This window comes from Pipistrellus hanaki (assembly GCF_964339955.1).
Source record: "Pipistrellus hanaki genome assembly, chromosome: 11".
Lineage (NCBI taxonomy): Eukaryota > Metazoa > Chordata > Mammalia > Chiroptera > Vespertilionidae > Pipistrellus > Pipistrellus hanaki.
In genome coordinates this window covers 26,008,223-26,519,052 of record NC_140513.1, presented here as the reverse complement: position 1 = coordinate 26,519,052, position 510,830 = coordinate 26,008,223, and the positions used below count along the sequence as shown (strand labels likewise).

At 47.6% G+C, this 510,830-nt stretch overlaps 28 protein-coding genes and 1 pseudogene across 65 annotated transcripts; 13 read left to right on the top strand and 16 right to left on the bottom strand.

The window, feature by feature from the left end:
* Positions 1 to 947: 947 nt before the first annotated feature.
* Positions 948 to 9,334, bottom strand: PIGO (phosphatidylinositol glycan anchor biosynthesis class O). Of its 4 annotated transcripts, none has more exons than XM_084898813.1 (11): positions 8,430 to 9,334; positions 7,170 to 7,713; positions 6,434 to 6,577; positions 6,124 to 6,247; positions 5,658 to 5,817; positions 5,286 to 5,465; positions 3,522 to 5,052; positions 2,791 to 2,997; positions 2,355 to 2,572; positions 1,663 to 1,733; positions 948 to 1,508 (listed from the first exon to the last, which is right to left on the bottom strand). In XM_084898813.1, the coding sequence occupies exons 2-11, from the start codon at positions 7,678 to 7,680 to the stop codon at positions 1,379 to 1,381; spliced, it is 3,276 nt and encodes a 1,091-aa protein (XP_084754939.1). In that variant the 5' UTR covers positions 7,681 to 7,713; positions 8,430 to 9,334; the 3' UTR covers positions 948 to 1,378. The 4 variants fall into 4 exon arrangements, with proteins under 4 accessions (XP_084754939.1, XP_084754942.1, XP_084754940.1 ...); XM_084898816.1 differs by having other exon boundaries at positions 6,434 to 6,605; positions 8,430 to 8,452; XM_084898814.1 differs by having other exon boundaries at positions 8,055 to 8,446.
* A 1,882-nt stretch (positions 9,335 to 11,216) lies between these two features.
* On the bottom strand, positions 11,217 to 14,531 carry STOML2 (stomatin like 2). Its single transcript, XM_084898837.1, has 10 exons — positions 14,379 to 14,531; positions 14,026 to 14,163; positions 13,461 to 13,560; positions 13,267 to 13,325; positions 13,074 to 13,175; positions 12,780 to 12,914; positions 12,507 to 12,651; positions 12,296 to 12,375; positions 11,934 to 12,062; positions 11,217 to 11,497 (listed from the first exon to the last, which is right to left on the bottom strand). The coding sequence occupies exons 1-10, from the start codon at positions 14,421 to 14,423 to the stop codon at positions 11,360 to 11,362; spliced, it is 1,071 nt and encodes a 356-aa protein (XP_084754963.1). The 5' UTR covers positions 14,424 to 14,531; the 3' UTR covers positions 11,217 to 11,359.
* A 950-nt stretch (positions 14,532 to 15,481) lies between these two features.
* ATOSB (atos homolog B) lies at positions 15,482 to 27,242 on the bottom strand. Of its 3 annotated transcripts, none has more exons than XM_084898822.1 (9): positions 27,139 to 27,242; positions 19,933 to 20,076; positions 18,715 to 19,675; positions 18,024 to 18,082; positions 17,727 to 17,832; positions 17,440 to 17,598; positions 17,164 to 17,232; positions 16,895 to 17,070; positions 15,482 to 16,757 (listed from the first exon to the last, which is right to left on the bottom strand). In XM_084898822.1, exons 3-9 carry the CDS (start codon positions 19,597 to 19,599, stop codon positions 16,604 to 16,606), a joined length of 1,608 nt encoding a protein of 535 aa, XP_084754948.1. In that variant the 5' UTR covers positions 19,600 to 19,675; positions 19,933 to 20,076; positions 27,139 to 27,242; the 3' UTR covers positions 15,482 to 16,603. The 3 variants fall into 3 exon arrangements, with proteins under 3 accessions (XP_084754948.1, XP_084754947.1, XP_084754949.1); XM_084898821.1 differs by lacking the exon at positions 27,139 to 27,242 and adding an exon at positions 22,604 to 22,911; XM_084898823.1 differs by lacking the exon at positions 27,139 to 27,242 and adding an exon at positions 20,568 to 20,667.
* A 5,972-nt stretch (positions 27,243 to 33,214) lies between these two features.
* On the top strand, positions 33,215 to 158,462 carry UNC13B (unc-13 homolog B). Its single transcript, XM_084899095.1, has 39 exons — positions 33,215 to 33,548; positions 57,551 to 57,580; positions 60,745 to 60,844; positions 62,412 to 62,529; positions 63,706 to 63,829; positions 66,260 to 66,333; positions 67,217 to 67,274; positions 77,053 to 77,293; positions 90,928 to 91,239; positions 94,578 to 94,668; positions 125,800 to 125,846; positions 128,485 to 128,563; positions 131,495 to 131,569; positions 132,077 to 132,296; positions 136,787 to 137,014; positions 137,629 to 137,770; positions 139,545 to 139,714; positions 140,175 to 140,290; positions 140,598 to 140,761; positions 141,061 to 141,211; positions 143,866 to 143,934; positions 145,262 to 145,351; positions 145,679 to 145,807; positions 147,275 to 147,402; positions 147,702 to 147,787; positions 149,254 to 149,380; positions 149,630 to 149,726; positions 149,948 to 150,091; positions 150,395 to 150,472; positions 150,991 to 151,068; positions 151,306 to 151,394; positions 151,635 to 151,783; positions 152,089 to 152,186; positions 152,443 to 152,523; positions 153,412 to 153,559; positions 155,433 to 155,489; positions 156,289 to 156,381; positions 156,562 to 156,721; positions 156,883 to 158,462. The coding sequence occupies exons 1-39, from the start codon at positions 33,527 to 33,529 to the stop codon at positions 157,166 to 157,168; spliced, it is 4,749 nt and encodes a 1,582-aa protein (XP_084755221.1). The 5' UTR covers positions 33,215 to 33,526; the 3' UTR covers positions 157,169 to 158,462.
* LOC311630217 (dolichol-phosphate mannosyltransferase subunit 1-like) lies at positions 45,806 to 46,751 on the top strand (annotated as a pseudogene). Its single transcript, XR_014797080.1, has 3 exons — positions 45,806 to 46,216; positions 46,388 to 46,479; positions 46,547 to 46,751. The product of XR_014797080.1 is annotated as a dolichol-phosphate mannosyltransferase subunit 1-like (transcript).
* On the top strand, positions 81,165 to 89,066 carry LOC311630216 (uncharacterized protein; the record flags this gene model as incomplete). The annotated part of the gene is made up of 1 exon (XM_084899096.1): positions 81,165 to 89,066. One exon carries the CDS (start codon positions 81,165 to 81,167, stop codon positions 89,064 to 89,066), a length of 7,902 nt encoding a protein of 2,633 aa, XP_084755222.1.
* Positions 158,463 to 160,846: 2,384 nt separating the features above from the next.
* On the top strand, positions 160,847 to 224,585 carry LOC311630071 (phospholipid-transporting ATPase FetA-like). The gene is made up of 30 exons (XM_084898811.1): positions 160,847 to 160,945; positions 166,478 to 166,521; positions 166,901 to 166,945; positions 170,862 to 170,942; positions 172,843 to 172,901; positions 176,435 to 176,548; positions 177,623 to 177,721; positions 179,672 to 179,733; positions 182,731 to 182,803; positions 183,324 to 183,394; positions 184,746 to 184,828; positions 185,966 to 186,124; positions 188,144 to 188,232; positions 193,383 to 193,579; positions 196,712 to 196,920; positions 198,732 to 198,775; positions 201,526 to 201,691; positions 204,215 to 204,403; positions 205,015 to 205,130; positions 212,038 to 212,202; positions 213,748 to 213,859; positions 215,110 to 215,215; positions 215,576 to 215,723; positions 216,204 to 216,387; positions 217,731 to 217,954; positions 220,298 to 220,381; positions 221,692 to 221,937; positions 222,113 to 222,254; positions 223,021 to 223,151; positions 223,247 to 224,585. Exons 2-30 carry the CDS (start codon positions 166,494 to 166,496, stop codon positions 223,427 to 223,429), a joined length of 3,609 nt encoding a protein of 1,202 aa, XP_084754937.1. The 5' UTR covers positions 160,847 to 160,945; positions 166,478 to 166,493; the 3' UTR covers positions 223,430 to 224,585.
* Positions 207,958 to 209,280, top strand: LOC311630094 (tubulin-specific chaperone A-like). Its single transcript, XM_084898866.1, has one exon. It carries the CDS (start codon positions 208,775 to 208,777, stop codon positions 209,099 to 209,101), a length of 327 nt encoding a protein of 108 aa, XP_084754992.1. The 5' UTR covers positions 207,958 to 208,774; the 3' UTR covers positions 209,102 to 209,280.
* Positions 224,586 to 228,080: 3,495 nt separating the features above from the next.
* RUSC2 (RUN and SH3 domain containing 2) lies at positions 228,081 to 283,106 on the top strand. 4 transcript variants are annotated; one of them, XM_084898808.1, is made up of 13 exons: positions 249,790 to 249,904; positions 250,624 to 250,703; positions 268,567 to 270,660; positions 275,734 to 276,369; positions 276,823 to 277,008; positions 277,174 to 277,314; positions 278,883 to 278,959; positions 279,150 to 279,324; positions 279,442 to 279,547; positions 280,706 to 280,752; positions 281,289 to 282,120; positions 282,200 to 282,337; positions 282,417 to 283,106. In XM_084898808.1, exons 3-13 carry the CDS (start codon positions 268,635 to 268,637, stop codon positions 282,604 to 282,606), a joined length of 4,554 nt encoding a protein of 1,517 aa, XP_084754934.1. In that variant the 5' UTR covers positions 249,790 to 249,904; positions 250,624 to 250,703; positions 268,567 to 268,634; the 3' UTR covers positions 282,607 to 283,106. The 4 variants fall into 4 exon arrangements, with proteins under 4 accessions (XP_084754933.1, XP_084754934.1, XP_084754935.1 ...); XM_084898807.1 differs by lacking the exons at positions 249,790 to 249,904; positions 250,624 to 250,703 and adding an exon at positions 228,081 to 228,216; XM_084898809.1 differs by lacking the exon at positions 250,624 to 250,703 and having other exon boundaries at positions 249,798 to 249,904.
* Positions 283,065 to 285,117, bottom strand: CIMIP2B (ciliary microtubule inner protein 2B; the record flags this gene model as incomplete). 3 transcript variants are annotated; one of them, XM_084898850.1, is made up of 6 exons in its annotated part: positions 284,991 to 285,117; positions 284,412 to 284,635; positions 284,106 to 284,323; positions 283,851 to 283,902; positions 283,580 to 283,777; positions 283,067 to 283,268 (listed from the first exon to the last, which is right to left on the bottom strand). In XM_084898850.1, exons 1-6 carry the CDS (start codon positions 285,044 to 285,046, stop codon positions 283,180 to 283,182), a joined length of 837 nt encoding a protein of 278 aa, XP_084754976.1. In that variant the 5' UTR covers positions 285,047 to 285,117. The 3 variants fall into 3 exon arrangements, with proteins under 3 accessions (XP_084754975.1, XP_084754976.1, XP_084754977.1); XM_084898849.1 differs by having other exon boundaries at positions 283,065 to 283,268; positions 283,851 to 284,323; XM_084898851.1 differs by having other exon boundaries at positions 283,580 to 284,323.
* A 9,064-nt stretch (positions 285,118 to 294,181) lies between these two features.
* TESK1 (testis associated actin remodelling kinase 1) lies at positions 294,182 to 299,872 on the top strand. The gene is made up of 10 exons (XM_084898820.1): positions 294,182 to 295,433; positions 295,565 to 295,686; positions 295,810 to 295,858; positions 296,369 to 296,515; positions 296,809 to 296,891; positions 297,052 to 297,142; positions 297,399 to 297,482; positions 297,632 to 297,721; positions 297,851 to 297,965; positions 298,737 to 299,872. The coding sequence occupies exons 1-10, from the start codon at positions 295,218 to 295,220 to the stop codon at positions 299,615 to 299,617; spliced, it is 1,878 nt and encodes a 625-aa protein (XP_084754946.1). The 5' UTR covers positions 294,182 to 295,217; the 3' UTR covers positions 299,618 to 299,872.
* On the bottom strand, positions 299,819 to 307,407 carry CD72 (CD72 molecule). 2 transcript variants are annotated; one of them, XM_084898842.1, is made up of 9 exons: positions 306,333 to 307,406; positions 306,121 to 306,228; positions 305,554 to 305,625; positions 305,013 to 305,102; positions 304,319 to 304,699; positions 302,147 to 302,292; positions 301,171 to 301,286; positions 300,373 to 300,510; positions 299,819 to 300,145 (listed from the first exon to the last, which is right to left on the bottom strand). In XM_084898842.1, the coding sequence occupies exons 1-8, from the start codon at positions 306,412 to 306,414 to the stop codon at positions 300,378 to 300,380; spliced, it is 1,128 nt and encodes a 375-aa protein (XP_084754968.1). In that variant the 5' UTR covers positions 306,415 to 307,406; the 3' UTR covers positions 299,819 to 300,145; positions 300,373 to 300,377. The 2 variants fall into 2 exon arrangements, with proteins under 2 accessions (XP_084754968.1, XP_084754969.1); XM_084898843.1 differs by lacking the exon at positions 305,554 to 305,625 and having other exon boundaries at positions 306,333 to 307,407.
* A 9,864-nt stretch (positions 307,408 to 317,271) lies between these two features.
* SIT1 (signaling threshold regulating transmembrane adaptor 1) lies at positions 317,272 to 319,324 on the bottom strand. Its single transcript, XM_084898864.1, has 5 exons — positions 319,017 to 319,324; positions 318,760 to 318,895; positions 318,599 to 318,657; positions 318,424 to 318,485; positions 317,272 to 318,325 (listed from the first exon to the last, which is right to left on the bottom strand). The coding sequence occupies exons 1-5, from the start codon at positions 319,054 to 319,056 to the stop codon at positions 318,092 to 318,094; spliced, it is 531 nt and encodes a 176-aa protein (XP_084754990.1). The 5' UTR covers positions 319,057 to 319,324; the 3' UTR covers positions 317,272 to 318,091.
* A 3,420-nt stretch (positions 319,325 to 322,744) lies between these two features.
* CCDC107 (coiled-coil domain containing 107) lies at positions 322,745 to 325,208 on the top strand (the record flags this gene model as incomplete). Of its 2 annotated transcripts, none has more annotated exons than XM_084898857.1 (6): positions 322,745 to 322,938; positions 323,025 to 323,167; positions 324,444 to 324,507; positions 324,597 to 324,687; positions 324,762 to 324,868; positions 324,958 to 325,208. In XM_084898857.1, the coding sequence occupies exons 1-6, from the start codon at positions 322,833 to 322,835 to the stop codon at positions 325,206 to 325,208; spliced, it is 762 nt and encodes a 253-aa protein (XP_084754983.1). In that variant the 5' UTR covers positions 322,745 to 322,832. The 2 variants fall into 2 exon arrangements, with proteins under 2 accessions (XP_084754983.1, XP_084754984.1); XM_084898858.1 differs by having other exon boundaries at positions 322,751 to 322,938; positions 324,447 to 324,507.
* Positions 325,209 to 325,678: 470 nt separating this feature from the next.
* ARHGEF39 (Rho guanine nucleotide exchange factor 39) lies at positions 325,679 to 329,503 on the bottom strand. 4 transcript variants are annotated; one of them, XM_084898853.1, is made up of 9 exons: positions 329,153 to 329,503; positions 328,838 to 328,932; positions 328,471 to 328,591; positions 328,099 to 328,217; positions 327,333 to 327,403; positions 326,731 to 326,862; positions 326,342 to 326,571; positions 325,997 to 326,085; positions 325,679 to 325,816 (listed from the first exon to the last, which is right to left on the bottom strand). In XM_084898853.1, exons 1-9 carry the CDS (start codon positions 329,309 to 329,311, stop codon positions 325,801 to 325,803), a joined length of 1,032 nt encoding a protein of 343 aa, XP_084754979.1. In that variant the 5' UTR covers positions 329,312 to 329,503; the 3' UTR covers positions 325,679 to 325,800. The 4 variants fall into 4 exon arrangements, with proteins under 4 accessions (XP_084754979.1, XP_084754981.1, XP_084754980.1 ...); XM_084898855.1 differs by having other exon boundaries at positions 326,734 to 326,862; XM_084898854.1 differs by having other exon boundaries at positions 325,698 to 325,813.
* CA9 (carbonic anhydrase 9) lies at positions 329,418 to 344,164 on the top strand. Of its 2 annotated transcripts, XM_084898824.1 has the most exons (12): positions 331,744 to 331,828; positions 336,727 to 337,028; positions 337,789 to 337,818; positions 338,460 to 338,630; positions 339,117 to 339,259; positions 339,378 to 339,470; positions 340,476 to 340,542; positions 341,556 to 341,713; positions 341,902 to 342,079; positions 342,161 to 342,187; positions 342,829 to 342,919; positions 343,055 to 344,164. In XM_084898824.1, exons 1-12 carry the CDS (start codon positions 331,752 to 331,754, stop codon positions 343,119 to 343,121), a joined length of 1,404 nt encoding a protein of 467 aa, XP_084754950.1. In that variant the 5' UTR covers positions 331,744 to 331,751; the 3' UTR covers positions 343,122 to 344,164. The 2 variants fall into 2 exon arrangements, with proteins under 2 accessions (XP_084754951.1, XP_084754950.1); XM_084898825.1 differs by lacking the exon at positions 331,744 to 331,828 and adding an exon at positions 329,418 to 329,524 and having other exon boundaries at positions 341,902 to 342,187.
* Positions 344,165 to 344,266: 102 nt separating this feature from the next.
* On the bottom strand, positions 344,267 to 351,783 carry TPM2 (tropomyosin 2). 4 transcript variants are annotated; one of them, XM_084898862.1, is made up of 9 exons: positions 351,485 to 351,783; positions 350,908 to 351,033; positions 347,883 to 348,016; positions 347,665 to 347,782; positions 347,468 to 347,538; positions 346,934 to 347,009; positions 346,693 to 346,755; positions 346,453 to 346,522; positions 344,267 to 345,464 (listed from the first exon to the last, which is right to left on the bottom strand). In XM_084898862.1, the coding sequence occupies exons 1-9, from the start codon at positions 351,596 to 351,598 to the stop codon at positions 345,382 to 345,384; spliced, it is 855 nt and encodes a 284-aa protein (XP_084754988.1). In that variant the 5' UTR covers positions 351,599 to 351,783; the 3' UTR covers positions 344,267 to 345,381. The 4 variants fall into 4 exon arrangements, with proteins under 4 accessions (XP_084754988.1, XP_084754987.1, XP_084754986.1 ...); XM_084898861.1 differs by having other exon boundaries at positions 344,267 to 344,413; positions 351,485 to 351,758; XM_084898860.1 differs by lacking the exon at positions 346,934 to 347,009 and adding an exon at positions 347,252 to 347,327 and having other exon boundaries at positions 351,485 to 351,756.
* A 5,369-nt stretch (positions 351,784 to 357,152) lies between these two features.
* TLN1 (talin 1) lies at positions 357,153 to 388,125 on the bottom strand. Its single transcript, XM_084898692.1, has 57 exons — positions 387,788 to 388,125; positions 382,028 to 382,190; positions 381,649 to 381,746; positions 381,263 to 381,392; positions 381,034 to 381,186; positions 380,631 to 380,773; positions 380,412 to 380,539; positions 379,627 to 379,687; positions 378,875 to 378,979; positions 378,402 to 378,557; positions 377,541 to 377,642; positions 377,298 to 377,374; positions 376,883 to 377,063; positions 376,593 to 376,706; positions 376,372 to 376,480; positions 375,937 to 376,145; positions 375,679 to 375,777; positions 374,535 to 374,702; positions 374,066 to 374,360; positions 373,388 to 373,554; positions 372,460 to 372,588; positions 372,180 to 372,296; positions 371,964 to 372,077; positions 371,642 to 371,776; positions 371,360 to 371,488; positions 371,090 to 371,192; positions 370,731 to 370,939; positions 370,241 to 370,360; positions 369,878 to 370,075; positions 369,573 to 369,712; positions 369,323 to 369,416; positions 369,147 to 369,236; positions 368,916 to 369,038; positions 367,690 to 367,833; positions 367,072 to 367,233; positions 366,695 to 366,835; positions 366,421 to 366,602; positions 366,096 to 366,228; positions 365,787 to 365,888; positions 365,528 to 365,698; positions 365,289 to 365,438; positions 365,091 to 365,192; positions 364,892 to 365,011; positions 364,018 to 364,164; positions 363,745 to 363,911; positions 363,459 to 363,642; positions 363,245 to 363,370; positions 363,029 to 363,145; positions 359,921 to 360,106; positions 359,693 to 359,800; positions 359,136 to 359,241; positions 358,812 to 358,936; positions 358,579 to 358,704; positions 358,408 to 358,470; positions 358,115 to 358,297; positions 357,855 to 357,983; positions 357,153 to 357,726 (listed from the first exon to the last, which is right to left on the bottom strand). The coding sequence occupies exons 2-57, from the start codon at positions 382,155 to 382,157 to the stop codon at positions 357,601 to 357,603; spliced, it is 7,626 nt and encodes a 2,541-aa protein (XP_084754818.1). The 5' UTR covers positions 382,158 to 382,190; positions 387,788 to 388,125; the 3' UTR covers positions 357,153 to 357,600.
* A 154-nt stretch (positions 388,126 to 388,279) lies between these two features.
* On the top strand, positions 388,280 to 391,962 carry CREB3 (cAMP responsive element binding protein 3). Its single transcript, XM_084898773.1, has 10 exons — positions 388,280 to 388,392; positions 388,480 to 388,617; positions 388,716 to 388,863; positions 388,938 to 389,005; positions 389,116 to 389,205; positions 389,926 to 390,032; positions 390,143 to 390,211; positions 391,103 to 391,178; positions 391,272 to 391,356; positions 391,436 to 391,962. The coding sequence occupies exons 2-10, from the start codon at positions 388,489 to 388,491 to the stop codon at positions 391,738 to 391,740; spliced, it is 1,077 nt and encodes a 358-aa protein (XP_084754899.1). The 5' UTR covers positions 388,280 to 388,392; positions 388,480 to 388,488; the 3' UTR covers positions 391,741 to 391,962.
* On the bottom strand, positions 390,871 to 403,815 carry GBA2 (glucosylceramidase beta 2). 2 transcript variants are annotated; one of them, XM_084898712.1, is made up of 17 exons: positions 403,317 to 403,815; positions 399,985 to 400,076; positions 399,593 to 399,708; positions 396,576 to 396,794; positions 395,788 to 396,027; positions 395,453 to 395,555; positions 395,162 to 395,315; positions 394,946 to 395,071; positions 394,577 to 394,749; positions 394,239 to 394,343; positions 393,931 to 394,038; positions 393,683 to 393,834; positions 393,461 to 393,567; positions 393,170 to 393,312; positions 392,973 to 393,088; positions 392,694 to 392,885; positions 390,871 to 392,402 (listed from the first exon to the last, which is right to left on the bottom strand). In XM_084898712.1, the coding sequence occupies exons 1-17, from the start codon at positions 403,652 to 403,654 to the stop codon at positions 392,127 to 392,129; spliced, it is 2,760 nt and encodes a 919-aa protein (XP_084754838.1). In that variant the 5' UTR covers positions 403,655 to 403,815; the 3' UTR covers positions 390,871 to 392,126. The 2 variants fall into 2 exon arrangements, with proteins under 2 accessions (XP_084754838.1, XP_084754839.1); XM_084898713.1 differs by having other exon boundaries at positions 395,788 to 396,022; positions 403,317 to 403,714.
* Positions 403,816 to 404,189: 374 nt separating this feature from the next.
* Positions 404,190 to 408,968, top strand: RGP1 (RGP1 homolog, RAB6A GEF complex partner 1). The gene is made up of 9 exons (XM_084898760.1): positions 404,190 to 404,323; positions 404,704 to 404,838; positions 405,407 to 405,543; positions 405,830 to 405,913; positions 406,003 to 406,152; positions 406,427 to 406,573; positions 406,783 to 406,910; positions 407,102 to 407,291; positions 408,198 to 408,968. The coding sequence occupies exons 2-9, from the start codon at positions 404,723 to 404,725 to the stop codon at positions 408,419 to 408,421; spliced, it is 1,176 nt and encodes a 391-aa protein (XP_084754886.1). The 5' UTR covers positions 404,190 to 404,323; positions 404,704 to 404,722; the 3' UTR covers positions 408,422 to 408,968.
* MSMP (microseminoprotein, prostate associated) lies at positions 408,647 to 412,310 on the bottom strand (the record flags this gene model as incomplete). Its single annotated transcript, XM_084898804.1, has 3 exons — positions 409,499 to 412,310; positions 409,188 to 409,296; positions 408,647 to 408,827 (listed from the first exon to the last, which is right to left on the bottom strand). Exons 1-3 carry the CDS (start codon positions 409,626 to 409,628, stop codon positions 408,647 to 408,649), a joined length of 420 nt encoding a protein of 139 aa, XP_084754930.1. The 5' UTR covers positions 409,629 to 412,310.
* Positions 412,311 to 436,357: 24,047 nt separating this feature from the next.
* NPR2 (natriuretic peptide receptor 2) lies at positions 436,358 to 454,992 on the top strand. Of its 5 annotated transcripts, none has more exons than XR_014796298.1 (22): positions 436,358 to 437,841; positions 438,679 to 438,866; positions 444,396 to 444,509; positions 444,783 to 444,918; positions 445,622 to 445,716; positions 445,939 to 446,071; positions 446,324 to 446,408; positions 446,867 to 446,987; positions 447,154 to 447,228; positions 447,429 to 447,506; positions 447,725 to 447,829; positions 447,951 to 448,022; positions 449,846 to 450,005; positions 450,175 to 450,330; positions 450,470 to 450,638; positions 450,802 to 451,159; positions 451,409 to 451,532; positions 451,718 to 451,786; positions 453,804 to 453,978; positions 454,049 to 454,147; positions 454,425 to 454,516; positions 454,646 to 454,992. XR_014796298.1 is itself a non-coding variant. In XM_084898703.1 (22 exons), the coding sequence occupies exons 1-22, from the start codon at positions 437,169 to 437,171 to the stop codon at positions 454,709 to 454,711; spliced, it is 3,132 nt and encodes a 1,043-aa protein (XP_084754829.1). In that variant the 5' UTR covers positions 436,358 to 437,168; the 3' UTR covers positions 454,712 to 454,992. The 5 variants fall into 5 exon arrangements, 3 of the variants coding, with proteins under 3 accessions (XP_084754829.1, XP_084754828.1, XP_084754830.1); XR_014796299.1 differs by having other exon boundaries at positions 446,858 to 446,987; XM_084898703.1 differs by having other exon boundaries at positions 450,802 to 450,948.
* Positions 454,993 to 455,117: 125 nt separating this feature from the next.
* Positions 455,118 to 458,086, bottom strand: SPAG8 (sperm associated antigen 8). 5 transcript variants are annotated; one of them, XR_014796300.1, is made up of 7 exons: positions 457,497 to 458,086; positions 456,404 to 457,391; positions 456,122 to 456,296; positions 455,859 to 455,951; positions 455,661 to 455,775; positions 455,475 to 455,537; positions 455,118 to 455,365 (listed from the first exon to the last, which is right to left on the bottom strand). XR_014796300.1 is itself a non-coding variant. In XM_084898738.1 (7 exons), exons 1-7 carry the CDS (start codon positions 457,592 to 457,594, stop codon positions 455,177 to 455,179), a joined length of 1,674 nt encoding a protein of 557 aa, XP_084754864.1. In that variant the 5' UTR covers positions 457,595 to 458,086; the 3' UTR covers positions 455,118 to 455,176. The 5 variants fall into 5 exon arrangements, 3 of the variants coding, with proteins under 3 accessions (XP_084754864.1, XP_084754866.1, XP_084754865.1); XM_084898738.1 differs by having other exon boundaries at positions 455,859 to 455,904; XR_014796301.1 differs by lacking the exon at positions 455,118 to 455,365 and having other exon boundaries at positions 455,505 to 455,537; positions 455,661 to 455,951.
* A 440-nt stretch (positions 458,087 to 458,526) lies between these two features.
* Positions 458,527 to 460,674, bottom strand: HINT2 (histidine triad nucleotide binding protein 2). Of its 2 annotated transcripts, none has more exons than XM_084898800.1 (5): positions 460,528 to 460,674; positions 459,207 to 459,347; positions 459,006 to 459,110; positions 458,828 to 458,900; positions 458,527 to 458,721 (listed from the first exon to the last, which is right to left on the bottom strand). In XM_084898800.1, exons 1-5 carry the CDS (start codon positions 460,609 to 460,611, stop codon positions 458,708 to 458,710), a joined length of 417 nt encoding a protein of 138 aa, XP_084754926.1. In that variant the 5' UTR covers positions 460,612 to 460,674; the 3' UTR covers positions 458,527 to 458,707. The 2 variants fall into 2 exon arrangements, with proteins under 2 accessions (XP_084754926.1, XP_084754925.1); XM_084898799.1 differs by having other exon boundaries at positions 458,527 to 458,710.
* A 3,248-nt stretch (positions 460,675 to 463,922) lies between these two features.
* FAM221B (family with sequence similarity 221 member B) lies at positions 463,923 to 472,382 on the bottom strand. The gene is made up of 6 exons (XM_084898741.1): positions 471,368 to 472,382; positions 471,104 to 471,247; positions 465,501 to 465,611; positions 465,125 to 465,322; positions 464,815 to 464,934; positions 463,923 to 464,664 (listed from the first exon to the last, which is right to left on the bottom strand). The coding sequence occupies exons 1-6, from the start codon at positions 472,131 to 472,133 to the stop codon at positions 464,483 to 464,485; spliced, it is 1,521 nt and encodes a 506-aa protein (XP_084754867.1). The 5' UTR covers positions 472,134 to 472,382; the 3' UTR covers positions 463,923 to 464,482.
* A 2,088-nt stretch (positions 472,383 to 474,470) lies between these two features.
* On the top strand, positions 474,471 to 498,076 carry TMEM8B (transmembrane protein 8B). 8 transcript variants are annotated; one of them, XM_084898170.1, is made up of 13 exons: positions 474,471 to 475,641; positions 479,952 to 480,141; positions 480,521 to 480,728; positions 486,899 to 487,023; positions 487,361 to 487,629; positions 488,224 to 488,549; positions 491,141 to 491,234; positions 491,411 to 491,534; positions 491,681 to 491,823; positions 491,982 to 492,160; positions 496,547 to 496,693; positions 496,826 to 496,942; positions 497,184 to 498,076. In XM_084898170.1, the coding sequence occupies exons 1-13, from the start codon at positions 475,215 to 475,217 to the stop codon at positions 497,817 to 497,819; spliced, it is 2,985 nt and encodes a 994-aa protein (XP_084754296.1). In that variant the 5' UTR covers positions 474,471 to 475,214; the 3' UTR covers positions 497,820 to 498,076. The 8 variants fall into 8 exon arrangements, with proteins under 8 accessions (XP_084754296.1, XP_084754295.1, XP_084754297.1 ...); XM_084898169.1 differs by having other exon boundaries at positions 486,890 to 487,023; XM_084898171.1 differs by having other exon boundaries at positions 486,890 to 487,023; positions 497,180 to 498,076.
* Positions 498,077 to 498,156: 80 nt separating this feature from the next.
* LOC311629780 (olfactory receptor 13C7-like) lies at positions 498,157 to 500,060 on the bottom strand. The gene has a single exon (XM_084898177.1). It carries the CDS (start codon positions 500,005 to 500,007, stop codon positions 499,024 to 499,026), a length of 984 nt encoding a protein of 327 aa, XP_084754303.1. The 5' UTR covers positions 500,008 to 500,060; the 3' UTR covers positions 498,157 to 499,023.
* A 3,808-nt stretch (positions 500,061 to 503,868) lies between these two features.
* OR13J1 (olfactory receptor family 13 subfamily J member 1) lies at positions 503,869 to 510,615 on the bottom strand. The gene is made up of 2 exons (XM_084898178.1): positions 510,269 to 510,615; positions 503,869 to 507,036 (listed from the first exon to the last, which is right to left on the bottom strand). The coding sequence occupies exons 1-2, from the start codon at positions 510,288 to 510,290 to the stop codon at positions 506,096 to 506,098; spliced, it is 963 nt and encodes a 320-aa protein (XP_084754304.1). The 5' UTR covers positions 510,291 to 510,615; the 3' UTR covers positions 503,869 to 506,095.
* Positions 510,616 to 510,830: the final 215 nt, after the last annotated feature.

Genomic DNA, 510,830 nt, shown 5'->3' with positions numbered 1-510,830 from the left:
CTCACTTCTACACATCGCTGAAGCGTTATTGAGCCATACAGGTGTTCCTCACTCTTCTGATGGACATTTCCACAGGGATTTCATGTCAGCACTTCCATACGCTACAGGAGTAGTGAGGTGGATGGAGGACACAGGAGATATGTATGAGGGACATTAGATTCAAACAGTTTTGGCATCAAGTTAGGAATAACCAACGGGACAAAGTAGAATGCTTTCAGCTGGGCAGGTAGGTCTAATAAAAGGCAACACTGGGTGGGAAAGTAGGAGGCATCCCCAGAAGTGAAGGGAGAAGTGTGTTCTGGGATGAAGCACACGGCAGAGGAGAGACAGCACCACTCAGGCTTTGCACAGTGAGGGTCTGTGTGCTCCATCTACAATAGCCAGAATTTGGAAACAGCCTATGTGCCCGTCAGCAGATGATTGGATCCAAAAACTATGGTACATCTACACAATGGAATACTATGCTGCCATAAAAAAGAAGGAATTCTCATCATTTGCAGCAACCTGGATGGAATTGGAGAACATCATGCTGAGTGAAATAAGCCAATCAATGAAAGAGAAACACCACATGACCTCACTCATTTGTGGATGATAAAGAACATTATAAACTAATGAACCAAGAGACAGATATAGAGACAGTAAAGCAACAGGCAGACTGTCAAATTACAGTGGGGAGGGGAGGAAGATCTGGGGGAGATAATAGATCAACCGAAGGACTTGTGTACATGCATATAAGTACAACCAATGGACACAAAACTCTGGGGAGGGAGAGAGGGAGGCAAAAAAAATCAATAAAATATATTTAAAATAATAATAAAACTAAATTAAATTTAAAAATAAAATAAAATAAAAAAATAACATTAAATTCAAAAAAGAAAAAAAAAAGAAAGTCTGTGTGCTCCAAGATGCCCAGGCTTGTCTTTTCAGCCATTTTTTTTTTTTTTCCCCACAGTCAAAGCATGATTTGGGGGAAGTGAATTCATACAACTGCAACTGTTTCCCAAAGGTTCTTAGGTACACAGAACTGCAGAACTGGTCCCGTCTGTGCCAGGTGGGAAGGGTGACTTACACTCCCACTAGCCCATCTAGGACAGTGGGGGCTTCCCTACATCTCAGACACACTCATTCGTATTATTTTATTCCACTTTGGAGACCACCCCCCGTCCCAAAGATGCATTTAAAACAGGAGTTAAAGACCAAGCCCCACTATGCTTTTTAATTATAAAATAATAAAGTCCCATATGCCAGTAGCTCCTGGCTGCATGGTGGTAAGAGGTATGGCTGAGCTTCTCTTGCAGATGATCCAGCACCGTTACAGGCCAGACTAGATTGTTCTCCAGTTCTCCCCATGGCCAAGAGTCAACATCCACAGCCTAAGCTACCTCTGCTGGGCCAGAACTAGCTGTTGGAACCAGGAGCTCACAGCACCATCCACTCGCATCACCAAAGCTAGGCCCAGGAAGAGTCCCACGCTGCTCACAATGAAGCCCAAGGCCTCAAAAATGAACCTGTGAAGAAAGATGGAGAACATCAGGGGACACCGAGAGTAGGTCTAGAGCTTTTTCCCTGCTGAGGCAAAACCTTGTCCACTCTGGATGTTCATTCTTTGTTCCCAGTTTCACCCTCCCCAATACCTCTACTCCCCAAGGAAAATCCACTCACTTGGGGGCGAACACCTTCCAGACCATGAGATGCCTGCGGAGGATGGAGGCTGCCAGAGCACAGGCCAGAATCTGAGGGGAGGAGAGGAGTCAAGTTACTTGGGAAGAGGAGGAGGAAGCAGGTCAAAGAGAGAGTTGCTGTAGGCCCCTGTGAAGAATGAGAGGAACAGGAAAGCAGTGTATGCCGGTGGGGGAAAAACTGGGCTTGGGCAGACACTTAGAAGATCTAGTTCTTTGCCTGGCCCCACCATGACTTGCTGGGTGGTCTCGGGCAGGCACTATCCGTCTGTGCCGCTAACACTCAGGCTCTGCCTCCCAGGGAGGAGGAAGATGTCACAGTCACAGCCCTGCCTCTGAAGGAAAGGAGGACCCATGGCCACAGCTTGGGAAAGAATCCTGGCCATCACTTCGGTCTTTCCAGTCAGAACACCAATGGAGTAACCCCGAAAGCAACAACGGGGCCTCAATCTAGCTTGTAGAGAGGAAACAACCTTAAGCCTAGGAATAAAGACAGACTGGATAGGTTCACATTTTAATACTGCCATCTGAAGTCACTGACCTTGGGCAACCACTTCATTTATCTGTACCTCAGTCGAGGCTCTCCCCCAGGGTTTGGGCAAAGTGTGAAAGGAAGAATGATGTGCACACACTGAGAAAAGGGCATGAATTCCATGATCGCTCCCCGGGACCCACCTGAATACCAAGGACAAAGAGGTACTTGAGGCCCAGCTGCAGCAGTGCTACGTTGAAGTGGTGAGGTGCATCCCGGAGCCGCATCTCCATCAGTGGCTCCGCCTCCTCCTCCTCAGGCCCAGCTCTGGCCTCAGCTTCATTCCCGTGGGGCTGCCGCCTCTTCTGGGACCCTTGGCTCTCACACAGGAAGGGCCAGAGCAGGAGCAATGGGCAACCTACTGTCTCAGAGGAAGGCAGGGCAGAATCAATGGAGGACCCAGGGTCTAGGCAACCTGGCCCTCAATTAGCCTAGTAGTTCACTCAGCCTCCAATTAATATAGGCCAAGGGGTGCCAGAGATCCAACAAAATTACACGTCCCCACTCAAATCCAGGGGGTCCATTTCCTTCTACAAAGCCAGAGTGAACGGTGGAGGCAAAGGAGGAGTGAGGGGGTACCTGCAAAGAGGAGGTGGGAGGCAAAGGTGTTGGCTCCCACCAGCAAAGCAGGCAGCCAGGTCGAGGAGCCATGACCCTCTGGGAATCCCACGAAGGCTGCGTGCCAATGGATGGTTGGAAAGACAGGCTGGTGACCCGTGGAATAGAAGGTCTGCGCGGCCATGAGGGCCCAAGCAGAGACTGCCTGCCATGGCACAATAAAAGGACCTGGGGAAAGAAACACGCGTCTTTGTAGTCACCTCCCATTTCCTAATCCACAGCCTACTGCCCCATGATCATATACTACTACTACTACTTCAATGCTAATTCTCATGCACACGTTTGCCCATCACCCCAACCTCCTATCGTCAATATTCTGTTATTCTAATTACCTCTGAGACACAAAGCCCCATTACTCTAATCTAAACCCCTCTGTGGTCAATTTCTTCTCTCTCATATACACACAGCTCACCATAACATTATATATGGATAATTCACCACTCCCATGAAGGGAAAATCAGAAAATGCACTCATGAGGATGCAGCATTTCATTAAAGAATGAGTCTTTGAGTACTCCTTATCTCCATCCTTCATGAACACTGCTGACCCTCAGAGCCAATCACAGGAATCAATTAGTTTGGCTAGAGCAGATCAGAGAGACCACAAAAACCTGAGGATTTAACACCAGCCTGAAAACAAACTCATATCCCTACTGTGTCCTTGGGTGAATCAGGGCTGAGGTATGTATTTACCAGGGGTAGTGATGGGGATCCCAGCAGCAAGCAGATGCAGGAGAAGGAAGCTCTGCAGAAACAGAAGCAGGAACACGAGGCTAATGCGCTCCGCATGCAAGAGCAGAAGTGGGAAGGCCAAGAGGGTGAGGGCCGTGACCATAGCGGCCGAGTAGACGCTCCCCAGCTGGTAGGCAGCCACAGTCAGGGGGCCCTGAGATTTGGTTCTCTCCAACCGGCCCCGGATCTCCTCCTGCATATGTCGGTAGATCTGAGGAACCACATAATCCAGGTCGGCCTGAGAAGTGGGGGGGCCTGAGAAGGGAGTGAGGACAGTCCTGATCCTTGGAGCACCCGTGGTCGTAGCCTTGGCCAGCACCGTCACAGGCCTCCAGAGCAACAGCAAGAGCCCTGAAGCAGCCAACCCCGCAACAGCCCGAGGCAGCACAGCTGACGCACCGGCCACCAGGGCTCGGAGGCGTGGGGGTGCTTCGTCGGCTCCCGAGGCCAATGCCCAGTAGGCGGCGGTGCCCAGGACCATCAGGGGCAGCCCCCAGCGCACAAAGAGCACCGGAGGCTCAGGGCTCCTGAGGTTGCCGTAGCGGCGAAGCCACAGGCGCACGGCAGCTAACAGGGCCACCAGAGCCCCCACACAAGCTCCGTACCACAAGTTCTTGGCTCGACCACCCACCATGGACGCCAGGGGACTCAGCCAGGGAGAGGAGTGGCAAGCAGGTGTCTCTTCAGGGCAGCGGTGAAAAAGCCCAGCCAGCCTTATACACAAAAGCAGCCCAACCCCGAGCCCCAGGGCATGTGTGCCCCTGTGCCCCGAGGGGCCTGTTGGGGCCGGAAAGCCAATGCGGGGTACTGCGAGGAGCTTAGGTGGCAGCAGCTTGCCCTCCCAGTGAAGCTGGGCAACCAGGAGCAAGATAAGTGAGCCCAAAAGGAAGCGGGTGGCCCTGGCCTCGGCTACCACAAAGCTGTCCGAGAAGAAAGCGGCAAAGCGAATGAGCAGAAGTAACAGAATAGGCCTGGGAACGGGAAGCAGGCCTGCAAGAGGCCTCTTGGACCCCCAGGCAGCCCAGGCTTTCCACAGAATGTGCAGGACTGAACCCATTGCAGCCACAGCCCCTACAACCACGGGATCCAGCTTCAGCTCAGTAGTTGCCAGAAGGCCAGCACACGCTACAACCCCAGCCAGACCCCAGGCCACAGGTATGAGGAGGAGAGGGGGGAGGTGAAAGTCGGGGGAGCTTGCCCACTGGGCTATCAGCAGGCAGAGAAAGCAGGCAGCAGCCAAAAGAGCAGCACCCCCTGCCATGCGGACCAGAGCAAACCGAGCCCAAGACTCAATGCACATGGCCCGAACTCCCCGCAGGAACTCCTGCAGCTCAGTAATCACAGTCTGTGGTGCTGCCTCGGCCCCCTGCGGGCTCTGCAGAAGCCGCAGGTAGTCAGCAGAGGCCTTGGAGAAGAGGTTATTCAGTCGGTGAAACTCCTTAACCTGGAGGTCCTGTGCAGCAGCTGAGTAGGTGTGAAGAAATCGAAATACCTAGCAGAAAAGATCAGAGGCCAAGGGGCACCGATCAGACATTAGGACAGAGGCAAAGACAGGTATTACCAAAGAGGGTACCTAGAAATCAGGGACCCAAACTCTATCCAGGGCATGGGGGAAGGGAAGGATACTGGAAGGAGGACATGTCTACGGAAGGTGAGACTAAGACTAAACAAGGGACAAGAGTGGGTCATCATGCCTGTAACCTGGAAGCCCAACCCGTTACCTACCTGCTGGGCATTGAGATAGAGAGCTGTAGCTTGGGCCAGAGCAGAGGAATGAGGCTGGGAGTCCTCAACCACCGAGAACAGCTCAGGCATCACCTCCCCGATGTTCCCGAACGGGATGGGCAGGCCCAGCAGCAGGGCCAGCGTAGGCACAAGGCTGATTTGAGGAACTACCTCTGGCTCCTAGAGGAGAAAGACGGGGGGATCAACAGGTTCACTGCAGACCTGAAGTCAGCGTTTGGGAAGGCAGACATAGGGTGCAGGTAGGAAATGAGAATGGGGGATGCCAAGAGGTCATCAATTTGAGGCCTGAAACAGGCTGTTATCATGACAAGGGCTGAATACCTGGGAACCAAAGCGCAACTCAGGCCTCACCTGTGGCGGGGGCCGCAGGAAGAGAGCGGTGGGACTGTACAGGAAAAGTGCGGCCGAGATCTCCAGCTCACTGTCCCCGCCATGGTCCCCACTCTTGGTCATCCCATGGTCCCCAATCACCACGAGCAGTGTGTCATTCTCCAGACGTTCGACAATTCCCCTGGGGGCCGGGTATGTGTCAGGGGGTAAGGATGGATAAAGATTTTTCTCAGGGGCCCATCCACCCCCAGCCATAATTTCCTATTAGGGCCTAGAGAGATACCTCTTCAGTAATAACCCTACTGCCCAAGGCCTCACACTGAACTACTCAAGATGGGTGAGACCCCTAGCTTCAGAAAATGGCCTTCAGAGAAGACAGATCCAACTAGGAAAGAGGCTCCAATGTAAGGACTTTTTCTCTTGAGACCATATATTCTGAGATTCTCAGAAACAAACCCAATCTCCCAACCCCAAATCCCACACTCACTGGATCACCTGGTCCATTTGGCTAAGCTTCTTGGCCATTTCAGGGTGGTGAGGTCCATGCTTGTGACCACAGTGATCCACACCCAGGAAGTGAGCAATCAGCACATCCCATTCACCACTGTCCACTGTGAAGGGGAGAAGACTGAGCACAGGGGACTAAGGCCCACTCCCCAAACCCAGCCAGGTCCTGATGCTCCATGTCCAGAAGCATCACACCCAGGCCCCTGCACCCACTGGAGGCTCAGAATTTGAGGACTGAAGCAGCCCTCCCAGCCCCCAAACTCAGGCCTGGCCTCTGGCCCTCTGCTCACTGGTTGGGTAGAGATGTTCCATGATGCCATTGTCCACTGTGTGCAGGTCTCTGACATTGAAGGAGGAGAAGAAGAAAGCTTGGGAGAAAGCTCCAGGAAAAAGATCTTTCCAGGTATCATCTCCCATGAAGACCACACGCCTTCCTGCAGGGGCACGAGAGTGGGTCACAGCCTGAACAGGGCAGGGGAAAAGAGGAGAGGAGGCCCTTTAAAAACCCATTAGAAATCCCAACCACGCACTTTAAGGCAAAGAAACCCCATCCAGCAAGTCTTTATCCTTCAAAGTCTAAAGTTTTCTGCCAGAAAGCTTTTCCTGATAACCATACTCTCCACCCAGACCTCTCACTCCTTGATCCTACAAAAAAGCTCTGCTAGTTCTGTTTTGGGCTATCTCTGCTGCTGTTTTTCCTGGCGTGTCTTGCTTTTTCCAAGTCAATGAATGGACAAGGCCTGCCCCTCTACTCTTTCCTCCACACTTGTACCTTGTCCAGATCCACATCTCCTCTTCGTCTCTCTCCTGCTCCTTTGCGGAGAGTGCCCCAAAAGTAAACCCATACCCCATGCACATTAGAAACTTCAGAAGGGCAAAGCTCCCTGCCTTCAGGAACCTAGTCTTTCTCATCTCCTCGCCTCTTTCTCCCCCCAGCACTGTCAAGCATGCAGCTAGACACCCCAAGTTCTTCTAAAGAAGAAACTTGTCAAAGTACTTCTAGCCTCCAAAGAGGCCTAGACTGACCTGCACTGCTGAGCTGCTTAATGAGATTGTCTTCCACTATGGCGTAGCTGGCAAAGTTGCTGCCAGCATCAATAAAGGTAGGCAGTGAGCCCGTGGTGAGGGCCTTAAGGCGCTGCATGGTGGTGGTGGGAGGATCAGCCTTAGATTGGTAGAGCCTGGCATGGTGAGGTTGACTCTCCAGGATCCTCTGCAAGAAGCCCAACTTTCCCAGGAAGGGCAGGGAGACAGAAGGCTCCCCAGGGACGTGTGAGCGCTGTGGCTGGGCAAAGTCGAATCTCAGAGCATCTATCAGCACCAACACAACCCGGGAGAACCGGGAGGCCATCCAGCAGGCCCCGGGCTCCCCTTGGCTCCTCCATGGCAGAGGCCCAGGGCCTGGGGGCTCTTGACAGCTACTATGGTTGGTGAGCTCCAAACGGGTGAGCAGGAAACCACTGGTGAAGAGGGCGATGCCGGCGTAGAAGAGGAAGCAGACCCAGACCAGGAAGAGCAGCACTGAGATCTTCTGCATCCTAGTGGCGGCGGCCGGGCGGAGAAGGCATCACTGCGGGGCAAAGAACCATTGGGTATTCTGGTGCCTCAACACAAAGCCCAGCTAGAATCACTTCCTGAAGATAAAGCAGTTCCCTAGCCAACCTAATGCACTGTTCCTCTCCACCAGGGATACCAGGGTTTCTGAAGGTGAGATCTACAGACTATGGGCATCCACCTGGATTGGCTACTAAAGAAATGTTTATTTCCTGGCCCCCAACCCAGATCTACTAAATCAGGATCTTTGGGAGTGGGGCATAGGGTTTCGCACACGTACTCCAGGAGATCCTAAGGATAAAAAACAACCCACGAAGGAAAACTTATTCCAAGTGGTAGACTGCTCTCTGACCTCACCTGGCTAACCTCAGCACCCCTGGGGCGGTCAGGGATCGCGGCCTCAGGGGAACCCTGCGGGGCAGGCTGACGGCGCCGCCTGGCGGGACCGAGGGGCGAAGGGGAGTAGTCACACTCCGCTTCCGGAAGCCCAGGGTCGCCAGACCGGGGCGCGACCTCCTCGGTGCAGCCGGCGAGAGCCAGTGGGTCTGCAGCCGGCTGGGCCTCGCTGGGAATCCAGTCGTCCCAACAGCTCTGCCTCCTCCGGTGGTTACTCGGCCTCCGCCTGGGCACCCTAACCCCAGTATTGGGCACCTAGGCTGCGAGCTGGCGGGAAAGTTTCCTTTCTCCGAGGAGGGGGGAGGGGAGGAGGGGGTCTCGGAGACCCTAGCTCACCTTGAACAGCACCCGGAAGTGCATCGGAGGCGCCTGGGTCTCGATACCACAGACGCACGCGCGCCGAACAGAGCGGCCCGCGGGGCCACATCGCCATCTGCCGGCGCCTACGAGCAAGTTCGGCAAGGAGCGCAGGGCTGGCAGGAGGTTGAGTTTAACGTGAGATTATTATATTTAGGAGAATTGGGGACAAGAAACAAAGTTAGGCAAGTTTAGGGAATCATTGTCCATTCTTGGTTAAGACTAAGAGCAAGGTCTCTGAGTCAAACAGCTTTAAACTCTAGATCCTCCACTCCCTGTCATTATTGGGTGTTACCTCATCTGAAAAATAGGGATATAGAATATCTGCGTTCCCCTTAACTGACTCCAACTGATAGATTTTATTATTCTCCCTCTCCAAGTCTCTCACTGAATCTTACAACTTAAAAAAAAAAAAGCAAATAATACCATCTAAAAATGAGCTAAGGGTCTGAATACATATTTCTCCAAAGATATATGACAAATAAACACATGAAAAGCTGTTCAACATTAGCCATCAGAGAAATATTAGAGGTACCCATTTCAAATCCACTAGGATGGTTATAATAAAAAAGACAAATAACAAATATTGGTGTGGATGTGGAGAAATTTGAACCCTCATATACTGCTGTTGGGATGGAAAATAGTCTAGCAATTCTTCAAAAAGTTAAACATAGAGTTGTCTTATGATCCAGCAATTCCACTCCTAGATATACACCGAAGAGAAATGAAAGCATATATCCAAACAAAAACTTGCACATTAATGTTCTCAGTAGCATTATCCGTAATCGTCCAAAGGTGTAATCTAACCATATAGCCTTCACTAATGAATGGACAAACAAAATATGGTATATTTATACAATGTAATATTGTTGAGCCATAAAAAGGAATGCTACTACGTGGATGAACCTTAAAAACATTATGCTGAAAGAAGTCAATCACAAAGCACATATTTCATTATTCCATTTATATGAATATATAAATCTAGATTGAAAGTGACTAGTGGTCGCTTAGGGCTGGGGGAGAGGAGAGTGACTGCTAACGGGCACAGGGTTTTTGTGGCAGGGTGGAGATGAGGGAGCAGTGATGGAAATGTTTTAAAACTGTGGTGTTTGTAAAACTCTGAATATACTACAAATGACTGAATTTACACTTTCAGTGGGTGAATTGTATTGTATGTGAATTACATCGCAGTAAAACTGTTAAAAAGCCAAAAATCTCTGGTTTTTCATACCGGAGTAGAACCCAAGTTCTTATGGTGGTCTTACATGTCTACACACCAGCCTCCCCACGCCCCTGATTCATCTAGGAGCTGCTTCTGTTTCCTTAATTCTGTTCCATCTAGTAGACCTCCTTTGCTCTTCTAGTTATAAGACAGATGCTCCGCCTCAGAGCCTTTGCAATTTTGTCAGCTTTATTAGCAGATGCCCAAATTTACTCCCAGATTCCTTTCATCTCCTTATCTAAATTCAAATATAACATCAGTGAGGCTGCCTGGAACCCTCCACTTAAAATTACAAAACCTCCCACTCCCAAACTCCCCATCTTCCTTCCCTTCCTTAGCACAACTCACCAGCCTCTGAAATACTATACATTCTATTAATGGTTTGATCCTTCCAAACAGAATGTAAGCTCATTGAGACCAGAGAAATTTTTCTTCACTACTATTGTAGATCGTTGGTGTCTGGTATATAGTTGGGGTTCAATAGTTACCAAGTGGATAAATGAATAAATCCTAATTCAGAAATATGTCAAATTATCCCTCCACTTCCATCCTGATGTTCAGGCCTCATCACCCTCTCAGGGATCACTGAAGCAGCCCTCTTAAGTCTTTTCAGCTTCCCATTTCTCCTTCAAATCCCCTGTCCAGATTACAGCAAAACAGCTATTATCTAAAACACTAAGGTAGTTACCTAAATCTCCTTAAAATTCCTCATGGGAAGAAGGAAAAGCCCTTCATGGGCTCTCCCCCCCCCCCCCCCCACCTTAAAGGTAAAGTCCAAACTCTTCAGGACTCTGATTTGGACCTTGCCATATAGTCGCATCCCTCTAACAGCCCATCTTTGAGCCACAGCAAATTACTCTGAATGTTCCCATTTCTCTGGAGCTGTGGGCCTTAGCATATTCCAGCTCCAAACCCTAGCTTGGTGAATGCATTCATCTTCCCAACCTGAACTCAAGGGCAGAGGTGGCAACTGTGCTACCCACGTGCTGACATGCCTTTCTTTCCAGGATCTCTCCGCCAGAAGTTTCCTCCAAGACAGCCTGTATCACTTTGTATCTCTGTCTGCTTTCTCGTCTGTCTCTTCTCTCTGACCTGGTATTGTGAAACCAGGGGCTGCCGAGGCTGTTGTTTTTGTAAACCATGTCTAGCACTGAGCTTGGCCTGTTGTAGATAGCATTAAACGTTTTTGAATACATGAATAAGTGCCACCTCCCTAAAGGCCCTTTAAGCATTCAGCAGTACTACCCTGCCAGAGCAATGCTCTCTGCCATTAAAAATCCCCCCAAACACCTGCTCAAATTCACAGCCTAACTCTTGGCAGGAAGGAACTATACTCCCAGCTGGCAGTTAACATGTGGCTTAATCCTTCCACCCTATCCCTCAGCTCCTGCTGAAAACAGAAGGGTGATTTTCTATTGTATCAGATTCATTCTTGCTCACAGAGGATTGGCTTCCAAGACCTGAAAGGACTAGAGGGTGGGAGTGAACGTCCAAGGAAAACAATCATGACTTTCTCAACTTCATTTCCCAATCAGAGAGGACAGTTTCTGGTGTACCACTGGCCAGTTTATTACATGATTAAAGTTCAAATAAAAAAATAATAACCAAATTCTTAGCAAAGAGGCTACAGTCAGAGCTAGGGAGTGCTGCTTCTCTGGCCAGGCCTCTTTGGCCAAGCCCAGCTCCACTAACTCAGCTTGACTCGATCGAGTTCCTCATCAAGACTTGGATCTGTGTCCTGGACATCTCTGCTGTTACCGCGGGAGCCTGTGGCCTGGGGTCCTGGGACTGGGGCTTTGGTGAGGGCCCCATACACACCCATGGCCTGGGAAGAGGAAGAGAGAGCCATCAGAACATATGGCAGAAGGTGGGGCTGTGGTTAGTTGGTTTGTTTTTCCTTTTTCCCCCCTCTCTCAATAGTCTTATAAGCTCTGGAGTCAAGTTCTAGGAATTTAACAAACTACCAGAGCAGGGCCACCCTCAGAATACTATACAAATATCTGTGGGGGTGTGTGTGTGTAAAAAAAAAAGTCTTAAGAGCTTCCCTATCTCAAGGGATTGGGGGGTGGGGGGGCAGGATCTCATCCTTAGAGATTCATTATCTACAGGAAATGAAGGGAGGCCTCGCAAGCATGTCAAACTCGTAGCCAGCAGGCGGAGGGTTTGACATGCTTGTGTATGGTATATAAATGGTGCTGGCTGTGGTAGGGTCTCAAGCTCCGGCTTTGGTGCTTTGTGCCAGATCCTCAGGGCATGCTAACCTGAGCCACCATGCTGGTGACATCACTGGGGTTGGAGGGCAGCAGGATAGTGTTGGAGTCCTTGGCCAGTTTGGAGAAGGCGCTGACATACTGCTCAGCCACCGTCAGTGAGGCTGCTGCATCTCCATTCTGTGGCCACAGGAGGGATAAAATCAGAGATCACAGACGTAGAGAAGGGAGTAGGGTGGGCGGGGGAGTGGAGAGGAAAAGTCAGGTTCCTGGAAAGAGGATAGGCATATCACAAGAGGTCACGTAATCTGGCTCAATGAAACCCACAAAGGCAGGCACTTCCCCCAAGGGTAGATAAGAGAACCTCTTCCACTGTCAATGTCTGTCTCCCACTCCCACCAGGGGCCTCTCACGTGTTGTGTCAGAGCTGCAGCCAGGATGCGGATAGCTTCCGCTTTAGCTTTGGCCTTGGCCAGCACTGCACTGGCTTCCCCTGGAAGGAAAGAGACAGAACTTAGACCCAGGAGGCCAGGGTGCCCCTCCCCGACCCCCAAGCTCCTGTCCCAGAACCAACCCTCAAAGACCCATGCCCTGCTCCTCCCTCAGGCTCTCCCCTCGGCTGACCTGCTGCCTGATTTATTTGTTCAGCCTTCTCTGCCTCAGAGGCCAGGATCTGTGCCTGCTTCTTTCCTTCCGCCACGTTGATGGCTGACTCTCGGGTCCCCTCAGACTCCAAAACGGTGGCTCGTTTCCGCCGCTCTGCCTCCACCTGGAATCCCCCGGCAGCACCAATCAGAGTGAAACCCTCATACAGGCCTGCAGCTGTACCCCTCACAAGAGGGGAGGGAATCCAGGCTCCCACATAAGCAGAGCATGGGAAGTCCTCCCTGGGCCCACCTGCATCTGCATGGACTCTTTCACCCGGGGCGGCACGTGGATGTCCTTGATCTCGTAACGTAGGCAGCGGATGCCCCAGCAGTCGGCCGCCTGGTTGATGGCGTCCACAATGTTAGCGTTCAGGGACTCCCGCTCCTGGAGGAAGAGAGAGGTGTAAAAAGAGGCCTGAGCCTCAACCCACTCAGCTGGGGTCTAAGCTGAGAAGGATCCAGGATTGATCTTGATCCCCAGAAAGGACTGAAGGGTGCCCAAGCCTATGTCTTCAACCCCTGACTCTGGCTCAGATCCCCTTACCCGGAAGACTTTGTCCAGAGAGAGTTTGCCAAGCTCTGATCTCATGGTTGTCTGAGCGAGCTGGGTGACAGCATATTCAGGATCCTCCACACCGTAGCTTGCCTAAAAGGAACGTGGGTCGTGTAAGAAGCTTGGGTGTAGGGTTTTAGTGAGGAGAGCACATCAGGAGCTGAATAAAGCAGAAGACAGATACCTTGTAAGGGTCCATGATGCGCAGGTAAAGGACTCCATCGATTTGCAGAGTTACATTGTCTGCAATGCAGGCGCAGGAGAGAAAAGGTGGAAGGTCAGATCTAGGTCCCAGTCAGCTCTTTCTCCTAAGCTCTGGGTCTCCAGCAACCACATCCTACCGGCCCCAGAGCACCCAAGTCACCCTGCACCCCTCACCGAGAGTCACAGCCGACTGCTCAGGCACGTTGATGACAATTTCCTTGAGGCTCTGCACGTATCGGATCCGGTCTAACACAGGGATGAGAACGTTCAGGCCCTGGGAAGAAGAGTCATGGGTCTTCAGAAGGATGTAGGGTTGGTATCCAAGCTAGGCCTGGAAATGGGTAGGGAATCAACATATGGACATGCCCAGAAAAGCAGAAGGCTGGGGGTGTCAATGGTAGGGAAGCCCAAGAGAATAGGAATGTGAAGTCTGTCCTCTGAATGGGTGGGAGACTCAAGGGATTGGGAGCCAGCAGTGTATCTTTCTCCTTGCAGACAGGTGGAGCTGAGAGTGGGTAGGAGAGATTCCCCGCGAATGGAGGATGCTAGGGCAACAGGAAGAGGTGGGAACGTGGTTAGGGCGGTCAGCAGCCTGGGCTCTGCCCGGTCTGGCCTAGGGGGTTAGTTGCAAGCCAAAGGTGAGGGCAGGCCCCAAGGAGGTACTCTCCTCACCACCCCCGCCATGACGTGAGGGAATTGGGAACCGGGCTGGCCCAGGATGAGCAGAAGAGGTTCTCACAGGCTCCAAGATGCGGTGAAATCGGCCCATTCGCTCCACCACCCAGGCCTCCTGCTGCGGCACAAAGAGTACCACGGTGTTCCGGGGCAATCCCGAGGAGGCACGGCGCGGAGCGCGGCCAGAAGCCTGCAGGGAACCCTGAAGGGAAGACCAGGAGGGTTAGCGGAGATCCCAGCTCGCTGGGCGCTGCAGGTTCGGGAGGCATCTTCCAGCACCGCCGGAGCAGGGCTCACGTGGGGACTTGTGACCTCTGACCCCAGCCCTCTAACCAAACTTTGGATCCCTCTCCTTCCTGGATAAGGACCCGGGTCAATCTCTAGCCCAACCCTTGGAGGAGGCTGCCTCGTTCCTACCCTCAGCAAAAGGGCCCCAGTGCCCCGCGCCGCGCGCGCCAGCATTTCCCACGGCCGTGGAGTCCTCCGGAACCAACGAGACGCGGAGCAGAGCGGCCGCTCTAGACCAGGAGGCGGGCCTAAGCCTTTTTCCCCTCCGGTAGCTCCACTCCTCCCCCGATGTACTTCCGGTCGTCGCCTCGCTCCCTTCACGCATTTCATACTCAGCCAATCAGCGTTCACTTGGCTGGAGCGTGCTTCCAGGTGTTTCCTGGGAAACGCAGACCTAGCGAGAGGGCCCGAGAGTGGAGCTTGTCCTGGTTCTCGCGGATCCAGCTGAGGATCGCGGACGCGGTGACCAGAATGAAGGCTATTTCCCGTGGGCTGGTGGCCCAGAAACACCTCCCACCGAGTTCTTACACCCGCAAGGGCGAGACAAGTTTACCCTTCTGAGCTTATAACCGCGCCCATCGGTCACCCTAGCGACCAGGGTATTGGAGCTGACTCGTAGCCACGGTTGCCGGTTGCCATAGTGACATTCTCTGGCAGTCCTGCTGTGATATACCCAGCCCTCCCACCAGGGACTGACCCCATTCCTGTTGCCATGGTGACTGGTCCTAACATTGTCCCGCAAAGGGTCTGAAGTTTCCCCCTTCCCTCTTTTTCCAAGACGCCATAGCTTTTTTCTACCCCTTCCCAGTCAGGGTCTATCAAGTCTGATATTCTTTACATAGAGTCCGGCACAGAGCCCCAAAGTTCAGCCTCGTCTGGAACAGGTCACCCTGCACACATCCCTGATGCTCTGGCACATCCTTTAAGAGGATCAATGCATATTGATCCTCATTTTTATATATCAGCGCAATAAAGCTCAGAGAGGCTAAAATCATTAACAGAATTAGTACAAAAATTCATGTACACAGAGAGTTCAACTTTTATGACTAAATCTTCCCCACCTCCTAACCCCACTCACTGAAAAAAGCAAGACCAGCCCCTGAGGCTCTGCAGGGCTTCACCTAACACCTCATAGCCTCGGGCCCCCTTTCTGAAGAAAGGGCAGAATCCCAACTTCAATTTGGCCCTCCGTCCCCATTCCCATGCTCTCAACAGAAAACGTACAACTTAGCTCAAGTTTCCAAACAAGAATTTATTTTCTTTCTGTCTTTTTTTTTTCCTCTAAAAAAAAAAAAAAGTACCAGGTACAATTTTTCCGGTGTTTTGTTTTTCAAGTTTCAACAAATGCTTGTTCCCCTCAGCCCAGCCCCAGGAGTCAGGGCTAAGGCTGTCAGAGTCTGGAGTGGGATGTGGGGTTGTTGGGAACCACATGATTGAGTTTGAAGGGTGCCCTTCACCCCAGCTGAGGTAGGTGGGTCAGAGTCTGGCCAGGTGAGAGGAGGCATCCCGGTCCTTGGCCCTGACTCTGGCCCCTGAACACCTTCCTCAGTCAGGACCCCAAAGCAAGGAGACACAAGCAGGAGAGGGACAACTGGAGTCTGGAGCCCTAGATGAGGGGTAGTTAACCCCAGGTGTGTGCACATGCATGCATGTTCTCTTTCTCACACACATACCATACACACAAGCTTGTGTACACACACACACACACACACACACACACACACGCATACACACATAAGTTGCTTTCAGAGAGGGGTCAGAGGCCAGAGGAAGTGAAAAATATAGGGAAGGACAGGAGAAGTTGAGTGTTTGGCTTCTGACTCAGTCCTTCTGGGATAACCTCTCTGCTCTCAGCTGAGGGAGAGCAGTTCTCCTTCAGCCCCAACAGCAGCCTCTTCAATTCCTGAAATTGGAGCAATATCTGAGTGGGAAAGAAGGTGAAGCAATGCCAAATATCAGGTTTGGGAGGTTACCAAGGCAATCCAATCCGAATAAATTATTAGTTAAAAATAAATAAAATAATAAGTGGCCCCTGCCTAGGGCAGGGAGGCAATGTTGGCATGATTTGCCTGGGAACTTGGGACAACCTCAGGGTACCTCCAGTTCCTCCTCTCACTCCCTAGCTGGTCTGGGAATTCCAAGGGAGGGGGCAGGCACATGGAGAACCCAGAGTAGGGCAGATTGTGGTAAGGATCAGAAGCTTTCAATGCCCAAATGACCAATTTGGGCATAAGCACGGTGAGGGCTTTAATTCAAGCCTGAAGGGTCTCTTGCCACCTCTCCGCATGCTTGCTTTGTCCAAGATGGAGCAGGATGGGCTGGTCCTTGGCCCACGTGGTTCAGGGCACTGGCAATCAGGGCAAAGGTGAATAACGTGGGTTGTGAGGGGCCTCGGTCACAGCCTGCAGCTCATAGGGGAGCCCTGTGTCCAGTTCCAGGCTCCGGCGGGAGAAAAGCAGGCGGATGTCTCCATGCAGGCTTAAGCGGCCCGAGCGGGAGCTCCGAAACCTGGGGGAGGAGAGGGTGATCACAACGAGGACCCAGACAGTTGAGAAGCAAGGAGAGATCCTATTCGGGGAAGGGACCCATGTGTCGCTGAAAGGATGCCTGGGTCTCCCCAGCTGTCCCTGGGCCCCGATCCTCACCTGAGGTGCAGCAAGTAGCAGAGGAGACGGTGGGTGGGGCTCGCATGTCCCTCCTCACCCACAGGCACCAAAAAGAGGCGATGGCGCAAGAAGGTCATGTGGGCAGCAGGCATGTCCGAGAAGTCAAAGGTCACAAGGAACATCTTCACCACAGTCTGGTTGGGGTTAAATAAGGTCTGGGGGCAGGACAAGCATGGTTGGTGGGGCCAATGGGGCTGTTTTCCTCTCCCCACTCCCACACACACACTCCCCCCTCAGGGAAAACTCACCACTTGGATGGTGCCCACTTTGGGCACGCTGTAACCCTTCCTCCCCAGCGGGTTCAGGTCCACGACGCCCTGGGAAGACCACAGAGCCGTCAGCCGAGCTGGGCACCGGGAGAGCCCTGTTCATTCCACAGTCTCGCTCTGGGACCTGGCCCTGTCCCCCCACTGGAGTTGTCCCTCCTGCCCTGACTCTTTTCTGGTGAGGAACACCTAAAGAATACCTCGTGGCCCCAACCCCTCATCCTTAAGAGCCGTTTATGGGTTGAAATCGGGTCCTACCAGGAAGGGGGCCGGGGCATTTTGCTCGGAAACATCGAAGAAGGTGACAGTGACAGGCAGCGTGACATGCTGGGGGCAGTAGGATCCACTGGCTCCGATCTCCGCGGTGAAGCCCTCAATGTGGCCAGATGGTGCAAAGCGTCCTCGAATCAATGATTCCTAGGGCGGGAGAGCACGCGATGAAAGAGACGCCGGCTGTTTTCCTTATCCGTCCAAGACACATTCCACCACCCCACGTCCCCCGAGACCCTCCCCCACCCCCAATCATGGAATCCAGGGGTAACTACCTCAAAGTTGCCCAACAGGGTACGGCTGATTGCGGGGGTAGGAACAGGGGAGGCACTGGGGGGGCTCAGCAGGTCTGGGCCCTTCTGGAGGCTTCGAAGGGAGCTCCTGGTAGGGCAGGGGATACACAGTGGGTTGGCTTGAGGTATTCTGGGATGTCTGCTCATGTTCTTAGGCCCCGCCCTTTACCATTACCCAGGGCTTCTGCCCCGGGGCCCCCTACCCTAGAGTGAGAAGAGGGTTGCAGACTGCTGTCCCCTTTTCCAGGGACAGGACAGAGAGGGGAGCTGGGCACTTACAGCTTCAGGCGACGGGCACCTTTCAGCCTCCGTCCCACAGGACTGCAGTCCGTTGGATCCTGTGGAGGACAAAGATGGGGAAAGACTGGGTGGAGGCCAGAGATGTTGGAGGAGCAGGGGCTCCTCACGCGCTCCCGGAGGAACATGCCCCCAGGCCTCCGCCTTCCTCCAAAGGGGAGGAGGGTAGGGGCTTAGGCAGAAAAGGGGAAGGGGACTTAGAAGTACAAATGTCCAGTTACAAAATAAGTCGCAGGGACATAACGTTCAGCATAGGGAATAGAGTCATAATGTAATAACCATGCACAGTGACAGATTGTTGCTAGACTTATTGTGGTGATCACTCTGTTTTTGTTTAAAATATATTTTATTGATTATATATATATAAAATTGATTTTTTAGAGAGAGGAAGAGAGAGGGACAGAGAGTTAGAAACATCAATGAGAGAGAAACATCAATCATCTGCCTCCTGCACACCCCCTATGGGGATGTGCCCACAACCAAAGTACATGCCCTTGACCGGAATTGAACCTGGGACTCTATCCACTGAGCCACACCGGTTAGGGCAACTTTGTAAGGTATATAAAAGTTGCATCACTATGTTGTATAACTGAAGCTAATATAATACTGTGTCACTTATAATTTAGAATAAATTTTAAAAAATAGTAGACCACCCCCTCCTCTCCTGGCTTACCAGCACAGGCTCCTTGGGCCCAGGCAGCAGGTGGCTCCAGAAGGGTGTGACTTTGGCATCAGAACTGTTGGCAGCAGGAGGGTGACCCAGGGTTCCCCGGCGCTTCTGAGGGGCTGGCCCCTCATCCTCAAAGCTGACATCCAGAGCTTCTCCAGCAGGAAGCAGCCTTCGCTTGGTGGGGCAGGGGCCTGGAGGTCCAGGGCCAGGGGGTGTGTGCTCGGGACTGTGCCCATTGGCAGTGCCAGGGCATTCCCTAGGCCAGGGGCTGCCCCCATTGCCCACCCCAGCCACTGGGCTCTTACACCCTATTTGTGCAAGACTGTGCAAATCAGTGTCAAGTGTGTGCAGCTGGCCTGGAGGGGACGCCCCCAGGGACCCCTGTCCCCCTGGATCTGGGGAAGCCCAGTCTCTGGTGTGCAAAGTATTGCAGGAAGCATTTGATGGGGGCCAGGGGAGACTCTGGGCCCCTGAAGTCCAAGGTGAGGTGGAGCTACTCCCTCCCTGTTCTACAACGCACAGGCCGTGATGGCAGAAATGCTGGCTGGCCACGCCCAGCCCCAGCCCCAGCCCCTCTGGGCCCCACAGCCCCACAGCAGATGGTTCTTCAGGGGGTTGTCCCTCTCTGACCCCCAGCCCAGGGCCTCTCTTCAGCTCCCGGGGACCCTCAGTGAGCGGGGATGACCGTTTCAGGGCCCTGTGAGGCTCAGAGGCGCCAGCTGGAGAGGAAAAGATGGATACCTGGTAGACCCTGGGGGATGTCACCCCTCCTGCTGGGCTGTAGCCCATGAGCAGGCCACCCTGGAGGGCCCCCTGCCTGACTGCAGGCTGCGAAGGGCCAGCCTCTGGCTCTGAGGATGGAGATGGCTCCGCCTGCACGTGGCGCATGGAGTCCCCCCTTGTGTCAGGGGGGCCCCCCCTCACAGCCTTTATGCTGGGCCTGGGCTGGGGGGTCTGGGGACATCTGCACAAAAGAAGAGAGAGAGAGAGAGAGAGAAAAAAAGTGGTCAGAGGAATCCGTGAGTTTTCTCCCTCCCCGCTGAGTTTCAGGTCCTTCCCTGGCCTGAAGAGGTGACCTTGCAGGTCAGCGGGGATGGAGGGGTTCAGATCCCTGGAGGGATTAATGGAACACAGAGGCCGCTCCGGAGCTTCTGGGAGGGTGACATGTTTAGCTCAGGTTTCCTACTGGACCTGCTCCACCTCCCTCTCTCTGGCACTCACCCCGATGAAGAGGCCTTAAGCCTCGCTGAGTGTTCCCTCTTTCCGACGGAGGTCCCGCTCTCCTAGCTTGTAGTCTGGTCCATGCCCGCTGCACTGGCGAGGTGACTGCCACCATTCCGTGCAGCTCCCGGGCTCAGCTGGACCCTGCGGAGAGAAGAACAGAGGTAAACCAGGATCCCTGTAGTCAGTGGGGAGACCCCTCTCCGACGGTGGGCTAAAGGAGTACCCCGCAGGTCATCCTCTGCCCTTACGGGGAGCTCTTCAGAAACAAAGGGGCCATCTTGGACCCAGGCCCCCAAGAGGAGAGCTGGGCTACCTAAGGAGTTACAGAGAGGCAGGTTTTGGCTCAATGAAATGAGCATCTGATAAGTTGAGGCAGGATTACCACTTGTTAGGGCCAACACTCGTGCCCTGAATGGGAAGGGGGATGAGATACCCCAAGATTCAAGAGACCACACCCGAGGAGAGGTGGCCGTACAAGAATTCAGCCCTTCGAGTCCACACCACCAAGTTGCACAACTCCTTCCCACGTCTGTCTCTAAAGAGACAAGTGCTACCCCGGAGCCCTAAGGGCAGAGATCTGGCAGAAACTCACCCCACCCCCGCCCCCATCAGCATTCCTCAGTAGTACAAACCTCAGGTCAGCTAAAAGTGGACTGACTCTTCAGCCTTAAAACTACCAGCTACCCCCAGCACTTTGTCCCTTTAACAGGAGGCAGCAAATCTAACCATAAACAAGTATGTGGGGGGGGGGGGCAGGGGAGGAGGGGGGGCCCTGACAGAAGGCACTCCTCCCCCCCACCCCACCAGGCCCTGCAAACTAGAGATAAGGCAGCTGCAGTCAGACAGCTAGAAGCAACCAGGGGCACCTTTCTGCTCCTCTCCAACACATTTCCAATCCCCAAAACCCAAACCACTGCTTTCTGCCAGAACACAAGATGGTCTTCGGGAACTGGTCCAGCCTCAGGAGCCCATACTCGGGGAGGGGAATGCCAAACTGACGACCATTTCCCTTCATGGAAGGGAATTCTTCTCTTTTGGGCAATAGCCTTTGCTGTCTGACATCCACAATGCCCTTTCCGCTTCAAGAAATGCCTTCTGTTTGTCTACCCCAAGACCTGACCTTTCTCCTTGGCTAGGGCAAATGGCACCCCCTCCAGAGAGCCCGTCGTGGCCACTTCAGACCACAGAAATCATTTTCCTCTGAGACCTCACCGATGGCAGTATCACTGTCTCCTGGGACAGCTCTGTTCACTCTGTGGGTAAGACATCTCCTAGACTGACCATAGGGTTCTTGAGGCCAGGTCTACACACCCCACTACTCTATCCAATTCCAAGCACAGGGGAAGGCACACAGCAGGGCCTCAAAAATGTGGAATGCAAGCCCCGGAGATTCGGGCAGCAGTCCCGACAACGCAGAGGAAAACCTCCGGAATGAGAGAAGCAGAGAGTGTAGGGAGGATGAGCATCAGCAACAGAGGTGGGAGTGGGGGCAGGGTAAAAGGGGAGACTTGCGCCCAGGGACTGAGAAGCTCTCTGACGCTAAATTCTCCTCATTGCATCCCACACTATCCTAGTTCGCCAGGTTCTCATTAGAACTGGGATCTCCTAAGAAAATTCTGGTTTCCTGTGGTGGGTGGGGTGGCGGGAAAGGACAGAATGCCAATGGCAGTGTTGTCAGAGTACAATCTGTACTCTCTCTGCACCCCTCCTTTCCTCTACCCAGGGCATATGGATTCAGGAAGGGCCTTTTCCTTTGTACTTCCACCTCCAAGTCATCCCAATTGGCCTCTTGAGCCCTTGCCCTGGGGAAGCCAGGTGATGACATGATGCCCTACTTGACCCCAGCATGCATGGCACCTGCTCATTATCCCAGAGCCCTCCGTTCCAGTCTTGTCAATGAGAAGCTTTAAGACTCATTTCCCTGCCACCCAGCCAGTCTGGCTCTCGACCATGGCTTCAAGCTGACTCATGGGGCAGGACTTTGGGGGAAGGGCAGGCCAAACCTCCTCTCCGTGCCGGGGGTGGGCAGCAGCTGGCTTCAAACAGCTGTGCCAGGCTTTGGCTGGCCAAGACTACAGCTCCCAACATGCCAAGGGAGCACGGCCAGCAAAAACAACAAGTACCAGAATACCATGGGGTCTGTACCCTCAGACACCTGCTTAGCCTGAGAGGAGGGGTGGTGGGGGTGTTAGTAGGCTAACACTCTCCCCTTCCCTTCAGTATTAAAGATATCCGTTTCTACTCTGATCAAGGAAGGTGGCAGGAAGAGAAATTCCTCTCCATGTGCTTATCGCCCTCATCCTGTTCAGAGAGAACTGCTGCTAGCTGCTTTAAATGTTGCCCCTACACATGTGCAACCTAGGGGGCTTGTTTCCATAGATCACCACGGTGGGTAGGAAGGTCAACCACCGTTCTCTCACCACCCCCTCTTGGTTCCTGGCCTAGAGCCCTCCACCCTCAGTGGAGAGGGAGCCGATCTCAGCACCAACTCCAAACGGAACCTGGCATGCTCACCCGGGGTTCCTGGACTCCTTGTTTGGGACCATCCCCCATCCCCACTCTTGCCTCCCAGGTCCCTTCTCGCCCCTCTCCTCCCCACAGCCTGGGACAGGCCCCATCCCACCCTGAAGCTCCGTAGATGTGCTCTTTCCCCGTAGGACACACTCACCCCGCTCCCAAATTGGCTCCGCCACGGCGGTCGCAGCTCCGGGCCCCTCCGTCCCCGTCCCTCCCTTCGAATCCCCAGTCCTCCCCGACACGGGCCCCCAACCCAAACAAAGGGTGGCTCGGGCTGAGTCCTGCTCTGCTAGGCTCTTCTCTGTTTGGCTTCGGGTGCACCACTAGCGGGCCCTGGCGTCTGCAGCCTCCCAGCCACTGCTGCGCCCCTCCCCGCGACTGTTCCTCCCCGTGGCCGCCCCGGCTCCGCGCAGCCGACTCTGCTGCCCCTCTGACTCACAGGCCATTTCCTACCAGCTGATGGGGCCGCCCGCCCCGCCCCGCGTCCCCACCCCCCCGCCCCCGGGCGGCCGCGGCCGCCACGCCCCCTCAGGCCACGCCCCCAAGGCAGCGACCGTGTTCATTGGCCCACGGGAGGCCAGCCTCCCACGACCTCACGAGTGAGGCACGCCCCCTCCAAGAGGTGCGCACCCATTGGTCCATATGGGGGCAGGCCTAGACAGCGTCGCCCCGCCCACCTCCTTAACTCCTCATCTGCCAAAGTTCAAAGCGTCTCTGGGCCCAGCCACGTAACCCTTTCAAAGGCGAAGGCCTCTTACTTCTCCTATCCCCACCCCTTCCTCTACGGAGGCTGGTAAATGAAGAAGACGTCCTAGAGAGCTTTCATAGACACAGCTGGAGAACCTCCAACATCCACCTGCTCTTCCCACACCAGACCCCACATAACCCCACTCCCCATTCATCGTTCTATGTTTTGCAAACCACAGCTCTAGAGACCAGAGAATTGTGGGAGCCTAGGAAGATTCCTTCATGCCAGAGCAGGTGAAAAAAGTCCTGAAGTGGGATATATCTCTTTCCATTGGAAATGTTATTCTTTTTTTCTTTTTCCATTGGTTTTTAGAGGGAGTGAAAGAGAGAGAGAAAGTCAGAGAAATATAGATGGGAGAGAAACACATCGATTGATTGTCTTCCGCACGCGCCTGGACCAGAGCCGGACTAGGGCCCAGGCCCTGGCTGGTGGAGGAACCTGCAACTAAGCACGTGCCCTTGACCTGAATGGAACCCGGGACCTTTGGTCCACAGGCCGAGGTTCTATCCACTGAGCCAACCCAGCTAGGGCTGAGAAATGGTATTCTTTTTTCTCTTACTCTATATTGATATTCTTTTGCCTTTATTAGAGGGACCCCAAGGGCTCTCGAGATAGGGGTACCTTTTAATCCAGAGACCTGAACATCATTCTTTGTGTCTCTGAATTTTCCCATTCTGAGATTAGTCTGCTTCATCCCTTCTGCCAGCAATTTCTATTCATAGGCCGCGGTTCAAGGAGGCAGAACACTCATGGGAGGTGGGATGGAAGGCTTCTGCCCAGAGTGGGGGAATATGCCCAACTCTTATGATGGAGCTCACCCCTGTGACTCACAGCTCCCTCGAAACTCCCCGCCCTCCCCCTGAGTCACTGGGCCCCAGGCCCAGCGCAGAACCAGCATTCCCAATTCTTGTCTTCCTATCCTTTTACTGACCTGGATGGAAACCTCTGTAAGTTAAAAGAAACTTTTCAGAGGGGCTGCTCTAGGGGAAAGCTAAGAAAATAGATGGCACTGCCTATATTTCTACCTGCACTTGTCAGCAAGTCAAGTAGGAGGCTTTTCTCCTAGTCTTCCACAGAAGCAGGAGGCAAACACCAGAACCAAGAGATGGACGACTCACACTGAGGCCCTGGAGAACTGACAGCAGCCAGGGCAGCTCCCTGGTCGGACCCCCAGAACATGGGGAGGCTGTACTTCTATAGTTCGGAGGCCACAGAAGGCCCAAGGTCCTTGTTTCTATCATACCTATGTTGGGGGCCTCAAGGTCCCTGAGGTTGTCACTGGACAGTAAAAAGAGGTTCCCCTCCCCCTACTTTCTCCTTGTGCCCTAGACTTAGGAAGGGCAAGCCAGTAAGTTAGTTCCTCTACCTTCTCACCTCAGACCAAGGAAAAGCCCTGACAAAGAATCCAGTTGTCCTACACTGACTTCCTTGCTGGTTCCCCAATGGTATGAAACAGGAGTAAAGGAATTTTTGACACCCTGGACTAAACTGCAGGGTGCCAATGTCAGAGTCTACTTGCCTCGGTAAAAGCTTTCTGGCAGACAAAGAACACTGTAGGGAAGGAATAATCCCTTAGTGACAGACTCTACCTTGTTCTCTCTTAGTGCCATGAATATAGGCCCAGGCCTTGGTAACCTGCAAAGGTCAGGATATCAGAGGGAAAGATCAAAGATATTCTAAGCCTCAGTGTGCCCTGGAAAAGCAGCATAGCACAACCAAGAGGCCTTTTACCTTACCTAGCTGCCCTAACTCTTAACCTGCTTTATTTTTTTCATACTCGTTATCAACAGCTGACCCTTTCTCTCTCTCTCTCTCTCTCTCTCTCTCTCTCTCTCTCTCTCTCTCTCTCTCTCTCTCTCTTTCTCTCTCTCTCACACACACACACACACACACACACACACTTCTTTCTCCCCCTATTACAATGGAAGCTCCATGGAAAGCAGCAACTCTGTTTTGTTCATGCAGGTATTCCCAGAATCAGCATCAGTGCCTGGCACACACTAGATGTTCACTAAACATTAGCTGAAAGAGGCCAAACAGCAATCGGGAGATCTGCTAGCTAATTCCTCCTCTTTTACTGTGAAACCTGGAGAAAATCAGTCTCTTTGGTGGTAAGTTTCCAATTCTGTAAAATGAGGGGTGTGCATAAATGATGACCACTAAGGACCTCTAGGACTCTGGCCTTACACCACTATCATTCTAATGGCTATTGTTCACTCATGTCCATTTTCAAAAGATGGGTCCAGGCGTCTGAATGCCCTGCAGCTTGTATGGAAGCAGAAAGGCTACTTAACAACAGCCTCAGCACAGTAAACTAATGCCCTTTCTCTTCGTGACCCACCCACTCACACAAATGCCCCAATCCCGAGGAAGCTGGAGTGAGTCTGCCCTAGGCCCGCCTCTCTGACTGACAGTCAGGGAAGCTGGGTTGCCATAGCAATCAGCTCCTCCTTGAAAGGCATCAGCCTGCCCTCCTTTACCCCACCCTACCCCAAGGCTTTGTCTGGCCTTAGCACCCCCTCCTTCCCCAGCCAGTCTCTCAGCTAGCAGAGGCTGGCTGGGGGCCCCTTTCAGCAACACTGTCACATTCATTCAGCCACTGTGTGCATACAGGCCTTTCCCACCCTCTCCTAGTCAACGCAGTGGCAAAAAGAACTCTGGCACTACATCAAGTCCCCTCAGGGAGCCAGGGGAGCCCCCAAGAGGACTAGGCTCCAGGCTCAGTTCTGACAGTCAGCTTCCAAGCCAGGAGTGTGGGAAGCCAACTGAAGCTCACATCCCTAGTTCAGCCTACAATCGTGGTCCAATTCTCAAAACATGGATCAAATACCTTCAATGCTCCTCACTATGCCCTTCCTCTTGCAGAAGTCCAGAATTTTTGAGGGCCCTAGGGATCCTCACCCAGGAGAATGAAAAAGGTGGGGAAAATCAGTCTGTGGCAAAGTGGTAAAAATATGGCTCCCAGTCACTTGGGGGCTGTTCAGGGAGACCTTCCTAGTTGTGGCGGGTGGAGTCTGGGTCTTGCTGCTGGTTACCAGGGTCTCCGGTTATTGAGTACAAAGTCTGGGGCAGGGCACAGCTCCTCGACGGGCAAGGACCAGGCCAGGCCCCAGGGCGAGGAAGGAAGTGGGAAATGAGCACACCCAGAGCATAAGGGCAGAGCAAAGTGGGGGGAGGGGGAAGATAGGGACCAAAGCAGGCTTCTGGAAGGAACAGGAACTGGAGTGGGGGGGTAACAGGAACCGAATGGGGGAAGGGTCCCCGGGGACACCAGCGAGGGGAAGAAACCCCAGTCTCAGCCAGATAAATTCAAAGCAGACTGAGCAGACAGTTTACACAAGCCCTGTGCTCAGGCCAGAAGGTGGAGTTAGGTGCTGAGGAGCCAGCAGCACTACAGACTAGCCTCTTCACCCCACTAGTCCCATCACCCTCACTCCTAAAACACAGCACACACACATCTCCCGGGAGTCTCTACCGTGCCCCCAGACTATTACTTTCTCAAAACACTAGGGGCTCTGGTCTCATCCATTGGGGCCTATAAAAACCCCTTCCCCTCCTACAGTGCTCACAGCCCCGTGCTTCCTTTCTCCACAGTCCCTCCGTCTCTCCCACACTCTGGACCACCAGCTCTTCGTCACACAGCACCCTGTTCCCCCAAAGCGCTTTCGAACCCCTCTCCCTCCCCCCCAAACCTCCACATCAGACAAGAACCTCACCTCTTCACCTAGCACCTTCCACCCCCACAAAACAGTCCCGCCCTTCCCCCACAAGAGCCCCTGAAGAGTGCACCTGGCCCCCACATTGAGCCCCAACTCCCCCCAAACTCTTGTCCTTCTACCCCCCAACCTACAGATCCCTGACGTGTCCCCCACCGCCTCCTGTCTGCGCAGGCGCACCCCGGTGGCTTCCCCTGCTTCCACCCGCACCCCGCCCCACACCTGCAGTTCCGTGAATTCCGTTGCACCTGGGGAGGCAGTGGACTGACTGGTGCAGTGACCGAGCGGCCCCAGCTGCAGCCTGGGCCTGCAAACCTCGCCCCTTAGGTCGGAGCCCCGCCCCCGCAACGCCCATCCCCACCCTCCCGGGTCCCACCTCCCACCTTCCCCGGGGCTCGTCCCCTTTCCTAGTTTCTTGAATTCCTCGGGGTCCTCCCCCGGTACCCCTAGACCACGCCCCCTCTCGGGCTCCGCCCCTTCTCGTCTATCTGGTTGTCTCCCCAGGATCCTCAGCTTGCCCCTGGCCCCACCCCGGTCCCTGCCCCCTTTGGGTGTCTCCGCCTTTTTTCTAGGACCCGCCCCCTAGAATTCCAGCCTGGCAGAACCAGTGCCAGGCCCCCTTCCAGCGCGAGCCCCCTCCCGGCCCAGAGCCTCCCCTCCCTTTCCCCCCGCCCCCCACCTCCCTTCTCGCGCTCGCCTCACCCGGGCCCTGGAGCTCCAGCCCGGACCCGCCGGTTCTGATTGGCGGCAGCGCCCCCAGCGGATGGCAGGGGAGACAAAGTGGTGGCTGCAGGTCGCCTGAGGTCCCGCCCCGGCCACGTGCGGCTTCTGTGATGACAGGTCTGGAGGGGCGGGGTCTCAGCCCGCAGGCTGTGGGCCTAGGGCGGCCCGGATCCCGGATCGCGGCGGGGGATGGGGCGGGACCCGAAGCCTTGGCTCTCCCCAGGTTTTCGCGTGGGTGTCAGCTGCACGCGGAACTTGAACCTCTTTGGTGGGGAGATGTGGGTTAGCGCCAGCAATTGCCCTAATGGGAGGTCTGTAGTGTTTGCAAGGTAGTGTGCAAGGAGTCTCAGGGGAGGGTGTGTGTGTGTGTGTGTGTGTGTGTGTGTGTGTGTGTGTGTGAAAATGGGGAAATTGGACCATGGGGGGTGTCTTAAGGTTGTGAGGTTAAGGGTTTCTGCAGCCTACCAGGTGCGGGAGAGCCTGAGTTCTGGGAGATGGGCAGTAACAGGTCTGTACCCGTGGAGGTGGCTTAGAGAGGAAGTCTGGATTTTAGAAGCCTAAGATTTAATACGGAGATAGGAGAGCCTGAAATATTTGAAGAAAAGCAGGGCCTTTGCCTTGAACAAGTGTTGAGTGAACTTTGTAACACTTAACATAGATTCTGTAATTTAATTAGCTTTTGAGTCTTCTCTACAACTTCACCTACTCCTCACCAGTTCCCGAAATGCAGCAAGGGAAGTCGATGCTTACCAGCTACGGGTAGATGGCAGCACAGGACTCTTGCTGAACTGAGTGGCCCTCGGTCCAGAGCCTAAGACGTCTCACTGCGGAGCAAGCTGTGCAGTTGACTGTGTGGTAGGTCAGGTCTGATCAAATCTGTTTCTTCACATCTCCATGACTTTTTTGTTTTTAGTAGTTAACTTAAACTGGTTTACTGAACACTAATGGTGTACTAGGGGGAATTTTTTTCTCTGCCTTTAAGGGACTTGTTGTAGATAGTCATACAAATACCTATATAATCCTAAAGAGAATAAAGTTTGAAGGGTATTGTGTAGTGGAAAAAGCACATTGAAATCATTTGGGTAGGTCTTGAACTTTGGGTATTTACTAAATGTATGGATTGTGTAAATGAATTGACTTTTATTTATTTTTAAATATATTTTTATTGATTTCAGCCGGGACCGGTTTGGCTCAGTGGATAGAGCATCGGCCTGCGGACTGAGAGGTCCTGGGTTCGATTCCGGTCAAGGGCATGTGCCTTAGTTGCGGGCACATCTCCAGTAGGGGGTGTGCAAGAGGCAGCTGATCGATGACTCTCTCTCATCGATGTTTCTAACTCTCTATCCCTCTCTCTTCCTCTCTGAAAAATCAATAAAATATATTTAAAAATATATATATATTTTTTATTGATTTCAGAGAGGAAAGGAGAGGGAGAGAGAGAGAGAAACATCAATGATGAGAGAATCATTGATCGGCTGCCTCCTGCATGCCCCACACTGGGCATGGAGCCAGCAACCTGGGCATGTACCCTGCCCAGAAACCAAACCGGGATCTCCTGGTTCATAGGTCAATTCTCAACCAATGAGCTGGGGTCCTTGATTTTTTAAGAAATAAAATTTAAATTTTAGAAAAATTTTATTTTTTATTTTTAAAATATATTTTTGTTGATTTCAGAGGGGAAGGGAGAGGGAGAGAGAGAGAGAAACATCTATGATGAGAGAGAATCATTGATCAGCTGCCTCCTGCACACCCCACACGGGGGACCGAGCCCACAACCTGGGCATGTACCCTTTACTGGAATGGAACTTGGATCCTTCAGTCCTTAGGCTAATGCTCTATCCACTGAACCAAACCAGCTAGGGCAAGAACAATTTTAGATTTATAAAAATATTGTGAAGATAGCACAGTTTCCATATACCTCATGCACAATTTCCTTTTTATTATCATCTTACCTTAGTATGGTTCATTTGTTACAATTTATGAATCAATATTGACTAATTAATTAAAGCCTATACTTCATTCAGATTTCCTTAGTTTTTACCTTATGTTCTTTTTCTGTTCCAGGAGCCCATCTAGGATAGCACATTACATTTAGTTGTCATGTCTCAAGTTCCTCTTGGCTGTGACAGTTAAGACTTTCTAATTTTTAAAATGTTTTCATTAATTTTAGAGAGAGAGGAAGGGTTCACTGGACAACACCCAACCAACTAAGCCACACTGGCCCTGGTCCTTCCTCTGAAATTGTAACTAGGAGCCCTAGCCAGTTTTGCTCAGTGGATAGAGCCTCTACCTCTGGACTGAAGGGTCCTTGGTTCAAGTCCAGTCAAGGGCACATGCCTGGGATGCAGGCTCAATTCCCAGTAGGGAGTGTGCAGGAGGCAGCCACTCAATGGCTCTCCCTCATCATTGATGTTTCTCTCCGTATCCTTCTCTGAAATCAATAAAAATATATTTTAAAAAATTTTAACTGGTAAATTGGGATGCCTCAGAGCCTACACCACAACTTTAGACATTGACTCCTGATCTGCTTAGCCAATCTTCACCTCCCAGCCATAATCCCTTCCCTGTGTCCACAACCTAAGTAATAACAAACATGTATTGGCATTTAGTATACACCAGGTAATTTAAATGCATTTCCTCATTTAAATCTCAAAACCATTCTATTATTATTATTTCCTGGAATATTGCTGAAGGTCACAAATATCAGAGCTAGAACTCAAATTCAGGTGTGATAGGCACATTTCTAAGATGGCCCCCCAAAGATCCTAACTCCTGGTGGTCTTCACATTCTTATGTAATCCCCTTCCCTTGAGTGTGACTTGCTTCTGATAAATAGAATACAGCAAAAATGAGGGGATGTCACTTCTGTGATTAGTGTACAATAGATTAAGACTTCCATCTCACTAGCAGACACTATTGCCTTTTTAGCTTGCATATTTCGATGAAGAAAGCTGCCATTGGAAAGGCCCACATGACAAAGAACTGAGATCAGCCAATAGCCGATAAGAAATTAAAGCTCTCTCAGACCAACAGCCCAGGAGGAATTGAGTCTTTGCCAATAATAACATGAGTGAGCTTGACAGTGGATCCTTTTGTAGTCAGGCTGGTACTTTGATTGCAGTCTGTAGGAAACCTTGAACCAGGGGATCCAGTTAAGCTGTACCCAGATTGCTGACCCACAGAAATTGCGATAATAATAAATGTTGTGCCGAAACCGGTTTGGCTTAGTGGTAGAGCGTCGGTCTGCGGACTGAAGGGTCCCAGGTTCGATTCAGGTCAAGGGCATGTACTGTACCTTGGTTGCGAGCACATCCCCGGTAGGGGGTGTGCAAGAGGCAGCTGGTCGATGTTTCTCTCCCATCAACGTTTCTAGCTCTCTATCTCTCTCCCTTTCTCTCTGTAAAATATCAATAAAATATATTTAAAAAAAATAAATGTTGTTTTAAGCCACTAAATTTTGGGGCAATTTGTTTCATGATAATAGATAATACACCAGGTGAATCTGATTGGTTCCAAAGTTCATGCTCTTTACAATTTTATTAGGCTGTTTCCCACTATTTCACACTGTTTCCAAGTGCAGAGTGACTTTCCATTCTTTGTTGGCTGGCTTGTGCACCCCCTGGGACAGTGGTCGGCAAACTCATTAGTCAACAGAGCGGCAAACCGTGGCTCAAGAGCCCCAGTTTGCCGACCACTGCCCCAAGAGAATTTCTGGTTCCAGAGCCCAGAAGTTTAACACTTTTTTTTTTTTTTTTTTTTTTTTTTTTTTTTTTAGTTTCATGCTCTTGTGGTTTACAAAAGCTGGGCTAAATAGCTAGATATTCCAACCTCCAGCAGCACAGAGAATGCCCATCATTTTAGGGTTAGGTATTTCTGTTGATGAGGCTGCCTGAGTTGCCCTGTTTAAAATGTTTGTGTGTATTGCTCCGAATCTGGATACACAGTGGAAAGATCAAGTCTTCTCCTTTCCTTCTTGAGGCTTCTAGTGTCAGTCTCTCAGAGCACCAATTCCAGTGAGAGGAATCATATGGTAGCTAGGTTTGCTTTTGGGAGGCAAATACCCTGGTACAGTGGTTGGCAAACTCATTAGTCAACCGACCCAAATATCAACAGTACGATTAAAATTTGAGAGCCCAATTTTTTAAACTTAAACTTCTTCTAATGCCACTTCTTCAAAATAGACTTGCCCAGGCCATGGTATTTTGTGGAAGAGCCACACTCAAGGGGCCAAAGAGCCGCAGTTTGCCGACCAGGGCTCTGGTAGATTGACAGACCCTGCCTGGGTCTGGCAGGAGGAATCCTATGGGGCTGAGAGCTTGCAAACACTGAAACCTGAGCTGGGCTAATGAGGCCTTAGAAAGCATCTAGAGTTGGCAGTAAAACCTGGCATCATATTAGAATCATCTGGGGAGCTTTTTGTGTGTGTGACCATGGATAACTTACTATCAAAATTTTGCTTATTTTTATTTTTTTATTGTTGACACTATTACAGATGTCTCCCTTTCCCCCCACTTTTTCCTATCCCTACCCATCTCCCACCACCTCTCCCCTGGCCTTCACCACTCTTGTCTGTGGGCTATGTATATCATCTTTGGAGCTTTTTAAAAAAAAACAGGATGCCACTGTTCTACCCCAAACCAATTAAATCAGAATTTTGGGGTGGCGGGGTGTTGTACACCATACCACGTGTCTTCTGCTTTCTGCTCTGGCCTTTTTCAACTTCCATCGCATATGCATGCATTCATCCATACATCTTCTTGCCAGAAGTCCTCAGCTTAAAAAGCCTATCTTCCCTTCATCCTTCCATCAGTAGGCATTTATGGACTAATTCCTATATACTTGGCACAATGCAGACATTGGAGACAAAAATGGGGAGCGTGAGAAAATATATAGATCACTGAGGGCTCCAGATAGTTTTACTTAGGCTCACTCATGTTCTCCCCTTCCCCGTCAGTGCTTGGCCGCCGTCAGTGCTTGCGTGGTATGATCTCGTCAAATTATTACAGGTAGGTACTTCATCAGCTCATAGACCCTTTAAGGAAGTCCAATGAAAATCTTTTTTTTAAAAATATATTTTATTGATTTTGTACAGAGAGGAAGGGAGAGAGATAGTTAGAAACATTGATGAGAGAGAGTCATCGATCAGCAGCCTCTTGCACACCCCCTACTGGGAATATGCCCGCAACCAAGGTACATGCCCTTGACCGGAAGGTACATGTCTTTGACCGGAATCGAACCCGGGACCCTTCAGTCCCCAAGCCGACGCTCTATCCATTGAGCAAAACCGGTCTCGGTCCAATGAAAATCTTGAATGAAAAGAACCTGTTCTCGGCTGGAAGCCCGCCCGCGAAGGAAGAGCCCAGGGCTTCAATGCCAAGCCTCACAACAGGTGGGAAGCCCGCCCCTCTCCGCTTTAAGCCTCCTTAGTGGCGGCGCCGCCTTCACTCGGGGCAGAGGGAGGTCCGCCCCGAAGGCAGAGGGAGGCCCCGCCCCCTACGTGCTCGTGTGGGGGCGGGGCTGGTGGACTGGGCGCGAGCTGATTGGCTGGGAGGCGGGGCGCCGCGGGTGGTTCTGTCCGGCGCCCGCTCGGATCCCGGTGGGGTGGAGTGGAGGGAGGGAGTCCCGGTCGCTCCTTTCTCCCAGCGATGGCGCCGTGCTGCCGCGCCCAGTACCCCGCCCGCCGGCCGGTACTCACCATTATCGAGAACCCCCTCAGACGGTGAGGACTGGAGCGGGCCCGAGGGAGCGGCGGAGCGCTGCCCGCAGCGGGGACCATGAAGAGCGGCCGGACCCGCGGGGCGGAGTGCGGGAGCGGCCGCGGCACCTGCTGAAAGGAAAGAGGGTGCGGCGGCGGCGCGGCGGCGGCTCGCCCGCCCGCACCTCGGCCATGTCCTTGCTCTGCGTGCGCGGTGAGTGCACGCTCCGAGGGGCTGGGGTTGGGGTCGGGGTTGGGGTGGGGTAGGGCCGGGGAGCTGAGAGGTCCCCACACCCCTCCGGTGGACGTCGGGGTACCCCATCCTTTCCAAACTTCACTTCCCGTCGGTGCCTCGGGGGACGATCGTGTGAACTTATTCACAAGCATTTGGAGAGTTCTTTCCACGCCTGCTTTTCCTCACGCTCCCGTGGAGGGGCTGCTACCTCTCCATGCCAGTGGCCATGTGACAGGCCCAGATCCCATTAGACAAACAGTGACCGGCACGCTCCCCAATGAGCGTGGACCGAGGGAGGAAGGAGACCGGGAATAATAGTTGGTGCCTGTCGATAGTGGGCAGTCTCCCATTCTTCTTTCCTTTCTCCTCCTTGCACTGTTCAAACTGCAGTCGCTTAGGAGCAGATTCTTTTTCTTTTTTTAGAAGAAATCTTTGAATACGTTATGGGACAGCTGTCACATCCCCCCTTCTTCCGTCCTGTTTCTCGGCTTGCACTCCCTCTATTGCTTGTCTTGTCCCCTGCTCCTTCCCTGTAATCGAGGATAAGGCTATGCTCACAGTCGACTTGCAAAGGCGTGTTGGATTCTCCTTCCTGAACAGAGCATAGGAAGTGATTGATGAACTGATTGATTTGTTTTGCTCCTGGCATAGTAAACTATTAAAGATGAAGGGCCTTTATTGCTTTTTAACGGAGGACACTTGCTCCATCTTTAAGAAGGTATTTCAAGGCAAGAGTTTTGGGGTTCATATGAAGCAAAGTGCATGGACTAAGCTCCAGGAAGGTAGAGACTTTTTCTTACAGGTGTTTGTATTTTTCTGTGCTGGACATACAAGGTCTAAGCTGGTTTTGAATGGATGCAAGGACTGTGATTTTTTTAGAGGGGATCTGACCAGAAAAAAGCAGGGTTGGATTACCTGTTGAATTTGATCTTGGGGAATTTAAGTTACAGCCTGTTATAACCTGTGCTGAACAAGATGGGATAAGGTGGCTTGTGAGTGTGAGAGAGAATTTATCCACAAGAGCCTTTTCCCGGGTGAATCTTTTATTGGAGAATTCGAGTTGGAGTTTGGCTCTGTGGAAAAGAAGCATTGTTTGTGATCTCTCTGATAAGTGTTTTCTCTCAGCTGCTGGCAAACGGAACTGCTCCTGTCTTTTCACTTGCGCTGTTTTGTTAAACCTGCATTAACCCAAAATGGATTTGGCTATTTCCGGGGATTATGAGACACACAGAATTTTCTTCTTTCATGGTTGGTTTTTCATTAATGAGAATTTTGCTTTGCTTTTAGTAAGACATTCCTCTCAGCAGCTGGGAATCTATTCTTTTAGATCCCTGCTGTTGAGTAGCAGGATTTGGGAGAGGTAGGGTTTTGCACTGTCTCTTGGACACATCGTATTGCAGAGCTAGTCTTTATGAAAGAGTCTTTAGGCAGGAGCAATAGTAAACCAGAAATTCCTATTTAATTGAATTTAAATCACTTCAGAGATGGAGCAGCTGTTACTTTTATTTGTTGTAATATTGGACAGCGTTCATGCCTAGAAATTCTGCTGTTTAACATCTTCATCTTTTAATGCTCATTAGTCAAATTTCAATTTTTTTTGACCTGGGGGATTGGAGACCAGCAGGTCATTGTCTTTTGAATGGAGATCCTGAAGATTATTAATTACTGAAACAAGCAGCTACTTTGATTAGAAGTATTCATGTTAAATGGCAAATTATTCATTCTGGGGAAATCTACAAAAATGGATGAAAAGAAATCTTTCTAAAAATGACATTTTGGCAGGTAAGAATGTTGTTCATGTTCTGAAAGAAGACTGTGTGATGATATTGTAGAACAACTCAATTTCTGTTCATGTTAGAGTAGAACTGAATTAGAAATTTTTTCATTGGAGTAAAATTTCACACAGTCATTGATTTGATGTAGACATTGGCAAACTGATAGTGATTTTTATCACCCTGACCATCTCAACTAACTGTTCATTTTCTTTTTCTTTTTCTGTTAATCCTCACCTGAGGATATATTTCCATCGATTTTTAGAGATAGTGGAAGAGACAGAGAGAGAGAGAGAGAGAGAGAAAGAGAGAGAGAGAAACATCAATGTGAGAGACAACATTGATTGGTTGCCTCCTGCACGCAGCCCTGGCCTGGGAGGAGCTTGCAGCTAAGGTATGTGCCCTTGACTGGAATTGAACCTGGGGCCCTTTGTCCGCAAGCCAACGCTTTACCTACTGAGCCAAACCAGCTAGGACTCAATTTCTTGATTTAACCCTTTAGTTATGTAGGTTAAGGGCTCACAATACAAGTAGTATGACTCCTGCTCTGCTTTTTGGCTCTATGTTATTGCGTATCCTTATAGAGGTACTTTGCTCTAGTACTAACTTGGTTCATCCCTGTCTCTGCCCTGTTCTGTATTTATTTATAACCTTGAAATTGTTTTCTTTCTGTATTTTCTGTTTATCTTAAATCTATGCTCCCTTTCCCAGCTTATAGTCTACAGTGTCTATTAAAAACTCCCTCAACTCCTCAATCATCTTTAAAAAAAAAAAAAAAAAAAAAAAAAAATATATATATATATATATATATATATATATATATATATATATATATATATATATTATTGATTTTTCACAGAGAGGAAGAGAGAGGGATAGAGAGTTAGAAACATCGATGAGAGAATTATCGATCAGCTGCCTCCTGCACACCCCCCTCCGGGGGGATGTGCCCGCAACCAAGGTACATGCCCTTGACCGGAATCAAATCTGGGAACTGCTAAAGCTGGTTTGGCTCAATGAATAGAGCGTCAGCCTTCGGACTGAAAGGTCCCGGGTTCGATTCCATCAAGGGCATGTACCTTGGTTGCAGGCACATCCCCAGTAGGGGGTGTGCAAGAGGCAGCTGATCGATGATTCTCTCTCATTGATGTTTCTAACTCTATCCCTCTCTCTTCCTCTCTGTTAAAAAAAAAAAAAATCAATAAAATATATTTACTTATTTATTTATTTTTAATTAAAAATATATATATATTTTATTGATTTTTTACAGAGAGGAAGAGAAAGAGATATAGAGAACTAGAAATGTCGAGGAGAGAGAAACATCAAACAGCTGCCTCTTGCACACCCCCTACCAGGGATATGCCCACAACCAATGTGCATGCCCTTGACTGGAATCGAACCTGGGACCTTTCAGTCCGCAGACCGACACTCTACCACTGAGCCAAACCGGCTTCGGCAATAAAATATATTTTAAAAAAAGCAAAACAAACCCGGGACCTTTCAGTCCACAGGCCGATGCTCTATCCACTGAGCCAAACCGGTTTCCGCCTCTTTAAACTCTTAAATCAAATTACTTATGATCTTAACAGTGTCACTAATTTGGCAATGGATTGTAAACAGCCTGGCACATGAGTATTGTTATACTCATGGTGACCCAGACAAAGGGGATAATAGCACTAGTCAGATAAGATCTGGATTTTTAAAAAAATATATATTTTATTGATTTTGTACAGAGGGGAAGGGAGAGAGATAGTTAGAAACATAGATGAGAGAGAGTCATCGATCAGCTGCCTCTTGCACACCCCTACTGGGGATGTGCCCGCAACCAAGTTACATGCCCTTGACCAGAATCGAACCCAGGACCCTTCAGTCCCCAAGTCGACGCTCTATCCATTGAGCCAAACCAGTCTCAGATCTGGAATTTTTGTGTTCAGGGCGGGTATTTGAATTCTAAGAGGCACATTGAAAAGCTAGAATTTCTTCAGAGGAGAATAATTAGAATAATGAAGGGTGTAGAAGCCATTTTTGGAATTGAGAGGTTTAGTTTTGAAAAGATCTAAGAGGGAAAGGTTCATTATAGTAGATGAAAATCATTAAAAAAAAAACCTGTTGTTCCAGAGGACAGAACTGGGACAAGTCAACTAATGATTGAAAATTGTAGGAAATTAGATATTAGTTTAATGTAAGGAAGAACTTTATTTATTTTTTTAAAATATATTTTATTGATTTTTTTTGTCCCCCTCCCTCCCTCCCATACATACCCTCCCTCCCCAGAGTTTTATGTGCATTGGTTGTACTTATATGCATGTATACAAGTCCTGTAAGAAAGAACTTTAACAATTAGGGTTGTTCTTGACAAATGGAATGGACTACTTATAAGACTTTTGACATAGGAAGCTTTAAACAGAAATGGAATGAATGGTAACTGTGTTCTAAAAGGGGTATCTATGTTGAGTGGGAGGCTTCACTTGAAGAATTTTAAGAAACTAACCTTTTATAGAGCTTACTTAATCTTTCTGAAAATATTTAGCACGGTTTTTCTTAGAATACTGATGTCTTTTTGCTTCCATGGGTGCCAGTACAACTTTAGCAACTCCAATAAACTAAATCAAGAATTTTAACTTTCGTTGTCATGGTGTTCATGACTAGTTTCTACAAATTATAAGCATTTTGAGAATTGAGTCTTTCTATTTTTTTTTTTGTAATTGCCACAGGGTTTATAATTGAGCCATGGCTTTCTCTCCTCTAATTTGAATCAGAAGTGATTACACTTGACTTGTTAAAAAAATAAAAAACAAAAAATAGCCTGGCCACTTGGCTCAGTGGTTGAGCATCAACTGTTTGATTTCTGGTCAGGGCACATGCCCGGGATGTGGGCTCAGTCCCCAGTGTGGGTTGTGCAGGAGGCAGCCAATCAACGATTCTCTCTCCCTACCTGAAATCAATAAAAATATTTTTTAAAAAACCAACCACAAAAACTTAATGATATATGTTCCTATAAGCTAATTCTTTTTAGTCCTAGCCAGGTGGCTCAGTTGGTTAGAGCGTTGTCTCATACATCAAAAGGTTTTGGGTTCAGTTCCTGGTCAGGGCACATACCCAGGTTGTGGGTTTGATCACGGGTCAGGGTGCATATGGGATGCAACTGACTGATATTTCTCTCTTACATCAATGTTTCTCTCTCTTCCTCTTTCTCCCCCTCTTTCTTCTCTCTAAAATCAATCAAAACATTTTATTTTCTCTAGCATACATTTAAAAAATATATTTTTATTGATTTCAGAGAGGAAGGGAGAGGGAGAGAGAGATAGAACCACCAATGATGAGAGAGAATCATTGATTAGCTGCCTCCTGGGGACTGAGCCAGCAATTGGTCATGTGCCCAGTCGGAATTAAATCATTACCTCCTGGTTCATAGGTCAACACTCAACCACTGAGCTCTGGCCGGGCTCTCTAGCATACTTTATTGTAAGAATAAAATATGTAATATATATAGCATACAGAATATTTATTAATTGGCTGTTTGTTATTGGTAAGGCTTCCACTCAATGGTAGGCTATTAGTAGTTAAGTTTGGGGGAGTAAAAAGTTAAATGTGGATTTTTACTATGGGATGGGGTCCAGTGTCCCTAATCCCTGAGCGATTTAAGGGCTTACTGTCACTGTGGAAAGTAGGAATAGTAATGATTTTAGAATTTAGAGTCAAGTACTTCTCATTTCCCCCCCAACAGTATTGTCTTCTAGCTCAGGTAACTCCTTGCTGCTGGGTTTACATCCCATTGTAGTCCCTGCCCTTACAAGCTGCGTTGCTGCTGGGTTCCTTTTGCTTAGCTGTGGCATCAGGAAGTTGATTGTGCCTTGTCTGAGCTAGGCAGCAGTGAAGGAGGAAAACACCAATTTCCTTTGTCATAGATAACTGTTGTCATAAATGATTCTCTTCCTTATAAGAAGTCCATTCTGTAATTGCTTAGTTTTGAAAAGGGGAATTTCTGGTAGTTGCACTCTTTAGGCCAGTAGGCTGAGTTTTTCTCCTATTTTTACCTGTTGGTATGTATTTTAGACTGTGCTATGTGAGTTTGTTTAAAGTTTGGGCTGAGTATCATTAGTAAATATTTGTTGAGGCCCTTCTCTGAACCTGTTTATGATACATATCTATATAATAGATAAGAGCACAAGGAATAGAAATATTTTTTAAAAATATGTTTTTATTGATTTTAGAGAGAGAGGAAGGGAGAGGGAGAGAGACAGAGAAACACCGATGAAAGAGAAGCATCAATCTGCTGCCTCCTGCATACCCCCTACTGGGGATCGAGCTTGCAACCTGGGCATGTGCCTAACCATAAATCAAACTGCGGACCTTTTGGCTGCATGGGACAATCCTCACCTAACTGAGCCACACCAGCCAGGGCTAAGTAGGTTTTAAAACATCTCATTTCTTATATAAACCCAGAATCTATTAGGAACATTAGGTCTGATATGGGATAAGCAGAATAAGTTAAGGTTCTGTTGGAGTGGAAAAACACTATTATTTTCTAATTTTTAAAGTACAATTCTTTAAGTTTGAGGAGTGTTTTATACATACTTTCTATTATTATTGGTAAGGCTTCCACTCAATGGTAGGCTTTTATTAAAGGTCAGAGAAGATTTGCTATTTGTATATTAAAGTTTTTGTATTCACTTATTACATACATAAAGAAAAGTACATATATCTTAAGTGTAAGCCTCACCAAGTTATCATAAAGTGAACACATTCATGTGACTATCACCTAGGACAAGAAATGGAACACTACTAACAATCCCAGAAGCCCAGCTTATCCTTCCTCTCAGTCACTACTCCCTCCCACTTTCCCGAAGGTCACATTATCTGACTCCAATACCATAGAATAGTGTTTCTTAAATTAATGAACTTCATTCTTTTTCTATTTTTAAATTTATTCGGGTGACATTAGTTAATAGGGTCATATAGGTTTCAAGTATTCATTACTATGATACATGATCTGTGCATTGCATTGTGCACCCTCAACCCATAGTCAAATCATCTTCCATCATCATAAATTTGATCCCTTTACCCTGCACCCTCCCTTCCTTCTATAACCACCAAACTTATCTGTCTGTGTCCCTGAGTCTCAGTTTTATATAGCACTAAACTGTCCACTGAGCCGAAACCTGTTTGGCTCAGTGGTAGAGCATCGGTCTGTGGACTGAAAGGTCCCAGGTTCGATTCCTGTCAAGGGCATGTACCTTGGTTGCAGCTGGTTGATGCAAGAGGCAGCTGGTCGATGTTTCTCTCTCATCGACGTTTCTAGCTCTCTATCTTTCTCCCTTCCTCTTTGTAAAAAATCAATAAAATATATTAAAAAAAATAAACAAAAAATAAACTGTCCACTGAACTTTCCCCCTATGGCATCAAAGGGAAAAAAAGTCAAGAGGGCTTTGTTGTTGTTTTTTTTTGTTAGTGATAAAATATGTGGTAAAATATAATAGAAGAGAATTTGTGCTAGGGTGTATAGATATACAAGCTATTTTCTTCTAAATAATCATATAAATAGAAAAAAGCAATTTCTTCATCAATAGGAAATGGGCCTCTATTGCTGCTTCTGTTTGTTCTGTTTCTCGGCATTAAGTAAGTACTTATGTAGGACTGTGAGAACAGATAGGCCTATGGATTGTGTTGGACTGGTAATTTCTTTTGCAGCTTTTTGCTTTATTAATTTCAATAATGTTTTACTGTGAGTGATGTTGAGAGGGAAGAGACCAGAGGGCAGCAAGTGAGGAAGATCTGCCTGTCAACTAAGGAGGGACTGGCATCTGGACAGTGGGAAGATAATTGCTTTTATATGAGTCAGAGTGTGATAAAGATGATTCAATCAAAGGGCTAGCTCACCTATATGATTTCTATCTGTTATTTATTAGCCAAATTTGTGGAACTTTCATCTAAGGAAATCTGCTTGCCAAGGAGAAGGGTCTAAATGATCCTATATAATAATAATAATAATAATAATAATAATAATAATAATAGAGGAATATGCAAATTAGCCAGGACACAGTAACATCACAACTGCTCAGGAGGCATGCACAGCAGGAGCAGGTGGGCGGGGACTGCCATCACCAGGCCGGCCTCTGTGCAGCCCGGCCCAGGGTGGCCCCTGGTGGAGGCGTGTGCAGACCCAACTCGCTGCCAGGCCCGGTGGCCACCCGTCCTGGGGGTGCCCCTGGCTCTGCTATCTTGAGTTTGTGATTTCCAAGGAAACAGCTAGAAGGGATGATAAACCCTTGGCACATGGCTCAGCCAGTGCCTATCTAAGCGGAATTAGAGCCTTTCCTGCAGTGAATGACCCCAACCCTCCCTGGGTCAGGCAAGTTCCTGTGGAATGCAATCTCCACACAATACAACGGGGGCCCAGTTTCATCCCTGGTGATCTCATGCGGTCCCTGGCGATCTCATGCGTGTTAGCTCGGGGCTTGGGAAAGGAAGGGAAAAGGCATCACGTGGGGCAGCCCTGGCGAGCTAGCAGAAGGAAACCATGTCTGGCAGACACTCCCCTGCCACCCCCTTCAGCGTGTAAGAAGAATCAAATAAACCAAAACAAACACCCCTTCCCCACCCTGGGAGAGATCTGGGACTTAGGGCGTCCCACCTAGGCATTGGTGCCTGCTTCCCACCCCCTTCATCCAAAGCACAGGTTAGGGGCTTAAGGGGAGGAGGAGGAGCCTCGCAGGAAGGGGATCCCCGGAGCCGCACCACTGCCCTCTCTCCGGACATGACCTCTTGGAGTGCAGGCCTGACCCCACCCCCAGCAGATTTGCATATCCCAGACCTTCTGGTGCTTTCAGGCACTGGGCATTCCTGTGTCTTCCCTGCCTCCCAGCCGATGACCCTCACTGTCTCCTACCCCAAAAGCACTCTGTCCTCCCCAACTTTTGGTCTTTATAGCCTAAATGCATGATGGGCGTAGTTGCTTTTTCACAAATTTTATTTGATAAGAACCCAGCGAAGTTGCTTAGCAACTGAGCTGCTCAGACTTCATCAGGGACAACGAATGACACACCTTACTTGGCTTTGATAGCAAAGCAGTCTTATTTTTTATTTTTTAAAATAGATTTATTGCTGAAACCGGTTTGACTCAGTGGATAGAGTGTCAGCCTGGGGACTGAAAGGTCCTGAGTTCAGTTCTGGTCAAGGGCATGTACCTTGGTTGCAGGCACATCCCCAGTAGGGGGTGTGCAAGAGGCAGCTGATCGATGACTCTCTCTCATCGATGTTTCTAACTCTCTATCCCTCTCTCTTCTTCTCTGTAAAAAATCAATAAAATATATTAAAAAATAGATTTTTATTGATTTCAGAGAGGAAGGGTGAAGGAGAAAGATAGAAACATCAATGATGAGAGATTCATCAGCCTCATTCATCAGCTGCCTCCTGTAAAGCGCTCTACTGGGGATCCAGCCTGCAACTCAGGCATGTGCCCTTGACTAGAATTGAACCTGGGACCCTTCAGTCCTCAGGCTGAAGCTCTAGCCACTAAGCCAAACCAGCTAGGGCAAGCAATCCTATTCTTAAAGACTTGATTTTTGTAATCAACAAGTGGATTTGAATCATATAAAACCAAGTTACATTTTTTAATGAACTGTCTCTTCATTTCACCTAATGCAATTCTATAATATAATACCTTAAGGCTTATGTTGCATGATATACTAATAAAAGGGTAATATGCTATTAGACAGGATATTCTCCCGCACAAAGCCACAGTGGTGGGGGCAACCAGGCTGGCAGGGGAGGGCAGTTAGGGGTGATCAGGCTGGCAGGCAGAGGCAGTTAGGGGTGATCAGGCAGACAGGCAGGTAAGAAGTTAGGAGCCAGTGGTCCTGGATTGCAAGAGGGATGTCCGACTGCCAGTTTAGGGATCAAACATCTCCTGAGGGTCCAGGATTGGAGAGGGTACAGACTGTGCTGAGAGTACACCCCCCTCCCCCCCGTACACAAATTTTATGCATCTGGTCTATCTATGTCTACTTCATGCCAGCCATTCACACCCCTGATCACATCATAGAGCATGCTGCTCCTTGGATTGGTGCTCTGCTTTTGTAATTTTATTTATTTATTTATTTATTTAATATTTTTATTGATTTCAGAGAGAGAGGGAGAGAAAGATAGAAACATCAACGATGAGCTGAAACCAGTTTGGCTCAGTGGATAGAGCGTCGGCCTGCAGACTGAAAGGTTCCAGGTTCGATTCTGGTCAAGGGCATGTACCTTGGTTGAGGGCACATCCCCTTGTGGGGAGTGTGTGTGCAAGAGGCAGCTGATCGATGATTCTCTCTCATTGATGTTTCTAACTCTCTATCCCTCTCTCTTCCTCTCTGTAAAAAAATCAATAAAATATATATTTAAAAAAAAAAAAAAAGAAACATTAACGATTAGAGAGAATTATTGATTGGCTGCCTTCTGCACATCCCTTACCCAGGATTGAGCCCATAACTTGAGCACGTGACCTTGACTGGAATCGAACTTGGGACCTTTCAGTCCACAGACCGAGTGAGCCAAACCAGCCAGGGCTGCTTTTGTAATCTTAAACTTTTCCATCTATCTGATCATATTCTCCAGTGTGTCTTTCTAGCTTTTACTCTCACTATACTAGTACTTTAGTACTGTGATATAGGGTAGATGTTTATGTAAAAAAATCAATAAAATATATTAGAAAAAAAAGGCAGACCTGAGTTGGTAATATATCAGCTCTACTTTTGAGTTACTTACAATAACTTAATTGAATCTTAATTTCTACATCTTTAATATTGATACATCCATTTAAAAGCCTTAGCTGGCTTTTCTCAGTGGTTAGAGAGTCAGCCTGCAGACTGAAGTGTCCCGGGTTTGATTCCAATTAAGAGCACGTACCTTATTTGCAGGCTTGTTCCCCGGCCCTGGTCAGGGTGTGTACGAGAGGCAATTGGTTGATGTGTCTCTTCTCACATCAGTGTTTCTCTCTCTCTCTGTCTCTTTCCCTCCCTTCCATTCTCTCTAAAAAACGTATTGGAAAAAAGTATCCTCGGTGAGGATTAATAAAATAGGAGCTTAATAAATACTTTTTGTTGATGTTAATCTGTAAGATAAATTACATATAAGATATGCTGAGTTAAAAGTATCAATAATCTTGTTGCAGATGACCCTTGAAAATGGTACCTGAAAATGAGTGTCTATAGCTTAGTAGAGAAGTCTGTGTTAGAGATAAATCTTTGGGAGTTGAAGGTGTTCGATAGTAAACACATTAGCTTGGCTAAATTTGCCTACAGAGAACTATAGAGGAAAAATGAATGAATGCTGTAGCTTAAAGTAATGGGCAGAAGAGTTGATAGATTTGGTCAGAACTGCAGGAAAATGGAGAATTCTGTGTCTGTCTGAAGTTTAAATTAGAGGTAGTTTCAGGAAGGAATAATCAGATGATAGAGATTAATGATACTGGTTGAGGATAAAACAGCAGGTTCATTGGATCTGAAAATTAGAGCAGTTTCATTAGAGTAGTGTGAGAGTAGGCAGCATATTGCAATGGTTGAGGAGTATATTTGGGAAGTGAAGACTGCATTAGCAAGTATAGACTGCATTGAGGTTTGCCGTGTAGAGAAGGGTTGAGAGTGGTCTTGTGAGAGAGGAAATCTGAATGTTTGGGGCATGAAGGGAAGGAATCTGTAAGAAGAGGAAGGTCAAGATGAGATGGGGGTAGGAACAGATGATAACTGATTTTCCTGTAAAGCAGAATACAAGATTCATGAGCTGAAAGTAGGTGGAAATGATTTAGTGAGCTTGAGCTTATAAAAGGTTTCATTTATTCATCCTTTCAACAGCTCTTGTGCCAGGTACTTAGAGCAGAAGTATGATTTTAAAAAATCCCTTGAGCCGAAACCAGTTTGGCTCAGTGGTAGAGCGTCGGTCTGCGGACTGAAAGGTCCCAGGTTCGATTCTGGTCAAGGGCATGTACCTGAGTTGCGGGCACATCCCCAGTAGGGGATGTGCAAGAGGCAGCTGGTCGATGTTTCTCATCGACGTTTCTATCTCTCTATATCTCTCCCTTCCTCTCTATGAAAAATCAATAAAAATATATTTAAAAAAATAAGACTTCTTTAAAAAAAAAATCCCTTGACTTCTTGGAAGTTGTATAGATGAGTGAGGGAATAGACATTATTAATCAAAGGAGAATCTTTTTTTTTTTAATATATATTTTATTGATTTTTTACAGAGAAAAAGAGAGAGAGATAGAGAGCTAGAAACGTCAATGAGAGAGAAACATCGACCAGCTGCCTCTTGCACACTCCCTACTGGGGATGTGCCCGCAACCAATGTACATGCCCTTGACCAGAATCGAACCCGGGACCTTTCAGTCGGCAGACCGACGCTCTACCGCTGAGCCAAACCGGTTTTGGCTCAAAGGAGAATCTTACAAGTTGATAAAATGCAGCTGTGAGGCACAGTTCTCCCATGGCCTTCAAGACAGCGAATCACAGCCCTCTGAGATCTCATTGGGAGCCTGAGGAGCGCACCCTGGGACAGGACAAGTATTCAGTGCTGTTGCCACCTACAACGAGCACGAGAACCTGCCCCTCATCATGTGGCTGCTGGTGAAAAGCTTCTCTGAGAGTAGAATCGACTATGAAATTATAATCATAGATGATGGGAGCCCAGATGGAACAAGGGAGGTTGCTGAACAGTTGGAGATCTATGGATCAGAAAAATTATTCCAAGAACATGGGAGAAAAAGTTGAGACTAGGAACTGCATATAAACATGGAATGAAACATTATAATTATAGGAAACTACATAATTATTATGGAGACTGATCTCTCACACCATCCAAAATTTATTCTTGAACTCATTAGGAAGCAAAAGGAAGGTAATTAAAAAAATTTTTTTTATTAAATTATTATCTGTGTACATATTTTAACATTCCCCCCCCCCCATACATACCCTCCCTCCGAGTTTTGTGTCCATTGATTGTACTTATATGCATGTATAGAAGTCCTTCGGTTGATCTCTTATCTCCCCCAGATCTCCCTAAAGAAAGGTAATTTTGACATTGTCTCTGGAACTCTTACAAAGGAAATGGAGGTGGTGATGGCTGAGATTTGAAAAGAAAATCAGCCATGGGCCAATTTTGTAACTCAGATTTTGCTGAGACCAGGAGCATCTGATTTAACAGGAAATTTCAGTTTATATTGAAAAGGAGTTCTACAGAAATTAATAGAAAAATGTGTTTCTAAAGGCTATGTTTTCCAGATGGAAATGATTGTTCGAGCAAGACAGTTGAATTATACTATTGGCGAGGTTCCAATAACATTTGTGGATTGTGTTTATGGTGAATCCAAATTGGAGGAAATGAAATAGTCTCTTTCTTGAAAGGATTATTGACTCTTTTTGCAACTACATAAAATAAAATTATTTATTTATCACGTTCATTTCGATTTAAACACAGAGGAAACCTGGTTGCTGATTTTTATAAAATGTACTCTTAGAGCATGAATCATAGATAAGGTAAATTTCATGCAAATCTTTTTTTCTGAAGAAGTTCCATTTTATATATCAAATTAAATTAGAAAAATGAGCAGTGTTCTCAATTTTCTTTAACATTTTGCTGCATTATGTAAGACCTACAAATAAATGCTTATGGGTTTTTTGCATAAAAAATGCAACTGTGATTTGTTCAGTAAAGGAGAGTATATGTTATGAGAACGTGTGATAGGGGAAGTTACTTACTAGGTCCAAGAAGCCTTACCTAACAAAGTGAAGATTGAACTGAAATTTGAAAGAAGAGGAGTTCTTAAGCAAGTGAAGGAAGGAGAAGAATTTCTAGTCAGAGGAAATAGTATGTGCAAAGGCCTTGTGGTGAGGAGGAGGAGTTGAAAGAAGGCATGCATAGCTGGTGTGCACTGAGCAAGGGAAAACATAGGTCATGACGAGGCTAGGGAGATAGATGGAGCCCAAATATAGGGCCTTGTAGGCCACATTAGGGTGAAAGTTTGTAGGAATGAAACTGCAGGAGGCAGCTGATCGATGTTTCTCTCTCATCGATGTTTCTAGCTCTCTATCTCTCTCTCTTCCTCTCTGAAAAATCAATAAAATATATTTAAAAAGAAAAGAAAAGAAAAAAGAACAGTGCTTCTGGCAGGCTTCCCTCCTGCTGCCACTGTGCGCCCCACCCCGCCCATCTCTGCCTGCCAACCTGATCGTCCCCTAACTGCTCCCCTGCCAGCCTGATTGCCCCTAACTACCCTCCCCTGCTGGCCTGATCACCCCTAACCACTTCTGCCTTGGCCCCTGCTACCAGGAAGGATGTCCAGAAGATGTCTGGTCTAATTAGCATATTGTCCTTTTATTAGTATAGATTCCGGATGACCTTCTGGACGAAGCTGGGGCTGCAAGGGAAGTCTAGGTCCCAGGTGCCTGCCAGTGTCTGGAGAGAAGCCCGGGTCCCAGGTGTTGGAGAGAAGCTGATGCCAGCAACCGGGGGAAAGGAAGGCCTACTCTTGCATGAATTTTGTGCATCGGGCCTCTAGTTATAGCTAAAAGGCTGAGTTGACTCGTGCCTGTGCGTATGCATGATACATATAAAGTTCTTGCTGGCACTAGTTGCATGTGTGCGTTTTGATCTGTCATCATCAACCATGAATTTGGTTGACACTTCTATTATAGAGAAAGGATGATAGTGATATTAAAATAGTTCTTCTAATTAATTTCCTTTCAATGTGCACGAATCTGTGCACCGGACCACTAGCATAAAATAGTAAGAAATGGGCCTTGCCCTCAAGAAACTGAGAGCCAAGATGCAGTTTGGTAATTTCTAAGATAGAGGTACAAAATAAAATGGGATTTAGGAATGGAGTGTTTGATTCCAACTGAGAGACAGGAAAGACCTCAGCTGGGAGAGGAAGAGGAAGGAAGTCAAGATGGAGTCAGGTTTTTCATTATGGTGTCATCAATTGGGATAGAAAATGGAAAAAAAGAATGACAGCTTCTGGGGAGATAATGATTTTGGTTTTGGACATGTTAAATTTGTGGTGCTGGCAGTCTATCCATGTGTTATATAGTTGGAAACATGACTTGGAAGATCAGGGTTAAAGGTGTGGATCTATTGGGTGGAGGAATAGTGGCAGGATAAACATTTACTCAGCATCATAATATGCTGCATTTCATTGACTACAAGATGCCAGAGATTGTAAACCTCATCATTATTTTAGGTACCATTGAGGAAAATTTTTTTTTATTGATTTAGGTATGACACATCATTGTTTTTTAATTTTATTTATTTTTAAATCTCACCTGAGGACATGCTTTTATTGATTTTAGGGGGAATGGGAGCGGGAGTTGTGGGAGAGAGAGAGAGAGAGAGAGAGAGAGAGAGAGAGAGAGAGAGAGGAAGAGAGAGAGAGAGAGAGAGAGAGAAAGAAACATTGGTTGCTTCCCCTTAGTGGAGGATGGGGGGATTGAACCTGTAATCGGGGCATATGCCCTGACTGGGAATCAAACCCTTGACCTTTCTGTGTATGAGATGACACTTCAAACAATTGAATGACATCAGCTAGGTGACAACATCATTGTTTTTAAGACACATTTTGACTCCAGAGTTCTTAAAATATGAGAATATGTCTCACCATCCCAGAATCAGTGAAATAACTGAGGTTAACATTTAGTAAGTCTCCTCTTTGCTATGTTCTCTGCTAATTAGCAAGTAAGGATTAATAATTCTCCAAATAACCTTGTTTAGTATATATTCTCATTTTACATATTAGGTCACGGTCTACAGAAGTTGGTATTGATTATGCATTGTAAAGTTGAATTTAGAATTTTCTGGCTTATTATAAACTATAAACTACAAAATTAATAATATCAGTGTTTTGGAGCATGAAGAAGTCTTATTTTTAAATAGTACTTAGGGGAAGATGACTGCACAATGTTGGTTGTGAATCAGTTTCTGTATAGCTGTGGTTTCTGTTTGCTTAGTATGTATTCAGGGGCAATATTATAGCAGGTGTTTTATAGGCTGGAGAGTTCATTATGGCTCTAGTTTAATAGTGTTTACAACCTAAATTCCTTTTTTTTTTTTTTTTTTTCCTTGAGAGGACATGTGGCATAATGGAAAATCCAGGATTTTGAGTTCAAGAGAACTCTTTTTTGAGTCTCACTAGGTAATGACTAAAATTTTATCTCTAAGGCTCTTAATTTCATTCAGAATCATATTCTGTCAAGTGGGAAATATACTACTGTGCCAGTTTCACTGGATTGAAGTGAGAGGCCAACTGGTAGTGGATATGAACGTACTTTGCAGACAAATGCAGAGAGGTAGGTACAATGTTCTGAAAAGTTTAGAAGCTGGAAACGACTCATAAAGCCTGGCCTAAGGTATAAAACATGCCTGGGAATCAACTGAAATACAGCCATCTTTCTTGTAAATCGAGAAAGGTAATCATTACATTGGGACTTTCAACTCGAGATAAAATTGTAGACTTTTCTACTTGGCTAGGTCTTGCAAGGTGCTGGTCTGCTGGCCTTGGACAAATTATACTTGAAGATCTTAACTTTCAGTCTTGAAACCATCTAGTTAAAAGAACTATAATGTTGGTACATGCATTTAATACATATATTAGTTTTTGGAGTTTATTCAAGAGACAAAGGTCCTGTGCTCTAAGTGAAATTAGCCTAATGTGCCTTACTGTTTTTAGCTGAAGCACAATATAGCCTTCATGAACACTTATTAAGGCTCACAGATGTGGTCCATCCTTCAGCTGGTTTGCACTCTAATAGGGAAGTCAGATATAAGAGGAGGTAATTATGATATAGAACAGAATATGATAAGCATTAGAAGAACAAATAAAATTGATAAGATTTCATCTGGGTGGTAAGGGATAGTTTTTTGGTGACAATTATTCTCATTTATAAGAGGACTATGTTCATACTTTGGACAGTTTGGAAAAATACATCAAGAGAAAAATAAAAATTATAATTACACTGGTCTTTTCTTCTCTATTGTGTGTGTCTGTGTATTAAATTTTTTCTTTTACATAAAATTGCATCATATTTTGTATACAGTTTATCCTGATTTATTTTTCTTAGTAGAATGTTGTAGATTAGAATTTGACAAGGCCTCTCTGGGTTTATATCTTTAGTTTTTGGAAAATGGAAAGGATCTTTTACAAATCTCTAACAAGCTAAACCTAGTAAGCTAAAGGTGCCAATATAATGACTCATTTGGAATTATGGTAGCAATTTATAAACGATTTGAAAAGATATATTAGAAAATCAAACAAAATAGACAAGGAATGGAGTGTGTTAATTACTGCATCAATAATTTTAATCTGGTGCTCATTTTGGAGCATATACACTAAGATTGGAGTGATACACAGAAGATTAGCATGGCCCCTGTGCAAGGATGACACAAATTCATGAAGCATTTCATGTTTTTATTTATTTATTTTAAAAATATATTTTATTGATTTTTTTACAGAGAGGAAGGGATAGGGAGAGAGAGCCAGAAACATTGATGAGAGAGAAACATCAGTCAGCTGCCTTCTGCACACCCCCTACTGGGGATGTACCTGCAACCAAGGTACATGACCTTGACTGGAATCGCTCTATCCACTGAGCCAAACCGGTTAGGGTATCATGTTTTTAATCACATGATTTTATCAATAGATGCAGAAAAAGCATTTGACAAAATCCAACACCCATTTTTTTTTTCTTTTTTAATCCTTATTGTTGAAAGTATTACGAATGTTCTCTTTTCCCCCCATTGACCCTCTCACCCCAGTACCACCCCTCCCCCAATACCCATTTTTGATAAAAACTCTCAGTAAAGTTGGAATAGAGGGTTACACCTCAACATAATAAAGGCCATAGATGACAAACCTACAGCCAACATCATACTCAGTGGACAAAAAACTAAAACTATTTCCCCTAAGAACAGGAACAAGACAATTTTCACCACTTTTATTCAACATAATACTGGAAGTCCTAGCCACAGTGATCAGACAAGAAGAAGAAATAAAAGGCATCTAAATTGGGAAGGAGGATGTAAAATTGTCATTATTTGCAAATGACATGATATTGTACATAGAAAACCCTAAAGACGCCACACAAAAAAACTATTAGATTTAATAAATGAATTTGGCAATGTAGCAGAATACAAAATTAAAATTCAGAAATTGATTCATTTTTATACACCAATATGAACTCTTAAAAAGAGAAACTAAAAAAACAATTCCATTTATCATGGTAACAAAAAAAATTAAGATACTTTGAAATAATCTTAACCACGGAGGTAAAAAAAACCCTATATTCAGACAACTACAGAACATTGAAAAAGATAGAAGGTATAAGCAAGTGGAAAGAATATACCGTGTTCTTGGATTGGGAGAATTAATATTATTAAAATGCCCATACTACCTAAATTAATCTATAGATTCAATGCAATCCCTAGCAAAATACAAATGGCATCTATATTATAAAAAGTCAGTGACTAATGCCATAACAACCAAATGACTGGTCACCAGGAGGTGCATTGATGGGTCTCGCTGTGTGACAGGTCTTGGTCTCGCGGTATCGTGGATCTGGGTCTTGTGCGATTTTGCATGCTGGGCCTCTAGTATTTTACATATCAAGAACAAATACTCCAAAAACTTATATGAAACTAAAAAAAGACCCTGAATAGTTAACAGCAATTTTGAGAAAGAACAACAAAGTTGGAAGGATCACAAAGTCAGATATTACGCTATATTGCAAAGCCACTGTCATCAAAACAGCCTGATACTGGCACAGGAGCATGCATATAGGTCAATGGAACAGAACAGAGAACCCAGAAATTGATCCAGGTTCGATTCTGGTCCAGGGCACATGCCTGGGGTTGCTGGCTCATCCCCAATGGGGGACTTGTAGGAGGCAGCCAATCAATGATTCTCTCATCATTGATGTTTCTATCTCTCACTTTCCCTTCCTCTCTGAAATCAATAAAAATATATTTTAAAGTTAAAACGTTAAGCTAAGTGAATTAAAGAATGTCCTTGTGCTGTCCATGTATAACAAAGCTTGAATGAGCTCCAATAAATAGTAACCATAGAAATCTGATTGTGTATATGAAAATCTATTTCAACTGAGGTTTATTTATTTAGAAAACATTTTAAAAGATATATTTGAGCATTTGCACATGTTTAATTATAACCTGGACTGTGTTTACTCTAGAATTAGTCATTGGTTTTGTTAGTTGAAGTTTGACGTAAGTACTTGTTTGTCTTCTGGTTTGAAAAGGAGCTTATAGGTAGTGAATTTTGTTGATTCTTACAGAAATTAATTTTTTTTACAGGGGCAGGGTAGTATATTTATTTATATTTTTATTAGTATTCTCTTTAAATTATAATAAATTGCTACGAAGTCAGGTAGAAGGTTAGCAGTGATATTTAAGGTTTTCTCTTTTATTTTTGTTCTTATGTTTTTTGATCTAATAGTAGCAGATTTTTGGATTCTCATTTTTAAAATCAATGAATTTTGGTATTACTATATCTTAGTGATAAGAATCTATGTTTTATTGACATAGTAACTTAGATGTGTAACCTTGGAGAAGTTACTTAATCCATGCCTCTATTTTCCCATCTATAAAATGGAGATAATATTAGTACATACCTAATCAGGCTATTGTAGAGAATAAATGACAAAATACATGTGAAGCACTTAAAATAATATCTTGCTAATAGTACAGTCAGTATATTTTTTTTATTAATTATTATTTTTTCCTATAGCAAAGTTTAATTATTTTATATGACAGTTTCTGTTTAAACAAATATATATTTAAATACATAAAAAACATAAGTGGGATATTACATGCTTTTCTTTTTTAAATATATTTTATTGAGTTTTTACAGAGAGGAAGGGAGAGAGACAGAGAGCTAGAAACGTCGATGAGAGAGAAACATTGACCAGCTGCCTCTTGCACACCCCCTACCGGGGATGTGCCCGCAACCGATGTACATGCCCTTGATCGGAATCCAACCTGGGACCTTTCAGTCCGCAGACCAACGCTCTACCACTGAGCCAAACTAGCTTCAGCTTACATGCTTTTCTTTTTTTAAAAATATATTTTTATTGATTTCAGAGAGGGAGAAGCAGAGATAGAAACATCAATGATGATAAGAGAGACTCAGTGATTGGCTGCTTCCTGCATGCACTCTACTTGGGATCGAGCCTGCAACCCAGGCATGTGCCTTCTCTGAAACCAAACTGACCCTTCAGTCCTCAGGCCAACACTCGTATCCATTGAGCCAAAATGGGTAGGGCTATACATGCTTTTCTTTCTTTCTTTTTAAAAAAAAAAAAAATTTTTTTTATTGATTTTTTACAGAGAGGAAGGGAGAAGAATAGTTAGAAACATCGATGAAAGAGAGACATTGGTTAGCTGCCTGCACACTCTCCACTGGGGATGTCCCCGAAACCAAGGTACATGCCCTTGACCCGAATTGAACCTGGGACCCTTTAGTCCGCAGGCCTATGCTCTATCCACTGAGCCAAATGAGTCAGGGCCATGCTTTTCTTGATTTTTCACTTTATATAACTTGGACACCTTTTTATGTCAAAGATAGATCTATATGATTGTTTTAAATGTTTAGATAATATTCCATTATATGTAACATGATTTACTAAAATATTTCTTTATTAATGGATATAATTTAGGATATTTCTAATTTTTGATATTATAAATGTAATTGTGATCAATACCCTTACAGTTAGAATTCCTCCTTTGGTACATTCTCAAAAGTTTTGTTAGTGTAAAGAGCACCACGAGTTCCAGAACTTCCTAGAAAACTCACTTGGGACTGTGCCCCAGGATGAAATACTGTTCTAGCCACAGAAGCCATACATTTATATTGTGTTATGCCTTTGCTTCTGCTCTTTCCTTACTTGTATTTCCTTCTATTCTCGTTTTCCATCTGAAGAATGCCTACTTCTTTGTGGTTCTGTTTTAATTCATTGCCCCTTCCACAACCTAAACCAAACCAAATTAAAAAAAAAATTCACATTTGAAAACCATAATCTTTTATTCTTTAGTTCTCTTACAGTATCTGTTCTTGCTTTCATTTATTATTTACTCAACAGGTATTTGTTAATGCCTTTTATGTTCCAGATACTACAGAGTGCCAGATAAATAGTAGATAAAACATGGTTTCTGCTCTCATGCAAGTCATAGACTAGTGGGAGAAAAGTCAACAAACAGTTGACCAAAATTAAATATGTAAATATAAATTTGTCATAAGTATTATAAAGAAAGAATTTTGTGCATTGGGCCGCTAGTAGATTTATAAAGCCTGGGATAAAACATAAACAAGCTTTAATGCTGCCTCCTAAGAACCAGCTTTCATTTTCCCTCATAAAAATGAAGAGCTAAAACATATGTGTAAAAATAATTTTAAAGCCTAAATGTGTGATATAAGGGAGAATGATTTAATATAACACTTAAAACATGAGATTGTAGGGAACCATTAAAAATGATCTACCTTTTTGCCATTTTGATAACAATATTAATAACCATCATCCTTTATGATTAATTAAAATGATAGTTATAAAGACTGGATAAACATTGGAAAATATTTGCTGTTACTTTGAGAGGAAAAGATTTTTCATGGCCTATTTTCTTCCTAAACTGAGTGTTTAACTTTTATGGTTACTCATAACGGAGGGGGAAGGAATAAGGACATCTTGCTAGTCAGTCAGAACAGTTGAGTCAACTCATGTGATCATTTGGCTAACCGACGTCACAGTTAATGCATCTTTATGTTGAAATATTTGATAAATTAATAATTTAAAAACATATTATGCTAGATTGAAAACAGGGCAGTGAGGTTATATATGATTTTCATCATTTAAAATGTTAAACTTTAAAGAAAAAAGGAAAGGGTGGTTATTATGTGTGAGAGGTGACACACTTTAATTCTAGATTCTGAAGCAGGAGGGTGCAAACAAGGGAACTAGTTCCCCAAGCCTTCAGGAATTGTTTCCTGAGTAGACAGGCTAGAACGAGGCAGTTTATCATTCCCTGTCCCTGGGGAACCAGGTCACTGATGCAGAGCCAGGGTGAATAGGATTATTTTCTGTAATCTCAAGGGTGCCAGTTGTAGATTTGATTCTTCAGCAAGGTCAGAGAAACTCAAGAGCTGAAGTTACACCTTTTTTTTTTTTAGGGTAGGCACAGTGTATCATCTCTTATTTCTGCTTAAAAATATATTGATTTTGGAGAGGAAGAGAGGAAGAGAGAGATAGAAACATCAATGATGCCCTAGCCGGTTTGGCTTAGTGGATAGAGCATTGGCCTGTGGACTGAAGGGTTTCAGGTTTGATTCTGGCCAAGGGCACATGCCTGGGTTGTGGGCTTAATCCCTAGTAAGGGGCATGCAGGGGGAAGCCTATCAATGACTCTCTCTCGACTTTGATGTTTCTATCTCTCTCCCTCTCCCGTCCTCTCTGAAATCAATAAAAAATATCTTAAAAAAAACAAACAAACAAAAAATCAATGATGAGAATTATCAGTTGGCTGTTTTCTGTATGCCCCCTACTGAAGGCGGGATATGCAACTTGGCCATGTGCCCTGATCAGGAATTGAACCTTGATCTTGTTCATGCATGAGTTGATGTTCAACCACTGAGCAACACTTGCCTGGTTTCAATTTCTTTTAATCTATAATAATAAAAGCATAACTATGCTAATTAGACCGGATAGCCAATGACCTTCTGGACGTCATTCCAGACATCGGGCTGAGGCAGAGGTGGTTAGGGGCTATCAGGCAAGCAGGTGAGCATTTAGGGGTGATCAGGTAGGCAGGCGATCAGTTAGGGGCGATCAGGCAGGCAGGCAGAGTGGTTAGGGGTGATCACACAGGCAGGTGAGTGGTTAGGCAATGAGGCAAGTAGGCAGAGGTGGTTAGGGGCCATTAGGCAGGCAGGCAGGCTAGTGGTTGGGGATGATCAGGCAGGCAGGCAGAGTAGTTAGGGGTGATCAGGCAGGCAGGCAGAGAAGTTATGGGGTGATCAGGCAGGCAGGCAGAGGGGTTAGGAGCGATCAGGCAGGCAGGTGAGTGGTTAGGAGCCATCAGGCAGGCAGGCGACTGGTGAAACCAGTTAATACTGATCACTACTGACATCAAATAATCAATTTGAACCACGCTTTAATCATGAAAGGACCAGAATGGGCCAGAAGACACAGCAAAGTAATTTTGCTTCATGATATCACACCATCACACACTTCAAAAACAGTTAAAGACATGTTAAAAGATCTTGCCTGGGAAATATTAACCCACCTGCGGTGTTCACCAGACCTTGCTCCTTCAGATTGTTTCGATCGATGGCACACGTACTTTCTGAGCAGCACTTCAAAACATGAAGAAGTGGAAAATTGGGTCTCTGAATGGTTTGCCTCAAAACAAGAAAAGTTCTATTGGGACAGTATCCACAAATTACCTGAAAGATGGGGAAAATGTGTAGCTAGCAGTGGACATTACTTTGAATAAAGCACTTTTGATGTTTCTCTTGAAATTATCGTGTTTTCTTTGATTACAAAATATACATTATTAACCGGCACATCTGGTATGTGGAATTTAATGAACAAAATAGATCCAGCGACATAGAGGCATAGAGCAGACTGTTGAATTTCAGAGGGAAAGCGGAGGTAGATGGGATGGTGGAAGAGATCAACCAAAGAAATTGTATGCATATATGCATAACCCATGGATTTAAAAAATATATATATATATTTTATTGATTTTTTTACAGAAAGGAAGAGAAGGATAGAGAGTTAGAAACGTTGATGAGAGAGAATCATCAGTCAGCTGCCTCCTGCACACCCCCTACAGGGGATGTGCCCGCAACCAAGGTACATGCCCTTGACCAAAATCGAACCTGGGACCTTTCAGTCCGCAGGCTGATGCTCTATCCACTGAGCCAAACCGGTTTCGGCATAACCCATGGATTTAAACAATAGGGTGGTGGAGGCTTGGGGTGGAGGGCTGAAGGTAGGTAATAAAGGGTCAATGGAAAAATGGGACATATGTAATACTTTCAACAATAAAGATTTTTAAAAATTGACTCTAAAACAAAAATCTAGTCCTAACTCTAACAATGTTTGACCTAATTAGGTGCTCAGGAAATATTGGTTAAATAATTTGTGAAATTTTTCATGGTGCCTTCTTTTTCTTTTGCAGTTAAAAGAGCCAAATTCCAGGGTTCACCAGGTAAGATCAATCTTTACTTACTATGTTTCCTGTGATTTAAAAGCAATATTTAAAAAATTAATTTTATTGAATTCAGTTATTAAATTAATTAAATATACTAAATTCATTAAAACAATTAAAAATCAGTATGGGGAGATGTTGGTCAAGGGGGTCAGAGTTTTATACAGATGAAAAATTTCTGGAGATTTAATGTATAGCAGTGTATATATACAGTTAACTAGTATTGTATAGTACTTGTAATTTTCTTTTAAAAAATGTTTTGATTGATTTTTAGAGAGAGAGAGGAAGGGGCGAGGGATAGAGAGATAGAGAGATAAACATCATCAATTGGCTGCCTCCTGCATGCTCCCTACTGGGATTTAGCCTTCCTGCAATCCGTGCATGTGCCCTGATGGGATCGAACCAGTGATGTATTGGTTCATGGGTCAATGCTCAACCACTGAGCCACACTGGTAGGCTATATTTGTAATTTTCTAAGAAGGAAGATCTTAAGTGTTCTCAACACACATACTCCCTCTCTCATTCAAAGTGGTAACTATAAGAGGTGCTCATGAATATGTTAATTCGCTTGATTGTGGTGATTATTTCACAGTGTATCTTACATCAAATAATCAGATTGTATACCTTAAAATATATAATTTTAAACTGTCAATTATACCTCAGGAAAGCTGGGGGAAAAACAATGCTGTTGAAAAAGTTTAAAGAAATCAAAATCTATGTATCTATCTAGCAAAAAGTTTAAGTCTGCTTACTTCTTGACCAACTCAATTACACTTCCTGAAGTAACTATTTAGAGGTTTTTATATATCGTTCAGACTTTTTTCTGTGTATATGTGTGTATACACTACTGGATTAGCTACACATATCTTTGTGCAACCTTGCTTTTTTCCAACACATCATGAAAGTATTTTCTTGTGTGTGTGTGTGTGTGTGTGTGTGTGTGTGTGTGTGTGTATGTATTTGGTTCTTTTTAAAAAAAACATTTTACAGAATTTTGTTGTAGATTTTGTACCCTAGTACTTGATTGAATATTTATGTTGTTTCTAATTTCTTGCTGTTTTAAGAAGTAAATGTTCTTGTGCATTTTATCATTGCCTGCTTTTACAAATGCAAATGTATGCTAGAGTCCAGAGATATTTGGTAGCTGCTGCTACATTGACTTTCTGAAAGTTTTTGCTAGATTATACTAACATACACAGTGTGTGGGGGTTTATTTTCCCAAATTCTTATCAACATGAAATAATATGAAACTCTTTAATCTTTGTCCATTATACTTCCTGAAGGTAAAAATAGTATCTCCTTGTTTTTATACATATTTCCTTAATTGTGAATGTCAAGTTACTCTGCTTACTGCTGGGGAAAGGAAGAGTTCTGGAAATAGCTAGAAAAAAAAAAAGAAAGAAAAAAAAAAAACATGGTTGGGAGCCCAGGAAAATCTGAAAAACCAAACAAAATCTTGAGTGCAATAGGAACCAAAGCAGGTTCTAAGCTTTCTACTCTCTCCACTGGTTTTGGATTAAGACTTTTTTGTTGTTGTTGTTGTGAGAATCTGTTCCAGCTGGCTTTCTATGCTTGCATACAGTCCATGATGGCTTCTCCAGCGGAGTGTGTATGCTTCTCATTCAAGCTTTATCAATCCGCAGCTACCACTGTTTCTTTGTTTTCCCAACTTACAATATTTTGAGAATGAATCATATTGGTTGCACCTTTTAGCCATCCCATAGACTTAATGCTTTTGAGTGACATTTGCCCCTCATCTAATTAGCTATGGTTGAATATGGGGAGTGAAGTACAAAATCATATGAGATGAAACATAGCTCAGTCTACTGCACTGGACACTGGATATGGATGGGAATTATATATAAACTACATACATTTTAATGATACTTAAGAGAAAGATTTACCTTCTCCTAGAAGTGCATGACAGGGACCATTTTCTCACATCTCTAACATTAGGTAATCATTTTAAGTAGTCTTTGCTAGTTTGATGAGTCTTGCTTTTTCATTTTATAAAACTACTAGATGCTCAGTGCATGAAATTCGTGCACTGAAGAGGGGTGTTCCTCTGCCCAGCCTGCACCCTCTCCAATATTAACTTCTTATATAATAAAAGACTAATATGCAACCAAATAGCAGAACAACTGGTTGCTGGCGCTCAACACAGGAGCTGCTCCCTGGTGGTCAGTGTGCTCCCACAGAGGAAGTGCCAGAAGTTGGGCTCACAGCAGCAGTGGCAGGAGCCTCTCCTGCCTCCACAGCAGCCCTAAGGAGTAGCGAGCAGGTGGGTGGAAAGGAGCAAGGGGTCTCAGACTGCAAGAGGGCGCAGGCCAGACTCAGGGACCTCCCAAGTGTACCGAGCCTACGAATTTCGTGTACCGAGCCTCAGTATTTATATAAAAGAACTCTGAATTCAGTGCCCTTATCATGGCTGATGTGAAGATAGTATGGTGAGAATAGAATGTGCTGTGTTAAGTGTTGGGCAGATCTCTGAGTTTTGAGGTTCAGGCTACCTACCTTTGTTTAGTACTCAACTTTTATTCTCAGAGAATTTCCTTTTCCCAACTCTGTAAAAACATTTCTGATAATTCAATAGATCAAGCTTGAAATTCATTTCCATTATGAGGGTTTGTCCTGAATTTTTATCCCTTTCAACAGCTAGAGTTTACCCTTTCCTCTTCTACAATCTTTTTTTTTTCTCTTTCTCTTAATGGCACTTTTATTTTCTACATTTAAAGTTACATATCTTTCCTATTAGACAAATTATATTAGTTTTTTCAAGCTGCAGGTGTGCTATAAAATCAAATTAGTTGGCTATGTTAACATTTTTATAGATTGAATGAAGTAGAATAGTAAATATCAATGTACCATCTCGTATTTTATGAAGCTTTGTTCTAGTTTATATGTGTTTATGTGTGTCTCCTGGGTCAAATATATTTTTTAAACTTGTAAAACACTTTTAGGTTATGCTTTTAAAAGCAATATGTGTTTTATATATTTTTTGCGACTCTACTGTTTTGAATGATGCTACTTTGTACAATAAATGTTGCCATTTCTTCTATATGTAATGCTTTACTTTGGATATTATTTAATTCCAAAGGCTTTGTGAGATTGGGTAATAGTCTGAGCACTAAGTATTGCATCTTCATTTTGCATTTTTTTCAAAGATAAATTTAACACGTATGTGACCCTGAAAGTGCAGAATGTGAAGAGCACAACCGTAGCCGTTCGTGGTGATCAGCCTTCCTGGGAACAAGATTTTATGTTGTAAGTACTTTGCAGCAGCAGCGTACCTACAATATTTGATTGCCTTTTCAAGGTAATTACATTGGATTAAATAATTACAGGCCCAAGATTTTGTGTGTAATGTTTATAAAATATGTTAAATGTTTAAAACATATTTCAATATATTAGCATATGTTAAATATTCTTTTTGAAAACTACAGAGTTACAGGAACAAGTGAGGTGTGTGGAAGGTGAAATATGTCTGCAGTTTTATTCTCTTATGGATTCGTAATCTATTTTTAGAGATGAATTATGAATGTGAGTCAACTCCCGATAGCTTGGAAGTTTTTAGAGACAGGAACTGGGTCCTGGATTATGTCTTCCCCAAAGAACCAAGTCATGTATGTACTATGTGCTCAGGAAACATTTAAGTACATGAACAAATGAGCTCATTATTACATTCTATATTCTATTGTATTTATGTAAAGGGAAACTTTTTCTTTGCTTCACTTATTTTCAACACACTTGATATGAATTCTATGGTTATAATATCCCATCCCAAAATTTTGAATCTGAGAACATTTATCTTAATAGTACAATAGGGAAACCAAACTTTTCTCTAAAGCAGTGGTTCTCAACCTTTCTAATGCCATGACCCTTTAATACAGTTCCTCATGTTGTGGTGACCCACAACGATAAAATTATTTTCATTGCTACTTTAAAACTGTAATTTTGCTACTGTTATGAATTGTAATGTAAATATCTGTGTTTTCCGATGGTCTAAGGCGACCCTGCTAGCGGTTGACAGGTCGAGACCCACAGGTTGAGAACCGCTGCTTAGGCTATAGTTAAGTTTGAGTTAGCTCTTCCAAGATGATATTCCACCAATACATGGCATTGCTTTTGCTTATTGGTTACCTGGCGCTTTCCAGAATAATTTCTTTAAAATTTTTTCTTAGTTATTATTATAGGAAAATCATTATCATTATCCTGTGATAATCATCTTGTTAATAAGTGACAGTGCCTACTTTAACTGATAATGTCTAATGAGTTAATGTCTAATGAGGGGCTGTGTGGTATGAACTGGCACACTGGTGTCCCTCACCTATCCCTGACCATGTGTTTCCATCAAACTTAGGTGTTCTCAGGGATGTTTTTTCTTCTGCTTAAAACCTATTTAATAAATCTTGTGAAGGAGCCTTGTTTTTTCTAAAAGTTTCCTGTATACAATCCATTGATATAAGTTGTGGGCAGTGTTAGTATTAACAAGAAAACATATAAGACTATTGCCTAAGGGTGGATGAAGAGTGTACGTAGGCAGCCTTTGTAGTAATGCCCATATTACTTCACTTTTTTTTTTTAAAATGGAACTATTAATCTAATCATAATTGTAGCTCCAAAGGAGAGGGGACAGACTAACAAAGGCATTTTTCTATAGATACTTTACATAGGTTTCTAGGAATCTAAACAATGGGTGCAGCATTCTGGGGCATTTTGTATTTCCTTGATGACAAAATCCTGGTAATAAAATATTCAAGGTATACAGAAGATATAGCTGTTTCATTCATATCATCTGGTTTTATTTAAAGGATTTTCTCTTTTTTTTTAGTGAGATTAGTCGCCTGGACCTGGGTCTAAGTGTGGAGGTATGGAACAAAGGACTGATTTGGGACACCATGGTGGGTACCGTGTGGATTGCACTGAAGACTATTCGACAGTCGAATGAGGTCAGTTCTTGCATTGTCCACTTATAGGTATGGTTCTAGCCCTTAGTTCTCCTCAAGCTCCATTCGACTAATTTTCATCTATACATCTCAGATTTTTCTTCCCTCTTGCTAATTAGAGGGCATACAACTAGTTTATTCCTCACCTCACCTAGAGGTTCAGGGGGTTTTATTTCAGTTTGATCTTTCCCCTGCCCTATGACTGAATTTAAATGTGCTAGAACATCTCTTTAAACTTTTGAGGGATGTGTATATGTGTGTGTGTAAGAGAGAGAGAGAGGGAGAAAGAGAGAGAGGAGAGAGAGAGAGAGGAGAGAGATATCAGGAGGTAAAGGAGGGAAGGGAGAGAGTGTATGTGATTGATATACGGTACCTGTGGTTTTTACCTTTCCCACTAAGATACTTTCCTGAGAGGAGTCCATTAAATTTCCTCAGCCATCTGGATGGGTTCTGTTTTCTACCCTGGATCCTATTTTCTGCTTTTTTTCTTTGGGTCAATAATCCCCAGAGAACTGGTTTCAGTCTTCTTTCTACATATAACCCTAACAGAGTTTAAGGAACTACCAGTTTTGGCAATTGGTATTGCCAATTGTCTCTGTACATTATTTCCACTTCCCCAGACTGGAATTCAGCATAATCTCTCCATACACACTCACTTTGAACTTAGACAGAGTCTATAGTATTCCTATTTATCTTTTACATGGACTAGGAGTTTTCTCTGGAAGGGGTGTGTGTGTGTGTGTGTGTGTGTGTGTGTGAAAATGTTACCCTTCTTCCGGAATTTCTTTTAGTTCTGGTTAAATCTGTACTCCCCCAGGCAAGGGGCAGTTCATTTTCATTGTGGCCCAGTTCAAGTCTACTTCACTAGAAATGTTAGTAGCTCTTTACTGGTTAGAAATAGAAACACGTGAAGTGACACAGTCATTAAGAATGACGCAGATTAAATATTAATCCATGGAGAAACTTGGTTTTCCAGTTCGGTACTCCAGAAATTCTTTCCTCGGTGGGCTTGCAGAGAGCAGGAGAGGTAGGTGGTGACAGTGGTGTGTTTGCCTTATCAGGAAGTACGTGGCCCTCAGAAGTTCTCCAACAAGGAAATTCAGAGAAAAACACTTGGCTCTTAAACCAAGAGGGGAGTCATGCAAAAGGAAAGCTTAAATTTATATCTCTGTTTTCTAGGAAGGGCCCGGGGAGTGGTCCACATTGGAGGCAGAGACATTAATGAAAGATGATGAGATCTGTGGAACTAGAAACCCAACTCCTCATAAAATTTTGCTTGATACAAGGTTTGAGTTGCCTTTTGGTGAGTCTGTTTGATTTTAATGTCATTCAATACTTTTACCATATTGTTTGAAATTGTTTGCTATTTATTTTACTCCTGTGTCTTTTGTCTTATTAGCCATCTCTTTTTAGGGCATTCTTGTCTTCTTCCTCTCTATTTCCTATAATGCCTCACCCAGGGATAGTGCAAAGCTGATGCTAGAATGGTGCTAATTATAGAATCTATACTAAGCATTCTTTTTAAGTATTTACTTTTTTATGACTGTTTAGTATGACTTATGAAATACCTACTTGTTAGAAAACATCAATAATTTATTCATGTGATAATATTTTAACATTTATTATCTTGAAGAGAATGTATGTCATATGATCTGTTCATTTTAACAGAGAAGTAGCACTAATAAGTAGAATAGTAATTTAAAAGGAAATTTTAGAAAATTACAAAAAGTACATTTTCTGGCAAAAATTTAAATAGTATGGAAATGTACATGGATAAAAGTTGTTTCTCTTCTCATCTTCTTTGCATTCCATTTGCAGTGGTTAAAGAAATAAACCACTATTAACTTTCATGTGTCTTGGTTTAGAAATAAGAAATTTCTTTTGCAGAAATTTATTTTGATAAAATTTGAATCACATGTATATACTACATATAGTGATTCAGTCATGCGCCGCATAATGACACTTCAGTCAATGACGGGCCACCTATCTGATGGTGGTATACCATAAAGCCTAGTGTATAGTAGGTTATATCATCTAGGTTTGTGTAAGTACACTCTATGATGTTTGCACAATGATGAAATTGCCTACTGATACATTTCTCAGAACATGCCTTGTTATTAAGCCTCACATAGCTGCATAAAGTGTTGTATGAACTACAAAAGCACATCTTGGACATTGTTCTATGTTATACTTAAGGCCTATCTTGCTTGTCTGAACAGATGCCTATATGATAAATTATCTAAGCAACCCTTTATTAATTGACATGTAGGTTTTAAAATATACATATATATATATCAATATCATACTGCTGTAATGAACAGCTTTGTATATCTGTGCCCATTTGTGAGTCTAGGAAAAAGCCCTTAATGTAGAATTTAAATAATGGGTCAAGGGGGTGGGAGGGACCGGGGAGAGGTCAATGGGAGAAAAAGGTGACATATGTAATAATTTAAACAATAAAGAGTTTAAATTAAAAAAATAAAGAATGGGTCAAACAGTATATGCACCATTGCTTTTCATAGTATCGCCAAGTTACTTGTGAGAAAGATTGTACCATTTTATAGTCTTATCAGCTGAATCCGAGATGTCCCTTTCTACACATCTTTGCTAACATTTTGTATTTCACAATCTTTAACCTTTTTCTGTTTAATTGGTTTATATGCTATCTTGTTTTAATTTAGTTTAATTTTAATTTTGACTGTTCACACTGAGTCCAACCAGCTAGGGCCTAGACTTTTAATTTAAACCATAATACATTTAATCACTCTTCTTGTTGGGTATTTTGTTTGTTCAGAGTTTATACTATTATGAATAATACTGCAGTAAACATAATCATAGCTCTATATTTTTCTTAAAACTATTTTAAGGGGTAAGGCAAGAATACATCCACTGTGGTTTAAAAGTTATCCAGTGAAAATTACTGAGCCTCCCTCACAAATAAGTTCTCTTCCTCATAGGCTGTGACGATTAGTGCTTTCTTGTGTTTCTTTGCAGAGCCAGTCGTTGAATCTATAAGCAAATATAGGCTTAATCTCTTTATAAAAAAGCAAATAGTAGTATATTCCAACACATTTGGTGTCCCTGCTGCTCTCCACTTAACAATGTATCTTAGAGAATCATTCTCTATTATTCTACATCAGAACTCATGGATCTGCAGCATAGCAGCTCTTCCTGTCCTCTCACTTCTTTTAAATAATTACAGGGTACATCATTTTATGGATGAGGAAGTGTTAACACAAACTAGATAGTAGCTTATTTGAAGGTTTTATTATAAGACTTTGAATACTGCCACTAATTGCAGAAGAGCAGTTTAAGGTGAAGGAGGTGAAGTTTTAGGCAGGAAGATGTATCTGACCTCCAGCTTTATTCTTACTTTTTAAGATTGTTTTGGCTATTTGGCATCTGTTGAGATTCCATATTAATTTTAGGATGTGGTTTCTATTTCTGTAAAAAACATATTGGGATTATGATAGTGATCACATTGAATCTGTAGATCACTTTGAGTAGTGATATATTAACAATATTGTCTTCTAGTCCAGTGGCAATAATAGAACATTATTTTGTTTGTTTTTTGTAAAGATTCAATACAATGTTCATAGAAAGAATGAAGCTACTAGTAAAATTAATCCATTGCTACCACCCTTTTAAGTTTGATTATCCAATTGAACAAAGCATTATTGACCCATGATTAAATTATTAACCTTGTAATCTGGTTTCTTCTTTTTTATGATAGATATCCCAGAGGAAGAAGCCAGATATTGGACCTACAAATTGGAGCAAATCAATGCCTTGGGTGCTGACAATGAGGTAGGAACAGCCTTATTTGCAATATGGAGAGATAAAGAAAATTGTTTTATAGAACACTTAATAGTTTTTCAACAGAGGGACCTGTGAGTATGTTGAAGAATGAAAGAATTTAAACTGTGTTAAAGAAAAAGGCATCTGGAAGATTGCCTGACATTTCATTAGAAGGATTTTTCTCCGACTTTTCCTTTTCATTTTATTGTTGCCAAGAAGTAGCTGAATTGGCACTAGTCTGGCTCTAGATTGGTGGGGAAGGAACGTATACTAGAAAAACTGTCCTCTAGTTACACAGATGAACAAAGGCATTTCTTCTGCTAGGTCCCAGATTTTTGGATCTATGTATCCTTATTTGTGTGCTCTTTTGAAGGATGGCATTGTCCTGTGCACCAAAAGGTTAGAGGATTGACTCCCAGTCAGGGCACATACTTAGGATGTGGGTTCAATCCCCGGTCGGGGTGTGTATGGGAATCAACTGATCAGTGTTTCTCACATAGATGTTTCTCTGTCTTTCTCTTTTCCTGTTCCTCTCTCTCTAAAAAATCAATAAATATCCTCCAGTAATAATTTTTTTAAAAGTTGAAAAAAAAAAAAAAAAAAAAAAAGGCGAGAGACTAAGCCTTCTACAGCTACTTGGCAAGTGTCCTTGGCCAAAATGGGCTCTGCTTTCCTGATTTAGCCTGTTGCATTGGACCAGTGTCCTGTCTGATATTTTGGCCTTTATATTGGGATCACACAGGGAAATCAGCAGCAGGATCATCTATTTCTTTTCAATAAAAATTTTGACTCTTGTCAAACACTAAACCTTTTTACAGGTATCTGTGATTTCCCCCCTCTTTACTTGGGCCTCTTATTATATGCGTTGTTTTTTTCTTCTTTCTGCTTCTAGTATTCTATTCAAGAAGAAAGCCAGAGGAAGCCATTGCCCAGTGCTGCCGCCCAGTGTTGTAAGTGAGAAACTTATCTCTGAAGCTCTTAATCACAGCTTTCTGTGAGTTCTCCAAATGTGGCTTATTTTGAATTGGGGAGGATGGCATTGCGGTGTGTGTAAACAGAATGTATTCCAGAAACACACCTTTGCAGACCCATGCCTCCAGTGATCTCTGCCCAGTAGCTTTAGGAAGAGATCTTTTGGTTTTGTGTGAGTGTAGGCAGGGCAATGGTGCTCATCTTTTCTGTCCATTTGCCAACTTTTTATCCCAAGAGGAATGATTCTACTTTTTCTGTCCCCATTTACCAGTTATTTTTTTTTTTAAGACTTTGTTTAATGTCATTAACTCTTTCTGCCACTTTTTCCTTCCCGCAAGTCTAGCTAGCTGTCTCTCCTCTATAGTACCCTGTGCATACATTTATTATATAACCTATCATGTATTATAATCTATGTATATTTCTTTGACAGGAGCAAAAAGTTTTTAAAGGCATAAACATTCTTCCTTTTTGAATTCCTAGCATCTGGCTTAATATACCTGATACATAGTATAGTACGCCTCAATAAAGTTTGATAAATGTTTGAGTGAGAGAACATGTCATTTCTCCTGAGATTACTTATCCAAATAACACAGATTTCTTCTTGAAATGAGCCAGGCGTTGTTGCTATATTGCTACCTTCTCCTTAATTTCTCTTAAAACAGCTTGAGGATTCACTAAAGGACTGATTTAGGGTTGCTTCTCTTTCAATTTTTCAATCTGCGGGATGTGTGTGTGTGTGTATTTTGTACTTTTGTTGTTGTTACTATTGTTTTTCTGAACCACATGTCAAACTCATCAATTGCATGTGGAAATTGGTGGTAATAGTAATTGTAGTAATACTGCTAATAATAAGAACCATAGTATCTAACATTTTGAGGTCTTAGAGAATGCTAGATGCTGGTCTAAGAACTAAAAAGAACTAACTTATTTGATCTTCACAACAACCCTAAGACATACATTTTACTTTTGTCTCTCTCCATTTTTCAGATAAGGAAACTGAGGCTATACAGAGATTGAATAATTTGCCACAAATTACATAGGTTGTAAGTGGTATAGTAAATATTCAAACACAGACAACCTGACTTGATAGTCCATGCCTTGAACAGCTTTGTTATATTACTTCTATCATATTGTTTTTGATAATTAAAACCTCTTTTTATGGCTTATAAATCCATTGGTTGCCTTCCATCCTATAGGCTACTTTCCTGATAAAAGTAAGATCAATGGCAGAGGTCAACATTTTTTCTTTATTTAAGAAAACCTATTTTTTCATGATTTATTACTCTTCTCCCTTTTTGGTTATTTAGGACATAGAATTTATCAAACATTTAGGGTTATAGAGACCAGAAGAATCTGAATTGAAGATCAGGTTGTGAATTCAAAGTCTATAGGTCCTTTCCAAAATGATTGTAATGAGCGAATTTTTATTTTTATTTTTCTGTCACTAACTTGATGCAAGTTTCTCTCTGTGTGAGTTTCTTTTTAAAATAAGTTTTTATTGATATCAGAGAGGAAAGTAGAAGGAGAAAGAGATAGAAAAATCAATGATGAGAGAGAATCATTGACCAGCTGCCTCCTGCATGCCCCACCCTGGGGATTAAGGTTGCAACCCGGGCATGTGCCCTGACCGAATATCGAACTGTGACCTCCTGGTTCATAGGTCAGTGCTCAACCACTGAGCCATGCCAGCTGGGCTGATTTTTAGTTGATATTTAAATGAGACTTTTAGACTTGAGTTGATGCTGAAATGAGTTAAGACTTCTGTGGCTGATGTAATGGAATGTATATATTTTGAAGGTGATTAGGATATGAATTTGCGGCTATGGGACAGAGGCAGAATGTTTTTTGGGCTGAATTGTGTCCTCTAAAACTCATGTTGAAGGCCTAACCCCTCAATGTGACTGTATTTAGAGATAGAGTTTGTGAGGAAGTGTTAAAGGTTAAATTATTTCATAGGTTTGGGCTCTAATCTGATAGGGCTGGTGCCTCTTTAAAAAGAGGGAGAGCCCTGCCTAGTGTGGCTAGAGTGTCAGCCTTCTCAGGTTCTCATATCTGGGTTGCAGGTTCGATCCCTGGCGCAGTAGAAGTGCATGGGGGAGGCAACCAATTGATGTATCTTTTGAATGTGTTCTTCTCTCTCCCTCTCTCCTCTTCCTCTTCCCTCCCTCCCTTCAACCCTCCCTCCCTTTTTTTCTCCCTCCCTCCCTTTTTTTCTCCCTCCCTCCTTCCCTTCTTTTCTCCCTCCCTCCTTCCCTCCTTTCCTCCCTCCCTCTCTCTCTAAAAATCAATGGAAAAAATACCTCGGGTGAGAATTAACAAAAAAATAAAAAATAAAAAGTCACCAGAGCTCTCTCTGCCATGTGAGGACACAGCAAGAAGACAGCCATTTGCAAGTGAGGAAGAGGGCTCTCACCAGAAACTGAACCCTGCCAGAACTTTGATCTTTGATTTTTCAGTCTCTAGAAACAGAAAATAAATTTCTGTTTTTTAAGCCACCCAGTCTGTGGCATTTTGTTAAGGCAGCCCGAAACAGACTTATATACTCAGGGAAACAAATCTATATAATTGGAGGGAAAATATCTGAAAAAAGAGGCACCAAAATATTAACCAAGTTTGTCTCTGGTAGTGGGATTATGACATTTAAAAATATATATTTTTATTGATTTCAGAGAGGAAGGGAGAGGGAGAGAGAGATAGAAACATCAATGATGAGAGAGAATCATTGATCGGTTGCTTCCTGCACACCCCCTACTGGGGATTGAGCCCACAACGTGGGCATGTGCCCTTGGCCGGAATTGAACCTGGGACCCTTCAGTCCCCAGGCCAATGTTCTATCCCAATCTGGCTAGGGCTACCACTTATAATTTAAGAGGAAGGACCCTGGCCAGTGTGGCTTAGTTGGTTAAGTGTTGTCCAGCAAACCCTTCCAGTTCTTACATTTTTAAAAAGCTAATTAAGTACTACTTTTACTAGTTAAAAGTTATTAAGAGGAGTAATGGAGTCATTGAGTCCTTGTTCTAGATATATGTTTGCTGTCGTCTCTCTGAGTGTCTTTGGAAATCTTTCAACTTGTCTACTTTAGTTTCTTGACGTATAAAAAAGAATTGGTCTAAATGAGCTCTAATTGTACCTACAGATAGGTATAGAGTTCAGATGAGCAGTTCTCCTGCTTAGATAGACATCTCATCTGTCCGGCTCCCATTTTTTGCCAGCATCCCCAAACTTTACTCATCTTTCCCCGCCCCAGGAGGTAGGGAATGCATGGGCTAACCTCTCTTCACCAATAGTTGCTCTTGCAAAAGGTTAAAGAGTTCCATCCACATTCTATAAGACAACTGGCAAGGATCCAGTTAAATTGTCTTATAAAATTTCCTAAAGTCTGGATTTGTCCTATTGTTTCTTCACAATTAGATTCTGGTTACTACATAGCTGATACTATTTTAAAAAAATTATTTGTGATGTGATGTTAATTATTAGTTCAGATGTTTTCTGGATCTTTCCACTATTAGGGTATTCCACTCCCCCTCCCCCCTTGTAATTAATAAGTAATATGAAGGGTGGGGGCATACTACTTTGAGACTGTGTGTACATATCCTATTTTCTCATAACTTTTTATTCATTAACTAGAGGCCCCGGTGCATGAAATTTGTACACGTATGTGCATGTGTGTGTGTCCCTCAGTCCGGCCTGCACCCTCTCTAATCTGGGAACCCTTGAGGGATGTCTGACTGCTCGTTTAGTCGCACATCCCTCTCACAATTCAGGACTGCTGGCTCCCAACCGCTCACCTACCTGCCTGCCTGCCTGCCTGATCACCCCCCAAATCACTCCCCTGCCAGCCTGATCGATGTCTAACTGCTTCCCTGCCAGCGTGATTGCCCCTAATTAACTTCCCCTGCTGGCCTGGTCACCCCCAGCTGTCCTTCACTGCAGGCCTGGTTCCCCCTTCCCCCCCCCCCAACTGTCCTCCCCTGCAGGCCTGGTTGCCACAACTGCCCTCCCCTGCTGGCCATCTTGCGATGGCCATCTTGTGTCCACATGGGGGCTGCCATCTTGTGTGTTGGAATGATGGTCAATTTGCATATTACCTCTTTATTATATAGGATATTAGAATCTGTTATGATCATAGATCATAGCCACATTGGTGGTTGCAAAGTGATGATTTTCTAATTCTCTCATTACTTTTACAAGTGATGATTTTCTAATTCTCTCATTACTTATACATTGAGTAGCTGTCTTTTCCTCTTCTTCTATCCTACTTTTTTTTATGACTGTCACTATGAACTCATGAATTCTTTGTTTAAAAAGCTTTTTAAATTTATTTTTAGGGAGGGGAAGGAAGAGGGAGAAAGAGAAACAGCCATCTGAGAGTAATACATTGATTAGCTGCCTCCTGCATGCCCCTACCCTGCAGCCTCTTTTTCAAATATGCTAGCATTATTATCAGTTCATTAAATGTGCTTTTGTATGGATAATTTTATTTACCTGAAACATTTTCCCCCTTCCTTTCTTGGTACTTCTCCCTAGTAAAATCTAACTGCCCTCATTAATTGTTAGTGAAATGTTTTAGTGCATTTTGGGGGTGGAGAAGGTAACTGGCTTAATTAACCTGGTGTTATTTCTCTTATAATAATGGTAACAAGCTTAAGTGAGAATAGGGAACTGGTTGTCCAGACAGCATAACTATTGTTATTTTAATGAGTTAGTAATGAACCTCGTAGTGGAATGGGGTCACTTGTTTGGTTTACTCATGCTATAAGCATTTATCGACCACTTACTATGTATAAGAAACTGCTGTGCAGTGCTGTGGAACATTGAGGAATGAGGCGATGTCTTGTAAGGAGAGCCTTCTTTGGTCCCAGAGTTTCACTGAGAAACATTATTATTACTTGCCTGGAGCAATCTCGGTTGCAAGCTAATCTGAAATTCTATGTGATTATTTTTCAGTTTTCTTTTTAAAAGAAACAAGGTAATTACCCCTTAGCAGTTGCTATGACAACTGTGCTATGGCCTGGGAGAATTTTCAGCTGAAGTCCCTCTTTCCCCATGGTTAGAAAGTTTAACAAATTGTTAAAATTTAAAAATGGCACAGTATCCTTTCAAAGAAGAAGACATAGGTGGCAGGAAGGAGTTAAGTACATAGGAAGAAAACTGACACTCAATGTATAGATAAATTAAACCGCCTGTGATTAGTAGTCCCATATCCCCAGGATTGGAAGTTAGCTCAGGTAATGAAGCCAGCCTGTGCTGGCATTATTCAATGCTTCTAGAATTTTGATCCTTTACAGCCAGCTTTCAAGGGAACCGCATCCGCAGAACTCTGAGGGATTTCTAACCCAGACATTGGCAATCTCTCGGCAAACATTAGGGCTGTCAAGTGTGCTGACCCTCCCATTACCTGTTTATCAGGAACCTGTAAGGCAAGCAAAAATCTGACAATATGACAAAACTAATTTTCTCTTGTAATCCTTACAGCTTTTCCAAGATTATATAGCTAGTATGTGGCAGGGCCAGAATAACTTAGCTTTGACTTCAATACCAATATGAAGCCAAATTATTCATTGTTTCTTAGGATAAAGGCCTATTTTTAGTGATTCCTTTGTCACATTTGTTGCCTCAAATTTAGTTTGAGTGTAGAAAAGGCGTTAAATTTAATTAATATTGAATTTTTTATTCTGAAAAATGAGTAGAAAATGTAATTTCTCCTTTCATTCAAAGCTTTTGTGTATTAATAGATTTTATTTAAAATTTATAGGTAATTGAGAAAAAATGTTATCTCTGAGGACCTAACAGGCTACAGTGGTTTATTGCATATCAAAAAATGAGAGAGTGCGATTGTTCTTTGGCCTTTTAACTTTCAATGGAGAGAAGCAAAATTGGACATCACGGCTTCCAGAAAAGGGAATCACTCTCCCGCTGTATCAGGACTGAGCCTCTCATGGGTGTACGGGGGTAGGCTCAGGTTTAATGAACACGGAGACAAAGACAGAGAAAGGTTTTGTAGAGGCAGGTTGAATTGTTCTCATTTGGAGTAAGGAAGAGTGTATCAGCTTCTAAATGATGTGGTAGGCCAGAGGCGGTGTAAAAAGAGTATGTGTTATTCCCCATATAGTGACTAATAGAGAGCAAGAAAACTTTGTATTTATATTTGTCTTATGCAAGGTAGAAGGCAGATGCTCTTTACATGCTATGTAAAATTAATGGAATACAAGTAGCGAAGGCTCAAATAAGGTAAGGTATATAATAATTGGTGGGCTGGGGAAATGATCTTTGAATTCTTCCTAAAATTATCTCTGTCACTCTTCTTCTTGCTACCACTTGCGGTGTTCTTAGGTCACTGGACCTATCTGGGCTGGGGAGAGCAGCAGAGTACGTAAGAATTTGAATTCCTTATAATTTTCTTGATCTTATCCTTTAACATACTCTCTCTGAACTATAAAGCTGGATATTCATGCATATAAGCATATATAACTTCACACCCCTCCTTTCACCTCCCCTACCCTCCTTAAACCTCAGGAGATAGTTATCTTTAGTGAAATGTTATATCCTTTCAGGCTGGTTTCTTAAAGACTGTGTGTGTATGATAAATTTCAAAGTCCCAGTTATAATTCTGACAGGATCTTCTGAGTTTTCTTTGCCAGAGACAAGCAGTACCATCAGCCGCCAGTGTAGGAAGCCCTCTCCTTTGGTTTCTTGCCTGAGGAGTGCAGTGACTAGAAGGAGAAGGTTTATTCTGGGGGAGGTCATTGGTTTGGTGAAGTGAGCAAGAGGCTGATGACATGGTTTGAATTCTTTGCTTGAAGCAGCCCAGGTGGGCTAACTTTGTTCGAGGGCTTGGAGAGTGGGGAGTCAGTCCTTTCCAGCAGGATACACAGGCCTAGGCGAACATTACTGGTTGTTACCCATCTGGCAAGGGGTTTGGCTGAGTTCCAGTGATTAGTGTCCAATAGGTGCTAAGAGGCACTAAATTTTGTCCTGTTAGTGGAATTTCTCATGAAGTATGTATTTTCTGCTATTTGAATCCTGAGTATTTTCACTAGGAAACTGCTCAAAGGCAGCCTAAGAGAGCTCAGATAACTTAAGGTTTTAATTTAAATAGAAAATAAGTAACTAATGAAAAATAAAAAGGTTTGAATTCTTTTTTCTTTCTTCTCTAGCTGGTAAATTTCAGTCTGTACTCTGGATTTAAAGACAGGGACTTAATCCAGGAGCACTCCACACTGGAGAGCCTCACTGTTCAGTATCTCATTCAGTTTTGTTTGGGTGCCTGCTCTGTGCCTGTGGCCCAGATTTGTCCCAGATTAGATTTCTTCTCCAGTTAACTTTTACAGGTTTATTTTCTGTCATTCCCTTCCACATTCTCTTTTTCTGTTTCTCTCTTTTGTCTCATTCCACTTCCCTATATTCCCTTTCTCCCATTCCCTCCTACTTTTCATATTCTCTTTCCTTCTATTCCCAATTTTTCTTTCCAAAGGCATTTTGTTTCTTAATATTTGTATTTTATTTATTTTGTATAGAAATGCTGTCAGCCTTTAGGAAAGTTTTGGAATATTCATCCCCTTAACCTAGCAAAATAAAAAAGCAAAGCATGCCCTAGCCGGTTTGGCTTAGTGGATAGAACATCAGCCTGTGGACTGAAGGGTCGGAGTTCAATTCTGGTCAAGGGCACATGCCGGGGTTATGAGCTCGATCCCCAGTAGGGGGAGTGTAGGAGGCAGCCAATCAATGATTCTCTTTCATCATTGATGTTTCTATCTCTCTCTCCCTCTTCTTTCTTTCTGAAATCAATAAAAAGATATTAAAATAAAAAAAATAATATCACATAGTCAAAACACCCTCCCCCTCCCCCCCATGCAAAACATTATTTAGAAGTAATAGGAGAGATGCAGTGAGAAACTAAGGGTCTCTATACTAAGTTCCTGGCTCTGGATCATGGGCTTCTTACTTCTGGCTGAGCTGCTCTCTCCTGCCCTCACAATCAGTAGGATTGTCTATCAAGGCTTCCTTTTTAGAGACTCAATTTTGGTTTTCTGGATTATGTGCTAATTCTTCTCCTGCCAGAATTTAAGTAGACTTTTTACTCTGTCTTCTTTTTTGTATCTGCCTCCTCTTCCTGTATGCATGAATAATTCAGTACTGACTTTCCCCACACTTATTCCTTCTGTGGGTTCATGGAGAATTAAACCCGAAAGGCATTCTGGTTTTCAATCTTTGATCCTTTCTAGTTTTCAGAACAACAAATACATCAAGGATTAAAACCAGTGCCTCTAAAGTCTTTTTCCTAATATGTGATCAGAATGCTTTGTGTTTTTTGACTGATCTTGTTCCTGCCCATTTGGAAGGTTAGTCTCTTTTTTGTACTGATTTTTCCCTTGGGATTCTAATCACTAACCTCTTTTTTTTCCTTCTTCTTATGTTCACATATCACCTTAAACTCAGATGAGAAAAGCTTGCCCCTGTTTCCTGCTGTATCCACAACTGTTGTCTCGAACCCAGTGTTCAAATTTTCTTCCTTGTGTGTAAAACCTGTGTTTGTGCTGCTCCCTGTCTCTCTTAGTGGAATTACCTACTAGGCTGTATAATGTAGAAGCCCAAGGGTCAGTTTCCTGTTACCTTCCATTTGTCTCCAAGTTTTTATTTTTATTTTGAGAGAGAGTGAGAGAGAGAGAGATTTAAGTGAGAGCGAAACATTGATCAGCTGCCTCCTGCAAGCCCCTTACCTGGCATCTAACTGGGAATTGAATTGGCAACCTTTCAGTGCATGGAGGATGATGCCCAACACTAACCAGGGCTTGTTTCCAAGTTTTATCATTTCTGCCTGAATTCCTCCCACCCTAGTTCATTAACTTTTTAATTTCTGCTGTATGGATGTAGGTCCTTATCTCCTTCATGAGAAAATGTAAAAGCCTAACCTTTGTTCTTCAAGAGGCTTCTGTTTCCCATACTACTACCAAGGTGTTTTTTATTTTTATTTTTTATTACTAATATGAGGAGTCCATCATTAGCTAAAAGTATCTCCTTTTTGGGATGGTGAATATTGGTTTTCCTCATTGCAAACCAAACGGGAACTTGGCAAGAAAGGAAATATGGGAATTTATTAATTAGGTACATGAGGATGATGTCAGAAATGGCTTCCCTGTATAGTAACCTATAAAGCACAGTAAGGTTGAGCTCCCTTTCCAAGCACAGTGCTGCACATTTTTATTTTTGCTTGGGGCAGGATTTGTAGCCGTGTTCATCATTTAGTGCTGGACCTTTAGGGTGACTCTTAAGCCTTGGATTGACCTTCCTGATTTCCTTGGCCAGTTTCTGATGTTGGACCTGTTTGTTTGGTTCAGCCATGTATTTTAAAGTCTGAAAACAAGACAATTTTAAACAAATTCTCTTTATTAAGATAGTGAAAAACAATTTTTTTTCTCCTTTTGATAGTAGTAGAGGACCAGAATCTGTTTATGACATTTAAAAGCAGGTTTTCCTTAGGGTTATGATAGCTAGAGAAGTAGAATCTCAAAGAATTCTGCATTGGAAAAATGCAACTCTTCTTAGAATCAACACTAAAATCAAACCAAGTATTCTCTCTCATTTGATAAGGGGAGAAACTAGTGGGTATTGAGACAGTTCTGCACGGCTTTGAGGTCACTGGACTCGGGTGCAACTCAGCTTGCTCTTGATCTTAGGTAGCTGGTGGCTACCTAAGTTAGAAGCAGAAACAATTCTGAAGAATTAAGTAAAGCTTTGACTGTGCTTGTTCCACAGCTTTTGAAGATCCTGATAGTGCTGTCGATGACCGAGATAGTGACTATCGCAGTGAGACCAGCAACAGCATCCCGCCTCCTTACCATTCGACTTCCCAGCCCAACGCTTCTGTGCACCAGTTCCCTGTGCCTGTGCGATTGCCACAGCAGCTGCTACTTCAGGGCAGTTCCCGGGACTCTTGCAATGATTCTATGCAAAGTTATGATTATGACCTCGATTACCCAGAGCGGCGGGCTCTCAGGTGGGTGTTGGAAACAAAGCACTTTCTTTCCCCAGTTTACAGCTGACATCAAGGATTTGGGCCCTTCAACCTGAGGTGGTAATGGAAGCATAGCAGTAAGATGGGACAAGATACAGTTATTTTGTGTACAGTTATCTTTTTTCTCTTTCACACATTCACATTTATACGTTTCCATCAGTAACATTCCTCTTTATGATTAGCGATTCTCAAATGGTGAGAGAATGCCCACTGAGGGTGGATGTCTGGGAAAAGCCTGCTCACTTTTCTGCCCAGCCCAGAAATTTTGATTTACCCTTTACCAAAATTAAAAAAAGAAAATCACAGATGTTAAATGTTTGGATAACCCTTCCTACCTAAATATTTCCCTGGGAATTTCGGAAGAAAACTACTATGGATCTCTCTAAGGCAGATTCATTGTTTTTGCTAAACCTTTAAATTTTTCATTCTATTAATTTATTAAATATATAAAACATTTGCATGGTTTAAAAAATGTTAAGGTGCCGAAACCGGTTTGGCTCAGTTGATAGAGCGTCGGTTTGCGGACTGAAAGGTCCCAGGTTTGATTCCGGTCAAGGGCATGTACCTTGGTTGCAGGCAATGATCTCATTTTTTGCCCCATCTTACCAAACTGGTGAATATTTATATCCTGAGCCTCAGATGATGGTCCACCTGCTAGACAGCATCCTGTCTCAATTTACTATCATTACTGAGTATACTTTCAATGAAAATATTTTCATCTATCAGCCATCAAATAGAATTCTCACTCTTTATCATATGATTCTAAAAAGGAACATGCCAGGAATCCTACTCTAGTTGGTCCCTACTCCTTGCTGGTTTAGTATTTAAATATTTGTCTGTTTTATTTATTTGATTTTAGTTGTTTAAGAAAAACACACACATAATAGCAAAAACAAAACAAAACACAACAGCCCCCCTCCCACACACACACATTTTTGGCCCTCTTTCCCCTCTGTATTTGCAAACATTAGATGAACAAGCCGGTAGTAATAATGGGACATCAACCTAAATGATGACATATTCTGCTGGACAACTGCAATTGCCTAATAAATACCCTATTATAATTTTATTTACTTCCTGGGCTGCTGCTATAATAACTCTTAGAGGAGCATTAATGATGTACTTTAAGTTGCAAATTTTCCCCCTAAATTTTTTCTTTAATTGATCCCATATAAATTTGGTTTTACTGTAATATATGAAATGAGATTAAAAAGTAAATACTTTATCAGTTCCCGCAGAGGAAAAATTAACATGATTTAAAAAATATATATATATATTATTAATTTCAGAGAGGAAGGGAGAGGGAGGGTGAGAGAGAATCATTGATTGGCTGCCTCCTGCTTGCCCCACACGGGGGATTTGAGCCAGCAACCTGGGTATGTGCCCTGACCGGAAATCAAACCGTGATCTCCTGGTTCATAGGTCGATGCCAGCTGGGCAACATGATTTTTTAAAAAAATCTTTATTGTTGAAAGTATTACATGTGTCCCCCTTTTCCCCCCATCACCTCTGTAAGTAAACTTTTATTATAGACATTTTTAACTTAAATGTTTGAAATGATTTCTCCTTTAAAACTTTTTGAAGAAATTATATCACTAGCATTGATATTTTAAACTTCTCTATTACTATAAATACTAAATTCTTAGAAATAGTCTAAATTCTGAAGTTGTACAGTTTTATAAGAAGAACATTTAAAAACCTTGAGGGAATAAACATGTTTGCAGTATCTTCTAATAAATCAGAAGTATAAAAATAAATAGCTTCATTCACTCTATCCCTATCTATTGATTTTAAGTTGTAACTATAAAGACTTTCCAGAGTGGACTTAGTTTAGTTTGAGTTTTTGAGAACAATGGAGAGTAATGAAACTGCATGTAAAAATAAAAATATGTAAAGTTGATTTCCTCAGTCTCTCAAATGGATTTCCGCCTAATGAGTCCAGAATAATGGGAAATGTATGTAAATTATGTAAAAATACATAATTTGAGGTTTGATTCTAGAATTAGACTTTGTTAGATGTTATATCACCAAAGTATCTCTAGTGTTAAGGGGTTTCAAAAGACTATCAGTTTCTGGCCAGGGGAAAGTCAATGGGAAAAAAGGAGACATATGTACTACTATTTGTAATACTTTAAACAATAAAAAATAAGTAAGTTAATAAAAAATTAAAAAAAATAAAAATAAAAATTTTTTAAAACGACTATCAGTCTTTTTAAGACTAAAAATCTTGAAGATTTTTAGAGACTAAGTTACAACTTTGATCTTTTTTTTCTGTTTCCTAAATAAATGTTATTGGATGTTAGATCTATAAAAGAACACACTGAGCTGACAAGCGCCTAGTCTGCAGGCTCTCTCTGCATCCCTACCTCACTACATGGCAAGTAGGCAGTCTCTAACCTAACTGAAAGGTCAGCTCTCTTCTGAATTCACTGACTTAAGTTGAACATGTGGTTCTGCTGTTGTACTCAGTATAGAGAAAGGTTTTAATTTCACTGTAATCCTCAATGCATATAGTCTTAGATTTCACAAATAACAATGATAATGCTTTAAGTAATTTGTTTTTTTTGGTACTGTAACAAGATTTGACTTCTGATAGTCAAAGACTATTTTTATTATGGGTATATTTTTCTTTCTAAAAGAAATGTGTTTGACCATATTGTTGGCTATACTGCCTCAAATATAACTTTCATCAGGTTAACAGCTTGGCTTCTCTTCAGACCCAAATTTATCAACAAATTTAGGTCTTGAAATCCCCTGATATATTTTTGTGGTATACTTAACAGTTTTAAACTTTGGCATTGTAGATATATTCTATATATCAGCGATTTTCAACTGGTGTGCTACAAGAATTTTGAAAACATGCAATACCTGACTATTTAGTCAGAGGCACTGACCTCTTTTCCCTTAGATTATCAAGTAAAAAATGACAACAGCCGACAACAACAGCCATCTGGTGTGAATGAATCAAAATCATATCTATTTTTTTGGTGTGTTGCAGAATTTTAGTAATTAGTTTATGTGTGCCATGAGATGAAAAAGGTTGAAAATCGCTGCTATACTAGTATATTGCTGAGACATGTTCATTTTGTTAACTTGTTTCTTAGAAAATAAAGGATTTTAAAAAGATTATGATAGCTAGTGAAATATTTAAAAGTTATTATTATAGCTGTTCTTTTTTTTAATGTGGAAAATACTCTTTTACTACATTGCTATAATAGTAATTTAAGATGATGTGGCTTTCCTTATATTGTTCAGTCTGAATGGTTTTTATTAAATTGATAATTTTACTAGTTCTAGTTTTGTTTTTAATTCTAGTTTTCTTATTGGATGTGCACTAAATCTTATTTGTTTCTTTTCCCTGTTTTTCCTTTTTTCTTTGCTTCATATGCCTTCAAACTTATCCCTTTACACTAGACAAAGCTTACAGGCTAAAACTGACAGAATTAGGATTATTTCAGCTTTCTCTGATGTTGACTATAAAGAGCAAGAGGGTATATATGAGCAGATAGAGGGAAAAACATCACAAGAGTTTCTAGAAAACAGTAACATAAACGTAAAAGAAGCACAAGTAAAGGGAATTAGAATTCTTTCAAAAACTGATAAATGTTACAGCCAACAAGTACAACCAAGTTATAAGAATTGGAAAAAGATACCCTCTCAGAGCCAAGAAACAGAATTCTCTGCTGCCTCTGACTTTGATCTTAAGTTTGAAGCATCTGTTTCCTCTAGATATCCTCAGAAATATGATACAATTGATAGAAGAAGGAAAAAGAAACCCTTGTACAGTCATTTGGAAGACAATGAAAGAAGACAATATAATGATAGATTAGGAACTGAGACTAACTTCAAAAGTATGTATCCTAATAGTGAAAATTGTAACTTTTGCGACATTGAAAAGAAGAGAAATAATTACCCAGTTTTGCACCCCTACAAAAATGGATTTGTGGTTAAGTGTGGCATGTGGGCCGCTAAATTGGAAAGTCATGATTATGATCTTCCAGGTTGTTTAAAGAACTGCGAAAAGTCATCTGGCTTAACCCAGCATGTCACTGATTTCATTCCATTAGATATTCTTGAAGATTCTACTAGTAGTACTTCTGATGAACTTCTGGATTCCCCCACTTATTCTGATAAACAGGAAGGTTTATTGTCACCAACATGCCATCCATCCAATGACCATCATATTAGAGGCTTTTCTAAAGAATATTATGTAGCAAATCCAGCAATTCATCCATCACAAAGGATGAATTGCAATGCAAACACACTTGGAGATCTGTCGGGGTGTCCCATGGAAGAGATAACCCTTTCTTCTACTGAACCTAAGGAGAACTATATTGATACAATAGATGAGCTTCAGTGTTTTGTAGAAACAGTCTCAGAATATTTAGCAGAGAAGGAAGAGGAGATTGATAAATATGGTTCCCTTTCAAAAACTAAAAAAGTATATAAAATTAATAATACTGTTGATAATGCAGAACAAAAAAAATCTGGGGATCAAATACCACCTATAAACATTGTCAGGAATGACAAGGACAAGGCCATCTATTTTCCTGAGTTGAATGAAGTGAAATGTGCCGTTGGTTCTTTGTTCAGTTCACTCACAGAAAAGATGGGCTCGGGCACAAAGCATCTAACATTCTCTATGGAAAAGCTGGGTTCTTTAGCTCCAGAGAGAACAGAAACTCTTACTAAAATAGAGACAATTAATTCGGGACCTAGACCCAGAGCCAACTCAGTATCAGAGAAGGATCTTTCCATGCAGTCTCCATTACCTTCTCAAACAATTGATAAGGATTTTGGCAGACATGACAAAAACTCTGGAAATGAGCACATAGGTATTAAAACTGGAAGTTTAAGCTTTCAGGATGCAGCAGAAACCCTTGGAAGGGACTCTGCTCCACAGAGTCAGAGTTCAGTTATCAAGTCTGTTTTCAGCATGCTAACTCCATTAAAGATCTTTTCAGAAAATGATGAAACCAAAAAAGATAAGAACAAGCCAACAAGAAAGGAAAGCTTCGTTGGGTGTGGTTCAGAATCAAGTCGAAAGGAAGATACTCTTGGTAATGACAGTAGCATCATTGCTTTAGATAAGGGTAATGGAGACAGTACAGGCTTGTCCCAAATGACCCTAAATGAGGATTTGTCTTCCCAATCAGCCAATGAATCTTCAAACTTAGCTAGTTCTGCAAGTAAGAAAGATGATATTGAGAATCTATTGGAAAGAAAATCCCACATAGACATCTCTCTGTTATCAGACCAACCAAAAGTACTAGTATGTGCCAAAGATACTCCAGGACATCCTTGTGTAGCTGGCAGTGGAACTGCAAATAAAGAGGCTTCTTCAACAGTATTTGAAAGAGACAGAGTTACTGGTGATGATGATTTCCTTGAGCCACTTAGAAAGTCTTTTAGCCAGTTTTTACTCACTTCCACTGAAAACTGTTCAAAAGAAACTTTGTCAGAATCTAGGGAAGTTCATCAGTTGGAGGAAAATGGATGGGAAAGGATCCCTAAGAAAGATGGACATTCCTTTTCCTTTAGTGGGAAATTTCATATTCCATTTCTCAGTGTTCTTAGTCATTCTGAAAAGCAGCAGGATTTAAGAGAGAAAGGAAGCATTTTTCCTTTGTTTAAATTTCCTTTCACTGACAGCCATATCACTGTCAATGACCAGAGTTTTCATGGCTCAGAATTAGCTATTGATGAAGAGATGCATAGAAACTGCCATGAAAATACCAAACTTAGTTCAATAAAATCTAGTTCAGTTCCAAATATTCATAATAATCTAGGAAAATCTGGAGACACAGAGAAATTGAATAAAAATGACCCAAAAAATTGTCTTGAAGATGGCACACTTAATAAAATAAAGTCTGATTCAGTTCCAAATACTAATAATGATCTTGAGAAATTTGGGGATGTAGAGGTATTAAATTCCAGCGACCACACAGCAGAAGAGAACGGTGAAAGAGATACTTTAGGCATCCTTGCAGTTGTGCCCGAAGAACATATGCTTTCTGACTCAGAAGAAAGAAAAACTCTTACACAAGAGACATTTTTAATAGTATCAGACTCTTCATTAGCATTGACTTCTATTTCACAACCCACCTTGATTAATGAAATTAGTGAAGACAAACTTGTAGATAAAACTTCCAAGAAAAGAACCCAAGGAGGCCTCCTTTCTGGCCTGTTTAACAGATTCTCTTCTCTTGAAAACTTGTCTAGTACACAAGAATTAAATTTGAAAAATGATGATTCTCATCACAGGAATAATACCCCAAGCTTACTCTCAGGAATATTTAACTTGATAACCAGTAACAGTTTGACTGATTGTAATAAACAGGATGAAGCAAAGTCCATGTCTTTAGGCGACATAAAGAATTTGAGTGGAAATAAGCATTTATTCTTGGATGAGACCCCTGTTACTTCATGTGTGACTTCTGAGAACCAGAGGAATCATGATGAAAAACAAACTTCTGGCTTCATAAAAACTTTCTTATCTTCACCTAAAGAAAACATACAGTTAGTTAAAAAGCATTGCCCCTCTTCTGAGAACAGTGTACCAAATGCTCAGGAAGACCTCTTAGAAAAATCTTTGGTTAAGAGGCCAACACCTCACCATATTGTTGAAGCAAACTTATATGAAAATTCAAATAAGTTAAATCCACCTATATTAAATACTAACATTCTTAATAAATCAAACCACTATCAAGCTTTTGAAGAGATGAACAATCACTTTTGTTATGAATGGGACTCTGATATAAAAGATTTATCTAAAGATTCCAGAATACTTCAGCCAGTTTATTGTATGTCAAATCAAAATACATTTCCATCAACTGATGTTTTTGTGTGGCCTGATTCAGAAAACCCAGCAATAAATTTTTGCCAAAAAGATAAAAATGCAAATATCTTGGAGTGGAGAACAAATTCAAACAGTGTCATTTGGTGTGACTTACCATATGAATCATTCGATCAGTTTGCATTTAATGAAGATTACTTAGTAAGAGGTGATATGTGGGCAGCTAACTCATGTAGAAATTCTTGTCATCTTTTAATTAATGAGACTGAGAATTCACTAGAAGAATTGCCCATTGACTTAAGTTCTTCAGGTTATGAGAAGACTTTATACCCCATAGATGATCAAGAATCATTAAGAATGGATGAAAACTTTATTTTTTCAAATGTTGGTTATGAATACCAGGAATGGTTGTCATGTCTTGAAAATGGAGTGTGGTGGCCATCAGAGGATGGAGACTATGGATATTATATGTTTCATGATGGTCAATATATCTATTCTTTTCTCACTGATTCTACTGGGCAGTATGCATATTTATTTATACCTGATTGTCCTTATCAGGAGTATTTAAATTGTGATTTACAGACAAATGATTTATCAGGTATTATATTGGATGACAGCATTATTTCTGCCTGTAGTTTTAGAGAACTAGATAAAGAAGATGAATTATTGTGGTATGTCGAAGAGGAACCAACTGATGACCCTCTTGATTTATCTATAGTTTTGCCAAGAAGTGAGGGACCAATGTATCTAAACTTAGGAACACTTTCACAAGTTCTTGAAGAGTCAGGGTACAGCCAAAGGGATCGACCATTAGATTTTTCAGTCTGTAATTCTCAGAAGTTTGAAGGAGGTTTTGGATTTTTTGAAGAAAGGTTGTGTGTTTCTGAAGACTTTGAATATACATTGGATCTCAGAAATCAGCCCCAAAGTGTTGGTAATCATGTCTTAAATAAAAATCAAATTAAAGATGGAGACAAGAACCAGGCTGTAGTTAAGGATTCATTAGTTTGCCTTCCCAGTTTTCATTGTCTTCAGGCTTCTGAGGAAGGTACTACTTTGGTTCATCTTGAGAATATGACTAACAGCCCACAACAAACAGAAGAGATGTTATTGTTGAACAAAGTGACTTCCTTATTTTCTGCGTCGGGTGCTCCAGTTGGAAGTACTTTGAATTTTGAAAAGAATGAGTACTTAGAGTCTTTGGCCACACATAAGAAGGATCAGCAGTCAGACTTGGCAGAGCTCACAAATGACGAGCTTCAGTCATTAATTTTGAGTAAGCAATCAGAGAGTAAACCCCAAAATGAGGAGGAAAGTCTTCTTAAATATTCAGAGACACAAATAGTATCTGATGTTCGGCAACCAGAATTTACTGAAAATGTGAAGCAAGAATTTCCTTTAAATAAAAGCACTCATGTGAAAAAACAAAGTCTGTTGAAATCTGTTTTCCAGGTAAGCCAAATAACTCCTCAGGCTAAATTAGGCGTAGAAGATGATGAAATCATGACAATCGACTCTGTGTCAGTTCCTCTTGTATCACAGTTTAGTAGGGATGAACACAGAAATAGTGATATTCCTCAAGACCAGTCTTCTAAAGAGTCTGAGAGAACATTATTTAAAAGTGCATTGAAACTCTTTGGTCAGGGAGAAGACTCTTCAGTAAGTGCAACAGCAAATGAAAAACAGGCATCTGGGTTTTTGAACCTCTTTAAAACCCAGATGAATAAAGAAGGATCACCAAATTTGGAAAAGAATGGTGATAAAAATAGAAAAATAACATCTCAGGAAAAGAATGAATCTTCTGGTATCTCAATTTTTTTTGGTACTCTTGGGGATTTCTTTAAAACCGATGTATCTTCTACACAGACAACTAAAAATATGTCTGTTTCTTCAGTGACTGATAAGGATGAGGTCAAATCAAGTCCTAATCCCACAAAGCCAACTATCCAGGACTTTGGGAACTTCCCTGCTGCACCAGTGTCCTCTAAAGGGGAAGTTCGTGTTAGAAGGCTGAATAAGCAGACTACTATTGATGATACTGGGGTAAAAGATAAGGATATCCAGGGCAATAATTTGACTAAAAAAGAGGTACCCTCCAGGGACCACTTAATCCAGCAGTCACCAAATCCATCTTTCACAACAAACTGTTTCAAAGAGTCTTCAAGAGAGTCTTCAATAGAAACCAGTGGTGTGTCTACAGTGATGGAAGCTTCAGGAGATAATAAGATATCTTTTGATATTCTGAGCAGAAAAAATTCAAATGAACAAGATCATTTTTCTGATAAAGACTTAAGTTTTTCAAATGTCACAATATCTCCACCCCAACCGGAGTTGCCAACCAGAAAGAGTATATTTTCTTTCCTGACTGGATCCGGAAAATCTGAGAACAAAGCCTCTGCTACTCTTCCAAGAACCAAATCTCAAGCAGAAGGGCTATTCACACTCCCTTCCTTTTTTCCCACTAATTCAAGCATCAGGAAGGATGCCTCTCATAATAGCTCCTTTAGTTTCTTCAGCTTGCCCTTTTTGGATGAAAAACAGCAGACTCCTGGGAAAAAGCATAGCCTCTCAACTATTGCTCCAGTGACTTCCCAGCCGTGTAAGAAGCCAAGTGTTTTTGTAGACATGTCTGGCACAGTGAATGAAGGTTCCAATGTCAATAGAGGTAGCATAGTCCAGGAGTTAATTCATGAGCAGCAAATGGCTCCTTGTATTTCCATTAACAACACCATTGAGGTTACCTTCCTTGATGATGAGCTCAATGTAGGAGAGAACTATCAGGGAAACTTAGGGTCCAGTGATGGATCATGGATATCTTTAGCAGATTTCCAGTTGAATCAGTTGCAAACAGACAGTGCTCCTCATTCACCAGGATATCAGGCACAGACTGAAACCCTGCTTATTGGTCCAGAGACCTTTGAGGTAGCTTCTCATGAAGAAGATTTCATACAGGAAGCCTTCCTCAGCGGCTCACTGGCCAAGTCTTTTCCACATGATAGTCATTTGGTTGGAAAGCTCAACAATTTAGACACTTGTACTAACCACCGCCAAGATGAAAGATTTTCTGGTGACCCATTGAACTTGCCATTAGAAAAGGCCCCTGTTGAGATCTTAACACAGATCCTGGAGTCAACCTCTTCCTCTGAAGAGTTGGGGTGTGCAGGGCACCTCCAAAGCCGAGACACAGATAAAGAGGAAGACAAATCATTGTTGGGCTCTTCAGTAGAAATGCTTTCAGGGTTTATGAACAAAGTGAAATCTTTCTCTGGGAGCTTAACTGAACCTCCCAAAACTTTCTCTGGATTTTTCTCCTCTTCTAAACCTCCAAAGAAAAACTCGTTTTTCTCTCTTGCTTCCGGTGCATCATCTCCGCCACTCAAAGGTGAGTTGTTTGGAATTTTCAAAAGTCCCAAACCAGACACATGCAAACAAGAATCATCTATCCCAGCTACTGCATGGCTTCAAAATGGTAGTTCCAGAGATGCTGTAGGATCAGTACCTCCAGGAAATTTATGGAGAGAGGCTGCTTCTGCATCATTCAATTCAGAATCTGCTCTTAATGACTATCAAATGACAGTGCTTAGAGCCAAGTCAGACTCAGAGACCTTGACAAATGGTCCTAACCTAACAACCGAAGTGGAAAACAGTAATATTCCTGGCCATACCTTGACAGATGATCTAAAACTAACGACAGAAATGGAAAACAGTATGCCTGACAATAGTCTAGAACCCCAGGGTTCTGAAACAATTGGGGCTACATCTTCTATATCAGGAGATGACACTGGACAAGGAGTATTATCTCTGAGTGATGAAGGAGACATGGGGGTGTTGCAGGGCACAGACACAGAGACATCATTTGAAGCAGAGAATATTTCATTGCCAACACAGTCCCATCCAGATCCTACCTGGATTGCCAAAGAGCTTCCTTCTCCAATTCAGCCACTTCTTCCTCTTGAGCCAAAGCCAGCTATGCAATCTGCCCTCACAAAACAAAACATCTCAGAGCTACAGGCAACCAATTCACTAGAAACCAGTACCACAACACTGTTCAGTGAGGCAAGTTCAGTTGGTCAGAGTGCCACACTGGAAACCCAAGGATCCCTTTCTCACCCTCTGTGGGAGGAACCTGTGTTTTGTGCCAAAGAAAGTTATGGGATTTATGATGCCCAGAAAGATCCACCTGCAGCCCTCCAGGAAACAGAGCAGCCAAGACCACGTTTTGAGATCCCAAACATGACCAATTGGCCAAAGCTCCATTTCCCATCCTCTGCTGCTGACTATGGGAAACCACTGAGCTCTTTCTTTTCCCCACCTTCCTCCTCTGGCGATAGGGGAGCAGAGACTGGTTTAATGTCCGGTTTTAAGAAGTTGTCAACTCTGTTTGAGGGAGGTAATGAGGGAAAAGGCGGTATAGTGGCAAATGATACTAAAGTAAGTTTTGGAAAGAAGCTGGATCTTTTATTCCCTTGGCCAAAAGAGCACAAAGGGGACCCTGAACAAATGCCTACAGAATCCTTCACTCCAGTTTTGATTATCAGCAGTGATCATGACCTTAACTCCAGTGAGGCTGACAAAGCCTTGGAATCTTCTCAAATGTCTGTGGCTAGTGCTCACCCAGCTAAGGTCTCTGCTCAGCTCTCTGTGACCTCTGATCAGCTCGAGGCCAAGCCAAGTATAGGTGCTCATGGGCTTTCAGGGCTTGGAGAAGTGGAAAACCAGCAAGAAACCCCAGCATCTGGAGAAGACTGGAATACCAAAGGCAACCTCTCTGGCCTCACTAGTTCTTCCGGGAGTCATGAGGAAGAGCACTGTGCTGTCTCTGAACTACTTCACCAGCCTGAAACACAAGGAGGGGAGGCGATGCCTGGTAGCTCTGACTCTGTTTTGAATGGACAGCTGCCAGTTACTCAGCATGGCACCAAGGACACAAAGACCAATGAAAGGCCTGTTCTCAACTAAAGCATCATAAATGATTTCAAGGAACTGATCATTTATGATGCAATGACTTAGAGGTAGATTAGATATAGCCTGCTTTTCCTCCTTCCTCTGTCTTTCCTAGCACCTGAATTTCATGTTAGAGGTTAAATAACAAGAAATAATGTATGGGTCTTTTCATCCTCTCCCTTCTCTCTAGTGCCAAATTTAAATTTATTTATTGGAACAAGGAGTTTCCTACTTAAAGGAAAGGGTAGGCCCTGACATTTACTCACTCTGATTTGCTTGCCTTATATAACATGGAATGGAGAAGGGAGGGTAGGAAGAGGCAGCAAGTAGTTGAGTAGTATGTATTAATTACAACCACATGATGGGCTACGATGCTTCCTTGGGCCTTCAGCACTTATATCTGTAATAGCTGGGGAGAGACCTACTTTACTTCCCTTTTCTAAGTCTTCTAAGATACTTTCTTCAGTGGCAATGAGGGTATTAAGTAAAATACAAAGTACAAAGGATGGCTTGGGATAATCTAAATTCTATATCCTATTCCACATGAAATTGCATAACTTCCTCCAGTCTGTGCCTTTTATTATCTATGAGACTTGTGACTGATAAATGCTTTGAATGAAGTCTCACAGGAGCTCAGGGTTATTATTTGCTGTAGTTCTTCAGTCTGGACCATTGTCAGGTCTATCTGCAAAGGACACTATTATTTCTCCTAAGAAGCACCACACAGTGTAGTTTAAGAATGATGCTTTGCTCTCTGGCCAAAAACTATCCAAAGAGGCTGGTCAGGGGCTTTAGAGATTGTGTGTGTGTGTGTGTGTGTGTGTGTGTGTGTGTGCGCGCTTGCATGCACGCGTACGCGCCTGTGCAAATTGGCTGAGACAGGTCTTGTAGATTGTCACTAAGTCCTCTTGAATAGGTCAGAATGTCTTAGATTCTGAAGGGAGTAACTTCTGAGTACTGTTCTTCTTTTTGGCCATGAGTCACTGCTACACTGTGCTACAGCTGCTAACTCTCATAGCAGGGGAACAAATTTCCTTTCTGGGTATGGGAATTTGGGTGTTTGAGAGAGGGTTTGGTTGACCTCTCTTCAGGTACAGAAATTAATTAATATGACCCTGACCTAGATCCTGGAATTGGACTTTATCCACTTTATCCAAAATTAAGCTATGTCCTGAGAGCAACTTAGATACAAATGGTCAAGTTTATCTATAGGACATTCTGTATTCTGTCAGGACTATCCTTGTGACATTCATGAGATGAATGGTCAGTGAAATCCCATGAGGAATTTCTTGATCCTAACCTCCATCTCCCAGTGGCTTCCATTACCTTATTATGCAGATGTCTGAGAGATAGTTGAAGGGACATGTCCACTGTCCTTTGCTCATCCTAAGGCACAGGCATCCACATTAACAATTGCATAGGAAGGAAAGGGGACCTCAATTTAACAAATAATCACAAAAGGGGGTAGAGTTCATCCATTTTATTATGTGAAAATTAGAAAACTTTAATCACAGCCACTGGACAAGTTTCTTTAGAAGTCTGAGTAAAGAATTTTAGACTTTTGAATAATTCTTAATCTATTTATGAATACCACATTAAGACAAGACATTCTTCAAAGTCAGTTTCTGTGTTGAGGCTAAGTGCTGTTTAAGAACCCAGCATGTGTTTTTTTCCCCTGTTGTGACTGCTGAGTAGAGACTAGTTCTTCTATTGTAGATTGCAAAGTTTGGTCCTCCATTCCCAGGAACCTCCTGTTTGTGATTCTTGCCATTATTATTTCCTGAATTAATCATTATTTCCTGAATTAATCTATTACTTTTACTCTGATCCTTAGTTTACACTTACTTACTCATCTGTATTCCTCTCCTTCTCACAGCCCCACCAGCAGTAGTAGGTATGGCTCCTCCTGTAATGTGAGCCAAGGAAGCTCTCAGCTGAGTGAACTAGACCAGTGTCATGAACAAGATGATGACCGTCGGGAGAGGGACTCAATTCATTCCTGCCACAGCTCTGGTAGCTTCTCTAAAGATGTCCAAGTGGGTTTTGGAGAACAAGAGAAAATCTTGGAGGTGACTGGTGAAGAAGAGAAGGGGAGAGAATGTGAACCCAAGGAGATGAAAGATGTCACAACCCATCCTACCCCAGATCTGGTGCTACAAAAAGACCATGTCCAAGGTCCCCAAGAGAGGTAGGTGATGGCTGCTTGAGGAGCTCACAAGCTTTCCTCAGTCCTACCCTGTTATATTGCTGAATATGTGCTTTTCATCTCCTACCCCCCACCCCCACCCCTGGGCGCCTACAGTTGAGTTTGGTGATGATCAGGGTACTGAGGCTTAGCTCTACATTGCTCCCTTTGATTTTTGTTATAAGTCCCAAGATCTCTTCAGAATACTTGGGATCTTTGTAGTTAGCTACAATGTACCAGGCTTTTTTGAATTTGAAGTTCTTGATTTACTAGTTAGCCAAGAACTTATGGTAGTCTCAGAGTGTGGAACTGACCTGAGCCCTACAGATTATTTCATTTAAAGGAGCTGCTTAGACTGAAATAGGCTTCCAAGTATATTAATATTTAAAATTATTTTATGAACATTGCTTTGTGTGTGTGTGTGTGTGTGTGTGTGTGTGTGTGTGTGTATGTTTTTCCCCCTGGCTGAGAAAACCAGGACAGAGTTGAGATAGACTTGATATCAAAGCCAGATCTAATGCATCCCTCAGCCTCTCCAGGGCCTAGCAGTGTATCTGGAAATTGATACCCATAAGAAAAAATTTAAATGTTTCCTTTTAACAGTCGTTTTTTTTTTTGTTTTTTTTTAATCAATCTTTATTGTTCATATTGTTACAAAGGTTCCTCATTTCTTCCCCCCTCCACCAGGTTCCCACCCCACCCTCCGCCCCCTCCCCATCCCCCATTGTCCTCATCCATAGATGCAGTTTATGTTCAGTCTCTTCCTCCCTCCCTTTCCCCGATAGTAAATCCCTTTTCAGTTAGTAAATCAGTTACTTAGCATTTTCTCATATCAATAATACCACCACATGCCCAATGATACATTTCACACAAAAGACATTTCCAAATAGGTCAACCAGCCTCATCCAGGCCCCACCCAAGGCACTCACAGATCAACACCCCAGCCCTATACTAACTCAACACATCCAGATCTAAGCCTTCATCACTTGATTCAGCAGACCTCAAGTTCCCACAAAAGTTTCCAGCCATGTCTGAGAGGCAGCCATGGGCAAGGGGCAGGCGAGGAGCGAGCTGTTCCAGGCCTGGCTGCTCTGGGTCTGGCCTCTGTTGCTCTGGTTCGTTCCACAACCAGCTGCTCTGGGTCTGGTCACCGCCGCTCCCGACCTAGTTGCTCTGGACCTGGCTGCTGCTGCTCCGGGCCTGGCCGCACCCGACCCGGCTGCTCTGGGCCCGGCTGCTCCAGGTCCGGCCGCTCCGGGCCTGGCCGCTCCCTGCCTGGCAGCTGCTGCTCCTGGCCTGGCCGCACCTGACCTTAACAGTCTTATAATGAAACTTAGTACAGAGTTTGAGTGTTATTATTGAGCTAAGTTGATCAGTAATGTTGCTGATAGGTTGGGGCAGAGCAGAATTTCTCAGTCTTGGTATTATTGACATTTTGGGCTAGACACCTCTTTGTTTTGGGGAGCTATTGGGTGCATTGTAGGATTTTTAGTAGTATTCCTGGTCTGTACACTCTAGATGCCAATAGCAACCCTTAGTGTGACAACCAAACATGTTTCCAGATATTGCCAGATTTCCGTAGCCCCTTTTGAAAACCACTTATGGAGAGTGATAAGGGGTAGGTGTGACTTAGATTCTCAAATGTAAATATCTAATAGTAAAGCTTCTCACTAAAAGATCAGAGCAATGAATGCTGATTACGAGGTAAAAGTGAGAGAATGGTTGGTTTGTCAACTCCACCACTGAAAGTATAAACGTATTTTCTCTTCTTCCTTTTTCTTAATCTTTAGTCATCTCTGGTGGCTCATCTAATAGATGAAACATCCAGGAAACTGAGCTCTGGTCCAGTTTTTTTTTTTTACTGGGTTGACAACCCACTGAAAAATGACTCTTTGTAGACCTTATGTAACCGGAACCAAGGTTCCGCTGCCTGCCACCATGAAAGCCAAACTTGTGAGACAGATGCTGGTGAAAAAGGAAAGAGAGTTATCCAAGTGCTGGTAACTGAAAAGATGGGAGACTTATCTCAGGGCCCATCTTAGAAATGATATCAAAGCCAGATCTAACTCACCCCTCTTAGGGGTTTTTATAGGGAGGAAGAGGGAAAGCAGAACCTTGCCGGTCCTGATATGGATTTTTAATGTCAGCATACTGGAGGTCAGTCCTAGCCAAATTCCTGAAGTTGGGTGATCCACATCAACTGAAGTTGTGGTCAAGGCTGTTTCTTGTACAAGCAGGAACTGGAACCACCGATGCCTGCAATATTCTTATAAGGAAACTATCAGTATATGAGTTTCTTTTACCAGTTTGTTAGTACATTTTATTCTAATTCCATTTCATGGTTAGTCAGAGTAGTATTAAGTTTTTATTCCCTGTTAACTTAGACTTGTCAGATACTATTGTCCGTGTAGAGTTGTTGGTAGAGCAGCAGAAGTGACTAGCATGAGCATTTGTCCTTCTCTACTGGCTGTATGTATCCTTTCAGATCCTAGCTGTGCAAGTGAATTCCAGTTCTACCTCGACCAGAAAGGCTTACACATGTTTTAGAACAATTGATCCAGTTAGATGACATTAGAGCCCAGCATATACATTTTTTACATGTCTAGATGGTAGACACTTGTTTGTTGCCTTGGCAGTATACCACAGTGGGAAATAGGAGAAGTATTATCACCAAGAATCAACCACTATTCTACAGTTAAGGACCTGGATGATGACTTGTTCTAACATAGGGTAGTATTTCTGTCTCAAAGCTGCTTTGTTATATTTATTGTTCATTTCACTGAGGATGTTCTCGAGGCAGCTCAAAGAATAATATGGCAGAAAAAACGCTGTGGTTTTTTCTTAGCACTTTTGATGTAGGCTAGGAATTGGTAAGACTACCCAAATACTTAGTAGAGCAGCAGGGGTTTTCAGGAACAAAATTCTGCCCTACGGATACCATGTAGAACCCCTAAAGGAGGCTGTTGGTCTTAAGAGGTGAGGTGAGAGAGTTATTCCAAACCTCTTTGCACAGTTTTAATTCTATATATTAACTCAGACCCTTGCCATTGCTGCTAGTATCCTGATCCCTGACTGTCCTAGTGAACTCTACCTGATTGGATGAGTGAAAAAAAGGGGAAAGGAAGAGAAGGAATAGGCGAAAAGCTCAAAGGAGTTGTCATTTCAGAGAAGATTATTTTTTTCCACATTGGACATCCATGTTGTTTTAGTGGCCTGAATCACTAAACAAGTGTAGGCATGAATATAAATAATTTTACTTTAGATATTTGGCAGTTTTGCCTGTTATTGTGTGGCCTGGAATATTTTTAAGGACTATTCTTCTCCTTTTTTTTTAAATAAAGTTTTCCTGAGGAGACTGCATCTTCGCCATTTACCCAAGCCAGAGCACATTGGATCCGAGCAGTTACCAAGGTTCGGCTCCAGCTGCAGGAGGTAGGAAATCTATTATTCTGGTACTAGTTGGGATAATTTTTCCTTTGAAATTGGGAGACATATGGTGCCAAAGAAGCAATCAGTGATTAGTCATCTTCTTAGTGTGTTTCTGGAAATATACAACAAATGAACCAGAACCTTAAGAGATGATGGGAGGTGGCTATTGGCTTTCATCTATGCTGATTAATGAAAATCAAATAGGCCTAGTGGGTCAAGAGTCTGAAGATAAAGTTATATACTATTTTCAGTACCATAATCAGCCAAATGGTAACTTTCTATTTCTGTTATCCTTTCTACATTCATTAATTGGCATTCTACTATGAGAAAGAAATATCCTTTTTCTCCCATCAATTTATATTGATGTGGACTCATTGATTCCTAATTTATTACCTGAATTCCTTACTATCATTTATTTTAAATTGTCCTTTGTATAAGCACTGTTCATTTGACCCGTTAGCAAGAAGATAATGTTTTAAAAATGATTGAAAAAGTAGCTGCTTTGAAGGAAGCATTTTCAATACACATGTTGAAAATGCTTCCGTGTGTGTGTGTGTGTGTGTGTGTGTGTGTGTGTGTGTGTTCTTTTGTTACTAGAAACAATGAGTGTTATAAAAACTCATAACTGCATATTTTAAAATCTTGGGAAGAGGCTATTAATGTATTAAACGATTGTTTTAATGAGGTTTGAACTTATTTGTTAGAAATATAAAAATATTTCTGACTATTTTGTAAGACATCAGAGGAGATGAAAACAGCCAGATTTCAACAAAATCTTTGGTATGTAGGACATAATTGTACATTTTTCATTTTACAGCTATCAATACTTTATTAGCTGTGACAGCTATGAAAACTAAGTATTGAAGTAATAGATGTGGAATTAGATCTTCAAATCATTCTGTAAACTATGATTTCAAAAATAATGAAATGTCATTTCAAAAATAATAAAGAATCAATGTCATAATATTTATTAATATTTTACTTGTAATTTTTAAGAAATAAGGGGTCTTGTAATTCTTATTATAAAGGAAAGTAAAATAAATAACCTTTACATAAAAGAAGAGTTCTGAATGAGAAAAATAAGAATATATATTGGATCAGAAACAGTTTGTTATGTTCTTTTTAAAAGGCATTTCAGTCTCTCTCAAAAACTATAGCTAAAAACAGTTGCCAAAGCTTGGAATTATTTAGAGAAAGGCATGGTTCACTTATGAGTAATTAAGAACCATTGCCACTTAAATGAATAAGAAAACAATTATAAATATATTCTTAACATAGGTAATGTAACTGGAAGCTGATTGAGTATTGCCAAGAGAAGAAAGATAAGCCAGAGTTCAAAGAAGGATTTGATAATAGGTTAAGATAGAGGCAGAAGTACACCATTTATACTCAAGATGAAATTTGCTGACAGATTGTTTGAGGTTGTGAGACAGTAAGAAATATGACATTAAGAGTTTTCCACCTGAATAGTTGGGAAGTTGCATCTAGTCTCCTCTTAATACTCTATCCCAAGATAATAATTTTTGTTAGTTTCTATTATTCTAGAATTTCTTTATGCAAGTGTAAGCAAATATGAATATACTAGAGGCCCGGTGGACGAAATTCATGCATGGGCGGGGGGGGGGGGGGGGTGTCTCTCAGCCCAGCCTGCACGATTTCCAGCCTGGGATCCCTCTCACAATCCAGGACTGCTGGCTCCCAACTGCTCACCTGCCTGCTTGCCTGATTGCCCCTAAGCGCTTCTGCCTGCCAGCCTGATCAACCCCTAACCACTCCCCTGCCAGCCTGACCAATGCCTAACAGCACCCCTGCCAGCCTGGTCACCCCTAACTGTCCTCCCTTGCCAGCCTGATTGCCCCTAAAACTGCCCTCCCCTGCTGGCCCTATTGCCCCTAACTGCCCTCCCCTGCTGGCCATCTTGTGGCGGCCATCTTGTGTCCACATGGGGGCAGCCATCTTGTGTGTTGGAGTGATGGTCAATTTACATATTACTCTTTTATTAGATAGGATATTCCAATCCCCCTCCAATTTTTTACTTTTACAAATATGGTATATTATACACATTGATAACATTTTGCTTTTTCACTTATAGATTCTTCCATATTAGCTCTAAGATTACTTTTCTTTTATAAACATCTGCATAATATTCCCCTATATGAATATACTACAAGTATTTAACTAGTCTCTATTCATGGTTGTTTGGTTGTTTCTAGTCACTTGTTATAACAGCCATGTTCTAAATGAGTACCTTTTACATGTGTCATTTTGCATGTATGCACATGTATCTAAGTGGATATGCATTTGTAATTTTGATAAATATTGCTAGATTGCCCTCCATTTGTCAGTGGCTTAAAACAGCAAAGGTTTATTTTATTCATGCTACTTGTCATTCTTTATGTTCTTATATTCTGCTTTAAATTGTGTTTTCTCTGCAAACCAGGTTGATGGCATAGCTTGCACCTAGAACATTGCCAGTCTTGGCGGTAGGGGGAAAGAAAAGATAACAAATGAAAGAGAACATAGAAAATTGCATTCTGCCTCTTAAAACTCCTGCCCAGAAGATACAATATGTCACTTTTGCTCATATTTCCCCAGCTGAAGCAAATCATAAAGCCATATATAACTTCAAATTAGTAGTGCTTGTACCCTGAAAGAGATAGGGAAGGATTTGTGAACAGCTTTAATGACTACCCCAAAGGGTATCTGCCTTCAACAGAGATTGGATCGATTTATACTCCTACTAGTAATGTCACGACGGTGCTTTTTGCTGACCAAATCTAATAGAATGGCTTTAGGATTTTTGCTAGTCTGCTAGGCAATGGTGTATCTCAGTAGAGTTTAAATTTACGTATCTTATTATCAGTAAAGTTAAGCATGCTTTCATATAAGTAAAGCCTATTAGTATTTACTTTTCTGTGAACAGTCTGTTCATTTATTTATTTATTTTTTTGCCCATTTTTCCTATTAAGCTTCTTTCTTTCTTTCTTTCTTTCTTTCTTTCTTTCTTTCTTTCTTTCTTTTCTTTTCTTTTCTTTTCTTTCTTTTTCTTCTTTCTTTCCAAACCTTGCCCAATACTGGCAAATACAGTATTGAAGCTGTACTCTCTACTTTATTATTTTTTTATTTTATTTTATTTTATTTTTTAAAATATATTTTATTGATTTTGTACAGAGAGGAAGGGAGAGAGATAGAGAGTTAGAAACATCGATGAGAGAGAGTCATCGATCAGCTGCCTCTTGTACACCCCCTACTGGGGATATGCCCGCAACCAAGGTACATGCCCTTGACCGGAATCGAACCTGGGACCCTTCAGTCCCCAAGCCGACGCTCTATCCATTGAGCCAAACCGGTCCCGCCCTATTAAGCTTTTGAATCCCAGGAGCTTTTAGTTGTTTTAGGGGAATTAACTCTTACCTGAGATATGAGTGTCCAATATTTTTTCTCAGTGTATCATTGTGAGAAAGTTTTTTTTAATCTTAATGAGGTACATTTTCTTAATCCAGAAAATGAAGAGAATAATAGTACCTTTTCTTTTAGGATTATAAATTATGTATTAAAACTATGATTTAAAAAGAGGAAGCCAGAAAAAAATATACTTAAATGATTCCACATTGCTTTCATGATAAAACTTTTGTGATTCAGCTCAGTGTGGCCCATGGACCAGCCCAATTCAGGAAGCTTGTTTCTAATCTTTGTTGAAATAATTACTGAAATTGAAAGTGAACATTTAGAGGCAATTTGGATTACTATGACATCAAGCACATGATCAGTGGTCTCATGTCATTGAATAAGGTATAGATAAAAATTACCAGTCCATGACATATTGGAAGTAAAAAACAGATTCTTCATAAAAAGAATTTGAAAAGCCTGATATAGACGCAATATTTCTTTGCAATCTTACCTCTTTCTGCTGTTCTGGTTCAGCAACACTTCCAACATATAAAATTATTTTTCAGAATCTCAAAGGCTTTATACTTGCTGTTTCCTGTACACGGAATACTCTTTCTCTTTCTCCACCTAGCTCATATATTTTTTTAAATCCTCACCAAAGGATGTATTTTTATTTCTTTCTTTTCTTTTTTTAGAAAAAGGAGAGGAGGGAGAGAAAGAGAAACATTGATTGGTTGCCTTCCATATGTGCCCTGGGAATTGAATCTGCAACATAGGTATGTACCCTGACTGGGAATCGAACCCACAACTTCTTTAAGGTATGGGATGACACTCCAACCAGCTGAGCCACTTGGCTATGGCCACCTAGCTCAGTTTTCATTCACATCTTTTAAAACCCACTCAGGGACATATGTAATGCTTTCAACAATAAAGATTAAAAATAAAACACCCACTCAGGTGTCAAGTTTTTTTTGTGTGTAAAGCTTCCAGGCTCTGTGCATACTTTTTCTAGATTGGCATTTACAATGATGTAATGGAGTTACTTGTTTGCTGTTACATTTCATTTTTCTGCGTATTTGTAAGATCTTTGAATGTGGGGCTATACTTTTTATTGCTGGCATTCTAAAGCCCATCATCATTTCCACAAAAGTTTCCCTGGCTTCTTTATCCTTTCTTAATTATTCCTATATTTATTTTCATAAGGCAAGTACCTAAAGCCAATAACAGCAAAATATTAACTATGTTTTCTTAAAAAAATATATTTTATTGATATTTTACAGAGAGGAGAGGAAGGGAGGGTGATAGAGTGTTAGAAACATCAATGGGAGAGAAACATCGATCAGCTGCCCCCTGCACACACACACACACACACACACACACACACACCCACAACTGGGGATGTGCCCATAACCAAGGTACATGTCCTTGACTGGAATCGAATCTGGGACCCCTCAGTCTACAGGCTGATGCTCTATCCACTGAGCCAAATTAGTTAGGGCTTAACTATGTTTTTTAATATAATCTATAATAATAAAAGCATAATATGCAAATTGACTGAATGGCCAAACAGCAAGAATGACCACCTGAACAGCTATACTATGACACGCACTGGCACTGGGCTAGCCAAGGCGGGTGCAATGTGGTTGATTGGGGGCCCTGCCATTGCCCCACGATCTCCCCCCAGAGGGAGAACCAGGTCACTGGCCAGCAGGGTGACCAAAGGGCAGGGGGGCAGTTTCCATGATTGCCCCAAAGAGGGAGGCCCAGGCCACCCTCTGTGGGGTTTTCAATGGGGTGTGGGGGCCCTCTGTGGAACAGGGAAACTGGGGGTGTGTGGCAGTGGACATGGGCAGTGCCAATCCAAGGTGGGTGCGGGCAGGGCCTGGGGCTGCTAAGCCAGCAACCTGGGGAAGGTAGGCCTACCCTTGCACAAAGTTCATGCTGTGCATCAGGCCTCTAGTTTTTATATACATGAATATAAAGTTACTGAATCTGGACCATATTATGTGTGGATTTCAATTTTTTTTTTCATTTAGATTGTTATTGTGTGCCTTAATCTGGGTTATTAAATATTTTTGAAAACATTTAATGGTGATTGATAGGTTAATAATATTCCATCATGTAGATGTTCCAAACAATTTCTCTTGCTTCTTTACTAAGATAAACAATGCTATTATGAACATCATTAAGTTTGTTTTCATTTATGATTATTTTTTTAACTTAGCTTTCTCAAAGTAAAGTGGAGTCAAATAAATTAGAGTTAGAGTATACAGTATACTTTTTAAAGACTTCTGATAAATTTCTAGATGTGTTTTAAAATTTTTTTTTCCAATTTGTACTTTGAGTATTTGAGTATGCTGCACCAACATTGCCATTTTAGAAAAATTTTGCCAATTTGGCAGAATAATGATATACCATTATTTTTATTTGCATTTCTTTATTTGTGACTTGAATATTCCTGTAAGTTTATAGGACATTTATACTTCTTTAGCTGATACTACATTCAGTAGACTTTGAGAAACTATTTTTATGCTATTCCTATAAGAGTGTTGGCAGCTTCAGGGAAGAGATCATATAGGGCATCTCTGTATCTGGGCTGGCTACATACCTGGCCATATGTACTTATTAATAAGTGTTTGATGACATTGCTAATGCTGATGAGGCAGTAATGTTGGGAGTGTGGGTGGAATGAATATGATTCTTTACCTTATTTGGCTTAGCTGCAGAAAAATCTGGGGGAGGAGGTGAGACTTTTAGCTCTAGAAACAGAGACTGTGGTGGCAGCAGGTGGGTGGGTGTTCCAGGTGGAAGGGACAGTGAAGGAGAAGGCATGGAGGTAGGTCGTGAGAAAGCCTTGCCAGAAGCTCTTAGGTTGTTGCTAAAGAAAGCTGAGGACGGAGAGGCTTAGTAAGCAGAGAGAGAAGTGAGCATATAGATTAGAGAGGCTGTGCTTAAATGGAGCAATCCCAGGAGATCCAAAATTGCAGCTGGTCAGCTTGAGAGACGGATCAGCATTTTCTCAGGGATGATCATTAAGACAGAAAATGAATGTTCTCTCCTGCAAAGTTCCGTTCTTACTTGTAACTCTCCCAAGCAAAAATATGTCTTTCTTGTGCTATAAATAAAACCTTGAAAAAGGGATTCCCTTTGTGGAAAAAAATGATGAAGCCCCGTCTCTTAAGAAGAAGTCAGTGAAGTGCCTTAACTTGAGTCTAGGGGAGGGGGGCCCCAAGGCTGCTGTGGGAATATTTTCCAAGAGCTATTTTTGAATACTTGTCAGGAGAAATGCTTCCTCCCCTTCCTCCAAAATATTCTGGACATATTCATGGCTTGGATCTGTATATTTATCAAGTAGTTGGTTTTTTGTAAACCTTAGATCTCGTTGTAGGCTGTGACTGAACCTGGTGATTTATAAAACATCACAACTGGGACTGGGATTTGGGGCAGCTTGTTTGAAAGGGTGGAATTTGCCTCGTTTTTGAGGAGTTTATAAAAACATCTCTGAGGAATGCCGTGATGTCATTGGCCTGCCTAGAATCAGAGGAAGGTAGCAGGTACTGGCAGCAGACCTTAGTTCCAGCTGGCCGTATTTTCTGGACAAGTATCAGTAAAGGAAGGTACTTAATAAACTCTTATGGAATAAATCTGATTGATTCTTCAGTACAAAATTACTTGTTTCCAAATAATAAGCAAAGCAGCCCTTTTTTCTACTACTTTCTCTAACTCCTACTGTTTGTTTGACCACCCAGTCAACGTGGACGTTTGATTCTAGCTGGGAAGGAACTTTTCATCTATGAGAGAAAATCCTTTTGCCAGAATTATCCAAAAGGAAGCAACTAACATAATTATTCTGTTTTAAGCGAAGCCAACTAATAAGTGGGAACCACTGGTTGCTGTTGGGCTATTTGTAAGACATTTTCTTATTATTTGAGAGGTAATCGGCCACATGGGGGGGGGGATATAAATAGATAACAGTTAAATATTTATATACTCTCACTATCCCCTCAGACACCCTCCTCAGCCTTTATTGTCATTTTTCTCTGTAGCATTTCATAGTGTTTTTTTAAACTCCCTACTTATAACTTCCTCTTTTCTTGGCTTCCATTATTCTATAATAGATTTCTCCCAATTTTCTTCCTTCCTTTCTTCCTTTGCTTATCTCCTTTCCTCCCTGTCTCTGTCTCTTCTTTCTACAGCCTTCTCCTCAGGCATCTCTTTTAATCTCAAATCTGCTTCTCCTCAGCCTTTAATCCAGAATCCTTAATTGAGCAAGCTCTGTAGGGCCAGAACTGTGTGTGATCCTGGCTTGTGGTAGGCAGCCAGTAGACTTCCAATTAGCCTTTCTAAGCAGATGATTCCATATCTATACTTCCAAACCTTCCCTTTCACCTTAGGCTCTATCCTTCATGTCTAGTTATCTACTAGTTATTTTTCACCACAATTTTCCAATGTTTGAAACTTCCCTTCTGGGTCTATTCCTCTTCCTTTGTTCGGTATTTGTATTAAAATTACCATCATTCTGCTAGTCACCCACTCAAAAGCATAGTGTCATTCTTCCTTCTCTCTCGCCTCCCACATTGGATCATTTGCCAGATATTGCTCTTTTTGTCTCTGTGATTTCTTTTATCTGCCTCACCTTCTCTGTTCTCCTCTTTACTGCTTAGATTATAGTATTAGCCTTCCAAGGGTTTCCTTGCTTTTATATTTTTCTTGGAATCCATTGTATATACCACTGCCAGGTTTATCTTCCTGAAACAGAGCACTAGTCATGGCTATCAGTTATGCTCAGAGCTCAACTTAGATGTCACATCCTTTAAAGTCTTTCCCAGAGTCCCCAGGTAGAGTTAGATACTTGTTTTTATATTTTTTTTCTATAGCATTTCATATAGTTAATTTTGATGTTTATCATATTGTCCTAGAATTGGGTGGGCGTGCCCTCAAGATTATGTATTTCTTAAAATTATATATATATGTACATACACACATTGTATGATTCCTTTTATATGAAGTTCAGAAATAGGCAAAAGTAATCTGAGGTATTAGACTCTAGGATAGTGATTACCTTAGGAGGAGGGGGCTGGTAGTGATTATATATGAGCACAAGGGGACTTCTGGAATTCTGATAACATTCTGTTTCTGATATGTATTCTGTTTACACTGGTGTACTTTTGATTCTGTATGTATGTTATAATTCAATACAAATTTTAAATAAATGCTAAATGAAAATAGCATGGAAATACAGAATAGGGACTGTGTCTATTTAACTTTATATCCCAATGCCTGGCACCTAGCAAGCTCACATAACAGATTGTGAGTGAATGAATGGAAGGAAAATTTCTTCTCAAAAAACTTTAATTTTTATTTCCACTGGTAGTTAAGTTATAGTCTCAACATTTTTAGCCTGATATCCATTACCACCCATGACTTGGCCCAACCTACTTCTCTAACCCTGAGGCCATATTGTATGGTTAGAAGTTGGGCCTTGGAATCAGCCAGAGATTGAGTTTGGAATATGGCTCCACCACTTACTAGCTGTGTTATCTTAGACTTAAACAAGTTACCCAGTCTCTTAGAAAATTAGTTTTCTCATCTCTAAATAGGATATCATTTTCTTCCATGACTAGATATAGGTTAAATAAGATAATCTATGTAGAGCAGAGCCTGGTATATTGATAGCATTCAGTAAATGTTAATTTTCTTTTCTTTCCAACACATACCTTTTTCTCTTTTTATATTTTTGCTCATCCTGTATTATCTGCCTTTTCTTCCTCTCAGTTTCCACATATCTAAATATTATTTATCCTCAATATCAAGTTCAGATACCACTTCTTTCACAGACCCTTCCCTGATTCCCTTCCAAACTAGCACCTTGAAAGCTGGAAATATTTTCTTCTCTCAAATTCTTACATCTCATCTGTGTTCTTATAATACATGCATATTAGTCACTCACTCTAACCTTTTGGAGTTGCTGAAGGGCTGCTCTCGTACTCCAGGCTCAAAGAAGAGATAGGCACTCTAATTGGGCTGTAATGCTAGAGGCAGGAGCCCTGTCAGCTGGAATAAACCAGGGCATGAAAAGGCAGGTTGAGAAAACTGTTTTGAGCTTTTGATATTCTTTTTAGTACCTCCTCTTAGGAGAAATTCATATATCCAGTCAAGGATTTGGAACAAGGGGTCAAATTGCAAATTGCTTGACCAGTTTTTTGAATTGGTCTAGCTCTCTCTCCTGGCTCATATAAGTTGAGTGCTTCCCTTTCTCCCCACCATGAGTCCTTGTTACTCTGTCAAAAATCCCCCACTAAGGATGGGTCTCCCTTAGGTCTTTTTCTCCCCCTTTGAACATTAGCTAGCTTCATATAACTCAGTGCCTCAAACCAGATACTCTTGAGTATATGGAGAATACTAAATGTTGGCTAAGGACATATTTTGAAAAGCTTATAGAAACGACCCTACAGCAGGAGAATTGTCTAGATTTGGGTTTACAACTGAAGGAGATATTTGATCAATATTAAGCCAGTTAGAGCATAGTCTCCTTTTAGTACAAAAGGCTCACTTTTCCCATGAAATTCAAAATTTTTGATTCCCATTAGCAAATCCTTAGCATATGAGCCCTTGGCTTCCTCAGGGTATAGAGATTGGGGCAGATGCAGTGCATTTTATGGATTGGACTGGAATATGTATAAGCAGATGTTAGTTCAGGATCAGCCTTAGTCCTAAATCTGGGTACTGTGACTTTTGACCAGCTTTATGTGAGAGGAGAGGTAACTTGTAGACTGCTTTGATTATGAGTTTTTAATCATTTGGTTTTGGGATGGAAATGGGGCCACAGACTTTAGAGGTACCGGCTAGAAACCTAACTCTTTAGCTGGGCAGTCCTGAGGAATTTATCAGCCCTTTATGTTCAATTTTTTGCTAATAGGGATGGTGCTTGACCTGATTGTAGGACTGAAATTTGTCAGCAATTTGTGTCTCCTTAGGCCTGACTTGCAACTTGTCAGGTCTGATTTAGGCAGTGTAGCAGCTATGTCTTAGCACATCAGTAAAGTCAGCCATCTCTGCCAGGCTCATCACTCCCCTAGAGAGGCATGTTGTTCCTGAGGGAGGAAGGAGAATCATCTTCCATTGCCCATCATTCTCTGCTGCATAGAATTTTTGAGTAGTTTATGGAGGGCATAATTTTACAGGGGGGGGGGAGGTTTTTCTCAGCCACCAAAACAAATCATTTTCCTCATGAAACAGGTCCCAGCTGTGTGACCACATGTCCGCCTCTTCATTTTACTTCTGGCTTCACTTAGTGGTAGAGAAGGAACAGAGTCAAAGTTCTCTCCTGCGTAAGTCGACTTGGTTTCCACCTATCATTTCTACCCCGTATGTATCATTGTCAACATTGGGAGATAAAGTAGGCCCCTGCTGGTCCTGACCCAGCCACTCTCTCGCAGTGACACCTGAAAAGGCAGGCCAGGTGTGGAGCAGGCACATTCTTTGCCTCCAGAACAGCAGTATCTGGTCCCAGGGAGACTTTGTACCAGAGGGGGAAATTGTGCTTGGTGAGTCCCTCCTCCAGTATCCTTGTGACACCACTCACATCTTTAGCTGAGGATGAATTCTGTGCGCCAGGTGGTCTTCTGACTTACCCATCCACTCAGTTCCCCTTTAGAGCTCCTGCAGCTCTGAACCTTCCCACAACTCTGCGTGAGTGCCAGTGTCTCATATTGAATTTCCATCTTGACTCATCTGTCTCTAGGCAAATATCTTCGAAAAGATTTAAATTGGGAGCCAGACCTTGAGATGCCTGTTCAGAGCATTTCACAGTTTCTGAATATATGCTTTTTCCTTCTTAACCTAATCTATCTTCCCAGTTCTGCCCAGCTAGTTCTTAAACAGCCCTGCTTTGAGGAATCTTCCCAAGTGAGGTGGGTGCTTGTGCTATTTCTTACCTCTAAACAAGCACCCCCATCCTTTTAGCCTGCCCAGGATTCCCAAGAGCCAGATCCACTGTGACCAGGAGGCTGCATTGTTGCGCACACAGCTCAGGAAACAGAAATTGTGTGTCTATCCCAAAAGGCTAGTTTACTGAGGAGGTCTGATAATCCTATGGTCATAGGATGTCTGCTACTCTGTGGGCCCTGTGAATGGTGGCAGAAGGAGTTGTACTTGTTTACCAGAGCTTACACCGACTGCTATTTCCCACTTATTCTCCTTCTTGGCTTTTGCTGAAACCTGGGGAGGTGGAAATATACAAAGATACTTTCTGGTCAAAGTCATGACATGACTATAACTAGAGAGAAGAGATTTATTAAAGATATCTTCTGCTGTCTGAGCTGTTGTTTGTTTGGAAACCCCAACTGCTTAAGAAGATGTGTGCAGAGGCAGATGTACAAGGCAGGGTCACATTAGCCTCTGGTATTGCATCTAGAGGCCTCAGCCAGGTCCTGGAGCCACTGGTGGTGAGGCAGGAAGAAATAGCTTTCTTCTGGACATTGTCCTAGCTCTGAGGATCTTCCCCAGTCTTAAGGCTTGAACTTCTCAGTTTGGGAAGCCCAGATGCAAATCTAGTAATGACAGCTCTCTATTCTGGGCTCTTTATGAGTGGCTGCAGGATTGAGGAGGGAATTCTGACTTAATCAGTCTTCTCCCATATTTCTTGTTTTAAACCCTTTACCTTTTTCTCCAGGCTGAAGTATGGGAAGCTCCACAATAAATTGGCTGTGACTTCCACAGAAATTTGACAGTTTTAAAGATTTCTTTTTTCCTTTCTGTATTTAGATGTGGCTATAGTTGCACTGCCAACCCTTATCTCTTCTGTCATCCAGCCAGCTCCTGACTGGGTTAGGAGGTATTTGCTCTGCTGTCAGCTTTGGCTGTATAATGAGGTGGATAGTTAAGAAATGGGTTGCTTAGCATGTCTTGGAATCTAACTTTTCTTCCTTGGTTGAGGGGGAAGCAATGTTATTGGAAGAAGGCAGTGGGGAGGCAAATATTGGCTCTGGAATAAACGCTTTCTCCTCAGGATCTTGGCCAAGCCAAGGAAATCGTTCTTAATTTAAAAGCTTGTTTTATCTACTATATAGGGCTGCCTGTTCTGCAGTGACAGATTCCATGGTGGCCCCCATAGACTGACTACCTGATTCCTGTATAATAGGGCTGTGTTCTGTTGTGGATTGTCATGAGGAATGTTGCAGGGCAGCAGAAGTAGCAAAATTGGAAAGCCTAGTTTGGGTGAATCAAACTTGCCCATCTGCAGTTCGCCTCAGAAAGAGTGGATCTCTTCTCATTACGACAGGCTCAGAGGAGGTAGACTAGGAGTGCTTCACTGGTTTGTTATTGGCTGATTGGAACTCTATATTGAGAATTCTTAAGTTCTCTGGGCTCATACTGTGTTTTCTCTTCTGTGGTTGCAGATCAGGAAGGGATGTCATGTATGTCATATATGTGGCTTATGTTTGTGGCTTATGTTCGGCATCATGTTGCAGTGAACAGCTTGAGTGCTCTTTGAAGATAAGAATATTCAATTTTCTGATGAGTACTAACCAGAATTGTTGAATTATTAGGAACTAGGGCTATGTGAGAGCCACCTGACTAGCAAGTCTCTAGGGAGACAAGGATGCTACCGGCAAAGGACTGGGAAGTTTAGGATCATGATACCAGGGCCTTGAACCTTAGACAGCTTTTGGTCAGTGTGATATCACTTTAGGTTACTTGGTTCCTAATTTTGGATTCTAAAACAATTTGTGGTCATGACTCTCGCAGTAGAGGGTCCAGCTCAGCCTACCCAGCAACACCTACTTCTCTCTAATCATTGCCTTGGTCTAGCCTACAGGCATTCTTGTTTTCCAGTTGCTTCTCTTGTTGTGGCTGTTCAGGAAGAACTGGACTAGGTATCTAGTCTGAGAACATGATTCTATTTGATTTCTAGCTGCACTTGGATACTTTACCTATTCAGCAAATGTAGACAGCAGATTGTATTCATATAAGATCCAACAATCTAAACAAAAACCTACCAATCAAACAATGAAACCTAGCGCTTGTCTCAGTAAAAGGGAAAACTCCCTTTATTTTATGCTCTGGCAGTTTCTTGCTATGTTCTGTCTTTCCTCTGAAACTGGGAGCTCCTCAAAGAATAGGCCTCTTCCTGTGTCTTTATATCCTATAGCCCAGACACGAGAGAGGTGAATAGGCAGGGGAGAAGAAAGGAGGGGGGAGAAAAATGAGGGGAAGAAATGGGGGAGGGGAGAGAGTAAGATCTATATTTAGCGAGAGGGAGAGACACTCACCCAGGGTGTGTGAGTGAGCTTGCTGGTGAGGTCTGTGTGTGCGTGAGTGTGCTGGGGAAGGGGGTGTGTGCTCTAGGAATGTGTGAGGAGGGCTGGTGCCCTATGGGAGGTTGCAGGCAGGAAGCAGCTGGAGAGGAGGAGGAGCAGCAGCAGGAGCAGGGGAGCTGCCCTGCTTTCTGTCTCAGTCTCAAAGCCTGGAATCGATTGAGTCAGAATTCCACATCCAGTTGAAGTTTGGCTGCTATTGCTGAAGCAGGCTCGTCGTCGTCAGAATCCCCCTCAGCAGAGAGGTGTGGACCAGATTGGATTCCTAGATTTGTAGTCAGCAAGATTCCTGCCCAGCCTTTCAATGAGAGGATTTCTCTGCTGAGCATTGTTCCTATCGTCAACTTTGCACCGTGGAGCCAGCCAGCTGGGTGCAACTGAGAATAACAGCTCCTTGGCTCTGTTTGTTGGTTGGGCAAACAGCCGTGCTGTGGCATAGAAAGTTCATCCTGTGGCTTCTTTATCACACCACGGAGTGCTTCTGAATGGATTTCCTCTTACAGACAGCACTTGCATTTTAAAACTTAAGTATTTGTGGTTTTAATGTGTTGGTTTTTAAGATTTCCTTAACTCTTCTTTTGGTTGAAGCAACAAGGTAAGTGGTTTCAAGTGTATGACTGACTGAACGATAAGAAGGGACAAAAGCAAAGCATTTGTGGGTGGGATAAGGAACAGCTACATTAATTATATAACTGCTTGAGCCAACTTGCCGGTGGGGGGTCATTATAATGAGTGAAAAATAGCATACTCAGCACTGAGGATAGAATCTTCATGTGCGCATGATTATGTGCTGATAATCTGACCATTCTTCCTTGGTACTCTTCTATATGTATATACTTAACCTATCTACCCCTCTGGATGTATGCATACTTATATACAAATAATCTGTTTTCTCCCTCTCGATATGTTCATATGTTTATAGCTAACATGTTCATTCCTCTCTGTATGTATATACGTATAGACAACTCATTCATTCATCTTATATACACAAGTCATCTCTCCCTCCATGTACATACACATATAGATAGATAGCTGTCTCTTTATCTTATGCATGTTTGCACATACTCAGTAACTTTCCTATTCTTGTGTATATTTCCTGTGCCTGTGTATACTTAAAACCTTTCCATTTTCTGTACACTGTCCTCTTGTCAAATGTATTAATTTTTTCCTCTAATGTGTGCAATGCCATATAAATAGAAAAGTCAATCTTGAGTTTTCTCAGTCTTGAGTGTGTGCACACTTGCATAATAGATAATCTGTCCATTTGTGTCATGAATATGTGAAAAGAGCACTAACTTTATAGCTGAAGACCCCTTTTAAATCCTAGTCAAAGACCTTTTCTCTCCCACCTCATAGGGCTATTGTGATGATAAAATAGGAATCATATAAGTGGTAATACTAAACAAAAATAATTATACTATTGTTATGTGTTCCTCTAGTGTGAATTGTGTAGGATAACATACCTTTGACACAGCTCCATTGAGATTATGCTCTTATCTGTGAGACAAGGGGCAGCTTCTGTTGAAGTAATTAGGTTTATCCTGTGGTTTTGCCCAGAGAATTGGGAAGAAGGAAGCTACAAAGTATTTAGAAAGGATCCGGTTGAGAGAGAGAAAAGGTCTCATCTCTGCAGGTTGGGGGTCTTAATATTTCATTCTTTGTGGCCTTGAAAAAGATTGACTCTATCACAAAATGGAAATAAGCTGCTTCTAGCTGGTATCAAAGTGACCAGGTAAAAGGATGAGTGAAAGAACAGAGTATTCTGCTGCCCCTGTGATGATAGTCTGCTCTTTGCAGGGAGCATCTGCTGTCAGGTTTTTGAAGGCTCTCCAGAGTGTACCCTGCCCCATCCTTCTTGTCTGTGCTGTCCAATATGGTAGCTATTGGCCACATGTGACTGTTGAATACTTGTAGGGTGGCTGATCTAAATTGAGATGGGCTGTGAATGTAAGATACATACCAGACTTCAAGTACTCACTGTGAAAAAAGGAATGCAAATATTAAAATTAAGAAAAATGCTATGATAGCCAAACAAAACTACTACTCCGTAGGCTTTACCAATGTCGTTTCTCTAAAGGACTCTTCTAACATTTTCTAATTTTGTGTTTTGATTCCTTTTACTCAGTGGCAAGATTTTTTTGTTTGTTTGTTTATTTTGAGCACTGTATGTGCCAGGCACTGTTTTAGGTGCTAGGAAAACAGCAACGAATAAAACAGAATGCCTGCTCTCATTCTAGGATAAAGAGGTAGGGGAGAGACCAATAATAAACAAGCAAGCAAATATATGATCAATTAGGTGGTAATGAGGTAATGAGTTCTATGAAGAAACTATTGCAGAGTAAAGCGATAGATATTGTGGGATGTGTTTTTTTTGTTTTTGTTTTGTTTTGTTTTGTTTTGGGCGGGGTGTGTGATTCCTACTCCTGTTGCTTCTTCATTCTGTTCATAAGAGCCATGAGGTAATAAGGAAAAAAGAGAGTGAGATAGTGCTTAAGAAAATATTATCTTGACACATGTTAAAGATAGTAAGGTAGACTTTATTCAGGGGGACTACTACATTAGGGTATTGTAATAGAGCACAGAGAATGAGCCTAACTCTGAATACAAGGGAAAGTGGAAATTTATAGACAGGAGCAGGGCTGAGAGTAAATGGATGAAAATTACTAAGAGGAAATATCAGGAGAATAGAAGAGTCTAGTTAATCTGATTTGACAGGATTTTTGCTGGAGGTTGGCTAGGGTGGGAAATAAGGAATTTGGTCAGATATCAAATCAAAGGAGGGGAGTTTTCACTAAACTGACCTAGGAAGATACTTGCTAAAATTGGACTAAACAGACCCCAAGGTCAGGTGCCTAGTTAGAAAGGGAACTCAGAGCAACCTGTCTCAAGTTTGGTCAAAGGAGAGTCTTTGTCATGAGTATCAGAGTCTGGGTACATGTGTATTTATGGTTTGTTATACTCTTTGGGTATAATAAACCTTGGTGCTGCTGAAAGGGAGGCCTGGACAGGGCACAGACTCCCCAGCTCTCCTGTCACTCAGTCTTCATTCTGAGGTCCTCATATGCCAACTCCCTGAAGGCTGCCTCCTCTCTTGTGCTACTGTACATTACTCAAGGTTCTCTCCTGGATACAATGCTTGAGGTTTTCTTTCCTTTACAATGTCCAGCTTTTGGCCTATAAATGGGGTTCCCCATAAAGCTGGTGAGGAGGGGTGATAAATCCTAAGAGCTACAGTCCTTTGACCTTGCTCTGTATTTTGATCTAGGGCATTCTTTTATTCCATTTGGTTAACCTCATGCTTCTTACCTTGTGACCCTGATCATTTTCTCTGATAAGATTCTCTGTAAGCATTGACTTTTTCTCAAAGGTTAGCATCCATTCCTGTGGGCCCCTACCTGTTGTGGCCCTAGAAATCCATTCCTCCCCTTGGCCCTGGTTAATAGCACATTTAAAAAAAAATATTTTATTGATTTTTTACAGAGAGGAAAGGAGTGAGATAGAGAGCTAGAAACATCGATGAGAGAGAAACATCGACCAGCTGCCTCTTGCACACCCCCTACCGGGGATGTGCCCGCAACTAATGTACATGCCCTTGACCGGAATGGAACACTGAACCCTTCAGTCTGCAGACCGACGCTCTACCGCTGAGCCAAACCGGTTTCGGCAATAGCACATTTTGTTAGAACGTTGTCCTGATAGGCCAACTTTGTGGGTTTGATCCCTAGTTAGGGCACATATAATAGTCAACCAATGAATTCATAAATAAGTGGAACAACAAATCAATGTTCCCCTCTCTAATAAATAAAAATTTAAAAATTAATTTCTTCTACTATATTAGCCATATAACATAATTGGTAAATGGCCCAGGAATATGTGACCCCTGGGGAGTAAGGGTTTCAGAGCTCTTGGCTTTCTGCCTTCAGAGCTTCACATAAAAAGAGAGGCTGCTTGATATGCACAGAGACCTGGCTGTTCCCAGAGGTTCCCCAGTTTTTTTCTCCAAGCCAGGATTTGGATCAGAAGCAATTTTACAAGGAATATTCACATTTTAATCACATTTATTTGATAAATCAGAAAGTAGTAAAAGAATTAGCTCTTTCAGAAAACGAAGGACGTTTGCTCCTTGACTTTGAGTAGGCATTAAGGGGTTTACTCATTCCGTAGTACTTAGCTTTCTATCATTGGGGCTTTACTTCTTTTGATTAATTCATTCCCTCTCTATTCCTTTCTGAAATCAATAAAAAACATATTTTTAAAAATTAAAAAGCCCTACCCAGTTTGGCTCAGTAGATAGAGCATAGGGCCTGTGAACCAAAGGGTCCCAGATTTGGTTCCAGTCAAGGGCACATACCTTGGTTGTAGACTCTTCCTTGGCACAGGCCACAGTTGGGGCTCATGCAGGAGGCAACCGATTGATGTTTCTCTAATTTTGATGTTTCTCTCTGTCTTTCCCTCTTTCTTCTACTCTCCCTAAAAAATCAATGGAAAAATATCCTCAGGTGAGGATTAACCAAAATAAAGAAAAAGAAAAAGAAAGGAAATAATTAGACCTTTCAAATGCCTTACAGAATGGGTAGAATTCTTAGATGGGGAATTCCTGGATGAAGTAGAGTTTTTGGTGAGCTAGAGAGAAGGGAAGAAATGAAATGGGAATTAATCTAGTTTCTGTTTCTTGATTCTTGGCCTAGTTTAAAAAAAAAAAAAAAAAAAAAAAAAGTCAGCTTCATCTTTATCCCAAATCTTGTGACTCATCCTTCTGGTTCTTCCTAGTCTGGGAGGCATAGTGCTTTTAACTTTTAGGCCCATAGACCATAGATGGTAGCCTTTCCTGAAAATGAATTGCAGTGGGAACTGTTTGTTTGTTTTTTTTAATCCCCAAGGATATTTTTTCCACTGGTTTTTCAGAGAGAGTGGAAGGGGTGGAAAGAGAGAGAGAGAGAGAGAGAGAGAGAGAGAGAGAGAGAGAGAGAGAGAGAGAGATATTATTGGTTGCCTGCTCACACTTTGACTTGGGCTGGGATTGAACCTGCAATGAGGTACATGCCCTTGACTGGGAATTGAACCTACAGCCCTTTGTCCGAGGGCCTGCACTCTAAACCCTGAGCAAATCTAACCAGGGCAGTCAGTTTGTTTTTTTCACATGCTGTTTTCTATTTTTAGGGTTAACTTGAGTACTGGAAAAATAATAAGAGGCAAGGGTTTAAAAGATTTAGAAATCTTGATCAAATCTAGAAACTGGGAAAACCATCTCTGGTTTTACCCTTCCCAAGGGAAACCCAGCAGAGCCAGAGTATTGGCAGTTCCATGTCTGCTTAGGCTCTCTGCTTTCCCCTTTGTACTTTCCACTCTGCTCCTTCCCTATATTGTACATTTCCAGTAAATAGAGAATGAATGCCCACCTCATGTAAGGTAATAGTCATCTCAGACTCTGTAGTACAGGTGCCAATAGCTTGGGTTGTAGGGGCAAGACTGGTGGCAGGTCTGTCTTGACCTTTTTGGAGAACAGCAAAGCACTGTGGAGCCCTCTGTGATATAAACAACTCTCCACCTACCCTTCACAGGCCAGTCAGAGGGCTAAAACAACCCCCTTGTGACTCCAAGAAAATCACTTCCCCTGGTGCTCTGAAGAAGGCATTCGACCAGATGCTCTGTGGGCCAGGCAAGCCAAACCTGTGTATTGATTAGGCTGCACCAAACCCTTAGAGACTATAAAATGGAGTTCAGAACTCCAGCTAAGCCTGAGCCTCTTTCATCCCACCTGTAAGCCCATAATATGTGTGCCTTTGGCCATCTGGCCCTCTAATCCAAACATGTAAATGCCTCCTGAGTCTGGGACAGTAAGTATGCCCACTGTGCTATCTTATTCTAGAACTAGGTATAGAAAACATCTTTTTTCCTCCCAAGTTTTAAATACTTACCATGGTCCTTTCTCCAGTTAAGGGATGCCATCACTTTGTGCTGCAAGTTCTTGTGAATATAGAGCATCAGCACAGGTAGGAGTGAACCTGGAGTAGCTGAGCCTTCACCAGAACAACCATCTAGGAAAAAAGAAAACTAACATTCTACATCTTGTCTTTGTCGTTCGTTCACTGTGTATGTGACTTGAGCTTTGGTAGTTAAGCCTCTATTTGTTCATTCCTGAGCCAGACCCTCATGTTGAATTTTATAAAGATTCAGTTACTCATTGATCTCACCCCCACCTACTTCCCAGGAGTTTGTCTCAATCCTTGTGCCTTTGGGTGCTTGCCCAGAACAAAAGGGCTTGATTCAATTTTATATCAATACTCTGATGAAAAGCCAAGGAAAGAGAACTGATTGCCCATAGCCTTTACGGCCAGCATGGGGAGACAACTCAGGGTTGACTTCCACAGTCTTAGAGGGTAACATTCTTATTCCTGCTTGACAGTTTGATTCAGGTTAAAAGTATCCTGCTGCTTTCTGACCTGAGTGCACTATTTTCCTTTTTCACTAGCTGCAGGATAAGAGACAAGCCTGGATCCCAGGGGCATGTGCCAGGTTTGGAGATCACACATGGGACCAATCCAGGCAACACTGTGGGCTAAGCCCAAGGCATCAGCCAGCAATTATTGCTAGAAGTAGCCTGAAAAGAGCAGGATAGGGTATTGCCTTCCAAGACAATCTCTAGTAAGCATCCTAATCAGAAATAAGAGGAAGAAACAGAGAATACCTCAAACCCAGAGGGAGAAAATGAAGCGATTGTTGCAAGAGTCAGAGGAAGAAATCATGGTCACCTTGGGACCCTCCTCCAGGATTTCCCCAGATAAAACTAAGGCAGAGACCATGTGTAACATCAAGAGCAAGTCCTCAGGACCTGCTGAATCCTTACCAGAGGACAGCTCCCTGCCCCCTTGCTGTGGGTCAACAGCCTCAGCCATTGATGGGGATAGAGACGGGGGCCTGGCCCAGTATAGCAGCTTTGAACAGGAGGTCAGCAGCCCGCTTCCTCTGGATGCCACAGCTTGTGCCTCAGGGTCTAGCTCTCAGGACCTCTCATCTGCCAGCATTACCACCAGCCGTCAAGAGCCCTCAGAAGGGAATCAAGCCAAGTTCCTTTTGTCCAGGGGCCAAGGCTGGAGCCTTGGACAGCAAGAACCTTTGGGGGATGTAGTGGACTATATAATCAGAGAGCTGCAAGGCATCAGTCGTCTCCAAACTGAGATTGCTGAGCTGCAGCAGCACTTGAGCCAAGTCCAGGGTTCGGTGGATGAAGTCTCTAGCTGTGTAGACTCAGTCCTGAGTGAAATAGGCTCGCAGGTGGGCAGCAACTCCCTTGCCAAAGTGTGTGCAGGAGGAAAGGCCCAGGAGCCCCAGGTGGGAAGACTTCCTGAGGAAGCCATTCTGTATCTGTATGGACTTCCTGAGCAAGATGGGGAAAATACCTTGGAGCTGGTGCACAGCTTCTTGGCCAAGCATGTCTGTGTTAATGGCATGCAGTGCAATAGATACATCAAAGAAGCTTATAGGGCAGGCAGTGCCCAGGCCCCCAGGCCTACTGTTGTGAAGCTTGCCCATGTAGAGCACAGAGACTTCATCCTGCAGAAATCCATACTCTTGCAAAGTGTAGGGGTCCGGATTGCCACCAAAGAAGAGCCAACCCGGCTACAGTGCTTTGGGGAATACAGTAAGCATTCCCCAAAGGAGTCTCTATCATTTTTGCAACAACAGCCTCAGGATCATAATTCAAGTTACTCAATCCCAGACAAACCAGTTCTTCATGTCGAAAGAGAAAATAGAGGACCCTTGAACGGAGCATATCAAATGAGGGCCCAGAATCAGCACAGCGAACCCTTGATCCTTGAGCAGCAAAGCCTTTGCTCCCCACCCAGGGACAATGTAGCAAAGCCAAGTGATTTGTCTAAGCCAGGGGCTGAAGGAAAAGGAACATCAGAAACATCCCAAGTCATCGGTGGCAGCTGTGGTGAACTGACAGAGAGAGAGGCTTCTCTGTCTGCCCTTCGTCAATTAGAGGAACCTTCCCTAGTGTTAATCTCAAAAGGGGGGGATTCTGGGAAATCCCAGGTTTTCAGACCGTGTAGTCAAGGACTTGAAGCATGTGAAGTAGCAAAAAGAGAAAACAACTACAACGATAAACGTGAGGACAGTAGCTGCCTGTCACTGTCTGGGTTGCTGAAGACAGAGGACAAGCTCCTGGCCTGTGAACCCGGACTTGATATTTTGAGCTCAAAGCAGCTAGAGGACCTTTTGACAGACAAGTCCAGAAGGTTTGCAACTATGAGCTGTGACAGCATGATGGAGCAAATTATCATAGGGCCTGAGACTTTCAGTGGCATGGTTCCTATTGACTTGAATGAAGAGGAGCAATGTGCTGCTCAAGTCCTTAAAGATGTCTTTGAAAAGTCCTCTTGTGGTGTGAGTGGCTCGCAGGAGGATGAAGATGTGGAAATTAAGTTTTATACAAGTAAACTGGGCCGAGCAATTCACCACTTCCGTTCAGCTCTGCAGGGAGTGTTTCAGAAGCTGGAGAACAGTGGGCCAATCAGTCCGGAGGACCTGGAGAGCAATGGGAGTTGTTCCCAGTCAGAGAACAGTGATAGACTTCTTGGGACAACGAGTTCAGGGGGTGCCCGGGATTTCTCTGTGGAGAGCCCTGGCAGTCAGGGGAGTGAGAGCTTGCTCAGTGTGGTCTCTGGCCGAGTGGGCATCTCCACAAAGGGAGACCAAACCTCTCAGGATCCCGACAACTTCTCTCTGGCTTCTCATAACTCACCTCTTGCACATTCATTGCCAGGTTTGACTCTGGCTCCGGGTCAGGAAAGTGAAATGTGTTCCAAGCCTGAATCTCCCAAGCAGGGCAGACTAAGCTTAGAGCAAGTGTGTGCAGAGACCATCTACCTCAACAAGTGCATCAACAATTTTAAAAATGTTCTAAGAGAGAAAAAACTGAGGCAGAAAAAACTTCTGCATGATCTGGTCCAGAAGGCAAACCATCTCTCGGTAGAAGACACGCACCCAGGTATTCCGAGTCTCTATTTAATGGGGCTGCAGCTGGTCATGGGCTTTCTGTGGCCAGCATAAGACCTAGCTTGGTGGTGAGTTTTACAAGATGAAGGGGGAGATTCACAGCTTGAATCAGTCTGAATTACTTGAGTATAAATTTTAAACCAATCCTGTGGGAATTAAGAGTGAAAGAGGGTTCTAAAAGCAACAGGAAAGAAGTTCCTGTCCCTAAGGAACTTCCTATATAGCAATGGTGTATGTGTGTGTGTGTGGCTTTAGAAAGTACCTTTTCAAAAGAGGGAGGAACATTTGGGCAGAAGTAGTTTACAGCCGTAGAACTTTTAGGATAATTGAGAGTAAAGTAGGTGCAGAGTAAGAGGCAGGAATGGGGATGGGGTGTATTGACTCATAGGCACTAGAGGGACTAACACAACGCTGTGTTGCATTTAAAAATTATTCTTATTTCTTGCTGAGATAAGATTGCCATTTCCCCGCAAGCTGATGGGGTTTCTGCACTTCGTAGGCCACTCTGGGAATTTCCATTATCCCCACCTGCCTCCTTCCTAGTTCTGGACTTGACAACATAGAACCTTATTTACAACTTGGAACTGTCCAGAAACTGTCTATAGTGTTGACCCTAAGGGCCGTGTTCCCATTCTTCCATCTCCAGCCTGCCTAAGAACTAGAAAGTGGAATGATTTTGACTACAAGGAATACAAGAACTTTTTTTCTAGGCAGTATGGAGATACGTAGCTTTAAAATTATTTCTCCCAGTCAAATTTAAATTTACTCCAAGAGCATGTACTGCATTCATCCAGTTTTAAATATAAATGGAGTTGTCCTTTTATGCATATAACCTGATTAATCTTTCTAAAACAAAATTAAAATTATGGAACATATTGTGTTGGCAAAGGTGTGAGGGAACAGGTACGCACACATTGCTCGTGGGATGGGAGTGTAAATTGGTATAACCCAAGGAAGGCAGTTGGAAATTTATCAGAATTGTATGTACTCTTTGAGCCCCAATATACCTTCCAGGAATATACCCTGCAAGGTATATTTTCACCTGTGAAAGGGACGTATGTTCTAGGCTGTGTTCGAAGCATTGTTTTTAATAGCAAAGACTGGACACAACCTAACTGTTCATTAAGAAAGATTGGTTAAATAACTTATTGTCATGTCCAAGCAATGGGATACAGTACCATGTACAATAGCTATAAAAAGAATACGGTAGCTTTTTACTGAAATAGAAAGATATCTAAGATAAATCGACATGTGACTAAAACAAGGTACAGAACAGTATGTCTAAGATGTCTAGAGTTGTAAAAACAGGAGTGGGAGAGAATAAACATCCAAACCCATAGTGTCTGTTTGTATATGTATAGAATATTTAACAAAGATACAAAAAAACTGATGCACAATTTTCTGTGGGAAAAGAAATTAGATGAAAAACTAATGGGATGAGAAGATTCTTCATTAATATATTTTAATATTCTTCTAGAGTTTGAGTCCAGTGATTATAATATCAAGTCATAAAGTTAAATTTAAAATAAAAAATTTTAAATCATGTCACTTTTCTTTCAAATATCCCTATGGCTGCTCCTTATAGCTTATCAAAAAGTCTAAATTCCTTCCCTTAAAATTCGAGACCACTACAATTTGCATTCTAGGCTATCTTCCATAGTCCCACTGTACTCCACCCTAAAGGAAACTCTGCTGTTGTTCAAATTCACCTTGTACTTTCTGTTCTTAGTATATTCACTTATATACATGCTTCCTTCTAGGCTAAGGTGCTGTGTTCATTGTAGCCTAGCAAAATGTATACTCAATTTCCTTTCTGAATGGTATTTTATTGTATGTACATATACCACATTTTGTTTATCCATTAATTTATTGATGGGCACTTGGATAACTTCCATCTTTTGGCAATTGTGAATAATGCTATTATGAATATGAGTATGCAAATATTTATTTGAATTCTTGCTTTCATTTATTTGGGTATATACCCAGAAATGAATTGCTAAATCATATAGTAATTGATTTTTTGAGGCATGGCCATTTTGTTTTCCAGTGGCCATACCATCTTACATTCCCACTAGCAGTGTATCCATATCCTTGCCAACATTTGTTACTTCCTGCTGGAGTGTTGAGTTTTTTGTTTGTTTGTTTTTTGTAATAGCCATTATAATGAAGTAGTGTGCAAAAGTTTTAAGTGAAGTTTTGATGAAGTTCAATTTATCTATTTTTTCTTATATTGATTCTGCTTTTGGTTTCATAGATAAGAAACCATTGTCTAATTCAAGGTCATAGAGATTTACTCTTACGTTTTTTTCTAAAGTTTTTATAATGTTAGCTCTTACATTTAAGTGTATGATCCAATTTGAGTTAATTTTTGTAGATTGTGTGAGTAGGGGTACAACTTCATATGTTTGCATGTGGATATCTAGTTATCTCAGCCCGGTTTTCTGGAAAAGACTATTCTTTTCCCCCATTGAATGGTCTTGGTACCCTGGTCAAAAATCAACTGACCATAAATGTAAGAGTTTATTTCTGGATTCCATTTCTATTCCATTGAACTCTTGACTATCCTTATGCCTCAATTCCTTCTTTTGGAAACACTCCCTTCACTTGACTTTCAGAATACTTCTCAGTCTTGGTTCTCCCCCAACATTATTGACCGTTCCTTCTCAATCATCTTTTTTGGTCCTTCCTCATCTTCCCAACCTTGTGGTATTCAGTCCTTACTACTTTTATTTAAAAAATTTATTCTTGTCTCCTAGGTAATCTCTTTCAATCTTATGAGTTTCATAAGCATTTCCAGATTTATATATCTGGCCCAGAATCTTCATGAACACCTGATTCCACATCTACTTAACATCCCATTTGGATGTACACAGGCATTACATGTTTGACATAACCCAAATCAAACTCCTGTTCCTGCTCCTCAAGTCCCTACCAAACCTGCTTTTTTGTACTGGTCCTTAACAATAAATGGCAGCACCATCTTTGCAGCTGCTTGTGCCTAAATCCAGAGTCATTTATGACTTCTTTTCTCTCACAACTGACATCCAATCAATTAATAAATTGTGCCTGCTTTATCTTTATTTTTTTTAAAGTTCCTGAATCTTAGCACATTTCTGTCTTTACCACTGTCATCCTTGTCTAAGCCACCATTTTCTTTCATCTAGAATAGATGATTGCAGTAGTCTAACTGGTCTCCCCACTCTTACCCTTATCCTTCTATAGTCTGTTCTCCCCACAACAGAGTAATGAGTCAGATCATATCACTTCTCTGCCCACAGCCTTCCAGTGATTTTTCTGTCTCACTCAGAATGAAAGACACAGTGTTCATAAGGGCCTAGAGAGCCCTATTTGAACTGGCAGTCTCGCACACTTGCTTCACACCAATTATGCTTGAACCTCAGGCTTTGTATTTATTGCATGTTCTCTGACTGGAATAATTTTCTCCTGGAATTCTGAATAGCTTCTGTATTCATTTCCTTCAGGTCTCTGCTTAGATGTCATTTTATCAATGAGGCCTTTCTATAACCTTTTATGAAGTTTTAATAGCAGCCATAACATGATCACAGGGGACGTTATCTTTGCCTCTAACCTGCAGTTTTTGGCGGAATCACACATGATATGGAACCAGAATGCCTGGTTTGAATTTGGCTTTGCCGCTTGCTGTGACTTTAAGCAAGTTTTTTAACCTCTCAGATCTTCAGTTTAATCAACAAAAATGTTGAGATACCAATAGTATTTAGCCAGGAGAGTTGTTATGAGAAGTAAATGAACTTATTTAAATAAAATGCCAGTTACATAATATGTTCACATAGTGTTAGCTATTATTGTCATCTTCACCACCATTGTTAATTGTCTGCTCCTCCTATTAGAGTAGAACTTCTCAAGATCAGGGAGTTTGTTTCATTCACTGCTGCATCGCGTAGTATGCAGTATGTTCTCAGGAAGTATTTGTTGAAGAAAGGAATCCCTGCAATAACCCAGGAGGTAGCTGTTTCTTATCTACTTTTTACAGATTAGGAAATGCAGGCTTAAATAAATCAGTGCCTCAAGTCTTTTGACTTCCAAGTACAAGGAAGTTAAGATTGTTTTAACTATGAGGAAGTTTGGAGTGGACTGTCTGGAAGAGTGAGACCATTCTTAGGGGACAGGGATTCTCCTACAAAGTAGATGTTCCTTAGATATATATCATTTAAACTAAAAACTAAATATTAGTGGAAAAATCCTAAGGCATTTAAGGAAGTTAGGAAGCACAAAAAGTTTCATTTCTTTTCTTTTCTTTCTTTTTTTTTTTTTTTAAGTTTTAGTTCTTAACAAGAAAAGGGGTTTGTTTATATTTGGATGGGACAAGCTGAAGAGCAGGTAGAATAATTCTTTGGCTTCTAGAAAATGGCACAGACTACTAGCAAAGAAATCTATTTTTTCTCTGAGGATGGATGGCAAGAGAAATTTTCTTAGAAAAGGTGTTGCTTTCTAAGTTCTGAAAGTTTGGGGTTTCTTTAACTATTATACATACAAATGCTAGGATATATTCTAATCCCTCGGGTTACAAAAGTTATATATATATATATATATATATATATATATATATATATATATATATATCTTGCTTTCAAGAAATTAACAGTGTATAAAGGGAGACATTTATACAGACAATTACAATGAAGCAGTACTGGCAACATACATCTATAGAAGTGTGCCTTTAAAAGTGTGGATACCAAGGGCATGTGATAGAAAGGCAGATAAAGAAACGTTTACAGAGGTATTTAACATTTGAGCTAAGTCTTAAGAATTAAGTCTGCGCCTACCCAGTAGATGTGAGAGGGCAGATCAGGGGGGGCCTTGATGGCTTGTCAGCAAACTGGATTTTATTCTTTAGGCATAATGGGAAACTCTGGAAAAAACAGAAGGCCACAAAGTAACTTTGACATGGTAAAATGTATTTAAGATAGTGGAGGAGGACAGAAACCTTTCCAATTTGAGTCACATGGTCAATTAAAGTGTTCCTTGACTAATTGTCTTTTCAAAGGGAACAGAGTGCTAAGAAAAAAATACCACCACACACACAAAAAAAACAAAGAGAGCAGAGTAACAGAGTGCTTTCCTAGAGGTAGGGAATAGATGTAGAGGAGACATGTTCCCCCGCCCCCAGTCCAGGAAGTGTCTTTTCATATCACCCATTCCATTGGACTTTCTGTAGAGAAGAAAGGCTATGTGTGGCCCATCTATGTGTGGCCTAGAAGCCAATGTAGGAAATTACCTCTGAGCTTTATACTTTCTCTATTGTGGCTTACTTTAATCCTCCTGGAAGCATTCATCTCCTTTGAAATATCGTTCTACGTTAGATAAATAATCATACCTGAGATTGAAGTCATGGTTTTATCATCTAGATCATGGTGATTTCTGTTAGGGAAGTGGTCAGTTGATAACCCCAGTTCGTATCCTGGTTCTGGCCTTAACTCCAGGTCTTAACATGGCCCAGCTTACCTTAGATTCTGAGAAAACAGGCTAGGGCTTGCTGGGAAAATACATGGCCAACTCTGCTTTAAAATGGAAAGGGCTCAACCACCAGGCCTTTGGGATTTGAGGACTTACCCAGATCCAGAGGGAGCTCATATACTTTCTGAGGAAGGGACAAGCTCAGTCTGTGCTCAGCCAGCCCAGATGGCCTGATGGAGTGGCCCTTGGTAACAGCTGATCTGGTGGCCCTGCTGGGCCTGATCCTGCATGCAGGCCTCTTTGGAAAGGCCAAAAGGTGACGAATCCCCAGGCAGACCTCGTCCTTTGGTCTAAGTAGCCAAACCTGGCATGTCCCACAGTACAGAAGCAGGGGCCAGCAATAAAGATTGTGGGAGCTGGGCTTTGGGGGCTGCCCAGTTCAGAGCACCTCTCCCTCTCCTCCAGGTCCCTTGAGGTTTGCTGGCATTTTCTTTGGGTTCCCTGCTATAGGACTGAATCTACTAACCTCTCTGCCCTTTTTTTCTGCTCTTTCTCTCCTTGCAGAAGGAAAGCGAGGATCCCTTCAGGTTGTGTGTCTGGCCTTTTGCGGCCTTTTTGTTGTCTATTCTCTACCCCCCTCTCCTGGCACGGGGTGTTTGTGTGTGTGCGCCGAGTGCACATGATCTGTGCCTCTGAGCTTTGGCTGGGCAGATAGTCTGTTTTTCCTAAAAACAGTGTGTGTGCTTTTCCTAAAAGCAGTGTGTGTGCATGCTCCATGCTTGTGTGTGCTCCTGCAGACATCCCTGGAGCCCGGTGTGAGAATCTGTGTGCCAGCATGGTGCACATTCTATGTGGCATGTGTGTGCTTATATATGTACTCGGTTTGATTCCCCCAGGCACTGATTGCCCTCCTCCTCTCCTACTTTGTGTGTCCATTTTCTACTTGTTGCTGTGCCTGGCATATGCTGTGAACCCTCTCTGAGCCCAGCATGCATACACTCTTTGTATTTGAGCACAGGTGTTGCTGCAGGCATTTTGTTCCTCTTGCCTGTGGCCCTAAATGTGAATGTGCTTCTGAACAGACTTCCTGGCCTCTTGTAAGAACAAGCTTCCATAGACCTGTGATGTGGTTCCCTTATGCCATGTGAATGCATACTATACTAATGCTCTGTGCCTGCAAGCACTGGTTCTTGAAGACTGTAAGGGTTTGCTTTGTCTGTGATTTGGGCCCTAGTGAAAACTGAATCCTCCCCAAATGGGTGTGTGCACACGTTCTGTAGCCCTCTACAGAGCAGGATCCATGCTCACCTTGTGTTTCCCTCGGGCACAAGTTATGTCTGTGAATGTACCTCCTGTAGGTACTTTGTCTAGATCTCCTTTCACTCCTCTGGCCCTCCTTCAGTGCCCTGCGTGTGCATGCTGTTTGCTGTGTCTGCAGGCTTCTGTAGACCTGCTGTATCTCTAAGCACAGGAAATGTGTATGATCTGAGCTAGTGAACCCTGGCTCTCAAAGACTTTTTGTGACTGTGTTTCCTTAAGCCCAGTGCTTTCTGGCAAGCATTTGATTCTAGATAGGACATAAAAATCTGCTCAGTACAACAATTGTTCTCAAAGGGAATAGAAGTTCTGGTTGGTAGGACCTGGGGACTTAGGGATGGCCACCATTCACAAAACAACCTTAGGGGACTTGCTTCAGCCACTTCTGGCTGCCTTTTGGGTCTGGCCGGTTCTTTACCAGTATCCTACCCACAGGCCAGGGCAGGAGACAGATAGACTTGATTAGGGCACAGACAACCTGAGAAAGGGTTTTACTGAGAAGAGTCCTAAATCCAAAGTTCATTTGGAGCTGACCTAAGTTAGTTCTTGCCAGCTTTCATCTCATCCATTAACCTGTTATACTTCTCCCTTTTCTACTCAGTCTTACCGCATTCAATCTATAACTTCCTCCATCTTTAGCTCTCCCAAAACTTCACCCCCTGTCCAGAGTAACCTATATTTCCTCCCTTGTACTGGAGCTTATTTGCTCCTGGATAGTTAGTGAGAGCTCAGGTCTCAGATGGCAGGAAGTTGGTGGTGGTGGAGGGGAACAAGGTAGGGCAGGAAGCCCCAGACTTGCTCGCACTGGGTCCCTTGAGCCTGAACAGTATTTGCCATTGGTTCCCAGGAGAGCCCTGGCAGCTTTGCAACTCTGTACACTGCCTGAAGGATTTGCTTTGGGTATTCTGGTTCAGAAACCTTTAAAAATTGTTTTCGACCTGTTTCTTCCTTGAATTATTTGGTGCCTCAATGTTCAACTTCTCATTAGGGAGCTCATAAAATTTACCAGAGTGATCATCCAAGTGTCTAACCTGTCTTGGATTCTCTGGTAATATAGAACTTATCAGATGTTGAGTGAACTCAGTGTCAATGAGTTTGGGCTTCAAGGAAACTAAGCCAAGCCAAATCACAAGATGAGAGGAATTTAGAAAGACCAGGTCTGACTGTGGCAGCCAGAGGAATTTAGGGATATAACTGGAAGAAGACCAGATTCTATATGAAGTTGTCTTTTTGCCTCAGTGAGGCCTGGAAGCCTAGATGGATCCTTTTTCCGGCCTTGGTTACTGTTACATATGCTAATGGTGTGTGTGTGTGTGTGTGTGTGTGTGTGTGTGTGTGTGTGTGTGTGTTGGGGGAGGGGGAAATATAAATTCTGGCAGCTCTCACAGTTCCAGTAGACTTTAGCACAGGGATTTCAGCGAGCTTGGCCTTGTATCCTTCCTGTTAATTTGGGAGAGGGAAGATGAAGTGCTGCTCGTTTCAGCAGCCTGCTTGTTGCCTTTGGCTCGTCAGGGCATTGGCTTAGACATCAGGCTAGCTATGTCACCACATGGTGTATGTGACCTACACTCCTCTGCGCTTCCTCCTTTACTGCTCACTGCCTTACCAGAGAAAGATGGCCGTCTCCCTTCTGTCCGAGCATCTAACTTTTTTCTATCTGTTTCTAAAGATTCCAGATGATGGCGACTCCTCTTTGCCCCAGTGGCTCCCAGAAGGGTAAGTGATTCTTGCAAGTTTTCTGTGGATCTTGTACAGATTCCCATGCTGCTTTTAACTTTTCCCCTGGGAAGAAGGAGAAACAACTTCATACGCTTGATCCTGGGGAAGAAAGGTGTTCCACTGTAGGGACTGATTGGTTCTCTGAGTCAGAGGAGAGAACTCTGCAAACTGATAACTTAGAGGCAGAAGAGAGAGCTTTGCCAAGTGGTTCCCTGGAGCAGGGCTCCCCCGTTCTTACCTGTAGAATTTCTGATCCATTGCATAGGGGTGATTACTCTAGTCTAGGTAGAAGATAACAGTAGCTACTTGTGTGCACACATATGAGCCTAACCAGTGGTCAGGGACAGTAGGGGGGTGGGGGCAGGAGGGGGTGTGGGGGATTGGAATGGAGGGTTGAGGACAAATATGTGATACCTTAATCAATAAAGAAATTAAAAAGAAAAAAAGGTGCATTGAGATGTCAAACCCAGAATTCAGGGGGTGGCTGCTATCTATGAAAGCATAAGTTAATTAAAGAGAATACTGCTTTTCCATGGGGGAAAAAAAAGATAGCAGTAGCTGATTAGATTTCTTCCTGAGCTCTGTCCTGCTTTAGCTGTTGTGAGTCACCTACTTGTTCCATTTCCCTCTAGTCAAGACATAAGTAGCATCCCTTATGAGCTCTGTGTGTTCTGTCTGTGCTTCTTATCTGGGAGTTTCAGACCCATGTGATTGCAGCAGAGAGTCATTTTAAATTGCTCAACTGCTGCTTATTCTTAAGAGAGAAAATAATTGAAGTGCTTCTCTACCTCCACTTCCCCACATGTACTGCCAATTAATTGTCAGGATCTTTCTTCTCTCCCACAAAGACCTTCCGACATTAGAATTCTCAGTGGCTGCCTCCTCTCCCTCAAGACCAGGGGAGAGAAAAGATCAGGTCATAATGTTATCTATTACATTTCTACGTGCTCCTTTTCCTTGTGATTTTTCTTTTAAATAGCAAGTTAATAATGTGAATGAACCACTCTTCTTTTGTCAAAAGCTCATTTATGTTGCAAAAAACTTCATGTCTTAAGTGGTATGTATTATAGTTTTTAGAATTAGCCACAAACTTGTGGCACTAATTGTTTCTTCAACAGCCCTTCTTCAGGGCTTTAGCTTTTCCCCCCTCTAATAATTGTAAAATACATGCATGCCGATAGAACATATCTGAGCTATTTTTAAAGGGAGCCATGCAGTGATTTTCTAAATGCCTCCCTATTGCCGTCTTTCCTCCCTTCAGCTCCTTGGAAGCTGCCACAAGTTTAGGACTTCCCTAGGTCTGGTATTCTCATTGAAAACAAAGTTCACTTCCTGTACTCAGGAAGTGACTTTATTAGAAATCAACATATCACGTTGCCTGTTCCAACTCCTGGCCTTGACCCAAATTGTGGCTCCATTTTAAAATTTTTTATTTTTATTTTTTGGCCTATATTGCCGGCAGTACCTTCTTATTCCTCTGAGATATACTCCTTTTCAGACCAGCTGTGGTGTACAACCCAGCCACCCCACACTTCCCACCTCATTACTCTCATTAGAACCAAGTGCATGAGTTCTTTTCATTGAGACTAAGAATGGCAGCTTCCAAAAGGTCAGTGAAATATTGTAGTTCATCCCCCTCATTTTATAGAAGTGACACCAAGACCCCAAAGAGGAAGGGATTTTGGCAGAGGACATGTAGAGTTAGTAGAAGAGTATGGGATAAAATCTGTGTTGTCACAATGTGAAAATGGTGTTCTTTGGGGGACATTCTCTATGTTTTTATTGGATATTGTTATGGAAGAACAGACAAAGAACAATAAAGTTAATAAACATAGAAAAAGTATAAAAATTTTAGAAATTTTCAATTATAATTTTTTCTTGGTCCCTATTGATGTGTCCATAGGGCTAGACCAGACACTTAGAGTTCTTTTGCTGTTTCCTTCTTTTTTTTAAAAAAAAAAAATATTTTATTAATTTTTTACAGAGAGGAAGGGAGAGAGATAGAGAGCTAGAAATGTCGATGAGAGAGAGACATCGACCAGCTGCCTCTTGAACACCCCCTACCGGGGATGTGCCCACAACCAACGTACATGCCCTTCACCGGAATCGAACCTGGGACCTTTCAGTCCGCAGACCGACGCTCTACCACTGAGCCAAACCGGTTTTGGCTGCTGTTTCCTTCTTAAATGGTTTTTTTAGAAATCTCCACACTCGTTCCCCTTGTACATGTCACTATTTGGCAGTCTTGCTCACCTTGGCAGCAACTCTTCTGTAGAGCTATTTCTATGGGCTCTGTTCTTGCACAGACCAAGAAAGGCTTATCTTTGGGGAACATTGTCTCTGACCCTCTTACCCATCAGTTCCCACCTTGCCGTATGGAGCATAAGGTCTTTCAGGTAAACAGAGTTGCTTGTCACTATGGGATAAAAGAACTCTAGGTCCTTGGCTAAAACCATAGAAGGAGACAGGTAGGGGCACTCTGAGAGCAGATTCCATTGCCCATCATCTCATGGCTTTATTTCCCTCACTTCCTGTCTTCCTTACCTGGCTCGAAAGCACATCTTCCTCCGGGGAAAAGATGAGCAAGGAATATGGACAGGACTAAAGGTTCTGACGTACTTTCTTCCCTCCTCAGGCCAGCAGGCGGGCTCTATGGCATCGACAGCATGCCAGATCTACGCAGAAAAAAGCCACTGCCACTTGTCAGCGATCTGGTGAGTGAAACTCTTGTGCAGGCTTAGGCTGTATCCTTGGGGTATCCCCCATTGGACCTTGGTAATCTATCAAAGCTGGTAGTGGTCCATTTGGTGACAAATATTAGTCTGAAGAACAATCTTTTTTCTTTTTTTTAATTTCAGAGAGAGGGAGAGGGAGAGAGAGAAAGAGAGAGAGAGAGAGAGAGAGAGAGAGAGAGAGGGAGAAATCAATGATAAGAGAGATCCTGCATGCCCCATATTGGGGATTGAGCCCATAACCTGAGCATGTGCCCTGACTAGGAATTGAACCATGATCTTCTGGTTCATGGGTCGGCACATCCACTGAGACATACCAGCCTGGCAGAAGACTAATCATTTAAAGACTTACTGAGACTTAGTGATGGCTTTAGTGAGACTTTATTTTACCTCACTCCCTACAGAACCCGAGGTTCTTCATGAGCTCAAGCTCCCACCTGGAACATTAAAAAAAAAAAAAAAAATATATATATATATATATATATATATATATATATATATATATATATATATATATATTTTTTATTGATTTTTATTTTTTTTTTTTTTTTTTTACGGAGAGGAAAAGAGAGGGATAGAGAGTTGGAAACATTAATGAGAGAGAAACATCGATCAGCTGCCTCCTGCACACCCCGTACTGGAGATGTGCGCGCAACCAAGGTACATGCCCTTGACTGGAATCAAACCTGGGACCTGTCAGTCCACAGGCCAACGCTCTATCCACTGAGTCAAACCGGTTTCAGCCCACCTGGAACATTTAAGGCTTAGGCCCTCAGAGCTGGGCTCTATTGTCATCTTCTAGATATCTAGTTCTTCTGGATATCTCTCCAGCCTTTTTTTTTTTTTTTTTAAATATATTTTATTGGTTTTTTTTTAGAGAGGAAGGGAGAGGGAATAGAGAGCTAGAAACATCAATGAGAGAGAAACATCTACCAGCTGCCTCCTGCACACCCCATACCAGGGATGTGCCCTCAACCAATGTATATGCCCTTGACCGGAATCGAACCTGGGACCTTTCAGTCTGCAGGCCGACGCTCTATCCACTGAGCCAAACCGGTTTTGGCTCTCTCCAGCCTCTTTTGATGACTTAGAATGGAAACTGCCTCTTGCTCCAACCTAGATCGTTGAGCTTAGCATGTAATGAGCATGGCTGGTGTAACTTCTTGGAGGTCAAGTGGTAGTCTCCTCCCAAGACATAAGCTTTCTAGACTATCTCCGTGCACCTTCTACTTAGTGTCTGTCACTGAGAGGTAGTGATAACAATTTGTAGAATTTAATTGAAATGGGCTTAGGAGTTAAAATGACCGCCAAGATGATCAAAAACTCCCATTTTGGGTTGTACATCCTGGAATTTCCCATAACAGAGTGGATAGTGGGAATAGAGTGGAGTGCAGGCTCTCCCAGAGCTCTGTAACTAGACTTTTACCCTTTTTCTTGTTACCACTTCTGCTCCTCTTTTTCTCTCCCTATTCAGTCTGTTTTTCTATGCACCTCTTTTCTCATTTCTCCTCCATTCTCTGCTGTTCTCCCGCCCCCTCTCCCCCAATTTCTTTCTCTTTATTTGGCTGAATGGAACTATCCTCTGCTATTTTTTCTTTTCTCCCCCCCCACCCCCTAATATTGTGTATCTTTTTCTTCTTCTTCTCCCCCCCCCCCCCCTTTCAAATGCACCTCTTCACCCACCAACTCTTCATCAAGCTGGTTGGATGAAGATACATTCTGATGCTATCTCTTCTTTATTACTGTCTTTCATTGTCTTCTGTCTCCCCTTTTTTCTCTTCTTTCTGTTTTCCCTATCTTTTCTCATTCTCTATTCCCACTTGCCCACCACCTCCACTTTGCTTAACTGTTTGGATAGCAGTGTCGCATTCAGTTCTTATTTTCCCTCCTCCATCTTTTAACCTTTCCTATATTTCACTTTCTGGCATAACTCTACTAATAGAAGCTCTAGGCCTTACACCCAGGCTACCGGTCGAATTGAAGGCAATTCCATTGAATAGAGGCAGAGAGTTTTGGAATGTGTTCCCTACAATGGACTAGAGGGAAGAACCTCTCAATTGCCTGTGAAGGTGTTTTTTTGTTTGTTTGTTTGTTTGTTTGTTTTTCTTTAATGACCTTGGGGGAGCTTTAACATCATGTTGTTCCTTTTTCTGCTTTCCTCTGCACAGGCAATGGTGAGTGTCTCCAGAGCCCTTTCTAACCACTATACGAATCCATATCTCAGGCCACCCAGCCCCTCCTAACTGTTCTTCCTGCTTACACTAGTATTTTTATTCTGTCCACCCAGTGTCCACTGCATTAGGGAAACCATGTGCCTCTTCATGGTCTTCCCCTAATGCTTGGGCTTGGCATACACCAGGCCCCTTTATACAAGAGACAGCTAGCTGTGTGCAGCCCTAGATCTCATATTTACTCCCTTGCCCTGCTTGACCTGACTGAGGGTACATTGCCCCTTTTACTTTCGTAGTCCCCTGCTCATTTGAGCTGCTGATATCTAAAGCCACTTGGGACTGTGTGGGCATGATGTGGTACCAGGGGATAGATGATAGCATGGAATCGTTCACAGGGATGGCTCTTGAATGTAACTCTGACAGAGTTGTGTGTTTACTCTATTCTTAATGACCTACTTCCTACTGTAATTCTAAACTTTTCATTTTTCTTTGCCTTTCTGTAAGCAAGGTTAAGATACCTTTGGATGAGAGGTGCCCTGAGAGAGGTGCTATTCTAATATTGTTTGAACAGTCCTCTGAGGGCCTTGGGTTTTGGATCTTAACCTGGGATGCTGTTATCTATTACCCATGTGTAAAAATAGAAGACAGTAAGTTATAGACAGTTTGTTTTGATCACTGAAACTCCCTTCCCAGGACTTTGCCTTGCTGGTAGCCAGGACTGACAGTAGGTCTTCTCTTACAGTCATTGGTCCAGTCCCGGAAGGCAGGGATCACTTCTGCAATGGCTACCCGTACCTCTTTCAAGGATGAAGAACTGGTAAGTGACCCTCACGCTTTCATGAATCCACTGGCCTAAGGATCTAGCCATCTACTGGTGACCATCTCTGTAGTCATACTAATTGGGAACTCACCAGTGTTTGGCATTCATCGTTAATGGAACAGGTAGATAGCACTGGGTCTCAGTCTTCCACATTGGGAAAGGCAAGGGTCCAGACCAGGAGTAAGCCCAAGTCTCATGTGGGAATATGGGCCACTGAACTTGGGTTATTATAATGGGTCTAGAACCCTCTGTTTCCCAAGAAAGCTTGATGCTGGGGAAAGGCTCAGACTCAGTATTCAAGTCAAACCCGTCTTTCATGACCTGGAGCACACGACCTTTAGGGGCTTCTTTCTGCCAGGCTGGACTATGCCCTGGGACATTCTAGAGAATCTTCTCTATTACTAGAGGGGAAACCATGGTCTTGATTGCCCTACAAGGTCTCATTTCTGGTATCTCCCGGCAGAGACCTAACGTCTCTGATGGGTAATGATATGTATCTTTCAGAAATCCCATGTGTATAAGAAAACCCTGCAGGCCTTAATCTACCCCATCTCGTGCACCACACCCCACAACTTTGAGGTCTGGACTGCCACTACCCCGACCTACTGCTATGAGTGTGAAGGCCTGCTCTGGGGCATTGCCCGGCAGGGCATGCGCTGCAGCGAGTGTGGAGTCAAGTGCCACGAGAAGTGCCAGGACCTGCTCAATGCTGACTGCCTACAGCGTGAGTGCTCCTGCGGGATGAGGGGTGGGAGCACGGGCGGCAGGGCCTCTCCAAAGTAATCTGTCAAACAAGAGCTAGGATGGCCGGACGTCATTCCTCCAGCCTACCTCATCCTCTTCAGAGAATGTCGAGTCCTGAGTCAAGGTGCATTGCCTTTCCAAATGACTGTTTAAAAAAAAAAATTATATATATATATATATATATATATATATATATATATATAATTTTTTACAGAGAGGAAGGGAGAGAGATAGAGAGCTAGAAACGTTGATGAGAGAGAAACATCGACCAGCTGCCTCTTGCACACCCCCTACCGGGGATGTGCCAGCAACCAAGGTACATGCCCTTGACCAGAATCGAACCCAGGACCTTTCAGTGCGCAAACCGACGCTATACCACTGAGCCAAACCGGTTTCCGTCAAATGACCTGTTTTTATAGCACTTTCTTAAGCACCTTTAGGAAGAATTCTTTGAGTTCTTCAGGATTCAGATGATCCCAGAGGCTGCACTTGAGTAGTGTACACACCACAGTGGCCACTGTTCCTAAATGACTAGAGCATGTTTAACTGGGGACCAAAACTAATGAGAAAAGAGAATTCTCTGAGAGGAACTCTCAGTGTTAGGCCTCAGAAAGGAACTTCCTGAAGTATAGACCCTAGGATCCAGGGAAGGCAGCATTTATTCCTTGCTTATGGATGCAACTTTTAAACAACAGTGCCAGGGGTAGAAGTTTCAAATGGCAGAGGTCCCAGAGGAGAATGGCAGAGGTCCCAGAGGAGAATGTGCCAGAAACCCAAGGCCCTGACTAAATGTGTTTTTTGCTACCTTCATGGAGTGAGGGGTACAGAGGAGGGGAGGAAGGGAGCAGGAAAAACAAATTTTCTGTCTTATTGCTGTTTTGGAGGTGGTAGCACTCCAAGTTCTTGTCTTTTTGCTCTGCTCCTGCCGGACCCAGGGGTGGGGAGGTGGGAAAGTATTTTCTCACCCCTACATGTCTCCCAGATGTCATTCAGAGCCAGCCCATAGCAACAAAAGCTTTAAGGATTATGGTAGGAGAAAGGAAGGTAACCTTTAGACTCACAAGCTTTTCATTATCACAAGGAAAGATATGTGACATAAAAGGGACCCAGGAAGAGGCAGGCCTCAAGGAATAAAATATCCTTTGAAAACATAAGCAGTAAAATCTCAGACTTGCTCTTAGCAATATTTCTTTCTGATACATCTCCTTGGGCAAGGGAAACAAAAGAAAAATTAACAATTTTTTTGAACTCTATCAAACTAAAAAGTTTTTGCACAGCAAAAAAAAAAACCATCAACAAAATGAAAAGAAAACCTACTGAATAGAAGATCATATTTGCCAATGATATATCTGATAAAGGGTTAATATCCAAAATTAATGAAGAACTTATAAAACTCAAAAACAAACAAACGAACAAACAAAACCTCCACCCAAACAATCCAATTAAAAAATGGGCAGCCCTAGCTGGCTTGGCTCAGTGAATAGAGCATCAGCCTTCGGACTAAGGGTCCCAGGTTTGATTCTGGTCAAGGGCACGTACTGTGGTTGTAGACTCCAGCCCAGGCCCTGGGCACATGCAGGAGGCAACCAATTGATGTGAAACACATCGATATTTCTCTTGTCTTTCCCTCTCTCTCTAAAAATCAATGGAAAAAATATCCTCGGGTAAGGATTAGCAATAACAAATAATAATAATAATAATGATAATAATAATAATGCTTCTACCAAAACAATGTTCATCTATGCAGTATAGCAAATATCATGTCTGAAATAAAGAGGATAAAGAGCAGATTATAAACATTTTTTTTAAATGGGCAAAGGACCTGAATAGACACTTTTCCAAAAAGGACATATAGATAGCCAATAGACATATGTAAAAGTGCTCAATGTCACCAATCAGAGAAATGCAAATTAAAATCACAATGAAGTATTACCTCACTCCTGTCAGAATGGCTATCAGAAATAAATTACCAAAATAAGTGTTGGCAAGGATGTGGAGAAAAGGAGCCCTTGTGCACACTGTTGGTAGAAATGCAGATTGGTACAGCCACTGTGGAAAGCACTATGGCGTTACCTCAAAAAATTAAAATTGGAACTGCCGTTTGAGCCAGCAATTCCACTTCTGGGAATATATACTAAAAATCCCAAAACACCAATCAGAAAGAATATATGCATCCCTTTGTTAATATCAGCATTATTTACAGTAGCTAAGATATGGGAATAGACCAAGTGCCAATCAGTAGATGTGTGGATAAAAAAGCTGTGGTACATTTACACAATGGAATACTACCGTGTTTCCCCGAAAATAAGACATTCTCCGAAAACAAGACCTAGCGCATGAAAAAAATAAGACATCCCCTGAAAATAAGACCTAGCGCATCTTTGGGAGCAAAAATTAATATAAGACACTGTCTTATTTTCGGGAAAACAGGGTACTTGGCAGTCAAAAAGAAAGGAAATCTTACCTTTTTTGATAGCATGAATGGGCCTAAAAAGCATTATACTAAGTGAAATAAACCAACAAGAGGAAGATAGGTACCACATGATTTCACTCATATGTGGAATCTAATGAACAAGCAAAATAGAAACAGACTCAGATAGAGAGCAGGCTGTTAGCTGTTGAGGGAAGTGAGTGAATTGGGAGCCTGGATGGGAGTGGGTGGAGGCGTTGAGCAAAAAAGAAAAAAAGAGAAAAAACTCATGGACAGGACAACGGTGTGGTGATTGCCAGGGATGGGCAGGGGGCGGGGGTGGGGAAGTGGAGGAGAGTATAGGGATGATTAATGGTGACAGAAAGAGACTTGACTTGGGGTGGACACACAGTACAGTGTACAGATAATGTGTTGTGGAATTGTGCACATAAAACCTGTGTAATTTATTGTCACTTCAGTAAGTTCAATACAAAGGAAAAATAAGTAAAATACCCAAAAAGAAAAAAAAAAATTGTCCTCCTTTGAAGAGCCCTAGTTTGGTGCCAGTAACATGACTACAGTAGACATGAAGATACTGATAGAACAAGTAGGCAGAAGAGATGGGGCTCCGAAAAGACTGTCTGAAGATGAATGCTAATGATGACTTTGCCCAAACCCATCGTGAGGGGGTGACAAGCACAGGTGCCAGCAGGTCTTTGCTTTAATTGCCAGCAGCCAAGTGGGCTGCTTGCCAAAAAGCCTGAAACGCTGCTGTGTAGCAAGAGTGTCGATTTTCTTCTCAAGGGCCTTTCAGAAGTTCCAATCCAAGGGTGTAGCATTGCATAGCGTGTGCTAAATGGATACAGCCCAGATCAGTTTTCATTTATCAGCAAATGTATTCTGCCTAAGGTTTCTGTGAAGCACATAGTGTAATGAAATGCCCTTTTATGGCCTCCCTGGACAGAAAACCTGCTCACCATCTTCCTGCGGTTAGGGTGCAGATGTTGTCCTTCCCCGCTCCTCCCCCTAGGTTTTGTAGTAAAGGCCTAAGCCTTTGGAGAATAGAGAGAGGTAAGAATCAGTCTGCACGGCTGATAAAGCTGGAGGATGGTTTCTGAGAAGCCTGGTTGATGAAATATACTGGAGGAGTCTGTGTTCTTTCATAATTCTTAGGGCAGCAGGGAAAGTCTGCTAGTCTTTGAGATGAGTTGGCCTGGGTCACAGCTAGTGATGATGGCCCTTGCCATCCTGCCAAGATAATAATGATGATAGTAATAGTAACAGTAACTATTTATTGTGCACCTGCTAGGTGCAAGGCATTGGTCTCCCATCCAAGTACTAACCAGGCCCGACCCTGCTTAGCTTAGGTGCAAGGCATTGGGCTAGATGCTTTATACATGTTGATGTAATGCTTCATAGCACCATGAGAGAAAAGTGATGTTTTCTTCTCTTAAAAGAAACCAGTTTATCAACTACGAGTAGTGGAATCTGGATTTGAACCTAACTCTGTTACCTACTCTGTCTGGCCATACTTTTCTCACCATACCACACTATTTCCTGATATTAAAGGCACTGGAGCTGGGGGACAGAACTTAACTGTGTGCTATGACCAGTTCAGGGGTCTGTATCCTGGTTTGGAAAAGGGATGATATTGGTGGAGTTGTCATGCCCACCCACCACCCCTCCATGATAACTGAGATATTCATTGGTGACATTTGAGCCTTAGACTTGAAGGGTATCTCTCTCAAACCACCATGTAGGTGGAAGAAAATTAAAGCCAACTGCAGACTGAGCTACACTTTTTTTTTTAAATGAAAAAGTCAATATATAAAAAAACAGAATAATATAATAAACCCCCATAACATTTATCAAGTTTTTGCTACTCTTTGAATTGCATTTTAAACTTCAGCAGGCCTCATGAGTGATGAAGTTTTCCCAGAGATAGCCCAGTCTTTCTAAGCTTCTTCCTCTCCTCAGTGACCTCTCCCAGACTCCATTCCTCGTTAATCTTATAGATGGCCTGCTGGTTATCTTACCTTCTGTCTCTGGCCATCCTTCAGGGGCTGCAGAAAAGAGCTGTAAACATGGAGCTGAGGACCGGACCCAGAACATTATCATGGCCATGAAGGACCGCATGAAGATCCGAGAGCGGAATAAGCCTGAGATCTTCGAAGTTATCCGGGATGTCTTCACTGTGAGCAAAGTTGCCCATGTGCAGCAGATGAAAACAGTGAAGCAGAGTGTACTGGATGGCACCTCCAAATGGTCAGCCAAGATTACTATCACTGGTGAGTAGGCCAAAGTGTAAGGAGACAGGAAGCGCTAGGCTCTGGGGAGGAGCCTAGGGAAGAAGTCAACTGAGTGCCAAGGAGCCAAGGGGCAGGGAAGAAAGAAGACAGAACTGAGGGGAAGAAAGAGGGCCTCTTTATTCATCACTCCTCCTCTCCTAGGAGGCTGGGAGAGGTAAGACTGGCACCCGCAAACAATATGAGTGATAACAGAAGGATTTGGTAACAATCTGATATTATGGACTTTGGTTAAAAATCTGGTAATACAAGAACTGGGGGTGGAGGAGAGGGGACTGGTAAGATATCAGGAAACAGTTAACCAGTGATTTATTATATTAGCTGGGTGGATGTGGCTGAAGGGTGTATCTATCAGAGGCGGTGATGAACAGCTTGGGGGGAAGTGGTCAGTTAGGGTTTTGATGGGGAGCTGAGATTCTTGAATTAAGCTTTGAAGGAAAGGCTGGTGGCTTGGGACTAAGGGTAGATCTGGAGGAGTTCCTGTGCAAGCAGCAGAGAGAGGCTTTTCTCAGATGGAGAATGTATGAGTCATGCTTCGGAGGATTTCTGACTTCTGGAGCATACTTTGAAGTCTCCTCTATGTATTTGGGTTGCAGTGCTGTGTGCTCAGGGCCTGCAAGCCAAGGACAAGACAGGATCCAGTGACCCTTACGTGACTGTGCAAGTGGGTAAAACCAAGAAGCGGACCAAGACCATTTTTGGGAACCTGAATCCAGTTTGGGAGGAGAAGTTCCATTTGTAAGTCACAGAGGTCTTTGTCTTACTGGTACTATGTATATTTGGGGAGCAACCTTAAATCTTGTTTTTCTGGGCTTGGCCCCTAAGAGGGATGGGGCAGAGGCAGCGGAGAAAACCCATTTCTCACATGCTTTAATTGGGCAGCAGCCATTTTTTCCTGATTTTCTTCTCATGGACTGTTGTATCAGGGTTACTTTACCCAAGCCCTGTCTTAATTAGGGTTATTAACGGGTGTCCTGGGCACTTCATACTACTTTTTCTAGCATTAGAAAGATTTTAATAATCTTTCTAATATAATAAACCCCATAACAATTATCAAGTTTTACTAATTTACAATATTACTACTGCTCAGTTAGAGAACCAGGGACTGACCACCCTATTGTGTACTCTCAGCACTGCCATCCTGCCTAGGAAAAGTTAGGCTATTCTGGGAAATGGGAAAGAACTGTCCTTGTCCTACAACTGGGTATGTCTGGCTTGAAGGAAGAAATCTGCATTCTGGAGGAGTTCCCATTTCATCTAAAAGGGCTTTGCTTTTCTTTCTGCCTCAACTTCCCCCATTCCCATCCCCACCATTTTTTTTTTCTATTATCTCACTTTATTTGACTACTTTATTAGATAGTAAGATTGGTTATTGAAAACTCTAGTCTGGGATTTGGACTAATGTCTGGAGAATTGAGATGCTTTGTCACACCCCTAAGGACCAGGACTTGAAGTCTGGATGAGCTAAGCAGGCTGGCCATATAGAGACTTTCTGTTGGCTCCTTGGAGAAATCATGTGAAAAGGGATCAATTGGGACCTAGTAAAATCACTCTCCGATCCAGAGGCAATAGTTTCTGGGCAATCACTTGGTTCTTTGAGAATCTGAATGGTTCTTGCTTGAATCCTTCTTATGATTTATTCTAAATGAATTGACTCTGTTGTCAATTTTCCCATTTTTATCCATTTAGTAAACTATTCATCAAGCCCCTGTTCTGTGCAAGACACTGTACATGATGTTTTGTATCTAAAAATGAACAAGACAGTCTCTGGCTTCAAGAAGCTCATTGTTGGTTTATTATTTTATCAGTACACCTGTAGTTATACTATTATATTTTGATGAACATGCAAAGACATTATGAGAACACAGAGAAAGGAGCAGCAAATTTTATCAAGTGCAACTTTTGGGTGAGGCAACAAGACCCAGAAAGCAACTGTTTGGGGAAAAGGTGGAGGGGGCTGGGACCTGGGCAAATTCCCTTCTCCAAAGCAAGCACCACAGGGAAAATGATCATTCAAGAGGGTATTAAAGAATGATAGACGTTCACCTAGCACATACGTAGATATGTGGAGGAGCTTGATAAAAAGTAAAGCAGATATGACAAGGTGGACATACTATGAATATTAACACCTTTACTAACGCTGGAGAGGGAACCAGAAGTTGCTTCCTAGGGCTCTGTAGCATCTATCCAGCTGTTTTCCTCTTGGTGCTGTTGATATAGCTAGCTGCACAGGAAATCAGAATTATCTCTGATTACTCTTCTTTCCCCTCTTTTTAATTTATCCCAAGGCAACAAGGACTGGATAATGGTATATAGAGCCACCCGGGCTGAGGAATAAAGAGCCATTTGCTGGGATAGCTTGACTCCCTTGGAACTTCAGTACCACTGTTCTCTAACTCCTTCTCTGCCTCTGCAGGGCTTTAACTCTAGTTGATGGAGCTTTGGGAGGGAATTGGAATGGGGGCTGCCGGGTCTGTCTGTCCCTAACAGAGCCTACCTAATTCTGTCACAGTGAGTGCCACAACTCTTCTGACCGTATTAAGGTGCGTGTGTGGGATGAGGATGATGACATCAAGTCGAGAGTAAAGCAGCGGCTAAAGCGAGAGTCTGATGATTTTCTTGGCCAAACCATCATCGAGGTTCGGACACTGAGTGGCGAGATGGATGTCTGGTACAACCTGGGTGAGGAAACAGGACCAGAGAACATTGGTGGGAAGGGAGAGAATGAATGAGGAACTTAGAGGAAATACTATCTACCAAAACTACCACTCAACTGCTAAAGCATACCTGCCTTCCTTGTAGAGAACCGATCATGGGTAGAGTCGGGGACAGAGGAATGGGTGTGGCTTGAACTCCCTCTGACTGGACATTCTCCAGATTTCAAGAAGCCCTTTACTCTTCATACTCATCCCAGTGCCTTTGGCTCCCTATTTTTTTTAATGGTATAGGAGGATTCCAATAGGAGGATTCCTATTAAGAATATTTGGGGTGTTTGTGGACTATATGGTCACTGGAATGAGTTCACCCTGTTAGGTGAACCCTGGGGTTAGTGCCTCCTTTTCATTGGGTTAAGCCAGCGTGGGAACTGTCCACGCTGTCTGTAGTTGCATTGTTGTCAATTTCCATCTCCTTTCCTTCCTAGAGAAGAGGACAGACAAATCAGCCGTCTCCGGGGCTATTCGACTACAAATCAGCGTTGAAATCAAGGGGGAGGAGAAGGTTGCCCCATATCATGTGCAGTACACGTGTCTCCATGAGGTGAGCCAGCCCTTGGTAGATAGGGTGCCAGAAAGCAATTCTGGGAGGGGCCTTTGATGATGAATAGGATTGCTAGATAGTTAAAGATTTGGAGCCTGTTTTTTATGTTATCCTTGGCTTACTATGTTATTACACAGCCCAAGTAACAGTCCCAGCCTCAGCTCTCTTTCACTCACAGCCTACTAGGGCCACAGGAGGAACTGAGCTATGACTTGAAGGACAGAATTTCTGTGAAACCCTGCACTTTTACCACCAGATTTTTTAAAAACTATATATTTAACTCCTTCCTTTGCTCTGTCTCCTGCAGAACCTTTTTCGTTACCTCACAGACATTCAGGGCAACGGAGGAGTCCAGATCCCTGAGGCCCGAGGAGACGATGCCTGGAAGGTGTACTTTGATGAGACTGCCCAAGAAATTGTGGATGAATTTGCTATGCGCTATGGCATCGAATCCATATATCAGGCCATGACGTGAGGCTCTCCTGGGGTTTTGGGATGTGGCTACTATCCCTTGGGGTGGCTAATGAAGGCACACTGATCGGGAAGACGGACCCTTAGGGTAATATGCAGTGATTCATTGCTTCCCTCTCTGAGCTAAGTGAGGTGTATGTATGCACCAAGGCAAAGAGGGTATGTATATAAAGTGTTTACACATGTGTGTTTATCAATGACTCAGGAAGAGCTTTATACACATCAGTGAGATCTTTTAATTAGTTGGCTTCCCCTGAAAGCCATAAAGAGTCTTTGAGGCTGAGGGTGCTGTTTTTCAGGCACTTTGCATGTTTGTCATCCAAGTACATGTGTCCTGGTGTGCCAGCAGTGATGAGCACCTTACTCGCCAACATCAATGCCTACTATGCCCACACGACTGCCTCCACCAATGTCTCTGCATCTGATCGCTTTGCAGCCTCCAACTTTGGGGTGAGTGTGATATAAAACATATCTACCTGTTATCAATTAATAAAGTTTGAGTTTTCATGGTCAATACTGTAGAGTTGGTTGATGAACCTAAAATCCAGATAGATGCCATGTAGATAGGTGAATTTGTTTCCTTATGAGTATGCAGACTATGCTGATAGACTATTCTTATTTCATTATGGATATGTTGACTTATTAATAGACTCTCCTCAGACACAGATAAATGAGAGAAAAATAGTATCACTATGGTTTGGGGGCACACCTGGGCTCAGGTAGAACCTCTCTAGGCCAAGAGCATGTCTGAATCACCATGTTCATTAGTCCTACAGGTCCACAAATGGATCTTTTTTGATATTACTCAGTCTCTCTGACAGATTCATACCTCTTAAATTCATATGAGACTATTGCCTAAGCAAGGATATCAGTGTATACTCAGCCTATCACTTTTCTAGTGTCTGGACTGTTATTTTTCTATTCAGGGTGTGCCCTTTCCTATGTTAGGGTACTTGAGAAGTTGAATCTTTACTCAGAATGTCACCTGACATAACTTCAATATAAACTAGATGAAATATCTTTGATCCATCACAAAAATGACCTCTTTAGGCATAAATTCACTGATATCCACTAGTCTGTTTATGGACCTAACAAATTTTTCTTGTTATTAAAGAGAGTCTTTCTATAGATGAATTAATATCATTGATTAAACATTTGTTTCATTATATTATATCCCATTATATGTTGACTTAATATCTAAAGGTATCTATCTATCTATCTATCTATCTATCTATCTATCTATCTATGGCTAATATGCTAAGTGTCCGTCCGACTGGTTGCTATGATGTGCACTGACCACCAGGGGGCAGACGCTCAACGTAGGAGCTGCTGTGATGCGCACTGGCCATTTATAAGAAATGGCACCATGGACCTGGTGCCGACAAAGCAACACTGGGCTTCCCCCAAGTGGGACACAGGCCCTGCCACCACTCCAGAGCAACAGCCCACAAATCCCAGCCAATGCTGCCAAAACCCCATAGTGCAGAATGCGGCCCATAGCCCAGCCCAGCCCAAAATGGTGGCTGTGGGCACCAGGTAATGACATCACATAGCAATGCCCAGCTTTCTCTCCCTAGCGACTAGCCTCCTTGGCGAACACGTCTTGCTTTATAGCCAAGTGCAAACATTTTACACTTTAACCAAATGTCTGTGAAACGTTTTTTTATGCCTCATCTCATTTGATCCTCAAGTCCTGGAGTAGGTAGATAGGAGACTTGGTAGAATCCTGTTTTCTTTTTGTTAGCCGTAAAACAGATTTAGAAAGTTTAGAAACTTAAATTGATTGAAAAGAAATAAGAAATGGTGGACTTTGAAAGTGACTTCAGGTTTTCTCACTGCACAGAATATAGTCAAACACTGCTGCAGTTAAATGTGTTACTCTTTGTTCTCCCTGTGTGATCTACAATAATAATCTGCTTTGCATTGATATTTACTGCTGTGTTGCAGACAATTATTTGACAGAAAAGTTGAGGTGCTTCAATGGGTTGGGAAAAGTTTAGCTAAATCAGAAAGCAGGTCTAATTAAATAAATTTATCTATAAATATATAAAGCTCTCACTGGTACCAATCCCACATGTGTGGTTTTTGTGTGTTTTTTTTTAATATATTTTATTGATTTTTTACAGAGTGGAAGAGAGAGGAATAGAGAGTTAGAAACATCGATGAGAGAGAATCATCGATCAGCTGCCTCTTGCACAACCCCTGCTGGGGATGTGCCCTCAACCAAGGTACATGCCCTTGACCGGAATCGAACCTGGGACCTTTTGTTCCGCAGACTGATGCTCTACCATTGAGCCAAACCGGTTTCGGCCCACATGTGTGTTTTGATCTGTTATTGTCATTCGTGAATTTGGTTGGCACTTCTATTATGGAGAAAGGGCAAATAGCGATATTAAAATATTTCTTCTAATTAATTTCCTTTCAATGTCCACAAATTCGTGCATTGAGCCTCTAGTATAATATAATCAATCTGTGCATTCTAGGAGTGCTATGCCACACAGATTATAGGCATTTAAGTCCACATTTAATTATACCTTTCCTATGAAAATCAACTATTAAATTAGTATATGTTATATAAACTGAGGGAAATGATGTAGATTTAGTTTAAAGAGAAATCCACTCAAGACTCCCTGATCACCTTCCAAATACATCACTCTTTCTCCCATCGTTACTACTGGGCTGTGACTAATCTGAGCTTCCCCACGATAAGTCAGGAGACCACAGACTAAGGAACAAGTTGGAGAATGTTTGGAGTTTCCCTTTCTTTGACTGAGATGAGGTAGCATTTCAAATGGATGGAGGTGTGCTCTCTGGCCATCTCCTTTTGATGTGTATAGAAAGAGCAGTTTTCCCTCCCAGGGATTCCTTTCCCCTGGCCAGTGTGAAAAGATTGCCCAGTTTGAAACAGAGCTGCTAAGAGATGGAACAGAGACCATCAATTTTATTTCTCTCTTATATGTTGCTGTTCTCTTCATAAGTAGAGATGGGATGGGATGTGTCCCCAACCCAACGTCTCCTCCTCTCCCAGAGGTAGTTCAGTTTCTTTATAGTTTTAGAGGCTCAGAAACAGATTATCTTTTCTTTTTTTTGCTTCCCACTGTTAGAAAGAGAGATTTGTGAAACTACTGGACCAGCTCCACAACTCCCTGAGAATTGACCTCTCTACATACAGGGTGAGTGAAGACATGGCTGTGGGGCTAGGTAAGAGATAATATTAGCTCAGTCTAGAGAGACTGTACGCCAAACTTGGTTGTAAAGATTCCAGGCAAGGAAAATTGGTCTGCGTCATCACATCCATGTGCATGGCCAATGCCACCGACACCTGTGGTTCTGCAAACTCCAAGGACCCTGCAGTGTGTAATAGTATGTGTGGCTGCTTTTTAAAGACAGTTGACTTTCCAGTCCTACTCACTTAACTCTACCAAATTGTCTGATGATATTCTCATTAGGGAGTCTCCTGAGGATAATCTCTTCCGGAAATGCCCCTTTAAAAATTCGGTAATTATGTTTCCTTCTTGCATTATTCCATATTTTCCTCATTTTTCAGGGGAGAATCCAGCTAAGGGAAGAGAGAGAGCAGATTGGCTTGGGCAAGTAATTTGTAGCAGAAGTCATCTCATTCCTAGGATGGAGGGAGGAAATAGATCTAGTAGGAGGGTAGGTACCTGGAACGGGCAGGACAGGGAAAGGGGCAGGTTTTCAATTCTTCCTACATTAAATCTTCTTAGAATGAATTCATTACTTGCTTTAAAGTGCTGTCAATTTCCAGGACAGGCAGTATATCCACAATAAAAAGTAAGTATAAAAATAACTTCAAAGTAAAAAAAAAAAAAAAAAAAAAAGGTTTTAATGATCTGAACTTCTAATCCCCTCCATTTGCACGAATAATGGAGAGTTGACTGTATATCTTAGAGTTGGCATATAAGTAGCTATTTGAAGGTTTAAATAAGTGGTTTTTAATATGGGGAGTGGCTCAACATATCCCTTCAGCTGTCATTGGCAGCTTCTTCCTAAAACTTGTGTCAAAGGGGATGAAGTGAAGCATGGCTGAACATCCTAAGGAACTCACTCCAAAAGCAATTCTGCTCAGAGCTCTGCCATCTGCTGGCTCCAGTACAGGTCTTGGTCTGGAGTGTGGCTACACTTATATTCCAGGATATACAGTTAGATTGTAACTTTTGAAGAACTCACTATTTGGGTATAAGAATCTTCACCCAAGAAAAATGTATATGTGTGTGTGTGTGTTTGTGTCTGTGTTCATTTGTGCAAATGCACACACATTGCATGGCGGGGAGGAAGCATTGCTTTCTGGGCTGAGGATTATTAGCTCTTGCTTTTGGCAAAGGCCTGTCTATCTCAATATTACAGCTTTTTTGTCCATCTCAACTAGGAAAAATTCCAGTGGGTAGCAGTTAGGGAAGTTTTTTATTTCATTACTTCTGGAAGGGGAGGCTTTCATCTTTCTCTGTTCCTTTCTTGCATTTGCTTGATTTACAATAGAATAATTTCCCTGCTGGGAGTCCTGAGCGGCTTCAAGACTTAAAGTCCACAGTGGATTTGCTGACTAGCATCACTTTCTTCAGGATGAAGGTAAGAGATGAATTGGTCTGGGGACTTGGCCACAGGGATATGGAAAATAAGAATCATTTGGCACAGTGTGAGGCTATAAGAATCATCTCCTCTAAGCCTACATTTCCATACATTTGTTCCCTGGATTATTTTGATGAACACAATGGATGAATAAGGAAGGGCTTGGCAGTTCTCCCCATCAGATATCTTGGCATTTTAAATCCAGGGCAAGGTCCAGGAACCCACAGAGGAATGGAGGAATCTGGACTAGTTTAGAGGTAGTTCTAAGAGATGATCCCACCCAGGTGAGCAGAACTCTGGGCCCATATTTCTTGTCTTAATTGGCAGGTGCAAGAACTGCAGAGCCCTCCAAGAGCCAGCCAGGTGGTAAAGGATTGTGTGAAGGCCTGTTTGAACTCCACATATGAGTATATCTTCAACAACTGCCATGACTTATACAGCCGCCAGTATCAGCTGGTAAGAGGTTTAGGATCAGGTGGGACCAGCTGTCAGTGGCTCTTGGAGCCTCAGCTTTCTTTTGCGGTGGTCATGGTAGAAGGGAGCTCAGGACAAAGTCCCAGTGTTCTTGAGGGAGAGTGAGTTTTGTAGGATTTGAACCATCTAGACTAGGGGTGTCGAACTCAATCAGAGAAGGGGCTAAAATCTAAAATCCAGCCTAAATCGCGTGCCGAATGGTTTACTGAACAGTCATAAACTGACAATGTCATAAACTGACAGCGGAGTGCAGTGATGACAGCGCGGTGCGGGCCACATTGCAAGGCCTGGCGGGCTGGATTTGGCCTGCGGGCCTTGTGTTTGACACATGTGATCTAGACCATGTGAGACATTTGTGGATGGACAGGGACCAGGTGTGACATAACCGAGTTGAACAACAGTGGGAACAGAAAGTTTTAGTTTAAGAAAATGAGTAAAATTTGAGCAGTTTCAGAGGGTGAATTTGTAGTCCATCCCAGAGTCTTTTTTTTTCTCCCCCAAGATTAATTTATTCTGACTCATATGGATTCCTCTGTGTTTCAGTCTCCTTCCTTTAAGATCTATAGTTGTCTCTCTGAGCTACTGGCTAATAGAAATTTAAGTTTTTCCTTTGACCACTTCTCTCTGCACTGCATGGTCTTCTACTGGCTAATAGAAATTTAAGTGTTTCCTTTGACCACTTCTATCTGCACTGCATGGCAGCTGAATATCACAGCTGACCATGTCCTTTGAAAGACTGCCCTATTTCGCCTATTTTATGTTGGCATTCTAACTTAGTATCTGGGGACTTTGTGTATTTTTCTTAATCTCTTCAATAGTATTTTGTTTCTAATTTTGAGTTAATTTTTGTGAGTGGTATAAGATAGGGATTCAATTTCATTCTTTTGCATGTGAATATTCAGTTTTCCCAACACCGTTTATTAGGGAGACTATATTTTCCCCATTGGGTATTCTTGGCTTCCCCAAGGCTTTTTCTTACTCAGCTTGTCAAGGAACTTCCTAGATGCAGTTCTTCCAGGGGTTAAGGGAAGTCCTAACCTAGTGACAGGCCAATCTGCATGCTAGGTCTGTTCAGTAGCTCCTGCAAAACTTGAAGTAGCTTCTCAGAGCTGAGATGTCCATGTATGTGGCAGGGATGGGGGCTGGGTTTCAGAGGAGGGCTGCTGGGTTTCTGTCGTGGGTTACATGCAACTAGACCTACTTAGTGAGACTGGAGGGGCTGCTTACTTTGGTCAAGGAGTCACAATACCTATAGCTTCTGAGGATGTGGGGATAGGGATGAACTCTTGGTGTCCAAGGACCTCCCAATATTGGACAGTCCTGTGGAAGACAGACTCTAAGAAGGGCACTTGATTCTAGAGGAAAGAGCTTGTGAAGGGGAAAGAAAGAGGAAAATTAGAGACACTTCACATTCTACTCTGACTCTGAAACTATCTCTTCTGGAACCAGAAGCAGGAACTACCTGCCGAGGAACAAGGACCCAGCATTCGGAACCTGGATTTCTGGCCCAAACTTATCACACTCATTGTGTCAATCATAGAGGAAGACAAGAATTCTTACACCCTTGTTCTGAACCAGTGAGTATTACCCCACTTGGCCCTGTCTGGTTGGTGGTTGGTTTGTCCATCTGTCTAACAGCCTCTTTCTTTCCTATCTCTGTGTGTTTGCAGTGCCACCTCTTCCTCCTGTCCGTCCGTCTGTCCCTCTGTCCCTTGTATCTGTCTGGGTAGCTGTTTCTGGAGACAGGTGTGGAAACCTAATGGGGGGGGGGGCCCTGCCCATATGACCTCTAAGAACTGGGCACATTAGCCTTGCAATTAATCAAATCAAATGGTTCTTGCCTTGTTTTCTGACTGAGGGTTCTTCCATCATCCAGGTTTCCTCAGGAGCTGAATGTGGGAAAAGTCAGCGCAGAAGTGATGTGGCAACTTTTTGCCCAAGACATGAAATATGCACTGGAGGGTAAGGGGGTGCCCAAGGCAGTGGGCTACAGGACTCTTGACCAAGCACCTGGTTTTCTTTCTCTTTCCTCTCCCAGCAACTGCAAGTTCAGGGTGAATGATACAGTGAGAAATAGAGGGATTCCATACATAGTGAGTGATAGGCCTCAGGAGGTCTTGGGTGGACAAAGTTTTAGCCAAACAAATAATGTAAATGGCTATAAGTTTGTTCCTTCAGCTTGAGAACAAGTGCCTGCCTAAGACTTTCCCAGCCCAGGAATCAGCTCCTCCCATCTGGGTGTTCACAAGTGGCCCACTTCCTGGAGAAGAGTCTTATGAAATGTATCTTTTCAATGTTAACAAACCATAGACCCTTAAATACATAAATAGAATTCTTTTCTCACACTGGGAACTGCCTGGCCTGGCTTTCCTTAAAAGCTCTTCTATAAAAGGGATAGATGACGAGAACCTGTGATAACGACCAGTGCTCCAGACTCTGGGCAAACTATGAGTGCTCTTTGTTCTAGATTTTCCAGAAGGCTTTGGAGATTCATCTGGAAATTATGGACCCTTTCAAGTTCATAATGAGCATCCCATTTTCTGTACCATGATGGGCCTCTTCTCTGGCTGTGTATCCATGGTTTCCAAAATAACTATTCTTATTTGCAAACTTCTGTGAGAGTTCATTTTTCAGGGTCTCAGCTTTGCTCTCGGGTCCTTTGTTTTATATCAAGATTCTGTTGCACCATGGCTGCTCAATGCATTTTCTGTCAGCGTGGATCCACTTTGGTTATTCCTGTCTCTGTGTATTGTCATTGACCCATTCATGTCATGTACAACTGCTCATCTCTGTATTTTTTTTTCCCCTCACCCGAGGATGTTTTTCCATTGACTGTTTTAAAAAGGGTGGAAGAGAGAGGGAAAGACAGAAATATCGGTGTGAAAGAAACACATTGATTGGTTGCCTCCTGCACATGCCCTGACCAGGTTCCAGGCTGGGGAGGAGCCTACAATTAAGGTACATGCCCTTGACTGGAATCAAACCCAGAACCCTTCGTTCCACAGGCTAACACTCTATCCAGTGAGCCAACTGGCTAGGGCTCATCTCTACATTTTTTTAAGCCTGCATTTAAGCTTCTAGGATTAGAAAAGCCTTAGAAAACTAACATCCCTCTCCAGTTCTGGGTAGTCTCCCTACCAATCAGCATTAGCTCCCGTATCCCTTTCTCATCTTCTTTACCAGAGGCCAGTACCTCACTTGGCACTTCCAAAAGCCAGAGCAGGAAGACTATAAGCCTTATCTGGGAGTCTGGCTTAGTCTCTTACAAAAGGTTTAGGCCAGCCTCTTAGAGAACAGAGCACTCACTGGTAGGGGTAACATGGCTATGAGGAGGTGGTTGGGAGGAGCTGCCTAACTGGATCAGCTGCTTTGAGAGAACTCAGGGCCTTTACTGCCAGGGCTGACCCAGCTTTCTTCCCTATCACTAGAGCATGAGAAAGACCGGCTGTGTAAGAGTGCTGACTACATGAACCTACACTTCAAGGTGAAGTGGCTCCACAATGAATATGTGCGGGATCTGCCTGCCCTCCAGGGGCAGGTACCTGAGTACCCAGCGTGAGTCACCAAGTGGGCACCATGGAAGGAAGGGAAGAGGGACCCTCTGGCTTAGCGTGGGGGGTGGGGCCAGTGTTCTCAATTTGGTTCAGTAAGCCAGTCTTGAGACCTGTTCTGGGCACTGCTATAGAAAGAGGAAGATGTCAAACATGTCCTACTTTCCAGAAGATCCCAGTCTGGGGGAGCTGTCAGGCATATGGCATATGCCAACAATTAGCTCCAGCTCCCAGTTCTCTTTCCTGGCTGCAGGTGGTTTGAGCAGTTTGTCTTACAATGGCTGGATGAGAATGAGGATGTATCCCTGGAATTCCTACATGGGGCCCTGGAACGAGATAAGAAGGATGGGGTAAGTCAGGGGCTTGGGCTGCACAGGGTGAGGCCAGCAATTGGCTGTCAGCAAATGTTCCTGGGCTTTAGTTAGATGGGCTGTTCCTGCCCTGAGGAGTCCATAAGGAGGGTGGTTGAGGGCCACTAAGCCACCCCTACTGGGAAGAGCCCTTTTGAACCCTGTGAACTTGGAGAAAAATAGTGGCTGAATTTGCTGACCCTGTATGTGGCCTTCCTCAGTTCCAGCAGACATCAGAGCACGCACTCTTTTCCTGCTCTGTGGTGGACGTCTTCACACAGCTCAACCAGAGCTTTGAGATCATCCGAAAGCTGGAATGCCCAGACCCCAACATCCTTGCCCACTACATGAGGAGATTTGCTAAGGTGACCGTGACCCTCCTTTCCCCTTCCCCATACTAACACCACTCACAGCCTAGTCACAGGCCTGAGCTGTGGTGGCCTTGAGGTGAAACCTGGGTTATCCCATTATCCTTTGTTTGTGTCTAGGGTGGACATGTGGATTTGTCTCAGTGCTGTTCTGGGGTTGAGAGGGAGCTTTGTCCTTTTTGTGAGGTTCTACTTTACCTCTATGTTGTTTTGTTCTAGGATGAGAGGTATGACCTCTCAGGAAAGATCCTTGTGGGGAGAGCTAAGGTTTCCTTCTCCTTTCCTTTTTTCTTTTCTCAGACCATCAGGAAGGTGCTGATTCAGTATGCAGACATCTTATCAAAGAACTTCCCAGCTTACTGCACAAAAGAGAAAATGGTGAGGATCTGGCCCTGGGACCATTGAAGAAGGGAATGGAAGCCACTTGAATCCTTCCTTTTGAAGCTGTTCTTAGAGTTGAGGGTGGCGTGATGCTCCTGACTTCTGATTCCCAGCAGGGCTTCGCTTGACATTGTGCCACAGAATAAGAACTTGACTAGGAGTTCATCTGAGCTTCCATTTGATTCTTTAGCCTTTACTAAGCTAGACTTTTGCTTAGTCTCTTTTTTAATAGTAAAAAAAGAAAAGTTTAGATATTCTAAGAGTTTTAAAGGATAACACCATGAACACCTGGGGCCCACCCCTCAGCTTAAAAACAGAAACATTTGCTTCTAGTCTTCATTCATGGAGAATTGTCGGAATTGGTTCCAGATCTCAGTGCTTAGGGAGAGACACATGTAAAATTTGTTGTAATTTCCCTGTGGCTTTTGGAGTGGTGTGAGAAAGGGAGGAACCCGAGGCTGATGGGTTCTGTGCTAAAAGAAGCCAAGACTTAGCAGCTCCATCTGTCCCCAAAGCCCTGCATCCTGATGAACAACATGCAGCAACTGAGGGTCCAGCTGGAGAAAATGTTTGAGGCCATGGGAGGCAAGGAGGTAGGTCTTAGGGTTTGGGGTTGCTGTACTTTCCCTTTGTCCCTTAGCTTTCTGACCACAGAACTCTACCCTTTCTTGCCTGGGTGTGGGCTAGGAGCTCAGCTTGGGGTCTGGGCTGGCTTGGGCTGAGAGATTTGAGTAGGCATTGGAGTAAAGGCCCAAGGAGGGAAGAGTGGGGACACAGGATGGGGGACAAGGGTAATTGAACCAAACCAAGCCCACCTCCTGTGGATACAGTTGGATCCTGAAGCTGCAGACAGCCTGAAGGAGCTGCAGGTGAAACTGAATACAGTTCTGGATGAGCTCAGCATGGTGTTTGGAAACAGGTCAGTGGCCCCAAAACACATAGTCCTCAGAGCCAGATGTGGTTCCTAATGAATCTCAAAGCCCCTGCCCCACACCCGTCCATCCAGCTGCAGGTGTGTGGATCTTCCCTCTCTTCCTATTGGCTCCCCCTATTGGAGCTGTACCATGAGTGTTCTGGAGTAGGATCGAATTGCTGGTGCTACTCCAGGGACGGGAGTGCGTTTGGGAAGGAGAGGGTTGCACTATGGGCACATGTGTAGTTTCCAGGTGCGGATTGATGAGTGCGTTAAACAAATGGCCGACATCCTGGGCCAGGTGCGGGGCACAGGGAATGCATCCCCCAACGCCAGGGCCTCAGTGGCTCAGGATGCAGATAGCGTGCTCCGACCCCTCATGGACTTCCTGGATGGCAAGTGAGTACCGTACTCAAGACTGTCCTCTGGGACAAGCAAGGCAGAGGAGCCTCTTGGGGAGGGGAGTTCTCACTCACCCACCCAGCCTTACCTGTTGCATGGGCCTCTCCGTGAAACTGAAGAAATGGGTCTGTGTATTTAGCTCTAGTCAATGCAATAACTGAGGACTTCACTAGGAAATGTAAATATTTCTCCATCTTCCCGGAGATGGATAGATCCCCCCCACACACACCCCGAGGGATTTTTTTTTCTTAAGTTTAGAATGTGTTTAAATCCCCCTGGCATGTTCTTCCTGATCAAGTTTGGAGTCTTCTGCTTTTGACTGATTCCCTCTCTGTCCAGGGCACTCAGCTCATCTTCACTGCTGCCAAGGAGCTGAGCCATCTTTCCAAACTCAAGGTACTGTAGATCAGCAGTTGCCAACTGGTGGTCCATGAGGTCCGAAGGGTTGGCAACCGTTGCTCTAGATGTGTGGAGTCCTTCTGAGGCTGGTGGGGGTAGGGAGTTGTCTGGAAGGAAGGAAGGGAATTTAAGCTTTGAGAACTGAAGAGGAGGGAAAGGAGAGTGCCAAGTAGCTGTGGGTTGACAGGTAAGGGCAAGATTTTCATGAGAGCCCCAAGCTGACCTGATGCTGTTGCTTTCTCTGTGGTTCCAGGACCACATGGTGCGAGAGGAAACACGGAGTCTCACTCCGAAGCAGTGTGCTGTCCTTGACCTCGCGCTGGACACCATCAAGGTGGAGACCTGCCCTGCCTCCAGACAGTTTTACTACCACACCCTCTTGGCCCTGGCATTTCACTCTGACCCTCAGGCTCCTGTCACCCACATCAAAGAGAGTGGTTTTTATGTCTATTTCTTTCTCTGCTGTGTCTGTATTCCTACTTGGGAGCAACCTCCTGTGTGGTTTAGGGTGACTCACCATGGACCAAGAATACTTACTTATTCCTGGGTTCTGAATTGCACACATTCAATTTACTTAGCTCTTCATTGCCATTCCTGAATATTTTCCACTGGGAATTAATCTTCTAGATCCCAATACCCCAGATCTGGCTGATATTTCCCTCTTTCACTTACATATAAAGTTATTTTGGGTTTTCAAAGGATTTTTTTTTCTACTACCCACTTCTTTATTCAATGAAGCAACATGCACCAGACACTGTACTGTAAATGATACAGAAAGAATCAATGGTTCCTAGCCTCCAGTTGGTTGTAATGGTTATAAGGCAGGTATATGAGAACTATGATTCAGGGCATTTGGGAGAGGTAGGTCATAGGTATAAAGTTCTCTGAGAATTCAGAGGGGATAAAAGAGCACTTCTGTCTACTCTCTGCCTGAAATGCTTCCGTCTCATGTCTTTGCTTGTTCATATAGATCCGTCCTTCAAAACCAAAATCTAGTAACATGGCCATCCCCTCCCCGCCCTACCAGAGACCCAAATAACACTCTTCACCTGAGAGATGTGCTGCCTGATCTTGTTGTTTACTGATTGACTTATTGTTCTCACCATCCTCTTCTGACATCTTCGTTGAACCTCAGATATCATTTCTCTGAGGACAAATGTTGTTGGGGAACTGCCTCTCTATGAGGGCATGAGGCAGTAGCAAGTACTCTTTTGTCTTTCAGCAATACTTTCATGCAGGAGGCAATGGACTGAAGAAAACCTTCCTGGAGAAGAGCCCAGATCTGCAGTCCCTCCGCTATGCCCTATCTCTGTACACACAGACTACAGATACACTCATCAAAACCTTTGTGCGTTCACAGACTGCCCAGGGTAAGACTAAGGGCTTTGGGTCCCTGCTTCCCTTTCCTGATCTATCTCTGCCCCTATGGAGTTAGGGTCCTCTAGCTCTTAGATCTTTCTAAGAGGTACTTCTTCATAGATCCCTTCAAACTCAGACCCCAGGATTTCTTTCTTTTTTTCTTTCTTTTTTTATATTTCTTTATTGACTTTTTACAGAGAGGATGAGAGAGAATCATTGATCAGCTGCCTCTTGCACACCCCCTATGGGGATGTGCCTGCAACCACGGTACATGCCCTTGACCAGAATCGAACCCGGGACCCTTCAGTCCGCAGACTGATGCTCTATCCATTGAGCCAAACCGGTTTCAGCAGACCCCAGGATTTCTTGAAAAACCCTAATACTTACCCCCAACCCATACTCAATACCAGACAGGAGAATCACAGGGACCTGGAAAATGTGCCTGAGATTATTTTCCCCAGATATTGCCTGTTCCAGTGCATGTTTATTGAGCTCAAGTAGTATTACCTTGTTTGGTAGGGAAAAATCTAGCAAATCAGTGATTGAGACATTCATGAGGACTGATGGCTTTGGGAACCTTTGTTGGAAGTTGTCAGCAAAAGACTTTCCAGATTATCCAGCATGGACAAGCAGAAGAGAGGCAAACCGTTGGAGAATTGAAGAAATGGTGCAGATCACATACATAGCTGAGTTCCAGCCTCGTGGGTGATGCTAATGCACCGGGGACCCTGAAGGCTGGTTTTCTCCCAGTGACTTCCAGTCCTCAGAACCCCTCCCTGCCTCCAGTCAGGCCTATCCATAACAAAACACATCTGCATAAACGTGGCTAAATTCTGACCCTGACCTTTGAGAAGGGCCCTCCCAGGAAGGACCTTCAGGTGCATTTATTATTGTTTGTTCCAGGGAAATCTGGGCATGCTTCCTGGGGCATTGAAGCTGGTGGAGGAGGGATTGGGAAGGCTTGGGCCTTACTGAGCTATGGAACTGGAATATAAAGCTGACCTGAAGGGGAAGAGGAATCTAAGCAGTTAGACTAGACTTGATCGAAGGTGAAAAGATATATAAGACCTGCAGTACTACATTTTTCACATCTGTTCTTATTTTAAGTCTAGGGTGGGAAGAAGAGGAAGCAAAAGAAATTTGAGCCTTGCTTAAGGGAACAGAGAAAACCTTTATTTATTTATTTTTTAAAATATATTTTATTGATTTTTTACAGAGAAAAAGGGAGAGATATAGAGAGCTAGAAACACCGATAAGAGAGAAACATCGACCAGCTGCCTCTTGCACACCCCCTACTGGGGATGTGCCCACAACTCAGGTATATGCCCTTGACCGGAATTGAACCTGGGACCTTTCAGTCCGCAGACCGACACTCTACCACTGAGCCAAACCGGTTTCGGCGAGAAAACCTTTATAGAGTTGAGTACATGTAAAGGTCTATAACATTAGGAAAGTTCTAAGTTAATCCAGAAAGACTTTTAAAAGAACACACACCAACAACTCAAGCTGGAATAGACAGATTTGAGGTAAGAATAGGAGTGAGGACTGCAGGGAGGATCCGAGTTTATATGTATATTTTTCCACCCATTGCTTTATTACTTAAGAGCCTAGGAAATTAGAGCCTACAGCCTTTCTTTTTCGTGCCCCACTGGACTTCACTCTCTTATGATTTGATTGATCTTTGACCTATGAAGTCTGATTTGGAGTATTCAGACACTGACCCCAGCTTTGTTACTTCTCTTTCCACCCTGCCCTATCTCTATGCTCCCTTAGAATATGTGTAGAGCTGCTCTGAATGGCTGTTAACTCTTTAGACCACTAACTGATTCTTCTTTCTCTATCCTACTGCTGCTACTACTTCTTGACTTTCCTGTCCTCACTCAGTACATGATGGGAAAGGTATTAGGTTTACTGCTAATGAGGACATTCGGCCGGAAAAGGGTATGTTATAAACCATGCAGATATGACCCTAACATTGCCTAACACTGTGTCACCTGTGAGCTAACATGAGCTGCTTATTTTTGGGGTGGAGGAAGTAGGTGTCAAAGTTCAGAAGCTCTATCCCAACTCTGAGATGGGCATTGTATTCATACAGTCTGAGACAGGATTAGCTATAGTTCTGTCCTCAGAATTATCCTTACCCTCCACCTTAGAACAAAGAAGTTTTATCTGGGTGGAGGGTATTGCTGGTTTTTTGTTTGTTTGTTTGTTTTCAAAATAAAGTGAGGCCTCTGCTAAGGGGAACCTGCTAATTGGCCAGACATTGAGATTGGGAAACTATGGAGAGGTACAAATTGGAATTGGATAACCTCTTCCTGAGCAGAGCAGCCTCCCAAGCAGGGGCCTCCAGGAATCCAGGGACAGGTGGGATTATTGCTTTTGTCCCATTAAGACCATGGGATGGACGTAGTTCCTAAAGACACAGGGTGGCAGCACTCTCCTTCTCCAACATCTGCAACCTAGGAGATAGGAGAGGTTTGAGGAACCTGAGAGATTCCTGGTGCATTTTTAAAAGAAGTTTTGCCTAATATCTTGTCAGGCTAATTTGCATTTTAACACACAGCCTCATTCTTTATCCCCTTTTATTCACTTCTCCCATGCTTACTTCCCCATGGCTATTGTGGGTGACTGCCTCTCACTTTAGGGTTTAGGGTTATGGCCTCCTAACTCCTGTTTTATCTGGAACAATTAGGCCTAAAATCTCCTTCAGTGGAGGATGTTGTGTCCATCTGTCCCTCAGGGTCTGGGGTGGATGATCCTGTTGGAGAAGTCTCTATTCAGGTGGACCTGTTTACACATCCTGGGACTGGAGAGCACAAGGTCACAGTGAAAGGTGAGTGGCATGGACTTACAGGTCTCACACCACTTCTTGCTCAGTGGCCTCATCAGTCAAAAGCAGAGCCTGTTTAACCCAGCCCTCTAGCTTAGCCCTCTTCTACGGGGAGTGCCACCTGGGGCTCGAGAACTGGGAACACTTGGTGTAACCCCTCACAAGTTCCCCTTGTTTGGACAGTGGTGGCTGCTAATGACCTCAGGTGGCAGACAGCGGGGATGTTCCGACCCTTCGTGGAAGTGACCATGGTTGGCCCACATCAAAGCGATAAGAAGAGGAAGTTCACAACCAAGTCAAAAAGCAACAACTGGGCCCCCAAGTACAATGAGACATTTCACTTGTAAGTTGTGGGATGGGGATTTGCAGGACTGCGGGATGGGGGTGAACTGGGAGGTAAGACTTAAGAAGGGAGAGAGGGGGTGGACTGAATGGCAGCTGGGATGAATTCCGTTGAAGATCTCCTCATTTCTGGCCTCCTCCTACCTTACTCTGTGATCACAGCCTCCTGGGAAATGAAGAGGGGCCAGAAGCCTATGAATTGCAAATATGTGTGAAGGATTACTGCTTTGCCCGAGAGGATCGTGTCCTAGGGTTGGCCGTGATGCCTCTGAGAGATGTGGCAGCCAAGGGCAGCTGTGCCTGCTGGTGCCCCTTGGGCCGGAAGATCCACATGGATGAGACAGGCATGACCATCCTCCGGATCCTGTCTCAGAGGAGCAATGACGAAGTGGCTCGAGAGTTTGTGAAGCTCAAATCGGAGTCTCGTTCCACGGAGGAGGGGAGCTGAGCACCTGAGCTCCTGTGCCAACCAGATGGCGCCAGTTCCACAAATCAGGGCCGTGGGCGTTACTATGTAGCCAGCTTTGGTCCTCATAGTGAAAAGGCTGACTTCTTCAGTTAAACAAATTTAAGGAAAATTTGGGGGTGATGGGAGTTTGGCTTTTCACAGAAAGGGTCATGAATCCCTGACCAGTAGGTCTGTGGTGCTAGGGGGTTACTGCATAGGGGTATTTTCCATAAAGAGAGAGGGACAGACATTTCTGAGAGTGTCACTCATTCTTGGTAGACACACCTCCACTCGACACCCCATGTCTACCCCTCTCCATACTGCATCTTATCCAGTTGGACCCCTATGTACCAGTCATAGAAGAACAAGTTTAGAGGGCCAGGAGCTTATGCCTGGCCAGCTAAGTAGTCAGTTGAGCCTATACCTATCACTGAGCCCTGTAGTCTGGTTTGAAGTATAGCCAGGGCTAGAGCACACAGAATAGAATTCACACTGTCCCTTGAGCAGAACCCACTGTTTTTGTGTGCGTCCAGTGAGAAAAAAGGCTTTGAAACTGAACAAGATACCTCGAGAAATGAGCTCTGTTAATCCCTTACCCAGTTTATATCTGTCGTGAGCAGAAGCAGGTTCATATGGTGCTTCAGAGCCTTGAGCAGAATATTCTTTGGAACCCAAGTACCAGAGGCTACTTTCCCAGGAGTCCCTCTACCTCACTCCTGTAGGAAGGGAAGTGATGCTTCAGGACATGAGAGGCTGTTTTTGTGTGTATGCATCTGAGGACTAATTGAAAGATCCAGGAGAGGGGACTATATTTCCTTCTTGGGTAGGTAGGCCCCGAACAAAGCCAAAAATTTTGGAAATTAGTCTAGAAGGAGTTCTCCTCACTTATGGCCACTGCCTTCTGGCTGTCCCCCCTCTTGTAGAAAGAATCTAGCCTTTGACTTCACTCCTTTCATTGGGTCAGCTGTGTCCCCCTTACAGGTGTTCAGCCCTCTGGAAGAAACATGGCCTATGATCCCTCCATGCAGGCTGGGCGGAGGAGGGCCTCAACATTCTTGCAAGGGGTCTTATGGGCTTTGCAGGCCTTGCTCAGAGAAATGACATGGTCCTTCAATATCCTTGGTAGCAGCTTCCTGGACTTCCTTCCTGGACTTTCTGAGGACTCTCCATTGTCCACAGTTGTACTGGTCATTACATTTAACAAGAAACTAAGCATATTTGCTGTTGTTAATTATTGTATGTGCCATTGTTACAGGAGATTATTGGCTAGTCTGTAATAAATTATCTTATAGCAGCCTTTGGGGTCTTGTAATTCTGCTAAAATGTGGAAAGTTGTAGAAATGACTGTCCTATATAATGGCCTATTTTGGACCAGTGGATTTGCTGCTCTTCCCACCCCCTCCCCAAACCTACCTCTCACTCACCCCTGCCCCTGCTAGTGGTGGATAAGCACCAACAGTAAAGCAGCCAGTGTGCCAGCATCTTGGCCTTAACCTGAGACCAAACAGTCCAGTTAACAAAAGCATGAGACCCAGGGCATAAGCTTCCTGCAAAAGGTCCAGAAAATAGGAGATGTCATGTGAAAACTAGTCCATGCTCTGTCTTTCCTGTTCTAGAATCGCAGGGCTTTTCTTCTAGGACAGACACAGCCTGGGCCATAAGAACAAGGAAGGGGGCTCCGGGGGAGAGATGTGTTTCCAGAGGTTGGGGAGGGTTGAGGCTGCCTGTGCAGGACAGGGGTGTAGGCCCAGGTGTGCACAGTGGCCTTTCATGCAGGGAAATTCAAGAATAAAGTCTACTCCCAACAGGGAAGAAACAAGGTAAAAGGGAGGCCTCCTGGTGTGGGAATAAAAAAAAGTGTTCATCTACGCTCAACTTGCCCATCTACTCACCACGTAACAGAGTGGCACCCAGAGGGCACCCATTTATCCTTTTACCTCATAGAGCAGGCCCCAGCTAAGGCCCATGAACTCAGGGATTTTTGTCTACTTTTCCAGCACTACCCAAATTCTCTGAGAAGGAAGCTAACTAGAGCCTCCCAGTTTCTTATTTCCATTTGCTTGCTAAATAAATCTTTATAGTTCAATTGCCCAGTCATTTTTAAACTTCTCCCTTTCCCAAACCAGTGTCCTATCATTTTTGCCTCAAGCTTTACCCTTTGGGTTTTTATTTAGTTTAGTTTAGTTTAGTTTTGTTTTGTTTTGAGAAACCTAAATTTACTTCTATTTAAAAATGCTCAAGAGACTTTAAAAAGGCCCAAAGGGCCAAAAGCCCAAAGGTGTCCAGGTTTAATTTAAGATCAGCCTGACTTGGGGTGTCTGTCCGTTTCTCCTTTGTGAGGCATCAATCTGATCCTTGTTAATGAGACACCTCGGTAATTGTAGTTGGATTGCGGTGACATCTTGTGACTCCCAGTATCTGTCATAAATGGCCATCAGGTTATGAACGATGAGAAACGTAATACCAGAAATAATCACAAGACGTCTGCAGATTTTACTTGAATATCCTTTCTGAATTATTCATCGCCACCAGGCCCAATGATAACCAATTTGAGTAGTGGTCATCATGATGAGTGTCACCTGCAAAGACTGGTATTATTTAAATGCAGCTCTTTCAGAAAGAAACCAGCAAACACCCTTCAAGATGAACATCTCAAGCTTAACTTTTGAATTCCTTGTCTCACCTCAGTTACAATACCACAAGTGGCCCAGCTGGCATGGCTCAGTGGTTGAACATCGACCTGTGAACCTGGAGGTCACGGTTCAATTCCTGGTCAGGGTACATGCCCAGGTTGTGGGCTCAGTCCCCAGAAGGGGGCATGCAGGAGACAGCCGAACAATGATTCTCTCTCATTGATGTTTCTCCCTCTCCTTTCCTCTCTGAAATCAATAAAAATATATTTAAAAAGGACACACACACACAAAATACCACAAGTGGAGTAGTGGCTTGTAGTTCTTATTTGGATTACTGCTGATCATCTGCCTTCATTCTGCCCCTGCCCTCTTCACACACTTTGGTCTCTTTCCTGTTAAAGCTATTCAGTAGTTACCTATCGTAGTCTTTAGGCTGAAATTCCAAGACCCTTCAGGACGAGGACAGGTACCCCTCACCGACCTGCGGCTATTCTGAAGGGGGGGGGGGGCTTCCCCAAGCTCTCCCGGCCTACCCCGCCACTCAGTCCCCCCTTCCCCCGCCATACACACCCTTTTCCACTGCCTTCTGGGTTCTGACATCCTGATTTCCTTTAAGACCCAGCCAATCCTGGACACCCTCCCCACAATACTCTACACCAGTGTTTCCCAAACTTTTGACATATGTGTACCCCTTCTATAATTTTCATAATGCTGAGTACCCCTCATATTCATGAGAACGCAGAACTAGGCGCAGCTAAGCACGGTACAGTGCATATCCCCACCAAACTCTTCCCATACCCCTGGGGGTAGGCGTACCACACTTTGGGAAACACTGCTCTACACTGTTCTAATTTACTCGGTCTGCCTGCTCCCCATCAGCCTGAATCTATCCAAAGGCAGGGTCTGGGTATTTCATCTCCCTTCCCCATCTGCCAGTACAGAGAGGACACCTAGGTAGGATTCCTTTTGGAACGCCAGTGGAGGAGGGGGCGTGGTCGGGGCGGGGCCGCGGGGAGGGGCGTGGTCGGGGCGGGCTTGTGGGGAGGGGGCGTGTCGGAGGCGGAACCGTGGGGCTCCACAGCGCGCCTGCGCAGGAAGGTGCGTTAAGATGGACGTCGCTGGAATGGACGTCCTCCTGGCGACGGTGAGCTAGAGGTGCCCGAAGGTGGCTCTGGAGAAGAGGTTATAGCCTTCTCCTCCCCAACATTGAAGACTCTGTCCCTGTACTCCCTGACATCCGAACCCCTCCGTGTACTTTTCAGCACCTGTCCTTGTCCACCCCCGGACTTCACTGTAAATTGTTCTCCTGGTACTCCTCGAGGTTACTTCCCTTCCCTGAACTTAAACCTATGGGTTTCCCAGACTCTGGGGGAAATGTATCTGTCCAGATACCCAGCAAAGGGGATCTTTATCCCACATGTACCTCCCACAGGGCACATTTATCCAGTTACCTCACAGAGCCGGTCCCCAGCTGAGAAGGCACATTAACTCGGAGTTTAATCTGCTTCTCCAGCACTATCCACGTTCTCTGAAGGGGCATAAGTCTTATGCCATACATGACGTGGAAGTGGCACATTTGTTGTAATTTCTTTCTCATAGGGCAGGGGACCTACTTTATAGGAAAAGTCAAACTTTGACTACTCTTGGTTAATAGGCTTGCAGATTTGACTCAGTAGCTAACTTAAAATATATACATATATATTATATAATTGATTTTTTACAGAGAGGAAGAGAGAGGGATAGAGAGTCAGAAACATCGATGAGAGAGAAACATCGATCAGCTGCCTCTTGCACGACCTCTACTGGGGATGTGCCCGCAACTAAGGTACATGCCCTTGACCGGAATCGAACCTGGGACCCTTCAGTCCACAGGCGACGCTCTATCTATTGAGCCAAACCAGTTTCAGCAGTAGCTAACTTTTTAAAAACAATTATCATGTTTTAAAATGCAGATTTTTAGCTTTCTGAAAAATTGATGGATTTGTTAGCTCACATTCTCACAACGTGACTGGTTGTTGGAGCTGAGAAGCAACTGGTAAATTAGTTTACTAGATAACATTACTCCTCATTTTCTGATTGTACTAAGTTTTACAATTATTTGCCTGTTACTGTAGGCATTTGTGTTTGTGATCCCTGATATCTGTAGGAATTAATTTCTGAATTGATACTTTGAGCTCTCGATAGGAACTGACATACACAGAGGTTGGATTTGTGTTTAGGTTGTCTTTTGGTTTCTATAATGCTCTGATTAGGTACAGAGATCATCCTAGTAGCTAAAACCCAAGGTGAAATATGAACTAAAGTAGTTTGTTTTTAAATAACAGAATTCAACCAAAATATCTGTAGGTTGTTCCCTGGTGCATTTGATCTTGAAGAAATCCACTGTGCTAACTTCTCTCTGATGAGATCAGGGCAAAGTATTGTTTCTTTTTGAATACTTGGTTATAAAAGGGGCCTGGCCCTGATCTATTCTGAAAGTGATATTTTAATGGTGCAGTCTCTGTGCCAAAACACACAGATGGTAACCCTCTTTTCTGAGGGAAATAACAGGTCTCATAATGTCAAGAGTGGGAGTGTTCTGCAGGTTGTCTCTAATCAGAAGTAGAACAGGACCTTTCACAGTGGATTTTTAAAGAAGCAAAAATCATTTCTTTGAGCATAAGTGTATGACCCATCCTGAGTGAATCTGCCATACCCAGAAGCAGAATGGTAAAGCTGAAGAAACAACATGGAATAATGGAGATGGCGTAATACTGTGAATACTGCTCTCAGCTCTGCTACATAATAGTCAGGGATCCTTGATCTTTAATTTCTCAGAGGCTGTTTTGTGCATCTATCAAATAGAGCAATAATTCCTGCCATGTGTACCTCAGAGGAATCAAATGGGCTCATTAAATGTGAAAGCACTTTGAAAACTACATTTTCTCTAAGTGTATAAGGCATTATTATTATTATTATTAAATATATTTTATTGATTTTTTACAGAGAGGAGGAGAGAGGGATAGAGAGCTAGAAAGCTAGAAACGTCGATGAGAGAAACATCGGCCAGCTGCCTCTTGCACACCCCCTACCAGGGATGTGCCCGCAACCAATGCACATGCCCTTAACCGGAATCGAACCTGGGACCCTTCAGTCCGCAGACAGACGCTCTACCACTGAGCCCAACCGGTTTCGGCAGGCATCATTATTATTAATGACATTCTGGGTGCTGATTAACTTTCAAGGTATTAGTCTTGCTGCTTCCAGGTTCAAATTCAACGAATATTTTGCAAGGTACATCCTATGTTCTAGTTGCTCACCTAGGCATGGAGCCTAGCATTGAACAAAACAAAAAACCCTGTGTAAAATTAGAAGTGAGTCATCAGCATATTGAGTGTCTACTAAGTGCCCGGTGCAGTATAACAGCATGGTAAAGTAGTAGGAAGAATCTAGATTATGGATTGAAGTCTGCCACTGATACAGCTGTGAGACACTCTTTCCCTGTGTGAGACAACTTCCCCATCTGTAAAATAGAGGTTATACAAGGTAAACTCTAAGGTTCATTTCAGATAAAATGTATTTCTTTAGAGATTTCTAATTGCTAGAGTTCCTTACCCATAAGGAGTGATTGTACTGCTGGGATGATCAGACTAACAAAACTGAACAGTTGTAGAATTTCAAGGACAACAGAGTGCTAATGTCACACTAGCTTCAGCACGGTAATGGTTACAACAGAATTTGTCTGTAGGTAATGTGGCATATAAAAAGATTTCCTGGAAGACCAGGTAGACCCGGATGGATTGGAAGCTTAAGATTAGAGGAAAGGAATGAGATTCTATTGTAGATATTGGAAATTGAATTGTTTGAAGTGCAAAGGAGAAGGACATGCCATTCATTATTGTCCTAGTGTATAAGGCAGAATCCTTGCAGAAAAAGGATTGCATTCAAATATGCTAGGCTCCATGCGTAGGTGTATATCTTGTGGATAAAGCATCAGTTCTCATAGTATGGGACTAGAACCAACAGTGTCAGATCACCTGAATTTGTAAGAAATGTAAACTGTTGAACCCCACCACAAGAATGAGAAACTCTGGGTTGGAACCCAGCCCTGTCAGGTGATTCTGACGCATTCTAAAGTTTGAAAACAACTGTGCTAGATTTCCTGGCCAATTTTTTCAGTCTATAAATAAAACCGGAATTCCTGGTTCTGTCTTTAACTTTTATATAATAAAATCTGTATGCAACATTTTGATAATGAATTAATTATTCATGAAAAAGTTGTCTTGGAACATTCTTCTCCATCTGTGACCTTCACCATGCTGAATTATAGATACAAATATTATTTCCTGCATATTATTTTCCTTTTTTTAAAAAAATATGTATTTTATTGATTTTTCACAGAGAGGAAGAGAGAAAGAAAGAGAGTTAGAAACATCGATGAGAGAATCATCTATCAGTTGCCTCCTGCACACCCCCTACTGGGGATGTACCCGCAACCAAGGTACATGCCCTTGACTGGAATCGAACCCGGGACCTTCCAATCCGCAGGCCGATGCTCTATCCACTGAGCCAAACCGGTTTCGTCAACAATATACATTCTAAACTGTGAAAAGGAAATAATTATTTCTGTAAACACCCTTTCTTACCCATCCAGTTCTTTGTTTTGGAATCTCCCAGTCTTATGCTGAGTCATATCCTTGGCTTTGGAGAGTATGAAATGAACCTCACTGAAATTCCATCATTCTCTCTTCCCTACCACCATCAAAATTTTTTCAACTACATGGCCTTGCTTAGAGATGCAGTAGTTATATACAAATCTCTTAGGTTCAGTAGCCATCGTCATGAAGAAACCAGAAGCTACAGACTGAATTTGGAAATAATTGATCTTGGTCATCAAGGCCAATTGAGGGAAGTTTTCAGCTTTTGCTAGTCCAAGGGATAAGTCGGGTAATACAGTATTCTAATTGTCTCTGTCTTTCCATGAAATTTGCACATGAATTGAGGGCATGGATGACGTTTTATTTATTTTTGCATATTTGACCATGTCACAACAATACATACTCTGAATTCAGCAAACACTTGCCAAGTTTAATTCAGAAGTTAGATAAAGATTTTAATTGTGGCTCTACCTCTAAACCACTGCAAGTTAATTGACCTCTGATTTCCTCATCTCTAAAACAGACCTAATAAGTTTTGCACTGTCTCCTTCCCAGTGTCTTTATAGGAATTTAAAGACAGAATATATATGAATTGCTCTTTAAAAGTCTAGAGAGCTCTGTAAAGGTGAAATTACCTAACAGTTTTGATTCCGATGCTCTCTACCTTAGAGGAATAATTGGTTCACTCTGAATTGTGGAGAGAGAACTCAGCACAGTGAGGTAGAAGTCAGGTGATCCTTACCCTAGTCCTGATTGCCTTTAAATTCTTTGGATCTTAGTCTCCTTTGATCTCAAATGAGGAAGCAGAGATCAGATTGGTTCCCAAACTTGGCAACATGTTGGAGTCACTCAGTGCCGAAAAATACTGATGCCTGGAAGCCATTTCCATATATTTAATTGGTCTGGGGAAAATTCTGGGCCTTGAGATTTTTTTTTTTTTTTTAATTCCCTGTGTGCAGCCAAGGTTTTGCATTTTTTAAATCAACAAAAACCATGCAGTTAAAATCTTACGCAAAAATCCAGGCTACAACATACATACCAGTGAAGCTTCTGCAGTTGCTGTCTTAGGACATAAAGCTCCAACTGCCAATCCCTTTGTCTTGTGTCCCATTTTAGAATTCATGCTTCATGGAGCACAGTTAGGAAACCATTGTAATAGACAATTTTCAAAATCGTTTACAGGTCCAAACAATGTTAGGACCTTTTGCTTTCTCACCAGAGCTATGTTCTGTGTTTTTCTTAACTCCAATTTGATCCATTGTCAAACTGATTATTATGGAGGTCAGCTTTCCATTTACTTTCTTCTGATTACCCTAACTCTTTTGCCTCAAGATGCTAAGTAATCTAAAATCCTTGCTGCCACCCTCCCCAGAGAGTCTGACCCCATACATCAGGGAAGGAGTCAGGTGTCTATGCTTTTCATGTCTCTTTGAAACAGGTGGTCTGTGGACCACACTCTTGGGAAAGATTGCGCTAAGAGTTTGTGGGTCAAATGTAAATAAAGGATGCCGAAGTGTAGGGACAGATGACTGGATTTCCCCCTGAGCTCAGTGCCTGATCTATCAAAGAGGAGCATCTGGGTATTTAAGACTTTAAATTCTACTCCTTCTTATTTGACCATAATTCTCAGTAACTGCCCTAAAAGCCCACTTCACAAATCTCCATCTGTGGCCAAGTCTATAAAGAGATAATATAGTATAGTAGTCAAGAGCAGTCAGGCAAGCAGGGATTAAAATCTACCACTGTAACTATCACGTTCTGATGGTATGATCCTGAGTAAATCACTTAATCTTAAGCCTCAGGGTATTTATTTGTCAAAGAAGAAGAAAAAAAGGGGGAAGGGATGGGGTGAGAGGAGGAAGAGGAAGGGGGGAGAAGAGTACCCTCTTTCAAGGCCCAGGTGTTAGTGAAAATTAAACAAGATTAAATATGTAAAGTACATAGTAAAGTTGTACACAGTAAATTTTGATAAATGGTAGGTATTACTATATCAGCAGGACCTGGACTAACTGACAAGGAGTTTTTTGTTTTATTCTTAGGTGGTGTTTCTCTGAGATGAAATATAAAAAACTTTATATTTCAGGTAAGTGCTCAGCTTATATCTGCTGAGATATCCGGAGATCACCAATCAATAATGGTATTTGCTTAGTACTACACTGACTCATGTTCCACCCACAAAGCCAAGAAATTGACCACTTGTGCTCGCAGAGCATTCATTAAAGGAATGAACGAAGCTCACCAAGAAACTTTTTACAGTTTTGGATCTCGAAGAAATTTCTTAGTGCAAAACACAGGCCTGACTTCCCACTGGGTGGGCTTAATACTATTTTTTTTTTTCTTTTTGCTGTAAAGGTGTGAAGAAAAAAGTTATAATGTTGAACTTGAGATTATTATCAAAAGTGGTTATTACCACTGGTGATATTACTTCACATTTAAGAGTAATGTTTGAATGTTCTTTTTAGAGGGAAGTGAGAGGAGCATTCTACCTGAAGACTTGAGGCAGATAGGTAAGTGATTTAATTTTCAAGTTGTTTAAAACAGAAAGCAATGATAACAATGGAAGAAGTGGTTTTTAAATATATATATATATATATTTATTTATTAAAAAATACATTTTATTGTTTTCTAAAATACATTTTTATTGATTTCAGAGAGGAAGGGAGAGGGAGAGGGAGATAGGAACATCAGTGAAAAGAGAGAATAATTGATCAGCTGCCTCCTGCACACCCCCTAAGTAGGGATGGACCCAGGCATGTGCCCTTGACTGGAATTGAACCCAGGACTCTTCAGTCCTCTCTATCTACTGAACCAAACCAGCGAGGGCTCAGTTATTTTGGATTGTACACACAAATGGAATTGCTTGATTATATGATAATTTTTTTTAAAAGGAACCACTACACTGTCTTTTATAACAGAGGTACCATTTTACATTTTCACCACCAATGCATAAGAGTTCTAATTTCTCCATATCTTTGCCAACACTTCTTTTCAGTTTTTGTTTTTTTCAATACTACCTATCCTAATGGGTGCAATGGAGCATGTTTTGGACACAAAGACCTAAAAAGATACCCTGCAACTATGGTACATTTTAAAAAATATATATATTTTATTGATTTTGTACAGAGGAAGGGAGAGAGATAAAGAGTTAGAAACATCGATGAGAGTCATCGATCAGCTGCCTCTTGCACACCCCCTACTGGGGATATGCCCGCAACCAAGGTACATGCCCTTGACCAGAATCGAACCCGGGACCCTTCAGTCCCCAAGCCAACGCTCTATCCATTGAGCCAAACCAGTTTTGGCGCAACTATGGTACATTTTAAGAGCCTTTTCATGCAACAGTGTATAGAGAGGGTACTATTTAGGGCACAGATTAGAATCAGTTACCAATAACCACCCAAGCTGGATAAAATTGATAATCTCCTCATGAAAATTAAGGGACCTCCAGATATATAATCAATATACAAAAATCAATAGTTTGTGTTTTTTTTAATATATTTTTTTTATTTTGTACAGAGAGGAAGAAAGAGATAGAGAGTCTAAGTACGATAATACAGGGAAGAGTACTTCCTATATAGTTGATATGTTCACTTAAAAATTTTAGGCCTTTTGTTATTATATATTGAATAGATATGAAGTTTATAACATGTGTAAATTGTAAAGGGCAATAATAAGATGAGCACAAGGGTATCTGGAAGCTCTCAGTATGCTTTCCTCAATCCCTTCCCTCCTTCCTCTCCCTATCTCCTATTCCGAATTCTATATTTTTTATTCTCTTGCTTATTACAGGATTACCATGAAAATATGTATCCCTAAATGTATAGTTTTGCATGGTCTTTAACTTTATGAAAATGAATTAGTACCGTACATCTTTTTTGTAATTTGTTTTTCATAAATATTATATTCCTGAGATTTAACAATGTTAATGTGTATAACTGTAAGTTCACTCATCTTCACCATTACATAGCTTTCATTGTATGAAAATACCACAAGTTATTTCTCTTTTCTCTATTAATAGCTATTTGGTTGGTTTCACATTTTGCTGTTATGATCAGTGCTACTGCACAACATTCTTGTATGTGCCGTCTCATGAGGGTTTCCCTAGGGTATATACCTAAAAATGGACTTTTGGGTAAATGTTCCATCAACTTTACTAGGTAAGACCAAATTGTTTTCCAAAGTGGTTATTTGATTTTTAATATCACCAATAGTATGTAAGTGTTCTGGAAATTACATTTTCTCTCTAACACAAAATTATTAAGACTTTAAATATTTTGCCAATCTGGCAGGCGTATGTATTAAAATTATAAAGCACTGCCATTTATTGATTGATTACTCTGTGCCAGATATTTTCATACCTTATTTAATTTTATCCTCTCTCAACTCTTCCTCTCAACCCCAAATCACATTATCATTATTTAGTAGCCAACTTTGAAATAAAACCCAGTTCTCTGGCTCCTAATTCTTCCCTCTCCTCTCTGCCCCTCTGTCCCCCCCCCTCCATACACACACACACACACACATCCCATTTGTTATCTCCTTTCCCTCACGTTCTTCCATCCCTCTTCTGAGATTAAATGTACTTCCCAGTTGGCTGCTATGTTGCTGTGTAATGTGATGTGCCTGCAGAGAATGTCACAAGATTGGGTGAGTGTCTGATTCCAGCCAAACAGTCATTACTCACGTGCCCACTGGCTTAGTGCCTTCTAACCATTTCACCATGCTAAGCTGTGCTGCTGTGTGGATTTGGCCCGGCTGCCCTCTCAAAACTGCTTGATGGCCCTGCAGAGATTGGAGAGATCCAGAACTTCAGGGCATCCCATCCTTGGCTCTCCTTTCTCAGCAGCAGAGGAACCCCAAGCCTACCTAGGGGGCAGAGGCAGCTGAGAGTAGGACTGGGTGCTTAGAGAAAGGTGATATTAGAACTACTAACACTGGGTAGGAGAACGCCAATTCTATCGACAGAAATAGAAACCTTAAGTTGGGGTACAAAACTTATAGCTAACAAGCACAAGTGAATTTTATTTGGCCTGCACAATGTTCAATTTTCTTTTTCGTGTTTGGATACTTTTATAGAAGGCATGCACTCACCAATTTGTCATAATACCCAGCACTTCATTGCCTGCTGTTTCACACCTAACTGCTGCTAACTCCCTGACTCCTGAAGGTATTTGATGCAACTGTATCCTTAAGGAAATCACTTGGGACTCACAGAGGGCAGAACTGGAATCTTATTCTCATTCCAAAGTGATCATAGTTGTCCAGGGTTTTGTTGTTGTTTTTCTGACAGTTGAATATCTCTTGGATTCCCGGGAATCCCTTTTACTCAGACTTTACAGTTCCCTCAAGTGATTTCCCTCCTCCCATCCCCCATCTACTCTTGTTTGGATGATTAAGATGAAAATGCCTGTACAGTTTCCTAGTCTTGGCTTATCCACACTTAGTGAATTAGGAGACCTGAAAAAAATTGATTAACTAAAATATACTTTAGCCGAAACCGGTTTGGCTCAGTGGTAGAGCATCGGTCTGCGGACTGAAGGTCCCAGGTTCAATTCCGGTCAAGGGCATGTACCTTGGTTGCAGGCACATCCCCAGAAGGGGGTGTGCAAGAGGCAGCTGGTTGATGTTTCTCTCTCATCAACGTTTCTAGCTCTCTATCCCTCTCTCTTCCTCTCTATAAAAAAAATCAATAAAATATATATATTTAAAAAAAACACTTTAAAATATACTTTATTGGCCTTTTCTGAATTGGGTTAAGGATGAAGAGAAAGAAGGGATTTTCTGTGTAGCAAACTCACGGGAGTTTGATAAAGTATAACTTTTAAAAGGTTAAGGACCATGACTCTCATATATATAAAATTAACAGGTATCAAAGATTTTATTAAACTCATTAATTTATGAGGAAACAAGTAAGATGTTAAGACCACTTGAAGTGAAAATATAGGAGCTAAGCATTTACAGCCCTAAAGTCTATAAATCATAACCTTTGGAGTTATCTTTTTCACCAGACTTAAATATTTGTATCTCTACTGAATAAATATATATAAGTTAACCTGTGTCCTACAGAGTTATAGTATAGTCCAGTCAGTAGAAAGCTAATCAAAGATATAATCCTAGAATTACACCGAAAGATCACCTAATAATTTCTTTTACCTGTTTCCAAAGTTCAGATAATTTGTCTGACAGATTGTAGTCATCAGTTTAGACTTAGTTGCCAGGAATTGGAATCTGTTTACCAAGCTTTGAAAATATAACTTTATGTTGAGGACATATGAAATGAATTCTAAAATTTAGCATATTTATTTTAGATGTAGATTATTTTCAATTTCAGAGATCAAGTTCCTTGTTACTTAAGAACATATTTAAGTGAAATGTTATTGGCATGAGAAATTCTCATTCTAAATCTTTTTATTTCCTTTATAGAAATTCTATTGAATTATAATTGGTACTATTCTGCAATGTCTGTATATGAAAGCCGGAGTGAGGAGAGAGACACTGGTGGAGGTAGGTGAATTCTGAGATATCTAAGTCTGCATGTCATTATTATTGTCTCTAAAAAAAGTGTGCTTGCATATAACAGATAAACAGACTAGCCAGTCTACCAATCAAACTGCCAATCTACTAAACAACTGACGAGTAAAGGAAATATGCTTCACAAAAGTAAATACTTTGTACTTACTAGTATAAGGTCTGCTGGTTTGACATCTGATAATTCTAACTGGAGTTTGTAAATGAAAGAATTTGTACTTTCATTTGGGAAGTTCACCAAGAAGACATGTGTTCCTTTTCCTCTCCCCACCCTTCCCAACTGCCTCCTGCTCAAAAGAAGTGAACAATGTGAAAAGAAATTGCCAAGTAGATAAGGTTAAGCTTTGCTGCCTATTTGTGGCCACAGCAAATGGATATGGCTATGGTGTCAGGAAGTATTTTCATTTATTTCCATCCTTTCCTTCGGTGAAGCCAAATACTAAAGGGAACTGGGTTAATCACACCCAAGCCAGCTTTCAGAATGAAACTGCCTGACATGGGAAAAGGTAAATTTTTTAACATAAAATTTTGAAAAAGCAAGCTAGTATGTAGTTATATATTTCAGCTTTCTTTTGATGAATAGAGAAGGTGCAGATAATGAAATTAGGTCACTGATTTAAGGCCATACTCTATCTTCTTTACTTTCTGTCATTGTGCAGTTGTCTGATTCCTGGAGGAAGCCCATTCTAAGGGCACAGGCCTGAGTTACAGGAAGAAGTCCATTCCAGGGCACAGGCCTGAGTTACAGGAAGAAGTCCATTCCAAGGCACAGGCCCTAGTTTCAGGAAGAGGAAGTCAGTGAACTCCCAACCAAGGGAAAACCAGTCAGTTCTCTCCTGTTCTCATAGCTGCTAAAGGAGAAAGGGCTGAGGAAAACAAATGAACTGACCAATTTCTCCTGCATGTTCTTATGAACAGAATAATAGATAGAGAACAGAATACTGTAGGGAGTAGTAAATTCAAGGTAAATGAATGTAGTAATCATCAATAAAGACATTTATTTACTCAACAAATATTTATTGTTCACAAAATGAATGCCAATGACCGTGTTCCATGTTGGTAATACAGTGAGATGCTACTTCACATCCACTAAGATGGTTAGAATAAAAAGCAGGCACTATCAAGTACATAATGGCAAGGATGTGGAGAAATGAGAACCCTCATACATTATGCAGGGAATATAAAATAATGCAATTATAAAATAATGCAACTGCTATGAAAAACTATTTGGCAGTTTCTCATAAAGTTAAACATAGAATTGTCATATGACCCATCAATTCTACTCCTAGGTATATACCCAAGAGAAATGAAAACATGTCCACACAAATACTTGCACATGAATGTTTATAACAGCCTTGTCCTATTGCCTTCAGAAAACTGAAACCCTTGAGGGTTTTATTTTTATTGTATTTCTTGATTCTTTTTTTTTTTTTAATTCTCACCTGGGGCTATGTTGTTATTGATTTTATAGAGAGAAAGGGAAAATGAGAGAGAGAGAGAGAGAGAGAGAGAGAGAGAGAGAGAGAGAGAGAGAGAGAGAGAGAGAGAGAGAGAAACATTGGTGTGAACGAAAAACATCAATTGGTTGCCTCCTGTAAGCACCCCTACTGGGGATTGAACCCACAACCTGGATATGTGCCCTAACCAGAATCATACACATGTCCACGTGTCCTTCAGTGCACGGGACAATGCTCCAACCAGCTGAGCCACACTGGCCAGGGCTTTCTTGGTTCTTTGAATAAAGAGACAAAAATCCCATTTTTAAATAGATATCCTCAGCAAGGAAGTGTGAGGTAGTGAATCTTCACTAGCAGCCAGCATCCCAGACTGATGTGCAGAGAAGCATCCTTCTCATCATTTCTCTTCTCTTTCTTAGAACAAGAGAGATATCTGCAAGCCAACAATGAAGAATTCAACAGTATGTTTGGATATCCAGTGAGTATCGGGTCTCTGGCTGTTTCAGAAGGGTGCTGAAATCTCCTTCCAGTATTTCCCTTTGTGGGTGGGGCAGGAGCTTCATTGTAGATGTAGACCCTGTAACTTAGGTTTTGCTTTCTTTCACATTCCTATACAGTGAGGGCTGCTTCAGTGTGGGCTCAGAACCAAAATTAGTCCAGTGGCCTAGGCTCAGGGAATACTGTCTCTCATATTTTGAGTTTTATATATAACTCCTAGAAAATAAGAAATACTTGTTGACTTTTCTAACACAGATGAAAGCATAGTTCCACAATTTTTTTTTCATTTAGACATCTATTATAATACATATAGATCTACCTAATTCATTTAATAGCAGCATAGTTTTCCATTACATTGATACTAGAGGCCCATGCACAGGTAGGATCCCTAGGCCTGGCCTGTGATCAGGGCCAATCAGGTTTCCTGCCTCCCAGCCTCCCAGCCTCCTCCTTCCCTCACTCCTCTCTGCCTCAGCCGCTGGTCGCCCTTCACGTTCTGTGCCGTCCATAGTGTTCAGCACATGTCATAGCGAGCAATCGAACTCCCAGTCTCCTGGTCGAACTCCCAGGGGACAATTTGCATGTTAGCCTTTTATTATATAGGATACCTTAATTTATTTTACCAGTTTCCTATTTTTAAAAAATATATATTTTATTGATTTTTTACAGAGAGGAAGGGAGAGATACAGAGAGCCAGAAACGTCCATGAGAGAGAAACATCGACCAGCCGCCTCCTGCACACCCCCCACCGGGGATGTGCCCGCAACCAACGTACATGCCCCTGACCGGAATCGAACCCGGGACCTTTCAGTCCGCAGACCGACACTCTACCACTGAGCCAAACCGGTTTCGGCAATTTTACCAGTTTCCTGTTGATGAACATTTAAAAGGTCTTCATCACCCTGGCCATTGTGACTCGGTGATTAGAATGTCGGCCCGCAGACCAGGGTCATTGGCTCGATTCTCAGTCAAAGGCACATACTCGGTTTCAGGTTTATTCCCCAGCCACAGTGGGGGCGTGTCCAGGAGGCAACCAATAGATAATGAGTAAAGAAACAGATCTGACTGATCCCATTTCCCTGACCCTTCCCAGTGTTCATTTTCCTCCTGTTTCTCCAGTTTCCTCCATTCATACACCGTTTCCTCTTCCACACCCCTAAACACTGATTGCCATTATGTACTTGGCCTTCTGTTCTCCTCTATTCCCCCATTTAGCCATCAATCAAGTACACTGCCCAGATAAATAGAGAGCCCAAATTCCACCACCACCTCCTCTATCATGCTTACATTTTATCACATGTGCCAAAATAACTAAACACTGAGGAAGTTCATAGTTAAGCAGATGTTCTACATTCTTGAGATATTGCTTCTGACTTGACATTTAGGAGTAGAACAAAACACTATAGTTGCCAAGTTAGTAAAGAAGTACTGATACTTCTGTCTTGAGACAAAATCAACATGGCTTTTGTCTTCATTTGCTAAACAAATGCTACCCAAATGAAATACATTAATTAGCTATAAGATCAAATGAATAATCGACAGTGACAGTGACAGCTGCTTCAGCAAGGCAAGAGATGAAAAGGTCTGTGGGTCCAAGTATCAGAGCCATTTGGACTTAGACACCAAAAATCCAAGGTGTCTCATCTTATCTAATAATAGACAAACATGTAAATTGACCATACCACCCGCTACGCCCACTATGCCCACAACCAATCAGTTGTCAACAAGTATTTGACAAAGATGGTGTGTTAATTTGCTTATGCAAGCACAGAGCGGCCAGGGGGGGTGGGATGACTGCTATGAGGGAGGTGGGGGGCAGCGGAGGGAGTTACAAGAGCGGTGCTCCGGCCGGGAGTGAGGGCCTGAAGGCTCCCAGATGGCCGGGAGCGAAGCCAAGGGAAGGAAGGCCTATTCTTGCACAAATATCGTGCAATGGGTCTCTAGTGATATAGTAAAAGAAAACTGTTTCTATGTTAGAATAACATACTCTCAGGACTAGAATGGCCCTTATAGATCATTTAGTTAGAACTCCATGCAAGACAAACCTCTGAGCTTCCCTGAGAATAAATCTTGTTTAGTTGTTTTTCAGCTTCTACTAGTATAGCCCAACATAGGGCTGTGAACAGAGCAAGCCTAGAGAAATGTATAGTATTTAATTGATTGTTGATTGGAGAAATTATGGAGAAAATAAAGGAAAAACACCAAGGAAACCTTAGTTTTGGCTTGGATCTCTAAACCCTAAGTGCTAAGCTATTTGACCAGTTTCTCTTCCCTTGGGAAATAGACCCTGGGCAATCGATTGGCTGGGTAGCCTATCTAGCCTTCCTGGGCAAGGTTTAGCCTCAGGACTGAATGACTTTGGTTCTCCAAGAGGACACTGATGTCTTCCTAAGGCAGGGCCCAGCGAGATTCCTCATGCTGAGCAGTATCTGTACTCTAGGCCTGTACGCGGGTTTATTCTTTTCTTTAGGCTTTATAGATGGAGGAGGTGGAGGAGAAGGCCTGTTCATAGGAAATTACTTGGTCTCATTCTTCTGCTTTTCTTGAGCACCTAGATTCAGGCTCTGACATATTAGGTTAAATGATTGTAGACTCAAAGATGGTTCTGTCAACATCTTGCGATTGGGACTGAAGAGGTAGCAAGTTCCCATTTTCACTTAGCAAAATATAGCTTAGATGTAGGCCAAAACTATTCAAACTCTCTCAGGACAATTAAGGGGCAGATGATTTTCTAATGCTGACAGCAACCAGTGTCGGAACCTTCAGCGGGCTGGGCGTGAAAGACGGTAATTTGCTTTTGGCATTGACATCCTTCAGCAATGAAACCAGCATGTAAAGACACACCAAAATGAGTTTTCCAGAGTAAGAAAACCTTCATTAGAGAACTCTGGAGTGAAGCAAACACAAATAACTTGCCTATTTAGAAGTGCGGAGGACCTTAGAGGCCAGAGAATAAGATGAAATGGAAGGATTTATGATTCTAAGAAAAGAAAGTATTTGGATGGCTACACAAGTGGACTGAATCTCAGGGGACAGCATGATCCCAACTCTGCAACTAACAGTGTGATCTTCAGCAAATAACTTCAGTGCCTCAATTTACTCATCCTCAGGTGATCCTATAGTATTCCCTCATAGGGTTGTTTTGAGGATTAAATAAGTTGCTACATGTAAAAATGATTAGAACACTGCCTTGCAGGTAATAAATATTCACTAAGTGCACGTTTTTATTGTTGATTTTATCATTATCAATAGTGTCAATACACAAAGATTCTCTCCGGTGCAGAAATACCTTCTGCCTCCACCCAAAAACCCCATATTGATCAGCCTCTACATCTTTGCATCTTCTAGACTGCTATAGGCCTCAAAGAAAACACTGCAGGAGGGGGAGACAAATACTTCTTTCCTTCCTTTGGTAGGGGGATTGTGGCTTTTTACCACGTGGTCCTTTTTGTTAAGCCTGGGAGGTGGGGGTCCTTTGTTCTTCTAATTGTGCTTGTTTTCTTTTTCTCACAGGACAATACCATCAAGACCTCAAAATATAATGTCTTTAGCTTCTTGCCCATGAACCTATTTGAACAGTTTCAGAGACTCGCCAATGCATATTTTCTTATTTTGCTAATCCTACAGGTATTGCCTTTGTGACCTTTTCCACAGAACGTTTTATCAGCCTCTCTGGGGTCAGGTTGTATAATCTGTCCTTCTCATCCCTTAAGTGAGAAATGCCCTCTGTCATTAGGTAACAGGCAAGTGGATGGCTGGGACCCCAGGCCAGTCCTCTAGAGCAGCTTTGGAAGGATCAGCCAGGATGAAACCAGCCTCTCCGGGGGGAAGGAAACAAGGTCCCTGGATCCCAAGGAAGGGGGGCCCCTCGTTATGGCTGCACGGCCACAGTTCAGCCTGACCATAAGAGGCTAAAGACTCTTTTTTTTTTTTTAAATATATTTTATTGATTTTGTACAGAGAGGAAGGGAGAGAGATAGAGAGTTAGAAACATCGATGAGAGATAGACATCGATCAGCTGCCTCTTGCACACCCCCTACTGGGGATAATCCCGCAACCAAGGTACATGCCCTTGACCGGAATCGAACCCGGGACCCTTCAGTCCCCAAGCCTACGCTCTATCCATTGAGCCAAACCGGTCCTGGCAAGAGGCTAAAGACTCTTTACCCCAACTGCAGTTATATCCCCATTCCTCCCTCTTGTCCCAGCCTACCTGACAGAAAGTTAAAATGCAGGCATGCTGCAGAGGAGCATGGTTTAGAACATAAGCATATCAGCACAGAGCAAGGAAGTAGGTCAGGGTGGGCCCAAATTAGGAGAGAGGGACAGATCATCTCATTTTCCTTGTGCTGAAGAAGTATGGAAGGGTCTGTGGTTTTCCCATGTCCACTCATGGTTTTCCCGTGTCCCGCCTCGCCCCATCACCCTCATTTTCACAGGAGCAATGGCCCTTTGCCATCAAGACAAATGTGGCAGAGTTCAGGACATAGGTAGCAACTGATAGTCTCTTCTTTTTTCCTTAGTCCTTGGGAGATGTTCACTTATATTTGGGGATTATATGAAGGCTGCAAACAGTGAAAAGAAACCAGGATAGTTGAATTTATTATAAACCTATGGAGATGAAAATGATGTTGTGGGAGGGGCAAGTATATGGTCCTTTAAGTTTTCTGACTCAAGTTTCTTTCTCCTTCCCTCTCACAGTTGATTCCCCAAATCTCCTCCTTGGTCTGGTACACAACTGTGATACCCCTGATAGTGGTGCTGTCCATAACAGCAGTGAAAGATGCCATCGATGACATGGTAACGTGGCTTTCTAGGCCGTTAGTTCCTCATTACCTAGTCAGGCTGGGGGACGAGAAGGACTTCCCAGAACTATCTAGTGCTAAGAAGCATTGAATGGAGGGAAGAATATGTAATTTTCACAGGCCCAAGATTGGTAGTCTATGCATGGCCAGAAAGAGGCCGTGCAAGGTCGTTCTCTGTCTTCCTGTTACCACCACTCAGCCCCTTTTCCAGGTTAACTTCCATTCTTTTTTTTTTTTTTTTTTTTTTTTTTAATAACTTACCTCTTCTTTCACGCTCCTCTTAGCTTTCTCTGGGTTTGCTCTCATCCTTCTTTCGCCATTCCCTCTTCTCTTGTTTTTATACCTATCTTCCCTTCATCCTTCAGTCTCCTCCTCCCTCTTTTTCCTGTTCTCATCTTCCCTTTGCACATTTCATTTCGCCTCTCCAACTCTCCCTATTTCCCTTTCCGACTTTCAAACTTTTTTTGATTTTTTGTTTTTGTTTTTTGTTTTGTTAATCCTCACTTTTAGGGAGAGTGGAAGAGAGAGGGAAAGACAGAGAAACATTGATGAGAGAAACACATCCATTGGTTGCCTCCTGCCTGAGTCCCGACCAGGGCCTGGGCCAGGGAGAAGCCTGCTACTAGGGTACCTGCCCTTGACTGAAATCGAAGGTGGGACCCTTTGGTCTGCAGGCCGACCCTCTATCTACTGAGCCAAACCACTAGGGTTCAAATTATTTTTTAAAATATTTTTTATTGATTTCAGAGAGGAAAGGAAAGAAAGAGAAAGATAGAAACATCAATGATGAGAGAGAATCACGCCTCCTGTACACCCCACACTGGGAATTGAGCCTACAACCCAGGCATGTGTCCTGACTGGGAGTTGAACCGTGACCTCCCAATCAACCACTGAGCCACACTGGCTGGACTCCCTTTCTGACTTTCAATGCTATTAAGTATACACTGGTTTTAGAAAGCCTATGACTCTTCCTGTCCTTGGAGGGAGAAACTCGCTCCAAGTGCATGGCTTCCTCTCTGCTCCTTTCAGCAGGTCCCGCATAGAAGGGTGAGGGTGAGGACCCAGTGCCAGGCCTACTAGTGGGAATTTGGAAGCCAGACCTGGTGACCTGCTTGCATCTTCCATCTTCCGGAAGTCACAATGCAAAATGTTACTTTATTTTTCTATAACTAAACTCAATGTTGCTGGTAATAACCACCCTACCCTTTTTAAAAAACAAAACTTGCCAATTCAGAATAACCCATTTACTTCTGGTTTAGAACTCAATCTCTTTAGGATAAATATTCTGAAAAATTCAGGATTCTCTTTGTCTCCTTCCCAGTGCTACCCTTTTCTCAGAGAGCAATCTCAGCTGAAAGGAGGGGATTCATGTGAGTCCTAGCACCAGGACATACCGGGTTTGTCCCCCTCTGTCTGGTCTTTGCAGAGATGACTGAACAGAGCTGCTATTGGAAAAGCTTGTGGACCAGGTTAGGGGTGGGATGGGAGTATGCTTAAGGATAATTAGCTTTCTCTGTTCCTACCGAGGAGTGTGAGACTCCATTCTGCCCATGTTTTTGCATTCTCTCCTCTGTCGCCTTTGATATAAGTTGTTTGTTCTCATCCCCTGCACTTTGCTTTTGATCTTTAAAGCCAAGATTTCCTCTCCTTCTCCCTTGGTTCTTTTTCAGAATTCCCTTTTAGCTTCTCAGAGACAATCAGCCTCTTGGCCTGGTTTGTGTGTTTTTTTGTTTATTTATTTATTTATTTTTAACTTATTTTTAGAGAGGAAGGGAGAGGAATAGAGAAATAAAAGTGTCAGTGGAATGACTTTGGGGGGGGTCGAGGAAAATTGCAAGGAGGGTGAACTACATTGGATAATATTTCAAAATATTAAGTTTCTACATGCCATTTACTCAATTCTATTACCTGAACTTTTTTTTTTTTTTTTTTTGTATAATTTTAGAAAAGGCACCAAAACGACAATCAGGTCAACAACCGTTCTGTTCTGGTCCTGATGAATGGCAGGTAAGTCCTTCTAGGAAACCTAGTTTCGGCAGGACCAGCTCTGGGAGAAGGTTGTCCTTGTGAACACTTGATGTGCTGGGGGCTTTGGAAAGGTGGTTCCGGACAGTAAAAAGAACCTCAGATTGGCCATAAGAAGAATTTGTTTCTAGGTCTCGCATACCCTGAACACACCATATGACCTCAGACCTCTCCGGACCTCATATTTCCTATCTATAAAGTAGAGCTCATATTCTCTACCTTAGAGAATGTTTATGAAAATAAAAATGAAATAATATGCATTACAGCAATTAATAAATTGTGACATGGTATTAATGTGCAAGTGGTTATTATTAGTGCTGTGGTCAGCATGGAGACATCTCTCTTTAGAACCTCAGTGTATTCTAATATGCCTTATTGGCCATTCTTTCTGTAGTCTTTGGCCAGACCATATTTTTGTTAACAATCTAAAGAAAGTATTGGCATTGACCCTACTGCTGTGGTGTTTGGTCATAGCTATCTCAAGTGTTAGGTCAATGTTTATATTGGGTGGGATGTAGCAAAATTTGAGCAATTCACTTATGGAAGGAATGGAGAGAGGCAGGAATAATTCCTATATAAAGCAAAATATGAAAACTGTCATAAGAGGTACAAAAATTATTATAAGAATTAATAAAAATGAGCAATCATAGCTGGTTAAAGGAATCAAGGAAGACTTTGGGAGGTGATGTTTGTGCTTGGCTTTAAGAGATGAGGAAGAATTCAACAAATAGAAATTGTATGAGTGGGAAACTGACCACTGTGTGCAGAAGCAGGTTGCAAAGAAGTATAACACTGAAGGTTCATGATTGATGCCCAGTCTTTTTTCATATAGGTCTTATAGAACATCCAGTGATTATAATTTTAATCAGATAATTCTATAGTGTGAAGTTCTTGGAGATCTAATCCTTTTATTTATTGTGGTTGCTGATCCTTACTCAAGGTGGATTATTTCCTCTAGGGTTTTGATCTATTGAAGCCATTCATAAGTACCGCCAAAAAAGGAAGTAGAGAGTTAAAAGAACGTTTTAGAAGAACATAAATAGAGATAAAAAGACAAAAGTGAGTGTTTTAGAAATTTGCAAGGCTAGGGAGTTACTGATCAAATGAAGTAATTGAAGCACTTGGGTTTTGTAAGATTATTGAAGAATTTGTCAGAGAGTGGTGTTGTGGAAGTTTGAAAGCAGGGCCCTGACTTGACTTAGTCACCCAATGAGTGTCTGATTATTTGAACCTTGGCAGTGAGGCTGGTTGTTGAAACAGTCTATATTCCAGAAGTAGCTTTCTTCAGAGCACAAGGGTCTGAGCAGAGCTGCTACTGTAAAAGATTGTCTGTTTTGCAAGCTGCGATTTCTGTTGTTTTTATTTCTCAATAATTTTGGTTAAAGCACATCTTAGAGGAACTTTCTTTATGGGAATTCTAAGTGGCCTGAGTTCAGGTGGTATCTCTCCAAGGTTTTTTTGTTTGTTTGTTTGCTTTTGCCAAGTAACTCATGGCTATTGCCTTCCCCGGTGCTTCATGAGGTTACAAATTCTCGGGGAGTCCACTCCCTGGCTCCAACCCTCCGGGGTAAAATAGACAAATTTTCTTGCCAATGAGTTGGTTTTTTTAGACCACCTTTTTTTCTAATGGTGTTGCTCTTCCCAGAGTCTTGGCTTTATGAGGGGTTCTTAGTTCCAACCTTCTGCCTCTCAAGAGCCTAAGGCTTAATCTCTTGGCCCTTTGGAGGTCTAACATAAAACTCAAGTTACTGATTATTAATACTGACTGGCAATCCCCTCCCTGACTCAGGGCAACAACAGCTTCAAAACATACTCCTGTTCTCAGTTTCAATCCTGTCTTTTTTCCCGACTCCTCACTTTGTGTTCAATATAGCCTTGCTTTTGAAAATATGTTGGCTTTATTTTATCTAGCACCTCAAAGTATTTGTCTTAGGAAAAGTACCAGAATGTTACGGAACTCCAGGAGGCCTTAGTCTCCCAGAGAGTGTCTGATTAACTGAACATTGGCAGTGAGGCTGGTTGTTGAAACAGTCTGTATTCTAGAAGTAGCCTTCTTCAGAGCACATTTCTTTTCATTCACATAAAACTGAGAACAGAACATAAATGAGCTCCTCTGCAGTCCAAGCAATGCCTTCTCTATCTGTATGACCAAATTTTCTAAACCAAAAGTTAGAATGAAATGCTTGGAAATTAAAAATGTACTTATGGCACAATAGGACCGAATATTTTAAATTGGGAGGGACTGTCTTCCCCCTCTCCTGAATCGGGGATACATGGTTGTTATAATGTCCAGGAACAAAGTAGTAATAGTTTGACAGCTCCTTGTATAACAAAACATATATAACAATACATAATACAAATATACATTATATACATGTAATATAAATATACATGCTATAATATTTAAAATTTTTATTTTAAAAACATACATTTAAAAAGTAATATATGCAAGCTTTTATCTACAGGAGAAGCCCGAATGCTGTAATGCTGTGTTCTACTGGTGAAAATTATGGCAGACAGAATGCCAGAGAACTGACAAAAGTGAATGTTAAATCAAGACAAAATAAAACACTCAGATGTTTTTCTCCAAAGCTTACAGCTACTACCGTTTAGTACTATCGCCCTGATTTGAAAATTAGGAACAAAATAAATAAACGTATTGAGATTTATCTGCATAGAGATGACACTTGAAACCAAAGGAAAAAAGTTAAAGGATATATATAAATAATGATTTTGTAGCAACATAGTGGTTATGTTTATAAGATTAAAAGAAAGTTGGATTTGAATAAGATTTAAAGAAATATAACCCGTAATTTAAAGAAAAAATTGGGCCATATGTATACATATGCATATTCTGATTTGGATGTCCTCTGAGCCTTGAGTTCATCTCAGCTTTTTTTTTTTTTTTTTTTTTTGATTGTCAAAACAGAACTTTAGGAGAATTCTCAGAGTAGGTATTTAAGGGTTATTTTCTTATAGGATGGAGAAGAAAAAATGGATGAATATCCAAGTGGGAGACATAATAAAATTAGAAAATAATCAGCCTGTCACTGTGAGTACCTCTTTGGGCTTTTTCTCTTTTGGCTGAAGTGTGTACAAGGGAACTCTTTTAGACGAAACCAGTTTGGCTCAGTGGAAGAGAGTCGGCCTGCGGACTGAAAGGTTCCAGTATCCATTCCAGTCAAGGGCACATCCCCCTGCACATAGGGGGTGTGCAGGAGGCAGCTGGTCGGTGTCTCTCTCTCATCGATGTTTCTAGCTCTTTACCCCTCTCCCTTCCTCTCTGTAAAAAAATCAATAAAATAAAGGGGGGGGGGGCTTTTAGCACTTCCACTGCCACTGCTTTAGGGACTCTCAGCTGCCTTACTTTGCATGCAGAGACCAACAGTTCCTGTGATAAGCTTGTTCTTGTCCCCTCTCACCATAGCTATAGACAATGGGAGACTAGTTCTGGGAGAGGTGTATATGGTAGCAGTGATGGGTCCTAGACAAAGAAACTGCTCTTGTCACATTGGAATGTTAAAAGTTCGCCTTCCTGCTTTCCTTATTTTCTCTGCCTTTTCTGACCACAGGCTGATATACTATTACTCTCTAGCAGTGAGCCCTACAGTATGACATATATAGAAACAGCAGAACTGGATGGGTAAGTGTTCCCCTCTAGTGGTCCATTAAGGTGATTGAGGCAGCTTAGAGTGATTGTTCACTGAGGGAGAACATGATGCCAAGAATGAATTGTATTCTCAGGTGGAAGTACCGTATTTTTCAGACCATAAGACGCACTTTTTTTCCCCCAGAAGTGGGGGGAAAAAGTCCCTGCGTCTTATGGTCCAAATATAGCCTACACATATACTATAAAAAAAAAGTTTTTTTACTTGCTCGGCTCTGTGTGGTCTCTGTGTGCTTGCCCGGCTCTAAAATGGTTCTAAATGCTGCTGTTTACTTTACAGGGTTGATTACATGTGTTTATGACTGTGATGTTGGGTTTTAATGCACATAAAATATTTTAGGACACTATTTGTTTCAGAATCTTTTTTTCTTCATTTCCCTTCTCTAAAAACTGGTGCGTCTTATGGTCCGAAAAATACGGTACTAAAGAGGCTAGAAATAGCCAGCTAAGAGAAGACAGGAGGCCAGATTCTTGGGACCTCAAGTCTAAGACTCAGCTCTTGAGAGCATTAACTGAGCATTCACTGTGAACCGAATCTGGGCAAATAAACTTCATATTCTCTGCCTGTATTTAATAATGCTGAGTGACAGGAAAGAGGCTAACAGAACTTGAAATTTTCAGAATAGATTCCAAAGTTTCCGGGGCCAGTATGGAGATAACTATTTACTGATAAAACACCATGTTCTATAAAGGATTTAAGGTAGAAATTCATTAGCATACAAAAGCTAAAGCCTTAGGATGATAGATGCCATCTTCAGAGAACTTGCCCTATAGAGTTTTGAATGGGTCTGCATTCTCACAACTATTCCTCTTGGTGCCCACGAACTTTTTAAAATATGGCTCCTATTTTTGCTTCTGTCTCTGTGCATTCCTATGTCAGCAAATGGCTAATTGGGATCCCCTCGTGAGTTCTATAAATAGTTATGAAGTGATGAGTTTGTTTACTTGAAGGTAGGTGTAGGTTTTTATCAGGCATGCTCCTTACTCTTGAAGGGAGCAGGTGCCTCCTCCACGTTGTTTTGTGATGTCTCTTCAGCTGCTCTAGAGCATCTATTCAGCAAGATTTTGTGGGTTGTTTAAAAGAATTGTGGTGTGTTACAGTGAAAGGGGAGAGGGTATGCAAAACATGGCTTCCTTGTAGAGCCAATTCACCTAAATACTGTCACTGAGAGAGAATAGTGGGAGTGACTCTTACAGCTCAAACCTATAGCCCAAGTTCTGTTGGCAATATCTATGTTCTAAAACTCCATGAAGAAGTCGGAGAAACTGGACCTCTACTGCTGCTGTGTATGTGTCCTGTATGCTGGTTCTGTGTGCTTTACTCTAGTGAAACCAACCTGAAAGTGAAGCAGGCCCTCCAGGTTACTGGTGAAATGGAAAATGACTTGAGTCAGCTTTCTGCCTTTGATGGTAAGTTAGCATATAGGTTTGCCCGCCCAAATTTTTATCAGTATAGGAATGGTTCAATAAAGTATTTTTATTCATACAGTGAATTCTATATAACTTTTTTTTAAAAAACAATATTCAAGTTGATATTTATTGACATGGAAAAATATTTGTAACACTAGAGGCCCGGAGCACGAAATTCATGCACTGGGGCGGGGGACATTCCTTAGTCCGGCCTGCGTCCTCTCGCAGTCCAGGAGCTTTTGGGGGATGTCTGACTGCCACGGAGGCAGAGGCGGGAGAGGCTCCTGCCACCGCCACTACGCTCACCAACCATGAGCTCTGCTTCTAGCTGAGCGATGCTCCCCCTGTGGGAGCCCACTGACCACTAGGGGGAAGTTCCTGCATTGAGCATCTGCCCCCTGGTGGTCAGTGTGCATCACAGCAACCAGTCATTATGCTGTTTGGTCAATTTGCATATTAGCCTATTATTATTATAGTCATAAATGGAAAAATATTACAATAGTCTGTGCTTAGTATATATAGGATAAACTTGTTTTTTGAAACATATGTTTATGAGTACATGTGTAGAAAAATGTTGAAGGATATACTTTAAAAGGTTAATAGCACTTATCTCTAGGCAATTGGTGAATTTTACTTCTCCTTTCTCCTTTTAACATTATATACATATTTACAAAGGACATATTTTACTTTACTGATCAGGAACAAGTTAAATTATTTTCATTTTGAAAATACTAGGTTTGATTTTGTGGTATTGGGTTTTTTTTTTAGGTTTGCTTTAAGTTAAGTAGTTTAAATTTTTTTTTCAGATTCAGAGCTCATATGGTCTAGCAATACTGATAGTGATAAGTTACCATGTGGGTTTTTCTCATCTGTGACTCTCTCTGGATAAGCCATGTCACAAACAGAATTACTCTCCTCTGATGCCCAGAAACCATTGCCTGCCTTTCTAAAGGGAGCTGGTGAGAAATGGGCAGCATCTGAAATGGGGAGAGGATAGGAAAAGATGTGTACGTATTTTGAAAGAGGGAGATTCTTTCCTCTTTTATGGTAAGCCTCCTTCTGTCCTATTAGGAGAGGCTTAATTATAGAACCAGCACTCTTACTCTTTTTCTTTTTTTCTTTTTTTTTTCCCCCCAGGAGAAGTGAGGTGTGATGCTCCCAATAACAGGCTGGGCAGATTCACAGGAGTACTAAGTTATAAGGGGCAAAACCACCTCCTGGACCTTGATAAGGTGCTGCTCCGAGGATGCGTCATCAGGAATACCGATTGGTGCTATGGCTTAGTGATTTACACTGGTACGTCTCCCTGAGCCACAGTCAGACCCCAGCCTCCTGGGTGTAGATGTAGTACTCGGGCTTTTATCAGAACATTATGGCTCTGAGCCAGATAGAAAGGGAGGTGGATGGATGGGTGGGTGGATGGATGGATGGATTTAAAAAGAAAACTTTTTCCCCCAAGCAATGAGTTGCCCACATATCAACTTTTCCTTTGTTAGAGGAAGGCTTTGTGTTCCAAATCATAATTGGACACAAGAGAAGGAATACATATAGAAGTACACGTAGAATCGGCCTACGAAGGGGGAACTTGTAAAAGGGGAGAGTATACATGTGGACGACTCCCCTGAGGAGAGAATAAACACAGCTCATTTTGGAGGAGAATGTAAACTCTAATGTGAAGCGTTCCTGCCAAAGAAAAGGCACATGTGGATCGTTATCAGTGGCCTCTCTTGAGATGTCATTTAGGAGCTAATCCCTTATACTTAATGAAGGATTTTCTCGGATTGTGATATGGTTCAGGAAAATGGAGGAACCTTCTGTGCTACTCTGTGCCCTCGGTGACGGTGGGCATTGCTGACAACAACCATAGTAAGATAGCATTCTGAAGGCAGCATCAAGGAAAATTTACTACAGTGAATTCTACTCAACTCAGAGCTCCCCTTCTAGAGAATTGACTCCTAGACTGGGGATCCTAGATGCCTCACTTCTGTGGAAAATAATGGGATCCAAGCCCTAGAGAGAAGCTTAAGAGTCCAGGGAGGCCTTGGGGGAACTGTCTTCATTGATTCTTGACCTATAAGTGGCAGCTTCTAGGCCGCCTAGTCCCAAACTCAAAAGATTTATAGACTTATTTTTTTCACTGTACTTAACTACCCACACATATTACTATGCCTAAAAAGCTCATTTTCAGCAAAATGTTATTTTCCTTAAAGCAACAGCAGCGAAGTTGCCAGCCAGCACAAATCTAGTTAAGATTTCCCTCTGACTCTTGGTTGCATGATAGTGAAAAATCTCTGGGGACTTAGGGAAGTTCAGAACAGAGAAGCACTGATGCCACCTAGAGTCTCTCAAGGTATGCAGGGCAGAATTGAATTGCTGTTCCTGCTACATTGATATATAAGTTCTACTGTGATCTCCACACTCCTCTTGAGCCTAGGGGTGGAGGTGAGGGTCAGTCTTTCTACAAACCCTTGGAAGATACTGTCCTTTGTAGCTTTCAGTCTCTCAGCCAACTTCTCATTAGTTTCAGTCCTTCAAAGAATGCTTAAGAGGAAAGAATGGCATAGCTTATATACTGAATAAGCTTGTGCACATACCAGGGAAGTTTCCACTCCCTCATATGTAAACATTGATGAAATTTCTTTATTAGAGTAAGTATAAGACTAATAATCAGATGGTAGAAGGCCAGAGAAATTGCTGCTTCTACTTTCTTCTAAACCTCTTACGTTTTCTCTGCAACCATATCTCTCTAGTAATATCCAATTCATATCCAGTAATATCCAATACCCAGTCATATCCAATTCCAGTGCCTGTGGTCATTAAAAGCTTTTTACTTCTGCTTACTATCTGCCCTGTCCTGAAGAAATGTGGACTTTCTGTCTCAGCTCCAAAGAAGCCTCAGATCCCCAGCTTCCACCTCAGAAATAGTTGCCTTTTCCTTTCTCCCTCTCTCAGTTAGAAACTTTAAATAAAACTTGGTTCAATGGTGGGTTTTCTAAAAATAAAAATCTCCTTATCATAAAATCCCCTTTTCTAAGCTAAATAAAGTAGGTGGTAATGAGAGAGAAGCTATGGCTTTTATTCTGACTCAGCTTATCTGGGAAAGATTACTTTGCAGAAATACTTGGAGTTATTCTTAGATACAAATTTTCTATTCTTTGAAGTTATTGCACCAACTATAAGCTTTACTAAGGAGCTTTATCCCTGGCACTGAAAAGAGGTTTGATTAGATGACCATAAAGGCACATTCCAACCCAATTTCAAACCTCCGGGTATATTCAGTAATTCTAAGAGCTGATGTTTCCCTGTTTCAATTAGGGCCAGACACCAAATTAATGCAGAACAGTGGGAAAACCTCTTTTAAACGGACACAAATAGACCATCTCATGAATGTCCTTGTGCTCTGGGTAAGTTAAAGACTTTTTTGTATTTCTTTATGAATAGACTTCTCTTCCTTCCATGGGAGTAGCTGGTATTTCCACCTTGGGATTTAGTTCTTTGAAAGTCTCAAGCAATATTTGGGACCCACACATACTAAAGCCTGAAGTAGAAAAGAACAGAGCCAGTTGATAAGGAATTCTCTAGTATATACCTTTGTTGTGGAGGATAGTCATGATTTATTGAAGATGGATCAAGGGCCTCGAAATTAAGACGTGTTTTTATTTTTTCATAACCAGTCTTATTCATGACCACTTTCATAAAATCTTACATGGCTAGTGGATCCCCTTACTTGAATTGATGATTTTCAAACTCTTAGATGAATCTAAGACAGGGGTGGGGAACCTTTTTTTCTGCCAAGGGCCATTTGGATATTTATAACATCATTTGTGGGCCATACAAAATTGTCAACTTAAAAATTAGCCTGCTATGTTTGGTCAAACATTTAATTAACTCACCCCTAATGGCTTGGCAGGGCCAGACCAAATGATTTCTTGGGCCTTATGCGGCATGCTGGCTGGACATTCCCCACCCCTTGTCTGACAGCTGCTGCAGGGAGAAGAGAGGTGATCAGTTAAATTTTGCCCTGGCTTCCTCATTCTAAAAGTCCTTCTTCAAAAAGAGCAGCTTCATGTTTATCAGTTCTGTAAGGTTTCGGTTAGAAAATAGAGGATTCTGCTGCTAAGAAATTAAATTTGGAAAGCACGACAGTAGAAAACAATCAACCTTGATAAAAACGTTTAAATTGAAGATTAATTAATCAATTACTTTATTTTCATGCTACATATACAGATTGCCTTTATTCTTGTCATTTATAGATAGATTAATGAAGAAGTTATCTGCATAACCAGGCATTCTAGTGCTGCCTATACTTAATTATATGGCTTTTTGTTTTTAATTTTACTCTATTGCTTAGACTCTGAAAATTCAAAAATGCCTTTTCTTTCTGTACATTTCTCATAAATATCTGAATTATATAACTACCCGCCCTCCGTTATTTATTATGGGTAATATCACATTTCTTTTTCTAAATCCTTTGAATTTAGTAAATAGGTTTTAGGAAATTAGAAAAGTTTATTCAGCTTTGAGATAAAAAACTCATATTCATTATCTTTCTCTTTCTATTGCTGTTTGCATAGCTTTCAGCAGTTGAAACAAAGTGACATTTTCTGGTTTCGTAATGAGGAAGACAATGACAGTTGAGAAATTAGAAAGGCGATGTAGGCAAATATGCCTTTGATAATATAAGAAACATATATCATTAGACACTTAACAATGTCATTTAGCCTAAGTTGTCTTCAAAACAGAATGTCTCCCATATGCACAGGAAGGTTCAACTACTTGTTTACCTGTCTTAAGCATAGTGATAATAGTTAATATCTGTATAGAGGTATTTTATTTTTATTTTTTTAATATATTTTATTGATTTTTTAGAGAGGAAGGGAGAGGGATAGAGAGGTAGAAACATCGATGAGAGAGAAACATCGATCAGCTGCCTCCTGCATACCCCCTACTGGGTTGTGCCCACAACCAAGGTACATGCCCTTGACCGGAATCAAACCTGGGACCTTCAGTCCGCAGGCTGATGCTCTATCCTCTGAGCCAAACCGGTCAAGGCTATATAGAAGTATTTTAACTTTTTTATAATATTTTCATATTACTTGTCCTTCTAATTTGCATATTCCCTCCTGATTGGCTGGTGTGTGTAGCAGAACGATGGTCAATTTGCATGTTTCTCTTTTATTAGTGTATATAATCGACATATAACATTGTGTAAGTTTAAGGTATACCACATAATGATTTTATATATGTATATATTGTGAAATGATTATCATAGTAATGTCAGCTAACACATCAAAGTTATGATTTTTTGTGTGATAAGAACTTTTAAGATCTACTCTTTTAGCAACTTTCAAATATATAATGATTGTTAATTGTAGTCACCATACTGTACATTACATCCCTAAAATTTATAAATAAAAGTTTGTATCCTTTTACTACCTTCACCCATTTTCCCTCAACTAGCCCTGGCCTCTGGTATCTACCAATCTGCTCTGTTTTTATGAATTTACTTTTTTTAGATTTCATAGATAAGTGAAGCTATACAGTATCTGTCTTTGTCTGATTTATTTCATGTAACATAATGCCCTCATGGTTTATCCATGTTGCCACCAACTTCTTTTATAGCTGAATAATATTCCATTGTATGTGTATATATAACATCACATTTTATTTATTCATTCATCTGTTGATAAACACAGATTATTTGCATGTTTTTTAAAAATATATATATATTTTTTGCTGAAACTGGTTTGACTCAGTGGATGGAGCGTCGGTCTGCAGACTGAAAGGTCCCAGGTTCGATTCCGGTCAAGGGCATGTACATTGGTTTACAGGCTTGATTCCCGGTGGGGGATGTGCAGGAGGCAGCTGGTCGATGTTTCTCTCTCATCGATGTTTCTGGCTCTCTATCTCTCTCCTTTACTGTCTGTAAAAACATAAATAAATAAATACCAATAAAATATATTTTAAAAATATATTTTTTATTGATTTCAGAGAGGAAAGGAGGAAGAGAGAGAGAAACATCAATGATGAGAGAGAATCCTTGATTAGCTGCCTCCTGCACATCCCCACGGGGAATCAAGCCTGCAAACCAGGCATGTGCCCTTGACCAGAATCAAACCTGTGGCCCTTCAGTCCACAAACTGACACTCTATTCACTGAGCCAAATCTGCCATGGCTGTTTTCATGTCTTGGCTATTGTAAATAATGCTGCAATGAACATGGGGGTATAAATATCTCTTTTTGTTGTTGTTAATCCTTACCTGAGGATATTCTTTTCATTGCATTTTAGAGGAGTAGAAGAGAGGAATAGGAGGGAGGAGAGAGAGAGAGAGAGAGAGAGAGAGAGAGAGAGAGAGAGAGAGAGAGAGAGAGAGAGAGAGAATATGAGAGAAATATGGGAGAAATATGAGAGACATATTGATTGGTTGCCTCCCCACAAATGAGGCTAGGGATTGGACCTGCAACCTAGGTGTATGCCCTAGACTGGGAATCAAAACTGCAAGCTTGCCCCGGCTGGTTTGGCTCAGTGGATGGAGCTTTGGCCTTCGGACTGAAGGGTCCCCAGTTTGATTCTGGTCGAGGGCACATGCCCAGGTTGCGGGCTCCATCTTCAGTGTGTGGTGTGCAGGAGGCACCAATCAATGGTGTTCTCTCGTCAATGTTTCTCTCTCTCTCTCCCTCTCCCTTCCTCTTTGAAATCAATAAAAATATTTATTTAAAAAACAAACTGCAACCCTTCTGTATGTGAGCTGACACTCTAAACACTGAGCCAGGTGGGCCAGGGTAGGGGGTGGAAGTGCTGTTTTTGTGCCAGTGTCATACTGTTTTGATTACTATAGCTTTGCAATACAGTTTGAACTCAGGAAGTTGTAATGCTCTGTTTTCCTTTGTCAAGATTGCCTTGGCTATTTTAAGTCTTTTGTGGTTCCACACAAATTTTAGTATTGGTTTTCTATTTTTGTAAAAGTTATAACCTTGATGGGGATTTTATTTGAATTTATATTATAGATAGCTTTGAGTAGTATGGACATTTTAACAATATTAACACTTCCAATCTATGAACATGAGATATCTTTCCATTTATTTGCATTTTATTCAATTTCTTTCATTAATGTCTAAATCCCACTTAGTCATGATATTTGATTTTTTAATGTGCTATTGAATTTGGTTTGCTACTATTTTGTTTAGAAGTTTTGCATCTATGTTCATCAGGAATAGTGGCCTGTAGCTTTCTTTTCTTGTAGTGTCCTTGTCTGGATTTGGTATCAGGGTAATGCTGGCCTTGTAAAGGAGTTCCGAGGTGTTATCTCCACTCTCCAAAGTTCTTTTATAAACATAGTTCTCAAATTTATCGTATTTCTTTGCTCCCATGCTCCTCCATGCCTCTCTCTCTCAACTTAATGGCATGGAAATTGCTGTTATCTAGAACAATACTCTTGCCAAAACCGTTTTTGGTTCAGTGGATAGAGTGTCGGCCTGCAGACTGAAAGGTCCTGGGTTCGATTCCGGTCAAGGGGCATGTACCTTGGTTGTGGGTGCATCCCCAGTGGGGGGTGTGCAGGACGCAGCTGATTGATGTTTCTAAGTCTCTATCCCTCTCTTTTCCTCTCTGTAAAAATCAATAAAATATATATTTTTAAAAAATAGAACAATACTCTTGGGTAATAAGGTATCATCTTTAATCTTAACTTTGCCTCCAGGCAAAATTCAATTATAAAGAATTATTGGGACTTGTGTGTTTCAGATCATAATCTTACCTCTTCCTCTTTACTTTCTAAAAGGAATAGGCTTTTTCAATCATTTGATGACCCAAATTTCTCCCTTTTTTTTCATTTCTGCTTATAAATTGGCCAATCTCCCTAGTTCAGCTCTTTCTTTGATACCTTGTCAAAGGCAGTCAACACACACTAATATTTAATTCTTTCTAGCCGCCTCCCTTAGAAGATACAGGCTCAGCATGTCTGTCTTCAAGTTTTACCAAAATCCTTATTAATGTGATTGCCATATTTAAGCCTTTTATAACAGTATCTTACCACCTACATAACCCCAACTGTTAAGCCAGTGCCCCACATTTTAGACTTTTGTTAAAGCACCATCTCACTTCAATAATGGAGTGATTAGGAGTTGGGTTCTGGAACTGGTTCAAACCTATCTCTCCTAGATAGGTTTGCTAAGTGACTTTAGGCAAAATAGTTTCCCACTCTTAATATCAAGTGCCTTGTCTATTAATAAAAGAGGGGTTTTATAAATATTAAATAAAATAATATATGTAAAGTACTTAGCACAGTTGCTGGCACTTAAATATTACTTAATATATTTTAGTAATTAAATATTAAATATTATTTAATATATCAGATCCCTTCAAAACTCCAAGGACAGCTCCTGCTGGGCTCTTTTCGGTCCTGTGTACTACCGCCTGCAGCACTCCCCCCATAAGCTTCCCTTCAAGAAGAGAGAGGAGCTTTGTTGAGATATAAGGCTTCAAAGAGCAGAACTGAAGTAGCATATGCCTTGGATGAAATGTTAATTCTTTTTGTTTTGTTTTGTTTTCCAGATTTTCCTGTTTTTAGGCTTCATGTGTTTTAGCCTAGCAATTGGGCATGGCATTTGGGAGAACAGGAGAGGCTACTACTTCCAGGACATTCTGCCATGGAGAGACTATGTCTCTTCATCGTTCATGTCTTCCATCCTCATCTTCTGGTCCTACTTCATTATTCTCAACACCATGGTGCCCATTTCACTCTATGTCAGGTAGGCTTCTTTGATCACTTTGGCTTATAGGAGGAACTGACTCATAACCTCTGATGAACTCCAACTACAGTGTGAACCTTTAGAAAGCATAGACTGTGTGCTCTTTAACCCACTACTTTCCACAGTGCCTGGTGTACAAAACACTGGGAAATATCTAGAGATTGCATAAATGTTTTCTATGTCCAGAATACTGTGCTAGATACTGTGTGGGTTATACAAAAAGAAATTTGTCCTGCCCTCAAATAACTTATAATGTAAGTGACAGAATTAGACATACATGAAATAACTAGAAAAGAATACACACAAATTGTGTGATGCTAAAGCATAAACCAGGCAGCCTCTAGTTTATCAATGAGATAGAGACCAAACATTCATTAGCAGCTTGAATAACTTATTAATTTAAATCAGTCATTCAAAACTCAGAATCCATTTCCCATAGAAATGGTAGAGAGGTGTAATTATGGCCTAAGTTCTGCTTCCCAAAAGCTGGAGAAGAGAAGAAGAAGAATGTCTCCTCTCCCTTTTCATTAGTACCGCGGATTAATATTGAAATAGTTGCCGGAAATGGTTTGGCTCAGTGGATAGAGCATTGGCCTGCAGACTGAAAGGTCCTGGGTTCGATTCCAGTCAAGAGCATGTACCTTGGTTGCGGGCACATCCCCAGTGGAGGGTATGCAGGAGGCACATCCCCAGTGGGGGGTATGCAGGAGGCAGCTGATCAATGTTTCTCTCTCATCGATGTTTCTAACTCTCCCTTTCCCTTCCTCTCTGTAAAAAATCAATAAAAATATATTATTTAAAAAAATTGAAATAGTTATGCTGAAACCGGTTTGGCTCAGCGGTAGAGCGTCTGTCTGCGGACTGAAAGGTCCCAGGTTCGATTCTGGTCAAGGGCATGTACGTTGGTTGCGGGCACATCCCCGGTGGGGGGTGTGCAAGAGGCAGCTGGTCGATGTTTCTCTCTCATCGACATTTCTAGCTCTCTGTCTCTTTCCCTTCCTCTCTGTAAAAAATCAATAAAATATATTTTTTTAAAAAATTGAAATAGTTAAAGTATTTACTCTGATTTCCTCTTTTCTATTTTCAATGTTTCCTCTCACATACACACATCTCAAACACATTTTCTTTCCAGATTTCCTAAAGCCTGCACTGTGACATTCCAATCTGAAAAGCACCTTACATAATCAAATTATCTTATTAAATTACAAATACTTGTTGAGCACTTACTATGAGGTGCTAGAGAAAGAAACATTAACAACAAGGCAGCCCTTTAGCCGAAACCGGTTTGGCTCAGCGGATAGTATCGGCCTGCCGACTGCAGGGTCCCGGGTTCGATTCCGGTCAAGGGCATGTATCTTGGTTGCAGGCACATCCCTGGTAGGGGGTGTGCAGAAGGCAGCTGATCGATGATTCTCTCTCATCGATGTATCTAGCTCTCTATACCTCTCCCTGTCTCTCTGTAAAAAATCAATAAAATATATATATATATTTTTTAAAAAGGCAGCCCTTTAAATAAACTTACAGCATAGCCATGGAAATAGATACTTAAAAAATAATTATGGTACAATATAAGAAATTATATCATAGAAATACATATGTGAATGCTATGGGAGCCTTGAAAAGGAATGGATTAGTTCTGCCTAGAAAGGCTTAGGTGTTTACAGAAAAAGGTAAAAAATTCATAATTGAAAAAAGAATAAAATGCACCAACCAGAAAATAGGAAAAGAATATTGCAAGCAAAAATATCAGCATGTACAAAGTTTTGGAGATTTTTTTAAAGCTTGATCTGGTCGTAGAACAGTGAACAATCTAAACTAAGATGTTAGGTGGTAGTTTAAGATCAGATCCAGGAAAGACTTAATTGTCAAGCCAAGGAGTTTGCATTTTATCCTAAAAGCAGCAAAAATCTTTCTAAGGAAAGAAATAATGAGATTAAATGTTTCTGTTTAGAGAGATTGTGGCTGGTATGGTGAAGGAAGGGAGGGTGACAACAAATGAAGAGAGTAAAAAAATGTGGATCTGAGCACCTCCGCCCTCAAACAAACAAACAAACAAAAATCCATGTTGCTCAATGCACCTCAGACAGGGCTGCTAATGAAGCAATCTAACCCATATTAAGTATGAATGATCGTAGGAAGAAGGCTCCTTGATAGTTTCACTGTTTTTTTTTAATATATTTTATTGATTTTTCTTACAGAGAGGAAGGGAGAGGGATAGAGAGCTAGAAACATCGATGAGAGAAAAACATCAACCAGCTGCCTCGTGCACACCCCCTACCGGGGATGTGCCCACAACCAATGTATTATACATGCCCTTGACCGGAATCGAACCTGGGACCTTTCAGTCCACAGACTGATGCTCTACCGCTGAGCCAAACCGGTTTCGGCAGTTTTCACTGTTTTAAAATGAAGATGCTTTATGTTAACCATAAAGAATCTATAAGGTAAAAAAAAAAAAAAAGAATCTATAAGGCATGTTAATTTTCTCTTATTCTCATATCCCCTCTGTTACCTCTGAATGTGACAAAGGCGGTCGGGAGAAGTTAGATAAAATGAAAAGAAGGCGATTAGGGGGAGAAGCTACCCCATAGGTAGGTTGTTTCTGGAAATCAAGAAATTTATCAGAGGGTCAGCTCCAGTAAGCTGTTTCTGGTCTTCACTGGTCCTTCCCTTCTTCTTCTAAAACAACAAAGCTCTGAGTGTTTCAAGTTTCTCTCTCTCCTCCACCAAGAGATTTACATGACAGCAACAATAATCATCTAATTAAGCCTGGGCAGCCTTTTATAAGTTAGCTCTTGCATTACTGCAGAAGTTCAAAATTGGTGACTTTTCCCAGGTACATTTTGGAAGAAGAAAGAGTGAAAAGGGAAATGCCCCAACAACAGTGATCAGGTGTCTCTGGATCCAGGTGGCAGTGCTTTGTGTGATAACGGTCAAAATCAGAATTATAATGGGCTGGCTGGTGGCAAGGGTACTGTGATCCAAGATTGATTGTAAGTTCCCAAGGAAGATACTCTGATATGACTTCCAGATGCTGGCTCTGGCCTGCCACAGGACTGGTAAGGAAACCAGGATAATGTATTTGTTGTCCTACTCTGATCCAGGTCCCTTCTTTTCTTGCTTTCTCCTCAGTGTTGAGATAATAAGATTGGGCAACAGTTGCTATATCAACTGGGATCGGAAGATGTATTATGCGCCAAAGAACATACCAGCACAGGCTTGTACCACCACTCTCAATGAGGAGCTCGGCCAGGTCAAATACCTGTTCTCAGACAAAACAGGGACCCTGACTAAGAACATCATGCTTTTCAGCAAGTGTTCTATCAATGGGACACTATATGGTATGCATGCCTTCTTGTTTTTCCTGAGTCCTGGAGAACTACTTTGCAGATTGTTTTCAAGAATAATCAAGCTCTAAATTCACATTTGGCCTCTTAGTCTCATCGCCTTCTCTGTTCGCTAGATAAAATGTAAAGATCACTTAGCCCATTCAGTTCTATTCAAAAGTATTTAATTAGTACCTTGTAGATGCAAACTATCATGTTAGACATTGGAGATATCTAGCTATACAAACTTAATCTCTGTCCCAAGGAATTTCTGATGGCTTCGAATATCAGTTCACTCTCATATTAAATCAGATAGAGAAACCAGCATATTACGGTTGCTACTAGTTTCGGATTCTCCCTCGGCCAATAAACAGTCTTGGGAGGAGCCATCAAAGTGTAGTCAGTTTGCTCAGGGTATTCCATGCCCCATTCCTCATTTATTTCATTCCTTAATCATAAGCTTGTTTTTGTGATAGTATTGAGGCCTCGTGTGTGTGAGCATTCATGCCCAGTGCACTCTCTAGCAGAGATAGGCAATCACATCTAAAAAGCTAGAGCCTGAGGGATGTCTTCTGGGATGATGAAAAAACTTTGAAACTGGAGAGATGTGGTAGGTGCACAATACTGTGAATGCACTAAATGCCCCTGAATCGTACACTTTGAAATGATTATTTGTGTGTTGCATGAATTTCTCCTCAACTAAAACATAATTAAATTTTTTTAATTTGAAAGAAAGCTAGCACTCTTAATATTTCCTACTACCCCTGTCAAACAAGGTTTATTTTTAGATGAATTGATTTGAGTGAGGATCCTATTCTCTGGCTTATTGTAAGACCATACCATATACTAGATAAGGTTGAAAAGGATCATGGGTGTTTCTGTGCTTGGCCTCAGAATGCCTCCCACCCCCATTCTGTCTGTACTATCAACTGACCTAGATCCTAAACATTCTAGCTCTATTTTAAGATCTCTCCCGGGTAACTTTTCTGATTGGAGGGCTTCCTGAGGTATGAATCTCTCATAGATCCAGTGACTAACCTCCAGCATCCCCTCACTCTCACTTAAGGGGGAAGAGTTGGGACCCAAGCAGATACCTTCATCTTACCGTGGGCTTGAGGATGGAAGCTAACTGTAGCACTGAGGACTAGGTGGCCTGAGTGGGTTCCAGGAAGCTTGACTACAAGTCTAGGATGATAGAATCAAAAGAAAAAAAGCTTTTAAAAAGTCCTCCTTTAAATTACCAAGTAACCCAGTCACTTCATTCCTAGGTATATACCGCAAACATTTGAAAACAGAATTCAAGCAGATAGATATATGTTAGTGTTCATTGCAGTGCTATGCATAATAGCGTAATAGTAGAAACAACTCCTGTGTGCATCAACAGACGGATGGAAGACAAACATACAATGGAACGTTAGTCATAAAAAGCAAAGTCAATGATTAAAACAAGGCAATGGAGTTCTGACACATGCTGCAACATGGATGGTCTTTAAAACATTATGCTAAATGAAATAAGCCAGACACAAAAGAAAATATTGTATGATTCTTTGGAATCTATAGAATAGGCAAATGTATAGAAAATACATTAGAAGTTACCAAGGTCTAGGAATAGGGAGGAATGGGGAGATTCTGTGTAGAATGCTGAAAAAGTTTTGGATGTATATGGTGATAGTTGCACAGCATTATGAATGTAATTAATGCCACTGAATTGTACACTAAAAGTGTTTAAAACGGCATATTGTATATATTTTATCACACACAAAAAACCACGTTAAACTTTTCTTTAAAACCCTTGCCAACTCTCTGCTCTTTTTACATGCTAACAGGTACTGTCTATGACAAGTATGGACAGAAGGTGGAAGTCTCTGAGGTGAGTGATTACAGTTCCCTGTGAAATGCACGTGGGAGCTGAGAGAGGCCTTGGTACACGGTAGCATCTTAACACAAGTTGGGAGACCCTTAGTCCCTGAAATATTAAAGCTTTTATTGGCCCCATAATATCAGAAAGCATTATATAAATGACCTATGTTTATTTGAGGAGATTTGGGTTTGGGTTTTAAAATGAAAATGGCTTTATTGGTCAGGGGGTTGTTTCTGTTAAAAAAAAAAAAATCTGCACTCACTTAAAAAAAAATTCAAACAATACAGAAATCTCTGAAGAAGAAAGTTAAAATAATTTAATCCTGTTTAGGTAACTAATGTAACATATGCTTTTCCTATGTATATATATACATACATATAAACCTAAATATGGTAGGTAGATAGAGGGATAAATAAGAAGAAAGAGAGAAAGGGAGGGAAGGAGAAAAGAATCATAGCATACAGGCTATTTTCAGCTTCTTTCTTTTCACTTAACACTATATTGTGTTCCTCTTTCCATGTTACTAAATTAAAGTCTGCATCGTTATTTTGTTGATTTTTTTTTTACAGAGAGGAAGGGAGAGAGAGGGATAGAGAGTTAGAAACATCAATGAGAGAGAAACATCGACCAGCTGCCTCCTGCACACCCCCTACTGGGAATGTGCCCGCAACCAAGGTACATGCCCTTGACCGGAATCGAACCCGGGACCTCTCAGTCTGCAGGCCGACGCTCTATCCACTGAGCCACACCGGTTTCGGCTGCATCGTTATTTTGAATGAGTGTTGTATCCAATTGTATTGATAGATCTTCATTAAACCAAGACCTATTTTTGTTCCATTTTGTTTTGCTGTTATACATAGCATTGTGGTAAGCACCCAATACACACATTTTTGTCTCCTCTTCTGCTAAATATGTCCTTGGAATAAAGTCTTCAAAGTGAAATTGGTTGATCAAAGGGTAGCCACATTTTTATCTCATTTAATATTACCATATTGCCCTTCAGATAGATTACATCAAAATATAATATATGAAAATTCATTTTCCTCCTATCTTTGTCAATACTGGCTATTAACAGTGTTTTAAATATTTAGAAATTTAATTGATGAAAAATTATATCTCATTTAATTTACCTTTCTTTGATTATTAATCAGGTTGAATCATTTTTATGTTTATTTTCCTTCCCAATCACTTTATTGCCCATTTAAAGTTATTTTGTGGCCAAGACCGGTTTGGCTCAATGGATAGAGTGTCGGCTTGGGGACTGAAGGGTCCAGGGTTCAATTCCGGTCAAGGGCATGTACCTTGGTTGCGGGCATATCCCCAGTAGGGGGTGTGCAAGAGGCAGCTGATCGATGTCTATCTCTCATCAATGTTTCTAACTCTCTCTCTCCCTTCCTCTCTGTACAAAATCAATAAAATATGTATTATAAAAAAAAAATGGGCTTTCAAAAATTAAAAAAAAAAGTTATTTTGTGAACTGCTTGTTCACATACTAATGCAGATCAGCCTCATGTCTCCCTCTTTAATTTATCTCTCCTCACGCACCAGCTTCTAATTTTAAAGAATGTGCCAGTGCAAGCACCCAATTTTAGAAAAGCCTCAGGGGATACTATATAATAATTTATCTTAAATTATTGATTCCACAAACTTCCCAGAATTTATAACTGTAGTTGGCCAGGTCTAGGGCTTGGCATTGGACCTGACTATACTTCCTTACTGCAATGACAAAACTCTTTCTATGTGGGATATAGAAAAAAGCCCAGATAGCTCCCTGCAAACTCCCCTTATCCCAGCACAGTATCAGCAGGACAACTGTGTCTGTATTTGACATATTGGATCCCAGCCCAAGTAGTACCACAACTACAAAGAACTGGAGAAATATCCTTGAGAGCTCTAGTATGGATAGGAGAAATCTGTTAATATCACACTCCGGGGGATGAAAGAGCCTCAGAGTCAAATTAAACCAGAAAAAAAAAAAGAAAAAAAAAGTCTACCTAAGGTGCCTACCAGCAGCCTAGCTGAAATGGAGAATGAGATGCATGTCTATCTATAGGAGCCAAGGTCATAGCCAGGAAAATGGTAATTAATATTAAGTCCAAAGACTGAGGCAAAGTCAAGGATCATGCGAGTTAGAAGCAGAAAGGAGTCAGGTGTGCTGGCAGATCAAGTGAAATGGTTTAAAGTGAACTCTGGAACAAGTGGTATGTACTGAAGAGTCCTTGCAATGCAGCCTTGCCTGTATCTTGCAGTATTTCCTCTCTAGCCTCCTTCCTTGTGGAGTTAAATCAGAATAATGTAACACAGTGATATCACTGACCTGATGCCATAGTGATATCAGAACTCAGTCCTATGCCCAGCTCCCCAAATCAGGCAGAGGACAGCTGCAGACCACACTTTTCCCAGATACCATTTACTGATCGGGCGCAGTTACCCCGGTCTGTCCTCAGGTTTGCTTATCATGGATTTGGAACTTGGAAGAGCGGAGACTGAAGCTGGCCATTGGTCATTCGGGGTAGCTGGGGGAGAAAGGGAGGAAGAAGGGTCTGCCAAAAGGTGCTCCTGTGGGATGGACCTTTTCTGGCCCAAATGAATGGGTGGTCCAGGTCAGAGCTAAAAAGGCCTTAGAAACCAGTTATCTTGCTTTTCTCTTCACATCTTCCTAAGAGTTCTTATCACCGTCACAGAAATTGCTCCCAAATTGACCTTTTACAGAGTGTCAAGCTGCTGCTGAGAAGTTTGTTCTGGCTTATGTGTTCCAGAAAACAGAGAAGGTTAGCTTCGACTACAACAGACTGGCTGACCCTAAGTTTTCATTTTATGACAAGACGTTGGTGGATGCAGTAAAAAATCGAGATTTTTGGGTGCACATGTTTTTTCGTTCACTCGCATTGTGTCACACTGTCTTGCCAGACGAGAAAGAGAAAGGTGAGAAGGGGCCGAGGCCTCACGAACTGAGAATATGTCAGAGAGCCTGGTTGGAGGAGGGGGTGGTTCGTTATCTTTCTTAGTCTAAGAAAGAACCTTCTTTTTTAATATTTATTATTATTATTTTTAATCTTCACCTGAAGATATTTTTTTCCATTGCTTTTATAAGAGTGGGAGGGAAGGGAGAGAGAGAGAGAGAGAGAGAGAGGTGAGAGACACATCAATTAACTGCTGTCTACATGCACCCCGACCAGGGCCAGGGATTGAACCCAAGACTATCCAGTGCACAGATCAATGCTCTGACCACTAAGCAATACCAGCCAGGGCTAAGAAAGAACTTTCTAATAGGAAGTATTACCTAGCAATGGAATGGATAGTCAAGATAAGTAGTGAGCTCTTAGTCACTGAAGATATTCAAGTAGAAAACAATCTCTTGGTCTTAAAAAAGATTCAGTCATTTGCCGAAACCGGTTTGGCCCAGTGGATAGAGCATCGGCCTGCAGACTGAAAGGTCCCCAGTTCGATTCCGGTCAAGGGCATGTACCTTGGTTGCGGACACATCCCCAGTAGAGGGTGTGCAGGAGGCAGCTGATCGATGATTGTCTCTCATCGATGTTTCTTAACTCTCTATCCCTCTCTGTAAAATATCAATAAAATATTTTTTTTTAAAAGATTCAGTCATTGGATAGGGGTCAGACTTGTTGCTGTTTAGAGGACTTCTGATCTTGAGACTGATATTCAGTCATAGAGTCCATCTGAATTGTCCCCAAGATCAGCCCCACTATCTCTGACAAGACTTCCTGAAAGATGAATAGAATTATCTTTTTGTTACTTGATAATTTAAAGATTACTAGTTTCTTTAGTAATCAAATACAGAGTGGGGTAACGGTAGATGTGGATACGTGAAACACAGTTTATTCTTGTATTATCATTTATTATTGTATTATTTTCTATACAAACAACTATAAACCTACTTTTGCTTCACCCTGTATAACTATATTATCCAGGAATTTATCCAAACCTTTTTTAGAAACAATGAGAAATGACCAATTATAAATTAAGAAGACCTTTTTTCTTAACAAAAAAGAACTTAAGCAACTGAATAAATCACATCCTTTAAAGTTAATATCTTTATATAATACTTCTACTTGATTACAGTTTTATAAATTGTTTTCATTTATATTATCTCCTACAATCTTTACCACGGCCCTCTGAGGTAAGCAAAAAATGAAACATGAACCCAGTTTTCAAGGAAACTGAAGCTAAAAGAAATTAAAGGACTTTCCTAAAATCCCATAGAATGGCAGAGGTGAGATAGGAACCCAAATTTCATGTCTCCTGACCCCATGAACTCCCACTCCACCTCTCCAGGCCTCACATTCTAGAAACTGCTATTTCTTGGAGCATATTTGGACTTTGTTTACTATACCTTGAATGACAAAGAAATACAGTAGAAAATAGTCTTATTGTCCCATAGATATACTTTATGGCTGACCTAAAATTCTACTCCTCACCTACCTCATTCACAAATATAATACTCTGATTATTAATAACTTTTTTGTTGTTTTTTAAAAAAAATATATTTTATTGATTTTTTACAAGGAGGAAGGAAGAGGGATAGAGAGTTAGAAACATCAATGAGAGAGAAACATCGATTCAGCTGCTTCCTGCACACTCCCTACTGGGGATGTGTTCGCAACTAAGAAACATGCCTTTGACAGGAATTGAACCTGGGACCTTTCAGTCCGCAGGCCGACGCTCTATCCACTGAGCCAAGCCAGTCAGGACTTAATAACTGTTTTTAAAAATTAATTTGTCCTTCAGAAAATAAATAATCCAAAATATATCTCAGGTTATAGTGAAAGAGGAACTAAAAGAGGAACTCAAGAACTGTCTTGGGTAATATCAGATTGAAAGACTGACTGGACAAAGTAATTTAGCTTCCCAAGATGAGAGTTTCAAAGATGACAATATTCATTCATATATATTTTTAAACTGTTTATTAAACCATCAATATTATTACCATTTAGCAGTATTTATTTAAAGTTTGGCCAGTCTTATACAGGAGCACTTTATGCAGGACCATCTGAATGAAACTCACACAGGAGATCTGTTGAAAATTCTATTTCTTGGGCCCTCCTCTGAGACTTTGTGAGTCTGGATTAGTAAATTTGGGTAGGCCAAGGAACTTGCATTTTTAACAAGCCCCCTAAGCCATCTTTGTCCACTAAAGGTAGAAAATAACTACCTATGCCTTTGTTCATCTGTATATGTTGCATGTACCATGTACCTCTGTAATACTAACTCAGGTCTGTGAAATGAGTTGAAAATATTGGAAAGAAAACAATTTGACTTGTTCTATACAACCTGGCCATTTAGGGCCAAACTATGAAGAATTTTTAAAGAAGAGTGTCCCCTCTTGGGCACCATCTTTATGTAAACCATTTGGAAGACAGTGTCACTTCTGGGTGGCCTTCAGTTGCACCTCTCTGTGGGCTTTCATGCTCTCTTCTCTCCTTCCAGGAGAGCTGGTATACCAGGCTCAGTCCCCAGATGAAGGTGCCTTGGTTACTGCTGCCAGGAACTTTGGCTTTGTGTTGCGTTCCCGTTCGCCTGAGACAATCACGGTAATCGAAATGGGAAAAACCAAAGTCTACCAACTGCTGGCTATTTTGGACTTCAGCAATGTGCGCAAGAGGATGTCTGTTATTGGTAGGTGCCCCTCTCAGTAGTCTTTTTTTCTTTCTTTCTTTCATATACTTTTACACATTTGACTTTCTTTTTACACATACATGTTTTCTCCTACTCACATGCCTTCTCACAGGTACCATGCCTCAAATACTAATGCATAGCCATTTCCACTTTCTCTGTTACATATCTTTATATTTAAACACAAAGGGGGCTTGCTACTATAAGCAGGGGCCCTTCATTAGTGTTCCTGAGTAGTGCCTTGTAAAAACCCTTAAAGCTAAGATAAAAACAGAGAATAAATCCATAAAAACTGAACCTGGAGTAAGGGATGGAGGCAGAAATATAGGGGCAATTTACACTATCTTTTGCTCAATTAGTCTGCGTCGTTCTTCATCCTTGGTACCTACTAGGTGTGAGCATTAGTATGGAACTCAGACTTGGGAAGCTAAATGTGGATCTGCATCAGTCTTCCACGGGTGATATCTAACCCATGGGAGAACTGATTTCATAAAGTGCTCTCTCATTCTCACCAGCCTTCACCATATCACTTACCTGCTATCCCTCAGTGGCCCAGACAAGTTCTTCTAACAGTGGGCCTATATGGCTATTTTGCTTGATTTGCTTATTCTTAGTGAAGACACCCGAAGATCGGATAATGTTGTTCTGCAAGGGAGCAGACACCATTCTTTGTCAGCTGCTTCTTCCATCCTGTACACCCCTCAAAGACGTGACCATGGACCATTTAGATGTAAGTGTGTAGGTTGTGTGTGGGGGGGGCGGGGGGGGGGGGGAGCTGAGGGTGGTTCTGTGTACCTGGATATGTGTTCACATGTGTCCCTCTGTTATGTTTCTATATGGGTGTATATTGGTGTCTGTGTCTCTTTAATTGATGGAAGAATAAAAACTACCTTAATCTGTGGGATTCTCACTGACCACATTGTCAAGGAGTTGGATGGCACAGGATCCCAGGAGCATAACAAGGGTTATGTCGGTCGGACCCCTTACCACAATCAGAATAGTTCTAATCCCTGGCTTTGGAGGTATCATGGTCAGACCTAGAATTTGCTTCAGAATAGGTCTGATGGTGTGGGAGGCCCTACCCCACCAGCCATGATGAGATTAGATTGTTTTTAGGGCATGGAGCAGAAATCACTAGGCCTGAGCTGTTTAGGGGACTGTTGTATTCCATCCTCTGTTGACTACAGAATTAGAATCACCAAAGCTACCCCCCTCTACCCACCCCACTTCACATCCAACCTCTTGGATTTGAGATATATCAGAAAGTGGCTCTAGTGTGCTGTCACTAGGAAGGAAAGCTAAATCCATATTCTCTGGGATTTCTACCCTTATGCCTGCATATATAGAGGATTGGGGGAATAGGACGGGATAGAATGAGGAAGAGGTAGATCAGAAAAAAAATTTTTAAAGAGGAAACATATGAGAGAAAATGCTATTTGGGCCATTTTGGCTTGACTCTATATTTAATACATAGTCAGAAGTCTGAACAAAAGGCCAATAAGCACATGAAAGGTATTTAGTGTCATTAGCCATCAAAAAAATACAAATCAAAATCATAAGATACTACTTTACATCATTGGGGTAGCTAAAATAACAAAGATGATGAGACAATAGGTAAGTATTGACAAGGACATAGAGAAATTTTAACCTTATTACATTGCTTATGGGAATATAAAATAATGGAGCCATTTTGGAAAAACGGTTTGGCAGTTATTGATAATATTAGGATAATATTAGGTGTTGAGTTATTATATAACTCAGCAATTCCTTGCTAGGCATATTTCCAAGAGAAATAAAAATATACATCTACATAGAAACTTATGCACAAATGTTCATAGCAGCATTATTCACAAGAGCAAAAAGTAGAAACAACCCAAATGTCCATCAGTGGATGAGTGGATAACCAAAATGTAGTGTATTCATACAATGGATTATTCAGGCACAAAAAGAAATGACATAGCCCTGGCCATTGCGATCTCAGTTGGTTGGAACATTGTTCCATACACCAAAAAGTTGCAGGTTTTGCTGAAACCAGTTTGGCTCAGTGGATAGAGCGTCGGCCTGCAGACTGAAAGGTCCCAGGTACGATTCCGGTCAAGGGCATGTGCCTGGGTTGCAGGCACATCCCCACTGGGGGGTGTGCAAGAGGCAGCTGACCGATGTTTCTCTGTCATCAATGTTTCTAACTCTCTATCCCTCTCTCTTCCTCTCTGTAAAAAATCAATAAAATATATATTTTTTAAAAAGTTGCAGGTTTGATCCCTGATCAGGGTACGTACAGGAGGCAACCAATTGATGTTACTCTCTCTCTCCCTTCTTCTCTTTCTAAAATCAATATATATGTCCTCAGATGAGGATTTAAAAAAAAAAGGGGGGGGGGGCGGGGAGATAGAGAATCCAAGATGGTGGCATAGGTAAACACCTAACTGTAGCAGCACACAACAATTTCAATAAAATACAACTAAAATACAAAACGGACATTACCCAGAACTACAGGAAAGTCGACTGACTGGAAATTCTACAACAAGAAAGAAAGAGAAAACCAGAAGGAAAATCAGAGGAGCTGTAAAAGCCTAAGGTACGGAGACATGTTGCACGTGCTGAGAGGACGGAGCCGGAGAGGAGGGGGCGGCTGAGTGCCTAGCTGGTGTTCCCTAGCGGGAAGGAGATAAAAGCTCCGGACTGTGCTGAACCCCAGATCCGACAGCTCTGAACCCCAGTTCTGGGCGAGACCCTGGGGACCCAGACACAAGGAGGGAGTCTGGGCTGTAAGGCGGAACCTCAGGGGAGCGGCGAAAGGCAGTCCCGGAGGCATGCACATTACGCGCAGAGGACGGACTGTTGACTCTGCTACTAGATTGCCCTAGCGGGAAGGAGACAAAAGCTCTGGACTGTGCTGAGCCTCAGTTCCAACTGCACTGAACCCCAGTTCTAGGCCAGACCCTGGGGACCCTGGGCTGTAAGGCGGAAACCCAGGGGAGTGGCGAAAGGAAGCTCCGGAGGCGCACACCTTGTGCGCAGAGAATGGACAGTTGACTGCCGCTGGATTGCCCTAGCGGGAAGGAGACAAAAGCTCCAGACTGCTCTTAATCCCATTCCCAACCCCACTTCCAACTGAACTGAACCTCAGTTCTGTGCTCATTGGAGGAGAGCCTAGACTGTTTGGTAGCAGGCGAAACTCGAGGGCACCTTTCTCTCAGAGGTGCTTGCAGCAAGTACGAAGGACACTGAGGAACACTGAGACCCAGGAGCCTCATAGGGAGGGGCTGACGGAAGCCAAGGCTGTAGGCTCCACCCTGAAACTCCGCCCCATCCAAGCTGAACACAGAGACTTTTAAGGCTACCAACTCAGGGAAGCTGCGAAAATGCTGAGACAGGAAATAGATCAAGCGACTGGATATAGAGTTCAAAACCACGCTTATAAGGTTTTTCAAGAATTTTCTAGAAAAAGCCGATAAACGAGATCTATGAGGACATGAAAAGGGATCAACTAGAAATAATAAGGGACCAACAAGAAATAATAAGGGATCAACAAGAAATAAAGAATACATTGTCTGAAATAAAAAATATTATACAGAGTCCTAAAAACAGAATGGAAGATCACAAGAATCAAGTCAAAGATTTGGAACATAAAGAGCCAGAAGACACTCCTCTGCAGAAGCAAGAAGACAAGAGAATCCAGAAAGTTGAAGATAATGTAAGAAACCTCTGGGACAACTTCAAGTGAACTAACATCAGAATTATGGGGGTCCCAGAAGAAGAGAGAGAGCAAGATACCGAAAACATACTGAAAGAAATAGTGACAGACAGAATTAGACTTAATTCTGTCCAGGTTCCCCAGGGTCTGGTGAAAGAATTAGATTTACAAGACCAGGAAGCGCACAGAACCCCAAACAAAAGGAATCCAAAGAGGACCACACCAAGACACATCATAATTAAAATTCCAAGAGCAAAAGACAAAGAGAGAATATTAAAAGCAGCAAGAGAAAAGCAGGTAGTTACCTATAAAGGAGCACCCATATGATTGTTAGCTGATTTCTCAACAGAAACCATGCAGGCCAGATGGGAATGGCAAGAAATATTCAAGATGATGAATAGCAAGAACCTACAGCCAAAAATAATCTACCCAGCAAAGCTATCACTCAGAATCGAAGGCCAGATAAAGAGCTTCACTAATAAAAAAAAGCTAAAGGAGTTCATCACTGCCAAACCAGAATTATATGAATTGCTGAAGGGGGTTCTTTCAGAAAAGGAAGAAAATATAGATAAAAATTATGAACAACAGACTCCGCTGACGCCACCGCCTCCTCCGCGCGCCCCCGCAGCACAGTTTCCCTGACTCTCCGCCTGTCCTTCCCGCAGCGCCGAGGGACCATGGCTGATCCTCGCGTGAGACAGATCAAGATCAAGACCGGCGTGGTGAAGCGATTGGCCAAAGAAAAAATGATGTATGAAAAAGAAGCAAAACAACAAGAAGAAAAGATTGAAAAAATGAAAGCTGAAGATAGTGAAAATTATGCCCTTAAAAAGCAGGCAGAGGTCCTGCAAGAGCCCCGGATGATGATCCCAGATTGCCAGCACAGATTGGAAGCTGCATATACTGATCTTCTGCAGATATTAGAGAATGAAAAAGAATTGGAAGAAGCTGAGGAATATAAAGAAGCACATTTAGTACTGGATTCAGTGAAGTTAGAGGTCTGAAGCTTTTTTGTACAGAGTGCTTTTTTGCAATTAATCCTGGATTCATTCCACAATTTATTAGTTTTAACCACTGCTGTGTGTTCAAGTAGGATCAGAATGTGATTCTTTTTATGCAGTTACATATATTTTTCTTTGCCTAATTTAATGCGTCAAATAAATGAATTCACCTAATAAAATTATTTATTTTATACTCTTTTACAAAATAAAAAAAAAAATTATGAACAACAAATACATAACTATCAACAAGTGAATCTAAAAACCAAGGGAATTAAAAAAATCTGATGAACAATATTAACTGGTGAATATAATAGAATCAGAGGTATGGAAGGGGAGTGAACTGACGATTCTCAGGGAAAAGGGGAGAGGGGGGCGTGGGAAGAGACTGAACATAAACTGTGCACCTATGGATGAGGACAATGGGGAGTGGAGAAAGGGCAGAGGGTGGGGTGGGAACCTGGTGGAGGGGAGCACTGGGGCGGGGGGGGGGGGAGAAACAAGGAACATTTGTAATAATAGAACAATAAAGATTTATTTTTAAAAATAAAAAAAATAAGCACAGCAAAAAAAGGGGGGGGGGGATGACATACTCATACATGCTACAATGTGAATGAACTTTGAAAGCATTATGCAAGAAGCCAGTCACAAAGGGCCACATGTTGTATCATTTAATTTATATAAAACTAGTGGCCCAGTGCATGAAATTCGTGCAGAGTGGGGGAGGGCCCCTCAGTTCAGTCTGCACCCTCTCCAATCTGGGATCTCTCAGAGGATGTCCAACTGCCAGTTTAGGCCCTGTGGGATCGGGCCTAAACCGGCAGTCGGACATCCCTCTCGTAATCTGGGACCACTGGCTCCTAACTCAGAGCGCCAGTGGGTCTGTCTTTATTTTTATTCATTTAAAAAATTTTAGGGCAAAAGTCTATGATTTTTAATTAAAACTGAAAAGCTGTCAGGGTCAGGAATGACAGAGGACCCATCCTAGGTGGATGGGATCCTGGGGGTGGGAGAGTGAGGAACATTGTTGACACAGTTGTCAAAATTCAAATGGGGTCTGTGGATTGAACCTTAGTACCATTTGAATGGAGATTTCCTCACGTGGTCGGGTGGAGAATTGCTATGTAGGAGTGTCTGCTTTCGGGAAATACACGGGAGTATCCCGGCATCCTGTCATGGGTAGAGCGTGCTCTCAAACAGCTCAGAAGAAGCCTGGGAAATGTGTGTAAATGCACACACTCACACAGTCTAACCTTGCTATTTTTGGCTCTTCTTTTGTGCACCTGCCTACTTGCTAAGATCTGTAACTCCAGAATCAAGGCTTGCAGAGCTTCCTCAGCCATTGGGCCACAGCCAGGGTGCAGGAACCTGCAGACAGACCCGTGGGCACAGTCCCAGCTGAGCTCCAACAGGTGTCACTGTCTTTTTGTTTCTGCTCCAGTATGTGAACTGGGGTCTGTTTCTCAAAGGGTTCCATTGGGGCCTTGGCATTTCTGTGCTTCCTGGTGGCATCTGGTTGTGTGGGATGGCCAAGTTGGGTTCAATTCCAGGCAAGGGCACATGCCCAGGTTGTGGGCTTGATCCCCGGTGGGGGGTGTGCAGAAGGCAGCTGATCAATGATTCTCATCATTGATGGTTCTCTCTCTCTTCCTTCCTCTCTTTTTGCCTCCCTCCCTTTTCTCTGAAATCAATAAAAAAATATATTTTTAAAAAATAGCCTATCAGTGTATTAAGCTTGCCAATTCCTGTTATCAGTATCCTATGCAAAATCAGTTTCTGCCGTATTTTTTTTTCTTAAGAAGTTTCTAAGATCTTCTCTCAGCCTTCTGTTTCATAGCTTCACCTGCCAACAGTACAGAGGTTTAAAAGATGGCATTCCTTACATATACTGTCTTATGTTAATTTCACCTAACATCAAGCACTCAGGAGTTACACGGGGAATTAAGAGCATAATATCAAGATGATAAATTCTATTTCTCTTTGTTCTTATAATGCAAAAGTGTATTGTTTTGAAGCTCACTATAACAGTGATCATGTAGAATTGTTATTCATGTGCAATTCTCAGTACACAAAATCTGCCTCTGACCCTCCCTCAGTTGAGTTCTACCCTAAACCACCCACATTCTCACCCAGCCCTCCTTGTGACCAGGATTAAACTTCTGCAAGACAGCAAGCTATGGTTAGGATATATCTCAGTGGCCACGGAGTAAAAAGATGCTAGCTCACCCAGAAAGCATTTCAGCAGTGGCCTCACTAACACTGCTGAGTCAACCAGCTGAAGACAAATATGTAATATGTGTGCTATTTGAGATGTTCATTGAATGCTTAATGAAGGAAGTCAGAGACAGGAAAATAAAATGAATGTATGCTTGTCAAAAATAGAAATACCTTTTTATAAAACTTTTTTTTTTTATAAGAACTTTTTTTCTTTTTACTCCCTTCATTTTCATATTGTGGACATCATTAACTTCTCTGTAGGGGCTGAATTTTACAAGAAATTAATCTAGAAAGCTTGGTTTTTCCTATGGTCACAATGCAAATTAACTAATTACAGATAGAAACTAAAACCTCCTGTCAGTACTCTCAAACTTTGCCCCCAACTCTGCTGGCTCAATCCTTAAGGCATTTTGCTGAGAAAGCTCAGCAGTTGCTTTCTAGTTAGGGTAGCTCCTTACCCATGGTACCGTGTTTCCCCGAAAATAAGACATCCTCCGAAAATAAGACCTAGCGCATGGAAAGATAAGACATCCCCTGAAAATAAGACCTAGCACAACTTTGGGAGAAAAAGTTAATATAAGACACTGTCTTATTTTCGGGGAAACAGGGTAGTAACTATTAAACCCTATTTGCTAATAGACGGGGCCTGTGGGGTCCAGTTGCTGCTCCCTGGTCTGAGCGCTAACCCAGTCCAGGTCCACTCAGTGCACATACATGTCTTGCAGGAGTTTGCCAGAGATGGCCTTCGCACCCTCCTGGTGGCCTACCGAGAACTGGACAAGTCGGACTTCTCTGCCTGGTACCGGAAACACAGTGAAGTCTCCTTCTCTTTGGAGGACCGGGAAAATAAAATATCAAACATCTATGAAGAGGTCGAAAAAGACTTGATAGTGAGTGGGAGGAAGCCAGGGACAGACACGGGCACGATGTGGGATGGTGGTCAGCCAACTGAGCAAGGGCTCTGAGAGGCAGCCAGCAAAGCAATAGCTTCAGGCTCTCTCTGGATACTGGATACTGAATGCAAGCTAATTCAGAATATCCTGTATCTTTGAAATCCGTAAATAATGAAAAATGCACTCATTATAAATGTTATCTTTCTGGCAATGTTTCTTTTCTTTTTCTTTTTCTTTTTTTTTTTTTTAAGTCCTCATCCAAGGATTTTTTTCCCATTGATTTTTAGAGAGAGTAGAAGGGAGAGACAGAGAGAAACACTGATGTGAAAGAGCCACATCAATTGGTTGCTAGGGCCAGGAGCCTGCAACCAAGGTATGTGCCCTTAACCAGAATCGAACCCGGGGCCCTTCACTCCACAGACCTACACTGTATCCGTTGAGCCAAACCAAGTAGGACTCTGGCAATGTTTCTTATCCCAAATCTGCTCACAGAAGCTATTATAAGTCATCTGGGAGAAATTAGGATCTGAATAAAGCACAGATTATATAGTCCAGAACTAATTGATGGAAGACTTAAGACAAAAATATTCCCTCATTCATTTGGCATATTTATTAAACTCCTCCTGCGTGCCAGGCAAGCCAAGCAGGTCTCTTTGGGATTAACTTGACAGAAGAAAGACCCTTAGCAAGAACAAAGACCCTGAAACAGGAGCAGGCTTATCTTGTTAAATAAATAGCAAGCAGCTAGGGTGGCTGGAACAGCGCAAAGTGAGGAGGAGAGACTTAAAGGACAGAGAAGCATTTGAGGACCTAGAAGCTTTTAATCTAGCTATTTCCCTTTTCGTGGGTAAAGGCCTTAAAAACCTTAGAGGGCGCCAAAGCCGGTTTGGCTCAGCGGTAGAGCGTCGGTCTGCGGACTGAAAGGTCCCAGGTTCGATTCCGGTCAAGGGCATGTACATTGGTTGCGGGCACATCCCCGATAGGGGGTGTGCAAGAGGCAGCTGGTCGATGTTTCTCTCTCATCGGCGTTTCTAGCTCTCTATCTCTCTCCCTTCCTCTCTGTAAAAAAACAAAACAAAAAACACCTTAGAGGGCTGTAGTAGGTACAAACACAAAAGAGGTCCACCCAAGCTCCTGTAGGGTTGAAATAAAAACTGGAATGGGAGGTAGGGGGTCCTTTATCTGGAACCCACTGCTTTTGGAGACCAAAGGCAGGAAGCATGCTGTGAATCCAGAGAGAAGTGGAAGTGTGTTGAGAAACAAATGGTTTAGAAGAGGCACACAGCATCATGTATGGCTTGGGCAAGTCTTTTTCCCTCCTGATCCCTAATAGTCTGTATTTCCAAATTTGATTTCAGCGTGTGGTTGAAAAGCTACGTCTGTTGAGAGGTAGAGTGTGCTGAGTTTTTACGTTATTGGGTTCCTCATGCCAGGACAGGGCCAGCTTCCTACAGAGGATGCTGAAGTGCCCATTGAATTGTTGGGTAGCACGAAATGCTGTGACTCTCCTTTTTCCTCACTTGTTGTTATCTCTGTTCAAAGCTCTTAGGGGCCACAGCCATAGAAGATAAGCTGCAAGATGAAGTGCCTCAGACAATCAAAACGCTAAGCAAAGCCAAAATTAAAATCTGGGTTTTAACTGGAGATAAGCAAGGTAAAGGGGAGTACCTCACCTGACCAATCATGTTTCCTATCCATCTTAGCCATTTCTTCCTTTCCTTTTTTTCTTATGCATTTATTTGAAAAAAATACCTTATAACCCAGGTCAAGTCCACTAGGACAATTCGCTAACTACATGCTTTATGCTAGTTGCTATATTAGGGCAGAGGACACAGATGTCTGTCATCGAGGAGCTCACAAGCTAAAAATTCTAGCGTTGCCTTTGACTGTCCCCTCTCTGTTGTCCCAAAGATTCATCCTCTCACCATGTCTCATCAGTTCTTTTGAAAATCCTCTTGGTAGTTGGTCCGAAGGTTGTGGGTTATTGATAAGCTGATTAACATTGGAAATCCTCTTGGCTATGCCATCACCCTAGTTCGGCCTTGGTCCCCCTGCTGGCTGAACTTTTGCAAAAACTTCTCTCTGTTTCTTGCCCTTATTCATTTTAGTATGACCCACAAACAACCTAAAACATTCTACTTTTATGATGTTACTCCGCTGCTCATGTCCCTACAGTGACTCTACATGGTAGGTGGACTCTACCATCTGGCCCTCCAGACCTTGATAACCTGTTGCCTACACATCCTCATCTCCATCCTAATGCAACCATTACCTCCACTATGTCCCAAAACAAACGAATTTCTCCTGGAGAGCCTCTGTTTGAGTTGTCTCCCCATTTGAAATGTTTTACTTCCCCTAGACAAGTCTTATTCATCCTCAAAGCCTTTCTCCAAGAAAGTTTTTCTGACAATTGCAACTCTCCTCTGATTATTAATACCACTTCAAGCCAGGGTTCAGGACTTTTCATTTTCCTTCGGTATGAATTTATTCTAAATTTCAGATTTCTTGATGTGAAGGAAAGACTACAACCTAACCATCTCAGTCTCTCATAAAATCCAGCATAGAAATGTGCATAGTTCTATTCAAGGAAATATTATACATCCTGATTGCCTGGAGAAGTGGATACAAACTGACATTGCTTTAAGAAACGGGAAGGCTTTGTGGAGGAGGCTAAGCCAGAATAATTCTCGTTATCAGGAAATAACTCACAAGTCTCTACCAAGTAGATAGTCTCCTGTGTATGTTTCAATATGGTCTCCACTGACTCGTGAAAAACGCACTTTGCATCCATGGCAAATGTGGACACATGGGCTTGGTAGCCCACTGCTCGTGTCTGTGTAACTGTATGCTGTGAAAGCACCCTGTTCCAGTGAAAGTGTGACCTGTGTTCCCCCTTCCCTGCAGAGACTGCTACGAACATTGCCTATGCCTCTAGCGTATTTGAGGATGATATGGATGGGCTGCTCTTTGTGGAAGGCAAGGATCAGGAGGCTGTTGAGAAAGAACTCAGGTATAGATGAGAGAGCTGCCCTGGCCTATCCCTGAACACAAGAGTTCTCACCCACCTCTTCACCCAGTATGACCCTCACACTACCAGAAGGAATAGAAGAGAAATGGAGGAGGGGTAAAACAAAAAGCCTAAAATATTTGAGAGAAGTTTGTGAGTAAGCATTAGGGTTCAAGAGGCTGGAGTATGGGGGTAGGGTGGGAAGGTGTGTGAATGGTCAGGGACCTAAGGCAGTGGCAGGTCTCAAGTCAGTGCTTTTCAGAGGCTCTATGTCCATCTTGCCCACTTTCACTCTGGGGCACGTTTTCCTTCCTAAGTTCTGTGGCTTCAGGTCAGACACTGACCACTCCTCTTGGTTTTCAGGTCAGCGTTATACAAGATAAAACCTGAAGCTCTAATGGAATCAGACCCAATAAATAGGTACCTCGCCACGAAGCCCAAAAAGCCCGTCAGGATACCCGAGGAGGAGCCGAATGGCAACTATGGCTTGATCATCAATGGCTACAGTCTGGTGGGCACCACAGAGCTACAGCTCTGTTCTCTTCCTCCAAGGAACTCTTTTCCTAGGCCCAGCCCACTTCAGGGAAATTTCAAGACCCATGAGTCAGACCATTCCCCTTCCTTTCAGGTGCCCTTGCCTGACAAACCCCTTTCCCAAGCCTTCTCCGGCATGGGTGATGAGTGCATTCCTTCCTTATCCAAATTCCTGACTACTGGCGTGGCCGGTCCCTTAGGGGGAGGGGGGAAGTGAGCAGAACCAGGTCCTCCAAAAGGAAATGTGGCTTTATCGCCCCGTCAGCTGATGAGGCGCAGTGAGAGACCTGACTGTTTCCTGCTGGAGGCTGGGTCAGGTGTGAGGATGCCTAGGACCCTTGGGAGAGAGCACCTTGGGAACAGCGGTGCCTGACCTCTCCCTGTGGCACAGGAGAGCACGGAGTGGAGGGGTTTAAGAAGGTCCTGCCCTGAAATGTGCGTGTGCCCGCTGCTACAGGCCTGCGCTCTAGAAGGGAACCTGGAGGTGCAGCTGCTGCGAGTAGCATGCATGTGCAGTGGGGTGATCTGCTGCCGGATGACGCCCCTTCAGAAGGCGCAGGTTGTAGAGCTGGTGAAGAAGTACAAGAAGGTGGTGACACTGGCCATCGGGGACGGGGCCAATGATGTCGGCATGATCAAAGGCATGTGAGCCCCCAGCCTGCCCTTTCCTTCCTCTATTGGCAAAACTGGTCTGGGGGACGCAGTGCTACTGGCTCACACTCCCGTATATCATATACTGTATTGTACATTGATACTGCTTTTCAGCCACATTCATGCTCCCCTATCCCTGCATTCCCATTTATTTACACATATAATACATCAGCTCATACCCAGAGGTACGCATGCACATTTCGATTCATTTCCTTAACCCTTGTACACATGTAGATACACACAGCTCCCACAAGATACAAGAGCCATGCATATATACACAGGACAGGCTGTGCTACCACAGATGGCATCAAAGCCCACAGAGAGGACCCCTGGACAGGCGTCATAATCTCTTCCTTTTCTGAAGGCTTTAGGCCTGAGCAAAGTTAGGCTGAAGACAGGGCCGCCCAACCAGGGAATGAACAGTGAGGCCCAGTGCGGGGATATTTTCCTCCCTAAGGCAGTGTTCTAGAGAGCTTGCCCTGACTCCTCTGGCTGGAGGAGGATAGCAGACTTCCTGACTCACTTCTGATGAATAGAAACAAATGGCTGAAACTGGTTTTAATTTCAGCTGAATGTTGTCAGCCTCCAACAGCTTGTGGTTCTGTGAGATACGGACAACATCTTGAGGTCCTCCCGTCCAGCCTCCCTCCATACAGGAAACACTAGCAGATATTCTACTAGGAAGTGTTCTTTCTCTCTCCCCCCGTTTCTAGAATGTATCTGTTTTTTAGGACCTTAGAGTTTTTCATTATCCATTAAGCAATGCAATAGTTTTGTGCAAGAAAAATCAAAGAATTTGACCTACACTACAACAGGCTAATTAAAAATTTTAGGAACTTCCATGTTATCTTTTTTAATCCAGAAAAAGTCACCGTAGATTTCCTGAAGAACAGTAACAAAGTAGTAGATCACTTATTCCTCCCAACAGTTGGATTTTAGCTGCTTAGATAAACTTAAATAATTAAATATTGTGTTAGATTGGCATCCATCCTGCATTTCTAATTGACTTAAGTGGCTTCAGGAGAGATGAAGAAATGTTTACCTCAACATCTGGACAGTAAGGCAGAGCCCAGGTGGCTATAGCAGGTGCAAAAACCATGCAAGACCATTTCTAAAACTAGACATGACAGGCGTTCTTGAGCAGCAGCGGATGAAGGAGCTGTTTTTGACTTGTGGGGCAGTCCGCTAAGGAGGAAAGGCTGCCCTAAGTGCCGTATTGAGCTGAGCCTAACTGTCTTCTAAATGTAAAATAAGGGATTGTACAACATGGCTCGGCCTTCCTTTTACACTTTCAACGTCTGTGTCAGAGAAGCTTCTGGGCTTCCTTTTGCAGCCGCCCACATTGGGGTCGGAATCAGCGGCCAGGAGGGGATGCAGGCCATGCTCAGCAGCGACTTCGCCTTCTCCCAGTTCCACCATCTCCACCGTCTGCTCCTGGTCCACGGCCGCTGGTCCTATAACCGCATGTGCAAGTTTCTCAGCTACTTCTTTTACAAAAACTTTGCCTTCACTATGCTGCACTTCTGGTATTCCTTCTACAACGGCTTCTCTGCACAGGTAGGAGGTCAGGCGGCACTTCCCACTTGGTAAACTGGGTCTGCTCTTGTCATCCCCACTTCAGCCAGCTCAGACTTTCTCTCCTCTAGAGACCAGATGTCTGACATGCCGCTATCCCTCTGTAAAGCCCCTCAGCCATGCCTATCCCATCTCCGAACCCGACCCTGAGCCTTAGATTCCAAACCCTACTGTATCTGGCCTGGCTCTGATTTGGCCATGACTCCCACCTTCAGAACTCTCCCATAGGATGTTTTCAACTTTTTCCTGACAGAGACCTAGAGTTTCCAAACATATGTAACGGGAGTTTTTCTTTCTTCCTATTTTTTTAAGCATTCAAAGTAATCTTTATTGGAACAGGCTGAGCCTCAAGGGGCCTCTGGGTCTTGCCAGCAAGCTGGTTACGGTGTTCACCTATAGCCATACTTGGAGACATAACTTCCCTTTATTTCTCCTTCCCCATCCCAACAGCCCCTCCAAAAGAAAAAAAAACAAAAACCCCACGCATTATTTTTGTTCTAATGCTTTTTTTTTTTACTATAAGAGAAATTTAGACTGTCTCAGAGGTAGCAGTAGTGAGCCATAGAAGTGGACTCAGGATCAAGTTAGAGAGACAGAAGAAGGGCTCTTGGAGTACGGCGGGGGGGCGGGGAGGGGGGGGAAGAGCAGCGGGGAGGCTCAGGTGTGCTCCAGAGAGATCCCCACTGGGTCCTCCATCCTGAGGGCTTTTTTTGGGAGGTAGATTCATCAGCTTTCCAGGTGTGTCTCCTCAGCGTCATGGTGTCCACTGATAGATAGGTCAGCACCAGGGCAGAGGGGGTCATTAGTCAATGCAGCTGGTCCTGATGTCAGCCATGGCATCAGTCATTCCATCTGCTTCTGGCTCTGAACCTGAAATGCAGCTGAAGGCTAGATGTCATCTCCAGGGATTAATAGTTAAGGGAGTGGTTGTGCAAGGGCTTGTAGTTTTTGCCCGTTGCTAGGCACCCTCTACACCTGGGCTATCATTTCTACTTAGCTTGTGCCTATCTAACTGCCTACAACAGTTCTGCAGATGAAAAAGGGGTGGTATAGCTGAAACCTGTTTGGCTCAGTGGTAGAGCATCAGCCTGCGGACTGAAAGGTCCCAGGTTCGATTCCGGTCAAGGGCATGTACATTGGTTGCGGGCACATCCCCGGTAGGGGGTGTGCAAGAGGCAGCTAGTCGATGTTTCTCTCACATCGACGTTTCTAGCTCTCTCTCTCCCTTCCTCTCTGTAAAAATATCAATAAAATATATATATATATATATATATATATATATATATATATATATTTTTTTTTTTTTTTTTTTTTAAAGGAAGAAAGAAAGAAAGAAAAAAAAAAAGGGGTCGTATAATAACTCATACATTTCTAACTGGGCAGAATCATGGTGGTTAGTCACACCCCCGACCTATAGCTTCTTCAGTGAAATGTTGTTAAGCAAGCCCTGTCTATTTTCTTGTGCATCTAGATCTGCTCTAATGAATTAATTTCTCATTTGAATATGAAATCTTTCCCACGGTGATACCTGGATTTTGATATTCCCCAAGGAGTCCCTTTTCCTATGAGAAGTTTTTCAAGAGACTCTCAAAGATTCCCAAGATAAACAACCTCGGGAACAATTCTCTTGGGAGAGCCCTGCTACCTCTGTTGCCTTTGGCTCCAGGAGAAAAGGACGAGTCAGCAGGCAGTAGTAGACTTGTATACGTGCGGTGTCTAACAAAGCAGGTCTGGTTTGTGGGAGGTGTAGTTATGTGCATTTATGTGTTGCTGCTGACCTCTTGTGGCTAGTAAGGAAAGGAGCCCTCTCTAGGCCCTAAGATGGAGCACCTAGAGAGGGAAGGGTCAGTAGGTCTCTCCTGTCCTGCTTGCCAATGTTAGAAAGTATTCAATGTTATAGAAGCTACTGAATGCCATAAAGCAGATAAAGAAAAAATCCCTAAGGTTTACATTCCTGAGGGCTATAGCTAGCGTTCTCTAGCACCCTCCGGGAGCTTTCTGTGCAGGGAGGAGGCAGTGCCAGCCATGGTAGGGTTGGTCCAAATCAACCTCATAAGGTTGGCCACAAACAAACTTGATATAGCCTTGCCTCAGCCTGGTAGCCAGAGTTCTACGTAGAGTAGGACCAATAGAGACTGGAGTCAGCCATCTCAGATTTTTGAAATTCAAATCCTACTCTAAATTAGGGTAATGATAGATAAGTGGAGAGGGGGAAGGTGGCAGGGGGTGGGGGTGGGTGGGGAAGGGGCTTCCTGGGACTTGGGAGATGGACCTGGGACTTTGGAGAAGAGGAGAATCTAATAAATCGCCTTGGTATCCTTCCAGACAGTTTATGATACCTGGTTTATCACTTTCTACAACCTGGTCTACACCTGCCTCCCTGTCTTGGGCTTGAGTCTATTTGACCAGGTAAGACTAACAGCAAGCCTTAGTCACAGCTAAAACCCTTGGATCCTTGAGGAATATTCCCAAGAGTGAGGAGGACAGAAAGAATGGGCTATACATGCGTAAATAGAATAAGTTCCAGAGCAAGGAAGGGGGCTCATCACTGGAGAGGTATCATGGGACAAAGAATCCTCCTCCACGTAGACTAATAATCAGTTTTAGAAATCCAAGCTTTCTTGTGTGCATTTTATCTTTGTAGAGAGTCACATGGAAATTGTGCTATATAATAATTTGAGTATATACCAAAGTAGTGAAAGGAAATAGTCATTGGGGCAGGACTAGATAACGCAAGGGACTTTAAGAGAGGAGAGACCCATACAGAGATAAGGAGATAAGCCAATGTAGGGAGACCTCGATGAGGGTTCTTGAAGACTAAGCATGGGAGTCTGGGTATGATACCTTTGGAGTTTAGGGAGTCAGCCCAAGGGAGCCATCTGTCTCTGTAGAAATATCATGGGCATTGGAGGTCCTGGTGCCCTACCTCTCTCTCCTCTTCTACCTCAACCTCCAGTCCTGGGCACATGGAATAGAAAAGGAGTCTCCAAAGAGGAATAAAGTAGCTGAAAGAGGACATCATGGGGTCATGGTTTTCAGTCTCCAGCAGGGTAGGAAGGAAATTCTCCATGATGTAGCTGCCAGCCTCAGAGGAGCAAGAGGGATGAGTTGGGTCACTCAACAGACCTAACTAGCTTTAATGGTCTAATTCTAGGGATCCACAACCTCTCAAAATAAGCCCCAAACTTTGTTATCCAGAGTTTCAGATTTATGAGAAAAGGGTGATCCAATGTCATCCACGTAGAGAATCCTCTTACCTGAGTCGCCAGTAGCCATGGGAATGTGAGAGGCATCACAGGACATGGACACCTCCAATCAACTCTCTGGTCCCCCTTGGCTTCCCCCTCTCCTCCCACTGGAACACTTAAAACTGGGGACTCCTATCCCAACTGCTCCCCCACCCCAAGATCCAGTCCTCCCTTCCAGCTATCCCAATCTTAATTGCCTCTTTTCTTAAAGTCCCCAGTCCTCATTGCCTCTATGTCCTTCCCACGATCTTAACCTTCTCCTAGCTTTCTTCCACCAACTAGATCCTTGCCTAGAGGGTAGGATTTCAAGCAGTGTCTGTGGCCACTGCTCTGTACTCTGGTTCCACGTCTCAAGTAATCCATGAGGAAGTTCCTAGGCAGCTGGCAGCAGATTCAGTATGGGGAGAAGCCTTTACTCTGATGGAGATGGGACCTTCCTGAGCCTTCCTCCTTACCTTCTGATCTTTCCAGGATGTGAATGAAACATGGAGCCTACGCTTCCCAGAGCTGTATGAGCCAGGCCAACTCAACCTCTATTTCAACAAGAAGGAATTTTTGAAGTGTTTAGTACATGGGATCTACAGTTCCTTCGTGCTGTTCTTTATACCTATGGGTACCATTTTCAACTCAGTGCGCAGTGATGGGAAGGAAATCTCTGACTACCAGTCCTTCTCCCTGATAGTGCAGACCTCCCTGCTTTGGGTGGTCACAATGCAGGTGTGGATGGAGTGGTGGGGGTAAGGGCGTTGGATGGGGAGGCTCTCTGGAAGAGAGGGAGGGGAGCAAGGAGGGAAGGTGGGAAGGGAGAATCCTCTGTTGTAGAATTGGAGAATGGAAGTGGCTGATAGGTCCTAGGTTTATAGAATATTGCACATAAGAGGGTGTTTTTCAGATTGCCCTGGAGACAACCTACTGGACGATGATCAATCACTTATTCACCTGGGGTAGCCTGGGTTTCTACTTTTGCATCTTATTCTTGCTGTACAGTGATGGTGGCTTGTGCATAATATTGCCCAATATCTTCCAATTCCTAGGTAAGGCTCTGTTCAGTGTGTGTCCAGGGGAGAGGGGGAGTGGGGACATTAATAAATGTTTACTGAGAAGCTATTACTATGTGCTAGGCTCTATGGAGATAGACAGGAGCAAGACATGGCCCTTGCCCTAAAAGGACTCAGAATCTTGCTAGGGGAACTATTTTATTGCCTTATAGAGTTTGAAGACATTTTCAATTTCTTACCTAATTTGATCTTTACAAGCATCCTCTGAGGTAGTCAGAGCAAGAATTAATAGCACCATTTTAGAGACTGAAGGTTTTTTAATTTTAAATGACTCAACCTAAGTCTCCTGGTTCCCAGTCCAATATTCTTTTCACTGTGGGATCCTGCCTTATTATCTCCCATATTAATTTCCCTTCTCTCATCTTCGTTCTGATGAGGACAGGGAGAATATATACGTAGATGTAGCTGGCTCCCACCTCTATCAAGCCATTAATTTCCCTCCTCCAAAAGTCCTCTGTCCCACTTTTGTGTCCAGTCCAATGCTCTGATTCCTATAACCAACCTCCAACGCTCATGTCCTGCCCGGCCTCTAGGGGGAGACAAAGGCATGTGGATTCACAGTGACTGGCTGTCAAAAGGACCTCACTGCAATCCTTTTGCATTTATATTATTTCTGAGGAGACTAAACTGTCCCCAAATCAACAACTTCCTTCTTTGGGCTGTAGAGGTATTAAGTTCTGGCTGACAGCCCCTCCCTCTATGCTCTGGTTCAGCCTTTCCCCTCCTGGCTCATTGTTTGCAGGTGTGGCAAAGAACACTCTGAATGTGCCACAACTGTGGCTGAGTATTATGCTCAGTGTGGTCCTCTGTCTGTTGCCTGCCATTGGGTACCAGTTTCTCAAACCACTATTATGGCCCTTAAGTGTGGATAAGGTGAGTGGAACAGGGAATCTACTGAGATAATATTCATGACCCTCTTTGCCTTTGCCTCTGTGGATAAACACCCTGTCCCCTTGCTCTGGCTGTAGGTTTTTGACACAATTCATGGCCTGAGACATCCGCTGACATTCCCAGTCCGGGGTAAAATGAAAATTACAGGCTCTCGACGTTCTGCCTACGCATTCTCCCACAAACAGGGCTTTGGGCCCCTCATCACTTCCGGCATGTTTATGAAGGTCAAGCGGTCCAGGAAAAGTCCTTACAGAAGGTAGAGGCCCTTAGGGAAACCCCAAAGGAGTCAGTCATTGCTCTTCCTCCCTTGTTTTCACCTAACTTAGAAAGGAGGGCTTAGTTACCCTGGGAAAGCAGCATAAACCTGCGCCTCCACTCTCACTCCAGGGGCTCAGCCTCTCCCTTCCCCAGAGGCTATGCCCATGTAAGGCAAAGGAAGGTAAAGAAAGAGCTCCCAGATTTCTGTCAGAGTTGCATTTCAAAAACAAAACAAAACAAACAAAAACAAACACGTGACTTTGGGCCTCCTATCAATGCTTCTAAGTTTTAGTCCAGACAAGCAAATGTGGAAGTGGTGGGTGGAGAGGGGCAGTGTGAGGAAGGGAAAGGAAAACAGAACCTAAGAACCTGACTCGGGGTCCTGTTCTCCATACTCAGAACAACCATTCACCTTGCTAGCTCCTCACCAAACAGTCCAGTCAGGCACCCTCCCCAGGTTTGTCTGGGGGATTCAGGAAGAGTCTTTGTTGGTCCTGGGTAACAAAAGGAGGAGACACCTGTAAAAACAATGGTCATAAGAAGCTGAAGGAGAGTATCTGGATAAAAAAAAAAAAAAAAAAAAAAAGGAGGTGGTTCTTGCCTTAAAGACAGCTCAAAATTTTGCCTTCCTCTCTCTTTGATGCCTTTGACCCAAAAACTGATAGCTTTTTGGGCCTCAGAATTGGGAGGAAGACATTTCAGAGGATTAAATATTTTCTTGAAGGGATATAGCCATAATTGTCTTCATTCCATAAAATTGTTTTGAGAATAAATTGTATTTACTTGGGAAATTGTTTGTAAAAATGTTGGTGGAGCAATAAATTGCTTATTTTGGAGTGGAGAGATTTGTATGGTCTGCTGGGGCCCCAGGGACAATAACATAAGTCCAAGCAATATCATGGAACCACAGATCCACCACCCTCCCCCTTCAAATTAAACCAGCATTTCCTTTACCCCTTTTTCTCTCCTTTTTTTTTTTTTTTTTAATATTTTATTGATTTTGTACAAAGAGGAAGGGAGAGAGAGAGTTAGAAACATCGATGAGAGAGAGTCATCCATCAGCTGCCTCTTGCACACTCCCTACTGGGGATATGCCCGCAACCAAGGTACATGCCCTTGACCGGAATCGAACCCGGGACCCTTCAGTCCCCAAGTCGACGCTCTGTCTACTGAGCCAAACCGGTCTCGGCCTTTTTCTCTCCTTTTTAAAACTCCTTGCCACTCTTCTGCCTCCTGCTGCCAAACTCTTTCTTGACCTCAGCATGACTACAATATTTCACTATATAGCTCTATCCTCTTAGCATAGGGGTGTCGAACTCAATCAGAGAAGGGGCCAAAATCTAAAATCCAGCCTAAATCGCGGGCCGAATGGTTTACTGAACAGTCATAAACTGACAATGTCATAAACTGACAGCGGAGTGCAGTGATGACAGCGCGGTGCGGGCCACATTGCAAGGCCTGGCAGGCTGGATTTGGCCCGCGGGCCTTGTGTTTGACATATGTGTCTTAGCACATCGTAAAACATTGATCCCAAAGCTCAGCACTAGGTTCCCTGCTCATCCTTCACTGTACACTTTTCCTGACTGATTTTATCCAAACTGATGATACGTTTACCAACAAAAAGATTCTCAATTCTCTCTCTAACCAATACCTCTCTTCTGAAATCCAGATCCATTTACTAAACTGATTGAGAGCCTTCACTTAGTTGAATCTCAAGAAACTCACACTCAACCCACCAATCTGTAATTACCATCACCACCACCCCCCCCCCCCAAATTTCATCCCAGTATGCTACCACCATCATTCCAGTCACCCAAGGCAGAATAATGGGAGTCATCCTCTAGTCTTCCTCTAGTCTGATGTCGAATAAGTCATGAAGTCGTGTGAATTCTCCATCTTTATTATGTCTTGTTTTCCCTCCATTATTACTGCCATTGCCCTTGGTCAGACTTTAATCATCTCTCGCCTGTATTGCTGCATAAAATCTCCCAACTCATCTTCCTGGCTTTCTCCTGTCCAAAGCTTCCCCAGATAATCTGTCTGAAAGGCAAACTTGATCATGTCAACCCTCATCTTTGTATCCTTTAAGGGCTTCCCATGTCTTCTGGATCAAGTTAAAATTTGGACATTTTATTATCGGGCATTTGAAGGATGCTGGAGTCATCCTAGACTATTGGCTCTACTCTACCCCCGACCTCACCGCCAATGACACACTTCATTCAAGTCCCATAGATTCTACACCCTAAGCTCTCTTGAATCTATCTCCTCTTATCTAACCCCTCAGACACGGCCCTAATTCAGGCCCTCTCACTTCTCATCATAATTACCTAACTGGCCTCTTTTTTACCTTCCTCTAATTCAATATTCACATTCCAACTAGATTGAGATTTCCAAATTGCAATTCTGTTAAAAATACTAGTAATAATGCAAGATGTTTCTGCCCATAACAATGCAAATGAATCCTGTTTCCAGTGCTGCAAATTAACTTTGGTAGAAAATTGACGTTTCTGGAAATCAAATCCCTCATTTAAACTATTTGCCTAATGACCGCTTGCCCCCACCCCGCCTTTAGCTAGAAGGAGACAATGGGATCCTCGATGTCTCACACACACCCTGTCTACCATAAGGAGTAGGAAGCGTATGAGTTTTGTTACAGAAAAAAATTATTCATGACATTTGTTAAAAATGGTAAGACAGACTTTATTTAAGGGGGACTATTGTGATAAGTTTTGGGACCACTGCAATGAAGTCTTGCAGTGGAGGAGAGATTGAGCTCAACTCAGATCCCAACAAGGACAAATAGGGATTTATAGCCAAGGTTCAAAGGTAGGAGTCAGTGAATGAAAAATTAGTCTTGCGCCAGCAGCATCGGTCCACAGTCCGAAGACCTGCAGGTTCAGTTATGAACAAGTGCGCATACCTCATTTGCAGGCTCCATCCCTGGCCCCTTCCGGGTGAATGCTAGAGGCAACCAATCGTGTCTCTCTCACCTCGATGGTTCTGTTTCTCCCACTCCCTTCCACTCTCTCTTTAAAAAACCCGTGGAGAGCCGGGACCGGTTTGGCTCAATGGATAGAGCGTCGGCTTGGGGACTGAAGGGGCCCGGGTTCGATTCCGGTCAAGGGCATGTACCTTGGTTGCGGGCATATCCCCAGTAGGGGGTGTGCAAGAGGCAGCTGATCGATGACTCTCTCTCATCAATGTTTCTAACTCTCAATCTCTCTCCCTTCCTCTCTGTACAAAATCAATAAAATATATTTAAAAAAAAAAACAAACCGTGGAGAAAATATCCTCAGGTGAGGATTAAAAATCACAACAGAAAAAGAAAGAAAAGTAGTCTTCATCTATTCAGGCTGTTGCAACACTACCAGATTGGGTAGCTTATAAGCAATAATAATTTTTCAGTTCTGGAAGCTGGAAGCCCAAAATCAGAGTGCTGAGTAGGTTCTTTTCTTCGCAGGTTGCAGACTTCTTGTAGGACTGGACTAGGAAGCTCTGTGAGATTTTTTAAAAAGACACTTTTTATTGATTTCAGAAAGGGAGAGGAAGAGAAAGAAACATCCATGATGAGAGAGAATCATCAATGGGCTGCCTCCTGCATACCCCACATCCCCAATCATGTGCCCTTGTCTGGAATCGAACCCAGGGCCCTTCAGTCTGTAGGCTGACGCGCTATCCCTGAGCCAAACCAGCTAGGGCAGCTGTATGAGATCTTCAGGAGCACTAACCTTACTCATGTGGGCTCCACCCTCATGACCTCATCACAGCCCAAAGGGCCCCCATCTACAAATACCTTCGGGTGTTAGGATTTCAACATATGAGTTTTGGGCCATAGCACCTGGTCTAACATTCATGTGAACCATAGCGCCCAGACCATAGCAATCACTTAAGAGGAAACGTCGGGGGGAAGGGTTTCCTGCTAGACTGATCCAACAACATTCTCGCTGGCGCCAGCCCAGGGTGCTAAGATATCCAGGGTGGTCCAATACTAAGGATGAGGAATCTTTACTCAACCGACCTCCCAGGATCCTCGCTCAAGCTGGATTCTACGAGGCCCGCGAGGAAAGCCCGCGGTCCAGCCTAAGTCCAGCAGGGGTCTCAGAAGGGCCTGGCTACAGTTTTGGACGAAGGAGAAAGTCTGTCAGTTCCAGGTCTTACCAGGGCTGCTTAACCCTGGCTTATCCATGGGGTGCTTCCAACATTATCACAGCCTGGGCACCAACCACCCCAGGGATGCTGATTCAAGCGGTCTCAGCTGCGATCCGGCCTTAGTTTTGTTGTTTTTCCATCCCCTCCCTCCCCCCCACCCTCCCCGAGAGCTTCGGCAGGACTGCTCATCTCCCGTTGTAGGCGGAGGAGGCTGAGCCAGTGCACCTGCCTGGGAAACCGGCGGGCCTGCGCCCGGGGAGCTGGGCTCCTGCCCACCCAGCCGCTCGGGCGGACACCGCCCGCAGGGGCGGGGCGCGGCCGCAGGAGGCGGGGCCAGCGCCGGCCGGCCGCGCCCCTCGCGGGAAGCGCCGCGCGTGACCCGCTGCGCCCTGCCCGGCCCGAGCCCGAGCGGCCGGCGAGCACCCGAGCCCAGGGCGTCCGACCCGCGCGCCGGCGGAGGGGCGGCTGGAGGGCCGTCCAGACCGGACCATCGGCCTCGCAGCTGCAGGGGGGCCGGGCGTCACCAACCCGCCTGCAGAGGAGGGGGCGCCGGCCTGCCGGCTGCAGCGCAGGCTCCGGGGGTGCGAGGCGCCGCCGCGCCGCCGCCGCCGCAGGATCGCCCGCGTGAGACGGAGAGCAGGTAGGGAGGCCTGTCCGCGGGCAGCGGGCCGGGCTGCCCTCCGCCCGCACTCCCCGGGGACCCCTTAGGCCCTCGGTCTGCCCGCTGGTCCAGCGCTCGGCACCGCCCTTCCCTCCGCGCCTCCCCGCGTCCATCCCCTCATCCCCATCCTCCCGGCCGCTCGGACCCTCCGGACCCAACGCATCCTCCGTCTTCCCCCTGACCCTCCAACCCTGCCATCCGCGGAACCCGCACACACCCAGGGCCACCGCTCCCCTGGGAGTCACCCCAGCCCCAGCCCAACCGTCCCCTCAAACTGCTCCCGCGGAGACACCCGCGCAGCTGCCGCGCGCCCCGTGGCCAGCGGTCCTCGTTGCGCCCATTCCTCCTCCTCCTCCTCCTCTTCCTTCTCCTGTGCCGCCTGGGAGCGCGGGGACCCCGCAGGCAGCAGCCCCGCCGGCCTCTGCACCCTCCGCCCCGCGGCACCCGGTTCCCACGTTGGCGTCTGCCGGGATGGGAGCTCAGGTGCATCCAGCTTTACCTCCGGAAACCTCTGGCCGGGCAGGTTGCCAGTCCCCGCCGCCGCGCTCACCTGCGGGCAGGGCGCCGGGATTCTGTTGCTCCCGGGCCGCCGGGCTGCCCCTGTGGGCCCCGGGGGCCTGCCCTGAAGGCAAGGACCGCGCACCCCTCATCGGTATCCCCAGCGCCCAGGACAGGGTGGGACACGGGGCAGCACGCAGGAAATGTTTGCTGGTGGGTGAATAAATGAATGAGCCCGATGCTGCAGAGGCTGTGAGCGGAGTGCTCGAGTGGGACAGGTGGCTCTGGGCACATGGAAGGGTAGAGAAGGAAGAGCTGTGGGGGAAGGGGGGTGTACTTGCAGTGCTCATATTGGGAGCATAAAACGGAATCTATTCAGTCTTTCGAGTCATGCATCTAATTTCGTTTACATGCTAGCTTCTGTGTATCAGCTGTTCCCATTTATGTTCTACTTGCAAAAAGAAAAAAAAAACAGTCAGGGCTGGGGCTGCAGAAATGTGTGTTGGCTAGTGCCTTAGAGGCTGCCCAGATAACCTAGGAAGAGCTTTGCCCAAGAGACTAGCCGCTCCCTCCGGAGAAGGATTCTGGAGGCTGGCCACCGCCTTTACCGCTGGCTCAGCTCAGCTGGTCAGCGGTGCTTCAGGACAGGTCAGAGGAATGAAGAATCTTAGTTATTTTACCCTTTAGCTCCTGGATACCCAACCCGCTCCACCACCCCACCCCCTATCTCCAACAGGAGGGATAGACATCCCAGACAGGCCTGGTGCGATAGATATCAAAGATTCTAAATCCTGCTGTAGTGTAATCAGTCCATATGGGCCATTTATATCCCAGCAGACCAGAGTCAGACAGGGATTACCACTGAATGAGCTGTGTCCGTAATAAACAAGAACCCGGGCCTTTTAATGATGGAATTCCCAGAGAACCGGAGCCTGGGACCTGTTTTCACTGATTCCTGGGAGGATGACCTACACAGGTTCAGTTTCCTGAGGGTGAGACAGGGTGCAGACCTCAGGTTGGGCCCAGGTTCCATGGGGAAAGTAGATATCGTGTTTCCCCGAAAATAAGACATCCTCCGAAAATAAGACCTACTTACAGGTTTCCTTCTGAGTGAAATATAAGGCATCCCCCCCCAGAAAATAAGGCCCCCCCTAGGCTAAACATGACAGATTTGGTCCACTGATTCTGAAAGAAATGGAGTCACAAGAAATTCACCAGGAAATTCAGGAATTGGATTGTTATGATGATGTTCCAGAAGATGATGACATGATTGTCATTGAATAAGTTAGTAAATTCTTAATACTGTAGGATTCACAGTTTGTCTGGTTTGTGTTGACAACTACCATACTACCATACCATATACAGGTAATAAGTTTCCTTTCTTTTCATTTAACAATAAATGTGTACCGTATTCTTCTTCATGGAAAAATAAGACATCCCCTGAAAATAAGACCTAGCACATCTTTGGGAGCAAAAATTAATATGACACTGTCTTATTTTCGGGGAAACAGGGTAGCATTGCTGAGTGATAAAACAATAGCTAGAAAGCTGTAGGAGTTGATAAGCTTAGAAGTAGTTGCCTGACGTGGAGTGGCATTGTTGTAAGTAGGACTGAGTATTAGTAGGTAAAAATAGGGATTAGAGGCCATAATGATACAGATTGTGGGGGAAAGGAGGGATCCCACCACCTACCCTGCTATTCTGTTAACTGTGCCCCTTCTGCTGCATGGCCATAGGGCACTCACCACCCTTGTTTCTCTTCGGCTTGGCCAGACAGCAGAATCAAAATCTGATTTCCTCTGGTTTTTAGGTTAAGTGCTTAAGGTCCCTCTTTGAGGCCAGGCCTGACAAACTGGAGTCTGGGTATGTTCCCACCCATTTGTAGTTTTGATTTATCCCTCTTCACTTTCCCTTTCTCTCACCCTCGGACCCACCTTCATAAGTAAATCTTGGGTCATAAAAACCTAAAGCGGGGAGGAGCTCCTGAGCTGGATTAATGGGCATGGTGTCTGGAAATCAATATATATATATATATATATATATATATATATATATATATATATATAATCAATACATTTTTAAAAAGATTTTTAATTGATTTTTAGAAAGGGAAGAAGGGAGAGAGAAACATCGATGTGAGAGCAAGATACCAGCTGCTCCCTGCACTCCCCCTACCAGGGATCAAGCCCATGGGTGTGTGTGTGGGGGGGGGGGGGAATCAAACTGGCAACCTTCGGGTGCAGGAGAGGATGCCCAACCAGCTAAGCCACAAGGACCAGGGGGTAATGAATATATTTTTCATGAGCTTTCCTATTTTCCTGTGTAGGTTCCCTAGTTAAGATCTCAGCATCCCCAGAATACTCGGGATTGTGTGACTTGTTTTCTCTTCAACTTCCAGTACTTCAGAGCATTGCCAGATAAAACACAGGAGGCCAAGTTAAATTTCAATTTCAGATCAACAACAGTGTGTCCTGTATTTTTATTTGCTAAATCTGGCAACGAGGAGCCGTATGCATTCTGATTTCCTCTGGGACAATAACTCACCCTTTCCTGCTGTTACTCATACACAGTGACTGAGCACTCTACCAAAAGTCACTTGACTGGGATGGCTCATTTCATGTCAGAGTAAGGGCAGGCTCTGTGGTCATAGTGTCATTGGCCCGGGTTGAGGTTACTCAGAACACACCCACACAAACATTGGCATATGATATTGTAGTGCCTGTCAAATTAGTTCATCATTCAAAATGAGCATATTATTTTGAGTGGCCAGGTATTAACATTGTTGTTGAGAGAGGCAGCCATAGGTGAGAGTGGAGTGAGAGGTGGATTCTAAAGAAAAAGTATAACTTAGAGCAGAACCTCTCATTTGCCACATTTATTTGTGTGTGTGGGGGGGGGGGGGGGAGAGAAGTAAAATACAGAGTGTCTCCCCAAAATGTATATAGACTTTTATAGCTGATAGTTCAACTCTGAAAATGAAATGTGTTTTAATAAACACTGCCTTTACAATTATTCAAAGTGTTTGTATACATTTTTGGGGACACCTATATACATAACATAAAAATTTACCATTCTCAAGTGTATAGTTCGGTGGCATTAAGTACATTCATATTGTCCAACCATCACCACTATCCATATCCAGAACTTTTTCGTCTTCTCAAACTGAAATTACATACTCAATAAATAATAATTCCTCACTCCCTTTTCCTCAAAACCTCTGGCAACCACAATTCTACTTTCTTTCTCCATGAATATGACTACTCTAAGTACTTCATATAAGTCAAATCACATAGTATTTGTCTTTTTGTAACTGGCTCGTTTCATTTAACATACTGTCTTCAACGTTCATCCATGTTGTAGCTTGTATCCAAATTTCATTCCTTTTTAAGGCTGAATAATATTCATTGTATGTATATACTATTGTACATTCTGTTTATCCATTCATCCATCCATGACACCTGTGTTGCTTCTGCCTTTTAGCTATTATGAATAATGCTGCTCTGTACATGAGTGTGCAAATATCTGTTTGGGTCTCTGCTTTCCTTGGGGTATATACCTAGAAGTAGAATTGATGGATTGTATGGTAATTCTGTATTTACTTTTTTGAGAAACTGTCATACCATTTTCTATAGTGGCTTTATCGTTTTACATTCCCACAGGAGTGTAAAGGTTTCTAACTTGTCCACATTCTTGCCAACACTTTTCTTTTTTTTTTAATAATAGTCATCCTAATGGCTATGAAGTAGTATCTCATTATGATTTTGACGTCCATTTCTCTTCTGTCTAGTGATTTTGAACATCTTTACATGTGCTTTTCCGCTATTTTTTATCTTCTTTGGAGAAAAGTTTATTGAAATCCTTTGGCCATTTTTAAATTAGTTCATATGTCTTTCTATTGTTGAGTTGTAAGAGTTTCTGGAGAGAAATCTCTTCAGATGTGTGATTTGCAGATATGTTCTGTGGATTGCTTTTTAACCCTTTGTATAGTATTAGATGCACAAAATACCCCACTGACAAGTTTTAAATTTTAATGAAGTCAAATTTACCTATTTTTCTTTTTCTTTTTTTGTTACCTATGCTTTTGGTTTTATATCCAAGAAATCATTGCCAAATTCAGTGTCATGAAGCTTTCCTCCTATGTTTTCTTCTAGGTGTTTTTATACTTTTATCTCTTATGGTTAGGTCTTTGATTCATGAGTTAATTTGTATATATAGTGTAAGATAAAGACCCAATTTCATTCTTTTGCATATAAATCCAGTTTTCCCAACACCATTTGTTGAAAAGACTGTCCTTTCTCATTACATAAACTTGGCATTCTTGTTGAAAATAATTGGACCATATATGCCAGGGTTTATTTCTGGGCTCTGTGTTGTATTTGATTGGCCTATATGTCTGTCTTTATGCCAGTACCACACTCTTTTTAAAACTGTAACTTTATAGTAAGATTAGAAATAAGGGAAATGAATTCTCCAACTTTGTTTTTCCTTTTCAAGATTGTTTTAGCTATTCAGGATCCCTTGAGGTTCCATATGAATTTTAGGGTTGGATTTTTCTATTTTTGAAAAAAGAAATCATTAGGATTTTGAAAGGGGTTGCATAAAATCCATAGATTGCTTTGAGTAAGTATTAACATCTTTTTAAAATTATTATTGTGGAAAGAACACATAGTGAGGTTTACCCACTTAACAAATTTTTAAGTGTACGATATATTGTTGACTATTAGTACATTGTTGTGCTGCAGATCTCTAGAGTTTATTCATCTTGCTTGGCTGAAACTTTATACCCATTGAACAGCAACTCCTTACTTTCCTCTCCTCCAGTCCCTGGCAATGACAGAATAGACTTCAGAACAAAGGCTATAGTAAGAGACAAAGAAGGACACTATATAATGATAAATGGAGCATTCCAACAAGAGGATATAACCCTTATAAACATTTATGCACCCAACATAAGAGCACATAAATACATAAAGTAAATCTTCATGGACATAAAGGGAGAGGTTGACAGGAATACAGTCATAATAGGGGATTTTTCTTTTCTTTTTTTTAAATCCTCACCTGAGGATATTTTTCCATTGACTTTTAGAGAGAGGGAAGGACAGAGAGAAATATTGATGTGAGAGAAATACATAGGTTGGTTTCCTCCTATATGAGCCCAACCAGGACCAGGGCTGGGGAGTAGCCTGCAATCGAGGGGCCCTTTCCCAGAATCTAATCTCCCCCACCCTGGGACCCTTCTGTCTGTAGGCCATGCTCTACCCACTAAGCCAAATAGGCAAGAGCTGTAATAGGGGATTTTAACACGCCATTAACATCAATGGATAGATTTTCCAAACAAAAATCAATAAGGAAACAGTGGCCTTAAATAACACATTGAATCAGATGGATTTAATTGATGTCCTCAGAGCATGTCACCTCAAAACAGCAGAATATACATTTTGTTGTTGTTAATCCTTACCCGGGGGTATTTTTTCCATAGATTTTTAGAGAGACATCGACGTTTCTAGCTCTCTATTTCTCTCCCTTCCTCTCTGTAAAAAATCAATAAAATATATTTTTTTTTAAAAAAGATTTTTAGAGAGAGTAGAAAGAAGGGAGAGAGGGGGACAGAGAGAGAGAAACATTGACGTGAGAGAGATGCATCGATTGGTGGTCTCCTGCATACGCCAGACAAACCAGGGCAAGGGCTTGAACCTGAAACCCAGGTATGTGCCCTTGACCTGGAATCGAACCCAAGTCTCTTTGGTAAGCAGGCCAATGCTTGAACCACTTAGCCAATACAGGCCAGGGCAGAATATACGTTTTTTTCAAGTGCACATGGAGCATTTTCTAGGATAGACCACATGTTAGGACACAAAACAAGTCTCAGTAAATTTAAAAAAGATTGAAATCATATCAAGAATCTTCTCTGAGAATCAGGGACTCACACTTGTGATCCTGCCTGTCTCTCTTGATGTGTGGGCAGTTGCTCTGGTCACTAAACTCTCTGTTTACCCTTCTAAAACAGGGATCTGCAAACTGCAGCCTATAGCCAAAATTTATAGCCCATGACCTTTTTTTTTTGTAAAGCCTGTGAGCTAGAATAGTTTTTTTAATAGTTGAAACAAATCAAAAGAATAATGTTCTATGACAGGGGGAAATGAAATTTAAGTATCTAAAAAAAACTGAAAAGCACAAAGATGTGGAGGCTAAATAACATGTTACTAAACAATGAATGAGTGAACAGTGAGATCAAGGAAGAAACTTAAAGATGCCTTAAAACAAATGAAAATGAGAACACAACAACCCCAGATCGATGGGACACAGTGAAAGCTGTCCTAAGAGGGAAATTCATAGTATTACAGGCCTACTTCAAGAAACAAGCAATCTAACTTTAGACTTAAAGGAACAATAAACTAAGCCAAAACTGAGTAGAAGAAAGTCATAAAAATCAAAGCAGAAATAAACAAAATAGAGTCTAAAACAACAATATAAAAGTCCCATGAAACTAAGAGCTGGTTCTTTGAAAAGATAAACAAGATTGACAATCCTTTAGCCAGACTCATTAAGAAAAAAGGTGAGAGGAACCAAACAAATAAAATCAGAAATAAGAGAGGTGAAGTAACAACTGATACAAAAAACAAAACAAAACAAAAAAAACCCCAAAAGATTGTAACAATATATTACAAACAACTATATGCCAACAAATTCAACAATCTGGATGAAATGGATAAATTCCTAGAAACCTACAATTTCCAAAACTGAATTTGAAAGAATCAGAAAATCTGAATAGCAGCTTACAACTAATGAAATCAAACCAGTAATCAAAAACCTCCCAACAAACCAAAGTCCTGGACCGATGGCTTCAAAGGTAAATTTCATCAAACATTCAAGAACAACAACAACAACAAAAAGAACCAACACCTATCCTTCTCAAACTATTCCAAAAAATTCAAGAGGAGAGGAGACTCCCAAGGTCATTTTTTAGGCCTGCATTAACCTAATTCTAAAACCAGGTAAAAACACTACAAAGAAAGGAAATTACAGGCCAATATGCTCAATGAACATAGATGCTAAAAATTTTGCTAACAAAATATTAACAAATCGGATTCAGCAATACATTAAAAAGGTCATACACCATGATCAAATGGGTTTTATTTACGGGATACAAAGTTGTTACAATATCTGAAAAATCAATAAATGTAATACGTAAACAAAATAAAGGATAACTATCACATGATCATATCAATAGATGCAGAAAAAAGCATTTGATAAAATTCAGTACCCATTTGTGATAAAAACTCTTAGCAACGTGGGAATAGAGAGAACATACCTCAACATAATAAAGGCCACATATAATAAACCCAATTTTAAAATGGACAAAGGACCTGAATAGACACTTTTCCAAAGAGGATATACAGATGGCCAATAGACACATGAAAAGATGCTCAATGTCACTAATCATCAGAGAAATAAAAGTTAAAACCACAATTCGATATCACCTTACCCCTGTCAGAATGGCTATCATCAGTAAATCAACAAATAACAAGTGTTGGCAAGGATTGGAGAAAAGAGAACCCTCATTCACTTTTGGTGGGAATGCAGATCAGTGCAGACAGTGCGGAAAACAGTATGGTGTTTCCTCAAAAAAAAGGAAAAACGGAACTGCCTTATGACCCAGCAATTCCATTTCTGGGAATTTATCCAAAGAAACCTGAACCACTAATTCGAAAGAATATATGCACTACTATGTTCATTGCAGAGTTACTTACAGCAGTCAAGATGAATGGATAAAACAGCTATGAGAGGCATTTTTACAGTTTTGCTAGAGAATTTGGGAAGAATTGGGGACAAATACATAGAAAATTAAGTAAACCAAAAGAAAGCCAAGTATTAAAAGTTACAAATTAGCTCTAGCCGGCTTGGCTCAGTGGATAGAGCATAGACCTGTGGACTGAGCATGGGTCCCGGGTTCGATTCCAGTCAAGGGCATATGCCTAGGTTGTGGGCTTGATCCCTAGTAGGAGCATGCAGGAGGCAGCCAATCAATGATTCTCTCTCATCATTGATGATTTCGTCTCTCTTTCCCTCTCCCTCTCTGAAATAAATAAAAATACATTTTAGAAAAAAGTTACAAATTATGTAGTAGTAATGATCAGGATCCACAGATTACCAAGTCATAGTAAAAACTGGACATTAATTCTATCAGAAATTGTGATTATAAAAATGCTAACCTTTTGTCTTCCATACTAGGAAATCAAAAGAATGTTTTAGATCAAGAAATAATTAAATAAGCGTATTATTTATAAACATGGACATTGCCGAAACTGGTTTGGCTCAGCGGTAGAGCATCGGTCTGCGGACTGAAAGGTCCCGGGTTCGATTCCAGTCAAGGGCATGTACATTGGCTGCGGGCACATCCCCGGTAGGAGATGTGCAGGAGGCGGCTGGTCGATGTTTCTCTCTCATCGACCTTTCTGGCTCTCTATCTCTCTCCCTTCCTCTCTGTAAAAAATCAATTAAAAAAAAAAAAATATATATATATATATATTTATAAACATGGACATAAACTCTAGATGAGACAGTTAAAAGATTTGAAAGTAATAGTCTCTGGAGAACAGGGCAGAAGTGGAAAGAAGTAGAGCTGGGGATTTTTTTTCTTCCTAAACTTTATAGTACTATTTAACTTTGTGATCAATCATGTGCAAATATTAATTTAATAAAATATATTAATTTAAAAATCCCCTGTCATTATATTATCCTCTAGGTACTGTCACATTTCTCTATCCTAACAGCTAATCTTCATTGGCCATCAGCTCTCTGTTCCAGTCTACATTCGCTTTTTAAAAATTTATTTTTTTAATTGACTTGAGAGAGAGAGAATAAGGGAGAGGGATAGAAAGATAGAAAGACTGATGAGAGAGAAGCATTGATCAGCTGCATCCTACTGGGGATTGAGCCTGCAACCTGGCCATCTGCCCTGACCAGGCATCGAACCAGTGACCTCTTGGCTCATGAGTTGATACTCAACCACTGAGCAACACGGGCTAGGCTATATTCACTTTTGTGCACTCTCCTGTCTGACTTCATTTCCGACCGCTCCCCTGGAACTGCTTATGTCCAGATCACCCATGAACTCTCCGTTGTCAAATATGATGGTCACTTTAGCCACATGCCTACTTTCAATGTTTCTCAGATACAATCACTTTCCTGCCTCGGGGCTTTCAAATATGTCATTCTCTCTGCCTAGACCAGGGGTCCTCAAACTTTTTAAAGTGGGGACCAGATCACGGTCCCTCAGAGAGCTGGAGGGCCGGACTATATGAACTACTAATTCCTACTGTAACACCTCGGCTGCGCTCACTGCCCAAAAAACCTGGCGGGCCGGATCAGACTCCTCTGCGGGCCGCATGTGGCCCGCGGGCCGTAGTTTGAAGACCCCTGGCCTAGACTATCGTTTCCCACTCTTCTCCTGTTTAACTTCCTTTCAACTCACCTATCACCTATTAACCATCATTTTACAAGTCCTTAGTCAGTCTTAACTAGGTCCTCTTACCACCCTGTACTTTCTTTCATGGCATTCATTAGACTTTGGAATTATATTTGTGTGTGTGTGTGTGATTGTCTCCTTCCTCTGCTACATGGTAAACTCCGCGGGGGCAGGGATAATATCTGTTTTGTTCACCACTGTCATCCTAGCAATAGCATCAATTCTTTGCCCAAAGATTGAATTGGTAGCTCTTGAAAAAGGTGCTAAAGGAGGACCTAGAATTAGAGCTCTGGTCGTAGGAATTAGAGGAGAAGATAGACTAGAGCAACTTTTCTGAAACAGAAGCTGTGGGACGTGGGGAGAGGCACATGGTGTCCATGTCTGGAAGTAATTAGACCTTTTAAGGAGAATCTTATCAGACGTTTTAAGGAGGATGTTTATGGGGAGGACTCACGCTCAGTGTGCTCTGCTGAAAGTGAGCAGTTCAAGTAGTCATGTACCTTCATTCACTGTTCACTGGGAAATTCTTTTTTTTAAAATATATTTTATTGATTTTTTACAGAGAGGAAGAGAGAGGGATAGAGAGTTAGAAACATTGATGAGAGAGAAACATGGATCAGCTGCCTCCTGCACACCGCCTACTGGGGATGTGCCCGCAACCAAGGTACATGCCCCCGACCGGAATCGAACCCAGTTTGCGGACCGACTCTCTATCCACTGAGCCAAACCGGTTTTGGCCAACGGGAAATTCTTGACTCACAGATAACTTGCACATTTTCTCTAACCTTCTAACTATGTATCCCCTTGGGATGTTTCCTGGGACAAAGCCACTTTGCAATTATAGAAGAACAAGGAGCAGAGCCATGAAGGTTAAAGGATTTGAAGTGGTATGCCTATTGAAAAAACAAACAAAAAAAACGCTAGGTGTGACACTGACAAGATTGCCTGATGTAAACTGGTAAATTGAACAAGAGTGCGGTCTCAGAAAGGCCATAGGAGGGACTTAGATTCAAGAAAAGAGGAGATTCCCTGATTCATATTTATCATAGTCGCCACTTACTGAGCCCTCACTGGACACCGGCTCAGTGTACTAGATGTTTTCTTTATCTTCTGTCTCCCACCACCACCCGTACTAGTGAGGGAGGTATTATTATCCCCCTTTTGCGGGTGAAGAAGCCCAGGCTCAGGGGCGTCAGATAAGCTGCCCAGGGCTACAGAACTGTCCCTGAGGAGCATCCTTTTCTTACTTCTCTATGTTGACCAGAAAGAAACAAAAAAAGTGAATGGCCCGAAGCTGGAAAGAGCAAATCAGGTTTCTATGAACAGTACTTGGTTAGCTGATGTGAGTTCATGGCCTTAACGTGTATGATGTAAATAGGGATTGAAATCCAGCAAAAACGAATGGGAATGAAAATGGAGCTCAGCCGAGAGCAGGTTACTGAAAGATGTTTGTGACTCCAAGGGCCAGGGTTTTCTGTTCACGTGTAGATGATTTCAGTTGCCAATTCAGTGTGAGCTGGTCCCTGATTAACAAACATGCTAACTGGCCTCCCCGGACAGAGCCGGCTTTTATGGATTTACTGTCTTTCCTTTCAGTGAAGCACATTCCAAAGGCCTGCTTTATAGTTTGTATAATCAGTACTTCATTTGTTAAGTCTCCCCAGGCGAACTATAAGCTCCGGGAAGGCAGGCACCAGCTCTGTTGTGTTCACTCACTCCAGTGCCTAACGTTTTGTGGGAGTCCAGTTAATAATTGGTATCTGCCGGAGGTTCTCCACACGGAGGTTCCTCCATGCGTCTGCCTCAGGCAGGGAAGGCAGCCCTTCCAGACCCTTCCTTGTTGGTGTACTTCCGGGTTAGGCTTTTAGATTCCCCAAATCTGCCTACTTTAGGTGGGGCGCCGAAGATATGATGCCATATGGCTCTGATTTTGGCAATGGGGCTTGTCCTTGTTCTGAGATTTCTAAAATATATATATATATATATATATATATATATATATATATATATATATATATATATTATTGATTTTTTTTACAGAGAGGAAGAGAGAGGGATAGAGAGTTAGAAACATCGATGAGAGAGAAACATCAATCAGTTGCCTCTTGCACCACCCATACTGGGGATGTGCCCGCAACCAAGGTACATGCCCTTGACTGGAATTGAACCCAGGACCTTTCAGTCCACAGGCCAATTGCTCTATCCACTGAGCCAAACCGGTTTCAGCTGGTTCTGATATTTTTAACAATAAATGTATTGTGCCCTAGCCGTTTTGGCTCAGTGGATAGAGCATCGGCCTGCGGACCAAAGGATCCCGGTTTCGATTCCGGTCAAGAGCATGTACCTCTGTTGTAGGCTTCTCCCCAGCCCCGGCCCTGGTTTCTCTCACATTGATGTTCCTCTCTGTCTTTCTCTCTCCCTTTCTAAAACTCAATGGGAAAATATCCTCAGGTGAGGATTAAAAATAAATAAAATAAATGGATTGTCCTATTTCCTATCCCCAGGGGAGTTTGGTGGGGCCACAGCGGAGGGCCAGTGGGAACACAGAGTTACTGCGGTCTGTGCTAGAACCTCCCCAGAGATGCTCCAACAGAGGTTGGCTAATCAGGAAATTCCAATCCCTTTTCCTGAAACTCTGAGCAGCTTGAGGAATCTCTCCAGCGAGAGTTGGAAAAGCTCCCAGCGAGGAGAGCTGTCTTATGTAACTTTACAGACTGACTGCCCCTTTTCTGGGGGAAAAACAAGCTGTTTCTCAGCGAGGGCCTGGCTCTTTGGAGGCATGTCCTGCATTCTTTCCTAGATACTCATCAGCCCCGATGGAAGCCGAGTTGAATGCTGGTGAGGCCGAGATGAAGGAGAGAGGTGAAGAGGGAGGGAGAGAAGGACGATGGTCATTCTGGCTGGAACCTTCCGTTCTGGTTCTCGTGCTATGGCCCCCAGCCAGCAGTACAGGGAGCGTGGCGAGAGGGGAAGGAACGCGGGAGAGGAGCTGTCCCCGGGCGCACTCGCCCTGCACGTTCCAGGAGCCACTGCTTTCCCCTCTGCACCCCAACCAGGAGGACTGCAACTAAGCGTGTGCAACTATGTGCACAGCTGTAATGGCTCAAATTCTGCTCTGGAAAACGATGTTTCCATTGTAGTTTGGGGAGAATTATTTTTGTCCTTAGCTTAAGTGAACATTTTATTTATTTTTAAAATATGTTTTATTGATTTTTTTTTTTTTTTTTTTTTTTTTTTTTTTTACAGAGAGGAAGGGAGAAGGATAGAGAGCTGAAAACATCCATTAGAGAGAATCATCCATCAGCTGCCTCCTGCACACCCCCCATCGGGGATGTACCCGTAACCAAGGTACACGCCCTTGCCTGGAATCGAACCAGGACCCTTGAGTCCCCAGGCCGATGCTCTATCCACTGAGCCACACCAGTGAGGGCTAACTGAACATTTTAAGTCACGTGACAGGCTCTAGGCTAAGGTAAAGGACTACAAAGATGAACAAGCCGGTCTCTGTCCTTAACATACAACCAAGGAGGAAAGAAGAAAAAAATGTATATCAGTAGTTATACTTCCTTGCTATATAATGCTTTGCACCTTATGTGATTCTTGTATCCTTAAATCTCTTATAAGCTGTCCGTCAGGTTGATGTCTACTTGTGACCTCCCTTGTTAGCTCATTTAAGATAAACAAAAATACAGAAAATCTCCCCTTTTTAGGTGTGACCAATTATTTCACTAAAGTATTCATGCAAGGGGCAGCCACAATTTTAAGAATATTCTCATCTTCCTTGCTCTCATCTCCATGATTTTCTAAAGCTAATAAGGCATTTTAGAATTTTGAATGTAATTTGAATCTTTCCAAAATAACAAATAGCCTTCTCAATTAATTATAATTTGCCCTACGGCATGCCTCTGTAAGCCTTTGCTTCTTCCCTGAAATAGGGTGTTAGGCACTTAATATACTTGTTACCTCGGTACAAGTATTTATCTTCTTTTGGGCTGTGTGTATGTGTGTGTGTGGGGGGGGGCAAAAGATGAGTGGAAAATGAAGTTATGAAGGTGAGAGTATATCTTTAAGGAGTTTGGATTTTATGGAAAGCCTTTGAAGGGTTTTTAAAAAACAAGAAGGTGATATAAATAGACTTTATTTTGAAAGGGCGGTTCTGGGAAGGGAGACCAGGTTGGAGTTGATGTAGGAGTTCAGAAAATGGTAAGTATAGCTAGGTCTTGGCTAGTAGCATTGGGGATAGACAACAGCGGACATGGTTAGTAAGACTGTGGTTATTGGGATGTGGTAGGATGTAAAAAGTGGAAATAACCCAAAACTGGTCAATAAGATGAAAATTGATTTTCTTACTTAACAAAAATTCAGAGGTAGACAGTCCTGGGCTGGGATGGCAGCTCCACAGTCATTGGAAACCCTGGCCCTTCCAGCTTTTTGTGTGGTTATATACCTAGTGCATGGCCACAGCAGCTCCAGCCATCCCCCTGCTTTCCTAGCATCAGGATTAAGGAAGGGAGGGAAAAAGATGCAACCTGTTTATCTTCTAAAAATTACCCAGAAGTCTCACCGACGCTTCTACCATAACTTAGTCAAATGGCTACATCCACCCCAAGGTTGTGTGGAATTTTAGTTGGGCAAGCATTGTGCCCAGCTGAATATCAGAGTTCTATTAATTTAAAAAAGAATGGGTATTTGGCAACTAACAATCTGGGGTCTGGGAATATGGGAAACTACAATTCAGCCAAATTGGTTACAAGGTAACATTGATTACACAAAAAAGACATATGTCACTGTCGAAAAGCGACTTCTTTGGCTACTAGGCAAAGATTTAACATATTAAAATCCTGTTTATTGTTGTTGTAAAGAATAAACAAGTGTTAGCTCAGATAAGGCCCCAGCTTAAGTGTGAATATGGCTGTATTGATTTGATCTGAATCACTACCCTGCAAAGTTGTCATGCTTGTAATTTGAAGCACCTTGTCATTCACTAATATGCTTTGCACAATGTTCTTAGGTTGCTTTGACCCCTGTTTACAAAGCCTGTAACTATTTGTGGTAAATCCTAGATTTGCAGTCAGCCCGAAGTCTTTACTCAAAATGAGTCTCTTCGATATCCACAACCATTACCACATATAGAAAGAAGCAGGCAGGGTGGGGAGGAGACAAGGATTTGGGACCTGAGCCAATTCAAGTGAGGGCGGGGAGCAGCCTGTTGGAGACACGGGGTAGTATTATTAAGCAAAAATAGATAAAGACTGTTTATGGCTCAGTCTGCACTCCAGAATGGTAATGCAATAAACTAAATTCCACAGATGATTTTTAAGCGCTTTACGTGAGGGGAATTAGCCAGTCTGTCCGCTCCAATGCAAACAACCTCAGAATACCCCCCTCACATTCCTCAGGGCTCCTGTGAGGGGAACTGCCTCTGACATGCACCCATCAGCCCTTCGTGACGAGAAAAGAGGATCTCTGCACAGGCCCGGCAGAGTCAGAATTTTTTTTTTTTTAATATATTTTATTGATTTTTTACAGAGAGGAAGGGAGAGAGATAGAGAGCTAGAAACGTCGATGAGAGAGAAACATCGACCAGCTGCCTTCTGCACACCCCCCACCGGGGATGTGCCCACAACCAAGGTACATGCCCTTGACCGGAATCAAACTCAGGACCTTTCAGTCCGCAGGCCGATGCTCTACCACTGAGCCAAACCGGTTTCTGCCAGAGTTAGAATTTCGAACTAGAGACCTTGAATAGACAGGCCTTTAAGATCGAGGTCAGCCCACAAACTGCGAATAGTATTTACATATTTAAACAACTGTTCTATGTATACATGGCAGAACTATGTGGCCCACAAAGCCTAAATATTCACCATCTGTCCCTTTCCATTCTTACTGTCTGGCCCGAGCCAGATAGAGCTTGCCGAACGGAGGTGTCTCTCACCAGAGGCGGCAGGAGGTCAGAACATCTGTTTCGAATCCCAGGTTAGGCATTTGCAGAAAAAAAGAGGCGTCAGCATCCACAAAGGATAGATTTCTATTTCTCGTCTCCAAAAGCTCTGGAGACCTGGCAGGCTAACCCATCCCGGGGAGCGCTGGGCCAGAAAGAGTGAAGGCTTTTGTTGGGTTCGGAATACAGCATCCCTTTGTTCTAACCGAGCGGGCGGTGGAATGCATCCTTTCATTAAGGTCGCTTTCTCGGGCCTTCAGGCTGAGTCCAGTTTGTAAGTGCTGCCGCTGAGGGCCCTGTCGATGGAACACAAGCCTCCGACCTGTGTCCTGGGCCGGGGCACAGGGCAGGAGAATTAGGTGTGTCAGCGGAGTGAGTAGGTAAGGGCCAGTGTTTCTTTCTGCCTGCAGGCTTCCACTTCCTCTAGTGCACATGAGCGGAATTTATTTATTTATTTATTTATTTATTTATTTATTTATTTAAATATATTGACTTTTTTTACAGAGAGGAAAGGAGAGGGACAGGGAGCTAGAAACATCGATGAGAGAGAAACATCGACCAGCTGCCTCCTGCACACCCCCTACCAGGGATGTGCCCGCCGCCAAGGTACATGCCCTTGACCGGAATCGAACCTGGAACCTTTCAGTCCGCAGGCCGATGCTCTACCACTGAGGCAGACCGGCTTCGGCACATTAGCGGCATTTAATACTTGTGTCCAGGGAAGCAGGTTCCTAACTGCTTCCACTGTCCCTCGGACCGCAGGTGGGCATTACAGTCCTGAGAGACAGGAGCTGCACGGCCAGGCCCAGGCCGCGTGGCCCCGGGGTGGCCCGGAAGCAGGAGAATCTGACCAGGCCGGGGCTTTCTACCCGTACGCACGGATGACCATCATACTTCTGAGATGCGTTGGTCCAGAGAGTTTACAGCATTCGTTTACATGTATTGCTACCTGTTATTTTAATTGTCCGAAACGTTCCCCTCGCCACGGTACCAGAAGGTGGATACCATCAGCCCCTTTTCGGACGGTAAACCGAGAGCTTTGAGAGGACAGTGCCCTGCCCCCGGGTGACCCAGCACGTCGGAGAAAAAGCCAAGAATGAGAGCAGTGTTCCTCTCCTTGGGCATCCTGCCACTGTCCTCGGCCCGGGAGCTTCCAGACGGAGCTGAGATCAAACCCCACGTCTCTCGTGATCAAACCCGGCTGCTTCTGAGGCCGTGTTGTTGTTCTGATGACCGGAGGGATAAGCCTTGAATGACAGGAGAAATGTATTGAGCGAGTGGTTCACCGGCCTCTGGGAACCCCTTTCACGTCCCGCGTGGTCCAGGGTTCCGGTTCAGGGTTCTGGTTCTGGAGAAGGGCCGCACGCAAATTGAAGAGAGACTAGGAGACATTTAATTTGGCGATATGGGGGGGCCAGGCGGGAGCCCACCTCTAGTGGGAGGACTGCCGCTAGGCTCTGGCCTTGCTATCCCTTTCCCTGAGACGATGGGGTACACTCATTACCCTTTAGCAGGTTTGGTAATAGGTGGATTATCGTATCAGAAAGGATTTACATGATTACAAGATGGGGAAGTTGCCTCAGTTACCACTGTCTCAATTAGGTAGGGAGTGGTGGGCTCTGACCTTTCAGAGCTTCAAGGCTGACCGGCTTTTCTATTAGTGAGACAATGGTCGGATCCCAGCACCCGCCAGCCTACCTTCCCTCCAGCACCCTGACTCCTCCAGAAATTGTATGTCACATCATTGCCGATGGTGATGAGTCAGCCACAGGCGGGACAATGGCGGAGTCGCCCCTTGGTCCTGTGCTCCAGAGCATGGCTGCTCTCTTTGTGCTTCTGCATTCCTGCCCGGTGTGTGGCCATTCCTGTCGTTCCATAGCCGTCTGCGTCTATTTACGTCAGCCGGCCAGCTGCCAGCCTCCTCACACCCGTCTGCCCAATGGGCCAGCTGGAGCCGGGGTTAGGAGCTGCCTCTCAGGGGACGGGTGGGACACCCACAGAGCTCCAGGTACTGCTGTCCACGTGTGAGGCCTCTGGGCCCCAGAGTCTAGGACTTGGGGATAAAGAGGCTTTCGGGGGAAACCTTCTGGACACTGGCTCCTGTCCACCCGAGGGCTGGTTTCTTGGTGTTTCTGTCCTATTGAGTCATGTCTAGGAAAGAAGTTCTGGCCAAGTCAGTTTTCAAGGGATTTGATACACCTGCTAAAATCTCTGGACTGATGGCTGACAAGGCAGAGCTTCTGGAAGGCTGAAGACCAATCTTTCCTTGATTTTATTCAGATTCTTTCACGGCAACCAGTGTGTGTGTGTGTGTGTACACGCATTCGCACCCTTCCAAAACAATGATTTAGGTTTATTGGACAGGGCCTGCCTGACTCAGGAGAATGCTATAAACAACAGCTCTCAGCTCATCCGCATGGCTCAGCGATTAAGCATCGACCTGTGAAACAGGGGTCACAGTTTGATTCCTAGTCAGGGCACATCCCTAGGTTGTAGGCTAGATCCCCAGTGTGGGGCGTGTAGGAGGCATCTGACCAGTAATTCTCATCTTTGATGCTCTATTTCTTGCTTCCTTTCTGGAATAAAATATATATATATATATATATATATATATATATATATATATATATATATATATATATATATATATTTTTTTTTTTTTTTTTTTTTTTTTTTTTTTTTAAAGCACTCACCGCCGAAAACGGTTTGGCTCAGTGGATAGAGCGTCAACCTGCAGACTGAAAGGTCCCGGGTTCGATTCCTGTCAAGGGCATGTACCTTGGTTGTGGGCACATCCCCAGTAGGGGGTGTGCAAGAGGCAGCTGATCGATGATTCTCTCTCATTGATGTTTCTAACTATCTCTCTCTCTTCCTCTCTGTAAAAAAATCAATAAAATATATTTTAAAAAATAAAAAATAAAAAAAAAAGCGCTCACCTGATATCCAGCTGGTCCCTTGGGACCAGACAACTAGACATATGACAGCTCTTTCCCTCTCCCCTTCCCTGTCTCTGTTAATAATGAACTGTTCTCAACAAGGCTGCTCCCTCAGAATCCAGCTTGGCATCCTGAAGAAGCCTGGGGCCACTCCTATGGCAGGAAGCTGCCCTAGATTTGGGCAGTAACCAGTAGAACTTGACACTGACGCCAGAGTGTAAAAATAAACACCTCCCACAGTGCTGTCTTAATCCACTGGCATCAGAGTTGCTATTATTAACCCATAGGCCTCACGGGCAGCTGTGATGGGCAGACAACAGCCTGGACAGACCTCTCCTGCCAGCTTGGGATCACACTGTTTCTTTGCCACACCTACTGGGATCTGATCTGGGGCCCTGGAGAAGCACCATTAGTCTGGGAGCATGCCCCACAGCAGGTAATACTAGAGATGAATTAGAATCTTTGGTTTGGGAAAGCCTGCGGCTCCCAGGGCCAGCCGGGCAGCCCAGAGTATAATGGACGCGGGATGACTAATGCAGTCAGACTGCTGGGAAGGGGAAAAAGGAACATGACTCTTTCCATTTCCTTTGGCTCTTTTATTTTATTTTACTTTATATTTTTTTGTTAATCCTCACCTCAGGATATTTTTTCCATTGATTTTTAGAGAGAGTTGGAAGGAGGGAGAGAGACAGAGAATCGATAGATTGCCTCCTACACAGTGCCCCAACCGGGCTAGTGATAGAGCATTGCAACGGAGCTATGTTCCCTTGACTGTAATCGAACCTGGGGCCCTTCAGTCTGTGGGCTGATGCTCTAACCATTGGGCAAAACCAGCTAGGGCTCATTTGGCTCCTTTAAAGAGATGTTGCCTGCTGGTTCCTCGGACCTAGAGCTTTTAGGTTTTCTGGGAAGTTGGGAAAGGAGAGAGGAAAGGACTCCATTGGTCTCCTGCCAAAGGTATTATAATAATATAATAGTTGACCATGACTGAACACTTACTACCTTATGCCGGCACTTTAAATACAGTATCTTATTTTATTCTGCCTCAAGCCTTTGAGGGAAAATACCATGACAGCTTTACAAATGAGGAAGCTGAAATTTAGTGAAGTTGAGTAACTTCCCAAAGTCCACTGCCGGCAAGCAGTGTGCCACGTTGGACCCACACCCATCTGCACCCTGCTCCGGACATACAGGACCCAGGCCAGACTCCAGGCACCTGCTCTCAAACATTTTCTCTCTCTCTTTTTTTTTTTTTTTTTTTTTGCTTACATAAATATCAGTTTACTCTCACTTTAGTCCTATAACTAAAGCTAACATCAAATAACTGCACAGGAGGAGTCTTAGCTGCCGCCTGCAAGTCAGGCAGCCCCCGTGCTGTTGGGCACTCGGAGCGCGGGACATGGGGACTGCCGCCTCGCGGGAAGACGTGTCCCCTCTGGGAAAGGCTTTGACTCTGAGGCGTCCCGGGGACAGTGCCTCCCCTGCTGGGAGGAAGTCCAGCCTGGAGCCTAGGAGAGCCAGGCTTGAGGGTTTCTAGTCGTCACACGGAGGGAGGGGTGTGCTCGCGTGAAAATATTTCCTTGAAGGGCTTCTCTCTTTTCTTTCTCCACCTCCCCGCCCTGCCTCCACAACTGGCTTGTGTAATTCAATCTAGATTCTTCTCATGCCCTGCTTCCCTGTGCGTCGTGGCCTTTTATTTACCGCTCTGGACTGGCTGATTGGATCGCAGCTCCCCAACCCGCGCGCCTCACTGCAGGGCCTGGGGGGAGGGGAGGCAAAGAGCTTCTTCCTGGAGCCAAAAGGAACGACCGAAGGAAAAGCCAGCGAGAAGCCACTGACCCTCACGGAGCTGGCCACACTGAGCGGCCAGGGGGGAGCGTCAGGGCCTCCGGTGCCCCGGCTCATGCACTCCTGCACACACACCGGAGAACCGCATCCGAGCACAGCAGCCCGCGGCAGGCCTCCCAGCGCCCGCTCCTGCTGACGGGCTCTCCTCCCTGTGCCCACTGCACCTGGCGCCAGGCGGCCTCCTCTCTCCATCTCTTCATCCGGTGGGCCTCACTCACCGCTGCTGCCTCCTTCCTCTCACCTGAAGAACTCAGTCTGTCACGGCAGGAGCTACAATAAATCTTTCCTAATTCTCTATGGTTTTCCTCTCTCCCCCTAACATGCATCCTCCAAAGAAATGGGATTTACAGCAAATTCTCAACCTCTAGAGCACATGTGTCAAACACAAGGCCCGCGGGCCAAATCCAGCCCGCCAGGCCTTGCAATGTGGCCCGCACCGCGCTGTCATCACTGCACTCCGCTGTCAGTTTATGACATTGTCAGTTTATGACTGTTCAGTAAACCATTCGGCCCGCGATTTAGGCTGGATTTTAGATTTTGGCCCCTTCTCTGATTGAGTTCGACACCCCTACTCTAGAGACTTATGACTGTATAGTTGAAAGCCAAGCAGAATGTGTGTGTGTGTGTTGATGTTGATGTTGATGTTGATGTTGAAAGGCAGGATGACGAAGGGGAGGACAGTTATGAGCACCCTGCAGAAGAACCTTCCTTTGGGTTGCAGGTTCTAACCTGACTTGGTTTGTAAAAGAATTTAAAGGGGGACCTTAAGGGATCATCTGACTCAGCCCTCTGCCTCCACACAGGTATTCTGAGTTGGGCTGCAGAGGGAGTCAAATGGTTGACCTAATGGAGATGTCAACAATTAACAGCTGACAATAACAATGAGGGAATCTGTGGCCTGCACCCCGGCACCATTCGCTGTGCCCTGAGGGGTCCGAAAAAAAGGGAAGTTACAAGTTACCCGACCTTCCACAGGTATGTTATCTTAGATGCCAAAAGACCGTAGGTCCTGGAAAGATCAGAGTTTATCTTTGTCACGGAAGATAGCAGCTTAGGACGTGACTACGGCACGCCCATCCTTTGTGGTTACTTGAGGTCTCTGAGTTTGCCAGACCGCATGTAGGCCTTCCCTGAGTTAGCCAGGTGAGCAGGCGGCCCCTGTTTGTCCACACCCCCTGTGGTTCCGATTGATTAGAGATGGCTGCGCCTCCCCAGTTCACAGGAGAGGAGATGAACCTGGGGAAAGAAGCTGTGCCCACACCAGGTGTCTTCAGGAAAGAGCCCTTTCTACTGTAGAGACTGGCTGCTTCCAGGAGGCTGGTCATTGGCTCTTACGGATCAACTTCCAGCTGAACCTTTCTGGAACCTTTTCTGAACAAGCCCTGTGCTTGGAAAGAGGACTCTCTATCCGAGAGGCCTGATAAGGAAGCAGCTGGGTGTGTCTAGGACAGCCCTGCAGGCTCGGTCTCTTTCCACACTCCTAGCAGCTGGCTGGCCTCCCTTGGAATCCAAAATAACACAGCACAGTGCACAGTTCAAAACACTGGCCCCCTCGGCCGCCGGCCGGGAGCAGCCGCACACACACAGCCCGGAGGAAAGGCAGAGGAGCTCCCGTTTGTAGGACCAGACTCCCGGGCCGCAGCCAGGCGCTCGCAGGCCCCTGACAGCCTGTTTGTTCTTTCCTTGCAACTCAGCCCAGACAACCCCAGGATCACTGCTACCACAAATTCTTACATCTCCACATTCTTTCTACGTCTCTCAACACATCTCAGAGGTAAGTACTTGTCTCCATCGAATCTTACAGCCCATAAACACCCGGAACTTTGGCAGGCAGTTTACAAACTGACTTCCCACATTCATGCAGAAAGATCATTTCTGTGCTCGGGAGTAAGTTTTGTTATTAGTGCGATTAATCGACATCATTTCCCACAAAGAAAGAGAAGCGGTGCTTTGTGACAGTTAACCATCGGTCCCAGCCCCAGCACACCAGGCCCAGTCTCGCCTTTGTCCAGGTTCTCAGAACCTCTTCCTCGGCCCTAGAATTGGAGTGCCTGGGCCTGTAGGCCTCCCCTCCTTCCACCAGAGTAGCTCTGTTTTATGTGTTGGGGCTGAAAAAGTTTGAAACCACTGCACTAACCCTTATCTCACATCCTGAAACGTGGTTCTTGTTGCCCTAGCCCAGTGGTCGGCACACTCATTCGTCAACAGAGCCAAATATCAACAGTACAATTGATATTTCTTTTGAGAGCCAAATGTTTTAAACTTAAACTTTTTCTAACGCCACTTCTTCAAAATAGACTCGCCCAGGCCGTGGTATTTTGTGGAAGACTTACACTCAAGGGGCCAAAATGCAGCATGTGGCTCGAGAGCCGTGGTTTGCCGACCACTGTCCAAGCCCTCTCCAGAGGCACGTTGGCAATGATTTTAACAAAATTTTGAGCCACTCAAGTTGGGCTTTTAATCCTGAACATCCATCATGGTGCTTTATACACAGTAGGAGCCGTACAGTACTTGTGGCTTGCTTGTCTATTCGATTGATTGACTGGTTGACTCTTGAGGTGATACTAATTAATGACTTTGGGAAGCTTCTACAACAGAGAAGAGTATATAGTATATCATAGTTTATTTTGATTTGTTATGCTTCGAGCACTTCTGACTTTTCCCATTGGAATCGATCATGCTGTCTGAGATGAAAACATGGCCAAAAGGAGTTACCTAACATAGGTTGTTGCTAGTGTAGAGAATACTAGGTCAACACAAGCAAAAGTACTTCCTGTTGATTTCCAAAGAACATCCTGACGTGAAAGGCAAGCAGAGTGACTATTGGGAAAGACTAGGGACAGAGGTCGCCTAAGATCGCATAGATAACGTATTTTTTCAGTACTGTGCTTTCACTAAAAATTAGCCTGGGTGATTTTCAAAATTACTTCATGTGGGACATGCAGATCTTTTTCTTTTTTAAAAAATATTTTGGCCGGGACCGGTTTAGCTCAATGGATAGAGCGTCGGCTTGGGGACTGAAGAGACCCGGGTTCGATTCCGGTCAAGGGCATGTACCTTGGTTGCGGGCACATCCCCAGTAGGGGGTGTGCAAGAGGCAACTGATCGATGACTCTCTCTCATCGATGTTTCTAACTCTCTATCTCTCTCCCTTCCTCTCTGCACAAAATCAATAAAATATAAAAAATATATATATATATTTTGTATTGATTTCAGAGAGGAAGGGAAAAAGAGATAGAAGCATCAATGATGAGAGAGAATCATTGATTGGCTGCCTCCTGCACGTCCCACACTGGGAGTGGAGCCCAAAACCCAGGCATGTGCCCTGATTGGGAATATAAATGTGTTCTCCTGGTTCACAGTTTGATGCTCAAACACTGAACCACACTGGCTGGGCTATTTCATTTTTTTAATTAATGAAAGTTTTATATACATTTAAATTTTTTTTAAAAAGTCAAATGATAGAAAAAGGACATTAGGGGGGAAACTGGCAAAATCCAAATAGCCTGCAAGTTTAGTTAATAGTAGTGCACTCGATGTTAACTCTTTGTTTTGGCAAATGTACTATGGTTATTTAAGATGGTAGCAGTAGGGGAACTGGTTGAAGGACATCCAGGAATGCTGAACTATCTCTGCAACTTTTCTAAAAATTATTCCAAAATAAATAGTTCATTTTGAAAAGGTCTTCACCATGAAAAAAGAAAGAAAGGCAAATAGTGCCAAATCTGGACAATTGGAACATCAAAATCAAGAATATCACCAATAGATTATGACCCATTGAATTTTAAAAAAAGGAATCCCAGACTCTGTACTGATAGCAAATAAATAATGGAAGGAAGGAAGGAAGGAAGGAAGGAAGGAAGGAAGGAAGGAAGGAAGGAAGAGTGGTAAATCTTTCTTAACATTAGAATGCCAACTAATAAATGTAAAAGGAATAATAGAAAACCATTATCTTTCAACCATCAGAGTAAATTACCAATTCAGTCAAAAATCATCAATGGATGCTAGCTTTCTGTAAAGCACTCACAGTCTGTAGAGCACTTTCACACACGGTTTTGAGCCAGCTACTGTTAGGTCCATCACAGGAGGTGTGATGTATCTCCCCTTAGTCTCCACGTCCTTTTTATCACCCAATGACTCCCCATAAAATAGGCTGGGCCAGGCTTAGGAATGCTCAGTAACCAATGATTACATTAGTATATGTTTTATTTTCACTACCCCTGGATCTCTCTAATAATCTCTTGCTACTAGCTTATCTTTGAGATTTTTATCCTTTATTCAAAACATTTCCGATATAGCTGATATGTATTTGGTATCTGACACTCTCAGTATCTGAAATTCTTGCAATTTAAATGCATTACTGGCTGTTTGTTCTGTCATTTGTTCATAGTATCCTGATTACATGTATATTCATGATCTTTGATATAAACTAATTTTTGCTTGCTCTTTAACTTTGAGAATCCCATCAACATAGTTGGGATATTTTCCTCCAGAGAAGATTTATTTCCGCTTCTGCCAGAAATTGTAGGGAACCACCAATCCTGGCTCACTTGAGCTTATTTTGAGGGTCTCAGCTTACTGTGGGAGTCTCCAATCTAGCTGCCTCGCCTTGCGAGTGGTCCAAAGCTTGTCGTTCTGACCACACAGTTGGAATGCTTGGGAACCTGGCCCTCGAGGGACTCGGGGCCTCCCCCTTGCTTACTCACCCCTGCATCATGACTTCTTCCCCCAGCTGGGGAAGCAAACTCAGAAATTCCTCCTCTTTACCCTGAGTCCTAGAATGCTTTTTGAAGTATGTTATACAGAATTTAATTTTTTTTTTTTGCACAAGGGAGTCCCTTAATATCTTGTTCACTGTAATGAAGTAGCAAAGGTCTATATAATTTGATATCCTACTTGTTAATTCTCTTTTAAGCCTTTTTCTATACCAGTAAACATTTATTATAAACATAATCTCTATTGTTCCACTCTATTCCATTGCGTTGCTAGACCACTATTTAATAATCCATTTTTCTTTTGGGTTCTTAGAATATTTTCAGGGATTTTTTTGTTTGTTTGTTTGTTTGTTTTTTGTTTTTTGCTGTTGTAAGTAATACTGCAGTGAACATTATTATAGTAATGTGAAGTAAATAGTATCAGACATTTTATTTTATTATTTATGATTATTTATATTTTATTGGTAAACAAACAGGCTCAGAGAAGAAGCAACTTCGACAGGTCTTTGTAATGAATAAAAGGATTAATTCGTACTATATTTGGTCACTGCTTTTTATACAATAACTAGAGGACTGGTGCATGACATTCGTGCACTGGAATGGGGTCCCTCAGCCCAGCCTGTGCTCTCTTGCAGTCAGGGACCCCTTGGGGGATTCTGCCTGCTGGCTTAGGCCCACTCCCTGCAGGTCTAAGCAGCAGTCAGACGTCCCCCAAGGGTCCTCAGCACTGCCGCAGAAGCAGCAGAGGCTCCTGCCGTTGCTGCTGCACTCGCCAGCTGTTAGCCCGGCTTCTGGCTGAGCGGCACTCCCCCTGTGGGAGCGCACTGACCACCAGGTGGCAGCTCCTGCACTGAGCATCTGCCCCCTGGTGATCAGTGCATGTCATAGCAACTGGTTGTTTGGCCATTCAGTCGATTTGCATTATATAGGATGTGCTATTTTTTATTTTTTATTAAATTTATTGGGGTGAGATTTGGTTAATAAGATTAAATAGGTTTCAGATATACAAGTCTACAATTCATATCTGTATATTGTATTATGTGTTCCCTACCCAAAGTATCAGACATTTTAAATTTTGTAAGTTCAAAAATTATACTGCTTCAGACAGTTCAAGTATTACAAGAAAGCAGACTTCTGGTGCTTAAGAAATGATTAGGGGGAAAAAAGAGTTAGCATAGTTCATTTTTAAAAGAATCTTTGTGTTGAAAATAAAAGAAAGGGGGAATTGTCTGAGGTTCCTGGGTTGACAATGCCAATGATGGCTAAGATAAAAGTGATCACATGATTTTAAAATCCTTCCAGCAGTATATGAGGGTTCCAATTTCTCTGCATCATCAACACTTGTTTTTGTCTGTCTTTTTTATTTTAGTCAGTCTAGTATGGTAAAGCAGTATCTCATTTTAATTTTGATTTGCACTTCCCTAATAACTAATGATATTGAGATTCTTTTAATGTGTTACTGACCATTTGTATGTTTTCTTTGGAGAAATGCCTATTCAGATCCTTTGCCCATATTTTAATTAGGTTGTGTTCTTTTTATTATTGAGTTGTTGAATTTTTAACATATTCTGGATAGAATTTCCTTATCAGATACGTAATTTGCAAATATTTTCTCTGTGGGTTGTGTTTTCACTATCTTGATTGTGTCCTTTGATGCAGAAATGTTTTAAATTTTTTTGAAGTTAACCTTACTATTTTTTATTATCTAAGAATGTGTTGCCTAACTCAAGGTCATGAAAAGTTATTCTTTTTTTTCCTAAGCTTTCTTTTTTGTTTTTGACATCCAATATGATTTTATTTTAGTTTTTAAATATATATATATTTTATTGATTTTTTGCAGAGAGGAAGGAAGAGAGATAGTGAGTTAGAAACATCAATTAGCTGCCTCCTGCACCCCCCTCCCCATTCGGGATGTGCCCGCAACCAAGGTACATGCCCTTGACCAGAATCGAACCCGGGACCCTTCAGTCCACAGGCCAACGCTCCATCCACTGAGCCAAACCAGTTTTAGCTTTATTTTAGTTTTAAATGTACAACACAGTGCTTCAACATTTATATAATTTGTGAATCGATCCCCCAATATTTAATGACACCTTTTGAAAATTGACCTTTTTTTTTTTTTTTTTTTTTTTTTTTTTTAACATGAACAGCCAGGGGTCTTCTCTTCCAAGCCTTTTGAGTCAGAACTACTCACCACACATTCACTTACACTCAAGGCACATCTCTTTCTGGACTATTCTTCTTGAACAAGACTATGACTAACCACCTTCTATATACCAAGCAAAGTGCTAGGCTTTATAAGGAACACAAAATAAAAATTATACTGTCCTACTCACTGAATATTGGGGATACAAAGATGAATATAACTTGGAATGTGCAGACTAGAAGAGACATTAAGGCAGAATACAAAAAAAAAAAAAAGAAAAGAAAAGAAAAGAAAAGAAAGATAGCCATGTCAAGTGAGAAATGATTTCCTTAACCACATGTGTCAAACACAAGGCCGGCGGGCCAAATCCAGCCCGCCAGGCCTTGCAATGTGGCCCGCACCACGCTGTCATCACTGCACTCCGCTGTCAGTTTATGACATTGTCAGTTTATGACTGTTCAGTAAACCATTCGGCCCGCGATTTAGGCTGGATTTTAGATTTTGGCCCCTTCTCTGGTTGAGTTCGACACCCCTACCTTCAACCTATCATGGACTGATGTTAGTTTCTGGTGATAGCTGATGTAATGTGTGCGTTTTTGTAAATGCGTCCTTCATTTATTTTAAAGAGGGAAGGGGGGGAGATAGAGAGATAGAAACATTGATGAGAGAAACACCGGCTGCCTCCTGAATACCACCTACTGGGGGACTGAGCCCGCAACCCATGTGCCCTCACTGGGAAAGGAACCCCTTGACCTCTTGGTTCCTGGTTCAGTGCTCAACCACTGAGCCACACCAGCCAGGCTGATGTAAGGCTGGTTTGTTTTTTTAAATGATCTTTCATCGGAAGCCCGATAGATCTAAGGCGATAGTAGGCGGAAAGTAGTGTCCGTGTGGCCTGAGAGTAACGAATGAGCCAAGCCCGGCGAATATGAGGGCTGCCACCGCTCTGTAGGCAACAGGAAACGCTGCACATGCCTGGCTGTCCAGGGAACGCCTGGCTTAGCCTCACAGAAACTTCCGGGACAGAGACCCTGGGCCCGGAGCTCTTCCTATACGAAGTTAGAGCTCCAAGCGCTTGGTCATGGGAATTGACTTTGACCTAACCTGCAGCAGCTCATTCAAACCCTTCTGAGGTCAGAATCGGCTCGGGGAGAGGGAAGTACAGTTACACCATTTCTACTCCTTTTACTTTCCCTGCACGATCGCCAAAGGTTCGTTTTATGAACAGTAGCCTCACTCTCTCCCCCCCTTCCTTGTTGTTTCCGGCTTTGTAGGATCCAGGGTCCATGGCCCCTCAGACAAGTCCTGGTTGGAGAGAGGTTTTGGCATTTTGGCCCCTTCCGTTCCTCTCTGTACGGCTCCGCTCAGCTCACCCCACCACCGGTGACACGGAGGCTCACAGGGCACGGGGGAGGCAGGCGGGGGAAAGGAGCTCTCTCTCTCCTGGGTCCTGTGGGGCCGCTGTGTTCCTGGCCGGTGGGCCCAGGACATCTTTCCAGCGACCTGAAATCCAAGGCCATGGCTGTGGGCCCAGAGAGCGGTCAACCCTGGGAGGAGCGGTTCATTCGCAGGGCCGGTGCTCAGGGGCCACGCCCGGCTGGAGGCACCTCCGTGTCCAGGCGGCAGCAGGGGGCGGTGGTGGGACGCGAACAGACATGCTGCTGCTGACTGTGTAACTGGCTCGGGCTGTGGCTTCTCTCCTGCTTACTGACTCCCACAGACCTGGCCCCCGAACCTGAGGAGGGAAGAGCAGGGAAGGAGTACAGGGCTCTGTAGGTCTAAGGGAAAAGAGATCTATTTTTCTGACCTAGCACTTCCTTTCCCTAGGAAATAGCCGAAACCGGTTTCGCTCCGTGGATAGTGCAAGGATTCCAGTCAAGGGCATGTACCTTGGTTGTGGGCACATCCCCAGTACGGGCTGTGCAAGAGGCAGCTGATCAATGTTTCTCTCTATTGATGTTTCTAACTCTCTATCCCTCTCTCTTCCTCTCTGTGAAAAATCAATAAAATAAAATAAAGAAAAAAAGAAAATAGGCCGAAACTGGTTTGGCTTAGTGGATAGAGCGTTGGCCTGTGGACTAAAAGGTCCCAGGTTCGATTACAATCAAGAGCATGTACCATGGTTGCAGTAGGGGGTGTGCAGGAGGCAGTTGATTGATGATTCTCATCGATGTTTCTAACTCTCTATTCCTTTCCCTTCCTCTCTATAAAAAATCAAATATATATATATATATATATATATATATATATGTATATATATATATATATATATATATATATATATATATATATTTTTTTTTTTTTTTAAAGAAAGAAAAGGGGCTCCCCACCCTGTTGGCCTGGAGGGATGCTGCCTCCCCACAGACCCTCCTCAGCGCTGACCAGGAACTGACCAGGTGAGAGAGGACGGTTCTGCTCCATTCACCTCGGCAGACCCGCGGCAAGAAGGAGCCTGCAGCCGCCTTGTCCTCAGGCTCCCTGCCGCCCTGCCAGTGGCGGAAGCTTATGGCCCGGTCCTCCCTCTGAGACAGACCCCACTGCTGGAGAGGCCAAGCCTGGGCGGGCTTCCCCTCCGGAGAGGCCGAACTTGGGCCGAACTCGGTGTGACTGCAGCCCCCGCAGCCTCCCTCCCTCCCTCCCTCCGGGCTCCAGGAGCCCCGCCCGCCCTGCTGGCCGGCGGCCCCGCCCTGAGGCTGGTCTGGAATCCCAGCCAAAGGAAAAGGCTGGGGAACCAGAAGTCCTTCAGGGGGGACAAAAAGAGGAGGCAGCGGGAGGCTTCTGGCTAAAATCGAAAAGGAGCGGCCGAAGGAAGGAAGGAAACGCTCAGCCCTGCCCAGGCTTTTTCCTGAGCCTCCTAAGGACAGGAGGGGAGCTGGGCCCAGGGCTGCCCCCTGATTTCCTCCGCTGCCGGCGAGTTCCCATCTCGCTGGGTGGCTGCCTCCTCTCCCCACCCACCCCGCCCGGCCCCGGCCCCGGCCCCGGGACCGGCAGGGAGGGGGCCCGGCGCTGCGGGCGCCCGCTGCGCTCCCTTCCCCCTTCCCTTCCAGCAACGTCACCGCAGCACCAGCCGGGCTGCAGGGATGCTGGGGCTGGGACTGCGCAGCCTCCTTGCATTGGCAGCGATGTCATTGTGTTAACAGAAATCAGACCGTAGGAAGCCAGCCCGGCCCCGCAGCGCGGCCCCGCGGCTGGAGCTGTCCAGGCAGCGCTGGGTCGCTCGGTCGCTGGGTCGCTCGGGTCGGCCGGAGCGGAAGGAACGGCTCGGGGTTCGGCGCGGGGCTCCGGACAGAGGTAGGGCTGGCGGGGCTGGGGGAGGGGCGGGGTGCGACCCAAGGATAACGGATCAGCAGCACATTTGGACCCTCGTTTCTAGGATTGGCTTTGTCCTTCCTAAAAAGAGAGTGAGGTGGAGCACGAGAAACAGGCATTAGACAGGCTCACCCCTGCATAGATCTGGGCTGCGGTGCAGAGATGGGGAGAAACAGAGGCCGGGCTGGTGCTCTCCCCCCCCCCCCCCCCGTGGAGGGGTCAGATCTAGGAAACAAAGGCTGCATGGGAGGAGACAGCACGAGGACCGCTGTAAGTTTATGATGGAGAATAAGCGAGGATCCGTGCAGCTTTCCAGAGGAAGGGCTGGGAAGCATGCAGCCCACCCTTTCTTTCCACGCAAGCATGCCTGCACACAGACACACACACACTGTACCGTCTGGCACTGTGGGAACCACGGGCTCGGGAAGGATGGGTGGAGTGAAAAAGAATGTTGACCAAGAGGCTCCTCAGTGTGGGGGGAGGAGGAGAAGGCAGTCGGTGTATTGCCTAGGGCACCTGGCCTGTTATCATTAATCTTCTTATGCAGACTTAGATTTCTAACAGGAAGAGACCTGAGCATAAGCTGACATTCCTGAATTCACCTCCCGCTCTCTTCCCTCCATCCCTGCCCAGGAGAGGACCCTGGCAAGGAAAAGGTTGTCAGTCCTGCTGCGGCTCCTCCTGGGGCCTCGGGTCAAGGTCAGGCTGCTGCTGCAGCAGCAGAGTACCGCTGTCTTCCCCATCCTCCCCTAGGAGGCCAAAAAGAGCGGGGAGGGGTTCTGTGACGGAAAATGCTGATGATCAAAGTCAGGGAAACCTGTCTCTGAAGTTTAGGAACATTCTCCTGCCCAGAGTTATCCTATTACTGAGCAGATAGAAAGAGTTCCTTCGGTTCTCATTTCCTTTGACCACCTTAGTGGGAGATTCAAAAACATATGGTAAGTTGGCCGGTTGCTAAGTCGTTAGAGTGTCAGCCTGCAAGACGGAAGGGTCTGGGATTTGATTCCCTGTCAAGGGCTTGTACCTCGGTTGCAGGTTCTCCAGTCCCAATAGGGGCACGTGCAGGAGACAGCCAATCGATGTGTCTCTCTCACATCAATGTTTCTCTCTCTCTCCCCCTCCCATTCTTTCTAGAAATCAATGGGAAAAATACCCTCAGATAAGGATAATGCATAAAATAACCTAATTATGCAAATAGATGGTTGAGGAGTATCCTGGGAATTTGTAGGAAGGTGTTAGTTCCCAGGAAGCACTGAGGAATATGAACCTCAGAGGAGGGGGAAGGGTTTGGGGAACTGTGAGTGACCTGGGCGGAGACACGAGGGCTGGGAACTAGGGCAGGAGGTAGGATTGAGGAGTGTTATCAGAGCCTGGGGCAGTGACTTGAAAGGGACAGTTGGATTAGAAAAAGAAAAGTAGGTAAATGCAAATTATGTACGAAGCTCTTCTGAAAAGAGCTCTTCCGCCTTCTGATTTCTCTTCGCCTTCATTAGAGCTCGTGGGCCACATTAAACTTGTCTTGTTATGGAACGAACCAGTCACTCCCCGGAAAGAAGGCAAAGAGATGTGTTCTTGCTAAATGTGCTCTGTGGTATTTGAAATACGTCACCTGTACAAAATATCCTCATTGCATTCTTAACTGAGCAAGAAGAAGAAAAAAAAAAAAGTCAAAAGTTAGGATTCCCGAGTCCCATCTTAATTGTGTCACTTATTCACAATGCTCTTGGGCAAGTCATTTTCCTTTTCTGGCTGTCGATTTCCTTATTTTTTAAAATGAAAGCGGTCCTGCCGACTTTGGTGAGTTGTGAGGATCAGTGAGATGACATACATAAAAGTGTGCATGTGTAAGTTTGAGGGTGGGTGAAGCGTGGACATAAAATCTCACGAGATAGATGCCTACAGAACTTCACCTTGGTTGGCTGACCTGGAGTTGCCTGTGGAGGAATGATTGGCAGGTATTTCCCTTGGTTGTGTGGAAATCAGGAAGGAGTAAGACCCCTGAGATGCAAAAATATAAAATAAAATATAATCAACCAGTGAGAGAGTTTTATACTTAAAATAGGATTTAGTACAACCTAAACGAAAAGCTATACAGCTTTTAGGGGGGGAAAACAGGAAATTTTATTTATGGTCTTAGGATCGGCAAAGATTTCTCAGATGAGACATAGAAAGCTTTAACCCTAAAAGAAAAAGAAAAAAGATCAATGAAACTTCATAAAATTAAAAGTTTCTATTATTAAAAAATAAATAAAACCATTAAGAAAACAAAAGGGCAAAGCCACAGGCTGACAAGATATTCTCAATGCATCATGGGTGCCCCCCAAAATGTATGCACACACTTTGAATAATTATAAAGGCAGTGTTTGTTAAAAAACATTTAATTTTCGCCGGGACCGGTTTGGCTCAATGGATAGAGCGTCTGCTTGGGGACTGAAGGGTCCTGGGTTCAATTCCGGTCAAGGGCATGTACCTTGGTTGCGGGCATATCCCCAGTGTGGGGGGGGGGGGGGTGCAAGAGGCAACTGATCGATGACTCTCTCTCATTGATGTTTCTAACTCTCTATCTCTCTCCCTTCCTCTCTGTACAAAATCAATAAAATATATTCTTTTAAAAAGAAACATTTAATTTTCAAAATTAAGCTATCAGATCTTAAAGTGTGTATACATTTTGGGGGGATAACCTGTATACCTGAAAAAGACTTATATCCAGAATAAATTTTTTTAAAACTCCTAACTTCAATTTAAAAAAAAAAAAAAAAAAGACAATTCAATGTTTAAATGGATAAAATAGAAGTCACCAAGTAGCCAAGCACCTACTGTGTTCCAAGCACGGTGTGTGGGCTCTGGGGACACAGAGGCAGCTGTGTCACAGATTTTTACCTCAAGGACAGTGTAGGGAACATGATATAAACATAATGTTATAACACAACGGTCAGAGCCCTCCAGCCAAGGTTCTTCATCACCTTCCATAGCCACTTGTTCCTTTTCCCTGGTTGAGAGGATCAGCTTTCTGTCTAGACTCTGTGTGTTACTATGTTTTTCCATTTGAATGCATGTATGACCCAGTAATAGTTTTGTGGGTCAGAATCATAAATTCTTATGTGTGTATACTTGTGAATGACTCTTTAAAATGGTGCTTTAAAAGGCGGGGGAAATATTCATTGAAGATCAAGTGATGGCTGTAGCCCATAGGTACACCCAAAATTACTGCTCTATGTTCAAGAAAGCTTTCTACCCTCCTGCTAGTCCAGGCCTGGGATATGGCCTGGCTCCTAGGGAAACCTAGTCCCTATGTTAAGGGGAAACCCCCTCCCCAACCCCTGAGCCATGGTATCTGCGGTGTTTAAAGGGAAGAAAACTGTTTGAATGATGTACGTAATGGGTATTTATGATACACAAATTAGAAAATACAGATGAAACAAAAGAATAAAACAAAATAATCCAAAATCACTCAACAGAGATAAGCATTGTTAACATTTGTTGTATGTGCTTTTGAATTTTCTTCCATGCATACCACTGTGGTCTGAATGTCTGTGTCCCCCAAAATTCGTATGCTGAATCCTAACTCCCAAAGATAATGAGAGTAAGAGGGTCATTCATGACCCAATGACCTGTGGAAGGTCATTAGGTCATGAATGGGATTAGTGCCCTTCTAAAGCAAGCTCCAGAGCGAACCCTTGTTCCTTATGCCCTGGGGGGACACAGCAAGAAGGTGCCAGTTTGCACCAGGAAAGGGCTTTCACCCCGACACGGCATGCTGGCACCTTGATGCCGTGAGAAATAAACTTCTGCCTTTTATGAGCCACCCAGTCTGAGGTACCCTGTGAGAGCGGCCTGAACTAAGACGGAGTTAGATGTATTTCCCGGTATTTACAAAAATGGTGTTAGACTGTATGAGCTGTTCATGATCTGCTGTTTTCACTTAATATTTTGTGCACATTTTCCCAAGTCAATAATATTAACACAACATTATTTTAATGATACCCTGTTCTGCACATTTTTAAATTGACTATTATTGAAATTTTAGGGTATTTCCAACTTTCTGTTATCTTTGTGGCATATGTATTTGAGCCCAAAGTTTTCTCAGCAAAGGAGTAGAAAAGATGGGAGGAGTGAAAGAAAAATGATCTTGTAGCAAAATTTTAAAAAATCCATTTTATCTCTCTCTACAAAACCCCACACTTTAAGGTGGCTGTTTCTCTCACTCTCTTTTTTTTTTTTTTTTATAAATCTTAAAACTTTTTTGTTGATCTGTTTTTTAATATATTTTTTAATTGATCTTAGAGAGGAAGGGAGGAGAGAGAGATAGAAACATCAATGATGAAAGAGTATCACTGATTGGCTGCCTCTCGCAGGCCCCACACTGGGGATCCAGCCCGAAACCTGCCATGCGCCCTGACAGAAAATTGAACTGTGACCTCCTGGTTCGACGCTCAGCCACTGAGCCACTCCAAATGGCTGTTCCTCTCTTTTCTTATTCTCACCTTTCTCTCCGCAAATGCCCAGAATCCTCCACTGCTCAACACTGGTTTCCTCCCTCACCTCTCCTTACCTCTTCCCATAAACCCTAATCCTTTTCTCTATTTTAGAAAATGTTTTCAATAACAGCTTTATTAAGTTATAGTACATATGCCATAGAATTCACCCTTTTATAAAATAGCGAGATTATGGCATGCCATAAAATTCCATTTTGATTTTATTCACAGACTTGTGTAACCATCACCACTGTCTAATCTCAGAGCATTTGAATCACCCCAAAAAGAACCTCCAGGCCCATTTGCAGTCACCCCCCATCCCAGGGTTGCAGTCCCTGGCAGCTACTCATTTACATTCTGTTTCTGTGGATTTGCCTATTGTGGACATTTCATGTAAATGGACTCATACAGCATCATACAAAGAAGCCTTTGATGACTGGTTTCTTTCACTTGGCATTTTAAGATTCATTCATGTTGCAGCATGCATTAGTATTTCATTCTTTTTATTGCTAAGTAATATTCTGTTACATGTACAGACCACGGTAAGTCCATCTATTATTAGCTGATGGACATTAGTATATTATAGTTCCCACTTTACAATACTCTATGTATTCATGATGTCGCTACAAATATTCATATACAAGCTTTTTTGTAAATACATGATTTAATTTCTCTTGGGCATATACCTAGGCGTCGGGAGGGCTGGGTCATATGGTAACTTTATGTTTAACGTTTTGAAGACCTGCCAGGATGTTTTCCCAAAGCGGCCGCGGGGCACCCGTTTTACATCGCTGCAGCCGTGTTTGCGCCCCATCTCCACATCCTCACCGGCATTTGTCACTGTCTGTTATCTGAGCTAACATACGGGGGTAAAGTGTTGTGATTTTTCTTTCTCTAATGACTAATGATATTGAGCATCTTTTCATGTGCTTATTGACCATTTGTAGGTCTTTGGAGAAATGTCTATTCAAATTCTTTACCCATTTTTTAATTGGGTTATACATCTTTTTTTAATTTAAATTCTTTATTGTTTAAAGTATTACGTAAGTCTCCCTTTTCCCCCATTGACCCCGGCCACCCCCACCCCCAAATACATCCCTCCCCCCTCATCTATGTCCATTGGTTATGCTCATATGCATGAATACAAGTCCTTTGATCTCTTATCCCCTCACACATCTTCCCCCACCCCACCCCCACCTTCCCTCATAGGTTGGACAGTCTGTTCAATGCTTCTATGACTCTGGTCCTATTTTTGTTCATCAGTCTATGTTGTTCATTATATTCCATAAATGAATGAATGAGATGTGATATTTATCTTTCTCTGACTGGCTTATTTCGCTTAGCATAATGCTCTCCAGTTCCATCCATGCTATTGCAAATGGTAAGAATTCCTTCTTTTTTACAGCAGCATAGTATTCCATTGTGTAGATGTACCACAGTTTTTAATCCACTCATCTGCTGATGAGCACTTAGGCTGTTTCCAAATCTTAGCTATTGTAAACTGTGCTGCTATGAACACAGGGGTGCATATATCTTTTCTGATTGGTGTTTCTGTTTTCTTGGGATATATTCCGCAAAGTGTGATTATGGGGTCAAATGACAGTTCCATTTTTAAATTTTTGAAGAAATGCCATACTGTTCTCCACAGTGGCTGCACCAGTCTGCATTCCCACCAGCAGTGCAAGGGTTCCTTTTTCTCCGCATCCTCGCCAGCACTTGTTTGCTGATTTGTTGATGATAGCCATTCTGACAGGTGTGAGATGTACCTCGTTGTTTCAATTTGCATCTCTCGGACGATTACTGACTTTGAGCATGTTTTCATATGTCTCTTGGCCTTCTGTATGTCCTCTTTCAAGAAGTGTCTATTTAGGTCTTTTGCCATTTTTTATTGGATTGTTTATCTTCTTTTTGTTAAGTTGTATGAGTTCCCTATAAATTTTGGAGATTAAACCCTTATCAGAGATAACATTGGCAAATATGTTCTCCCATGCAGAAGGCTTTCTTGTTGTTTTGTTGATGGTTTCTTCCTCTGTGCAGAAGCTTTTTATTGAGATGTAGTCCCATTTGTTTATTCTCTCCTTAGTTTCCATTGCCCTAGGAGCTGTATCAATAAAGATATTGCTATGATATATGTCTGATATTTTGCTGCCTATGGCTTCTTCTAGGATTTTTATGGTTTCCCATCTTATGTCCTTTATCCATTTTGACTTTATTTTTGTGTACAGTGTAAGTTGGTGGTCTAGTTTCATTTTTTTTTTTAATTTTAATTTTTGCATGTATCTGACCAAATTTTCCAGCACCATTTATTGAAGAGGCTGTCAAATCTGTTTGTTTGTGTGGGTTTTTTTTTTTTTTTTTTTTATCTGTATTGCCTGGCTGGTGTGGCTCAGCAGCTGAGTGTCGACCCAGGAATCAAGAGGTTGCTGGTTCGATTCCCAGTCAGGTTACATGCCCAAGTTGCAGGCTCGATCCCCAATAGGGGGTGTGAAGGAGGCAGCCGATGATATGTTTCCATCTCTCTCTTTCTCTTTCTTCCTCTCTCTCTAAAAATCAATAAAACATATTTTTTAAAAATAAAATATATTTATACTGATTTCAGAGAGAGAGAGATAGAAACATCAATGATGAGAGAGAATCATTGATCATCTGCCTCCTGCACACCCCACACTGGGGATCCAGCCTGCAACCTGGACATGTGCCCTGACTGAAATCGAACCATGACCTCCTGGTTCATAGATCGACACTCAACCACTGAGCCATGCTGGGAGGGTCATTTTTTTTTATTATTATTATTATTCCTCACCTGAGGATATGCCCTACTGGTCCTAGAGAGAGGGAAAAGGAGAGAGAAAGAGAATACCAATGTGTGAGAGAAACACACTGAGTACTGGTCACCTTCATATACTTGCTTTTAAATTTTAATGTAATTTACCTAACACACATAGTTATATCATACTACTGTGTCCCTCACACATGTATTTATTAGCCGTTTGAATTTTTTAATCTCATGTATTACCTGGTCATGTTTTTGAGCATGAACTTGCCTAGCTCTTTATTGTACTTTACATGAAGAGCTGTGATCCTATGATCTAAATGAGTTAAATTTTTTTAAAATATATTTTTAATTGATTTTTTACAGAGAGGAAGGGAGAGAGATAGAGAGCTAGAAACGTCGATGAAAGAGAAACATCGACCAGCTGCCTCTTGCACACCCCCTACCGGGGATGTGCCCTCAACCAATGTACATGCCCTTGACAGGAATCGAACCCGGGACCTTTCAGTCCGCAGGCCGACGCTCTACCACTGAGCCAAACCAGTTTCGGCTAAATGAGTTAAATTTTTAAGAATTGGTAGTATTAAGAGTTTAATTAAATGAGTCTTAATGATGGGGGATTTAGACTCATGATGGATGAAAGGAAATCACAGGGATAAAAAGAGAAGAAAGAAATGAATGAATGAGGAGTCAGAGCAAGTAAAGACTTAGGATCTGAACGTGGTAGCCCATGAGACTAGAACGTGCCTAGTTTGGCCAGGAGACCGGAGAAGCTCCAAGGGGGCTCTGTGTACTTGGAAACCTTGGACAAGAGAGAGCCTTAGCCTCTCAGAGATAAAACTGGGGAGAGAAGATTTTCTAAAGGACCCATAATGAAAGTTCTAGGCTAAAACAGCAGAATTTGCATACTTCAGAAGATCTATATCCTGCGCTAGACAAATATTAAGAGTGTATTATGCCTCTTATATTTGACCAGGCCTATGTGATGTTGTGCTAGAGTGATAGAGAGGAGATAAAAATAGACCCCACCTCCATTGAGAAGGAAGAAGTTGGCATCAGCCATACCTGCAGGCACTCTAACGCCCACGTTGGCCTCTGCATTCAAGAAGCGTCAACACAGTATTAGAGGGAGAGAGTGAGGCTCTTAGCCCACAGCCATCAGAAAGCGGCAGGTATTCTGTGGTTTAGAAGAGGAGAAAAGGCCGAAACCAGTTTGACTCAGTGGATAGAGCGTCAGCCTGCAAACTGAAAGGTCCCGGGTTCGATTCCAGGCAAGGGCATGTACTTTGGTTGCGGACATATCCCCGGTGGGGGATGTGCAGGAGGCAACTAATCGGTGTTTCTCTGTCATCGATGTTTCTAGCTCTCTATCCCTCTCCCTTCCTTCCTCTCTGTAAAAATTCAATAAATTTTTTTTTAAAAGAGGAGAAAAGGAGTCTACAATGACATAGGAGTCAAATGACAGAGTATACCTAAAAATACTTTACTTGCAAAATTTTAACTTATTGCTATTAGGACATGATTTAGAATTTGTGATTTTTCTCCCCATCTGTAAACTTCCGTGTCATAGCTGTGTCTAAGGCACATGTGTCAAACACAAGGCCCGCGGGCCAAATCCAGCCCGCCAGGCCTTGCAATGTGGCCTGCACCGCGCTGTCATCACTGCACTCCGCTGTCAGTTTATGACATTGTCAGTTTATGACTGTTCAGTAAACCATTCGGCCCGCGATTTAGGCTGGATTTTAGATTTTGGCCCCTTCTCTGATTGAGTTCGACACCCCTAGTCTAAGGCATCTCTGTATCCCCTTAGTGCTTAGCACCCTATCAGTCATCCTAGTGGCGTTTTCATAGTTACTTCACTGGTCATGCTTTTTATTTTCACTGAGGATTAGTCATTGTTTACAGCTAAGAATAGGGTCCTTGATAAGAAGAAAATGCTGTCTCTGAGATCCCCAGATCTCCGCATGTGGCATCAAAGGGGCCTGGCTCACGGCGGACACGTGGCAAATTAAAACGAAGGGGGACTCGGGGGCCGGGCCTGTGTGAGGCAGAGGGTGGTATACCCCTTGTCCCACTGGGCCGTGTGACCAAGCTCCGTCTGGACTCTGAGTCTTTTCTCCCCTCGGGCTTCTCTCCAGCTGGAACTCACATGCGGAAGGGCCTGCCTCAGCCTTCCAGGGAAGTGACCCTAGCTTCCCTTTCTCTCCCTCTCTCTCCAGGTGCCAAGCTCTCCTGATGAAATGCGTTCTGCCCCATCGGGCTCCGGGGGCAGTGTCCGGCGCTGTTGATGCCCTTGTTCGAACTTTCCAGAATGGATAGTCCCCCAAAGCTTCCCGGAGAGACCCTCATCGTCCACCACATCCCCCTGGTGCACTGCCAAGTCCCAGACAGGCAGTGCTGCGGGGGGCCCGGCGGGAGCGGGAGCACCAGACCCAACCCCTTCTGCCCCCCTGAGCTGGGCATCGCCCAGCCGGAGCCAGACCTGGGACAAGCGGACTCCCTGCTGTACGGCAGCCTGCACGCTGCGCCGGGGGGGTCCGCGCGGCCCGCGGACAGCAGCGCCAAGGGCAGGGGTCGGGATGGAAGGGGCCCCGGGGCCCCTAAACGGCACAACCCCTTCCTGCTGCAGGGGGGCGTGGCTGAGCCGGGACTTGGCGACTTGTACGATGACAGCATCGGTGCCGGCACCACCCAGCAGTCCTTCCACCTGCACGGAGCCGGCCAGCCCACCTTCCGTCTGTCCTCTTTCCAGCTGCCACCGCCTGGCCCCACACCCGGCAGGCCGTGGGGGGCAGCACAGAGCCGGGCCGGCGTGGTGGAGGGGCAGGAGCAGGAGCCGGTGACAGCCCTGGGTCCCCAGCAGCGCGGCAGGAGCCACTGCTGCGGGCCGGAGCCGGACGCAGAGACCATGGAGCTGGACGAGTGCGGGGGGCCAGGCGGGAGCGGCAGCGGCAGCGGAGGGGCAGCCAGCGACACCTCCGGCTTCTCCTTTGAGCAGGAATGGAAGCTCAGCTCAGACGAGTCCCCGAGGAACCCGGGGTGCTCGGGCTCCGGGCCCCAGCACTGCCGCTGCAGCAGCACGTCCAGCCAGTCCGAGGCGGCCGACCAGTCCATGGGCTACGTGAGCGACTCCTCCTGCAACAGCTCGGACGGCGTGCTGGTCACCTTCAGCACCCTCTACAGCAAGGCGCACGGCCACCCCCACGCCAACCTCAACTCCGCCCCGCAGTCCGGCAGCGACTCCTCCTTCTGCAGCCACTCGGACCCCGGCGCCTTCTACCTGGACCTGCAGCCCTCCCCGGCCGAGTCTAAGATGTCCTACGAGTCCCACCACCCGGACAGCGGGGGCGGGGAGGGGGGCTGCGGCTGTGCTCACGCCTCCTCCCCCGAGCTGGACGCCAACTGCAACGCCTACCGCCCGCACTCCGAGCCCTGCCCCGCCGTGGCCGACCTCACGGCCTGCTTCCAGAGCCAGGCCCGCCTGGTGGTGGCCACGCAGAATTACTACAAGCTCGTCACCTGCGACCTGTCCTCCCAGTCGTCCCCGAGCCCCGCCGGCTCTTCCATCACCAGCTGCTCGGAGGAACACACCAAGATAAGCCCCGTGCCCAGCTCTGCCCCGGACCCGGGCCCGAACCAGCCCTCCGAGTATTACCTGTTCCGGCGGCCAGACGCCCAGCCAGAGGGGCCAGCGAGGCCCCTGGAAGCCGGAGCCGCCCCGGGCCCCGCGGGGATGGAGGGGCAGGTGTACACGAACACGTCCCCCCCGAACCTGGGCCCCGGGCGCCAGCGCTCCCGGAGCTACGACCGCAGCCTGGAGCGCAGCCCGCCCGCCCGGCTGGGCTCGCTGGAGCGCATGCTGAGCTGCCCGGTGCGCCTGAGCGAGGGCCCCGCGGCCCTGGCCGGGCCCGGCTCCCCTCCGAAGCGGGTCACCTCCTTCGCGGAGCTCGCCAGAGGCCGGAAGAAAGCCGCGGGCTCCGGGTCCCCCCCACTCCGGGCCAGCCTCGGGGACCCCTCCCAGGACTTCTTGCCCATTCAGGAAGCCCAGCCAGACCGGGCGGGCTCGCCGGACGAGGGGGCTCACTGTAGCCACAGTCTACCGCCCATGCCCACGGGGCCGGGCGTGGACTCCGTTGGCTCGGAGCCCTGGGCCGCCCAGGTCTACCAGGGCCCCCAGGCCAGTGAGATGCCACCTGCCGTCCTCAGAGCTTCTGGGCAAGGCTCCATGATGCAGCTGCTGGATCCAGGCTCTGCCCTCCCAGGGAGCCCAGCCAACAGCCATGCCCAGAGGGATGCCAGAGCTAGAGCTGACGGTAAGGAAATGAAAGGCTGGAGATTACCCGGATAAGTGCATGGCGGCCGCCTCAGTGATAGGGCCCCGTCACCCACCCCATCCATATCGCTAGCGACTCCTCAGCCTGGACCAAGCATCTCTCCAGTCCAGGGGAGAAGGAGGTTAGAGGATAAAAAATGCACTGAAGAGATAAAATCGACAGAACTCGGAGGGTGATTGGGAAAGGAAGCACTCAGAAGATTGTGGTTCTAAGCCTGGATAACTGGAAAGATGATAACGTGATTAGGGGCTGCCAACAGAATTAGATTTATTGGGAAAGGGATGAGGCGAGAGTTCAGTCTGGGACACAGAGGACTTTGCGGTGCTTACGGGTGATGGCTAAAAGCCGAGGATGTGTCCGACAGGCAGACCACACCGGGTGCCCGGCAAGCTCCTGCTCTGATCGGTCACTGGAGCCGCTCTTCAAAGAGCCTGAGGCTGACCCTTGGCCTGTAGGTCTCCTAGTCCGGCTACTTCCTGTTTATCTTGTAATATTTAAGTAGTGATTTTATAAAGACTCTTTGTTAAGTGGGTGCTGGTGATAGAGATGAGAGAGACAATTTCTGTCCTCAAGGAATTCCAACCAAGGATGGAAACAGGAAGGTAAAATGCAGAGATGGCGGTTTACAGAACATCCCAATCAGAATGAAATGCTAGAGAAGGACTGCTAACACAGTTTACATTCAAGCACAGTCTGGAAAGACAAGCAGGAATTAGCTTTGTGCAGATCTGTAAGCATATCCTAGGTCAGTGGTCGGCAAACTGGGGTTCTCAAGCCAAATGCGGCTCTTTGGCCCCTTGAGTGTGGCTCTCGGACAAAATACCACGGCCTGGGTGGGTCTATTTTGAAGAAGTGGCGTTAGAAGAATAAGTTTAAAAAATTTGGCTCTCAAAAGAAATTTCAATCGTTGTACTGTTGATATTTGGCTCTGTTGACTAATGAGTTTGCCGCTACTGTTCTAGGTCATAGAATAGTCTGTACAGAACCACAGAGGCACAGAATAACTTGGTGCTTTCTAGAAACTACAAATAATTGAGGATAGCCCTAGTGGAATGTGATGGAACCACTGAAGGATTTCAATCCGGAAAGTGGCTTGTTTGTTTATAACAGCTTAGCCTGTTTTGATTTGCCTATTAGAAAGTTCACTGGTTGATTGGGTAAAAGGTAGATTGGAAAGGAGCCCTGGAGGTCAGGAGATCACCATGATGGGAGAGTTGTTGGGATAAAAGTGGTAGTTGAAGCTGTGAGTGGACGAGAGCATCCAGGAAGAGTGTGTGAAGCTATAAAGGGAACAAGGATAGCTTAAATCTGGGTATACCATGATTGAAGGGTGAGCAGAGCAACCCTCAAAGGAAACAGAAAAGAATTAGGCAGGAGCTGAAACCGGTTTGGCTCAGTGGATAGAGCGTCGGTCTGCGGACTGAAAGGTCCCAGGTTCGATTCCAGTCAAGGGCATGTACATTGGCTGCAGGCACATCCCCAGTGGGGGCAGGGGGGGGGGTGTGCAGGAGGCAGCTGGTCGATGTTTCTCTCTCATCGATGTTTCTAGCTCTCTATCCCTCTCCCTTCCTCTCTGTGTAAAATCAATAAAATATATTAAAATAAAAAAAAAGAATTAGGCAGGAAAATATAAGGAAAACCAGGAGAGAGCAAAGTCACAGAACCAGAGGAGGAGAAAGTTTCAAAAAGAGTTAGGTTCAACCAAATGAGTTCTGAAGAGAAATCACTAAGAGTAAGGCTGATAATCCTAAAAACAATACTCCAGGAGCAAGCCAGAGGATGGAAGCCAGATCTCAGCGGGTCTGGAAGGAAGGAAAGGGGGATTTTCTGTGCTGCAGCCTTAGCTTGGGTGTCTTGGCTTATCAAAGGAAAGGGGTTAAAAAACCATAAATAGTATTACTGCTGCCATTTGGAGACACAGTCCAGCAAAGATTTCACACCTAAACATACACGAAGGAGCTGCCCTTGGGAGAGGGGACCGAAGGGGAGGGAAGAGGCAGGTCAGAAAGAGAGGGATCAGCCATTCTCTTCTTAGACTGCAGGGTCTGGTGGGCGTAGGTAGGCCCAGGGGATCCTGTGCTGGCATTCTGAGGGCGAGAATACTGGTAATCCTGGTCAGAGATGGGAGGAGAGGCACTGGAAGTGTTTTCCATCAGGTGACTTTTTGTATCAAGATGGTGTGCTGTTCCCTAAGTCTCCAGTGACCTACCACAGGGCTCTTCTCTTGATTCTTTAAAAATAATAATAATAATAAAATGAGTGACAATTCAATGAATTCATGAATGACTAAAGAAGCCGAGATCTCTTTGAGATCCTGAGCAGCAAAATCGAGATTCAGAAGGATCTTACCAAACCTGGAAAGAACTGGTAAGGCAGGGACCCGCGGGAAGCTTGATGAGTGAGCTGTACCTGAGTTATCTGGGGCGTTTCATTGGTTGCAAACTCAGAATGAATCGGCAGTTTTGGAGGATTTTCAGAAGTTAGGACGACTGGGTGTGTCCATAGACTGAAGAGGGGGACTGCTAGCCCCCCACTCCCTGAGCCAGTCAGTGCTCCCCTGGGAGTCCCGGGCCCTCCCTCCGTTTTAAGGAGCGATTGAGACTGTGGGGCTGTGTACCTAGAAGAGCAGACTTGGGGGGATGTGGTCTGTCTCTGCCTCCGATTTTCTTAAGGGTGGTCACATAGCAAAGTGAGAAAACGTGTTCCCCGAGGGCAGAACTGAGACCCACTCCTCACAAGAATCCCCCGCTAAGTCCCCCCCATTTCCCTCATCGTGTTCCTCTGCCTCAAACTCCATCCTGGGAACTGAGCAGGGAGGGTGCTTAAAGAGTAGGATTAGATGGTCTAATTAAGACATTCTTTACCTAGGCGGTGTGTAATAGAGGGCCCAATCTGATAGCCAGGGCCAGCTCAGCCTTGGAATTTGATATGAAATAAGTGGAAAGGAAGGAGACATTCCCGGCAGGAAAGGCAGCTGCTTAAAGACGGGCCCGCGGTGGGAGGAGTGTGTGGGTGAGGGTGGCAGGTGTGGGAGTCTGAGCGGAAGAAGCCTAATCTGTGGCCAGTGTGGGCACCTACCTGACTGAGGAGGTTCCACTTTATTCTGTGGGCAGTTGTGGCCACGGGGGGTGAGATGAAATTGGCACTCTCGGAAGCAAGCTGACAAGAAGATTTTGGATGCAGTGAGGCTAGCCTTAACCGAAGGTTCAGTGGGGATTCCCTCATTTAATGTATCTTTATTCATTACCTACCGTGTATCAGGCTGTGCTCTAGGCACTGGGGGGGACAGCAATGAACAGCTTTTTAAAACCTGCTTTGCTGGGGCCCTTACTAGAAGTAAAAGACAGTAAACAAATAAGATCCTTTCTGGTGGTGAAAAAAAAAAAATGCTGGAAAGAAAATGACACCAAGATAATGAGAGGGACTGTCCAGAGGGGCTGCGGTGGTGAAGGTCTCACTGAGGAGGTGCTGTGTGAGCTGATGCGTGAATGATGAGAAAACTTCAGGCAGAAAGAAGAGCAGGTGCAGACGGCTCGGAGATGTTACTAAACTTGGCACGTGCAGGACCGAGGGGCAGTGTGCTGAGTACAGTGACTGGAGAAGGACGGCGGCTGCTCTCTGACTGGCCGGGGATGACAGGAGAGCATCATTAGAAAGTGTCCCTGGGAGTGACTCTGAACACCTCCCTATTGGGGTTGTGGCCACCACCCCCTGAAGCCTCCCCGAAGTAAACTGACGGGGAAAGAGGAGGGACAGGAAAGCCCAGCCCTTTACCATCCCATGGGCAGTGCGATGTGGTAAAGAGACTCTGGCCTAGACAGAAGTCTAGCTCCGCCACCTCCCAGTTGTGTGAACTTGGGCAAATGACTTCATCGCTGAGTTTCCAGTACCCTGATCTGTCAAGTCGGGATGTAATCTCTGCCTCATGGAGTTGTTGAGCCACAGAGCTGTGCCAGTGAGCCACACCCAGGGGGTTAGGCCTTGTAGCTGCCTGTAGTGCCACCTTGTGTTTGTTCAGATATTTGCAGCACGCAGTTTCATCAGAGGCACCACCCATGCAGAGAGACAGAGTGACGGGAGTTTTGGGTTTGGTTCTGAGCCCCGTGTTCTGAGGGGCATGGGCCTGAAGGTTGGCTGGAAGGGCAGGAGAGGACCACTCTGGGAACATATGAGGGAGCAGAGATGGACTCTGAGGCTCCAGTGCCTGGATCATGTAGGAGCGAGGTGAGGAGAGGTACAGGAGGCTGATTCTGGCTGAAATATTTTCATAAGAAATATTTTATTATGGCCAGATGTGCCCAAGAATGAGATGTGCCTAGTTGGACGGAGATAGGGGGTGCTGAGTGAAAGTTTGAGGTAAATAACATCTTGACCCTGGAAATCTGTGGCTCTGGCTCCAAGTCTCTGGGCCTTAGAAACAAAGGAAACAGTAGTTCTGACAGAGATGGAAGTCACCGGGAGAACGGTGATGGATGACGTGTTCTAAAATAGCCGATTTTAAATGAAAGCAAAACCCTAAAGCAGAGTGGTGGAGGGATCATAGGAAGGTGGGTTCAGGAGTATGAGTGTCCGAACTTGAATAATACAGGAGAGAATGTGTAAAGTGAGATATAAGAATTGAGCCTCCAGCCGGGACCGGTTTGGCTTAGTGGATAGAGCGTCGGCCTGCGGACTGAAGGGTCCCGGGTTCGATTCCGGTCAAGGGCATGTACCTTGGTTGCAGGCACATCCCCTGTGGGGGGTGTGCAGGAGGCGGCTGGTCGGTGTTTCTCTCTCATCAACGTTTCTAACTCTCTGTCCCTCTCAATTCCTCTCTGTGTAAAATCAATAAAATATATTAAAAAAAAAAAAAAAAAAAAAGGATTGGGGCCATGGCATAGTCCGTACTCTTGGATTACGCCGACCTCACTCAGTTCCTACAACCCGGTCTTACCCACCCCTTCCCCCGTCCCCCTTCCCCAGGGAGCCGCATCCCCTGCCTGCTTCCCTGCCTCCTCTCCCATGGCCTCAGTGTCTGTCCCTCTGACTCCTTCTCCGTCCGTGTCGCCACAGGGGGTGGTGCTGAGAGCCGACCTGTCCTCCGCTACAGCAAGGAGCAGAGGCCGACCACGCTGCCCATCCAGCCCTTCGTGTTCCAGCACCACTTCCCCAAGCAGCTGGCCAAGGCCCGGGCCCTCCACAGCCTTTCCCAGCTCTACAGCCTGTCGGGCTGCGGCCGTGCCCAGCAGCCCGCCCCCCTGGCCGTGCCCGCGGCTCAGGCCCCTGCCTCCGAGCCTCCAGGGGAGCCGCAGGCCTCGGCCAGCAGAGGGGCCAGGAGAGCCGGGCCCGAGCCGGAAACCTCACGCCCGTCGCCCCTGGGCAGCTACTCCCCGATCCGAAGCGCCGGCCCCTTCGGGCTCAGCACCGAAGACTCGTACGCCTCCGCGTCCTGCTCCCCGCCCCCGGAGCCGGCCGCGGCCTCGGAGAGCTCGCCGCCCCCGTGGAGCCTCTCCCGTCCCGCCGTGCAGCCCGCCGCCTCCCAGCAGCCCCAGGAGGAGGATCAGAAGATACTGACCAGCTTGGCTGAGTACCGGCTCCATGGGGCAGGAAGCTTGCCGCCTCTGGGCTCCTGGAGATCCGGCCTCGGCCGAGCGGAGGGCCTGGCCCGGGGCGGCGGCGAAGGCTGCATGGCCGCCAGGCCCAATAACGGTACGAGCGTCACGGCCCGCCCCCGCACACGCTGACACCACCGCCCTCTCTGAATAGCCTCTCGTACCCCAGCCTGGGATCCGAGGTTCAGACACTTGCATCTCGCCCTGACGTTTATTTGGCTCAGTGGATAGAGCGTTCGCCTGCCTGCGGACCCAAGGGTCCCAGGTTCGATTCCGGTCAAGGGCATGTACCTGGGTTGTGGCTACATCCCCGGTAGGGGTTGAGCAGGAGACAGCTGATGGATGTTTCTCTCTCGTGGATATTTCTGACTCAATCCCTCTCCCTTCCTCTCTGTAAATATATATATATATAATCTCCTTCCCCAACATCTGTGGAGAGCATGCACTCACTCCTAACCCTCACGTTATGCAGGGGCCCACTGGGTGGGTATGAAACGCTGTCTCCTGCTAATTCTTTCCTGTCTCTCCTGCTACTCCGTTCTGCTTCCAGCCAACCACCTGTCCCCTCAAGCGCTCAAGTGGCGGGAATACAGGAGGAAGAACCCGCTAGGGCCACCCGGTTTGTCAGGGAGCCTAGACCGAAGGCCACAGGAAGCGCGGCTGGCCCGAAGGAACCCCATCTTTGAATTCCCCGGCTCCCTCAGTGCCGCTGGCCACCTGAACTGCCAGCTGCACGGTGTGTGGGCAGGTCCCCGGATACGGGGCAGGCCCTCCCGCCGCTGGGAGGGGCTGGAGAAGGGGTCCGTCTTGGAGGGTATAAGGCACAGAGCTGAGCTGCAGCTCTGGGAAAGAGGGTTCTTGGGACTGATTTTTCTCCTTTTTTTTTTCTTTTTTCCCCCAGGTCAAATGGGGAAGCCGTTACCACTGACCTGCCCTGACTTCCAGGATCCCTTTTCCTTGACGGAGAAGCCTCCGGCTGAGTTCTGTCTGTCCCCAGACGGCAACTCAGAAGCCATTTCCATTGACCTGCTTCAGAAAAAAGGTGCAGATCACCCCAGCTCAGGCCAGGAATGCTGCTGTCACTGCCTGTGTGTGCCCGCTGCCCTGCTGCCTGGCCCTCCCTCCCTCAGAATTCCAGGGGCCAGGAAGGAGTTAGCACAGGCACCGGGGCGAGGAGTCTGTGTACCATGTGCCCTGAGTGTGTGCACGTGAGAAAGGGTCACTGATCAGATGCTTTGGGCTCAGGCTCCAGTCTCTTCTCTCCGGGAGCTTGGTGAGGGAGCTTGCGTGTCATAAATAAGCGCCCAGGTGCTCTGATGGGGGGAGGGGGGGATTCCGTTACCACAGGGCCTAGAGGCCAGCGTAAACGTGATGGTAACATCTAGAACGATATGGACTAACAAGGAATCAAGCTATTTAGCAAATAGGAGACCATAAGAGAGAGCACTTTTCGTGCGATGATGGAGAGGGAAAAAAATGAGGGGCTGAAGGGGAAGGAGCCCATTAAAGGGGAGGAAGAGGAGGCTGAAGTCCCTTTCAGAGACAGAGGGAGATCCGGAGCCCAGGGGAGGGAAGGGCTTGGGCAAGAAGGGGAGCAGCCACCTCCCTCCAAAACAGGGGAGAGAGTGAGGGGACGGCAGGGGGAGGAGAAATGACACGTTACGTCTTTGGGGTGGAGAGGAAAGCTGGAGGAACTCAGGACCAGTGGCCGCCGCTCTCTGTGTGAGTAGAACCCGGGGCTGAGAGGAGGGGTGAGGAGCTGGCATGCCCTTGCGGGTCACCGGTGTGAGTGGCCCTGCACTTTACCCAGCAGCCAGCAGCCTGGCGTCTCAGCGTGGAGAAGACAGACAGATTGACCAGGGTTGGAGTAAGACGGCAAGGAAGTTAGGACTTTGAGGGTCTCAATAATGTAATCAAAGTGGGTCCCAGCCGAAACCGGTTTGGCTCAGTGGATATCAGGGGTCCTCAAACTTTTTAAAGTGGGGGCCAGATCACGGTCCCTCAGAGAGCTGGAGGGCCGGACTATATGAACTACTAATTCCTACTGTAACACCTCGGCTGCGCTCACTGCCCAAAAAACCTGGCGGGCAGGATCAGACTCCTCTGCAGGCTGCATGTGGCCCGCGGGCCGTAGTTTGAAGACCCCTGGTAGAGCGTCAGCCTGCGGACTCAAGGATCCCAGGTTCAATTCCGGTCAAGGGCATGTACCTTGGTTGTGGGCACATCCCTAGTAGGGGGTGTGCAGGAGGCAGCTCGTTGATGTCTCTCTCTCATCGATGTTTCTAACTCTCTATCTCTCTCTCTTCCTCTCTGTAAAAAATTCAATAATATATATATATTTATAAATAAAAAAAAAAAAAAAAAGTGGGTCCCAGCTGGGGCGTGAACACAGGAGGGGCTTGAGAACTGGGGGAAATAGAAGTGGCCTGGGCCTGGTGCCTTGATGAGACCGTGTGCAGGGGCAGAGAGAGAGTGTGTGTGGAAGCCCTCCTGCTCCCACGGAGGAGGTTCAGTCCCGCTGAGTGGCCCGGGGGCCTTTCCGGGAGCTGTTACACCAGCCTCTCTCTCTCTCTCTCTCTCTCTCTCTCTCTCTCTCTCTCTCTCTCTCAGGGCTGGTGAAGGCTGTGAACACCGCCGTGGACCTCATCGTGGCCCATTTCGGCACGAGCCGGGATCCTGGGGTGAAGGTAGGCCAGAAGCCGTGGAGAGCTGAGCTCCGCCCGCTGACCCTCGCCTTCTCCTGCTCTCTTGCACCGAGGACCCAGAGTTGGTTCTTAGGAACGGGGATCGCAAAGGGGCACCCTGAGGGCTAGGAAGACCAGAGAGGACCAGGGCCGGACGTGCAGTGACCCCTGTGCTTCCCCGCCGCCCCCACAGGCGAAGCTGGGGAACAGCTCGGTCAGCCCCAACGTGGGCCACCTGGTCCTGAAGTACCTGTGCCCCGCGGTGCGGGCCGTGCTGGAGGACGGGCTCAAGGCCTTCGTGCTGGACGTCATCATCGGGCAGCGCAGGAACACGCCCTGGAGCGTGGTCGAGGCCTCCACGCAGCTAGGTGGGCGCCGCGCGCGACGGACACACACACACACACACACACACACACACCCCGGGGGGCGTTGGGGTCCCAGAGACTGGGCGCGTGTGACCCGCGGCTCCGGCTTCCTCCTCCCAGGCCCCTCCACCAAGGTCCTGCACGGCCTCTACAACAAGGTCAGCCAGTTCCCCGAGCTCACCAGCCACACCATGCGCTTCGACGCCTTCATCCTCGGCCTGCTCAAGTGAGTGTGGGGGGGCAGCAAGACCGCAGCCGCCAGCCCTCCCCCGGGTCCCCCGCCGCAGCCAGCCCTCCCCCGGGTCCCCCCCCCCCCCCCGCCGCCGCCAGCCCTCCCCCGGGTCCCCCCCCCCCCACAGCCGCCAGCCCTCCCCCGGGTCCCCCCCCCCCCCCCCCGCAGCCGCCAGCCCTCCCCCGGGTCCCCCCGCAGCCGCCAGCCTTCCCCCAGGCCCCCCCCCCCCCCGCAGCCACCAGCCCTCCCCCGGGTCCCCGCGGCCTCTGAGGAGGCAGCTCCCTGCCTCAGACAGACAGACAGACAGACAGACAGACAGACGGGGGGGGGGGGGGGGGCCGCTCTGGGGGACCTGCTGCCGGAGCACAGGCTCCCTCCTCCCCACCTGGCTACAGCCTCGCAGTAGATCCGTGCTTTCCCGCCACACCCACCGTCCTCCCACACGCACACCACTATGGTCTGCTTTTTTTTTTTTTTTTAAATATATTTTATTGATTTATTACAGAGAGGAGAGAGAGATATTTAGAAACATCGATGAGAGAGAGACATCGATCAGCTGCCTCTTGCACACCCCCTGCTGGGGATGTGCCCGCAACCAAGGTACATGCCCTTGACCGGAATCGAACCTGGGACCTTTCAGTCTGCAGGCCGACGCTCTATCCACTGAGCCACACCGGTATCGGCATGGTCTTCTGCTTTTACGCACCCACGGTGTGGCTTCTCTGGAAATTAATCTGGTTCCGTTTCTCTGGATATCATCGTAAACCCCGCTCCTCCCAGTGCCAGCAGCGCTTCCAAATCCTGCTGGGCCCTCAGTCCACCTGGGGACCCGTGTCACCGTGTTCTTCTCTCTCAAGCACCACCCCAGGTCACCCCCTTCGGCTCTGCACTCTCGCTCGGGAGCTGCCCCGGCTTCCTGCGTCTTGTGCAAAGTGGCTCCGTTCTAGGAGGAACCGCATGCTCGCCCCCTCCCGACCCCTCCGCTGGCTTGTCAGAGCTACAGGCCGTAAAACGGACCGCGGGGCCTCCCCGCCCAGAAGGGCGGCATCCGCCGCAGCCTGCCCTGCGTCCGCCCCCGTGTCTGTCTCCTCCGCGCCTTACGATCCGGCCGTGCCCCGGGAGACTCACCTCTCTTCGCCTGTCTCCCCACAGCATCCGGTCCCTGGAGTTCTGGTTTAATCACCTCTATAACCACGAAGGTAAGGCCCAGAGCCCCGCCCTGTCCTGCAAACTCATCCCGGGCCAGGCCTCCCAGGCCAGGAGGGAGGCACGGCTGTCTTTGCAGATGCCGGAGGTGGAGGGGGGACCATGCGAAGCCCGGGCTTCTCCCGGAGGCCCTCCCCAGAGCCCGGCGGGCAGGGGACACGGGCCGGCTGACCCCGCGGCTGCCGCTACGGCCGTGGGGCCAGTGCCCCGCCCACCTCGGGAGCCGCCCGCACGGTGGTGCCTCCAAGCTAAGGTGACCAGACGTTCCGCTTTTGGCGGGACAGTCCCGATTTTCAACGATTTGTCTCGCGTCCCCCGGCGTTTTAAAAAAAAAAAGTCCCGATTTTTGGAAAGAATCTTTTAAATCTTTTGGACTTTTTTTTTTTAAAAACGCTGCGGAACGTGGGACAAATTGTTAAAAATCGGGACGTCTGGTGACCTTACTCTAAACAGCACACCACAGCCCGAGCAGCCCAGGCCAGGCCCTGTGTTCCCGTGTGGCTCAATCCTCCCCCCCCCCTCCCCCTAGACATCATCCAGACCCACTACCAGCCGTGGGGCTTCCTGAGCGCGGCGCACACCGTGTGCCCCGGCCTCCTGGAGGAGCTGCTGCTGCTGCTGCAGCCGCTGGCGCTGCTGCCCTTCAGCCTGGACCTGCTGTTCCAGCACCGGCTGCTGCAGAGCGGGCAGCGGCAGCGGCAGCACAAGGAGCTGCTGCGCGTGTCGCAGGACCTGCTGCTGTCCGCCCACTCCACGCTGCAGCTGGCCCGCGCCCGGAGCCAGGAGGGCCCCGGGGACCTGGAGGGCGCGGCCCGTGGGAGGCGGGTGAAAGGCGTGGGCGCCCCGGAAGGGGGAGAGGAGGAGGAGGAGGAGGAGGAGGAGGAGACGGAAGAGGCGGCCGCGGCGGCGGCTGGGGGCTCGGAGCGCGGCAGGGCCCGGAGCGGGCAGGCCGGCTGGTGGTACCAGCTCATGCAGAGCTCCCAGGTCTACATCGACGGCTCCGCGGAAGCTTCCCGGTTCCCCCGCGGCGGCAGCAACAGCTGCAGCGGCGCTGGCAGCAGTGAGAAAAAGAAAGGGGCAGGAGGTGGGGGGCCGCCCCCCCGAGAGGGAGTGGTGGAGGGAGCCGAGGCCTGCCCTGCCCCCGAGGAGACCCTGGGCCGGGACCGGGGCTGGCCCTTCTGGATGGGGAGCCCCCCTGACTCCGTGCTGGCGGAGCTGAGGCACAGCCGGGAGAGAGAGGGGTCCACGGCGCCCCCCGCAGACAGCGAGGAGGGAGCCTCCGGGCCGCCAGCCGGGGGCATCAAGTGGGGGCACCTCTTTGGGTCCCGAAAGGCCCAGCGAGAGACCCGGCCCGCGAACAGGTGAGGGGCCGCCCCCAGAGGGGTTGGGGAGCCCGGTCTAAGCCGGGGCTCAGTCCAAGCCCTGACCGCTAACCCCTAGGCTGCCCTCGGACTGGCTGAGTCTGGACAGGTCCGTGTTCCAGCTCGTGGCGCAGACGGTGGGTGCCCGCCGGGAAGCAGAGCCCAAGGAGAGCCTGCAGGAGCCGCCCGCCCCGGCCCCGCCCGCCAAGCCTCCGTGGTGAGCCTGGGGGCTGAGGGACTGGGGATGGGGTTCGGTTCCGGTGGGGTTTCTCTGACTCCGTCTGTGGTTCCCCCAGCGAGGTGAAAGCCCTGTGCCACCACCTGGCCACCGGCCCCGGGCAGCTGAGCTTCCACAAGGGCGACGTCCTGCGGGTGCTGGGGCCCGCCGGCGGGGACTGGCTGCGCTGCCGCCGCGGCCCCGACACCGGCCTGGTGCCTCTGGCCTACGTGACCTTGACCCCAACTCCTGGAAACAGCCAACACTGAGGTCCTGTGCATGCTGGTGGCCTCAGGGACCCTCTTAACCATCGGACTCGGAGCCTGAGAGTCCCTCCCGGGCCCTCCGGCTTGGCTGCAGAGAGCAGACTGAGAGCTGGGGCCACGTATTCCTGTGCTCAGTATTAATCCCCCCGCCCCCACCCCCCAGCCATCCCATGACCACGTCCAGAGCACCCAGGAAAGGAGGGAAGGGACGCAGCCCCGGGCTGCCCTGGTTTCCCCGGCCCCTCTGGGCCGGCATTCCCTGGGTACAGACACGCACGCCCCTGAGGATGGGGGTGACCAGGAGGCCCCTCCGCAGGGCCCCGCAGGCCAGGCGGTGAGGATGCTGGGAGACGGTGCAGGGGCCAGATCCCGAAGCTCCCGGGTGTACATAGGCGGCGGCCAGCGCCTGGCGGTCAGAGGAGGGAGGAGCGGCCCAGGCTTCTGTTTATGTATTTATTTATTTATTTATTACGCCTATTAATAAAAAAGGTGCTTGGCCTCCAGCCCAACCTCTCTTTCTTCCAAAAGCGTGGCTGGGGTACACGAACGGGGAGAAAGAACGTGAAGTCCAGGGGCCTACGCCACGAGCTGCTTCTGGAAGGTGCTGAGACCCAGGGCATCGTGGGTGAGATGCCCATACGTGCGGCCAAACTGGAACTTGTATCCTGTGTGGTCAAGAGAGCCTGTCACATGTAGGCAGTGGCGTGGAGAAGTCATGTGTGTCTCAGCCAGTTGCCTAGACCCTCCAAGCTGTCCTCCAAAATCTGGGCCTAATTCTTCACTGTGAGCTCCCTCAGTTTTTTGTGTGTTTTTTTCTGCCCGATGATAAAGCTGAACTACATGACCTGAGGTCCCCCATATCTATTCTTTCCAACCACCAAAACCACCTCCACCCGTCTCTCTCTCTCTCTCTCTCTCTCTCTCTCTCTCTCTCTCTCTCTCTCACACACACACACACACACACACACACCCTCACCTGGCACGTAGCCCCCATAGTTCGGTAAGAGACCCAGGTTCTGAGGGTAGATCCTTGAAAGTTGGGGGAGAGGTTCGAGACCCTTCTGGGGTTTGCCCTCTGAGCACATCCGTCCGAACTCCTGCAGGGCCTGACTGCTGAGCACAGGGAAGCCGGAGCCGAAGAGGAAGCGGGCGCGGGGCACGTAGCCCGTGAAACCTGGGGAGCGGGGGTGCCGGCTCAGGACCTCCCGGGGCCTCCCCACACCTTCAGGCATGGCCACGTCCCTCACCTGACATGAAGAACTTGTGAGGGTCTCCGTCGTCCATCGAATAGGGGGAAGCCTGTGAGGGAAGTGGACAAGAAAAACGGCGCTCTCACACGTGGCCCCCCTGCTCTGGCACAGGCTCCCAGGGAGGGGCTGGCCGGCAGGCCCATGTCCCCGGACTACACTGAGGGACAGCTCCCCACTCCCACCACACTGCACACACAGGCACACACACACACACACACACACACACACACCCCACAGCCGCCTCAGCCTCACCTGTCCTGCCTCCTGCCCCGGCTCTGCCCCCTGCACCCCCAGCTCTGGCTCCGGCTTCGGCTCTGGTTCTCGGTCTTCCTCCACATCTTCCCCCCTGGCCTGCTGTGACAGCTCCGGACTCCCTCGTTCCCCGTGCCTCTGCGTCAGCTCGTTCAGAGCCTCCGCCCAGACCCGGTTGCAGTTCTTGGCGAAGATGAACTGTGCCTTGGGGATAAAACCTGGGTGGGCAGGGGGCAAAGAAGAGCTCTGTTGGTGTTTGGGACACACAGTCAGGGGCGGGGCACCTGTCTGTATCTGTGTACGTACCTGTGTAGCCAGGGATCATGCTGGAACTGAGCCTTTTGTGTCCCCACCTGTCAGGCAGGCTCCCACGGGGAACCTCGGGAGACCGCGGAGGCCGAATGGGAGGCAGCAGTGTGCGATGGGCCGGGGGCCAGGCTATGCCAGGAGCTCCCCGGAGTAGCTGACCCGTCATCTGCCCGTAGGTCTGGCCCATGCCGAACCGAAGCCGTGGGCAGTGTCCAGTGTACCTGCGGCACAGGTCTCACCCACTCGTCTCTGGACTCCCCTGCCCGCCCTCCCCACAGACAGAAGCAGAGAGCTCTGAAGCCCTGGTCTTTTCTGGACTCGGCTGGTTGCATAGTTGGAGCAGGCATGTCCCTCTGCTGCCTCCCTGTTACCATGGAAAAGACAACACAGGCTCTGTGGCAGCCCCAGCTCCCGTTCCTTGCTTTTCCTTTCCTATCCACCATCGCATCCCAGCCCGGGCCTCCTGCCCAGGTGTGACCACTTGGCCCCCGAGGCCCAGGTGCATGCACGACTCCCATAACCCTAAACCCCTATTCCCAGAAGCCCGCGGGGCTGTGCTCCGGGTGGAAGTCTTACCCGGGGATATAATGAGGATTCTGAGAATTCAGCCACGGCAGGAAGGTGCTGGCCATAGCCGTGGGAACACAGGCAGTCTCTGTCCCTTTGAGCAGAGGCTCTATAGGCTGTTTACCCTGTGTCCAGGGCTGTGGGGCGGGGCCATGGGCAGGGGGCGGGGCGAAGGGAGGAGAGAGGGGAGGGGGCGCCAGTGTGATGATAGCCTGGCCTGGGCCAAAGCCCTCAGAACCTGAGAGCAGAGGCTCACGGGTGCCCAGAGCCAGTGCAGTCCTGCCGCCTGGGGCAGGGAGGAGTGGCGGTACAGCCTCCTCACTCCGGACCCAAGGGAGGCCTGAGGCGGGAGAGCGAAAACTGTTAGGTCTCCAGCTTTATCTCAAAAGAGGACCCTTCCTTCTCAAACCCTTGTCTGAGCACCTGCCTGAGGAGACGTGGATTCTGCTCGTTGTGAGTCTTGACTGAAGGTGACGGATGGAGTTCACTGGCAAAGAGGGTCTCTGAGGGGAGCCCGGAGGGGAGGGGACAGGAGGAAAAAGGGAACCGGAGACCTCCAGGCAGCGTGACCCCGTTAACTTTCACTAGTATAACTTGGCATTTATTGAATACCTACTATTATCTGGATCAGCATTCATTCATCATACATGCCTGCCACTCTCTGCTAGCCACACTGCATGGTGGCAGAATGTGTACTATACTATGTAGGAATCAGAAAAGTAAGCTTCCCGTGGCTTTGGGCAAATCACTTACTATCTCTAAACCCCACTATCATTTATAAAAGGCAGATACTATAGTCACCCTGCCACTGTCCTGAGGCTCAAATTAATGTATGCAAACGTTTTTTAAAAATTAAGACCATGAAGCCAGATTGGGGGGGCGGGGGGCGAGCTCGAGGCACCGGGAGGGGGCGGGATGGTAGGGGAAAGAGTATGAACAGAAGGCCAGGCAATCCTGGGCTCCTAGTACCTAGCTTGTGCCTTTGAGCTGACCTTACCTTCTCTGAGCAGGTGACTTGACTTCTTCTGAACCTGGATTCTCTAAACTCTAACGTGAAGGTTAATATAACCTAACCTACCAAGTGCTGTTCAGGATAAAGTCGGATAGTGTGTGAAAAAGAACTTGGCACACGGCTCCTAGAATTTAATTTCCTTCCCTGTTGGCTGGTGCTGTCTCTAAGCTTCTAATGCATATGGGAAACCAATGAGTGATTGGTACATTCAGTGGATACCGGGTTTTGTTTTGTTTTTTACTGTGGGAGCTCAAGGGAAAGAGATATGAAGGTAATGTTGAGATTTAAGATTAGGGGGCAAATTCTATGTTAAGAAAAGAATTCAGATTGTAAGAGAAGTACAGACCAGGAAGAAGAGATCTCAGAGGGAGTGGAGATTAGAACTCAGCTCTGAGCCAGGCCGGTGTGCTAAATGGTTGAACATCGACCTATGATCCAAGAGGTCACCAGTTCAATTCCTGGTCAAGGCACATGCCCGGGTTGTGGGCTCAATCCCCAGTAGAGGGCATGCAAGAGGCAGCCAATCAATGATTCTCTCATCATGGATATTTCTACGTCTCTGACCCTCTCCCTTCCTCTCTGAAATCAATAAAAAAATTAAAAAGAACTGGGCTCTGGGGCCCAGGCAAAGCCAGGCCAGGCTACCTCTGCAGGGGCCTCTGTTCTTCTCCCTGACCCCAGACTGTGACAGCCTGGTCTGACTAAGCACAGGTCACTGACCTCAGGAACTGGACGGGAGCGCTGGGTCCCAAGGAACACATGTCACGTGCCCCACTGTCCTGCCCAGGACAGCCTCAGCCTTGGTATGTGTTGTTTGGAGCTGGAGTGGTAGGGAACTTGACACACAGTTAAGGAAATACAGCAGCGATTTTCAAACCTTTTCACTTCATGGCACATAAACTAATTACTAACACAACCCAAATGACCTTCAACTGATGAATAAACAAGCATGGTATATTCAGACCGAAACATCAGCCATAAAAAGAAAGTATTTTTCAAACAATGGTTGTTGGTGCCAGTTCAATGCCAACAGGAATGCCCAGTTTGGGGTGTGGTGAAAAAGGAAACTTTTTTCCAGTGCAAACAACTCAACTGTGATACCGCACAGCTGTAAGAACTTCAATAGTGTGACAGCTCAACGTGGAAACAGCACAGGCGGCCCTGGGGAGGCGGCCCTGGGGTGCGGCCACTCTCTGACTAGATGGCTCTGCTCTGCTCCACTCTGCTCTGGCAGGATGCCTTTGGTGTTTCAGCCCCAACGGGGAAATACAGTCTTCAGTCTTCGGTGGCAAGAGAAAGTGAGCCACAGAGCCGAAACCGGTTTGGCTCAGTGGTAGAGCGTCGGTCTGCGGACTGAAGGGTCCCAGGTTCGATTCCGGTCAAGGGCTTGTACATTGGTTACAGGCACATCCCCGGTAGGGGGTGTGCAAGAGGCAGCTGGTCGATGTTTCTCTCTCATCGACGTTTCTAGCTCTCTATGCTTCTCTCCTCCTCTCTGTAAAAAAAAATCAATAAAATATATTAAAAAAAAAAAAAAAGAAAGAAAGAAAGAAAGAAAAGAAAGTGAGCCACAGAGGAGCTGACATAGAGAAGTCCTCACCCCTGACCCCTGATTGGTTCATCCTTCTGCAAATGAGGGCTCCAAATCCTCAACAGAAGTTTGGTCCAAAGCACTGTCCTGATTAGTCATAATGGAGCCACTCTGATTGGTCAGTAAAGATGCTGATGGGGGATGAACGTCAATGGGGTGGGGTAAGCCTCAGTCCTATGGATTGAAATAAGATCCTAGGATCTCTAGAAGGCTGGCTCTGATGGCAGGAACGCTGTGTAGGCAGCCACTTCTGGGTGGAAGGCAGTATGAAGTGCACTTTGGGAGAGAGACGCTGTTTAGAAATGGCTGCTAGGCTCTGTTAAAATTTGAGCAGTTAACCCTGGCCAGCATTGTTCAGTGGTTAGAGCACTGACTGTGCACTGGTGTCTTTGGTTCGATTCCCAGTCAAGGGCATGTGCCTGGGTTGCGGGTCTGACCCCTGTTTTTCCCCTCCCCTGCCCCCCATTGGGGCCTATCCGGGAGACAACTAATCGATGTGTCTCTGTCACATCAATGTTTCTCTCTCCTCTTTCTCTTCCCCCTTCCCCCTCTCTTCACTCTCGAAAACTCAATGGAAAACTATCTTTACTCCTCAGCTGAGGATTTTAAAAATTGAGCACTGTTAGCCACCAACTCCTGCTTTAAAAAAAAAAATAGGTATTATATATAGTTATTTTTAATTCTTTATTGTTGAAAGTATTACATATGTCTCCTTTCTCCCATTGACCTCTCCCAGCCCGCTCCCTGCCCCCAGCACAGGCCCTCAACCCCCTTACTGTCTGTGTCCATTGGTTATTCTTACGGCCATCATTCAAGTCCTGTGGTTGATCTCTTACCCTCCACCAACCTTCCTTAATCGGTATCTTCTTCCCCACGGTCTGCATACTGGTTCCTGCTATAACATGAATGAACCTTGAAAACATGTTAAGTAAAAGAAGCAAGATACAAGGTATCATATATTGTATGAGTCTATATATGAAATGTCCAAAAAGAGGCATATATATATATATATATATATATATATATATAGTCAGAAAGTGAAATAATGATTGTTTAGAGCTGGGGGTAAGGGAATTAGCACATCAAGTTTCTCCTTGGGATGGCAAAAATTTTCTTTAACTGATGTGGTAATAGTTGCACAACTCTATGAATAGAAACCATTCAACTGTACATTTTAAATGGGTGGATTATATGGTATGTGAATTATATCTCAGTATAAAGCTGATAAAAAATAAAATTGTAAAATACCCCCCCCAGAACAACCAAAATCTAATGTTAAAAGAAAAAGAAGGAAAGAGAGTGGAAGAAAAATCAAACTGTGTTTATTCTATAAATGCAAAGTCAGTTTAACATTAAAAAATTAATGTAAAGTATCTCTGCTTAGAAATCTCTCCCTTTCTACCACCATCTCTACAGACAGGCTAGTTGGGCTTGGCCCTGTGACTTCCTTTGGCCGCTGGAATGTTGACAGACATGGTGTGATCTAAATACATGAAAAGCAGTTGCTAAACTGTGTTTATCTTCTTGCCCTGCTTCTGTCACCATGAGAAGAACATGCCCAAGCTGTCCCACTGGTTCTGGGAGAAGTGAGAAACAGATGGAGCACAATCCATTTAGAATGCTGACCCCAGCCAATCTGCGGGTTTACGAGAAGAAATGATTGCAGTTTTATGCCACTGACTTTTGCTAGGGTTACTTACATGGCACTTAAAAACAAGCAAACAACTAATTGGTATAAGTAGCTACAAAAAAAAAAAAAAAAAAAAAAAAAAAAAAAAAAAAAACCCTACAGTAAACGTGAAACTTAGTAGTGAAAGGTTAAAAGCATTCTTTTCAAGATTGGGAACAAGATACGAGGGTCTACTGCACTACTCCACTCCACATTACATTGATGCTCTTAAGCAAGGGAATAGAAATTAAAGGTACAAATATCAGGAAGAAAGAAAACTATAGAAGATTTTGGATTTGATTCTGAGTGAGATGACAGAAGGTTTAAAGCAGAGAGGTAAAGTGATCTGACCTGCACATTAAAAGGAATATTTGGCAGCTGTGTAGAGAATAGACTGTAGGGAGAGAAAGGTATAAGCAGGAAGACCAGAGAGGAAGCTACCGCAGCAGTCCAGGCAAGAAACCGGTGGACTAGGCTGGTTTAGAAGCAATGGAAACATGCGAAGCAGTCGGGTTATAGATAGATTTCAAACGTACCGCATATACAATTTGCTGATGGGCTAGATATGGGATAAAGAGAAAGCAGGATAACTGAATTGTCTTGCCTGAGCACCTAACAGATTGGATTTATTGAGATGGGGAAGTCTTAAAGAAAAGCTGGGAAGAGGGGCAAGATTCAAGAGTTCTATTTTGTACTCATCGATTTTGAAAAGCCAACAAGATAACCAACTGGAGAGGATGAATAAGCAATTGAATGTTGTACTGCAGAGTTCAGAGCACAGATGGGTGGAGAGAGAAAAAGTGATAGTCACTGGAATATAAATATATTTAGAGCCTTGGAATGATCTACCATGTTTGTGTGTAGAGAGAGAGAAGAGGTCCAATGATGGAGCTGTGGATACACCACTGTTTAGAGATCAGGAAGATGAAGAAGAAACAGCAAAAGAGACCTAAGAAGCCAATAAAACTAAATGAAGAAAGTAATTCAAGATATGATAATGGTGTTATGGTTACATAGAAAATGATCTCAGCAGATAATGCTAATGAAGTGTCACAATGCCTGAAACTTATTTTCAAATGGTACAATAACAATTATACCTGAGCCCTGGCCAGCGTGGCTCAGTTGGTTGGAGCGTCGATCCTGAGGGAGGATGTACAGGAGGCAACTGATCGATTGATTGATATTTCTCTCTCTCTCTCTCTCTCTCTCTCTCTCTCTCTCTCTCTCTCTCTCTTTCTCTCCTTTCTCCTGTCTCTCTCTCTCTCTCTCTCTCTCTCTCTCTCTCTCTCTCTCTCTCTCTCTCTAAATCAATAGAAGCATGTTCTCAGGTGAGGATTTTAAAAAATTATATGATATACCCTATCATGCCATACCATACCACATGAGAAGGAGAAAACAAACACAATAGAATATAAATGTTGAATCTAGGTGAGAGTATACAGTAGTTCATTGTGATTCCTTCAACTTTTTTGCAAGTTTGAAACTTTTTATAATAAAGAGGTGGTGCAGGCGGCTGTTTTGAGAACAGGTCATTGACTATATATCCATTTAACTGCTCTTCCTAAGGTCAAATAACCTACATCCCTAGTGCCCAGCATGTGTTCTCTAAATACCATTTCCAATTAAAAGGAACCATGAATCACTGGAAAAAATCACTGATACCAGCTCTAGTCTGGGAACGCACAAAGTGAGCCTGGAAAATTTTATCCTAACAAGGAGCAAGGAACCTTAAAAGGTCATATCAAAAGGACTCTCAGGTGCCAATCTGAACAAGTTCCCACTGGCCAAAACAAGTCAATTTCAGTATCAAAAATGTTTAAAACTGCCAGTGATTGAGACACATCATGTATGTGTTAAATTATGAGTCATAATAGTACTAAAAAAAATCTCTGGTTCCTTTGGAAGATGCTAGGTAACCAACTCATTAATTTAAAAGCTGGTAAAATAAAAGGGAAACAAAGCAGCATTTTTCTGGCTTTCCTTCATGAAATGTAGCTCTAGGGAACAAACAGTTACTGTGTGAAAGTTTCTCTTTGTAGAGGTATTTGTTCTACCTAGCAAAGAAGGAAGGCTCGAATGAAAATATTACGTTCTAAATCCTATATTAATGAACCTAGACCAGTGGTTCTCAATCAAGGACATTTAGCCCACTTAAGGGAACTGAACAATTGTCTAGAAGCATTTTTGGTTATTACAATTGGGAGAGTTGCTACTGGCATCCAGTGGGTAGAGAGAGGCCAGAGATGCCACTAAATATCCTACAATGTATAGAACAACTTCCTACAATAAAGAGCTATCGGGCCCAAAATGTCAACAGTGCTGTTTGAGCAATGCTAGTCTGGACAATGATCGTCATTAATTACTAATATCACAAAAAGACCACCACTGTATGCCTCCTTGTAAATGAACTAAAGCCACCTATAAATTAGTTTTACTAAAATAATCAAATCTAAATCTGATTAAGCCTCTAACAATTTACCAAAAATTCAGAGCTGAGGAACATACTAAATTACACCAGTAGAAGCTCAGCAAAATTCAGACTTTGAGAAACTTTATAGGATAAATGACCTGGTTTCTTAACAAATTAATTAAATAATAAGGGAGAAAAGATGGAGAATAGACAAAGATTTTTTAAAAATTCAAGAGACAGCTGAAACTGGTTTGGCTCAGTGGATAGAGTGTCGGCCTGAGAACTGAAAGGTTCTTGTACAGTTTCTGGCAAGGGCATGTACCTTTGTTGTGGGCACATCCCCAGTTGGGGGTGTGCAAGAGGCAGCTGTTTCTAACTCTCTATCCCTCTCTCTTCCTCTCTGTAAAAAAATCAATAAGATATATTTTTTTAAAAAAAATTCAAGAGACATATCAGCTGCAAAGTATAGTTCTTCTTAATTTTTTCGGGTGTGACAATGGTGCCATGATTTTGTTTTAAAGAAGAATCCTTATGTTTTAGAGAACATACTGATAAAATATTGATAAAATGATAAAATGTCAGAAATATGCATCAAATAACTGGGTAGGGGAAGACAGCAGGCGTATAAATGAAACAAACTGGCCATGAGTTTATCACAGGAGAATCATTGGGATAAAAGGTACATGAAGCTGGTATTTTTACTCCGACAGATCCCTGTACAACTGAGGCCTGGGTCTCCAACAAAACGAACTTACTCTCCCAGGTAAATAAGGGCCCACTGTTCTATTCCCTGCTTATGTTTGACATTTGCCATCATAAAAAGTTTGGAAAACACCAAAAGGATCTTCGAATAGGCTAACGCAAGAAACATTTAAAATTTATCTTAGCAGACCCCTCTGCACTATTTAATGCTGTTCATTACTGTATTCCATTTTCCCTACCCGCTCCATCCTTAGATCCCATGGCACCAGGCTCTCTAAATTCCCTTCCTATCGTTTAGCTTCTTTCTTCTCAGTGTCCTTGGTGGTCTTCTCTCCCTCCACTGTCCTTTAATGCTGGTTTTCCCCAGGATTCCACTGCCTGCCTATTTCTCCTTCTACACACCCTGCTTGGATGATGGAACTAATTTACCATTCTTTACTCAACCTTTCCTCCTCCTGGATGTTTTATCCCAGATAATATCTCCCTAACATCTAAGCTAGAAATTTAAAAGTTATCCTGGCTGATGCTATTTCTCTCCTCGGGACTGACTTTGGATACTAATCAATCAGCAAATTTTCCCAGACGACACGGAAGTTTCCTCCTTCCCTTCCCCATTTATTATCCCTGTCCTAGTTCAGTCCCTATCGTCTCCTGACTGAGTCACGGTCAGAGCCTCCTTCCTAATCAGACTCCCTGCCCCATACCACCACCACAGAAGGATCAAACTTGGATAAAGGGTCAAATATGTGTCAAAGTACCTATTATAATAATATGTAAACTAAATACGGCATAAATCCCTAGCATGTATCCATATCATACTTCTATAGGGAGCAACTTTACAAATTAAACAGTTGTATAATAGATGCTAACATTAATTGAATGTGAGGAATGAGTTTGTTGGGCTGAGACCAAACTGCCTCTGGAAGATTGGATGTGATGATGCACAAGGTCCAGCCACAGGTTTCTCCGGATTGGTCTGTCTCCGCTGGCTCCGGAGGACCGTGAGCGCTCTGGTTCTTCCCTCCAAACTAGTGCAGCCCCGGGCCTTCTCCCGACCCTAAAGCTTTTTTTGTCATTGAAGACTGACTTTATTCTTTTCTCATCCGCACTTAACAAGGAGGGCTTGGTCCCAGCTCTCATATACCTGGGCCAGACCTCTAAGTATCTTTCCAGCTTTACCACAGAAACAGAAACACTACTTCAGAATTTTTCCAGAAGCATTCAGCCCTGCGCTCCTGGCTCCTTCAAGGTCGCACGGCCGGTTTCCCTCCCGGGGCACCCAGGCCTCCACTCCCGCCGCCCTCCATCCCGCCGCTAGATGGCGCTCACCCACGCCCGGCGCCGCTCGTCGGGGAAGCCGCCGCCGGCATGCAGTGACGTCACCCGCCCCCCGGCGATGATTGGCTATTTCGCCGGAGGAGTCGGAAGCGAACCGGAAGCGTAGGGGACGGCGAGTTGCACGGGGTCCCTAAACGGTGCGCGCACACGTAGGGCCCCGCGGCGATGGAGGCGGCGGCTGCAGCGCCTCCTCCTGCCTGAAGGGGCAGAGCGGGCTCCCTAACGAGCCGGAGGGCGGAACCTGCCTGGGAGGAGGTCAGACCGTCGAGGGCTGGGCCCCGCGGAGGGGAGGAGCCCGATGGCCGGGGGAGTCACCGGGAGAGGTGGGGTCACCCAGAGGTGCACCCAGAGGAGGGGTGTCCGCTGAGAAGTGCGGGTGCGCGCTGACGTCAGCAGTGCGATGCTGCGGGAAGGCCCCTCGGCAGGGGCAGGGGGTCTCGGTCTCAGAGGGGAAGGGCCCCTGGGGGGCGGGGCTTGGCCGGGGGGCAGGGTCTCGCGAGAGGCGGGGCTTCCCCGCAGGTGAAGGCGGCTTTTTGGAGAAGCGGGGTCGTCGGGGCGGAATAGTGCGAAGGTCCAGCCTGGGTGTCACTGGGCGGAGGCTCTGGAATTTGAACTTTGCTCGAGGCGCCGGGATGGAGTGAGGAGGAGTTGGCGCCACCGTGGGGATGGGCCGGCCCGGGGCTCGCCGCAGCCCGTGGGCATCCCCGCAGCCCGAGCGGGGAGGACGCCCCGGGGAGTCCAGAGGTCCACGATGTAGGGGTGGAGACACGGGGGGAGGTCAGGCAGGGGGACGGGTGGCCGCCTTCGGTTTGGGTCGGCCCTGAGGGTTCCCTACTCTGCCCTGTGGGTCCATGGAGCCCGGGAAGCGAGCGTTTTCCCGAGCCCGGCCCCCAGCTGACAGGGACCCGCGGGTGGGAGCGGGGACGGCGCTCCCCGGGCAGCTGCGACATCGGACCTGCGCGTCCGCACAGCCAGCGCTCGGCTGCCTCCCGTGGTCCGGCTCCGGCCTGAGTTTGTCCTTTGCATCCGGACGCCGCAGACCCCTCGCCTGCAGGGGGGTCCCCGCCGCGGGAGGGGGTGCGGCCCGGGGGGGCGTGGCCGGCGCCGGGGGCCGGGCTCCAAGGAGTTAAGCGGAGGCCGCCCAGCCCCGCCCCCGGCAGGCCGCGAGCCCGAGCCCAGCGGAGCCGCCGCCGAGCAGCCGCCGCCGCCGCCCGCCTCCGCCCGCGGGGAGCCCGCCTGCCCGCCGGCGCCCGGGAGCGCCGCCGCCGCCCGGCCCAGGCCCAGGCCCAGGCCCAGGCCCAGGCCCCGCGCAGAGCGGAGCGGCGGCCCCGGGGCCCAGCGAGCCCGCACGGCGGGGGCGGGTCCGGGGTCTCCGGCGGATCTTCCATTCTCCGAGGCGGGAGCGGGAGCCCCGGCGCCCCGGCCCCGGCTGGGCCCGCTCCCATGGCCAGCGCGGCTCGTCCCGGGCGCAGGGGGCCGGCCATGTGAGGCAGGCCCGGGCTGGGGGCCCGGCCATGGCCGGGGAGCGGCCCCCGCGGCGGGGCCCGGGGCCCGGGCCGGGAGAGGCGCCGGGGGAGGGGCCGGCGGGCGCGGGCGCGGGGGGAGGCCCGGGCCGGGGCCGCCCCTCCTCCTACCGGGCCCTCCGCAGCGCCGTGTCCAGCCTGGCGCGCGTGGACGATTTCCACTGCGCCGAGAAGATCGGCGCCGGCTTCTTCTCCGAGGTCTACAAGGTAGGAGCGGCCGGGAGGGCGGAGGGGCGGGGACCGAGCCGTGGACGGGAGGAGGCTGGAGCTAGGGCCCTGGCCCGGACGGCGCGCCCCGTCCCACCTGCGCGAGACTCGCGGGCCCCTGACACCCCCAGGTGCGGCACCGACAGTCTGGGCAAGTGATGGTGCTGAAAATGAACAGGCTGCCCAGCAACCGGGGGAACACGCTACGGGAGGTGCAGCTGATGAACCAGCTCCAGCACCCCAACATCCTGAGGTGAGCAGCCCCAGCCGCTTGCTGGGAGGCTTGCTGGGATAAGGGGGAAGATCCCGCCGCCGGAAAAGTGGAGACTGCGGAGAGGCCGAGTGTCTTTCAGCCTCCCTCCCTCCCCTCTCACAGGTTCATGGGGGTCTGTGTGCACCAGGGGCAGCTGCACGCTCTTACAGAGGTGAGAACGGGCCCGGAAGGGGGACCCCCACGCCCCCAAGGGGAGAGAGATCAGTGGCCTGGGCTTCTCCTGAGGAGCAGTGAGAGGCAGCAGGACCTCCTCCCAGGGCGTCTTCCCTAAACTTCCCGTTGGGCAAACCACAAAGGCCCCAGCTGTTCTCAGCCTCTCCTCCCGCAGTGCTGTCAATAGAACTTTCTGCGGTGATGAACTGTTCTGTATCTGTTCTGGGCAAAACCGTGAGAGCACGGAAATGTGGCTAGTCTGAGAAACCGAGTCTTTAATTTTACTTAAACTTACTGCCTTAAGTTGAAGTAGTTGCACATGTGTTGGAGAGGACAGCCCTAGAATGTGGATTTGGAACCCTAGAGCACAGGCCCGCCCACCCCTTCTGACCTTTGTGATCCTCCTGAGTGTCCGATCCTCCCCAGTGTCCCCTGGCTTATAAGAGGGAGACTAGAGTACAGACCGAAACCTTGACATCCATGCCCCTTCTCCTCCGGCTCTGCCCAGTATATGAACGGGGGGACCTTGGAACAGCTGCTCAGCTCTCCTGAGCCCCTCTCCTGGCCTGTCAGGCTCCGCCTGGCTCTGGATATTGCTCAGGGCCTGCAGTACCTGCATGCCAAAGGCGTATTCCACCGAGACCTCACATCCAAGGTAGGCTGGCCAGGCAGGTGGAGGCATGAGGGGGTTCTGAGACTCCTGGGTGGTAACCAGCCTATGGGTGTTAGACTGTGGATAAGTGTGTGAGGATGTTAGAGTAGCAAAACCTCGGGGGCTGAGCACCGGGCTGTGTTTGGAGTGACAGATGATGATGTTGCAGGATTGGAGCGCACTGGAGACCTGGGAGAGGGTCGGGGTTATTCTGGATGACGGAGGTTTGGGTTATAGATTGGGAGATGGAAGAGCAGAAGGTGATAGGTGTGTGAGACACTATCTGTGTATGTCAGAATTGTCTGATCCGTCGGGAAGGCCGAAGCTTCACAGCTGTTGTGGGTGACTTCGGGCTGGCTGAAAAGATTCCTGTGTACAGGTGAGCTCATGCCCGTGTCCCCCCAAACCTCCCAGAAGGCCCCTGTCTACGTGAAGCCCCCTGGGAGGTTTCCCCTGGGGTGGGGAGAGGGGCCTCGTCTCTCTGTTTGGGGAGGATGTCTGAGTGGGATGTGTCTGACCACTCTGCCTCTGCCCTGCAGGGAAGGGGAAAGGAAGGAGCCATTGGCCGTAGTGGGCTCCCCGTACTGGATGGCTCCAGAGGTGCTGAGGGGTGAGCTATATGATGAAAAGGTGAGACATCCACCCTTGAGATCCCCCGCGTCTTCAGAGACCCTTGAGATATTCTTATAGGTTCCTGTCCCAAGTTCCTCAGCAACCCTACCAGATAGATATTCAGGAGGCCCCCAAGCCACCCCCTGGCCCCTCACAGGCACCCCTCAAACACATGGGAACTGCCAAGGCTCCCCGGTGAATTCTGACATATTCTAACTAAATTCTGACATGAAACCTGGCAGTTCCTCCCCCTAACATTACCTCCTACCCCCAGGCCGATGTCTTCGCCTTTGGGATTGTCCTCTGTGAGCTCATCGCACGAGTCCCTGCGGACCCTGACTACCTGCCCCGCACCGAGGTGAGCGATGGCTCCGGGTTTGGAAAGGAGGGCCTCCAGACTGGGAAACTTACAGCCGAGAAGGGCTCCCTGGACCTGGAGGCCCTGGTTGGGGGAGAAGGAGAACCAAGGGAAGCTGACTTGGAGGCCCTCCCTTTCTGCCCCCACAGGACTTCGGGCTGGACGTGCCTGCTTTCCGGACCCTGGTAGGGGCTGACTGCCCGCTGCCTTTCCTGCTCCTGGCCATCCACTGCTGCAGTGTAAGAGCCTCGCCCTCCCTGCCTCCGCCCGCCCATCCGCTGGCAGGGCTGTCCTGTCCCAGGGGATGGAGGGGAACTCAGGGACCCTTTCGGAGCATTGAGTGAGCTGCCCCCGTCTCTACCCATCAGATGGAACCCAGCGCCCGTGCTCCCTTCACCGAAATCACCCAGCACCTGGAATGGATCCTGGAGCAACTGCCTGAGCCAGCCCCCCTCACCAGGGCTCCCCTGATGCACGGTCAGGGTAAGTGAGCACGACCTCGACCCAGCTGGAGTCCTTTTGCCTCTCTCCTCCTTAGAACTCAGGGTACTGTCTCGGGGAGACTAAGTGTATTTATTAGTTGAGAAGGCTGGGGTTAAGGTTGGGGGTGAAAGGACATTTCAAAGAAGATAGTTTTCTAATTCTAGAGCTTTAAGGAAGGAAAAAGGTAAAAGGCGGCTGGAGGTGACGTCTCCTTTCCAAAGCACCCTGTCAGGCTCCCTTTTCTAAGTTCTAGTCCCACCTGCCTCCCGGTGAACAATGAGACACAGAACAAGGGTGGGGAACCGTTATTCTGCCAAGGGCCGCTTGGATATTTATAACATCATCCGACAGCCATGCAAAATTATCAACTTGAAAATTAGCCTGCTATATTTGGTCAAACATTTATTTTTAAAAAAATATTTTATTAATTTTTTGATAGAGAGGGATAGAGAGTTAGAAACATCGATGAGAGAGAAACATCGATCAGCTGCCTCTTGCACACCCCCTACTGGGGATGTGCCCGCAACCAAGGTACATGCCCTTGACCAGAATCGGACCCGGGACCTTACAGTCCGCAGGCTGGCGCTCTATCCACTGAGCCAAACCGGTTTCGGTTTGGTCAAACATTTAATTAACTCACCCTTCATGCTTGGCAGGGCCAGGCCAAATGATTTCGTGGGCCTTATATGCCCCATGGGCCACATGTTCCCCACCCCTGCTCTAGAAGCTATCAATACTGAGAAGAGTGATCTCAGACTTCTCTGTTGACAGGGTCTGTCCCAAGAGGGGGTCCCTCTGCCACGCTTCCCAGGCCAGACCCTCGGCTCTCCCGGAGCCGATCAGACCTCTTCCTGCCCCCATCACTAGAATCACCCCCGAACTGGGGGGACAATCTGACTCGAGTCAACCCCTTCTCACTGCGGGAAGACCTCAGGGGTGGCAAGATCAAGCTCCTGGACACACCCAGCAAGCCAGTCGCCCCCCTGCCCCTTGTCCCACCATCACCGCTGTCCTCCACCCGGCTGCCCTTGGCGACGACTCCGGAGACCCCGCTCCAGCCTGGGACACCTGCCCGTCGCTGCCGCTCGTTACCATCATCCCCTGAACTCCCCCGGCGCATGGAGACAGCACTGCCAGGCCCTGGCCCTCCCTCTGTGGGTCCCGTGGCGGAAGAGAGAATGGAGTGTGAGGGCAGTAGCCCTGAGCCAGAACCCCCAGCTCCCCAGCTGCCCCTGGCTGTGGCCACAGACAACTTCATCAGCACTTGTTCATCAACCTCCCAGCCCTGGTCCTCCAGATCAGGACCACCCCTTAACAACAACCCCCCGGCTGTGGTGGTGAACTCCCCTCAGAGCTGGGCCGGGGAGCCCTGGCACCGGGCCCAGCATAGCCTGCCCCGGGCAGCGGCCCTGGAGCGGACGGAACCCTCACCGCCCCCTTCAGCTCCTCGGGATTCCGACGAGGGGCTACCCTGCCCTGGCTGCTGCCTGGGCCCCTTCAGCTTTGGCTTCTTGTCCATGTGCCCCCGCCCCACACCAGCTGTTGCTCGCTACCGCAACCTGAACTGTGAGGCGGGCAGTCTCCTCTGCCACCGAGGGCACCGTGCCAAGCCACCTACACCCAGCCTTCAGCTGCCTGGGGCACGCTCTTAGCAGTGGGGCCTCCAGCTTCGGCCTTCAGGATGCCCTGTGAGGACTGCACATGCTCGACAGAGCCAGCCCCTGATGGGCTGACCAGCTGCTTCGTAAGGGAACCTCAGCATGGACTCAAGGGACAGAACATTTCCTCTCCGCCCTGGGCTCGCTGTCCCAGGGATCACACAGCATTGCTGACACACGAGACTAACACGTGCACATTATTTAAAAATATTTCAATAAAACTGCCTGGCTGGCTCCGGGCTGCCCCTATCCGCTCAGCCCGTGCGCCCTCCTCCCCTCAGCCCCCACTCCACTACGGGAGGTTCTTGGAGGCCAAAATCTCTTCTGTACTCTTTTCCAGGAATAGTCCGGCTTCTGGGGCAGGACTTCAAGCAGGCAGCAGGCTGCCTAGAAGTGCTGTGCATAGACGAGCCCTTGGCCGGGCACTATCCAGGCAGAGGGAGGACATGCTGGAGAGAGAATCATAGGACCTGTGGCTGCAGGTTAGGGATGAAGGGCACAGGCTCTTGTTGGCATGAGGATCTGGAAGAGTAAAATATCAATAAGCTCCACTGTTGACTGTCACCAAGAACCCTCATCCAGCTCCCATCACCAGCCTCCCTTCAGTTCCAGGCAGCGCCCCCTTACACAGTATGCCAAGCTCCCGGAGGCTGTGGACGGGACTCACTCCCAGGAACACGTGCCCCACCCCCCCTCCCAGCAGCTGGACCCCTGCTCTGAGCCCCTGGCCTCCCAGCCCTCACACTTACTCAGCTCAGTGGTAATCTGAACGCCTGATAGATGCCATCTCACAGATGAAGGGAAGAGAAGTAGCACACTCTATCTGGGGTGAATATTTTGGCCACTTGTCTTGTACAGAGGGACATTTTTTGTTTTGACTATGAAACCTAAAGATAAAATAGAATTGGGATAGGCTCTGGACCCCAACCTTCTGCTCCCTCCTCTCCCCTTGCCCTGCATAAAACTTAGCTCAAGTCCCAACTCACCCTACCTACCTAGGGCCACATTTGGGTTCGGGTCAGGGCCAGATGTCTGGACTCCAACCCAAAGAACCTTTAGGACCAGGGGAGGGAGAAATCACCCACGGTCTTAAGGATGGAAATTCCAGTTAGGGAACAGGTGGCCATCCTGTTTCAGGGTCCCTGGGGTTGGTCCCCAGAGTTACCTCTGCCCCTTTACTCCCCTGGAGCAACTCTAGTGCCCCTAGTGGTCCTGACAGAAAGTACACCTCTGTTTGGTAGCCTTTTCAAGGGAGTGAGAATGCCAAGGATCTTCAGCTGTGAAGCCCTAGCTTCTGAGAGAGAAATGACATGGGTCCCAGTCTAGTAATTAATAAAAATAAAGCACGTGCCAGGTCTGCTCTCGGGGGGTAGAATAAAGAACAGAATGCCCTAAAGAGTTTGTAATAGAGGAAATTAGTTGACAGGTAAGCAATTTCAATGTTGATTTGTGAAAGGTTTGGGAGCGGACCTGAAGGGAGATCTCAGTACTGTGTCTGTTCGAAGGGATTATAAAGTTGAAGATCCCCAAAGTCCTAACAAACTTACCAAATGCCTCTTTTACTATTAATCCTGTCCCCGTCCTTCAACCTGAGGTCAATCCAATATGAACCAGACGAATCAATTAGTTCCAACACCTTATATAAGCTGCTGCCATAGAAACCCTGAGGGGAGATTCAGAGATGTGTGGAGAGTGATGAGAAATAGTGGAATGGGAGGAGGGGTAAAAAGAGGGAACCTGGGCTGATGGAAGAAGATAAATAGGGAAACCCAGGAGCTTTTTAATATATATATATATATATATATATATATATATATATATATATATATATATATATATATATATATATATAGGTTTCAAAGAGGAAGGGAGAGGGGGAGAGAGAGAAACATCAATGATGAGAGAATAATTGATTGGCTGCTCCTACTGGGGATTGAGCCCACAACCCAAGCAGGTGCCCTTGACTGGAATCGAACCTGGGATCCTTCAGTCGGCAGGCCGAGGCTCTATCCACTGAGCCAAACCAGCTAGGACAATCTAGGAGCTTTGACAAGAGAACTGCCCATCTTTGGTGACCTTCCCCTGCATCCTCCAAGTGCCACCCTGCAGATGCAGCCTCACCCTGCAGTGCCCCTCCCAGCTGGGTAAGAACTTCTGCCACCTGTGAAAGGGAGTCATTCTGGGGGCTGCTATGGTCACAAGGAAACAGGCCCTACAATCCAGCCCACCAGGTCTGGGGCCTCTGCCTGCGGGGTCACGACAGTCAAATGCTTTGTTAGGCAGCCCAGAACACTGAACAGAAAGCTGAAATGAGAAACAGGTAAAAGTAAAGATGGCTCATAAGTCAACTCTCATGCCAACTCCAATCCTTGGGGCTGCCTGAAGCACTGTGCTGAGAAGCTGCACAGAGAAGGACTGCATGCCACAGGAAGCATGCCATTGTGCACTGCCATTCCTGACCGATGGCATATGGGCCTTTACCTAATAGTACCCATGGCTGTCTGTAAATAAAGGTATGCTTACTGAATAATACTCAGTGGTCACAACCGTGGCGAGGTTGGAGGACAGAGATTTACAATAGCTTTGGCTGTCTTCCCAACTTCTTTTAATAAGTGAGATGTAAAAGCAATTCGTCGCCATCAGTATCCATCCCAGGGGACAGCAGTTTTCTAAAAAAAACAGAAAGAGTGTGACAGCACAGCACAGACCCAGAGGGAGATCTCAACACTTGGAATGAAAGTGTTGCTCAGCGACCTAGTTGCTAACAGTGGTCTCCAGTCTCCTCTCAGCCCCTTCATTGACTTCTGGTCATTGATCTTTGCAGCCTTTCTGGAAATGCCAAACTTGCATATACTTAGTAAAAGCCTTAACATTCAACAGCTTTACACCCAACAACCCGGGAGGTTTGTTTATTTATTTATTTAAATATATTTTATTGATTTTGTACAGAGAGGAAGGGAGAGAGAGAGTTAGAAACATTGATGAGAGAGAGTCATCTATCAGCTGCCTCTTGCACACCCCCTACTGGGGATATGCCCGCAACCCAAGGTACATGCCCTTGACTGGAATCGAACCTGGGACCTTTTAGTCCCCAAGCCGACGCTCTATCCATTGAGCCAAACCGGTTTTGGCTCGGGAGGTTTAATAGGGCTAGCGGTACCATTCCCAGACACACCTCAAGCTGCCAGCCAACCTCCTGCCCTCCACTCTTCCACAAGTAGACAGCCTTGGTTCCTATTTTGCTGAAATTGTCGGACACTTGATGTGAACTCTCTCCATTTCCCTTCCCTCCACTCAAAATGTGTCTCTTCTCTCTTCCTCTTTTCCTGACCATCCATAAGAAATAACCCACTTTCTTTAACACCCTACCCCTCAATCTGTGCTCCTGAGCCCAACCCACCTCTCTCCTTGCTTTGTTCCATTAGTACTACCCTGTCACTCAAAATCTTTCCTTCTCCACTAGCTCCTTCTCTTCTGTCTACATTTCCTCATGTGCCCACTCAACTACCCTCTGGAATTATAGTCTTTGCCCCACCACCAGACTGCCCTTGTAAATCAGTAATTTATTTTTTAATTATTTTTCCCACCATCATTTATCCCTCATTCACCTTTCTCCACCTCCACCCTCCCTCTTCCCTAGTATATCAATAATTTAAAGGAATAAATAAAAATTTTAAAAAGTTGGTCTGGTCAAACTGAAGAGGGTGAGGGGAGAAGTGGTATGCTGAAAGGTAGGCAGGAGCCTTGAAAGCCATGTTAAGGGATTTTTTTTTTTTTTTAATTCCAAGGAAGAGAAAGTCAGTGTGGGGTTTTACAAACAGGAATTTTGCTCGCTGCCTGTATCCCAATGCCTGGGCACAGAGCTGGACAGATAGTATGTATTCCACGACCTTTGATTAATTAATTAACTGGGATGATATGCTCAGGTGTTTGTTTTTAAAGGATTACCCTGGCTGCAATATGAAGAGTGGAACGGGGGTGTAGGGGGATGTTTAGGGGAAACAACCAGCAAGCTGTTGCAGTTATTCTTGCAAGAGATGGGAGTGGGCAGAAATGTCAGCGGACATGTAGACTGGGTGGTGGAAACGGAGGGCGTTCCTCTCTAAGGGAACAGGCTTCTGCTGAAAGTGGGAACAGGTAGTAGGGTAAGTTCTCTGCAGAGATGCCAGGCAGCACTGAGGCCCCAGCTGAGGTTGAAACTAGAGTTTCAAGGGCAGCGAGCTGAATGTTGGCACAATGTGACACATGGGGCAAGGTGGGCAGTGGAGTTCATCTGGAGTTGAGGTATGGCCAGTCAGGTGCACCAGGACAGTGGAACAAAGGAGTGAGTGATCAGAGAGACAGGGACCCTTGAATGCAAGAGGGGCAGAGAGAGGTGAGGACAGGTGAGGGCTGCCAGGAAAGGGGAGGCAGGGTTCTCCATCAGCGGAGAACGCAGTGAGGCTCAAGAAAGTGCTGGGGAGCCTGGAGCAGGCGGCAGTGGCCAGAGCGGAGGTCTGAGACCGTCCTCTCAGCAGAAGAGCAGTTTGGGGTGCTGAGCTCAGGTGCAGCTGTGGGAGTGGGGGGCAGCATGGCATGGAACTGGGGGTCACAGAGATTCGGAAGGTAAAAAATAAAATGGGGCTGGGGGTGTATGCACGTCATCTCCATCCCGCACCGCAGACCCTCCCACCTCTCCTCTCCCAGGGCAGATACCTTGAGGGGGGTGCTGGTGGTGTTCCAAGTTGGGACCCCGCATTTCCGGCATTTCGGGCAGGCAGAGGGACCTCAGCTTCTCCTGCAAGCGGTTCACCTTCTCCTCCAGCTCTATCCTCTGCGTCTGCTGACTTTTCAAGGTCTCCTTTGTCTCTTCCCAGCTGGTCAGCCAGGCCTGTGACTGCTCCTTGATGGCCTGGCAGTCCCGCTGCTCCACCTGCAGCTCCTCCTGCGTCTGGGCCAGCTCCCTGCGGGCGCCCTGCAGTTCCCGCTCCCGCTGGCCCAGCTGCGAGCTCTTCTGGAGCAGCTGCTGCCGCAGGCTGCTGTCGGTGGCTTCCAGGGCCCTGTGGGTGCGCTGGAGCTGCTGAGACACCTGCAGATCTGTTTGGCCAGAAAGAGAGACCCGGGTGGCATCCTCCTCAGCCGCGCCCTGGTGCCCCGCGGTCCAGCAGCGCCATTCCTTTCCCTGTTGCCGGCAACTTTCTGGGAAATGTAAGCTCTGGCTGCCTGGAGTTTAAGGAGTGACTGGACCAGGTGAGCAAGACCAGGCTGGACACCAGACCCAAAGCCTAGGACGCGGTGGCCCTAACTCCGGGCCCTGCTGAGGGAGGGCAGCTGTTGGGGGGCACAGGGGAGGGGGTGTCTGGGGAGGGGAGGGGGTGTCTGGGGAGGGGGAGGGGAGAGCCGTACTCACAGCGCACTCCCAGGGAGATGGCAGCCATCCCCAGCAGCAGGCAGGTGAGGAGCAGGCCCAGGAGGAGGTATTTGGAGCAGGTGGAGTGGCCTGTGGGACAGTGTGGCCCGGGGCGCAGTGAGCCCCAGGAACGAGTTTACAAACCGGGGGGCGGGGGGTGTTTTGGGGAAAGCGCGGGAAGACGGTACCGGTGGGGAGAATGGAGGCGCCCCTGGCAGGAGCCCTAAACCCCGGGCCCAGACGGAGCAGAGCGTAAGGGAATGGGACCATCCTAGGCGTGGAGTGGGGAGAGGATCTGGGTGGGCGCCTCAGAAAGATGGGGTGAAAGGGGCAGGGGAGGGGGTCGCGGGGCTGCCCGGGATGGGGTGCTGGCGCGCTCTTCCCTCCTTCGCCCCCACCCCCCCGGCCCGCACCCGGGCCCACCACCACCCACCCCCGCTATCTAGCCCAGCCGGGCCTGGCGATCCCCGCGGTGGGCGAGGCCACCCCGCCCCGGGCCCCGCCCCGGGGAGGGAGAGGGAGGAGGGAGGAGGGCGCTCACCGCCCAGGAGCCGCCAGGCTGCGGGGGACGTCACGGAGCTCCAGGCCGCGGCGGGCGGCTCCGCCTGCACCCCTGCGCGGCGAGCGGGTCCCGTTAGGAGGCGGGGGCCCCGGACGTGCCCCTCCGCTCCCCCGCCCGCTCCCTCCTCCGCGCAGAGCCCCGTGTCCCCGCGCCCGGCGCTGCCCCTTCGCCTCCCGTCCGCGCCCTCCGAGTTCCCGGCTCCCCGGACTCTCTCCGCCGGTCCGAGCCTCCCCCGTCTTCCCAGGACCCTCCCCACGCCCAGACTCCCCACCCCTCTCCCAGGACTGCTCTCAGCCCTGCCCCCTACCCACCTCCCGGCCCCACTCCCCATTCCCCCTGGGGACGCCTCTCCCCGCGGGGCTGCCCTGCGCCCTACCGGCCCCCCAGGGCCTCTGCCTTCCCCTGGCTGCCATCTATCCGGGGCTCCTTCTCCTCTTTCCTGGGAACCCCCTCCTTTTCCCAAGGATATTGTCCTCCAAGACTACTCTGGACTCCCCAGCTCAAGACCCAGCGCCCCCAAACCCCACTCCCCTGGGCTCTCCTTACCGGCCTTGTCCCCTGGCCCAGAGGCGCCCAAGCTGGAGGCCCCCCCTGAGATGGTGGGCACTTGCACGTTCTCATAGGTGAGCTCCCCGTCGTCGTCAGCCTCGGGGTCTGCAGAGGAGAGAAAGGGGGCCGAGGTGGGAGTGGGGAAGGGGGTCTGAGAGGGGGGTGGGGTGGGGTCTCCTGGATTCTGCACCCCCCTCCCCTGCCCTTACCCTGTCCCAGCGGGCTGGACACCCGCTTCTTCAGGGGCGCCTTCACAAACCGCAGGTCCGCGTAGGTGACAGACTCGGCCATGGTCCAGGGCACCTCTGCCCCACCGTCTCCCTTCTCCCCTTCTCTCGTCACTCTCCCCTCTGCCCTTTCACACTCTTAGGCTCTGCCGTTCCTCCGTGACTGTACGGCTTAGTGCGTCGCCCTGTGACTTCTAGTCACAAAAGAGGAAGATGTGAGCGCGCCTCAGACAGATGGGCTCAGTGAAGCAGGCGGCATCCTGAGCGCTGGCCAGAGGGGCAGGGGAGGGGAGACTGAGGCCCAGAGCAGGGGCCGGGGCTGGGGCAGCCACAGGACCCCTGCTCACTCAGGCCTGCCCTGCACCCTCTCTCTCTGTTCCACCTTCACGGAGCCCAGGCCCAGTGGGCAGTGCAGAGCTCCGAATGGCCTTCCTCCAGCCACTCCCCGGCCGTGCCCCCCGCTCCTCTCCTGGGGCCGTGTCCACAGGCTTTCTCTGTGTGGTCAGAGTCCTTTCTGCCCCACTGACCCCGAGGCTCTCCCCAGCCATGGCTCCAGGCCGGGCTTCATCCTCCCCATCAGACTGGGGGCTGTCGTACGGAGCCCTAGCTCTCATCCTGGGGCTCCCAGGAGGTATCGGTTCCAGAAAGAGTCTCTGATTTGGGAGACTCATCTCCCCATCAGTTTGGGCACTCCCAGGGCGGACCCTCTCCCGTCCTGCTGGGGGTCCTCAGAGCTGCCGAGGGTCTCATTCCAGAGCCCTTCCTGGGAGCGGCAGTCTTTGGAGGATGCAGAGACTCTGTGACACCCCAGGCCCCACAGTCTTTCTTGATCCCTTCCCCCCTTGTTGCCCTGCTGATCACACCTGTGGCAAGTCAGCCCCTTCTGGGTCCGTCCCCTCCTGCCCCCTACTGGGCTCATGGCATCTCCTATGTCCCAGCATCTGAGCTGGATCCAGCCAGCTGTCCCTGAGGCAAGGGCTCTGAGCTCGGCCTGGGCTGGGGTGAGGATGAGGGCAACCCCACCTAGTGCAGCCCTGGAAAAGCCTGCAGCACTAACCACTCATGCACCCTGTGGGGGGCCAGGAGGCAGACAGCAAAGGAGGTGCCTAGGTCCGGAGGGCTGACAACGGGAGGCCAAGGAAAGAAGCAGAGCTGGGTGCACACTCTGGACCGGTGAGGTTTTGATTTTTCTTGGCTTGATTTTGGTTTCTTTCTTACTTTACTAGTAACATCTTCCTTTAAAAAGTCCCAACATTGTCCCTTCATAAGGAAACTGTCCCAGCACCCATCCTCGAGAAAAAAGGGGAAGACCGGGGGCTGATGGGAGAGGGGAAGCAGGAGGCGGCTGGTGAGCAATGGTTCCAATGGGCTCGCTGATTCTCTTTTTCGGTGGTGAGTTAGACTGTGACCCCCAAAGGGCCTGGTTATGGGGGCGGGAAAAGCTGGGACAAGACAGGGTATGGGTGGGGGAAACCCAGCCCTAGTGGGTGGCATCCGCCCCCTCAGAAACACCCCCCGCACCTGCGGGAGAAAGGGGAAGGCGAGCTCCTCACCACGTGCTAACGGCCTGTGAGCGCTCAGTGGAGTGTGGAGGAGGCGGGGCGGCCTGTGGGTCTGTGGCACCCCGCCTGCCAGACACTGCCACTGAGGCCGGTGTGTGTGTGTGTGTGTGTGTGTGTGTGTGAGAGAGAGAGAGAGAGAGAGAGAGAGAGAGAGAGAGAGAGAGAGCAGGCACCACAACCCTGGCTCTTAGTGGTCTCTCAGGGATGTCTGTGCGTGACGAGAGCATCTAAGCCGCCCGGAGGATGGAGCACGGAGGATCCTGTGGGGGTAACGGGCGCCTGTGCGAGCTGTTATTTTGTTCCACGGCAGGGAGTTTTCAGAAAAGTCTTAAGAGGTCGTGGGGACAGATTCTACAAATGTTTCCTTCGTAAGGCTCACCGTTTCCTAAGGTGTCTCTGCAGCTGTTAACTGTCCTTGCTTGATTAAAGTTTCCAACAACCCCGTGCTCTCCCCCAACACCCGCCGGGGCCTCCCTCAGATGGCAGACAGCGGGCGCTGGTGACTCCCCCGGGAGGGTGTGAGAGTGAGTGGGAGGGCAGCGCAGCTGGCGGCAGCGGTGGGAGAGTGCCATGGGGGACTGTGTCTGTGGTGAGCGGAGGTGGGGGCAGCGGTGGGAGGGTGCCATGGGGGACTGTGTCTGTGGTGAGCGGAGGTGGGGGCAGCGGTGGGAGGGTGCCATGCGGGACTGTGTCTGTGGTGAGCGGAGGTGGGGGCAGCGGTGGGAGGGTGCCATGCGGGACTGTGTCTGTGGTGAGCGGAGGTGGGGGCAGCGGTGGGAGGGTGCCATGGGGGACTGTGTCTGTGGTGAACAGGGGCCAGCGTGTGTGTATAAACCAATGGCGGAGACACTTGCAGAAATGCTATACACTACAGAAAGTGTTCCAGTTTTCAGAACCAAACTCAAGTGAACATGGCTTGGATGCCAGGTAAAATGCCAAAACCGAGATTCCAGCTAGTGCTTGAAAAAGAATCAATGTGGCCCTGGCCAGTTTGACTCCGTGGATAGAGTGTCATTCTGGGCACCTTTGAAGGATCCTGGGGACTGAGGGGTCTCGGGTTCCATTCTGGTCAAGGGCACATGCCCGGGTTGCAGTCTCGCTTGCCACTAGGGGGCGAGTAAGAGGCAGCCAATCAATGATTCTCTCCTATTGGTGTTTCTACCTCTCCCTCACCCTCTCTAAAATCGATAAAAATATACTTTTTAAATTTTTCTTTATTGATTAAGGTATCACATATTTGTCCTCAACCCCCCATTCCAATCCCCCAGCCTCCCACCCACTCACGCTCCCACCCCCCTATTGTCCTTGACCACTGGTTAGGCCCATATGTGTGCACACAAGTCCTTTGGTTGATCTTTCCCTTTTATCTCCACCCTCCCTTTGAGGTCCAACAGTCTGACCCATGGCTCCTTATCTCTGGGTCTGTTCTTGTTCATCAGTCTATGTTGTTCACCATTTCCCCTAGATAAGCGAGGTCATGTCCTACTGGAAATATAAGAATCAAAAATGAGACAAGCAATAATCGTTGTGCTGAAAGGCATATGAATCAGTCTGTGGTGAGTTTCTCTCTGGACCACCCGTTCTCTTGAGACCCAATTTCAGTGTCAAACAGTTCCTATGTGTACATGTCAGCCATGATATTTCAGTTCTGGATGGTGGGAAAAAATATACTTAATAGAAAAGAATCAGTGGGCACACTGCCTAACTTAGCCCTTGGAGGGGCTCAGGAAGGGGAGTGCCCGGTGGAACCAGGATGTACCAAACGGCACACCCACAGCGGCCTAGCTTCTTAGGTGGGCGTGGCCTAGGTCGCTCTCCTCTTTGGCTCTGTTGGCGATGGTTATATCTCCTTATGGCAGTCTGCGTTCCCCTCCATCCGGGACCGTCTGGTGGCCTTCTGTTGTGAATAGAGATGAGATCAGGATCCTTCGCTTTCCCCACGTGGTCTCTGCAGTAATGACACTCATTACCTTTTCAAAACTGGACACCAGGAAGAACATCTGAGCTGCACCTCCCCTGCCCGCATGTCAGCAGCACCTGGGCCTTTTAAGAGCTGAGGGGCCAGTGCTGGACCGATTTTCCCGGACCACAATACCGTCTGCTGCCCCAGAGGACAAACTCCGAAGCCTTCTCCTGACCTCTGCTGCTTATCGCGGGAATGGGTTGCTAAGGTGACAAGAGAAGGGAGCCAGCTGTGAGGGCATCGGGAAAGAATTCGCTGGGCTCATCTGGATCCACTTCGGTGAAGTGCAGCCAACACCAGAAAGTCAGAGAAGCTCTCGACACCCCAAAGTCACATTATCTCTGTCTTATTGCCTTACCCCACTGGCTCCAGGACGCCCAGGCTATGAATCAGGCATGAGGGGGCAGAACAATGGCCTCCCCAGTGTTCACACTCCAATCCCGGGACCTGTGAATATGTTGCTTCACCAGACAGAAGGCAGTTTGCTTCAGGGAAGAGCCTTTAGACGGGGAGACCATCCTATCTTTTCGGGTGAGCCCAATCTGATCAAATGAGCCTTTGGGGGTTTTTTAATCTTTTTTGTTGAAAGGATTACATATGTCTCTCCCACACAAAAAGAGGCCATCGCCCTGAGGCTCCTGCCGACTTCTTGGCCAGCGGTCCTCACACCACTTTTCACTGCCACTTACCGCCCTGGTTGGATGTCAGTATCAGCACCATTTTCTGCCTGGTGTGTCTTTACCACACCCTTATTTTGCATCTTTATCACTTTTTAAGTATCTTTCCTTTAAGTAATATGGACCAGAATTTGATTAATAACAACATCTGACAATATTTTAATGGAAATGGGAGAATTCAGCCCACACATATTTATTGTAATGAGTGATGTATTTGATTTATTATTTCCATCGTAGTTGGTTTTAAATTTTTTTTGCCGAAACTGGTTTGGCTCAGTGGATAGAGCATGGCCTGGACTCAAAGGTCCCAGGTTCGATTCCGGTCAAGGGCACGTACCTTGATTGTGGGCATATCCCTGGTGGGGGGGTGTGCAGGAGGCAGCTGGTTGATGTTTCTCTCTCATTGATGTTTCTAGCTCTCTATCCTTCTCCCTTCCTCTCTGTAGAAAATCAATAAAATATATATATTTTTTAAAAATTTAAACATTGTTATGAACTCTTGTTTTGCTGGACTGAATAATAGCTATTCATCCCATGTCCCCTCTTGTTAATTTGTGGTTTGTCATTCTGTTAACAGTCACCATCCTTCGCCCTGTTCTCTTAGACACATGACTCTTCTAGTATGTGAAATGTATAGTTTCACAGAACAACAACAATTCCACCATGCTCTGCCTATCTTCTACTTCCTCCCCACCCTAAGATGTGTGGTCTTAAATTACTTTCACTACCCTTCCCCCACCTTCTCTCATCCTCCCTACCGTAGGTCCTGGAACACTTACCGTCCCCTTCTACTCACCAGCTGATTCCAGGGTTCCATTGAGATAATTTAATACTTATTAGAATTCCCCTTACAGGGTGTCCCATCATTCCAAGAGTCCTTATTTAGTATTTATATTACATGTTATAAATATATAGAGCTATAGATAGAAATTATAATTTATGGTTCATTGCTCATCACTGCTTTTTTTCCTCTTCATCGATCGGTTGCCTCCCCTATGCACCCTGACTATGGACTGAACCTGCAATCCAAGTATATGACTGGGAATCGAACCCACAACTTTATGGTGTACAGGATGATGCTCCCCACATAGCCACCCAGCCAGGCTCATTAGTGTGTTTTCTTTTCTTTTTTTTTACTTTTTACAGAGAGGAAGAGAGGGATAGAGTTAGAAACATCAATGAGAGAGAATCATCAATCAGCTGCCTCTTGCACACCCCCTCCTGGAGATTTGCCCGCAACCAAGGTACATGCCCTTAACTGGAATCGAACCTGGGACCTTTCAGTCCCCAGGCTGATGCTCTATCCACTCAGCCAAACTGGTTTTGGCAATGTCTTAAAAGTATTTCTCGCCAAAACCGGTTTGGCTCAGTGGATAGAGCGTCACCCTGCGGACTGAAGGGTCCCCGGTTCGATTCCGGTCAAGGGCACGTACTTTGGTTGCAGGCACATCCCCAAGTAGGGTGTGTGCAAGAGGCAGCTGATCGATGATTCTCTCTCATCGATGTTTCTAACTCCCTATCCCTCCCTCTTCCTCTCTGTAAAAAATCAATTTTAAAAAAAAGTATTTCTCAGCCTAGCCTGTTTGGCACTCTCACATCAATGTTTCTCTCTGTCTCTCCCCCTCCCTTTACTCTCTCTAAAAATCAATGGAAAGCCTTAGCCAGTTTGGCTCAGTGAATAGAGCCTAGGCCTGCAGACTGAATGTTCCTGGGTTCCCAGGTTCGATTCAGGTCAAGGGCAAGTTCGTTACCTGGGTTGCAGGCTCCTCCCCGGCCAGGCCCTTGGTTGCAGGAGGCAACCAATCAACGTGTTTCTCTCACATTGATATTTCTCTCTCTGTCTTTCCCTGTCTCTTCCACTCCCTCTTAAAAAATTAATGGAATAGCCGAAACCGGTTTGGCTCAGCGGTAGAGCGTCGGTCTGCGGACTGAAAGGTCCCAGGTTCGATTCCGGTCAAGGGCATGTACATTGGTTGCGGGCACATCCCCGGTAGGGGGTGTGCAAGAGGCAGCTGGTCAATGTTTCTCTCTCATCGACGTTTCTAGCTCTCTATCTCTCTCCCTTCCTCTAAGAAAAATCAATAAAAAATATATTTTTTAAAAAAATTAATGGAATAATATCCTCAGGTGAGGATTAACTTTAATAATAATAATAAGTATTTCTTAGATGAAATGCAAATCTTTAAGACCTATCTTTCGCTTCCTTTCGGCCTGAACCGCCGCCATCTTCCAGGAACTCCCTGAAATGACTGACACAAAGGGAAAGAGAAGAGGCAGCCGCTCTGTGTTCTCTGGGCCTTTTAGAACACATGGCGCCGTTCCTTTGGCCACATACATGGGAGTCTACAAGAAAGGTGATGCTGTGGACGTCAAGGGAATGGGCGCCGCTCAAAAAGGAAGGCCCACACCCGTCACCATGGCAAAGCCGGAAACGTCTGTCAGTCCCCCAGCATGCAGCGGGCATTAGTGTGAGCGAGCAAGGCAAGGGCAAGGTTCTTGCCAAGAGAATGAATGTCCGTATGGAGCATCTAAGAGCTGAGATAGCTTCGAAACGTGTGAAGGAAACCGATCGGAAAAAGAAGGAAGCCAGAGAGGAAGGCACCCGGTTACCTGCAGCGTCAGCCGGCTCCGCCCACAGGAGCACGCGTTGTGAGAACCCACGGGAAGGAGCCTGGGCTGCCGGGACCCGGTCCCTATGAATTCACGGCATGGTAAGTGGGGGAAATTAAAAAGACTTCTGCGCTGATAAAATATACCTATCTGTCTTCCTTCTTTGGCTGGCTCTGAGTTACAGGCCTTTTCTTCCGTTGACTCACCTTCCATTTTTTGGTCTTTTAACTTCCGGGGTAGCAGGTAAGAGGAAAGAACTTTCTTTTTGTCTGAAAATCTGCTAAGCTTTCCCATATCCTGATGAGCTTCTGAAGTTTTTAACCTTCATATGGCTAAGGGTGTGTCTTTTCCTATCAGTCCAGTCTGGTACTTAAGTCTTTGTTTAGCTCAGGGAAATTGAATCTATTATTTTTTAAATATATTTTATTGATTTATTTTATTTTATTTTATTTTATTTTATTTTATTTTATTATTATGGTTGTTTTTGTTTTGTTTTGTTTTTGGGTTTTTGTTTTTTTAAAATATATTTTATTGATTTTTCACAGAGAGTTAGAAACGTCGATGAGAAAGAATCATCGACCAGTTGCCTCTTGCACACCCCCTACTGGGGATGTGCCCGCAACCAAGGTACATGCCCTTGACTGGAATCGAACCTGGGACCTTTCAGTCTGCAGACCGACGCTCTACCACTGAGCCAAACCGGTGCTGGCTGTTTTTGGGGTTTTTTTACAGAGAGGAAGAGAGAGGGAAAGAGAGTTAAAAACATCAATGAGAGAATAACATCCATCAGCTGCTCCTGCACACTTCCCACTGAGGATGTGCCCGCAACCAAGATACATGCCCTTGACCAGAATCGAACCTGGGACTTTTCAGTCTGCAGGCCGATGCTCTATCCATTGAGCCAAACCGGTTAAGGCATGAATCTATTATTTAATGATGACCTCTCCTCTCCTGTTCTTTATTCTGAAGGAACTCTACAAGTTGAGTTAAGTTTCCTGGGTCTGTTCCAATCTCCCATCTTTAACCACATGATTTGCATCTCCATATTTCTAAGATACTTCATCTTTAATTCTCTAGACCTGTTTTCAGGTTTTAGCAGCACATCCTCTCCTGTGATTTGTCTATGGAAATTTTGTGCTCTGATTTCCTAGTTCAGGGAAATCTTTTTTGTTTGAGCTATATTCATTTTTCAGTCAGAGATTCACCTGCTTCCTCCGGCAGGTCCTCTATCCCTCTGGTTTGCCTTTCCCAACTTCAAGGGCTGAGAAAGTCAACCCTCCACTGTTTTATGTTTGTTTGTTTGTTTGTTTGTTTGTTTGTTTGTTTGTTTTGGGAGAATAGAGGAGGCTCAGCAAAGCCACTGATAGTTCCTGGAAAGCAGACTGTTTCTGGGACTTGCTGCGTTGCTCTTGGCTCTGAGGCTCTTCTCTGGAAATTTGTCCTCAAATCCTCTGCCAAGAGCTCAGCAGAGCCCACTTAAAGTTCCCCGCCTAGCCCTGGCAGGTTTGCTCAATGGTTAGAGCATCAGCCCATGGACTGAAGGGTCCCAGGTTTGATTTCCAGTCAAGAACATGTGCCTCGGTTGCAGGCTGGATCCTGGCCCGATTGGGGCACGTGCAGGAGGCAACCAATTGGTGTGTCTCACGTCAATATTCTCTCTTTCAGCCTCTCCCCCTCCCTTCCACTGTCTCTAAAAAAATAAAAAATAAATGGAGCCCTAGCCGGTTTGGCTCAGTGGATAGAGCATCAGCCCATGGACTGGAGGCTCTCTGGTTTGAGTCTGGTCAAGGGACACATGCCTCAGCTGCAGACCCTGGTCAGGGCTCCTGTGGGAGGCAACCAATCTGCCTGTCTCTCTCACATCAATGTTCCTCTCTGTCTCTCCCCCGCACTTCCACTCTCTCTACAAACCAATGGGAAAATATCTTCAGGCGAGGATTAATAAAAGAAAAAATAAAATAAAGTTCCTCAGCTAGAGTTATTGGGGGGGTGGGGGTGGAGGGAGGTCTTCATAGGATTGCTCCTGGTACGTGCACAGAATCCCCTCACTCTAAGCAGTGTAAGTATTACTGACAAAGTGATAATCACCAAAAGATTTAAAAGCAGAAGCCATTATTAGGAGGTCAGAACTCAAGAGTTGCAAGAGATAGAAAGTCTAACTTAGACTGACTGACTAAGCAAAAGAAGGATTTTATTAGCTTGCTTACATAACCAAGGAGTTCAGGAAGCAGATCTTGCTCTGGGCATGGCTGGATCCAAGGTTTCAAATGAAGCCATTAAGACTTGGTCTCTCTCCATGTCCCAGCTCTGTTACCCTCCTTGTAGCCAAAACCAAGTTGAAAGTTTAGACTCATTTTGACAGGGAGCAGTGCAATGCCAGAGATGGAGGGGCCTTGGTTGGATGGCTTGGGGTGGCTTCTGAGGCTCCTCCTATAAATAATTCGTTAAGAACTCCCTATCCGTGAACCACTGACAATCCCAAAGACCCTTCGTCTTTGGATCTTGGGCTTATTCCTGTCCTCCCCGCTGGGATCTCAGGAAGGGGGGGGGAGGGGGGGAGAGACGGGGGCGGGATCCCCAAAGGATCCTCTGTGTCTTCCCCTGACCTGCTCTGGGATTCTGCTTGGGACAGGGCACTCCCGGCTGGAAACAAACGCCAGTGAGGCAGGGAGGGCGGCAAGGGAAGCACCGGGAGCTCTGGCAGGGCAGCGAACTCCCAGGTATTTGGTAAAGGGAGGCCCTCACCCGGTTGGAGAGATGTGGCAAGGGGGCCCTCAGAGCTGTTTGAGGGGCATCGGCTGCCCCACATTAACCTTCTTTATTTCCTAGATTAGGAAGTTGCCACGGACCTGGTGTTCAGGTGAGCTCCTAGGCTAGGGCATGAGCCTTCAGTGACAGATACGAATAGAAGGTAAGGCCCTCACGGGTTTGACTCAGTGGATGGAGTGGAGGCCTGTGGACTGAAGGGTCCCAGGTTCGATTCCAGTCAAGTGCATGTACATCCCCAGGAGGCAGCTAATGGATGTTTCTCTCTCATCGATGTTTTTAACTCTCTATCCCTCTCCCTTCCTCTCTGTAAAAAAAAAAAAAAAAAAAAAAAAAAAAAATAGCCGAAACTGATTTGGCTCAGTGTCTAGACCGTCCGCCTGTGGACTGAAGGGTCCAGGGTTTGATTCTGCTCAAGGGCATGTACCTTGGTTGTGGGCACATCTCCAGTAGGGGGAGTGCAGGAGGCAGCTGATCGATGTTTCTCTCTCTATGTTTCTAACCCTCTATCCCTCTCCCTTCCTCTCTAAAAAAATCAATAAAATATATTTTTTTAAAAAAGATAAAAAGGTAAGAAAAACTTAAGCGTTGTAGGGGAGAGAGAAAGCAGAGGATCCAGGCTTCAGAGACTGGAAAGAGTTCAAGTCATACCCAGCTCCACACGGAGGAACGCGGGAGGCGCCCAAAGCGACAGAGCCTACAAATTCCGGAGGGTGGGGGGCCAGGAGCCCGGAGACTTCATCTCCCAGCATGCCGCGGGCCCGGCAGCTTCGCGCCTGCGCAGAGGTGGTAGCGAGGCCGCGTCCCGCCGCGCGGGGGCGCTCGGAGCTCGGTGCTGCGCCGGCGGGCGGCCGCGGAGCCCGGCGGGAGAGCCGGGCTGGGCTGGGGGTCGTTGGAGGCCTCGGCTGCGATGGCCGGCGAGTCCCAGGCGTGAAGACCTCAGCCCCAGGCCGCGGACACGCCGAGCGCCTTCTGCACGGCAGCCTGCAGAACCCCACATCCCGCTGCGGGCGGCTCCCGCATCCGGTACCCGCCCCAAAGCCACCTCCCTCCCTCCCACACACACCCAGCTGCCTCCACCGCGGCCTGGCTGCTGCTGGGGAGGGAGGCGCCCTGGGGTGCCCAGGCCCAGGGACCAGGGCACTGGGACACGGTGTGTTTGTGTGTGTGCAGAGGAGGTCCCTGTTCCCTACTCGGCCTTCTCTGGACGCTAGGAAGAAGTTTGGTAAAAGCCTCAGGCTCCCCTTTCTTCTGCGCCTCACACCTCACGTCTGTCCGACCTGCCTCTCCAGAGGCCCTGGGAGGAGCTGGTAGACCACAGGAGTGGGGTGCAGCAGGTACAGAGCCCATGGAGAGTAGGGCAGGGCTGCTGAGCTTGCAGGCTCCAGGGGATGGGCGTGGGGCAGTCTTCATTGTAAATTCTGGGGACCTTCTAGCTAGCAGCTGCGGCCTCCACCCCTGGCACCCATCCCTGGCACCCACCGTTGGCATCCACCCCTGCTGGCCTCCACCCCTGGCCTCCACCCCTGCCCTGTTGATGAGGCTGCCCCTCTTGGCCCTCTCCCCCAACCAGGCTCCCCTGGGAAGTGCTCTGTGCAGACAGCAGAGCTCACTCTCCCACCATGTGGGGTCTCTCATAGGTCTGTGGCCCACTTAATAAAGTCTAGACATTTTTTTTTTTTTTGAGAAATTTTATTTAAAAACGTGGGGACACAGCAGAGGCAGCAGGATGGAGGCTGGTATTCTCCTGCCAGGGTTCGCAGACCAGAGCCAGGCTTGGGTTCTTCAGGTTGCTAGGTTCCAGGTTTCTCTCCCCACCCCCCACTCCCCGCCCCCCCCAAGCCAGTGGCCTCCCCAGGGGTATACCCACCCAGGTCCTCTTAGGCTCTTCCCCCCCGCCCCACTGCACGCTTCCTGTGCCTGAGGAGACACTGGTAAAACTCCGGAAGGAGGAGGAGGCGAGGAGGGGGCCCCTGCCTCTGGGGGCTGCTTTTCCCCTGAGATATCCCTCAGGCCAGATAGGAGGTTTGGGGGACACGGCCTCCTGTGCCCGGGGAATGGCTGGCTGTGTTTGGGGGGTTGTTGGGAGACAGTCGTGACCCAGACAGGGTGGCAGTCACCCCTGCCGCAGAGGAAGAAGCCGGGCGAGGCCGGCCCTCCGCCTCAGCTGGGTGCCGTCTGGCTGTTGGCGTAGGCCTGGTCTGGGAAGGAAGCCCGGGCCCTGCGGGTCTGGGCGCACACGGAGGCATAGAGCTCGGGCTCTGGGCGCGGGGCCTGGGGCTGGGGCTCCGCGTCCAGCACCACCTCTGAGTATTTGATGGGGGCTCCCGGGCTCGGGACCCGGCCCTGGGGAGGCCGCAGCTGCAGGCTGGTATAGCACATCACCTCCTCCGCGGCCTGGAGAGGCAAGGCCGTTAGACGTTCGCCGGACCCTTGAAAAAGCCCCCCCCTCCCCCTTCCTTCCCTCCCCTCGTCCTCGGCAACAACGGACTCACCCTGGCGGGGCCTCCAGGTGTTGGATCCGGCTGGTCTGGCCCTGGGTCTTGTGACAGGCGTCCTGCGGCAGGCAACAGGGATCCGGTCACTTCTAGTTCCTCCTCCTGCAGCCCTGCATCCACCCACCCATCCAGGGCCTGTTCTCTGGGCCTCGCCCCTCTGCCCGTGTCCTACCTGTCTTCAGATAGTGCAGGTTTCCATACAGGGGGACCTCTTCCACAGACCCTCCGGAACTGCAACACGGAGTTTAAGGGTTCAATGGGGAGTTCTTGGTTAGGAGAAACGATCCATGATCCCATTTCTGTGCCCCCACCCCCCCACACACACACACTCACTGTCCCTTTTCTGCACGGTTCCTCCTCCAGCCACTGCTGAAGCGGGACAAGTGTGCAGCCAGCGAGACGAGCAGCAGCAGCGTCACGGCCCCGAAGAGGACCCACAGTCCCCAGGCCGTGCTGAAGGGGGGGATTCCTGTGGATGGAGAGAATGGAGGGGTGGGTATGGCTGCCCAGCCCAACCCTCCAGATCCCGGCAGATGGGACCTGGGGCCCCCGCGTGACCCCTCCCCCTGTCCCTGCCCCGCCCAGCTTACCGGGCCCCAGCTGATCCGTGCAGTTTGCACCCCTGCTCATGACTATTGATGTGGGAGCCAAGTCTGCAGGCGACGATCTCGCGCCCTGAGCCTGGGCGTAAGCCTGGCTTATGGTCTGGCAGCTGCAGCAGCCCCCCTTACTCCCACCCCTCCCTGGGCCTGGCCCCCACAGCTCATCATCCCCAATGCTGATGGTGGCAAAGTCGCTGGTTTCCGGGGAGGAAGGGGGAGGGGAGGGATGAGCGAAAGAACTGACACCGCCCAGGGCCTGCACCTGCGCCACTCAGCAACTCCCGAACTTCCGCCGCTCCCCACCTCACGCCCCCCTCGCCCGTGGCCCTGTGTCTCCCCCCACCCCCCACCCCTCCCACGCCCCTGGCCAGGAGGAGAGAAGAAGCCTTCGCCAGGGTGTGGGTGAGCCCACGAAGGCTCCCCAGGGGCGCAGAAGTGGCATGAGGCAGGACCCACAGGACAAGGAAGGCAGGCTTTGTGACAGAGATCTCCTTATGCCGCAGGGTACTTGGCTTCTCGCTCCAGTTCCGAGTCTCACGAGGAGAATGTGCTCCTGGATGAACATGCTATAACATGGAATAGGACTGGGAGGTCTCCTGATATGTACCCTCTCACCACACCCTAAAGCTGATCCGAGGTGAACGTGTTAGGATGACCATTGTCATTGTTATTGTCCTATCCCAGGGGCCCAGTGCATGAAATTGGTGCACGGGTAGGATCCCTAGGCTGGCCAGTGATCAGGACCCATCGGGGCCTTCTGGCTGGCAGCTGGCGGCCCAGGGAGGCCTGCCTTCCCTGGCTGCGGCTGCCTTTGTTTCATGCCACCCCCTGGTGATCAGCACAGGTCATAGTGAGGGGTTGAACTCCTGGTTGGTCAAACTCCCGGAGAGGACAATTTGCATATTAGCCTTTTATAGTATGCAAATTGCCCCCTCAGGCAGTCATTCAACCATGAGTTTGACCGCTTGCTATGACATGCACTGACCGCCAGGAGGTGGTGTGGAATATAGTGGGCCTCAGTGACCCGCTGTGACCTCTTGCCAGCTACCTGGGGGAGAATTTTAAGACAAAACCAACTAAAAAGTGGTCTCCATTTTATTTTCACCATGTTCCAGCAATCCTAAAAAAGGTCCGTAATAAAGTACTCCTCTCTGAAAAAACGTTTATAGATCCAGTTCTACATTGTTGTGGTTACTGATGAGCTTTCATGATATACTAGCTTCAGATTAGCACCCCTGTATTACCTGTCCTTTAGAAAACATTGTCACGTACATGGAAGTTCATCTAGAGAACTCCCAGGTACACAATTGGCCCCTGGCATAAGCAGATTCATCTGGGTGTGTAAGTCTAGACTGAGTTTTTAGCAGTTTGTTCAAGTGCTTTCTAAGCATAACCAACTCCTATGATAGCACATATTCCCATAGTTAGCCCATGGATTTATAACAATAAGTAGCACAAAGATTGTAAAGTCAAAGAAATTGAACTTGAATTACTTTAAGTCATTCCAGGTGACTTCTCAGAGTTTTTATTTATATTGAAAATTTCTGGGATTTATTGTGAAATGGAATTTTCTGAATATTTGTCAAACATCTTTATGATTACTCTTTCCTTAACTGTTTGCATGTTTGTTGCTTAATATGAAGAAACTTTAAAAAATTTTAAATTGATTTTTAGAGAGGGAGGAAGGCAGAGAGAAAGAAACATTGATGTGAGAGCAGAACATTAATTATTAAAGGCTGCCTCCTGCGCATCCCCTACTGGCGATCCAGCCCACAGCCTGGGCATGTGCCCTGACAGAAATAAAACTGTGACCTCCTGGTTCATAGGTTGATGCTCCACCACTGAGCCATACTGGTTGGGCACTATATTTAGTTTTATACTGTCATGATTATATCAGACATTCAGTTATACAAATAATTCCGTCTGAATTTCTTTTTTTCTTTCTTTTTTTTTTTTTTTTTGGTGTTTTTTGTTTGTTTGTTTGTTTGTTTGTTTTCAGTCTGAATTTCTGACCCTTATTGTTAGTTTATTTTATGGTCCTTATTGTTTCATTTCCTGATTATTAATGAAAATATTTTTTCCTATAGAAGAGAATTTTAAAAGCATGTTCCACACAGGTGTCAAATATGCCAACTATTCATTGTTAACATTTTAAAACGGAGATTTCAAATTATAAAAATCCCAGTTTGTTGAATTGGGGTGGGGAGGTGTAGAAATCAGAATATCTGGCAATACTGGGCCCAAATTCTCTGAAGGCAGCGATCAGTTAGCAGCCATTTATCATGTTAAAAGCCTTTCTCTCCCCCCTGCCCCCCCGAAAATATTTATTTACATTAACTACACCAACTGGTTTGGAGTACACTGTTCTACCTGGGTAGGCTGCCTCATGGTGGTCAACTACTAGACCATGGTAACTCCCCTGAGTTCGGGTCTTTCCCTGCAGTGCCTCCTTCCTTTCTGCATTTTATTCATTTAACACATGTGTACTTCATTCATTTAATACACATGTACCAGCACCCATCACTTATGTGCCAAGCTCTGGAGATATAAATAAATGTGAGTGAGAAATGGTTTCTTTCCTCTTCAAAGAGCCGTTGGTCTAATCAGGAAGGTGACACAGAGAGCTATAAAAGATAGTGTGAAACAGCGGGAGATACCTAAGTCTGCCTGGAGAAGTCAGGGTCGGCGAGAAGTGGGAAGGCCTGGAGGTGGGGTGATGTGAGACAGGTGATATGGAGACAAGCAGAAAATGGAATCGCCTAGTCTCTGACCTGATCAACAACACTTAACCTTCACGAACCCGAGTTTCCTCATTTTTAAAAAGAGCTTAACTGTATTTAACTGTTGGATCGTTTGAAAACATTAATTTCCTTCAACAAGGATTTATTGAGTGCTCGCTTTGGCAGCACATATACTAAAATTGGAAAGATACAGAAATTAGCAAGGTAAACAGTCAAATTTATTAACCAATGTCACCCCAATGAATTTAATTAAAAAAAAAAATGTTTGCTATAACCATGTGCTGTGCTAGGCTATAGGAATAAAATGGTGGATTTCTCCAGCTTTACTGTGATATAATGTAAACTATATTTTACATATAGTGGTACAATAGTGGCTAATGAGTACACAAAGTTAATGATTCTGCATCGAATGCTGACATCTGTAGATGTTACCTGTCAATCAACAAGAGATTGTAAAATGCAGCCGCGCTGAGAATGAGCCCCGTGTGGTTAGTGCGCGCAGGCGCACCGCCTGCGTAACTAGAGGAGATGACGGACGACGCCCCCGCCACACGCCCGCTCAGCCTTCGCTTCTTGGCGGAATCACAGCGAGGAGCGGGGAGGTCTGCGTGCGTGCGCACGTGGCACTCTCTGCCCGCGGTCCGGGGACTTTCCCCTAGGCGCAAATGAGGAACCGGGTCCTCCGTGTGTAGCCTAGGAAACAGGCCTTCAGCGCGAACTACGAGAGGATGTTGACGTGCTCCGGCGTTTTATAGGTCCATCAAGAAATTCACCTTATAGTTAGGGTGAGAAGACTGGTGGTTTACGAAATAAAAATCACTTTCTGGAATAATCTTCTAATACTTCTGGAGGTATTCCGAGCTAACATAGATTAGACTAAATAGGAAAGAAATTAATTTAGGAAGATTTGGCCAATGGTCCTATGCAAATCACACACGGCCCCGCCCACAGCATGTGGGCGTGGTCTCCCGGGGGCGGCCCCAGCGAGCCCGGCGCGCCTACCCATGAGCACCGGGGCGCTCCGCTGCCTAGCGCCGCAGGGGCCTCAGTCTGCCGGCCCGCAATGGCAGGCGGGGTCTCGCCCGCGGGCGTTCTGGGGCTGCTCCTTGTATCTACGCTGCCCGGGGTTCTCGGAGACCGCTCCAGCCGCGACCTCCGGGCACACCCAGGTACCAGCGAGGGCTGCCGGGGGGAAGCTGGGATTGCCCTGGAGTCCCAGCCCCATTGACCCTCCTCTGCCCTCCTCCGTCCGCAGGGAACCCCGCCCAGGTCCGCCCGAAGGCCACGGAACCCCGGCGGCCGCCGCCCAAGCACCAGCAGGAGCTGGCTCCGGCGTGGCCTCTGGGGGCGCTGTACACCGCGGCCGTCGTGGCTTTTGTGCTCTATAAGTGTTTGCAGGTGCGGGGCGACCCGTGGTGGGGGTGCCCCGGGCCTGAGTTTCCCATGGGGTTGTTGTGGTACCAACAGCAAGAGACGTCTCCTGGTCACTCTATGAACGGAACAGTAGTTCCTCGGCTTTCCAACATGATGGGGCCATTTTGAGCCTGCAGCGAGGTGATGGGTGTGAAGGGCACGTGGTAAATTGCAAATAAGTATCACGTGTAGTCTTCGCAACAAGCCAATGAGGACATTAAGCCCCTTGCTCAAGGTCAGAGCCAGTCAGTCACTAGCGGAGCTGGGATTTGAACTCAGCAAGTGTGGAGTTCCTGGTGAGGTGCCAACCTTGGCACAAGAGGTTGGTTACTGTAGTCAAGTTTGTTTTTTAAGTTCAAGGTACGAAACAGGCCCATGTTCTTGGGAAGGAGGCCCTGAAATATGAATTGACAGTCCATTTTGGTGGATTGAAACTGTTGCAATGGAAAGTAGTGCCTCCCAGGGCTGTATATTCAGCCTCGGCCCTATCACTCAATTGCTCCAGAGCCATCTGGAGGTGATGTGAAACTAGAAGGGACAGCTGGTCGTGATTCCAAATAGACTTGACAAGCTAGGATAAAGGCCTGAATTCAATGATGAAATTTAACAAGGATGGATAAATTCTATTCCTGGACCCAAATATAGTTGAAACATAACAGCAGCGGCTCATTGATTGGCTAATGAAGTTCATTTGTGTGATGTGACAACCCATTTCCTAAATAAGTACTCTGTGTGTTATCTTATGATCCGGAACATTCCTGGAGAGCTTGATTCCCTTCGGGGCACTGATTTAAGAGCTCAAGTTCAGTAAAGCAACCAGAGAAAGTCAAATGAGCACTGGTGATATTAAGCCAGAGAGGATGTGGGGAAGTGAGGGGGGGGGGGGGGAGGGTAGGGTGATAACCATTGTTTTCAAATTCCCAAGAGGCTATGATTTTGAGAGGCTCTTACCAGCACAGTGAAAAGTAGGCACAGGAAGGACAGTGTTTGGCTTTGTATATAAACTAACACCCAGATCTTAATCAACCTGGAGGGAGCCGCTCTTTTCCTGGAGGTGTTAAGAGTAGACCGAATGACCTGGTGAGGGCGCGCCGACAGGCTGCTTCATGTCCTGGGTGAGGAGCTGGTCTAGATGGGGTTGTGATTCTCTGAGATAAAAATCCCATCGTTTTCTCTGCCTCAAATCCTCCTCCTCTTACTGGCTTTGGAGACAAGGGGTGGGGGAGCCTTGTTGCAGTTTCTCCCTTTCCTCCTCCTGCAGCAGGAGAAAAAAAATGAGGCCCCTGTTCTCCAAGAAGAGGCAGGCAAGGAGTCGTTGCAGTCAGGTGGGTGTTGCAGACGTCTTGCTGGGTAGGGAGTTAGGGGACGGCAGAGGGTGAGTCACCATGGCCCTCCTCCTCTCCCTTACCCCCAGAGCAACAGCTGGCCCAGCTGACACAACAGCTGGCCCAGACAGAGCAACACCTGAACACCCTGATGGCCCAGCTGGACCCCCTTTTTGAGCGGTAAGCGGAGCGGTGCGAGGCAGGTGAGAAGTGGGGACACAGCCCGGGCAGCCTCTGAGGGGACCTGTCCACAGCGTGAGCACCCTGGCCGGAGCGCAGCAGGAGCTTCTGAACATGAAGTTACACACCATCCACCAGCTGCTACACAAGAACAAGCCCAGCCAGGAGGTCCCGGAGCCAGGTAACAGGCTGGGGGCGAGAGCCTGGCGGGGGCAGAGACAAAGTATGTGAAACGGGAACACACCTCTCAGAGGCCTCTCCCCCTCACAGAGGCTGGCGTGCCCTTTCCTGAGGACTCGTGTGTGGAGGAGGAAGACGAGGAGGCTGGTGACAGTCAGGCTGGGGAAGAGCCCCTACACTGGAGCACAGAGACAAGGAGCCCAGCCACTCCTTGGGGAGTGGAGCAGGGGCTCAGGAGAAGATGCAGCAAGACTGCGGCAAAGGGCCCCGGCCCCAGCCCCCTCCGGGGGGGAGGAGGGAGGACAGCTGAAGGTTTAGTAAAACCAAGTCTGTTCCTGTGATTGGATGCTCCAGTGTGCTTTTTGCATCCCAGCTGGTCACACACACACACCCATACTAGGTGCCTCGCAGCAACCGGCCCTTCTTGGAAAGCTTCCCTTATTAGGACAAAAAGACGCTGCCTCCCGGCGTGAGAGCAGAGAAGACAGAGGGAGCTCCAGCTCTTTCCCATGTTCTCCTGAGGCCCGTCATGCCAGCCTCGGGCACAGACATCCCTTTGCTCAGACACACAGCTGAAACAGGCCTTTCCAAAGAAACAAAAACACTTTACTCACATCCCGTAGGAAAATAAAACTATAAAAACAGCCACATTTGCAAAGCCGTAGCCTTGATAAACGACCGGCCATAGACGTAGCACCAAGCTTATCAGCCCCAAGTCCCCTCATCTGTGCTGGAGGGGCTGGGTCAGTGGAGGTTCACATGGGTCAGGCTTGCTTTCCTGATTCTTAAGAGCCGGGCAGATAACCCAGTCCCAGGCAAACACAAAACGACCCTCCTCAAAGCACAAAGGGTTCTGTGTTTTGTTTAGTTTTTGTGCTCCTGACCCTGACCTATCCCGGAAGTATCGTGGGTTCTGGAATTCATAAGATTCTTCTAGTTCTTCTGGCTGCTGTGGAGAGAAGACAGTTCAGGTATCGGCATGAGCACTCTAGTCATAGTCTAATCAACTACGGGGTAAGGGGTGGTGGGGTGGTGTCCTGCAGATGTAGGACATGAGACAGGATCAGAGCTGCTCATCTCCTGCTCCTGGGCCTCATCCCAACACTCACCAAGGAAAGAGACAACCTACCTGATGGCCAAGGTCAGACTGTGGTACCAGCGCAACAGCTCCTCCCGGTCCGTGGACATCAGCAGTAGCTTCTCATGAGGGAAGGACAGCTGGGGAGAGACCACCTCTCAGTGCATGGCTCAGAAAGGTCCAGGCTAACGCCGAAGGCCTTGCTGCTCCCATGGGGTCACTGAGGACTCATGTGAGATCTGGATATGAACCCAAAGACCCAGTTATCCTCTCCCTACGTAGCTGGCCCAATCCCTATGACAAGAGCCCAGGCCGAGGAGATAAACAGGTGCACAGGTATTTGAGGTATATGCCCGCCTCTCCCACCTTACCTAAGACTCCCATCTTATCACTTACGCTGAGCAGCCCACCACAGGAGCCCCCCGAGTGGCCAAAGACCCTCTGGAGCTGGCACTGGGCCATGGGGTAGACGGCCCGGCAGACAAAGGTGCCACTCTGCAGCAGGTGCAACGGGGGCCGAGGCTTGGCCATGACGAGCACGTCCGAGAACAGGAAGAACATTCGGGGCCGAGGTTCCCCGCGCGGAGGCACTACCAACAGCCAGCCCTGGCGCAGGAACCAGCGACCTGGCGGTGAGAGAGCTGTTACTCTCATGCGGCTCCAGGACCATGACCCGTGGGCATGAAAAAGGGAGGCTGAGGAAGCTGGGCATATGCTGGCAGTCAATACAGCGGGAGAGGGGTAAGGAAAGGGCAGGGTGAGGGCGAAGGGGGAAGGACGCAGACTACCTGAGGTGAGCCCCTTTGCCCGGCGGCCGCTGAGAAGGGCCTGGACACGCCGGAGGTGCTGGCCATTCTTCTGTTTCTGACCGATGGCGTGGACTCTCTGGGCGGTGTCACATATCAGCCGAGCGGCCCCTGGAATGACATCCCCAGCCCCATTCCCAGCACCTCTCTGACTCGGGGGACTGGTGGTGGAGAAAGGCTACTCCCTAAGGCCGTGGTCGGCAAACTGCGGCTCGAGAGTCACGTGCGGCTCTTTGGCCCCTTGAGTGTGGCTCTTCCACAAAATACCACGGCCTGGGCCAGTCTTATTTTGAAGAAATGGCATTAGAAGAAGTTTTAAGTTTAAAAAATTGGGCTCTCAAAAGAAATTTCAATCGTCGTCCTGTTGGTATTTGGCTCTGTGGACTCATGAGTCTGCCGACCATGGGCCCAGGGAACCAGGGTTCGGGTCTAGCTTGCTGAAGAGCAGGCGGGACAGCAGGAGCACCATGTACATGTCCAAGGAAGACAGGGTCATAGCAGACATGGTTGGAGGTCACAACCCAAAAGGGATACAAGAAAGGCAGCCTCTGTCTGCGGGTTTTGGCAGAGCAAGAACATACGTGTGAGCTGCTGGTGGTCAGGGCTGTGGGGACTTGTGTTTTCAGCCAAAGCAACAACAAGGTTTTCATACCTAGAATTAGACAGTTAAAGTCCGTGAGGGGACGTAGAGCTGGGAAGCATTCCCTCTGCCTGACACACACACCACCCCTACACATACTTCCACGGCAGAGCCAGGAAAGCTCTGCTCCGGCTTTGTATCCCCGCCTTCAAAGCCTGGCCTCACACCCCATCACCCTTTCCCATCCCACACTGGAGCGTCAGGGGCAGACTCTTCAGAAATTCCAAACTGGACCAGCCTCTCATCTCAGCAAATTCTTCCAAATACGGTGTCACTAGCCCCGTGGTCAGCAAACTGCTGCTCGAGAGCCACAGGCGGCTCTTTGGCCCCTTGAGTGTGGCTCTTCCACAAAACACCACGGCCTGGGTGAGTCTATTTTGAAGAAGTGGCGTTTAAGTTTAAAAAATTTGGCTCTCAAAAGAAATTTCAATTGTTGTCCTGTTGATATTATGCTCTGGTGACGAATGAGTTTGCCGACCACCACACTAGCCCATTACAAGCCCCCGCACTTCAGTGGAGAGCTCCACAGTCCCAGCTGAGGGCCTGAGGCTGCAGACTCCAGGGACTCTAGTGGGATCTCATTTACTCTTGCAAAAAGGATTTTGGGAGCAACTTGTCCCAGGAGAGAGGCATTGGGATAGGCCCCATGAGCCCCACAAAGGCGAGAGACTCGGAGAAGCTGGCTGAGTCAGGGAGCGTTCACTCACTGCTGGAGCCTCTGCAGAGGCAGCGGGAGCAGGTCCTGGAGCTGCAGGCCCCCGAACTCGGGGCGGCCTTCCTGAAGCTTCACGAACCTCCGGAAACGCTTGCTTTTCTTCAGTTGTTCCTGGAGCGAGGGAAAAGGGTTGGCAGCAGAGAGAGAGAAGCAGTCCTTACACTGTGTTCACCCGTGTCCGCATCCCCAGCCCTCAGCAAGCTGTGTGCTCCCGAGAGAACCCGTCTCCCTACAGGGAACTCGGCACAGAACGGGACACCCAAAGGGCCCTATAAATGCAGGGTCAGTTTGAAGTTTGGGTCTCCAGATGGAGAGGAAACGTATGGGGCAAGAGAGGAAGGACTTGAGGTCACCTTCAAGTTACCTGCAGGGTGGTCTGGGACGCCTCAGCGTTGGCAGCAAACTGGGTGTAGAGCTCCAGACGGGGGCAGAAGCCCTCCAGCCCCTGCCCCCAGTGCCCTCCTTCCAGGTAGGGAAGGAGCTCCCTGCGGGGGTGAGGACGATACGAGAGCTGCGGGAGAACCGCTCCAGCACCTTTCATCCTTTTAACCCTGACCCGTGGGTAGCGCTGTCACCCCGTTTTACAGACGGAGACCTGGGGCCCTGGGCCAAGTCCACAGGTGAGGTCACTGGCAGACTCGGAATATGAACCTGGGTCTCTCCCAGCAGCGCCAGAAGCCAAGGCGCTCGCTCCCTCCCTCCCGGCCTCTCCCCGCGCCCCTTCCACTCACTGGCTGGCGCCGTAAATGAGCTCCCAGGGCCCAAACAGGGCCTGGCGCTCCGGTGGCCGCAGGGTGCCCTTGGCTCTCAGAATGCCCACGAAGTACTGCGGAGAGAGAACACGGGCCTAGGGTCTGCGGGAAGAGGCAACGCCAAGGCCATTTAAAGGAATAATGGGAAAAGCTAGAATCTGCAGAAGTCTGCCCAGCCCCCCAAATGCAGGAGGACAGAGCAAGACCCCGGTCCTCGGGATCACCGACCTCGCAGAGACCCTCCCCACACCCCGGGCTCCCCGCCCCATTCGAGAGGGCACGCGGGGCCCCCACCGTGGCCACCAGCCCCAGCTGCTCCTGGTAGCGCCGCTCGGTCTCCAGCAGCTCCCGGGCGGTGCAGGCGCGCTTCCGCTCCCAACGGGCACGCTGCTCTTGCACCGGGCACCGGGCCCCGGGGCCCGGGGTCTCCATGCCTAGCTGGCCCGCGGGCATTTCCGGCCACAGCCCGCCGCAGATTCAAATGCAAACCGCTCAGGGGCGGGGCGGCGTGGAGGAGCGCGCCCCCTGGCGCCCGGAGGCTGCGCGCAGGACGGAGCATGCGCGGCGGCCAGCCAAGCAGCGTCTGTCTCCGCCAGGACCTCGCCCCGCCGCCAGGGCGGCGCTGTAGGTACGTGACGTCCGTCGGAGAACAGCAGAGTGGGGCAGGTGAGGAACTCTCCTGAGTGGGTCTAACTGGGGCAGCGGCCTAGACTTTGAGCCGGCAGACTCGGGGGTGCAGGCACTGGCAGGGCCTGTGTCCTGTCGGTGGAATTGGGAAAGGCGCAATAGCTGCAGTACATATTCTGCACTGGGCCCATGCCAGATGCTGGGGTTCAGCCATTTCCAATGCTTCTTTACAATTAGGGACTCTCACTAGTCAAAAAGTTGGAAACATTTTGGCCTTCGGACAGAAGTTTACAGGTTTTTCCCGGCAGGCGGCTCAGTGGTTGAGTGTCGACCGACCTATGAACCAGGAGGCTACATTCCGGTTGGTCAGGGCACGGGTTGCAGGCTCGACCCCAGTGTGGGGTGTGCAGGAGGCAGCCAATCAGTGATTCTCTTCATTGATGTTTCTCTCTTTCTTTCCCCCTTACTCCCTAAATATATATATATTTAAGAGTTTATAGGTTTTAAGTTACTTTGTTTCTTCTTACAAAACTTATTGCCAATTAGCTTCCAGTCAGCAGGTGTCAATAACTAACACAGTGGTTCTGAATTGCTTAATTATGGCCAACGGCAGTTGATTAGTCAGTGATACCTAGTCAAAGACAGTATGTAACAGAGTTTCCTTTTTTATCTCTGGAGCGTCAATGGGCAGTGCCTTTTTGTCAGTATGTATGCAAAATTTTAAAGTGTGCCTCTCTAATTGCCTAGCAATGCATTCTAAAGAAGTAGATACTTTGACAAAATTGTATGTGCCGAGATGTGAAGCACAACGTTGTAACAACTGATAACCTAAATGTCCAAAGGTAGTAAATTGGCTAGGAAAAATGTGGTACAGCCATTTGAAGGAATAATAGGAAAAGCATTAAAATGATGTTAAAAAGCTGTCAACATAGAGAAAGGTACATAGTGTATTCCTGAGAGAACAAAAGCAGACTATACAGCTGTTTGCACAAGATGATCTCATTTATATATAATACATATGACTAAAAGGATAAAACAGTGGTTTTTATCTCTGGTGATGAGATTGAGAATAATTCATTCAACAGATATTTATTAAAGACCTACTCAGTGCCAGGAACAGGACCATTGAGATTAAAGGGGTGGTGAATAGGATTTTTCTGCCTTTCCTAGGTTTTCTGCTTGAGCTTGCATGCATCACTTTGTAATCAGAAAAAAAAATATATTAAAAACTCAGGTTTTAGACAGACTTTAGTCCCCATGCCTATTATTCTGGACTCCTAGGAATCTGGGCACCATGCCAAGAACCAAGTTACTGTCAGGGATCTGAGGTCTCCTCTAGCTCTCTGACATTTTAGACATTCTGAGGGAGGAAAAATGCTGGTCTTAGATCAGGGAGAAACAACTTGATGGGCTTGATGGAGGAAAGAGAATTTGGGTCAGACTGTACCTGGGAATGGGTCCCAAGGAGACTGGTGATACGAACAGTGGGAAGCATGGTCTCAAGAGACTGTGGTTCCATTTGCACTAAGATCTCAAGTGAGGAAGGCGACAGATAATCCCATGGTGATTGGTACTCCCTGAGCCCCGCTGATGAGAATAGCACAGCACCTCGGGGTGCAGTGGTGGTGGGTGTGCTGCCTATGTGAGGGTGCTTTATAGAGCCTACTGTGAGCTCAGATGGGAGAGGAAGGAGAGGGAAATGTCGAGAAGACACAGAGTATAATTAGAGACACCTGATTTCCTGGAGACCACGTCTCTCCCAGAGCTAGTGAGGCACAGCCCATGGTCTACCCGGAACAGACAGATTCTCTCCTCCCAGCTTTATCCCCACAGCCAAAGGCAGGCAGGACCAGTGGGAGAAGGTCAGAAGGCCGTCAACAACCTCTCTATTCTTTAATTACGCTCAACCTCTGCTCTCAGCTCACTGGATGCTGGAGAAGCCCTAGGGATGCTTTGAACAACAATTATCAGTTATTACACAAAAACTAAATGCCTCTTATATGCTGCATCCTGTGCTAGGCATGGAGATGAAACAATGGACAGTGAACTATGGCCTCTGCTGTTATTTATTTTTTTTAAAAAATACATATATATTTTATTGATTTTTTTTCAGAGAGGAAAAGAGAGGGATAGAGAGTTAGAAACATCGATGAGAGAGAATCATCGATCAGATGTCTCTTGCACCACCTCTACTGGGGATGTGCCCGCAACCAAGGTATATGCCCTTAACCGGAATCAAACCCGGGACCTTTCAGTCCGCAGGCCGATGCTCTATCCACTGAGCCAAACCGGTCTCGGCGCCTCTGCTGTTATTGATGCTGATAGTCTAGCAGGGCAGACATGGTAAGGAGTCACCATAAAGTGAGATAAAAATTACAAAGTATAGACTTTTATTCGGGCAGGGAAGGCTTCTAGGAGTCAGGGAAGGCTTCTTGGAGGAAGTAACAATGTGAATTGATACCTGAAGAATGAGTAAAACCTGGTGGAGCAGGGTCAGCAGTAGGGTAGAGGTGAGAGAGACAAACTGCATGAACCAAGTTTGGAGATCACACACACACACAGTGCATTCAAGGAACTGCTAGAAGTTCAGTAAGATTAGAGCATAGATTGCAAAGGAGAGAGTGATGAAAAAAGGAGACTGGAGAGAATGGAGGGAATTTAAGCCAGTAAGACTATGTCATAAGTAATAGTAAACTCAAAGTGGCTAAATTATATTTTATTAGCTTATGCAACTGAAAAGTCCAGATGCAGGTAGGGTTAGCTTAATCCAGCAACTCAATAATACCACCAAGGATGTAGGATGCTAATGAGGTAGGTGCTTATGGATCTGACGTGGAGAAGAGAGTCCGAGCCCGGGATACTTGTCTGTCATGAACTTGTAGAAACCACAGGAGTGGATGAAACTGCCTACAAAGAATACAAAGAGGGATAAGGGCAGGAGGCATGAGAATTTCCAACTCAAGCCCGTTTCTTCTCATCTTGTGCTAACAGTGGCTAACATCAGTTCTAACATGGCTAATGTTACAGTGGGCTGAATGGTGGTCCCCGCAAAGATATGTCCTTACCCTAACCCAGCAGCCTGTGACTATGAACTGATTTGGAAAAGGGGTCTTTGCAGATGTAATTAAGCTAAAAATCTTGAAATAAGACCGTTCTGGGTTATCTTGGCGGACCCACGCCCATGGCGCATTCTGAAAAGAGGCGCCGTAGGGAGACAGGGAGAAGGCCGGGTGAGCTGGAGGCAGTGATCGGAGCTCTGCAGCCACAAGCCCAGGAATTCCCGGAGCCGCCAGAAGCTAGAAGAGGCTCTAAAGCTTTCAGAAGGAACAGGGTCCTGCCAACGCTCTGATGTCAGATTTCTGGCTTCCAGGAGAGAGAAGTTCTGTTGTCCTGAGCCCCCCAGCTGGTGGTAGTTGGTCACAGGAGTCCCATGAAATAACTCAGATGATGGGGTCATCCTCGAGGCCCCAGAGGGCTTTAGTCTGCCTTTGCCTCTAATCCATGGCTGGGGCATGGGAGGCCTTTTCCTCTCCCCACCAGCGAATGGCTCCCTCCTCTGCCAGCAGACCCTAACGGCCAAAGACTTGGCCTTAAATAAGATTGTGTTCCAGGTGGGGGAGGGGGCAGTCAGTTAGTCCCGAGTACACTCTGTCCCACCCTGGGGAGGCTCAGGGAACAGGATTCTGGGAGCTCAAACCTGTTTGGGAGTTTGGCAGACTCCCAGCTGGGAAGGTCTGATCCCAGGTCACAGTCCACGTTCCCCACCCAGACCACAGCCACAGCCACACACAGAGACAGAGAGCTCAGGAGGGGGGCAGCACCAGGCAGCATGACCTGGGGAAGCAAAGGGAGCTCTGCACCTGGACCCCGATCTGGACTCTGAAATGCTGAGAGAAAGCAGCAGAGTGGGCAGGGGGACGTGTGGGCACACAGAGAAATACACTGAGAGAGCCTCACAGAGACCTGAAGAGGAACAAGATGGAAACATTCATACTATTTGGAAAGAGGGGAAATGAAAGAAAGCTGGCAGCAGTGTTGAAGAAAGATGCCCAGACATAAGGACCCCAGACTCCAGTTAGCATGGTTTTTCTGTCTCCGGTGCTTCCCATGACCTCTTCCACCTCAACTACATGGCTTGTTTCCACATTCCATCTTGTCCGGGTCTATTCAGTTTAGATATTGCCATGGACCTTCCATGCGTCAGGGGGCCACTAGGGTGCTAACGACACAGCTGACCCAATCAATGAGCTGATCATCCAGGGTGCACACTGGATCAAACTGCCACCAATGGAGGGCTCTGACTTTGGCTCCAGAAACTGCAATCTAGATGGTTAGACTAATTACTCTCTAGAATGATTGCTTCAAGAACAGCTGTTGTTCAGCCATGTAAATTTTTTTAAAAAAATATATTTTATTGATTCTTTACAGAGAAGAAGGGAGAGAGATAGAGAGCTAGAAACAATGATGAGAGAGAAACATCGACAGCCGCCTCCTGCACACCCCCTACTGGGGATGCGCCGGCAACCAAGGTACATGCCCTTGACTGGAATCGAACCTAGGACCCTTCAGTCCTCAGGCCGACGCTCTATCCCCTGAGCCAAACTGGTTTCGGCAGCCATGTAAGTTTTTGGTGTACAGTAGAGCAGTCACTCTGACAAGGCATAAAATGGGGTGCCATAAAAGGCGGTATCATGTTCCTGGAACAATTGTGGCTCAACATGTGCAGGTCATGGGCAATGAGCTCCTTTCCCCGAGGGCAAAGAAGTCAGCTTAGTCAACTGGGTTTTCTCAAGTCCAGGCAAGGTGATCTGCAGAGAGAAAAAAGGTGATCGCTGTGGAGTAAAAGAATGACTCAATCAATCAATCAAATACTAAACCCTGCCTTCATGGAGCTAAGGTATTAGGACAGATAAAAATGTCATAAATCATCTTAATATGAATTAAATGGTGGGCAAGGTTATGAGCGAGGACAGACAAAGCACTGTGGGGGCTGAGGCACCAGAAATCTCTTCCTACAGGGCAGAGTTAATCAAGAAAGACTTCCTGGAAGAAGTGGCCTTTGAGCTGAGCCTTGAATAATAGAAGGGATTTAGACAGGGGAGATGGTAAAACTATTTAACATGGTAGCGGGTGCACAAACACTGATCCATCTGAGTGAGAGCTGGCTCAGGCATGCTAGTGGGAATCTGGAGCCCTGCTGTGATAAGAGGCCATGAGGAGCCGAAACCGGTTTGGCTCAGTAGATAGAGCGTCGAGTTGTGGACTGAAGGGTCCCAGGTTCGATTCCAGTCAAGGGCATGTACCTTGGTTGCAAGCACATCACCAGTGGGGGGTGTGCAAGAGGCAGCTGATAGTTGTTTCTCTCTCATCGATGTTTCTAACTTGCTATCCCTCTCTCTTCCTCTCTGTAAAAAAATCAATAAAAATATATTTTAAAAAAGAGGTCATGAGGAGGTTGGGAGAGTCCCCAGAAAGAAGCTGGTGTAGCAGGAGCACTCTGGAGTGAGGGGCTAGTTACCAACAGAATTAGAACTATCTCGATATGTTTAATTACCTTTTCCAATCATACAGATGCACAATACCTACTGAAGGTTAGTTTCCGTTATGAACCCTCTGAGATGGCCTTACTCTGATTTGGTTTGTCAAAGCCATAGGGGCCTTACTGCAATGTGAGCTACAGAACAGGAGAGCTGTTTCCGGTCCAATGCTCTATCCCTGGGGCCTAGAACCGTACCTGGAGGATTGGAGGAGGCTCAATAATTGTCCATTAAACGAGTAGGCAGAGACTGGGAGCCCCAAGCCCATATTGGGGTCCTCTCGTTTGTCTCCTAGCACCCATTCTCCCCCTCCAATCCATGCTCCACAGCCCTCAGCATGACCTACCATGGGAATTACATTCTGTCATTCTCCCAAAGTATTTGATGCCTCCCCTTTGCCCAGAGTACCATCCTCCCATTGTTATTACTGAATTAAACTTCTACTTTTTCACAGCCCTGACCACATTTTCCTGCTTCTGTGTTACTCCCTGAGGCAGAATTCATCTCTCTCCCCTAAATCTTATGGTAGTGTTTGCCCTCACCCCCTATTCAGTGAGCTCCTCAGGCAGCAGCTGTGTCTAGTGGTATTTCTAGACCAGTGCCTGACATATGTTATATACTGAATAAATATCTGTTACCTATAAGGGTGAATGGCTGCCCTGGCCAGTGTGGCTCAGTTGTTTGAGCGTCTCCTGGTGCACCTGAAGGTTGCCGGTTTGATTCCCAGTCAGGGCACATGCCTGGGTTGCGGGCTTGATTCCCAGGAGGGGGCATACAGGAGATAGCCGATCAGTGATTTTCTCTCATAGATGGTTCTCTCTCCCTTTCTCTCTCTCTAAAAATCAATAATGACGTGTTTTTTAAAAATCAATTTTTAAAAAATTTAAAAGGTGTGAATGGCAGGCATTCCCAGTAGTGAGAACTATATGAAGGAAGGCGGTTATTTTGGGGGGAAATGAATGGTTTAATGTGGCTGGAATATGAGGGGCAGTAGGAAGAGATAAGATGGGAAGGTATGTTGGGTAAGATTTTGCAGGGATGTGGGAGTCAGCCAGAGGGAGAAGATGGGCAGATGGAAGATACTTTGATAGACGGTAGGAAGTCAATGAGAGATTTTGAGCCGAGGTGTAATATGATGAAAACCAGGTTTACTTTAAGCCCATCAGAGTCCCTCTCACACATGTACTCAGTGTTCCATTCATACTCAAATTAGCCTCCCACCTACCCACCCCCTTCCCCAGGGCTCCTGAGACAGCTCGCCCTACCCCTTTCCCTGCTCCCTGGCTGGTAAGGTCTGTTCCCCTCTCCCTTCTTTCCCCTTCCCTGCCTGGGGCTGGGAGGCAGGCCAGGGTTAGCTGAGGCTGGCTGGCAGGCAGCCTGGTGGTGCCAGGGAAAGCCTGGGCAGTGCCAGGTGGTGCCTTAAGTTCCAGGCTCACACCATGACCCCGATAACCTTGTGCCTGTGCACACACCTGCCCTCACCCCACCCCGATCCGGGCTGTGGTATCGGGGAGGGGGGCACAGGGCCAGGCAGAACCGAGGGACTTTGGCTCCATCTCTGCAGAAGGGCGCTCTGTGAGTCAGCCCGCTCCCCTCCAGGCTTGCTCCTCCCCCACCCAGCTCCTGTTTCCAATGCACGTACACCCCGTACACACCGTGTCTGGGACGCCGTACCGCCAGCCACATGGCTCCCCTGTGCCCCAGCCCCTGGCTCCCCCCGCAGATCTCAGCCCCTGCTCCAGGCCCCGCCGTGCAACTGCTGCTGCTCCTGCTGCTCCTGGTCCCTGCCCATCCCCAGGGCCTCTCCCGGATGCAGCGGACACCCTCCCTGGGAGGAGATTCCTCTGGGGAAGATGACCCCGTGGGCGAGGAGGACCTGCCCAGTGAGGAGGACACACTATCTGCGGAGGAGGACACACCTGGAATGAAGACTGAGCCAGAAGAGGACTCTCTGAAGGTGGAGGATCTGCCCACTCCCGCTCCCAGCGACACGCACAGGCACAAAGGTGAGGGGTCCTCGGCCCTCCAGGTCTAGGCTCCGAGCCTGTGCTTCCTTTCACCCTACTCCCGCGCAGGAGGGGACTGTTCAGGGGAGAGCGGCCTGTCCCCTGACAGGGCCTGTCCCAGCTCTCCCCCTTTCAGAGCTAGAAGGGCATGGATGGGGAGACAGAAAGGAGGCCCAGATGGAAAGAGATAAGCAGGAAGAGGTGGGAAAGAAAGAAAGGGGAAGGTTGGAGAGGAGAAAGATACTAGACAAATAAGAAGAGAGAACACGCAGGTAGAGAGGAGGAAGAGGGTGAGGGGAGCGAAGAGGAAAGAGGGGGGCTCCGGAGGAAGTGCGGGAGGGCCTGGGGAGGCCACCTCGTCTTCAGGCTACAGGTGAGGACACGGACCTGGGAAGAAGGAAGTAGCCAGGAGGGGCCCTAGTATCGTGACTCCCCAGCCAGGAACTTTGGGGGGGAAAGAGCTGGAGACCAGAAAGGAAAGAGGGTTGAGTGGGGAGGAGGGGACAGGTAAGGGAGAAAGGAAAGATGCTCTATTGATTTGGGCCTGGGCCTGAGTCCCCCTCCCCCCATTTTACTAGCACAGTGGCTGCAAACTGGTGGGCCCGTGGGGTCTCAGCTGTAGGCCTTTCTGTTACCCACGGAGCCTCTGTAAGGCGGCTGGGTTTGTGGAGCCCGGCCAGCGAGGGGGGCCGCCTCGTCCTGGTCAGTGGGGAGGGTCTGGGCTCCAAGGTCTCACTCCTGACCCTTCTCATTCATGCAGGGGATGACCACAGCCATTGGCGCTATGGAGGTGAGTCAACCCCTTTCCCACCCCCCCACCCCCACCCCCAACCCAATCTGGGCACCCACGCCTGCTGATCTGACCCCCAACCATCACTGAACTCCAGTCCTGGGCATCCCACCCAGGGCATCCACACCTGCCCAGTGTCTTGGGACTCCACCTCACCGCTTTTCATTCCCTAGAGCAGTGTTTCCCAAACTTCTCTCAGGATGAGAATCTCCTGGTGGAGTTGTTAAACTACAGATTCCTGAATCCCAACTAAGAAGTACTAAACTAGAATTTTGGGGAACATATAGGTAAAATTGTATGCTTAACTAGTGCTCTCTGTCTTAGAGCACTAGTCTAAGACAAGTTAAGTATACTAAGAGCACTAGTTAAGCATACAATTGTCTAAGTTAAGTATACTAAGAGCACTAGTTAAGCATACAATTGTCTAAGTTAAGTATACTAAGAGCACTAGTTAAGCATACAATTTTACCTATATGCTCCCAAAAATTCTAGTATGGCACTTCTTAGTTGGGATTCAGGAATCTGAAGTTTAACAACTCCACCCGGTGATTCTCATCCTGAGAGAAGTTTGGGAAACACTGCCCTCGAAGCTCCTGATCGCCTCCCTAGACTTCCTGTTCATCCTCTCCCCCTCCCCGCAGGCGGCCCGCCCTGGCCCCAGGTGGCCCCCTCCTGCGCCGGCCGCTTCCAGTCGCCGGTGGACATCCGCCCGGAGCACGCGGCCTTCTGCCCCGCCCTGCGGCCCCCGGAGCTGCTGGGCTTTGAGCTGCCGCCGCGCCCGGAGCTGCGCCTCCGGAACAACGGCCACACGGGTGAGCGGGCCGGGCGGGGCCTCGGGCAGGGGCGGGGCGAGCCGGGGATGGGGACGCGGGGCCTGGGGAAGAGGGGCAGTCCCTGTGATGCTGGGGCAGTGTTTCCCCAACTTCTCTCAGGATGAGAATCACCTGGTGGAGTTCTTAAAACACAGATTCCTGAATCCCAACTAAGAAGTGCTAAGCTAGAATTTTTGGGAGCATGTAGGTAAAATTGTATACTTAACTAGTGCTCTTAGTATACTAAACTTGTCTTAGACTAGTGCTCTAAGACAGAGCACTAGTTAAGTATACAATTTTACCGATATGTTCCCAAAAATTCTAGTTTAGCACTTCTTAGTTGGGATTCAGGAATCTGTAGTTTAACAGCTCCACCAGGTGATTGTCATCATGAGAGAAGTTTGGGAAACACTGTGCCTGGGGATGGATTGGGCTGGCTCTGAGGGCCAGGCCGGAGCCCGCTCACCGGCTCTCCCTCCCTCGCAGTGCAGCTGACCCTGCCTCCGGGGCTGCAGATGGCCCTGGGCCCCGGGCGGGAGTACCGGGCCTTGCAGCTGCACCTGCACTGGGGGGCTGCGGGCCGCCCGGGCTCGGAGCACACGGTTGGCGGCCACCGGTTCCCTGGTGAGGTGAGTGTGTAGCTAGCCGTCTGCAGCAGCAGCAGCAGCAGCAGCAGCAGCAGCAGCGGGGCGAAGGGGGGCGCTGGCGAGGGGAGCGTGCCCATCCCTACCCACCTGTCCTCTCCAGATCCACGTGGTGCACCTCAGCACTGCCTTTGCCACAGTGGACGAGGCCTTGGGGCGCCCAGGGGGCCTGGCCGTGCTGGCCGCCTTTCTGCAGGTAGGAGCCCTGGATGTCCCCCCCACACCTGTCCTGCCCCTGTCCCCAGGCTCAGTGTATTTCCCCCCAGAGACCCATCCGAGCACACGCACCCTGGCACCTGCTTATCCTCATTCACTCATGAGTTCATTCATTCAACGCCACTATGAGGGAGGCATTGGGCCTAACAAAGGATTCAGAAACTGTGGGTCCTTGTCTCCAATGATTCCACAGCCAGTGATGGGCAGCCCATAGGCAGACATACACAAAGGACAGGGTAAAAGAGGTGGTCAGGGAAGGCTTCTCGGAGGAGGCGACACTTGAAGGCTTCACCAGTGGGGAAGAGAAGATGTCCCTGCAGAGCAAATGGTATGTCTGTGCAAAGACTCAGAATATGGCCCACTCAGGGAATGGCAGATGCAATACAGTGGGCATTAGGAAGAGTCATTTTTTTAATGCCCCCCTAACAATAACATCCCCTCTGTGAAATGCAACCCAGTCTCAAGAAACATTTAGTGACCTCTTTTCTTTGGCCCGGTAATGATTAAGACTACATGCACAGTGATTAGAGGAAGCTGGTAAAATGAAGAGAGAGACCTTGAGACACGTGCCAGGCTCATTCACACCCCAACGGACTCCTTCATGCGAGCCTCACAGCACAAAGTTCAGAGACGGGCCTCAGAGAGAACATGCGCTGGCTCCAAGTCAATCACATGGATTGTTAGGGTGGATGCAGAGGTAGCATGAGTACAAAGGTCATTACGGTTCTCAGGAGTGGGGCCCAGGGCATGCAGGCCTTGTGTCTTAGTGATCCACCCTCCTCCGCTGCCGCCTCCTCCCATTTGCCATTGCAAACCAGCCTGCAGAGCTTGTTGGGTTAGTTTGCAGAGTAAGTCAGCTCTGAGTAATAACGCCTGAGATTTTGTGTTTCCTCCGGCATTCTCAGAGCTGAGCCCGCCTCACCTTCAGGCCTCCCGCCCTGGCCCTAGATTCATGTGTTACCTGTCCTGCCCTGTCACCTCCTAGGAAGGTCCGGAAGAGAACGGTGCCTACGAGCAGCTGCTGTCTCATCTGGAAGAAATCGCTGAGGAAGGTAAGGAGACGGCTCTCCCGGGAGCGGGCTGATGTGTGAACTGGATGACTATGATCCTGATGACAACGATATAGTTGAACAGAGGCAAACACGCAAAGGCAAACTTCTGCCCACAGGTTTTACAGTTTAAAAACCAAACACCGAGCCAAAACCAGTTTGGCTCAGTGGATAGAGCATCGGTCTGCGGACTGAAAGTCCCAGGTTTGATTCCTGTCAAGGGCATATACATTGGTTGTGGGCACATCTCTGGTGGGGGATGTATAGGAGGCAGCTGGTGGATGATTCTAGCTCTCTATCCCTCTTCCTTCCTCTCTGTAAAAAATCAATATATAAATATATATATATATATATATATATATATATATATATATATATATATTTTTTTTAAGAAATTTGGGGAAGGAACTGGAATTTGCTCTTAAAAAATAATAATATAAAAAAATAAAAACCAAACACTGAATAAAAAACAAAAATAAAACAAAAAAACAAATAAGACCAAAAAGTTTGGAACTTCTGGGGTTGAGTCTGGGGAGCTCAAATTTTTCTGAGAACTATCTGTTCCTCGTAAGCATCACACATTTTTATTTATTCATTCATTTATCTATTTATTATTTTTTATTGAAAGGCTGCATGGCTCGGAAGTTCAGTTGTAGCCAGGAGTCTGCAGGCCCCCACAGGGAATCAGAGAGGGTGTGGAGCTGTGGAGGTGAGAGAGGAAGGGAGAGGGAGAGAGAGAGAAACATCAGTGGAGAGAGAGGATCACTGACCGGCTGCCTCCTGCACGCCCCGCCCGGGAGCAGCTCGGGCGCAGTTCTCTCCCTCTGCGAGGCCCCGAGCCCTTTGCCTTCTCCTGCGTCGTCTTGTGCGGAGTGTGGGGGAGGGACGCACTTAGTGAGGCAGCGGTCTCGGGGAACTGGGTCAGCTTGGCTTCCGCGATATGAAACTGTGTCCCTAGACCCAGGGCTTCGGAGGGGGCCGTCTAGGTGAGATCCCAGCGCAGGCCCTCTCCGCAGACTCAGAGACTCAGGTGCCAGGACTGGACGTGTCTGCACTGCTGCCCTCCGATCTCAGCCGCTACTTCCGATACGAGGGCTCTCTGACCACCCCGCCCTGTGCCCAGGGGGTCATCTGGACTGTTTTCAACCGGACAGTGAGGCTGAGTGCTAAGCAGGTGGGGGCTGGGACATGTGGGGATGTGGCGGTGAGGGGAGGTGGGAGAAGGGGTCCGGAAAGAGGAGGATAATGAAAGGGTGTGGGGGGGGGGCATGGAGGGTGGAGACCTGTGGCACCATCTGTGAATGGGCCTTTAATCCGTTTCCTCATCTCTGGCCTTCTTCCGCTGTCCAATGCCCTCCACAGCTCCACACCCTCTCAGACTCCCTGTGGGGGCCTGAGGACTCTCGGCTGCAGCTGAACTTCCGGGCCACGCAGCCTCTGAATGGGCGGACGGTGGAGGCCTCCTTCCCTGTCGGAGCGGAGCGGCGGGCCGCCGAGGCTGTCCAGCCAGGTGCGGCTTCGAATGGTGTGCCAGCCACAGGTCTGTCCTCCTCCCAAGCGCCCGCCTTTGTCTGCACTGGTGCTCACAGCCCCGGCTCTAACGTCTCCCTTTTCCCTTCAGTCCACCTGAGCTCCTGCCTCGCCGCCGGTGAGTCTGCTCCTTTCCTCTGGCCCCTGGCGCTGGGGACAGCCCTTGGCACAGCTTAGTCGCAGGGGCTGGTGAGGGTCATGTCCACTGCCCTTCCTTTTCTGCACACAGACCTCCAAACCCCATGGGATAGAGCAGTGTTTCCCAAACTTTTGACATATGTGTACCCCTTCTATAATTTCCGTAACGCCGAGTACCCCTCGTACTCATGAGAACGTAGAATTAGGCGCAGCCAAGCACGGTGCAGTGCATATCCCCACCAAACTCCGGTGCAACGCGTACCCTCACCAAACTCTTCCTGTACCCCTGGGGGTACGCGTACCACACTTTGGGAAACACTGGGCTAGAGAGTCAGATCACAGTGGGGGGTTTTTTATTGGCAAGAGTTGGTCAGAATGAAGCTCCAAAAATCTAGCAGGTCCTTCCCAATTGACCTCTTTTATGTCATTGTTTAGGGAGGAAAAAAGGTGCATGTGTCCCCCTTGTTGTGTATCCATCTCCATCCCTTTACTGGTCTCTTGTAGATTCTAAGGGCAGCTGGAGGACGTAGGGCTGGGGTGGGGGCACAGGCATAGGGAAGTAGGCCCTGCGGGAACCCTCCTGGCTCTCACCCCCTGAGGCAGTCCCTGCTCTCCCTCCAGGTGACATCCTGGCCCTGGTTTTTGGCATTCTCTTTGCGGTGACCGGCACTGCCTTCCTTGTGCTCCTTGTGCAAATGAGCCGGCGGCAAAAGTACGTACGGTCCTGACCCCGTCCCTCAGGCACGGCCCCCACTTCCTGTGTGGAGTCCGGAACAGCTTCATGCAAATTGCGCACAAACGAGCTGGTCCTGGGCCAGTTTTCTGATTAGGCTTCGCTGTTGTGTAGACATCCGAGTGGCACCAAAGGGAGCGCCGGCTACCACCCAGCAGAGGTCACCGAGACTGTGGCCTAGAGGCCTGGCGCTTGGAGAATGAGTGGAGGAGCCAGCCGGAGGGCTCAGCTGGAGACTGGTCTGCCCTGCCTATCACACCACTTCCTTTTTCATCACCCAATATTTTTTTAAAAAATAAATGTTTTTAATAAAATATGTGGAAGGTAGCTTTGTTCCCCAAATCAGGATAGTGCATCCATTTCCCACTGCTGCCATAACAGATGATCCCAAACTTGATGGTAACGTGGATTTATTCATTTAGACTTCTGGAGACGAGAAGTCCAAAATGAATCTTAAGGGCTAAGGTCCAGGTGTTGGCAGGCCTGGACGTTGATGAGAGAATGTTTCCCCGCCTCTTTCAGCTTCTAGAAGCCGAGCATTCCTCGGCTGGCGGCCCCTGCATCACGTTCCTCCATTGTCACCTCTCCCGCATCCACTCTTGACCTTTTCGCTTCCCTCTTCTACGGACCCTTGCGATTCCATGGGGCCTAGTTAGATAACCGGATAATCTCCCGTCTCAAAACTCTTAGCTTGATCACAAGGTCCCTTTCCCATGCAGAGTAACATTTCGCAAGATTTGGGTGTGAACATCTCTGGTGGTGGGGGTCATTCTGCTTTCAGGAAGGGGACCAAAATGACTGAGATTGTTGAGATGGTCATGTGGGAGGGGGGGTGTGTGTGCGTGCACGCACACGTGTACGTGTATGTAGACCAGTGTGTGTCACTGGGAGTAGGGCAGGCTCAGTGTCTCGGCTTAAAATCACTTTGAGGCTTTGGGGCTTTCCCCTGCTCCAGTAAAATCTGTGTAGCTTTGCAGTTTTGTCTCAGATTATGTTGTCTGGCTTGGCCGCCTGCTGGAAGGGGGCCTTGGTGCTGACAGCAGCTCCTCTGCCCTTTGGGGAGTAAAGGCCAGGATGTAACCCTAGCCCGACGGGCCTCTCTGCTCCACACGGCCTGCTCACCCCCCCTCCTAACTGAGCACAGCGCCCCCACCCCTCGGCTGCCATCAGAAAGGAAGTCCTGTCCCAGATCAGAGAACCAGGCCCTGCTCCTCAGGGGCCCTTCCGACTCCATCGCTCCCCTCAGGCGTCACCTCAGCCTTCTGCACGTTGGAAAACCACCACCACCACTGCCAACACGAAAGAAAGGCTTAACGGGCCCTGCGATACCGGCAACATCAGCTTTATTGTGCTGGGGCGGCAATCAGAGCCCGCTGGAGGCGGGCCGGCCTCACAGGTTGTTGAGTTCCAGCAGGGTCTGGTCCAGGGTCTGGTGAATCTCCACGTTCTCCTCCTTGGCACTGGCCAAGGTCTCTGCGAGAGGAAGCAGCACATGAGGAGGGGAGGGGAGACACTACGGGAGAGACACGGGGAGGCAGGGACAGGGGGGTGACAGACAGACATGGGCACATGTTTGAGGCACACGAAGACACAACATTCAGGGATCTGGGGACCCCAGGGAAGGGGCAAATGGGTGACCTGACCAGGACGGACAAGGATGCCTCACTCAAGACTCTGGGGTCATGGCGGTGGGATGGGAAGGCCTAAGTCATAAACTAATTTACCATTCTTCTTTAGAAGGTTTAAGAGAACTGGAAACAGAAGGAAGGACAAAGACTGAGCCAGGAAAGAGAGGGATAGACAGACAGACAGACAGACTCGAGGCAGAAAACAGACCTGCAGTGAAAACCCCACGGTTGCTGGCATCCAACGTGTTTCCAAGCTTCATCTCAGACCTTTCACAACCTTCTCACCCCTCCCCTGCACGTCACTACCCCATTTCCCTCCCGGTCATTCCTTGAGGTCCTGGAACCCCAGCTTAGCGCTCCAAGGTCAGTGGCGGGCCTGGGCTGCAGGGGCACCGGAGAGCCCAGGGGGACGGACGGTCATACCATGCCCACATGCAGCGGTGACAGAGGGACAGGGGTGCGTGCCATGCAGAGGGGGTTTGGTGTGGGCCACAGAGTTTTGTGGGTGTCACAAGATTGGGGTGTCTATAAGAGCCAGGGTCTCAGCAGTGCTCTTGTGGGGGTAAAGGAAGTGCTCTCAGGAGGACAGGAGAACAGCACGGAGACCAAGTTGAGTTTATTAAGCAGCAGAGAGAGGTAGAGGCTGGAGTGGGTGGAGTGATGGGGAGAAGGAGGAAGCAAGTGCCAGGGTGGGCAGCACGTGTGATGGCTGTGCAGTGTTGGCAGTTTCTCTCCTCCTGCCTGATGCCTCCTCGGAGAGAGAATAGAAAGGAGAGGAGAGGAGGGGCCGAGAGGGCCACACTGGTGAGGGGCTCAGAGGGAGGTGATGTCGTTGAGTGCGTTGTCCAGCTCCTCGCTGATGGCCTTGTACTTCATCTTCTGCGCATAGACTTCGTCTGGAGGGGGTCCAGGGGTGGGTGGGAGTGTGGGGAGAGGGAACAGAGGGGAAGAGGAAAGGCAGGAGAGAGGATAATGGAGAGAGAGAACGAGAATCAGAGAGAGGCGGGCAAAGACGAATGAGAGAGGCCACAGAGCAGGCTGGACAGTCCTCAGGGCTCCCTCCTCCCTTCTCGGTACCCCTGTCTCTTTTGTCCTTCTCTGAACCCTAAATTGGTTCTTCTGCCAGGAGGTGCTGCCTCCTCTGGGGACCCGGGGGCACAGTGCGTTTGATAGGCAGGAGTGCTCGCTTCAAGTGAAGAGCGTTCAAGCCAGAAAGACTAAAAGTCTTACAAAGTGGAGGTAAGACGGAGGCCTGCCTGAGAAGGCTGGACGCAGGAGAAATTGGAATTGTGAAAGTGAAGGCTCACAGGCAGGAAAGGCAGTTCCAGCACGGTGTTGGTGACAGTGAGAAACAGCCTTCGCCTAGCAAACACCTGCATGATTGTTGACACCAAATCTAGCTTAAAATCGTACTTTACATCACTGTCGTCTTGCACACCTAGATATTAAACCAAACAGCTCTCTGTGTCATAAAGACACCTCTGTGATATGGCTCTACTGTGTTGCCCTTGGAGACGGACTTGTCTACATCAGTGCTACTCAAAGTGTGGTCCGAGGACCCATCGGCAGCATCAGCGTCGCCAGAGAGAGCTTGTTAGATGTACAAATTCTCCCGCCCAAAGTCAGCCATCATTTCGGAGCAGGACCCAGAAATCTGCCTTTTGAAACCTCTGGGGCATTCCCAAGCACGCTCCAGTGTAAGAAGCACCGGAGGGGTAGCTATTACAAGTGTTTACCCGGTGGGCACTGAGCACCGCAGTGGGTGGGGTCTCAGGTGGTACAGCCCTGGTTTACCGGTCCCAGATATCATGGGATGTGGAGAAAAGGGGTGAGCTAACAGTCGCAGGGAGTGCAGTTTGGGGGCGGAGGGGCGACCTCCTTTACCTTCCAGGTCATCGATGGTTTTCTCCAACTTTGCCACGGACCTTTCGGCAAACTCGGCTCGGGTCTCAGCCTGGGAGTGTAAAGGCAAGAGGCGGAAATGACCAAAAAAGGAGGCCCTCCCAGGTCCTATCCCTGAAGTCAACCTTTTCTTCTATCCCGACCTCCAGACCCCCTGCTCCAGGCAGTCTCTGCGGGGACTGTGGGGCCTGCGGGGAAGGTGGGGACTGGAAGGACTCTCACCTCCTTCAGCTTCTCCTCCAGCAGTTTGATCTCCTCTTCGTACTTGTCCTCTTTGGTGGAGTACTTTTAGGGACATACACAGGCCATTAGTAGATTGCCTCCGCAGATCCTTTGTGTTGTCTCAGCCCCGCAGGCGACTCACGATCTTATCTCCAAGGCCCATCCAGCCCTGCCCTGCCTGGGCCCGTCGCCTCCCTCCCCTGCAGGACCCCGTCCTCACTGCCCCTCTGCCCCCCTCTACCTTGTCTGCTTGGGCTTCCAGGGATTTCAAGTTGTTGGTAACAATTTTCAGCTCTTCCTCTAGGTCCCCACATTTACTGCAGGGGGTGTGTGGCGGGGTGGGGTGTGAGGGCACAGTGGGGACAGACGGGGGAGACGGCACAGTGGGGGAGGGGGAGGAGAGAAGAGAAGAGCAAAGTTGTGAGAGTGACAGCAGGCAGCGCTCGGAGGCCCCAGGCCCTTCCCGACCCCCAGCAGCCGAGAGAGAGCAGCCTGAGATGGAGGGGAAGGTGAGGTGAGAGAAGGCGCTATTGCCTGAAAGGTCCAGAGAGGTCACTACCTCCTCCTCTGAGGCTATCAGGGACTTGAGGGCCTGGTCCATGGTTCGAAGTTCCTCCTCCAGCTGCCTGGCTCGGCTGGGGGCAGCGGGTAGGGGTCAGGGGACAGGACCTGTCCCTGTGGCCCCAAGTCTTCAGAAGCTGCTTCCCCGTGGTGCAGAGTGCCCCACAGTCATGGGCTCAGGCTAAGTGTCACTCCCACCCCAGGGTAACCTTACCTCTCAGCCACCTCAGCTCTTTCTTCCGAGCGCTCCAGCTCCCCTTCCAGGATCACCAGCTTCCTGGCCACCTGAGGTGAGGCAGGAGAGAGAAGGAAGAGATCCCTGGTGAATGACATGATGGGGGGGGCGGGGGGGGAGATACGGGGTGGGTTGTGGAGCTTGGGAGTGAGAAGGAAGTGGGGCAGGGCTGTCACCTCCTCATATTTGCGGTCTGAATCCTCAGCGATGTGCTTGGCCTCCTTCAGCTGCATCTCCTGCAGCTCCATCTTCTCCTCATCCTTCATGGCTCGGTTTTCAATGACCTTCATTCCTCTGAGAGGCAGAGAGTGGGGTGAGGGGTGGGGGTGGGGGTCAGGACCAGCAGAGACAGCATCCCCCTTTCCTGGCTCAACCCCGAGGACCCCCTGCCCACCTCTCGCTCTCATCAGCTGCCTTCTCAGCTTCTTCCAGCTTTTGCAGGGCGGTGGCGAGACGCTCCTGAGCCCGGTCCAGCTCCTCCTCTACCAGCTGAATGCGGCGGTTCAGGGAGGCCACATCTGCCTCGGCCTATGGGTCAAAGGTGAGAGATCAGACAGGCTTTGTCTACCTTGGATGAGGATCAGGGAGGCTCCAGAGGATGGTAAGATTTTTAAAAATATATATATATATTTTTTTATTGATTTTTTTACAGAGAGGAGGAGAGAGGGATAGAAAGGCCGGTCAAGATAAGGGAGTGGGGAAGAATCAGGCCAACCTAACATAAAGCTGCCAAAAATAGCCAATCATAGACTCAAGCTCAAGTGATGTCATCAGTTGCTAGGCAGATTCTCAGCAAGGGGCCTGGAGGAAAGCCTGTATGGGACATCCAGGGCTGTAGCAAGGGGTTCCCTGGCAAGATGGAGAGGCAACTGGGGGCAGTGCAAGGGCAGTGTGAGTGACGGACACTCAGACACTGATCCTAAAATACAGCGGCAAAACATGGAGGCTTTGGAGAAGGTCCATGGAAACCTGATATCTTGAGAAAAAGAGGGCAGAGCAAGAAGGGCGGGCTCCAACAAAAGAAAATGAGAGAAGCAGTCTAGTTTGGAATTAAGAGTATCGGCTCTGAGTTGACTCTTCTCTTGGAGCCACGGCTCAGCCACTCAACACTTGTGTGATCTTGGGCAACCTACTTAGTCTCTCTAAGCCTCAGTTTTCTTTTAAAATCCCAGTTGACAATAGCAGATCCTTCTTCATAGACTGTTAATCAACAGGACAATCGGGGCTTATATAACTAAACAGGTTCTCTAGCTCCTTGCTAGATCCACTAAATGGAGATCTCCAGGGCAGGAACTAGAAAATCCCCCTCTCCCCCTTTTTTAAAAAAAGCTCCTGAGCAATTCCGATGATTTGGGGGAAATAAAATAATATGCAAACAGCACGTGAACACATTGCCTACCTTTATGGTGTGTGGACACTTGTGCAGAGTCCACACATCATAAACGTTACTTATCCCTGGTGCTTCCTCGGTCACAAAGATACAGGGACTCTGAGGTTTAAGATTGGAGAGGAGAAAGTGTAGGTCTGTAGTCGGCAAACTGCAGCTCTTTGGCCCCTAAAATGTGGCTCTCCCACAAAATACCACGGCCTGGGCGAGTCTACTTGGAAGAAGTGGCGTTAGAAGAAGTTTAGGCTTAAAAAAACTGTGGCTCTCAAAAGAAATTTCAGTCCTTGTAGTGTTGATTATTTGGCTCCGTTGACTAACGCGTTTGCCGACCACAGGTGTAGGGGAAGAAGTGAGTGAGAGGGAAGAGAGGGGTGGCAGCACTGGGGACAGAGGGGTGGGACGCAGGTGCTGGTGGTACTGGAGGGCGAGGGAAACAGCACCATATATAGAAGGTGGCAGCTTGTCCTCCAGGTGCTGAAGGCCACCTACAGCGACAAGAGCCCATCCTGGGCACGGGGCCGGATGACTCAAAGTGGAAGGCCTCTGGGAACAGCACTGGGGGTTGGGAACCATGACATGGGGAGGCGGGGTGGGGGGGGGTGGGGGGGGGAGGGGTGCGACTCTAGAGAAAGATGAGACTCTGTGAAAGGAAAAGTCTTCATGACAGCGGGGTGACAACTCTGGGAAGCCCTGGGATCCTCATGACAGGACTGACATTTACCGTTTTCTGCTTTTCAAGCTCTTCTTGGTTATGGATGCTGCTTTCTAACAACAGCCCGGCACTGCCGTCCCCACGGGACAAACAGAGGGCAGGAAAGAAGGGAGACGTGGAGGGAGGAACGGTGTACGCGAAGCGTTGTGTTCAAGGTCACAAAATAAGTTTGGGCAGTTTCCTTTCTACCCCTGGCACTGCCGCCCAGCTCCCCCGGCTCTGTCCCTGTCCACCCTCTTCCCTCCAGCCCCCACCCAGCTCCTTGAGTTTCCAGTCCTGCCTCCAGCTGCACCGGGCCTTGGTTATTTATAGAGTATCAGATGCCCAGGGTTGTCTTTGCTAGCAGCTGCGGGCCAGCTCCCTCCCAAGTGCCAAGGCTGGTGGAGAACCAGAACCAAAGGCTGGAGGTCAGAGAAACCAGCCCCGGGTGGGCACGAGGCGGGGAGGAGGGATGGGGAAACACGGATAACGGTCAACACAAGCAGGAATGCCGTTTCCGATCTCACATTCAGACCGGGCTTATGCTAACCCCCTCCCATCCCACCAACACATCCACAGGCTCATCCTAAACTTAAAGCAATCCTGGGTACAAGGCAAACGGGGAAACCGAGGCAGAGAATGAATGGTCCGAGTAACCATGTCCAGAGTCGTCTGACTATTATTCTCTTACCTCAAGGTGGGGGACTGGGAGTGGAAAGTCTGGTTAGAGAGTGGGGGGTGGGCAGAGACATCTGAGTGAGCACGGCCTGCCTGCCAAAGCAGCTGTCCTGGCATGTGTGGCCCTGTCCCTCTGCCCTGTGGCCTGGCATGGGCTCGAGGCTGACAACTTAATGAGGGTAAATAAGGGGCCCCAGTGCTCAGCGGGGCTGCCGGAGCCAGAGGTCAGGGCCAGGGAATTTCTAGTGCCCCCCCAGGAGTGTAACTCAAGCCGGGCCCCGCTTTCTCTCCCCCCTGCCTCACAGCACCCAGACCCACCCCCCACAAATGTAGCTGCAGGCTCCTCTCCATGTTCGGCTGCGGGATTAATCGAGGTGGATGGCGAATTCTTGTGCCACCCACCCCCTCGATGACTCACGGCCTGATCACTGTATGTCGAAAGAGCTGGAGCCAAATGGAATTACAAGGCTGCGTCCTCTGGGGGAAGTGTGGTAGGTGGTTTTGATTTACCCACTGCCTGGGATTATTTGTGCAAGCTTGCCCTGGCCCGGGTTCCTGAGGGAAGACATTGCTGTCCTGGTGCTGGAAGAGAGGGGTCCCTTCTCCCTTCACTCCCATGTCCGGACCCCTCCCAGTGTGCCACCCCCCCAGGTCCACACTCACATCGGTGGCCTTCTTCTCGGCCAGCTCCAGCTTCTCCTGGGCGTCCTTCACGGCCTCGGAATACTTCTCCACCTCATCCTCCGTCCCTTTCAGCTTCTTCTGGAGGGCCTGCTGCTCCTCCTCCAGCTGGAGAGAGAGAACCCGTCAGCCGGGCCCAGGGTCCAGGTGTGTGAGGCAGGCAGAGGTGTGTGAGGGGGCACTAAGAGATTTAGAGGCTGTCAGGGAGGAAGAGGGGTCGCAGAGGAGAAACAGTGCAGCCAGGAGCACTGAGAGGGGGTAGAGAGAGAGTTTCCAGCCCCAAGAAGCAGGGCCCATCCTTGTTCTTCAAGGGGCAGGAGTGGACACTGGGGGACTGTGGGTACGGGGGTTATGGTTGGTATGGAGGTTCTATGGTGGGTACGATGAAGTCTGGTTCTGGCTAGGTCCCTAGGGGTCCTTGGAAGGTCCAACCCCCAACTGGACGGGGAGAGAGCCTCAGAGAGCAGTCCCTTAGGGTAAGGGACACAGGGCAGAGCCTACCCCATCCTGGCTGGGGGTGCGGGTATATGGGGCTGTCCTAGGCCCTGGGTCCCCCCACCTGCTTGCAGCGGTCCTCCGCCTGCTTCTTGTCGGCCTCGGCCTGCTCGGCGCGGTCGATGGCGTTCTCCTTGTCCAGCTTCAGCATCTGCATCTTCTTCTTGATGGCGTCCATGGCTGCGGCGGGGGTCGGGCCGGCGGCGGCGGTGCGGTCCGGGAGGAATGGGCCGGCGGGGCGGGCCGGGCGCGGGCGGTGGGCGGCGGGCGAGGAGGACCCGGGGGGACTGGGGCGCTCCGGCCGCGGGGGAGCCTAAAAGGCCGGGCGGAGCCGGGCGGAGCCGGGGGCCCGGACCCTCCCCCGCCGCGGCCCAAACCTTGTAGGGGCAGAAGCTGGGCCCGGCCGGGGGGCGCGGCCGCCCCCGGCGCCCACCCCCTCGGGACCGCCCCCTGCGGCCCCGCCCGCCTCCCTCCGCCGTCGGAAGGGAAGGGAAGGGAAGGCCCCCGGACCGCCCGGTAAAGAAGCCGCCCCGCGGAGGGAGGGGGGAGGACAGGGGAGGGGAGGGAGGGGACCCTCGGCCGGGGGCTCCGCGGCCTCTGAGTGACAGCCCGGCGCGGCGGCAGCTGCGGCCGGGGCCCCGGGGCTATTTCGGGGCGTGAGCTCACGGCCAGCTGCCCGGGCGCGGGGACCGGCGTGCCCCCCTCCGCCGCAGCAGCCGCCGGCCTTAATTTAGAAGTTTCCTGCAAATCCCCCCCGGATCGTATGTCTCTTGGGGGGGAGGAGGGGCTCCTCCGAAGCCCGGGTGCCTCAGTTTACCCCCGGCCCCAGAGACTGGGTTTGCGTGGCCGACCGACGTGGAGCCTCGCCGGGGACTTGGGGAAACTGAGGCAGGAGGGGAGCCCCGAGCCCTGGGCGCGGCCCGGGTTGCTGCCCCGAGGGCGGGCTTGCCCTCTCGTGCCCTCGCTGACTCCCCGTGCAGCCTCGCCCCCGGAGCCGGGCCCCTCCTCTGCGCCGCCCCCACGTGCCCCGCATAGTTTCCACGCGGCTGCCGCCCGCGGACACGCCTCCCCCGGGCCCTCCCCGCCCCGCCCCGCTCCCGCGCCCTCCCTCCTCCCGGCGGACTCTCCTCTCCCCCCCGGGGCCGAGTTCACGCCGAACTCGCTTTTCTGCCCTTTTTTGGGCCGTTTCCCCGCGGGGAGGCGGGGCCGGGCAGCTGGGGCGTGGGGAGGAGGTGCCGAGCCGCCCCGGAGCCGGGTCCGGGGGTCGGCGGTGGGACCGCGGGCGGGGGCGGGTCCGCCTCCTCCTGGGGATGGGGATGGGGATTTTGGGGGGGAGGAGAGGAAGTGGAGGGCCGCCTTCGAGTGGTGAGGGGGGCCGGGCCGAGGAGGCCTGGGGGAGCGCTTCGCCTCGCTCCCCAGGGGCCCAGGGCCGGGGGCCTGGCTTTGCCGGGGCGGGTGGGAACCGTGGGAACCCTGGGCCCGGCCGGGGCAGGGGCTGGGGGGGCGGGAGGAGGGAACGTAAATGTATTTCGGTCTGTTTAGCTGCTGCTGCTCCTCGCGGAGCAAGCCCGACCTCTTACTGCGAACTCCCTCCACCTCCCTGCTTTCCCAAACCCATGGAGGAGGCCTCTGGGCCCGTCCTTCCCCAACCTCACCTCCAGCACCCAGGCTCGTACCTTGCTGCATTCCTACTGAGCCCCTGTAGGCGCTGGGAATGGCCATACTTTCCTTAAAGTCTCAACCTTCTATGCGTCCGGTTCCCTCTCCCTAACATGCACTCCCCTTCGCTGGCCTTAAAGACTCAGGTGGATGTCTGCCCTTCTGGGAAGCATCCCTGGCTACTTCCTTGTTCACGTCCTCCCCGTAATGGGTGTATGCTCCCGGTGCAGGCTCCTTGCTTCTCATCAAAGTCCCTCTTAGAACCTTCTCCTACCTGTTTGTCTCCTCCCCTGGCCTGTGAGTCCTTCAGTTCTGGACCCCCCATGCCTAGCAGAGCATCAGGCATAGAGTTGGCACTTGGTCAACATTTGCCAGGTGATTTTTTTATGCACTGGGTCCCAGATACCCCCAAAATACCAATATTATGTGGAATGGGCTTAGAACCCCTTACACTCTTAAAAATGGAGTGGCATTTGAAGATCCAAAAAGCTTTCGTTGAAGTAGGTTACATCTATCAATATTTTCCATATTAAAATGGGAATTGAGAACGTTTTTAAACATTACTTCATAGAAACAAATCATCATGTTTCTCATGAAAAATAACTATATTCAGCTCCCCAGATTAGTGAGGATGGCAGTTATTTTACATTTTTGCAAATCAGTCTCTGGCTTAATAGAGGACAGCTGCATTCTCAGAATCTACTTGGCTTTCTGTCTGTTGCTATAGTTTGGCTTGTTTGAAGTACTGTATGTGAAGAAAATCTAGTCTCACTCAGAAACACAGTGGGAAAGAGAGTGATACACACACACACACACACACACACACTCACTGTGTTTCCCCGAAAATAAGACATCCTCCAAAAATAAGACCTAGCGCATGGAAAGATAAGACATCCCCTGAAAATAAGATCTAGCACAACTTTGGGAGAAAAAATTAATATAAGACACTGTCTTATTTTCGGGGAAACAGGGTATATATATCAGGTAATTGTGGATATTCTTGCTCTCACACCAACACTTGACAAATGGTAGTTTCTCAAAGTTTAGGTGCGATGTGGAGCCTGAAACCATATCAATAGCCTTTTTTCCTATTTTACATTAAGGTCCGTTGGTCTGTGTTGCACTTGGGAGGTTTTACCCAGGGACACTTTTGTAGCATCATGCATCAGTCATGTGGAAAATATTGATTCATCAAGCTATACAAATGTTCCAAATGTTGACACATTTATTGTTTTTTAAATCACATTTCTGAATATCAGGAGTGGTTTCCACAGGAAAGTGTGTTTCAAGTTTTGGGATGTTGTGAAGCTCATGGTAGCAGATACGGGCTTTCAAAATTCTAATTTTTACTTGAAAGCTCCAGTTCTGTCATTGGCACTAAATACTGTCAGGTTTTTCTCTGAATTGGCAGACTCACTTTGTTCCCCTGCTACCCAGATCTGATAATCATGGTCAGTCATTCTTTCAAGTCAGTGGGGAGTTCCATGAAAAAAAGCAGTTGGTTCAGCTCACAGATCAACAAACTAAGTGCTTTCCTCGATACTCTTTGTGTCTAGCAGAAGCTCTCTGCCCACTTCCCAGTTCATCACAGAGAATATTGAAGACTTGTTACTCCAGGGATGATTAATAAAATTAATAAGCCTCACGGCTTCATTAAGGACGGTCTTAAGTGAAACTAGCATTCACTTGTTAAGTTGCTAGTGCATGGTGGTGAGAATACAATGACGATTAGTACACTGTCTTTTTTTTTTTTTTTTTTTGTATCTGCAAAGTGATGGACAACTTTATTAGCTTGATTGTGGCAATTATTTCACAATTTCACAATGTATACATATATCAAGTATACACAATTACTATTCATAATTGTACCTCAATAAAGATGGGGTGGTGGAAAAGCATAAAGAAGAGCCATAGTAACTTCACTTGTTTAATGTACTGATTCAGTGAGACACTAGTTAAATCTTGTATATGCAGAAAAGTGCGGTAGAATGTTATCCTCCTCATTACCACTGTCCTGTTAATATTATATACTAGAGGCTGGGTGCACAAAATTGGCCCTGAACCCTCTCTAATCCGGGACCCGTTGGGGGATGTCCAACTGCTGTTAGGAGCCAGCTATCCCAGATTGTGAGAGGGAGCTCCTAACAGCTCACCTGCCTGCCTGCCTGATCAAACGTAACCACCTCTGCCTATCAGCCTGATCGCTCCTAAACGACCCTGCTGCCAGCTAGGTTGCCTCTCACTACCCCCCCTGCCAGCCTGGTCACCCCTAACTGCACCCCCCTGCCAGCCTGATTGCCCTTAACAGCCCCCCCTACCGGCCTGGTTGCCTCCAACTGTCCCCCACTGCCAACCTGGTCTCCCCCAACTCCCCCCACACCTGCCTGGTCACCCCCAAATGCCCCCCTGCCAGACTGGTCACCCCTCACTACACCCCTGCTGACCTGGTCACCCCAACTGCCCCCCATGCCAGCCTGGTTGCCCCTCACTGTCCCCCCCCGCCCCCCCCACCCCCACCCCCGCCCCGTGCTGGCCTGGTTGCCCCACACAGCCTGCTGTTCGGTTGATTAGTACACTGTCTTGATTTGTGCTATGGCCGTTTACCCACTAAGGTTTTTACATCAGTACAAATGTTGACACTGAAAAAGGAAAATAATGTCTTAGTATTACTATGAAAATAATCTTGACCTTATGGATCCCTGAAAGGGCCTTGGGAACCCCTATGCCTGAGGACCACATTGTAAGAACTGCTGGCTTAATGGGTACTCCATTCACTCCCTAAGGCGTCACTAGTGAGAGTGTGTGATTGGGGACGTGGAAACATGGCAGGGAAGTGGTAGCAGGAGTGAACAGCTGTCCTGGGCTCAGAGCTGGAGTTCCCGTCTAGTTACCACTTGCTGGGAGGTTGGAAAAGGGATTTGAGCTCAAAGATCCTCAACTCACCATGCGAGGACATTGAATCTGGGCTTCGAGGGCCACAGCAGTGTGTCCTGGAGTTGCCAGTCCCCTGCGTCAGGGAGGTGATAATACATCTCTATTTTCCAGTGCTTAGCACGGGCATGGCTTAGCAAATATTGAATGAATTAATCACAGGTGACAGGAGCAAGGGTAGGGAGTTGTCACCTTCCCTAATGGGCTGCCCTGGGGAGGACAAAGTGATTCTGTCTTCTTTATACCCACTCTAATGGGGTGGGAGTAGATGCCATGGCCTCGGGAAGGTGAGAGGGGCCCCGAGTAGCAGCAGATGAGTGGTGTTTGTGTTCCGTTTGGAAGGAGAAGAAAGAGTTGGTTCAGGAATCATGCATGAGAACAGTGGCACTCCTACAGGATCTGCCAGATAGTCCAGGCAGTGCGGGCAGAGGGGGCGAAAGCAGAAGGAAGTGGAAGAGCCACCTCTCACCTCCCTCCTCCGGGCCCACCTCCTCCACTGAACCTCCAGGTCAGCTGGCAGCTGGGACAGGGCTACCAGCACTGGCCTGGCCACTAGGGGCGCTCTGCTCCGAACCAGACAGCCTCGCGCCTGGGTCAGGCTTTTTCCAATCCTTTTCTCCTGGTGTTCTAACCTAGGCAGGAGGACAAGACCTCAGAGGGGCTAGAAGTGCCCAACCCAGTCAACAGAGCCTACCTAAGGCAGCCCTGTTGGATTTTTTTTTGCTTGTTAAATGCCTCAACCCAATCTGTGGCTATAATTCTCAGGCTCAGATACTTGTATTTTATAGGCTTATTATTTTTAGCCTTTGAAAATTCAGATTTGGCCAAGGCTGGATTTGCTCACATACTCCGAGCAGTTATGAAGGACAGAGTGTCCCTGGTAGCCACGAAGCACAGTGGCAGCTGCTGTTCCCGCCACAGTGGACAGACACTTGGGGAGGCATAGGCGCTGGCCAGTGAAATAGGGGACTTCTCAGGGACAGCTTCCCGACTAGGATGACTTAGGGATCTGGGTGCAAGGAGGAGGCTGATCGCCAAAGTCTGTCCCACTCCATTCCTGAGTCAGATCAAGCTGGTGGCAGAACTCAATCCCATTCTCTTATCTCAATCCCAAACTCCCATCTCCTCATGAAGCCAGGCAGTCGCAGGCAGAATCACCTTTATTGGAGCATGACCTGTTTGAGGCTTCTGGCCCCACAGCCCCCATAGGTAGCTGGGGGTGCAAGAAGGAGGATAGTATAAAAAAGGACGAGTAGAGCTGAGGCTATGGGGACTTGCCAGAAGCTGCTGGCAGGGTGGAACGGGCTGGGGCCCTGGCAGGTTCAGATTGAGGTACAGCAGCGTTAATAATACTCTTAGAGCGTTAATACTCTGGGGAGCGGCAGGCACTTGGGGGCCTCAGGGCACGAAGGCACTTGGAGCTGGGAGGGGACGGGGATGTGCAGCAGGACCAGGCAGGGCCGGCCCGGGGTTTGGCAGGCACTTTGGGGAGTGCTGGGGTTGGGCAGGCTGGGCCCGACAGCCCAGAAGGCTTTGGTAGTGGCAGGCACAGTCTCTGGGCTGGGTCTGCGTTAAATAGAAGCGGCTGCGTTAGTGCTCATCCCGAAGCTCTGAGGGCAGGAACTTGTACTGCTGCTGTCGGATCTGGGCCAGCTTCTTCCGCGCCTCTTCCAGCTCCCGTTCTTTCCGGAGCATCTCTTCCTGGGCAGCGATGATCTGAGGGGCGGAGATCAGAACTCAGTTCAGCGGGTACATGCAGCGGGGTACAGGGCAGCTGGGACCAGCATGGGCCACGTGACTGCCCTGCGGACGGTGTCCCTCCGAGCGCCCGGGGCAGAGCTCACCTGGGCAATGCCCCCGACCATCTTCTCTTTCACCACCACCGTCTCGTTCTCCTGGTCCTCGAAGGCCGCTGCCTTCTGGGCTGCCTTCACCAGGTTGTCCGAGGCTCGCTTCACTGCATTGCCGGCAATCTGGGCGGCATGAGGTTGAGGATTCAGGGAGTGTTCCCCACCGAGAGGCCCTCCATAGAAAAGCACGTCTTGGGGGTGCAATTTAAAGCAGCACGGCCCAAGGTACAATGGGATGGGTTAGGGTTCCTCACCTGGAGCCGTTTCATTGCCTCCGAGTCCTGGTCAGCCTTGACCTTGCAGGCCACGAGGAGCTGGGCTGTGGAGGCGGCCACCTGCTTGGCTGACGAGATGAGCTTCTCCTGGCTGGCGTGGCCCTGTACGGCCGCATTGGCTGCCTCGCACAGATTGTTGGTGGCTGCGGCCACCATCCGAGCCTAAAGGGAGGAGATAGGATCAAACTGTGCCTCTTGCCCCGGTCCGCCCCTTCTCTAGCCTTGTCAGGTCTCCCCAGCTCAGAGAGACCTGGCGGGTGTTGAACACTCACAGCAGAAATGAGGCCCTGGGACCACTGCCCATCATCCAGTGCGTTGGCGGGAATGGCGCCCACCTGTGGGGGAAGGAGGAGAGCCTGCTGAGACCTGTGCTCTCCATGCTTACAAGCCTCCCGTTACAAAGCTGCCGCCATCCCTCCGCTTCCAGGCATCCGGGTACCTACCTTCCCTTGGGCTACCAGTTCCCTCTGGGCAGCTGACGCGGCCTTTACCAGGGCACTGGTGGCTGCCGCAATGGACTTGGCAGCTTCCAGTATCTGCTCCTCAAAGTTCAAGGACTCATCCGCCTCCTGCAATGGAGGCAAAGGTTTCCGAGAGAGAGATGCAAAGTCAGAGGGGGCCGACGTGGGGACATTATGCCGTTAGGAGGGTGGCAGAGGGAGGGAGCGGGACTGACCTTGGGTTTGGCCCGGGGCTTCAGCTGCTCCAGCTTCTTTGCTGCAGCCTCAATGGCGGCTGCAGCTCCCAGCAGCTCATTCTCAGCAATGACCGTGGGGTCCTCTGGGTCCACCCACTCCGTTCCTGGAGGGATGAAGGGGGTTGGAAGGGGCTAAGCCAGAGAAGGGAGGTCAGTGGCACAGGGCACCACGGTTAGCGTCACCAGGCCCCTGGTACCTGTGGGGACTAGTGGCAGAGGCTAGTGCAGAGCAGTCCAACCGGGAAGCAAGGATCTCCCGTGACCAAGGTCTCCCTTTCCTCCCTGCCCCCGGTCACCCCTCACCTTTCATGGCCTCAGCAGCCTGAATGAGCTCAGTGACTGAACCAGCTACACGCTTTGAGTGTCCTGTCAACTGCTGCTTCAGTTCTGGGCTTTGCTTCTGCAGGGTCTGGGGAAGAAAGGGACAGGGAGCAGAGAGCATCAGATTTTAGCTTCTTCTCCGACCTAAAAATGGGGCAGACCGTGGCCTCCCGACACCATCCCTAAACCACTCCATACCACAGCCCTCCAACACCACACAGCCTATGTCACTCACCGGCTGGCAAGGAGCAAGGAGAATGATGAAATGAGGAGAAAGAAGAGATGGCGAAGGTAGAGAAGGAGGAAATCAGATGGGAACAAAGGAGATAAGGAGGGGAAAAAAAAAGAGGTGAGTGGGAGAACCAAAGATGCTAAGAAGGATGGGGCCCCAGTGGGATGGAGGTTTGGAAATAAGAACGGGTTTGGGAAACAGGATGAGGGGGTGGGAGGAGGTGTGTTAGAGAGCTGGGTCTGAGGCTTATGGCGAGAGGGCTGTGCACTCAGGAAGCTGGAGGGAGGGCCGGGAACGTCCTCCTTACCAGGAGCACATGGTCCAGCAGTTCCAGGTAGCCATTGGCACATTCCCGGCCGTAGTGCAGGGCTCGGAGCCGCACATCAGGGGCCACTTCTGGGTGGTAAGCTGCTTCCTGTACCACGGAGTAATATGGTAACTTTAGGATCCCAAAGAGCTTCAGGTCCCCCAAACCCCTGTAGTTTCTCCCCTACCATGCTCTGCCCTAAAGCTGCCTCACTGCCAGGGTTACTACCTTGCAAGCCCGGAGCATATCTGCAATAGCACGGCGACTCAGATTGGCTGTGGCAATGACATCCTCCTGGCGACAGGAGTTGCCAGCAGCAACAGCTTTGGCTGTTGCCATGGTGATACCCTTGGTCATTCGGATGAAATCTTCTGGGGTAGAGGTCTTGGCAGGAGGCTCTGGGGAACAGAAGACCTGTTGGAGCAAAAGAAGAAAAAAAACTACAGTGAGACTGTAAGACAACATACACTTAGGTAATCTGGTTCATTCATCCCTATGTTCACTCAACAAGCATTGCTGAGTACTTACTGTAGGTCAAATCCATTCATAGCTAATATAATAGCAGGCAGCTGTCATCATTTCTGACTGGAATGATTGGGGAGGGTTTGCTTGAAATTAAGGAAGCAGCTTTTGAGGTGGGTTTTTATTCCTAAACTACAGAGAAGCCTTGAAGGGGTGAGTGGTTGAGGGAGGACAAGAAGGAACTGGGGTCTTTAGAGATACAGGTCCAGAGGTGCACAGAGCGTGCCAGCTCCTTCCCCCTCCTTCCTTCCCCCCACAGGCATGCATCTACTAAACTTTAAGGAACCCCATGAGGCTTGCAACCAGAGCAGAAATGGGCAGTGGCAGTTTGTCCCAGGCAAACCCCTTGAACCTATCTCAAAGGCCCCCTTTTCTCTGACTAAAGAGTATTTTAGGCAAATGGTAGCATGTGAATACCCAGGATATCAAGCGGGACAGTATTCAGGCTTGTTCTAGACCAGCGGACCTCACGGACCACCAGTGGTCCTCAGATCACCACCAGCTGGCAACTGGTCTAGACTATATAGATGGTGGAAAATAGGGTGTTGGGGCCTTGAATATCAGACAAAGGAACTTAGAATTTTACATAATATGTAAAAGTAATAAATATTTTGATGTATGTGTCCCTCCAACAATTATTAAAGATCAGCTAGGTGGCAGATTCTGTGTGAGGTGCTAGGGATGCAATGGGGAAAAAGATAGACAAGGTCCTTATTATTGTGCAGCTTATATTCTAGTTCTGGATACAGATGAAGAAGTAAATAAACAGAAATGCTCAAGACTGATTTTGGTTATGAAGGAAAGAAGGTGGATGCTGTGATGAGAAATAAAAATGAGCCGGGACCGGTTTAGCTCAATGGATAGAGCGTCGGCTTGGGGACTGAAGGGACCCGGGTTCGATTCCGGTCAAGGGCATGTACCTTGGTTGCGGGCATATCCCCAGTAGGGGGTGTGCAAGAGGCAACTGATCGATGACTCTATCTCATCGATGTTTCTAGCTCTCTTATCTCTCTCCCTTCCTCTCTGTACAAAATCAATAAAATATATTTAAAAAAAAAAAAAAAATGAGGTTCTGTCTGGCCAGTGTTGCTCAGTGGTTGCCGGCTTGATCCCCAGTGTGGGGCATGCAGGAGGCAGCCACTTGATGCTTCTCTCTCATCACTGATGTTTCTATTTCTCTCTCCCTCTCCCTTCTCTGAAATCAAAAAAACATATATTTTAGAAATATGATTTAAAAACAAAAGAGGTCCTGTTGCAGATAGATGATCAGGGAAGGCCTCTCTAAAGAGCAGACGTTGAAGCTGAAGCCTGAAGGATTGAAAGGAGCCAAATGTTCAAAAAGCTGACGAGAAGCAAGCGCAAGGGCCTCGCGTGGAAGTGGGTGCAGAACCGAAGAGAGGGACAGGCAGGGCTTGGGGAAGGGAGCAGGAGCCTGGGGTGGCCATGGAGAGTAAGGAGCGAGAATCTGCCACAGAAGCCAGGGAGGTGACTAAAGGAGTCAGTCACCTTTAGTAAAGTCACCTTTATAAAAGTGACATGATAAAATTTATATTTTAAAAAGACAGTTCTGACTGCTGTGCAGAGAAAATGAATGTGTGTGTGTGTGTGTGTGTGTGTGGAGGGCGATGAGATTGAGGCTATAGAAGCAGGGCGATGAGATTGAGGCTGCAGCATAAATATAACTAAGGACCAAAGTGATGATTTAAGCCTGAAAAAAATAAAATAAAATATAACTAAGGACTGATGATGGTTTGGATGAGGTGGTGGTAGTGGAGATGAGGAAAAGAGACAATGAGATCTGGAGGGAGCATTAACAAGACTTTCTAACGAGCTTCGACGTGGGGAACAAGAGAAAAAGCACTAAAGCTGGGTTTCTGGCTTTAGGAACTAAGTTACTAACAGGGGACATTCCCTGAGGACAAGGGAATCATCAGGTCTGGGAGACAGAAAGGGAAATGTTTCAATTTGGACATCTCCAGTTAGAGATGGAAACAGTATCAGAAGGGTGAGTTCAGAAGTGAGAAAGGTGAGTAGGAGAGGTGAAACTGCCAGAGAATAAAGGCAGGGAGATCTGAGAACTGATGTAGCAGACCCAGTGAGGGAGGGCGAGTAGAAAGCCGAGTGAGTGCTGACTGGGACCGGAGAGGAAAGAACGGAGAAGGGTGGTTGGAAGGACTTGGCAATGGCCTGATATGGTGACAGGAATCTTTATGCCCGGGAGGTTGTTACCACCGTCATCAGGAAGGAAGTACCGGTAGCATGTCAGGAAGAAGAGCTGGCTGAAAGGCACTGCACCCCGGGGCCGATGTCAAACAGGCCGTTGAACATAACTAACCTCAGAATTGAAAGTCAGCTTCTTGGAGAACAATAATGAAAGCGGCTGGATTTGCCAAGGAGAACAGAGGAAGAAGGCTGTCCGTACAATGTGGGGACGGCCTCTTCGTTCGCTAGGTTGAAGGTGATGCAATGATGACTACAGAGGAGATGTCAGAGCGAGAGAAAAACTAGCGTCCCGAAAGCCAAAGGAAGGAAGGATTTTAAAGAGAGGCTCATGACCACACTCAGAGGCAGCAAACGGGCCACTGTGCCGGGAGAAAGTGGGGAGACGGTGGTGAGAGAAGACAGCTGTAAAATGCTGAGGGGCACAGAGGTGAGGAGGGGAAGCCCTGAGTGTAGCTCACTTGAGAAGTTTGGCGAGGAGCGAGGGGAACGTGTGTGACTGTTTACATTTCTGTGAACACAGGTGAGGCACAGCCTCAGTCTGCCACGATCCCTCTCCGACTCGAGGCCCTGCAGCCCCGGACGCGTGCTCACCGCCAGTTCCTGCCGTATGTGCTCCGTGGTCGCCTCCAGGGCCCGGGTGCCTTTGGTCGCCTCATCTTCCACGGCCTTCACGGTCTTGAGCAGCGATGTCACATTGGTCACCATCACCTAGGGGTGGCAGAGGAGTGGGGAGGGGGTCATTCGAAGGAACAGGAGGAAGCACTTTGATCCGTTCCCTCTCCTGAGGTGGTGCTCGTTCTCTCCAACCTTGGCAGAGTTCTTGAGCTGCCACACAGCAGGGTCATCCCCGACTTTGCCGGCCGCAGCCTTTGTCGCACTGATGAGGTCTCCCAGGGCCTTGGCCACATCTTTCACTGCGTTGATCAGCACCACCTGTGGGGAGAACAGAGGCTCTGGTCTGTGGGAGGAAAAAAGGGGACGGGAATGGATCTGACCAGAATTAGGGGTGTTGGGTGGATACCTGGGTCTCAGGGTCCTCGGCTCCCAGGCTGGCTGCACCCAGCTTGACCACATCAGCGAGGCGGGTGATGGTGGACACAGAGGACTGGGCGGCCTGTGCCAGCTTCTCCTGGCTCCCGGCGGCATTCTGCACTAGGACCTTGGTGTCCTCCACCAGCATCTTTGCCGTCTTCAGAATGCCCTCCCTGAGGGAGTCCCAGCCCAGTCAGCTCTCCCCAGGTCCCCTGCCCTCCAGCCTCTTCAGGCCTCATCCCACCTCACCTCCCGAGACCCCACTCCCTCCTCACCGGTGGTCAGCAAACGTTTCTGCACCCTCGCGATTGAGCGTGCCGGCCGTAGCAAACATGATGGTGGTGTCCAGGTCGGCAATGATGCCGGACACAGCACTGGCCGCCGTGATGCAGGCCTGGGTGCCACGGTTCCCGGCTTGGAGTGCAGCCAGCACGTGGGAGACCTAGGGGAGGGCGTCACATGGTGACTGCGGTCGGTCACTGGGAGAAGGCACAGAGGAGAGGGCTGGGAAAGGCCAGGCCCCAGTCTGCGTGGATGAGCGCCGTCACCTTTTCCGAGACTCTCCGGGCACACTCGATGAGCTCCTTTTTGGTGTAGTCGTCACTGGGGCTGCACTGCAGGGCGCCTGCCTTGGTGACCAGGGCAGAACAGCCGTGCCCCAGCTCCTGTACCCGGTGCTTGATGTGGGCACCTATCTGTGAGCAGATGGAAAAGGGAGATGGGTTTGGCCAGAGGCACAGACATGTCCACTGTGCTTGGAAGAGTCACCAAGTACTTAAGAGAACATGCGTTGCGGCACAGACTTTTCCTGTTTCATATCCTTTTGACAGAAGGTCACCTCCTACACATGGGTAATAATAGCCTGTGGGTGCCGGCTGGTGAGGACGGTGCTAAGCAGTGAAGAGGAGTGGAGAAGCACTTTATGCTGGGACATTTGAAATCACAGGGCCGTGGATTACAACGTGGCCTGTTTGTGGTTGTGGAGGGTTTTGGGGTGGGATTAGGTGTGTCTTGCTGAGCTCCAATTACTAGCTTTCTTGGAAAGCCAGGAGCTTAGGGAAGGAAGGGCTTCATGGCTCTGCCACAAGGAAGAACGGAGAAGGGCATGCAGACTTGCGGCAGAACAGAGCAGCAGCCATCGGCCCAGGAGAGGGCTGGCAGAGGCAATAGCAGCGACTGGGAAATCCTACACCCCAGCTGCCTCCCTCCTCCCCGCACCTGAAGGCTCTGAACCTGTCCCCACACAAAGCTCTGATGGCTCTTTAGGGGACTGGCCCTGAGGGTGCGTTCCTCCTCCTATGAAAGACTAGAGGGAGTTGTGGGTGCGACAGCCACAAAGGCTGACATGACGGGGACAATGGACATGCCGCTGGGGCTCTCTGTGAGGAGCAGGAGGAAGGTCACAGCTGCTTCCATGTTTACCTCTTCGTTTTCAGCAGCAACTGCTGCAGGCTTGGCCTGTAAGGCCAGACGTCCATAGTCATTGGTCAGCTGGTTAGCAAGAGGGCCCAGCTCCTCAGGGTTGGTGTTGGACTTAGTTACCTGGTAATAATGGAAAGGGTGAAGTGATGGCCAAACTCAGCTCCCCGAGGGCAGACCAATTATACCCTTCCAAACTCACCATCTCTTGAACGGTGACAGCAATGGCTTTGGCGGTCCGCACCATAGTTGTCTGGTAATCCACGAAGGAGCCTTCTGGTTCGCCCATTGGTCCTTCATCTAGCTGAGGGGCAGAATGAGGGAAGGGGAAGGATTGTCAGGGTCTCTGCCCCTGCGCCCAGCGTAGCCTCAGTTCCCACGGGCATCCCAAGACGCTAACCTGGTTGATGGCCTGGCTGATGGAGTCCACCATGCCGCCAACGACCCCAGCAGCGCTGGCTGCCTCATTGAGGGTTGTTGTCAGGTCCTCTACAGCCTCTGTCATCATCTGCACGGCCTCCTCCAGGGCTTCCTGGGTGTGAGCTGCTTGCTGTGGGTTGGAGGGAGGGAGTGGAGGGCGGTCCTGTTCCTGCTTCTTTAACCACTCACCAGCAGCCCCTCCCTCCCAGCCCTCAATACCTTGGGGTTGCCGCCAGCCTCCTTGGCTGTGTACAGCAACTGCAGGGCAGACTCTGCCAAGGTTTTAGTCTGGTCCAGGAGTGCCATCTGCTGTGGGTGGCTCAGAGTCTTGGAGGCAGCACCCACTGCAGCCAGGGTGAGGGGCTCAAAGTACTGCGCCATCTGAGACACCTGAGGCCGGGGGTTGGGATGGTGGTCAGCTGGGCCAGGTGCCCTCTTCCACCTTCCCCCCGGAACTCCCATGTGCCTCCCCAGATACCTTGTGTCCCAGCTGGGAGGCTTCCGCCCGGGCAGCGCTGGCCAGTGGCTCGATAAGGTGGGAGATTTCCTGCACTGCAGTGAGCATCTGAGTGTGCAAGGCCTGGAGAGGAAGTGGACGTTAGTCTGGGGCCTGGACTAGGACCCTCTGCTCACACAGACCTCACACTTCCTTCCACACCAAACTGCCTCCCCGTGGCATGTTGCAGCCTCTTGAGGTCTCAGTGAAGCCCATTCCTGAATCCCTGTCTTCAAGGCTGTCCTCTCTCTTTTCAGACAGAACCTGTCACATACCCGCTTTCCTCCTTACCTCCTGAGAGATCCCCTCGCGGGGAGCGAGCTGCTGGCTGACCGCAGCGAGGGAAGCCTGGTCGAGGTCCCGCAGACAGCTGTTCAGAGCCGCGATGGCCGCCTCACACTCCAGCTGCCCTGGAGCCTTGTCCCTGCAGACACATCACAGGCTCTACCACCAAGAATGTCCCCTAAAACAAAGCTGGCCTGTCTCTCCCCGTATCCTCTGACCCCGACAGCAGGCGTCCCTGACACTATCCCATCTAACTGCACCTCAGCACCCACCCCCTCCACTCTGCCACAGTGCATGTCCCCCACACACCGCTTCTCCATCCCCTCAGTACCTCATGCTTGTAATGAGCTTCTTGATGGAGTCCGAGACAGTCCGGGAGTGGCCAGCCAGCACCGACCAGCGCGGAGGGTCCCGGGGGTTCACTGCCAGGGCTCGAGCTGTCTGGATCAGCCCCCCAGCGCTCTCCAACATGGTCTTGGCGGAGATCACAATGGGCTCCATGGCAGCCCGGCCCTGGGGAGAGGAGGAGGAGGGAGGTGAGTCTCATGACGCCAAGGAGATGAGGTGGCAGCTGGCCCATCAGTCCTCCCTTCACGCTGCCTCACCTCCGGGCTGATCTGGGCAGGAACGCTGGCAAACTCAGGGTTGGAGGCAAAGGCACTCAGATTGTCCACAGCCTCCAGCAGAGGGGCTGTGGCTGCTTGGCACTGGGCACGGTTCTCGTCCGTGAAGGCCCCGTCTAGCGCCTGCGAGTGGGTGACAGAGAGGCCCTCAGGACGGATTACAGGCTAAGGAGGTGCAGCCCAGGGCTCCCTCCTGGGCTTAAAGGTGTGGGGACAGGCGGGCGATGACCAGTAAGAACAGGAAAGGGCTTGGGCTCAGGAAGAAGTGATCTGGTAAAGGCCTGGGGGGATGATGGCGGGGGGACTCTGGGGAGAGAAGACTGGGCAGGTCAGGGAAAGGCTGAGAATTCAAACTGAACCTTGATGGTCTTGACAAGATTGGCTGTGCTGTTGGCCACCTCCTTGGCTGACTGGACAAACTGGCGCTTGGCGGTAGGATTGGCGGTTCGAGCAGAAGCCAGGCGGCAGCTGTTGCACAGCGCCGAGGTGTGTTTGGCCACAATGGTGGCTGCAGAGAGCACCTGAGGAGACAGACAGTGGAAGAGCCATGACGAGGGCAGGAGGGAAGGGCGCACGCTCAGGGAGGAGCCACTTTGGGTTGGGGGATGAGAGTAATACCTTTGGAAGTCTAATTAGGAAAGATGTGGAAGACAGAGATACCCAAAGACGAACAGGGTGTGAGGGAGGGGGAAATAAAAGACAGGAAGACTAATGGAGGAATTCTCCTAGGGTCCGTAGGAGCGTAAGTTCAAGCGTCTTCAGAGTAATTGTGAACTCAGCAGTAACTGAAAGAATGGTGAGGAATGAGGCAGGAAAAGACAGTTACCCAAAGAGAAGCTGTGTGTGGAAGCTGAGAGATGGCTCTCCGCCCTCCCCTTCGCCACATGCCCTGCATCTCCCCTTTCCCCGGGGGCCAGTCCATCCCGGCTCAGTGTCCTTTCCCAGACTTGCCCATGGTACCCGTTCCCTTGCGTTACCTGCGCTTGGGTGCAGCCAGGCTCCCCCAAACTCTGGCAGGCCATCTGAATTGCCTGGTTTGCACGGGCAAACTGTGTGGGCTCCACCAGCCCTTGCTGTCCAGCTTGGCTGTTGGGGTCAGAGACACCAACCAGGTAAGCAGCCTGGGGAGAGAGAAATTCGGGGTGAGGACTAGAGAACAATCTTCAGGTAGGAATCAAATAGTGATAGTGGGACAAAGGAGAGTAGAAGTCAGTTTAGTGACTGGGGTTCTGTGTAAGTAGAACTATTAATAAACTACACAAATTAGGTGTTCACAACTTAAGTTATTAAACAATATTAATGAAGTAGTTATTAACAAGTTAAACCATCATTAATAGGTTATTAACAAATTAGTATATGTGCTGCCGAAGCGAGCACTAGTTACTAATAAATTAAAGGTATGTGTAAACTATAGTGATGCTATAGAAAGCTCCCTATCCCACCCCCTGCATGCAAAGCCTCTTTGAAAGACAGTTCTAAAACTATGGAGGTCATTAGGCTAATGAACATTTACAACTCCTCCAAGTTTCAGAGACTTGGAGAGAGGAAAGGGTGTAATGATTGCCAAAATTTTTGTATGCTTGGAAAACTATCATAAGGCTTGGTTTGTACTTCAACACACGATAGCTTTGCTTTTTCCTCTTCATGCTCTTCCAGAATAAGCCAAGCCATTTAAAGCAGGCCACCCAACACAGAAGGGAACAGGAGGAGCCAGATTGAGGAGAACGGGGGGAGATTGAGGGAGCTAGATGGCAGGCTTTTAAGTCAAGATGAACTCTCCAGCTAGTATTAAGAATTCATATACTAAAGCAAAATATCTCAGCTACCACAGGTTGTTTTATATTTTATAATGTAGAAAAAGGCAAAGTTAAATGGTAACTCAGATAACTGGAAATTTAGTCATTGGTACGTTAATGAAGTAATAATTACGTGAAAAATGATGGACATATGCTAATTAGTATATACCAAGAAAGAGGGCTGGAAAAGGCCCAGTGTTGGACAGTGTAATCATAACCCAAAGCACCAGGGTTCGGGGTGACACTGGACAGAACGGTTGGTGTTCTATGATTACTGCCGGATCTCTGTACCCCAAGAGGGATAAAGACCCCGTGTCCATAGAGTCGGTTGTACACAGAAGGTGTGTCAGGCTGTGAGGAGGTGGGGTAGGGAGAGCAGGGGCATTCCAGGAGCCCCGGGGAATAACCTGTGCAGCTGCCTCGGTGAACCCGCAGAGGGCCTTGGAAGCTGTGGCAATGGCCTCTCCGAACTCTGGCAGGTTCCCATTCTTGGCATTTTGGGAGATGCCGGTCATGGCCTCACCCAGGACCTGAGGAACAGAGGGTATCGGGAGAGTCAGGTTGTCATCAGTGGGCAGAGCAGCCCCTGGTTCGTTCCAATTCCTGCCCTGCCCTCCTGGGTTCCCGGCTGCACTTACCTTTGAGTTCTCCATGACACTGTCCAGGCAGCCGAAGTAGGACATGTCATTGATGGGCTGGACTGGGTTCTCCAGGAGTTCCCGGACCGTCTGTGCGGGTGGAGAGCCACCTAAGACACCCCTCTCACCCCAAACCCGGAACCCCTCCCTCACCCTCAACCCTGCCACACGCCCACCTCCAGTTCTCGCAGGGCGTTGTCACACTCCTTCTGGCCTGGCGCCTGCTGGGTGCACATGGTGATGAGCTGGTTGATGCTGTCAGTCACCGCCCTGCGAGGAGCAGAGAGTTCAGTGAGTGGGTACACAGGTCATCACTCCTGGGTCCCAAATACATCGGGAGTCTCTAGCTATTTCTCTTTTGTATGGAACCGCTTCTAAGCCAGGGACATCTCGTGAAATTCCCCTTCCCCAGTCTCTCCTACGTACCGGGCAGCTGCAGCCAGCTGACTCTTAAGGTTGGGGGCAGCCGGGTCTGTGGACAGGGCCTTGGCAGCCAGAAGAAGTTTGCTCGAAGACATGGAGATGCCCTTCAAATTGGACACAACCTGGGTCCGGTCCTCTTGGCTCTGTGGAAGGTGAGGAAGTCAACAGATTGTCCAGTCCTTTCTTACCTGCCTCTAAAAGGTATCTTCTGTGCACACTCAAGTACTGCTAGAGACTGGGAGGGGCGGGAGCCGGGAGCAGGGAAGGACTCCGTGGTCACACAGGTGTCTGTCTAACCCCCTTCATACCGGAGCCTGCCCTGCCATCTCCACGCCAGCTTCCAGGAAGGTGCTGAAGTCCTGTCCAAATCGACCTGAGGCCCGAGCCAGGTCCTGAGGGGTCCCCCGAGAGGCCTGCACCAGCTCTGTGGCTGCCTGGTTCAGCCCGGCAGCTGCTTCATTCAACCGGCTCTGAGCTTCTTGAAATGTCCCGGTGCTGGGAGGAAGCTGCAGGTTCAGAGAGGCAGCAGATGTGAGGATGTGAGGGAGAGCTTGATAAAGGAATGCTGGGAGGTGAGCCCAGAGCCTGGGAGCCATGAAAGGGAGTAAGCCTGGGAAGTCAGGTTCACGCATAGGTCTGGAGATGGAAGGAGAAGCCCCCAGCCCTCCTACCGAGTCACTGAGGAGTCGCTTGCTGGCATCTCCCACTGCTCTCAGGGCGTTATCCACGTCTCGCTGGCCAGGGAGGCAGCTGACACAGCGGTTCAGTGCCTGGGTCACTGCTTTAGCCACCTGAGGTAGGAAGGAGATGAGGAGTCAAAATGGAAACCGTTTGGGAGATCCCCGCCTCCACCTGTGAGACACAAAACGTAACTGCTCTACTGCCTGTGAAAGCGAAAGGGGAAGGGGGTGTTGTAGCTGAGCAGGTTGAAGTTAGGGTATCAAGTAACAGCGATCCAATCCCCCAAACTTGGTGTTTAGCTGGCCCCTGCCTCAGCCTAACGGAGGCACTTGTGCCAGGATGGAGAGAAAGGGCGGGGTCCGGATCTCCAGAGCAGACCGGAGAGCTGTCCCTCTGTCAGTGCAGTGAGGCTTGGCCCCCTGGAGTGGCCTCATGGGATCTGGGGACAAAGGAGGAAGTGGACCCTTCCCGGTACCTGACCTGGGCAAGCCGCTGCTGGTTCTCAGGGTCTCCTGGGTGGCCGGTTGCCTTTTTGGCCTCCTCAATGAGGCTGCTGGCCTTGTCCAGCACATCACTGGCCGTGTCAAGCACAATGGCCTGCACTGCAGGATCTGTTGTCAGGGCAGCGACGCCCCTAGCGGCCTGGGCCAGGGACCGCAGTCCACCTGCCACATCCCGAGCTGCAATACCTGGGAAGACAGGAGAGGAAGGAAGGGGGGAAAACCCCTTCATCAGCAGGCCCTGGTCCCAGTCGTCTCCTCGGCCAGGCCCCGTCTGTCATCCAGCCCCTGCTCCCCCGTACCCCTCAGCACATGCCCATTCTGGCCCTGCCCACAGACCTGCGTAATTCTCATGGCCCTGGGCAACCTCCCCCAGCAGCTGGGCGATGGCAGAGCTCACTGCTTTGGTGCTGTTGCCCAGGTCCTGGGCACATTTCTCCATCTAGGGATAAAAGGGGAGTCTCAGAGGTGGGGGGTCAGATACGAGGGGAACTGGGAAGAGGGAACTTGAGAAGCCAGCAGTTAAATGAAATTCTGGGAAGCTCTGGGGCATAGGTGGGAAGGAAGACTTCAGGGTTTGAGTAAGAGTAAGGTCTTAAGAATACTTACTGTCTCCCCGGGTAAGGGTTTAAGCTTGCCGTCTCGAGCGGCTGCCTTCACCTCCTGTAGGTCTCTCTCTAGATTCTGTACCAAACTCAGCGCGGAATCCATCTCCAAAGGCCCGCACGCTTCCTGGGCCTACAGTGACAGGGGGTTTGGGATGTAGGAGGTCCCACTAGGTCCCACTGATGATTCAGGTTACAGGATTATTCCTGTTTTAGGTTATTCTGCAGGTTCTCCCTTTATCCCTGGACTCCACCCCCATCTTCCAAAGACAGCCAGCTCCCATACCTTCTGGGCAGCGGTGCGAAGCTCAGCCAGAGCGGTGCCGAGGTTTTTGGCGCACTGACTCAGCTGCATGGCTGAAGCCTGGTCCTGAATGGTGGGCACTGAGGCCTTGGCAGCTGCCACCATCTTCCCGCCTGGCTGTAGGGGAACAGGTCGGCAGATTAAGGGCACCGTCCTTCCTCTGGGCTTGGTACAAGGACTGTGATAGTCAGGACGCGGTGAGCATTTGGGCTGAGTGCTGGGACAGAGGCTCTGGGCAGAGGTTTAAATTGTGGGGGTGGGAAGGGTCTGGTCTGGTCTGAGAGGTGGGGAGAGGGCGCCTTGCCTGAAGGAAGCTCTGGCTGGCAGCAATGAGAGCGAGCTGGGCACTGGGACTATCAGGCTGGGCTTGGCTCCCTCGGACGCCTTGCACCAGCAGCGGAATCTGCTCGGCCACAGCCTGTAGGTGAAAATGTCATGACAGTCACCCCCTGTCCCCAGGCTGGGGGAAAGTCCCTCTTCTCCCACACCTCCTCCCACCCAGTGCTTCCTGGAGTCTCACCTTGCAGCTCTGCACCAGCAGAGGCTGGGGGCCAGCAGAGACCTTGGGGGTGGAGGCTGCATGCTGGGCCGCAGCGATGGTCTGCGTAGCCGAGGCGGCGGCCTGTTTGGCTGCGTGCTGTGAGGATGGAGTAGTCAGGACAAGCCCTGGGCATCCCCACGCCCGGCCCCTGGCCTACCCCGCCCCTGCCACATTAAGTGACTCTCTTCACATGTGCCTCCCCGTTTCAGTCCTCCCGCTGCATGCGTACTCTTGCTCCTGGTTTACTTCCCAGCCTCACCTCCAGGCGCTGCACCAGCTTTTTCTTGATGGCATTCTGCGCAGCCGCGTTAGTCGCCATGCGTAGGCCCTCGGCTGCCTCCCGCAGCCGCTGCTGCTGCTCCTCACTGTCAGGGTTGGCAGCTGCTCCCTGGGAGGTGGAGACAGACAGTCGGCACCCTCAATAAGCTCTGCTCTGACCTCTCCAGACTCAGACTTCTTCTCCTGGAGTCGTATCTAATGTCCCCACTGAAAGCGGTCACCACTGAGAGGAGCCCTCAGGCAAGGGGATGGGAACTCTGAGGTGGGCCCTGCATTCCCCTGGGGAAGCTGAAATCCCTTCTTTAGGGGAAACTGTTTCGTTTCCTCTTTGGGGAAGGGATCACATTCCTCCCCACACTCTCTACAAAACCCCAGTGGCCAATGGGGCGAGCAGGACTCTCTGGGACAAGACAGCAATTTGGAGCAGGGGCCTCAGGAACACCAGAGCAGGGGGCCTATTACTCCTGCAAACTGGAACACCCAGGGCCCAGGGGACGGGGGAGTCGTCTGGCTTCTTCGCCCTGTGTTCCTACTGCTTTGTCTCTGCAGTGCTAGCAGCGGGGGCCCTGGGACTGAGGCCTATGTGCATTCACAGGAGAGACTGGGAAGCAGAGGGATCCAGGCAGATGGTGGCAGCAAAGTAGGGAAACGTAGAAAGAGCAGACCTTGGACTCAAAGGAAGAAAAAGGGCATAGTTGCCAATCAGGCAGCAAGGACTCTGGGAATCATACACTGGCTGGAAGCTTGGATCACCAGCTTGGGACATATTTACTTCCTAAGAGCTCCTGTGTTTGTTCTCTCGTAGCTTCTGCTTCACCTGGGTCTCCCCATCAGATGAGGGTGACCATTTGGGCTGGTCTACTTCCCTTCCGGGCCCAGCCTGGGAGTCTGCACAGAGGCCTCTGTACCTTGGCAGCCTCCACCATCTTGGCCGTGGCATCAGCCAGGATCTTGGCAGCGCTTAACAGCTTGCGGGAGTTCTCCAGGTCACTCTCCCCTTCGGCATCAGCCTTGATGGCGTTGACCAGGTCGGAGGTAGCTTGGGCCAGGATGCGGGCCTGTCGTACCATCTCACCTGAGGGAACAGGGCACAATCAGGTGAGGACCTGAGACACTGAGGGGGTGACAGGGGTGCAGGACAATGGTGCAGACAAAGCAGAGATGAAGCTTTCTGTGACCATAAGGAGACTGGGGGGAAATTCTTGAGAGATTTCCTTGGCGTTATGATTTTCTGGATTGAGGATCTTGGAGAGAAACAAATTTCCCAGTGGGCTTTGATAGGAGGGAAAACAGTCTTCAATGGGTATTTTCAGCAAATAGGATGAGACACGTTTTGTAAAGGCTTTAGGGAGTGATGGGGTGGGGTAAAGTGCCTAAAGCCACTTCCCATTGGCTTTTCTATACACTTTGGTATATTCTTCACTGCGCCGCCACACAAGGCAGAGCAGGGGTTCTATTCCTGCAGCACAGGAACCCAGTCTCCTGTGCCGAGTCCTCAGGGGGAGGTGGCGGGTCTGCAAGGGAATGCCCAATGGGCTCTGCGACATCACCGGGGTTCTCTGTCTTCCCAGGAGTCGTGTCCTTACCGGCATCGCCCATGGAGCTGAAGATGTTCTCGGTGACAGTAAGGATGGTGTCAGTGGCCTGGTCGTAGCGGCCAGCAGGCCCGGCCCCAGTGGCATGGGCCCTCACGTGCTGAAGCAGCTCATTCAGGGCCTGGGTGACGGCCGTGGCTGCCGCTCCAACCCCCCTCAGTAGCTGCCCATCCTCTGTGGCTGCCTGGGAGGCGGACACACAGCCCTCCACGGCTTTGGCTACCAGTCGTCCGGCCTCCACCAGCTGCTCTTGGCAGACAGGTGAGCTGATGGTAGGTGCCACCACCTGTGGGCAAACTGAGTGTCAGAAATGAAGGCAAGGGAAAGGAGTCATGAGGTGGGGTGTTTGCCACTGGGTTGGGCAATGAGACCACGGGAACCAAAGAGATAACATAAGAGGCTCATGTGTGGGTGGCAGCACCGGCCTTCGGCTTGGGCTACAGCGACCTCTGGGACCCACCTTGGTGCAGGCCACCAGCTGGGAGGTGGACAGGGCACACTGAGTTGCCGCAGCGATAACCTGGGTCTGAAGACCCGCGTCCTCTGTCCGCTGGGCCACGGTCTTGGCCTTGAGGACCAGGGCAGCTGCAGCATTTGCCACGGCCTTGGCTAGCTGCATCAGCACCTCCTGTGAGAGAAAAGCAGTCAGCGTGGCCTGAGATCAGGCTTGGATCCCTGGACCCTTCTCAGAGGCGTAAGCTGGTTCATTATTCCCACTGACTCCAATCACAGGACAGTATGCAGAAGCAACCAGAACCTACCCCAAGCCCCTGCCCTGAGCACCCAGTAGGACAGAACCCACACCGAGAGAAAGAGCCTACACCACAGGGAGGAATGTGAGAGGCGGATACACTCGGTCAGCGATGGGAGGGAAGGGCAGCACTGTTACGGTGGGATGGACAGAGGGGGTACTTTTGAGGGTCCCTCTCATCCCCAGCTTCTTTTCTTCATTTCTTCTCAGTCTTGGTTGGGAGCAGTCACCCTGGAGTCTTGGGAACAAGTCCCTGCGCTACCCTCCCGTTCCCATTTCCCATCTCCCATCACGTCCTGCTCCCCAGGAGGCTGGGGGAGAGGTGCAGAAGCGAGTGTATGCGGCTCAGAGGACAAAGCTGGGAAGGCCCAGGCCAGAGGCCGTTACCGTGGGGGGATCGTGGGGAGACCGAACCCCAGACCCTCTGGGTGCACATATCTGCATGGGAAATCCAGGATGACAAGTCAACTGAGGAAACTGGCATAGGGTGGGGAAGGGGCTAGAGGAACAGTGTCCTCAGGGTGGTGAGGCCTAAAGGATTGGAGGGGTTTGAGATGTCCTCGAGTTAGGACCCGGGTTATGTACGGGAAAGATAGGGAAAAGAGGACAGGTGGCTAACATATATCATCAATTAGGACCAAGGGTGAGCCAGTTAGTAGGTTAAGTTTGGACTCAGAGGTTCTGAACTCTCATCCCCTAAAAAAAAGGATTGGAGGTTCCGGGTATCACTCCTGCCAACAGGTTCAGGTTGGCTCTGAGGGGTCAGTTCAGAGCAGCGGGACTAGGAACTGGCCTCGGGATCAGAGGTCACCTCCTAGGAGCTGGGGTTCCGGGGGTTGGGTAAGTCACCAACCTGGAAGTGGGGGTCAGTATCGCTTTCCCCAATTTGCTGCAACAGCTCCCCACTGGCCTGGCCCACGTTCCCAGCTGCTTGCAGCAGGTTCTGACGGGGCTGTGGAGAGTGAACACCAGTCAGAAGCTGCCCAATCCCTGCCCACCTGCCCATGGGTCCTACAGGGCTCCCCCCACGTCCATCCTGGGACTAGAACTGTCCCCTCTTCCCTGGGCTCGAACCCTCTGTCCTCCCTGGCTCCACCCTGTGGCCCCTGACCTCGGCGCTGGCGGGCTGGGCGCTGCGCAGCAGCTCTGACACGGCGCCCGCGAGGCCCTTGGCCGCCTGCAGCAGGGGGCGGCCGCTGCTGCCTTCATCCTCCAGCAGGGCAGCCAGCAGCTTCACGCCGCGTGACATCTCCGTCAGGTTGGAGGAGATGGTGGTGACCGCGCAGCCCACCGCAGTATAGTCTGTCTCAGCAGGGTCCCCTGAGAGGAGGAAGGGGAGCACGTGTGAGCGGCAGGGCAGACGAGATGATGGCCGGGAAGGAGCACAGTCACAGGCACGCAGCCACACACGTGTCCTGAGAGAGACGTCACGCACTGTCCCTTCCGTGAGTCAGGGCTCAGTCACACCCGAGCCTGCCGTACTCGTGCTTGCACACGCTCGCCCTCCTCCGAGCCCACCACCCGGTGAGCTCGGCGTGCAGCCTACCTGCTGTCAGGTTCACCACGGAGGCGGTGCCGGCTGTGATGGCATCTACCTGGGAGTGGATCTCGTGCTTTGACTCATCCATCTTGTTCTTCCGCCAGGCCTTAGAGGCCTGAGGGAGAGAGAAACACACCTCAGGATCTGCTCTGTTTTGATGGACCCCAGCCCTGTTCCCTGGAGTCCCAGCTTCAGCACCACTGACCTCTCCTCCATCCCATACTCACAGCATCCTGACCCAGAGGGGGCAGAGTGTCGAAGTCATCCAGCGTGGCCTGGGCGGCCTGCACAGCCTGCATGCTGGAGTTGATGGTTCCCGTGAGCGCCTGCTGGGCCGAGGTCTACAGGGAGAGGAGCACAAGGGGACACTTAGAGCCAAGAGAAGGTATGTGAAGACTTGAGGGGCCAGGGAGGGGAATATGAATAGGGACAGCGGAAGAGACTGCCTCACTTGGGGCTAGGCCCAGCTGCGGTGGGGGCGGGGCTGGCGCTGTGGCGGCAGTGAGGGCGCTCTCACCAAGGGAGGCATGTGTCCTCGGTGCATCTGGCCACTGGTGATCTGCTGCTGGGCAGGCGGCATGCTGCCCATCTGGAAGTTCTCAGGACCAGAGGCGCCAGAGCGCATGATGGCAGGCAGGGCCACGGAGCCGTGCTCCACCTTCCCCACCCGGTTATACTGCTGCTGAAGGACCGTCGACCTAGAGAGGGGACGCACGGAGGAGCCCTCAGGCCTTCTTCCTCTCAGGCCCTTCCCACCAGCTCTGCCGCCTTCACAGGGCCTGCAGTCTGGGTAGCGGGCGTGTGAGGTCTCCTTACAACCTTTGACTTGTTACAGGCCCGCTCTCAGTATTCCGCACCCCGCAACACCATGTGGGGTCAAGGCCTGCCTTCCCCGCCCCTGAGGGATGGGATCAGCCCGGCCCCCTCCGTACTTTTTGGGGGACACGGAGTCCTCTAGCATAGTAGACTCCTCGTCTCCCTCCATCCCAAAGTGGTCTTTGCTTTTTTTCTGTGGAAAGGAAAAAGGGAACAAGAGTTAGAGAAGAGGAGGTGAGGAAAAGGCTAACTCTTTCCCCCCTAATCAGCCATTACCCAGAAGCTGGGTCCCCTTTCTAACAGAGCAGCGTGGGGAGAAGGTGCAGAAGATAAAGAGGAGGCTGGTGGGCGGTGCTCACCTTCTTAAGGATGATATCGATGTAGCCGGCGATGAGCTGTGCGATCTGCTCCCCCTCAGTTGTCTGTACTGAGTAGTAGCCATCTTGGTAGTCCCCGAAATCCTAAGGTGACAAGGGGGTGGGGGGGTTTAGGGGGAAAGCCTGGTAATCTATCCAGGATGGAAAAGGGCAAGATGGGGGCCCCAAGGTCGAGCTGATGGGGTTTCTTTCCACGCTAACTGCCCTCTAGGACAAGCTTACCTCATTCTATTTCTCCATTTTCATCCATCTCCTATTTCTCTATATTCCTCATGGGAAGGAAATATTTTATTTCTGAGGAGTGGTCTTTATGCCACACATGCCATTTAGGAAATCTCTTTTCTCTCAGGGTAATAAAATTAGAAGGACACTAACATTTACCATTAAATGACCACACTTAAAGGTTAGCACCAGCTTTGAGAACTGAGAACTAGCATTTACTAATTTCTCTCATTAGGGCATTTCGTCAAGTTGGTATCAGTTTCAATTCATAACAGCAAAATATAAAGCCAGAGAGGAATATTACAGTGCATAGTTGCTGCAGAAAGAGGAAAGGGATGTTTTCTATCATCTTTTTCTCCCCTCTCCCCGTTTCCTGTGATCCCAGTTTAATGTTTACCATTTTGTTCTGTTTATCTTAAAGAGTGAATTTCATTTAAATGTCACCTCACTCCCGAGGAGTCTCTCCTTCACTTTAACCTCCATATTCTGCAATAGTTCCAAAGTTCTCCTTTCTGTCTGAGTCACATTCAGTACACCTGCCCCAAGGGAGGGGGGAAGACCTCTGCAGCTGCCCGTTCTCTGGAAGTTCCAAAGCCCTTCCCTCGGAGCCCCCAGGCTCACCAGGGTGAAGCTCTTGGGAGAGGCAGCCCAGCGTTTGATGTTGGTGAGATTCCATTCCTGGATCACCTCTTTGGTCTTCTCATCCACTCGCATCACACACTCCTTGGTGATGCCCAGAAGCCTGGGCACCAGCTTGTTCTTCCCTTTCATCTTTTCCTGTGAGGCGGAGATTATTGTTGGTGTTATAGGTCAGAGGTTGAATGACAAGTGAGTGGTCAGTTCAGATCAAGACCACAAGGGGGTGCTGAGGTTGGCAGGAGCGCTAAACTAGGGTGTGTATGGATGGGCCCAGGACAAGGATACTTTAGGGAAAAGGGAAAGGGAGGGAAAACAAAGGGTAGGGAGGGATGTGGTGGTGGAGAACTGACAACAGGCAAGCTTCCACAGGGTAGAGAATCTGGGAAACGAGACGGAGGGCAGGATCAGACTTAAGCGTGGAAGCAAGGAGGGCAGTGAGAAGGTCCATGACCCACCTTAACCAGGAAGAAGGAGACACCGTAGGTCTTGAGAGAACGGGCTAGCTTTACGTAGCGTACCTTGGCCTCAATCTCACTCATCTGTCCACAATTCTTGTGTGCCTTAGAGCATGAAATGAGAAAAGGTTTAGCAAACTGTGGGGAAGATATCACAGACGAGGAGTTAGGCTGGGATGTTAACTGTAAGGGAGAATGTTAGGGGGACAAAGGAAAGGTGAGGGAGTGCAGAGCGTGAGAAATGAGAGGGGGAAGCGTTGGGGCTGATTCAGGATCTGCAGGAGCAAAGTTGAAGGGATACAGGTAAGGAACTTGCAGACATTCTGGAAGCGTGAATGGATGGTTAGGAAGTAGGTCAGCTAGATGGCCTTTTGGGCTGAATGTTCAGAGTGGGGACAACGCCTGACATTTGTACAAAGACATACTCTTCACAGTGATTTCGGCTATCTGAATGAGAATCTATCTCATACGATTCTCCTATCAACCCTCCGCAGGGTAGGTACTGTTATCCCGTGTTAGAGGTAAACAAAGGAAAACAGGAATATTGAACTGAATTCCACAGCAAATCACAGTGATGGAGCTGAGACTTCACGCCCAAGTCTTCTGCTTTCTCGGCACAGAAGAGGCGGGAGCACAGCGTGGGGGCAGAAGCGAGGTGGGAGCAGAGGGGAGGGGGAAGGGATCCATTCAGTCAGCAGGAGTAAGCGGCAAAGCTCCCACAGCATCCCAAACATTTCACCGTCCCCATTCACCTGAAAGATCTTACGTTCTCCCTTCTGCTTCACATACTCCTTGGGCAGGAAGTCCTTCAGGCTACACCAGAAAAGGGAGGGTCAGCACGTAGTGGGTGGATGGCATCAGGGACATAAGGGCCATGACTGTGGGCCTAGGGGCGTGAGGAAATGTCTAGGACAGGGTTAGCTTTAAGGAGAAGGAAGACTCTGAGGGAACAGAGTCCGGATTGTTCCTGAAATCGAGGTGACTTAGCATTAGCTCCTGAATGCAGCCTGTGTCTCTCCCTACAGGGAAAGGGGCTGAGGGAACCCGAGTTGGAGGCTCAGTCCCTGAGGGAAAGAGGGTCAAGAGCAGGATTTCAGGGAGCCAGGAGCAGAAGGCGCTCGCTAGGATGACCATGCCTGTAGGAAGCTGAGGAAGAGACTTCGAACTCTACATGCTGGGCAGTCCCATAGGATGAAGACTGGCAACTTTTTAAAGCTAAAGTTCCCTCTGAGCAAAAATGTGCCCTATGCTTCCCTCTGCCTACTGCAGTGAAATTCTCCAGAGAAATCTCAAGAAAGCTATATGCCTACTTCAGATATACATAGCAGGGGAAGAGATCCGAACTATATTCATGTTCCACATGGGGCCAGTACGGAGACAAATGGCTGACAGAAGCTAAAAGGGTCCCCGTGTGGTCAAACCCTGGCACCTCAGGAGAGAAAGCGGGGTGAGGAGGCCTGGGATGGAGACAGACGGTGGGGGCCACAGAGGCAGAGAGTCCTGGGCGCTGACGGGGTGTGGAACGTGAGTCACTCACTCAAGGAAGCCCGCCTTGTGCTTCTGCTCATTGTGGGGCCCAAACTGGATCTGGCATTGGAAACCAGCAAACTCACAGGCCTTGTCAAAGGAGACAGGGTGGGAGCCATTCAGGATATCGTCTCGTGCCTGGCGAGCGGAGGGAGAGGAGGTGAATGCTGTGTGCCCCTCACGGGCCCCTCTCCCTCCCTCCACTGCCCCCGGCGGGTCCTCTCCGCACCTGCACGTAGAGCAGGTTCAGCTGCACGGGGTCCCGCGAGTCCACGTTCTGGTCCGAGTAGAAGAACTTCCTCCGCAGCAGCAGCGTCTCGTTCTCCTCCACGCCCTGTTCCCTCAGGGTGCGGCCATGGTCCAGCCAGTTCACTGGGACACAGAGTCTGCTCAGCGCCCAGCCCCATGGCCCCCGTGCTATCTCTGGCTTTCAGTATGTTCATTCCTTCATTTCCTACCTCCTCTCACTCACAGACTAAGTCCTGTGAGTGCAGGGCTTTGTCTGATTACTGACGCATCCCCGGGGTCTAAAACTGCGCTTGCAAAGGCGGGTGTTCAATCAGTAAAAACAAATGGCGGACCCCTGCCGCCCTGACCATTTCTAGGGCCCACTGTTTTCTACTTCTGCTTACGCTCATCGTCCGTGTGCAATTTCTGCTTTAGTTTCTCCATCTTCTTTTCATCTCGGAGCAGCGTCTTGTCCTTTCGTAAGGTGCCCGTCACCTCCTCCTTTTTCTCTTCCATGAGCTCCCGAACCAGAGAATATTCGTCATGGTTGGTGATGCCTGGAGGAGGGAGGGGTAGGTAGCAGCGTCTTTGGCCAGAGCAGGAGCCTCCCCTCTGAGCCCTCAGCCCCCTTACCGATGCGGGCACAGATAGTCATGAGCATATCAGTGACGGTCTTGGAGTCATCCACCATGATAGTCTTCACGGTCCCATCCAGCATGCGGATCTTCAGGGGCCTCTGCTTCTTCCTGTACTCCATGGTGTCCTGTGGGGGCGGGAAGAGGAGACAGGGGCCCGCTTTAAGCTGGAGGCATTTCTTCCTTTTAACACGGCCAGAGGGAGGGAAGATTACAAGGAGGACTCGAATGGCTCACTCAAAAGCAGGGTGTTATGACTGCTTGTAATAGTATAGAAAGCATGGGAGGGATCAGAGACGACAGATGTGAGTGCTGCAAATAGGAGGTGGAACCAGGAAGTTGATGGAAGAGGATGTTGGTTTTCCTTGATGAGGTGATACTCACCCCATTGCGGAGCATGTAGTAATCCAAAGCTTTCCCGGCCTCCAGCCATATACCCTTTTTGGGGTCATCGTCGGACAGAAACAGCCCAAAGTCGCTGGCTAAAAGAGAGGATGGATCACCTCAGACTTATAAGGACTCCAAAGTGGCTGAATGGCTGCATCACTGTCCTCATCATTTCCTCCGCAGGGGCTCTGGGCTGACAGGGGAGGGCGGGAACCATGGAGCATGGACCTGAGGGGTGGGCGGGAACCATGGAGCATGGACCTGAGGGGTGAGTAGCCTGAGGGGGCAGCAGGGTCATCCCTCAAGGCCAAGAGCCTGGGAACACAGAAGGGATGGAGCAATCCTGCCCCGGGGCCACGTGGGTAATCAGACTCACGAGGGCCAGCTGGTGCCTCTGGAATGCGTTCCCGGATCATGCGACAAGCATCGTACACCATGGTGGACGGCTCGAACTGCATCGTCTTCACCACATTCCCAATGCTGATCTTCAGCGAAAGCGCAACCATGGTGGCGGCCTCTCTTCTCCAGCCTGGCTACACCTGGCCCAGGCATCAGGGAGTTAGGACTCCCCCACAGGGAGAGGAGGTCCCCCCACGGAGTCCCAGGGAGGGGTGCTTTTGGAAGGGACTCGCCAAAACAGAGAGTAATGAGGCTGTTTCTGTTTTATTTAATAATTTCAAAGAGTGAAAGATCAGTTACATCGAAAGGACCAGTCCTAACCAACTAAGGCATCAGAGGGCGAAGCTGGTGTGCAAGGTGCAAGAGCAGGTCTGGAATCCCAAGTCACCTGGGACAGCGCCCTGTCCTCCCCACTAGAATCTGTGCCTCCTTTCTTTCTTCCTTCTAAGAGTCTCTCTCTGTGCCTCCTTTCTTTCTTCTAAGTGTCTCTCTCTTGCTCCTCAGCTCTCTCTGCTCCTTTCCCAGCCCGGCTCTGCCTTGTCTTCATCGTTTCCCTGGTTCAGTCTTTTTCTGTCTGTCTCACATGGAATCCTGCCTGCTGGCTTTTCCCTGTCTGGGATTTTCAGAGCTCTGCCCTGACTCATCAGGTGACCTTCTCTCTCACAGCGTCAGCTTCCTTCTCTACAATGTGAAGCCTGCAGGCACTGGCTCTGGCTAGTCTGGCAGGAAGACCAAACACTGGCCGTTCAAGCCACCTAGACGCACTCCGGTCCCAGCTTTCCTCTAATGTGAGATGTTCAAGGAGCATTGCCCATATTTGGCTTCCCTGGCAATCAAGCTAGAATACCGACCCTCTAATCCAAAGGGATCTCAGAAATTATCTAATCAACTCTTCAGTTTTGCAGAAAGAATCAGACCCTGTGGAAGAAGGGGGGAAAGAGGGGCAGCTTCAAGGCAGGTCAGAGAAAGAGCCCAGTTTGTCTAATCCAGTCTCTGCTCCTTCTAAGTCAACACATCCTCAAACCCCTCCTACACTCACCTCTTCAGCAAGTCCTCCTCAGACTCTCCCTCTGTCTCCGCTCCCTCCCCGGTGGTATTTCCAGTGCTTCTCAGGATTCTAGTCCCAACCTGCCTGCCACCGCCCTCCTGGCACCAATTCTTAGTGGGTTGGAGGAGCCACTCAAGGCGGCAGGTGGCGCCCAGTGCACAGAAAGACAAGTCTGCCCGGCAGCTGATGATGTGACCCAGCCCCGTAAGGGGATTGGCTTCTTAATTGAGCGAGCACATGCAGGCTACCCGGTCCCCTCCTGGTAAACTGCTAGCCCCAGTGGGATAGATAGCAGGATTAGGGGCAAAGCTGGAAGCAGAATTAGGTGTTGGGATACAGAAGACAGCTGAGTACCAGGGAAGTTGGGAAGGGGTATATTTTTTGGGGTGAAGAAGGTAGAAAGGATGGGATATAGGGGACTGAAAAGTTTAGGTAGAAACAGGAGACAAGGAAGGGCCTGGGTTAGGGTCTAATGGACCATTCTGACATCCTCAACAGCCCAGAGTCTCAGAAGAGAGGAAGCCACGGCTCGCTCTCTCTTTACTCCCAAACAAGAGCGCACCCTCCCAGTCCCCCCAGTTCCCGCTCTCTGCCCACCTCCCCATTCCTCGGACACGTCTCCCGGTAGGCGGACAGACCTGGATGTGGGGTCTCTGGAGGATCGGAGCGAAGCTGGTGGAGGAGTCAGAGGAGCAGAGGGCAAGACTGAAAGGACCCTCCACCCAAAGCTGAAATTGCAACACAGCCCCCCCTCCCATTTCCTCCGGACATACGGGCACCCCCTTCTTCCTCAAGCACGGAAACCTCTGGTGAGACCCCGATAAGGGAGTTGAGTCATGCCTACCCCTACCCTCAGGCCGGTCCTGCGTGGACATCCACAGAGTTACGAGAGGGAGGGGCGGAAAGGGCACGGAGGGTGAACTGAGGGTGAGGAGGGCACAGAACAAGGCTCCGGGGAGCATACCTCGCTCCTGCTCGGCCCCAGAACTTTCCTACCCTTTCCATGTTTTACGGAGGAAGAGCAACAACACCCCCTCCTCTTCATGGCCCCCTCCCAGGGAACTCCTCCTCCCTCAAGACATTCCTGAGACACATTCCAGAGGAGTTGGGCAATTGGAGTGGCGGGGAGGGGGGTGGTGGAATGGAGGACAGGAGGTCAAATCCCAGCAAGGAATGGAATGTAAGTATACTCGGGATAAGGAATTCGGGGCACATGGAGAACAGAGTCGGAGCAGATACCCACAAACAGACATGCAGAGAGATAGGGAGGGAGTTACAGAGAGGGACAAAGGGGAGAGAGCACGCTGAAGACAGAGTCAGAATGGAAGAGGGCTGGGGGAGTAACACTCAGTCTGTTACCAAATTTGGCTTCTGAGTCCGCAACCGCGAGGAGGGGGGAGCGGGGAGGGCTGTGGGTGAGACTGACATATCCGGCCTCAAGTTGCCGGAGGCTCACTTAGGGCTGGACTGGACCGGGCAGCTAAAGGTCTGGACCTGACCTCTCCCAACACAGCCTCTCCTCACCTTTACCCTGACCCATGCGCATTCCTTCTCCGCAAACACACCCTCAAAGAGCCTGTGCGCAGAGCTCTTTCCCACCAAGAGACTTACACCGTCTCCAGATACACATTATCTCAGACACACAGCCCCTCCACAGATCCCATCACAACCACATTATCTTCCCATAAAGACCTCACACCCCTCTCCCCCGCGAGACACACACACACACACACACACACACACACACACACACACACACAGCTTCCCCACAAGAACACCTCTATCGGCAAGCACAACTGTCACCCACATCTCTTCTCCCCCTGCGTAGATATCCTCCCTCCATTCACCCAGCATTTCTGAAGTCCCGCTGCAGGGGAGACCCTGGGAGCCAAGGGTAAGCCCTCCCAGTTTTTGCTCTCCTGGGGCTCCCAGTCAGATCAGTGGATACGTTAAGCACAGAATTGTCATTAGAGGGCAGGATGTGGTAAAAGCTGAGAGGTGTGTGCTCAGGGGAGGATGCCTGTAGGTTAGGGAAGGAGTCTCCATGAGAAATGTCCTTAGCAGTTAGGATTAAAAAAAAAAAAAAGTAATATAAAAATATCAGTGATCTATCTTTTTATTTACTATATGTCCATTGCTTTGTGCACATTTCATTCAATCCTTACAACAACCCTGCAAGGTAGGTGTCATTGTTTCCATTCTTACAGATGATGAAACTGAGGTTCGAAGACGTGCAACGCTTGTTCAAGGTACTTGTCCAAAGTCACACACCTAAGCTGTGAAGCCACGATCCGAACCCGGGTCTCTCTGCCTCCAAAGCCCAAGCTCTCCACTATCCCAGCCGCCGCCGATGAGTCAGGGGCAGCATTCCAGGCAGAGAGAATAGCATAAGCAAAGGTGAAGAAGCAGGAAATCACGTAGGAGCATTCGGGGAAGTGAGTAGACAGGCTGGCTGAAGCACAGGGTACCTGCAAGGGAGCAGTGACGGGGAAGTCAGGGTTAGATGAAAAGGCCAGGCAGGACTAGAGAGAAGTATGAGGGATGTGACCTACTGGAGGGCAGCAGGGAGGACTAGAGAGAAGTATGAGGGACGTGACCTACTGGAGGGTGGAAGGTGGCTAAGGGAGGCTGTGAGGAGAGAAGGGAAATATCAGAACTGGACTTTAGAAAAATACCTCTGGGCAGTTACCTTGGAGATGAGAAACGAGACACTGCATTTGCACAAGGGAGAGGTAATGAAGCCAGAGACAGAATAGGGGAGAGAAGGATGTCACTCATTAGAAAGTTTAAGAGGTAGAACAGACAGGATCTGATATGACAGTATGTTCTGTCAGCCATCAGGGGCCAGAACCCAAAGTCAGGCTGGGTTTCCAAGGACCCAAAGGGCCTGGCTTCTTGTCATTAACAGCCACTCAGAAGCTGGGGCAGCTTGAGTTTAGGTGAGAAACTGGGAAGGGGGAAAGAAAGGATCAGGCTGAGTTGGGAATGTGAAGATGAGGCTGTGGTTAGGGGATGTGGTTAGGCTGCGGGGGGTGGGGGGCTGGTGGAAGGGGACGGGGATGTGGTTAGTACTAGGTAGGGACAGAAGGTTTAGTGCACTGTGCCAGATGGGTACTAGACTTACTGGTGTGATCACTTTGTAAGGTATACAAATGCCTAAACACCCTGTTGCACACCTGAAATTAATATATGCCAACTGCAATATAAAAAAAACCAACACATCAAAAGCATGTGCATACCTCCTCTTAAAATTAAAAAAAGAGAAAAAAAAGGGATGGGGTTAGTGAGTGTATCAGGCTGGAAATGGGACAGACAAGGCATAGAGGGAGTCTGGGAAGATGGCAGTAGGATAATCAGTCACCGGATCAGGCTGGGCTAAGGGGAAGAATAATTGTGTGGACAGTGGCTAAACCCGGGAGTGATGAAGTGAGGTCAGAGGCTAGGTCGGGCTCCAGAAGGCTGAGCAGAGATGGGGCTGTGGTCAGCGGCTAAATTAGGCTGGGAGGGAGGAAGAGTGAAGGAAGGGACACGGGTGGTGTCTAAGTAAAGCTGGAGTGGAGGAGGGGGGATGGGATGGGGTCAGGCTGAGGAAGGGACAGTGCTATGGTCAGTGACAGGGTCATGCTGGGAGTGACTTGGGGGTGTGGTCAGTGGCCTGGCTGGGCGTGGGATCTGCAAGACCCAGTTTCCTCTTTGGGTCTCATTTCCTCTTTTCTGTTTGGGGAGTGGGGGAAGGGGATCTACAACTTAGACCAAGAAATTAAGGAGGCTTAGAATCAGGGGACAGCACACAGCGTGGACCAGGGTTACTTGCCAGTTCTGTTGGGCTGGGCGTAGGGTATTCGGCAGATGACTAAGAAGCATGCAGATGAATGAGTGAGTGCAAATGGTGGGCGAGTGCTATGAGATGATGGGAAAGCTCAGATTTGGAACTGTCTGGAAATTTGGAAATTTAAGGAACTGTCAATTCCTTAAATTTTACTTCCCTCGGCTCATCTACCCTGACTTCAACCACAACCCCTAGGACTGACCCTAATTCCCAACGGTAACCTTGACCCTCATTTGTTTCCTGTTTCCCCAAACCGGCTTTGACATTCATCCCTTTCCTGACCCGTCCCTCCACTATTTAGTCCTAAAACTGATTATGCTATGGTTCTCTAATCCCCCAAAACGGAATTTCTAACCAATTCCTGTTGTTGACTCTGAACGCTGACTTACGCTGGCCATCCTAGAAAACAAAATGACCTTACATCCAAACTTTACGTCCATCAAACCGACCTGACACACTAGTAACTCTCACATTTTTTATCTCGGGCTTTATCACTTATGAAGTCACCTTGATTCCTAAACGCAATGCCACCTACTCCCAGGTTCACCCAAAGCTCTCCTACCCACCCCTACTCGCCTATCAGCAAACCTCAACGCCGCTCGCCGCCCCGCACCTCACTGTCACCCCACTCCCCACCCTCCCCAAACTTATCTGAGTCAGAGGACCGCTCCCAGGAGGACCTGGCTCCCGCACAAGGGTCTAACTTTAAATTCCGAGCCCAAACCGAAATAGACTGGACGCTGACCTCTCCCAGCCCCGAAACAGGAGGCGCAGGAGAGTCAGGGGCCCCGCCCGCCCGCCTCCCGGGCCCGGCCTCGCGGCCCCACCCAACAGCTCCCGCTCGGCCCGGTCGGACGTACCTGCGCTGCCTGGCTTACGCCCCGCCCGCCGGCCCGCTAGCCGGCTCGTTCTCCCGGGGACTCTCGGGATCCGGCCTCGCCCTCCCTTCGGCTCTCTCTTAGGCCACTTCCGTCCCCGGAACGTCCCCCACCCGTGGGCGGCGCCCTGGGCCCGCGCTCTATGGTTGCGGGAGCTGCAGGAAGCTGCTCTGGCTCCGGCTCTCGATGCTCGGGATCCCACGGACAAGCGGCCACCTCTGCCAGCAGGAAGCAAGGGCGCGGCGCAGCCCCGGAGGAAAAACGCGCTCCAGCTGCGCTCCAGTTCCCCTTTAGCCTCTGATCCTCCGTTTCCTTAGCCTGGGGCGAAGGCGGAGCCAGGTGCCCAGAATGCCCGCCCTCGGGGTGTGCGGCCGCGGCGGGGACGTCCCCCTCGATTTGCATAGCTCCCGGGACGTGGCGCCGCACGTAGCCCACTTCCGCGTTCCCGGGAACTTCAAGTCCCAGAATGCCTCGGGGGCCCTCGCGTCACTTCCGCTGTGTTGGAAGCTGTGGAAAACCGAGACTGGGAGGCGGCGGAAAGCCGGCTGAGGAGGGAGCAGCGGATAGGTGGGGCCGTCTGACAGCCGGTGGGTATTGTGGATGGGATTCGGGGTTGGGGCCAGGTGGAGGGGGGAACTCCTGTGTTATGTCCTTCCCCCGCCTTCCCCCGGTAGATTTCCCCTATGGAGCTGGCGTTGGACCCTGGTGAACAGGACCTGCTGGGCTTCCTGCTAGAGGAAAGCGGAGATTTGGGGGCGGCGCCCGAGGAGGTCTCGGAGGCTCCACTGGACTGGGAGTTGCCGCTTTCTGAGGTGGGTGGGGGCTCTGAGTCCGGTTGGCGCGGGCCGGGGTGTTCTTGGGGCAAGGGTGGTGATATAGGTCAAGAACTGTTCATTTGAACCCTATACAGACACTGAGCGATTGGGACGTAGAGGATTTCCTGAACTCCCTGCCGAGTCCCTCAGACTCGTTGAATATTTTTGGCGACTCTAATCCCTGCCTTGTCCACCACGACCACACCTACTCTCTCTCACAAGAACATGTTTCCATAGATCTAGGTGAGCATGAAATAGTAAGGTTTGGGGGGAAGGAGAGGATTCGTGGGCCTGGCTATTCACTTTCCTTTTTGCAGCCAGTGGGAGCTGTGGAAAAGAGGAGATCCAGATGACGCCACTGCACGTGGAGGACCCGGCAGAGCAGGTACTTTGATTTACAGGAGGATTATTCCCACATTACAGAGGTGGGGCCGGATTCCTCATTCCTCTCTGACATCCCCTTGCAACTCTGCTGCCCACCTTTCCTAACCCCAGGAGATTGTTGGGCTGATGCTGACAGATGAGGAAAAGAGGCTGTTGGAGCAGGAGGGGCTTACTCTGCCTGAAACACTGCCTCTCACTAAGGTAGGACTTCCATTGGTTCAGTAAAGGCTGGAGAGGGGTTGTGAGTCCCAAGTAGGCCAGTTGTTAATTTTATCAGTAACTTGAAAAAGGACTGACGTGAGAAACTTAGCAAATTTGCTGTTAATAGGAAACTGGGGAATGTAGTTAATATGCTAGATGCAGGGGCAGATTCTGGTTTTGTGGAGCTTACACCAATTTCCGTGTTCTCTTTAAGAAAGATTTCAAAAGTGTTAGTGCGTTAGTAATATTATGGCTACTAAGAAGTTGAATGGGGTTTGGAGGCTATATCAACAGAGGAATACCGGTTCCTATCTTGTTCTTCATTATACTGGCCACACCACATCTTAGTGTCCAGATATTAAAAGGATGTGGTCTATTCTGAGGAGATAAATGAGTTAAATTCTTGTCCAGATTAACTGAGGAAATGTTGAGTGCCTTAAAATAGCTAAGGATCATTAATTTTTTCTGTATGGCCCCAGAGATTAGATATTAGGTAAGTGTAATAGATGGAAGGCAGGTGTTGGCTCAGGATAGGAAGATTTTTAATCAATAAAATTGTTAAAAATGGTCTGGCCTGTGAGGGTGTTAACAGCTGGTCCTTGGGGGCCAGAACTGAAGTGCCTATTGGTAAGGGAAGCTGTAGAAGGGATTCCTGCATTGGGAAGATGATTGAACTTTCCAACTCTTGGATCTGAGACCACTTTCCTTGTATTCTCTCAGATGGAGGAACAAGTCCTGAAACGAGTGCGGAGGAAGATCCGAAATAAGAAGTCTGCTCAGGAGAGCCGCAGGAAGAAGAAGGTGTATGTGGGAGGTTTAGAGAGCAGGTATAACGGGAGCGGGACTCTGGGGCTGGGGGAACAGGAGTAGTTGGAAGTGGGAGGTCTTTGGAAGAGAGGATACAGGCCATATCCCCACATCCCTGTTATTCCCTCAGGGTCTTGAAATACACAGCCCAGAACCTGGAGCTACAGAACAAAGTACAGCTCCTGGAGGAACAGAACCTGTAAGCACCTCTCTGTGACATCCCTCCCTTTTCCCGCTGTCTCACTTTTTCCCTGCTCCACACTTGATTTCCAACCGGGCAGCTCCCACATGCAAGGTCTGATTCTTTGTCCTTATTTGGTTTCTGATTCTAAGAAGCTCACAGTAATGGGGAATAAAATCACACATAACAAAGGATAAGTTAAGTATCAAGAAAGACAAGAGGACCCTGCTGGAGTGGTTCAGTGGTTGAGTGTCGACCAATGAACCAGGTCACAGTTCGAATCCTGCTCAGGGTACATACACAGGTTGTGGGTTTGATCCCCAGTGTGGGGCATGCAGGAGGCAGCCAATCAGTGATTCTCTCCCATCACGGATGTTTCTCTCTCCCTCTCTGAAATCATTAAAAATATATTTTTAAAAAAGAGAAAGACCTCATGGGGCAGATGACATTTAATAATAGATAGGATTCTGGGAGTTGGGGTGAGGAGTATAGATGGGAAGGAGCATTTTAGGGAGAGAACACAGCATAGTTCAGTTTGGCTGGAACTCTAACATAGGTGAGTTGAGCCAGAACATAGAGAACCTAGACTGCCTGGTGAGGGTTATGTGTGTAGCTAATTAGGCAGTGTAGAACCACTGACTGTTTGCAAAGGAGTTTAAGTCAGGGCAGGGCAGGGCAGAGGTGTGTATTTGTTTTAATGAAGAACTTTGTCCACAGAGAGGAGGAAGTCATTTGCAAAAATAGGACTTAAAGAGAATTACTGTTTCTAGGTCTCTCTCATGTATACAGGTGTACATGTTATTAAATTTTTAGAGGATCTAGTGCACAGGTGGAGGGGTGGCCTTCACAGAAAGGCTTCATTGTATCTCGGGGTGCCAGGCTAGGGCTGCTAACTGTCCCATCTTCTAGGTCCCTCCTGGACCAGCTGAGGAGACTGCAGGCCGTGGTGACTCAGATATCAAACAGCAGCAGCACCTGTGTCCTGGTAAGGATGGTGATGGAAGGACAGATCCTGCTTCCCGGTGCAGGGATGGGTGCAATCCGGAGCTCTTCATCATTTCCTTTTCTCGTGTTCCAGGTCCTACTGTTCTTCTTCTGTCTCGCCCTTGCACCTGCTATGTACTCCTCTGGCACCAGGGGGAGCCTGCCAGCTGAGCATGGAGGTGAGGGGCTTGAGGATAGTTTTATGGGTGAACTAGTGGGAGAAGCCTGGCCTGCTTCTAACGAGTCTTTTCTTCTCAGTATTATCCCGCCAGCTTCGTGCCCTCCCTCATCAGCTGGAGCTGTCGGCCCTGCAGTCGGAGGTACCAAAGGATAGCTCAGACTATGGGCTCCAGGCTCCTGGCAACTCTTGCTGCCTGCCCTCCCACATGCCTCAGGCTCCTGGCACAGAGCCTCCTCTGAAATTGCCACTCCCTGATCCCTTTTCAAAGTTTGCCTGCCTGGGTCCCATCCTTCCCCTGGATGCAAATCTCACAAGAGAAGAGGGATGGCTCCCTGCCCACAGCCCCGTATCTGTTATCTTGCAGGGCAGATACTCAGGCTAGATGGGAGGCCAATTGAAAAGGAATAAGAGAAGGCTAGTTTTAGCTTCTGTGCCCTGTCAGGATGCCTTAGGGCTCAAACACACCACACTTACCATCTTTCCGGGTCCTTTATTTGTACCCATGTATGTCTGTCACCCCATGAATGGACCTGGGGGAATCAACTGACCTTGAACATTTCATGCAGTGAGGGGATGGGATAAGGAAATAAATAAGTGATTCTGATGCGTGGGTTACCCTCAACTCCTTTCCTGATGTGGCTGGGTGGGGAGAAGGGAAGGGAAGCATGATTGTCCTAGTGGCTCAGGGTTGCAGAAGACTGGGGTGATAGGGAAGAGCAAATGCCAGGTGGGATTTATGTTAGTGCCTCCCTCCCATAGTTCAGGGGTTCACTCTGGACTTGGGTTTGCCATGACTTCCTTTGGTCCGAGTTTAGACTCTTTGCTTAGTCCTGTGCCCTGTTCAGCTTTTGGTCTGGAGGCCTTTTTATGTTGCTGCTGCAGGGCCAGCTGCATGGCCCAGATGCTCAGTGGCCGCATGTAGGCCAGAGAGCGGAACACTCGCTTTTGGCAGTATGCCTCTGGGGTCTGGAAGCCCAAGCCCAGGCGCTCCCACACTGTTCGGTAGCAGCCTTCAGCTGTCTGGAAGCCCTCCCGCGTCAGGCCCTGTAGGGAGAGATGGCAGTCACATTAGTTGGCACCCCCTGAATGGTCTCTTGAACTGGACAGATGGAGGCAATGGGGTCTCTGCCCTCAAGCAGTTCCCAGCTAATGGGGGAGATAAATTTAACCCATAGACAGGTGACTGAAGGCAAGAGCAGTAATGCATGCCAGGGAAAAGAGGGAGGCTTTCTAGGTGAATAGATGGCATGGGTTAGGCAGTACAGATAATTGAGGGCTAAGGAAGTGCGGGGCCATGAGACAGATGGTGGAGAGATGGGGAAGGCAGTGCGTTACCTCCTGGATCATGGTGGCTGCCAGCCCGTAGACCACGCCCACCCAGACTTCATCAGACTGGACACTGGATCTATCGGGGACACCCTGGGGCTGCATCCCATTCACAGCCCCCATGGTCCCTCCTGCAAAGGCCTGGACATTGAGCTCAAAGATAGTCTGGAGAGCACGAACCACGTGTTGGGTAGGAAATACCTAGAGGGGCAAAGGCAGAAACACGGTCTCTTAAACTTGCTTCTTCCCAGAAAAACCCAACTGGTTCCTCCTCCTAGTCCCTCTCACCTCAGTTTCTCCTTCTCCTAGGCCACTAGCCCTCAGGAACCACTGGCCAGCACACTGGTCAGACATGATGCTACAGGATTGAGGCTGAGAGCTGCAATCATAGTTGTAATAGCGGCCTGGAGTGGAGGAAGGGCAAAAGTAAGTCTCTTTGTATTTCCATAGCTGCCTTAAGACTCCTTAGGAATACTCCAACTCACCATTCCATAGCAGCCTCTCATAGGCTTGCTGGCCCCGGCTAAGGATGGAAGAAAACTTATCTTGAATGTCCTGTGTCCCACACAGAGCAGCCATCCGGACCATCACAGCCACAGCTGCCAGCCACAGTCCTCCACAGTAAGCACTGATGGGGAAAACGGGTTTAGGGGTCACACTGGCAGCTCCAGCCATTCCCATGCCATATAACAGGCAATGAGTCACCCTTCCTTGGGCCCACATCCCTTGGTGCTTAGTGGCCATCTCAGGCCCTCTGTACATCCCTGTCCCCCCACCTGGGGCCTGTGGTGACCCAAGCATCGTAGGTCTGGTCTGCATAGCCTCCATTTTCAATGAGTCCATCTTGGTCCTTGTCAAACTTCATTTCAGACTCCATCACGGCCTAGAGAGGGAGCAAGATAGGGAAGACCTAGATCCCAAGGAAAGACAACAGCCAGCTATCTGTCCCCAAACACCAGTCATGCTCCTGGACTGGCCACTGTACATGCATCCCTTACCAGACACACAGGCCACATGTCCCTCAGGAAGCCCTGGTCCCCTGTCAGGTAATAGTCCCGATAAACCTGCAGCACAAACTTCAAATTCAGGTCCTTCCAGTCAGCAGTGTCATGGATCACATAGGCATTGACCCGGAGCCATGGCTCGTCATCTGCAGGAGGGAAGGGAACCTGGTTAACTTGTGTTGATGGTAGGGAGAGGGTGCAGAAGTTGAGGGAAGCTGACCCTGAGGTGGAAGGGCTTTTACCTGGGTCCCCAATATCATGGGGGATGACATTCCTCCTTTTCACAGGCGCCATTACCCCACTCATCAGGTACCGTCGACATGTTAGGTCTTCCCCAAGTGTGGCCAGAGCTGGGGAAGCAAACATACAAGTGGGGGGAGAGAATGGGCAGTCTTGGGGTGGTGTAGAGCTGTGGGTGTGACCCCAGAAGGAAACCAGTAAACAGGGTATAGGTATATTTTGGGGGGGAAAAGATAATGTGAGGGACCACAAAGGTTCAAAGGTCGGGGGAAAACTAAGGGGGCAGAAGAGGCACAAAAGAGACCCTCACCCATGTCATACTGCAGACTGAGCTCAAGTTTGGGCCATAGCATGATGAGGGCGAAGGAAGCGTAGAAGTGGACATCGTATGTGTTGTACATGCGATATTCCTGGCCTGGAGGAATGAGGGATACACACTGTTGCCAGAATTCCTCTTCGTATTCCCCTCCCTACTTAGCTTGCCCTCTGGAGTTGGGGGTGGGGCACTGTCACACTCTATACCTGCCAGTTACCCCTCATCCCAACCAGTGACCTGGGCAGGCAACACTTACCGTCCTGCCTGGTGGTAGGGCACTAACTGGCCTCACAGATACGGCCTGCCATACTATGGCCACCAGCAGCCCATACCTTCAAGGTAGCCAAATCGACCGTACTCCGTGAGGAGGGGGCGGAGCTGACACATGCTCCCTCCCAGCTCCTCCGGCAGGGAGTCCTCAGGAACTTCCAGCCACACTGTGCCTCCATCAGCCAGGAAGTATAGTTCATTGAAGAGTGCAGATTTGTACCAGGCAGGCAAGGACCTGTGGAGTCAGGAGGGGGTGGTCTAGTAAGTGTGGACCTCCCAGGAGAGGAAGGACTTGGGGGTTCAGTTGAGTGGGGGCACCAAGTGAAGCCCAGCTCAACTCTGCTGCCTTTGGTGGGTGGAGAGTGAATTAAGGAGTCCTAATTGGAGTGTGAGTGCCTGGGAGAAGAGGGAGAGATGGGCCCCATTGACACCTGTCATCCAATACTGGGCTCTGCCAAGCTGAGATCCTCTCTTCCCAGTCTGCGTATTGGTACAGTGCATAGTGACTGAGGGCGGGTGCCGCATCACCATCTGAGCCAAAGAACCTTGTGTATCGCCTGGGGTGAGAAGAAAGGGGAGGGATGAGAACATGGGCTCCAGGTCAGACCCTACCACCTTGGATCCCTATACTCTCTCTGTCCCCTCACCTGTGGTAGACCTGGCCCTGACCTCCAAACGTGATTCTGGGCATGTCCCAGGCCAGCGAGAACTCCAGGCAGCACCGGCCTCGAGGTGGCAGCTTACTCGTCACACACACAGCCCCAGCGACGCCTTCCCCTTTCTGCGAGAGGGTGCTTGGACCTGAGAGAAGCACAGAAGCCTTCATCCCCCAGGATCCCAAAGATGGGAGCAAGGCCAATTCGTTACCAGGCCTCCCACCTGCTCTCAAGACAGGGACAGCCTCTTTCCCGCCACCTCCCTGTGAGACCCCCCATCACCAGCAGGGGAGTCCAGCTGTCCATCCTGAAGTAGATCCTGCCACACCTGCTGCCCAGTGCCGTCAGGGTCAAAAGCTGTGACGTGGGTTACCGTCGTGTCTGCCTGTTAAAGGGCCAAAAGCTGTGAAGGGAAGCTCTAAAGAGCGCTGGCTTCCAATCTGCTCTGGCTCTTGTTGTGTATTCCCACCTCCTCCAAGTTCCACAGGCTTATGGGCTGTGGTGAGTGGGACTCAGGCGTTTAGGAATGAAGAGAGCATGGTGGGATGGGGTGGGCTCGGGCTGGCTGGGAGTAGGGGTTTGGGTTAAGGTATAGTACAGGACAGGCTGCTCCATACCGTGAGTCGTGCAGCCACAGCCATCGTGTAGGGATTTGGAAGGGTTGGATGATGCAGCAGCAGCCCCCGGATGGTCTCCCCGTTACGCTCCAGACAGAAGGGCTCATTCCACAAACCCCCTGAGGCATCGTCCCGACCTCCCAGGCCATTCCGCATGGAGAACATGATGGACACATCCAGGGCTTCATCGCCTCCGTTTTCCACGTCCCACACAAAGACTCCTACAGGCAGACTGCTGTCCTGGGAGCAAGAGATCAGACTCAGATGGTCCGAGTGTGGCTCCTCCTGGGCCCACTCCCCATGGCCAAGCCTCGTACCAAGGACCTGACTCAAATACCCCCAATATATTCTCCCAATAAAAGAATTAAAAAAAATTTTTTTTTTTTTTAATTTCAGAGAAAGGAGAGGAGAGGGGGAGAGAGAGAACCATTGATAGGAGAGAAACATCAATCAGCTGCCTCCTGCATGCCCCCTACTAGGGATCAAGCCTGCAACCTGAGCATATGCCCTGACTGGGAATCAAACAAGTGGACTCCTGCTGCATGGGTGATGCTGAACTTACTGAGCCACATCGCCTGGGCCTACCAAAATATTCTTGATTCCCACTAGCATCTCCCCATATTCCCAGGCAGGCTATCTACCAGGAGACAGAAGACCAGGTGGGCAGTGGTCCTGGAAACCAGTATAATGTTCATGCTCCAACCTCTTTCACAGGTCATGGACTTCCCAGCAGAGACAGGTCCCAGGGAAGGGAGGACAATGGAGGAAACACAGAGGTGGAATCTCACCTGGTAGTCATGGGGCAAGATGGGTGTGATCTGGCGGCAGGTGAGGGTGACATTCTGGCCAGGAAGCTGATAGACAGTCCAGGCTCGGGGATACAGGGCATGGTAGAATGCGAAGAACCCACACAGGCCCCAGTTCCAGCTGCGCAAGACACTTGGGCGCTCCACGGACAGGACTTGCTGGTACACAGTCTGCCCTTCCCGACGCAAGCACACTGTGAACTAAACCAAGAAAGAAGATAGGCTAGAACCTGGTAATCCACAGGCACTTCACACTAGTCTCCCTCCCTTCAAAGTAGCTCCTCCGGTTCCAGAGCCTGCAATGGTTACCATTGCCCCACAGCCTCACTCACCCCTAGGCCTTTCCCCAGGCTCAGTGAGTCACCACCAAGTCTGGCCTCCTTCTCCATCAATCTCCCAGACTTCCTCTCCCTTCTCACCACCGTGGTCTTCTTGCCCTAAGCCAGGCCCTCACCATCTCTGCTTTTACCCTCTAGCCCTACTCACCTGGTATCATGATCTTTCTTATAGACAAATCAAGATGTGTTAGTCCGTGTTTATGTTCCAGTGGCTCCCCACGGCCTTCAGACTAAACTCTTCTACCTGGATTTCATGACCTTGATCTGGTCTGTCCCTGCTCATTAGACTCATTACCTGCTGAAGCACCTATATTCTGGTCATATCAAATACTCTATGCCTCGAGCATACTACATTTCCTCCGTGCCTTTGCCCATGCTCACTCTAAATCTGGTGAAACACCCCCATTCTTTTAGGCTGAGGCCAAATGCTATCTCTTCAATCGTTGAGTCATTCTCCTGTGTATCCCCCAGCCTCTAATACGTGACAATGTGTTTATTGACATTCTGACTCTGACGGCTCCATGGGTTGAGGGCAGGGACCCTCTCGAGTTCCCGGAGGTCCCCCTCTCCAGCTATGACTCCCAATCTGCCAGGCAGAGTTGGCAATAGTAGGAAGAGAAGGGCAAAGTCTGCAGCGGTGTCCCTTTGTGCTCAGTGTCTCTCTCTTTGGCATTGATGTGGCCTCACAGTGTCTATTTTCTCAAAGTCCCCTAATAAAACCCCCCCTAGTAAAAATTTAAGCTTGCCTGGTCGGTGTGGCTCAGTGGTGAAGCATCAACCTATGAACCAGGAGGTCATGGTCCAATTCCTAGTCAGGGCACAAACCCGGGTTGCGGGCTTGATCCCCAGTGTGGGGTGTGCAGGAGGCAACTGATCGGTACGCTCTCATTATTGATGTTTCTATCTCTTTTTCTCCCTCTCCCTTCCTCTATGAAATCAATAAAAAATAAATAAATAAATTAAAAAATTTAAATTTAAGCTTTGCCTGGCCAGGTGGTTCGGTTAGTAAGAGTAGCATCCCATACACCAAAAAGGTTGCAGGTTTAATTCAGACAGGGCACATACCTAGGTCACCAGTTCAATCTCTGGTTGGCACATATAGGAGACAACCAATCAATGTTTTTCTTTCTCCGTACCCTTTTCTCTAAAAAAAACAGTAAAAATATGCCCTCAGGTGAGAACTTGGAAAAAAAAAAAAAAAGATTTAAGCTTCTGGAGGGTAGGGCTATGAAGGGTTGATAGCTCTTCCCTTGGTTCAGAGTATGTCTGATATTGTTAAGCATATATATAATATCTTTTTTTTTTTTTTTTTTTGTAATAGTAGATAATGGTTAAGACCATGACTCTTTTTTTTTTTTTTTTTTTTTTTAAAAACATATATTTTTATTGATTTCAGAGAGGTAGGGAGAGGGAGTGAGAGGGAGACAAAAGCATCAATGATGAGAGAGAATAATCGATTGGCTACCTTCTACACGTCCCACACTGGGGATCAAATCCACAACCCGGGCATGTGTCCTGATCAGGAATTGAACCATGACCTCCTGGTTCATAGGTTCATAAGTTTGACGTTCAAACACTGAACGACAAAGGCTGGGCAAGACCATGGGCTCTGAACCACAGAGGGAACTGAATCCCAGTGCTTCCCTTTACCAGCCCATATGACCTTGGGCACGTTACTAAACTTCTTTAGATCTCAGTTTCCTCTTTTATAAACGGGTATAATAATATACTTACCTTATAGGATTGTCTTTAAGTATTAAATATTACACAAAAATGCTAGCACATGTTAAGCATGCAATAATTACTTTAACTGTAGAGTCATGATTCTGGAAGGCATTCCCCTGGGGATACCTGAGTGATGAGCCAGAAAGGAAGCTTGGGACCATTGGGCAGGGTTGGTAAAACTAACCAGGAAGGGCATTGTCATTAATTGGACTCAACGTCTGCTAGTCATTTCTCCTTTGAAGATGAGCTGAAGCTGGAGGCATCCCTTAGACAGGAAATAGGAACTTGGTGGACAGCTCAACATGAGAGGTCACTAGAGAGAGATGATGAAAAGTAGATCACATGCCTCTGGCAATCTCAGCCCAGGAAGAACAGAGGGAAAAGAAGCAAAGCTTCAGAAAGGGAAGAAGGCTAGAAGTCTGTGTTGGGAGATGAGGGGCTTCTCAGGCCCTCAGCCAGAGAGACCAGAGAGTGATCACCAGCAGAGGAGCTGGCCTCTGGCTGAGGGCTGGCAAATCAGGGCGAGCAGCTGGTGCTTTATATGCATCTGTTTTCCTCATGCATTTGCAGTCATTGGTTTTGTTTTCCCGTCTGGTCCTACCACGTGTTCTTTCAACCAGGTGAAGTGCTCTGGGAATTCTCTGTACTCTGTCGCTGAGTACTGGCTCAGCTAGTGGACAGCACGTAGGCAGGAGGCATTTATTAGAGAAATGGAGGGCACAGATGTGCCAGGGCTGTCAACTCTTTCAAGGAGCGTGTACTCTGTGAGTGGCTCATCCCTATAGTACACAGCTGGGTACACAGAAAGCATCCTAAAAGGACTTACTGGACTGAATCATTTACACATCTGCCTGCCACATCCCACACTGGCCAGGGGGCCCTTCCTGGTGTGGGGAGGTGCTGTGTTGGCCCTCTCCTCCACCGCCTCGCTCTTACTTGGTCAGCAGTGACTGTCCGGTGCTGGTACATTCCAGGATTAAGCTGCCAACGACAGAACTGGCCTCGCCAGCCTCGGGTTATGGTGCCTCCCCCGATGCCCCCCAAGGGACAACCTAGAAAGAGAATGAGGACCATTACTAGGGTAATGGGTAGAGGGAAACAAGCCATTTCTCACTTCTAGACTATGAAGATGGGTTCCTCTAAAAACCATGGGAATATGAAATCAACACATATACTTTAACTTATACAATGTTACATGTCAACTATATCAATAAAGCTGGGGTGGGGGGAACCTCTAAGATATGGGGCAGTAAAGCTTGCCTAAGTGGAAACATCTCTGCCTCACTCTGCGCCCTCTCTGAGCAGGGCAGAGCTGGGGTGGGGCTCACCATAGATCTGTCTCAGGGGTACACTGTTGATGAGGTCGATGAAAGGTTTCTTCTTCTCCACCTGAGTCTTCCGGTACCACCACTGCAAGTACCTGAGAGCAAGAGGCAGTGTGAACGGAAGGGCTGTGGGCAGCGCCTTCCTGGCTGCAGCCACCCACCTCTCTCTGGACACGCAGCTGTGATTTCCCATCACATGTTCTAGGGATCCAACACCTTTGCTCCCAAACCTCCTCCTCTCAGCTTCTCTACAGAACAAGGTGCCCTCATCTTCCCAGTCCCCCGCTTACAGTGTGGGACTGTCGTTGTTACTTTTCTCTAGTCTCCTCAGGAGCTTTCTGCTCTTTCCTCACCTCTAACTCTACTGCCACTGCTTTACTTACCCGGCAGCTTTTGTCCGAGGTGTTGAAAGGGCCAGTTATGATTTCTAAGCTGTAAGCTTTGTGGTTTTGCTCTTTTGTAATATCCCAGTAAAGTCTTAGAAAAAAACACCTCCACATTTCCCTGGGTTTGTCACAGCTCTGAGTCCCATGGGCAACTGGTTCTGTTTGGGATTCAATGACATCTGTCCTAGACCGTCTTCTAATCTTACTTTCTTGCAACCCCTGCCCTGCAAGTCTCTCTCCCAATTCTACTCCTACCCAGCCATTTTATAGTCACTATTCAAGCGCAACACTTACAACCAGGCGCTTGTGTAAGTAACCCTCTGAGCCTCAGTTTCCTCATCTACCAAATGAGGAGACCTCCTGTCCTACCAAACTACCCACCTCATGGAATGAGCAAATGACATGCTAGGTAGGAAAGCCATAAAGTCGAATGCCTGTGTCAGGTATGACCATTACTTGTACATACACTATCTCAATTCCCAATCAGCTGCTGTCTTGTTATTTCAGAGTTCCTCACGTGAGTCTGACATACTTCGAAGTTCCTTGGGGAAAGGGACAGTGACAAAGACTAGTTGATTGTTACCCATTGCTTCAAGCACAGGGCAGGGCACATGGTCAACAGTCAATAAATATTTGCTGAATTTACATGATTGTACAAACAGTGGGGCATAAGAGAGAGGAACACAGACAGGAGCAAGGGGAGGAGAAACGAGCCTAAAGAATAGGGAAGTTACATTCTGGGGGGCAGGAGGAAAGGGAGGGAAGACAAAGGATGAGAAGATGGCAGATGATCCTTCCTGACAACTTAGAGGAAACTGGACTCTGAGAGGCCAGAAAGGATTGGTGAAGAGAAAGAGAGTGCATGGGCATTAGGGCAATGAGGAAGAAATGCGATATGAGAATAAGCAGAACAAAGGAGTATCTAGTATAGAACTAGAATGAATGGACTCGGTCTGGAAGGGAGAGCAATCAAAACTGAGTTCTTACCACACGGAGGCCTAGAGAACTCTGTCTTTCGGGCGCTCCTGATTAGAGTACCCTCAGTTCAGCTTTCTCTTAGGTTTCTCCCATTCCCTGAATTTGGCAGTTGACCATTCTTGACCTATTTGGCCTCTTCCATAATTTCAGCCCCAACTTAAGAATTATCACTCAGAAATCTTCCTTGTCTCACCCCTGCTTTCTCCCCGGGGCAAGACCTCATCCCATTCCAAAGCCTGTGTCAGTGGCCTGCACCCTATCCTGACACGGGAAGCCAAGGTCCAGGGGCCTGAGCATGGCGTCAGGCCTCTGATTCAGCTCACACGGAGGGACACAGGGGTAGGATACCTACCTGCTCTTTTTTTAAATCCTCACCTGAGGATACGTTTTTATTGATTTTAAAGAAAGGGGAAAGGAGAGATAAAGGGATAGAAACGTTGATGAGAAACATCTTAAAAGAGAGAGAAAGAGAGAGAGAGAGTGGGAGAAGCATCAATGTGAGAAACATTGATTGGTTGCCTCCCGTATGTGTCCCGACTAAGTATGTGCCCTGACCGGGAATTGAACCTGCAACCTTTTGGTGTAGAGGATAATGCTCCAACCAACTGAGCCACCATCTGTTCTTGACCTCAATGTCCCCACCACATGCACCCCAAAGTGCTTCTCTTAGCACCTGGGCTCTGAGACCCACGCCCTCCCAAATAAAACATGGTGTCTACATTCTGTTTTGCCCCAAACGTTGAGCTAGGGATGACTGTTCTCTGGTGCTGGCCACCCTGAGTTACTAGCAAAGGAGAGGCACCAGACCCTTCCCACTGCCCAGGGCTGGGCTTAGGTAAATGGACTCCCACCCAACCCCAAAGCACTGAATGGGAAAGGAAAGGATCCATTTATTTATTTTTTAAAATCCTCACCCGAGGATATATTTTTTCATTGATTCTAGAGAAAGAGGAAGGAATAGGGGATGGAGAAAGGAAGGGAGAGGGAGAGAAAAAACAACACATCGATGTGAGAGAAACATCCATCGGTTGCCTCATGCACGGGCCCTGACTGGGAATTCAACCCTCGACCTTTCGGTGAATGGGACATCACTCTAACTAACTATTGAGCAACCCAGCCAGGGTAGGGAAGCATATCAGGGCTGCATTTCACAGCCCTCAAGACTCCCTCCATGGCTCTATGTTTACTGTAGAATGACTCAGGATGACCTGCCTTTGCCCTCACATCCACCTGTTCCTGTTAATAGGTCTTATTCTCTCATCTCTAGTTTTTTAATTCATTGGGGAACGGAGGGATCTAGAGGAGTTCTATAGCCAGAGTGAGCTCTTCGGGTGTCTGCAGTCCTTTGGTAGGGAGTGCAGGGGCAAGGGAGACACCAGGGCAGGCTCTGGAAGGCTATTCCTAAGAGCTCTGGGGACACTATGGCAGTGCCTCTCTGATCAGAGCGGAGCGAACAGCACCCTTCATCACCCTCTCAGGACTGAGAGCAGGCAGCTTGGGAACTAAAGCGTGATGGGTACTGGACTGGAATGCCTGAGTGAGGTACTGAGACGACTCCAGCTGCTCAGGGGATTCTGAGACGCACCCCCTCCCAAATAAAACAACATTGTGTCAGCACCTCAGCGGCCACACTATCCTTTCCTATCCGACCACAACACAGAGCTAACTCCGAAGACCAACCTTTGGAGAAGAGGGAGTGTCTGAGAGGGAGCTTAACGGGAAAGGCTGGCCGCAGGCCTAGATGTTTCTGCTCTTTCCTACTTAAAGGCAGGTGACTGGGAGGAAAGGGTTGCAACAAGATGTGACCTGGTCTTACTCTCCAAACCCAAGGCTGAGAATACGTTGGGGATAAAGACCACTTGATTGGGACAAGGCACGGACCTGCTTTCTCACCCCTTCCCACTCCTGCCGGCAGTCTTGTGCTGGAACAAAGTGAAGCCTCCGGGACTCGAGGCAGTGGGATCTACTCACCTCAAGCCCATGCCCAGATGCTTTATCAGGTTGCTGAGGGAGATGTCATTGGCATTAAAGGGTTTCCTCTTCTCAGCAAACTCGTGAGCCAAGCAGATGCGCCAGCCAAAGGAAGGCACCTGGTAGCCCTCAGCTTGCCCCTCGTAGGAAGCCATCAGCTGCCCAGGGTCCTCCGGATTGCTGTAGCCCAGCTCATTTTGGGATCGGCTGTCCTCGGGGCTCTCGCAGTCAGTAGTAACCTGCACGGCCTCAGAGTCTCCTGTGTCTTTAGGGCAGTAAACCCGTGGGTCCCCTTTGGCACAGCCGGTCTGCTCCGAGGCGGGGACTCCGGTTCCCATGCTCCCTGGATCCTGGGTCCCCACGACCTCGATGGCCCCAGGTCCCGCGCCTTCGGATACAAAGTATCTCGCCAACCAAATGCAGAAGCGGATGCCGATCGGGGTCCGGTGCCGGTGCCGTCCCGGAGGGTCGGCCGCTGGGGGAAGAAACTGAGGCGAGCAGGTGCCTCCGTGGAGCCCGGGGGCTGTGGCTGCAGCTGCGGCGGCGGAGGCGACGGCAGTGAAGCCGCCGCCTCGGGCTCCCCGTCGTCGTCTCTCCGGGGCCTGGGCGGGAAGGGTCGGGCCTCGTCGTCATTGGGCCGCGATGATGAGCTAGCCCGGCCAAAGGGCGACTACTGGGCCAGCGGGAAGGGGAGGGGCCGCCCGCCAGGCGCCGCCCCCGGGACCGGCCTGGGCGCGCGCGGCGGCCTCCGCCTCGAACCCGGGCCGCGGCCCCAGGTCCCCCCGGGGTGGGCGCCGGGTCCCGCCGGCCGGGGATGGACAGCGCCCGCGCCCAGGTGCCGGGCCGTGGGAAGGTGACCCGCGGCGGCAGGACGCGAGCCCCTTCCGGTCCGGCCCGCCGGGTGCTTCCGGCAGGAAGGGGCTCGGCCCCGAGAGGGGGCCGAAGGGAAGTCCCGCCTCCACCGCGGACGCCGTCACTCACGGGGCCGGGCCGGGAGGGGCGGACAGGTGAGGCCTCCGAGCGCCGGGACCCCCGTGTCCACCTGGCGCGATGCCCGGGCCGCGGGCGCCGGGTGACGGGGTCCGTGGGCGGGGGCCGGGACGTGGAGACCTGAGGGAAGGGGGCAGAGGCCGGGCTGGGGTTTTAGAGGGGGCGGGGGACTAGCCAGGTACCGAGAGGAGGGAGGGCAGCTGGGGCCCGAGCGGCCCCCTCCGCCTGGGCAGCGCCGGCCCCTACCTCCCGCCCGCCTCCCCGCACCCAGAGGCAGGCGCTTCCCTCCGACACCGGGGTGCTGGCAGCCCGTCTTTTCCGTCCTCACCCCCAGGCTCCACGCAGACACCCCTCCCCGCCGTGGGCCTGGCTTCTGACCCGCTTTGTTCCCTCCCAGGTCCGAGTCAGGAGCTGACATGATCGAAGTGGTGGCAGAGCTGAGCCGAGGTCCTGTGTTTCTGGCGGGGGAGGCGCTGGAGTGCGTGGTGACCGTCACCAACCCTCTGCCCCCCACCGCCACCTCGGCATCCAGGTGGGAGTGCTGGTGCTGAAGGAGTGAGTGGTCCTCTGGGAGAAGGCCTGGTGTCTGCAGTGCTGAGCCAGAGCCCAGGTGGTCCTGTGGCTACCCCACCCCTTCCTGCTCATTGTGCTGTCATTGTAGCAGAGGCCGTTTAACCCATGGGGCTGACACAGCCCTCCACTCTCCGTCCTCCCGCCTCCCCCATTCCCTTTTACCCACAGTGCACTCCTCTACTTAGTGGTCTCTTTTTCTTTTTATTGAATATGTTGGTTAATAAAATTATATAGGCTTCAAGTGTGCAGTTCTGTCATACCATCTGTATATTGTACAGTGTACTCACTACCCAAAGTCAAGTCTCCTTCTGCCACCATTCATCCCCTCTTTGCCCTCTTCTGCCTTCCCCACACCCCTCTTCCTTCTGGTAATAATGGCTTCTTTTTGGGGTCCTGGATTTCCCGGCCCTAAGACAGCACCTAACCATGTTGGTCCCTAGACAGTGTGTGTGGTAGGGAGGGCATTTGGGGGAGCTTTGGTGAGGTCAGGAGCTCCCCGCTGATGCCTCCCTTGCTTCCTCCCATAGTGAGGCTCTGGCCTGGGCCAGCGCCCAGATCCACTGCCAGTTCCATGCCAGCGAGAGTCGAGTAGCACTGCCTCCCCCAGACTCCAATCAGCCAGATGTTCAGCCCGAGAGTCAGACTGTCTTTCTACCACACCGAGGTTAGAGATGGGGCATTTGGTGGGAATGGGGTAATGGTGTCCGAAGGGTGACGTTTTAACTTGTTCCAGCGGGTCATTACAGTCTCTGTGCCTTGGAGGTACGGGGCGGGGGGATGCAGCAGTTGCTTTGGGGCTGTAAGACTGTTGCTGTCTCACAACAAGAAAAGGGGGATCGCTTACCGTGAGCTGTCATTTGTTGGCAGTGCTTACTGCCCCCACCTGATGTGCTGGCCTCGTCCAGCACCGGCCAACGGGATCAGTAAACTGCAGTCCTTGTCTTTTTTAGGTGAGAGGGGTCAGTGTATCCTTTCCACTCCACCAAAGATCCTATTCTGTGACCTGAGGCTGGACCCTGGGGAGTCCAAATCATGTAAGTGACTGTGTCCCACCCCTCCGGAGATCCCGGAAGGAGGGCTTCTCTGGCTGCCTCCGCCGCCCTGACTGCTGCCTCCCAACCAGACTCCTACAGCGAAGTGCTGCCCATAGAGGGACCGCCCTCCTTCCGAGGCCAGTCAGTTAAGTATGTCTACAAATTGACCATCGGCTGCCAGCGTGTCAACTCACCCATCACTTTGCTCAGGGTCCCTCTGAGGGTTCTTGTGCTGACAGGTGAGTAAGGGTTCCTGGGGGGAAGGGCTAGGAGGAGCCTCACCAAAGCAGAAGTGGGGTTTAGAGAGCTTGTGAGAGGGGCTGGAGGGGAGCTTCCTGGTCTCAGGGAAGGTACGCAGGGGCTGAAGCGGGAGGGCTCTGGGGAAGAGGTGTAGATGTGTGCCCCAGCCATGTCTCCCCTCACCCCCAGCCCTCTCAGGCTGGAGTCCAGACCCACCTTCTGCTCTCACTCTGTTCCCTCCCAGCACTACTTCTCTGCTCATTTTCTTCCTAGGCCTTCAGGATGTCCGGTTTCCCCAGGATGAGGCTGTGGCCCCATCCAGTCCGTTCTTGGAGGAGGAGGAAGGTGGGAAGAAGGATACATGGCTAGCCGAGCTGGCTGGAGAGCGCCTCATGGCGGCCACATCCTGCCGCAGCCTCCGTGAGAATCCTTTCAAAATTGTCTCACCCCCTCCTCCCCTCATGGTGTTCCTGTCTCAGGGGCAAGTCCTCCTCCCTGCCACATGCTTCTGAGGACCCACTGGTAGCTCTCCCAGATTAGATTATAAAGAAGAGCCCCACCTTTTGGCATCTGGCTCCACGTCCCGTCTCCAGTGTGGACTCCAGGCTTACAGTGTCCTGTTTCCCCAGATCTGTACAATATCAGTGATGGCCGAGGAAAAGTGGGGACATTTGGCATCTTCAAATCTGTGTACAGACTTGGCGAGGACGTGGTGGGAACCTTAAACTTAGGGGAAGGAACTGTAGCGTGTTTGCAGGTGAGGAGGGAGAGGGGCTTATGGGACTCTGGGCCTGAAGGGCTAGGGCAGCAGAGGGGCCTGCGTAAAGAAGGGGGGTATGTGTACGCGGATAGTGGGGTCTCTGGTAAAGCAGGTTGAGGGTGGGCTGCCCTCTCCCCCGGAGATGGCAGTTCCCAGTGCCTGCTGGCACACGCTTTTCTTGCTCCCAGTTTTCAGTGAGTTTGCAGACCGAGGAGCGCGTGCAGCCCGAGTACCAGCGGCGCCGCGGGGCGGGGGGTGCCCCCGCAGTGTCCCACGTGACTCACGCCCGGCACCAGGAGTCCTGCCTCCATACGACCAGAACCAGCTTCTCCCTCCCCATCCCTCTCAGCTCCACCCCAGGCTTCTGCACCGCCATTGGTGAGACCCTGGCCACTGTCGGAGGTGGGGGAGAGGGAGCAAAATACTGTTCCTAGGTACAACGTGATGGATCCTGGTTCCCAACACTCAGACACACCCTGCATCCAGTGTCTGACCCTTGACGCTCTATGAGCTCTTCAACCTGTTTTCTAGATGCACTGACCCCTAAACGCTGAACCGCTTTGGAGCTCTCCGTCCCTACCCATTCTCACAGGCACCTGTGATTCACTGATCGCTGATTCCCTAGCCCAGTGGTTGGCAAACCGCGGCTCTCGAGCCACATGGGTGTGGCCCCTTGGGTGTGGCTTTCCACAAAATACCACGTGCAGGCACGCATACAGTGCGATTGAAGCTTTGTGGCCCATGCTCAGAAGTCGGTTTTCGGCCTATTTTGGAGAAGTCTGTTTTGAAGAAGTGGCTTTAGAACCCTCAAGGGGCCGGCAAACTCATTAGTCAACAGAGCCAAATATCAACAGTACAACGATTGAAATTTCTTTTGAGAGCCAAATTTTTTAAACTTAAACTTCTATCGCCACTTCTTCAAAATAGACTCGCCCAGGCCGTGGTATTTTGTGGAAGAGCCACACTCAAGGGGCCAAAGAGCCAAAGTTTGCCGACCACAGCTTTAGGCTATCAAATCTTGACTGTCTCACATTTGGGCTATTAGATTCTTGACATTGCTGTCCTTATTGTCCTTATTGTCACGTTTTGAAGTAATCTAGTAATCACACACTAGATTATTTAAAAAACAAAACAAACAAACAAAAAAACACCCTCGATCCTAGCTCCCTGTCCTGTGATTTCTCCCCCTCCTCCCAAATACAGGTTATTGTAATTTGCTAACCGTACCCTGTCATTGGCTTTTAATTCTAGCTTCTCATGCCCCTGTCTATGTCTTTATTCCAGTGTCCCTGAAGTGGCGGTTGCATTTTGAGTTTGTAACATCCCGAGAACCAGGTTTGGAGCTCCTGCCTCCTGTGGAACAGCCCGAGCCTGTCACCTGGACAGGCCCCGAGCAAGTGCCTGTGGACACCTTCAGCTGGGACCTCCCCATCAAGGTGCTGCCCACAAGCCCCACCTTGGCCTCGTATGCAGCCCCGGGCCCCAGTACCAGCACCATAACCATCTGAACCCGGCCCAGCGCAGCACTCCCTCCTTCAGGATCCGCAGAACTCGGCACCTGGACTCCAGTAGGGCCCCTTTTCCCCACCGGGGGCCCAGCGGCACGGACAATGAGAAGCAGGCGTTCAGCTGTAGCATTAATTTATTTATTCGGAATAAATTGGCAGCTGCTAGTGGTTTCCCTGGAAGTGGCAGCAGCAGTGGGCAGTCAGCAGAAGGGCGGTTGGTTGAGATTAGCCGGAGTGGGGAGCAGGAGCCCCCGGAACAGGGGTGTTAGCTGAGCCCCACTCTGGGTCAGGCCCTCCCCCTTTGCAGGGCAGCCGAGGGTCAGACTTCTGCACCAGGGAGAACCGGCAGGTTCCCGCCTCCTGCCGGACCTCGCACTCCGCAGGGAAGTCGATGGGATGCTGGGACCTGGGGACCCAAAGGATGGGGGAGGAGTCAGCACAGTGAAGGGCCACCTCCCCCTCCCGCATCCCCTTCCTCCCCGCAGTCCTCCCAGAGCTCCCCTCAGGGCCCCCTCTGTTCCCCCCCAACTAAATTCTCACTACCATGGCTGGATTTACTTTTATTTCATAGAATTTTCCTTCTAGACCCACCCCTGCCTCCCTTACTTTGTAGCCTGAAGCTTTCTCTCTCACACTCTTACTGTTACCTTCAGGTTCAGCCAGCCTCATGCTGCTATTCTGTTCACTCTAGCACGACAGAATCTAACCATGCCCCGGCCCTCTCTCACATCAGGGCCACTCTCTCTGGCCATTTCCCGTCACTCACGTGTCGCAGCAGCCCACACCAACAGGATGCAGACAGGTGCAGTGGAAGCAGTCCTTGCGGAGCCAGGACTCGCCCAGGGTGAAATATTTCCCCTCATAGCGGCAGGGGGCTGGGGAGGAACAGGAAGTGTTAGCGTACAGGGGAGCGGTGGCGGCAGACGGAATCATCCTGGGTAGGAGAGAGCCCAGGGCACGCTCTCCCCATGTTTAGTCTTTCCTGTTTCTGGGTGACCCCGATCATCTCTGAGCCCCCCTCCACCCAGTGAGTGCCCTCTGCTCCTTTTCCTTCCCCACTGCCTCACCCAGTGTTACCTTGAGCTTGGAAGTAGCATTTGCTGTGGACTCCGGGGTGCTGAAGGAGCAGAGAGATCACCAAGCAGATGATCCCCCAGCCTCGAGGGATCCCCTTAGCCTGCCCACCCCAGAGCATCCTGAGGGCCATTCCTGGAGCACAGCCCTTTGGGACCCTCTTGGCTTCTGTCAGGCTACTCCGGTCTCGTCTCTTTGGCTTTTCTTTGTTTCTCTCCTCTGTCTTTTCTCCTGGGCTCCTGTCTCACACCATCTCCGTGCCCTCTGCTCTCACAGGCTTGGAGATGTTTATAAAGTGAGGACCCTGGCCCCCTGCTGAGTAGAGCTGGAAAAGCTGTAACTCTGTTTCCTGGGGTGAGGGCATGAAAACAAGAGGTCCAGCTTTAACAAGCTGTGAGAGCTGATTCATGCCCCTGCACAGCTAGGGGGAGGGAGGTGGCCATGGAAGGGGCACCGGACTGGGCACTCCCCCAACAAGGAGGTGGGAGGGGCGAGGGCCCCCAGGTGGTCCCCAGATCTCTTCTCGGACCTGGAGAGAAGGAAGCATTCCGCCATCTCCCACCCCACCCCACAATACCACACACACTCTCTCCAGGGGTGGGTGTGCTGGGATCCCTGCCTGGACCGGAGGGAGGCATTTCCTGGGGATGGCTAATCCTGTGCCCCAGCCAAACCGAGGAGCTGCTGTAGGGTGCGACGGCCAGAGGCTCCGGGAGAGCAAACAGGCACCTGGAGCGGAGCATGTTTCTCTCAGACCCCAGGGCAGGGGCCCCCTGAAGTAGCTAGAGACATGGCTGCCCCTCAGAGATGGGGGTCCGGGGGGAGGTTGTCTCTTTCCCAGAGGCATCCAGAGATGGCTTCTCCATTGTTCACCACCCAAGGCTACAGCAGATACGCCGTCTCCCCGACTGCGATGGTTCTTTCAGAGGAACCTTTCCTCCACATGCTCTAACGTAGGAGCCACCCCAGTTTCCTGTACGTTACGGAGTGAGGACTTAGGGATTCTCCCTGGACATCCTCTTTTGGGTTTCCTGCAGGTGTGGAGAACCCAAGATGGGTGATTAAGAGCAAAGGTTGCAGAGTCAGACTACTTGGATTCAGATCCTGACTCCACTTAAGAACTATGTGACTTTGGGCAAGTTACTTCACCTCTCGAAACCTGTTTCCTTGTCTGTAAATTGGGACAGAACTACTCATAGGGTTGCTAAGAGTATTAGATGAGAAAATGCATGTTATCTGTCCCCAGCACATAGCCCTCAGAAAATATCAGCTACTGAGGATGGCACTAGAGCTCAGAGACAAGATGGGTGGATATTCCTCTAAATGACACTGAGCTTCTGCTATCACCAGACATAGACTGTGTCCCTTTCACACTCATGCTCCATGTCATCCCTACCACCTCCTTCAAAAACTACCTCCAGGAGCATTCTGGTTTTGGTCTTTGTGTCTTTGAGATTCTAAGTGTTTGGTTTGAGCAACAGTGTTGCTGATAAAACTTCCCTGGGCCAGTACCCTCCCTTCTACCCTGGGAAGAGATATTTTCTTATCCTACCAGCTTACTTGTTCCTGCTTTTTCGTATGGATTTTGATCCATTTCTTTCCATCCTCACTCATGCAAACTCTCACGGTCTCCTTTCTGATCACTCAGATGCTGGCTATCTCTCTGGTGCTAACGTCCTCTGGCTAACCTAGATTTCTTTCATCTTCCTACACCCCACAGGCTCCTATCCCAGGTACTCCCCTCCTGCCTACAGGGCCAATCACTTTGGCATGTATTTTATTTTCCATCCAAGTCTCCAGTTTCATCTACTCCGAGACTCTGGCTGACTTTTATAGAAAGTTACCCTGCCTCTCACCTCTTTACTATTCAAAAGCAACTCCTCAGCCCACCTCAAACTCCCTCTCTGCCCTCTCCCAAGGAGACAGCCTAATGGAAGGAGATGCAGACGGTACCACACGTTCACCCTCCCCGGGGCTGATGGCCTTTCCACTTGAGAGGAGTGCTGGGAGCGGAGGAACCTCCTGGTTGAAGCAGGGTGCCCTGATGTAGGCCGCCGTGTGGGAGGCATGGCCGTGGCTGGAGCAGGTGCATCAGGAGGCCTGCCTACCACAGGGCCCAGCAGTCTGGTCAGAGGTCAGGCGCTCTGCTGCTGCCTTTCTGCGGGAGGGACACTAGCTGACACCTGAAGGCTGGGCCATAGACTGCCTTCTGCTCCTGCAGCCTGGAGCCAGCCTAATAGGGGCTGCACTAGAGGAGAGCTAGAGAGCATGCAGGTGGTGGCAGTGATGCTGGAAGGCGACGGGGGACCCCGTGGGGGTTGGCATTGATGGGGGGTCCTGGGGACGGAAGTGAGAACTGTGTACTGAAGATGTAGGAGTAGGGGGCTCTTCTGGGAAGAAAGATCCCTCTCCCAGAGTGGGGGCGTGGCGGGGGAGGTGTTGGTTGAATCCATTTGCATGTCTATTGGGGTGTGTTGCGTGCGCATCAGTGTAGGTTCTTGGGGCTGGAGGCCCAGCTTCTGAGTGTGTGTGTGTGTGTGTGTGTGTGTGTAGGAGTGTCAGCAATTAGGGCTCAACCCCGTGATTCCTGCGGCCCCGGAGGTGCCAGGTGAGGGGGCGCCGGGGTTGGCGCGGCCGCCGGCGCGGGGACAGAAAACATCCGCCGGAGGCCCGGCCGGGCGGCGCTCCAGCAGCGCCGGGCAGGTGCGCGGCGAGGAAGTGAGCGCATTCCGGCCCCAGCGCCGGCCAGCCTCCCCTCCCCTCCGGTGAGTCACCGCTGACCCCCGCCGCCCGGCCGGATAGGAAGGGTTGGCTGCGGCCGACCGCGGGGAGGTTTGGGGAACCGGCGTTCCAGAGGGGGGCTGCGGGGAGCCCCGGGAGGGTGGTGAGAGGTGGGGAGTGGGGAGGGGGTGCTGGACGTCCAGGGTCTGGTTTCGCCCCAGGTGGGAAAGTCCTAAGAGAGGCCGAGTGCAGAGCTTGTGCCTGAGCGGAGGCAGGCAAGGGCGAGCCCCTGGGAGAAGGGCCTGGAGCAGGGAGAAGGCCCTCGCGTGGGGAGGGAAGGGGCCCGGGCAAACCGGAGAATCCGCGCCCGGGAGGCCCAGGAAGGAAGGGCGGGTTGCAGGGCTGCGGAGACGCAGTGAGGACGGGCGGGCTGCAGGGCGGGCTGCAGGGCGGCCCCTCGCCGGTGTGGGCCTGGGGCAGCCAGAGCCTGTAGGCGGAGGGAGGCTGCCATATCAGGTGGGCAGGTGGGATGGCCAGCCCCCGGGAGAGAAGATTGGTCAGGAGGCCTGTGCACCGGGCAGTGAGGAGCCGGTTTAGGGAGCAGCGGAGTTAAGGTTGTTTGGGTACAGCTGTGGCTAGGTCATTAAAGGCTTAACACACACACGCACTCGCACACACACACACTTTTATTGATTTCAGAGGAGGAGATAGGAACATCAATGATGAGAGAGAATCACTGATCAGTATGTGCACCTACCAGGAATCCGGTGGTGACCTCCTGGTTCATAGGTCAATGCTCAGCCCCTGAGTCAGGCCAGCCCGGCCCAGAAGGCTCCGAATGCAGGTGTGAGGAATTCGGTTTTGTTCCCTGAGTAGGAAGAGCAGTGAGTGGCTTAAAGGCAAGGTGATTGGTATCTAGCTTTATTGCCTGCCATTAAGTCTTCGTTTAAAAAAAAAAAAAAAAAGACATTGATTTGCAACTTTTTATAGTTATTTTAAATTACATGACTATATCAAACAATTCAAATCTGTTGATTTTTTTTAATAATTGAAAATTTTGACTCAATATTTGATTTGAAATTCAAAGTGAAGCTATCAAGATGTTATATAGTGTTGAGTCTTCCTTTGTCTTGCCTCCATTTCCCCCTCGCTGACTTGACTGAATTCCATGTTTTTAATGTCTCTATTTTCTATATCAGTAGCATAGCCCTTCTAGTTTTCCTCTCCCTCATATTATGGTCTTTGTTTTTAACCTTAATTTTTTTTTTTTTTTTCTGTTCAGTCTTTTAACCTGCCCTGTGTATCCTGAACCAAGTAAAACACTTCTTGGGATGTAGGCACTGGGTTGCAATGTACAAAGACAAGTAACTCAGCTTTACCATATATGTTAGGTTACATACTATCTTCTGTGTCTTTGTATGTAGCTACAAAGTTTCTATATTTACCCTGTGGCTGATAAAGAGATAAAGCAAAAGCAGTTTTAAAAAAAAATAGCTGAAACTGGTTTGGCTCAGTGGACAGAGCATCGGCCTGTGGACTGGAAGGTCCCTGGTTCGATTCCAGTCAAGGGCATGTACCATGGTTGCGGATACATCCCCAGTAGGGGGTGTGCAAGAGGCAGCTGATCAATAATTCTCTCTCACCGATGTTTCTAACTCTCTACCCCTCTCTCTTCCTCTGTAAAAAAATCAATAAAATATATTTAAAAAATATATATATATATATATATATTGATTTCAAATGGGAAGGGAGGGGGATAGAGATAGAAACATCAATGATGAGAGAGAATCATTAATTGGCTGCCTCCTGCACGGGGCCCCCTACTGGGGATCAAGACCACAACCAGGCATGTGCCCTTGACCAGAATCAAACCCGGGACTCATCAGTCCCCAGCCTGCGCTCTATGCACTGAGCCAAAGTGGCTAGGACCTAAAGCAGGCTGATTCATGACAGTATTTCTACAGCATAGCAATAAAGTCCAATTTCTCTTCTAAAATGGTATTTGGTATTTTTCTCAGAAACTCATTCTAATTCTATTATGGTCTTTATAATTTACGTTATCTTGGGCCAATGGCAATTATAAGGATTAGGATCTTTATAATTTATTTTTAAGATTCTTAAACCCTGCAGTTGCCTTTGGCCTCAAACAAGAAAATCTGGGTCAGTTAATTAAAAAAAAAAAAAAAAAAAATCCACTTGGAGCCCAGTTGCTTTCTCCTGTGCTGTTTGAGCTCCAGCCCTACCTTATTCCCAGTGGCCTTTGCCTTCATTCCTTCTTTGCTCTGCTGGGCATCTTTAAAGGAAAACTTCACACCAACTTCCTCTACTATAAATTCTCCCTCCCCTCAACTCTGCACTTCTCTTTGCCAACATACACCACCGCTTCTTCAGTGAATTTTTTTTTTTTTAAGCTACAGCCCTTTCTGGCTCTTTTCCAGCTTTAACACTCTCTTGTTAAAATCTCTTTTTTTCTCCTTTCTCTTTGGGAAGATTTCTGATTCTTAAAAGGTAATGCTTTATTTATTCTGCATGATCCACTTATATCTTCTTTGCTCTTCTATCACCTTTTTTAAAAAAAAAAATTCTATTGCCGAAACCGGTTTGGCTCAATGGATAGAGTGTCGGCTTGGGGACTGAAAGGTCCCGGGTTCGATTCCGGTCAAGGGCATGTACCTTGGTTGCGGGCACATCCCCAGTGGGGGTTGTGCAGGAGGCAACTGATCGATGACTCTCATCGATGTTTCTAACTCTCTATCCCTCTCCCTTCCTCTCTGTATAAAATCAATAAAATATATTTAAAAAAAATTCTATCATGCTTGCTTTCACCAAGGCTTTGGCCTTCCCTTTGTAATTAAACAGTCTTCTAGCTATAGCAAAAGATGCTTACGTTTCCTATTTTTCCTATAAGAGAAAAAAAATTTTCAAATTCACATCTACTTCAGTCCCTTTTCCCCCATATTCTGCATCCAGAAGCTTGACCATTATTGTAAAATTGACTGAAGCCTGATGTTGGGCAGGGCACTGTATAATGAACTTCATAATCTTAGTGTCAGATTCCTAAGTGCTTGCCAATAATAGATGTTTTCATGCGTGTGAATAAACGTTCTCATGTACACACACAGACTAAAATGCACAAATAATAGAACCTAATTCAATATAAGTATATGAATACGGCCCTGGCTGGTGTGGCTCAGCTGGTGGGGCGTCATCCTGTGTACCAAGAGGTCACTGGTGTGATTCCCGGTCCGAGCATGATCCCCTGAGGGGGTCCTGCAGAAGGTAGCTGATGAGTATTTCTCTTTCTCTTCTTCTCAAATCAATATTTTTAAAAAATAGTGGTGTCTGGGCCAATCTCCAGAGACTCTATTAAAAAAAAAAAAAAGGATATGATATGTGTTAGTATATTACATTATAATCAGATCAAATGTATTTTAGGGTGAAAGATGAGGATGGGTAAATGTAGAGCTGGGATAGAAGTTTAAGAGACAGCATCGTTTGGCATTCTGTATTCAGACTGGAGAAGGATGAGAGGAGAGTCATTCCTGTGAAGATGAAGGGACTTCATGAAAGAGGCTGTGTTCCAGGAGCTGGGAGAGACTTGTAGGCTGTGATGAATGGTACTGGGTGGGATGGAGGGGCCAGAGTTTCAAGAACATACAGTTGCTAGGCCCAAACAGCCCAGTGTTCTCTCTGGCCGAGAATATAAAAGATGCTATGGTTGTAGTTTGGATTTTGACTATAGTTATGTTTCTATTAATAACCATATTGAAGTTTTCCTACCCCACCTCTTACCACTGCAACCATTCTCACCATATTTTTCTGTGTTTTTTTTTTCTTCTGCTGCTTGCACTCATAATTAACCGCCCCCTAATTTAACTGAATTCCCTATTTGCTTTTATTTTGCCTGTCTCCTCCACAACCTGCTTATTGCAGTAGTGACTTTTAAAATTCCATTTATGAGACTCTCACTTTTATCTCATTCACAAATTACTCTTTTCTTAAAATTATAGACTCAAATAGGCAGAATGCATCTAGTTCTTCTCGCTGGAAGATGACCAAGTTGGTTTTGCTTGATTGTCTGCATTACTTCCTCCTGCAGGGGGGGGGCTTGCAGTTCTACTGCTATCTAGCTTTATTTTATTTATTTATTTATTTTTTTAAAATATATTTTAATGATTTTTTACAGAGAGAAAGGTAGAGAGATAGTTAGAAACGTCAATGAGAGAGAAACATCGACCAGCTGCCTCTTGCACACCCCCTACCGGGGATGTGCCCGCAACCAATGTACGTGCCCTTGACCGGAATCGAACCTGGGACCCTTCAGTCCGCAGGCCGACGCTCTATCCACTGAGCCAAACCAGTTTCGGCTATCTAGCTTTAGTTATCTCATATTTTCCCTTAGTTTTGCTTTTTGAAACAATATAGAAGTCTTTCTTTTTGGTGTGGTAGCTCTTTTAAGATTTGAAAGGGGTTTGTTTTTTGTGTTTTTTCCCCTCCAGCATGTCCAGTAGAATTTTCTGCACTGATGGAAATGTTCCCCGCCTGACCTGTCTAATCATTGGCCACCAGTCCCTTGGAAATGTGGCTAGCGTGATGTGACTATGAAACTTAATTTTACTTAATTTTCGTTATTTAAATTGAAATAGCCAGATGAAGTGAGTGACTCTTGTGTTAGCCATCTCTAAAAACTCTGGAACTTAGTACTTTGTCACATGGCTGTCTTTGGGCTGTTCCAAAAAATCTTATGATCACCTCAAACACTGGGAAAACATGCAAAACTGGGCTCTTGTACTGACTGGAGGCCAGTCTTATATGTTGGTTGTCACAACCTAGAAAAAAAAAACAACACAAACCTACCCTCTAGAGTCCTGAAAGTATCAGTTAAAAAAAAAAAAAAAAAAAAAAAAAAAAATATATATATATATATATATATATATATATAATTGATTTCAGAGAGGAAGAGAGAGAGAGAGGGAGGGAGGGAGGGAGGGAGGGAGAGAGAGAGAGAGAGAGAGATATCAGTGATAAGAGAGAAGCATGATTGGCTGCCTCCTGCACTCTCAGCTAGGGATCGAGCCTGCAACACAGGCATGTGCCCTGATCGGTACTTGAACCGTGACCGCCTGGTTCACAGGTTGACATTCAACCCCTGAGCCATGCCGACAGGCAATAGTGTCAGTTTTTATTGACTCTTTCTTAGGAGGGGTAAAAGATGAAGGTTTTACACCATCTTCCATAACTCGAAGCAAAATTTTAAAAATTCCTTATTCAATCTCTCTCTTTCCCTAAGAGAAAGAGCCCCTAAAGTTCCTCTCTATAATGGCTGCCAAATCCCTTCCTTCTCTTTTCTCTTTTTTCTCACAAACAACTTCCCTCCTCTTTGAACCTGACTCCTCCATTCTCTGTGAGCACCCGTCTGCCCTCTTCCCTTTCAAGGAGAAGCCCTTAGGTGTTTCTCCAGCTCCTCTGCCCTTTTATTACCTCAGAAAATCCAGGGAACTTGTGGACTTGTCTTTCTTGGGGGTGATTGTGGCTAGAAGGTCATGCTTTAAATAACTTCTTTTTCTTTCCCACATAATTCTTGATCTCCTAGAAGTCCCCTCATTTTCTTTTGTTATCATTGCTGAACAGTCTTCAGCATTCTTTTGCAGAAGTTTCTCTAACATATTTTCATTCCAGATCTATGCTTAACAGATCCTAAAGCTACTTCTTCACAGTTCCTTTATCCACTTGTCTTTTAAAATTATTTTGTTTATATATTATTTTTAATAAGCTTATCACCTTTTGACGAGTCTTCTACACTGCATAGGCCGCCTCCCCCAGGGAGCAGCATTCATTCCCCACTGCTGTCACCCAGGGCCCTCCTTCCCTTGATTCCCTTCTCTTTTTTATAATGTTAACTATTTTTAAAAAAAATTATTTTTGAGTTCTCATTTTTTCCAGGGGATCTCTCATATGTCTCTGTACTGCAACATTAAACTGCATGTAGCACTGATCTCTGTGAATTGCGGGTGATGGGATTGAGGGGTATAATGTTGTGGGCTGGGTAATCTTTTGTTGGGGAGGGGAGACTATCCTGTGCACTGCGGGATGTTTAGCAGCACCCCAGCCTCTACCCACTGGATAGCAGAGGTCCCCTCTCCATGGTGACAACCCAAAGTATCTTCAGACACTGCCAGATGTCTTCCCCACCCTCACCTCTTCTTGAGAACTACTGTTCTGGAATATCGCCTTTCTGAAGTTGACAAATGGTTACACTTTTTCTTCCCAATTTGTGATTTGTTTGCTTAGCCTAGATTTTTTAAAAGTGTGGTCTTTGTCTTACTTGGTAGGAGGGAGGCTCTTAAAATTGCAGGTTCCTGATCTCCTCCGAGGCCTACTGAATCAGAAATTCTGGAAGAGGAATCTGGAAATGAAATTTTTACCAGAGACAGTACCCCCAGGCCCTTCCCAAACAGATAATTCTTATGCCCTGGGCTTGACCCTCCGGTGGTATAACTGCCGCATTACCCACATTTTTTTCCTGCAGGTCTTCCTGGGGCTCCAGCTTTGCTTCCGCTCTTGGCCTTCTGATGCCAACACAAACAGGGAGGCCTCAGGTTACCCGGACAACTAGAGCACAGGAAACCGTAAAAGTCCAGCCCTCCCACAAGGAATCAGACTGTGGCCATTCCCGCTTGCTTTCACCCTAGGGACTCGGTCATACTCCCTACTCCCCATTCTCCAACTACACAGTATGGCAGATGCCTAGGCCCAAGTCACAAACCCTGATTTTGGAGACCTGGTAGTGGAATACAGAATGAATGGGATGAAGAAAGATGAGTGAAAGATAAATATCACATGATCCTACACATAAATGGGATATAATGATCAACATAATTTGATAAACAAGAATAGATCCAGAGACAAATGGGAGGGGAGGGGAGGGAGGGGGTTAAGAACAATCAAAGGACTTGTATGCATGCATATTAGCATAACCAATGGACACAGACACTGGGGCAGTGGGGACTTGCCCAGGGTGGGAATGGCTGGGTGGTGGGTTGGGGTCAATTGAGGAAAAAGAAGACTTACGTAAAACTTTAGACAATAAAAAAAAAAAAAAAAAGTGAATGAAGCTTTTTCACATTGATAGTCCATGTTACCTTGATGATAGCTGAGTTTTGTGCTGGTGAGAATTATATTCCCCTGAAAGTTGATAAGATTGTGAGCTGTAGAGTCACTTATACTTGCTTCATTGGACCTTGAGTCTTGGATCTCTTTGCATTCCTGGCTAGATGTTTTTACAATTTTCTTTGGGTCAAAGATTTAGCAATCTACTTCTATACACTGGGAGCAGTGTATGTTTAGCAAGAAAAGAATAGTCAGCGTATAATGAATTTGGGTTCTATTTACCTTTCATTACGAAACTAGATACTTAAAGGAAAATTCTCTAATACGTCATAAGCGTACGTCATAAGCATCTATAGATGCAAGCAGCAGACCTTTTTATCTTAAATTCAAAATATTGTGGCAGTTAACTGGTTAAATCCACAAGTAAATGAAAATCTACTTGCATTTAGATGCTTAGAAACTGTTGAATTGATCCAAAACCAGAGCAGGCCACCTCCGTGGACCATGAGAATTCCCTGCTTAAGAATCTTCTCCATATTGCAGGTCAGAGCAAGAGAGAATCAAGGTTGAGAAGGCAGACTTGATAGCTCTTTTCAAAGAGTTGAAAGACTGCCCTGTGGAAGGGGTTAGACTTATTTGGTTTGGTCCAAGAGGTGGAATACAGACCTTTATTTCAGATGATAGTGATGGGGGACAGAATTTGGCTTAATAAGGAAGAACATTTTAATTAGAGGACCTCAAATTGGAATGAGCTGATGTTAGACAATGAATTATTGACTGAATTGTTTATATAGAGGTTAGATTATCATTTGCACAAGGTTTGGATGAGATTTTGGACATTAATTTGAGTTTGGCCTATAAAGGGAAGCGGGCAAATTTATAGGAAGTCAGTTCACCCTTCTATTATATGATTTTGTGGCAGCTGTTAAAGTCATTACTGTTTTCCTGGGGACCTCTCTTTACTAATTTGACCTCCTTGAGTCATTGAATATTAGAGCTGAGAGTGGAGTCTTTAGAGATTTATCAAATGTAGTCCTCTGGCGATTCCTCAAGAATGCCTCAAGGGCGGCTGAGAGGTGAAATTAAGGATAGCTGGCCCTATTAGCCGGTTAGCCATGCTTCTGTAAGAACAATTTTGCTTTGAAAAGTTTTTACCAGAAAAAAGAAAAAAAAGAGAGTTTTGAAAAATAATCTTAGAGGCCCCGGTATTCCAAGTTCTTCATTTTATTGACAGGCAAACTGAGATATGGAGCAGAGAAGTGCCTTGCGAAAGGTCACATAGCTAATAAATTTCACAGCCGGAATTCAAATCCAGCTTTTCTAATTCCAGTCATTTGTTGTTTTTACTACCCCCTCTACTAGTCTACCTTCTTATAATTCAGTAAAAGTTTCTCTCCATTTCACTGGCCACAACTATAGTCCAGAATTTTTATTTTTTCAGCTCTACTATTTCCTACTCATTACTGAGCTAGTCTCCCTGTTATCCAATCTCTCCTTCTTCTGGTCTATATCATATACACTGTTGCCATGTTATTCTTCATGAAACATTGTCTTCATCATGAGATTTCTCTGCTTAAGAACCTTCTTCATATTGCTGGAAAGAACTTTTTCATCCTGACACATTGTTAACATTCTTTAGGATCTTCATTGTTCAGCTAAGCTGAGCCCAAATCTATAATGGGTAATTAATGAGCCATCTAATAATGAGATTAATTGAGCCACACCCTACCTCTAGACTCCAACTTCGGCAGAATTTTTATGTGTACAGTTTTAATCAGGGGTGATGAGAAGATACAAAAGAAATAGAAGACTAGGGAAAAAAAAATAGATCAGATCTCATAAAAAGAAGTTGCATAACAATGTTTTATATAATCCTATTTGTAGTACACATACATACATTAAAAACAACACAAGAATGAGATGTATAGAAATTTGAAGAAAACACCAAATTGATAACAGACCTTAACTTTGATGAGGTGGATTGAGAAAGGAAAGGGGACGAGGAGGAATAAAAAATATGTTAAAAATATATTTCTTCCCAGTCTATGGCTTGACTTTTTATTTTTAATGATTTTTAAAAAGTGAATATTTCAGTCTCATCATGGCTTCTTCTATATTGCCTTTTTATTTTCTTTATGGTGATTTTGAAGAGCATAAGTTTTAAATTTTTGTGAAATCTAATTTTTTCCTTTCTTTCTTGTACGGCTATTGCTTTTTGTGCCCTACATAAGAAATATTTGCTTACACCAAAGTGATAAAGGTTTTCTCCTGTGTTTTTTCCTATAGATGCTTTAGCTTTTATGTGTGAGTCTTTTTATACTTATGATTCATTTTGATCATTTTCTTAACTTCCTCCTCGCAACACAGCAGGTGCAATAGGAAAAGATGAATCTGAAATGAAGATTACCTCTCTCAAAACAGACATGGTAGAATATACTAGTAAACATTAGCCTTTTCTGTGTATTGTCTTCATCTACTATTTATTGAGTATTAACGATTTCTTAGTAAAATATCTATCAGTCACCTACTGGATCAGGCGCTGGCAATACAGTGATGAAAACACTAGACAATGTCCTTGTTCCATGGAGTTTACATTGTAATGGGAGTGGTTGTGTTTTAGTGAACATCCCATTGTATAATTGGGAAAGTCAAGAAAATGTTATTGTGATTCCTCAATTGAAGGAAGAATTTCAGTTCCTTGGTAAACAAGCTTATCTTCCTGTATGATGGAGCCGGAAGAACCTTTTTCCACAAAGGCTCACTGATTTATTGAGAAAAGGGACTCATGTTACATATAGTCAGCTACAGTGCAGTGTGGGGAATGGCATCATAGAACAGGGTGGAAAATCATAGTAAGTGAGCTCGTGCTTCTGTTACTGTTGAGGAATAGTGACCAGACTTAATGCTGTCTTTTTTAAGACAAACAAAAAACTTTTTATTCGTTTCAGAGAAGAAGCAAGAGGGAGAGAAAGATAGAAACATCAATGATGAGAGAGAATCATTGATCGGCTGCCTCCTGTACACACCCAACAGAATCAAGCCTACAACCCAGGCATGTGCCCTGACTGGGAGTCGAATCAACACCTCCTAGTACCTAGTTCATAGGTGGACGCAAACCAGCTGGGCTCTTCTCTTTTTTAAAATAATCTCCCCCCGCCCCAAATTATAAGAGAAAAGTTTGTTTGTTTGTTTGTTTGTTTATTTATTTATGTTAATCCTCACCCAAGGATATTTTCCCACTGATGCTTATTTCCACCAATATCTCATATTTGCTTTTTTAAAAAGGGAGAGTGGAAGAGAAGGAAAGGCAGAGTTATATTGATGTGAGAGAAGAACATCGATTGGTTGCCTCCTACACAAGCTCTGAGGGCTGGGGCGGGGAGGGGGCGCCTGCAATCAAAGTATGTGTCCTTGGAATCGAACTCAGGAACTTTTGGTCTTCAGGCCGTTGCTCTGTCCACTGAGCCAAACTGGCTAGGGCAATATTCTCTTCTTTAACTAAGCAAAAACAATTTGTTTTTTTGGTCCAGTCCCATTTTAATTTTAATTTTATTTATTTATTTTTGCCAAAAGAGTTCACTGATAGTATCTTCAGAGAATTGCTAGACCTCTTTTTCTGGTGGCCAGACCACCAGCTATCTCTATAGCTAACCATTCACATTTTCTTTAAAACAAGTCATGCTCTGTGTTAGTGATACCACCTTTCAACAAGCCACATCAACTATCAGTAATAAGTGCTATTTACTATGAATCTTGATAAACGAGTATTAATATTAAGTAACCAGGCAAAATCATGTTAATTCAGAGCAGGGTAAGCCCTTTATAGCCTAGGACAGTGTTTTTCAACCTTTTTTGGGCAAAGGCACACTTGTTTCATGAAAAAAATCACGAGGCACACCACCATAAGAAAATGTTAAAAAATTTAACTCTGTGCCTATATTGACTATATATAAAGTAATTCTCTTGAATAGGAATCAAATAAACACAAAGAAAGTATTTTATAATTACTTTATTATGAAATATTAAGTTAACAAAATAGTGAAAAATTATAAAATTCTTGTCTTGTCTGCACCTACGGCACACCAGGCAACATCTCTAGTGTGCCGCGGAACAGCGGTTGAAAAACGCTGGCCTAGGAGACTTTCATAGAAGAAATCAAGCTTAAACTAATTCTGAGAGATGAGTAGGATTTTGGTAGATACAAATAAAGAGGGCAGATTCATTTGGATTGATGGAGTTGAGGAAGAAGAAATGAACAATCATTCCTGGGGTGGCTCCCCTATCATCTATCCAGAGCAGACATTATTAGTCGATCTTGCACTCATTCTTGCTAAGCGTGGGCACAGACTGGTAAGCCTGGAACTAGATATAGGAGGAAAATGTAGACTTTAAATGGAGAGCTATTTTGAAAGAGGCATCTGTGAGACTTCTTAAAAATGTCAGACCCTGGAGGTCAAGATGTGGGGCATTTTCACGTGCACCGGGGAAGCCCTTGGTGCAGAGACTACAGGAAGAGTGTCTTTGCATATGTGCTCAGTACAAGGACATTGGAGAGGTGTGATAAGCATCACGGCCAGCTCAGAAAAATAATGCTGGGGAAGACAGTGCAGTGTATTCTGCCCCAGGGCACCACTCAGGCTGTTTTTAGCCTGAGAGGGATCCTAAAGTTTTACCGGCTTTGGAGATGGGCCATGATTGCCAGCAGTGTAAACAGCAAACAGGGCAAAGAGTCATTGCCCTGGGTATAAGAGGCCAGAGGACCACCTGCTCAAGTTCAACTCTTTCCTGCTTCCCCTCGTTCATCCAGATCCATCTCAGGCAGAGAAGCAGTTGGGAGAGGCAGCGATCTGAGAGACCCAGGGATTTTCATTCAAGAGAGTCTGAGCAGTGCCTTCAAGACTGTTTACATGGTCAGGCCAGACTGGGTTAAACTGATCGGAGGACTTCTGAAAGGTGTGGTGTCAGCAACTGTGAAGATGTAGTAGACCTTTAGGTGAGTGTCGGGTACCAGTTAACTCATACCATCGCTGATGAGGTGAGGCAGGAGCGCTGCAGGCTGCGAACCTGTTTCCGTCTGAGGTAAGCTAGGATAGATGCCAGAGGCACGCGGCCCAGCTGAGCAGGCAGCTCAGTGCGTGCGGCCGCAGGGGGACTGCTTACTCACGTGTGCTGCCTCAGCACCACGTATGCCTCTCCAGCCACACCCATCGCCAAGGAAGAACCATGTGGTGGAAACCCATCCACCTTACCTGACCCTGTCAAACCTGTGAGGACAGATTCTTGTGGTCTGCTACTTCTGCCAGCACCCACCTTAAAAAAATATATATATCTGTATTAAAATTTGAAAAAAGAGAAACATCGATCAGTTGCCCCCCACACGTGCCAGCAACTTGGGTATGTGCCCTGACCAGGAGTGGAACGTGCCACCTTTTGACATTGAATGGGACAATGTTCCAATGAACTGAGCCACACCGGCCGGAGCTGTTGGCATCCACCTTTTTTTTTTTTTTTTTCCCTTAAATATATTTTATTGATTTTTTACAGAGAGGAAGAGAGAGGGATAGAGAGAAACATTGATGAGAGAGAAACATCGATCAGCTGCCTCTTGCACACCCCCCACTGGGGATGTGCCCGCAACCAAGGTACATGCCCCTGACCGGAATCGAACCAGGGACCTTTCAGTCCCCGGGCCAACGCTCTATCCACTGAACCAAGCTGGTTTCGGCAGCATCCATCTTTTATTTCTCCTCATCTGGAGCTTTCTACCATACGGTTTTGTCCTTGCCAGGATTAGTCAGAAATTGCTGTCTTTCTATTCCAAAAATCTGTAATCTTTATGCTCTGAGTACTGGATGCCAAGGGGTGCCGGTCACCCTTATCTTATTTCAGGACCTCTGACTAACATACCCTGAGTATGAAGAATGAATTTGCAAGCCCAGTGGTGTCTTGCAATTCCTACATAGGAGAAGTGTAAGGGCAGAAATCTGATTGGAAGGGGCAGGAGGCAGAAGATTTGTCTTGAAGGTGAGTCCACAGAGTAATGTGACTTGCTGACTAGGATTGACCACCAGAAAATTAAAATATGTGTGGTTAATAAAAATATGTACTTTGTTGCCTGACTGGTGTGGCTCATTTGTTGAGTGTCGACCTAGGAACCAAGAGGTCACAGTTCGATTCCCGGTCAGGGCACACGTGCAGATTTAGGGCTCGATCGCCAGTGGGGGTCGTGCAGGAGGCAGTTGATCAATGTTTGTCTCATTGATGTTTCTATCTATATCCCTAAAAATCCCCTCTCTCTCTAAAAATCAATTAAAAACATAGTTAGAAGAAAATATGTACTTTATTCATATAAGTGGACTTTGTAAATGTGGAATCTAGGACCTTTTTAAAAATCTTTCTGTTGGCTAATTACTTAATTTACTTAGCTTCTTGCATCCCCAAACAAGGTATGACACCATTAACCTGACCATCTTAGACACGTGCTTTGCTCCCTATTTTTCTATTTACGTATTTTTATTTGGTTTATTTTATGGGGAGGGGAAGGAGTTCACTGCCATCGATGCCACAACTCTTCCTCCGATGCTCCAAGCAGTCTTTCCCTTTGTGAGCTGTCCTGTAAAACCCTAATCATTGCTGTTGTGCAACATCAACATACCTTATAGATGTAGCAGTGACAGCACATGCCCACACCCAGTGAGGTAAGGTCGTGTTCCTGAAATTATCTCCATTGAGGTGGCAGGGACGTGATGCCTGTGGATGAACTCACCAAGGAAGTGAGTATGGGAAGGAGAATGCATCGGCATGGGGGTGGGAGGCCTACAGCTCAGAGGAGAAGAGGGTCTTTACTGGGGTGAGAGATCACTGGACAGTGGGATGAAGGATGACTGGGATGATGAGCTGTGGCAGGAGCCATGGGAAGAGCGTTAGGAAGAAGGTGATGGTCAACAGTGGCAGATGCGATTGAGGTAGAATGGAGGGACTTAATCTGATCCGTAAACTGGGAACTTCACTGTGTTCTTCCTGATGGTTTATAAAAATTTTACACTAGGCTATTTAATTCAATTCAACAAGCATTTATTGAGCTGTATACTAACTGTGGTAGGGCTGTATAAAAGACGTATACAATGTTTTAAGTAATATATCTTTGCAAACAAATATACTGGTAATTTATATATAAAAGCTACATCAATTTTTATTTGTATATTTGTTAAAACTACAGACCTATTTCAATAATATAAAATATTTTGGTATCCTTTCATCCCCGTGATACCGTTTAAAAGAGAAAATACCTCATATTTTTCTTATTACAAAAGTAATACACAATCATTGAAAATACAGTTAAAGCTGAAACCGGTTTGGCTCAGTAAATAGAACGTTGGCCTGTGGACTGAGGGGTCCCGGGTTTGATTCCAGTCAAGGGCATGTGCATTGGCTGCGGGCACATCCCCAGTAGGGGGTGTGCAAGAGGCAGCTGATCGATGATTCTCTCTTATTAATGTTTCTAACTCTCTATCCCCCTCTCTTCCTCTCTGTAAAAAATCAATAAAAAATATTTAAAAAAATAAAAAAAGATAAGAAAATACAATTAAATATAAAATTCTAACTCATACTAACCCCAAAGACAGCCATTCTCAACATTTTGATTTATGCCATTCCAGGTTTCTTTTGTGTGTGTGTGTGTGTGTGTGTATGTGTGTGTGTTTCTTTAAATATTTTATTAAATAGGTTTATTTTTACTTAATGATTTAAGGTGAGCAATCTTCAATATCATACATCTCTGAAATAATGTTTCATGGGCTGCTTGGATTTTAATGTATAAGGGTAATATAATCTGTAATAATAAAAGCATAATATGCTAATTAGACTAGATGTCCTTCCAGACAGCCTTCTGGATGAAGGCAGTGCTGGCAGCCAAGGGAAGGAAGGCCTACTCTTGCACGAATTTCGTGCATCAGGCCTCTAGTTTAATTATACAATGCCCTATAATTAGAAATTTAGATATTTCCTAACTTTTTATTATTAAAAACAAGACTGTTGAGTTTTTCTTTCTCTCTTTCCTTCTTTCTTTCCTTCCTTTTCTTTCTTTCTTTCTTTTTTTTTAAAAAAATATATTGTTTTTTTTTTACAAAGAGGTACAATGATTAAATATGATAGTTTGTTCTTTTATGGAATACACAATTTAGTGGAGTAGGTAGAAAGTAACTGCCTATTTTAAAACAATGTATTGCCCTAGTTGGTTTGGCTTAGTGGATAGAGCATCAGCTTGTGGACTGAAGGGTCCCAGGTTTAACTCTGGTCAAGGGCACATGTCCAGGTTGCAGGCTCAATCCCCAATAGGGGGCATGCAGGAGGCAGCCGAATCGTGATTCTCTCTCATCATTGGTGTTTCTGTCTCTCCCTCTCCCTTCCTCTATGAAATAAATAAGAAAAAAATATATATATAATATATATATATTTTTTTTAATTTAAAATAATGTATTACAGGTTATAAAAAGTGGGATGGGAGAAGAACAGTTAGAAGTCAAGGGAAGACAAGACATTTCAGGCTGATGAACTAATGTGGCCCACTTAGGGAACTAAGAATAGTTCTTGATGTTTAGAAGGCAGATGTAGCAGCAGAAAAGGCTGGAGAGAAGGCCAGAGCCAGGTCCTAATGGGCTAACATGCTTGTTCTCTATCCAGGAGGCCAGTGGTTCTTAACAACACTGCTCCTGGAGGTGCATTTTAGACATTTGTGGGGCGTTTTTGATTCCTATAGTGATGGGAGGTGGGGTTTACAGGCATTGTGGTCATTGGGGACCACAAATACTGGACTCTGCAATGTGCAACGTGAGAACAGTTCCACATAATTAAGAACATGCTGTTTTAAAGTAGGTTTTTACTTTTCTACCAACCCCACCAGGTCAAGTATTCCACAAGAGAAGAAATGTTATCTTGTCACTCTTTGTACTTCAACACTGGCAATACATTTGGGATGTCAAATTAATGTCCTAAATCATTTCATATGATTTAGAGATCTGAGTTCTGCATAATGTCCCACCAAACTTTTGTGTAGGGTGTTATTGTTATATATAAATAAATCGGTCTGTTATTAGTTATCCTAACACCAGTGTTTAATCTAGCATGTTTTTAATGTAATGGCTTCCGATCTTACTTTTCTTAAATCCTAACTGACTCTCCTCATAACTAGGTACATGCATCTGAATGCTTCCTTAAGTCTTCTGTAATAGCCATGTCCAACCATTTATATATTGAAATACCTATCATTATTACTGTCCTTATTCCTCTTTTATATCACAGCTAGGAAGGACACTTTTGGTGTTTTGAAATCATGTGTACAGATAGGTTATTATGTATGAATCTCATTTTTGATTTAAAAAAAGTGCTGTTATTTAAAATACTTATTAGAAGAAAGGATACTTAGGTCTGACAGGATCAAGTCACTGTGTAGCCATCGATTTTCAAAACATTATTTTGAGCCACAGCCACAGAGCTCAAAACTTTTTTGCTCATGAGCATTTATTATCAAAATAAATTTATGAATTGTTAATGGGAGATAGAAAATATTATTTACTTTATAAGTTGAAATAGCTGAGAATTGACTAATAATAAATATTTCATGTTTGATAAAGTAGAATAAAATATTGAATAAAGCACATCAAATAAGTTACTTATTTTTAAAAATGTCTTTTTATTGATTTCAGAGAGGAAGGGAAAGGGAGAGAGACAAAAACATCAATGACGAGAGAGAATCATTGATTGGCTGTCTCCCCGCACCCCCTCCTGCCCCCACTGGGGACTGAGCCCACAGCTCCAACCCTGGACATGTACCTTGACCGGGAGTCAAATTGTGACTTACTGGTTCATAGGTCAATGCTCAGCCACTGAGTCACGCTGGCCAGGCAGTCACTTAGTTTCTTATCCATGGCTTTTATTCAGTGTATTTGAATTTTTTTTGGTGGCCTGCACAACTTTCCAATTACTTTTTTTTTTTTCATTTGTTTTAAGTCAGGTCACTGAAGTATAATTTATATACAGTACAGTTCAACTATTTTCATGTATCCCAGTTACTGTTATTTATTTTTACTCCAGTTACTTTGAAAAGAAATTATGTCATTAATTTGGTCTCCTTGGGCTGTGCTGATTGTAGAGAATCTCAGCATGGGCTAAACACCCCATTGCCAATGCCAAGCTTTACCCTGAACAGAAGAATGTACATGGTGGGAAAAGGCAGGAAGCCCTATTGGTTTAAAGTACCTTGACTCATCTTTAAGTTTCCCTAAACCAAGCTCTTCATTTCCATATCCCTTTGCTTGGTGTCCTGCAGTTTTCACACCCTGGATCAGTCGTCATCACAAGATTAGGTCTAGGCCAGGGATATGCCCTTCTGTTGCAAAGTGAGCGGACTGTGTGAACACAGGCTCCTTCTTGGGCAGATCAGTTTTAGGGAGGAGTCCACGTGGAAGATGAGGATCTGGAAATGCATTCCCTTGAAACCACCTGAACATACATACCCCTTGGAAAATCTTTCTGTGCTCTCCCTGTCTGAGGGGTACCACCCGGAGGTTCAGGGGCCCCCGGGTTCTGGGTCTCCCCTGCCACTTCATCTACAGCAGTTGGACTTCTTTTCTGTTTTGTGCTTAAACTTTTATTTGAAGGAAGGGTTTTGATGCTAAAAATAACAGTTTGAAAAACACAGCTTCCATGGGGAACCATTTAAGGATTCTAAGCAGCAAAGTGACATAATTAAGTTTTTGTTTCAAAAAGTCGCTTTGGCATCTGAACACATTGTGGGGGATGAATTAGAGGAAGTGAGGCTGGAGGCCCAGCGAGTGGTCACAGAGGCTGTTGAGATGGTCTCTAAAGGAAAACTGTAAGAAATGGCAGTCCTGGTCCGGCTGGTGTGGCTCAGTAGTTGAGCATCGACCTATGAATCAGAAGGTCATGGCTCAATGCCCGGGTTGCAGCCTTGAACTCTGGTAGGAGGCATGCAGGAGGCCGCTGATTGATGTTTCTCTCTCTCATGGATGTTTCTCTCCCTCTCCCTAAATTCAATAAAAACATTTTTTTTTAAAGAAATGGCAGCTCTTGCCGAGACCGGTTTGGCTCAATGAATAGAGCGTCGGCTTGGGAACTGAAAGGTCCCGGGTTCGATTCCGGTCAAGGGCATGTACTTTGGTTGCGGGCATATCCCCAGTAGGGGGTGTGCAAGAGGCAACTGGTCGATGACTCTCTCTCATCGATGTTTCTAGCTCTCTATCTCTCTCCCTTTCTGTACAAAATCAATAAAATATATTTTAAAAAATGAAAAAAGAAATGGCAGCTCTGGACTCCATCACAGAGTGGTGGCATCCACTTCAGATGGAGCAAGGGCTTCCTGGTTTGCAAATCTTCATCCACCTGCCTCTTGCATTTACATTCTGCATGGCCTTTGCCTCTGTGACTCCTGCCTTAGAGCAATCTTTCCTCTTTATCCTGTAGATCCAGACTGCCAACTAAGTCTTGTTGTTTCTTCCTTCAAAGTATCTCATATTTGTTTCTTTCTCTTTATTATTAATCCATTATCCCAGACCAGGCCCTTAGCATTTCATGAATAGATTTCTCCAGGAGCCTCTTAACTGTCTGCCAGCCAACCCTCCATCACCAAAAGCTAACTACGCTTTTGGTTGTACTAACCTATTGCAGTCACGCAAAGAGTACAGTTGTGTCAAATCTTGCTTCAGATTTCTCTGCCTCCTCTTCTAATTTTTGGTCTTTCTAGAAAATTCTAAGCAAAGCAGAATGAAATAGTGACGAGTACTTTTCAATTCCCTACGGGCTGTTGTGATCATGCTTCCTTTGTTTCTTTTTATGGGAGATATTTGTAAATTGAGGGCTTACATGGTGAGGGGACACAGGCCACTTTTCTCAGTGAAAGATTTTGTGAAGGCAGCAGGTAGAATTTTAAGTGGAGTGGAGAAAAAATAGGACAGAGAATATTGTATTTGAGACAGTATGCTGCTATCAGATGACCCTCAGGCGCGGGGAGCAGTAACGGGTTGGTGACAATGGCGAAGGGTGGTGATAGGAACAGAGGGAAGCAGTACATGTACCTGGGAAGACAGGCCACGTGTGGAAGAGCCATGGGTGACACTGGCCCCTTCCTGGCCTCTTACAGAAGCGCCGGTCCCAGTGTGATGGAGCAGACAGGTGAAAATGGGCTCACTTGGAGTTTGAATCATCTTGAAGATAAATTCTCTTGACAGTTCTTAAAATTCTTCCTTAGGGATCACGGACTTTCCATGAAGGTTTTCCATAGAAAAACTACTCTTTTAGACCGTCTTTCACAAAATGTACTTCTGGCCCCTTAGAGTTCAACTTTTATTTTTTAAACATATTTTTATTGATTTCATAGAGGAAGGGAGAGGGAGAGAGAGAGATATAAACATCAATGATAATCATTGATTGGTTGCCTTGAGCCCACAACCCCTGGCATGAGGACCTGACCGGGAATCAAACCAGTGACCTCCTGGTTTATAAGTCGATGCTCAACCACTGAGCCACTGCGGTCAGGCCCAGTTCAACTTTTAGAATACATATCTAGACAGGTAAGTTAGAAGCTGAGATCTGATTTGAAAACATTTTAAATTTAAAAACGTTTTAACTAAAAGAAAGCAATGTATGAGTGCAAAGTAAAATCCCTTGACCTTTTAAACAATACAGCAGCTCTTTAAGGATATGGAAGGTGAGCTGGACCTAAGCCCAGCTGGTGTGGCTCAGTGCTTGGGCACTGACCTATGAACCAGGAGGTCACAGTTCGATTCCTGGTCAGGGCATACATATGCCCAGGTTGTGGGCTCCATCCCCAGTGTGGGGCGTGCAGGAGGGAGCTGATCGATGATTCTCTTCATCGATGTTTCTTTTTTATTGATTTTTTACAGAGAGGAAGGGAGAGGGATAGAGAGATGAGAGATCAGCTGCCTCCTGCACACTCCCTCCTGGGTATGTACCTGCAACCAAGGTACATGCCCTTGACCGGAATCAAACTGGGACCTTTCAGTCCACAGGCTGACACTCTATCCAAACTGGTTAGGGCTCATCATTGATGTTTCTATCTCTGTCTCCTTCTCCCTTCCTCTGAAATCAATAAAAACATTTAAAAACAAAAACAAAAAACAAAAAAACAACACCTAAGGTCTAGAATCAGACTGTGCACTGCTATTTAGAGAGAGGGGATTAGAGAGGTGGAGGGGTGTGGCCACATGAGCAATATTGGGGGTTTGACCTGTTTTCAGGATTCTCTCTCTCCTTTGCTGGGGTTAAAAGAAATCATGCAGAATTTTAGTAAAGTCCTTCTCTGTCTTCAACACATTTCACTATGTTTCTCTTTTTACACTGCTTCCTCCTCTCCCTTATTGAAATGCTGCATCTGAAATGTATCTTTTCTGCCTCATTTCATCTCATTTCTTCTGGCTGTTCTCCTGCCTCTGTTGGCAGGTTCTTTTGGCCCTGTCTGTCGTGCAGGAGAGAATGGCATATAATCAAAACCTTGTTCTGCAAGTCAGGTTAGCCGGGCAGAAAACTGGAAGGTGTTTTATTTCTCTGGACTCTCACAGGCCCGGAGGCACAGTCTGGTGTAGAGCAAACCCCAGGGTCCAGCGTTAGCTGCCGAGTCAGGTAAGTTATAAAACCGCCGAGTGCCGAACTGGGAGGCAGGTGGCAGCATCAGAGCTTGTCATGAGATCAGCATGAGCCTGAGTCCCATGGTGGTTCTAGGGCCCAGCGAGGGTCTTGAGGCTCCTTTGGCCTGAGTGTGACTGAGATCAGGATCTCTTTCCACCGAGGGACAGGGCCGCTTGGAAACCACAGCAGCTTCTAGCAGCGAGCTGACCCAATGCTCCACAGCTTTGTCTGGGACCAGAAACGAGGTGTTTGGGCTGGCCCTGTCCCAGAAGGAGTTATAGACAGTGTCTGCGAAGGAGGCGTTATCAGCCTCACAGAGAGGAAGTTGGATCCTATCTGGGTGCTGCTCAGGCCAGCAGGATCTTTTTTTTCTCTTCTTCTTTTTTTTTTTTTTTTTTTTTTTTTTTTTTTAATATATTTTATTTCCGAAACAGGTTTGACTCAGTGGATAGAGCATCCGCCTGCAGACTGAAAGGTGGATTCGATTCCGGTCAAGGGCAGGTACCTTGGTTGCAACACGTCCCCAGTAGGGGGTGTGCAGGAGGCATCTGATCGATGTCTCTCTCTCATCGATGTTTCTAACTCTCTATCCCTCTCTCTTCCTTTCTGTGAAAAATCAATAAAATATATTAATATATATATATATTTGTTTTTATTGATTTTTTTTTTTTTTTTTTACAGAGAGAAAGGGAGAGGGATAGAGAATTAGAAACATCGATGAGAGAGAGACATCGACCAGCTGCCTCCTGCACACACCCTACTCCCCTACTGGGGATGTGCCCTTGACCGGAATCAAACCTTGAACCCTTGAGTCTGCAGGCCGACGCTCTATCCACTGAGCCAAACTGGTTTTGGCAGGCCAGCAGGATCTTTAGATTTCCCAGGCATGGGAATATATAGGTAACCAAAGTTTTCATTTATCTTTCATTTTTAACCCTTCGTCCCCCAAACGAAAAACAAACCAAACACCTTTCACTGCTGCCCTAACCAGTCTAGCCTAGTGGACGGAGCGTTGGCCTGTGGACCGAAGGGGCCCGGTTTTGATTCCGGTCAAGGGCACGTACATTGGTTGCAGGCTCCTCCCCAGCCCGAGTCCTGGTCGGGCTCGTGCAGGAGGCAATCGATCAATGTGTTTCTCTCACATCGATGTTTCTGTCCGTCTTTTCCTCTCTCTTCTACTTTCCTTAAAAATCAATGGAAAAGTACCTGCCCTTCCCCACTTTCTAGTATTAGTGGCCAGTGGAAGGAAGAAGGAGGGGGAAAGATGTTTGAAGAGACATATCGCACACTTGAACTTAGAGTCTGGGCAACGTTGGTGTTCCAGAGAGACTTGTCTGGGTCTTTGGTGGCCATTGCCCCCTGAGCATGGCTTCGTATAGTAGTTCCATGAGTCAGCACAATATCTGTTCAGAGCTCCGCTTTAGGGACCAGCAAACCTGATTGTAGTCTCCGCTCTGCCATCAAAAGCCATCAGGCTGGGGGAGGAAGCTATGTGACTCCCCTCTGGGGCTTAGTCTCAAACACCTTTAAAGGAGAGGAGTGAACGGCATGTTTACAGGGTTACCGCTGGCCCCGGCGTTCTGTGATCCTGCCAGGGATTGTGTCACTTGGGACTTGCTTCCCTCCTGAAGCTGCAGGTAGTTGCTTGAAAAGTATTGCTTGGTCTAAAGTTAGAGCCATCTCCTTTTCCTGTCACCCTCTTGACGATTATACTCTTCTTTTCCTTGCTCAGATAAAACGAAATTCCTTTTCACGACCAGTGTTGGAAGCTGGGACTCCAGTTACCATCCCTCCTTGATAAAGAAAAAAAAAGGGAGCTATCTTCCATCTCTACTGGGCGTGGAGCAGGAGACATTTGTTGGGGGACTTGCCTTTGGTGTTGGGACCTCATGGATCCAATGATATGCTCCTCAAAGGTAAGGACTGTACCATCCAGCTATCTTTCATTTGCCCCTGCCGCTGTGCAAGGCAGCCAGCGTTCCACGAAGAAATACTGTCCCTAAGAATAAAACACTAAATTTCCCCCCGGAACCACTAGATGTCGCCTTCATCTCAGAGAAACTACCCCCTTTCCTCTCTCCCTGCACCCCCTCTCACCCTCCCTCCTACTACCCAGAAGCTCTCTCAGCTTCTTGGCACTGGGATTTCCGAAGTGGCTTGAAACGGGAGAGAAACTGTGGCTGCTGGCTGGGGGAGGAGAGTGGGTTGATGTGCGTGTTCTTTATGACAACTGAGAACAGCTAGCTCCCCAGGGTCCCACAGCCGTCCCTCCCGGCAGTCATGGCATCATCCTGCACAGGCTGTTCCTCAGAGTCAGAGCAGCACCCCACATAGGGGGCACCTGGGGCGAGCCTCCTAGGTTGGAAGCTTGGGAGTGGGGTGGAGCCCAAGGGGGAGAGAGTGGCCTTCTGTTGTTGGGGGAATCTTCTGCTGAGTCAGTGCCTGAGCTCAGATATAGATATAGATATATAGATATAGGTATAGATATAGATATATAATTTTTTAATTGATTTTTTACAGAGAGGAAGGGAGAGGGATAGAAAGTCAGAATCGATCAGCTGCCTCCTGCATACCCCCTACCAGGGATGTGCCCGCAATCAAGGTACATGCCCTTGACCGGGAATCGAACCTGGGACCCTTGAGTCCGCAGGCCAACGCTCTATCCACTGAGCCAAACCGGTTTCGGCAGTGCCTGAGCTCTTATGGGTGCGGGCCTGTGCTGTGTGAGCAGACAAAGGAGACAAGAGTCTGTTCTGGGCTCCTGCCCTGCAGCAGCAGATGGTCTGGTGGCAGCCCCTGGGCCGTGGTGGGCCTCTGAGGACACGGGAAGGCCCCAGAGGGTGGGGTCGGAAGAGGGAGGCTGGAGTGTTGTGTCCTAAGGCAGAAGGAGCCTCATGGGCGTTGGAAGGGCTCTGGGAAAATCGATCCTGGGCACCTCTGGGCCCTGGAGGGGCCGCCTTCTAGCAAGCGGGCCTGTCTTCCTGGCGGGGAGCGGTTCCTGGAATGGGGAGGGTGGTCTGGTTTCCTAGGTGGAGGACTAGATCCCAACTATGTGGGGGTCCCCGACTGCTTCCTGGAGGCTGGAGTGTGTGAGGGGCTCAGCTGAGTAAAGAGAGAGGACCCTCTACCCAGAGAGGGAGCCTGGGGGGTGGGGAGAGAGGCCAGGGCTGATGGGAGAGGGTGGGACAGGGGTAGGCCCTTAGCGTGCAGGGACACCCGGAGACCTGTGCGGAGCCCCCCGGCTGTCCCTGTGGGTGTGAGACCTGGGAGGACCTAGGCTGGGGGGTGGAGTGGGAGCCGGCAGGCCCGGGAGGGTGGGGCCGGGAGGGCAGGAGGAGGGGCTGCGGCGGGGGCGGGGGCGGGGGCGGGCGGCCTGCCCGGGGAGTCACACTCGGCCGCCGCCGCCGGGCGCAGCGAGCGGAGACGGGCCGGGCCGCGGCGACCTGACCTGGACACGGCGGCGGGGCCCAGGCGGGGGCGGAGGGAGCGCGGCCGCGCCTGCAGCCCGGCTGGGCCCGGAGCAGCGGAGCGGAGCCAGCGGAGCCGGGACACGGGCGGGGCCGCCGCGGCTCCGGATGGGACCAGCGCCCCGGGCCCGTTAAGTCAGTCCGCGCTGGAGCCGCTTCGGGAGAAGCCTGCCTTCTTCCCTGGGCGAGTCCCCCGCCTCCCTCCGCCCTCCGGCTGGGCCTTGCTTGCCCATGGTCCGCGTCCTTGGCGGGGCGGGCCCCCTCCCACCTCCCCCCGGGGTCCCCCTCCGCGCCGCTCTCTGCCCTCCTCGCCTCTCCAGCGGCGAGGCCCCCCCGGGCCTTCTCTTGGGACCAGCCGGCCCCCTCCCGGCCCCTACCCCGCCGCAGCCTCGGGTCCCCTCCTCCTTCCTAACTTCGGACTCAGAAGCCTCCTCCACCTCCCTGCCCCATCCCGATCGCAGCCCCCTGGGCCCCTCCCTCCTCCCGCCACCCCGCTGCTCCTCGCCCTCTGCCCTCACCCAGCCCCTGGGCCCCCCATCCCTCCGCGCTCCCCGGCCACGGTGCCCCCTGCCCGGCTAGCTGGCCCTCCCCTGGCTCCCGGCCTGGCCTCGGCCCCGGGTTCCAGGCTGGGCGGTGCTCGGGCCTGCAGGGGAGGCCAGGGGGGCCCCGGGGGCCGGGGGTGCTGGGGGCAGCGGGGCTGCTGCTCGCTCCCCATGGCCCTGCCATCACTCCTGCTGGCGGCGGTGGCAGCCCTGGCAGGTGGGGTGCGCCCTCCTCCCCTGGCCCGGAACCTGACGCTGGCGGTGGTGCTGCCCGAGCACAACCTGAGCTACGCCTGGGCCTGGCCGCGCGTGGGCCCCGCCGTGGCCCTGGCCGTGGAGGCGCTGGGCCGGGCGCTGCCCGTGGACCTGCGCTTCGTGAGCTCCGAGCTGGACGGCGCGTGCTCCGAGTACCTGGCGCCGCTGCGCGCCGTGGACCTCAAGCTGTACCACGACCCCGACCTGCTGCTGGGCCCCGGGTGCGTGTACCCGGCCGCCTCGGTGGCGCGCTTCGCCTCGCACTGGCGCCTGCCGCTGCTGACGGCGGGCGCCGTGGCCTCGGGCTTCACGGCCAAGAGCGAGCACTACCGCACGCTGGTGCGCACCGGGCCCTCGGCGCCCAAGCTGGGCGAGTTCGTGGTGGCGCTGCACGGCCACTTCAACTGGACCGCGCGCGCCGCCCTGCTCTACCTGGACGCGCGCATGGACGACCGGCCGCACTACTTCACCGTGGAGGGCGTCTTCGAGGCCCTGCAGGGCAGCAACCTCAGCGTCCAGCACCACGTGTACGCCCGCGAGCCCGGGGGCCCGGAGCAGGCCACCCACTTCATCCGGGCCAACGGGCGCAGTGAGTGTGGCCCCCGCGGCCCGGGCTGCCTGAGGGTCAGGGGAGGAGGGGGGGGTCCCCTGTGTTCATGGGCAGGCGCAGATGGAGACAGGCCGTGAGGAGCTAGCTGCTTGGGGTGGTTGGGGTCGAGAGCACCTGTGTGAGGGCTCGGGTTAGGGTTAGGGTTAGGGTCAGCAAGCTACCTTAGGGGAGCTTGCTGACATCACAGGCAGATGTCAACAAGGAAGATGGCAGCGTGAAGGGTGACGCTTGTGTCAGGGGACCATGCAGGAGTGAGAAGAAACTGACTGTGGGGAGCCGTGCGAGTGCCCTAGAGTAGTGAGTGAGTTGATGGCCACCTCAGAATGCATGGCTCTCTGCGAGCAGAGACGGGGGATACCAAGACCCCTCAGAGTGTGGGTCTATGGTAAGTCACTGAAACATTGGTGACTTTGCCAGTGGGCTTTGGGTTCCACAGAGATGGGGTGTGGAAAGACATGTAAAGCTCAGACTGAGAAATTCTGAGCAGCCAGTGCCTCTGAGGCCTGGGACAGGCAGGGCGGTGGGGGAGTGAGGAGGGCTGGCAGGGGTCTGGGAAGAGGAGGGGCTTCAGGCTGATAGCTCCCTTTCCTGGGGGCTGGATCGGGCTCTGACCTCTGCCAGATGGTCCACACAGCCCTGGGGTACTTAGGACATAGACTCCAAGGGGGGAGGGTGGGGAGCATCTGTTGGGTGGTTGATAGCTTAGGGCACTCTCTTCCTTACTAATGATGGCAGTGAAGATGGTTCCAGAGAGGGGGGTGTCTGGGGACCCGGATGCGTCCTCAGGGTGCCCCCCCGTTGTATCCCCGCTCCCAGTTGTGTACATCTGTGGCCCTCTGGAGATGCTGCATGAGATCCTGCTCCAGGCCCAGAGGGAGAACCTGACCAACGGGGACTATGTCTTCTTCTACCTGGATGTCTTTGGGGAGAGCCTCCGTGCCGGCCGGCCTTGGCAGGACAATCGCACGTGGGAACAGGCCCAGGCCCTCCGAGAGGCCTTCCAGGTATCGCTTAAGCCGAACGTGAAGGAGGTGGGGGCAGTGGAGCTTCTTTGGAGATTCTCTGCCTCTCACAAGACCCCGCAGGAGCCCAGGAGCAGGGCAGGGACTGTGAGCTGCAGGAGTGAAAGGAACAGAGGCTTTTCTAGCCCAGTATCATTCTGTATCACTCCCTCACCTGGGTGACTTCTTTTCAGCGTGTATGCCAAGGCCGCCTCCCAAGATCCCAGAACACTGACTTTCCTAAGCGCCAGTAGCAGACTGTCGTGCGGGGGAGAAAAGGTCAGGAAAAGATCTGGCCCCAGCTGGCAGGAGGGCTTCCATCCTGTTTGGAGGGGGCACGGCGTGATGTGGTACAATTAGGTACACGTGCTAGAAAAGATGGGATTGTGTGTCCCGGAACAGCACTGAGAACGTTAGTGGTTCAGAGGAGGGAGAGTCCCTGTGGCTGGGGTTCGGGATGGCTTTTATAAAGGAAGTGAGACTGTTGTGACTTTAAAGAGAGATATCATATTCCTCCTGCTCAGGCAGCCTGAGCAAAGAGAAAAAGATTGGAATGGGCATGTTTAGGGGGTCAAGAAGATACTGACCTGGGGAGGCGGAGGGCTAGAGATCAACCAAAGGACTTGTATGCACTCATATTACATACTAACCAGTGGACACAGACACTGGGCGGTGTGGGCTTGCCTGGGGTGGGAGTGACTGGGGGGGTCAATTGGGGGAAAAGGAGGCAGATGTAAAACTTTAGACAGTAAAAAAGAAGGAGAAGAAGCTACTGGCCTGACAGGAAAGAAGGGTTCACCTGACATAGGTACAGGAACTCATGTTTCACTGACTTACGTATGTAAGGAGAGCTCTGAGCTAAGATTAAGGCACTTGGACTTGACTGTGGATCCTGGAGATTTTTGTGTAAAGAGAAATATAATGGATAATTCAGGTTGGATTGGAAGAAGAGGAGGCTAGAGGCAGTGAGGCCACCTGTGATAGGTTAGGAAGGAGTGAGGTGATATGACTTTGAAATAGGGTGATGAAAGGAATGGAAAGAAATGGATTTGAGAAACAGTTTGTAGGGAGAACTGACATGATTCTGTTCATTTCACTCTTATCAAAACTCTCAATGTCTTATTTACTACAGAATTAAATCCTACCTCGTTATTTTGTTTAAGACCTGCTACAGTTTGTCCTCAACCTACTTTTTCAATCTTACCTCCTACTGCCCTTCATACCAAGTACTCCAGCCCCTGACCCCTGCACCTCTCTGCCCTCCATCTTTGTGCTCTTTGATTATCTTGTCTGGGATACTCTTCTTTCCCCCAAGATTTCTGCCTCTTAAGATCCTACCCATGAATTATTACTCTCTGATCTGCTCACCAATATTTCACTTATGTATGTAAGTATTTATTATTTATCCTTATCCCTCCTTTTCCCAAAAAGGATTTGGATGGTGTATGGGATAACCTTAAGGTCCTTTTAGCTTGGAGATTCTTTGACTCTAAGTAGACATTTATGAGGGTTGAACTTAAATGGCCATCTTCTCTAATGAGTAAGATTTCAAGAGTAAGATTTATATATGTGATTGTGACTGACTAACATGCATCTGACTGTGAATGACATTATCTGCTTGGATGCCCTAGTATGAGTTGGTGACTGTCACACCTAAACATAGGCGGTGGCAGGACAGGTTTTATGTCATAACTTTTGCCTAAAACAGCCTTCTCACCTTTGTTCATCTGGATAATGTTTGCAGATTCTTCAAGGCTCAGATCGATTATTTTCCCTTTTAGGAAACAATCCCGGAATCTCCCGGTTAGAATGAGTTTCCCACTCTTGTGTTTAGCTCTGTGTACTGTGGAATTTATATACTATTCAGTCGGTGTTTGATTCATTTGAAGGCTGACTTATTCTCTTGGTGTTTATCGAGTCCTGGCTATTTATTGGTGTACAGTGGAGACCATGACAGATGAAGTAAGTCCCTGCCTTTTTGGAGCTTACACTTAGTAGGATAGACAGACATTAAGCAAACAAACACAAATATAAATTGCGATGTGTTAGTAAATTTTTAAAAAAGACAATAGACCTGTATGAAGAAGAAAAATAACAAGGGGGTTATATTTTAGCTAGTTTGGTCAAGAAAGGTCCCTAGGACTCTTCTGGATGGGAGGATGCCATAGCCTTTGGGGTGTACTTTTTCCTGTGGAAGGAGCACCTCTGTTTCTTGCATGAGAATTTCTCTCAGCCAAGGGGCCCCAGCACTTAGGGTAGGGGGAGGAGGGATATTGTTAGCTAACTGTTCTTTAAATGAATTCCCAGTTTTCCTATTCATTGTAGGCATTATTCAGACAGAAAGACAGAGAGAGAGAGTTTTCTTACAATACAAAAACAGAAGGGGAAACAGGCAGTCGGGAATATGCTGATGGGAAAACCAAGGCTTGGGATGGGGTGGGGGGGAGGGGATGAAAGCGGGTCCTCTGGCAAAGCTACTCATCCTTTTCCAAAACCGAGGCAGGGCAAGGGTGAGGGAAGGTGGGTGGTCAGGTCCAGCCAAGGGTGAAAGAGCAGAGCGCCCTGCTCCAGAGATTCCTGGCCCACCTGGCCCCAAACCAAGCCAATCTGAAGCAGGTGGCGGGAGACGCGCGGCGGCCCTGGTGCAGGTGCTCAGAGCTGTTGCGGGAGGGTCTTGTGCTCATGGGGAGCTGCTTGCGGGCAGGGGTCATGTCCATCGTTGTATTCCATGTGCTTAGTACATATTGGTTGAACTGAATTAAGGTGCATGTTGGGGTCAGCAGGGAGAGGGCTAGGAATTCGTCTAGACAGGAATAGAGCTGGCAGGTGCTGCAAACCGGGATGGTCAGCCAGGGAAGATAAGCAGATGCAGTGGAACGAAATAAGCAACTGACTGGGCTCTGAGGACCAGAGACCCTGCCTGAGCATTTGAGGACTAAGAGAGGGTCAGAAGGAGCATTTGAGGGCCAGAAGCCCAGGCAGAGGCCACAGCCTAGGTGGGTTCACAAGCAGCTAGAATGGAATGAGCACTAAACCAGGGGCTGTGTGGAAGGTGAACCTCCTGGGGAGACCATTCTTTGTCTTTTTAAGTCACAGTGAACGGGGTATCCTGTGGCTGCTGGGGGGCAGGTCGCAGTGTGGGGGGCCCTCAGGCAGAGGCAGCCGTCTGCTGCCCTTGCACTCTTCCTGGGAGCACTCCACCAACTGCTAAATCCTTTTTTTTTTTGGTAGTCTTTGCTTGTCGTGTGTGTGTGTGTGTGTGTGTGTGTGTGTGTGTGTGAGAGAGAGAGAGAGAGAGAGAGAGAGAGAGAGACCTGGGATCTGTTGTGAAATAGGACATAATTACTTACCTTCACTTCTTCTCTTTGATGCCCCCACAAGCACAGAAACTCTTTGAAGATCCGTCCTTTTTTCCTTCCTTCCTTCCTTCCTTCCTTCCTTCCTTCCTTCCTTCCTTCCTTCCTTCCTTCCTTTCTTCCTTCCTTCCATTTTTTGCTAGCTACTTACCACAGCAAAACAGACTAGCATAGCAGTTTTTAAAGTGTGGTCTTGGGATCCTGGGGGCCCCTGAAATCCTTTTAGGGAACGGTGAGGACAAAACTATTTTAAAAATTATGCTAAGATGTTATTTGCCTCTGTCATCCTCTTCCTCCCGTGATTGTCCAGTGGAGTTTTCCAGAGGCTACGTGACGTGTGACGATGTCACCCTCTGGCAGCTCAGGGAAGTGTGCTTTGTGTTTAAAAAGTTTGTCAGTTTTAATTTCTCATATTGTAAATACGATAGCTAGAGTCCAAACAAACAAAAGTTCGATAATTTTTAGCAGTGTAAAGGGGTCATGAGACCAAGAAGTCTGAGAGCCGCTGGTCTGGCAAACAAACAAACCTCTCTGGGTTTACTGTTTAAAAACACGAAAACCCTATCATTAGCCTTTATATGGAAACATAAATTGTGTCAAACCTGATTTTTCCAGCCCTTCTACTGACTTTCTCATTGTCTGTCCACAATGCCCTCCCTCCTGTTTCTTTTATTCTTGGAACAGATGTTACTCAACAAACCCTTCCAACCCCATCCTCAGCCCCTCCCTCCTTTTTCATTTTGCCCGAGAGCAGGAGAGCATTAGTAGTGTGTGATCAAGCATCCAAATGCTCCCGTCAGGATAATTACCTCACAGAGCAAACTCCAGTCCGCAATGAATGTACATGAGATACGGACTTCATTCTTTCCGACGTGGGATAAATCGATATAAAATAGATTGTATGTGACATGTCTGGTATCTCCATACGTGCTTTCTATGGCAAGAACAAACAAAACTGATAGAAATGACTAGAGTTAAACCTGTCGTTGTGTCACATTTCACAATCTATACAGATCTGAGGTCTTCCCCTGAGGTTGCAGAGCCAGTTTCCCGTCCAAGGCAGAGGTCGGTCTCAGTGATTGTGCAGGACTGGGGTGCAGGTGGAAGCCAGGGTGCTCCTCAGCTAAGAGAGAGGAAGTGCGGGAGGCCAGCGGAGTGAGGCAGACACCCCAGGGCACATGTGTCAAACACAAGGCCCGCGGGCCAAATCCAGCCCGCCAGGCCTTGCAATGTGGCCCGCACCGCGCTGTCATCACTGCACTCCGCTGTCAGTTTATGACATTGTCAGTTTATGACTGTTCAGTAAACCATTCGGCCCGCGATTTAGGCTGGATTTTAGATTTTGGCCCCTTCTCTGATTGAGTTCAACACCCCTACCCCAGGGGGATGCAGACACACGCTGACTTGTGGCCGGTGAGATGTGCGCGTGGCTGAGACCAAACGTGTCGCTCACTTATCTAGGAAATATGTGTGGGCGTGTGACTGTGTGTTTTCCCTGTGACGCATGTCTATTGCTTAGTGACGTGTAGGATCATGCCAGGATGCAGGACCGTGCTGCCTGTGGCAGGTGTTCTACACACGTTAAATGAATAGGCTTATGGCTTTTCACAGATGGAATCACTGTCTCCAGGTATTTCCCCCAGTTGTCATAGGACCTGAAATCTCTTTGATTTCACAGGGTGGAGGCGCTGTGTTCAAATGTCCCAAATGGAAATGTAAACATTTTGCTGGTCACACGAACAGTAATAAACACCCCAGAGAGGAGCTGTTGCTCGGGGTGCCCGTGAGCATGAGCAGGCACCCAGAAAGAAGGGGACAGAGACGCCGTGAGTGCTGAGCGGCTCTGTAAGGAGGCCGAGGCGGTGACAGGGGCTTCAGGAAGATGAGGGGCTGGTTCTGGGGGTGGAAGACCAGGCTCCACTGGCCCAGAACCGTTCTGTCTACCTTCCATGGAGGTGTGCCAACCCTCTCCGCAGATACTTTAACACAAGCTACACAGACCTCCCCCCACACACACATGCACACAACATGGAGTTTAGGGTCCTCTCAGCCTTCAGACTCACCCATGTATATTATATATCATGTGCATTTCACCAGTTTCCTCTCCTGCTTCCCCTCTTCCCGTGAAACCCATCTCGGACATCCTGTTCACTTTCCCCATGTGCTGTTGGTACAGACGGTGTTGGTCATCACATACCGAGAACCCCCAAATCCCGAGTATCAGGAGTTCCAGAACCGTCTGCTGATACGAGCCCGGGAAGACTTTGGTGTGGAACTGGCCCCCTCCCTGGTGAGTCGATCTCTGTCCTGAGGATCAGGCCGGGCTTTGAGGGAAGCTCTCCTCCCTGACTCAGCAGTAAGCAGCGGGGGCTGTCCACTTCCAGCCAGGGCTTTCCTTCTGCTCTGGCATCCAGTGAGGTAGGGGTGAACCTGAGGAAGGAGAGCGGGGAAGAAAGCAAACCAGAAGAGGGAAGAGGTAGAAGGAGACCCCAGTGATGGGAAGGGGGTGGGGGCTGGGGCCTGGCGGGATATCGGAGAGCGCTGCTGGAGTTTCCACCCCCAGATGAACCTCATTGCCGGCTGCTTCTACGACGGGATCCTGCTGTACGCCGAAGTCCTGAGGGAGACGATACAGGAAGGAGGCACCCGGGAAGATGGACTTCGAATTGTGGAAAAAATCCGGGGGCGAAGATACCAGGGTAATGGAGAGGGTCCGACGGAGGCCGGAGGGCTGCTCTCAGGCTCAGGGTAGAAGAAAATGCAGATATCGGGCAGGGAGGAGAGTTCATAGGGTTCGGAGAACATGGCACACGTGGGCACTTATTAAAAGTGGGGTTAGGTGCCCTGGCCAGGTGGCTCCGTTAGTTGGAGTGTCATATCATGCACCAGAAGGTTGTGGGTTCAATCCCTGGCCAGGGAAGGCAAATAATCAATGTTTCTCTCTCACATCAATGTTTCTCTTTCTCTCCCTTCCTCTCACAACAACAATAACAACAATAATAACAATAGTTACTAAAAACATGTCCTCTGGTGAGGACTTAAAAAAAAAAAAAAGGCCCAAACCGGTTTGGCTTAGTGGATAGAGCATTGGCCTGCGGACTGAGGGGTCCCGGGTTCGATTCTGGTCAAGAGCATGTGCATTGGTTGCAGGCACATCCTCGATTAGGGGGGTGGGAGGGGATGTGTGTGCAGGAGGCAGCTGGTCAATGTTTCTCTCTCATCAATGTTTCTAGCTCCCTATCCCTCTCCCTTCCTCTCTGTAAAAAAAATCAATAAAATATATTAAGAAAAAAAAAAAAAAAAAAGCAGCGTCAGGGACAGACTGAGGTAATTGGAGGAACTGCGGAGATGGGGGAGGGGCCAAAGGTAGATCTCAAAGTCAGGCTGCGCTTCCTATCTTAGGTGTCACCGGACTGGTGGTCATGGACAAGAACAATGACCGGGAGACTGACTTTGTGCTGTGGGCCATGGGGGACCTGGATTCCGGGGACTTTCAGGTGACGGAGGAGGGGGCGAGGAGGAAGGTATGGCTCTGCGAGTCCGGCCTTCAAGGGTTCCGTGGGGCAGAACCAGAGGAACTAGAGGCAGGGACCGTGTTCTCTGCCGGAGCTGCCTCTGGGTGGGCAGGAGGTTGGGGGAGAGCAGCCAAAGAATGGGGGGCTGCGGGGAGACGGCGGGCGGGAGCAGGCCCTGGGGCCCAGCTCTCTCCCTCCTCACAGCCTGCAGCCCACTACTCAGGAGCCGAGAAGCAGATCTGGTGGACAGGACGGCCGATCCCCTGGGTGAAAGGGGCGCCGCCCTTGGACAACCCCCCCTGTGCCTTTGACTTGGACGACCCGTCCTGCGATAAAAGTGGGTGTGTGCAGGCACCGGGAGCGCTCCTTCCTCCCTTTCCTTCCCGTCCCCCTGACCTCACTGCTCCCCACCGCAGCTCTCCTTTTACCTCTGCTTCTGCACCCCTCCTTTTTCTTCCCCTCAAGAATCTGTCTACGCCCTGCACCCCGAGCATCACCCTCCCCGTTCTCACAGTCACACACACACACACACACACACACACACACACACCACGCGCAGTCTTCCTCAGGGCCCCCCTCTCCCCTTTAGCTCCACTTTCAACTCTGGCAATCGTGGCGCTGGGCACAGGCATCACCTTCATCGTGTTTGGTGTTTCCAGCTTTCTCATCTTCCGGTGAGTTCTGGGCTTTTCCGCTGACCTCCTGCCCCCCGCCCCCCATGGCCGCACACACTGTGGCTGAGGCCAGGCAGTCCCTGTGACGTGGGCCGGAGGCAGGCCTCTTGTTTGGAGGCTGTCTTGGTCCTCCGCTCTAGCCTTTTCCTTGAGTTGTCTTTTAGCCTCGGTGTTGTTTTCCATTTTGGGGAATACTACCTAGTGATTTTGAGCGGGGTCTTACAAGGGCCAAGGTGAATTTTCCATGGATGCTGCCATTTTCAGGGGGGAAAAAATCTTTTACCTTTGGCCTCTGTGTTTCTAAATGAGCACGCGGCGTGTGTGTCCGATGTCAGTCCCGTGTCTCGGGGGTAACAAGAGCAGCTTGAGGAGCTGCAGGGAACCCCTGCAACCCCACGTTGGTTTTTGGGGTGGTAGGCTCGGGCTTGCCAGTCAACTGAGGTGTGCAGTCCTTACAGAAAGCTGATGCTGGAGAAGGAGCTTGCTAGCATGTTGTGGCGCATTCGCTGGGAGGAGCTGCAGTTTGGCAATTCAGAGCGATACCACAAAGGGGCAGGCAGCCGCCTCACGCTGTCACTGGTGAGCCCTCGTCTCTCTCAGCTGTACCTCCGCTTTCCTCCGAGTTCCTGTCCTTTCTGTCCCTGGCCCTCTCCCAGCACATTGGCCTGTAATGATAGCCCCTGCCCTACCACCGCCATCTAATGTTCCTTTCATCCTTCCGCCTCCATGTTGCCCTTGGCCCCAGCGGGGATCCAGTTACGGCTCGCTTATGACAGCCCATGGGAAATACCAGATCTTTGCCAACACCGGTCACTTCAAGGTGAACAGTCATCCGCTTGTTCTGGTCCCCAACATTTCACCCTGTCTCATTCCCATCTGTCACCTCTTCCCATGAACCTCTGCCCCCTCATAATGTCCAGCTGAGCTCCTCGATGCCCCCCCGAGTTCTCCAGTATTCCTCGCACCCGGGAATGCCTTCTGATGTTAACTTCCCCTTTCCCCCCTCACTCCCACCATCAGGGAAATGTTGTTGCCATCAAACACGTGAATAAGAAGCGCATCGAGCTGACCCGGCAGGTTCTGTTTGAACTCAAACACGTGAGTAACGGTGTATGGCTGAGGGCAAAGGGCAAACAGGGACAGGGAAGAGGAAGGGGAGGACTGTGAATAGTGAACCTGTTTAGGAGGGCAGTGGGTTCATTTAGAAATGACTTTAAATTATAAGTACAGTTGAGATTAAGGTCCTCCCATATAGCGGTAGATTTCCGTATTTAATTTTTAGCTCTCTCAATTCTCTTTTCCCACTTTTTTTCTAGATGAGAGATGTTCAGTTCAACCATCTCACTCGCTTCATTGGTGCTTGCATAGACCCTCCCAACATCTGCATCGTCACTGAGTACTGCACGCGGGGGAGCTTACAGGTGAGGGAGGGGTGGAGGTGGCAGAGGTGGGGGAGACAGGCTCAGTGTCACATGGACTCTGTGCAGCTGATAGCTAGTGGGACGAGGGTAGTCACATAATCCATTTCATGTCACTTGCCAGGATATTCTGGAAAATGACAGCATCAACTTGGACTGGATGTTTCGTTATTCACTCATTAATGACCTTGTTAAGGTGAGTCTCCCCTGCGCCTCTTTAAGAGTTCATCCATTTTAAAATGCCTCCATTTTTCTATCTCTGTCTACGATTTCTCCTTCTAGCCCTCTCTCCATTTCCCCTATTTCTGTTGTTGAGTAATCATGGGTTATCAAAGGGCCTGGGATTTTTAATTGGGGGAATGAGTTTTATCTGCCCCAGACAGTTCTGTACTTTGTAGAGAATTTTTGTCTTTATTCCCTAGATATCTCAGATCTCTCTCCATCTTTTTTTTTTTTTTTTTTTTTACCCTCCAAGAGCTCATATTAAAATCTCTCAGCAGGGAAAAGATGAATAGGGTCTTTAGAAATATTTATTGCATGTTTTTGTTTTCATAATTTATTCTCTGACCAATATTTGGCATATTTGTTCTTTTGTTCAGAAAAACTGAAATATAAAAAAGAACATTTACTAGTAAAACTAAGAGAAACCAAGGAAAATTATAGTAAACCTTTGGAATCTTCTAATATACTACGTTTCAGCTATTTTTAGGAGGTCCAGAAGTCCATGGACTTACAATGGTATAAATTTGAATCTCGCATGGGTTGGACAAGTGTTTAGAAACAAGTGTCATAGTCAATAAGCAAGCCTAGTACCGTGGTTGGCAAACTGCGGCTCTTTGGCCCCTTGAATGTGGCTCTTCCACAAAATACCATGGCCTGGGCAAGTCTATTTTGAAGAAATGGTATTAGAAGAAGTTTAAGTTTAAAAAATTTGGCTCTCAAAAGAAATTTCAATTGTTATACTGTTGATATTTGGCTCTGTTGACTAATGAGTTTGCCCACCACTGGCCTAGTGGATTATTCATACCACACTTGAAGCCAGCTTTGATAAATACATATCATATATATATATATATATATATATATATATATATATATATATATATATAAATTTAATTTCAGAGAGGAAGAGGGAGAAAGAGACAGAAACAGAAACATCAATAATGAGAGAGAATCATTGATTGGCTGCCTCCTTCATGCCCCCTACTGGGGATGAAGCCCACAACTGGGGCATGTGCCCCTGACCTGGAATTGAACAATGACCTCCTGGTTCATGAGTTAATGCTCAGCCACTGAACCACACTGGCCGGGCCAGCTTTGATTTTTCTGCTTAATTCTCATAAGGTTATTTTATCAGCCCCATGAGGCCAGAAGTTTCAGGCTTCTTCACTGGCTTGGCAGCTGTATCTTACTTTTGTCCATTTTCCAGGTTTTTCCTTTTTTCCAAGTTTTTCTAATTTACTGTTTTCTACACTTTTCTCTGGCCCAGAATTCCCTCTGGTAGATCAATTTCCTCCTCCATCCTTACTTGCCTACCTACACATGGGTATGCATTAAGGTTTATAACTCATTAATCTTCCTTGATGCATCTAAATACTCTTGAATCTTGCTTGGGTCTCAAGCCATGTCTTCCTAAGTAGTGGCCATGCATTTGAGGCCACCGTGGGTGTCATATCATTCTTGAAGTTCACTCTCATAGCCCTGTTCCCTTCACTACTCAGAAGCCTGATTGCCCTTTCCAGGGTCATAACTGATAGCTCCCCTCGTCCCTCCTCATAAGCATTTCTCTTATTCCTAGTACCTGGGTATCAACAGACTGCATATGGTACAAAGAAGGGATGGTTTTCCTATTCTGTATGTTTCCTTGGGTGGAAGCTGTGTACAGAAAGCCTTCCACAATTAGCTTACTGTTTTTATGGTCCCAAGATTGTTAGACAGCTAGCTAACGCCTTTCTCATGGAGAGGGGGTATCCTAAACCAGAAACAATCCAATCCCATGACTTGATCTGTATCCTGCAGGGCATGGCCTTTCTGCATAACAGCATCATTGCATTCCATGGGAGTCTCAAGTCCTCCAACTGTGTGGTGGATAGTCGTTTCGTGCTCAAAATCACAGACTATGGCCTGGCCAGCTTCCGATCAACTGCTGAACCTGATGACAGCCATGCCCTCTATGCCAGTGAGACCCTCAAGCCCACTTTTATATTGCTCCTCTCCCCTGGTCATTTCCACCGAGGGAAGGTGGGAGAGGAAGAATGACAGTAATTGGGGAGCATTATGGGAATGAGCCCATGTGGTCTTGGGAATACCTGTTTTGAGGACTTGGCCAGCCTATTCCCTCTTTTCAGAGAAGCTGTGGACTGCCCCAGAGCTACTCAGTGGGAACCCCTTGCCAACCACAGGCATGCAGAAGGCTGATGTCTATAGCTTTGGGATCATATTACAGGAGATAGCACTTCGCAGTGGTCCATTCTACTTGGAAAGCCTGGACCTCAGCCCCAAAGGTGAGAGTCAGTCTACTACCCCAATTCCCTCCCCCCTCCTTCCTGTGTGTGTGTGTGTGTGTGTGTGTGTGTGTGGCGGGGCAGGGGCGGGGGCGGGGGGGGGGCGCTGTTCTTCATCCAACCCCTTTATCTCCTTCAGAAATTGTTCAGAAGGTCAGAAATGGTCAGCGGCCATATTTTCGGCCTAGCATTGACCGGACCCAATTGAATGAGGAACTAGTTTTGCTGATGGAGCGATGTTGGGCCCAGGACCCAGCTGAGAGGCCAGACTTTGGACAGATTAAGTGCTTCATTCGCCGCTTTAACAAGTGAGAGGGCGCTGAGGGGCAGGGGCTCCCCAGGGATAGAAGCCTCATCAGGCTTAGTGGATGAGGTGGGGCTGGTCGGGTCCAAAAGGGTGGGTTGGGTAGAAAAGTATTGGGAGTCTTGAGAATCGTGGAGCAGGTACCATATTCTGGCCTCCTCCCCCAGGGAGGGTGGCACCAGCATACTGGACAACCTCTTGCTGCGCATGGAGCAGTATGCCAATAACTTGGAGAAGCTGGTGGAGGAACGCACACAGGCCTATCTGGAGGAGAAACGCAAGGCTGAGGCTCTGCTCTACCAAATTCTACCCCAGTGAGACTTCTGTCCCCCTTCCTGACTCTTCCTCTGATATTCTGTTCTGTTGGACGCTGCCTCACCAGTCTCCTGAGAACTCACCTCCCAGCTGCTTTGTTACATCTGGCCACAGTCTTTCTGGCTGGAGACTGTTTCCATCCTGTCTCCAAATGAGCTGTGCTGCCTTCTTCTTAGGACATGGGTCTGCCAGGCCTTTGCTCCAGCAAGTGTATGTAGAACAACCCCAACTTGAGACATGTAGCCACCATCCCCAGAGAGCCCATTCCTCGCCCCCATCACCTCGACAGCTTACCCTGCTCGCGCCAGACTGTGCTACCTTCCCAGCCACCTTCCTTCTCCTCCACCAGACTCAGCTGTCATGTTAGAGCTCATTTCTGATCCATCCATACACTCCTTTCCTTTCTCTCTGTCTCATCCTCTTTCTGAGCTTGGCTCAAACGGCACCCTTGCTTTCTAGTTCAGTGGCAGAGCAGTTAAAACGGGGAGAGACTGTACAGGCCGAGGCCTTTGACAGTGTCACCATCTACTTCAGCGACATCGTTGGCTTCACAGCTTTGTCAGCAGAGAGCACCCCCATGCAGGTAAGAGCCATGGGTGAGATTAGGGGGTGGGATAGCGACCTGGGGGAGCTTCACTGGGGCAAAAGGGGCCCTTGATAATAGGAAAGATTGGTTTGTTCCAGAGTTCCCATATGGCTCTTGGGTTAAGAATTCTTAGAAAGTTAGGCACAAGTCTCCGGGCTTCAACTTTCCCATCCATTCATTAGGTGGTGACACTTCTTAACGACCTGTATACCTGCTTTGATGCCATAATCGACAACTTCGATGTCTACAAGGTGAGAGCTTGAGGCTACCCTTTTACTTAGACCCTTTAAAACCCAGTCTCCCTGAACCCTATATACTTTACTTGTTCCGTGGTCATTTTCCCTCCTGAGCCTCCAGTACTCTAGTGCCAGAATGTCCTTGGTAGACAAACGAGGCTCTGGCACTCTCACGGTACCTTCCAGTCTAATTTCTTGTGAATCGTTAGGCTTCTCTAATCAGAACCATCACAAGATTCAGCCCCTATCTGCTACATTTTCCTGAGGGTATGAATACAGCTTATCCATCTTTTCTCTTCTCTCCATCCCCTCCAGACATGGAAGAATCATATAGGAGTGGGTGCAGAATTATTAATGGGGGTGAGGGACAAGCTATGTTGTACAAGCCTTTTGTTGAAGTCATTGAGTTGGCACAATGTGCTTTATGAGCTTGGGAGTAAAATTCATTTGGATTTGCACATTGGCTTTGTGGCTAATTGTGTGGCCTTCGGCAAGTAACAGAAGCTCCCTGTGCCTCAGATGTCTTACTTGTAATATGGGAATAGATTTCTTGTGGAAAGTGCTTAACATTGCGTATTGTTAATAAATATCCTGTCCCTTTGGATTTACTCTACCATCTCTGTTATAATTGTAATAAAGACTTCCCATAACCCTTTATAAGATTCACCAATTTTTAAAATATATATTTTATTGATTTCAGAGAGGAAAGGAGAGGGAGAGATAGAAACATCAATGATGAGAGAATCATTGATTGGCTGCCTCCTACAGGCCCCCTTCTGGGGATCAAGCCTGCCTACCTGGCATGGGCCCTTGACCGGAATTGAACCCCAGGCCCTTCAGTCTGCAGGCTGACACCTACTGATCTACTGAGTCAAACCAGCAAGGGCTGATTCACCAATTTCTTATACTTCCCCCCATTTTTTTTTTAACTTAAAAACCTATATAATTATTTTTTGAAGCATTTAAGAGCAAGTTTCAGACATAGTTCTCCTTTATCCTAAACAGTTCAGTGTGTAGTTCCTAAAGACAGGGACATTCTCTTATACAGCTTCAGTACAATGGACAAAACCAAGCACCTGCATTCTTACTTTTGACAGTTTACCAGTGGTTCTCAACCTTTCTAGTGCCGCGACCTTTTATTTTTTATTTATTTATTTTTTTTAATATATTTTATTGATTTTCCACAGAGAGGAAAGAAGAGGGATAGAGAGCTAGAAACGTCGATGAGAGAGAAACATCAACCAGCTGCCTCTTGCACACCCCCTGCCGGGGATGTGCCCACAACCAATGTACATGCCCTTGACCTGAATGGAACCTGGGATCCTTCAGTCCGCAGACCAACGCTTCATCAGCTGAGCCAAACCGGTTTCGGCATGCCGCGACCCTTTAATACAGTTCCTCATGTTGTGGTGACCCCGAACCATAAAATTATTTTTGTTGCTACTTCATAACTGTAATTTTGCTACTGTTAATGAATCATAATGTAAATATCTGTGTTTCCGATGGTCTTAGGTGACCCTGCTAGCGGTTCTCAGCCTGTGGGTGGCGGCATTAGAACGGTTGAGAATCGCTGGTTTAGACTGTCTGAGGCCCATTTCATTGGGCCTGCTTGACCTCCTCCAGCCTCTGTCCTATTTTCTTGCTTCCCATTTCCTGACAGCAGAGCCTGTTTGCCCATGTCCTGTTGCAAACAGGGTATCCATTAATTTAGCAAACATTTACTGAGTATTCACAGGTCCTGGGGTGGAGAAGGAAGATTTAAAGATTCCCTTGACTCCCCCCTTGGGGTGAGGGACCAGCTACGTTGTAAAAGCCTTTTGTTGAAATCATTGAGTTGGCACAATGTTGTAAAACCCTCTCCCCCTTCCCCCCACACCCACCCTCTTGCCCCTGTATTCTCGGGACCATACACTTCTTTTTCTAGTCAATGTTCTGACCTCCCAAATGCTGTCAGGAGACAAGCTTGTCTCCTTTTACTCTTCCCTGGGAACTGAGACAGAGACAGTGACATTTTAATCCCTCTCTCCATCAGGTAGAGACGATTGGAGATGCCTACATGGTGGTGTCTGGTCTCCCGGGCCGAAATGGTCAGCGCCATGCCCCGGAGATTGCCCGTATGGCCCTGGCGTTACTGGAAGCAGTTTCTTCCTTCCGCATTCGCCACCGACCCCACGACCAGCTGAGGCTACGCATAGGGGTCCACACAGGTGAGGTGAACTCTCACTCCGGCCCCAGTGTCCACCTTCCCAGTCTCTCCCAACCTGTTTCTTCTCTCAGGGCCCGTCTGTGCTGGGGTCGTTGGCCTGAAGATGCCCCGCTATTGTCTTTTTGGAGACACGGTGAACACTGCTTCCCGAATGGAGTCTAACGGTCAAGGTGAGACATGAGCCCTCAATCTCAGCTTTGGTCTCAATCTGTGCCCCCCCACCACCCCATTTTCTTCTTTTCAGAGTTCCTCCAAATCTCTCAGTCCGAGACCACAGTTCCCAACTGCCCCATCCTTGGACATATTTAGGTTCTGGTGCATGGGCACTGGGAAGACCGAGAGCCTGCTGAGGGGTGGTGGTTGGGTAAAGCTTCCTCGGACACCACCAATTCTTCTGTTGCCTCCTTTTCTTTTCTTCTTCTTTCCACCATCCCCCATCCCGCCCAGCCCTGAAGATCCATGTCTCCTCCACCACCAAGGACGCCCTGGATGAGCTAGGATGCTTCCAGCTGGAGCTCCGGGGGGATGTGGAGATGAAGGTGACGGCAGGCCAGGGGGAGGGGGTTGGAAAGGGAGGACGAAAGTCACTGTGGGGGTTATGGGGGAAGAGAGGGAGATAAAGGAATAACATAGAAGAATCTGAACTATATCCACTCCCCTACTCCCAGGGAAAAGGAAAGATGCGAACTTACTGGCTCCTAGGAGAGCGGAAAGGACCCGCTGGACTCCTGTAAACCCCAGTTCTTTTCAAGTCAGTCTCCTGCTCCTGGCACCCGGGTAGACAGTGGCTATCATCTCTCCATACACCAGACCTGGACATTGTCATATGGGATGGAAACCAGCGCGCGCAAAAATCCTCTCTTACATGGAAGTTCTTGATCTTTGAAGCTCAGCCTTGTACATATACCTGCCCCTCTCTGGCCTGGTCCCCTTCTTCCCTGCCTTCTGTAAATATCTGTATCTAAACCAGAATATTTTGGTCAAGTATAAAACAAACAAACAAAAAAAATAATAATGATGTAATAGTCTGGGTTAAGGGCAGCTCCAAGGAAATGTCATATGGGGTATGAAGATGGAAACTCAGGGAATCACTGACTCAGGATGAGAAAGAACCCTTTATGTAAAGCCCCTTCACCAAGTATAAACACCTTTCCAGTACAGACAGAAAGAGATTCCATATTCCACATCTCACTTCCCTCCTAGACACATCTACGCCCCTCCCCACCCTGCCCTCTTCCCTGACAGCCAAGAGAAGAGATTTGTCCTAATTGGTGGGAATAATTCTCAGGTCCATCGGGAAAAGGCTCTTCCAGGGACAAAGGCACTGGTGTTGAGAAGCTGCAGTTCTTCCGGAATGGCGTGTCCAGGGTCCTGATGTTACTGACACCCTACAGGAATGCCAGAATGAGGACAGATCCTACTCTCCGCCAAGGCAGAACAGAACAGCCTCTTCCCTTCCTTCTCCCCCACCCCCCACATCTAGTCACCCTCACACACCGGTAGCTGTGGTGCCCTCTGTATCCAGAAAGTTTCAGGTTGTTCAGTACAGTAGTCGTGAGGCTGTGAGGGGAACATACGGAATAACTCTTGGCCTGAAGCTCCCTTTCCAAACCTCTGGGTCTGCTGCTCCCCCTCCAGTCCCCCAAGGCTCAGCTGTACATGTGGGGTGGAATGGGCTCTTACCTTAGTCGGAGCAGGATCCCCTGCCTGCACCAGCTCCGTTTTGTAGTCATGGTGTGTCACAGACTCGGCCTCAAATGGCTCCCTTGTCAGTTCTTGCTCTGCCTGCATCTCTTTACTATACAGTTACGGGGGCATCAAAGCTGTTCTTCCCTGGTTTTTGTCCTCCCCCTCCCCTTCCCCCTTCATCCAGCCTCTCACCAGATCTGGTGGCATAGGAGTATCTCCAGCATGGCTTCACGTTTTCCTGTGAGGGTGGAGGGTGGGGGCAGGGAGTGGACAGAGCTGACAAGTCTGGTTAGGAAAGCAGGCCCAGAATAAACAAAGTTGAGAAAAGGAAGGAAAATTGTGGGGGAGTTACCCGAATACCCATTGGACAATCGATAGTCCCACCAGAAATCCCTTTCTCTCTCTTGTTCTCTGACTAGAGGACTCATTCTGACCCAGTCCCTCATGCTTCACACCTCGAATTGGCTGACAGCGGATTCTTGGGGGCTGAAACGAGTCTTTCTGGGTGGTGCTGAGAGGTACGGGTGACTGGAGCTCCAGGGTTATCAGTCCCTGGTGTCCATGTCGGAAATAGAAACTCTCGGAGCCATCCTGCATGCTTGGGACTTGATCCAGATGATTGGTAGCTCTCTGTGGGCCCCAAGTTGAGTGATTATGATATCCTTTCTGTTACCCACTCTCATCATACACTACTATGTTCCCTCAGAAAACGGGGGAGTAGGTCAAAACCTTAATACCTCTTCCTCCCAGTTGTAGAGGAGGCACTGGCCCCGTGGCAGTGTTTTACGGAGAGGCTCACACTTCACTTCAGCCTCAGGGGCCTTCCATGGCCGCCTTTGGGCAACCGGTTCTGAAACTGGCAAAAATTTCCAGGGTTGTTTCCGAGGCTCCCAGCATTGGTAGTGATTCCAGGAGGCATGATTAGGGACCAGGTTTGCCCCAGGATCTCTGGAGCTTGTAAGAGTGCTGGGGCTGAGCTCAGGATCATTGTCTGGAGCAGGCCCAGAGGCATAGACATAACCAGGGCGAGAATCCAGGCCAGTGGCTTTACTAGAACCATAGCCATGGCCAGGGTCAGGGTCAGGGCCATGGCCAGATCGGGAGCCAGAAATGGGGCCCGATCTGGAGCCAGGAACGGGGGTCGATCTGGAGCCAGGAACAGGGCTTGATCTAGAGCCAGGGAAGTGGCCAGATCTGGAGCCAGGAACGGGTTCAGGGCTAGAGCCAGGAATGGGGCTCGATCTGGAGCCAGGGAAGTGGCCAGATCTGGAGCCAGGGAAGTGGCCAGATCTGGAGCCAGGGAAGTGGCCAGATATGGAGCCAGGAACGGGTTCAGGGCTAGAGCCAAGAATGGGGCTCAATCTGGAGCCAGGAACGGGGTCAGGGCTAGAGCCAGGAACTGTGCTAGTGTTAGGGTAATTTGTAGGACAGGGATGCCGAACAATATAGGAAACAGGCTTAAAGCCAAGTCTCCTATGGCCTATCTTGTGGGTAAAACTGTGTCCTGGAGAGGGGTTCACAAGACTATCAGAGGAGGGATCCGAGGGAAAGCTTCGCTCAGAATAGGGCGCTTGGGTCTTTGCAGACAATATAGCTGCTTTGGCAGTGGAGATGGCTGCAGTGGCTGCAGCAGCGGCTGACGCTGCTGCCCTTGCGGCTGCCAGGGCAGACCTAGAAGTGACTTCCAAAGAGGACGCTTCGGAGCTGGGTTGTACGGGTAAAGATCTGAAAGAAACCAATCCGCCAAAATTGTCAAAAGCTCGGCAGAGGGAGGAAGTGCGCTGCCTCTCCTCGTCCCCTAAAACTGGCAGCTAGAGCTGCGGCTCTCACCGTGACAACGATCCTGATCCCGATCCCGATCCCGATCCCGATCCCGATCCCGATCCCGATCCCGATCCCGACCCCTCGGTAGAATCAAAGGTCTTCATCTTCCGACATCAGCTATCCGGGTTGCCATAGAGATGGCAAATAATTCCAGGAGACTGCGCAGAACTATAGCTGGGCGGAAGTGGAGGGTGGCGGGTGGAGGCAAGTTTCCTGCGGGGCGGAAGTCCTCAATCTGATGCGGGGCGGAAGCTCTCTTTCCGTCTGGACTCCGTTCCGTCTCATCCCCGGCTTTTAAGGTTCCGCTGACCTAAGGCCTCTCCCTCCTGACCGAAGCACGATTCTTTTTTGAAGCTTTCTATAGTGATTGTGTTAGAGACTGGCACAGGGCTGCTATGTAGGGGATAACAGCAGCTTTTCCGTAGCTCATTCTCAAAAGTGGGGGCAGCCTTTTCAAACATTTAAGGATGAAAATACAGGGCTTAGTCAAAGGGTAACTGCTTTTTTGGGGGTGTGAATACTTCACCCCCAATCAAAGGCCCTCCCACTGACCACCCTCCTCCCAGATCCTCTTATAACTTGGATTGGCAGCTGGATATAGACCAGGAGAGAGCCAATCTTTTTAAAAAAAAAGAAAATTGATTTCAGGGAGGGAGAGGGAGCGTGAAATGATGACAGAGAATCACTGATCAGCTGCCTCCTGCACGCCCCTACAGGGGATCAAGCCTGCAACCCAGGCATGTGCCCTGGAGGGGAAGTGAACCATGACCCTCTGGTTCATAGATTTTCGCTCAACCACTGAGCTACGCCAGCTAGGCTTAGTCTCTTCTTATTCGTCCAGGCTTATTGCTACTGCTACTTGTCTGGAAGCTTGATTCAGGTGGACCACTAGTCATGACTCACAGACCTATAGGCAAATGCTTCTTTACAGAAGGGCTTCCTTAGTGTCTCTTACTCAGACCATAGTCAAGGAGGATCATAACCATTTCCTTCCTCTTTGTGGCAAAATGTATATATTTAAGACAGAGATGCAAAATTGAGGGAGAGCAAGTTTATTGGATCACAGGGTCCCTTTCCTCCTGCCCCATCCAATCATCCAGGCACAGGGTCCTTGGTCAGTTGGTAGGTTCAACCTGGAGGCCACTGGAGCTGTCGGCCCCCGAGTACGTGAATGTGCAGGTGATACACAGTTTGTGCTCCCAGCTTCCCATCATTGATCACTGAAAGGGAGCTTGGGGTTAGAGAGTCAGGATCATGGGAAAGGTCAAAGAATGAAGATCGTATTGAGTAGGTATGAGAATTCACCAGTGAAGGGGCTCAACGGCCAAGCCACTCACCAAGTCGGTATCCATCTCCCAGCCCCTCAGCCTTTGCTGTCTTCTTGGCCACAAGGAGAAGGTGTCCTAGAAGCTACAGGGGAAGGGGAGGGAGACAGGCGGCTTTATTTACAAGGAGCAAAACCTCTAGCTGAATCCAGGGCTTCCCCCAGCCAAACCCTTGTCCTGTTCTCCCCACCTGCTGGTCTTCTTCTTCAGCCTGGCTAATCCGAGGAATGGGCTTCTTGGGAATGACCAGGAAGTGCACAGGAGCCTGAGGAGCCACGTCACGGAACACGAGACACTGGGAGCAGCGACAGGCCAGAGGGCACCATGTTACTTCCACAGGCTGGATGGTATCTATGAGATCCCTATGGGATGGGTCCTAGGGGCACCCCACCTGCTGGTCCTCATACAGAATGTCAGCTGGAACGCTTCGATCCAGGATCCTAGAGAAGATAGTTGGGGCTTTCCCCCTAGGAGCTGCCTGCTGGGCCTTGGCCACTTCATTTCCATCATTCACACCTGCTGCTCCTCGGACCTGAAGGTGGGTCAAAACCGAGGCAGAGAGTTGGGGGCCACAGAAGCTGGGCTCTGACGGTCATTAACTTCACCTTTCTGAGAACCTATTAGTGGCTCCAGCTCCAAGGAACAGCTCTTCAGTTGCAGACCCTCAGCAGCAGAGAGTAGGGCCAGAGAGTGCCGGGCCTGATGGGATAACAGGAAGTACCAGAATGCAGGACTCAGCAGCAGTCCCCGTGATTTCTGCGTCTAAAATGCCTAGGAAATTTAGCACTGTTCAGGGGGAAAGATCCAGAATGAAAACCAGGAGACTTGGTTCCCAGTTCCTATTTACCAGTGATTTACCTTAGACAAATCCCTTCTCTCGGCTTCACTTGTAAAACAAAGGGAGCTGTTTATACCATCTTTTAACCCTACTTGGGATTCTTTCCCATATACTCTCACCTTGTTAATGTTGCCACGTATTTCCATTACTTATTTTCTGATCTTTAAGCCATGTTGTCTGTTTTATTCAGATTTTAATACATTTTTTCCCTTTCGACACAAGGGCATCTAAGGTGTCAGTCACATTTGACCTTTGACAGTGAATTTGAACTCCAGGCCCTGAATCAGCGGAAGAGTTCAGATAAGTGAACTCGGCCCCAGGGGATTGAGGGAAGGCAAGTCCCCGTTTCCCACGAACCCAGGAAGGCTTCTGAAGTCGGTGCTGTCACACGGGGGGAGAAAAGGACTTGGTGACTCTGACCCCATCCAGTCGCTCTCTCTGGCAAAGCGGGGCAGATGAGAGGTAGGCCAGGAGGCTGAGGCGCAGCAGACTGCAGGAGACGCCAAAGCTCCCCTCCTGCAGGGGGCACGAGGGGGCTGCCCAGGGCAGGGGTGGGGGAAAGCTGGGCTTCAGGCGGGTTTAGGAGAAAGGCAGCAGCAACTGCACGGACCCTGCCCCAGCCTCGGCGCCCGGGACTGTGCAGGGGCTATGCAGGGAGTGGGTTACTGGCTTCTCCTGCATCGAGATTCCGGGGGGGATGCTGCGACTACCGGCCCGATCTCACCGCACAGCCATGGGACTTGCACGTCGCGCTAACGTCCCCGCGAGGCCGCTGGGCTGTGCGTGTCTGGGGAGCCGGGAGGAACGCGGTGCCCGGCCCCGGGGGCCGGTAGGCGCGCAGGGCCCCCTCCTGGTCCCCGCAGCCACTTCTCACCTGCGGCCCCCGCGGCGGCCCCGCGACCGCGACCACCCTGCGCGCCGCGCGCAGCCCGGCGGCCAGCAGCACTGCCGCCGCCATCTTGCCCTCGCCCTCGGGAACCTGTCATTCGGGGCTGCCCTAGGGCCGGCCGGCCGCCGGGGGCGGGGCGCCTGGGAGCGAGCGGCGGCGGCGATTGGTTCCGCCGGCTCCGAGGAGCGAGTTCTGCCCTCCCATTGGGTGGCGCTCCCGCCCCTGCACATCGCCCCTGAACTTAGCGCAGAGGCGTGGCGGGATCTTCTTCCCGTCGGCGCCTTTGCAACTCACTGTTTTTTCACTCCATTGGCTTCGTCTTCTCTCGGCGTGCACGTCCCTTTTCCATTGGCTCTCCTAACTAGTTTCTCTCTCCATTGGGAGGAAAAAGCGGGTCCGGGCTCCGCTGCTGAGCTGGGAGGAGGGGGAGGGCCGCGCCTGCTTCCCGCCCACCAAGCCTGCAAGGTGGTATGCCAGCGATTTTCAACCCTTTTCATCTCATGGCACACTTAAACCAGTTGCCAAAATTCTGCGGCACACCAAAAATACAGTTTTTAGTGACCTGACCAAAAAGAGCAGGTATAATTTTGACTCAGTCACACGGGACAGCTATTGTTAGGCTGGCAGTTGTCATTTTTTTTTTTTTAACTTGACAACGGGAAGAGAGGTCAATGCTCCTGGCTAAATGGTCAGGTATTGCACGGTTTAAAAAATTATTGTGGCACGCCGGTTGAAAATCGCTGATCTAAGGGCAGTTCTTCCTGAATGTTCTCGTTAGCATATTTACTCCCAAGATGAAAGATTTGAAGTTTTAAGGATGGTTTCTGCACTTTTCTATTTAGCGGGAGGAGCTGTGTGCGCGCGCGCGTGTGCGTGTGCGTGTGCGTGCGTGCGTGTGTGTGTGTGTGTGTGTGTCCTATTTTCCTATTTTGAACCCAGGACTAACAAGCAAATGTTCTTTCCTAATTAGAAAAGGTGGGTGATAGGGTTAGCTCTGTGCCTGGAATTTTTAGAGAGTAGAGTTAGAAGGACAAGGGAAATGTGTCATGGCTAGGTCTGAAGTACATTTCCTTCCGCTGGAATATATACTTTTGACATAAGAAACGTGGGGATCACAAAATGGGAATATACTAATACCAGGTAAGTTTTAGTCTGATGTTTAACGCATAGGATAAAACTCAACACTGTATTTTTAGTTTGTGTGAAGGTATGTTTTAGCCCATAGCCTGACACATAATTTGTAGAATAAATAACATTTGATGTTTCCTCTAATTTCCTTTTATTGTAAAATACACATGTATTGCCTATTTTATTCTCCCACTTATAATTTTTCATATTATTACATAGTTTATGTAAATATATTTTGTTAGGGCTGCATAATACTTGGGTTGAATGTGTTTACCATAGTAACCATTCCTTTATTTTTGACTATTGATTGAATTAGTTTTAGTGAATGGTCATCATTAAGCATTAATGAGGAACTCTTTACTTCTGGATATAGTAACAATTTGTATAGCCATGTCATTATCGTTAGAAAGTCCTTTCTCTTCCAAAGTGCAGACATTTGATCCTGTGATTTCCCCCTGAGTTCTAGCAGTCCAAGGAGGAAGGCCTTTTCTCAGTGCCTTAGAGGCTACAGTTGACCCCAAGAAGGAATTTATCTGCCAGAAGGACTCCTTATGGTTAATTGGGCTCAAATTCATAATCAGAGTCCAGGAGCCATTGCTCAGAGGTACCTCATACCCACTCTACATTTCAAGGAAAACCCACAGATGGAACTGCCTCCTGCACTGTGTACCTGCCAGCTGAGCCCACCCTTATAAAGGAGTTCCTATAATCATCTTTCAACCAATACACAGAGACCTACCTTATCCAATTGGAACTGCACAGCTCTATCCTTATTTGCATATTTACTGACCAATTTGAGCAACTCTATAATGACCTATCAGAATGAGTGCTTCTGACCAATCAGGACCATGCTATTTGGACCAGTGAGACCATGCAAATTTGGATTTCTCATTTGCATGGAAATAGACCAAACAGAGACGGGGGCAGGAAGGACCTTTATAAAATCCAGCCTCCTCTTTGTTTTGGCACTGTTGTACCCTGTTTCTGTCAGACACTGCAGCTCCCTCGTTTACAAACTGTTTACCTGAATAAAGTTTCTCCTTTTTTTGCACCCCAGATTCGGAACTCCTTATGGCTTTGAATTGGTGGCAGCAACCTATTTATTGTTGACATGCCTCTGGGATAGCAGCAGCCCCTAACGCTGCTCTGGAGAAGGGCAAGAGAGAGGAACTGGGATCTGAGAAGAGGAAGGAAATCGGCCAGGAGGGGTAGGCGAGTACAAGGTACTTGGAAACTGGTTATTTCTTTGGACTCTCATAGCAGGTAGCACAGAGATTATTCCTGTTTTACAGATCCAGAAACTGAGGCCCAGACGGGGAAAGTGACTTGTCTACGACCACAGAGTCCATGATTATCAGAATCTCCTACTCCCCATAAGAGTCATCTGTGCCAAAATTCTATGGGCGTTCTAGTCACACTCCTTGACATGCACTGGTTTGGGCCCCTGGCCCATGGTTTTCTCTAACCCAAGCCTTGTGATCACTTGCAGCTGCTCTTATCTGAAAGCGGCACCACTCTGCAGGCTCTGACCACTGTTTCCTGCACTCTGATCCCTGCCACTGCATCTGCTGCTGCATCTGCTAATTAGTTTTAGTGAATGGTCATCATGATGTCTTTTATGCCTTTGATTATTCCTTTTTTTTTAAATCTGTCAAAGGCTTTCTGGTTTCCCTTTCCCTATTTGTATGGTCAGGTCCCTCCACATTTTTAATTCTCCTTTTGTCTTATGTTCCTAATTATTATTAGTATCCTCCCGACATCCTCATCAAAACCCATTCATCTAAATATTTTGCATTTCTGCTTTTCTAACCAGGTTCCTGCTTCCAATTGTACCTTAACCCTCAACCACCCACTGATCAGGTTTTTCTCCAGCTCCTCACATTAGCCTTCCCAAACCTTTACCTCTCTCTTCCTGTCTCCTATCCTCCACTCTTATCCCTTCCTCCCGCCCCCCCCTCCCCCCCCGAAACTGACTTTGTCTCCTATTCCACAGGAGAACATTCACAAATCCTGCTACCTCAGCTCAGGGAAGGCCTTATCCTTCCTTCCTTCCTTCCTTCCTTCCTTCCTTCCTTCCTTCCTTCCTTCCTTCCTTCCTTCCTTCCTTCCTCCCTTCCTCCCTCTTGGTCTTAGGAATTGGTGTTTCTCCTGTCCAAAGTGAATCCCTTTACTTCTGCCCTGACCTCACCCCTCCCTCCATCTCTGGGCTCCTGTCTCACCAGGCATCTCTCTCTTCTGCATCCTTCAAGGTCTTTTTTTATCTACTAGCCTCTTTTCTTTCTCCTTCTTAAAAAATGCTTCCTAAACTCCACATCTCTCCCTCTGGATATTGTTTGACTTGTCTCTTGCTCTTTTCATTCAAGTTTCTTCAACTCCTTCTGCCTCCACTGCACCACTGACAGTATGCTCTCTGACGTCCCCAAAGACCTTCTCATTGCAAAAGCCAATGGACATTTTTTAGTCTTTATCTTACTGGAGATCAGAGCTGCATCTAACATCACTGCTTACTCCATCCTTCTTCAAACCCCCTCCCTCCTTCGCTTCTTTGAAACCTCTCTCTCCTGATGCCTGGACTAGCAGGTTAAATGTGGGTGTGGTGAAGGCAGATGGCTGGATCTAGCCTCTCTTTTGCCCCAATAGGTAACTGACTCTGAATATCTATCTCTGGGCGGGGCTCTAGCTGCCCCAGACAGAGCCAGGTCAGAGTCCAGTGGCTTCTCCTTTATTGCTGATTTGGGCCAGGCTCACCCAGGCCTGTGCCCGCTGTTGGCAGTGTCTGTCCCTGGAGGAGGGAAGAGCAGAGGTGAAAGGGTCAGGTACGGGGGTGAGCTGTAGGACCAGGCCGGAGGCTGGGTGAGACAGGGAGCCCAGGGGGTCTAGCGTGGGAGCTGGGTTGGCCAGAGGGACCCTGCCTCTGTAGGACCTCGAAGTCAGAGTTGCCGGTGATGGTTTCTCGGAGGGTAGGAATCTCTGCAAAAGGCACATAGTCTGCTCCTGGGGGTGGAAACCAATGCAAGTATGGGATGCAGGGGTAAACAGGGGGAGGTAGTCTTGGGTGGGATGGTTGAGGATGGGAGTCCCTTTCTGCCTGGCTTTCTGACTACAGACTCTGGAATGGACCCCTGTTCCGGGTAACCCCCTCACCACGAGGCCTCCCTCCTCGTCGCCGGGTCTCCTCAGTCTCAAAGAAAGTCCCGTGTTCCTCCCAACGCCGGTCACAGGCTGCGCAGAGGAAATTAGACTCAAAGCAGGTGCAGCAGCAGCCTAGGGCAAAGGGACAGCCAAGAAAAGCACAGGGAGATGGGGCTTCCCCGTGGGCTGACTACATTTCCATCTCTTTCTCACCAACCATTAGCCTGTCTCTCCTACCAACTCCCATATACTTATTCCCAAACTATACGCATCCTATCCCCACCCCTGCCCACCTCTGCACTCCCTTTGTTTTAGAAGGTACCTTTGACCCTGCAGGGATGGCACCCGGTAGCTGAATGGTTTTCATGGCTGTGTTTGCAGCGGCATTGGGCTCTCCAGGTCTTGGGATCAAAGGCGGCCCTCCTCTGGAGCCAGAACTCACCCACCTCCTCTGGGCGTGATGGTATAAAGCAGAACATGAGGCATCGGCACTGACTCACCTTGCAAGGCACGGATATGTCTGCGGGAATGGGCATGGGTGGCAGGGTTAGACCAGCACCTGATTGGCCTGGCCTTTCCTCGCCAACGCCCTCTCCCATACCAACACACACACTTTCTCTCATTTATTCCAACACATGGCAGTACAGTTACCCCTCCTCACCTGCCAGGGCTGGGAGGGGTAACTCAGTTCTCCCTACCTGATACGATCCGGTGCTCTCTCAGCAAGTGTCCACAAAAGCACTTGGATTCATCCCCAATTCGGAAGCAGTCCCATAGATAGTGGGGGCAACGCCAACCGATGAAGAGACCTGGGAATGGTGGGATTGAGTAATAGGATGAGTAAGAAGGAAAAATGGCCTACAGTCCCCCAGGTATATTTATCCCTCCCTATGAGTCCTCATGCAGACCCATTTAGATTTTTTCCCCTCAAGGTTTTCTTATCACCCATAAATGTTTCAGTGCCCTTCCCATCCCAGGATCCATCTCTGTCAGCCTGTCAGAGATGACTGAACTCAGTCTTTAGTTTCTGAGCAGGAAGAATATAAATGAATTTTTTTTTTTTGAAGATGAATCTGACTCTCAATGAGTTCTCTGGAACTGTTGGGGTTCTCATCTCCTCCCCTCCCTATAGTAGAGCCCAACTTTGGCTTCCTTGACGTATCTAAGGTGAGGGAGAGAGAAGATGATTGAGCAGGTGTAGAGTAGATGAGGGGGATTGGTTACTAAGGAGGGGCTATGTTGTTGAAGGGACATGAAGAGAAGAGGTTGAGCAGGCCTGGGGTCAGAAGGATGGCTTCAGAAGAAAGAGGGAGACCAGAAATGAAGACCAAAAAATAGGAGCTTTTGAGGCTGAATGAAGGAGGCATGGAGTGGAAAGAGAGGCTAAGAAGTATCCCGGAGCTCAGACACCAGGAAGATGCCCCAACCCTTTGGTTTTAGTAGTGGGATCTGGAAATGTCTGGGTTCACTCTCAATCTCACTGCAAGACAAGGGTGGTGGTAAATGTGGGAGGAGAAGCAGAGAGCACCTCCCACTGAGATTTTCTCATCCTCACGAGACCTGAGAGCACCCCAGCTTCTAGCCAGGAATCCTGTATGAGTCCCCATGGAGTCCTTCAGCTGTAGGACTCTAATTCCTACGTAAAGGCTGGTAATGAAGTGTCACCTCCACCAAAAAGTGTCCCTGACTTCCCCTTTTCTAGGAGCCCTTTCTCTTGCCTGTGCTTTTCTTGGCTGTCCCTGTGCTACTCTTACCACAGTACAATGCATCGTAATGAACTGTTCACTGTTAGACTGTGCGTTCCTCCAAGGAAGGGTCTGTTTTTTCATTTATATCTAGTCCTAGCGCAGGGCATGACACAAAATAGGTGCTTGGAGAACACAGACTGTTTGACTAAATAAATGAGTGAACAAATTCCTTCAGGAGGGGAGATAATTTCTTCAGTATGCCAGGAAGAACCATGAAGTTCTATAAAGAGGACGAGAAAGAATTAGTGTCCTCTGGTCTTTGACTCTGGCCAGGGCCATAATCCACAGTTCTGTGCCTAATGGTAAGACTAGGTTTTCTTTGTATTACCCGTGATCTCCCAAGGTCAAAAGCCTGTCAAGATGTGACTTTTGGCTCCGCTGCTTCTGCCTTGATGTTGATGGCCTGGAGTGCCAGTTCTCCAATACACCAGGGAGTCTTGGTTGAAAGGGCAGAGTATAGATAGAGTCACAATGGGGGTAGGTAGGGGTCAGGATTCTACTAGAGGAATTCTGAATGTCATCCCGAGTAGCAGGATACACTGAATGAGCAGGTGAGATGTGGAAATGAACAGGGGGTCAGTGCCCAGAGGTCAAGGCCTGGCCTGAGAGCCTGGGAGAGTCAAGTCCAAGCACCGATGTAGGAGTCGGTGTCCAGCTTTCAGATGAAGATTGAAGTTTGAACAGGGAGACTGGCAAACCACACCTCAGACTCTATTAGTGTCAGTGCCCTTTAAGTGGGACCATTGACATCTAGCTGAGTATTCCAGAATGGTGCCCTCTACTCTCTGCCCTGATTCCAAATCCTCTTTCTGTTATGAGTGGACAGGGACTGGCAGGGGGAGGAAACATGATCTGTGATGCCATTTTTATTCTGTGCGACACAGTCAATTCCATGATCACATAATCACATTTGCCTGATAACATCGCTTGGTGCTTAGAACATCTTCATACAAGATACAGCTGTTTTTATTTTTATTTTTTTAAAAAAATATATTTTATTGATTTTTTACAGAAGGGAGAGAGATAGAGAGTTAGAAACATCAATGAGAGAGAGAATCATCGATCAGCTGCCTCTTGCATACCCCTTACCGGGATATGCCCGCAACCAAGATACATGCCCTTGACTGGAATCGAACCTAGGACCCTTCAGCCCGCAGGCTGACGCTTTATCCACTGAGCCAAACCGGTTTTGACAATACAGCTGTTTTTAAATGAAAGGTGTCTTCAGCCCAGATCTCTCTCCCGAGCTTCAAAGATCCATATAGCCAGCTATCTCTAGACCCTTTCACCAGCATGTTCTACAAGCACTGCAAATGTGTTATAATTATTCCTTCCAGACATGGCCCTCGCCCTTTGTCTTCTGTTCATCCATTACGTACTTAGCAAGCATCTACTCTTGTCTTAGGCCACATGTGTCAAACACAAGGCCGGCGGGCCAAATCCAGCCCGCCAGGCCTTGCAATGTGGCCCGCACCGCGCTGTCATCACTGCACTCCGCTGTCAGTTTATGACATTGTCAGTTTATGACTGTTCAGTAAACCATTCGGCCTGCGATTTAGGCTGGATTTTAGATTTTGGCCCCTTCTCTGATTGAGTTCGACACCCCTATCTTAGGCATTCAATTAATGACACCATTACCCAATCAGTTATTTAAGCCAGTTACCTAGATGCCATTCCAGGCATGTTCCTTTCTCTTATCCTACACATCCAATGATCCAAAGGCTCGTTTTACCTTCTTAGCATTTATTGAGTTTGTCTACTTTTTACTTCTACCCATTCATTTCTTATTTGGATTATTAGCAGTGCCCCACAATCCGGTCTCCAGCTCTTACCGTTCTCTAGTCTATCCTTCTGCCAGAGTGATCTTACAAAAACACAAATCTGTTCGTTATTGTTCCATTTATAATCTTTTTTTTTTTTACTTATTTTTATTTTTTAAATATCTATATCTATATCTATCTATCTATCTATCTATCTATATATATATAAAATTGATATTTTACAGAGAGGAGGAAGGAAGAGAGATAGCTAGAAACATCGATGAGAGAGAAACATCGACCAGCTGCCTCTTGCACACCCCCTACTGGGGATGTGCCCGCAACCAATGTACATGCCCTTGACCAGAATTGAACCCAGGACCTTTCAGTCCGCAGACCGACGCTCTACTATTGAACCAAACCAGTTTCGGCTATTTTTAAAATATATTTTATTAATTTTTTTACAGAGAGGAAGAGAGAGGGATAAAGAGTTAGAAACATTGATGAGAGAGAATCATCGTTCAACTGCCTCTTGCACACCCCCTACTGGGGATGTGCCTGCAACCAAGGTACATGCCCTTGACTGGAATCAAACCCAGGACCTTTCAGTCCGCAGGCCAACGCTCTATCCACTGAGCCAAACCGATTTCGGCTCCATTTACAATCTTTTAGTGACTTTAGTTGCCCTCAGGATGTAATCCCAGCTCTTGAATTTGGTACAGAAATACTTGCACAATCCTGCCCTTCCAGAGCTGACCAGGCTACTGTGCCCAACACTCTATGCAGCAGGCATACTGCGTTGCTTACAGTTTCCTGCCGGTGCCTGGCGCTGCCATGTCCCAGCATACCTCACTTTTTACCTGGCTGCCTCTTGTTACTCATCTTATAGATTCCAGCTGAGAAGTCATTCCTTCCAAGGCTCACTCCCCAAGCTTCCTGGAATTGGTGCCTGCCCCTTTTCTCTGTTCATGCAGCACTCTGGGCTGAACTAAATTATTGCTTTTGTCCTTTTACTTATTGGTGTCTCTCATTAAAGTGTAAGTTACTTGAGGGATCTTTTCTTGGAAACTCCATCAGTGCCACCACCTCCCCAGCTAGCAATGAGCCTTGTACATTGCCGGTGCTCAATAAATGTTGAATGAATAAGGGAAAAGCTTACACTTGATATTTCACTGCAGAGCACATATATTGACTCTCGAGGGACCGAAGATCCCCAGTGTCAGAAGAGAACCCCAAATAACTTTGTTCAGGATTGCATGACACTTAAATTTTAGTATAAAAATTCCTGTTTAAACAAGAAAAGGGAGTCCAATCTCAAGAAGCCTTGAAGAGTGGGGAGTAGACTGGAGGTTCTAAGGAGAATGAGGGTACTGAACAGACCCTACATTTGCAAAAAAAAGAATAAAAGTGACATAGGATGTTAAAATAAGCAAACAAAGCTGTTCAATGACTGAAGTAAGACTGAGAAACTATTGAGATCACTATGCCTTCTTTTTCCAGAAGTGGAGGTGGGAGGCCCCTGCATAGGGACTGAGGAAAGTATAGGGCATAGAATTACCCAGTTGACTTTATATCTTAGGCCCATCTAGTTTTGACATAACTCTACTCCCATCAAAAAGAGGAAGTATGGCCCTAACTGATTTGGCTCAGTGGATAGAGCGTTGGGCTTCGGACTCAAGGGTCTCAGGTTCGACTTCGGTTAAGGGCATGTACCTTGGTTGCGGGCACATCCCCAGTAGAGGGTGTGCAGGAGTTTCTAACTCTCCCTCCCCCTTCCTCTCTATAAAAAATCAATAAAATATATTTTAAAAAGAGTAAGTATGAAAAAACAAAATAAATGCAGTGACACATTGAATTCAGCCCAGAAACCCCAAAATCCTCATAGCAGGTCAGGGTGACCCTCTTACTAAAGGTAACCCTTATAGATATAAAGCTCAGTAGCATTAGTACACGTGCTCACACACAGGATGGCATGTGTTTGCACCCTTTATACTAGTATGTAGACATAGATAAGCACAGCATGCTACTAACAGGACTGTCAAAAGTACTAATTCTGGCCGAAACCGGTTTGGCTCAGTGGATAGAGCGTTGGCCTGCGGACTGAAGGGTCCCAGGTTCGATTCCAGTCAAGGGCATGTACCTTGGTTGCCGGCACATCCCCAGTAGGGGGTGTGCAAGAGGCAACTGGTCGATGACTCTCTCTCATCGATGTTTCTGACTCTATCACTCTCTCTTCCTCTCTGTAAAAAAATCAATAAAATATATATATTAAAAAAAAAAAAGTACTAATTCTGGGCTGAGACTTGGACCCAAAGGGTTAGATGTGACTCCTGCTCTTTGGTGGAGACTCACAGCTTTTGGGTACTCAAGTGATCATGGTTCTCATAGTCAGGAGTGACTACCTTTTAATGGAGTTCCAACAAGGGGACCAAGGCCTTTTGCCATGTAAAAGCAACAGGTCACAGGGAGACTGTCCAGGCCCTCTTCCTTTGGGTCTGTTTGGTGCAGGTGATCTGAGCCCTAGATATGGGGCTGGTCTGTGACCCTTCTGTTTTTAACAACTTTAGTTCAGTGCCCTGACCCCACCTGGGCTTTGTATGATTATTCACTCTTCATCTGCAACTACGCTATCCACCTTGGCCCACCTGCCTGCTTCCCTCCCCGATTTCAGGCAGGTGGCATTGCCATTTCCACAAGGTGCTGCTCTCCACCAAATGGGCCAAGTTCCCAGAAACGGGTGGGTTGGAGGAGGATCCTGGGCCTGTCACAAGCCTCTGAGAGGCCGCCTGGGCTCACCTGTCTGGGTGGCCTTCAGAGCTGCATCCTTCTCCCATTGGAAAAGATTGTACGCCTGAGCATCGGACTTCTCTTTGTGCATTGTCTTAGGCACTCCTACTTGATCTGCCTGCTTAACAGTGATCACTGGATTGGCCGTGTCACCTGGGAAGAAAGGGGGTGAGTAATCAAGGAGAAGTGAGGGGCCCCAAAACCCAATCTCCTTCTCCTGGGGCGGGGGTGAAAGACAGCGATGAGAATGGGGAAAAGGGCGGGAGCAATTACGGCTGACTCCTTTCTTCCCCTTCTTCTTGCCCACAGGATGTCCAGGCTGAGGCGTGTGAGTGGTGCTGACAGTGGCACCCTCCCCGTCCTTGTCCTCTCCTTCCTCTTCCCCTTCCTTTCCCGTGTCCAGGTGGACCTCGGCTGAAGGGCCCACAAGGGTGTGCTCTGGAAGCATCTCAGATTTATGGATTTGTGCGGATCTTCCTGGCTCAGAGGACAGGCCTTTCTTCAGAGCGTCAGAGACCTGACCTGGTGAGGGGGTTTGCAAAGCAGAGGGTTCCTCTGGGACCTTAGAGACAGCGTGTTCTACAGAGGCCTTGGAGGCGGAAGGCTCCATAGGGTTTTCAGAGGGGTGGGTCGCTAAGGGGGTCTGGGAAGTGGAGGGCGCTGCCTGAGGCTCAGAGGTGTGGGGCTCTAAAGGCTCAGAGGCGGAAGGTTCCAGAGGGTTTTCTGAGGTGTGGGTCTCTAGCTCGGTCTGGGAAGTGGGCGACGTCACCTGAGACTCAGAGGAGTGGGGCTCTAACGGAGGAGGCTTGGAGATGGAGAACTCCATGGGGGTGTCAGAGGTGTAGGTCTCTAGCTCAGTCTGGGAGGTGGAGGACAGTATCTGAGACTCAGAGGTGTGGGGTTCTAAAGGAGGCTCAGCGATGACAAGCTCCAAGGGGGTGTCAGGGATAGGGGGCTCCTCTGAGTCCTCAGCAGGCGGGTTGTTTGAAGAAGGTTGCTCCTCTGCATCCATGGTGGGGTGAGGCTCTTCTGCTTCCATCTAGTGGTAGAATATGGTACAGGCTTTAGACTGGGATGGTAGGGTCTACCAACCAGGGTTCACAGGCAGGTATGGAATTGGGATCTATCTTAGTGCTCTTGAGATATAATGGGGGAAGCAAGATGAGCTTTTGTGTCAAGGTAGGTTCACACAGGTGCCTAGACCCCATGGATGGGTTTGGAGGGAGCTGGTACTTAAAAGAATGAAAGGCGGAGGCAGTCAGAATCCTATCCGTAGATGGTAGCAGAGGACCATGCCTTAGGAGGGAGCCTGAACATAGTCACTTGGCCAGTCCAAGAGCAGGGTCCTAGGCGTACCTTGGAACCATGGAGATCAGGCTGTGGGATTCCAGAGACTGGGAATACCAAGCCAAAGTGTGTGTGTGGCGGGGTGTGCTCACAAGAGTGCAGGAGGATGTCACGAAGGCAGGGCTCTGACCACAGTCTAGTTTTGTCTATTGACTACCTTCCCTGGGTGATGTTATTCATGTCCAAGGCTTCCACACTGCCAGCTGTCTGCTTATGATCCCCAAATCCATAATTCCAGCGTAGACCTCTTTAAAACCCTTGTTCTTCACACTTATACCCAACTGCCTGATGGACATTGCTAAATGGATGTTCCATAGGGCATCAAAATGGACTCTATTGCAGGTTTGATCCCCACTTGGGGTCTGGGAAGTGGATGGAACTTGGGGTGCATACAGGAGGCAGCCGATAGATGTTTCTATCTCTCTCCATACATCTCTCTCTAAAATCAATACAAACATATCCTTAATAATAAACACATATCCTTGGGTTAGGATTAAAAAATAACACTTGACTCTGGGAATTATCTTAGCTTTTTTCCTTTTCCCTCAGCCCTTATTTCCACATAGGCATCAGGGACTGTATTTCCTATCTTCCAAACATACCTCAAATCCATTCTCTCCTCTCTTTTTCCCTCCAGTTTTGTTCAAGTTCTCATCATTTTCTACCTGGATTATGTCAGGTATTCCTCTGGGGCCTTAGAGATGACTTTGTCCCTCTGTCGCCTTTCCCAGCATACTAATCCACTGGCCCATTCTACCATTGATTTAGATAACTAATACTTTTCCCAGAGACCCGGTGTATGGGTTCATGCATGGGGGTGGGGGGCCCCTCAGCCTGGCCTGCGCCATTTCACACTCCGGGACCCATTGGGGGGGGGGGGCATACTAATCCACTGGCCCATTCTACCATTGATTTAGATAACTAATACTTTTCCCAGAGACCCGGTGTATGGGTTCATGCATGGGGGTGGGGGGCCCCTCAGCCTGGCCTGCGCCATTTCACACTCCGGGACCCATTGGGGGGGGGGGGGTGGGGAGTGTAGCAGTGCACCAAGCGCTGTACCACTGCTGCAGCCTGGTCTCTCTTAGAAGTATCTCCAAAAGAAGTGAGCACTCCTTAATGACCCAATCGTGATCTCTCTAAAATACAAGCCTAACCTCGGCATTTCCTTGCTTAAAAATACTCATTGCCTGGCCCACGTGATTCAGTGGTTGAGCATCAACCTATGAACCAGGAAGTTAAGATTTAATTCCTGGTCAGGGCACATGCCTGGGTTGCAGGTTTGATCCTCAGTGGAGGGCATGCAGGAGGCAGCCAATCAGTGATTCTCTGTCATCATTGAGAGAAAATATCCCTCTCTCTCTACCTTCCTCTCTAAAATCAATAAAAATTTATTTTAAAAAATACTCATTGACTTAGTCTAAGGATTAAGTCCAACTTTCTTGGCCCCGATAGCCAAGGCCTGTCATTTGCAACAGTACCTAAGGATTCCAGCCTTAACTTTTCCTGCATTTGTTCCTCCCCGCAGGCCCCTCCCCCCCACGCTCCTGAGATACTAAATATATCCCTTAAACTCATCAAAGGCCTTTCCAAAGGGCAAGTTTGGGACAGGAAGCAGGGGAAAGGTAGGATGGTGGGGAGTAAGACGACTAGACTTGGGCAAGAAGAAAAAGGGCTGGGGGCTGGGTGGAGAACCAGGGGATGGGAAGAGAGAGAGGAAGGGAAAGCAGAAGGGGGAGAAGGATGACAAGCAGAGAATGGGAGTGGGTTGCACTGAGGTGGGAAGGGACAGAGGTGCTAGGAAGGAAACGGGCTGAAGGTTTAGAGGTGGACATTGGAGACTACATACTTTTGGGCTTTGGCTTGGCTTTTACAAGTCCTTGGGTCAGGCTCTAGCCTGGAGCTGGGCGTGGGACGTGTGAGCCCCGAGAGAGGGAAGGCTCTTGGTTGTGGATGGAACCCGGCTGCAGGGTGCCTGTGCCGCCCGGAGAGGTGAGCGCCTGGCCAGATGTGGGGAAGGCTGGGAGGGGGAGGGACGAGGGGAACCAGGGCGGGCCGGGAGCCTTGATTGAAGCCTCTGGAACCCAGGCCGGAGGAGAAGGGGTCCGTCGCCAGGGCAATGGAACCCTCACAGTCGGCGTCAGCAGCAGCCTGGTCTCCGGGGGGCGAGGTCACTCTCCCCGGAGGGCTGGCAGCACCGCGCCCGGCGGGGCCGGCGGGCTCTCCGGAGAGGCTCCGGGTAGGATGGCGGACCTCCGTGGGGACATCGTGCGCGTCCGGGTTTGGGAGGGTCTCTGCGGGGTTCCGATGAGCTGTCTGTGGGGCGGCCCGTGGGGTCTGCGAGGATCCTGGGGGCCGGGGGCCGGGGGCCGGGGGCCGGTGGCGGGGACGGGAGGCTGGGCTGGGCGGAGTCTGTCCTCGGAGCCCAGCCGGGACCAATCGCGCCGACAGAGGGGCGGGGCGCCATCACGTCAGCCCGCGGCCGCCGCGGGGCCTGCTGATCGCCGGCTCCGCGCCGCCCGGAGTCGCCCAGGCCTCCCCTCCTGCCCGGTCCCCGGCTGCCCGCCCCGGGCCCGCGAGGACGCCGAGGCCGCCCCCGGGGGTGGGGAGCGGAGCGGCGGGTCAGCTCTGCGAGCGCCGCGCCGGCCGTCCGGCCCCGCCCCCGCCCCCGCCCCGGTCCCGGCCTCTGGTCCCAGCATCCCGCTCCGGGCCCAGGCCTCTGCCCCGGCCCGCTTGCCAAATAGGTTCCAGTCGCCGGCCCGGACACCAGCGAATGCCCAGGTCCAGGTCCCAACCCAGGCCCCCCCTCCAGCCTCGGACCCAGGCCCTGGCCGGGCCCCCATTCCCTCCTCTGCCCTGGTTCCAGCTCCTGTCACCAATGCCAGCCCCACCCCGGTCCCAATCCCAGCCCCAGTGTTTGCTTAAGCCCAGGGCCCAAACCCTGCCCTTATTACTCCAGTCCCCACCACAGTGTCTCCTTCTATCCCACCCGCCGGCCCCTTTCAAGCTCCCGTGCCCAGCCCGGCCCAGCCCATTCTCTCAGCCTTTGCCCGCTTCTCTGTGTGAACCCACCTCTCTCCCACCACCTACTCCTCTCCCTCACCCCCGGCCCCTCTCCCAGCCCCGGCTCAGGTCCGGGCTCCAGCTGCCACCAGCCCTGTTGCTGCTGTTGCTGTTTTCTGTCCTTGGCCCAGGGGCTGGTGAGTGCAGAAGCAGCGAGGACTGAGGCAGGGATGGGGTTCTGGCAGGGAGGGGCGGCCTGGGCGGGATTTGGGAGAGGGGGGCCTGGGTGACTAGATCATTGGGGAAGAAATGGGGAGAATTAGGGAGCAGAGAGTTCCTTACACATCTGAGGGGAGTGGGGAGGGTAAGCAGATCCCTCGGACTCTCTGAGGCTCAGCAGGTCCTAGGACAGAGACACCAAGGTTCCATCCCTGGGGTCCGTTCTGACCCAGGTTGACACTTGGCTTTTCCAAGGAAGTCTTGGTCCTGCTCTAAAGTTCGGTGGGAGAGACCTGTTCCCACACCGGACAGCCTCTAGTCCAGTGTCGGGAAGAGTGAGCCTAAACCTTTGAGACGGTAGGCATGAAAACAGGGTTAAAAGAGCAGTTTTGAAAAGTAACATGTAGCAAACAGGTGGACATGGGTTCGTTGCCATTATAACGAGTTTTCTTCTTGTAATGAGTTTTGTTCCCAAGTGCTAGGAATAATTCCTGACACTTTTTTGTTTGTTTTTATTAATCCTCACCTGAGGATATTTTTCCATTGATCTTTTTAGAGAGCATGGAAGAGAGAGGGAAAGACAGAGAGAAACTACAGTGTGCGAGAAAAACACATCAATTGGTTGCCTCCTGCACACCCCTCCTCTCGCCCCCACCAAGGCCCGGGCCGGGGAGGAGCCTGCAACCAAGGTATGTGCCCCCTTGTCTGGAATTGAACCCAGGACTCTTTGGTCCACAGGCCGATGCTCTATCCACTGAGCCAAACCGGTTGGGCAATTCCTTACACTTTTAGAGCAGGGTTGAAACTCAAGGCCATTTTACAGATGGGGAAACTGAGGCTCAGCGGGGGAGCAATTTGCTCCAGGTCATACGGCTCGTAAATGGCAGTATTGGGGCTAGGAAAAAGTTTCCTAATTACTACCCCACACTAGTTTTTCCCCCCACTGCAATCTGTGCCTAATAGGAAAACAAACCCAGGTGGGGAAAGGCTCAAAGCACAGTCTGTCCTTCATCACAAACTCTTCCTCATGTGCCAGTTGTCAGCCCAGGGCTCCCATCCAGCCAGAAGGTGATTTGGATAAGACAGATCCAACTTCTTAACAGGTGGGATGTGGGAGGAGGAGAGGGGTCCTGGTCAGAGGGGTTGTGCCATAAAGATGACTATGGTCTTCATGCCCCAAACCCCAGCTTCCTCGGGAAAAAGGGAGGGAGCCCTCTAGATAGGATAGAGATGTGCCGGAGAGAGTCTTTGGCACGGATCACTAACAAAGTAGCTGGGGCTGGGGGGTGGGTTTCAGTGAGCTCTGGGGACCTGGTTCAACGTACAAACATGAGGAGATGAATGCATGCCAAAGGTCACTGCCCCAAGATCACTGGTGTCTGGACGCTTACACGTCTGAGTGTGTACCTGAGGGATCTGTGGGAATGCTGTGTGCACATGATTGTGTGCATGTATGTGATTGTGCGTTGGTGAGGGAAGGCGCGTGTACGTTGCATGGGGTGCAAGCGAGCCTGTGTGTCTGCTGAGTGTCTTAAGTTCCTGTGCGCGGGGAGGGTGTGTGTTGTGGCCCACGCATGTCCTCTTCAGCTCGACCTGCTCCTGCAGACAGAACACTGAAGTGTTAGCTTCCCGATGGGCTGACAACTTTCCTGTTCGGATGCCTCTTATAACACACACACAGGGAATCCACCTGCCCCAGCCCGACTCCTTGAAGGAAGGTAGTAGCCGGGCCAGTTTTCCAGTTTGGGTGAGGGGGAGTCCCTACCGCTGAGCCCAATTCATAGCTTTCATTTTTGTCATCATGGCTTCTTTGTTCCGGAGCTCAGTGGGCAAGCAGGCGCTGCCTCGGGAGGAGGCTGGCTGACAGCCACAGAGCCGTAGGAAGTGGGGAGATGGGGATTTCAGCGTGATTGTCCGGAAGCAGGCTTAGGCGGTTTGGGGAGAATGGTAATGAAGTTGGGAAAGAGTGCTGCACGGCCTGGCTGCAGGCAGGGGTGCCCTTCGTGCTGCTGACAGTCACCGCCTTGGCCACCGTGGCCGGCCCTGCAGGAGCGCCCTGTGACCAGGTCCCAGTGGGCGTGATGCACTTTGCTTGAGGAGGGGCTGCCAGTGTCACAGGACCATAGCAGCACAGTCGGTCTCCATATAAATGCTCATTGTTGGCTTCAATCTCATTTCAGGAATGGAAGGTACCACCTGAGTCTCCTGGGCCTTGGGCGCAGCTGACTGCATTTGCATAACCCCGTCAGGCCTTGCCATTCCAGAAAGTGACCCTTTTTTCCTACCTACTGCTGTCATTAGCAGGCCAGCCTTAGCCTGTGTGTGTGTGTGTGTGTGTGTGTGTGTGTGTGTGTGTGTGTTTCAGGTGGTGGAGGAGAATCCTCGGAGCTCCATTGGGAAGTACTGGGCCATCAGGATTCACCTGAGCTGGCCTGGGACCTTACTCATGCTTCCTGTGGGACCCAGCTCTGTGGGCCTGGGTGAAAGCAGCCCCAGAGCAAAGCTCGGAGTGAACGGGGACATGCCATGTTCGTTGGAATCACTGCGGCTCTGTGTGCTCGTTTGTCTGTTGTTTCCCCAAGATCATTAGCTGTTTTTCATGAGCAGCTCTCAGAGGGTCTGCTCTGGGGCCTGGCCAAGATTTCTTCCTAAGAATAGCAGTGGCTCGTTTCACGGTTCCAGGTTTGGGGAGGAGAAGCCTCCCTGCCCCCAGCAGAGGGTGCTCCAGAGCTCTGCTTTCTTGTGACAGGAGATGAGGCTGTTCAGTTCTTGGCTTTTTGCCTTCCCGCTGTCAAAGCCAGGACCCTAGGAAACATATCTTCCCCATAGCTGGTTCATTTCCCTTCATCCCTCTTAGATACAGTGCCACTGCTCTCTCAGTGCTGCTCGGTGAGCCTCTGGTTCCTGGGCAGCGCTCAGCTTGCAAGGTGGCACGTCTTCCTCGCTGGCAGTAGAGACTGATCAAGTGGTCTGAACTGGGCAGACTAGTCCTTGAGTGTAACCATGGCCTCCACTCCTCTGCAGGGTGACTCTGGAAGTTGCTGCACTCAGTGGGGCTAATCTTAACCAGGGTGCCTCCTTCAGCCGCCTCCTTTCCCCAGATGCCACTTTCTCTGTTATTGCAAATACCTCATTTTTGGAGTTAAATCTCCCATTTCCAGAGAGGGAGATTGTCAGACTAGGTAAGCCCTGTGGGTATTTCCTATTTGACTGAAAACTGCTTCAGGCGCCCCACCCCCACCCTGTCCCTGAAGCTGTGATTTCCTAACCTCCTCACCTGTCTTAGAGGCATCTTCGGGCCTTCTCTGGGACTAGACTTGTCTCCAGGCTGTCAGATTCCCCAGAACTTTGCCTGCCATTTGGGACTGTGCTATCCAGCTGAGCTACTGGGTTATTTTCACTATTATAGCAGTCCTGGCTGCTGACACCAGACTTTCCCATTCACCTTGGCTTTGCTCCTAACAGCCACGATCAGGTATCTTAGCATTTCATTTAGAGATGACCCTCCCCGCTCCTCCTGCCCAGCCTGTGAGTAATTCCCAAGAGGTTTGAGATTCCACTAGGTCACCAGTGACTGCCTCCCTGGGGCTCCCTCTGGGAAGCCCCTCTGGCTGCTTATTCTGAGCCCTAGAGGGCCCGGTGACTCCCTTTCCTCCTCTCCCAGGGGCTTTGGTGGTGGCCTGCCAGCTCCTGTCCTTGCCTCCGCCACCCAAGCAGGCCCCTCGCAGACTCACCACACTTCCCCCTCCCCCCTCCTGTCCTGAGCGGGTACACAGGCAGCTCTTGTGAAGCTTCTGAGGGTTTTTACTGCTCCTGACCACAGGGGAACTGAAGGGGGAAGAAAATAAACAGGGAAGTTACACAGTTTCATGCTGACTCCCAAGCCCCACAGGTGGAGTTCCAGCCAGCGCAGTGGCCTAAGAGCCGTGCCAACACACACACACTTGCATGCTCGCTGTCCACACCTCTGTTTTGTTAGGCTGGGTAACATAGGAACAATGACTCCTAAGTGAGGGGAGCTGTGGGGTCATATAAAGGGCCCTGGTTTGGGACGTATACAGATGTAGGGTTAAGCCTCAGTTCCCTTATCTATAAAAGCAGGTCATTTTTTCAAGGTCTTTGTAAAGAGTAAAGCAGATGATGGTTAGGGCAGCATGAGACCCAGCTCCTGTCTCAGAGCAGAACATTGGTTGAGTTGGTGCTGTTGGTGAGGAAGACTGGTGTGCCTGCTGCTTAATGGAAATGCCCTCTGTCCTACCTGCCCCTTTCTTTCTCGCCTGCTCCCCAGGAGGCCTCTTCCTGACCGATTACTCCACCTGCTCACCCCGCAAGCTGAGTCCTTTCCGCTCCTTTGCCAGCACCGAGCTCTTCCACTTCCATGTTCCTGAGGACACATTCCTGGCTGTTTGGAACCTCATCATCTTCAAGGAGCAGGGGGGGTCCTTCGGGGACCATTGCCCAGACCAAAGTGTGACTGTGTGAGTGTCTGAGCCAACCTCCTGACCCTCACTTCTAACCTCTTCCCAAACTAAAGTGTTACTTTATGAGTGTCTAAACTGATCTCTTGACCCTGACCCCTGACCCCTGACCCTTGTTGAGGTTGCAGTATGACTGAGTGAGGGCCAAGACCTCTGTTTCATGATTTCTTCGAGACCAAAGTGCGACTGTGTGAGTGCCTGAGCTGACCTTTTACCCCCTCCATGCCGACCCCTGACCTGGATCTACTTTGTTGTATGTATCAGTATAGGGGCAATCTACTTATTTGCAGGTGATGAGTGACTGTTCTCCTTTCTTTTCCCCATTTCTCATCTCCCACCTCATTGCCTGCTTTCCTCCTCTCCTCATTCTGGTCCCCAGGTATTTCCGGTCCGGGGCACCCCCCGTCATCAATCCCCTGCACACACACTTCCCAGGGGACACGGCTGTGCCTGGGGTTTTCTCACTGACCCTCAGCTGGACACTGCCCAACCGCACGTCAGGCATCTTTAACGTCAGCAGCCCCTTACCCGGGGACTGGTTCCTGGCTGCCCACCTTCCCCAGGCCCACGGCCACATCTCTGTCAAGGTGGGTTGATGTTGTCTAGGGCGGGAGGGGGCGGAGCTGCTTCTCCATCTTTGCTGAACCCCCCTCACGGTTCCCTGGGACACCAGCCTTGCTCCAGGGTGGGAAACTGCATGAGGGTGGCTGGGATGGGCCCTAGTTGGAGGTCAGCAGGTCAGGGGGTGGGCCAAGATTTGTATGAGGCAGTTTGGGAACCTTAGGAGGACATGTGGGTCCACGTAAGCGGAAAGGAAAGTTCAGAGTCTGCCATCAGCGAGAGGCCCCGGCACTGCAGAGTAGTGTCCCTTCCTATGGGAAGGTGCAAGGTTAATCGAGGTGATCAGAAGCCAGCTGGGGACAAGTCAAATGCTGCACCACAAATGCAAGATAGCCCTTCCGACTCTTGTAGGCTACAGCCCAGTCAGTCCATCTGGGAGAATGCGTTCCTCTCCTATCCTATTTCAGCTCCCACACCCACTGGAAGACCGTGCAAGAACACTCTGGGGCAGGGAGGGCCTTCCTGTGAAAAGCAGGCTTTGGGCAGCTGGTGTCCATCCAGACGGCTGCCTCCTCCCTTTCCTCCTAATACCTGAACTGATTTCATAGAGCAGAGGTGGTTAACATCTGAAGTGTATGTTCAAAGGTCAGAATGCTTTTCCCAGCCGGTCTGGAGTGGAAGGAAATGCCACAGTTTTCCTGCCGCTCCCGGGTGGGGGGCAGGCTTCCCTCTTGTAGTGAAAGGATCTGTAGTTTTCTTACTCCTGTTGGAGGGTGTGATAAGCTGGTCATTGTCAAGAGTGGGATGGCCATGTGTGTGTGGGCCAGTGGTAAGGACTGAGCATGAGCAGAGAGAGGATTTAAAGAACAGGATGCTAAAGAACATGAAAGCTATCTGGGTTTGGCCATTGAGAATTGAGAGGGACATAAATTTCCAATCAGGTGAAGATTTGATCTGGAGATACCTCTCCAGGCTGAGATCCTTGACGGAAGGGGCTCTGTGGCTGTGGTAGACTCACTTTTCTTCCTCCTACTGTAGCTGAGTGAGCTGAGAATCCCACAGGGACATGTGTACTGGCACTGCTGTTTTCAGAATGGGAACTAGGGCTGACGGAATGTCTGTTTTCCTAAGAGAGATGTACAGGAGAACTTCCCGTCAAGGTCTGGGAGCCCTCTGGATGAGAGCATGTTGGGCGCTCGGCTGGAAATGGCTCTGGGTTCTAGGTAGGTCTTGACTCTTATCAGAACGAAGGGTTATTCTATTTGGAGGACTGTCTTAGGTCTTTGGTCAAATTCCAAAGAGCCAGTTCCTGATCCTAACTCTGTTCCTGGACTCTCTTTGCGAGGACTAGCAGGGAAAATCTTTCTGAAGCTCTGCTCTAGTTATCCCAAAACTTTTCTGGGTGGTCAGGAGGAAATAGGGACCTAGGCCAGGGTTGATATTACGGGAGCTGAAGCCTAGTTAGGAGAGGTCACAACCAGGTTTGGTTGACATACCCATTTGCAACTAGATAAAGCAATGGGGTGTGGGGGACTTGCTACTGCAAACTGGAGCCCTAGCCAGCATAACACTCTGGAGTGTGGTGAGATTAGAAAGAGGAGGGCACAGTTACACCTTGCCTATGAATGGCAGCAGACCTGGGCACCATGAGAGATGTAGCTCTTCAGTTAGGCCTGTTCTAGAAGCTCAAGGGGTGGGGATGGGAAGAAAGGATCGTCTTTGTAGTCCCTCTGAGAATTTGTCTCCTTTAGGAATCTTACTAAGGATTCTTTAAGTTTTTTGGTTAATTCTCTAGATTCTAGCCTGTGGGTGGATTATCCAGAATATTTCTTCAGGGCTCCATCTTCTCAAGTTGCTTTTTCCTTATTCCAGGTCTTGACTTCCTATGAGGCTTGGCCAACACAGGAAGTAATATGGGTTCAGGTATATCCTTGGGTGGGGACTGAAAAGTCCTAGCAATAAGAAGGCAGGGCTGTTTAGAGGACCCTTTTTAGCTTTGGGGGTAAGCTCAGACCTCCCTTTAGACCTTAGTCCTTGAGTGCTTGCTTTGTCCCAGGCCTTGGGACACAGATAAAGAGGTAGTGAGATATAAGAGGTGTTTTGAGAGGACAAAGGAGAGATGGCTAACTTAGAGGTGGTCTTAGGAAACTGTTAGAAGGTGAGACCTGAAGTTGAGAAGGCAAGGAAAGGCATTGCAGGGTGGATATAGCATGGGCTGAAGGTTGAGAACTGTAGTGGTTCAGTGTTGGGTGGTTGTTGGGACAGGTAAGGGAGAGGAAAGGACGAGCAGAGGCCAGATCACGAAGTTTGAACTTTATCCTGGGAGTGATAGAAAACCTTAGGAAGTTGTTAAAGGGAAGTGACTTATCTGGCCCAGGCCACTGTCCTGAGCTCTGGTCCCACACTTCTGCTAGCCAATGTATCTGTGTTATTCACCACTCTATTCCCAGCACCCAGCACAGAACCTGGCACATAGTGGGGGTATGGCAAATTTTTGTTGCCCTTCTGCCATCTTCTCAAACTCATGTTGTCCAAAACTGATCTCATTTCTCCTCCTTTCCTCTCCTCTTTCTATCAAGCTCTTCCATCTTGACCCATGCCCTCCATCTCCTTGCCTTTCCTATCTCGGAACATGTGTTCATCCTGTGATGCCCAGCTGCCAGTCTGCCCTAAGGGGCTGGCCTTTGAACTGTGGGTAACATCTGGCACCCAAATGGCTCATTAGGGGAAAGTTCTCCAAAATATCTGGGGCACAGTTCTCCTTGGATGCTTTCTCTCCCCAGTCTAAGATTTGAAAGTAAATGACAGCAAGTAAAATAATGAAAACCATGATAAGGAAGCCAGATAAGCAGATTGTACAGATGAAAGGATTTGGTTGAATCCATCAACTAGGATGAAACATGGCTCAGTATCTCAACTGAAGAGGTTAAAATCTGCTAACAGCGCTCATTCTGCTCTTCCTCCTCCTCAACTGTTTTGTTTGTGTTTTGAATAGGTAATAAGTGCACCTGGTACAACATTCGAAAGGTACAAAAGGCAGTGAAAAGTAAGTCTTCCTCTTCCCTTGTCTCCCTTTCAGTTCCCTCTTCCCCTCTCCAGAGTTAACTAGTAACCAGCTGTTAATCAGTTCCTTATATCACTCTTCCCTTCTTGAAGGACTCTTCTCTTGGCCCTCACAGAACTCTCCTGGTTTTCCTCCTGCCCACTGCCCACTCCTTCTCTGCCTCTTTTCCTGGTGTCTTCTCTGCTTGATCAAGCATATTGTGGGCTTCCATGCTTGGTCCTGGGACAACTCCTTTCTTATTATCTATTTCCTGTTAGGTATCTCCAGCACAATAGTTTCAAGTACCACCTATAATTTAATGCCTTCCAAATGTACTCAGTGAGTCCTAATTTCTTTGAATCTCAGGCTTTATACCCACCTGCTTACTTGACATCTTCGATTAGAAATCTCAGAAATGTCTCAGACTTAGCCTGAACAAATTAAAATAAAGCCAAAGCAAAAGTCTCTTTAGTTCCCATTTCACTTCTCCTAGTCCAAGTCTTTCCTTTATTTAGTCTTCTTCTCAGTAAATGGCACTGCCATTCACTGACTACTCAAGCTCCAAATTTAGATGTCAGACTTGATTCTTCTCCCCGCCCCCCTCCCGCCACTTCTCTACACTCACTTCCAAAAGAAAAGTCTCATTGACTCTTCTTCTAAAAGCATGTCCTTTATGCATCTACTTCTGTTTCCACTCTTAGCACACCTGCCCTCAGCTTTCTCCTGGGCCACCCCAGTAACCTTTTAAGTGGTTTCCCTGCGTCCACTCTTGCCCCTTGTACTCTGTCCAGCACTCATTTACGTACATGTTGACTACTGCTGACCGACAGTGGGTCAGGGACTGACATGTACTGGGTACTGGGATATTCTCACGAAGAAGGCCAAGTGGTTTTGGGGCCCCTTCAGTCTGCAAGCCCCATCCAGAGCCTGGAACTGGCCACCCTGCTTAGGCCTTTCCAAAGAAACCCGGCTCAGCCATACCTGGACAGTCTAGGACTGTGGTCGGCAAACTGCGGCTCGTGAGCCACATGCAGCTCTTTGGCCCCTTGAGTGTGGCTCTTCCACAAAATACCACGTCTTGGGTGAGTCTATTTTGAAGAAGTGGCGCTAGAAGTTTAAGTTTAAAAAATTTGGCTCTCAAAAGAAATTTCAGTCGCGATACTGTTGATATTTGGTTGATATTTGGCTCTGTTGACTAGTGAGTTTGCCGACTACTGCTCTAGGAATCAATCTAGGGTGTTCTGTTCCAGCTTCTTTCCCACACCACTTCTCACTTTTGGCCCTCTTGGTTTCCCAAGTTTCCAGGCTTTGTCCCAGTTCCTTCCATGATTGCTGATGTTGACTCAGTGTGGACTCTCACTTGGCTTTTGCCTTGGCTGTTCTTGAGGACTTTCATTCTGGTGCCCTTTCACTAGCCCCATCACAGGGAGAAGGTCGCTGAATCTCTGCACCTTCCCTGGTCGCCACTGAATGCTCCTCTTACAATAAGGAGGGGTATTGGACTTACACAGTGTAAGGCAGGAGCACACCTTAACCATTGCGGTATGTCCACTGATCCTTCAGTTAAGCCACTAGCAAGCAATATATGGAGCAGTTTTTCTTCCCCTAAACTGTCCCACAAGGAAATGGGCCACCTTCCGAGCATGGGCGCCCACCGTGGGGATCATTCACCACAAGATTGCTGTGGGTGATTCCTGTCATGGGACATGGTGTTGATAAAATCACTTGTGCTAGTAGTTCTGGTCCTTAAGGTTTGATACCAAAGATGAGGGACATTTGCTTTGGATAAGCAGAGATTGCAGTCCCTGAGAAATGAGGGATTTAGGAACTCCTTGAAGGCATACTCCTTTTTTTTTAGGTATGCTATTTTTTATCTTCGTTCTTTAACTCAGCAGATATTTTTTTTAGCATCTAGTGTTTGCCAGGTGGTGTGGGAGGCATTGGGGTTGCAGTGATGTTTTTTGCATCATTCCAGGCGGAGGGTAATGGGGTTTCTGGCCTTGCATCCTTCAGGGCCTCCTTCCAGCTTTGCTGGAACTCTGTGGCTGGCTTGTTCCATGGTGTGGAACTCAGGGGCATGTCAGAGCCTGGGGCTTCTGTCTCGGAACAAGATTTAGAGCTATGTCTCGGTCAGAATAAACATGTACGTGAACAGCGGCCTCTACTTTATTGGGCTGCACAAGGTCCTCTGCTCTCAGAAGGCCAGAGAGCCCTATTCAGGAGGCACCTCCTCCCCTGAACCGCTCCACTGGCAGGGCTTAGATAGCTGCAAACGCGGCAGAGAAGGGACTGGAGTAAACTGGACTGGTGTTCGCCGAAGAGTGCTGAGGCTGGGTGGGTCAGGGGTGGTGTCAGCTGAGGAGAGAAGGGCTGGGGGTCTGATCCAGAAGAGCAGGGAGATGTGGCTGTTCTCTAGCCTGAGCGGAAGAAGCAGATGCACCTTGAGACGAAGCAGTGGGAGGGGAGACATAAGGCTTCATGAACGCCAGAGCTGCCCTCAGCTGTGTTGATTCATTTCTTCACTGATTCTAGCAAACTCATCTGCGAGGTGCACACTTCCTATTGGGCTCTGTGCCTGGGGAAACCAAAATAGGATCAGGTTACTATTCTCAAGTTGCCTGGAGCTAAAGAGTGGCCCTTCCCTGGGGGTATTAAAGCAGAGCATGGACAAGTACTTGGAAAGGGCAGGCGGGGAATAAAGGAAATTAAAGATGCACATTGGGGGGGCGGGGGGAGAGGAAGGAGGAAGAGGTTGGATTGGAGGCCTTTATAGAGCTTTACAATGCCCAAAGAGAGCCAGTGTTGTAAGTTCCTGAGGGCTTGGGGTGGTTTGAATTGCCTTGAGGGGCTGTTCAGGAATGCTCAGGAGGACGGGTTAGATTGCAGGAGGAGCAGGCTGGGCCTGATTGTCAGAAGGGCCTGGATTTGAATGCCAAACTTCAGCCAAGGCTGAGGGGATCACAGCAGATCCGCAGATCTAGGAAGGACAGAGCTAGTCCAGCGGGAAGGACCCAGAACTTAGAGACCTCAGTCACTGCCCTGGAAGCAGGAGCCAGAGGTGTTCCCCCATCTGCCATTTCTGTTCACCTTGCTTTAGCAGCACCCTTGCTGTCTCTCCCCCTGCCACCCCTGCTTTTGTCTTAGGGTCTCCAGGATGAGTGTCAGTACCTCCTTCAGCCGCAGCTGATTGTCCGGCGTTTACTGGACGTTGCTGTGCTGGTGCCTGGCCGTCCCTCGGAGCAAACCCTCTCCCCCCACAATCACTCAGCCCTATTCAAGTAAGTTGAATCCCCCTCCTCCCCCAAAACCTGGCCCTTTCCTTCTTCCTTCCCTGACCTCAAACAGGGAACAGGCTTCTCTTGGCCTCTAAGCCTATCTGCCTGTTCCTGCTGTCCCCCGGGCCACCCTGGACTGCTGGGCCTCCAGAGCCCCCAGGGTGGGTTGGACTCCTGCCTCCCTCTCTCCCAGCACGGAGAGGAGGATCTGAAAGGGCCTCCCATTCCCGTGTCCCCAGCACCTCCTTGTCCCCTTCTGCCCAGTGTTTCCCTCATTCTGGTGTCCCTCTCTCCTGTCCGTACCCTGTGTTTTCTTACCCCCAAACTCTCCTCTGCCCAGGGTCTTTGTGCCCAGCTTCACTTACAGGGTTTCAGCACAGTTGGTGTGTGTGGGGGGCCGAGGGGCATCCGCCTGCCCCCTGACACTTCGCCTACGCCCCAAGGCCCCACCCCTGCACAACTCGAGCTCTGTGGCATGTGGAGGTGCCTCGGTATGCCAGCTGGAGCTAGCACTGCCCCCTTGGGGCCGCTGGGTCTACGTGCGTGTGGAGACACCATCCCGGGGCTCTGGCAGGACCGTCCGCTTCCAGCTGTGTGTGCGGTTGCAAGGTCAGAAGCCACATCTGCCCCAGCCACCCAGCTTGTGTTGACATCTGTGATTGGGAGGAGGCAGGCATGGTGCTGTGTCCATTACCCCTCTGCCATCTCCCTACAATCTTCCTGACCCCACCCAGGCTCCTTCACACTCCCTGAAGCCCTTCCACTTGGAGCTTAAAGTCATTGGAAAGCCTTCAGATAATTTTCCCACCACTTAGGACTCACTAAGGGACCTGATTGTTCTCCTTAATTTAATCTGTCTTTCCGTTCCCAGGGTAGGCAAGGACAGCTAGGACCTCTGGGAATTGGCCTTGCAAAAGCCCATGCAAGTCAGTGAGAGGGCAGTCATCTGTTCCAACAGTGTCCTTCAGGAGGGAGAGCTGACCTTGATCCCCTCCAACATGACATTCTATTAGCTGTGACCACTAGGAAGGCCCTGGGCCCTTTACTGTGACCCCGGATGCCGCATACTCCCAAGGGACATGTAATTCTAGTTCTCACCCCTCCCACCCTTGTCAAATCCTGTCTGGCTCAGATCTGGTTTGTGGTGGGGCCGAAGGGCTGTGAGGGTGACAGGCCTCAGCTCTGATTTCCTTTGCCCCACAGAGTGCCCAAAGCCCAGCCTGACCCGTGCCCTGGCCCCTGGAGCTGCCATGAACATGCCCCAGTCACTGGGCAACCAACCACTGCCCCTAGAGCCACCATCGCTTGGTGCCCCCGTGGAAGAGCCCGGGGCCACGTCTCCACCTGAGCACTGCTGGCCAGTGCGCCCGACGCTGCGCAATGAGCTGGACACCTTCTCCGTCCACTTCTACATCTTCTTCGGCCCCAGCGTGGCCCTGCCCCCTGAGCGCCCTGCTGTGTTTGGCCTGAGGCTGCTGCCGGTGCTGGACAGTGGAGGTGTCCTTAGCCTGGAGCTCCATCTCAATGCGGTACTTTGTGGAGAGGGGGAGGCTGCCCCTATGGGGAACTTGAAAAAGAAGGTGGCAGGTGTGGAAGACTGTGCAGGTTGCTTTTACCCAGCTTTAAGATTAGAGACGATATCAGCCTAATTCTGATCAACAAACATGCCCTGGGTATTGACTCTACTGTGAATGGGTTGGGTCAGCCAGGGCAATTCAGAATGGTCCAGATTTCTGTAGTTTTGTAACTGAATCGCCCACTTACTAAGGGCCTCTCTCTATCAGTGTTCACTTTCTTGCATATCTCCTGTGACGGGGAGTTCACCTGCAGAGGCCATGTTTAGACAGCTCCAGTTGCTAATGGCAGTCTTGACATTCCATGCAAACCAACCTCTGTGGATTTTTAGGATATGATCTTTGTTTTGCCCCAGGAGCTATATTTTAGTGAATCTATCCCAGTCCTTAAAAAAAAAAATTCATAGACTTGATTTTTTCAGGGCGTGTTATAGAAAAATTGAGTGGAAAGTACAGAGAGTTTCCATGTCCCCACACAATCTCCCTAATTATTCACATCTTGTATTAGTGTGGTGCATTTGTTATAGCCCTGTCCTATTTTAGCATCCCTTCAGATGCCCCTCAACCTTCTCAAAGCTGAAAATATCATCATCTTAGACCTCCCTCCATCCTCTGCTGTCTTCTTTGGTCAAACCTCTGGTCAACATGTCTCTGAAATAAATGGTCTGAGGTGGTCTGACCAGGGTGTGTGTGCAGACTGTGATTATATTACCTCTTCTGCTCCAGCACCACACTGATCACCTGGGGTTTGGGGTGAATAAAGATCTCTGGGTCTTTTTCCTTTCCTTCCTTCTTATTTTCTTCAAAAACAATTTTATTCATTTACTTTTTAATTACAGAAATAATAGAATCACATGTAAAAGCTTTGGAAAATAGAGGAAGACATTCTCATAAAATAACTGCTTAGTCTTTTGGTGTGTATCTTCCCAGTCCTTTCCCATATTAACTTCTTATTTATCTAATTGTAACCAAGGGGCATACATATTTTGTGCCCTGAGCATGGGGATCATGTGACCTACTGGCAATTCCCAGCTCATATTTTTGCAGTGAACTTTTTAACCCCAATGGAAGAACTTACGTTCATCTTTGAGGCACTGCCTAATGATACTGGTTTGGATCTTGGGCTTTCTCCAGTATGGAACTCACACACTTGAAAAGCCAGCCTTCGGTGCCTCTTAGTCATTATTTTCAGCATTGGGTAAGACTGGGCTGAGGACAGAGTCCTGTGTCAGGCCATTAGCAGCTCTCTTAGGTTAGCATTGATCCAATAAGGATCCCTCAGCCAGGGATCCTTTTAATTAATTCTACTATCCCCCAGCTCTGGGGCGGGGACCATTTTCCTATGAACCGACCTGAGATTTGGTCTGTGGCTTGATGTGGTCTGTTATGGTACTTAGGTCAGAACTTTCAGGTGTTCCTGCTGGTCAGGACAGAGCTGATTCTTCAACTTGAAGATGCTCCTTATTTTTATACTCAAATTCTGTTTGACTCTGTTCTGACTAAACACTGTATGTTTATTTGTTATTGCCATGCCTTTGGGCAATGACAGTGAAGCCTTGATTTGACCTAGACCGGCTGCACCCATACTGTTCTTCCTCAGTATCCTGGGAATAGAGGCCCAGTCCCAGGCAGCCCCTTAGCCTGTCCCTCTCTGCATTCTTGTCCATTTACTCTGCTGGGCCTCTGACTAATCTTTACCTGATGGACTTACACATCTGATCACTCACCATGTTTCCTTCTTTGCTTTGGTTGCTTGGAAGTCAGCATCAAATATATGGTCCACATTTGGGAGCAAATTTTATTGTTCTATCTTGAGTATTCAATTTCCCTCATGCATTGATTTTATCCTCTCATTATGTATTTAATAAGCTGCCTCAAATCCTTCTGGAGGTGAGCTTATGGCAACCTGCTGCCTTTATTCCTTTAGACAATCCTTTGCATTTACTCCTATGGATATCTGGTTTCTTTTAATCCCACCCAGGCTGCTACATTTAACCCCTCAGGCATTCTATTACACCCAGGAGTACCTGATCATTGCACCTGAGGAAGAGTGCATTTCTTTACATGCCTCCTGCCTTCAGGCCCCAGTGAAGAGGTGAAGATGATTGAAATCTTACAGTTGCCTTTGTTCACAACTACTTTCTATGTCCAGCGACAGCTCCTCTTCCCCCCCCCAAAAAAGCTAGATACGATTGAAAACAGGGGGTATTCTCTTTAGCCTGAACAGCCTAACAATTCTGCCCAAAGGATTCAGAATGGGGCCTTGTCTGTTCATCAGTCTTTGAAGCATCTCTGATGTGGGAAATTTGGTGTTTCCCAAGGTTTTGTGTTCTCAAAAGGGAGGAGAGATTGGCTTTGGCGTTGAGAGTACCTGCAGGAATGTGAGGTCCAGCGAGGGCCTGGCGGAGTTTAGGTGGTGGTGGTGGTGGTGGTGGTGGTGGTGGTGGTGGAGGGGGAGGGTGGATTAACAGGTGCAGGAGTCTGGGCTGATGGGTGGTGGTCGGTCCTGGTGGGAGGGATAGCTTCATCTCCACACCCTTCCCCAGAGCTCCCTGCGCCAGGAAAACGTGACCGTGTTTGGATGCCTGACTCACGAGGTGCCCTTGAGTCTGGGGGATGCAGCAGTGACCTGCTCCAAAGGTGAGGATGAGGAGTGGGGGAAGGAGAGAGGGCTGGTAGTCCCGAGGGGCGGGGGATGGCACGGAGGAAGGAAGGTCTCGGGGAAGTAGGCGGTTGCAGGTGAATGAGGATTCTTTACGTGGTGACCCCACGTTGACCTTTCCTTCCTGACCCCTGACCCCTCTCCCCCCTCCCAGAGTCCCTTGCTGGCTTTCTCCTCTCCGTCAGCTCCACGTCCCGAGTGGCCCGGCTGCGAATCCCGTTCCCACAGACCGGGACGTGGTTCCTGAGCCTCCGCTCCCTGTGCGGGGCGGGGCCCCGGTGAGCGGCGCGGAGGGCCGTGGCGGGGCCGTGGGCGGGGCGGGAGGTGGCCCGTGACCCCCGTGACCCCCGTGACCCCCGTGACCCCCGTGACCCCCGTGACCCCCGTGACCCCCGTAACCCCCGTGACCCCCGTGACCGTGCAGGTTCGTGTGGTGCCGGAACGCCACGGCCGAGGTGCGGCTGCGCGCCTTCCTGTCGCCCTGCGTGGACGACTGCGGGCCGAACGGCCAGTGCAAGCTGCTGCGCACGCACAACTACCTGTACGCCGCCTGCGAGTGCAAGGCCGGTGAGCGCGGGGCGGCGGCCAGGGCCGGGCCGGGTTTGGAGGGGCGGGAGGGGGTGCTGGGGAAGACCACCCTCCCCTGGCCTGGCGCAGGGCTTCGCCAGAGGCCCCGCAGAAGGGCCTGCCGCCTCCCTACCCACCCTGTGCCTTCCCGCCCGCAGGGTGGCGGGGCTGGGGCTGCACCGACAGCGAGGATGCGCTCACCTACGGGTTCCAGCTGCTGTCCACGCTGCTGCTCTGCCTGAGCAACCTCATGTTTGTGCCGCCCGTGGTCCTGGCCATTCGGAGCAGATACGTTCTGGAAGCCGCTGTCTACACCTTCACCATGTTCTTCTCCACGGTATGTGACGGCGTCAGTGTTTACCCCAGTGGTGGGGGAGGGTCTTCATGTTCCCCGTGTTCTCCCCTGCTTTGGGATGTCTGTGCCTTTATCATCGAGGATGTCTCCAGTTCACTGTCTTCGGTAGCAGCGCCTCCCTACCTTTTCATATCATGGTACGCGTAGAATACGCTCATTTTTGTAAGGCACGCTGGGATCCATGAACAAGCCAGTTTGTAACTGAAAGTAACCAACGGCCGGCGGCTGCAGACTTTGTGGGTCTCTAGTTGTCTCGCACCCTGCCTGTGCACTCTGCGGGCGCAGGGGCCTCTACCTCAGTACGCTGGCCACGGAACTGTTCTGCAGTATGAGATGGTGCCTTCCCCGGGAGAGGGCTGCCTGGGGCAGGAGGCCTGCACTGTCACCTGGATTTCTACATGGAGAGTCACTTTCCTCACCTCCTTTCATGATGTGAGGGCTAGCTATACAGTGTCCATGTTCTCCATCGCACTGGGGACTTCCACCACGTGAGCACGTTCTTTTTTATATTATGAAAAGGTATCTCCCCATTTAGTAGCCATGGCTTCCTTTAATTATCATGGGGACTTTAGGAAGGCAGGGGAATCTATAATTGGGTAACTGATAGAAACGTCTGGCTATTAGAATCCTAAGAAACTTTACCGATTCAACTGTGTTCTGAGGCCTGATGGGAAGTGGCAGTGTCATATAAATCCCAGCCCAAAGGAGCATATTTATTTATTTATTTATTTATTTACATATTTTATTGATTTTTTTTTGCCCCTCTCCCTCGCTCCCACACATCCCCTCCCCAAAAGGAGCATATTTTGATGAAGATTAATTTAGCTTTAAACCCCTCTCCTCCCATTATAGAATCTCCACAGTATCTTCTCTGTGCCTTTCCATTCTTTCATAATCATAAAAATTCATATTACAAGCGTGCATCACAGATATTCTAAGGGAAGGTAGAGGAGTGAGTCTCCTAAAGTGACTTAACTTCCATTAGACTCCCTCCCCTCCCAAGTTCTGCATCTAGGGATCTTTCCATCTCATCTCTGGGCTCGTGGTGTCTTGTGACATGTGTCTGCCTATGAGCACTACAGAAAAATCTTAGATGGATTCAGACTCTCCTCATGTCTTGGCAACAAAGATAGCACAGTAACCAATAGGTGCATCTCTTTTGTCCAACATTATAGATCAGACATATGTCCAAATTAAAAAAATATACTGCCTGGTCGGCATGACTCAGGGGATGAGCATTGACTTATGAACCAGGAGGTCATGGTTTGATTCCTCGTCAGGGCATATATCCAAGTTGCAAGCTCAATTTCAAGTGGGGGCATGCAGGAGGCAGCCGATCAATGATTCTCTCTCATCATTGATGTTTCTATGTCTTTTGCTCTCCCTTCCTCTCTGAAATCAATGAAAAAATATTTTTAAAAAGCCCTACTTATCACTTAGGAGAAAGGGGTGGGGGGAATGTCCTGCCACTGAGGGTCACGTCATACCTAGGGCCCTCCTAGGACGTTCATCCACAGATATGGAAGAGTGGCCTGATCCATGCCGTGTAGAGAGCACATTCTGTTTTGCTTTCCTGCCCCCCTTTTTAGACCTGCTCTGACAGTGCCTCGTTCTATTTTTATATTAGACACTGTTTCTCTGCTTTTATTGCCAGATGCCCTTATACTGTTGCTCACCAAATCCTCCAGCAGCAGCTGTTCCGCCAGCCCACTCTTGGCTGCGTGCTGATCTAATGTGATTCACAGTTAGGAAGAGAGCCGAAGTGTAGCAGGAGCTGGAGCATGCGGGGGAGAGCCACGTGCTCTGCATTTTGCACAGGCACCCCGGGTATTGTCTCCAGAGCGCTCAGTTCCGATGACTCCTCATTTCCTGGATAGAATGGCAAATGAAACACGGGGAGCCTGAAGTGCCTGGCACCACATACAGAACTTCTACTTTCTGAAATAAGGCAATAGCAAAAGGTTAAGAAAAATATACTGGCTCTGAGGTATTGCCTGAAGTCGTGCTATAACTCCTGTCCTTTCCTACATGGGCCAAATGCAGAGCTACTGGTCTCCCAGTTCTCCCAGCCAGGTTCCCTGTTGTTCCTCTTCTCCCATTCTTTACTTGGTTTAGATTATTCTGTTCCTAAGCAGCCTTCGTCTAAGGACCCATTAGGCATGTTGTAGGTCACAGTGCCAGGATAGTAGATGACAGTCTTCTCTGTCTTCAAATCCAGGACAGCCTACACTTGGTAGTAGTGCAATAAATGCTTATCCAGAACATAGGAGCAGACATTAGATTTGTTCTTCAGGAGTTAAAAGTGTAAAATGTAAATATGTAAAATACTTAAAATGTAAAATATATAAGAGTTTGGGAAAGAGTGCTTTCCCCTCCTAAATCATCTGACCTTATCTCCACCTTCTTGATCTCAACTCTAACTCATTCAAACAGCAGACTAGGTTCTCCCATTTCCATTCTTCCCAGAAGTTCAAGAAACCCTGTTACTGCCAGTGAAGGAACAACATGTGATGTTGCTCAGCTCTGTCTTTTCTCAGCTGTGGACTGGATATCTCTGCCCTCTTCCCTCGCCCAAGGCCATGCCTCTGGAGGGCCTGGAGACCTGTCTGACCAAGGTCTGTGAGGCTACTGCTCTTTGAGATTCACAGCCCTGTGACTTAGGATTGCCTTTCAATAGAATGATGAAGAAACTGGCCTGGGCTGAAAGCAGTACCTCAAGGGTCCCTTTTGTCAACGAGCAAGACACTTCAAAAGCCACCGTTAGATGCCATAGCACTTAACCCTCGCGCCCCAGCTTCAGTTCATCCTGATGTGTTTCAGTCCAACCCCGGGAACTACACCAACTTGTTTCTCCTTTCAAGAGATGCCTTCAATAGCCATGGCTTCCAGAGGGCTGATTCACAGAGATCTTAAACTTTTTTGATCCCTTAAAATATCCTGACATGCCTTAAGCTCAGCTCCAATGGTTGCTTTTGATCAGGTTTACATAGGTCAAAACCTTTCTCTTCAATTCTAGCGTCTTAACCCTGCTTCCATCACTATCACGACCCATTCTTTCGGATGGAGCGAGGATTTTGTCAGGAGGTGGGAGGAGTGAGCATGCTGCTGCGGTGTTTGCTCTCGGTCTGGAGCTGTTTTCCTCAGAGCTCTGTCCAGTGTCTTTTTTTGGGTGGGCTCATGGGCAAATGACAGAAATCCTCAGAGGGATATGTGTTCCCATCACCTTTGTACCAAAGATATTCTTACAACCATACATGTTTTTCGTGTTTGGCTTTAATAAATACTCAAATAATATAATTTAAAAAATATGTATATTTTATTGATTTTTCACAGAGAGGAAGAGAGAGGGATAGAGAGTTAGAAACATCGATCAGCTGCCTCTTGCACACCCTCTATTGGGGATGTGCCCGCAACCAAGGTACATGCCCTTGACCGGAATCGAACCCGGGACCCTTCACTCCGCAGGCCAAACCGGTTTTGGCTCAAATTTTGTAAGAAGTTTAGAGAAAAGTGACAGCAAAAGTTCCAAGACAAAGAGAACTCAGGTAACTCCTAGGTAACCTTTCACATTAAGGTGACATAGGATGTCAGAGGCTGTGATAGCACATCCCAGAGAGGCACAGGGATGGGGACCACAGATGAAGAGGGGCTGATGGTAGACCGTGACCTTTCATTGAGGTGCCCTGGATAGCTTGATACAATATCACTTGTTCCCTGCACCCCTCTCTGAATCTCAATCCCCCATCTGCTGTGTTCCCCACAGTGAAGGAGAGCTGGACACTGTCTCATGCCCACATTGTTCCCCATGGTGTGAAGACCATGCTCTTCTCCATGGCTGTAGGGTCTGCCTCTTTTCTCACTGTGTCCTCCATGGCACTGGGTAGGAGGTAATGAAGAGGCCAGTTAGGGCGTCAGACTCAGCCTGAACTATCAGGAGAGGCTCGAACATGCTAACATGCTAGGAGGCTCGAGGTCTCGGTTGGCCAGAGTCTAGCCCCAGAGCTTGGGTTGAGGGTGAGGACTGTAGATGAGACCTACAGCAAGCACGAGGAAATGGGAAAGGATTGGCCTCAGCTTGAAAGACCTGGACCTCCCTGGCCTGATGTTCTCCACAGCACACTCCAGAAGCGGGAAGGTCAGGAAGGTGAGGTTGAAGGTCAGGGATGCCAGTTACATGCAGCTTATGAGGCAGAACGGGCCTCCCTGGCCTGTTTTCTCAGGAGTGGGGAGTGGGGCATTTCCCACATCTGACCTCTGACCTCTGCTTCTCCAGCAGCAGCACATCACCACCCAGTGGCCTCTCTCTTCTGTTTTGTAGACCCGGACCTCTCCCCCAGTTCTCTCAACGCCTGTCATTTCTTTCTCCAGTTCTATCATGCCTGTGACCAGCCAGGCATTGTGGTTTTCTGCATCATGGACTACGATGTGCTACAGTTTTGTGATTTCCTGGGCTCCTTAATGTCCGTGTGGGTCACTGTCATTGCCATGGCTCGTTTACAGCCTGTGGTCAAGCAGGTCAGTCCAGCTTGGGCCCTGGGGGACAATCATAGCTAAAGTCTACTTGAAATTCATTCCCAACCCCTCCCTGAGGGCATTGCCAATGCTTCTCTCCATCCTGGCCCGGCCCCTAGAGTCCTCTTTCTCTAGGTGCTGTATTTGCTGGGGGCTATGCTGCTGTCCATGGCTCTGCAGCTTGACCGGCATGGACTCTGGAACCTACTTGGACCCAGTCTCTTCGCCCTGGGGATCTTGGCGACAGCCTGGGTAAGGGTGGGGAGAGCTTTGGGTGGGGCATCCTCGGGTTCAGGGCCCTGGGAATCTGGTCCCCAATTTGAGGTGGGCTAAGACCCTGTCACCATCACTGTTGAGCTCATGATGCCCATCCTAGTCTTAGGTACCTTCCTGTCACAACCATGGCTCAGGGGAAGCCTGAGAGTGACTGGCTCTGACTTGGGTTCCAGGGCCTCCCATTCCTGAACCCCACTTCTCTGCCTCCCCTAGACAGTACGCAGCGTCCGCCGTCGGCACTGCTACCCACCCACGTGGCGCCGCTGGCTTTTCTACCTGTGCCCTGGCAGCCTTATTGCAGGCAGTGCCATCCTACTCTATGCTTTTGTGGAGACACGAGACAACTACTTCTACATTCACAGCATCTGGCATATGCTCATCGCTGGCAGTGTGGGCTTCTTGCTGCCCCCTCGTGCCAAGACTGACCACCAGGTTCCACCTGGAGCTCGGGCCCGGGGCTGCGGTTACCAGCTGTGCATCAATGAGCAGGAGGAGCTGGGCCTTGTGGGCCCAGGAGGGGCCCCTGTCAGCAGTATCTGTACCAGCTGAGAGGGACTTGGAGTCTGGTGCTTGGAACATGAACCCTTCCCAGAATGCAAAGCGCCCTCCTGGGTTTTTCCAGGCGGTGCGGAGCTTTCCCAGGGACGAGAGACAAGTTGTGTTTCTCGAGGATTTGTTGTCTTCCTTGACGTGGAACTCTTCCAGGGACCTGGCACACTTCCTGAAGATTGGAGCCATCCTGCGTCCATTGAGAGTTTCAGGGCTGTGGCCTGTGCAGGGCCTCAGGGCCCCTCAGGACCAGCAGTCCCTCCTAAGGCGTGGAGCCCCTCCCAGGGATATGGAGCCCTCCTGAGGACACGGATTCCTTCCTGCGGAGACAGAGCCTCCAAGGACATGGCATCATTCCTGAGGAAGTGGAGTCCATTTTGGGGAAACTGAGTCTCCAGATCTTCCAGCAGCTCAGCAACTCTGGCCTCAGGACTCCTTCCCAGAAGCAGCATCTGTGCTGAGCTGTGCTGGGAGGGGACAAGCAGGAACTGGGACTAAAGCTGGTATCTTGAGTTGATGCAGGTGGAGCCTGGTGTGTCTCCAATGAAGTATTTGCTGGTTCTGTGGTGCCTATTTTTCTGGGGCCAAATGTGTGGGGAGGGGAGGGAAAGAGGGACCCTGAGGAGATCACCTTGGGTGATGGGAGCCTAGCTGACTGAACTGCTGGAGCTGCTGTCTGAGGCTTTAGTCCCATTGTGTCGGGCTGCACAGCTAGGAACAGGGAGTTGTGAGTGAGTGAGTTTGTGTGTGTGTGTGTGTGTGTGTGTGTGTTTTGAGATGATTCAAACCAGTGAGACAGATCTCCCTTGTGGTACCCACACTCAACAAGGGAGGAAGCTGAGGTTCCAGAAAATTGGACTAGCAGGTACAAAGCTCAAATGGGAAGGAATTATCACCAGAATGTAACTTCTGTTTTGAGCCCCATTTGCCTGAGTGCCAGAAAGATTATATTTTGTCAATTTGGAATTTCTTCTCTTTCCACAAAAGTCACAGCTGAGTCCCGAGGGTTTGTGTAGTGCAAAGATGTTGGGAGCATGTTCTTTCTGGTCATCACAGTCTATATGGCACCTTCCCCCGAGATGTACATCATTCCAGCTGGCCCTCCGTCAGCGGAGCAGGGAGGCCAGGCCGAGCAGATTTCTGGTCCTATCTGTATAACCCCTTTTAGTCCTAAGGCTCTCTACCACTCTGTGCCACCTGCAGTGACAGACCTTGGCTACTCAGACACACCTTCAAGCCACTTAAAATGTACCTGGAAGTAGCATGCTACTTCTGAGTGGAAGCTTGAAGAGTCAGTGCAGGCCTTGTCATTTTCTCTGTTCCTGTTGTCATGGTGACCAGCAATGTTCCAGTAGTTGCTCTATTACTTTTGAGTCCCAGAGGGGTGAAGATAATGATAGAACAGACCCCTTCCCCAGCCAACCTCTAAAGGGCCTGTAGCACAAATGAGAAATAAATCTTTGGGTTCCTAAGCCACTGACATTTTGAAGTTATCACCATATCATAACCTAGACTCTCCTGCCGGATAGAGGTTGAGAACAGGAAAAGCGGGGCATTTCCCTGCAGAGCAGCTTCCCCCCCAGCAGAGCTATGGCAGCAGCTTTTACCTCTGCATTTCTCAGGCTGTAAATGATGGGGTTCAGTGAGGGTGTCACGACCCCATAGAACAATGCAATAATCTTATCCAGGTCAGGGTCCTTGGCCTTGGGCTTGAAGTACATGAAGGAGATAGTCCCATAGAAAACCACTACCACTGTGAGGTGGGCGGAGCAGGTGGAGAAGGCTTTGCGCCGGCCTGCAGCAGAGGGCACCCTAAGGATGGCATTAAGGATGAAAAGGTAGGACATGCAGATGAGCAGGAGCGGGGCCAGTGACAGCACAGCTGTGGCCACCATTAGAAGCAGTGCATTGAGAGAGATGTCCCCGCAGGCCAGTTTCAGCACTGCCAAGATCTCACAGAAGAAGTGGTTAATGACACGGTGGCCACAGAACGGGAGGCTCCAGGTGACAATAGACTGCAGCAGTGAGTTGGCAAAGCCCGTTCCCCAGCTCAGCACTGCCATCCGCATGCACGTCTGCCCATTCATGAGTTCTGGGTACCTAAGCGGCCGGCAGATGGCCACATAACGGTCACATGCCATCACGGCCAGGAGCACGCACTCTGTGGAGCCCAGTGCCAGGGTCAGGTACAGCTGCAGGACACAACCAGGGAAGGAGATGGTCCTTTGGGCTTCCAGGAAGTTGACCAGCATGAAAGGCACGAAGGAGGATGTACCACAGATGTCCAAGAGAGAGAGGTTGCTGAGAAAGAAGTACATGGGGCTGTGCAGGCGGGGGTCCAGCACGTTAAGCCCGATGAGGAGGGCATTCCCCAGCACGTTCACGGAGTAGATGCCCAGGCAGAGCACAAACAGGACCATCTCTAAGTCGTGGTGGCCGCGTAGGCCCAGCAGGACATACTCTGTCACGGCTGTCTCGTTGGCCCCACCCATGTCATTTTCCCTCCTTTCAAACCTGGGCCACACAGGTGCTGGAAAAAGCTCTAGCTGGCCCTGGAGCCAGGCAGCCTGAATACATGCCCTGGGGCAGGTCAGCCCCACCTCTGGAATTTAATTTCACTGACTGTATACTGAGGCTTAGGCTGAAGGTCTGCAAGCTGGCCTTCTCGGCTCTGCAGTTCTGACTTAACTCAGAGGAGATGAGATACATTCTCTTCCCTTCAGCTCTTTGGTGGTTCCCCCAGGGTGGGCTCGGGAGACAATGTTTGATAAGCTCCTCTAGAATTTAGAGTTCTTGTCTGTTAACAGGAAACTCTAGGTTATGGCTTCCTATGGCTGAATCATGCACATAGTTTCAGATTCATTCATTGGTGAATATTTTTGAATGCTCTCTGCTAAGGTATTGTTTAGGTTCTGGGGCTATAGCAGTAAGAAAAATAAGTGGACAGGAAGTGGCCGCACCTATCACTTCCCTCTTCCCTGGATTAGGTGAGATGAGCTCTGCAAGGCAGGTGGTGATGGATGGTGCTCACCGAGTGTTCCTTTTGGGCCTTAAGGGTTGAACATTCCCACTTACAGGGTGCGTAAGCCTGATTTCTGATCATCACTCCTTAAGGAATCACAGACCCTCTGTTGATTTTAAAAAAAACAGTGTATCCCAGTAGAGCCACTGGCCACAGGATTTAATCCTGGTCATGAAAGCCAAGTAGCTCCTCCTTGACCTCCATATTGCTTTTTAGGATAGACGGGACTGGCACGGATGTCACACAGGAGGGAAGACCCTGCCCTCATCTCGTCGAATTGTCAGTCACTGATGAGTTTGTAAAGGGAGCGCGGGGCAGAGGCTGCAGTCTTTGCCCAGTGCTCTCATTGCTGTCCGGAGCGGGACTCACCGCCTCCTTGGGAATTGCCAGTGTCAGGGATTCACAGGAGGAAGCTGAAATGTCCCCAAGGCAGTCTTGTTAAACTGGAAAGCTGCCTTGTGGCCCAGGTGACCTCGGGTCTAAAGGAGAAATAGAAACTGAGTGTGACTCTTTCATTCAGAAGATATAAGCACCTCCAGCCCCTTCCCTGTGGGATTGACTGCAAGGCCAGTGTCCTGTGACAGCACTGGAGCCCTGTCTGCCCTTCAGGGATGGATTCCCCCTCATCCTCCCTCCTTAGCTGCATCCTGTTTGTAGGTACACAAGGGCTCACCCTCTACTTAGCAGACATTCTTTTCCCAGTGCTACCTCTTTGCCTAAGAATTTTCCTTTTGTAGGCATGCCCTCCCTCCCTTCTCCAGTGGGGCCATTCCTGCTCATTCCTCAGAGCCCAGCGTAATCTCCTTTTTTCTCCCTCCTGCTCCCTGCAGTCACCTGCTCTCTTCTGACGCTTTTAGCCCTTCGCCTTCCCTCTGTGTTCAGGCAGGGGCTCTGTACCGGTCTCCTATACTGCACCGTGAGCAGGACGCCGGCTCCTTCCCCTCAGCACTTCCTACAGCGAGTACTGCCAAGAGCAGTCACTGAACAGATAACCAAGGCACGATTCAAAAACTTCCTTTTCATCCAGCGTCAGCACTAACTGGCTATGTGATATTGATCAAGTCACTGGACCTCTCTGAGACTCGGTTTCCTTTTGAAAAGTGGGGATGCTGTGTAGCTCAGGGGGAAATGCATGTAAAGGTGCAGGGAGCTGCCCAGCACTAGCAAGTTGTCACTGAGGCTCCAGATCAGAGAATTTGTCTGCAGCCATAAAGCACCTGTGGGGGTGTGCTCGACACCCCCGGAGGTGATGACCAGAAGTCGGGCTTACACCCCCTGTAGAGTGGAAATGTTTGACCTTTAGGGCAGCGTCTGCCATGACCCCCTCTCTCCCCAGAGCCTGCAATGGTTTCCCTTCTTCCATCCTGAATCAGGGAAATAGTAAGGGAATTTCTCATGCTACGCCTCCACTGTAGGTTTTCAGGGGGCTCTGTTCCACGCCGTCGTCCTCAGAGACCTGGCTGGTGGAGGCTCCACTATCGGGAGCATCACCAGTGGGTATGGCTGGGGAAGAACACACTAGAGCATCTCACACCAGCAGTTAACTGCTCTGACGCAGTAGAGATGTGTTTCACATCCGCCCACAACCCACTGGCCCTGTGTAATCCTACCACATGCTCAGAAAGAGAAGAACCGGAAACATAGCTGAGTATTTGGATAAAATGACTCTCACAAGGAAAAACACTGCATCTATCGGCCATTGTCTCACTCTGTCCTGCCCTGGGAAATCAGGTTCACAGAGAGAGAGGAGTGTCTGTCTAATTGCACTCCCCAGATTCACCCCCTGAGAGACAGGGTGATGCCATGAACTGGGCCTGGGAGTGAGGGAACTGGGTTTGATTCTTTCTTCTGATTCTATGACCTTGGTTAAATTCTCCTTTTGTGATGCGGAAGCATTCGCTCAGGCAGTCTCTGGTACTCTGTAACCTCCAAACATATCCTCACATCCTTCCATCACCTTCCAATCGTGAAGTCTAACAGGCCCAGGGTTATTTTTCAAGGTAAATATCATGCCAGTTTCATTAGCTGATAAGTCTAGTACGAACCATTTCATACTTATGTTATAAGGAAGGTGAATGACCCAGCAAGATGAAAGCTTGGTTTCCAGTTTCCCTCACAGGCTGGGACCTCAGATTCCTGCACCACTACCTGCTTGCTGTATAGCAGAGCAGGTGAGTGTGCGTTGGAGTCAGACTGACCAGGACCCCAATCCCAGGTCCCACTCGCTAACAGTTTCCTCAGCCCTACCTTCCTTACCTGTACTGCGGAGGTAAGAACAGTATTTCCTTGTGTGGTTATTGTGAGGATCCAGTGACATGGTGCATGCGAAGCTCTCAGCACAGAGCCTGATGCATGGTAAGGAATCAGTAAGTGGTAGCTGATATTCTTAGTATTATGTCCTCTTTCCCAAGCAGATACTCTGAGTTTTACATGTCTAAAAAAGACTGACTGAGAGGAGTCAGCATGTTATGGATTCTCCTTACCTCCTACCTGTTGGCCCAGTGGCATTAGTGCATGCAGGTAGCTGGCGTGGGCTGCCACGTGAGCTGGCCCGAGAGCAGAGCTGGGAATTGCCAAGTTCATTACCAGCAGACACACTGGGCTGGGATGGGCCAGGGCTGCGCCCACGAGGACCAGCCTCCTGAGGCCTGCCACGTAGACGGCTTGCCTGCTCCCTGCCTTCAGGGACTTCGCAGTCTCTGGCCAATTTAAAGTTCAAACTCTGCAACTACACAAGATACAGGTTTGGCAGCAGTGGGGCTTCAGAGACCCAGGTTCCATGTGCTGTCCCGGGAAGGGGGTTGGGGCGGGCACAAGAGAGAGACTGGACAGAGAATCTGAAGTCTGAGTCTCATTGCAGTCTGCCCTTTTGGGGCTGAGGCTTGGGGACCAGGGCTCCCCTGGTCTGTGAAATGGGCTGTCTACTTCCAGGGTTGTAAGGACCTGGATTCATGGAATGTGAAGAAAAGAAAATTGCTGGTTGGGGTATGAGACCCCAACAAGCACTTGCGAGGGACCATTAAGTCCGGGATTTAGTCAGGTACATGAGGTCTACGGGTTTCTTTCTTGTTCTTTTTTTTTTTTTTAAATATATTTTATTGATTTTTTACAGAGAGGAAGAGAGAGGGATAGAGATTTAGAAACATCGATGTGAGAGAATGTGCCCTCAACCAAGGTACATGCCTTTGACCGGAATCGAACCTGAGACCTTTCAGTCTGCAGGCCGACACTCTATCCACTGAGCCAAACCAGTTTCGGCTTCAGGTTTCTTTACCTCCTCCCTTCTCAATCCCTTATCTTTAATTTTCTGTTTTCTTCCCACAACAAAAAATAAGTTGACACAGTTTAGGGACTAAAATACTGTTTTAAGTAAAGTAGCAGCTGACACAAAATTTTCCATTATGCTATGATTTGGCTTTTGGAATTTTTATCAAGAATACAGGTGAAGATTGTGACCACTTAGTTTCTTTCTTTTAAAGTTTTTTTTTTTTAATTTTATTGAATTTATTTGGGTGACATTGATTAGTAAAATTATGTAGGTTTGGACTCCACCAGGATTTATTTAAACATTCTTCTATGGTTGGACATTGAGATTCTTACAATTTTTTATTACTATAAACAATCCCATGATTAATATTCTTGTATACAATTCTTTGTGCCTGTATCTTCTTACACTTATTCCTAGAGGTAGAGGTGTTGGTCAAAGGGTCTGGAAGTTTTTAAGTCTCTTGATACATACTCCAACTTACTCTGCAGGAAATTCATATCAGTTCATTTCCATTCCCACCAGCAGTATATGACATTACCTACTTCGATGCACCTTAATTAACAATAGACATTTTAAAATTTCTTTGCCAGTTTCATGGGCAGAGAATTGCGTATAACCAGTGGCCTTTCTAACTGTAAATGTGATGTAAACCCCCCAATGCCCACAGGATGAAGTCTGAACTCCTCCAGTGGCACCAAAGGCCCAGCAGAACGTCTTGGCTGGCAGCCTTCACTCTGGCTTGGTTGAGAGGGTTGAGGTGCAGGGAGCAGGGTGCTTCTCTCCTCGGTGCCTCTGTTCTGACCAACAGAAGCAGAAAGAGGGACGGAGGGGAACGGAGGACTCCAGCAAGGGCTGTGCTTACCTTCTTGGAGGCCAAGACCAGCTCTCCCGTCGTAGAGATGGAGCCTCTGAGGCCAGAGCGGGCAGGGAGTGGAGATGCTGTGAGAATCTGGGCCCATTTCTGTGGTCACTGAGCTCTTAGCAAGGAAAGCTGGGAAGAGGCTGCGCACCAGGACGAGTTGGCTATGGCAGGATGCCGGGGGATGGGATGAAGAGCAGTAGAGCAAGCCTCCCCAAAGCCAGGTGAGGCCTGGATGCTGCACAGGGAGGTACTGGCTGCTGCTGCTGCTAAGGGAAGACGGGGGAGTCCAGGCCCTGGGCCGCTCCAGGTGACTGTGTCCTGGCAGCTGGGCAGGCCTCGAAATCTTGGACTTGACGCCTCATCGCTGCCTCTACTGTCATCTCCCAGTGGCTCTAGGCCTTGCCTGTCATCTGTGCACTCCATCTCGGCTCTGCTCAGATTTGGGGAGAACCCCAGGCTCTGCCATTAGTTTCCCTACATTGACACTATCATTTGTTTATTGAGGAAACCTATGAGAGGCCTGGGTTAGGGCAGGGTGGAGCTTTGGAAAAGAGTGGAATTCGACACACTCTGCCCTGACAGTAATACTGAAAACAGAGCAACAGGAGCAAAGTGGGGGGCTTCCAGGAGGAGGTGGCACCTGTGCTGGGCCTTGAGGGTTAGGCACTCCTTTTACACATGGAGTTGTGTGCTGGGCCAGGGCCGCTTTGTGGGGAGAACCAAGAAGAGCACCGAGCGGGGCAGGGCTGGGTATCACCGAGGCCCCACTTGGCTGGTGTGTGTGGCTATTGGGAGTGAGAATGTGGGTGACGGGCTACGGGATTGGTCAGGACCTCAAATGCTCACTGAAGAGGTTGCATTTCGTCCTGAGAGCAGTGGGAAGCCATTTAGGGGTTTCAGTCAGGAGAGTGACATGATCACATGTGCTTTTTAAAAAGATCTTCTGGCTGCCCTTAAGAGGAGAGATTGGAAAGAGGAGGAAGACTGGAATGTGGCCCGGCCGGTGTGGCTCAGTGGTTGAGAGTCAGCCTATGAGCCAGGAGGTCATGGTTCGATTCCCAGTCAGGGCACATGCCCAGGTAGCTCCACACATGTAGGAAGCAGCCGATCGGTGATTCTCTCTCATCATTGATGTTTCTATCTCTCCATCTTCTCTGGAATCAATAAAAATAAAAATATATTTTAAAAAATAAAGACTGGCATTGAGGCCAGCCAGGAGGCTGGCAAACATGTGGGGAGTGATACCGAGGACTGGCCAAGGGCAACACTGGGGAAGGAGCAGAGAGGGGGATGTGAGCTATTCTCTGCACATCGGTGGGACTTGGTGCTGCCTTTATGGGATGAAGATTCCAGAAACACAGCCCCATGCTCCACACCATCCTCACTTCAGGCACCCGAGGCCTCGCCTCCTGACCTGCAGGCCCTCCCTCACGTGGAGGACCACCTCCTGCCCCACACCTTCCTGGCGGCCTCCTTCACCTCCCTGTTCCTCAGGCTGTAGATGACGGGGTTCAGCATGGGCGTGACCACGGCGTAGAGGACCGTGAAGACCTCGTCAGAGACGCCGGCCTCCTTGCGCTTGGGCTTCATGTACATGAAGATGACGGTGCCGTAGAAAAGCAGCACCACAGCCAGGTGCGCCGAGCAGGTGGAGAAGGCCTTGCGGCGCCCGGCGGCCGAGGGCACCCTCAGGACGGTGGCCAGGATCAGCGTGTAGGACAGGCAGATGAATGCCAGGGGCACGGGCAGCAGCAGGACGGCGCCCACCAGCAGGAGGGCCTCGCTGACGGACGTGTCCCCGCATGCCAGCTTCAGCACCGCCAGGATCTCACAGGTGAAGTGACTGACCACGCGGTGGCCACAGAAGGGCAGCCTCATGGCGATGACCGTCTCAGTCACTGACTTAAAGAGACAGAGGACCCAGGCGGCTCCTGCCAGCAACAAGCAGAGCCGCCGGCTCATGAGCACCGGGTACCTGAGTGGCCGGCAGATGGCCAGGTAGCGGTCGTAGGCCATGATGGCGAGCAGCAGGCACTCCGTGGAGCCTGTGGATAGGCTCAGACACATCTGGACTGCGCAGCCAACAAAGGAGATGGTCTTCCAGGCCGACAGGAGGTGGACCAGCATCAGGGGCACGAAGGTGGACGTGTAGCAGATGTCCAGGATGGAGAGGTTGCCCAGGAAAAAGTACATGGGCGTGTGCAGGTGGACATCCAGCATGCTCACCGCTACGATGGCCGCGTTCCCCAGCAGAGTCACCAGGTACATGGCCAAGCACAGAGGGAAGAGCAGGCGCTCCAGGGAGGGGTAGCCAGAGAATCCTTTCAGAACGAACTCGGAGACCTCTGTCCCATTGGCCAGCTCCACAGCTGCAGTGGAGGGAGAGAGGGTGTAGGATGGTGGGGAGCTCACACACACAGCCTCTTTTGGGATGAGGCATATTGCTCCCACACACACTCTCTCTGTGACTTGGGGCAATCCCTGTACCTCTGGGCTGCAATTTATCAACGGGAAAAATGATTTAGATCAGCATTTCACTGAGTGTGAATGGAAATGTTAGTAGGCAAACTGAAAAATCAAATTGAGACAACATTGGATTAATCAAAATAAAGCTCTTCTCAGGACTTCTTAGAGCCTTTACTATGCCAGTGTGATCTGTGACTCTAAAAGCAGTGTAGAATATGTAATGCTTAAGTTTATTTGACCATGGATCTTCCTTTTACAGAGCATCCATCAACCTCCTATAGAAAAATATTCCATGGGCCGGACCAGAGATCCTCACTTGCCCCAGAATCACCTGGCAAGTTTGTTAAAACACATTGCTGGGCTCCTTCCCCAGCGTTTCTGACTCAGTAGATCTGGGTGATGCTGCCGCTGTTGGACAAGGTACCACACTCTGAGAACCAGTCGGCTAGCTTGTGTCTGAGGGTCCTCCTGATTTGAGGAAGCCTCTGAGCTCTGCTTTACACTGTTCCCACTACCGGCATGCCCTCCTCTATCCCTCACCCTGCAGAAATCTGACTTGTCTCTTTAGGTCAGCTCTCATCTCCATGCATGAAGCATACGTTGTGCCTTGCACTGGAGGGGCTGCTGGCCTCTGAGCTCAGTGGGCTGGTCCACCTGCTCTCCTCCTCCCTCTCCCCCACCTCCTGTCCATAGAACCTGCTTCATCAGCTACTGTGTGTAAATTGACCTCCAGAATCTGCTTTTATCATGGCCTTTGAGCTAAAATTTGATGGACCTCTTAGCTCAGCTCCAAACCTGTTTTTGTCTCGGCCTGAGCCAGAGGTGCTTTGAGCTTATGAATTCTAGGGCATCCGCCTGGAAAGCACCCTGAGAGGTCATCTCCACAAAGCTCCCATTGAGCAGGTGGGGAAACTGAGGTCACAAAATGGGTCCCTGCCAGCACTGCGACAGCTACAGCATGCTCAGGGCACTTGTTTGCTTCTGTCAAGTCCCAAATGATGGCGGTTCTTTTGTTTCTCTAGATCAGGGGTCCTCAAACTTTTTAAAGTGGGGGCCAGATCACGGTCCCTCAGAGAGCTGGAGGGCCGGACTATATGAACTACTAATTCCTACTGTAACACCTCGGCTGTGCTCACTGCCCAAAAAACCTGGCGGGCCGGATCAGACTCCTCTGCAGGCCGCATGTGGCCCGCGGGCCGTAGTTTGAAGACCCCTGCTCTAGATGGATGCCCTTCTCTGATGTCCCCCTACAATATTCTCCCTAGCTGAGGAGCAAGATTCAGTCTTTCCTTCGTGTGTCGGGTTCTTGGCACGGTGTCAGTAAACCCACGGCCATACTGCCCAAGCCTGGGTCTGGACCAAGCACCAGTTCCTGTCAGTGATTCCCTTGCATGAGACCATTTGTTTCTTTTAGTCCTCCTGTGTTTGTTCTTTCTAGAATCAAGAAGTGATTGAGTTCCTACTATATACAGACATCATGCTAGGCATTAGGAGAACAACTGAGGACACAGGTCACTGAATCCAAATCATTCCCAGGTAGAAAGCTTCTCCCATTTCCATGCCTCGCCTCATCCTGCTTCTGTTTGCCTGCCTCCAGTGACAGGAAGCCCATTGCTCCCACAGACATATTTTCATGCAGAGCTCTGGACCCTACTTCAGGGGATAAAGGGCCATTTATGCAGAAAGGAGAGCTCTGACCTAGCTCTGGACTTCAGACAGAAGGTCTTGCCTCAGCCTGATAATGTGCAGAGACATTGCGGGGTCAGGGGAGGATGAGCTTTGAGCTTCCTCCAGGACTCAGCTGGGAAACTCTGAGGCTGGGTTCCTGGAGAGGCACCGCATGTAGCAGAGTGTCAATGGCAGCAGGCACTGTGCCAGGGCTGGGGTGAGGTACAGAGGTGGTGGTGTGCTTTCCTGCAGCCCCTGGGACTAGGTCAGGCCACAGCCTCCTCTTTGTATGGCTCCACATACAATAGTTTATCCCCTAAATCCTAGCAAACATCTGCAGCCATTAGCTACCTGCTGGAAAACACTCACATAGGGTCATCACATATGCACCTACCTATATGTGTGTGCACAAACACCTGTTTGACACCCAGGTACACACATATGTGCCTAAGTGTTTACATGCACATATAGGCTCATGTGTGTACATGAACAGTCATTCCAATGAGAGTATGCACATATGTAGAGGCATTCACTCTTGCTCTCTCTTACACACACACACACACACGCACATACGGAACCAATCATGCAGACCCCTGGACCTGTGGCCAGGGTGTCAGAGGACTGAAGGGCTGCTTCTCTCTGGGAGGAGGTTTGTGGAGACCGGCCCGGCCATGGAAATGTCACTAGAGAAGGAACAGCCCTGAGGATGGGAAGCAAACTCTGCCTGGGGTGAACCCAGAGGGCAAAGGAACCTCAGAACAGGGACAGAGGCACCAAACCAGCTGAGTGTCTTGTCTGCCTTCCAGGGAGTGCTGAGGACCTGCGCCTCCCTGCCCTCCCTGCCCTCGCTGGGGGATGGGGCCTTTGGGAAGAGGGTCAGAAAGGATGTGGCTGAGGAGCTCTGGTTCCCACAGCAGGATAGGGGGCTTGTGTGCAGAGCCCACAGTGGCCATTCTGCCTTCACTTCTCTCCTGGCTGCAAGAACCGGTTCAAATGCCTCCTCCCTGGGGAGCCATTATCCTCTCCCGGCCACCCTGAGCCTCTCTCCTGTGCCCCACAGCCCTGTGTCTGCACCTCTAAGTGCTCACCTTTCTCCCTAACTTCCTGCCTGTTGTCTGTCCCTGCCAGCCCACAGGGATGCCACCTCTTCTCACCCAGGTTCTGAAGGCCAACTTGAAGCTCCCAGCCTGGCCACAGCCAACTTCTTCCTGTCTGTGACTTCCTGGGGCTAAGACAAATTGGGAATGAGCAGGCTGCCAAACACCTCGGAACTGGGAGGGCTCATCCAGACCAGCAAGGCCAGCCCCTTGTTTTCTGTGGGGAAATGGAGGCCCAGAGAGAGGAAGGGGCTTGCCCAGCATCACACAGTGAGTTTGAGCGGGAAGCCAAGGCTCCAGTAATTCCCTGGGATCCTGACTCCCAGCCTAGACCCCTTCCACTGCCCCACATCCCCATTTTTTCACTTACCTTCAGGCTCTTCCAGATGCATCTTGCGGCCTCCTTGAGAGAGGTTTCAGAGGGTGTGAGACTGGGGACCTTCTGTGGCTGGAGCTGGAGAAACGTAGGTCAAATAACAGGCCCAAACCCTGGTGGGAGGACATGGGGTTTCATGCTGACCCAGCTTTCCAAACCGTGCCTAGACTTCCGTAGAATTCAGTGAAGAGTTTGCAACTTGATAACATTAAGTGGAACTTTTAGAATTTGGTGGAATTAGACAAAGTGCTTAGACTTCAGTGGGGTTCTCTGAAGTGTGTCAGGTTTGAAGGATTAGGAAATTCTGTTAGGCTTGAGACTGAATGGGGTCCCCAGTAGTTTATTGTGGGCAGCCAGGGACTCCCTGACCTGGACAGCTACCCGCTCCATCCTGGGTGACAGCCTTCTGGGGAGCAGGCAAAACGAAAGCGGCGCCTTTCAAAGCTCCCTGTGCGCCAAGGGACTGCACCATCCCCCAGGCAATTTAGAGGGAGAGGGGGAAAGTGCCCAACTTAGAAACTTTGGGGTGCTTCAGGGATGATGTCCCAAAGACCTA

What these genes read in the sequence shown, in the direction of transcription:
- PIGO (XM_084898813.1), bottom strand. Translation starts at nt 7,680, where the DNA reads ATGCAGAAGATCTCAGTGCTGCTCTTCCTGGTCTGGGTCTGCTTCCTC. An exon ending in GGAACATCTCTACCCAACCA is followed by an intron (nt 6,248 to 6,433) that starts GTGAGCAGAGGG and finishes TCCCCTTCACAG; the next exon opens with TGGACAGTGGTGAATGGGAT. An exon ending in GATCCCCATCACTACCCCTG is followed by an intron (nt 2,998 to 3,521) that starts GTAAATACATAC and finishes TTCTTTCCCCAG; the next exon opens with GTCCTTTTATTGTGCCATGG.
- STOML2 (XM_084898837.1), bottom strand. Translation starts at nt 14,423, where the DNA reads ATGCTGGCGCGCGCGGCGCGGGGCACTGGGGCCCTTTTGCTGAGG. An exon ending in AAGAGTCCATGCAGATGCAG is followed by an intron (nt 12,652 to 12,779) that starts GTGGGCCCAGGG and finishes GGGGGATTCCAG; the next exon opens with GTGGAGGCAGAGCGGCGGAA. An exon ending in CTGCAGCTCTGACACAACAC is followed by an intron (nt 12,063 to 12,295) that starts GTGAGAGGCCCC and finishes CTGTGGCCACAG; the next exon opens with AATGGAGATGCAGCAGCCTC.
- ATOSB (XM_084898822.1), bottom strand. Translation starts at nt 19,599, where the DNA reads ATGCGCCACGTGCAGGCGGAGCCATCTCCATCCTCAGAGCCAGAGGCT. An exon ending in CCCTGTTGGGCAACTTTGAG is followed by an intron (nt 17,599 to 17,726) that starts GTAGTTACCCCT and finishes CTCCCGCCCTAG; the next exon opens with GAATCATTGATTCGAGGACG. An exon ending in TGCTACTTGCTGCACCTCAG is followed by an intron (nt 16,758 to 16,894) that starts GTGAGGATCGGG and finishes CTCCTCCCCCAG; the next exon opens with GTTTCGGAGCTCCCGCTCGG.
- UNC13B (XM_084899095.1), top strand. Translation starts at nt 33,527, where the DNA reads ATGTCCTTGCTCTGCGTGCGCG. An exon ending in CCTTGGGTGCTGACAATGAG is followed by an intron (nt 66,334 to 67,216) that starts GTAGGAACAGCC and finishes TTCTGCTTCTAG; the next exon opens with TATTCTATTCAAGAAGAAAG. An exon ending in TGCCACTTGTCAGCGATCTG is followed by an intron (nt 128,564 to 131,494) that starts GTGAGTGAAACT and finishes CTTCTCTTACAG; the next exon opens with TCATTGGTCCAGTCCCGGAA.
- LOC311630071 (XM_084898811.1), top strand. Translation starts at nt 166,494, where the DNA reads ATGAAATATAAAAAACTTTATATTTCAG. An exon ending in TGAATGTCCTTGTGCTCTGG is followed by an intron (nt 188,233 to 193,382) that starts GTAAGTTAAAGA and finishes TTTGTTTTCCAG; the next exon opens with ATTTTCCTGTTTTTAGGCTT. An exon ending in TGATGTCGGCATGATCAAAG is followed by an intron (nt 216,388 to 217,730) that starts GCATGTGAGCCC and finishes TTCCTTTTGCAG; the next exon opens with CCGCCCACATTGGGGTCGGA.
- LOC311630094 (XM_084898866.1), top strand. Translation starts at nt 208,775, where the DNA reads ATGGCTGATCCTCGCGTGAGACAGATCAAGATCAAGACCGGCGTGGTG.
- RUSC2 (XM_084898807.1), top strand. Translation starts at nt 268,635, where the DNA reads ATGCCCTTGTTCGAACTTTCCAGAATGGATAGTCCCCCAAAGCTTCCC. An exon ending in TGACCTGCTTCAGAAAAAAG is followed by an intron (nt 277,315 to 278,882) that starts GTGCAGATCACC and finishes TCTCTCTCTCAG; the next exon opens with GGCTGGTGAAGGCTGTGAAC. An exon ending in CCGCCCGCCAAGCCTCCGTG is followed by an intron (nt 282,338 to 282,416) that starts GTGAGCCTGGGG and finishes TGGTTCCCCCAG; the next exon opens with CGAGGTGAAAGCCCTGTGCC.
- TESK1 (XM_084898820.1), top strand. Translation starts at nt 295,218, where the DNA reads ATGGCCGGGGAGCGGCCCCCGCGGCGGGGCCCGGGGCCCGGGCCGGGA. An exon ending in GAAAAGATTCCTGTGTACAG is followed by an intron (nt 296,892 to 297,051) that starts GTGAGCTCATGC and finishes TCTGCCCTGCAG; the next exon opens with GGAAGGGGAAAGGAAGGAGC. An exon ending in TGGCCATCCACTGCTGCAGT is followed by an intron (nt 297,722 to 297,850) that starts GTAAGAGCCTCG and finishes TCTACCCATCAG; the next exon opens with ATGGAACCCAGCGCCCGTGC.
- CD72 (XM_084898842.1), bottom strand. Translation starts at nt 306,414, where the DNA reads ATGGCCGAGTCTGTCACCTACGCGGACCTGCGGTTTGTGAAGGCGCCC. An exon ending in AGCCTGGCGGCTCCTGGGCG is followed by an intron (nt 305,103 to 305,553) that starts GTGAGCGCCCTC and finishes ACTGTCCCACAG; the next exon opens with GCCACTCCACCTGCTCCAAA. An exon ending in TGACCACTGAGTATTATTCA is followed by an intron (nt 301,287 to 302,146) that starts GTAAGCATACCT and finishes ATCTCCCCTCAG; the next exon opens with GGTTTCTATGGCAGCAGCTT.
- SIT1 (XM_084898864.1), bottom strand. Translation starts at nt 319,056, where the DNA reads ATGAGCAGGGGTGCAAACTGCACGGATCAGCTGGGGCCCG. An exon ending in CACGGATCAGCTGGGGCCCG is followed by an intron (nt 318,896 to 319,016) that starts GTAAGCTGGGCG and finishes CTCCATCCACAG; the next exon opens with GAATCCCCCCCTTCAGCACG. An exon ending in CCTGCACTATCTGAAGACAG is followed by an intron (nt 318,486 to 318,598) that starts GTAGGACACGGG and finishes TGCCTGCCGCAG; the next exon opens with GACGCCTGTCACAAGACCCA.
- ARHGEF39 (XM_084898853.1), bottom strand. Translation starts at nt 329,311, where the DNA reads ATGCCCGCGGGCCAGCTAGGCATGGAGACCCCGGGCCCCGGGGCCCGG. An exon ending in AGCTGGGGCTGGTGGCCACG is followed by an intron (nt 328,933 to 329,152) that starts GTGGGGGCCCCG and finishes CTCTCTCCGCAG; the next exon opens with TACTTCGTGGGCATTCTGAG. An exon ending in CGTCCCAGACCACCCTGCAG is followed by an intron (nt 328,218 to 328,470) that starts GTAACTTGAAGG and finishes CCCTCGCTCCAG; the next exon opens with GAACAACTGAAGAAAAGCAA.
- CA9 (XM_084898824.1), top strand. Translation starts at nt 331,752, where the DNA reads ATGCTCTATCCACTGAGCCAAACCGGTCTCGGCGCCTCTGCTGTTATT. An exon ending in CAGCCATTGGCGCTATGGAG is followed by an intron (nt 337,819 to 338,459) that starts GTGAGTCAACCC and finishes CCCTCCCCGCAG; the next exon opens with GCGGCCCGCCCTGGCCCCAG. An exon ending in TGAGGCTGAGTGCTAAGCAG is followed by an intron (nt 341,714 to 341,901) that starts GTGGGGGCTGGG and finishes TGCCCTCCACAG; the next exon opens with CTCCACACCCTCTCAGACTC.
- TPM2 (XM_084898862.1), bottom strand. Translation starts at nt 351,598, where the DNA reads ATGGACGCCATCAAGAAGAAGATGCAGATGCTGAAGCTGGACAAGGAG. An exon ending in GCAGCTGATGAGAGCGAGAG is followed by an intron (nt 347,783 to 347,882) that starts GTGGGCAGGGGG and finishes TCTGCCTCTCAG; the next exon opens with AGGAATGAAGGTCATTGAAA. An exon ending in TGGAGGAGAAGCTGAAGGAG is followed by an intron (nt 346,523 to 346,692) that starts GTGAGAGTCCTT and finishes TTACACTCCCAG; the next exon opens with GCTGAGACCCGAGCCGAGTT.
- TLN1 (XM_084898692.1), bottom strand. Translation starts at nt 382,157, where the DNA reads ATGGTTGCGCTTTCGCTGAAGATCAGCATTGGGAATGTGGTGAAGACG. An exon ending in ACGCCCTGCGAGAACTGGAG is followed by an intron (nt 369,237 to 369,322) that starts GTGGGCGTGTGG and finishes CCACCCGCACAG; the next exon opens with ACGGTCCGGGAACTCCTGGA. An exon ending in CCCGGAGAGTCTCGGAAAAG is followed by an intron (nt 363,912 to 364,017) that starts GTGACGGCGCTC and finishes GCCCTCCCCTAG; the next exon opens with GTCTCCCACGTGCTGGCTGC.
- CREB3 (XM_084898773.1), top strand. Translation starts at nt 388,489, where the DNA reads ATGGAGCTGGCGTTGGACCCTGGTGAACAGGACCTGCTGGGCTTCCTG. An exon ending in GGGAGTTGCCGCTTTCTGAG is followed by an intron (nt 388,618 to 388,715) that starts GTGGGTGGGGGC and finishes AACCCTATACAG; the next exon opens with ACACTGAGCGATTGGGACGT. An exon ending in TGGAGGACCCGGCAGAGCAG is followed by an intron (nt 389,006 to 389,115) that starts GTACTTTGATTT and finishes TCCTAACCCCAG; the next exon opens with GAGATTGTTGGGCTGATGCT.
- GBA2 (XM_084898712.1), bottom strand. Translation starts at nt 403,654, where the DNA reads ATGGGAACCGGAGTCCCCGCCTCGGAGCAGACCGGCTGTGCCAAAGGG. An exon ending in ACAGCTGGACTCCCCTGCTG is followed by an intron (nt 395,316 to 395,452) that starts GTGATGGGGGGT and finishes TGCTTCTCTCAG; the next exon opens with GTCCAAGCACCCTCTCGCAG. An exon ending in CAGCCACCATGATCCAGGAG is followed by an intron (nt 392,403 to 392,693) that starts GTAACGCACTGC and finishes CTCTCCCTACAG; the next exon opens with GGCCTGACGCGGGAGGGCTT.
- RGP1 (XM_084898760.1), top strand. Translation starts at nt 404,723, where the DNA reads ATGATCGAAGTGGTGGCAGAGCTGAGCCGAGGTCCTGTGTTTCTGGCG. An exon ending in GAACTGTAGCGTGTTTGCAG is followed by an intron (nt 406,911 to 407,101) that starts GTGAGGAGGGAG and finishes TCTTGCTCCCAG; the next exon opens with TTTTCAGTGAGTTTGCAGAC. An exon ending in AGGCTTCTGCACCGCCATTG is followed by an intron (nt 407,292 to 408,197) that starts GTGAGACCCTGG and finishes TCTTTATTCCAG; the next exon opens with TGTCCCTGAAGTGGCGGTTG.
- NPR2 (XM_084898702.1), top strand. Translation starts at nt 437,169, where the DNA reads ATGGCCCTGCCATCACTCCTGCTGGCGGCGGTGGCAGCCCTGGCAGGT. An exon ending in CTCTACCAAATTCTACCCCA is followed by an intron (nt 450,949 to 451,408) that starts GTGAGACTTCTG and finishes CTTGCTTTCTAG; the next exon opens with TTCAGTGGCAGAGCAGTTAA. An exon ending in AATGGAGTCTAACGGTCAAG is followed by an intron (nt 454,148 to 454,424) that starts GTGAGACATGAG and finishes CATCCCGCCCAG; the next exon opens with CCCTGAAGATCCATGTCTCC.
- SPAG8 (XM_084898738.1), bottom strand. Translation starts at nt 457,594, where the DNA reads ATGAAGACCTTTGATTCTACCGAGGGGTCGGGATCGGGATCGGGATCG. An exon ending in GGATCAGGATCGTTGTCACG is followed by an intron (nt 457,392 to 457,496) that starts GTGAGAGCCGCA and finishes GGTTTCTTTCAG; the next exon opens with ATCTTTACCCGTACAACCCA. An exon ending in AGAGGGCACCACAGCTACCG is followed by an intron (nt 455,366 to 455,474) that starts GTGTGTGAGGGT and finishes GCATTCCTGTAG; the next exon opens with GGTGTCAGTAACATCAGGAC.
- HINT2 (XM_084898799.1), bottom strand. Translation starts at nt 460,611, where the DNA reads ATGGCGGCGGCAGTGCTGCTGGCCGCCGGGCTGCGCGCGGCGCGCAGG. An exon ending in TTCTGTATGAGGACCAGCAG is followed by an intron (nt 459,111 to 459,206) that starts GTGGGGTGCCCC and finishes CGCTGCTCCCAG; the next exon opens with TGTCTCGTGTTCCGTGACGT. An exon ending in GGGAGATGGATACCGACTTG is followed by an intron (nt 458,711 to 458,827) that starts GTGAGTGGCTTG and finishes GCTCCCTTTCAG; the next exon opens with TGATCAATGATGGGAAGCTG.
- FAM221B (XM_084898741.1), bottom strand. Translation starts at nt 472,133, where the DNA reads ATGGAAGCAGAAGAGCCTCACCCCACCATGGATGCAGAGGAGCAACCT. An exon ending in AGAGCACCGGATCGTATCAG is followed by an intron (nt 465,323 to 465,500) that starts GTAGGGAGAACT and finishes CCATTCCCGCAG; the next exon opens with ACATATCCGTGCCTTGCAAG. An exon ending in ACGAGGAGGGAGGCCTCGTG is followed by an intron (nt 464,665 to 464,814) that starts GTGAGGGGGTTA and finishes TTCCACCCCCAG; the next exon opens with GAGCAGACTATGTGCCTTTT.
- TMEM8B (XM_084898169.1), top strand. Translation starts at nt 475,215, where the DNA reads ATGCCCAGGTCCAGGTCCCAACCCAGGCCCCCCCTCCAGCCTCGGACC. An exon ending in TGTCCTTGGCCCAGGGGCTG is followed by an intron (nt 475,642 to 479,951) that starts GTGAGTGCAGAA and finishes CCTGCTCCCCAG; the next exon opens with GAGGCCTCTTCCTGACCGAT. An exon ending in TCACCATGTTCTTCTCCACG is followed by an intron (nt 492,161 to 496,546) that starts GTATGTGACGGC and finishes TTCTTTCTCCAG; the next exon opens with TTCTATCATGCCTGTGACCA.
- LOC311629780 (XM_084898177.1), bottom strand. Translation starts at nt 500,007, where the DNA reads ATGGGTGGGGCCAACGAGACAGCCGTGACAGAGTATGTCCTGCTGGGC.
- OR13J1 (XM_084898178.1), bottom strand. Translation starts at nt 510,290, where the DNA reads ATGCATCTGGAAGAGCCTGAAG. An exon ending in GCATCTGGAAGAGCCTGAAG is followed by an intron (nt 507,037 to 510,268) that starts GTAAGTGAAAAA and finishes CCTCCACTGCAG; the next exon opens with CTGTGGAGCTGGCCAATGGG.